General features: G+C 47.4%; 1 protein-coding gene across 4 annotated transcripts; it reads left to right on the forward strand.

Moving 5' to 3' along the window:
• The first annotated feature begins 57,379 nt into the window (after positions 1-57,379).
• On the forward strand, positions 57,380-479,978 carry PLXNA4 (plexin A4). 4 transcript variants are annotated; one of them, XM_079150155.1, is made up of 33 exons: positions 57,403-57,822; positions 68,294-68,478; positions 123,828-125,090; positions 141,662-141,844; positions 323,155-323,286; positions 379,658-379,758; positions 390,225-390,348; positions 391,001-391,154; positions 392,444-392,543; positions 395,104-395,218; positions 406,854-407,054; positions 413,418-413,514; positions 413,935-414,125; positions 417,768-417,919; positions 422,746-422,863; positions 427,778-427,914; positions 428,861-429,025; positions 431,592-431,685; positions 432,160-432,399; positions 433,303-433,449; positions 433,639-433,873; positions 436,299-436,441; positions 443,784-444,052; positions 446,329-446,395; positions 447,144-447,290; positions 451,721-451,880; positions 461,439-461,542; positions 461,969-462,068; positions 463,233-463,423; positions 464,255-464,424; positions 467,948-468,160; positions 474,632-474,782; positions 476,890-479,978. In XM_079150155.1, the coding sequence occupies exons 3-33, from the start codon at positions 123,906-123,908 to the stop codon at positions 476,983-476,985; spliced, it is 5,682 nt and encodes a 1,893-aa protein (XP_079006281.1). In that variant the 5' UTR covers positions 57,403-57,822; positions 68,294-68,478; positions 123,828-123,905; the 3' UTR covers positions 476,986-479,978. The 4 variants fall into 4 exon arrangements, with proteins under 4 accessions (XP_079006283.1, XP_079006282.1, XP_079006281.1 ...); XM_079150154.1 differs by lacking the exon at positions 68,294-68,478 and having other exon boundaries at positions 57,404-57,822; XM_079150156.1 differs by lacking the exons at positions 68,294-68,478; positions 379,658-379,758; positions 390,225-390,348; ... (24 more) ...; positions 474,632-474,782; positions 476,890-479,978 and adding an exon at positions 341,956-348,611 and having other exon boundaries at positions 57,389-57,822.
• The last annotated feature ends 96,738 nt before the right edge of the window (positions 479,979-576,716 follow it).

The raw sequence follows: 576,716 nt of genomic DNA on the forward strand, positions 1-576,716 counted from the left end.
AGTTTTACACATATCTTCTCAATTAGTCAAACAGCTGTCCTAGGCTTAGATTTGACAAGTGTTAATATCACGGTGTGATGGAACAGTCAGGGAGGGGACAGGGTCATGCCTGGCATGCGAGCTACCCCTGTACAGGGTCAAAGATGAGAAAATCGAGCTGCACTCTCCCTTCAGGGTACAGCTATGTTGGGAAAAGCTCCGGAGCATGGAGCCTGCCTGTGGGAGGGATGGGCTGCAGGCAGGGCCTGGTCAAGCAGAGTCAGGAAGCGTTGCTGTGGATGACCACAGACACCAGCTGACCGGTGAGGGTGGAGGTTCCAGGCAGTCTCCAGGACTGAAGGAGGCCAGGCGAACCCCCGACTGACTTCCATTTTCAAATGTAGAACTTGAGACCAAAGTAGAAAACGTTTTTATTTGAAAAAAGGGACTAAGCCACTTTATGAGCTTCCTGTCTTTTTGACCATTAGGTGGAGAGCTGCTCAGAGGTGTGGGGAGAGAGGCCCTGGTACTCAACCTATAGGAAAAGCGAAGGCAGATGTGGAGGAAATGAGGGAAGACCCTGAACTCATGGTACATGGAAGTCCATTTCTCATTTCTGTTTATTTGCTTCTTTATTTATCTGCTCCCTGAGTAACTGCAACACAGGTTGGGAAACTGAAGTACTCCTCAGTCAGTGCTAAGGTTTCTGAGGGTTTCTTTCAGACTGGGAAGGCGAGCCTGACCTATGCATGGCAGCCTTCCAGAATCTTCTTAGGCAGGAACAAAGGCAAAGGGAAACTGAAAGGAAGTCTAGGGACATCTTTGTTAATTTTTTTTACTCCAGACGAAGGGCACTTCCAGTGTCTGGGAACACTGCGTGACTGTACCCTTGTGCAAGGTGTGGAAAATTGCATTCTCCTGTGCTTAAGGCAGCCAAAGAGAGCCTGGCATGCATGGGAGCTTCTCGTCTCTTTGTCAATTCCTCTGTGACAGCTGCAGATTCAGAGACACACTTCAATTACACACCCAGCAGGTGAGGGGCGCCTGGACAGGGGCCATCACGTTGAGATCAAGGAGGCAATTCATCCTTTTTACACCCAGGGTTGCTGAAGGATTGTGCATACAGATTGTGGCCCTGACCAGGGGGAGAGAGAGAGAGAGAGAGAGAGAGAGAGAGAGAGAGAGAGAGAGAGAGAGAGAGGGAGAGAGAGAGAGGAGGTAAGAGCCAAGCAAATGATCAAACAGCCCTTTGGAAATGGACTTGTAGAACCATTTCTCTCACTGATGCCTGCCGTTGCAGGCCTTTCTACAGAGGACTGCTTTTCTGCATCAAACAGTACCAAGAAGGCTTGAGGCGACAACTTCCTGGGAGGGAGGAGGCACTTACTGGGGGTGCTGGATGGAGCAGAATTCTTTCCACATTCCCACCTCCTGCAGCCTTTGGGTTCAGTGAGTTGTGGCTTTTGTAACCTTATTTCAAATACCAAAGGCCAGGTTTGGCTTTGGTGTCCCCAAAGGGGACTGAAATGATTTAGTGCCTGAGGCCAGTTGCATTTCTGAAAAAGGATGAATCACAGGAATCTGCTACGCTGAGATATCCTTTCTCTGCTCAAAGAAGGACCCCTTTTTGGGGTGCAGTGTAAAAAGCATGTGTGGTGACATCACGTCAAAACAGACGCCAGTTAAGGCTTGAGGTGAATCCAGGAGAGCAACAATCGGAGCAGGGTTTCGTTAGGTGACTTCATGACTCCCTGAGCCACGTATGGCCTTGCCATGAAGCCCAGCTGCATCAGGACATTTGGACATTTGCATAGCAAGAGAGGGATGGGGATGAGGGTGTGGGACAGCAGCCAGTCCATCACCACTGGGAGTGATTCCCAGTTATGGGTCTCTGAAGCTTACCAATTCCTGGAAAGCCCACTCTCCAAAGTTCCATACCTAGAGCATCAGTCTTGAAGGGAATCTCCCAACCCAGGCTGCTGACACCTCAGCTTCCCTCCCTGACCCTGGGCACACCCTTGTCACCTCTGTCCTGTCTGGTTTCTTTGGTTCTTCAGACTCCCAAGAACCTGTGGGCTGACAGCTCTTGGGCACCATTTCCAAAGAGCTCCCCTGCTTTCTGACCATGAAAGTGTCGGTGTTCTTGGAGTTTCTGTGCAGAGGCCTGCTGACCTGGGCCTTAGATCTGAGGCACTGAGACAGAGGTTTATTGTGCCATTTCCCATCTCTGTTAGTCCATTTTCTGACTGGGTAAGTTATAAAAAATTAGGTTTATTTTGGCTCATGGTTCTGGTCCAAGGTTGGAAATTTGCATCTGACGATGGCTTTCTTGCAGACAGAGTCTCACAATGGAGCAGGGTGTCCCATGGTGAGAGACAGGGAGGGAGAGGGCAGGAGGAGGAGGAGGAGAGAGAATGTGTGTGTGTGGTCTCCCTTCTTATGAAGCCATGAGGATGTAATCATGGGACCACCCTAATGAAATTACCTAATCCTAATCACTTCCCAAAGTCCCACCTGTAAACAGTAGAGTCGAACTAGGTTTCTACCCTCATAATTTCTCACAACAGGGACTAAATCTCAACACATGAAGACTCAGGGGACACCCTCAAACCACATCTAAACCATAACACCATCCTTACTGCAAGACATGGCTGATGTTCCTCCTTTGCCATGAGACCCCTTTAGGGGGTATGCCAACTTCTGAACCTCTCAGTCCTCAGAGTTCAGTCAAAAGGGCTTCTCCTTGCAGGACCTTCATCCCCCAGCCTGCCTTGAGCAGAATACATCCCCTCCTAGCTGCCTGCAGATAAGCACATGCCATTCCTCTCTTTAAAAGTTGCCCAAGACAGTGATTGGAAGACTTTTACCCTTACCTAGCCCAGTCCTCCCAAAATATTTGTGCTATTAAATGAACAAAAATGCTTCCCAATGCTGTCCCTATTGGGTTTTGCATCTTCCTGAACTGGCTGAATATTTGAGACCAGCCTGGCAGAGGCTCAGGACAAGGTATAGACCAGTGGGAAAAGAAAGCCAGTCTTCGGGTGAGGGGAGGTGTCTGTTTTCCTCCTCCTCAGTTCTCCACAAAACCTTTGTGAACCATGTTAGCTCATATTATTTTTTCCCCATTGCTGGGAATGTACTATACCATGTATTGTAGCTCTGGGTGGTCTTATGCCTGTGGGTATCATCTCTCGAGCTAACTTACAAGCTCTTGAGCACAGAGACCACTTTTCATCTGACCCTTTATGTGCGAGAACACAGGAGAGGGGACCTATTTAAGTTCTGCTCTGTGCCATGTGTACTGCTGGCATAGAGAAAGCAAACATAAATGTGATATGACCTTGTCTCCAAGAGGGAAGCAGTGGGAACATGATTTTATTGTAGCACAGTGACCATTACCAGGAGGTTTGCAGACACACTCATGTGACCCAGCCAAGAGGTGGGTGGCCGGGTGAAGATCTCAGAGTGCTTCCTTGAGAAGTGGAAATCTCAGTGAAGTTGGAAAGGACAGAGAAGAATTAGGTGGAAAGAGAGGAGGGTGGTCTACATAGAAGACTATTTGAGGTAAAGGCTCAGAGGCACTTGTCCAGAGAGCTAGAGGGAAGTCCATGCCCCTGAGGAACTGATTCCAGGCAACGAGTGGCACAGAATGTTGTGGCTGAGTGTGTGTGTGTGAGTGTGTGATGGAGTGGCCATGCGTGCTGTTCTGGAAAGCTCCAACTTGATTCACTTGGTGACAAGTGAGGAGACATTGAAGGGAGGAAGTGAATCACAGGGGAAGCTATGATCAGATTTGCATTTAAGGAAGCTCAGTCCAGAAGAGGATGGACAGGCCAGGGGACCCTGGGCAAAACTTTCAATAGCCAACAAAACAACTGATGAGGGGCAGAGTCAGTGAAGCCACAGGGGGAAATGTGAAAAAGATTTAGGAAGTAAAATAGTCAGGACCAGAGTCTCACCTTCAGCTATTCAGTTACTGAATAAATCCTGGTGGATGGCTAGAAATTAAGGAGGAACAATTCCAAGAATTATTTGGAATAATAATTTTCTCAATTATTTTGAGCAAATTTCACTGGTTTTCCTCTGTCCCATTTCATTTAGACCTGAGATCTCTGAAACCTGCTCAGAACACTGGCTTCATCGATTTGTTTTCTTCCTCTCTGTCATCTCTTCTACCCCCCTCAACACACTGATTGCACTTGGCCCAGGAAGAAGTTGAGTGGATAGGAGCATGGGAAGTCTGGTTGGATGGAGGATGCCTTGGTGAGAGGCAGATACAGGCTTTCCCTCCATGGAATTGTCCTAGGATTGAAGCCCAGGATCTGTGTCCCCCAGCCCAGCTCCAAGAGGATCTAGAGATTCAGTTCTGGGTCTTAAGAAAACAGAGACCCAGCAAGCTGATCTGTGACTCCAAATGCTACAAAAATGTCACAGCAGGTCCTGGATAGTTCCTGCTGTTCCTGCAAAATAATGAAAAGAATGGGAAAATACTGATTTTCCCAAGTCTAAATTTATTCTGCTGAAGTTTATGCTTTTTTCCTGAGATTATTTTCTTCCTATTTGGTGGTGTTAACAAGTCATTAAAAAATGAAATGATAGTGATAATGGGATTTATTTTTAATGTGCTTATTTGGCAATGTAAACTTGGCAATCCTGTGTTGATCTACCTTCCCCCAAATTATTTTGAAATGTTCTTGGCATGTGAAATGTTCGAGTCTGGGAGCTGTTGAGATAGATGCTACATTTCTGCTTTAGAAGGTAAATAGTGAGGAGGAGCCCACTCTGGAGCCAGGCACAGTATCTACCAGCTGTGGGACTTCTGGGTTTCAGATTCCCCATCTGTAAAATGGTACTAATATAGTACCTACCTATAGGGCTATGAGGTTTGAATGAGTTAACGTTCTCTATTTATTACTTCTAAAGATTTCCATCTAAGCTATCCTTTTCCTTTTCTATCATAAATTCTAATTCTACCAATTCTACACAGGAAACTTGGAACATGTCCCCCCAGCTGATTAATCTGACCTCTCTCATATTTCTCTGCCCTTCAGGGTTTTGGTGAAAGGAAGGGATGGAGAGGGAGATTGGAAGGAGAAAAAGCTGAGAGAGTGCTGTAGAGCTATTTACCTGAAAAGTTTATCTCTGGGGATCCAGGATGCCCCCATAGATAGTACAATCTGTGGATGCTCAAGTCCCTCATAAAATGGCCCAACGTTTGTATATAACCTGTGCACATTGTACACTTTTCGAAAAGTTTTTAATTTGTTCTAATTAGTTGTACATGACAATAGAATGCATTTATACATTTTTGATAGATCATATATAAATGGAGTATAAGCTCTCATTTTTCTGATTATACATATTGCAGGATCTCATCAGTTGTGCAGGCATACGTGTACATGAGGTAATAATGTCTGTTTCACTCTATTATCCTTCCTTCACTCCCCTCTACCTATATAAAGTAACTCTATTCTTCCCTACCCCCACCCCTTATTGTGAATTAGCTTTCAAATATCAGAGAAAACATTGGGCCTTTGGTTTTTTAGGTTTGGCTTATTTCACTTATTATGATATTCTCCAAATCCATCCATTTAATTATCTTTAGATTATCACTTATAATACCTAATACAAGGTAAAAGTTCTGTAAATAGTTGTTATGCTGTACTGTTTAGGGACTAATGACCAAGAAGTACACATATTTAGTACACACATACATTTTTTTTCTAAATATTTTTGATCCATGGTTGGTTGAATATGAAGTAAAAGACTCAGAAGGGAAAGGGACTCTCCAATAGCTGCCTTTGCTCTCTATAACATATAAGGTGTTTAGTGCCATTTGTTTCTTCTTCTTCTTCTTCTACTTCTTCTTCTTTCTCTTCTTCTTCATCTCTTCCTTTTCCTTCTTCGTCTTCTTCTTTTTCTTACTAGACCTGGCTCTTAGCTCTGTGGAAAGTTAAAGAAATCTGTTAACCCCAGTAGGAATTTCTCCCATGAGTGGCCTCTAATCTCTCTCTTGCTCCTAGAAGATGGTAGCTTCCTTTTATCTCTTCACCCTGGGATGTGAAAGACTTCCTGTGGCATTCCTCATAGGACACTTTGTACAGGGAAGGAGCAGTGATGCAGGGGAAGAATTTCTGACTTCAGCGGGAGATTGCTTTAGATTATGGGCTATCTTTGCAGTACTGAAGTTGAAGCATCTGTCTATTCTCTCAGTGTAAGCCCAGCCCTGCTTCCGAGAACACAGCTTCTAGCATGGACTTGGACATGTAGCATAGATTTAATCTTCCCAAAGGTCACAAGGAGCGGATGAGTGAGGAACAGGTAAGAGTGTAGTCGGGGAAGGCTTACTGACTTATGAGTTAGGGTAAGACAATATCCAGAGACACAGCTGCCTGGGGATCTCAGGGAAAAAGGTAGGATATAAGAAAATTTGGAAAAGCTCCCAGCCTAGGGTACTATCCAGAGTGCATGCTAGATAGTATGTTCATTCCTCCCTTTTGAATGTGGCTTAGCTAAAATCTACCGGATATGCCATCTCTCTCCAATCCCCATCCAAATAATATCCTTCTTTCAAGTTCATTTCATTCATTTCATGCATCAAATACCTGTTAAGTATTTCCTGAGGGCCATATACTGTGCTTGGTGCTGGGAACACAATAAGAATAAGGCACTTTAAGATAAAGGGCTGGGACTCAAATTGAGGCTTGTGTCTCATGGATGCACAAAGCAATGAGATAAACACAATCAGTCTTCCAAAGCACCAATTTTACTTGAAGATTGGGGAAGGCGAGGAAAGCAAAGCAACTTGAATGCCAAGTAATTTAAAATAATATTCTTATATTAAAATAAACAGTTCTATTATGGAATAGGGGCAAAATTTGCATATACTTAAAAAAATAAAACTTGAGATTTCAAAGAAATTTCATGCAAGTGGTTGACTTTTTTGGACTGCATCCCAGAAACTTGGGAATACATGTTAATTCTTTTCTGCCACTATGGGTGAATTGGTTAAAAAGTTTGCAAGTTCTTTCTGTATGTCACAGGGAGAAATTGAAGGACATTAGTTAGGAAAGAGTCATAATAAAGATTGCAGTTTAGAAATGTCACTGTTGTGGAATACCAGGTAAATTTACAGATCAAACATTGCATTGCATTTATTTCTACTTTTCCCTAAACTTCACTGAAATGATCATAAAGAATGTTTTAAAATGTCTACAAAATGTGGAAGGGAAAAGTAATGGGTACAGATGACTTATCAGTGCAGAGGAATTGCACTAACTATATTAGGGAGAAGTCAAGAAGAAGCAAATTGATTTGCAGAAAGAACCAACGATCGGAGCTAACAATTTCCTCTGGAGTCTTCTTTTTACAGACCATGTGCTATAGAGTGATTGTGTCCTCCTTCATATGTTGAAGCCCTATCCCCAATGTGACTGTATTTGAAGATAGAACCTTTAGGAGATAATTAAGGTGGAATGAGATCATGAGGGGTGGACTCCTAATCTGATGTGCTTAAAATTCTTATAAAAAGAGATACTAGAAGAACTCTTCCCATGCACGCACAGAAGAAAGGCCAGGTAAGGACATCTACAAACCAGGAAAAGAACTTTTACCAGAAACCAAATTAGCTAGAATCTTAATCTTGGACTTCAAGCCTCCAGAAATGTGAGAAAATAACTTTCCAAAGTTTATATCACCCATTCTACTATATTTGATTATCAGGCCCAAGCTACGATATTGTGGCCAGTAATAGAGAAAATGGTTGAAAATATTTATAAAAAGCAGCAGTTAGAGTCATGGTTTTCAATCTTCAGAATGCACGTTTTTCCTGGGAGAGTTTCAAAATATACAGGTCAGAACCTCACCCTAAAAGACTCAAATTTAATTGGTTCAGGAGAGGGTCCAGGTGTCAGTTTTAAAAAAATGTCCTCCAGGTAATCCTAATGTACACTCAGCATTAGGTTCATGAAATAATTTCAACCAGATTCTCTTTTCAAGGCTGCACCAGATATCTGCCTATATTTCCAACACAGGAATAAAGCTTTAGTCTCTGGAGAGGTTTAATTTGAGTCTCTGGTCTCAAAGCCACCAGGTTGAGTAAAAGACAATTTAGTAACAGAGAACTCATCCTTTATTCCATTTCAGCCTTCTGTAATGCCAATAATCAGACTTATCTGCCCCAAACAGGAGTTTCAAGGATTCTTCTCTGAATAAAGCAATCCATCCAAGATGAATGATCTAAAGGTGTCAACATTTGGGGTCTCCTAACAAAAGGGCCTATACTCCAAAGAATCACCCTATAGTAAAGTCAATTTGTGGGAAATACAATGATAGAGCTTCCAGTTAGCATTTGATCAAACATAAATAAGTAGACAAGGACATTAGACATTGGAAGAAAGATTCTAACAGACAAAATTTGAACTCAGCAAACCAGAAAAAAACTAAAAAAAAATAAAAAATAAAAAATAAAAAAATGCAATGTTTAGTATAGAAGGAAAGCAAAAGTATTCCTATTATTAAAATACTTTGAGATGTAAGACAAGACACTATATTTAAGAAAAAAGAACAGAAGTTTGTAAAACAAGAAATTTCAGAGAAAAAATCTCAGAAATTAAAAATAAGAGAACAGAAATTCTAAGATAACAAAAAATTCCAAGATAAAGTTGAGGAAAGCCTTCAAGAATTTAGGTCAAAACAACTGAAAGATTGAAATGAAAGATAAAAAGAGACTTCAGGAAATTTCAAATATGAATAAAATATATTTAGAAAAGTGGAAGAGGAGAGAGAGAGAGAGAGAGAGAGAGAGAGAGAGAGAGAAAGAGAGAGAGAAACACAGTAGTATAGGAATTGATATAGCACTGTTTTCTCATCAACAATATTAAAAGTTAAAGACATGAGCCATATTTTCAGAATTCTGAGGCAATATGGTTTAGACCCTAGAATTCTATACCCAGCCAAACTACCTCAAGTATGAGGCTAGAATAAATGTTCTGAAATGCAAGTCTCAAAAGTGACCTCCTAGGTACCCTTTATCAGGAAACTGCTAGAAAACGTGTTCCACATAGTGAGGACTATAGAGCAGGATCAGAGGGCTCTGCCCATACTGAAAAAAGAGAGGGGAGAGCTCCAGGAAGGATGTTTCCAAGAAGGAAAAACATTTTTCCAGTTATGGGGATTGAAGTTGCAGCTTGTGCCTGCTAGGAAGGCAGGCTACCACTGAGCTACATCCCCAGGCCTCCAAATAGAAAAACATTCAGTGGATTGATTACCAGGTATGTTTACGCATATTGAGAAATATTCTGATGGAGAGTTTAGAGAGGAATTAGTGAGGGCATCTTACTTCGTTCCCGCTGATAAAACAAAATACCTTAGTTGAATAAATTATAAAGAATAGAAATTTATTTTCTCACAGTTCTGAAGGCTGGAAACTCCAAGACCAAGGCACCAGCAGATTCATTGTGTGTTGAGGACTGTCCTCTGTTCACAGATGGTACCTTCTTGCTGAATCCTCACATAGTGGGAGCGGTGAACACTGAGACTTCATATGGTAGAACAGACTAAGGGCAAAAGGGCCTAACTAGTTTCCTCAAGCCCTTTTACAAGGGCACTAATCCCACTTATGAATGTAGAGTCCTTGTTACCTAATCAACTCTCAAAGTCCCCACCTTTTAATACTATCACATTGGGTCCCAATTCCAACAAATGAATTTTAGGAGGACCCATACATTCAGACCCTAACACTGAAAGTTACATAATACCTAAGCAAATAAGGCAACCCAGGAAAACAAACCAGCAAAAATGTACAGGAAAAGAAGTGTAATCACCATATAAAACACGGGTCTGCTGTGAAAATATAGACTCAAAACAAGAAAAAACAATTAAAAATGTGATTTAGCAATTTTAGGAGAATGAAGAGAGGAAAATGTGTGTGTTTGTGTTTAGAAGATCTAAACCCTCATCTTCCAGAGTAGGAAGTCAACAGATATCTAAAACTAAAAAATATCAAGAAGTGAAAGCATAAGCATTATTCAGAAATGTGAAGACAAATGCCAGAAGGTTAAGGCATGGATCAGGGAAGGGAATATCATTCTTCTGTCTAATCCTTAACTTATATTTGATTTGATAATCTCTGTAGTACTTCAATAAAAGTAAAAGTTAAATCTTAAAAGTTAGAAAAATCATTTTTTTTGTAGATAATCAGAGATGAGATTGCCAAAGTGTTGAGCAGAGACATTCAAGTCAGGAGCAATTTTGCAATTTTCTTGGAATCGTAAGTTGGATTCCACCATGCAGTGTGCTTATTTAAGGAGGACCCTTGGGCTCAACACCTGTGGAAGGCAGTAGTCAGAAGAATGTGCCGTGCTGTGATGAAGGACCAACTACAGCCTCATCTAGTCCCACAGGAAGCTCTGGGACTAGAATAGCTGCTCTTCAGAGTTGTCCTGGGTTGAATGCACAAACCTTGGATAAAATAGTTCTCTTCATGAGAACAGAGATGCATGAAACTTGGATAAGATAGATTTCTCCAGCAGCAGCCAAACCAAAGGGTCTGACAGCTGGGTGGCAACATTACTCCCAAAGCTCAGACAAGAGTCTAGTTTCATTAAAGAGGAACCTAGACTGTGCACGACAGAATCCACCATAGTAGGTAAGAAATGATGACTTGAACTGGGTTATGGCAATGGGAATATGGAGGAGGGAACAGATTTGAGAGGCATTTAGGAGGCCAAAGCTAAGTGACATGCTTGATTGGTGGTGGTAAGTGAAAGAGAAGGAGAGTAAATTGTCTGGTATGTTTCAGGTTTCTTGCTAGTAAGACTGGGTAGATAGCAATGATGACTAGGTTCATGGATGGAGGACATGATGGAGTGGAGGTGATGAATTTGGTTTAAGATAGGCTTAAAAAGAAAAAAGGAGACTGTGGGGTGAAGATCTGCTTGAAGCTTTTACCTTAGCCCATCCAGATCTCTTCTCTATACTGCTGGTGATTTTTATTTTCTGAACTCTACAATCATACTCTGAAATATATATCCTACTGGAATGCAAGCTCGATGAGAGAAGAGCTTTCTGTCTATCTTGGTCTTTGCTGTGTCCTAGTACCAAGAGTAGATCCTGTATTTATTATGTAGCACATATGAATACGTTTGGGTGATCAGGATACTGATCTCGGTATCATCTCTGTGTTTGACTGACCTCTTAATAGGATGACAGGCCTCTTGTTGCTGCTGTCACAAATTATTTTACTTCTGTACATCCCACAGCATCCAGCACAGTGTTGGGCATGAAATACAACATGACACATGCATGTGGACTAAGCAATTCATGAGTAGCCAGGGCACCTCAGGCCCTTAGTCATCTAGAACTCCACATTCCCCACGCTGACTCCCCAACCTGTTCCTATATTCTGTGATGTTCTCTCTGGTGCTGATCTGAAGGATCTGTGTAAATTGTGTGAAACTTGGGGAAATACATTTAAAATATCACATAGTCAGTTTTGTGAGAGATGAGCTCAGATTATGTACCTTAGCAGAACAGGGAGACAGTTGCATTTTAGGGCCACAAAATTTAGAAAGGAAAAGCTAGTGACTCCTGATCATCCTAACTGTGCTCCTTCAAGCTCCAGCATTGTGCTGGGTTGTGGGGGGAGGATGGGGAGCAGGGGGTCCTTCATTATGTGATTGTACCACCCTCAACCCAGAGAGGGTGGATTCAGTATTCTCTAAGTCTCTCTCAATGATGAGCTTTCATCATTGGTCTGTGCTCCATCATGGGGGATTTAGTTTCTTGCAAATTGCCTGTCCCTCACTTTTGAGTTGAAAAAGTAAATAGAGGAGAAATTTGAAGAACAAAATAAGGAAGGCCCTTGAGGACTATATGTATTTTTGTATTGTTGGGGTTCAGTTTTCTGCTGGCAAAAATGCATTTGTGGCATTGATCATTCATGGAGAAGGAGTTATCTATTTTAGTTGAGGAGAAAAACCTGGGCAATTTAGAAGTACAAGAAAGTTCCCTGACGTGGACTCTTTATTTTCTTTTACATGAGACCCCTGTGTGATCACACTTCCTGCTCATGCTCGAGGACTGACTTAGATGTAGGTGAACATTCAAGGGTTTATGGTGAAGTTGATTCTAAGAGTAGCAGGTAAGCTGTGGGGAGTTTAGATAAGTCAGCCTTTGCAAAATTTGCTGGTGGAGTTGGTGTTTAAACCTTAGATGCCTAAACACCAAATCAGCAACTTTTGAGTAATATGGGCCAAATTCATGACTTATACCAGGACCCAAGAGTTGTAGCTTTCAAGCTCAATGCTTCCTTTTCTGAGATTGAGTAATACCCGGATGTGACTTTCCATGTGCAGTCTGACTTGGGTTTTCTGTTGGTTTCTAAGTTAGCAGGATGAGTCTATTCTGATCTGCCCATGTTCTATATCTCTGGTGACCTCTGGCATGAATATTTAGAGTCTTTGTTGTGGGATCTGTGATCTATGCTCATAGAGCCAGGATCACCTTTCTCAGTACAAAGAGAGGGACTCTGTAGCTTGTGAGCTAACCAGTCAAAGTTATGGCCAAAGACTGAAGTCCATCTGAGCTTTGCCTGTTGCTGTGATCTTAATGAATAAGAGGTCACCAGCATCACCTACCTTATGATAGCAGCATCAAGGAATCTCAGATGTGAGGGTAGTAGAAAGAGCATTGGTACTTGGATCCCAAATATGTGACTCCGGACCTGCAACTTCCCTTGACTGTGTGATCTTGAGTATGTCATTTCTCTCTCTGAAATTCAGATTTTACTGAAAGGATGATGATCTCTGTCTTTCCTCCCTCACAATGGGTTCTGAGGACTGAATGAGACAATACAGTAAGAAATGCCCTATAAACTGTGAAGTACTATGTGACCAATTTCCTGTGACTGTTTCCAATTGCAATATAAAAACTAAGCTTCTTTTATTCTTTCATACCCTGGATATAAAGTAGCAGCTATGCATGGGATGCTTAGCAGATGCTGGGAATACAATAGGTAGAAATAAATAAGCAGCATGTATTTATGCAGTGTTAAGATTTCCACATTCAGATTTTCTAGGCTGCCACTTCTGGAGGCAGAGCTGCATATCCTGGAGGTTGCTTCCTGCTAGAACTTTGGATGGGTCACATGGAAGGGCCTTTGCACGGGCGGGTTTAAAACCATGCTCTGCAGAGCCAAGGGTGCCAGTGGGAAACTCACGTGGGAGTGAGAGATTCTGGGTCCTCCTCACTGCTTCTGTTCAGGTTTGCTTCTCTTTGCTTGCTTTATTCGACTGTCTGAAAACTGCTGCTTTGGTGGAAGAAGTGAGATGACCTGGCTTCTTGATCTTTTCTAACTTTGGCAGTTGACTCTTGGGTGAGCCTCTTTTCAAGGTTCTCCCTTCCTAATGGCAGCCAGAGGCATAGCTTGTTGTCATTATTGGAATGCAACCAGGGTATGGTAACTTTAATTCCAGTTCTTATATATAATGGGAAAGGGGCTGGGTGGGTGGCAGGTCATAGCCACAAACCACAGCCTACACTAATAGCTTTGATAGCCACCTGGCTGGGAAGCTGTACATCTTCAGAAATGCTGGGCATGACTCTACCTAAGTCACTTTCTCTGCTCCACAGAAAGTCAATCTCAACAGGTGACCATGTAGTAGCTTCAGCCCTAGCCCCCAGCCTGTGGGCGGTATTCTAACAGCCAATGCCATTCTGCAAATCTTTGACCTCAGATGGAACAATTTTGCAGCATCCAGACTCTCTGCAGTAATTGACCTTGATGGCTCACAGGACATTTCCAAGGGAACGGTTCCCAAGCCTGAAGCACTGATCAACAACCAGAGTCTTCCAATAAATGGTCCTTTTCAGACTTCAGTAGGGACTGGAAAATGGATGCAATTCCTCTCTTAGCCAAACTATGAAAAAATCCAGGGATTTCTGACTTCAGATAGCTCCTAATTATTGCGATGGTTTCTAAGATGGTGTGTTTTACCTAAAATGGCTAGACAGCTGTGCCTTGATAGTTTTTTGCAAACGTTTTGTGAAGTGATTTACACTATAATATTGATGATTACTGTAATGAATGGTCCTCACACGCTCAAATGTGATATAAATTTGTCTCTTGCTCACATTAAATCGAAAGAGATGTTTTGGATTGTGGGTATCTCTCTTCCAAGTTGTTTTTCCAACACTCAGATATCTTTCCTCTGTGTTTCTGCCATCTTCACTGTATGGCTGCCAAGTTCATCACACCTATTTGCATCAGAGTCATGGAGGGGAAAAGGATGTGGAAGATGGAGTATGGAAGGTGTTCATGTATGAAGTACACACTTGACTCTACTTGTATTCCAATGGCTGAACCCCAGAATCAAGGCTCTACCTAACGGCTCAGCAGTAGGCCACTTTTCCAAGGTCACTTCAAAAGTCACAAGAAGGGTTGGGTTATGACCTCATGCATTTTGGAGGTGTACTTCAGTCATAGGGGATAATGTGGCCTTATAGCCTTGAACTTGCTAGCTATCAGGAAGAGCTTATCAAGAAAACTCTCAAGGAATGCTGCTATTGGGCAGACGTTCTCAAATACTTCAGCAGTTGGAGTGAGGTTCCATGGTTAAAATAAAGTAATTGGTCACACATATTTGTTTCATATCTAGAATATTCTGGACACTCTACTAGGAGCTGCAGTGGCAATGGATAAGATGGTCATTGCCACTTTGCTTATAGAGCTTATTGTCTAGACATATTTTCTTATATGACAAAGAATTTAGTGAATTAATAGAACCTTCTCCATTTTGGGAGTTTCTTCCAACATACTTTTCCTTTGATTTTTTGATATCACTCACATTCAGGAAGCACAGATAGAAAACATCAATAAAGTCAATGACCAGGAGCAGATGAGCACTAATAAGAAACTTCAGAAATAGTTTTTTATGTTTAATTTGATGACTAATCTTTTTGGACATGTATGCATGGGCATGATATTATGTTTTGTATATATTATATAATCATGTTGTCTCTAACTAAAATTGTTGGTTTGTAAATGGAATTAAGGATATAAATATCTCAGGGGGCTTTGCAAAGGCAAGCATACTCTCCAGGCTTGGCTTACCTGAAAACAGTTGAGAACCACTGGTGATCTCTTGCACAGTTGTTCATTTCTCCTAAGAATTTAATGGGCAGAAATCTTTGTGAAGAAAATTTTCTGGGATTTCTACTTTACTGACATTTTCCTTGTGTCCTGAGTCATTTCCTCTGAGCCACAGTTTGTCCAGTTACCAAGTGGTATCTGGAGTCTGGAAATAAAAGTGAATTAATTTAAACTTTTTCCAAATAGTTTCCATCCTCTGCATCTATTTTCTAATACCTGGAAGTCCACGGTGATCCTTCTTCAGTCCATTTTTCATTCCTATCCACTTCCCCATGAAACCTGGTTATTCAAACACTGTCCCTCAGTGATTTTCTGCTTCTTGTCTCTCTCCTCCTTCTTTCCTCACACATTGGTATCACAAGATGCTGGGCCTGGAAAAGGGGAATGAGAGATGGAGAGGTAGGGTAGATGAAGCTACACAGAACCAGGGGGAGAAGGGAGAGGAAGAATAGTCAGATGTTCCTAAGGATTTCCTTTTTACATACACATTTGCAAAACAATTCACTTAGTCAAACAGTTGCCCCCTTATCTACAGGAGGGAGGGCTGAAGCATAAATTCTGGAATCCCCAGTGGATACCTGAAACTGTAGATAGTTCAAACCCTATACATTCTATTTTTCCTACACTTACTTAACTATGATAAAGTTTAATTTATCAATTAGACTCAGTAAGAGATTAAAAACGATCAGCTAGAACAATTATAATAATATATTGCAACAAAAGTTTATACGAATGTGGTTTCTCTCTCTTTCTCAAAATATCGTATTGTACTGTATATACAGGGGTTCGGTAACCAGGCTGCCATGCACATTCATGAAGTACCCAGGATACAGTGGTAAACAGGATGAGCACAGTTCTGCCTTCATGACGCTTCACCTAGTGGACATAGGGAGGAGTAAATAGGACTCAGTGAATTGAGATGAATGCTCTGGGCACCTTGGGGGTTCATGGATTAGGAGAAGATCAGAGAAAAGCTTCCTGGAAAAGACCATACAACATATCAGTCAGTCAGAGGCATCCCTTCTCTTCTTCTTGTAATAATAGCACACCCGAAATTTAGTTGGCCAATGGCTGCCTAGCAGGAGACTCCAGCACACATCCCATGTGGGCAAGGGAAAGGGTTCCTGTTGGAGGGATGGGCTGGCTGCAAAATAAAAGCTATGAAATTTATATATGAGGAATAAAGACAGAAGGCAAAATTATCTTAAGAGCAGGGATGTGACCAGTTTAGCCATCCAGGAGGGCCTGGCTCCAACTAAGGAAGGAGCCTCAGCTTGCTTTATATCAGTACAGATCAAAAGCAACAGGCAAAAGCTTCTTTGTGAAAAACAGGATGAAGGGTGGAGGCAAGCAAGACATTTGGCTCTAGTGGGTCACTCCCATATTTGATGCGTGTATTTGAACCTGAGCGGTGAGCTAATGCAGGATACCACATGACTCAGGCATTCTCGAACAGTGATTACCCAACTGTGAGTTCCTGAGGCCAGATATTTCTGGTTAATGGCTTAAACTTTGCCCTGTTCTCATATGAGTCATGGATGGCTCCTCCCAGGAGACTACATTTCCCAGGCTTCCTTGCAGCTAAGTTTGGTCATATGACTGAATTCTGATCAATGAGATGTGAGCAGAAGTGATGTATTTAACTTCTAGTTTATGCCTATAAGAGGAAGGGTGTACCTTTCTTCTCCTATTCCTATTGTCTAGAATGTAAGCATGGAGGTGGTAACTGGAGTAGCCATCTTAGACCCATGTGACAGAAGCTCAATGGTAAAGGTGGAAGAGGAAAAAGAACAAATGGAGAAAAAAATTTATGCAGTGGATAAAATTGCAGCCCAAGACCTGCAGACTGTTTATGCAAGAAAGAAAAAAAAATTCTATCTGGTTTAACTTACTGCTATTTAGTTTCTGTTAGAGTATCTGGACCAATATGTTAAATCCCATCAGATTTAAAAGAAAATTCCAAATTCCTACTCTCCTCTTTGTAATCACTTGGGATCACATGGTGAAATTCAATAGCTTGGGTCAGCTAATCTGGGAGGCATTTGGGAAATTGGCTGTCAATGTTCTAGATTCCATGGAGAAGTAATCTCAGTTAACTACATATTTTCCCATCTAATTCTCCTGAAAACTTTTAAGTGACAGAGATCCACTGTCTTGGAGTTAAAAGAGTAGCCATAGAGGGGAAGAATTTATGTTTTGGCCTGAAATCAAACTCCTTTTTAATAGGAAGACACTGAACATGCAGAAACCAGGAATGCAGGGTCATCTTGCACTCTCTGGCTTGGTGCTCATTAGCCAGGGATCCCAGATAGCCTTTGGACCACAGTGGAAAAAGCCCATCAATTCCTGGGGCAAATCTTCCCAGATGGTGCCTTCTTGGTCTCTGAGTTTGGTCTTCTGACTCTGGGCTATTTCTTACATCTTGACTCCATGTTCCTTGCTCTTCCTCCTCCATGGTAGAGTGCCTTATCATCACTGTCAGGGAGCACCATCTCTGTGTGACATCTGGGAGAGATCAGGCATCAGAGAACAAGCCCATGGCTACGATGGTGCTTAAGTTCTTCATAAATCATAAATAGGATCAGTCAAGATAAGCTAGTTTTTGCTGCAGTAACAAAAGCTTCCAATCTTCAAATCCAAGATGGTTTGGCTATGTCTGCTCATTTTAGCCACTGAAGGCATCTGGAATGATCCTCTTATGAGACACATTCCAACAGGAGATTTTAGGCTCTGAAGTGAAAAAGAGGATAGTTCTTGATGTCCAATCAGAATTGACCCATTGATTGGACAAAGAAAGGCATACAGCCACTCCTGACTTGAAGGGGAAGTGTGTGTCTGTGCAGGAAGGGAACTGGAACAGAGATCTGTGAAGGGGCTGTGAAGAGGCTGATGGGCAATTACAGGGAGTCTTCAAAGCAGGCGTGTGCCCAAGAGATGCACAAAATGATCCACAGGGTGCGGAGAGAACATAATGGAATGTCTAGTTATATTTGTGCTTTATCTTCTCCTTTTACGATTTCTATTTTCTGAGTGTGTCTGTTACTTCCATTATAATGAGTATGCCTATTTATAATATACATAATTTTGGACATGTGGTTGTACGTGATTATACTTATAAATAAATAAATGTGTATATACTGGAGGTGGATGCTCAAAAAAGTTCTATGGATGGGGCAAGCTATCAAAAATGTTTAGAGTCCTCTGGCCTGGAGAAGAGAACTCCAGAGACCCTTAGGTTGTGAATGCTGAAATCCTTAACCCAGAGAGCACATTGACTCAGTGTCCTTGGTCATGAAATTCTGATCATGATTCATTTTTCTTAAGCTTATAAGATTAATACTCAAAAGGTCCTTAGAGGCTGAGACAGGATAGAATTAGGGTAAATGTCTCCTCTCCTTTCTTGTCTGTAGCAAAAAGCAGCTGAGCACTTTGCAGAAACACTGCAAGAGATGGTGTGCATTTGCAGACATCCCAGATGCATGATGTAGGTGCATGAATGTTCCGTGGCCACAAGAGATCAAGGAGAGAATTCTGCCTCAGTCTGGAGACCCAAGGGAAGCAGAGCCAGGGAATTCAGATGTTACCTGCCATTGTTTTTCCTGTAGCTGTTGGAGTCTTTGAAAGATTCACTCCAAGGAAAGAGGGTTACTGGATAGTCTAGCTGATGGAGAGAGTTGGAGAGAGAGTCGAGGGGTGGGGAAGGGGGAGAGAGAAAGAAGGAAGGATAAAGTGAGGGAGAAGTTCCTTATGATTACTTAGGTAACCTGAGTGGAGGTATTGAGGGAGGGAGGAGAGAGATAATGAATGCAGGTGTGTGCATGTGCATATGTGTGTGTGCACATTGCTGAAGCTGACATCATCAGAGTCTATCAGTTTTTCTTCTGGTTACAGTGAGATTTCTTACATTTGAGACGTGAAGAATTATTTCCTGTCCAGAGCCTGCCGAAAGGAAGTGTTTTAGTTAGTTTTACATCACTGTGGCAAAAATGCCGGAAAAAATATCAAACAATTTAGAGCAGGAGAAGTTTATCTTGGTTTACATTTTCAGAGATTCAGTTCATGGTTGGCCAACTGCATAGCTCTGGGCCCGAGGTGAGGCAAAACATCATGGCGGAAGGGTGTGGTGGAGGAAGCAGCACATGGCAACCAGGAGGCAGAGAGAGAGACACAATATAAAGGCAGAGTCACGTCTCCGGTGCCCGACTTTCTTCAGTCACCCCCTACCTGCCTACAGTTACCACCCAGTTAATCCATCAGCTGGTTAATTCACTAAGTAGGTTTTAACTTTTGTAATCTATTTATTTCATCTCAGAATTTTTTTGTGTGTGTCTCACATGTGAGTTTTGGGGAATACCTTATATCTAAACCATAATAGGGAGGAAGATGAAGGAGGGGAGGAGGTGCAGGAGAAAAGGGGCAGATGCTAATGGTAGCCATGCAGATCAGGAGACAGATCTGAAAGTAAGTACCAGAAATGACACTTCACTGTATCCAGAGTCATGGAGATGAAACCTGTGATCCCAAAGCCCTGGGAACTACCCAGACCAGGGTTCCATTGAGCCAGGGGATGGGCAGGAGCAGTTCAATCCCTGTATCTCCCACTTAGCAGGGCACGGGCTGCCACGATGTCTACAGCTGCAGCCAAAGCAGAAGGGTGAGGGTCCACATCTGTGCAGAACACAGTGCCATTTCCCCTCGGAGACCAGCTTTCCTCCCTCTCCTCCGTGATGGACACCATCAGTTTTCTAGTCACCCAGACTGAAAACTTCATCCGCCTCCGTAGCATTCTTCCTGTCCCATCGGTTGTCAAATCCGGGCAATTTCACATCTCATGCGCCTTCTGCCGTCTGCCCAGCTCAGGATGAGAAAGTCATGGAATGTTACAACATCCTGTGCTGATAGTCTTTGAGGACTTTCTAAGTCTTTAGTTGAAACCGATATTCTGAATGAGGGAAGAGGTGGGTAGCAGAAAGAAACAGAGGAGAGAGGACACACACACACACACACAGAGTATGAGGGAGAGAGGAAGAGAAGGAGATTGATTTTAGTTCACGAGTAAGGGACAGCTCATAAAGTCAAAGGCGAGAACTTCAGGGGATGCTCAGAAGAGTCTGGAAGCTTGAACTTGAAAGCGGGTGGGGACACAAGGCTTTCTTACAGCCATCTTAGCCTCTCTCTCTGCACATCTGCTTCCTTCTCTGTCTCTGCAGTTTGTCTCTCCGCTGCTCATTTCTGTAGTGGGAGGTACCTCCTGCATGTCCCTAGTATTTACATCTCCCTTGAAGAGATTCAAATAAACGGAACGACTCCCAAATTCCTTGGAAATTTCTCATTAGCCAAATTGGGACAGGTGCCTCTGTCAGTTGCATCAGGCAGTCAGATCATTACCAACCATTGAGGCTGCTGCTTGTCTGCATCCTCCCAGCCTGACCTCGGCACCATCCCGGAGGGTCTTGCATTTATGAACCTCTGCTCCAGAGGATGCTCCCTCAGCCTTGTGTGCCTCCCCAGCTTTGCGCTTCACTTCTGGTAACTTGCGTCATGGAAACAGTATTGAAAAAGCCTGTTCAGACGTCCTTCTCCATCTGCCTCATTCTGTTACTGCCCTGGTGGGCCTGGGCTGTATGGACTACCATGTTCAATACATGGCTGCATAAAGTTTGCTACATAGAGTTACTCTAGCCACATATAGTTACCCAGCACTTAAAATATGGCTAGTACGCATGGCAGTCACTTTTTACTTGTTGGAATGATATGATACTATTTTGGATATGTTAAGTAAAATATAACATTGAAGTTAGCTAGCTTTGTCTCTCTCTCTCTCTCTCTCTCTCTCTCTCTCTCTCTCTCTCTCTCTCTCTTTCTCTCTCTCCCTCCTCTCTTTTACCATCTTTCTCTTTTATGCTGGGGATCGAACCCAGGGCCTCCACCATGCTAAGCAAGAGTTTTGTCAATGATCAGTTCCTCTTTTTACTTTCTTAATGTGGCTACTAGAAAAGTTAATGTTATCTGGTGACCCACATTGCATTTCTACTGGACAGTGCTGGGCTAAACTACAGACTCAGGAAAGGCCTGAGCTTTCTCACACATCTGCTGTTACTCAAGTTGTTCTTCCTTCTGGGATGTATCCCCATGTTTCACCTACCCAACTCCTACTTCCTATAAAATCTCTGTCCAACATTGTCCTTGAAAGCTCCATGCCCACAGTCAAAAGTAACCCATCACCTTCAGAACTGTTGCCCTTTTTTATTTTTATTTTACTTGTTTTATATTTAAAATACACACAATAGAATTTTTTACTCAGGTATAAAGAAGAATGAAATTATGGCATTTGCTGGTAAATGGATGGAACTAGAGAACATCATGCTTAGTGAAATAAGCCAGTCTCAGAAAGTCAAGGGTCAAATACTTTCTCTCATATGTGGAAATTAGAGTGAAATAAGGGGGAAAATGGGTGGGTGGGAATCCTGTGAAATTAGAAACCAGATCAGTGGATAGAGGAAGGAGATTGACGGGGGCAGGAGAAAGGATGGGAAGAGGGAGGAATGGTGGAATGAATCTGACCAAACTTTCTTATGCACATATATAACGTACACGAATGGTGGTCTATGAACATACCATGTGATTTTCACCTTTATGTATATCCATAATGCACTAATTAAAAAAAAACTATAAACAAATAGAAGAAAGATCAGCAAAGTAGAGGAAAGGAGCAGAGGAGGGAGGGAGGGAAAGAAAAAGGAATGGAGAATGAATTGGAACAAATGATATTCCATACATGGATAATCATGTCAAAATGAACCCCCAAATTATGTGTAACTATAATGCACTAATAAAAGTAAATTTAAAAATAAAAACATCCCCAACTTTAGGGGTTGGGGATGTAGCTCAGTGTTAGATTTACAAGGCCTTGGGTTTGATTCCAGCACCAAAATGAAAACTCTCTCTCTCTCTCTCTCTCTCTCTCTCTATATATATATATATATATATATATACTTTAGCACATTTTATATTTATTGCAATTGTGAAAATACATGTGCTATTTCCTGTATCATATTGTATACTGTGGCAATCATGTTTTGTTTATTTTTCTATTCCAGGTGTACATATGCACAAATATCTACTCTGACATAGAATTAAGAAGTCTGAGTGACCCTCACACTTGCTACTGATTGGTTATCATGGACTCAGGTGAGGCCTTTGTCCTGGTCTATATTCCAGGTTCTTCCATCCCCCACTTTCCTTCTCTCTCCCCCCAGCACCACATGTGCCCTCTCTCTCACCCTCATTATCACATTCATTTATTCGTCAAATATTTCATGGCAGGTGCCAGGTGCTGATAAATATAGGTGCATACAGGTGACTGAAGAGACATGGTCTCTACCTTAATAGAAGTCTCAGTCTAACAGGGAGAGGGATAATAAAATGTGAGTTGATGAATATGCATGTGTGAACTGTGACATGGATGATTCAGAGGAAGAGCCAGTGGGGGGAGCAGGCTTATTTAGATTTGTGGTCAATTTGAGGCAATGACCTTGAAGCAGATCCTGGCAGGATGAGGACTCAGCTATGTGTAGAGCAGAGGAAACGGGGCCCAGGCAGGGGAATCTGACCTGGAGACCTGAGATGAGACAGCCCAAGGTATGCCAGAGTCCAGGGAGAGGGAGAAAAATTGCATGAGGTCCAAGGTCACTTTCTCTGCAGGGCAACCTCTGGATTCTTTTTGTGTGTGTGGTGTGGGACAGGGGCAGTATTGGGAATTGAAACCAGAGGTACTTTACCAATGAGCTACAGTCATAGACCATTTTATTTTTTATTTTGAGACAGGGTCTCACTAAGTTGCTTAGGGCCTTGCTAAATTGCTGAGGCTGGCCTCAAACTTTTCAATCCTCCTGCCTTGGCCTCCTGAGTTGCTGAGATTTTAGGTGTGCACCTTGAGAAGAATGGCTGGCAGGTCAGTTTCCTCTCTGTCTTCTGAGTTGACTCTTTGGAACTTTTGGGTGCATCTTAGAGAACATCTGACTTAACATCTCTCAAGCTTCTTTCCAATAAGGCATCAAGATTAATTCCAGGGCTGGGGATATAGCTCAGTTGGTAGAGAGCCTGCCTCACATGCACAAGGCCCTGAGTTCAATCCCCAGCATCACACACACACACACACACACACACACACACACACACACGAAAGATTAATTTCATTTTCATGCATTACTCTATCTAGGTGAATAGGTATGAGATAATTAATATATTTGAATACTATTTTAAAGTATATATATTATTTCTTATTGAAATCATGTCTATAATCTCTTTTTAATTCCCTTTTGATATAAATCAGGGTTTCTCACTCACGAGTGATTTTTGTCACCCGGTGACATTGAGCAATGTCTGGAGACATTATTTGCTGTCCCAACTTCTGGAGCAGTGGTGTTGCTACTGGCATCTAGTGGATAGTGGCCAGGGATGCTGCTAAACATAACACACAGGACATTCCCTAACACACACACTTACAATAAAGACTTATCTGTCCCCAGATGTCAATAGTGCTGAGAAAGAGTCAGGATGAACATTTTTTTGTAGATGTAAAGCTGAGTCTGTGACAGAGGCCACCAGGTGGCCCCTCTTATCCATTGTTCCTCTATCTTTAGTAGGAGAAGCCCAAGTTCTTCAAGGTCACAGTGCTTCCAGCTAAGAGGTGCTATCCCCCTTGCCCGTGCAGTTAGGAGTGGCTACTGACTAAGTTCTAGCTACTGAGATATAAGCAGAATGTCTTGTCCTTTGGGTATAGTTGCTAAAATGGAGTTGGCTTGGCTTGCAGAGGTGTCAAGGGGACATTTGTTCTTGTGTTCCTTCCTTCTTGCTCCCTATAATACAGTGCAATAGCAGTTTCTCAAAAGAGGCATCTTGGAATACCAACGACCTTGAGGTGACCTTGAAGGTGACAGCACAGTCAGGAGTGGTTTTGGTTTCCAATGGTTTCATGATGACCTGGATTCCTTCTCTCCCTGCCTTCAGATTTCTGTTTCATGAAAGAATGCAGCCTGCACATTAACACCTCTATTACTTGCGTTGCCTGTGACAAGCCCCTGAATCTATGTCTAACCTGAAGTATCACCAAGGAGGTTAAAGGTCAGGGTCTGAGGAGGTTAAAGGTCAGGGTCTTTGCATTGCGCACGCCTCTTCTCAGGGCTCCATCCCACTGCGACCATCTGCACTTCTCTTTGAACTGGCCTCCCTTCCGTGCTAACTTGTCGGCAGCCTCCGATACAATTTTCATCATGGTCAAGTTTAGGCCAGATGCTACGTGGGGGAGATTTGCTTGTAGCCCATCTTCCAGGTCATGTGCTTAATGAATCCTCCGCCTTCGGGGACATGCTGTGGCACAGGCCCAGCGCGGTAGCTTCCTTGCACTCTGATTCCTCAGAGATGTTTGGAGGTTGTGATGGAGCCAGGGACTGAGGAATGTCACTTTTGAAGCTGGAGTTCTGCACCGGCGCTTGGATTTGGAAGCGTTAAGGCATGTTTGCCAAAGGCTGGAGTTTTGATGTGCAGTGGAGAAGGAGCTGTTACTTTGAGGGGGAGAGAAACACCTTTCATTTCTTTACAGAAAGATAAGTAATGCAACTTTGTGGTTTCTCACTCCTGCTCTTCTGGAGAGCAGATGTTCCTCAGGAATGGCTGGTCCAGAGGCGACATATTTAAGTTCGCAAACACCACACATTTAGATGTTAGACATTTCAGTGTTGCTAAAGAAAACCACCAAATGAAACAGCCAACTTTCCCTCTTAGTTTGTCAAAGAGAGACTTTATAAAATTAACTTGGCGACTGGTGGAGGGACTGGCTCATTTGCCAGTCTCAGAGATGGAGGAATGGGGAGGGTGTGTGGTTGGGGCTGGGGAGTCCAGCAACAGAAGGAGGAAGGAAAGGGGCTTCCTGAGCATGTAAGAAAGTCTCCTTTCCTCATGGAACCCAGCAGGGAACCACTTCCCTGGGCCATGCACATGTCTGCTCGCCCACCTTGCAAATAGCCAGACACTTGCTCCTCCAAGAAGCAGAATCAGCACACTGAAGGGGGAATCCAAGTCTCCATATGGGTGCTTACCTCTTAAAAGATATGGAAAGGGAAATGGAACCTAGAAGGTAAAGAAGAGCCTTAGGTGAATGAATGAAAAGTATTTCTTCGGATTAGAATGAATGACACGTGGTTTAAAAGGCTGGGCAAATTGCTTCCCTGAGCCTCCTGACCTTATCATTTTGGAGGCTGGCTATTGGAGATGGAGCTGTATCCCAGCTGTGGTCTGAATAAGATGAAACCCAGCCTTTATTTTTAGCAGGGGTCAGGAGAGTAGGGAGAATCTTCGAGAGGAGTTCAAAGGGCTCCTTTAGGAGCTGGAGGATGAGAAGTTTGGGAGTGGTCCCTGCAAACACCTGTGCACGAGGCCATAGCAACTGCAGGGCAACCACACCGTGCGAACAGCACAGTTCTGCTTTCTATTTTCAGGGACTCTAAGTGCCAGTGGTTTGGCAGAGAAACTGAGACCCAGAGAGTTGTAGTGACTCGTTGCCCATCCTCCAGAAATTCCCTGGGAGGAGTGTGGCCAGCCCAGGTCTCCTGGCATCTCGCTGAAGGGTTTTGTCTGCATGATTGCTTTGGTTTCTTCATATCACTTTCTGCACTGGTCCTTGGAAGAGTTCCATACGTGCCCGGCTCTGCAAAGCTCTGTCTTAAAATAGGAAGAGGATGAACTCATCTGAAGGGATGGAAGGACCTTGGGAAGAGAACTGGGCATAATTACAAGTCACCCTGGTTTCACTAGTTCACACAGGCAGATGGTAGATAGAACTGAAGCCAGACAATTTGCACTTACCAAATTAGCACCCGTCTGTTAGTCTGCAGAAATGGGAAAAAAATGGGCACCTCTCTTTTCACCATATAAGGTAAACAAAAACCAGTTTTCATGGAGTTCTAGCCCTACAGGATGCAGAGGCAATGCTGTCCAAACTGCTCTCCGTAGGACACAGGCTCCCCACTTCCACTGCTGGTGGGAGGCAGCCCAGAGTGGCAGAAAGAACTCCGGCTCTGAGTCTTCAGCCACAGGTTCAAATCCCAGCTCTGGTACTTCTGAGTTGTGTGTTCTTTGGTCAGTTACCTCCAGAGAGGTTGCTTATTCACTTATAAAATGGTGATGATGATTGTATTTATTAATCTAAGTAAATGAGGGTATAGGAGCAGTAGGTGGTAGGACTTCTATAACGATAGCTCATTAGTAATGACTGCCAACCCCGCTCCGGCCCCATCCAGACTTCAGCTACAAATGACAATGATGACAGGAGGGTTGGCAGGGGACCATGGAGCGTGACTGGCCCAGGGCACATTCCCCCTCTCACTAGGATATTTCCCACAAACCCATGCTTGTGAAGGAAGGATGGTTCTTCATACTGCAGGGATTACGGTCAGATGACAGAGCAGTTCATGCCCTGGAAGGGGCCACTGGCACATTATAGAAGGAGGCAGTTTGTCCCTGACCATTCCTTCTACCCACCATTACTGAGTTCCCCCACTCTATGTCACTCACTGACCTGGCATTGTAGACTGGCTCTGCCTTCAGAGAATTTGGAGTCTAGATGGATATTCAAACAAATAATTATGATGAAACTTTTAAAATGCTATAATCAAGATGTGCTGAATCCTGCTCGGAATGGGAAGGAGCAGGGCGGAGATGCCACTCACGCAGACACTGAGCCGGGCTTTCAGGCACAAGGAAGGTTTCAGCAGGTTGTCCGTGGAGGAGAAGGGCAGCCTGGGAAGATGGGACAGCATGGAGCAAGGCCTTGGGGTGTGGCCAGCTCTCCCAGGGAGCAGAGCAGTGAGACCCACAGAATTCCCAGGGTCAGGCCCACTGGAGAGTGTGACATGTGGCTTGCTGAGTGAGGCTGGGTCTCACCCCAAGGGACCTTTTCTGAATTAGAATGTGGGCGTGGAGACAAGGAAAATATTGGCCAACGGACTCCGTGACTCCTTCAGCTTTGTGTTTTGGGAGAATCCATCAGATTGCACTCGGATCATCTAGTTTTCATGCCCTTCCATGGGCCAGGAGGGCCTAAAGCCAAGGCAGTGGCACAAGGGACAGACTTGAGTCACACTGAGAGGAGTGGCAGGGCAATCTTGGCAATGAATTGAGCATGCCAATGAGTGACAGGAGGCTGAAGGCCCTGACCTATTGCATTCCCAGGTAATTAGTATGCTGAACCTTCTTCCTCCTGGGCACTTCAGTTGACTGCTTGCAGTTTATTTCACCTTTGCCATTAGACTGGGTGCTCCTGGAGTATAGAGACCCTGTCTTAGCAGTCCACCTGTACCCCTCATGCTAATCCAGAACAGGGTTAATGACCATAGAAATGACACATTGGTAAGTAAATAAATGCACGTATGAGCGAGCTACTCATCTGTCACTCTTGAACACCCGGAGGACCACATGTGCCCAGCTGGCTTGCTACAGCCCCCAGCATGGGGTCTCAGAGGTGCCTTGGAGAGCCTTGGGGGATGATGGTGATGAGGATGGTGATGAGGATGATGGTATTGATGGTGATGATGTGCTGTCGTGTACCTTCCCCTTTCCAGAACATAATGCTTCTGAGCTTCTCTGGGAACACAGGAGGCTTAATTAATTAATGAGAGTAAAGTGCCTTGATTGGAACTTCTAGGTTGGAAGAAGCCATAAGCTCAGGGAATGTTCCCATTACACAGTGATCACTGCTATCATAGCTCATGTGGGGCCCTGTTAAGGCTCTTCATCAAAGGTAGACAAAGCTCCCATCCTCTTAGCCTGCTTATTACACTTCAGAACCGTTCATCTCTCCATCCACAAAATATCCCCTCGATTCCTCATCTGCTCAATACAGACTGTGACTGCTATTCTTTTGTGAGCTCTGCTGCTTCTGGTGAGGTAGGGGAAGCCCTGTCTGCCCCCAGGGAAGCCAGAAGAACCCAGGATTCGTGGGGGAGGATGAGGAAGGGAGAGAGAGGCAGCTTTACCTTGGACTAGTTGAACCACACAGGCGGTTTCTCCAGAACTCTAAGCTGATACACCTTATGTGCTCAGAAGGCACACCTGCAGTGGGCAGGTGCCAACCAGCCTTCTACAACAGGTATGCGCCAGGCCTGGGTTTTCTGGTTATCTGTGGATCTAAAGTCCTTGTTTTGGTTAGGCTGGTTAATCTCTTTTTCAAAGGCATCATTTCATTTTCCTTCCTCAGCCATTTGAACATTGAACACCGTTTACCCTTGATTTGGTGATTGAAAAATGCATCCAAGATCATGATTCAGAAACCCCAGTGCAAAATGCCAATTTTTATTACACTTAACCATAGGTGTAGAAAGCTTAGGGGTGGGGTGAATCCATTCCAGGACGTGTGCTTGATGCTGTTTGGCTTAATTTCAGATATTGTTTGTTTCTGGGGATTTATTTCTTCTTATGTTGAGGGCAGATAATTCTCAATCGATGAGGGTTTCAGTTGCTTTTTGACTAATGAAAGTCTGCCACATTATCAGGCGCTGCCTCCTCCCCATGGGCTAAAAGTGAGTTGGACCTGCAATTCAGGAGAGCCACGTGTCAGCTGTGCCTGGCCCTAGTGCTGACTCCCTGTGTGAGTTTGGAAGTTCACCTGGCTCTGCAGTCGTGCTTGTTTTGGAAACACAAATCTGTTCCAATGCCACTGATGGATTAGGGAATGATTTGAGCATAACACGAATTTCACATTCACTTACATGAGATTTCACCTCAGAGAAGCAGTACGTGAATGTGGAAAGCCACCGCGGCTGAACCGAGTGCCTTAAGAATGTATAAGGTGGGCATGGACCATACCTCAAGCGTCAGTGGGCTACCTCAGTTCACGGAGGGTGTCATAAGCCACAACTGTCCCATCTGGTGTCACAACCTTCCACCTGACTTTAGATCACCTTCTGCTATAGTTAGGATCTGGAATGTCCCCCAAGAGCTTATGTGTCAAGGGCTTGGTCCCCAGGGTAGTTCCACTGGGAGGTTGTGAAATCTTTGAGAGGTGAGGACTTGTGGGAATTCCTTACACCACAGGGTTGGGTAGGGCAGGGCAGGACCTCAAAGGGGATAGTGGGACCCTGGCGGCTTCTTCTTTCTCTCTGCTTCCTGGCCACGAGGTTAGCAGTTTTGCTCTACTGCACGTTTCTGCCATGACATGCCACTTTGCCACAGATCCCAAAATAACGGAGCCGACCAACCATGGACTGGAGTTTCCAAAGTGTGAATGGATTTGGCATGACACAGCATGGATCTGGATCTTGGGCTCTGCCATTTCCTACCTGTGTGATCCTGAATAAATTATTTACCTTTGCTGTGCCTTGGTTTCTTCATCAACAAAATGTGGCCAATAACTGCCAACATCATAAGTTATCACAGGAATTAAGTGAGATGATTCCTGTGGAGTCCTCACACATTTGTGAATTTTACTGTGAGTACTGAGGAAGTTTGGTTTTTAAAAGTGCCCCTTTCAGGGCTGGGGAGCTAGCTCAGCTGATAGCACGCTTGCCTCACAAGCACAAGGTCCTGAGTTTGATCCCCAGTACCGCAAAAAAAAAAAAAAAAAAAAAAAAAAAAAAAGTGCCCCCTTTTCTGGTGGTGCTGAGGTGGGCTATTGCATACCATTAGGACTGGAGTCAACAAAAGAAGGACCAGCAAGGGTTGGCATAGGACAGAAGTGCAGTACAATGTGGGTGAGGTCCCAGCAAGTGACTGTGGCCAGGGACAGAGTCTGGTGCAGGGACAGGGCTGGGAGGTGCATCCATCTGCATATGGGCATGGTTCCTGCCCCCATACAGAGAAATCGCTTAGCATATGCATGAATTATGGAATAAGAAGTTTAGGTTGAGGACAGTATAGAGAAATTGTAGAGGCCAAAGGGCTCCCAGCAAATAGCTATACCAAATCTGAGGAGGGGTAGGCAGGGGCTGGGTGGAGAACAAATAGCATCTCTCCGCCAATTCTCTCATCTTACATAGTTGGCATTTCCTGTTTATTGAATAACAATGTTTATCAGTTTTCTATTGCATGAAACAAGAACCATCATAAGCTAACTCTAACAAGGGAGTCAACTTTCTTATGAGGATGCACGGGTGTGAGTTTCCTGCAGCCCAAGAGCAAAGATGAATTAGAAGGCAGGGACTCAAATGTGATCTGCTCGTTCTCTCCTGTCCTCTCCATAGACCAGTGATCCTCTTCTCCCTCCACCTGAAGACTAATTTCTTCCTCTGCTACAGGTTCTTGGCAGAGCACAAGGTTCCATTGCTCCTGAGCTCGTGAGTTTTTGTGGCCCGCTATCCAGAGGGAGGCTCATCTCTCTCAACATCCATCCAGTGCTAAATCTGACAGTGGTGGTGGGGCATTTGCATTAGCCTGGCATGGTGTGTGGGCCCACCCTGAACTGTAGAACCCCAGCATCCACCCTATACCTCTGCAGATTGGAGACAAGGAGACTTCTCAGAAGATGGGGGTGGGGAATGATAGATACAGCTGGTCAAATAACCTCAACTAGAGCCTAATACAACCAGGTGGTCTGCTGTGCACTTTGTGTTATTTTTTAAAATTCTCATCAAAACGTGGTAAAGTGTGAATTAGCATTCTTGGTACACTGGTAGAGAAATAGGTTCAGAGTGATTGTGTCTTTTGCTCAAAGTCATTATTGACATGTAGCAGATGTAGGGTTTTAATTTCTTTCAGTCCCCCACCCAAAATAAAATCATTTGTCCAATGCCAAATAATTAATAGCTAAAGATTAATCAGTGTGACATATTTGTGCACAGAAAATCTACAAATACTCACCAACCCTCAGAGCTGGGAGTGTAGTGTCCTTGATTGGAGTTGGCCACCCAAGCTCTCAAGTCCCGATGTACATTCTGCCCTCCTGCATGCTGTTGAAGCTGAGCCTGGGGTGTCAGGCCCTCGCCTGTGTTGGAGTCTGTACTTTTACTGGTGACTTCTACCCAATTCTGGTTTGCAGGTGATCAAAAAAGTTGGTGCATATTATGGGCCCCCACTTCTTCCTGCAGCCAAAGCTGGTGTCAGAATCCTCATAGGGGAGTTCAGGGGAGCTTCTGCTCCAAGACCAGACGCTATCTGGATTATCTGCAACTCTGGGCTGCTGTAGTAGCTGGGCAGAAGAGATTTACAGAGGAATAATTCCCAACAAGGGATTCTGGTGACCTTATAAACCAAGAGACAGAAGCAGCTCAGTTCCTCTCTTCCCAGGGTGAAATTAATTCCACCTAATTCTCTGCAGTCCATTTGATATTTTTTTTTCAAGAAAGAGAATACAGATCCCAGCAGTCTATGCCGTTTCTTTGAGATATTTAAACTACCAACCGCAATAGTGTGGGAACTACTTGAAGGAAAACTGAAACCAGCAAACTGGCTATGAGAAGAACAGAAACATGGCATGGAAAAGAAAGAACATTGGTTAAAGTTTTTTTTAACACTTTCGTTTCCAGGCTAACGCCTCTTTTCTGGGTATTTGGGATTTAAAAAAAAAAATTTATGTTTATTTTATTTATTTTTGTGGTGCTAGGGATTGACTCCAGGGCCTTGTGCATGCTAGGCAATTGCTCTACGATCAAGCTACACCCCCAGCCCTATTTTATTTATTGATTGATTAATCAATTGTAAATGACTGATGGGCATATGTATTGGGAATTTGGGGTTATGGTAGGGGAGAAAGTCTCTTTATTTCTTCTTGACTCTTCTGGTTCATAGGATTGTACCAAGACTTCTGTCAGTGCCAGAAATACCTTTTTACTTCTTGCTGACTTCTCCATAGGCAACAGGTGATTTGACTGAAAGGTAAAGTGATAAGATTCTGACATCTCTTTGGCTGTCTCTCTCCATGGCGTAAGATCTGCATCTAAGACTAATTCTCATGGCTCTGGTCTCTCTTGCCCTCTCTTCCCTGGCTAAGATGGCGGGCAGGCCCTTTTGGATCCTGGGTAACCATCCTGCTAGCTAGGTGAATGTCTGTTTTGCAGACCCAAACCTCCCTGTGTATAAGGACCAGGGTTGGGACTTGGGAAGAAATAGTAGAATCGTGTTCCACCAAGTAATGCTTGCTTTGGAATTGGGTCTAAACTCACCTGCTAAAATAAAAGTCAATACTTTCATTCCTATTTAAATCTTGTTTAACTCTAAATGTCAGCTGATTTTGAGAAGACACTTGAAGAAGCACCCAAGGAGGCCATGGGACACATATAAGTTGCTGGAGTGAGGGAGGCAATGTGACCTTTTAATTGTATGGATTGCGGAGCATGTAGATGTCATCTATGAAGGAAGCTTGTTCTGATTTGAATTTCAAATCTCCTTGCAAAGCCATGACTGACAGTGGACTCCAAACCCCAGTTCAAAAAGCCTCCTTCTTGAGTGGAGTAGCCCTTTGAGAGTCAAGCTTATTAGCCACAAAGGGTGAGCTAGGTTTTCATATTTTTATTTAAGTGTCTTTGACTTTCTTAAAATGAACTGGGAACCTAATTAGTTAGAGAGTTCGACCAGAGAAAAATCATTTCAGATTCAGAAATTTCAGACTGAAAAATTGAGGTTTACTTGGACTCTTGCCCTGGTAATCTCTAGAACTACAGACTATTGGGAGTTTACATGAGAAACCCTGGACTTGTCTATGGTAAGAACCTTTGGGACCAGCCTTCTTCTCATTGATTTAGTTTAGAAGCAATGAATTTATCTAGCAAAGATAAAGGTCTGAGTGAGAGTAAGGAATGATAGTCTCAGCTCCCTCATTGCTTTTCCCCTGTGTGCGATGGGGTTTTAACATCAGTTTCTCTTAGGTCTTTGTTAGGTGAGGAAGGATATCTTTCAGGAAGAATTGACATGCACCCACTGAATCAGTTACTAATCTAATTCTGTTCTAATTAGTCAAGTTGTTCAGCTCCATGTTGAAGATGCTTTGCTTAATTCTCCAAAATAAGATGTTAAATAGGAGCATTTTCAAAAGCAATCATCTGGGGCTACTATGGAAGCTTCCAGAAACAAGGAAGCTGGGCACTTTGCCTCATTCCTCTGTCATGTAGAGGGCTTTTATCCCCAAGGTTGCCTCCTGATTTGTTGTAACTACTCAAGCCCTAACCACTATACACAGATTCTAGAAAGCATGATGAGAAGAGGAAGAAGGACACATCTCTTCCCTTTACATTTTCCCAAGTCACACCTGGGATTTTCACTTATCCTATCTGCCAGAACCTGATCACTTGGTATTTCTTCCAAAGGGTTGTATGCCTAGCTGAAATTAGGACTGTATCACCAAGGAGGAAGAAAAGAATGGAGGATCAGACGTGGCTATTTGTTTTTTTTTTTTTTTTAAATCAGAAAGTTTTATTAGATGATCTAAAGGAATTCGGGAGTTCCTTTAGGCAGAGAGAGGTACATTTATTTATATTAAATATTCCCTTAGTACATATTCTCAGCATTACTGAGGACACCAATGTACTGGGTGCACAGTAGGTGCTTGGAGGGCTTTGAAGATGGATACATTTTCTGATCTCAAGGAAGATGGACAAGACATATTATCTGATCTCAAGGTGTTTATAATTCATTCTTTTTTCAATAAATATTTGATGAAAAACTTCTGTGCATTAAGTATCTGTGGAGAGCTGGAGATTATAACATCGAAAAAGAACATACTACAGTGTTGAACCAAAGAAACAAACAGTAAATAAAAAACAAAAGGGCAGAAATCAATAAAACTGAGAACAAGAGAAAATTATAGAGAATATTAACAAAATCAAATGCTATTTCTTTGATATTATTAGTAAAATAGGTTGACCTCCTAAATTGTGTGTGTGTGTGTGTGTGTGTGTTGTGGGGAGTGATGGGCATTGAACCCAGGGCCTTGAACAAGCTAGGCAAACACTCTATCATGGAGCTACAATCCCAGCCGATGGTTAGTCCTCTGAAAAGACTAATTAAGGCAAAAGAGAGAAGATACAAATAAGCAAAGTATGGAATGAAAAAGAAATTGCTATAGATAAAGCAGGGATCAAAATAATAAGAGTACTATGAATAATTACAGGCAAGAAATAATGGGTACATTTTTAGGAAATATGCCAAAAATTGACTCAGGACAAAAAATTAGAGAATATACTTAGAAAAATAAATATCAAAGAAATTAGAATGGTACTAAAGGCCTCTTATTCTTTCAAAATCCAGGTAGTTTCATGTTTCACTATGCTTCATTCTATCAAATTTACATGTAACTAGGAATTCCAACCTATATATATGCTATTCTAGGAAAGAGAAAAAGAAAAAAAAAAAACTATACAACCTGATTCCTGAAAATAGTGTAATCTTTGTTTCAAATAAGATAAGGTCAATGTAAAAATATAGAAAGAAAAATGTAGGGATATTTCATTTATGAATGTAAGTACAAAAATGCTAACTAAAATATTGGCCAACTAAATTCATCAGTATATTTAAATATATCATGATCAAGTAGATTTTACTCTAGGAAAGCAAGGATGGTTTAACATCAGAAAATCTATCAATGTAACTTACCATATCAATAGATTGTGGAGAAAATTCATACCACTATCTTAACTGATGCAGAAAAAGAATTTGATAAATTTCAATGACTGTTCTTGACAAAACTCTTAGCAAACTGGGATGGAACAGAAATTCTTCACACTAGTAAAAGTCTTACACTTAGAGTATATAGTAAACATTATCTTTTTTTCATTTTTAAATTTAATTTTATTTTAAATGCATTTAATGAGACATACTTTACATGCCATATAATTCAACTTTATACAATTTAATGACTTAGCAAGTTGTGCAACCATAATCCTAAACCAGTTTTAGTACATTTCTATCATCCCAATAAAATCCTTTGTATCCATTTATAATTAATTCAGTTCCCAGTCCCAGCCTCTGGCAAACATTATCTTTATTGGAGAAATTTTAGATACATTTCCTTTAAGACTGAGAATAGACTAAGAGTGCCATTATCACTGCCACTCTTTAAGACAACACAGCAAGGTTTGCCTATAAACCAAGAAAAGAAATTAGAGGTCTAAGAGATGGAAGGAAGAGAGAAAATTTTTCATCTGCAGATCATTTACCTTGAAAATACAAGAAAAACTATAAGAATAAACAAAAGGTATCTGGATCCAAATCTACATGTAATAAAATAGCATTTTTCTACAATTATAATAAAATAAGAACTATTTTAAAACAGGGCATTCTCATTAGCATAGGAATTAATCAGGAATTAGGAATACCTGAGACCTTTTCAGAGAAAAAGTTAATACTGTCATAAGGTCCGGAAAAGTTAGTCTGAATAAAAAACAAACGCAGTGCCCACATATGGGATTTCAGCATATTAAAGATGTGAGCTCATGAATAATTAGCCAATTTATTGCAATTTTTAATCTAAGTTCCAATTGATTTAAGGAACTTAATAATCTATTCTCAGATGTATATGGAAGGTAATGGTCCAACCACAACACCAGATCAACTTTGAAAGGGAGGAGTAACTAGGGACAACTAGCAGCCGTCAAGACATATTAGAAAGACACAGGAGTCATAGGACAAGGACAAAGATCAGTGGAGCAGAGTAGCCCAGAGAGATCCCTGTGTGGAGGTGAGAACTCAGATGCAGTGCAGGTGACTCTCTGAGGAGTGAGGATAAAGTGGGTCAATTAATGAACTTGGGTATATCCACTCACTACAGAGGAGTGTTAGCTAGATTCCGAGGTAATTCTATGTACACGGGCAAACTAGAATTAAGGACCTAGAAGACAACTTTTGTGACCTAGGCTAAGGCAGAACTTCTTCAACAAAATTTAAAATATTAGAAACTTTGTATTTAATCATATTCAAATCAAAAATTTTAATTTCTATTGGATCGAAAGATACCAGGACAGCTAACTAGCAGATGACAATAGGGAGAAGATGTTTTGCTGTGACTGAATCAACAAAAAGCTATTGTCTAGAATTCATAGGAAATTCTTGCAAGTCAACAAGCAAAAGAACTTCAAATAAAATATAGGCATAGGAAGAGGAAGAGGAAAACCAAAATGCTAACAAGTGTATGTAGAGGTAATCCAAGCCTATTTTTTCAATGAGAATTAAAATATCACTTTAGTCTATTAAACTGATAAAAAATGGAAAGTTGGATAGTGCTCTTCAGGAGTGTAGAAATATGGAAAATTCTCCTTTCCCACCAGTAAGGGTGTATATTGTTGCAGACATTATTTTATTTATTTATATATTTGTACCTAGGGTTTAAATCAGGGGTGCTTTACCACCAAGCTACACCCCCAGTCCTTTTCATTTATTTATTTTATTTTGAGACAGGCTATCACTAAGTTACTGCAGCTGGCCTCAAACATGCGCTCCTCCCATCTCACCCTCCTGAGTCACTGGGATCACAGGTGTGAGCCACTGCAGCTGGCTTGCTGCAGTCATTTTTAAGGGTAAAATGGCACAACTTAGTTGTAAATAGCTGTTAATCCCATGACCCAGAAATTCCATTGCTGGGGATATATTCCACAGGGGAGTTAGAAGCAATCTGGGTGTCTCTCACTGGGGAGTGAAAAATGTAAAATGTTGTAGAAGCAGACCATGGAATCCTAAGTAGTGGTTAAAAGTTGTAGACTGGATACACATGTAGAAACATGGGTCTCCAAAGCATAAGACTGAATAAAAAGAGTAAGAAACAGAATGAAGCAAATTAAAATTCTAACTGCACAAAAGGTATACACATTTTGTAAGAATGCAAATAAATAAAAGAATTTCATTCACCTCTTTAGAATGGTTGTCAGTGATCAAGGTAAAAGGATTGGGAAAGGGGAGAAAAAGGGAATAAATAAGTATATGAATGAATAAATGATTGGTGAGAGACCATGCAGGATTAAATGTGTCATGAATTAGGAGTCTGGTTGAATCAATTCTTTGACTTAATGTTAATACAACAGAAAAGATAAAACAGATCACCAAATGATTGTCACTAGGATTCACAATTTAGTAAAGGAGAGGGACATAGTTTGTTTAAAAAATGGAACTGAATGATTTAGAAATGTTGGAACAATTATGCTCATGATAGAGTAGAGATACAAATGTTGGTGTAGTTATTTCTGCCGGTGGGTGGGGGGGGGGTGGTCCAGAGAGATGAGGTGTGGCCTTGTAAGAAGTCAAAACACTAACAGGAGAGAAAGGCATGGACATAAATAATATAATTCAAAGGAGGATAGGGAAAAATTAAAATGAATTATTATTAAAATAAATTCCAATAAGAATTCAAAGGAAAAAAAAAAGAATTCAAAGGAAAGGGATTATAAACCTGAGTAGGGAATCCAGGAAGGTATCTTCCTGTGATAGATAATCGGCCAGTTTGGGGCCACATCTAGTTTCAGAAGTGGATGCTGGTGTTAGTCGACTGTCATGGAAGCCCACATTAAAGTTCTGAACAACTGTACACCAAACATTGTATGACCTGAGAACCAATCTGAAGTTTAATAATAAAATATAAACTTTTTTTCTGTGTCCTCAGAGAGAAGGCAGATTCCTTTAAAACCACATTCCAATGTATGTGTGTATATGTGTTTTGTTTTTCAGGACCTTGGCATTTAGATTCTGGTTCCAAGTTTGTAGATGTAATGAGATGATTTATCACAAAAAATTATTGCACGATCATCAAAAAATAATGAAAGTTGTCACAGCCTCCCATTTTAATGGCATTTCTCACTGACCTCCTTCCCCCTTCCCTGAAAATGAGCTCAAGGACTCTAGCATGGAACCAACCCAGGGGTCTGATGCCATTTAATTCGCTCAAGCAGTCAACCATAAACACATTTTTCAGAAATAAAGACAACTTCTGTAACTTTTTAATTAAAGCTTAAAAGCTCTTAATTAAAGAGACATAAATCACTGAGAAACCTTTAAATCTTCATAATCTTTTACGGGATGTTATGTATGTTTCCAGCTGTGTTCACTCCAACCTCAAAGGCACCAGGCTTTGGAAAGATCCCGCACTGCTTTCCAATGTCCTGGAGCAGTGGCTCAGCAAGACTGGACATTGGGTGACTGTCATGGTGGAAGTGCTGGCGCAGAGCCTGCATTTTGTGGAGACAGACTCTGTGAACGTTCAGTCTATTTCTCTCTTAATTGAAGTCTGCACTCAGAGTTTTTAGTAGGTCAAGATGGCAGCCACCTCTAGGGGATCGAGGAACAGGTTAAAGAGCACCGTGGGGGAAGCAATCAGACAAGTCAGGAATGTAAAGCTTATCATAAAACCGTCAGGTTGGGTTCTTCACAAAGACCAGGTTGTGAAGAAAGAAGTTGGAGGACTGTCCTGGAGGAAATTGAAGCTACAACCAAATACAATGTGTGAACTTGGAATCTTGGTTGCATAAAGCAACTATAAGACACATTCTGAATACAAGCTATAAAACACAACTATGAAACAATTAGAAATTGAATGTTAGATAATTTTTATGGGATTATTAATTTTATACATGTGATAATGGTACTACAGGTGTGTAGATAATGTTCTATTCTGAGGAGAGGCATAGTGAAGCATTTAGAATCTAGTGGAATTTCATGACATCTATGAATGTGGAAAAAAGATAATTTGGGGGTATAGGTGGAGTACATAAATATGTTCATTTCACTACTTTTAAAACTGTTTATGGATGGATGGATCAATTTTATAACAATAGTTGGGGCAGGGAGATCAGCAACCTCTTTATTTTTGTCTCAGGACCACCCATCTATTAAGGTTGTGACAGAGTCAAGTTGGGCAAGTCTCTCAGGACAAGGTCCCTCCCTGCTGTGACTTAGTGTTTGGATGTTGTGAATGTACGCGTTTCTAGGTTATAACATAATATGAGCCTCAGGAAGGAGGTAACTATTCAGGTATTCACAGCACTTATGATTTATCCATTGGTATCTGAGCTTTCAAAACTGGTGAGCACAATGATCCCCATTCTTATGGCCCTCCAGTGTAGCATGGGAGACATATGAATAATCCGTTAACCGGTTCCCACAATGTGATCTTCCCATATAGAGGATTCTGATAAACATGTAATCAAACCTGGCATGATGCCTAGTACCCTGCCCCCCAGATATTGGTGGTATCATGATCCTTCTTTCTTTGTTTAAAGATGAAAAACTAGCACACAGTAATGGTTTCAAAGTGGTGTCTATTGTTCTTTGAGGTACTTGGACCTCACCACTGGATGCTGGGAGTTGTGCAGGGAGGTAAGGCAATGATTGGTGACAGCCTTTCAACTGGCTGGATCCACTGGGGAGCTTGAGCAGAAGGCCATGGTCTAAAATGGAACTTGGATCTCTGATATGCAAGCTCAGAAAAAAAAAAGAAAGAAAAAATATACATATATCTATATACATCTGAGTGGAAGTGTCACTGGACTAAACCAAGAAATCTCCATACTTTCTGGCTCATGGATAGAGCAGCCTGTCCTCCTAGGACTCAGTGCCTGATGAAACTGAGTGGGTGTGTGTGGATGGAGATCTACATGGGGCCAGGCACGGGACTAATCTTCCGCACGGCTGGAGAATACTCTTTGTTGAATTCTGGAACATTCTTTCCAGAATTTTGAACGATTCTTTATCAAAACTTAAAAGGGTTTTAAAATAAAGAATGACAACTGAAGGGACCTTAGAGATCACTTGGCTCCATGGTTTTCAAAGGATGCTGCCAAGAAGTTTTAGGACTCTCAGATCCAAGTTCAAAGTCAAGTTAACACTCAAATAGTTTGAAAGCTACACATCAAATCCAACAGAATCACCTTATAAAAGACAATGTATTAGTTTCCCAGGGCTGCTTATAACAAAGTACCACAAACTGAGTAGTTTTTGTGAATAGATATTTATTGTTGCACAGTCTGGAGGCAAGAAGTCCAAGCTCAAGCTGTTGGCAGGGTCATGCTACCAAGCTTTTCTCTTAGCCTTGGGTGCTTCCTTGATTTATGACAGAATAACTCCAATTACAGAGAACACAGAATTCTCCCTCTGTGTATCAGGGTCTAAATTTCCCATTTATGAGGACACCAGTGAAAGAGAATTAGGAGCCCACCTACTCCAGTATGACATCATCTTAACTAATTACATCTGCAATGATCCTATTTCCAAATAAGTTCATATTCTGAGGTCATGGGGCATGAGAACTTAGGCATACAAATTTGGGGGGGATACAGTTAAATCTATAATAATGAGTTTGAAAAAAATGACTTTACCTAGTAAATCCCAATGTAGCTCAACACTTCCTTACTCCTCAGCCAGCTCTTTCCATTACCATAGACTGCCTCCCACTTGATGCTCAGACAACATGGGATCCCCAAACAGATGTTTTGTAGGCCTGGTCTAGCAGTCACTGGTCAGTTTTGGGGTGCCTCCCATCCAACCTTTTTTTAGGAGCCCCTAATCTCTCTTTTGGGTACTCCCCTATTGTGTGGCACTTCCTTGGCAGATAATACTTTATTATCTCTCTAATGAGCCAGTGCTGGACTCCGTCCTTTGGATCCACCTCCTGGGACTCTGTCTCTTGAGTGAGTCAGCTGCTATGTGGAGGCCACTTTGCTTTCCCGCGCTGTAGCAGCACTAGACCAGCTTGTCCCTGCAGGGTGGCCTTGCCGGTGGTCTTAATGGTCACTCTCCAGAACTTCCTGACTTTCCGTTTTTCTGAGTCCCTGTGTTCTTCCAGTTTAATTCCATTCATGCCTAAGAGAGGAAGGTGAAATACATTTCTGTTACTTACAGAAGCAAGCTCTGATAGATGCACCCAAGGTGTCCTGGCCACCTGGGAAGGTGTCACTATATTTATTTAATTTTAGAATGAGTCAGAACATATCATGAGACCTAAAAGATAACAAATTATTGTGATATGGATTTTCTTTTCCCTGAGTGAGACTTCAGACCTGTTCTCTGAGGGTGTGACTAACCCAGCCAGGTTGGAGCTGGGTAGGGAAAGCAGGCGACTGCCAGCTGCCACTTGCTAATTTATATTCCACAACAGCCCACGTTGCATGTCAATTGTGCGGGTAAACAGCTTCACCCGTGGCAGATCACAGGGCCCAGTGATTTTTATCTTGTTAAAATTGAGCCTAAACAAAACAGATAAGCGCTATATCATTTCCAGGAATTAATCTGTGTGTGGTTTATCTTCTGAGACGTGCGCCATGGTGCCATTCATGTCACCGTAAACATAGGTGGGTGGGTCACTCTTCCTAATTTAATTTGCTTTCAGAGATGTGCGTGTGTAGAGGGACGTCTCCACCAAATTATATGGAAAAAATAACATCAAGGCAAGTGAAGTAGTATCTGTGGCAAACTAAGGAAGGTCTTGGCTTTTATCCCCCCTCCCCACCTTTTCAGGAAAAAAATAAAAATAGACATGTCAGAGGTTTATTTTTGATTAACTGCCTTAGCCTGGCATTGGTATTTATCTTCCTGTGGCAGCCCCTGATCTAGTCACATGTGTGATTCCATTAGCATTATCTCTCAATTCATTTGAGAGGGGCTTCAGCCTGGACAACCACAGTATAAAGGACTACGATGTTCTGGAAGCTTCTATTTCTTCAGCAAGTTTATTCCTTTATCAGCAGCTCTTTTAAAGGGAACCCAGTCAAATTGTTCAGTGAGAATTTAATGTGGATTTTTAATGGCAAACCCAAAAGCTTTGTGGGGTGGGAGTAAAGGTAAATAAATGAACAGTGTCTATCCAGCAGGAATAACTGATAGTGAAGGATGCTATGGAAGCTCAGATTTATAAAAGAGGTCTTATCTTTGTGTTTTAATAAGAAAAGGGACTTAGATCACAAGTTAGAGCTCCTGGGCACATTCTAGGGGAGCCACTAAGTGACCTGGTGATTCAGTTCCTCCAGCTGTGTCCTTCCATCTCTGTCTCTTGCCTGCCATGGAGGTGATGCTGGGAGGGAGAAAGGCAAGTGTCTGGAGTGCTTACAGAGAAAGATGAGGCGGATGGAGAGTAGAGGCCAGAAATTCTCAGTTTTCTGCTAATGGGAGGCAGGGTTCTCAGGGAGAAATGGCTTGAACTGTTAATGCCCAGATCTTGAGTTTCAGCCTTCCGCTCCCAGAGGGGCCTTTCCTTTCTGTGCCGGCAGGTCACCTCCCTGCCTGGTTTTGTTTCCCATCCTCTCCTTGCTTTCATGTATCCCTTCCTGGAAGTGCCCACCAGTCAAGGAAAATTCCAAAGATGGACAGCAGGTGGAAAGAGGGGGTGCTAGGGACTGGAATGCTACAGAATAGAGACAGCCTCCTTGGAACTGTTTATATGGTACAGCGTTGTAATCCTCTTTCCTGGGAGAGGGATTTGAGGTGCCAAAATAAGCATGTGATACACAGTTTTTGTGTGTGGAGTTGGAAAGGACTGTGACAGATGCCTGTCCTTGCCATTAGAAATTATGATATGTATACATTTGAAAGGGAGAACAGAGACAGCCTTTTTGAGGGCCCAATATATACCCAATCTCGTACTTAGTACTTTGTATGCATTCCATTCTTTAAAACGTGCTTCCAAACTTAAAAACCTTGGGCCTTTATGAGTAAATTTTTTGAGCACTCCCAACATATGTACATGTATTTATTTATGAGTTATATATATGCTATTGTAATGTATTATGTATATTATAATATATGCACAACTGTATGTATTTTTAAAGGCTAAGAAAAATAAATAGAGACAGAAGTTACATTCTCTGCCTGCATCCCCACAGAGTCACGGGCAGATGCGAGGTGCTCACAGCCCGCTCTGGCAATTTCCCATCCTCATAGCCTGCCTGACACGTAGCTGTTGTCACTCTTGTGTTGTAGATGAGGAATTGTGGCTGAGATTGCTTTAGCTCAGAGCTGGGGTGGTAACCCATGTCTTCTGACTGAGGATCCTGGTTCTTCCCATTCCGGTGCCTCTCTTCCTGCTCCTCCCCTCTGCCTTCCACATGGGTCTTGATGCGCAGCCCTGAGTTTCCCTGGCCCAACATTCCCTGACTTCCATTCTAAGATCCCATGTTGATTGTGTCTGCAGGGGATGCCACTGACTCCTGGCTAGTCCAAATCCACCTTAGTAATTCCTCTTTTTCAGACATTCATTTTCCCAGCCTCCCTTGCCGCTTAGAGTAGCCCTGTGATCCTGTTTTGGCCAATCAGACCTATGTGAGCTTTCCAAGAAAGTTGATTTGCTGCTAAAAGGAGGAGATCCTCCAAAAAGCACTCTGGCACCCCCTCTTCTCCTCTCTGTATATCTTAAATCTGATGATGTGGAGGGACCCATCCTCTTCTGACGGTGAGGAAGTAAGTCCCAGGGTAAATAGCCAACTTGCTAAGGGTGAGATATGGCTCCTTTGCTGAAGGAGACTGGCTGCTGGCCACCTCACTGAATTCCTGCACTGAACCAGAAACCACCTTCCTCCATGCTGCTTCTGTGAGATGCTGTGAGACAATTGCAGACAAAAGCCTTCCTAACTGACACAGCCCCTATTTCTCATTAGCATCTTCAATCTTCAGTCCATTTCCTCAGTTTCCTCTGGTGCCTAGTCTACACACTAACTTTGATGGAACCAGGCTTGGTCCCCATGGTGTAAGAAGTCAGGTGACCCAAAGAACTTTTTAGAGCTGGGATTGATTTTCCTAACTCTTCTCTGTGTCAGCTTCCCTGATTATATTTCTCTGTGGGTATTTGTGTATAATAGCTCCTCCATCTTTTTCTCTTGTGCAGTTCTACCCACGCTGATCCTTTTATGATTTTCAAAACTTGTTCTCCTTAGAACGAAATATTATTCTTCCTACGCAGCCCTCTCTCCTCAGGACCTTTGAACCCCGTTCCCTCTATTTACTATTCTCTTCGTCTGGCTGGCTCCTTCTGGCCTTTGAGTCCCATCTCGTATGTCTTCACCTCAGTTTTTCCTAACCCACGAGGCTCCACTTGGCACTGTACCAAGTTTTCATCTTCTTCACAGGACTTAGCACAACCAGAAATGACCTTGTTCCTTCATTTAACTTGTTAGTTCTTGCCTGTACCCAGAATGCACCTTGCACGAGAGCAAGGACCTCGTCTGCCATGAGCTCCACTTTGCCCCCAGCACCTAGTGTAGCGCCTGGCATATCCTAGGAGCTCAGAACGTGTTTATGTAATGAGAATACAAAAGAATGGACAGGTCTGAGGTACCTGCTCATCTGAGTCCTTGGCTTTGATACCCAAGGAAATACTTCCATGCTTATAATCTGGGGACACAAAAAGGTAGCACCATCAGCTTCCTGGGCAATGCTCTAATTAAATATTGTGCTATGAGGCTGGGTCTGTAGCTCAGTGGTAGAGGGCTTGCCTAGCACACGTGAGTCACTGGGTTCAATCCTCCACACTGCATAAAACATAAAGGGATTGTGTCCATCTACAACTAAAAAGATTTTTAAAAAATATTGTGTTATTATCAACTCTCTACAGTTTAAAACCCTAATGTTGGGGCTGGAGTTGTAGGTCAGTGGTAGAGCACTTGCCTGGCATGTGTGAGGCCCTGGGTTCAACCCTCAGCACCACATATAAATACATAAATAAATAAATAAATCCTAATGTTTTAAACTGTATATTACTGTTGTTACTATTTCTCACTGAGTTTTAAAACATTGTAACAGTAGAGACACTATTAATAAAAAAAAAGAATAATTATCATTTGAACTTGGTATTATGGTCAGAGTCAAGAGTTGCTTTCTGGAAGATACTCTCTCCTCTACAGCTTCATGCCACAGGTGAATACTTGTATTTTACATCAACACCAGACCCATCCTTCTGTTTATGTCCTCCACTCACCTGGAAGCCCCTGAGGGTAGCAACTATGGCTGGAAAAGCTTTGATCTGTAGCACAGTGCCATCTGGTAGGCATCCCATAAATGTTTTTTTTTTTTTTTAATGGATGCTTCTAAACATGATATGAGTTATACAAAATATCCAGTTGGCATATTTTTCAGTGCAATTACAGTGAAATATAAAAAATAAATACAAAGGCTTTATAGACTCATGAAAATCTGTGGTATCTGTTTTGGTATCTGGAAGATGCCTTTGTCATTGTCACCATCCTCTCATTTCTTCCTCCTCTCTCTCTTCCTTTCCTTTCTCTTTCAAGATGTGTTCTCTCTTCCTTTAGTTTATTTGCCTGAATAAGTGTGAGGGTTCAGGAGGCGAAATGAGGTCTGTGCCAGAAACGTGTTGATAACGTCACTGGGGAGAAGAGATGGGTGGCTTCAGTTTCGTTTGCAGCAGAAAATGATGCGGGTGTTAATACTGCGGGCAGCATGGAGGAAGCATGGTTGGGAACAGCCAAGGGACACTAGACTGAACGCCTGGAGCTCCTACAGAGGAAGCGAGCGCGATCCCTCACAGAGACTCGAGCTTGATGACGGAATCACTTCCCAAAGGGGAGAGATGAGGCTGCCACTGCTCAGGCCATTTGAGACGGATTGTGTCAAATGTCACAGTGTGCCCAGGGCTAGGACAAATGCTCACCCTGTCCCCAGGTTTACAATCGGTGGAGAAGATGATGCCACCTGACGTGGCGCCCATTACCTGAGACCCCCTGAGGCACTAAGACCCCTCAGCCTGGTTTTCAGGTTTTTATTAGCTATGGAAAGTTTCTGAGGCTAACAGGGGGCAGGGATGGAGGAATAGAGAGACACCCCCCAGGGAAGGAAGAGACCACCCAGTGAAAAGGAAGACAAAAGTAATCTGCGCCCACAAAAGAGAAAGACTTGGGACCGTGGGGTACATGGGATGGAGGACAGATTTGAAAACTAAAGGAAAAGCAGCATATTCAGAATGCTGAGTTACATGAGCATCCAGTGGGGAAAGAACCAGATGACTCCACACAGGCCCGCGCTGGCAGGGGACGTGTGTCTGGTGAACCAGGTGCGTGAAGCAGCAAGGAGGAGGGGTTTCATGGACTCCGTGTCCACTCCTCGGCTTCCTCTCACTCTTTGACTCTGTTTCTGACTTCATCCTTTACCTCCCTCCTTCCTGGTGAATACGGGATATCATTTATCTTCCCTAGGTGTTACCTCAGAAGCATTTCAGTTCAAATCAATGAAGATCTACTGAGGCAAAGCGAAGTCTGTGGTACGCAGGCAGACACACCAGTAGACCCTTAGAGACTTCAGAGGTCATTTAACTCACATTCCCATCTTCACCGAAGCATCACCTAGTTCTTTCCTAAACACATCAAGTGAAGGAAACTCACTACCACCCAAGTAAATCTATTCTGTCCTCAGAGAACTTTATTAGAAAGATACTCCTCATATATGGCCAGGAAAACCTTCTTTCATTGGTCCTACTTCTGTGTCAAAGTTATGTAGAACTGAAAAAGCAACTCTTCCCCTAGGTGGTCCCTCAAATATTTGAAGTTATCACAAGATGAACATCACCAGTTTCCTTGACTGCTTTCTTTCTTTCTTTCTTTCTTTTTAAGCTTGGTCACCGTCACCTTCATGTGCTCAAAAGTATCATTTAGTGAGGGGCATTGGGCTGGGTACAATAGCCCAGTTATGGTCTCTCTCAAAGGGAGAGACCTTTGGGACTCCACTCTCTATTAATATAGCTTACAATCCAATTGACTTTGGCAGCATCTCACTGTTGATTCATATTGAGCTTATTGACAACTTTAGCTTGTACTTAAAAAAAAAAAAAAAACCTGTGGTCATGTCTCGATCCTATCTATACTTGCAAAGTTGTTCTTTAACCCATATATAGGACCTTGGTTAGATCCATATCACACTGCATTTTGTCAAAGTTTCCCCATAGGTTCAGCATGTAAAATTACTTTTGAGTCCAGTATATTCTTCATTGCTGATCATATACTTGGAGTCTGAATAAAATGGGTCTTCTTGCTTCTGCCTTATGACCCACTACAACCTGATGTTGTATCCAAAAGAAATGCAAAATCAACGTCTTCAAAGCATTGAAAATTACTATTTCTTTACTGATGGGCTCTTGGAAAGAGGAAGGAAGTACCTAAGAGGGAGAAGTACCTCATATACTTTGAAAGACTTCCTGCAAAGCTTCTCGAGCTGTGGCTCAGCTCTCCCTGGGTTTCCTGTTGCTCTCAGCTTGCCCTGCCTGGCTGTTCCCATTCTTCCTCCTGCTTCCCTCCCTGGCTCCTGCTGTATACTTCTCTCCATTACCAAACACTTTTTTTCTGGAGAGATTCATATATTTTCAAATACAGATCTGTTTAACTCCTTTGACCTTTTGCATTCCCCAATATGATACCCCAAGTCAATGCTACAATGCTGTATTACCCCACAAATGCCCAATATATATTTTCTTATTTTTTTAAAAAAATTCTTTTGGTTCTAATTAGTTGTACATAACAGTAGAATGCACTTATACATTTTGATCGATCATACATAAATGAAGGGTACAAATGCCCAATATTGAACAAAGCTTCCTTTCTCCTTAGGAGGGAGAAGCATTGTAAATACTTGTGCTTAATGTTTTCATTCTACTACAGTCATAGACAAATTTGATGCCCATGTCTCCTTTACCTTTATCCAAGTTATCAGTAAATGTGCAGAATAGGATTCGTTAGGGAACAGAGCTCTGACACACATCCCAAAATAAGCCTTTCCTCACGTTGCCTTTGATGCATTAATGAACATCCTTGGGGTTTAGCCATTGAGTCAATTAATCTACCATCCCGAGTTGCCCCATGTGCTGAGAATTTTATTTAAAAGTGTATCAAGCCAGGCATGGTGGCTCATGCCTATAATCCCAGTGACTCAGGAGGCTGAGCCAGGAGGATCACAAGTTCAAAGCCAGCTTCAGCAACTCAGTGAGGTCCTAAGCAACTTAGCAAAACCCTGTCTCTAAATAAAATATGTATTTAAAAAATACAAAGGGCACCTCTAGGTTAAATCCCTAGTACAAAAAAATATTTACCTCTCAAATGCATTGATGCGATTCAGATATTCTCTTAGGTTTCCTTAACCCAAAAGCCTCACAGCTTTGTTGAGTTACAGAAGGAGACATGATTGCTGTAAACTGAAGGTTAGTGTTTCCCTAAAGTCATATATTGGAGCCTTATCCCCCAATGTGGATGGTATTTGAAGATGAAGCCTTGAGATGAGGTTTAGATGAGGTTTGAGGGTGGAGCTCCCACCTATGATAGGATTAATGCCCTTAGAAAAGAGCAAGAGACGATTGAGAGCCCTCATCTCTGGTGCCTGCATGAACCAAGGAGAAGCCATGTGAGGACATAACCAGGAAGAGAGTCAAGAGGGTCTTCACCAAGAACCCATCCATGCGGGCACCCAGATCTCAGACTTCCAGCCTCCCAAACTAAAGAAATAAACATTTGTTGTTAAGGCCACCAGGGTATAATGTTTCATTATCACTTATAAATTCCAGGCTTACTCCTAGTGATTGACCACATTGGTCTCTAAAGAATCAGGTTCCTTCAATTTCTGAGCCATGCTCATTTGTTTCTAGTTTTGGAGAATTCGCATTTTTTTTTCCATTTTGCAAAACTCAAATGACATTTGCCTTTCTCTAGCCTTTCTTCACCTCTCCCTACACAGTTCTGGATAAGAATAACAATACCAAGCTTTCTTCTGTTGTCATCTAAGTATTTCCTGCCAATGGTATTTTGAGCCTATATACTGGGTGTTGGTTTCCATGTACGTATGGACCCCAGGGGAGAAGAATATTTATTTTGACTTGCTTTCACATAGGAAAGGGTGCCTTCTAATCTGTCTCGTGCCAAAGAGGGGTCCTCAGGCCAAGTAGGCTTTGGCTGGTCTCTAGGAGAGGAGAGATGAGGGTGACTTCTCTGGGGCATTAACCGCATCATGCTGGGGCAGGTGGGCTGCTGTGTGACCTCCATTGCAGCCCACAGCAGAGGAGCAACGTGGATCTCGGAGTAGGAATCTAGAACAAAGGCAAGCCTGAATCCGATACAGATGGGGTGGAGGAGTGGTTGGCTGGGTTTGAGAATCGAGAGAACAGAGGACTGGCGGTGTGATGAAGATGCTTTTAGCAGCAGTATTTTTTGTTGTTCATATTTTAACGAGCTGTTTCAAAAAACTGGAGAATGTAGTACTTGCACATGGTAAAATGTCAAAAAGAACAAAGGATACCATAAAACAATAAAATATATAGCACTCTGTCTCCCGCTCCAAGGTTTCTACTGTTGAGCTTCTTTGTGCACCTTCCAAAACGTTCTCTGCATATATAAGCCTATGTAGATCTGAGCACGCTCCTCTGTACACTTAAAAATATGCAAATGTCTATCCCAAGACACTGTTCTGCACTTTTTGCTGTTGTTTTTCAGAGCGGTATACGTAGATTTGCCTCATTTTTGTTTAACATCTGTACTGTATTCTACTGTATGGGTGGACCATAATTTTAACAGCAGTGCTTGGAAGGAATGAAAACAGAATTTATGCCAAACCCAGGGTGTTAATCTTAAGTTTGAAGTGGAGGAAGGGAACGAGAGGCATTAACACATTTACATTTTGAGTTTCCTGTGTAACCTGAGCTAGGTCAGATGAACATCCTTTGCCTTAGTTTGCTTATCAGGGAAAGAGAATCATGTTCCTTCTTGATTCTTATGTGAAAAAAATGTGAGTTAGGGTCCTTGAATATAGAACTTGGGAAAAGCAACGAATAGAAACAGTACATATTCACGTATTTACGTCCTTATAATGAAGAGGTGGTGTGTAGGCAGAAGAGAACCCTAACTCTGGCTGTAACAATACTGATCTGGGCTGATGCCATTGGTACCCCTGATGGTGCTGTGGTTTGGATGTGGTTTGAGGGCATCCTTCAAGTGCTCCGTGTTGGAGGCTTCGCTCTCAGCATGCAGTGTAGAGGTGGTGGCATCTTTAAGAGACGGAGCTGAGTGGGAGATCCTAAGGTCATTGGCAGCACTGCCCTGGGAAGGGATTATGAGACCCCTGAGTTTATTCTTACAAAACAGTTGTTAAAAGGGAATAAGCCTGGCTACTCCCTACTCCCTTTGGCTTCCTGCCTAGTGATGTGATCTCTCCCTTTTATATTCACTCTTTGAAATTGTATGCCATATATCATAAGGAACCTCTAGAACTGTGACCTAAATAAACCTCTTTTCTTTATAAACTTACCCAGTCTCTGGCATTTTATCATAATAACAAAAAATAAAGATGGATTCCTGTGGAAAATTCTCCTGACCAGTTGTGAAGGCCTGATGGGGATTGACCTACTATATCTGGTTTGTCTTTGACCTTCACCAGTGGTGTGCCGGCAAGTGTTAAATAACTGGGTCTCCACAAAAATAAGTACTGATTTGTAGTGTGTACTGATTGTCATGGTGTAAACGCTCCCACAATGGCTGGTTTCCGACTGCCAGCATGGCACCACTGAAAGAGGAGCTAGGGAGAGATGGGCATGGTTGATTTTCCCCAACCCTCATTTGCCACTACACACCATGATGGCCTTGGGATTTTGGTGGCCACTTCTCCCTCTGAACTTCACAAGGGACACTTCACACCTGAAAAGTCTGTAATCAGCTCCTGTGTTTTGGGATGAAGTACTTTAAAAACAGAGGTAAGGAAAATAGAGGCAGGAGAATGGGGTCAGGATAGAGTACTGTGGAGACATTAAAGAGGGAAGAGGTCACCTTGGGCCTGAGCATTGTCCCTACAACCTCCTTGAGGAAACAGTCTGTGGCTCTCTTTCTACTCTGACTCAGGACAGGAACTTTCTCCTCTTCTTCCTCTTCCTCTTTACTTCCCCTGCCACCTGACCCTTAAGTTGGCCTTGGTCCTACTAACCCTTAGCCTTTGTTGAGGACTGAGGAGAGAAGGCTTATGCAAGGAGGTCCTCATGGAAATTTGGGGGGAAGAAAAACTGGTCTACCAGCTTCCAGTCTTAGTCTCCTTTTGCGGTACTTTCTGTCAACAAAAGTGTCCTTGGACCTGCATGTTGTGAGGTCAGGACCATGTGTCTTTAGCCCCATGGGGACTGGTGCTCTGCAGACACCAGGGTCCCAAGCAAGCTGGCCTCCAGAAAGCGCTCCTTAGGGGCAGGAACCAGCTTGCTAAATGCTCCTTCATGATCCCGGCATGCTTTTCGCACATTCTTGGGTGTCTCTGATCCCTGACACCCCGGACCTGAAGAAAGGCCGCTTCACAGGAACGCTGGCCTTCAGCATCTGTGTGCCGATGGCTTCCAGCCCCAGGGCTAAGGTTCTCATTCTCCCGGAGCACGTTGACTTGTGCTAAGAGGCTTAACCTTGGAGCCCTGAAGGGAGGTCCTGGCAGTACAACTACTAATGCCCAGTCCTGCCTCCTATGGGAATATGACCCGTCAGACATGCCCCCTTTGGTCCTTCTTATTCTGAAGCCAAATGGGCTCACATTATAAGAGTAAGAGGCAAATGAAGCCAGGGGAATGATTTTCTCTCAGGAAGTCATATATTTACCGTGTATCGCTGCATAAAAATCATCATAAAACAATATGTCATTTGTGTTTCACAAGGTCTTGGACCTCAGTTGAAAGATCTTGAAGGCCAGCAACATCTGAAGAGTTGGCTGGGGCTGGAGGATTTGTTTCCAAGGTGGTTTACTCTTGGGCCTGGTCACTCGGTGCTGGTTGTTGTTGGTGGGCCTCACTTTCTTACCCTGCGGCAACCTGGAGTGAGGCAGAAGACCAGACTGGGCACTTCAATGTCCTTCGACCTGGCTTTGGACACACTGTCACTCCTGCAACAATTTCTTGACCATTTAATCAGCTCTGTTCAGTGTGGGAGGGGTCTGTGTGAAGGCATGAATATAGTAATGGTGAGACTCACTGGGACCATTTTGGAGCCTTAGATCATACTCAGACCACCCAGTCACCCATGTTCCATCTGCTGCAGACAAGGACATTCAGTCCACCAACAGAAATCCATCTTTGCTACCAGGAAAACAACTCCAGGCCTTTGTGCTATTTGTATCCCAGAGAGACCAAATGTCTCACGTAAACCACTTGGCAAGTGAACTGGCCATGCCAAGATAGAGGCTTCCTGAAAGAGCCATGAGCTGCACCCAGTCCTTGGAATTCAGGCACACTGTGGGACTTCGTGCCTTCTACCATCAAACCTACAAGAAGGGTCACACTAAAGTATTTATATTTATGACTTTTGTTATAGCAAGACATGGATCTGGCCAGATCTGGGACACTGTTAATTCTGGCCAACGGAATTAGGTCAGGCCCTTTCCTCCCCATCTCCCTTCACCCCATTGCCTCCTCTAACTTTTGGTTTCTGCCATTGAAACGATCAAGAGAAGGGATGATTCTGTAGAGGTGGTAGTGGACAAGAGCTGTGGGGGAGAGAAGGAGTAAGACTTGGGCCATGGGAGGCATAGGAACTATTTTGGGGCCTAGCGGACAAAGAGCTGCATTCTTTATCTCTCTGTGGTAGGGAAACGGGGGACCCTCCTTATCTTGGCATCTACCTCGAGTGTGGCCTGGAAAGCCACAATAGAGCTGCAGAGCTGACCACATGCAGCACTATAGCCAGGTGGTGTCCTCCCATCAAAGGGCTCGTGAGGAGTGGACACAGTGAGGAGACCTGTGGAGAATAACATGATTGACTCCTAAGCGCTATCACCGCTGGGAGTCCCTGACATCATGGGAGGAGACAGAGAGGGGCTGTCAGTGGGCGCCAAAGCCTCAGAAGAGCAGAAGACGGTGGGGTTGAGATTCAGTTGCTAATATCTGATCCCTGTTTACATCCAGGGCTGGTGAACCTGGAGCAGTTCAAGTCTGCTAAGACTGTCCAGCCACAGAGCTCCATCTACACTTGGGGACAAGAGGATGTTCCTCTCCCTACCTTTTTCCAGGGGCAGTCCTTCTCTGTTCCTGTGTTACTACCCTGTGGCCTGATGTCTTGAGGACAGAGCCCTTGGGCTGGAAACTTAACCCCTTAGGAAATCAAAGAAAGAATAAGTTTGAATGAACCCACGGACAATCTCTAGAGCAGCTATGGATCCCTAGAAATGGCAGCTTCCAAGAAGGATGCTTCCCTGTAGGGAAGCCATCTGGTAACTCGTCCAGACAACAGGGGTCAGCGGACAGTCTGGATCCTTCTTTAATCTGCAACCCTGGCCTAGCTTGGGCAGGGCAGCCTCAGGGTGCCAGGCTCCTCTTCCCTCCCGTTCCTGGCTGCGATTTGGGAAAATGTTGATATTTCTGCTCTCCTGCAGGTGGCGCCACAATGTAGGTTTTCAAGCAGCCGGCCGCCTGAGGTTTTATCCCGAGCACCACAGAGGCCCCAGTTGTGGGGCCGCTTTGGGGAAAACATTTCTCTTTAGCACCACAGGTTCTGGTGATTTGTTTAACGGGCACATATGACTTTAAAATAGCACCTCTGTTCCTAGGCTAATAAAATGGGGCTAGTTAAGGGAGGGAAAACAAGTCTTTCTTCTCCCTCCTATGAAGTCTGGTCCTTTTATTCAGCTGTTTGAGATGAGCCAGTACTTTTCTCCCCAAATCTGGCAATAAGCAACAACCAAAATCTCACAAAAATTCTTAGACAAAAATTTTTAGAAAATAGGAGTCCGTGGAGCAAAATGCCATTTACTTCTCCCTCTTGTGGCCATGGGGCCAGGCAATGACAGGCTAGGGGTAGCCTAGGTGACCCACAGAACATTGCCCTCAGGGAGGAGCTGGACTGCCCTGAAGTGTCTCCCGGCCACCAGCTGCAGTGGGTGGCGGAGGGGTGGGGGCTGGAGGGCTTGTTCCAATACGCCCAAACCATTACATGGCTCCTCTGTCCCTTCTCTGTTTTTATTCAGAGATGGGTCAAAATAGCAGAGGGCCTTCCCTCATTGTGATGTACCATTTGAAGAAAAAAAAAAAAAAAAGAGAGAGAAAGAGAGAGAGAGAGAGAGAGAGAGAGAGAGAGAGAGAGAGAGAGAGAAAGAAAGAAAAGAAAGAAAAAGAAAAAGAAGAAAAATATGTTCATCTGAAAAGCAACACTAAATCCTCACGTGGGCAGTGTCCTTTGCCTTGGGGTTTCAAAAACACCAACAGATAGCGTTTTCCGACTGTCACTGTCAGGGGTAAATGTGGCAGATGAGGGTTGGAGTCCCACTGGGAGCATGTGACCTGCTTCAAGTGATAGAGCTGGTCAGTTGCAGAGCCAGGAACAGGACACGGGTCTTTTACCTGCAGCACAGAGACTTTTCTATCCCTTCATTCCATTCTCCAGACTTGAGGGAGCAAGTCCAATGGGCCATCTGCAAGCCGCATGGGGGGTCAGTTTGACCCTTCCTGCTCTTCCATTACACTGTCACTGCCCCTTCCATGTGCCTTTCACCTGTGTTGTTCAATGGAAGGAAAGGAAAGGCAGTGTGAGGTCGGGTCCCATTAAGAACAGAACGGGTGGGGGTTCCTCACCTGCCATTGTTAGTCCAGCTTTCTGCGCGCTTCTTCCCATCATTCAGCTCTGATATGACTCTTCAGACACCACATGGCATTCATTTCTCTGAATGAAAATAAATGACACCACATGCTAGGCGGGAGATAAAGAATAATAAACATGTTTTATTTGCCACCTCTCAAAAAAAAAGGTCTTTGACTTCCCGTCCATCCATCAGGAGATGGGCCTGGAACTTGCAGCTGTATTCTTACACACACACACACACACACACACACACACACATACATGTGTTACAAGAGGCAGAAAAAACAATCGGGTGGTATTAAAACTACACACTGGAATGACAGAGAAGGGAGCAGGGCTGTTTTCTTGCTTCCTCCTTCCTTTCAGTGTTTTTATGACATACCCTGAGAGCTCAGTGGCAAACAGGCATCTGAAAAGTCTCCTCTGCACACACATTTCTTAATAAATCCTCCTGAAGCAACCCATTAGGGTTTTCTGTAGGACTATCTGGGTGTCACCTCTGGGCATGGCCTGTGATAGTCCCATGCAGCAATTTTAGAGGAGAACCCTAGACATGGGGCCAGACCAAGGGAGTCAAGTCTTACAAGCCCGCCCTGGGGGTGCGGCCACCTTCGATTCTCCATCCAAGGTGCCTTGCTGGCCTCATGCATAGACAGACATTTGGCCGAAGGGTTTCCTCAGTCCCAGAAGGACGTCAAAGAAGCAGCAGCATTGAGTTATTTTGTTATATATTTCTCTACTTCTGAAACTAACTTGATATTGTGTGCTTTATCTAGAGTCTGGGATCCAGGGTTTCTGAGAAGAGAGGAGCCAGATCGATGTATTAACGTAAGCTAATAAGATGACTCCTTGCTGCCTCCTGGGTCATGTAATACTCAGTGGAGAACTGGAGACTAACAGGGCTCCACGCTGTCTCCTGGAATACCCTTTAACCAAAGAATCAAACATTTAGATTCCTCCTGCTCTGGTTTGATTCATCACCTTCCCAGTGGTAAGAGCTGTTTCAGCAAAGTCCTGTGTGGGTAAGCCCAGCCTGACCCACATGTGCTTGTCCACCCGGGACTTGTATAACCTGTCATCTCACAGTTCCTTTCAAAGTCTCCCCAGTTTACAACTTTGATTTCTGTGAAAATATAACCTCTATAGGAAGATGTGGGAATTTATGCTGTTGTCAATCATTCCCACCTAATAAGAAGGTTTTGAGATGTTTGGATGGGAGGGAGAATAGCAGGCAGGAAGTTCTGGGTGTGAGGAAAAGTTAGGTTGCAGAAGGGACATGAGGGAGGGGAGAAGACAAAACTGTGGACTTCTGTAGCAGGTCATCTTTAATGGGTGCCCATCCCCGGCAGACCCTGCCACTTCTCTGGAACTATAGGAGCAGAGATGAGGGATGTACTTGGAGTTAAGTAAATAAGGGGGACACCCCTGAGATTTCTCTTGGTGGGTGGGGCACATTCCTGGGGTTCTTTACAAAGGTTTCCACTTCCTGTCTTCACCTATTTCTTCCCTGTCAGAAAGTTTTTTAAACCAAAGCACCTCTGATTTCTTTCTTTGGGCTTTTTGAAACTACCTGATACCATCATTGTCTGTTTAGGGTGTAGTCTAGGGTCTTGGGAGTCAGAGAAGAGCCAGGCCAGCCTCCTCGTGTAGACATCCCTGGACAAGTCTACACGAAGCTCTAGGGCACTTGGCCATTCATACGCTCTCTCCCAGGCCTCCAGTCCTCAGTCCGGGGCGACTTCAGGTGCCGCATAGGGTAGTGCCTTCGTTGGGGGCTGGGGTTCTGATTAGAAATGCGTGTATACTTTGGCGTTAGCGAGTGCCTATCTCAGCTCCGACCACCTGAAGGTCCTCGGATCAGATGGTCCGCGCCCACCTCACCACCTTCGGAGGCGGCTGAATGTGCCTCACTCCAAGTGCGCACCGTGCGCCGGTGTTAGCATGCCTGCGCTCCTCTGCCCCACAGTACCCTTGTCAGGGTGGCTCGGGTCACGCCGAGGGACCCAGGAGGGTGTCTGCACACATCCGCGCTGGGAAGAGCTGGCGAGCCCGCGGCGGTGGCGGGCGTGTGCGTGTGGGGAGGCGCCCCCTGCCCCCTCTGCCGGCCGTTCTCCCTCGGTCTAGATGTCAGCCGCGAGCTCCGAGCCAGCGAGAGCGAGCCAGAGAGGGAGCGGCGGCGGGCGGCGGGCGGCGGGCGGCGGACGGCGGGAGGGGAGGAGGCGAGGGAGGGAGGGAGGGAGGAAGGGAAGCAGGGAGGGCGGGAGGGAGGAGAGGAGGACCCAGAGAGCGCCAGGCAGCTGGAGTTTTTGCAGCGCTTGGCCGGGCTTCAATGCACAGCAGCAGCGAGCCGCGGCGGCAGCAGGCAGCCCGGGAGCTCCGGCGGCGGCCGAGCCAGCGGCGGCCCCGCTCCCTGCCCCCTGCAAACTTTGAGAGCAGCCCGCCCGGGGGGCCGGGGGCGCGCCCAGGAGGCCGGGCTCGGACCGCGGCCGCGCTCTCGGCCGCCGCAGCGCCAGCCGCCGCTGCCGCCACCGCTGCAGCCCCGCGCCTCCCAGGGGAGCAGCCGGTGGCTCCCGCGGCCCCCCAGCCCCAGCCCCTGGGAACTGCCCGGCGAGTCGCTCGGCAGGGGCGGGGGCAGCAGCGGCGCGACCGGCCGCGGACTGCCGGGGGGCGGCAGCCGCTGCCCAGCCAGGCACGCAGGGGCGCCGAGAGTGCTCCGCGGCGGGTCCCCAGTGCACTCGCCGCGCCCGGGCAGCGGCCCGACCGGGCGAGCATGGGCGGCGCGGAGTGACGCCGCTGTGCCCGCTTGGCATCAAGGACATTCAGCCCGCGGGGGTGGGGACGAAGGGGGGCAGCCCCGCGTCGCCACCGCAGCCCCGGAGAGCCGCCGCCGCTGCTTGGGCTCGGGGGCTAGGTGGAGGAAAGGGGTGCTTGGAATCGATCCACATTTTCCGATCTTTTTGTTGGACATTACGCCCACCTTGGACGCTGCAAGAGGAGCTGTCAAACCCCGCAGGCTCTGATTTGGCCCCCTCCGCTTTCCTTTGCTGCTCCCGGCTTCCCTGTGCCTCGGTGGAGTATTTGCGTTCGGGGCTGGGGCTGGAGGAGGCAGCCACACGCGCGCACACGCACACGTTCAGAGGAGGGCGAGAGGCAGCGGCACAGGCACCATCTGCAGTGTCAATGCGGCGCTCCCGCTGAAGGAGGGAAACGCGGCGCTTCCAGGTAAGGAGCCGGTCGGCTGGGGCGCGGGGCCGGGCGGGCGGCGAGGGTAGCTCAGGTGAAGATACCCGGTCGGGTCCGGAGTCCTCGCTGCCCCGGAGCCATCCCATTGCACACACACACACACACGCGCGCACACACAGATACACACAGGCACACACTGCGCTCACGCACCTGCCCACGTCCCACCTGGACACCGGCATAGGTGCAGAGCGGCCGGAGCAGGGATTTCCCGTGTTCTTTCTTCTCTTCCGCTCCCGGACGCAGACTTCTCTTACCCAGGACTTTCAGGATGGCATTCAGGGTATGAATGGATCTCCCTCCCACCCGGGCAGGCTGAGGGAGCGATATTTCAATTTCCAGTCCCTTTCATCTCTAGCTGGTTTTAAAAACCGGAGAAGTCATGGGAGGTCTTGGGAGACCCGCCCAGTGTGATCGCTGCTCTATGGCCTTTGGACTCCCTAAGATTTTAATGGGAGGCAGACTGACAGATATTTGGACAGATATTTGGAAAGCGTGGTGGCCGGGTGCACGGGGAGGAGGCCACATAGGCGGATGGGGCTGCAGTTCTGTAGGGCGGTGCATATGGAAAAGACACTGCGTTTCCCCAGTAAGAGGCAGCACAAACGCCTTTCCAAAGCGTGGCACTGCTTCCCGGGAATGCGCCGCGATTTCAGGCAGGAAGGGGCTTCAGCATCGCATGGCTGGGGTGTGTGTTGCTTGCCTAGGAAGGGTGCCGCGGACAGATCCTCCTTAAAAGATTTGACCTTTTTCACATCCCCAGTCTCTAGGAGACATAAGCAGGCAGAGCTTGGGGACTCAAGACTTGGGTCTCCCTCTCACCTTCCTACCCTTTCCCCTGTCTCTGGCTAACACCTGTCACATGCCTCTGGAGGTGTGTGTGTGTGTGTGTGTGTGTGTGTGTGTGAGAGAGAGAGAGAGAGAGAGAGAGAGAGAGACCTAGGAGCAGGAGCCAGAGGGGTGTAGTCTTTGAAGGGAAGAAGGTCCTCTGCCTCATGACCACGTGGGCAGTGCCCACCCTATAAGGCATTCTGGGGTCTGGCAACGTCCTCCAGAGCCCTGGCTGCTCCTAAGTGCAGAAGTCTCTCCAGAAGCCCGTGCCTCCAGATTTTATTTCCCGAAGCTTTCCTTTTCCTTTTCTCTCTGGTTGGAGTTTCCCAGGCTGCTCATTTTCAAACTTTTCCTGGAGGAGGAAGGAGGTAGTTGAGGTTCCAGAGGGGCATTTTCATAGTTTGCCATCTTGGGTGTCTGAGAGTAAGTCATTTAGGGGCTCAGTTATTGTAAGAAGAGTGGGAGATCCAAATAAAACATTATTTCATTATTTCAGGGTTGAATATCCACATAAGCTTCTGTATAGTTGTCTCTTTGAGGTGGCTTTTTGGGCAACCTGATCCTCATCCCAAGAAAGGAATAGGCTTGTACCCTCTATAGAAGATCATGTGCTCAGAGTGTCCCACAAGCCCACCCATGGGAAAAATAGATTGAAAGCCTTTTGGAAAGTGAGGGGCAAGGAGCAAATATTCTTTTGAACAAGAAGGCCTCAGTGCTGGGCACAGAATTTGGGTTGCTTTTATAAATCCTGAAGGTGGATGTGGAAACAGAGGACTTTTCTGCACCCCAGCTGTATTTTCAAACTTTTCAGTTCCTGCAAAGGTTTCTGGCTAGGCTGGGGAGAAGAGAGGACGCCCCAGGAGGGAGATTGTATTCCTGCTGTGCGGTGTGAGCTGCCCTTTGATTGATTGAAAAGGGTAGATGGAATAAAGCCGCGCTCTCTCGCTCTCTCGGGATGGGTAGAGTTCAGTCCATGGAGGAAGAAATATTCTTTTCTTTTTAAGGATGGTGGGTGTGCACACACACATGCAGATAGACACACGTGTTCTCGGAGTCCCGTCCAAGGTGTTCAGTCGGTCCAAACTTGTGTGATAGTGGGGTCCACCTCTGTCTTCTGGGCTGTGGAAAACTGGCAATTTCCACATGCATACGTTTGAGTGCATGGACAGGGAGGTCCGCCAGCGCACACTGCAGCACATGGTTGGTAGTAGAAATAGGTAACTCCAGCAACAGTGTAACATCCTCATGGGACCTGGAAGGGGCAAAAGTTGGGGTGCAGATCTTCCTGATTTGTCCCTCATAGACCTTGGCTCCTTTCTCTGCTTCCCGCCCTCCTCTCTTTCCTTTCTCATGTATTTGCAGTCCCAGGATCTGTCATTCGAATGCCAAGTCAATAGTCATTATGCTGCTTATAAGCTGAACACCAGGGTTCAAAAATTCCCCACACTTTCTGCGCTACTCCGAGGGTACCAGTTTGGTTTCTAGGCCAAAGCAGGCGTTAATTAACGTCTGTGTAACGCTGGGCGTACATCTTCTACTTCTCCCTGCACCCCAGGCTTAACTGCCCAGCCCTGGAGTGTGCCACACTGCCATTCTCTCCCTGTCCCTCTTCTGATGCCTTCCTTCCAAGTTCTCTGGGGTCTTCCTCACCCAGAAGGGAGTCAGCTGCACTGGAAAAGGCCCAGCCGCAAATGCTCCTCTCCACGCCCCTCGCTGTCGCTGGATGGTGTTCCTGCTGCTCTCCCGTGAACACTAGGTGTGGGTCGCCCTGGAATCCCAGGGCTCTCCTCTGACCCCTAGGACTTCATCCTGGATGCCCCGGAAGAATCCGAGGCGGCCAACTTGTTTTCTTTCTGCTGCTTCTTTCTGTGCCTCTCCTATTCCTGCAGCCCCAGCTCCAGCTCCCTGCAGACAGGGAAATCTGCAAGGCAGACTCTGCCTACACTTGGCCTCCGGATCCTTTTAATCACAATGAGGGCTGCTGGGAATTGAGTGGGGGCTTTCTAGGGCAGCAGCAGTTCTGAGGTGGGGAGGGCTGGGGGGATGGGTTAGTAACTACTCTTAGCTCATAGTTATCACCTGGCTTTGATGCAAAGAAATTGCAGCAAGCCTCTCTCCGCCTAGCCAGCTAGGGGGCATTTCTTAGCTGCTTCTCCCCATTCTCACCATGAGAAGGCACTGCACAGACAATGCACATCAGAGACCTGTTGGAGTGGCTCTGTGACTGGCCATGACGGGGCGGCAACATTCCCGAAAGCCGACCGTGATCTTGACTGTGATTTTCAGGCTGTGCAACAGATGTGCCATCCTCTTCCCTCCTCTTTTTTGTGTCTGGTGCTACCCATTGTGAAACTGGTTCTGACCCTGGGCTCCTGAACAGGGTTCATTTCTCTCCCATGACACCCCTTTCTTCTTCTTCCAATGCCCGGTTCCCCGCTGCCCCCTCGCTAATCCACCTCTTGGCTTTATACGATTTCCGCCCGCCCATTTGCCTTCAAATTTGTGGCACTCCAAGAAATCAATATAACATGAATTTAACGACAGCTGGATGATTAAGTGTTATTTATATTTAAGAGCGGCATTTTAAAAAGATGTCGCACTAATAAATCAAAAGGCTGTTTGGGAGATGCACATGATTAGTGTAATTGCCCTGTAGGCTCCATTGAGCGATGCTGGGTCCATACAGAGCCCTGCGGACACTGTCTCTTTAAAAGCTGTGATTGCCACTGCTCCCTCCCCAGAAAGCCCACCTGATCCCCTCTCACTGTCCAGACTTACTCTTTGGTCTCCTGTCCTTGCTGCCCAGGCTGCAGCATTCTAGTTGTGGCAGGAAGGTGGAGCCAGTGGTGAGACTGGAGGGGGCTTTGCTACCAAGTGGTAAGAGATGCATCTTAAAAGGGAAGGCAGACCAGGCAGAGCAGGCCTCCTAGATCCTCAGCAGAGGCCTTGTCCTGGAAGGTGCAGGCTGCTTCTCTGTTGAGTATGAAGCAGCTTGAAGGAAAAGCTCTGGAGCTCTGCAGAAGGATCCCGGTCCTATGATCATAGAGTCTCCGTCTCCCTGGGGAAGAGACTGTGAGGCCCTTAGTACTGGTTTTAGTCCTTGTGAAAACCATGGAATGAAAATACTAGTTACTAGTGATAATGGTGGCCGGTATTTATGGAGCGCTTACTCGGGATAGACATCATTTAAGTAATTCACACAGGTTGGCTCATTTCTTCCTCAGAACTGTCCAGAAAAGCAGTTGCAAATGCCATCTCTATGTCTTCCAGGATGACACTGAGATGAGGGAGGCTAAGGACTTTCTCCAAGGTCACACAGCAACCAAGTGGTGGAGCCACAGCTCAGCCCTAAGCAATCTGACCTGGCCCTTGGTCACTGTGCTGCTGGCCACCTGACAACCTATGTGCTCAGCAAGATGCTGCTGGTGTTGGGGGACTGTGTGGGGACCAGGTAAGAATATCTGGGCCTAGTTTCACCCTTGGACTATCTCGGACCAAATTTATTCTTTGAGCCTCAATGTCCCCAGCCCCATTCCTCAAAGGGAGGTGAGTCTTATCCTTGGCTGTGGCGTTAAGTTGCATGCATCTGTCCAGCAGAATGCTCTCTCTGTTCCTGAGAGTGAGTGTTACTCCATTTGGCATCTCCAATTTTCTCCTGGAAAAAATTAGGGAGGAGAGAATGAAGTTCCCATGTCTGCTTTTGATTCTTGAACGCTCTTAAGTGTAGCGGGAGTCTGGCTGTCCTTACTGACTGCTTGGAAATGCTGGTGCTGTGGAAACGGAGCTTTCTCATTGGATCCTGAAATTGTAGTTGTGTGAGGCAGGGGTTGTGGAACTTAGGCCGAGAAGAGAGCTTAAGTGAGGTGCTGCAAGCCCCAGTTGGCCACTCACTCTTGGGCAAGGATTCTTAGCATTGTGCTGCTCACAGTGGGCACCACATACTTGTTCTCATATTCATTCACTAACTCTAGGCTCTAGAATTTGGAATCCAGAGGCAGGAAAGAATCTGTCCCTGTGGATGTCAAGCCATGCTGGGAGCCAGGACCTGATAGTAGCTGGGACAGGGCTCACTGGAAGCTGGTGCTAATGGTCTGTGAGGGGAATTCTTTCTATAGTGCTCAGCAGAATTTGAACAGGTCCCCAGAAGTGTAAAGGAAAGAATCAGGACCTGAGATGACACGGGCTGGGGTGAGGCACGAGGAATCACACCTCAATGCTGTGGGCAGTAAGGTCCTGAGAACACCGGGGACCAGATTGGGTGCTGTCCCACCCCAGAGCCAGGGTGAAAGCTCAGCCCCTCTGGTCTGCACATTTTAGGGACTAGTCACAAGTAAGGTCCTGTGTTTAGTTGTTTTTGTTTTTTCTTTCCTTCAGAAGAGAAACTTTTATTTCATGCATTATTTACTTGACTTCTCTATGCTATAAAGTGAGTGAAAGTTCCACCAAACTTGGGGTGGCTAGAAGGGGTACATTTAGAGGTCCATCACCACTTAGGAGCCACAGTTGGAGTGGCTGGAACTGCGCTCACTTAACCCACAGGTGTTCTGAATTGTTGGGCATCCCCTCCGGGCCTGCTAGGCTCGGCAACCCCCTCCTGCACACAGTGTCTTCTCCATGAACCAGGATTCTCAACAGCAAATTGGATTTTAGGATGTTTTGTCACTCCGACACAAAACAGATCACCAGCTAAGAGGATCTTGTCTCCGCAGTCAACGTGCTGAACATGGCCTAGTGCAATCGATTCCCGAGGTTTTACGGGGAAGAATCTTTTCATTATGAAGTGTGAGAAGAGAAGCAAAGGAGGAAAAGGTGCTGGGAACTTAGGAAGGAAAATCATAGCCATTCCGCAGCTTTCCTGGTCACTGCTTACCACCAGTTTCCTGTCCGACACTCATGAAGCTCTTTTGTGAGCCCAGCTCCTTTTCCCTGGGGCCATGAGGAGCCATCCTCCTAGAACTAGGGATGGACAAATGGGCCTTGGATTCGGCCTGAGGTCAAGAGGAGGGAAATTAAGCCAAGCAGAGCTGGCAGATTGATTTCTTCAGATGGAGGGAGTAGAGAAAAAGAGGAGGGCATGGGGGTGGGGACAGCAGACCATTGGATGTGCCCTGGAACCAGTTCAATGTCAGCTCACACTGCAGAGATCACTGGCGTTCGTTTTCTCCCCTGCCATCTCCTCAGCCCTTGTTCCTGAAGGTGATGCCTGAGAGAGCAAAATTTCCCGAAGTTTATTCTGTGGGGATGTGAGTTGGTGTAACATACGCTAAGGTTGTCCTGCCAGATAAGTTAAAAACCTTGGGTGTAAAGCAAAGCTAAAGAAGTTCATTGTTGCAGGACTTCTCAGAACCTTTAACACACTCGAGGGGATCATGAAACCACCAAAGCAGATATACGCCATGGAATCTACTGAGAAACACTGGATTAAGCCTTGGGGGTTCATATGTGCACAGGTGGATGTCTACTTATCTTCATTCTTGACCGAGTGATTTCAACTGAACTTCCGAATGACAGCACGTCCCGGGTTCTGGGAATTGTGCAAGCCCTAGGTTCTCAAGCTGAATTGTGTCAGGCAGGTGGCCCATCCACCTCCAGCCTCTACATTCGCTCAGCTGACTCCCTACCCTATTCTGCCCCTTGTCCTTTGGGGGTAGTAGCCTTTCTCAAGCATGCGCACATTTTCTTAGGTTCATAGAAGATTCCTGTATGTTCTCTTGCTTAAAACCCACTGATGATGTAGGAAGAGGTAGTCTCTGGACACAGGTAAATGTAGTAATCCCAGCTTCATCTCTTAGCTTCTAAGGGGTCACCTTGGGTTTCAGCATCACTAGTTGTAAAATGAGGTGGTTGTTCTAGGTAAGTGATTTAAAAAATATCTTAATCTGTGCCCTCGTCAGGTGAGAGTCTGCATGGAATTCTCACAGTACTGTTCTGCTAAAGCTGAGAGGCTGGGCTTGCACCCAAGCCTGTCTGTCCCTCACCCCAGTCTCAGCCTGGCTTCCCTGGAAGCTCATGTGATATCATTTACTGAGGGATGGGGTTGGGGGGAAGCCTTAGTGAAGGGGAAGGGACAGACGAGGGGAGGAAGGCAAACAAATACTCCCAAGCTAGTCAGGCTTGGCGGGAACACAACCGTTGACTTGCTCGCTCAGAGTGCAGAAGAGGCCTGATGGAAACACACGGTCTCAGAACAGAGTGGAGGGTAGGCACAGCCAGCCATTCATCTGTGGGGCCCTCCTGTCTGCTGTAGCTCACTAATCAGAGGCCACCCCATGAAGACTCAACCCCTTCAATTGGAGGTTGTTATACAAGGTCAAGATAAGCTCCATGTTCAGGTCCACGGGCCGGGGCCTCTGTGGCTGAAAGTGGGACCCTTGTAAGAGCCCTGCCTTTACCCCAAAGGCAGAGAAACAGTACGAGCTTTAAGATAAGACAAGGGGCATCACTGTGGCCATTCTGCTGAGAAGTAGGGCAAAGTGGTGGGTGGGGGACATGTCAGATCAGGTGCATCAACTGGGAATCTGGGATAAGGGGCTGGCTGGTTCTGCATAAAGAACATGTGGTTCTTCACAACCTTGTCCTGAGGCAGAGCAGGATGCTCCAATAAGAAGCCCCCCAAATTCACAGCAGCACCAGTCAACCACGCCATGTGTCCCCTAATTTATATCCCAATAGAAACCACATCCAGAATGAGTGGCAGTCAGATTTCAAGAGGTTTTCCTAACTTGGCATGTGAACCCAAAAATGCCTTCATGGAGTGGTGTGGGGACGTCCCAGGCACATCTGCTAGCTGAGGCGCATGGCTACTAGGAAACAGGGGCTAAGGGAAATGACCTCTGCTACTCTCCTGATGTTAAGAGATATTCTAAGCACTGAAATATAATCAAACAGGGTATACTTATGCATAAAATATTTTCCAAAGTCATTGCTTCTAACCAGCCCTGTCCTTCCCTACATTAAAAAACAAAAACAATAACAAAGGCTAAGAAGCCCTTGAGGTTCAGGGAGGGCAAAGGTCTGATGGTTGCAGCATACTTGAGACCTCTCTCTCAGCTGTCTTCCCCATTAGATACTGACCCCTGTCTTCCTCCCCTAGTTACACTTGCCCTTAACTGCTGACCAATGTGAGCAATACACTGACATGGACACCTGGGTCTCGCTGAGCTTTCTGGCTCCTGAGGCAGGTTCTTGCATAATCAGGAACTCAGTTCATACTTTTTCATAATGGCAAAGACGCTGCCGCTACTGCTGGAGTAGCAATGACAATTGAAATTATGTATAGCTGACCCTCCATATTAGTGAATTCCCCACCTGAGGATTCAATGAACTGTGGATTGAAAATAATAAACATAACTGTTTGTATTGAATGTGTATGGACTTTTTGTTTCTGTCATTATTCCTTAAACACTACCATATAATAACTATTTACATAGCATTTCCATTGTACTGGGTATTTTAAGTAATCAAGAGACAATTTGAAGTAGACAGGACGATATGCTTAGGTTATGTGCAAATATCACACCATTTTATTCAAGGGTTCTGAGCATCTTTAGTTTTTGGTTTCTGTGAGGAGTCCTACAACCAATTTCCTGTGGATACCAAGAGATGACTGCGTATCTTTATGTCTTAGGTTGAGAGGAACCATTTTTTACTTTTCTTGGTACTCAGTGCTAAACCTAGAGCCTATCCTCTTGGAGGTGATTGATTCATATTCCCTGACTGTGTAGAATGAACACCTGGGGCGGACAAGGTGGAGTGGAATGCAGTACAAACACAATACTAGGGAAGTGTGATCCAGACCAACATGGTGGCACCCTCCTGTGCTGCAGGCTTGGGATTGGAGCCCATCAAGGCAGACCGACTGACCTATTTCAGAGGATTAAGCTGGAGATCAGTTCAGGCTGAGCACATCAGTCACCCTGCCATGTCCTGGGTGATCGTGGCTTGGGGGCAGGGAAGGCACAGTATGTTTTACATGGACGGACATGGAATTGGTCTTGCTCTCTGTGTGAAGCTTATTGTGGGTTAGGTGTCAACAGATTGAAAGGAATGATCAAGCCGCATTTCCCAGGGTATTCTAAAGATTAGTGCACAAGGTGCCCCCTCCCTGAAAAAATTCCAGGGCCAAGTAAGTTCTGCGATCACCTGTGTTGTGTCTTCCTCGTGGAGATTCAAAATGCACGGTAGGCATATTCAACGTAAGGAGATGGGCCATTGGGAAGCCTGCTCATTCTTAGCCAGCTGTTTGTCCGTTTATTTGCATGTGGGTCCCTCTGTGTGGGTGTATTTAAACCTGCTGACATCCTGGAACAAGTGTTCGACAGAAAGCCTTTGGGGAGATGCTGGCCTTCAACGGGAAGCTTTCGAGTTCAACTTTAGTTTGGAGGGGGAAGAAAAACAGGAAAGTGAATTCGCTGAATTGGTGTATGGAGACCTATGAGGCCCAACTTTCAGAGGTGCTGCCTGCCTCTTGTCCTTGTCATTTACTTTTGAGAATCCCAGAAATGACTGTGAATTCCCACAAAACTTGGGTGACTGTGGCTCTGCGATCTGCCGTCAGGTGTCCATTTTCTAAAGGGACTGTTTCAGGAAGTGTGAATGCCACTCTGACAGATTCTGGACTTGTTTCCAAGAAGTAGCACTTTATTTTTTTTTCTCATTATAGATCAAGATGGATGTTTGCAAAATATCTGAATAATGACGTTCACCTTCTCCATTTTTTTCCAGCTACAATTATTGAATAAGAGGCTTCAATATAACTGACAAGGATAAATGTTCTTGATCAAATTAACAAAGGAGGTTTGAGTTATTAAGACACATCTCTCTAAAATCTGGATGGTTGAAACAAAGTTTCTCCTGGTGGTGGGGGGTGGACTTAGGTACCCTAGAGAGGACTAAGGGTTTCTGATTAGACTGTAGATCCATGGTGTCACCATTAGGTAGTGATCCAGAGAGTGACGTTAGGTATTTCCCATGGGGAACATTGTCACTGCCTGGGACCCATTTTACATAGGTGTGTGTGAGAGAGAGAGAGTTGGGGTAAAGGAGGGTATGACTTCGGTGGTGTCTGGTTTGGATCACCCGGGGACCCGCGCCATGCTCTGCCCGAGCACTACCTCCATTCCAAAGTGAATAACAGTTGCTAACACGCACTTACTAACAAAATTCCCCTGGCGCCCATTCATAAAGCATTGCACTGGTGATTCTATCAGCATTAAACTGTTTGGTGACTGAGTTTAGAATTATAGGAATCGGAGAAATGAATTAGCAGTAAATCAAGTCCCAGCTGAGTTTGAACCCAACTGCAGTGAGTTTTAAATTAAAAATATCTCGCTATGATGAAGCAGTTGTAAGTCAAGCACTGGAGCTCTGTCGCTCTTGACTTTGGAAAAGCGTGGCAGTCACCCTTTGAAAGGCAAACCCTGACAACAGCTTGTATTGATTCCCAGCCATGCTGGGAAATTGCCACTTCATTTCTTCTTCATAAACTGTTGGCTTTCATTTTTTTTTTTTTTAAGAGGAATCCTATTTGCAGGGACACAGCAGAGCCTTGGGAAGAGGGCAGGTGGGAGAGGGCTCAGGCCCACGGGGGACTATTCATGGCGTTCTCTTTGGTCCTGCTCAGGTGGAGTCACGCAGAAGGGGAATCTGGGGCTGCGGGTGTCCTGTGGTTTGTTTTCCTGCTTGGACCATATTTGATTCTCCTTTCTGGGGAATCTGCACAGAAGAACAACAAAGAGAACACTTCAAGGAAGCGGCAAAGACTGTCATGTTGCAGTGACAATTGTGGTGTAATAGGAAATCATTTATGTAAGTTACGGTGTCCTCTGAATGGAGCTTGTGGGAAATGTGGCTACCGCTTCTCCAGGCCTATTTTTTGTTTTTTTTCTCCTGAAGAATAATCCTGAGGTTTTCATTTTCAGAGCAATTGAAGAAGTATTATGTGCTGGCCAGGGAATAGGGAGACCTAGCTTCTAATCCTAGGTCTGCTGAGTATCTTCCAGCCAGTTCTTTCTGGCCTAGGCCTCAATTTCTCTTTCTTTAAAGCTGGAAATAAGCCTTTGCTGTCCCCCACCTGCAGCCAGGAGGTGAACATGAATGTGGTCATACATATTCAAGGACCTGGTGAGTGTCACTAGGTTCTCTTTACACACAGATTCTATTTGCACACAAAGTCAGAGAAGATCAAGAGAGAGAATGAAGTCTGAGCTGGGCCTCTCACCAGGACACCTTTACCAGCTCCTGTGTTTGCTGATTCCGTAGAGAGCTGTAAGGGGTAAAAGTCACTTGCCTGGGGTCAGAAAGGAGAATGCAATTGGGATAGCAGGAAACAGTGGGAGGGAAGGGTTAGCACAAGAGACAAAGGCCTGGGCATTGGGGTTTGGGCGTGAGTCCCAGTACTAGGAGTAGTAGGTTGAGATGGGGACTTTGGAGAAAGAAAAGGGGTCATGATCTCCCGCTATGTCCGCCTTCCACTGTGTTCTGTCTAATTTAGACAGACAGGTTAGATGTTCTGCTATGGAATATTTAAACTCCTTGACCCATCGGTCAGTTCAGCCAATATTTGTTGAGGCCCATTATGTGCTAGGTGCTCTGTATGCTAGAGTTGGTGGTACAGAGATGAAAGATATGGTTCCTGTCAGCAGGGAGCTCACAGTGCAGTGTGTCCCCAGCACAAAGGTGAATAGAGAATGTAAATGCAGTGTGGCTTGAAGAGGGCACCTGGGGAATTGTAAGATGGCACCTGTTAGACTTGAAAAGCAGAGGGTGGAGAAGGCCTCCCACAGGAGGAGGGGGCATTCAGGTGGAGGAAGCAGCACAGACAGGTAAGAAGAGGTGAAAGAGCCCAGCCCTGGGGCACCTGCAGTAGTTCAGGGGCCAGTGTGGTGTGGCAGAGGCTGTGCCAGGGCCTGTGTAAGTGTCCAGCTAAGGGATTTATTTGGCAGGCCGTTGTTGGGCCTCTACCATTTCTGAGGAAGACAATCAACACAACCAGATTCACACTGTAGACAGTTCTCAGTGGGGTTCAAGTGGAGAGAGTTGGCAGTGAGGCTACTCTAGCAACCCAGGGGAGACCCCAGAGGGGGCTGATCAAAGGTGGCAGCAAAGAACAGAAAAGGTCAGATTTGAGAGGTACAGAGGAGCGGGAGTGACAGATGGTGTCTGTGGTGGTGCAGGCCGTGGGAGCAAGGGAGGGGGCATTGGGGATGCCCTGCAGGTGTCCAGCTTGAGCAACTGGTGAAAGGTTTATGCAGGTAGAAATTTCTAGCCTGAGCCAGGTCGGGGCAGGTGTCAGGTGAGGGGTGGTGCTTTCTTCTCTGAACACAGTGAACTGGGGCCCATATGGAGCTTGCAGGTGGAGGTGACTGCAGGCCAGCAGACGTGAGGCTGTTGTTTCTGGTGGCTTCCTCGCATGCTTACTCTGGTCCCAGTTGTAGACTTCAGCAGTTCATGTTGGGATCTGGCAGAATCTTGGTAAAGAGGCAAAAAGACGCACAGGTGGGTTTGTACATTTTCAAGTGTTTTGAATTAAACATACCATCTTGAACAATTTACTTGAGATTTTTCCAATAGCTCTTCAGGATGCCCCTACCAGAGCCCTGCTATTTTCCAAGGGAAAGGAAATGGTTGGTCCCAGGAGGTTGAGTAGTACTCTGGCTCTTATGGAGCAAACTCTAATAAGGACATCAGGGGCAAATGGCCAACCTTCGCCTGCACCTGAGCTCGTTCCCTTTCTTGGTACATGCCCCGCCATGTTCACTGAATACTCACTCCAAATGGCGTGGTCTGGTGAAATGAACTCCACCATGAGCTAAGAGATGGTGATTAGAATTTTGATCTTACCCTTGAGGAGTAATGTCTACTTTGTCTAATTCTACATCCTGAGTGATAAGAGTCACTCTGCATAATCGAGGCCCATATAGGAAGGATCTAGCCACTAGTCAGCTTTGGCTTGGTCTAAAGAGCGTTAAAGAAAATTGTTATTATTTGACTACCTTTGGGAGGAACAGTCTCTCCAGGGAGTCACAGGATCTACACTATGTACCTTTGTTTTGAACCTGTATGGTGAAGATATTTGAATGAAAATACCAAACACAGCCTAGTGCTGGTAGACACTCAAGTTTTCATTTTCAATATGTGGGGGAAAAAATAAGGGTTAACATATTAGAGTCAAGTGCTTGACGTTCTGAGGGAATCTTTGTAATTTTGAGGTCCCTGTTCACTGCAGGAGGTGTAGAGGGGGCTGGGGTGAAACTTTAGGTTCCCCACGCCTATGCCAAAGTGTTCAGAAAACAGGAATTACAGCAAACAGGCCATTTTTTTGAGCACAGTTCAGGAGAGAAGTATATTCAACTTCTTCAAGTCCACGCAGACTCTTTTCATCCCTGTGCCACTGTGCAAGGTCATAAGACTTGTGTGGGGAACCGTGATCTCAGATACCTGGTGTCTGAGACAGCACGGACCCTGTGTAGACAAGTCCTCCAGAGTGAGGGTCTGGGAAGTTCAGCCGAGAGCACCTTTAGCTGCAAAATTGCAGTACAGTTGCAGATGGGAGGATGGATCTGCTCTGTCCTCTGGATGGCTTCTGGATATCTCAAAGTGGCTAATGAACATGGCTGTTCTGTGGGCTCCCTCGTGGAGAGGAGCAGGGGCAGGGGAGGTGTTTGGGGCATTCACCTTTCAAGAGCCCCACAGAGGTGGCAGGATATCTGTTCCTCCTTGCTCACATCTCTGTCCCCAGCCTTATTCATTTCTCAACTGTTCTCAGTATATGATATATTGGTGTAACTGCACTTCTGATCCCAGGAAACTCAGCAGTTTCCCCCAGTTTATCTGGTGGTACAGCATTTCCTTACAGGGGGACAGAGGGCAGGACCTGGGACCCCAAGAAAGGAAGTAACCTAACCACAGTGACTCATGAGCAAGACTGAACTAGTACAGTGAATACCACCCTGGGTGTCCTGGGTACAGTCCCTTCACCCTCTCCACTGCAGTGGGGACTTCAGGATGGGGTAGCCGAGTCCTCTCCAAGGCTGTCCTGAGTCTGCAGTGAAGGTCGGGAATCCCTACTACTTCACCTTTCCTTGAACCCCCTTCTTATTTTTCATTTTGGAGACTTCTTATTGACGGGGTGTTATCAGATGTCTTCAGAGAGTGACTGGTTCTATGGTCAGATGTGAAGATCCAAGAAAGGAGGCAAATTCTGTGACATAGAATGCTGACCAGGCACAGGGGACAATGGACAGAGAATCTGGGCTGTTGGTGAGCATCAGCTGGGCATTGGGGTGGAGGGAGAGAGCAGAGTCCAGATGTGTGAAGAACTTGCTCTTCCTTCCGTTCATCCTCCTCTCCTTAATTCCTTCTTCCAGGACTAAATATTAGCAAGACCATCCTTCTTGGTAGATATTTAAATTCATGAAGTAATTTGTATAAACCGTATTTATTTCATTATCGAGTGAAATGACATTTTATTTGCTTCTAGGATTTAAAGTGATGTAAGAGTTCTCGTTTCAATTTGATGAGGCCCATTTTTGGAGTGTTCATGAGAACTAGAGTAAAAAGCCTAAGGAATATCACATGGCCAAAAATAGAAACTAATTTTCTAGAAATGTCAAATAACATTTCCCTGGCACATATTGTTTTGAAAGAATGGCATTTCACCTAAAACTTATGTTTGCAAACTTTAAAATATTGCTAGACATGAAAGAGTTTCTAACCCGCTAATCGATTTTGCAAGTAGCCTTCTCCACCTTCCAGGCATTGGCCAGGTCCGAGCATTTTTGTGCAAAGACAGTAGTTTACTTACAGACTGTTGAAAATTTCAGGCTGCAAGATTTTCCTGGTAATTCGTGATTTCTTGACTTGTATTTATGGTATTTCCATCTACTTAATTGCAAATATGTCAAAAGCAGGCATTACCTCATGCACAGTTACAGCTCCCTTTCGACCCAACGTAAGGTTGTTTGACTTTCTTCTCTCCCTTTCCATCTTTGAATGGGCTTTCTATACTTGAAAAGAGGAGTATTAGAATGTGGGGACAGTAGAGGGCATTACATATCCTGCAAGAACCCTGAGTATACAGGAAGCTGGAAGTAGTTTCATGGGGAAGTCTGCATATGGTGATGGGTAGGCTGTGGCTTTATTCTTGCATTTAATTATTATTGCTCCCTAACGCATGGTGGGTAGAGCATCCAGTGAGTTGGGGTCTTGACTACAGGCTTACCCTATTTTCTGGTAGACATCTAGGAACTCCCGATATTTCCTTTCCACATGAAAACTCCCCTAAACTTGGCTGACTTCCTGTTGTCTTGGACAGAAAAGTTCTCAGATTCCACAAAGGTGAAAAATTTAACAAAGGAGAACATCAAAATGAAATTCATGGAAATAAAGAGATTTTTCTTTAAGAGGACACACCATTGCTGCTTGGCAGTAGATTGTCTATTTTCATCTTCTCCCTCCCCACTCCTTCAATCGTCTGTGAAGATCTTCAGTTTCAGACTTTCACCAATTCTTTTCCCACCCATTTTCCCTGAGCCAAATATCCTGGCTGGGCTGGCAAGTCAGGAAGGATTGCAGGGAATGGGAACAACCCATCTTTGGTGGCACACATGGAGGATTCTTTATTCTTTTAGCACCTTTCCACATCACAGTTGGGGCCGGCTCCACATCGGTCTGGCAGGTCATAGTCTGCACCAGGCAGAGATAGACAAGTCCAAGGTCAAGTCATCTATGTGTCTGGGTTTTTGGTCAGAGGCTCCCCAGGAACTAGGGGCAACCCCATCCCATTCCCACTTTGTATATTTTACATGAACTTGGGCCATCTGGTACTTTATCCATTCATTTTTAAATTTGAAATTTTGAATTTTTTTAATCACATGAATTTCTTTACAGGGTCCAGTTTTGACTCTGTTTCTGGCTGCCAAGATACTTTAAACTTTGTGTTATTCCCTTCAGAGGGTTGAGCCTTCCCATAATGCCACACAACTGCTCTCATATTATATTATTTGACCTTCACAAGCCCTGAAATTTGTCATCTGCAAATTTGATGAATGTGACTCCCAGTATCCATTCAAATTACTGATAAAAATATGAAACAGCATAGCACCAAGGACAGAACCCTTTGGCATGACATTTTCTGGAGAGTGTCGCTTCTGGGTTTGACAAATAACCATTGATTCACTTTCTTTGGGCTCAAGAAGCCGTGGAGCAACTAAGACCCAGGATAGACCTTGGAGGCAGACAGGCCTGGCAGCACCACCTGACCTGTGCCAGTGTGGCCGTGCCCAGTAGCCAGATTACTGGGGGCTCAGCTTCCAGTGATTATAGGTAGGGGACAGTTGAGTGCCCCCCCCTCCATCCTCCGCTACCTTCTGCTGAAAGCTGGTCGCTCCAGGCTCAGTTCTCCCACTCCTACCTGTCTTCATCAGTCTGTAGGCAGGATGGACACACAGCCTGTTCTTGAAGCTCAGAGAGGGTCCTGCTTTCTGTCCCAGTCTGCTAAGGTAGTGGGGTCACCTCAACTGGTGCTCTCCCTGCCCTGGGCAGAAGGCATGTGAGGCACGTGGCAGGCTGAGACCCCAGGGTGTGGCAACAATACCCCCATTTTCTGCATAGCCAGGAAGTGAGACAGTCTGTGAAGACCACCTCGGATTCTGTGGAGTTAGGGAAGGGAAGGCTTCAGAGGCAGGTGCAGCCACAATTTGGGTGCATGTTTCAGATCACCTTCTACTGAAATCAGAGGGCAGAGTTCTTTAAGAGCTGAAACCCAAAACTCATGGAGCCCTGGCAAAATCAAAACCCCAAAGGGCTCTGGGTTTGCCAGATTCTTGTATCCACAGGGTACAAGACTCCTGGACGGTATTTCTAAACAATCATCTGTCTTTAACACCATTTAACTTTCCAATGAAGATTATTCCTAGCATCTCTTATGTTCTTTAACAAATCCAGTAGTGCCTTTGGGGGAGAGTGTGGTTGATAAACTCAGCATAGACTCTAAAAGAATGCCTTCAAAAGTCAACTCACCACCTTAGATCTTCCTTCCTTCCTTCCTTCCTTCCTTCCTTCCTTCCTTCCTTCCTTCCTTCCTTCCTTCCTTCCTTCCTTCCTTCCTTCCTTCCTTCCTTCCTTCCTTCCTCTCTCTCTCTCTCTCTCTCTCTCTCTCTCTCTATTTGTGTGTGTGCATGTGGTCCTGGGATTGGAGCCAGGAGCAGGGGCCTACATGATTCACCTCACTTCATCTTACATGTATCATCTCATGTCATCACAAGAAGGGTGAGAACAGTACAAGAAGATTTTAAGAGTGAGTACACACACATATTTCCACATTTCCATTACTTTTATTGCAGTATATCATTAAACTTATTCTATTTTATATCAATAAATATATTTAATCTTTTACTGTGCCTAATTTTTATTTTTATTATTTATTTATTTAGTACTGGGGATTGAACTCAGGGACATTTAACTACTGAGCCACATCCCCAGCCCTTTTTTATATTGTATTTAGAGCAGGGTCTCACTGAGTTGCTTAGGGCCTCACTAAGTTGCTGAGGCTTACTTTGAACTCGCATTCCTCCTTCCTCAGCCTCCTGAGCCACTGGGATTACAGGCGTGTGCCACTGTGCCCAGCTGTGCCCAATTTTTAAATTAAACTTTATCATAGGTATGTGTGTATAGGAATAAACATAGCGCATGTTGGTTCAGAACAATATGTGGTTTCAGGCATCTACTTGGGGTCTTCGAAGGTAACCCCTGTGGATAAGTGGGGGACTACTGTAATGTATGGATATCATCAAATGTTAGTTCCTATAACTCTGTGAACATAGTCATGTTATTCACCTCTGATATTGTTTCTTTATCATTAAGAGGACAAAATAACCTCAAGGACTACTGTGACAATTAAAATATATAATACCTGGGAACTACTTTGTACACTGCTTGGCACACATTAAATGCTCCACCAATGGAGGCATAATATTGTAGGAAACTATTTCCTGCTCTGTAGGTTTCTAAACCTTGTTAGTTCTTCTCGCCACCCTGCATTGGATTAGGACACTTCAGTTTTCTTGGTTATAAATAGTCACATCTGTTTCTAACACTGGGCTCTAACAAGCCTACTGCCTTGAGGTTCTACAAGCAAATGGGAAGAGAGGAAGAGCAGGTGGCTACTCCCCTTACATCAATCCTGGCTCTCCCTCTGAGTATGACCTCTTAAAAAAGATTTAAAAATATTTACAGGAATTCCTTCATTTTTGGAAGACCCAGAATTTCCCCAGAGTCCAGATTTAGCAGCCATGTTTATATATTCAATCTGTGCTCAATTTCCCCCTCCATTTGCCAGTGCACACATGTAGATGTACATTATTTTTATTGGACCTGTAGAGACATCTCAGATAATGAGTTTTTCTTTCCAGGCCATGATGATGGTTACTTTTTTTTTTTTTTTTTTTTCACTTTGCCACTGAAGACTAAATTTGGTTTAGTATAGAGCAGATAGGAGACTCTTGACTCAAAGCAATGGCTAATAATGAATGGGAAATTATTACTACCTGATCAATTTGCCAAGCATTCAAGTACAAGGCATCTGCTAATGCTTTATAACAGAGTTATAAAGCTGAAGTTGTCCATCAGAGACCAAAGGGGTATGTTCATTGTGCCCAGTGTCCACAAACTTGGATATGCTCACCTGCATCCAACAGGGGACGTATGAGAAAGTAGCCTTTTTATCAGAAAGATAAAAAGGATGGAGGTGGATACAGGGTCTCCAGCCCCAGGCCCTGATTGCTTGGCAAGATAGTCCCAAACTACATAGTAAGGGCCTCTGAGATTTTCCTTCTTGGTCCTCACTGTGTGTGGCCTGCTGTCCAATCTGAAGCCTTTGTCCTGAGACACCCTGGTTGTCAGAGCATGCGCCATTCTTTCAGCTCTGAAATCAGTGAAGTCTCTGCATGATGACAAACTATTAAGCTTGAAATATTGCATTATTCCAGCAACATTCTGGCTAAGACAGGAAGGAACCTCTGGTTGACTGTGGAGCAAGGTGATTAGCCACTGTGGAGAGGGAACAAAAGCTGGGAGCTTTGAATGTGTTAGTATATGTTGAAGACGATGAAGCCTCTGTGAACAGAGTTAGCCAGCTCTAAGTGAGACAGTCTTTCCACTGCTGAGCACACCATGGGGAGAATTGTCATTTTTTCCAAAGGAAAGGAGGCATCTTACTGGCACACTCTCTCTCCCTGGGATTCTTGTCCAGTCACCTCTACCCTTTCTCACATCTGAAGTGATCATAACTCAGTATTCCCTAGGAAAGCCCATGTTCCAGATATTCCCATTCCATTCCTGGAGTAGGTGTCCTGATATTTTTGGTTTGAAAATAGTCATCTTATCTGTACCTATATCTATGTCAGTGCTTATAGATCTATCTATTTCTCAATCCAAATGGGTTCATTTGAACAAAACTGAGAAGTAGTTAAATTTTGCTATAAGTACTCTACTAGATATCTCCTTTCTACCTCTTACCTTCTTTCATTAGACATGACCTCCTGTGCTCTATACTCTGGTTGGCATACCATGACCCAGGGGCAAGTCAGAGCTGATATCCTGCCTATGTCCCACTGGCCAAGCTTTGCTGCATCTCTTTGCTCTGGAAAATGTTGCCTTTTTCTTCCACCAAGATGCCTCTGCCCATCAAGCTTCGGTTGACAAGAAGGCACAACATTCCCAAATTCACACTAAATAGCCAGGTCCACCAGTAGAGACCTTGCCATTGGTACCCTCTCCTTCTTCCTCTTCTTTTAGTGCTCTCTGGCCTCAACAAAACAGAGGTGCTGGAGGAGGACACAGGTTGTTGAAAGAGAGCATCCTCCTTGACCCAGAGAAACAATGTGACAATGGTGGTATTTCAGTGGATGATGATTGGTACAGGGGAACTTTGCTAGGACCTCTCGAACCAGACAGAGAGGCCCTGTGTGTCCCTGTTGCTCCATGTGTCTGTGTTTCTGACTGGTCTGAGGGACAGCTAGACCTGGCCCCTCCTTCTTCATTTCATTTGTGTGGATCCTGTCAGGAAGCTGTGCTCCCGAGCTGATGGATGTCACCCCTGGGCTTCTCTGATGGGTCTGGACAGGCCTGGGGAACCTGGAGATGTTCAGCAGTGCTATGAGCCTCCTGGGACCCAATGTATTAGCAGTAATGTGGAAAATTGCTCAGGGGAGGCTGAGTGCTGCCTCCCCCCGTGTCTGCACATTTCCTTTAATGTGTCCTCACTGTCATTCCAGGAAATGTGGCCCTCAGGGTCACAGGCCACACCTGGTGTTGGCAGAGTAGACCTCAGGATGCAGCCTCTGCTGTGGCTTCTAGATCATGTGTGTGTGGATGAGGGTGCCAGAGAGAGGCGGCTTTCTGCTTGTGAGGTTCACCCTGACTGACTTCTCTAGCAAGAGGAGGAGCCTTATCTTCAGTCTTTCCAGGGCTACGGAGCCCATACTGTCTCCTGACTGGAGGGCTCGATGTGGGTGCCCAGGAGAAGATTTCTTTTTTGATTCCCTTTCAGTCTAACACACTATCCATTTCAGCCAGCATCCTTTAGTTAGCTGCAGGGAAGGGTCCCAGCACCCAACTGACTATGTGGGGGTATTTCTCCTGATGTTCATCTCCAGGGAAATAAATGGAAACCTAGGTTTGTTCTGTTTGGGGACTTGTAGCCCGAAGAGATGTGTCTCCAGATGGAGGAAATGGAGGCTCAGTGCTCACCTGAGCCCCATGTCAGCTGGAAACCTCAAACCTGGGGAAGAATTTCCTTTTCTCGCCTTCTAGAGCCTTCCAGCTATGAGGTGTGGTACAGGAAATTGGGAGCTGCTGAAGGAGCAGAGCACCTATCCCCTCCCCCAGGACTGCTTCCAGAGGGTCACCCCTTGACCCACATCCGGGGACAGAGGTTCTGACAACTCTTCCTTGTGAGCCAGCATTTTCAGAGTGGAATAAAAGACTAACAAAGAGCCCCCTAAGAAACAGCTTCTACTCTGGCCTCTTGTTGAGAGATTCACTTTTTGCTGAGAACGACATCAGCTCTCCTCAGCTTGTTCTTTTTCAGTATTTTAAATAAAGGTCTAGGAGTTAGGTCTCCAGCACAGAAGTTCTGTGATCTTGGACATCATCTCAGAATGGCTTTTCCAGCCCCAATTAACATCCTCCCTGTTCCTCACATTAACTCTCAATAGGAGTTTTCCTGTCAAAGGGGGAGGCGGGGCCCCCACTTAGCTTTCCACATACTGTCAACTTTGGCCACATCTTGGCTGCATGTGAGGCATTGATTTTACGTGTCCCTCCTCAGCAAACCTGCTAATAAGATTCTTTTCTCTCCTCTCCTCTCCTTCCCCCACCCCCCTCAACCTGGCCCTGACTCCCGGTCAGACCTTGATTACATGTCTCATTGATTCCATTCAGCTATTTATTAATACACTAATTAGTATGTTCATTTAAAGGAGAGTGACACTGCTTTTTAAAAATAAATGTACAGAGGTGCAGGTTAATGGAAATCTCTGTTTATTTAACATTGATGTCTGGTGTGAAGAGGATTCGTTTTGGATGTTAAAAGGACACAAGGGTTTTTCCGGGGCTTGAATCACTTTAGCTGACAGTCACTAACACCCTTCGAAAGGTGACACCTCGAATCATATTTCATTTTCCTTCTGTGATCCTAGACACTCCATGATTCTGGTAGGGAAACTATGGGATGGCAGAGATGGTGCAGGGCTGGCTGGACATGGTGTTTTACAGGCAGCTCTAATTTGTAGATGCAGCTTCCTGCACCCAGGACAGTAACCAGTGAGGTACACGTGCTTCTTGGGCTCTAGAACCATCAGGCATTTTGTAGGGAAATGCCTACAAAATTGATGAGCATTGTTCTTCTGTTATAGGCTTGCTATTTTGTTCTTGGGCTGCTTGGTGTTAATCAGGGCAGGGTAATTCCAGAATAAACAGCCACCAACTCTCAGTGAGTAAACACATTGTAGTCCAATATGGGGGGCAGGTTGCCCCGTGAAGTCATTCAGGAATACAGGTTCCTTCCATCCTGTGGATCCACCATTTCTAAGGCTTCTTCATTCTCTAATGGTTCTTCTATATCTGGTCAGGAGAGGAAAAAAAGAGAAAATATAATCATCTCCCCTTATCCTCTGGGGATAAAATTCCAAGACCCCTGGTGAATACTTGAGACTGTGGGTGGTTTGAACATTATGTGTGAGCACTGTAATATTGTGACAGTCAGTCTGATAATAACTGAGTTGGCTAGTAGATGACTCATGGGCAGGTAGCATATACGATGTGGATTCACTGGACAAAGGGATGACTCACAACCTAGGTGGGATGGTGTAAAATTTCATCATACTACTTAGAACAATATGTAATTTAACACATATATTGGTTATTGTTTGAATTTTCTGTTTAATATGTTTGAACAGTGGATAGAAGGGGAATATTGTATTGCATGTGAAGGAAGTTACAGAGTGGGAATAGGGACCTGGAGTAGGACCTGGATCAGGGTCATTGTCTCCAAGTCCAGCAGTGCTGGAACTGGATACCGTGAGCCTCAAATATAGGAGCCCAGTGCAACTGTAGCCCAGCCCAGCGACCAAGCAAGTCTGAGAGAGTCTTTAGGACACTGCCGAGCCAGGAGGAACTGAGGGGGCAATACTATATCCTTCCCAACAAGGTAAACTCTTCTTAGAAGGTATTTTATAAACCTGATGGACAACCAAGAGGAGTTGTAAACTGAAAACAGAAAACAATAATAAAGCAAGTAGAAGAAAAGTTTATGAGATTCCACTCAGAAGAGTAGATTTGTATTTCAGAAGTCTTAAGGGATTATACTCCCATTGGATGGCCAAAGTGCTAGGCTCCTGGAATAGGGACGAATGGTCTCTTCATGTTACAGAGAAGAAAGCAGAGTCATGTGTATGAGATGCTGGGAGCTGCTCAGGACCACGTGTTCATGATACGGATTGATTTTGGAAGAGAGGGGTTTTTAGAAGATTCAGCATTATCCTTCTTTCATGCCCCAATTGTTCCATGAGTGAGTCTTGGCCACGGACACTGTTGCAATGGCATGGGTCCCTCCCTCTGCTTTCCCCAGTGACCTTCTGCATTTCCCCCAAGCTCATTGTAGTTCAGTGTGCAGTTCTGGCATCCTTGTTTCACTCCAAGGTCATACAGTATCCACCCCGACTGCCCAGTGATGTCCCCCCTTGGTAGCAGGGAGGATAGCTGGACCACCATCCAGGTGAAAGCCACTTAGGAAGGTGGCACTATCTGTGTTAGGGTTCAGCCCAGCTTCTATGAAGAAGGCTACAAAAATGCACACAGTAATGTGGCTACATCCAAGGAAACGCAAAACAATTCCTGCTCCTGGGAATACAGCTCATGGGAAGAACAAGACTAAAGATGTTTATACAAGAACGATTACAATGGCATCAATCTTGGTGCCAAAAAAAAAAGGGGGGAGGAAAGTAAAGAGAGTGCCCATAAATAGGAGAATGGCTAAAGAAATTATGGTATATCCACACCAGGGAATATCAATAGTCATTCCCAAATCAAATCACACCTAAACCCAGTAACCTGGGAGTTTCAGTGAGGGATCGTTGAGGGAGAGAGCATGTGTAAAATGACTGTGTGTTTGATTATATGAGTATGGAGAAACATGGAAGAATGTTGAATATGAACATCCTCCTGGAGAAGGGAGGTGGGAGAAGCAGGGGATGGAGGGAGAGGAAGAAGGTGGGTTTAGACTTCCGGGTGCTGTAGGAGGTGGGCAGCTGTGGAAGGGGTTGAGAAGGGAGGTGGCCTGATTTGATAATTCTTAGAAAGGTCTACATCATGGTGGTGTGGTGGATGGTGTACAGGGGGTGACCTTGGACTGAGGGAGTCAGGTACATCACTTTGGTCCAGGTGTTGAGGTTTGGGGCTGAAAGAGTAGATGGAGGCAGGGAGAGGGTCCAGGGCCTTGATGGTAATTAGACAAGGCCGCTGAGGAGCGCCGAGGAGCGCTGAGGAGCACCGAGGACTGGCAAATGGCTATGCTCCCACAAAGGGAAGGAAGGAGGAGAAGAGAGAGGTGCAGAAAAGCCATGTGGCCCATTTTTGACAAGCTGAGTTTGTAGTGCTGGTGGGACACTGCATGGAGATGAACAGGGTGTGACTAGTGAGGTGGCCCGGGGCTCAGAGGGAGAGCGAATGAGGTCTAAACTAGGGATGGGATGAGGAGCTGTAGTCAGAGGTGTGGTCTGTGCAGCCCAATGGCATGGGGGACTGCAGCACCAGCACAGGGCTGGACTGTCCCCTTCCTCTTCCCAGTGAGTCTTGCGGACAGAAACCTCTAGGGAGAGGAGGACAGGTAAGGTAATTGTGTATAGCAGACCTCAGTATTTTGCAAATACAAAATTAAGTCATATTTTGGTGAAAACTCAAATTAAGATGATTTTTAAAAAACAATTGAGCTGCACTTGGATCTCCCTCAAGTGCACACTGATTGTCTTCCAGGTTCAGACCCATCTTGAAGGCCCCTCCTGGCTTCCTGTCTGCTAGGGAAGGTGGGGTTCATCATGCTGCAATGGGGGCGCTCTGAGCTCCAGCCAGAGACCCACATCCAGTCCTCATTTTCTTCTTAAGGAATGTCCACTCCTTCCTAGGGAACCCTCCTTCTGGGATACAGAGTGGGTATTGCTAAAGCCACCAACAGGGCAGCAACAGCAGAACAAAGTTGTGCATCATGGGGTAGTTCCCAAAGTCTGCTCAGTGCTCTGAGCTGCCCCCGGGGTCCCAGGCTCAGCCTCCCCTCCCTGTGAAGTGAGGACTCTGTCTGCCTGGTCTTTTTGTCTTCTCCTTTCTCTATAGAATGTGCAAACTGTGACTCATGTGCCTCTCTGCAAAAATTAGCTGAGCATTCTAAAATCATTTTAAGAAAGAAGAAATTTCCCAGCCCCCACACTGCTCTCCAAACCAACCAACCAACTGACCCCAAGAGAATATTAAAGATGCAGAAGTAACTTAACCCAAATAATAATTTATGTGAGTGCTAAGGACCCGTCACTGTATTCCAGGACACCAAAGCAGGTGGAGTGCCAAGGAAATGGTCCTTCTCACATCAGGGAAATCTGTCTCCAGGAATATTTTAGAATTCACTTGCTTTGAAGATTTTTCCAGGGCCTTTGGTTCTAAGTTTCAAAAACCTTAGGAGAGACCAAATGTAGCAGAGTCTCTGTGGAGGAGCCAAGATTTTAAAATGTTCCCCAGGTGATTCTCATGTGCAGCCAAGTTCAGAGTCACTGGCAGTTCTGCCCAAGAGACCTGAAAGGGTGTGAGTAGTTGGTGAGTATTTTGTGTAAAGGGAAGATTAGGCTCCCTGGGAGTCCAGGTTTTAGATGGGGTGCATTTTATTCATGCAGATTAGGAAAGAACAGATCTATGATTTGTTTCCTATTTCTAGCTCCAGAGAGAGTGGGGTTGGATATCTACTGCTGAGTGTAGTTGTGGGACTCTTAATCGTGGTCTTCGGCAGGATCACACTCAAGAGAGTGAGGCACCTTCTCTGGGATGGGTCGTGTACACGGTGAGCCCAGATCACCTGGCAGTAAGCAGCTGCAGCTTTTGCACTGATGTCCTCTTGTCACTATTGTCTATTTCCATTTCTAACCAGCCCCCTGCCTCCACCCAACAAAACCCTCAAACGTGTGTGAAATGATGGGACATGAAACAATAACAACAAATAAATAAAAACCTCACTTGCACTTGAAATTGCCCTAGGCTCATCTGCTTATCATAAAAAATCCTTTCTCTGTCATCTTGCCATTAGAACTAAATTCTACTCTGAATTAATTTTGCATTAGGCTCTAACTTGATTAAAGACAAGGCCTGGGTGAGTCTGGAGCTCCACTTCCTACTATGATAACTAAGTGCAGTTCAACAACCAGGACTCCCCAAACTCTTCCCCAACCCCACCGGATTTGGGGCATGGCATTCCTAGAAACTCTTTTGAGACTTACCAAAGCGCGGCTTTGTCTCCCTCCTCTCTCTCCCCACTCACAGCCCTGGAGCAAAGCCATCAATTCAAAGGGCTCTGTGTGGCTGGGTGTTTTCTTTGGTTTCACGTTTTGTTCGACAGCATTGGATCCGCTCGCACTCAGACTCCCCGGGGCCGTGTGTGCGTCAATGCAGGCTTTCTGTCCTAATTTGGTCATGGTGATCTTGGGCTCTGTAGTTGTGGCTATAAAGAGAGGTGCTCTCTACTTTCTTGTCATCCCCAGGGCTCTTTTGCCAGCTGCTGCATCAGGCTGAAGTGTATAGCAGCCCAAAGAGTAGAAACGTAGGCCAATCCAGACTTCCAACAATCCCTGCTGCCTCCACAGACGTGGATTGGATTTTCCTGGTGGGTGTGTCTGTGGGGTCCCGATGGCTTTTAACTGCCCTCTGTCTCCTCTGTGCTTCTTGTCTTGCTGTTGGACTGTCTGCTCTTCAGTTCTGCATTGTAGGCGTGTGAGTCACAATCCCTGATTCAGTGCTGCCCCTACCAGCAGATCGCAGGAAGAACCTGCATACAACTCCCAGGCTCCTACTTGGCTTCTGTCCCCTGCTGGGTCCTCAATCATGCCTGCACTCACCAGGAGCACCCTGGCAGAGGAATTGAGGGAACGAGGTTGGCATAGAGAGGATGAATGTTAAGTGATGTTCAAAGAACTAGAAACTGAAGCAAAGACGTGGGCATGGGAAGGTTCCAGAAAGCAACATACTGTAGGCTACAGGTAAAGACTCTGGACTCAGATTAAATTCACAGCCCTCCACTTCCTAGCTAGGGAAGTTACTCAGATCTCCCGAAGGCTACTTCTTCCCTATAAAATGGGAATGACTGCACCTTGCTTACAGGTTAAGAGAGAGCTTATGTATATAAAGTTCTCAGCACCAATGCTTGCTCCAGTGCAAGTCGAGGAACTTGGCCTCGTATGCCTTTCTTTTGGAAAGGCGTTTCCACTTTAAATTCTTTCTGTGAATGGAATCAGGAGAAGTATCTCCATGGAGCTAGCCTGCTGTAATTCAGTTTACTGTTGCAAGGAGAGGAAGTATTTAAAAAATAAATGCATTTTTCAGGCCACTTATAACAAATTGCCATCCTTGTGGGCTTCCTTTCCTTAAATAGTGAAACCAGATGGGCTAGTTTGGCATTTGACTTGCATGTTTTCATTTTGTGAATTTCATGGGTTGGATCCATCATTCCCAAGCCCTGTTTATTCTAGGATTTACCTGAAGAACTTTTGAAAAATTATTGATTATTCGGACTGGCTGAATCAGAATCTCCAAGGGTGCTGGGAGCTGGGGTGGGGATGGTGAGCCTTCTTGAAAGGGGTTTAAGGTGTATCTGCTGATAGTTTTGGAAGCTCAAGGCAAGATCTCTGTTCACTAGTGGGGCGTTTGTTTCAGTCATTTGCATTAATGGTGTTTCTTCTCTCCTCTGCTCTCCAGGGTATCATTTATAAAAGCTTAGTACTCAAGGGATACTCAGCATCTGTCCCCTTCTGTTCTTGAATCTAAATGAGTGTTTGGTTGTGAAGTAATGGCGGTCCTTATTGGCCCACTGGTACTACATTCTGGAGATATTCTTACAAATGACTTCTACCAGAATTCTACTTTCTTTGGACTTTTAAAATTTGACCTGTGCTTTGAATTCTTTTTGCTTTCAGCTCCTACAGCCCTGCAGGATAGCATGTTGAACCCACTAAGACTGGCAAAGGGTATGGCGGACCAAACCCACCCTGAGCAAGCCCCAGGCTGGTGTGCTTCCCTTGCTTCTTCCTTTTGTCTTCAAATCTCCTTATAGGGTTTGTCCATAGCTGTGGCTCTGGAGAGCTATGAGGGGAAGATGGAGAAAACCATGAGATTGGAGTGTTCCTGCCTCTTCTTCATTTTTTCTGCTTGGGTGGGAAGGGCTAACACTCAGGCCATGGGGCTCAGCAGCTCCTGCTAACGCTGGAGCCAGCCATTGACCAGGAAAACGCTGTTGGAGGATTTTGTTCATGACACATTTTATTGAACCACTGCAGGGAGAGATTAAAGAATTAGAGAGAATTTTTCCCCTTGCCTTTTTCCTTTTCTGCTTCTCAAATATATGTTTTAGGTGTGAGTGATCATATTCTGGAATTATGTGCGTTTTGTTCCTCCTATAGATTATGGAGACTCAAGGGAAGGAACTGGAAGCCTCAAATCTCCTTTCTGAGAATCTGTAAGGACTTGAGCAATATCAGTCAGGACAGGAGTGAGTTGGTCCCTCGTCTTAGTAGATAATACTCTACTAAGTATTACCAGGATCGGGGTTCTCTTGTGCTGGGGGCTTTCACCTCCTGGTCTGACCGTAGGAAAGGAAGACTAGATTTTTTACCTTGAAAGTTCTTCAAAATAGGCTTTTTTCTCTTGCTTCTTCGGAGTGGTCGGAGGGCTATAATTTAGCAGTCTAGGAGGCCATGGGTTCCTTTTGCACCCGGGTTGACTGATGCTAATAGGGTCATTTTAGGCACAGCCAAGGGACACCCTAAAGTTTAGTGATGCTTAAATGGATCCTTAAACCAGTGGTTTTCAAACGTGACTGCTAACCAGAGACTTACGAGCCAAATCACATTTACGTTTTATTACATTTTATTTAGGCTATGGCCAACATTTAACGATCAGGAGATTTCACTTCAAATGTGATTTTTGCACTTCTGTGGAAATACAGGCCTCTCTGAGAACACTGAACTTCTTTTTCCCTGGTGGCAACAACTGGAGGTAACGAGGGCTGCTTCCCAGGGGACACACGCCTTCCAGCTTGTAAAACAGCACTCTTCTGCCCCAGCTTGCTTCGTTCACTCGCCTTACTTGCCTGGCTGTCTGGGTTAGCTCTCGAGTTCAGGAGCCCTGGCTGTGCTAGGAGAATTACCTAAACACCCAGAAAAGTTATAGGTTCCTCTGAGCCTCGGATTCCATAGGTGTGATTTGTCTGCGGGAAATTACATGGGGGAAGTATGTGCCTAAAATCTCCAGGATTTCTTACAAGACAGACATCTAGGCAAATCCCACCGGAAAGAGAGGCCCCTTAACTACCATTGATACAGGGTTGGTGGTTCAGGTTTCAAGTGGGGATAGAAGGTGAGTTTTGGTCTTGAAGGTGATGGCTTCTTTGTGACGAAGCTTAGTGAACAAGACTTGCCTCACTGAGGCTTCTAAGATAAGCAGAACCCATCCCCCACTCCCCACTCCCTCCAGATGGAAGCTTGGCCTTAGGGACAGTGGCCTGGATGGCTGGAAAGTGATCCCTCAAAAGTCAGAAATGAGTTGAAGGTAACCTCATTCCGTGGCCTTGCTTTCTAGCCAGTCCCCTGTTGGACTAGCTAGTGATGGCTGGCGTTATCACAGGTGATTGACTCCTCAGCCCTAATCAGATTCCAGGATGGACTGGTGAGGGGGTTGTACCCTTTTCTTGACCTACCCTTAGTTCTGAACATGCAAAGTTATTCCATCAGTTAGTTGGCAGAAATACACCCAGCTGCCCCTCGCTGGGTCCAGACCCAGGGTGCCTGATAACTTTGCGACACCATCAGTCATACCTTTCACTACCCCAGCAATCCTCTAACGCTTCTGAACACCCTAATCCCAACTAATCCTTATCCTTACCTTTCTTCCCCTCTTCCAGAAAACAAAAATAAAGCATAGAGCCCTTCCTTCTCAGTATTATGGAAATCCAGCAGCTTTTTGCTTTTTTATGGAGACTTTGATAGCAAAAAAAGTCAGAAAGCAATTCCAGGGACTGGAGAATCTTTTTGGGACTTGTCATGAAAGAGTTGGGAGAAGACTGGGTTGATCCAAGGGCTCGTGGTTGGTGGCAAGTGTTTAGAGATTATTTGAAGAATATGGGAATGTGTGGCTTACTCCTTCATCCTGTCTCTCTCCATTCAACAGTCCAATAAATATTTATTGAGTGTCTCCTGGAAGACAGGTACTGTGCTGGGGTTGTGGTTTATTTGGCAAATATGGCTCTCCCTGCTGTCTATTCCTGGGATGGCTCTGCTCAAGCCTCACTCTGGTGCGATAGGTTTCCCAGTCCTTTACCCACTCCTACATTCTGACTTTCTTTGGGGTAAATTAAGGTAACTCACAGGAGCTTATGGAGTGATAACAGGAGATAGGGTCCTTCTGAGAGAATTGGCAAGAATTTTGAGTCAGACAATGTGAGCCCAGAGGATATTGGGAGAGGAATTGCCATTCTCTTGAATTGCAGGTCTGAAGAGGAACCCCGGGCTAGCGAGGAGGAGGAGAGTACACTTGCTTTCTGCAGGTCTTATTGATTTGGTGCAGACAATTAATTAGAAAAAAAAAGACAAAAGCAAACAGGTTGTGTGGGCAGCTTTGCCGGATGTGGCTGGATTGCTCACCTCTGTCCGAAGCTCAGCTTCATCTCAGATCGATGTCAAGCTCTGTAATTTATTTATGAAATTATATAGCCCTTCCTCAAGTAACATTTTACTTTTATTTCATTTCATCTTGTAGATCCCCGCAGTGAGAGCTGGAGTTATTTCCTCATAGGTAGCTGCCTTTTGACACTCATTCATATAAATGGAAGGGAGGGTGGGAAAATACCTGTACGATGAGGCAGACATCTAGGCTGAGAGGTGTGATTAGAGCTTAAAGGCTTGCATTTCCATTGAATTCAGTATCTACTAGGAACCTGGGAAGTTCAAGCTGGGAAGTTCACCCAGTGGGCATTTTTTATCACTCAGTGGAACCAGTAATGACAATCTGGGAGTCCCCGAGGATCACCTGTCACACTGTGAGTGTGTCCTTCTCACTCTCTGAACACTTAAGTCTGTTTCTGTGTGGCCTTTATTTTCTGTGGCACCTCCTGGCTTGTGTTCTGATGCCCAGGATCTCTGTTTATTTACAAAGGGCCTGGAGACCTTTCTGCTTGCCCCCAAAAGAATTGTGCTGCTAGTCAACTTCACTTAGAGTATCTCCAGTATCACAAGTGGGTGGCCTGTGTCTCCCCAGGAGGTTGTCCAACCTGCCTGATCATGGTGACATGAAGTCATCCCTCTGGGAGCTTTCTGGGTTGGAAAATAGTCCCTGTCACTCACATCAAACTGAGGTCTTTTCCTGGAATTGCATCATGACTGAAGGAGGAAGGGTGGTAATGACTTAGAACATGGAATCTTTTCTTTCTTGTCTTGGAGCAACCCATGTTCAAAGCCTCCGTGTCAACCTGACTCTTCCTTCTCTTTCAACTCTGCTCTCAGGTAATTGGCAAATCATCTTTCTACTCTTTCCTCCTAACGTCCTTCATCTGGTTTTCTTCCTGTACTCCAGTCACTCTCTTAGTTACGTAGGAGGCGTGGGCTTTACATCGTCCTACTCTCACCTCCACAGCTTGGCTTCTGATATGTGTCTACTTCCCTAAAGTTTGGATGAAGGTGGTTAATTTTCCTTATTGCTTTGGGGTTGGGAAATACTCTTCAAAGACACAATCCTGAATGCCATAATCTCAAAAAGTATTTTTTTTGGGGTGCTAGGTATTGAACACAGGGGTGCTTAACCACTGAGCCATATTGCAAGCCCTTTTTATTTTTTATTTTAAGATAGGGTCTCACTAAATTGCCAAGGCTGGCCTTAAACTTATGATCCTCCTACCTTAGCATCCCAAAGTGCTGGGATTATATAGGGTCCTTCTGAGAGAATTAGCAGGAACTTTGAGTCAGACAATGTGAGCCCAAAGGATACTGGGAGAGGGATTGCCATTCTCTTGAATTCTGGTCGGAAGAGGGAGAGGAATCCTGGGATAGCTAGGAGGAGACATATATATATCTGACCATAATCTCAAATATTGAAATCCTGAAAAACTACCATCCCAAAGTCTGAAATCCTGAATATCAAAATCCCAAAGATATAATTCTGGAAAAAACATGATAGAAGTTATTTAAAAGACATTTATTTACATTAAAATTTTTTTTGAATTTTGAAAGGGTGTGCTTAAGAAGGATGAAAACATGAAGAATCCTTCCCAGTCACTTTACACAATAAGATAGGCAATGATGACATATTTTCACAAGAATATACACTCTAGTACACTAATTACGGTCACATGGGTATAACAGTTAAGAGCAGGAAAACCATACTGATAATGAAACAGGTCATAAAGAAAAAAGTATAAATGCATATCACCATGTTTAGTGATTGTGTACCCAGTTTTGCAACCGTGGTCATCTGAAATGCCATGATGGGCAACCTGAGTGTTTCTATGAATCCAGTCAAAAATCATGATGGACTGCCAATCCAAAACCTGGATGAATATCAGTCAACCCTAGTGCTGGGTTCTCAAAAAATTTTGTCTGTCATAGAGCAGGTGTGCAAAAAGGGCACTTCTTTATTTATTGAGGAAGTTTCAACGTTTTTCTATACATGCACAGTGCTTACACACAAAGTCCATGTTGTGATATGCACGTTCAGAGACTCTGATTTTATATATATATATATATATATATAAAATTTAAATTTAAATGCTCTAATAGTCATTAAGCAATTTATATCTTCAGTTTTGAAAAAAAATATGAAGATGAAATACATAGCATAGTGAATGAATTTTGACAATTTTATTGAGTGGAAAAGAAAACGAAAAAAGAAGAAGAAAACAAGCAAAAAAGATAAAAGAAAATTTGACATGAAAAAGTATATTGTAGGCATAAATTATGGGCAATGGCAGGGAGGTTGTCCATAATAAGAGCTACTGACTTTTATGATCATCGACTGTATTTTGAAGTCTTGCATGACAATGAATAGCTGCTTTTATTTTTTTTTTCCCTTTCAGAGAATACATTCACATTTATTTTCTACATGGCAGATTTCTCACCTCGTCCCTCCAGAAACACTAATCTCCTCTGGAAACACCCCCACAGACACACCCAAAATATGCCTTACCAGTCCCTGGTGTTCAATTGCCTAACATGGTGCAACTCTCCATACAACCCAGAATGCACTAATCATTTTTCCAGAATCCAGCTTTCTGCCTATCTTGTGTAACCTGTTTTATTTTGTCTTCCATGAGAACTGATGTCTTTATGAGTTCAGCTTTTGAAATTTTACCATTCAAGATTTTACTCTTTTTGGTTTCAAGATTTTAGACATTTGAGATTTTTAGGCTTCAGGAATTTAGCTTTTTCACTATTTAGGATTATGGCTTTTGGGACTGTGTCTTTTAGGATGATGATCTTGGCATTCTAGGATGTGGTCTCACTCCCCTCCTCTGTTTGGCACTAAGTGCTCAATTCCTTTTCCTTGGGTGAAGCTCTCAGATTACCACTCCCGTACCCAAGAGTCTTCAGTAGCTCCCTATAGCGTAGTGAGTATCCTACCTCTTTAGCCCAGCATTTAAGTCTAGCCATGTTTTATATTTTAGCTTTATTTTTATTTCCTCTCTCACATAAATCTGATGCTTCAGCAAAATCATATACAAGTTGGGAAACGTTTCCTTCTGGTAATGGCAAACTAGAGCATTCGGATTGACCTCCCACTGAGAAGAATTCAGGAAGTGGGAGAAATATTTTCAAACGTGTGCTTGAAGAAATGTGAAATTTAGCTAGATAGCAAATACTCATAGGGCCAAATTCTGGAAGGGGATGGAAATCAAGAAATAAGTAGCCAGAGGAATGAGATTTTAGTTGGTCTCCAGAGGGGCAGCGAAGGGTCTATGCATTGCATTTGACAGCATAGGGGAGGTAGAGGACAAGAGATGGAGTTCAGAGCCTATCAATCACAGGGACATTTTGGCTCAGGACTATAAGTAAACCCATTCCTCACAGGTCCTGAATTCAGGTTTGAATCATTTGGATAACTGAGAAAAATGTCAATTCCTGAAATGAGATTAGTGTTCTACTGTATTGCAAGTCAATTACCTAGCGGACGGAAACGGTACCATCTGGAGGAAGATACGTTATCCTAGTCTTCAAATTAGTTCTGCAAACAAACCTTTGAATGGAATGTCCAGCATACATTCAAAGAGAAACTGACACACAAGGAATAAGTCAATATGATCAAGAATCAGTAGAAATGATAGACTTGTAGGTTTTCTAGGTATTGCAATTATGAGGCACTGACTTTAACCGTGTTTACTATTTTCAAGTAGAAATAAGGCAGGATTATGAATTTTGGCAGCAAACTAGAAGCCAGTTAAATGATCCAGTAGATATGAAACAAGAACTGAAAATAAATTCTGGGACTGAATACTGAAACTAAAATTAAGAATAAAAGAATTTAGTCTTCATTATCTATGGTATATATACACAATGGAATATTACTCAGCCTTAAAGAAGAATGTGGGTAAATGGATGCAACTAGAGAATATCATGCTAAATCAAATAAGCCAATCCCTAAAAACCAAAGGGCAGATGTTTTCTCTGGTAAGTGGATGCTGATCCATAGTAGGGAATGGGTAGGGAAGAATGAAGGAACTTTGGACTATGCAGAGGGAATGAGGGGAGAGTGGGGCAGTGAGGGTGGGAAGGATGGTGGAATGAGGCAGACATTACTACCCTCCATATATGTATGATCACACTACTGGTGTGACTCAGCACCAGGTACAGCCAGAGGAATGAGAAGTTGTTTTCCATTTGTGTACAATGTGTCAAAATGCATTTTATTGCCATGTATAACCAATTAGAACAAATAAAAAATAAAAAAGAATTTAGAAATAGCTAAAGAGATAATAAATAAAATGAGGGACAGGGCAAAAGAAATCCTCCTAATGAAGAATAATAGGTAGAGAATAGGAGGTTAGAGACATAGGGGATACAGTGAGAGGCATTATCTCTTGAACTGAATTTCTACAAAGAAATAGGGGGGATGGGGAAAATGTCATCTGGCGAGGTAATGACTATGAATTTTCTATAAGTGAGGAAAAGTATTAATGCACAGATTCATGATGGCTTAAAAACTCCAAGGAGGATAAATAAAAAGAAATCTGCATCTGGACATGTCATAATACAAATGCAAAAAATTAAAGATACATTATACTATTTATTTCCTGAGAAAATCCTCCATTTTCTTGCATCTGTACTCTTTTATAATCCATCAATTGAATTCTTAATTTCAGTTGCTATATTTTTTCATCATCTGTCCAAATGTTACCTACTATTTACCACGTTTTCTCTGATAATCCTCCTGCTTTTACCTTCACCTGGATTTATAATTAAAAGGATCAAGAATAACATCAACAGTCCTCATCCTACATTCTGTGACTACCGCTGCCATTATAAAGTACTTATTTAGTTCCAGGCATGTACTTGGCATCAGTCATACATTATCTCATTTAATCCTCATAACACAGCACGGATTTTTACACAAGAAAAAATGGAAACCACCCAGCTGTGAACCTGTGTAGCATTCTAGCTATCTTGTAGCACTTATAACCTCTTTCTTTGAACTATTGTAATTTGCATGCAAAGCAAATGACATCTCATCTAGGGGAAGTGCCTAGCCCCTTGCCTGGTTCATGCATAGTAGGTGCTCATGCATTTGCTCAGCTGTTCTTGCATGTGGCTTGCCCCTCCAGATGTCTGAAGTGCTCCATGGCACTGTTAACAGTCTGAGCAGATGCACCAATGGAAACCGTGAGCTTGTGCCCACACCTTATCATCTCTGCCTGCCTTAGCAGCTCCCAGTCACACGTTAAATTGAAAGCAGCGACCGATGCTCTATTTAAAGTGTCCTCGAAAATGGTACTCAAGTGTATAACACAGCTATTTCCCTGACGTGGGCAAGGTATTTATGGAGAGGTTGTTTTTCCTTTGGATAAGGGGCTTTATAACCGGAAGTCATTATATGACACATGTGTGGATGTCAAAAGGAAAACAGCAAAAAAAGAAAAAAAAAAAATCTCTAGTTCCCTCCATCTCTATCGAGACAAAAATCTTCCTGGTTATTTTCTACATCAACTGTGTCCCTTCCATCAGCATCCAAAGATCACAAAATATGACCCTAGGCCAGTAAAGTTGAAACAGGAATTGTCCAGGGCACAGAGAATAATTGCAATTTTGCTATTAGCATTCCAGCACTGACTCTCCCGGGTTTGTTCACCACCTCAGCTTGACAGCTTAATGGTTTGTGGGACAAGGAACATTTTAGCACAGTCGGTTGCTACTCTGTGGGGAGGGGGAAACTGGTGAAAGCACTAGGTAGAAGTCTCTGGAGAAAGGGGCTGTGTATGGGAAAAGAGGTGTTAAGTTAAGAGAAATGGCCCACTTCATCAGCCACCAACCGGCCGTACTTTGGGAAAACCAGCAATTTGAGTGTGTCCTGTGCCTTTGCAATGCCCACCCCACCTGGGTTCTGTGTCTGGGCATTTTCTCTTTGGACATTCTTTAAAATAAATCTTTATTGATTCTATTGATTAATTCCACTCTTTGTACTGTTGACAGCCAGAATTTTTTACCTTCTGAATACCGCAACATTGACTACTGTTCTCGCCTCCCCTTTCACTCTGAGTAAAAAATAATAAATAGCACAAAGACAGGTCCACATCGCACCTCTACTCTCTTGACCCAACACCAATTTCCTGTAAGAATTGGAGAATTTGGGGAATCCCTAATACCAGAGAGTTGGAAACACTCGTATGTATCCATGGAAGTATCTAGTCTCGTTTTGGTGAGGGGTGATGGAAGATAAAAGCCATTTAAACATTTGCAAGATAACTGTTATGGTTCTGATGTGAGGTGTCCCCCAAAACCTCACGTGTGAGACAATGTGAGAGGGTTCACAGCGGAAATGATTAGGTGGGAAGAGCCCTAATCAGTGAATTGATCCTTGATGGGATTAACGGAGTGTGACTGGAGGCAGGTGGGTGGCTGGAGGAGATGGGGCCCTGGGGGCGTGGCTTTGGAGTATATATTTCTATCTGGCCAGTGGAGTTTTCTCCTCTCTGCTTTCTGATGGTGGTGTGAGCTGCTTCCCTCCGTCACACTCTTCTGCCATGATGTTCTGCCTCATCTGGAGCTTCGAGGAGTGGATTGAGACCTCTGAAACCCTGAGCTCCCAAATGAATTTTCCCTCCTCTTTTTTGCTGCTCAGCTCTGTAGTCGCAGCAGTGAAAAACCTGACTAAACAATAATGGAAGGTCTGGAGTAAAAGCGAGCCCCAGGACACCCAGATGAGGAGTTCTGCAGCCTCCATCAGGTTTCCAGCCATTCCCTGCCTTTACTGTGATTCATTTGACGGAGCCTCCAGGCAGCCTCTGGTCTGGCGTCCTGTTCTGTACAGCTCTGAATTCTGGGTGGTCAGTGTTTCTCAATGGAGGTGCCCCTGGCTATTTGGGTGTAGTGATTCTTCATGATTGAGACCCACCTTGCGCAATGCAAGGAGAGCATCTCTGACCTTCCCTGTCCTAAAAGCCAATAGGACTCAGTCAACCACAAAAGCCTCTATACATTTCTAAATGTCCATGGGGAGAGGAAATTGCCCCTGACTGAGACCTGCAAGTCTGAGAGGAAGAAGAGTGTGGCTGACACCTTGCCTCTTCCTGGGGAGATGGCTGTTAAGATATCTTTGACCGCCCAGTGACCTTGAACAATTCACTTTGAAAACTCTCTGAGCCTTCACTGAGCCTTTGATGGTTGAATGGTGATAGTAGAGAAATCATCCCTTACACTTGTTAGGGAAATTAATGCTAGCAAATACCTTCGCATGTTTACAGTTTGGTAATTTCTGTGACTTATAGTATCCTGTCTAATCTTTGTAATCAACTACCCTGTGAAGTAGGTCCCATTTTGCACATGACAAAACTATTTTAACTCCACCTTAAGATGCAAAACCTGGAGTGTATTACTCAATATTCATCAACTGGCCAGACTATAACTTAGGCCAGTGAAATTCTCAAACTTCAGCATGCTTTGGAATTTCCTGGAGAGCTCGTAAGAGTCGCAGATTGCTGGAAGCCACCTCCAGAGTTTCTGACTCAGTAGGGCTGGAGTGGGCCCCAGGATGTACATTTCTAACAAGTTTCTAGGTGTTGCAGGTGCTTCTGCTCTGAGGTCTGACCCCACATTGAGAACCACTGACTTGAACCTTTCAACGAGTGACTCCCAGTAATTTGCAATATATTATAAGTGCTGGGAAGGTAGGTGAAGATTATGTTCCTCTCACCATGCACACAACACACACATAAAGGGATTTTTGTAGGGTTTTGTGAGATTCTGGACAGGGAGCAACCTGTCCATTAGGGACTCCCTTGAGTTGTAGCGGACTGCCAATCCACTAAGACTCCCCGTGATCCTCGCCCTGGAATGCACAGGTAGGGTTCTACAGACACTAATGAGACCCTTGAGTCCTACAGCAAAAGAGGGAAGAGCAAGATGGTGATGGGTGGCGGCAGCCTCAGGGAGACAGGCAGGACATAGGAGGTTGGGAAGTTAGCACAGGACCAGAGACTGGAGATGTAACTATTTCTGTTGCATTTGTGCTTTTAGTGATTAGCAGATTTTTATTCCAGTTTTCCAATAGTGTCATCCTAGACAAAGAGGAAGCAAGGACAGGAGTTTCCTTCTTTCCTCCATGCTTGGGCAGGACTTAAGGAGGGAGGCAATGTCTCCCACTGGCATAAAAAATGACAGAAGAGAGGTGAACATGGTGTTGCCAAGAGCACCCAGGCATGCATGGAGGTGCTTACACAGGACTTACACTAGAGCCACTGCCTGTAGTTATTAATTGCTTACTGTGTACTATGGCTTATGTGGGCACTTTGGAATAGCTGTGAGGGGTGAGTCCTGTTTTCAAAATTCATTGTACAGGTAAAGAAAGTACATCGAGAGATTCCTAAATTTGCTGAGGTTCGTACAGTGAGCAGGTGACAGCCAGGCCTGGAGGGTAGAGCTGCCCTGGGTAAAGCCCACACCCTTATTCTTTTGCATGAAAGCTCACTGAGAGTGGAGGCGTTTTCTTTGTTTGAATGGGGGCAGGCTCTCTCCTCACTGCAGGGAAACTGCAGTTCCGTGCTGGCCCAGAAGCACTCACTCCAGAAGTGTGTGCAGTGGCGAGGCCCTAGGCTTCAGATTGCCTCTGTCCATGACCTTGCCCATGAAACCGAGCTGGGCACATAACCTCGTGGGTCCTGAGCCCCTCTCCCTGCTGAGCCATGACCCTGCCTCCTCTCTTGCCAGGCTGCCACGTGGACACTGACATGTCCCAGCTCCTGGGAGGAAGGACAGTGGTGTCCTCCACCCAGCCAGCAGGCCAGGGCAGGGGCCCTCACAGGCAGGTGAAGGCTCTGCTGCTACCCTGACATTGCACCTCCTTCTCCTCCTGGATGGCAGCACTGGGAGGGCTGGAGAAGGGGAGGAGAGAGGGGACAGTGAGGGACTGATGTCTTCCTCTGGAGAGATTGGAATGCAAGTAGGTCTGGTTAGGGGTGGGGTCAGTGCTGCCCTGTGTCCTGCAGAGGGTCGCCCTGTGCCCAAGGATTTTCCCCTCCGCTGGTTTGATAAATGATCCCTGGCTGGGGGTCCATGCTGAGTGGGCAGATCATGGTGGCCCCACTGCCCATGTACTTCCCCGTGAAATTGACAAGAGAACTCATGGCTCGGAGAAGGAAGGGCTCCAGCCAGACAAAGACCCTTTTATGCATGTGTTATGTTTTAGGCTTCTGTTCTTACCAGAGGTTTCCCTGTCATTGTGGATTGACACCTCACTCCCAGAGGGCCTTTGGCCTCCACTTCTCTCTTCCTCTGCACCTGCCCCTCCCTCTTTCCTGTGCAGCACAAACTCAAGAAGGAGGTCAAGAAAATGCCTCCCACTCTGATAGGTCTGGGTTCTGGTTTGGTGAGGTGCACAATGATCCTCAGTCCCGAGATGCCCTGCAGTCCTGCAGCTGGATGTCAGTTCAAAAAGGGAATTCTAGTGAAAGCCCTTGAAAACTTTTTGCAACAGTGCTTGGAGTGCTGAAAATGGTCCCTTCGGGGTAAGGGATGGACTCTGTGGATGAAGACTATTTTTATTATTTCTGGTCAAAAAGGATTCCCTACATCTTATCACTGGTTAATGATTCATAGAAAGTGCACACATGCTATGTGCTTGCTACATGCTGGACATGCTAAGTGCTCATAGCTAAGTGGACATTACCTGGTCCAGCCTCCTGCCCCAGGAGGGAGTCATGCATACAGTATACTTGCCCAATGGGCTTTCTGAGTTCATCTGAAGCAGCCTCATCTGTTGCTGGCCAGGTCCCCATGGATTGCAAGTTCTCAGAGCGTCAAAGTCTCTGCCTTCTGACCTCCACCCAGGTCCTATCTGCCCTTTGGAGTAATACAGAAAGCAAGCTCTCTCTCTCCTCCAGGTAGAGCTTCCATGTTTGATTTAAACTTATTCCATCCTTTCAAGACTTCCTGAAACTCTGGAGTTTCTTCTTCTTCCTCCCCTCCTCCTCTTCCTCCTCTTCCTTCTTCTTTTTCTTCTTCTTGTAGATGGACACACTGCCTTTATTTTGTTTATTTGGTTGTATGTGGTGCTGAGAATCGAACCCAGTGCCTCTCATGTGCTAGGCAAGTGCTCTACCACTGAGCCACAACCCAAACCTTGAGTTGCTTCTTTGTAATGGGCTGAATGCTCCTGAGTGTAAGGGTAACCTAGCCACCTTCTTTTATAAGAAACAGAGACTGACACCCAGAGGTGGTGCTCTGTGTTCTCTTGAAAAACTTCCTTCATGCCTATCTCTTTCTGCCCTGACTTCCTGGATCCAGGACCTTGGACTTGTCAAAGTTGGCCATCTCTCTATGGTGGTCTTTCTTTGAGGGATAGCTTATGGTTGCTGTTGGTGCAGGGGCCACTACATGAAGTAGCTCCTTGGACGGGCTCTGGGTTTGCAGTCTGCCAGACTCTCTGAGCAAGTGATTTCTGCCTGGGGACTCTGGGCTGATTTGCCCAAGAACCGGCTGCTAATTAATCTCCAGGTGTCTGGAGCCCCAGTAGATCAGCCTATATCTGGAAGGTTGACGCAGAGGAGAAGGCTTGGCAGGGCCAGGTGGGGGCCCTGCAGGGGCCGAAGGAAACCTTGTCCAAGAGCTTCTCCCTGCTGCTCCATTCGCCTCCTGGTGCCATAGTTGAGATAGGCATGTGCAGAGATGGAGGTGGGAGAGGGAGAGTAGTTCTGTATTCCCTCTGTATGGAACAAGGGTCAGGATTGAATAAAAGAATTGGTCACTCACAGGGAGCCACAGAGGAAAAACTAAGCTTACTGGAGAAAGCAGCTAACCCAGTAATGGTGACAAGCTCGTTGCCAATACGAATACAGCAGCTGTTGAGTGTGTAGCGCTGTTGGAGCATTTGCACTTATTAACTCCTTTAATCCTCACAAAAGCCCCTGCAGTATGTGCTGGTGTAACCCCATTTGACACATAAGAAGTCGGGTTCAGAGAGTAAGTTGTTCATGGTCACAGAGGGATGCAAGCGTTTCTCCAAGTTTGTTCCTCGGGTGCCATGAGAGGCAGAGGTGAGGGGAGGATTCCAGAGCCAGGTCTTGAGTCTGGCTGCACCACTTCAAATGACCTGCCCTCTGTGCACCCCAGTTTCCTCTGTCAAAGGGTTTAAATAAGACCTACCTCTGGGTTGAGGCGAGAATTAACAAAGATGATGGGGGTCAAGTGCACAGCCCAGGGCCCGGCATGAGGTGAGTTCTCTGTAATGAGCTCCTGTTGTGCAGGAGAAGATGCCTTGATTTTCAATCATCAGCAAAAGGTCCTGCCTCTGGGGCCTGCAGAATATCTTGGCCAGAGAGTCAAGCAGGAGACTGGGGACAAAGGGCCTAGGCTACAAAGGATCTCGACTCCCATTCTTTCCATGTCACTAAGTGGTAGGACAGTGGGTGTGGGGAACCAGATGGTTGCCATTCAGGTAATGAGATGAATGACATGCTTAATACCAAGGAATCTCCTCCCCATTTTTCTTCTGGAGCCCAAACTCTGCAGCTGATGTGAGGAAGAGGGTCGGAGTTGAAATGAGTCCTGTGGATGGTCTCAGCCACAGAAGGTTTTCATCAAGAGCTGGGTCATACTGCTCGACCACTGAAGCCCACTAACCAGTCCTCGGTCCCCGGTCTGCCTTGACAAGCCAGGATAGCCCTCAGCACACTGGGAAATGGAGTATGGCGTGTGATGTTTGGGGCCGGTGTCTCCACCCATAAGGCAGTGTCTCAAAGCAAATTAACACCTATGGATAGGATCTTAATTAATGAGGCTGAATGTAAGTCCAGATATCAAAATGGTCTTTGGAATACTTTTGGGTTTTAGGGGAGTGGGGGAGAGGTGATTTCCGGTCTTATTGGTCTTCCTGTGGCTTGTAGTGTGAATGATGAAGGGCTTGTACTAGGAGTCAGTGATGATCTCTTCATTTTGTTATTGATTAATATTGTTTGTATTATTTAATTTTCTAACCACATGGTCCTTGTAGGAATCTCTTAAAGGTGCTCGCCTGTTTTTTAAAACACTGGATTGGGGTGAAATATTTCAATAAGTCATGAACTCCCTTCAGTAGCACAGTTCTACTGCAATATCTTACAAAACGAATGGCAAACTAAGGAGCGAGGGTGTCGTGTGGGCTTCTCAGCCTCATGGCCTCATCTGCCCTCCGGTGACTACAGGGCACATGCCCCTTGATATACAAAGCCTAAGAGGGTGCCAATTCTGTATATTGAACGTTAGAGCCATTAGTTTTCATTCTTTTGAGATAAAAGTGAACTTAAATAGAAGTTCCATTACAGTCACGTGTCACTTCGTGACAGGCACATGTTCTGAGAAATGTGTCCCTAGGCAATGTCGTCATGCAGCGCACATGTTAGAGTGGACTTTCAGGAACCCGATGGTGCAGATCAGTCAGTCCACATGGCCTCTGGATCCCTCAGGAGGTGTGGGAGCCTGAGAGGTACGAGCTGATGCTGGCGTGACGTGGAGTATTATTTTACAGTCAGCTTAAAAAAGATGAGTAGCAAGTGCACTATAGTAAATACATCAACCACTTCCCGTGGCTTATGGTCACTACCAAGTTTTAGGTGCTGCACGTAACTGCGTGCACTACACTTTCATACCACGGGCAGTGAGGGGCTGTGCACACAGGCGTCACCTCTCCCACGTGAGTAGTGGCTGCACGTGACTCACCAGGACTGCTGTGATGACATTAGGTGGCAGGCATTTTCATCTCCATTGTCATGTTAATGGTCCCACATCACTTATGTGGCCTGTCCCTGACCAAAGTGTGGCCACGTGGCACATGACTGCATTTTCTTCCCACGCCCTTTCCCTTAGAGATGACTGAGATGAGACTTCCATGCCACCAACCCTGTGTCTGTCCCATTTGCTCCAGCTCCTGGCTGTTCTCACTCTTGTCCTTCCCCCTTTGCTGCCCCTGTGTCCCTTTCTGTCCCATCCATCTCATGGCTAAGTCTGCACACGAGACTGTGCCCACGGCTGGACCTCCTTCAAGGGCTTCCTTCAAGGTCATGGGTCAGTGTGTCGTGATGGGGGATGGGGTCAGCAAGCAGGGGAAGGACCACACATTGGTAGTGGGTGGGGAAGGGACTTCAGAACATTCCAGACTTTCAGCCTATGTGCTGAGAAGCCCCCAGCTTACACTGACTCCCTGCAGCGGGCAGGGCAGCTGCAGCTTCCTAGACCAGCAGAGTAAAAGGAGAACAGAGGCCCAGAGCATCAAATAAGAGAAAAATGGTTTTCTTGTGGAGCCAGGGTTTTTTGTTTTAAGTAAGCACAAGGGACTCCTGATGTGAAAGGAAATCTTTGAATTATTGGAAGATGCTTTAGGATGGAAAACTGGGCTGAGGCCAGCCTCTGTGGATTTGGGGGAACTCTTTGAACGGGGGGTGTCTGGAGACAGGTTCAATCTTTTCATGTTGGGTCCTTACACCCATCTAATTCCTGAATTTGTGTCTTGCCCAAGGATTGGGCTACTTTCCTTGGGGGCTTGGAGCACTATAAGGGCTGCACTAGGGGACAGTTTAAGGTCACACAATACTGATGATTTATTCTCCTGACTCCTAGTGGGCACTTACATTGTGCTGAGTCCTGTGCTTTGGATCCAAAACAAGAAGCACATTTTCACCTCAACCTGGTTTATTTAGCAAGGTAAAGTGGGCCTCCACCATTTATGCATATAAAGAGTAGAAAATGATAAGGATGGATGCTTGTACACATTACCTTGTTTTGGAAATTAAGGGAATGAGAAAGGTTCCTTTGCTTGAAGTTAGGAGGGGTTTGTGGGGGTAGCAACCAGTTCCATGGAAGAACCAGTTCTATCATTTTCTACCATAACTGAGAAGGCAGGACTTGCTGCCATTCCCATTTTATGGTTGAGGAAATAGAGGCTTAGAGAGAATAAGAAATTTGCACAAGATCAATTTCATATATATAGAGATATATATGATATATATATATTTATATATTATATATATATTATGATATATAAATATATATATATATTTCATATATATAGAGATAGGGAAGGAAAGAGGAGAAGGGAATCCCAGGTAAAGGAGAAACTTGAAGTCATGAAAACAAAAAAGCACAGGATACCTATGAGCAACAGGGAGTAAATAGTTCTCTTGGATAAAGGTCTTGGATCCGAGGCTAAGTCTGTCCCTCAGTCTGTAGGCAAAAGGGAGCCATCAAAGATTCTTGAGTGGGAGTGAATCATGATCAGAGCAAACAAGTGTTTTGGGAAGAGGAGAATCTGGATGTGTACAGGACATTAAGAAGTGATGTAACAGAACAGGTGACAGACCATACTGTACTCACAGAAAATAATGAAGTCACATTATTTTGGACAATGAATGAAAGAAAACTTTCTCTCACATTGACAAAAGGCAACTGATTTTATAAGAACAAAGAAAAAGTGGCCTATATTCTGATTCCTCCCAATTCCATCCATACATTTGTACCTACCCTCCTGGCCCCCAGGCTGGACTCTAGTCAGGACTGTTCCATCCTTTTCTGTCTCTTTACCCTATTCCTTTGCACAAATTGCCAGCTATTTTGTGGATCACTCTGATACCAGTTTATTAGCATGGGTGAAAATATCTTTTATGCCTTTTGACAGCTCTTGACTTTGAGGCAGATGTAGAATTGGCACATGGAAACATCCAGGCCACGTGGATAAAGATCTGGTGGTGAAAAGAGTCCCAAAGTCAGGTTTTCGGCCTAGCCAATTATTCTTTTTGTAGTTCTAGGATGCAGGGTCTCCGATTTTGCATTTCTGCATATGTAAAGTAGGGATGATCATGAGATTCTGTACATGAGTGGTTCTCAAAACGTGGTTCCAGGACACCACTGTGACCTGGGAACTGGTTAGAAGTGTGAATGATGAGCTCAGGCTGGGCTCTCCAGGTCCGACACAGGGTCAAGTTTGTGAAGTGCTGCTGCCACCATCCCACTTAAAAGTTCAGGTTCTTACCCAAGCTCTACCTTGGCCATTTCAGTGGTTCTTAGACTTGCACGTGCAGAATCATCTGGTGGTCTTGTCTAAACACAGGTTCCATGGGTCTGAAGGGGGTTTGAGGATTTGTGTTTCTGGCAAGTTTCCAGGTAACAGGCATTGCTCTATTACAATGGACCGTGACCTTGGACAGATTTCTTGCTCTTTCTGAAACTTAGTTTTCTCATCTGTAAAACAAGGATCATAAATTGTATATTCCTGATAGATTGATATGGAAGTTAAATTAGGTAATTCACATGCAGAGGGCTTAGCATTCTCTTTGGTATTAATACATTTGTAACATTCTTTACAAATAGAGTTATAGTGAGAGTTTGTTGGCAGAGGATTGCAGTATGTCTATTAACAAAATTGGGGGGCAGCTGGGTGACTGGGAGTAGAGCTCAGTGGTAGGGCACTTACCTCTTACATACAAGGCACACACACAAAACAAGTGTTAAAACATATAAAATGTAAAATTTACCATTTCACCATTACAAGTGTACAGGTTAGCAGCATTAATTACACTTGCGATCCTGTGCCACCAACACTTCATCCATCTTAGACTTATGCCTCAAGGAATGGAGCCAGCCTTCTATGGACTAAGACCTCTGAAACTGTGAGCCCTCAAATAAACCTTTTCTCTCTACAATTGTGCTGGTTGGGTCCTTTAGTCACCGAAAGCGCTGACTGAAACATGCTCTGAATGCCTTGTGGTGGGGGTTGCAATGGGTGGCACTCAGGGACCAGATTCTTGGTGTTCTGGCCCTCTTGGCAGCAGATGCATGATTTTAAACTGCTCGTTCCTGCCCGGGCCTGCTGCCTTATCTGCCTGTGACAGGACTCTGCTGTCAGTACTCCAATCCACTCTAGCTGCATATTGCAATGTTCACTTGCAAAACTTTTAAAAAAGTACTGCTATCTACCCTAGATCCTTGAAATTAGAGTTTCTGGAAGAGGGATCTGGGTATCTGTGTTCTGAAAAAGCTCCCCTGTTTATTCAGGTGCACTGTAAGTTGAGAAGATTTCCAAATTCCATCACTTATGTATCATTTTATATACTTCATATTGATTCAATTTCAATGTCTCACAAAAACATGAGGTAGTTAAGAAAGATAGAGCTTATTTAAAGAAAAGGAAACAAATACACCGTGAACCTGCCATATTTGTGGAGTCTGTATCCACAGTTTCAACCAACTGCACATTAAAGATGTTTTTAAAAAAGTTATGTCTGTACCGAACACGTACAGACTTTTTCCAGGTTATTTCTTAAACAATATAGTAAAACAATGATTTACATGGCATTTACATAGTATTAGATATTATAAGTTATCTGGAGCTGATTTCAAGTAGACCACAGAATACACATTGTTTGCATGTAGGTTATAGTCAAATGCATGCCATTTTGTATAAAGTAGAAGAGCATCTTTGGGTATCCTGTATCTAAAAGGGGTTCTGGAACCAATACTTTGCATGTAATAAGGGACAATGGTACAGAGTGGGTAGGTGACTTGAGTAGATATAGGTAGAATGGGAATGGGAAGTAGCATGTGCTGTCTGTCATTCCCTTCGATTGCTTTGCACAAGGTGACACCAAATTGCAGTGGAAGGGAGCCAGTTGCTGCCAGGTAGGTTTCCCAGGGTGGGGTTAACATGGGTCAGGCTTGGCTTTGCTAGTGTACCCAGAGAAGAACAGATTCTCAGGACTAACTCATTCGATTCCCTGCCAGTATCAACATGTAAGGTCAAATGCTATCTTACTCATTGTAAAGGGTCTGTCTGTTCTTATCCGGTTAATGGGAGGGGTTGCTGTCCTAGGCTCCTCATGGTCTTCATGGGAACAAGGTATCTGGTGCACACTCTGTACCCAAAGGACTGCTGAGTGAGCCAGTGAGGTGTTTCCAGCTACAGCACCAATAATAATACGAAGAATACACGGACAGAAGACCACAGGTTGGGCAGCTCCGGGACCAGGCTCACCAACCTCTCAGGTCTCTGGCACTTACCTTCTTCTGCTCAGCCCTCCTGGGTGCATGAGTGATGTCTCCTTTGGTCATAACAAATCTGCCCAAGTCCAGACATCACAAGTGGGTAGACAAGATGGAAGAAGGGGGCTCCCTTCTTTTAAAGAGAAATAAGTATGTCCCTGAAGCCTAAGCAGGCTTCACATTCAGTTCAGTTGACCAGGGTTGGGTCACAAGGCTGTTCCTAAACTTATCACAGGTCTGGAGAAGGAGACCACCATGATTGCTTAATTCAATGATTAGCTGAGGGCGGCTAGGAGTCACTGGCTTATACAGTCACCACAGAACCACTGGTGAGGTGTGGCCCTGTGTGGAAGGTTAATAAGGCTGGGAATATATTAGCAAGAAAGAAGTGTTGGAGGGCAGGCCTCCCTGGGGGAGTGTGGGATCGGAACCAGAGGCTGGTTGTTCTCGAGGACAATGTCATCCATGTTGTGAAGCCTGATGACCAACCACTGTCCCTTCCCGGTGAGCCAGACAGGACAGCTTTCCATGGTTGGCTTGACAATGCAAACCAAGCACACCCTGGTCTTTGCTCCATCCTCCAGGCCGACCACCAGACCTGGTTAACACCTTCCTTATTTGGACTGTTTCAATTGCAGCCTTCTTGAATTACATTGTCGTCCAGAGAAAGAACTTGTCACCCTGATTGGGCTCTGGCTTCCTGCTTTTTCTGTGCTGATTCGGGGATGCCTTGCTCCTGTAAAGGTGCCTTCTGCAGATATCTGGTACTTCTGTATGGATGTCTTGATTGTGACTAAATTAACTCTCAGAAGGTCACCTTATCTGCTTGTTCCAGGGACTCCTTTCTTTAGCCTGTGAGCAGGCTTCATCAGCTACCTCTCAGGGCTGTTTGAAGATGCTATTCAGATCGGAGCAGGTGAATGCTCTCAGGGAGGTTGAGTCTGGTACCCAGCAGTGTGCTGGTAGGTAAAGTGGGGAGTTGGTTTGGGCAAATACAAATATGACTATAATGTGGTTGGGTATCAATTCAGGTGGAAATACAGGTCATTGGTTGGTTGCCTCATCGATTTTCACAGGCTGAGCGTTGGCCTCATTGATTTTTTCACTGTGGATTGAATCTTGTTCGTCTGCTCACTGGAGATTGCTTCTTTTCGTTTCTTCTTCTTTTTTTTTTAACACCTGTTTGGCACTTCACTAAGTTGAATTGCTTTTACTCACTGTGTATGTCAATCACCCCTTTCTTAGCAGAATATTTTTGACCTTAGGAAAGGCCTTGTACCTCTCTGAGCCTCAGTTTCCTCATCTTCTGTATAGAGAAGTTACTTTATGGCTAAAGCATCTAGAAGCTGGGAGGTAGCTGAATACTTGGGAGAATCACTTCTTCTGAGAGGTGGGTGGTAAGATTTATTCAGTAAAGGAATTGTTGCCCTGTTAAGTAAAATAAAGCTCAGATCCTGGAGTTTTATTGGCAATGGAGGCAGGACTGACCCTAGAGTTTTATTGGCCATGGAGGCGGGACTTCCACTGGAGGAGGGTGTTGAGATCCCTCAGCCTCAACTCTTTTCTAAAGATTCCAGTGTCTTCTGTTCATACCTGCAGCTGGCATGTTGACTCCCGAGGATGGGATGCATCTTCCTGATAATCCTCAGCCTCAGTGTGGATTTACAACTGTTCATTAATATCTAATAGTGCAGCAGAGACAAGACTGGGCATTTTAACAGGAATTTACCAAGGCCCTGGGGGTAATAAAAGAGAAATAACTAGAGAGAGTTACTATAATGAGTTAATGTGACTTCCAAGTCATGGTTTATTTAGCTTTATTGATGTCTCCTGCAGAGAAGCCCAATTGTAACATCCATTGTGCCACCATGGGACAGTGTCCATCTATGACCCCTGACTAGGCTCTCAAGACCCCTTATAGTTTAGATAAATAAGATCAGAGGGGGATGGGAGTCCCCTGTCCTACCTCCATCCATCAGTCCCAGTGACCTTCTGGGGAGCCACTTTTTACCTGGATGACTGCCATTATGAATATCTACCCTCTCCTTAGAAGGCCATGCTCAACCCTCACCAGTGTAACCCTTAGGTCAGAGCAGGAGAGTCATCACCCCCAAATAAAATGGCAGCCACAAAGCAGGCACCAGAAACCTGTGTGAGGCCTCCAGCAGCACTCCTTAGGAGTTAAATCAGCTCTTCAGGTGTGTGGCTTGGTAGGATCTTGGAGTCTAGAATAAACTAGAACTGGATGAAGCAGAGAAACCTATACTTTGATAGCCTCATTTCATCCTTTCTCCTTTCTCTCTGTTTATTTTGTTTTTCCATCAGAATCATAGAATCAGAGAAAATTGTGTCCTCTCTCAGCTGTGCTAAGAGAAACCAGGAGAAGGGGTGTAAAAGGCATTCACACTTCTGCCCGGAGGCTGAGGGGAAGGGTGCTCATGTCCACGGGGGCTGTGGTGATGGTGACTTTAGTGAGTCACATGAATGGGCCTTAAACAGATAGGAAAAGTCAAGGAGGACAAAGTCCGTACCAACGGTTCTAATCGCCTCTCCTCACCTAGAAATTCTCCTTTCAGACTTGAATCTTGGAAGTTTAAGGTTTAGTTTCAGTAAGTGAACTTAATTACCTTAAGTTTCTCAATCTACATAACAGGATTTTTATATAGGCTAAATAAAAAACAGATGTAAAAGTGCTTCTAGAGTGTATACTACGGAGCGGTGTTGGAGATAATAAGAGGTATTAAGCAATAAAAGGGTTCCTCAGTCAAGCAAGTTTGAGAAACCCTGGTTCACAACTCTTCCAAAAGTTTTATTATCAAATCACCTCTCAGGATTTCAAAAAGCTAATGTGAGTCATGGTTTACCAAGAGGGTGACCCAGTATTTCCTAAAGTGGCTCAGCAGGATTCCCATTCAGGGTGGAGACTTGGGAGGGACTGATGCTCTTCTTAGCACTTCATTGTTATCACCATGTGGGCTGGTGGAAGGGGCATCCTTTCGTTGAGCTTCAGCAGGCATTTGTACACACCATTTATTTTGTTGTCCCATTCTTATGTCCATGAAATGGCAACTATAAGTAGGAGTTACTGAAAATCCATGTTTTTGAGGGAAGGATCCATTTTTTTTTTTAATTAAACACCTTGTCCCACATGCTACCACATGGATGAATCTTGAAGTCATTATGCTAAGTGAAAAAAGCTAGACAAAAAGACAAACTGTGGCCCCATCTGTATTAGGGCCCTAGAGCAGTCAGATTGATAGAGGTAGAAGGAAGAGGTGGTAGCCAGGGATGGGGTAGGGGGATGGTGTAGAGTTATTGTTTAATGGGTAGAGTTTCAGTTTGGGAAGTTGGAACAGTTTGGGAGATGGTTGGTGCTGCTTGTTGTACTACAATGCAAATGAGCTTAAAGTCACTGAATTTCACACTCAAAAATGGCTAAAATGGTAAACTTTATGTTTTGTATATTTTATCACAATTCTGTAAAATGTTAATGTGAGAAAAGGTCTTGCCCTTAGCCCGAGTTCTTTTGATTTCCATCAGAGTGACCTTTGGGCTTCCATTGGTCTGCACAGCTGGGTGCCCAGGGTGTTCTTCACAGCTTGAGGGGAAAGAGGGCTCCTTACCAAGAAGTATGTTCTTGTTCTTTTCCGTCCTTTAATAGTAATTTTGGTTGAAAATTCAGAAAGTTTACAAAATCGCCTGCATTGTATAAACTTTCACAATGTCACTTTGGTAAAATGTAAGTTTTGTTGTGATTGTTCTTTCACAAGAACAGTACATGTAAAGTTCCAGAGTTTTAAGTAAGATGTTTTAGTTGGCATCACATTCTTCAACCAAACATCTTTGGTACGATCTTGGCACCTACCAAGGTGTCATCCCAGTTAGAGGTCTTCCTCCCAATGGGATTATTGGAAGGCTTAATTTCATATTTTAGCTTCATTTCATCTCAGTTATTGAGGAAGAGTTTCTTATCTAGAAAAGAAGGGTGACATTAGCATTCTCTTGTGAGTGCTTAAGTGATATGCCTTCTGCAGATCACAAGTTTTGTTCTTGATAAACCATTTCCCTAGATGGTTCCCTTGAGCATCATCCTGAGCGGGGTGAGCTCTGATGACAGCCTTGCCCTTGATAGTCCAAATAGCCCTTGGCCTTGTCCCTCCCCAGTCTTTCCCATGTCAGCAAAATGGCACACTATTCATGCAATTTCTCAAACCAAAACTCAGGGAGGTACAATGAATTCTCTCTTCCTCTCATTTCCATATTCACCAGCAAGCCCCACAGAGTAACTATGCTCCCTGTCCATCACTGTCACCTGAGTCAGGCCTCTAGCACTCTTCAGTGACTGCTGTAGTTCTCCTCTTCCACCCCTGAAACATTCTGCACACAGCAGCTGGACTGAGCTTGCCTGCCCCAAATCTGACCACAATGCTCCCTTGCTTGACTCCTCTTCATGGTTTCTTATGCTGTTTGGAATAAAATCCCAATTTCTTCCTGTGGTTTTCAATGTCCTTCAGCATCTGCCACCTCCCTTGCTCCATGACCTCACACTCACACTTCTGTGCTTGCTCCATGCCTTCCAGTCCTGCAGTCTTCTGCCTTCTCTTTTCCAAGTCTTCTCCTTTCTCAGTGTCTTTGTGCTTTCCCATTGTTCTATTGTGGTTTGTATCTGGAATGTCTGCCAAAAAGGTCATGAGTGAATAAATGAAGCAAGGGTCATGGGTGAAAAGATTGGATTATGTGAGCTCTGATCACGTAATTTGAGTGGATGACTTGGGGGTAACTGTAGGCAGGGGAGGTGTGACTGGAGGAAGTAGCAGGTGTGGCTTTGGAACTATATCTGTCCCCAGGCCTTCCTCTCCCTCTCTCTGCTTCCTGGCTGCCATGAGCTGACCAACTTTTCTCCATCCCACTCTTCTGCCATGATGTTCTGCCTCACCTCAGGCCTAGAGTAATGGATTCACCTGAGCATGGACTAAGCTCTGAAATTGTGAGCCCCAAATAAACTTTTCCCTCTCTAAGTTGTTCTTGTGGGGTATTTTGGTCACAGTGATGGAAAGGTGACTAACCATCTAGAAGGGTTTTTCTCCAAATCTTTGCATGGCAGCCTCCCCTGACCATCAGTCCCTTTCTAAGTATTACCTCAGAGAGACCTCTCTGGTTACTCCAGTTACAAAGACCCATGCCTGCAATAGTTATTCTCCAGCAAGTAGTTTTGCTCTTTTTCTTTTAATTCCTAATACTATCTAAAAACAGTTGCTTTTCTTATTTATTCTCTGTCTCCTCCATAATAAATGTAAGCTCTACAGGATCAAAAACCTTCTTGTCTTTCACAGCTACACTCCCCGAAGGCAGGTTCCTGGCACATGATTTAGGGAGCTGCATATGTATTGTGGAATAAATGCATAGATGGGCACGGGGCACATTTTCTGCTTGCTGGTTGGCCTTTTCCTACCATCCCTTGGCTGCCTAGAACTTGCTACCATCTTTGGCTCCATCACAGACAAATTATCAAGTCCTATCAAGGCAGAGACAATTTTTATACTCTAATAGGCTAGAATGCCCTCTTTTTTCTCGCAGTTAACAACTGTGCATTTGTTCTGGAGCCCTCTAGACTCATCTCCCTCCCACTTTTGATATATTAATCTCCACTGAATTCTCTGACAGTGGCTTTGTAGTTTAGAGGGTCATATGTAGGATCAACAGAAGATCATGACTTTGGACAAGTTAGTGAACTTCTCTGAATCTCAGTGTTCCCATCTGGACAATAATCATAATAGGTTGGGGAGGGCTGGTTTTATATTTTCAGAATCATGAGTGTTCATGAGTTTGTAGGAGGCAAAGTGCTACGTAAACCAGAAGTGTGAGTGTTCATGAACATGGTGGACTCCTGGGGTATGTAAGAGGAACAGAGCTGGCAGGCATTTTCTTCCCCACCTAGAGCATGGTGTGTTTCTCTCCAGAGCCAATACATAAAGCAGACTTAGAAGAACTGCTGAGTCTAATTAGAGGCCTCTTGGGCTTTGCAGTAGACTTGACTGTCTGTCACAACTGGCCAACCCCTTGCCCTCTTCTGTCCCCCTTGACACAGCTCTGAGCAGGTCCTGAAAGGGAGTGTCAGCAGCAGCCAGGGTTAATTCCTTCTCTGCCTGACCTTGCCTCGAGTTCTTCATTAATGTGCTCCCTTCTGTATTCTTGTCACCTGGCAAAGGAGGAGGGCACTATTAGTTCATGTGAGGATATCAGTCATTCCAGGAGTGCTGATGAGAGGCACTGGTGTTGAGTTAGGGGGCACAGTTTGCCCAATTGAATCCTGCTTCAGTTCTGCTGTTTATGGTGATTGACATCTGCTTGAATGGCATCTTGGGCTTTACTATCTGGTGGCAGAATAGGAGATAAGATATGCTATGACTGCCTCATGGATTGCTGCATAAACCCAGAAGCACGTTGAAGTCTCATTACAGTGGGGAGGTCGGGTGAGATGGGGATGTGTAGTTAATTTGGAATAATTGCTAGAAACAATTGCTAGAAATAATCCTAGACTATTTGACTCACAGGTGTGTGCCCATCATGTGGGAGAATCAGGGTGACGTCTTTCTCGGTGCCTAGGGTCCCACACCCTAAAGCACATGTCAGTACTTGGGAGTAAGAAGGGAGAAAGCCAAGAATGACTCCCTTACAGGAGGACATATCATACTGGCAATTACTTGACCAATACTAGATATTTTTACTAAATATTTTAAACATTTAGGGTTGTGATAGTAATGGAGATTATTTCCAAACTTGGCCATATAAAAACCCCTATATTGCTACTCCCTCATATATTTTCAGGTAGTAATAGTGCCTGGTCCCAAAACTTTGTTGCCATCATTCGGAATATTTTTTTTTAAAGGAGCAAATATAGCTCTGTTCAGCTTCCGGCTGCAGTGGAGATTTCTGCCAAGATTTGCGGCACGCAGCTGAAATATGTTTTGTATTTTATGAGCTTTGGCTCATCATGGAATTAAATAGCACTAATTACATGAATATAGACCAGCAAGGGAGACAACTGTTCACTTCCTGATTTTCTCTAGAATTGAAAAATAAAAGGAGGGGATAGAAGGACAAGGAGGGGACTGGAGGGAGGGCTCTGCCACTAGACCCTAGGTGACAACAGAGGGGCTCGCGTTGGGCTGAGTGTGTTGCTAATCATAGCCTGCTCCCCCAGTGCCACTGTTTGGTGGCTTTATGGGCCTCTGTGCATGAAGACTCTGCTGGTGCTGCAAGGCTGGTGGCTTGTGTGCTCTGACGGGGTGGCAGTGACAGGGCTCACGGGGGTGTCAGGAGCTCAGGGCTAACACTGGGAAATGGATGCTCAGGGCCAAGGATCCAAGAGCTTGGGCTCTCAACTTGATGTTTCCAAAACCCTGTATTTATTATTTTTCCAAACCTACTGACTTTCCGCAGTTGGAAAAGTCAAGTTAGAGATTTCACACCTGTCTAAGAAAGGGGGATTCCATGTCTCTCTCTTACTTGCTCAGGGAAGAAGAAATAGATCATCAGATCTGCAGGTCAGATCATGGTGGAGGGCAGACTTTGGGATGTGGGTGGTGGGGAGCCACAGGGCTTGGAGGCCTCCTGACTACTCTGCTGTCAACTGTCCTGCTGTGCCTTGAGATCTCCAGAGGCCGAAGAAGCAAAGGATTCACTCTTTAACTCTCTCCTCCGTCTCAATGAAATGGACTGAGCTGATGAAGTGTGTTCCACCCCTGGGTCCTCCTTGTGTGAGGGAATCTAATGTGGGCTCACTTAACAGATGAGTGCCCTGCTTCTCTGTCAGCTGCAGATCCAACCACAGCAGGCCCACCAAGGTGCCCCTGCAATTCAAACTAAAGCAGCTTAAAAGTCAATTAAGACAAGGCACCTTTGGGTCTCTAGAGAGAAAGTTAGGCATCAGCCTTTTATCTTCCAGCAAACACCACCCCCAGGTATTGCTATTACCACCATGAGGTGGCTCCGCCCGGCACCTTTGCAAAGGCCTTCTGAGGACCCTTCCCAATGGCCACGATGGCCTATGTCTGTGAAGATCAAAATCATTTCACTCCCACTTCTCTTGGAGTTAGCTCAAGAAGAAACGTGGTGATTTCTCTTATCACCCTATTTCCAGAAACACCATGTCACCGATGGAAACTTAGGCATCAAAAAAGACAATCACCTAGAGGTACTGTGAACAGTGAGGATGACCATTCCTGAGGCCTGTGGTGTCCTTGGCCATGGTGATTCAGAGACAGGACAGCCAGTGTCACCATGAATAGCTGTGAACTAGGAACACCCACCTCTTCCCTGACCATGAAAGGAGATGGAAGGGGGAAGGGGGAAGAGAGGGGGAAGGGTTGTAGAGAGCAGGGAGCTCATTGTGGGAGACCAGGCTGCAGCCAGGCTGGAGTCTAGTCAAAGAGGCTGGAAGAGAGGGGGCACTTGGGTCTGGCCAGCCGGTAGGGCTGCAGGGAGACTCATTTCCACATGAAAACTGGCAGACCCTAGGATGCAGGGGACAGGGCTGCCTGGAAAGGCGGACTTGGAGCCCTTTCTCTGTGACCTGAATGTCAACCCAGATCTTAGGGCAGCAAAACTGATGGTAAATATTCCCTTGGTCACAGCTGTTGGTTGTCTTGGGGACCTTTTCACGATGTCCCTCCATTTCTATGCATCCAGAGGCAAGCGGGGGCCCTCTGAGGACTGGGAGCCAGCCAGGACAGGACAAGGCACTCCTTGCTGGCCGGGTCGAGCGGCTGGGGCTGGAGACAGCGGCCACCTTGGTGCCAGTGCGCCACTTTAGCAGTGGTTGACGCCGGCTCCAGCTGGAGCATCTGACCCCAAATTTCTGGCCAGCCTATTTCTTTTAAAGAGATGCTGGGAAGAAGCTGAGGATCCTGTGTTGCCTTGACCCAGGCTTCTCTGGAGAGTGTTGTTTTTAAAGGCTCACAGCCAGGCTTGGAGGAGAGAGAGTCATTTCTAGGGACTTCCCCTTGAAGGCACAGTGCCTGAAACATAAAAGGCCAACTCCCTGTAATAATGAAGAGCTTCATCTGGGCGGCCTGGGCTCTACTGGGAATGCAGACTTGGCCAGGGAAGGTGGTCCTGCACCCTGGGGCAGTGCCCTCCAGTCCCAGGGTGGGGAGTCTCGGAGAGGGAGGGGGAGGCGGTGGAAACTGCCTGAGGCCTCAAGGTCAAGCAAGGACCAGTCTCTGAATAGGAGCAGCTCACAGACTCACCCTCCTGCAGAGGTTCCTTCCAGGCTGGATCCAAAGGCTCTGTCCATGGTAACACTTTCCCCAGTCCCTTTTAATACCCTTTTAATAAACTGGGAAGTAGAGATTATGAAAGCCCAGTAGCTGAGCTTGGTGCTGAATTTCCCCCACACCAGGCTGAAGGCGCCAGACTCTCAGTATGTGCCTGATTCCCCACGGCTCCCCCTTCTCCGTCCTGTATTCCCTTCCTGGGCCCTTCCATCATCCACCAATTCCACATTTATCACTGCCCCCAGCAGAAGCAGAGGGAAGGCAGCCTGGGGGCAGGACCCCCAGCAGTCCCGGAGGACTTCAACTGGACTCTGACTGATCTGAGATTTTGTGGCCCCACCTGCACATGAGACCATCAAAGACAGACAGCACTGTGACTTTCTCTTGGGAAGACAGTTGTTTTGACTTGATCCCCACCCCTGTCCAGGGGTAGTGATGAATTTGGCTATGACACTCCTACTCTCATTCTCTGACTCTTTTCCTTAGGAATGTGGTACTTGCTTTTAAGACAGTGAGTGACAGGGGGTGTCAGTGAAGCCCAGGACTGAGCTGTAGTGAGCTGGATGAGCACATGGGCCAGCTCTCCACCAGGGGTACTAGAATGTAGCCAGCTGCACAGCTGGACCATGGATGTTGCATGTAAATATAATTCTCCACAAAAAGACATAAAATAGCAACTCATGGCAAAGAGCTGAACATGGAAACTGCAGATAGGAAAAATACTGATTACTCACTGAAGATGTTATTCTGAGTGTACAGATTACAGAATGGGGTAGAAATGTCCATTTTGCTACTTTGGATCAATGAGGGTCTAGTGTTTCTAGGATGTAATAAAAAAGAGACCGGGTGGTGCCCCACCACCCACTCTGCCCTCACTGTACATACATGCTGCCTCATTGGGCCCTGAACTTGGGACTGACCACTGAGGAACATGGGAGATTTTTCTACCTTCTGAATGCTGGCACATCGGTCTCCATCTTGCTGAGCTTGGGAACTTGCAGACTGGCTTTGCAAGCAAGAGAGGGGGCTGCTGACACTGAAAGAGAGCTTTCCCTAGGGCCAACAGCCTGATGTACTACAAAGAGCACAGACCTTGAGACCGACCCCCAGCATCAGTTTTGAGTGCCTACTCTGAATTGCAAGCATGTTCTCTGTATGGTACCTGCTTGTGTCAGTTAAGGTGATGCTAACTGTTATAACACATAAATCTGCAATTTCAGGACCTTGTCACTCTAATGTTTTTTCCTTGTCTGCTGTTGATGTTCCTGGATGAGGGGTGAATCTTCTATCATGAGGCTCTACCATCCCATAGAGCTTCAGAATCTTTTATCCAGCTGTGTGGTGGAGAAAAAAAAAAAAAAAAAAGCTGTAAATACATTAGTCCATTTTCTGTTGCTATAACAAAATACCTGAGACGGAGTAATTTATTAAAAATAGAAGTTTATTTAGCTAAGGACATGGCACTGGGATTTGGGTAGAGCCTTCTTGCTGCATCATAACATGGTGAAGCATGTCATTTGGTGAGATAGAGTAAGAGGGAGTCAGCTCAGGTCTTTCTTCCTCTTTTTATGACACTTCCAGACATATCATGGGGTTCCTACCTTGATGACCCCAACCTAATAATTTTCCAAAAACCCCACCACTTAATTTGAAGATTCAATTTCCAATACATGAAATTTGGGAGATACATTCAAGCCACTGTATGAAGATACACACATTTATTCTCTGCTTTGACATGGAAATGCCATCATGACACTCTCTCACTATTCACAGGCTCATGTCTGGACACTGTAGAAATGTGGAGGCTGGGAGATGTGAGCTGCAGCTGACGGCCCCCACCACCACCACCACCACACTTATTTTGGTACTGGGAATTGAACTTGGGGCACTTTACCCATGAACTACATCCCCAGCCCTTTTTACTGTTTATTTTGAGACTGAATCTCACTGAGCTGCTTAAGTCCTCATTAAATTGCCAGGCTGGCCTCAAACTTGCAGTCCTCCTGCCTCAGCTTCCTGAGTTGCTGGGATTACAGGTGTGTGCCACTGTGCCCAGTGGTGGCCCCCTCTTGCCAACAACTTGACATCAAAAGCCTCAGGCATAGGAAGCACACATTTCTGGTAGGAAGTCAGCTTTCTGTTCTCGATCTACCTCCATGAGGAAGGCAAAGTTACAATATTGTTGGGAGGATTGAAGGAGTTGATGAAGACCCTGGTGTCTGGCAGAGGCGGGGAGGTGGAGTTCTATAGAACTTTCCCATAGGACAGCTGGAGGGTCTTCCAGGAAACTGTCCAACACTGCAGAGCAGGGACATTGTCTTCTGCTTTGGAGGATCTGAGCCCTTGCATCCAGTTCAGAACTTCTCATGTGGTATGTGCTCAGTCAACAGTCATTGGCTGAGGAAAAATATGATCATTGCCTCAATGATCAAATGCATGCTGACTTCTAGCAATTTGTCTCCTGTGCTGAGTCTTCCTCGCTACTGGTTTATTTTCAGGCCCTACTCCTTTTCCTTAATGGGGACCACACTGATTTTCTTAGTTATTAGGGCAGTGGTTCTCAAAGTCTAATTTGCAAACCCAAAGTGACTTGTTAGGATATTCCATCTGGTGCACTGACTGGTCACATTGTAAATCACGTATGAAAGGTATGATTTCTCTGATGTATTTGAACTTGGATTTTAAAAGAACAAAATCAAATCTTTTAAGTATTTATGAGTCCTGGTTTAGAGAAGGTAAAACCAGCTTTTTTAGTTTGGCTCCTATTTGAGCTGGTTGGCTGGGCACCAAGATTTACTTTGAACTTTAGCCATAGGTGCTACCAGCTGCCATCTCATATACTCTCCTGGGGAGTAATCATTTATTCATTCACTCATTCACTCATTCTCCAACATGTATTACACACCTACTTCATCTCAGGTTCTGGGCTTGGCACTGGAGAGAATAGTGGTGTTAAAAATCCATAATCCTTGTTCTCCAGGTACAGGTGGTTTTAGAGGGGTTAGCATCAAAATACAAATTTAAGTTTGTTGAGTGGGTACCAGTTGCTGTGGTTGGGCATCTGAAACCAGTGCTGGGAAGGGGAGAAGGCTTCCTTTGAGGAGTGAATCAAACTCTGGACACTAGAGGCTTAACTGGTGCATAGCTTATCAGGAGAGCCCTGCGGGCACAGATACGGAGAGCATTGCCTGGTTATGAAAGTCAGTGCACACCCTGATCCTCACCTGGAACAACATGTCACTACTTGTAAAAATGTAGTTCATCTCCATGGGTAAAGGGACCCAGAAATCTCCTTGGCTTGCTCTCTTAATCCCACTGAACTTAAGCCCACTAGAGAAGATGTGGCAATGGATACTTTTGGATTTTTCTGCATATGACTTAGGATTATTTCATTAACAGGTGCCACAAAACTAAACCCAATGTGGCTTATGGAAAAGGGGAATTTGGGGGCTCATGTTCCTGGGAAGTGCAGGCTGACTCCATGTTCGTGATCTGGACATCTAAAGTGTGTCACTGGGACCCAGATTCTTCATCCTTTTCTTACTTCTACTCTCCTCAGTACTTTGGCTTCATTCTGTCAGAATCCTCTTCTCACCCTTCCCACCCCTTTGGTTACAAGATGGCCCCAGTCATTCTTAGCCAGTGACACTCCAAGGTCTTATTCAATGAGAGTTAGATCTCTTTCCCTCAGTATTATTCCCAAGCCTATCGACTTGCTAGATTGGATTCCACCAGTACTCAACCCTGAGCCAATCACTATGTTTCCCTCACCCCTGCTCTGTGTGGATTGGTCAAGCCCAGGTCATGTGAGTGGGGTCCATTCCACCAGAAAATTTCTGCTGAGAGAGGTAAAGGGGCAGATCCCCAGGGAATAAATGCATGCTATCAAAAACAAATATGTGTTCTTTCTGACAGGGTCTTTCAGATTATTTTGGATCATGACTACATAAGTCAGGGTTCCTCAGAGAACTAGACCCAATAGGACATGGGGTGGGGCTGGGAAGTGGTGGAGGGGAGAGAGACAGAGCCAGAGACATTGATTTTAAGGAACTGGCTCATGAAATTATGCAAGCATCAAGTCCAAAATCTGTAGACTGTAGACCCAGGGAAGAGTTCTTAACTGCAGTTTAAGCCTAAAGGCAATCTGCTGGCAGAATTCCCTCTTGCTCAGGGGTCAGTCTTGTTCTGTTCACCCTTTACTTAATTGGATGAAGTCCACCCACATTATGGAAGGTAATTTGCCTCCCTCTAAAACCACTGGTTTAAATGTTAATTTTGTCTAACAACAACCTCTCAAAAACATCTAGAATAATGTTTGACTAAATATGTGGGTACTGTGTCCTAGCCAAATTGACACATAAAATCAACAATCACAATGACCAACAGTAAGAAATACATTTACATCTCCTTAATGGATACATAGTCCTGATGAATAGTGTCTGTCTTTTCCTCTGTGTGACACATTAATAGTTTCTTTTCCATTTTACTTCATTTTTTTTAAAAAAATACACATATGACTCACTTGGTTGGTTTCTTCACTCACAGTGGGTTGAGACTTGTATTTTGAAACATTGTCCTAGAATACATTTTTTAATTCTTCTATTACTTCATAGCAAAGGGTCCCCGGATCAGGACTTGGTGTAGAAGTCCAGGAAATGTCCTGTGAGCAAACAATGGGGTTCTGGAGAGTTCTCCAAGTTCTGGAATGAGTGTGTGTGACCTCAGCCAAGACCTGTATGGGCTCCTACCTCAGTTTCCTCACCTGTAAAGGGGGTGTACTTGTAAATATAGCATCTACCTCACAGGGTTGTTATGAACAATAAGATCAGAATGAGGTAATATGCATGGAAATGCCTTGTAAACGCGGAAGGAATTTCGTGAGGTAATTGCTATTTTAAACTGCTTGATAATAACTTTCTGCACTCAGAAATCTGAGAGGATGGCACTACTTCATGGAAATTAGTTTGAGCTCTTCAAAACTTGTCGTATAAAACAAAGGCAGTCCCAATTGCTTTAATCAAAATGATGATCAGCTTCTAAAAATGAGTCCCATCTCCCCTGAGACCACTCAGAATTGAAATCCGATTTCAAAGAAGAAAATCACAGCTTGTTTGGGTTTGATTCAGAGTCCTTTGGGTCTCCTGCCCTCTGGCCCCTTTCCTGATTCAGGGAGTCCTTTGGGGAAATCTTGGGGCGATTCAGTTCCACTAATCAAGGTTGGGCTGAATGTTCCCTCCAAGGCTTTATTTTGAAACCAGCAAAAAGATGATTTGAGAGAGAAATGGCTGGCAGGATCTGAAATTGGGGTCGGGGTACCTTAGGGTGGGGTCACTACTTACTAAGATTGACATCCTGGGAGCTACACACCTCTGAAAGCTCCAGTTTTGCCAGATAAGAGCAGCCTCAGGTGACCATGGGGACAGAGGACAGGTGGCCCTCTCTGCTTCTGGGTCTTGAGCTCAGGAGGGAGTACTGGCATTGGGTCACCTCCTGGCAGTGCTCATTGGGGGTCTTTGTTGAGGCCAGCTGGAGGTCTCCTCCTTGTTTTCTCCCATTGCTTTTCATTTCTCCGTTATTTGTTTCCTACTCAGTCCCTCTCCTGGTGTGGAGCGTGAGAGGCTGGTCATGCCCATCTCATGGCATTGTCTCTGCAGGTCCCCTCCCCTCCAGGCACAGCGATTTCCCCAGCCCTGGATGAGGGTGATAAGTGTTTGAGATGCAGAACCGTGTCTCATTTCAGAGCCTAATAGGAGCTGGAGAATGAGCCACGACACCTTCTGCTCAATAAATTCATAATTACAGGCTTCCTGTCTCTCCTCGTGCAAATGAGAGGACTGTGGAGTGGCTGTGTGTCTGTGAGTGTGTACAGTAAGGTGGCCTGTGGCCGGCGCACTTTCCCCCACGTGTGGCACGTTCTGACATTGGGACTGCAGAGAGTTCCCTCCAGAGGCTTGGAGGCCGAGCCCCGACCTGCACCTGCCTGTCTGGAATGAGGACAGCCTGCCCTGTGGAATTCGGTGTTGGCAGGACAGTGTTAGCCAGCAGGGCACATGGTGCCTGAAGAGGAGTTGCTTTCAGACAAAGGCCAAGGAGCAGGTGCTGGAGCAGGTTCAGAGAGAGTCAGAAGAGAAGTTGTATGTGGCAGAAAGGCCACTGGCCTGGGAGGCAGAGGTCTGAGTTGTCCTTCATCTCCATCTTTAATTTACTACGTGAACTCCTCTGAGGTCACATGACCCCTTTAGATCTCACCTTCCTTGTCCCTAAAATCAAGGATTGGGAATTATTCAACTGGATTATCTGTTTCAGATCAAAAACTTACAGAATCTTCTCTGATATTTGGATTTGCACAAGCAACTCAAAAGGAGCTGTCTGGACTGACTCCCCGTCACTCATGTGAAATGTACCAGCAGGTACCACCTAATTATCATAATCCTCATCCTTTTAATCCTATTCAATCTTGTTAACAATAACAACACATCTATCATTTATTAAGCACCTACTTTGTGTCAGGCAGAGGCCCTGTGCCAGGTGCTATGTAGTCACCAACACTTGAAGGTTGATAACAGAACCTGCTGACAGGTATCTGCCTTGTGGGTCAGAGAGGTTTTGATTTTTCTCCTGGTGTTCGTATGTGCTGTCCTGCCATTTCTTTGCTTGAGACTTACATGACTTAAAAAAGGGCTTCCAAGTGCTCTGTATTCTGGGCTCTGGAATTGTGCACTTCTAAGAAACATCTGGAATTGGCAGTAGTACAAACCTGGAGTTCATCCCTAACTCTGCCTCTTACTAGCCACAGGTCCTCACAGAGCTAAAGTGTCCTTACCTGAAAGATGGACAAAGCCATCCTCCTACCTGCAGAGAATAGTAATGATGAGTTTGTGAGTTACTCTATATGAAAGTATTTGCATGGGGTTTGGGGTTCAGTAAACACTGTACACATATTGATATTCCTCCTTGCTCCCAGATCCTCTTTCTGCCAGTCAAGAATTATTAGCTGTTGAGCCTCCATCAGCTGCTGGGCAGAACTCTGGTGCTGCTTACACACTGGTGAGCAAGACAGGCACTGCTCGGCTCCCAGAACTCACAAGCTCTCAGCCACAAACTCTTTTTCTCAAAGGCGAAGGCTGCATAGACAGAAACATGGCGGCGTCTCTCTGGAAGCCTGTGCCCTTTTCTTTTAAATTTACACTCTTTCCTCTACTCTTTGAATTTCAGTCTTGACATTCCATTGACATCCTGATGAGACCCATGATGCTCTCTTTTCAATGGTGTCTTCTACTGATTTCTTTCTAGACTCTGTTCTCCAGGCTTACTCTTCCTTGTCTATCCTTGCTTCCATAGGCTCATTTCGCTCTGCAGATATCTCACCCTTCTAACTTTGCATGTCCTTGACAAGTTCATGGCTTGCTCAAATTCCATTCCCTTTCAAGGCCTTGCTTCTTCACCCCAGGTTAGAAGGCTTCTTTCCCCCTGTGAACTCCGAAGGCACTCTATCATGTATAGCAGAACTTCTCGTCATATGTTTATGTTGGGTTCTGTTGGTTCCTACCTGACTGGCTCACAAGTCCCTTGAGGGTCTGATCCTTGGGTCCTAGTGTCTTGCATGTATTGCATGTGCTCTGAGCAAACACTGGTCATGTGGGTCAATGAATGAAGGCTCTCAGCTTACAAGACCACTGTTGGTTGTGGGGAGGAGGTCAGGTCGCCAGCTGCCAGAACCTTCCTCCTCTGACGTCTTCTTGAAAAGAGTGCTTCCTATTTGGATTTTGGTTGACAAGATGAAGTCTTTGTTTTGCTTGCTTTCTTCTTCCACCGTGTCCAGCTAACCTTGTGTTCTCTCTCTGATGGGGAGATTTCTGTTACTTAGTGATGTACCTCATCCCCATTTTTTGGGTGTTTGTCATCAGAGAAATTCCACAGAGCTAAGATGTCTCCAAATAAGATGTTGGCAATCCCTGCCCTGATGTCTTCCAAACTGGAAGAAATAAGAAGCTTTCCACTAGAAATATGCAGAAAACATCCTGAATGTAAACAAAGGAGACTGTTAGGGTGGATGGTGATTTTGTTCCACTGGGAGTTTGTTTATTTGTTTGTTTATGTTATCACTGGCTTCTTAAAGCAGTTTTTCTCCCTCCCTTTAATGAAAACCTCTAAAAGGGTCCCCACTGTGGGAGGCAGCTGAGCTCTGCCTTGTTAAAAGGACACAAGGGCTCAGAACTGGGCAATGTACTGAGGGCCTAGGGGCTGCCACAGGATGAAGGGAGGGAAGATGTGGGTTTTTAATTTGGCCTCACTACACCAACCAGCAGAGAAGGTGCAAAGGGGAAATTCCCCTGCAGTAGGTCCAGACACAGGGCCAGAGGCATCAGCTGTGATGGCTGGCTCTCAAGAAGGGGTTCAGCTTTGGTCTTCTGCTGTGGATAACAGGAAGTGCTAAAATACCCCATCTGTGCAAGGTTACGGACTAGTGTAGAGTGAGTGTAGAGCTAAGAATGAGGACCTATTATGGAGTTACTGCAGCTTCAGTTTGAGTCCATCTCTGCCACTTTCAGCTGTGCAAATCACATGACTTTGCGAAGCTCATGTTCCATAGCTGTAAAATGAAGATAAATAGTACACACTTCCAAGGTCACTAGTCAGGGTTTTAGCAGGAAATATAGCATGTGCAAATTGGGTCATTTAAGCAAAGATTAAGAAAGGGACTCTTCACAAAAGTGAGGTTCTTTAGAGGCAGTGCAGTATCTGGAGTTTGTCACAGCGAGGGCCAGGTGGGGTCTGGCAGGAGAAGGTCCATGGGCCTTGAACACAGAGAAACAGTGCAGAGAGGCCTGCTCTAGGGAATGTCCCACGAGACTCCCAGCTGTTGCCACAGCTGCTTCTCCCACCAGGCATCTGCCCATGCCATTACTGGCTGTACCTATCCGGGCCCGAGACCTGGGGGCTGCTTGTGGAGGGTCTATGCAGTCAGCTTCCTGGGCCAGAGAAGGTCAGGCCATGGATGTGGAAGAGCAGATGGAAGACACCCAGTACCGAAAGAGTTTACTGAGATGAAATGAGACAGTCTCCGGAAGGTGCTGGACAGTGACTGACATAAAATCAGGCACTTGGTTAACAATGCTGGCTCTCGTCATCGTCGCTCTCATCATTGTTATCATTGTCATTATTGCTATTAGTGCTGAAGCGCCTTCCTGTAGCAACTGCCTCCTAGCTCTGACTGTCTCACAGCCCTGTGGTGGGGGCCACCAGCTGGCCTTTGGCTTCCCCTGGCCAGTTGCATTCAGTGTATGCAAAATGGGCTGAGTCCAGCCAGATAGGCTTTGGGGTGCCAGGAAGCCCCTACCATGGTTACCCCTCATCTCAGTCTTTTCTTTCTTACTAGGGGAGATTGCCCTGCTGAGTCCCGGCCCTCGGAGGAGACTGCCCCTGTGCTGCTGGGCTGTGAGGACCCTTCTCTGAAATGAAAGCCATGCCTTGGAACTGGACTTGCCTGCTCTCCCACCTCCTGATGGTAGGGATGGGCTCCTCCACTCTGCTCCCCCGGCAGCAACCCCCGCTGACCCAGAAGCGGTCCTTTGTCACTTTCCGAGGAGAGCCCACTGAGGGCTTCAATCACCTGGTGGTGGACGAGAGGACAGGGCACATATACTTGGGGGCCGTCAACAGGATCTATAAGCTTTCCAGTGACCTGAAGGTCTTGGTGACCCACCAGACGGGGCCGGATGAGGACAACCCCAAGTGCTACCCGCCCCGCATTGTCCAGACCTGCAATGAGCCTCTGACCACCACCAACAATGTCAACAAAATGCTCCTCATAGACTACAAGGAGAACCGGCTGATTGCTTGCGGAAGCCTGTACCAGGGCATCTGCAAACTCCTGAGGTTGGAGGACCTCTTTAAGTTGGGGGAGCCTTTTCACAAGAAGGAGCACTACCTGTCGGGGGTCAATGAGAGTGGCTCAGTCTTTGGAGTGATCGTCTCCTACAACAACCTGGATGACAAGCTCTTCATTGCCACGGCAGTGGATGGGAAACCTGAGTATTTTCCTACCATCTCCAGCCGGAAGCTGACCAAGAACTCCGAGGCGGATGGCATGTTTGCTTATGTCTTCCATGATGAGTTTGTGGCTTCCATGATTAAGATCCCCTCGGACACCTTCACCGTCATCCCTGACTTTGATATCTACTACGTCTATGGTTTCAGCAGTGGCAACTTTGTCTACTTTTTGACCCTTCAGCCTGAGATGGTGTCTCCCCCAGGCTCCACCACAAAGGAACAGGTGTATACTTCCAAGCTCGTGCGGCTTTGCAAGGAGGACACAGCCTTCAATTCCTACGTGGAGGTGCCCATTGGCTGTGAGCGCAGCGGGGTGGAATACCGCTTGCTGCAGGCCGCCTACCTGTCCAAAGCTGGGACTGTGCTGGGCCGGACCCTGGGGGTCCGTCCAGATGATGACCTCCTCTTCACTGTCTTCTCCAAGGGCCAGAAGCGGAAGATGAAGTCTCTGGATGAGTCAGCCCTCTGCATCTTTATCCTGAAACAGATCAATGACCGCATTAAGGAGCGGCTGCAGTCCTGCTACCGGGGTGAGGGCACGCTGGACCTGGCCTGGCTCAAGGTGAAGGATATCCCCTGTAGCAGCGCGGTGAGTCAGGGGAGAGCTGTGGGCTGGGTGGTGGGCTGTGCCGAAGGACCCAGTCTTACGGTTTCTATGGGATGGGTATCACTTCCCATTTTGTAAGTGGGATGACTATATTCCATCACGGGCCTCGCTGGACTTGGACCCACCAGCTCTAATGCCCTGAGTACCTGAGGGTCGGAACTGGAGCTAAAGCATTCATTTTGCATTGCCAAGCGAGTCTCTATTCCATGTTGGCTCACCACATATGAGAGGGCGTGCTGGGTAATGGGTAGGAGTGTGTGAAGGAGATGTCCTGGGCACCAGGCATGGCAGAGGGCCATAGCCCAAGATATATGCCCACGCTTCTCATGGACCAAGCCTGCAAGTCACTTTCCTGACTGTTCAGAATAAGAGCAGATGTAGGAGAGAGGAGAGCAGGGAAGTCACGCTAGGTGTGTGGTGTGATGGACGTGGGATTTCAGGAAAGCTATGACTTGAGCCCTTCACATATTTTTAGGACATGAGAAAAGTGAGAGCAGAAGTCAGGTAGGAGAAGGGGGAGCTGAAGTAAGGCAAATGGGGAAAAAAGAGAAGAAATAAGGCAGAGAGAAGAAAAGAGAACTTGCTTGAGAAAGGGATGGGAGGAGACAGACTATTTCTTAAGCATTTCTGTGTGCATAGTGCCCTGGAAATGACACATCGGGAAGCCGGAGAGCAGCACCAGGTGACAGACATGCTGTAGGAGCCCATAGGGAAGGTAGAATGACGGGTTGTTCAGGGGCCATCCCATGGCCTGTGGGGCCTGAAGTGCAGACAGATGTCAGAATCAGACTGTCCCTGCTGGAGGTCCTCAGGTGAAATGGGTGACACAACTTTCCTTCCCCCCACCCCCAACATGAAAAGCATCTGCTTTTCTGGGCTTGACTTCTGTTCATCTTTCAAAGGGTACTGTTCACTTCCCACATTCTTCAAGCTTCTGTTGTTGGCATCTTCTATGCCCATGGTACTTCCTCCCCACTTTTGCTTTTCCATTTAAAAAATGGTGAACCTAGTTTGCAATCTATCTTGTAATCTTAATTGGAAGAGGAGAAAGGAAAAATTCATCTGTCAGATACAAGTATGCATTTGTCCAAATGTGATTGACTCCTACTCAAACTTTGGTGGCATTTCATACAAGGAAAATGTATTTTGGTTGAATTGAAAAGTGGGATTCCCTCCATAATGTGTAACTGCTTGCCAAGCAGATCTCAGAGGACACTGGCGTCCATTTCACTGGTGCATGGTAAGTGACAGCATTCCTCTGGCCATCATGATTTTAAGAGGGGACAGTAAAGAGAGAGCAGAGGAAGGAGTTCAGTAGAGTTTGCCTTTGGTGCTCTGATATTTAGGCACAGTCTGTTTTCCAAAGACAGATTTTTCAGGTACCTTGGCTGAAATGAAAGATTCCATCCTCACTTGGAGGTTCTGAAAGGCCAGAAGACACTGGGTCCCAAAGGAAATGGGAGAGGCAGAGCATAAACCGATGGGCAAATCTGAGTCAGGCCAGAGAACAGAGGGGACTCCAGTACCTGCTGAGCTGGCCAGTGACTTCACCTTTGGGAATGCCTCCTGAATGGTGCCTAATGCTTGGGGTAGTGGTTGATCCACTCAAGAGGGTCTGTGGCACAGGGTTATGACCTTGAGGGATCACAGACTGCTCCCATATGAAGACAATCAGCGACAGGCCAGATTTTGTGCTATGTCTATGTATGTTACATATGCAAACGTTAGTCCCTGGGGAGATACCGTGGGGCATGGGTATAGGTCCTTACCCTTGTGCTACTGTCATGGAACACCTGAGACTGGGCAATTTATAATGAACAGAAGTTTATTTCACACAGTTCTGGAGGCTGGGAAATCCAAGATCAAGTTGCCTGCCTCTGTCAAGGGACTTCTTGCCGCACCATAAGGTGGCAGAAGGGCAAAGAGAAGGCCAGAGAAAGAGCAAGAGGAACTGATCTCATCTCACTCCCTTAATAACAGAACCAATCCATTCATGAGGGCAGAACTCTCACAGCCTAATCACCTCTTAAATGTCCCTCCTATTAATACCATTGCAATGGCAATTAAATTTCAACCTGGGTCTGAGAGAGGACAAACATTCCAACCATATTACCTTAGTTTAAACCTTCATTTTGTCCTTGGGTAACCTCAGACCTAACAAGGTCAATTAATTGCCCAAGGTCACACATCCTGTGAATGAGTGACAGAGTCAGCACTCAAGGAGAGTCCCCCTGACCCACGGGGCATACCCATATTTGCACATGCCTGTACATATGCACTTGCATACACACCATAAATAGCCCCACGAGTGTGCACACCTAAAACCTATGTTAGCAAATGTCAAGTCTGCACTGTGTGCTTACTAAACACTCAGATCTTTTGAGATCAGAGGGGTTGGCAATCTCTGCAGGAAACTTGCTCACAACTGCCTTTTGGACTATGTTTTGGGGAGCAACATCATCTGCAGGGATCTGTCTGACTGCCACGGGCAGGTGTTGGTCCTGCCCTTGCTCCCTGCCACAGCACAAAAAGCCAAGTTCCTCCTGGAAGTCTGCAGAGCTGCGGGTCCTAACACCGCGTGGTGGCCTTGGAGAGTACAGAGGCGATACAGCTTTGCAAGACAGGCTGATGCCAGGACTGGGAGTAATGGAGCCAGATAACAAGCTTTTGATTTTTCTTTTGGCTTTAATTAGCCCTTTCAAGTTAGAGGCGAGTTCAGGGCTGAGAGTAGAAAGGAGGAGGCCAGAAACTCTGCGCAGGGCTGGGGCTGTCTCCCCAGCCAGTCTAAAAAAGGCCAGACCAGCTTTTAATGCACAGTATCAGTTTCCTTTGATTTAGCTGATACCCGAGTTACTTTGCTCTGGCCCTCTTGTTCCAATTCAGTTGGACTGAGCTCAGACCACACATGTTTCACACGACATTGACATCAGCCAGGCCAGACTCCTGAGATGCCCCACAGAGTCTGCTGCTTTGGCAAACCCAGTTATCCCTCCACCCATTCCCAAGGCTGCTGGGTTGGTTTCTTTCCCCCTTTCCTGCCTAGAGGCAAAGGATGGTCAAGATGAACTCTGAAGTTCTTTTTTCCCTCTGAGAATGGAACTCCCTTGGGGCTTGTGAAATGGAACCTGAATCTCAGATGGCTGGCTCTGTGGTGCTTCTGCTGTAAGAAAATGACTGAGGAAGGGTAAGCTCAGGAAATTGACTTTTAGGGTTGTGTTTTGTAGGGTGGGGAATCCCTTGTGGGTTTTACAACTGTTACAATTTAGCTTTAAAGGGGGATCTGACCAGTGATTAATTTTTAGTGCATTCCCTGTTGTCCTAATTCTCTAAGTTCAAGTGCATGTCCCAGGGTACTCATGTTTCCTGGGACCCACATCCATTCCTCTGAACTCAGTCTCCAGAACTCAGAGCTGGAGTCATGAACGTCATGACCCTACCCCTGGGCCACCTGCTTACCTCCGGAGGTCCCAGCATTCCCTCCAGCCATGTTTAGTGGGGGATGGATGGAGTGGGGAAGAGGACTCCTGGGACTCAGCCTACTACGCCTTGGGGCTTCCATGGAACCACTAGATGGGAAAAGGGTTGGGTCATGAGACTGGAGCCTCCTGGCTGGGCCCTATAGAGTCCCGTGGATTTTCTACTGTGGGCAAGTCAGACAAGGCTCCCTGGGCCCACAACAGAGGCGAGGCTGCGGGCCACCAGTGGCCTCCTCCCAGGATGTGTTGCTGTTGATGCTAATGCCACTCCCTGCGCAGGTGCTGGGTGTGGAGGGTGGGGAGGCGTGAGGTACATTCTGGTGCTAGTGGGGATGGGAGATTTGGCTTCTAGCCATTCCTTTTCCTGTGTGCTGGTTTTCTTCAGCTAGAATGGAGAGGGGTATCCAAGAACAAATGGGCTAGTGTCTGAAAATTGCTCCTTAGATCTCGTGAGGGCATGGCCATAAGAAGAGTCCTCGAAGAATCTGTCAGGTGTTCCAGTTCATCCTGGGGCTCAGGGAACTAATGAGTAACCTGAGGCCCGTTTTACTAATGGGTATCCAGGTGAGTTAATGGCAAAGACTGAATTTCTCTCTTTCTGTAGTCAGTACCAGAAGGTCCCTGTTCTGGCCTATTTTGTAGGCTGCCATGCAGGCTCCCTGAAACCCTCTCTCTGCAGCACACAGGATGGTAGGGTTGAGGAGCCCAAGTCTGTGATTTCTGTCTTGTGCAGGCCTGGTGTTCAGGTGGCTGACTACCTCCTCTCCTTTCTCCAGACTCCTGGGTAAGTTTCCAAAACCCAACCTCTGCCTCCAAATGGACTGATGAATGGTGGAATGTATTAGATCCTGAAAAAGCGCTTGGCAATGAACGCCCTGCTGGTGGACACCAAGATCATGGGAATGACATCAGTTTCCAGGAGTCCAGAGTGTGGTCATTATGGTCTGTGTGTCAAGAATGAAGGCTGTGCTCATGGGAGTGGCCATCTCTCCCTCCACTTAAAATTTCCCTGAGTTTAGAACCAATTGAGAAGTTGCCATAGGAATCTGCAGGGTTAGCCTTAGGACTTGGGGCAAAGGTGAGCCACAACCAGCTTCTTCACTGTTCCTTTAAGCCTGGACCTCAGAATGACCTTTCTCTAGAAAATTTGGGTCCCTGTGCTAGAACCACCGCCTCTCACCTGTCAAACCTGGGTGGTGGGAGCAGGCATGCTGGCCACCAAGTTGACGATAATGCACAGACTCTCTGTTGGTTTATGAGGTATTTATCTGATCCTTTCCCTCTCTCAACAGTGCAGTAGGACAACAGAAAGGGCAGACAGCTCTCTAGCTGGGGAACAGAGGAATAGAAAAGTCAAGTACTTCCCTCAGCATCATGTAATTAGTAGACTAGAACCTACCAGGCAGTCAATTCTCAGCTGGTCATTGTCTGGGTGGGCAGTTCCTGGTGCAAGGACTGTCTGGGCATTGCAGGGCATTCGTGATCCCAGACCCTGAGTGCTAGGTGCCTATGGGACTCCTTAGTCCCACTGTAGCCTAGAAAAGCTCTCCATGTTTCTGGAAGCTGCTCACTGGTGAGGAACCAAGTTTCCTCTGACTTGGGATTTACCCACCATCCCTACTGATCCCAAGAGGGTCACAGAGGTGCAAGGGACTGAGCTTTTTTATATTTCACTTGAATCCTCACCTGTTGACCAGTAGTGTGCGTCACGGGGGTGGAGGGGAGCCCCATTTCCATGTGCTGTTTGACTCGCTGGTTTCCCCTGGCACACAGTCCTGGGGAGGAGACAGGGTCACCCCCTTGGACTGGGGCTGGCCTTGCACCCCAGCCTGGACAGTCACTCAGGTTTGTCTGGCGCCGGAGATCCTGAAACTCCACGAAAGTGAGCATCCGGAATGGCCAGGCAGCCGTCCTAGGCCCGGGAGCTGGCTGCTGCCCGTCTGTTTGGGGTGTTTTCTTTACCCCGTCAGCAGGAAGCACAGTGCGGACTAGATGGGCTTATTTCCTGTTGTTTATGGAGCTAGGCAACGTTTGCTCTTCCTGCTGGGCTCCTGGCCCCCTCAGTCCAGGACCTCCTCCTTTCCCCGCCCCATGCCTCCTTTCGCATCTCCTGTACTTTGTTACACACTACTGCCACCAAACGTGAACAACACGTGAAACGCTTACACCGTGTCCTAGTAGGTGCACCCATACAAAGCTTTTACATTAGCCTAAGTTCCCGCCTTTCAGCCCTTTAGCCTACTGCCTTAGCATTTGGTGGCCTGGCATATGGCAACCCCCCTCTAAATTGTTAGAATCAATTCTTTTCTCTCTTGCCTCACCATGGCTCCTGTCCCAGATACAAAGTCACCCAGTTAACTCCTTTTGGCCAGTAGGGCCTGCAATGAGAGATTCATGCCAGTCAAGCATGTATGGTACCCTGTATAGCGTGGTGGCTGAGCCCTGGGTGGCGTGCTGAGCCTGGCAGGAGGAAGGGCTCTGAGGTTGGCCTCCTAGGCTCCATGTGTTCTCCCAGGATGCCCACCCTGGAGCCAGCAGATCAGTCGGGGGCATGTAGGACCCATGTGCTGAGCTTTAACACAGGCTGCTGCCCAGGGGACCTCCGCATAGGGTTTACCAAGCTGGGGGTTAGGGCACGGGGCCTCGCTGTGCTGAGACATCACTTCCTGAGCCCGGCATAGCAGCATGCATACCTGTACACATACCCTCGAGCACAAAGTTCTACTCTACTTGGTGGCTGGGTTCCCATCGTCCATGTCTACCTGCAATTCTCTGCTTCCCCCCCACCGTCTCCATTTAACTCATATTCCCTGTTTTCATGTCCCAGCTTCTCTCCGTCTCCCTCTTTCCGTGGCTTGTTCTCCCTCACACCCACACACTACGTGCAGCCGCAGATACAGTGAGATTCCTCTCTCACGTGTGCATGTGCACACGCACGCCTGCCTCGTACAGTGTGCTGTCGCTCAGCCCAGATGGGAAGCCGACCCTCTTCTCCATCCACATGTAGACTAGCCCTGCTTCCCAGCACAGATGTGTGTTTCTGGGCCTTCCCTTCAATTCCTGTCACCCACACAGGAGGCTTCTTGGCCAGGATACTGGCAGGGGAATCTGGCTTTTTGGGTCCCAGCCAGTGTCGGCCTATGACATGTCACAGCGTTGGTGAGCAGTTTCCCTTTTGCTCTCTTGCACTAATTTTATCTTCAAGGAGCCGAAAAAATGCCATCCCTTTAATGAAGTGCAAATGACAAATACACAGACATTAATAACTCATGATAGACACAGAGCACATGGGATTCATAGGACACAACATTTTCACAGCACAATCGTGTATGTCCACCTTCAGTCATCGTAAGCCCAATGGGTGACAAAGAGGCACAATGATGTCACTGTGGTTTAGTTGTTAGATTGTTTTTTTCTCCATCAGTGTCTGCCTTTTGAGAGCTTCAGACTATGTGTAACCCCGATGGGATGTTCAACATCCCAGGCTGTGAGATGTGTCCCTTGTCACCTGCTTTCCCTTCCACAAGACATATGTTCCAAAGGCTCCTTTGAAGGAGAAGAACCTTTTCCAGCCACACCCTCCCACTATCATCCTCAGGTGTCCCTTAGCTTTTGCAAAGGGACAGGAAACCCCACACACTGACATGGTGCACTTATTTCCTTATTTATTTATTTATTTTGATACCAGGGATTGAACCCAGGGGCACTTAACCACTGAGCTACATCCCAGTCTTTTGTCGTATTTTATTTAGAGACAGGGTCTCGTTAAGTTGTTTAGGGCCTCACTAGGTTACTGAGGCTGGCTTTGAACTTGGAATCCTCCTGCCTCGGCCTCCCTAGCCCTGGGTTTACAGGCGTGCACCACCATCCCAACTTGCGCTTATTTCTTTTCATTAACGAAGTGGAAAGAAGGAAGAGAAAGACAAGGGTGGGAGGGAGCTCTTTGCCATTCGGCCTCCGTTTTTTCTTCCTTGTGGCTTTGTTGCCCCATGCTGTCCCCACATAAGAACTGGGATCCCTGGGAGAGGAGAAAGCCAGCATTGTTCCTGCATGTTACTGCATCTGTCAGAGTTCCAGAATGTAATGGGGTTGGTGTGGCTGCTTAACCTGCATGCTGGCCACATTTCCCAGACTCACACACGGGCCTGAGGAAGATGCATGGCAACAAGAGTGGGCTAATAAAATTTATTCCCACTAATAAGGGAATGATCTACCCTATAATTCAGACTGGTGAGCAGGGCCACTGCTTCTCTGCACCCGCCAGAAAACACACAAACTTAATCATCATGGCGTTCTTTGCTTCAATTACAGTTCTAGTGGCGGCTGGCGTTGTCTGCTCTAGACTCTGGGAGGGAGTGGGGACTGGGGATTGATGGGCTGGCAGTGTGGGATTTATCTGCCTGACAGGGGCCTGCTGGGGGTGTCTGATGCTAAGGGACAGAAAGGCAGGGGCAGCATCCCAGTGGGTTTGGGTTAGTACTGCTTACAGGACTGAGAAGATTCCCTGGGATTTCCCAAGGGTCCTGTTTGGGCATGGCTGCCACCTGCAGAGTTGTGGAACTCTTGCCAGGCTGGCCCACTGTGCTGGCCAGTCCAGGCCTTCCCCAGGCCATTTTGCTGTGGCCCTGGCTGCTTGTCAGTGCTCTCAGTAGCTCAGCTAATGAGGAGAAGGTCAGGGGTCCAACCCCCAGGATCCTGACTGAGCTGCGCTTTGTCTGCTCTACTCAGCAGCCCTGAGAGGGGCACTGCCAAAACCGTTTTGGTTACAGCCTAGCCTGAAGAAAGGGTGTCTGGATTAATGCCCCTTTGATGGCAACATGGCTCAGAGTAGTGGCCTTAGTTTCCTACTAGAAAGCTTGCTTGTTATCATGATGCATGAAAGTCCCCTAAAATATCTGGTGACATGGGACCACAGTTGGTCTCCAAGCACAGATTTCAAAATGAGTGTGAAAGAGTCACCTTTATCCAGAGCTTTCATGGTTGCATTATTTAATTCAGGGACTATCTGCATCAGAAGCCACCCCCAACCCACACAGAGTTCCTAACACCATGACCTTCTCTCCTGGATTTCGGCCTTCTCCCCTCCTTTGCGAGATGCCTGGAAGGAGGGTTCTGCTTCTTGGAAAACTCTGGGGCAATTTGTTGGGTTGTTTTTCCAATCAGACACTTTGCACTGAGTCCCTTGAATAACATATTTGTCTAACTAGGTTACTGTGGCTGTTGCTTGCCGGATCTCCCTCCCTTTTTCTGTACACATTCATTTTCTTTACAATCTCCTTGAAAAAGACACAATGAAGAATCATTTGGAGATGATGCATTAGTAACTAAGTGGGTGAGGCCAAATCGCACATTCACTTTCCATCTTCTGTGCTCACAGTCAGGGTGCTGGGGACAACCCTCACCTGGAGCAGCACTTCCCTGGCTTGGATCTTGGGCAACCCTTCCCGAGAGGGTTAGGAATCATAACTGAGAAAGGAAAGTTTATGCAGAATAGTGAAACAAGGGGAGGGTTGGAGAATCAGGCTTTTCTGATTTCTTTCTTTGTTAGAAATGATCGCTCCAAGCTGGGCTCATTGGCACACGCCTGTGATCTCAGTGGCTCAGGAAGCTGAGGAAGGAGGATGGCAAGTACAAAGCCAGCCTCAGCAACTTAGCAAGGCACTAAGCAACTCAGTGAGACCCTGTCTCTAAATAAAATACAGAAAAGGATTGTTGAGGTGACTCAGTGGTTAAGTGCCCCTAGATTCAATCCCTAGTACCAAAAAAATAACTGATCACTCCAGCAGCGTGATGTGGGAATGTCTTAGAAAGTAATAGGCTTCCTGGTGAAGCCAAACCTAAACCTGATAGTCTCCCTAGACCCTCCCTGCTTACCCCCACCTGTGAGGAGGGAGAATGGAGGGCGCATGGAGCCAATGTATTTTGTGCTTCAGACTCTGGTGGATTTATGAACACCTTAGGGGTCAGTGGCCATATTTGAGATATGGTTCCCAATAAGTGGGTGATCATTATCTCCCTGTACTGCAGAGCTTTACAACTAGAGTCTGTATTTAGACATGAGCTATTACAGCTTTGCTGATCAATATCTCCTTTAAAAAGAAATCCCACATGCGTAATTCACTGATTCCTCTTTCCAGCAGGGGCCTACTGTGGTCAGCTCCTGGGATGTGTGTATGCACGTGTGTGTTTGTGTGCAAATGTAATTAATGGCAAGAAATTTAGGGCTGCCAAGCGTGAAGAATTCAAAGACCTTTTTCTGGCCACATCAGTAGGGAGCTGTGGGCTTTCCTCCTAAATTGTATTTCTTTTCGAAATTTGAGCGCTAACTTTCTTGAGACAAATGGATCCAGGAAAGGCAGAAACCCAGCTCTGGTGATTGGCTGGGGCCTCCTTGAGAGTGAGAGGGGAGAGTTGGTTGGATCCAGGCTCTGGGGAGAAGAGAGAGCAGAACTCATCCCCTGTGTCTCCGGCTCTTCCCAGCCCCCTTGAGGCTGCCCTTCAGCACCCTTGGAGGAAGCCCCCGCTCAAGATCACTTTTCCCCTTCTGGACTGGGAATGTGGGCTCTATTCTTCCTGAAACTTGAAAAGTAACTGGGGGAGCTACTTCACTCTCCAAGTCTTGATTTTTTTTTCTCCTAATGGGGTTGTCAGATGTTAGGACCTTCAGTTATTTTCTTCTTTGGAATAGCATGCTGTCTGAAATGGGGATCTAACGCTGAGTCGTAACAGAACTTGGGAGTTGAGCCCAAACCTGAGGCCCTGCCTACTGCCCCAGGTGGTGGGCGGCCTTGCCCAGGCACATAACTGAAGCAGGCATGAATAGCTTGCCTAGGCCCAGCCTAGATCTACCTCTACCACTAGGAAAAGGCAATTTTTAAGGCATCTTTATCTTTCTGGAGCCTCCCCTAGTGCTTGGTTCTTTATAAATGCTCTGAAACAAATTAATAAGTAAAGAACTATAAATAGCATTGTGTATTTAGTGCCTCAGTAGGGGATTCAGCAGGGAATTCCAGTGGGCTAAGGGACCCAAAGTTTGATGGGAAAAGGCCCCAGAAGATCCCATGGTGGTTGAGCTTGTATAAGTCTCAGGTGCCTTCATTCCCTGTTTAATGAATGGGAGGGTGCTATCCCAGTTTGGGGGTGGTTGGGGATGCTCAGGGCTCTATGAGTGAGGCTGGACAATACTTTCCCGTTCAGGAAGGGCAGGAGGGCTGCCCAGGAGCAAGACCCTCCTCTTTGCTGGACCGTAGATGCTGTCCATAGAGCAAGGGGAGGTCAAGGTCTGACTTAACATTTTTCATCCTGGGGCCCAGGGCAGCCAGACAGGTGCATCCACAGTCAACGCAGTTGGCAGCATCCAGCATCCATCCATCCGTCCTGCTGGCTCACCTGGCCTGCCTTTTTGGATCAATTTGGGATATTTGTTAACAGTGGATGCCTGGGGTAAGAGGGGCAGCCTGTGGCTATGGAAGAGACTGTGTCCCAGAGCTCAGCTAATTGGCCCACAGGGGGATGGACCTGCTGACCTCTCCCTCGTTAGCACTGCATTAGGACCACTGAGCTCTGGCCTACATCTGACCTTTCCATAATAAGGACTCAATGGGGTTTCTGCAAAGGTGGGGCAACTATGGGCCAGGGTTAAAACAGCTCCATGTGGCAGGGGAGGTGCCATAGGAACAGACCAGAGGCCATGCCAACAGAGGTCAGTGGTGATTTCAGGATCAGGCACCAACTCTTCCTCATCCCCTGTGGTCCTCAGAATGGACTGGCATAGCTGTCAGAATCTGTCAGTGGGACAGACTTGAGGGTCAATGCAGAGGGGCTCTAGGGTAGCTCTTCTAGTCTCCTGGGTCTGCCCCCACCCATAGCCCTTCTCAGAGAGTCTCCACAGAGACCATCAGACACTTCCAGGCTCCTTGGGTGGCTGCTTTGCAGCTCTGCCCCAGGTCCTGGGGACACTGCCTGAGGAAGGATACTAGCAGCATTGAAAATCCCCTTTCTGTGGAGATGATAGAGCTTTTCAGAGTGCCAGTCTCTCTGCAGAGTGGGAGCAATTTCCCTGTAATTGGTAAAGTAACCGTAACTGCTCTGTCATTTGTATGTAGCGACACGTAATTGCACGGTAACCTTTGCCGCTGTGTGCGAGGGAAGCGCGGTGAGCTATTAGATTGTAATTCGGAGTGTCAGCTCCAGCTCCCCACACCACCCCACCGGGGCTGCTGCTGCTCAGCAGGCCATGGGAGGCCTCGGCGGGCCCCCTTGGCATCCAGATCCAGTTGGGGATCCTGCTCTGTAGTGCCCGTTGCTAGGAAAGGACCACCATGAGATGAAGGCCCGGTGTCTGGAACCTCAGCACCTCACCTGGAGGGGTGGAAAGACACAGGTGCCTTCCTCTGGCTTTCTGATGGAGTGAGTGCGTCTGGGGTTGGGCCCCACAAAGTCCTTTCCTAATGCCTAGCGCGCCATCTTCTGAATCTGAGATTTTATTCCTCTGCTCCTCCATCTGGCCTGGTTGGCTCAAGTGCTACCCTATGCTGACAGATCTTTAGGAAGAACCACCTTTTCTATTTCACTTGACAACACTAGCCCCTTAATCTAAATAACACCTCTGGGCTATGGGTGGGGGCAGACCCCACCCATAACACAGTGTCTCAGAGGTAGACACTGGATTTCCTCAAAGATACCGAGACTCATGAAGGTTAGCTGAGTTATCAAGGCTAATACTTCCCATAGCACTTCCTAACTGGTGGATACTGTTCCATATTGAATTATTTAATCGTTACCACCACACTATGAAGTGTGTACTGTTATAAACTCCATTCTACAGGTGACAAACTAGAGAGAGGTTAAATGACTTTCCCAAGGTCACATGGCATTAAGTAGCAGAGATGGAATTCAAACCTAGTTATACACTATTAGCTGCCATGAAAGCCAGACTTTTATCTATCCATCCATCCACCCATCTACCCATCCATGCATCCATTCATCCATCTATTCATCCATTCATACATCCATACATCCATCCATCTACCTACCTACCCACCCATCCACCCACCTACCCAACCACCCATCAGTTCATCCATCTATGTACCCACCTACCCACCTGTCCATTCACCTACTACGAACTAGGCACTGAGCTAAAGGTACAAAAATGCATAAAACATTCTTCCTGTCCTTGAGTTCATAGTCCCTAGAGTGCATGGCCTATCTTTTTTTAAAAAAAAAGTTTTTTTAAGTTGTAGATGGACACAATACCTGTACTTTATTTTACTCATTGTATGGGGTGCGGAGGATCGAACTCTGTGCCTCACATGTGTGAGGCAAACGCTGTACCACTGAGCCACAATTCCAGCCTTGGCCCATCTTAATTTACATCCCACGCATTCCATGAAGACTCTTGGGGCAGTGGAAAGAAGAGCGTCTTTCAGATGGGGCGGAGGTCGAGGCCCTGTTCTGAGGCTTCTAGGTCTGTTGATGGTAGGCAGCACATGAATCTCATGGTGTGGATACTTATGTGCTTCCCTTGTAAGCATGGAGTTGCTCTCTAATAAATAAGCATCATCATGGTCGCTGGCCACTGTGGAGTGACTGAAGGGGGATCATGACTGAGTCTGGTCCGAGTTCCTCTGGCTGTGACTCTAATCTTGCTGTTAATGGGGCCCAGGGGAAGGCTTAGTCAGCAGCCACCTGCCTTCCCCATTGCCCAGGGTGCTCAGGAATCTACAGCAGCCTTCACCTGTGGAAGGCTTTCGCCAATTAGCCTGGTGGCCCTGATATCTGTTCTGTATCCCTCTGCCCCCCCCTGCTGCAGGTCCTGGGGGACCCTTCCTGCTCATTTTCCTGTGCTATCATTACCTCACGGCTGCAGCTCAGGGCTTCTCCCTGCAGTCATTCTGCACCCTGATCTGGGCTCAGTTTCCATTAAAAAATAACAGGAAATAGCTTCCATTGCTGAAGTGCTTCCAGTTCACAGGAGCCTTCTCCATGGCCTTGTCCAGTCCTCCCAATGGCCCTGTCTTGCTGCTTTAAGGTCAAGGAAGGTGAAGCTCAGAGAGCAACAGGACCGAGCTGTCTGGTTGAGAAGCAGCTGAGCTGCCATGCAAGCCTGTCTTATAGTTTTCTTCCCTACAACTTCCATGTGAAAAATCCTCCCCTGTGGCCCTAGCTTTGAGGAAACAGGCCTCCTCCCCACCACCGCTGGGGATCTCTGCATCCATGGAAACCTGGACCATTCTTGGTCAAAGGCCTTGGTCAAAACTTCATCACCTGGGGCCCCATTCAGAGGGAGAAACTGAGTCATTGGAAAGCCTGTGGAGAAAGGCATCATTGTCCTGGATGCCATGTTGTAAGCCCCAAAGTATCTTTTGTCTCATTTGAGCCTGCTGATAACCCTGGAATAACTGCCATGGTACAGGTGAGGAGACCGAGCCTCTGTCCCCCCGATGGGGCTCACAGGGAGCGGCACAAGTGGAAGATGGGTGAGCTCTGGGCTCAGGCTGCTGGGTTGGGCTGTCTCTCTTCCCTCTGATAAAAATATTCCTCACCTGGTCCCCTGGCTGCTGAGGTGCTGCAGAGGAAGGGACTCAGAGGTTGCTGGCCTTCTGCCTTTGAGCAAGTGTGATGCAATTGCCCGGCTGCATACTCTCCTCTTACAGTTTGCTGTTGATTTTTGCCCAAAGGGAGGAGTTGTGTTCAATAAGTCTGACCACTCAAATATGTAATTCTGGGGACTGAGAGCCCAGAAGCCTCCCACTTCCAGGTTAATGAGGGTTACCTGTGTGGCCAGGGTGGTGGGGGACTGTGGAACAAGGATCACCTCTGCCTCAGTTTCCTCCTGTGCAAAGTAGTCAGTCATTCAGCCCCATCTCCCTGGAAAATGGGTTATAATGGACAAAGGACAAGGTTTGCTGGTGGCAGAGGTCCCTGCAGCACAGTTTAAGCCTCAGAAAGTTAGGGATGTGGATTCCTTGTGAGCCAGAAACAGCAGTGTTCAAGGCCATGAGGATTTTCCACACTCCAGGCTTCTCTGGGAATGCCTGGCAGGTTGCCATGGTTACCTCCAGCAAGGCATGGGCATCACTTCCCCTTCCTCTGAATCTTTTCTTCCCCCTTTCTCTCCATCCCTTTTAATTTCTACTACCTGTCTCCTTCCCCATTTCATCTTTGTGGGAAGAACGATAAAGACCAACCTAAACCTTGAAAACTCCCTCCTAAATTTGACTCCTGTGGCTCTTTGGAGAGGGAGAGCAGAGAGTTGAGTTTGGTCTGGGCTGTGGACCAGATGATGTAGGAGAGACCAGAAGCCATCAAAGGCACGAAGCAGACATCTGCTCTGCACATGGCTGCCGGGGCTGCCCACACTCTCCCCCTGTCCATTCCGACTGCCTGGGAGGAAGAAGGGGAGAAAGAAGGGGAGAGGTCAGAGAGAGCGTTCAATGCTCAGCACATGGCCTTCCCGAGGTGGACGATGCCTGCCAGCCCCCCTGTGGAAGGGAGCGGAGGAGCCCCAGGCCCTGGAGAGCTCAATTGGCCACTTTCACACAGCTGCACTGGCAAGAGCCTGCCTGCTGTTCTCCAGATTTCTCTTGCTTTGGCCAGATTGAAGCCTTTAAAAAAGTGACACCTTGTATTTATTTCACTCCTTTTTCTGAAAGATCCAAAGACATTTACAGGCATGAGCGCAATAGGCTTTATGGTAGCCCATCAAAAAGCAGGGATTGTTTCCTTCATCTTTATAGAGTAGAAAATAAAAGCACAGGAAGACAGAGTAACTCTTCTGAGGCCACACAGTGCTTCCAAGAAAGGGTGGAAAATCCAGTAAGTTCCTGGTGCCTGGGAGAGGCCTGAGCCAAACCAAAGCTGCTTGTGGAGAGAGCCGGGGGCTCCTCACAAGCCATTGTGGAGGCCTCTGCCTTGGTACCCCTCTGTTATATTGGGGATCTGGAGGCCTGCTGTGAAAAGGGGGAGACTGAGCAGAAATGCTGTGGGCATCTGGCCTAGAAGTTCTCCCTGCTGGCTCCTGACCCCTGAGGTTGTGCTTCCTGGAGCCAGAAGAGCTGGATTGGAGTGTCCCATTGGATATTTCAAGAGCATCCTTAAGGAAGGCTGGCAGGTGTTATTGCTCAAAAGGGCCGGGCAAAGTGACACACACCTCTAATCCCAGCAGCTGGGGAGGCTGAGGATCACAAGTTCAAAGCCAGCCTTACAACTTATCAAGGGCCTAAGTAACTTAGGGAAACCTGTCTCAAAATAAAAAAGGGCTGGTGGTAAGGCTCAGTGTTTAAGCATCCCGGGGCTTAATCCTGGTGCCAGAATCAGGTACACTTCTTTCTTCTTAAGACTTTCCATTATGAATCGCTTACATTGCATGAGGATGTTTCCAAGGAACCCTTTTATGTGGAGCATCTTGTGGGGCTTGAGTTCCAAAGACAACACTTGGGGAAAGCAGGCATGACAAGGTCATGGTTGCCCCTCTTTGCTGTGCTCTAAGAGATGGGGAGGCCTGAGGATTGGCTGGTGGGGGATGACTGTGGCTCAATAAGATGGGCCATGAACTTTCCCTTCTCCCACTCCTCCTTTCGCCAGCTGATCACCTGCACAGGCCTCTGCTGTGACTATCATTTATGCATTCATGCATCTAGTTCTTTATTTTCACTGGCACGTCTGCTCCACAGTAAGTGTGTATGTGTGAAGATTGCTTCCCTCTTAGACCTGAGCCCACTGTCTGCACCATGCTTATTAGGTACTGGCTTAGTGCTTCTCCATGTGCCGGTGATGACGGGCAATCAAAGCCACCAAGATGGTGCCTGGAAGGGTCAGAAGTGGGGCAGAGAGGTCACACAGTCTAGTGAGAAGGGACCCTAGGGATTTTCTTTTGCCCTGGTCCTGCAGCTGCCTCCTTAGGTAACTGCTGACAGGTCACCAAGTTCCTCTGCTGCTGAACTTTTTTAAAAAGAGTGGATTTGTACTGGAGAATCCATTGCTGATCTAGAGCCAAGATTCTTCTGTCTCTAGAGTTCTCTGATTCAGCCAATGGCCTTGATGCTCCTTTTTGATTTGTCTCTTTTCAACTTTCAGCTCTTAACCATTGATGACAACTTCTGTGGCCTGGATATGAACGCCCCCCTGGGTGTGTCCGAGATGGTGCGAGGCATCCCTGTCTTCACCGAGGACAGGGACCGCATGACTTCCGTCATTGCATACGTCTACAAGAATCACTCTCTGGCCTTCGTGGGCACCAAGAGTGGCAAGCTGAAGAAGGTAAGACTGAGGTGCTGCTGTTCTGATTATTGTGAAGGCAGTCTGTTCCATGGGATGATATCGCCTCATGGTTTCTTGCTCCTGTGGGCCTGATGGGCTGTAAGACTGGCCTGAACTGGAGAGAAAGGCTTCTGGAGGCCAGGATGATTGCCTTGTCCTTTTTATGCCTTTGTCCTTGGTGGTTGTGGGAATCAGGCTGAGTGAGCGTGTGGCACACTCTTCCCTAGAACTGGCCTGCACCCTGGGGGGGGCGGGGTTGAGCGCTCCCTTGCTGTGTCATTCCAAATGGTGTACTCTGTTCATCTTGGGCTAGTGCCCTAAGGCAAGGGCTTTATTAGGACTAGGTGGCTGGGGAGGGGGGCAGCAGGGAGGGGCAGGCCTGTTCCTCTTGCTCCAGCCCTTCTGGCTGGTGCATCCATCTGGAATCCATTTAGGGAACAGATGGAAGAACCTGCAGACCTGTTAGAGTTGCTAATGGGGCTAAAAGCCAACTTGTGGGACAAGGAGACCGTGGAGGCCGTGGAAGAATAGGAATTGCTAAGGTGGGGTGGAAAATATGGTCCAAGGACTTGGACTGTCCTCCTTGACCCCCGGAAGCTGGCTGGCTCTTGAGGGATTGGATAATCTTGGCCCATCAGCTGTGTTGAGAGCACCCGTCCACCCAGGAATGCTCCTTGCTCAGGTTTTTTATCTCAGTGAATTGAAGCTGGCTCCATAGCCTGTCTTCCTTGATGGGGTTAGAAGTCTTTCTAAGACTGTAAGCTCTAGATCTTATTTTCTGTTGACCGATAGTTGTACTTCAGTCCTTTCCTGTGACATTTTGGTGATTGACTTGCCTTAGAATTCTTTGGATGTTGTGTGATTCAGGCTAAGAAAAGAGGCACTGTGTGATGGAGACTGAACCTTGATCCCTACTTTTCTTTTTACTGTATTTTTTGGCACTGGCTCTAGGTGGTCAAGAGGAAATGTTCTGTGCAATATTGTAGAAGATTATTTCTGATCCACCAGCCTACTATGCAATTGCCAAGCCACCTTTCTGTCTGTGAGCTCCACACCTTTGTGGCACATTTGTGGGTCTGGAATGTCACAGTGTGGAAGGCAAGAGGCAGGAAGCAAGCCATGTGTGTGAGGGGGGATGTGCACGTAGAGTGTCAAGTGGGAAACATCTGGAAAAGAAGGTAGTGTCCTCTGCTGGAGGGCCATGGACTCCGTGAGTGTGATGTATAACGTCCTGCCTGTGTGGCTCTGCCCAGGTGGACATGCCCACCGGACTTTAGGGGCCTGTCATCAGTGTCAACACGGAAAACAATTTCCCCATTGCTTACACATCTTCAAGAATCATCTTTCATTGGTTCCTGCCTTTTCTGAGAAAAACAGAGCAAGTGTAACTGAACCTTTTCTTGTTGCCGTGGCTCCTTGTGATTCCCACTCACACACTGAACTGAGTTTCATGGAGGCCTGGAGAAGATGCTGGAAGGCATGGGGTGATGGCCCCACACAGCTCCTGTGTGTGACTGTGGCAGCCTTTCTGGTTCTTCCTCCTGTCACTTCAGCTGCTGTGGGAAATGCTGGTCACTCCAGCACTTTGGTCCTGTCCCTTAGTCTGCAGCTTCCAGCTTGTAGTGGGCTGGGCAGTCAGATGGCCAGTCTTGCTGGAGTTGTCTTCGGTGAGCCTGTGTGCACCGAGGAGAGAAGCGCATAGCTTTTGAGCCGACAGGAAGCTTGTGGACACTTCTGTTGGTTGTTCAGATGTCTCTTTTTGCTATTATTTGATGGTTTCAGTTTGCTGTAAAAGTGAATTCTAAATCCCAAAGGCATTATTGGTATAATTTGTACCTCCGATTTCCACCAAAGGACCATGTGTTCCTGGTTCCCAGGGGTGGTTCTTTGGAAGGTGGTACAACCTTTGGGAGGTGGGGCCTAGTGGGAGGACCTGAGGTCATTGGGGATTGTGGGACCCTGGTGCCTTCCTTTTTTCTTTTGCTCCCTGGGTCATGGTGTAAGTGGTTTTGCTCCACCACAAACTGGTCATGATGTACTGTCACTCTGTAGACCCAAAACAAAGGGGCCAATGGAGCTTAAACTGGCACCTCCAAAACCATGAGCCAAAAATAAATCATTTCTCTTTAAAAGTTATTTATCTCAGGTATTTCATCACAGTGAAGGAAAGCTGACTAGTTCACTTACCATCCAATCCAATGTCCATTGACCATCCTGCCCACTCCCATGGGGGAATAAGCACTGTTGAGAGCAACACTCTATGGGGATGCTTGACCTTTCTCTCCAGGGAGCCCAGTCTCAGTGCAATGGAAAAGGTGACTTCCTCCATTGCCCTCAAAGTCCTACCTGCCAAATTTCCTATCTACAGCCAGAGGATCATGCAACTCACTGGCAAGACAGAGTAGAACCTGGGTGAAGATTTATTTGTTGTCATTGTCTGACCTTTTTGGAGTATGGTGTTAGTGAAATGAACATTGAGAGTTCAGCGCACATAACAGAACAGACAATTATTGGGGAAAAAAAATACATGTTTTCTAGTCCTGGTAGCACTAGAAACCTGAGAGAGCAAATGCATGCATTTGGTCTAGGGGTGGATTGCAGCAGCTGGCAGCTGGCAATCTCACCTGTCCTGTCCCAGGGAGCTGTGTACAGCACAACCCCAGGAGTGGGGATGAGGACAGCCTGGGAGTGTGGGTGAACAGACACGTCGAAACAACCCTCAGGGGACAGGCAGGGACAGGTGGGCAGGAGCCAAGCCACACTTGGGCTGGCATTTCCCATCTTTTCCCTCGGTGGGTTTATATAGGAACCATTCTCTTTCAGCCACTTGGGACACTAATTTCCAGAGCGTTGGCTGGGCGGCTGAGGCATAAACATTTGAAAGCTAAGAGCAGAAGGGTCGTGTGGGGGACTGAGCCGTCGTCCTCCTGGCAAGAGGCGCCATCTCCACAGCCGCACTTTCTGCTCCCTGGGCTCAAAGTGGCAGCCTCTTAGTAGTTATGCTCCAGCCCAGCATCTGCGCCTGCCAGCTCAGCACAGCCGGCCAGGGGAACAGGCTGAGTGGGAAAGGAAGGCTGGGCCTCCGTGCCTGTTGTTTGAAATAATAAAAAGCAAAAGTGACTTTTGCTTATTTATTTTTTCTGAACAATAGAATTTCCCACCACCCTAGCTCACTGGGTGCCCTGCCCCTTTCCTTGTGACAGCTGACTCGCTTTCCCCCTGAGGTTATCAGGCCCACGGCCACCATTTGGGCAGAGACCCAGCCAGGACGGGCTTGGGGCTGCAGGGGGGATTGTGCAGCAAGTTTTGTGAGCAACTGAGATCAGGGTGTGAGAATAATGGAAATCATACGGTAGCCGTAATTACAGAGTGGGTTTCCCTGAGCCCTGTAATAATCTCCTGTGTGCACCAAGGGCCTTTCAGAATTCTTTGCAGCGTGACAAGGGACTCAGAGTGGGCAGGGTGGGCAGAAAGGGGGTTGGGGGCTTACTGAGAGTAAGGAAGTTTGGCTCTGGGTTTTAGGGGCCCAGGAGCTAGACTGTAGCTATTCACAGACTGCCCTCAAAATTACTGACTTTTCATTTTGTTTGAAAGATGTGGGTCCCAGTCATCTGCTACCTTGCCTTTGATGATGGTAATTTCACTCCCCGAGTGCACACATCACATGAGGCAAGGGGAAAGGAGGGGAGGAAAGTGCCAATTTGGACGTCTTTTATGTTTTCTGATGTGAGTGTGTTATAGATGGCGTTGGCAGCCTTTTCCCATGGTGAGTGTTAAAGGTGTGTGCTGCTGCGAAATATGGCATGAAAATACTACAGCCATTAGGAGGTGCCTAGGAACTTGGAAATAATCCACAGGCTGTTAAAACTTCGACCACAGGTAAAAAAAATCACAAGGTAAACACCATCTTGACTTGCCTTCGGGTGACTGCACACATCTGAAACCTTTGACCCAAGTTGGGGTAACCAGGTTAGTGTTATCTCAGAAAGACAAGATTCCTTTGCTTACATATTTCTGCAGAAATCCTTGCTGCATCTTCTTCTCGCTAAGTGATCATATTTTATGGTGGCTGCTCAGCAGTGAATTACTGCCTGACGTTAGCCGGAGAGACTAACGTTCATTGTGAACCAAAACATCGTAAACTTCCACTTGAGGTGTGATTGCTTCGTTCGTTTTGTGATTGCATCTTTCCCGGATGTTTTTGCTGAGTTGAACTGCTCATACTTACAGGGTAGAGCTCTCTGGATCTGGTTAAGCCAGCTCCAGTGCTCTTGTGTGAGCCTGCAGTAGGACACGCACCTGTGTGTGCGTGCACATTCCACGCCAGACCAGCCTCTCTGGCTGAGAACTGCGAGTGTGTCCACCAGCAGAGTCAATACCAGTATAAAACACAAAAATCACTTTTATTGGTAATTGTCATGCAGATTAATTTAATTACCCTATTTTTTTTTCCTTGAATGTGTTTTAAAATCGATTTGCTTGTGTTCCCTAAGCTCTCTGAGTCTAGGAGGGGAATCAGCCAGAAGCAGAGTCAGTGGAGGGAGACAGCCTGGCTGCTGTCCTGCTCTGTGTGAGTGTCTTCAATCCTTGAGTCTCAAAGCAATACTGGATCAGAGGTCCCAGCCACCTCTCTGCCACTTTCTAGATACATCTAGGAATTCTTTGTAAAATTCCTCTGGAAATGAAATGTGAATCCACTTTAAAAATAAGTTCATGTAAATTTCCACAGATGGGTGGAAAAATCAGGAAAGGAGATGGAGGCCCAGGGTTAGAACTCCACACGAACTTGGAGTCTGCGATTTGGGTTCACGTACTTGATAGAAGTGTGGTCCGTCTGCTCTGCTGGGTGACGTGCTTCTCAAACCTGAGCGCCTCAAGTTGGCATGTGGTTGGGCCCAAGCGGAAAGAACAGAAAGGTGGGCAAAGCCATGCTAAGTTCCTTGTTGGAAAGGGATCATCAAGGCAGTTTTGCTTGTTTCCACCGTACCATTTTGTAATTTGTACCCTTGGTTTGGCACAGACGCAGCCTGCATGATCTCAACCTGTGGTTTCTGTGTCAGGTTGAGGACACTCAAGGTGAAGGGCCCGCAGATGCACCAAGGGAGGGGCTCAGTCTCTCTGCTTTGACTTCACATGTATCCAGGGACAGAGAGAGGACCATTGTGTCATCAGTCCACCCAGCCTGGGGGTCCTAAGGCTGGCCTGCAGAACAGTTTTGCCTTGTGCCAACCTGTCCGCTTCTGCTGGGCCTTCCTCTCGCCTGGGCTCAATCTCCTCTGGTGTTATAGGCTTTCCCCCTTGTTATAATGATAAGGAGAGCAACGAAGCTGGGTACTATCTTCCTGAACTTAGTTTATGTTCCTGAACACCATTAAGCCCTCACCCGACCGTCCATTTAGCATGTTGCCCCACCGGCCGATCTTCTCCCCCTTTCCTTTTTCTCAAAACACTGCCCATGGGCCCCCCTACCTTCCCTGCACATCTCTGGGCGGATCTCAAGTGTCCACTCGGCACTGACCTGAACAAGTGTGGGGAGGTGTCCTTACCGTGGTCTCTGCTTAGCCCTCTGCAGGCTCAGATCCGATGGCTGAGCACCCACACCTTCTCCTCCCGCTTTCTCTGGAAGCACCGGTTGCCATCCCCAGCAAACACGACCTCAAGAGCTCTTGTCATCCTCTCTTCCAAATGATCATTGCTACTGCATGTGATTTAAGGAGATCATTTGAAATGAGCTTTGTCAATTCAGGATTTATTGATACATGTGCCACTTTTTGGAGTCATGTGTGTGTGGATATTCATTTGTATAGAAAGATTCAGATCATAAATTAAAATGCAAAGACATTAAAATTGAAGAAAGTGCTGCAGAAACGCCCCAAATCATAGAGCGCATTCCACCAGCTGATACACAAATGTCAGACGCACTGGAGAAATTTATCCAGTGACACATGCAATTGAAGTAAAATATTGTACTTTACACGAACATATCATTAGAATGAAAACTAGCAGCATATCAGGAGCCTGGCCATGTAACCAAGACAACAAAGAGAGGATGAGTGACATGATGCGCAGAGGAAGGGGGGAGGCAGATGGCAAAGGACAGGTGGGCCCCAGCTGTACATGGTCCCTTATTGCAGGACTCATCCCTGCTAGACTCGGGATGGGAGGCAATAGGATCTGGATGTCATGAAGGTTCTCAGGGAGGGGAGACCCAGGGGAGGGCTTCATTGCTAGAAATTGCTAGGTCTTCCTGGGCCACTTGGATGGGGAAGGAGGTGGCAGCTGGAGTGATTCACTGTCCACCATTGATGGTTTCACTTAGAGTTTCCACTTGCTTTTAGAGACTTTGGTGAATGTGACCACTAGGCTGCTTCTTGGTGGTATCTTTTTCCAGCAGCTTTCGTTTCTTGTAAAAGCCTCCATGGTGACTTTTTGATTCTGTCTAGTCTCCCTCATCCATTTCATACCTTCGGTTCTGACCCAGGTGACACGGGTGAATGGCTATCTATTGCTGTGCCCAGACATAAAGGCTTAGGACAATGCCTACCACCATATGGCTTTGGGGGTCTGGAATTCAGGCCTGCTGAAGTGGCTCCTCACAGGCTGTGGTCACGTGTTGGGCTGGGCTGCAGTCAGCACCAGGCTCAAGGCCAGAGAGGTGAGAATCGGCTCCAGCGTCACTTGTGTGGCCGTTGGCCAGCCTCAGCTCATTACAGAGAGGAGGTCAGTTCTTGCCGTAAAGACGACTCACACCCCAAAACAACAGGGCAACAGGGCTTCTCCAGAGCAAGAGGGAAGAGAGAAACGAGAGGGTGTGAGCAAGAGGAAGGCCATCACCTTTTCGAAACCTGATTCCAGAGGTGACACCCCAGTGCTTTTGCTGAACTCTGGCTGTTAGAGCCATCATGTGGCCTGGCTCCCATCAGGAGGACCGATGCCCACGGGGTGTGACTCTCAGGAACTGGGACGCCTGGGGGCCTTGTGGAGACTCCTACCACTTAGGGCTTTGTATCTGGGCATCGAAGGGCCTGAATCAATTCTTTTAAACTTCAGGTTTGCTTTTAGTGCTGGAGAGATGTCACAGGCTTGCTTGGAATGACAGTGGCCCAAGCACATCTCTGGCTTCCCGAGGTTCTGATTAGGCAGACATTAGAGAATTGGAGGCTGAGCAGGAGGCCAAGAAGGTTGTCACCTCATCCTTAGCAGGGGGCCCAGGCTCTGGTGGGCAGTGCAAAGGGTTCCCTTCATCTGGGAAAGGGTGGTGCTTGGTGAGGGGAAAGGAGAGAGAATTGGTCTTCAAATCAGTGACTGTGTGTGGCCACAGGGAGTCCAGCCTCCTGACGCGGGCTGCAGATGGCTTCTCCTGGCTCCTTAGGAGAGTTGCTTTGGGCCGACTGGGGCTGCTGAAGGACAGCACAAGAAGGTCACTTAGGTACTCTGGACACTGGAGGCACCAGGCACTGTTCCAGGAGCTCTGTGCACATTACGCACCTCACCTTATGTAATCCTCTATGTTTCCTTTCGGGGTAAGTCTGAAAACCTCTGTTTTGCCCAAGACAAAAGGGACTGATGACTCCCCTGAGGTGACATAGTTTAGTGGAAGGTCTACCCTTTGCTGATTTATGTAACATATGGATTCTACCGGAGGTCTCACTCCATCACTGGGGGTACGTCTCTCCTCTAGGACTGTGAGAGGAGGTGGTCCTGTACCTGGCCAGCATGCCTGTTGGCCAGAACCTTCCTTTTATTCCCTCTGCCCCTGCTCTGGCTCTGTGCCTTAGTGTTGGCACTTGGAGAGCCGAAGCTGATGCTCCTGTCCCTGGATAATCACCTCCTTAACCACCCTTTAAAGAATGGCAGATTCACGTCCCTGATGCAGCTCTAATCCTCTTACCCTCGTAGTTAGGAAAAAATCAAACCAAACTCGCCTCATCCAGCCTTCCACAGCCCCACTGCCCACAGCCTGGACACACTGAGGACTCGGGGCCCCCAGTGTCAGCCGTGGCCTTCATGGCATGAGTACTCAAGAGCCCTTGTTAAATTTAAACACTGGGGAGGAGGCTCCCACCTGAGAGATGCGGGATTCCACCTACACAGCTGCTCACGTCGCAGCCTCCCTGCCCAACCAGGTTCCCTCTTCAGCAGAATTGGTGCCCAGCTGGGATCCTGCAGCAGGTGGGGGTGGCCCTGGGAAGGTGGGAGGTTTTCTGGGAAGCAGACACATGGTGCTCCTCCCCCTTCCCCGACCTGCCGCCAGGGACGCTTGCTGTGTGCTTGGCTCCCTTGTGGAAACGATCTCACCCAGCAGCCTGCAGGACTGTGGGTTGTGGTTCTGGATTTGCTTCCCTGTTGCCCGACATCCGGGTCTCTGCCTTTACTTGTTTGGAAGGTGACTGCTTGTACTTGGTCATAGCCCATGTAGCTCTGCAAGCCCTCTGGAGCAGAGCTGGGTGACACTGGATCTGTGTGGTTCAGGGTCGTCATGAGCCCTCTCACCACCTGGACCCAGCCTTCGTTCCTTTGCTCTCTCTCTCTTTCTAAACTCCTAGCCCAAACCTGAGCTCCGGGCTCTTCTCTCCACCCCTTTATGACTGTCTTCACTGTTTCCCTCTCAGCTTTCACTTTGTTCTCCCTGCAAGTCTGTCACATTGTACCAAAGATCTCCTCACACACATTGTCTTGAGCAGTTTGCAGGATGACTCTGGGTGTAGGAAGGCCTGAAGCAATGCTGTCTGCACAGTGACCTCCTCAGTGTTTGACTTGAGGGAACAGTGTGCCTGAATGGGAAGTTGGAAAGTTGAATCTCCTTTTAAAAGGGTGCAGAAGATCTATAAGGAGCAGCACCCTGTCCCCCAAGCCACTCATGATGTCCTTTGCAGGGTCATGACCTCCATTGCTCAGTGAGGACTGAGACTCACATCCTGTTATGGGCATAGCTGGGTGGGAGACCCAGGTCTGTGTCACTGACCTGCAATGGCCTGTTGGAGCCCTTAGGACAAGCTAGCCAAAGATTGGGTGGATGAGAGTTGGGTGTAGGCTCAGGGCTTCCTCCCTCTCCTTGGCACTGCTCTCTGGCTACTGAAAGTTCCAGCACCCCCAGTGCCTCACCTGGTCCCAGGTTTTCTGCTGGGACCTCTTTCAAGTCACTTTCCAGAAGATTATTTTCCTAGACAGGGCTTCTGAGGCATTGGGGTGAAAAGACAGGAAGGGAAAGCCTTGAATTATCCTTCTCCTGAACTGCTCCCACCTGACCACCAAGATGTGAGCATGCTGGGCTGGACAGTGGCCACATCGAATGTGTCCTGGGATTCCTGGACTTGATGGGCTACAGGGGTGCTAAAGGCATCTCATGACTTGCTTTCATCATTGTGTCCAAAACTTAAATCCAATTCTACTGCTTTCCAGGTCTTCCCATGGGAATCTCAGAGGCTAACTGTGTTTTCAGCTCCTGGCAGGATGATATCCAAGATATTGCACAGGCATCTTATCCATGTTGTGGGTTTTGATAACAGTGAAGATGATTCGTTATCTTGGGTCCATTTTAAAAGATAACTTCTTTAACTTATCTGCCTGGTAATTTACTAATATTTACTCCAGTGATAACTTGGTTCTCTGCCTTTTGTTCTAACTTCCCCCCACAAAGCATAGCATTTATTCTTGATTTTCTATCAGAAACAGGGTTCTTCTATAACAGATATTTCTCATGATGGGCCAAGAGATTTTTTTCAAAGGTTGCATGTGATTATAACCATATTTGAAATGTATAAGGTTAGCAGATTTAGAATATCTTACTTAATCATTATGATCAAAGTAGTTCTGGGTCTTTCCTTGGACACACCAGACTTGGGAAAGGAAAAATACATTTTAAACCTTACTTAGAGGATGAATCTTTCTTAGATCCAATGAAATTTAATCAGGCAGGATGGGCTTAGGTCCTGGGTAGACCTGAACTTCCATATTGTTGGCCGAAAGTGCCCTCAGCTGGATGGAACCAGTGTGGCAGTTGGGGACACTAGACCACCCATGATGGGGGCAGTTAAGTGATGCTTAAGGGATCCTGGCAGTGCTGTCTGCTTCTCTGCTTCGACTAGGCCCTGGGTTTCTCTGGCTAATGAAAATATCATGAATTTTTGGGTAAGGTATGTGAATATTTTGATGGAAGGCAATGAACTTTTTCTAAATTGAGAATTCCTTCCTAAAATTAATAGCCTTATATCAATTTTATCAATTTGATTTTTTATGCAGTCACTTACTGGTTACCCAGAAATTATGGGTGATAGGAGGTTTCAACATATGTAGCTGAGATTTTTTTTTTTCTAAAAAGAATGTGTTTAATTTCCTCACATGAAAAATACAGTTCAATACAGCTGATGTTTCTCCTCTAGTGTGTTTAAACTTTTTCCCAAATAGACCACAGGTGCCCTACAGTACTACTCTGAAGGTAACAAGTGCTGAATTAAAGTGTATTTGAAGACTGACCATGGGGACTTAGGGTCTCACGTGCCTGTGGGGGGCATCAGCTAGCATAGGTTAAGTTGTGTTGTAGTAACAAATGACCCCTGAGTTTAAGTGTCTGGCCACAACAGAAGGTATTTCTAGCTTGAGTTCACATGAGCTCTGGGTTGGCAGCAGCTGTGCTCTATGTCCTTTATCAGGGGAAGATGTCAATGAGCAGCCCCTATCTGGACCTGCCAATCTTCTGGAAGCGGGAGGAGTGAGATGGGAGAACCTCTTCATGACTCAGGTGGTGCAAGTCATTGCCACTCCATTTCAGCGGACCAGCCAAAGTGAATGGTGTAGGAGAGCAGCCCTGCGCAGGAAGGCCTTCTGTGTATGTGTATGGGGACGTGGGAGGTGAGGGCAGAAAGTATTTTGTCAATACAGTTTGCCGTAAGCACTGTTTTTGCAAACGTCAGCCTTCAGTCCAGAAATCACCTCCTTGGTCATCTCTAATGTGCTGGGTGTTTCTTATCTTAAATTTCTCATGGTCTCTTCTTGCTAATGTTAAAGAAAAACATGCCCAAAAGTTAGCACCTGACTGACTTTATGTAACCAACCCCAGACATAGTGTTAGAGATTAAAAATAAATCCTCTCCCTGATGGTTTTCTTGTGATTTACTTTTTTCTCCTAAATCTGAAACCATAATTGTTCATTCTTCCATTAGTCAGGCTCTGGATGTTTGTATCACCCCAAATTTAGTTTTTTCTTGTGAGCGAGGGCACTTTTCTACTTAAATACAATGATTAGATTGTGCTCAGCAGATGTCCCTTGGATAATTAAATTATCCAAATTTATTGAATCATTTCTTTTACCTACAATTAAATAGAGCCTTGCAAATTAATTTTCTCTAAGCAATTTATCTTCCAAAGATTCCCCCACTTTCTTTCTGAAACTACTTTGCTGACCATGAATTCCAAAAATTTAGTCTAGACACAGGCAGGACATTGCCCTTTGAACTCAGTTTCTGAGGGCCTGAACCCACAGCAGGCCCTGAATCAAGACCTAGTCAGCTTCTCCACTAGCTTGCTTTTCTCTGAAAAAGGCAAGAGCCAGGCAGAGTTGACACACTGAGTGGAGGAAACCCTCCTGCAGTTTGGTTGAAAAACATTGATTTTTAGCCCTTAATCTCATTTTGTGAATTGCTGCGTTTTTGGCCAATGTTTCTTAAATTTGCATCATGTTGTGATGCATGAGGAAACGTGGAGCATCCATAACTGTGCAACATGATACAGATGTTCATGGCTGAGCTAGTAGCAGTAAGGTGAGCGCCTTGGCAACCACAGAGTTGGCAGGGAATTGCCCAGTTATGCTGGGAGGGGTCCTCTGATTCTCTCCAAGCGCTTCACTTTCTATTTTCAGGGGGACAGATACATACTTGCACATGCATGGCTGTGTACTCCTCCCTGCCACACTCACGGTCCTAACCATGCACAGGTTCCTGATTCACACACATACCTACGTTTACCCAGCTCAACCACGTTCCCCTGCCCCCCACCCCAGATGCAGTTAAGAGCCCTGAGACCTCCTTTTTGCAACTTGAGCGTGGTCTCCCTTGGGCTCCGCCCCCTTGGATGGAGCCACTGCTTTCCTCTTGTGTTCTCTGGGACATTTGCAACATGCCATCTAATCAGTTTACCTCTGATTTACCCACTTTGGCCTCGAGACGATGACAGAGTGCAGCTATTTAGCTGTCAAATGCTCTGACTCTTGCCCAGATGGACAATGCCTCCAACATCAGAGTGGTCTCTTTTTCCTCTGTGGGTGGGGGTAATGGGTCTCCCAGTTGCTTTTTAAAGTGCTTCTTGCATCTGCCTTTAATGTTAATGCCTCTTGCTTGCTGACCTTGCTTCCTGGCAGCCAGCCTAAGTGTGATTCCCATAATTAGCTTAGTGATAATTTAATCTCTGCTTTATATTTGATTGTTTTTGAGAGACTTGGGTCTGGGGATGGGGGAAGGGGACCTTTGCTCCTTTCTGCCCTTTGCTTTTGAATGAACTCATTCTCTGTCCAGGGAAAGGATGTAATAGGGTTGTTGGAAGGGTTGGGGGCTGCAGCAACAGAGAGGCCGGTGGCCTCATGGAAAGGTTCTGCGCAGGAAGCTGGGATGAACTTCATTTCTCTTTCTGTTGATCCCTCTCTTTAGGGGTTTCCTTTCTCTGTCCTCATTTCTCCCCCAAAGTACAAAGGCATGCGGGTGTGGGCACATGGAATTGAGATGCTCAGAGGAGGGGCAACTTCAAAATAGAAAACAATATACTTCCTCCAGTGGTCATGGCAACCACATATCAAGCCCAAAGAAGAGCCAGGAGAGTCACTAAACTCCACCCTGCTGCCTCTCACAACTGCTTCTAGGCACCCCAGCAATCTTCCTGCCCAAGCATCTGCCCATGTCTGCATCTGGGGCCAATCATGCTCCTGAACTATTTACAGCCAGACCTGGGTGTTGTGTAAAATGTTGGAACTGACAGTCAGGAAATCTCACCTTTGATTCCGGCTGCACTTCGGATATTGCACAAATTGAGCAGATTCACATATGCGCCCTCCATCTCTCTCATGAATGAGCCGAGCGTAACAGGTCTTCACACCTGCAGAGTGTTCTTTCATACAGCAGGAGGACAAAAGTAATAAAGATTAAGAAGATAGCAAGGATCCACATGGCTTTCTGTGTTCAGTAGACTTCTGTGAACAGTCTCCAAACTCTGTGATGTAAACAGCCCTGTGAACCCAGGCAGGGTAGGAAAGCAGAAGGTAGGTCTCCAGAGCTCCTCTGTGTTCCAAATAGGTGCCCAAACCAGTCCTTTTGGGATTAAAATGTGTGTGTGTGTGTGTGTGTGTGTGTGTGTGTGTGTGTGTATGCAAGTGCACACACGTGTGTTCTCAATACCTCTTTGGAAGAACTGCAGAGAGACAGAATGTCTGCTCACTGAGTCCCTGTGACACAGAAGGCACCACATCTGGGGAACCACATGGGAGGAGGAGAGTGGGACAGGCAGGGCATGCGCAGCACTGAAAATCCTGGGCTCCTTCCTACCGCTTCCTGCAGCCTGGAAACAAGGTCTTTGATTTATGAGCTGACTCTTTAATTAAAAGAACAGGAAAAAATATCTCATTTGGCCTCTAAGGATGATGGTACACAATCCCAGCTAATTCTCTTTCTTCTAAATGCCCCAGTGCTGTGGTGGTGTGTGCTACATGTGTGTGACATGACCTCGGCCCTGGTTCTGACCCCTGTGAGGATTCTTCCCCTCCCACAACCAGCGCTGCCTCCTCCCACTGAGCCCTTTGGCAGACCTGAATGTCCCTTCAGGTGTTCATCCCTCGACCCATATCTTGCAATTTTTTTCTGAAATCTGCCTAAACAGATGCTGTCCATTCTAAGTGACATGTAGGACTTGGCTTCCCTTAACCACAATGCTTGTGCTGTTTTTGGCAGAAGGGATTTTATTTTGGTGGCCACCCCAAATTCTCCACACGTTCTTATGTCTCTGATAGCCCCTCACAATTCTCCCTGGGCGCTTCCCAGGACAGAACTGATCAGACTCACAGCCCTTGTTCCCGGGAGTGGATGTCCTCTAACAGAAGTGAAATTGACTTGGGAGTGACCCGCAGCGCACTTTGACATAAACTTGGCCTTTCTGATGTGACAACCCTCATTTATTCACTATCACTCTCTGTCACCATTAGCTGTGTGGTCCTGTCTGCTCTTTTTGGTGGGCTCTACCTTCTGGACCTACCTATGTTCATTTGACATTTAGAAATAGGGCTCTTTCTCTTTGAAAGTGTCAAGTCCATTCTTTTTGGTGGCTTTCACACCGTCCTCCATCAGGAAGATTCATGGGGTGCTGTCCACTGGATGCACAGGCTGGAGCCAGGGGTCCTCATCCCAGCCAAAGTACCTGCCTGGCATTGCCCTCCTGTGACTGCTGTTGGGTGGCATTAGAGAAGCCCTGTGGCTCTTCGCTCCAGGGGTACGAGGGAGCGTCTGAAGCACACTGATAAGCCTCAGGGGAACTGACCAGCATGAGCCGACAGCCAGGAAAGCCGATCATGCACTGCACAGCTACGGGAGGTGGACCAGTGGCAGGACTTGGTGTTTGTGCTTGGTGACAAATCCTCCCTGACTCACTGCAAAGGACAAGTGCTGTTGTCCCCCTTTTCAGGGCTCGGTCTTCTTAGAGTAAACATTAAAGGGAATGCACTCCAGCCCTGTCCTGGCTTCTGCTGCTGCTTGTGTTTATAAATACTCTGCCACGTGATGTCCTAAAGAGGGCACAGGGAGATGCACAGGGACACAGGCCATAACTCCAGAACGAGAATGCTTGGCACTGCTCCCCTCTCATCTCCAACTCTGGGTGCTGTTATCTGTAGGCTCATCCTGAGGTTGCAGCTCCTTGAGCGTGGGATCCCTGGGGCCCCAGGGAGAGCAGGGAGCCATGCCCCAGGACCCTCAGCCTGCCACCTGCTGGCCCCACCTGGTCACTGCCCACACCTACTCCTCATGGTCTTGGTGCTCCTTACTGGGGAGCTGAAGGAATGGCCTTGTGCTTGCCCCTTCTGATAGGGGCCAGCAGTGACGTCCACTTCCTAACTTGTCCAACTGATGTTTTCCTGATCGCTCTGAGGCCCTGGGGCTGTTCTGCAAGAAGATGAGATCATCGGTGCTAAATTTGTCTCTGCTGACAGCCCGGAACTGGGTTCCAGGGCCCCTGGCAGGCTTAGGCAGTAGTCGGCCGGAGTGTATCCCGCAGCTGCCCAGCCCCTGTCGTTGCCTCTCCTGCCTGTTGAGAGGGGCTTCCTTCTTCCTCAGTTGTCACCTCTCTCCTGTCACACCACCACCACTGCCAGGTTCCCTGTTTTAAAAATCTGCTTTTCTGCCACTGCCCCAGTCTGGCCCTGGCAACTTAAAGAGCCAGTCTAGAATCCATGTTAGAGGATGGGGCAGGGGGAGAAGTCAGAAAGACGGTTTTAATAGGTAGGTGTGAAGCATCTATCTGGCAAGACAGGTAATTCCTGCATTTGTACCACTGACTGGAGCAAAATGAGAAATCAACAAGATCCAGTAAGGAAACTATTTCTGAGCAAGGAAAATTCTGGATCTGTATGCTGGAAGACCTTTCTGCGCTCCCAGAAAAATAAATGAAAATATGGAAAAAGTTATCGAAAAACAAGTATGCAGAAAAGTTTAGTGAATTTGGCAAGGAAGAATGATCAGGTGGGCCTCAGACTTCTCAGGCTTCTGGAAGATAATGAGCAAACTTTCCCAAGCCTTTTCTGCTGAATACAAATGCCAAGAAATTCCCTATCAGAAAAAAGTGCTTTTTAAATTTTTCTGTTTGTTTGGTCAAACAAGTTTATACTGCAGATATTATAGTTCAATAAAGCACATTTAGTGTATTTTAAAATCCTGAAAAACGAACAAATGCACAGGGTGAAGAATGTGCCTGATCCAGGTGAGAGGGGCGTGCCACGTCCTGGTCTGGTCTTAGTCAGGCAGTCGCTTGGCACCTGACTCTAGGTGGCTGCTGTTTTGCAAGTGCACATCTGGGACAGTGGGAGAGGTTGGGGACCCGAGTTGAGGAGCCCCGCTCCTCCTCACACTCCAAGGCATCTGTGGTCTATAGTTTTGACAAATGAGTTTGGGTCTCGAAGGAATTAGTAGCAAGAACTGGCAGTCCCATTGAAGAACCAGAGCCATTTGCAAATGGAGGGGACAGGAAGCTGCTCTCCTGGCAAGGAGGAGCCTGAGCCAAGGTCATCCTCAGAAGTCCCAGGTGAGGTAGATGAGCTTCCCTACTGGGAGCACCCAGCCAGGGGCACCTGCAGGAAGTCAAGGCACAAAAGGAGGGTGATATAAACACCTCACCAGGAGCCAGAGGAATGGGAGTTCATTTCCTATTGCTGCTATTACAAATTCCTGTGAATATACTGACTTAACACAAACCCTACTTTCACCGTCTGCAGGTCAGAAGCCTCATGGGCTCACTGGGTTAAAACCAAGCTGGAAGCAGGGCTTCATTCCTTCCCAGAGTTTCTAGGGGAGAATCTATTTCCTGGTCTTTGCTGCCTTTTTGAGGTCAACCACATTTCTGGTGGTGGCTCTCTTGATCCATCTTGAGAATCAGCAATGCTAAATCTCTGTGACATTCTTCCATTGTCACATCTCCCTCTGACCACAGCTGAGAAAGTGTCTGCTTTTAAAGATGCTTTTAAATGTGATTAGAGTGAGCCCACCTGGATGATCCAGGAAAATCTCCCCATTTCAAGGTCCTTAACTTCATGATACCTGCAAAGTCCTGTTTGCCATGTTAGGTGACTGTGATCACAGCTTTTGGGGATTAGGATGTAGACATCTTGGGGGGGGGGACATGATTTTTCCTACTACAGGCAGAGTCCCTGAAAATAACTTCAGAACACTGGGGGAAAGGTGAGAGGCTGGAAATTTGAGGGACCAGCTAGGGCCAATGGGAGGCCCAGAGCCAAAAAGAAGATGAGAAAATTGTTTTGTTTTACCAAGACTGAAAAATCCCAGCAAACTTTTCTATGACTCCTCACTGGAGTACTCCACATTCTCAGATCCAGCCAGATGGGGTGCGAGTAGTCCCAGACTTCTCAGTCCAGTAAGTCATGCTGGCTAAAACACAGCTTTTGGCTCTCCATCCTGGACATTGAACAAGAGGACCCCTCTGTAAACGTCTCAGTTTCATTGACTTTATTTGGGACTTCATTATATATAGGATTATTTTCCCTTAGTTTCAAAAGATTTCAGCATAAAAAGCTTCAGGAAAGCTCATCACTGTCTTAGTTTGATGAAGCACAAAAACCTCTGCCTGTGTAGTTGCTGAAGCCCAGTGAGAAGATCTGGGGCAGAAACTGTCTGCACAGGGGGCCAAGTGTGATGGCCATAAAGAGTGTTTCCATCCCCCAAGGGGGCCACCTTTGACCTTGGGTATTTACTGGTTAAGGGAAACTGATTTGCCAGGCTCACATCTGGGTACCTTGTTTTCATCATCTTCCTGTGATTTCCTGGCCCCACTGCCATCCTCTATTAACATTTACTGTTAAGCAAGATGGCATCTGAGGCAGTGTGAGATGACCAAATAAGGGGAAAATGATCTTTCCATTCTTGGAGATTTAAGGTAAATGGAGCAAATTAGGATGGACTGACGCATCAAGAACCTGCAGAGCTTATTAGAACGAAGACTGCAGCGTCGCTTCCCTCTCAGAAGAGCGTGCTCACTGCTTGGCTTTGCCACACATCAGAACTGAGCTAAGGACTCTTGGCAAGTTGTGAGAAATCAGTCTTCAGTCCCAGGTACCTCTGGCTACCAGGTCACAGGTCAGGCTGGTTCTGCTGCGAAGGTGGAAATCACTTTAATCACTCAGGGAAGGTGCGGGAAAGAAAGAGAATGAAAAATGGGAAAAACCAAAACAGTGAGCAACTGCTTCCAGCTGGGTGTGTGCCACCAACGCCTTGCACACATGCAACCTAGGGCCCTCCCAGCAGTCCTGCAGGGTAGTAGTTTTGCTCTAGTTTTACCCATGAACGATCCGGGGAGGTTGGGTACTTGTTCTTACACAAACTCCAAAACTCCTGTCCTTGTATTGTATTGTGCCACCTCTCCCTAAAAGACTTTTTTTTTTTTTTTTTTTTTTTTTTTGTCTCTGTGTTTCAATTTGGTTTTTCCACTAAACACTCAGCTCTTCATAGGGGTGAGATTGGAGTTTATGTGGGTTTGAGGCTGTAGAGAGGAAGCACTTACTATTGACACTTCAGATAGCCATCCCCACTGGAAGATCCTGAGCATCTGGGGCGCTCTGAGCTGCAGAGAGGGGCTCTTTCTCTTGGTGCCCATTGGGGGGCCCTGGACTGTCATGGTAGGCTTCTGTGCTCACAGGATAGAGCTCCATTTCAGCTAGGTTTGTGAAAATGAGCAGCTGACTCTTACATAATTCCTTTCCTCTTCAAATGTGTAGCCCTGTGTGCATAAATAGAGTGTGTGTGCATGTGTATATGGGGGCGGGGGGATTGTTCCTGGAAAAACCGAGGAGACCTGCCTGCTTTCCCAGTGACTATTCTCAGTCCTCCTCTGCCTTTCCTCCCATCTCACTCTGCTGCTTCTACTTCTGCAGCAAGGACAGAGGTCACAGGTAACCGTCAAGATAGGAACATTAGATGTACTGTTTGCACTTTGAACGGTCTCTGCCACTTTTCCACCATAATGCCAAGACTTCTCCGGCTGACCTCAGCTCTTTGAATTATTGAGACATGAGAAGTTTTTTCCTTCAGCATTTACTGACATTGAGTGTGCAATTTCTCTTTTGGAGAAATTGATTTGTGTTGAATATAGGTGTATATATAAACATCAGTCTAAATGGTGTCTCCCAAATATGAATTATATTTAAAAACTTCAATAATACATTCTAGTGTGCATATCGGATATTTGAAGATCTGGAAATTGGAAGATTCTTCTAGCTCTGATGTAATTATTTCAGGCTCATCTTAGACTCAGGTGATACCATGGTTTGTGCCACTTTTTTCAGGGAGTTAAGGGGAGGGAAGTGCTCTTCCAACTCCACCTGATCCAGGAATGAACCAAGGCACACTCGGCAAAGCAACCAGAGTGCCATTAGAGCTAAGTGTGTGCCATGAGTGTGCAAGAGTCCTGAGTAGTCACCTCTGGTGGTGTGAGAGAAAGCGGGTGTTTCATGACGTTTGCGAGATTTGGAACATCTCAGTGTTCCATAGAAGGCTGACTCCATTTCTTGGGGCTCTAGGTGAGGCAGAACATCAAGGTGGAGGAGTGTAGCAGAGAGAAGCAGCTCACACCATCAGGAGGCAGAGAGAGACTCCACTTTTCAGATACAAAATATATACCCCATAGCCACGCCCCAATTCCCACCTCCTCCAGCCACACCCTACAACTTCAACTAATCCCATCAGGGATTAATTCACTGATTGGGTTAAGACTCTCACAACCTGATAATTTCTCCTCTGAACCCTCCTGTGTTTCACATGTGGGCTTTTGGGGGATACCTTACATCTAAACCATAACACCCAGAAAGCCCAGGAACCTGGGAACAGGCAACTATATCCACAGCCATACGTTATTTAGGCTTCTTGATAAATGGCTCAGCAGATGTACTAAAAGACCAGAGGGAGAACTTAGAAAATGCTTATTAAAATAGGAAAATTGAGAGAAAAGAGGATGAAAGAGATGAGAGTGGAGACAATGCCCCCAAGGAAGGAGCTGCACATAGGGAAGATGGTTGTTGGGGTGCTGTTCACATCCCCTGCCAGGGAACTCCACTTACCCAGCCTCCCCTAGCTCCTCATTCAGCAGGGCTGAGCCCAGGACCACTGCGAAGGGGATTCTCTGACTCTCCTGGTCAATGTCAGTTGCATGGCTGCTGGCCATGGACGTTGTTCTGTGTGATTTCCATCCACCAATTCATCCAAGAACAGCGACACGGAGTAAATATGCTTATTATTGCCCCAGACATTTGAGGACACAGGCTCAGAGAGGTTAAATCTAAGACAATCTGTTAGGCTGTGCAGGCAGGATTTGAATACAGGATCTGGTTTGTACCCGTTGGGCTCAGGCTGAGTGGACGGTGGTTGTCCATGATGCTTGCCCAAGGCCTGTGGCCTCCCACAGAGGTCAGACATCCCCTTTCCTTCATAATCGCCCCTTTGAAACTGGTCCTCTCTTGCATCCTCCTTGCCCTAGAGCTTTTATAGCCAGACAATGATCAGTAACTCCTCCCTAGTTGATGGCTTCAAGTTTCTCCATCTCTGAGGAGAAGCTGAGCTTAGCAATTGCAACTTGCTGGCCTCCTGCTGCCTCCTGAGTTAAGATTGGGCCCTCTGGCCCACGAGGGATCATGGCATGGTGGCCCATTGTTACCAGTTGATTTCTAATCCCTTTGCAGTAACGCTCTGCAGCTCCAAGGTAGTATCTGTTTCCCTCGTCTTCTCTTTTTCTAAAACTTGCATTTCTGAAGCAGCAGATGGGTTCTGTGAGCCCTTCCAGTGCCCCTGTACTCCAGCTCTTTGGGAAAGAAGCCATCTTGCCTGGGTCTTTCTGCTCTCTCTCCTTCCTGCCATACCTGTCTGCATCCTCCTTCCAAGGTTGGGATGCATTTGGGCTTATCTGGTCCAAGCTGACAATTCTGGTCCTCATGATCCTGGGACCACAGTACATGGCAGAGTTCTACTTCTTTTTCTGTCAACCAAAAAAATTCCTTGTACTCAGGTATGGTGGCCACATGCCCACAGAAATTCTGGATGGGTCTATTGTTGGACACATTTTCCCCTTAAGAAAACATGGTCATTCTTTGGGTGGGTGAAGAGGCTATTAGGTGCTCCAGCTTAGAGACCAAGGTTCTTCTTCCCTAGACCTCAGTCATGACTCTTACAGGCTTTAAGAACAAAGGTTGTGAACTTTTTAGAGAGAGACCCTTTTCTTCATATGAAATCTTACCCTGGAAGCCAAATGTTAAACTGATAAAAATCATTTCCAGTTGAGGGTTGGGATGGTTTCAGAACTTCCCTCTGTCTTCACATGTGCCCCAAGATTCCTAGGAGTCTCCTGAGCTCAGAGGTTCTGTGCAGCACAACTGGAAGCCCCACTCCACACACCTGTCTTGTGGGTGGTCCAGACTGAATCTGTTTAAGAGCCATGTGTCCAGTGCTATTAGGGTGAGGTCTGGGAACATGGGGATGTGTGTGAGAGAATGAGAAGAAGAGGGACCTTTTAACGCTTCACATTGTACCCTCACAGTGGGGACACCTGGGTTCACTTGGGCTGGGTTAGGCTCTTAGGGATGGCCATATAAGAGGGCCAGCTTTCAGGAAGTTTCTTGAGTGTGATTGACCTTCCTTTCTCTTAGCTCAATCTCAGAACTATGAGAAAAAGGAGTTTCCTGGTCTGACCATGTTTTCTCTTGGAAAGACTTGTTTCCTTCTGAGAAACAATCTTGAAGGTCCATGTGCCAGGGTCAGGAATGGTGTCTGACCTCGAACCATGGAAGGCCTGTGGGCTGGTCTCCCATTAATCTTACTGAGGGCAGGGCTAACTCAATGGCAGCGTTCACTTTGGCAATCACTACCAAATCACTACCGCCACCAGACACCCAGGGCCTACTCCAACATCCAAAGAGGAACTTACAGTCTGCAAAACCTTTTCGCAGCCTACTTTATTTATATGGCACATTCTCCTGTGACTGGGTGCTGTGAGTCTCACCTTGCAGATAAGGAATCCGGTTTAGATTCAGGCAAGGCCATGGAACTGGCGAAGGCCCCTGTGGGAATCTGACAGTCACATCCTCTCATCCCAAGTCTAATGCCACTTCACCATGCCTCACGTGCCTTCTGTTGGCACATCTGGTGACTCAGGTCAGAAGAAGAGCACAATAATGACAGGCTCTTAATTTCTAGAAGGCTCCCTTCAGCCTCCTCCGAAATCTCCCATAATATTCCTGCTTACTCCCCATCCTCCCGAGGTGAGATAGATCAGGGCTCTTCCAGAGCACATTCCCATTGTTATTTTTTGCATCTCAGCACGGCTTGTATTGCTATTTTTATCCTGTACTAGAAACTATTAAGTGGGGAGAGATGTTAATTGGTATTATTATAGCAAACTGTGTCCTAGTAACATTGCAATTCAGAGGTAAGCTCCCCACCCCCTCCCCTGCCTTTTAGGCAAAGATAGGGATTTTATTCATTTTGCTGACAGCCAGCACAGTTTTCTTTGGCTGGCTGGCCTGTGGGGAGATGTGTCCAGGACTCTGACATCCACTGGACGGGCTGCTGGGCCTCCACTCTGTGCATAGGTATGAGCTGGGGGGTGTAGGGGTTGGTGGAATCACTTTGACTTTAGTTCTGTTTACCCACTAAAACTAGACTGGAAGGGATTGTATGTCTGCTGGGGAAGCTTATGGGGTGCAGCTTGCAGGGTCTTTGTGAGACAGTCGGGGGCATTTGTATTTGTGGTCCAGCTGAAAGGAAGAGATAGCAGCCTTCACAGTTGTGTACCCCTAAGCCAGAGTAAAGAGTGAACAGATTAGAATATAGCAGCAATAAAATCCAGACAAGTTTTGCCTAACTTCCAGAAGGAAGAAAAGAAAGAGGACCCATGGTGTAGGGATGGGACAAATGGGCTGACTCCAGACTACCTGTGTTCAAATTCCAATAGTGTTCCTTCCCAGCTGTGTCTTCTCTGGTCTCAGTCTCCTCATCTATAAAATGGGGCCAGTAACACACACATCTTTGTTTGTTGTGAGGGAAATGTATACTATTCAAGGCACATAGTAAAGAATATGGAACTTAAAGGTTTTATAGTGATTTTTTTCTGGTATGCTCTGAGAATCCTGAGGGTCAGGAGTTTGCTGGAAGCAACAAGAGATGGAAAATCCAGGTTCCAACTCAGTGGTGCCCACTGACTGTGTGAAACTAACCTCTGGTGGAGAATGTCTTCCAATCCCTCTTTGTCTCCTTTTCTACCATGGAAGAGTAGTCGACTTGATTTCATTGTACCCTAAATATTTTTTATAACATGGATTGCTTTTTTAAAATAATTATAGCAGTGTATACTGTTTGTGGAAAACAGATACAGAATAAACAAGAAGATAATATCACCTGGACTCTTACATTCTTCCAAAAATTATTATCGACACTCAAGTTTATTTTCTTTTTTCCTATAAACGAGCACTTTAAACATACAGAATGTTGAAATTCTACATGTATGTATATATTATTGCTACCCCAACCATTTTGCATTATGGACATTTCTTCATGTGATTAAATATCCTTCAAAGATATGAGTTTTAATGGCAGCCTGATATTTCGCAGTGAAATCTTTGCTCTTCTGTTCTTTATCTTTAAGCTTTCTGGTTTTCTTTCTAATGCATTACTTCCTACTTCCTTTTTATCCTCTGTTAATTTTTATTATGTGGATTGATGGAATTTTCTCTGCTTTCCCTCCCTCTGGTGATTTGAAAAGTATTCATCCTATTTTAACTTAATAATAATGATTACCCCTAAGTTTTTGAAAGCATATTTAAGCCCATATTCCCTAAGCATCAAAGTGAAGAATTCAACACTTTGGTTTTATGTCCCTTTCCTCCCCTTATTTTCCAATCTTTGCTAATATGATCTGGATTTTAAGACCTGTAGTAATAGTTTTACATTACAATAATTTCAGTATTCATTAATCCATTTTAAACATTCTTGTTGACATTTCTGCTATTTTCTAGTTGAAACTATACTGAGTGTTTAGACAACTCCATCAGCTTATCGTTGTTCTTAGATCTATTACATTGCAAATTCCCTACCTGTGCATTCTGTATTTTGATTTGTTTTCTGGTAGATCAGCTTTTGCCCTTAAGACTTTTTTTGTTTTTCTTTTCCATGAAAGGAATACTGATAATGTAATTATTTTAATCCCTTGGTGTCTGAGAGTGTCATTCTGTCCACCTCACACAGGTAAACGAAAACTTGACTGAGTATCTTCCTTCTTCTAAGTTGGAGTGACTGCATTGTCTCTGAGCAGTGACCGAAGGAGAAGAAGTCTCAGCTAGTTGGACTTTGATTCCTTTGTGGGTGATCTTGTCCTTTCCTCTGTCTGAAGGTTTATAGAATTTTCTCTAGATATCAAAAAGCCTTTATCAGGATATGTATATGGGTTGACTTCATTTCCTTGATATTGCATTTAAATCTGTTCTGCCAGTCTGCAGACTCAAGCTTTGAGTGCAGGAAGGCTTCTTATTATACTACCATCACCAGCATCATTATTTCTGCTCTGTGCTGTTTTCACCTTGAAGGATTCTTTGCATGTATATATTGGGTCCTCAGGTTTGGCCAGTCACGTCTCATTTTTTTCTCATTACCACCTGATTTCTAGGGAAGTTTTTAAAGTGTGTCTTTGTTTACTTTTTGAAGTGTACTTTCTGCTACTTAATGCTTTGGGTGATGTAACTTTAGCCACTTAGGCCACCTTACCTGATTGCAGGTGCTTCCTTTATCAGAGAGGAGGAGGCCAAATTGCAGCTGGAGGCCAGACTTGGTCCATTGTCATTAGCATATTGTTTGCATATTGTTTGCATATTATTACTGCTTTGGGTAGCCTGGGTTCTTTGAAAGAGACTGTGTGGTGTAAAGACTGTTAATATTGACTTTCTGGCCTTTTAGAGGAAAAGATTGCTGATCTCTACCCTAGATACTATTTAATTTTTCAAATAAAAGTCCTCTTGAATCTTACCAAAAAAAATGAGTAAAAAAATTTTTTCCATTTTTTTCCCCTTTTTTTCCTTATAGTAAATCTATCCAGTAGGAATCTATTTCTTCTGAATGTTCTAATTTTAAAAAAATATATATCTTTCTGAATGTATAATCTCTTTCTGCTGCGTTAGTGTTCTTTATTTTTCTGTTTGTTGGGTTTTACAAAGAGAGGCTGTAGGAGATGTATGGTGGGTCTACAGGAGGATGTGCAGGGGCTTTTTTCTGAAAATCAAAAAAAAAAAAAAAACTTTATTAACTTCCAATCTCTCTCTGTTTGAAAAACCAAATTCATCCTCATGGTGAACACTACATGAGATTTGCTGAAGCAGAGTTTATTCTTACCACTTTGGACAAAGAAGGAAAGAAAGAGAGAAAACTGAAGCACAGTTTGTGGCAGCAGACGGGTGACATTGTGAATTTCAACACCACTCTCATTGCCCCAGTCCCACTGTTCAGCTGGCATTTCCCTCCAGGTTCTTTGACACCCAAATTGCTGAAAAGGCTGTGACTGTCCCTTGAGAGGTGGAACAATGGAGCCCCAAGAGGGAGGGTTGAGCCCACATCTGATACTGTCCATGCAGCTATTTTTGAAGATATTTGGAGCATCTAGGCTTTGAATTCTTTTTAGGTTGCATGCGATGAGTACTCTTGCTATTGGTTGCTCTTGTGCAACCAATCTGGATTGTGCACACATCTGGATTTTCTGAGGCAGGAGGCAAGGATGTGTGCATACGTGCCACCTGTGTCTTTGCTATACAACCTAACAGAATGCAAAATGCTGCGTGCAGATGGGAGCCTTTCACTACCATATATTATTACAGGCTAGGAAGGCGACAGCATTGGGCACCGTGCGCAAGTCGGTGGGGGGGGGGGGCAAGGAAGGAGTAGGGCAGGGGCGCAGTTCTTCGTAAAAATGTTCATCTGAAAATCAGCTCTTTTTGCCATTTAGTCAGTTCCAATTATCCACACTTCCAGAAAGGAGAGGCGATGTATTTCATTGAAATCTGTGGATAATTCGAAAAAAATTCTACTTGGTTTTGGGGCGCTTTATAATAAGTGCAGAGGAACTTGCCTACTCCAGATCTGGCTCTCCAAGCCCACACCCCACACACGTTTATTTTCTGATCTGTACTTACTTGGGCTGGTGCTTAAACAAGTCCAGATTTGCTGACATGCTGCCCGCTGGCCTGAGCATCTGGAGAAGCAGAAATATGAACTGAAAATGCCCGAAGGCAAAAAGCCACACGCAGAACCTCAGAGCTGGACCCCATTCATCTTCTTCTAGAACATCCCTAACACCCTAATGTGTTTCACCCTGAAAGAATCTACAAAATCAAATCGACTCTGGCTCGCTTATTGCTCATTGGTTTTTCCTCTCTGTGCTGATGAGGAAATAGGATTGGTCTATTTCACATTTTGCTGTCATTCATTTCCTTCCAGCTTTTCTTGAATGATAGATGATAACCAATGAGGTGGAAGCTCCAATAAGAAAAGGGATGGGGGATTATTTCCCCCCAAACAAAAAATCTTGTTGGTGCTAACAACAACAAAAACAGCTACCATTTAAGTGCTTACCTTGTGCTTCTTTATGCAACTTTTAAATTAAGGGATCTGCCCCAGAAACTGTCAACTTAGGAGAATTTATCCCCAGAGTTACTCAAGTCTCTGTTTGAATAGCAGCCCAGAGGGTCATGGTAGTAGGAGGCAGTGTGGGGACTGCTGACTCTGGTGTGGTCACGCCATGTAAATGCACTTGCTTCACCAAGGTCTGCTCGATGTATGTATTTATGCCTCTTAAGCTGCATATTTCAGGGCTATAATTGCATCCTGTGTCCCCACAACATTATAGACATGAAGGGAAAATGAGGGCTTTGCACATTCGCAGAGATATAATTATGGTAATATACGGACATTTTTTTGCTGTGCTTGTCCTGCGAGGCCTGGAGCCCACCTCTCCACTGCACAGAGCTTTGGGAGTGGATGGGCTGGGCGGAGGAGCTCTTTCCAAACTTGAGTCTCCGTACCTTTCTATTCCTGTATAAACATACAGGAAACAGTGCATATCCTAAGTGTACATCTTGGTAGGTTTTCCCACGCTCAGCTCCTCATGATGTAACCTGTCCCCAAATCAAGAAACAGAACATTCCATTCCCCAGAAATCTTCTCCTGCCCTCTGCGACCTAGCCCCACCTCCTGGGGGCAGCCACCATCCTGACTTCTTCCACGAGGACTTTCTTCACCACATTGTGATGGATCCACATGGTGCCCTGTGGGATGCACCCTCTTGTGTCCCATTTTTCTTGTTCTATTTTGTGTTGGTGATAAGGACCTGTGTCATTGCATGCAATTATACTCTGTTCTTCTTGTGTTACATTGCTTTGTGTGGCTATACCAAAAAAATTGTTTTTCATTTCATTGTCGATGAACATTAGAATGGCTTGCAATTTTTGCTTATATCAACAGTACCCCTCTGGATACCCTGGTGTAGGGCTTATGGTGACCATTTATATTCAAATTTCTACTGAAAATGTACCTAGGTGTGAAATTTCTGGGTCACTGCTTCTATTCAGCTTTCACAGACACTGCCAAATACAGACAAGGTATTTTTTAAATATTTTATTAAGTTTTAGGAGGCTAGATAACATCCTCACCAGAAAAAAAACAGAAAGGGAAAACCTTTCATTTTTGGACCACATGGTACAACTGGGTTTTGAAGATAGACTTGGACATAATAGTTCCACAAGTACTTATTGGGTGCTCATTGTCTAAATGATAGAATTAGTTTCCTATCACTGCTGTAACAAATTACCATAAACTCAGTGGCTTCATAAAGACAAATCTATTCTATTACAGCTCTGGGGGTCAGAAGTTCAAAATGGGTTTCCTTGGGCAGAAACCAAGGTGTTCACAAAGCACACTCCCTCCAAAGGCTCCAGAGGAGAATCGATTTCCTTTTTTTCCCATCTTCTGAGCTGCATTCCTTGGCTGGTGGATCCTTTCTCTGTCTCCAAGTCCCTCTGCATAGCAGCTTTAGACCTCTCTCCTCTCTGTTTTGCATTGCCTTCTCCTCTGTGTGGGAAGATTTCCCTTTTCTCCCTCTAGTATGGATGCTTGTAGTCACCTTTAGGACTTACATGATACTTCAGGGTAATCTTCCCTTCTCAAGGTCCTTAACCTAATCATACTTGCAAGTCTCTTGCCATGCAAGGTGAGTAAAAAGGCAGACTTCACCAGCTCCAGGGATTAGGACCTGGATATCTTTGGGGGCCATTAGTTGGCTAACCACACAGGGATGTACCATGGAGTCTTGATTTCCACCATGTCCTCCTCAGAACCTGCCTTCAAAGAAACAGTAACACTGCTTCCCAGGTTTCCCAAAGGTTCTGCTGCTCTCTGTCATTCTCGTTGATGGATGGGCTGGAGACGAGGACTTGAAACACAGGTGACTTAGGATTTCTTTCAGCAAATTGTACTTTAATCTCCTTAGTCACAAAGACTCTAAAACAGGATGAAACATGCCAAGGTAAAAGACACCCTCCGTACCACAGGGGATCTCTAATGGAACCCTGAAACAGCAAATGGACTTTAGTGGAAAACTGAACTTCAGGGGTAAGCCTATAGTTTGATAAACAGTACCATGTGAATTTGGCTTAATAATTGTCCGACGGTTATGTAAGGTGTTAACCTGAGGAGAAACTAGGTGCTGGTTACAGTGCAGCTCTGTCTATTATCTGTGCAACTCTTCAATAAATCTAAAGTTATTTCAAACTAGGAAGTTAAAAAAAATTACCCTTTTCGGGACCAGAGAACAATCTCCAAATGCGCTGTGTTTATGTGACATGGAAGACAGGGTCCAGTGTGGGCAGAATGAATTTAGACAATCTGAAAGTTTGATGAGGTTTTAGAAAGACCTAATCATTAAAGTACAAACAGTGACCCAGAGCTGTAGACAAATAAGATGGCTTTTCTGTTTTTCTATAGGGATGTGTGAGTCACCAGCGTTTCATCCCAGGCCTTCCTGGGGAGCCTGGCAGAGGGTGGTCCTTGGGCATGAATGGAGCGGAGCCTCCCCATCCCCTGATTGACTTGTCAACTCCTCCCAGCCCCCACCCCTCCCCTCCTCTCTTCTGGGCCCATCCTGGGGCTCAGTCTGTTAAGGGCTCCCCAGTGGCCTGCTGGCTCACAGCTGAGTTGTTATCTTCTCGTCACACACTTATCTGGGCATGGTTAGAACTCTGTAATAAAATTTGTCACTGACTTTAATCCCATTGCTATCCAGACCTGGTTGATTAGCCCCTCTGGTTGCGTTGGCATGGTTCTGTACTTCCAACCTCTCCTAAGGAAATTGGTCAAGATAGGGGCACTGAGAGACTTCTAGACCTTATGAAAAGGGAACAGAGCAGAGGCAAATCGGCATCTCCACAATAAATAAATACAGATGGTTCCTTGGCCTTCTGTCTTCCCCTCAAGTCCTGCTTCAGGCTCATTGGGGCCAGAGGTGGGGGTGGGGTACATCATGAGCTGCTGCATGCTGGCCTCAACCTCCATTCTCCAGAACAACTTTGCACGTCCCCCATCTTCCTCGGAGGTCTCCTGAGAGGGGCAGAGGGGTTGATGGGCGTGCCTGGGTCGGGGAGCTGAGAGCGAGGCTCTGCCTCAGTCCGCTGGGAGTCTGGCACCCACACCCGAAACCTGGCTGTGGACTGTCTGGGCCAATTCCCCTCCCCTCCGGCAGGCCACGTGGATTGTCCCGGCAGCCTCCGCCGGTTGTCTCGCTCTCTTCACAGCTACACACTTGGTGCAGAGCTTTGAAGCCCAAAGAGGGAGAGTGTGGAGAATGCAGAGTGGGGATCCCCCCAGGAGCATCTCACTCTGCCATCGTAACTGTGGGCTCCCCACAGATGTGCAGGCGGGGCTTCTGTGTGTCGCCCGGGGTGGACGTGTGTGCATGCCTCTGCATGTGAGTGTGTTGGGATTTGATCTGTCTCCAGGTGTAAACGTGAGCAGCCCCTCACTGTGTGTGTGTGTGTGTGTGTGTGTGTGTGTGTGTGTGTGTATGTGTGTATGAGAGAGAGAGAGAGAGAGAGAGAGCACAACCTACTGGGGCACACTTCAGCACGGCTAGTTCTTCCATCCTCTCTTAGTTGCTGCTTTGCCACCTGCCTCTCTCCCGTTCCTCTTCACAATTCTGAGAGCCAGATGCCCCTCCCGCTCAGCACCTGAAGGTAAATGTATTCTCTGTAAATGGGCGTTTTGCTTTGGCTCTCTCTCTAGTTCTCTTCCTCCAGCTCTATGCTTTCTTCCAGCACCTGGCAGGCAGGAGGCAGCTCCAGAAGGGCTGCAGTGGCGGCTGCGGACCTTCCGTGCGTGTGTGTGCAGACAGAGCCTGGTGAAGCTGGAGGTGGCAGGTGGCCCAAAGGCACTGCCTGTCTCCCTGAGGTCCAGCCACCTGCACTGTCAGAGCATGCACTGCTGGAGCCCCAGGTCACTGCTGCCCCAGGTCAGCTGCAGCCCTGGGGCAGGCAGGGTGCTGGCGAGTGCAGTTCCGGGGGCTGTGGGTGATAGACAGCCCATAGGGGCAGGAAGAGGTGTGTACTCATCTGTTTAGGCTGCTGTAACAAAGTGCTGTGGACTGGGTGGCTAAAACTATGGTCATTTTTGACTTACAGTTGAGCAGACTGGAAGCCCAGTGTCAAGGTTTGGGTAGGGCTGGTGTCTCCTATGGCCTCTCTCCTTGGCTTGCAGATGGCTCTCTTCTTCCTATGTCCTCACATGATCTTCCCTCTGTTTCCAAATCTCTTCTTATAAGGACACCAGTGCTATTAGATTAGGGCCATTCTAATGATCTCATTTTAACTTAATTACCTCTTTATAGACCAACTCCAAATACAGTCACATTCTGAGCCCTGGGGTTTAGGACTTTTGCATATGAATTTGCAGCGGGGATGCAAAATTCAGCCCTTAGTGAAGATCTTTCTATCTGTCCACTTGGTCTCTTTTTCCTGGGGCCATTTCTCAACCAGCTTCTGGTGGAGCCAGAGATGTTCCTCTCAGGATCCTTGCTTCTCCTGTGTGCACGATAAGATAGCATTTGTTTGTGTGGCTTGAAAATTAATTGCACAGAAAATGCAGAGACTTCGTTGTTGTTTCTAATATTTATAGAATGAGGAGGAGGGAGTGTGATATGGTGGAGGGAAAAAGAATGAGACTCAGAAACAACTTTGCCTCTCATGCCATATTTTCTTGTGTATGCAATGAGGCCAGTGTGAGGGTTGAGATATTATGTAAGAAGTGCCTAGGATGGTGCCTGGCACATAGTAGCTGCTCACAGCTTCCTTCTTCCTTGACATTTGGTGAAGGTGTGGATGTTCCTTCTATTCCTGAACAGGAATGTGAGTTGAGGAACAACATGCTAAACTCATGTGCTACTGAATAACATCTGCCGTCCGCACTAGGGACCAAGGACAAGGGTATGTGCAAAACTAACCCTGCCTTTCAAAATTAACCATGCTCAGATGTCATTTCTGCTGATGGGTCAGAGACAACCTTGCTGGATGCCAGTGAAAGTGAGGCCAAGTCTCAAAGGGAAACGGAACACTCATTGTGGGTGAAGGATGGAATGAAAAACTGGAGTCCCTTTTTCTGCCAGGTCTTTCCCAAATTTGAATGCAAATCAGAATCACCCAGGGGCCCCTTGCACCACAGATGGCTGCCCTCTTCCCTGGAGCTCCTGAGTCCGTGGAGCGGGGGTGTGGCTTTAAAAGTTGCATCTCTAACAAGTTCCCAGAGGATGCTGCTCGTTCAAGGGCCGTGCCCGAGGACCCTGCCTCAGCCTCTGTCCCTGCTTAGGGTTTACCTCACCTGTTCCTCCAGCTCCTCCTGTCGCTGCTCCTGTCTTGTCCTTGCCATCTGATTGCTCTCCTTTCATCCTGGTGGCGGGGCCTGTTGGTTGAAACTTCTCCCTCTTTTCCGTGATTTGCATAAGATTTGCAAGTGTTGGCAGGAAATTGTTTCTTTTGCCCCTGTCCTTCTTCTTTTTCTTTTGTCATTTTTGGGCCTCCAGATACTTCATCATGATCCCACAGTAGAAGGAGGTATACAGCTCTCTAAGTGATGCCTGGGGTGACCCCAATTAGGAGGAAGCAGATGCGAAAGGAGCATCTTCCACCCTCGTCTTCGAAACCCCCATGTGCCTCTACCCCAGCACATATCAATTCCCCGGTCCCAATTCCCTAATCACTTTGCCAGAGTAAATAATTGCTGGTGCGTGGTGACCCAAGGTCATCGCCAATGGAGGAATGTAATTAGGATCTTCATTTCTGACCACCTTGGGAGCTGTCTTGCAGCTGATACTTGTTTCTTGGACCCCCCACATCTACGCTCATGTTCTCCCCTCTCCCTGCCTTCTGAGCCCAGATAGCTTGGGTGTGGATGGAGAGAGCTGCTCATGAGCAGATGCCAACCTTGCCTTCCTTTGCTCTTCCACCATGGATGTAAGGAGGCAGAGCATCATGTTCCAGGGAGCTGGGACCTTGGCTGTCACCCCTTGTGCCCTAGGCCTTGCTGCACGGGAGTGCTTTCTAAGGACCACTTCATGGAGGAATCTGAGACTACCACCTAACTCTGTGCCATGTCTTTCTGGACTCTGATCCTCATGGCCGCCATTGCTTTTCCTGTGTTAGACCACTTGACTTCCTTTCTTCCTTGCCTTTTGAACCTTTTGAGCCCGCATAATGTGGACTTGTTAGAGATGGGCATGAGGCAAGCTTCCTGCATTGAAAAGGCCCGCAGTGACTTGGAAAGTGTCCCAGTGGGTGGGATGTGAGTGTGGAGGTAGAAGTCCAGCCTTTTACTCCTGCCTCTTTTGCCTCTTCATGCTGGTTGAGTCTTCTTTCTCTCAAATGTGTGTTACCAAGATGCCTTTCTGCAGAAGATGATGACAGATAAATGCTTTTGAGCTCTTCTGGAAATAATGTCCCCCGGCCTGGTCAAAGCAGGGTAGGAAAACATCTCCCCCTCGCTCTGACTTCTATGGCTACGTCAGACTCAAGACCAAAATAAAACCAAAAGAAAGGGCCGAGAATCTCTTGAGTGTCCTTCTAGCAACACTTTCTGGAATGGAAAGGAACCCTTAGGGAAGGAAGGGGCGGGCAAGTGTGGCGTTATGTTTTGGTGTCTTGTATTTTGAGCCTCCTTTTACAAAGAATGTTCATACTGAGCCTGAAGGAAGCAGCAGTTTTTGAATTTGAGAAAGAGAATGATCATTGGCTGTCATCTCTACGAAGGTCCTTCCTGCCATTAAGTGTGTCCAGCCTGCACAGACCCACCCCTGCCAGTCTCTAGTATGCCCAGTCTGTTCCAGGCCATGGAGCCAGTATAGGAGCTGGAGCCTGCTCTCTCTCCTCTCTTCTGGGAGTTCCCCTGGGCCCATGGGTGCAGCTCTTGCCTCCTCTTTCTCCTAGACAGACTGTCCACAGACAAAGATGCTCCCTTACCTGCTCCGCCCACCACCCTTTCCCTGCCAGCGCATCAAGTGGAGCTGGCAACAAAATTCTTGAGAGCCTGCAAGAGAGAAGTCCTTTCTCAGCTGGACGTCAGTGCAAGGGGGCTCTCTCTAAAATTTCGCCTTGGGACCAGAATTCTGTGTTGCTTAATATTTTTTCTATGTCTATTCCCTTGTGTTGGCGAACTGCATGACTTCCTGGGAACTGGACTCACCTACCCTGGTAGACCCTCCTCCCTGAGTACCTGCTCAGTTGCTCAGCACTTGGGATCCTGTAGGCAAGGCTCCCCCTGCTAGGGAAGCCAGTAGCTGCTGCCTCTGGCTCCCTTCCAGTGATGAGCCTGAGAAATAGCAGCACAGGGAGTCAGTGAGGAAGGAGCCCAGTGCAAAGACTCAGCCAGAGGCTGTGGAGTAAATCCAGCAGCCCCGGAGCTGCACCAGCTGAGGAATTCCAGGACCTGAATGGAAGAGATAAGCCTGGGTCCCTTGGGGTCTGGGTTTGCTCCACCTGGTCTCTCTCTTTCTAGACATGCTCTCCTGTGGGTCAATCTTGTTTTTAAAAATGGGGGGCAGGAGGCCGTAGGCCCCTTGGGTTTATACAATCCATACCTTGAGGGCCTAGGTACTGATGAGAGTATAACCTGAAGTTTCTCTTCAAGCTTGAGTTTTCTTTTTTCTGAGGCATGTGGGCCTTGGGTGGTTGAGTTTTCAAAGATTCGACCCCTGCTGGGGTCCTGAACCATGAAGCAAGAGGCCCAGGAATTTCCATACCAGGTCTCAGGACCTCTGACTGCCCAGAGAACCCAGGCCACAGTGGAAAGTCCTTACTCACTGACATGGGGAGATGATTCTGGAATTTCAGGGAAAGATACCCAGCATGAGGATTGAGTCCCAGGGATGCTGCAGCTGCCTCCGTAGCCACTGTCTCTACAGTAGGCTGAGCGGTTCCTCTGCTCCGAGGCTGCTGGAGCTACGCTTCCTTGACTGAAGGAGGGCAGGTCCTGGCCTTTCTGGCCTCCACAGACAGTTTTCATCATTGGCCCAGTGACAGAGGGGTTGGGGAAGGGGAGTGAGGTAAACATGGTACCTTGCCTCTGATGAGACAGTAATGGAATCAATGGGGTCTTTGAGCTCCCCATTAACAGAGGAACTGGAGTCACAGCCATTTAGACATTGCTCCTTCAATGGTGGGCAGACTCGCCCTTTGTCCTGCTTCCCGAGAGGAGCCCCCTTTCCCTTAGGAAAACCTCTGGTGTCAACTCCTGGCTAGGGAGAGGGACAGAGTTTTCTATGTGGCTATGTCTGAGACCTAGGAGATCAACTCCATAAAGCTACATTAAGTGCCAGCAAGGGTCAGTTTCCTGGACCCATACTCCCAAATCCCATCTCTCTTAATCCATTCCTAGAGCAAATCCCAGGGTTTCTGTGGACAACAGTTTGTTCATCTCTGTGTGAAGGGGCCCATGGAACAGTCATCTTCCTTCCTGGAGGAGAGTGGGGATCTGAGAGTTGACAAAAAGGAGCTGCTGTCCAGGAAGAAAATGGACAGTGTGACAGAGAGGGCATTGCAGCAGCTGCCCTTAATCTGGAGCCCTTGGCCGAACACCCACTCCCCACCACACACACACACACACACTACCACCACCACTGGGCTTTTGGAGTCTTCTGAGCCCTGTAAAGTCATGGTGAGCATTTTCCAGAAATTTTGAGAAGATTCTCAGAGAGGTCTTGGTCCCTGCAAAGTAAATGCCCACTGGCAACTTTGAGTAGAAGCAGCCTGAACTTCAGCCACCAGAATGGAGAGGACAGGCCTCTCTTTAGAGGCAATGTCTTGACAGCAAATTTGGTCTCTTATCCAGGGCGATGAAGGAGCCTCGTTTCTGATTCTGGGTGAAGCCATTAGGAAGTCAGAGAAGCTGGGCAAATGGAGGCATGTGATAGGGGAGCCCAGCAAAGGACAGTGCAACACCAAAAGAGGAGCATCTGCTTCCTCACTCCTTTATAGGAGCAGAGCTGGTGTGGAGAGAGACCAGGGTTTGTCCCTTCCTGTCCCTGGGACCCTGGTTTCCCTGAAATGAATCATCCATGGTGGGAAGCCCTGCTCAGGTGGGAGGCTGTGAGTGGAGGGTGCCTCCCTGCTTCAGAGCACTCAGTGGCATCTGCTTTGTCGTTTTCACCTGTCTTGACTTTGGATTGTCCTTATTTGGGGTGTTTAGGGTGTGTAGTCAAACATCATCAGGGGCCCTGGATCAGCTTCCTACCCACCAAACTAGAGCTGAAAAAGCCATATGGATCTGAACCAGAGACAAGGATCCTGGGAAACCATGGAGAGGGAGCCAGTCATCTGCACAACTGGAATGAGCTGAATCACAGGCATGAGACACATGATCAGGTCAAGGTTATGCCTAACCCCGTGTCTGTCTATCTAGTTAGCGGGTTAGTTTTCACCTTATTAGACAAAGAGACTTCAAAAGACTTGGTTTTTGATAATGAGGTGATGGTTTGCCACCAATACAGCTCAATTCAATTTAAAGCAATTTAATTAATAACCTAAATGTTTATTAATTTCTGTGTCTTCAGGACCTTACTAAGCATTGTCGAGGATTTCTGAGAAATAAAAGGCACGGTCTCTGCTTTTGATGAACTCATCAGTTTGCTGTGGAGGATAAACATTTACACAGGAATAGCTAGAGAGAGAGCCAGGGTTGAGTTGTGTGTAAATTGTATATAAAATCCAGTCTGTGGTTGAAAGCTCTCTGCTGATTCTTTCGTCTGTAGTTCATGGCATCTAAGAAAAGATAGGATCCAAAATCCTATCTCTCTCTCCAATTTAGGTCTAAGAACCTGAACAAGAATTGTTTGCCCCAGGGAAGAAGCAACCTGTGGATCTGGGAAGTGAGGTTGTGTCTAGGTAGGAGGGTTGTTTGTGAGGTCAGAGGTTGTACTTTCTAAGATATCAAAGAGTTGGGTTCCTTGACTTACTTCCTTCTCTTTCACCTTACCCACTCTTTCTGTTCCTCTACTCTGCCCAACCTACCCCACAGCTGGGTGCCCTTTGCACTAAACTCTCTGGCTTTCCAGGAAAAAAAGAAAAAGTTCTGATTTATAGCATAGGCCAGTTACTGTGATGTAAATATTTCCAACATGATAAGTTCAAACTACTAATTGATTTAACAAAAAGTTCACAATATTCCTGAAAATTAGCCATTGGCTCTCCTAAGCTGGCCACTGCTGACATCAGCACACCTCTGCTGGTCCCCTCACTGTGGAGCTGGTCACCAGTGACCACTTCACAGGGTACTGCTGGCCCCCGACCATATTGGCAGAGATGTAGTGCTCATAAAATGCCAACTCAGTCACCCACTGTCAGCATCACTGGGAGAAGCAAGTTTGGAAAGGAAAATGTAGCCCTTTTTGGCACCTAGTACTCCAACATACCATCAGGGACAGACACTAAGAGTTGGGAAGGAAAGAGGGCATGTACGCGGATTTATTTGGATTTTTTCACTTAGGAGAGAAACCCATCTTCCCAAGATGTGCTGGGCATTATGAACAGAAAACTGATTTAGGTGACCTCTGGGGATTATTAAAGCCAATTTTTAAAAAGCAACAATTCCATGCAGACCTCTAACAGGTCAAGAGATTAGTGCTCGTCTGTTTGCACCAAGGGATCCAGTCGCTTTACCTGCAGGTACCCTATTCCTCATCCCTTTGAAATCGCTTCCCTCATCCACCAGCCCTTGGGTTACCCCAGGTACAGGTGCCAACATCAGGACTTAGCAGGTGAAAACTCACCTGTCCCGGCTCCCAGGGATATGCATTTCCTAGCAGCCTTTCCTCCCCTCCTGGTGAGAACCTTGAAGGAGGAGGTGTATATCCATCAGTTGGAAATGGGGACAAAGTCCAGGGGCCACTCATTCTTGGCCCTTGAGAACAGGGGAAGGGACAAAGACCAATTCAGCTTATCCAGGTGATATGCTGTTCCATTCTGGGCACCAACGGGAGCCTGGCCAGCCAGCCTGAGGTCTCCAAGGGGGAATCAAGCAAAATGTCAGTCAGGCAGTGAAGCGGGGCCAGAAAAATCAATGCCGAATTCCAGACGCCAGGAGGGCAGGAGATGAGGAGAGAAGGATGAAATGAGAGCATTTGTTTGCAATTCTAATATAACAAATCAACAGATCACTGGGCAAAGAAGCCTAATGAAAATGCGCATTATAGATGTGGGTGAGGGGGAGAGGAAGGAGGTTGAAGTCCAGGTGAGGGCCTGCTGCAGAACTCACAGGTGTGCACACTAGCTTCCGGCTTCCTGCAAGCTCCATGGTGCCATGACAGCCAGCCTGGATTGGAATTCTACGTCCATCACTGGCTGCTCAGGGGGCCTTGGACCACTTATTTCACTGTGTCCGTTTCCTGCTCTGTAAAATGGAACCACGAGGCAAAGGGGCATGTGGGTCTTCATGAGGCCACAATGAACCAGCATAGGCACCCGGTAGCTGATGCCTGATATATATATAGAGAACAGCAATTCTTTTCTTATTTAAAACACATGTCACAGTGTCTGGTGCAGAAACTTAGTTTCCTTCCTCTTCCCATCTTAGGGAAAGTTTGAAAGCTAAGAGAGATGGAGAAGTTAGAGTCCACTTCTTGTATGCAATATCTGGGCAGCCAGGCTGGTTTAAAGCCTATACCAAGTGTCCTCTTGGGGCCCCTCAGATGGAATCCACGGTTCTGCCCTTTTCTAATTCTCTCTTCAGTTCTTCTAATAAGTCTTGGGAAGACATTTGTTGGCATGCAGTCTGGATTCCCTCTTGTATAAAGTGTTGATCACAGGGTCTAGCCTATCTAGCTGTCGTGAGGCTGAACTGAAAAGCATTATGGGAAAGACTGGCATTGTCACCATAACTTTCACGGAGGGAGTGAAGTTCAGTCTCTGCTTTGAGTGTGCTAAAAGCAGTATCTCATTTAACCATAAACAAGTGTAAGGTGCTAATACTATTACTCATTTATGGCTCAGGGAGATGGGGAGTCAATCTGGTTGATTGATTATGCACAAGAGCATACGTGGCCAACTTGGTTTGGCACACTAGGTGCCCTGCCTCTGCCTTGCCTTTCTCCATGTGAACTGCTGTGCTTTTGTTGACATGATACAGAGCTAAGTCAAACCTACCATGGAGAGACATCAGCTCAACTTTTGGATCATAACATTACCCACTTCCTCAAGAAACTCTTGTGAGCTTTGTTCTCTACTTATGGCTTTGATTTTTACCACCATGTCACATGAGCCTAAGAGGCTGTGTCAACCACATCAGGGTAGGAATCTCGGGGAAAACACTGAAAGGGGCCCACAGAGTCTCAGACAGTCCCCAGGACTTCTTTTGTTTTTCTTTCCTTCTGGACAGTAAGTTAAGGTGTGTTCAAACCGATCTGGTCATGGAATCAGGCAAGTTTTCCAAACCATATAATTACCTTAAAAAACAAAAACAAAAACAAAAAACAACTTGGGAAATTTTCAAGCATTTTGGTTGTGAAAAATGCCATTTATCCAGAAGTGAGTATCGGTTATGTAGTGATGACCATGATTTGCTCAGATATAATCATTTCTGGCTCAACCATTTCTTAACACCCATCTCTGTGGGAGGATTCACTCAGAGGGCATGACCTACAGGAGATACCAAGGCATCCAGGACTGAGTGAGTGGACACCAAGGCAGGGTACCCACTCAGCTGCCATGAGGAGAAGGCTCTGAAGACCCAAGAGAGAAAATCAGGTGGTATGGGATGCAAATTACTCCAGATAAGATTCTTCCCTTCAGCTTCAGAAATCACATGGGAGGGGCCCGGGTTGTGGCTTAGTGGTAGAGCCCTCGCCTAGCACATGTGAGGCACTGGGTTCAATCCTCAGCACCACATAGAATAAATAAATAAAATAAAGGTATCATGTCCATCTACAACTAAAAAAATTAAAAAGAATTCACGTGGGAGGAGCTGGTGGCAGGTTTGAGTTATTAAGCTACACATGGAAGGGGGAATGTGGTGGAAGGTTTGATTGGCTAGGTCTGGAAGTTAATGAGAACCAAGCTTGAGAAGATGCTTTTTAATGGACCCATTGTGCTGGTTTTCAGTAGGTGGGAGTGGGAATAGCTACTGTCGGGCTCTTCTGCTCTTCTAGAAAAATAACTTAGCCTGATGGTGGCCAGTGAGTACTCAGATGTGGGGCAGGTGGAGAAGGCACGTAGTAGTTGTTGGATACCCACTGACAGGCACTCCATCACCCAGACCCACAGTCCACCCACTCAACCAATGCATGCCTAGCACAGATGTGCACCAGGCTGCCTGGGAGTTTGGAACTTAGGGTCCTTTACAGGACCAAACACCTGTTGCTCAGGATGCACAAAGTATAGAACGTGGACCCTGTTGTCAAGAAGGGAGTTGACTCCTGACACAACACCCGAGCAAAGGGCCTTTCTGAGAGCATAAGGAGTATTCAGTTTACTTTTCGAATATGGATGAGAAAGTGTGGAGTTTCAGTACGAATAACTTTTTGCTTCTAAAAAGAATATTAACGAAGGCTGAAATTTAGCGAGATAATGCTTGTACGTTCATCTAAATGTTTTTGATCTGGCTCAGGGCATTTGTAAACAGGGCATCTGGGGAGAAAGAACAAAGTAAGACCTGAGGGATGCACAGCCTCATTGGCTTTAGTAAGGAGCCTAATGAGTCCATGGCTCTCCTCTGCTTGTGGATGGGATAAGTCTATTATTGTGTTTCTTGGAATGGAAGCACACATTTTTTAAAAAGAAGCTATGCCAGAAACATTTTAATTTGAGAGAAGTACCAATTTAGAAAAACGAAAGGGAACCCTGGAGAGGCTACATGTTGGTCTTAGGAAATTTCCCCTGCTGAATTGTTCGGTGACAATATTTTCCCTTCCATGTAATAAAGAAAGGATACAGACTCAAGGTTAATTAAGAGGGATGCACCCCTAAAAAGACTGAGTCCAAAGCCATCAGGGGGACATACTCATGTCCACCATCAACAGCACTGTAGGTGTGGACTGAGCATACACAGGAAAGCAGGTGGCCGGCTGCCAGCTGTTGGAAATCTAGAAGCATCTAGGAGGAGAGGGCACAGGGGGAACAGTTGTGAAACTGCCAGCTCTTCCTGTGTTCTGAGTGAAGAGAGAATATACAGAGTGGATCCTGGGAAGATGATTGACAGTTGATTTAGACTTCGGCAGTATAATAGTTCCCTCTGAAGGCTTGGGACTTTGCAAATGATAGAGAGCAGTCTGGAGGACAGTAAGTCTCCCTCAAAGAGATCTAGACATAAGAAAGATGGGATGGATCATAAGTCATTATTTTTTTAAAATATTTTTTATTAAATATTTTTTTCATTGTAGATGAACATAGTACTTTTGTTTTATTTACTTTTATTTTTAATGTGGTGCTGAGAATCCAACCCAGTGCCTCACATGTGCTAGGCAGGCGCTCTACCACTGAGCTAGGACCCCTGCCCGGATGGTTGGCCTTTACAATGGGAACATACCCATAAAGAAAGGAGAGCCTGGAGTGTTGGCAAGGAACATTTTTCTGTTGGCAGAACTTCTTTCTCCTCAGATGCTGTGGGTGCTGAACCTTGGGAGACACTAGACGTGTGAAACCTGGTGGAAAAGCCTGGCCCTGAGGACCACTCTTCTGTGACTTCAGAGCCCAACTGATGGGCCTTCTAGGTGATAAAGCCAGGGTAGTGTCCGGAGGCAACATGGCGCAGATCCGACAACCAGTAGCCACCCCATGAGGCCAGCTAGCATTGAGCATGGTAGAGGGGTCTGACCCCTCAGGCCCTACCAGTCTCAATAGCCAATAAGTTTAAGTCTGCCAGATCAGGACAAAGCAAATCAAAGGGACTCCAAGCAGAAGCCACACAGAAAAATCAGGGTGCAGAACCTTCCTCACGGGGCAAGTTGGCTCCATGTGTAAATGCTCATTGTCATACAAAATCGTGAGCTGGGGAGGCCTGGGATGGCTTCTGTCTTGGTCATTGTTTCATGTCTAGTGCTCAGCCCAGGGCCTGGGGCACAGAGCACACTTAGTAAGTACCTACTAAATGCAAGAGCAATGGAATAACAATATTTGCAAGGACAAAGGTGAGCATCTGAAAGGGAAGAGAAGAAGAAGAAGAAAAAAAATAAGAACAGGAAGAATCCCGCAGAGAAGCAGCAGCAGATTGGAATCCAGAAGAAAGAGTAGGTGGTGAGGAACGTTGCCCATTCCAGAAGAGTAAGACTCCCGAGGCATTCCCAAGAAGAAAGGGGGTGGACAGGACGTCTGCTGGAACTCGTGGGAGTGCATGGGCCAGGATGCTTCCTTTCCATCCTCCCAGGCTGTCTTGCCTTTCCTCCCTGTTCCTCTGCTGACTGACATTTGCTGTTATATACACAGCTGCTCACCCACAACTGTCCTTGATATCTGCAACCTCTGTGGTCCTGGGCTCTAAAATCTAGGCTGGTAACACTGGTGTGTTCCTCTGATCTCCAAATCTTTGCTCCTGACTGATAACTTTTTCTCTGCCCCTTCTGTCCTCTTTTCATCTCTGGGTCACCCAGGCAGCCCTGAAGACCAAGTGTGATGGTCACTGAGGGACTGGGGCTCCTCCCAGGGAGGATGAGCAGATGGTCCCCCAGCCTCGGGACATCTGGGGCCCCCTTTCACCTCTGACTCTGAGTGACTGATGATGAGAGGCCAGGAAAGTCACTCTAATGTGCCATTTTTACCCAGTGGGTTGGTGACATGCCACTTCTTGATGCAGCTGGCACTCCTAACCCTGAAGGACCTTTCCAGAACAGTGCCCATACAGACCGCTGGCCCCATTAAGCTCAGTCTACCTTTGGGATGATCCTTCTCTGACATTCAGTTTTTTCTGGCATTGGGTCAATCATTCTTTGAGAGACCTTCCTTCTCTGACTGGCAGCCAAGCAATAGGATTATTATTTGACTGAATAGGTTTCTAAAATGTGGTACAGTCAGGATTTTTTTTATATAAATATAATATGAAATATAAAAAGACATGAAATAAACTCTGAAAGCAGAGCTTAAAAAAAGAATTCCATTCATTACTACCTAAAAAAGCTGAGCTTAGAGGGATGAGTATATGGAAATGCTACGTTCTGCAGCCCTGGGATCTATGGGCAACATCCTGGGCTTCCAAGCACAATGTACTCCTGGAGAGAAAGCATCAGTGGGAGTTAAGAGAATTTTGCTGTTATTCTCAATTCGATTCAATGAACATTTATATAGGATGCCATATATCTGGGCACTGCAAACCCAGAAAGAATTAAGCATGGCTTAATGAGCTCCCAATTCTGCTTATAGATGAATCTTCCAAAATATTAAAAATGGATGTAAGCTTCTTATCCAAGATCTCATCACAAGTTCAGTATCTAACACAAGTTTAGAAATCTCCTTCAAAATTTGCATTTTGTTGCAATACAGTTGAGATGCTGTCTCATGGTGCAGATGCTAGCTAGGGTTAGGGGGGACATCTGGGACCAAGAGTTAGGAGACTTGGGGTCTAACTCTATCCCATAAGGGAAATCACATAAACATTGGTCATATGCTATGGTTTACCGCTGGAAGAAATTCAGGGTCCATTATTCCTATGCTAGGCATGAGGAAGCTGGGTGTTTAATACTCCAAGCTTTGGTTGTTTTCATTTATGCCATAGAAATAATAATGGAATACTTACCTTCTTTGCCTTATGTGGATTTCACCAAATAACCTGTGGGAACAGCTGTCAGAACATTATGGAGCAATAAGTACATAGTAGTCTTGACTCCGCTTCTGAAGCAAGTGTTGTCCTGTTAACCTTCTTTGCTCATCATTCCCGTCTCCACCAGGTACCCACATGAAACCCCATAAATGCCAGCAGGGTTGCTACAAAGAGTCAGTTACCATTTTTAAAAAGGATTCTACTTATGGCAAGAATCCCATCGCAGCAGCTCGGCTCTGACCCCTACATAGTTAGCTCTTTCCACAAAGCGTGCCTGATAATCATGCTTCATGATGAAACATTTGATTTATGATGGTTCATTGAAGGGCCTTTAAAAAAAGGAAACTGTGTAAAAGCATTTGTGAGCAGCTTTAGGGAAAGGGAGGAAAGAGCAGAAAGAATTACGACCACACACCCTTGGAATTGTTATCATATTAAACCTGTGTTCCACGAGTGTACAGATTTTCTGATGCAGTTGGGTATCTTGCCTCTGGACAATGAAATTGCTATCCTCTGCCACAGAATAAATGACCTGTCAGGCTCTTTTAAGCGGTTTCAGGATAGTGAGTTTGAAGACAGCAGCACATGCTGCAGCAGGCAGGCGGGCTTGGGCAAGGAGAGAAATACTTTTGAAAGTTGCTCTGGTGCATCATGGTTTACTCGCTGTATTATGTTGATCTGGTGCAATTTGACAGCTTCATGCAAGAGGTAGCAACCTCAAAGGATGGAGAACCCTCCCCCAGGTGTCAGTCTGAGCAACATCTTTCCCTGCAAGGCAGTGAGGAAGGTCTACTGAGACCTCCTTCTGAAATACAAGCATCCTGGTCTTTTCATGCAAGTTGAAATTCAACACATTGGTTGCCTTACTTGTGGGGAAATGGGAATATGGAATTGACCTCCCAAGGGAGATAGGTTTGTGTTCTGTGACAGAGTAGCATAGACCCACCTAAGTTGTCAGAGTCTCTCTCTCTCTCTCTCTCTCTCTCTCTTACACACACACACACACACACACACACACACACACACAGAGTAAGGTTTTCCAACATGCTAGCCAGAAAGCATTTATCCTACTCCCATAAAGCTTCCAAATGTACCATACTGCTCATTCGGCTTTGGGACATTTTCTGGGGTCAGGAACCAGATGCTTCTCACCTTGTTAATCGTCCCATCAGCAGGGCCTAGAGGATCATGGGTGAAAGGACAACAGTGTAAAGACATTTGCTAGGGGATTTAGGGAAAAGGCGGAGAGAGCAGAAAGAATTATAAACACAGGCCATGGTTGGTCACCTTTTGCATGTAAGTCCAAGGGTGGCCCCTTAAGCATGGTTTACATAGGTTTGGTTCCAGAAGTTGTTTGAGCAACAGAAAATGCCCTTCTTTCTAACACAAACATCCCTAGCAAAAGTGTCACTGAGGTGGTTAGGAAGGGTGGCCAAGTCAAGACATTCATGTATGTATGCACGAGTATATGTGTATATGCACATGTTTTTTATGTGTAAATATGTGTCCACACGTGTGATTGTATGTGTATCTGCACATATCTTTGTGTGTATATGTGTGCAAGTATAATATGAGTAGCCAAATCACATGTCCCTGTATTCCAAAGTGTGGGTGGTCACACATTCCAAGAGACCAGTTTTCCCAGGGCCTAGGGGATCTTCAGAGGCTCTGGGGATGACTTTGCTGGCAGGCACTGGCTTCAAGGTAGGCTGGCTGCATCTGTGGGCCACATGTCTGAAGCTCCAGCACCTGCTGGCTGAGCTGTGAGTGTCCTGGCAGCTGGATCTGGCTGAGAACATTTTTTGCTTCTCAGTACCCTCCAGGTCAGAGATGAAATGAGAACTGCAGTTCATGAATGATACCAGAACTGCTGAAATGAACCAGGGGCCATTCACATTCTTACCCATGGTAGAGCCCTTTGTACATGGTAATAATTGCAGGTTAATACTTGCTGCCTGGGATAAAGAGTTTAAAAGGGACACGGGCTTCATCTCTGTGAAGACGAGTGTGTCCTTGTGTTTTGTATAAACCTGTGAAAGTCTGTCAGCAATAACTGGCTTATTTGAAATAATTTTTAAAATTTTGTAATGTGAACAGTCATAAGAATTCATTTTTAACTTTATTTTTAATGTTCAGATAATAATTATGGCATATATACTTATGGGGTACCAAGTGATATATCAATACATGTATTTGTTGTAGAATGATCAAATTAGATTAGTTCGAGTACCTATCACATGAAATATTTATTTTTTGTGATCAGAATATTTAAAATCCTCTTTTTTAGCTACTTTGAAATGTATAGCACATTATTGACCATAGTACCTTGCTGTGCAGTGAAACCCCAGGACTCATTCCTCCTATCTGACCCTAACTTTGTACCTGCTGGCCAGTGTCTATTCTTCCCCATCCTTCCACAACCTCCCCCCAGCCTCTGGTTACCCACTTCTAAGAACTCTTGAAAAAAACATTAGACAAAGAACAGAATCATCAATATTAATTACATCTCAAACTTCATAGCACTGTAGTTATTTGAGCATCTATCAAATTGTCAGTATGTGCTGGACATTGGGCTGAGCCAATCCAATTACCAAGGAAGTAGCAAAATAGGATACCATTACCTCCTAATATCCTAGGTTTACTATCACACTAGGATACTTTTAAATGCATCCTAGACTGATATTGAGATTATCTAGCTAGAAGGATCATCCTATGCTAATATTTGATGTATGATTGAAAAGTTAGCATTTTTTAAATTTTCTGGGTGATATGAACAAGGTTACAAGTAATGTTATGTACCTAGCCACCTCCCTCCTTTTGCTATGTCATTTTAGACCTGGATGATGCAAGGCAGGGGCTAGAAAATAATGATAAAGCAAATTAATATTTATTGAGTACATGCTAATGTCAGGCACTGTGCCCAGTACTTTGACACAGATTGTGTCATAAAAGCCACCCTGTGAGAGTCACTTAATACTATCTGCATCTCGTAGAGGAAGAAATGGAAGCTCCAAGTGACAATAGGAACTAGCCAAGATCTGGACTTTTCATGTACTTTCTATGCTCCATGCCCTGACCATTGCACTTCTGGGGCATCTCTCTAAGGGGTAGGATGCATACCTTGTGGTAGTTGGTGGGTCACCTGAATTGGATTGTCTACCCAATAGGGTTAGGCAGTAGCCATTTTTATCTGAGGACTTAGCACAAAGGAAGGGAGACCCTGTATGGATGCTCCCAGGCATTGCTTCCCATCACTGTTGGGTCCATGGTCAAGATGGGCATTCTCCTTGAACTAGTGTTTGTGTGGAGATGGAGCATTTGCGGGGCACTGCAGCCAGGAAGTCCAGTAAAATCCAAGTCAGATGGTGCCACCCATGTCCTGCAGGGGTAGCATGGAGGTAGTCAACAGTCTAGGAGCCCTCAAACCTCAAAATACCCTCCACTGGATGGAGTGTGGTGGCCATGAAACCACTGCATGGAACTGTGTCCCAGCTTGAGGGAGGAGGTGGGCATTGTAATAGGTCATTCCTAGCTGATGGCAAATATCTTTCAGCCTCTCCCTACCCGCTCTCACATGCACTGTCCTTTTCCCTACTTCTGTCCTATGCCAATTTTAAGTCTTCCTGGTTGCTTGCTTCATCAGCCGTCAGCTAATATTCAGGGCCCTGGTTGTCGAGGTAGTAGCTCAGAGGAGGAGATGGCCATGAGCACTCTTCTCTGGAACTCTCCAAGGGTTGGAAATGGAGGAAAAGTTCACGTTGATTGGGATCTTCCACCCCTTTGGCTACTTCTGCTGTGTTTTCAGCAGTGGCTGTGAACTTGTAGCAATGGTGCAGGTGGAGGAGGGAATTCCTAAGTTGACTGGTTCTGTCCCCATGCTTATAATGGACGGGGCAAGCCTCCTGCCGTGCTCGGCCCTGGCTCCAGCATGGCGAGGCAAGGTAATTATCTTGGACAGCTGCAAGGTGTTCATTGCCACGGCCTTACCTCATCAGACCCCCGTTTTTCACTCTAGCTGCTTAAAATATAAACCAGACCTCTCGTCCCCATAGACGGACTCCTTTCAGAGCGGGAAGGAGTGCAGTGTGTCACATGTCATCTGATTTGCAGCGTGTTGGGGTGATTGCAGATGGGCACAGGAGGAAGGAGGGGGCAATGCTGAATGTGCAGAGAGAAGGGAGTTCAGTTTTCTGGGGACGGTCTCCCAGCTGACACCCAACCCAGCAGGTGACTTTGACAAGTTGCTTGCCTCCAGGCCCCATCTGTGGAGTGGACAAAAAAATGTAAGTCACCAATCATTTCCTGGGAACTTGAGCCGTCCATGGGGCAGTCCCTTTGCCATAAACCCTTCTCTGCAGCAGCGGCTCCGGAGTGTGATTGTTCTTCCAACTCAAAGACTCGCTGAAAAGGGTGAGAAAGCATAGTGCCTGTTTCTTGATGAGCACCGACCTGGCCTTTGCCTCACAGGGGTTGACCTTGAACTTCAGCTTAAGGGTTTTGCGAGAGAACAGATGAGACAGAGAAAGGAAAAGAGAGGATCCCACTGTGTAGGAAAGGGAAGGGAGGAGTCTTAAGTGATGCGCCAGGGTAGCCACACCCACAGACCAGCTGGTAGAGCATCATGCCACACATGGATGCTCAGGGGATGACCTGAACTGAGGCAAGTGACCCCAGGTAAAGATGTCTCAGCGGATATTCAGACTACTTCCAAACATGTTGGGCTGCAACTCCTTCTTTATCCTCTCCACTTTTTCAGCACTCCTCTTTCTGCCTCCTACCTAACAGCTCCTTCTCTTATCCACTCAGGCCTCTCCTTTCTGCTGTCTTTGCTTTACACGGGTTTGGGGTAGTCAGGGGTGATAAAGGTTCTCTAGGTTGCTTGGGAACCCCATTTTTCCTGCCTGATAGAGGAGCCAGGCCAGGTGCAGGCCATCACCGGGTCTGGCTGAAGGCTCCATCCACGGGGCTGATTAGAACAGGCTGCAGTTTGAGCAACTGTAATAAGGAGTGGTTGTCATGGAAACAGGCTCTTGATGTTGTCCAGATTTCAGAATCTCTCCCCTCTCCCCACCTCGGTTATTTTCCTTCCTTCCTTGTTTTTTTCCCCTGGGGCTGTGGGTACATTCAGCAGGAGTTTGTGGACCAGCAGCGGAGAGTCAGGACTGCAGATCTCAGGCAGTCTCCATGACACGGCTGCCCTTTTAAGTGAGGACATGGCCCTGCGTGGCCAGGAAGCCTGGGGCAAGGCACTCCTACTTCCTTCTCAAATCCCGAAGATACAGGATGATACGGCCAGACACCAGAGGCAGACTGAGGCCCCCCAAATGCCCTTTATGAGGAGGGTAGGGAAAAATGGAGCAGGCCCAAAGCCTGGACCTCAGCTCCATCTCCTCCCCAGTGGTGGCCCCAGGTCAGAGCAGCTGGAAGAGGGCTTCTGCCTCTGGACTTGGGCTCCTCATCGTGGGCCAGTGCTACATTCATACCAGGGGCTGACCTTCAACTTCCTTACAGCTCCCCTCAGTCAAGGTCATGTCAGCTCATGCAACTGAAGGTGGTCTAAGCAAAGCAGAGTTTTCCATCTGTACGCAGGATAGAATAGTTCATGGGCTGCGTGCCTCAGTGTCCCCAAATGCATCAAAATGGGGCTCACGTTCCTTGATCTGACTGCATCCACCCCAAGGATGCTGTGAGGCTAAAAAGAGACAACAGATGGCAAGCTCTTGGGAAAGAAGCAAGTATTATATAAAGGGAAGAAATAATTGCTGTTGAGAATCGACTGCGAGACAGAGTTAGAACAGCATGACTTAGGAAGAGCCCAAACCCATGTGTGTCTTAGACAATCTGAACTTCGAGTTTGAGTTTTACTGAATAACTAGACAAGAGGACCAAGTTTGTTCACCCATCTCTCCCTCCTCCTTGCCTCTCACCAAGGGCAGCTGGAGCAGGCCATGCAGAGATGCCAACCTAGCTGGCTAGTGTGGGCTGGGCTCTGAGGCCACAAAACCATGGAAATGGGGGTACTGGGGAATGGGTGCCAACTATGCCCAAAAGAGACCATTGAAAGTGGGTGCTGGGAATATCAGAACTAATGCCAAATCAGATGCCAGTGAGGAACGGGGAATGGGAGACAAAGGCAAAATATTCTGATATGGGAACAGAAGGGGAGGGGGAGGCATGGGTGGAGGTGCCCTTGACGTCAGGCAGGGCTGTGTGGTGGTGGGTGGGCCAACTTGGTTTAAGGGCCCAGGTTAACACAGTGCTGAACAAACTTTCACTATTTGGTTGACAATGGCCATCCATCCCTTGGATTCTGAGTTATCCCATCCACTCCTCCCCTGTCTTCTTAGCCTGGGTTTTAGTATGTTGGCCATTATTATTATTATTATTATTATTATCTTTTTTCTGATTGTTCTCCAGTGCCCACTCAGTTGAGTAGAACAAGGTTTTAGAGAAAAGTTCCCAGTGTGATAGCTCTTTCTAGAATTTGAATTGGTGCTAGATGAGACATTAGGAAGCTAAGAGCCAGCCCAAGTCCCTCCATCTCATTGCTTAAGAGGTCTGGGGTATCACAGGTCAGGTCTTCTGTTTGGGGACCCTCCTTGCCAGTGGTGTAGCGTGCATTCCTCTAAGTCAGGGAAAGGCATAAGAGAAGTGGTGTGCAGCTCCTCCTGTGTTCTGAGAACAGAGAGGAAGCTTCAGACACGTGCCAGCCGTTCTTCTTTCAGCTGGGTTTGTGCCGTCTCCAAAGGGAAATGAGAGCTGTTGCAGAACACTTGGAGAAACATCCTATTTTAGAACAGTGCTGCCTGTGGTCACATGCTTTCTCTTTTGCTTGTTGGATGTGTTGTCCTTTTACCTCCAGCTGCTGTGTGTAGCACTAACCCACAAGCCAGACCCCCACTTCCTTTGCTGCATGTTCAGGATGAGGGCTGTGTGTGCCTTGTCCACTTCAGGGACCCCAAAAGCATGCTTTTAGTAATGCTCTTGTCACTGTGGCAAAAGGGTGACATCAAACCAGATGCCAGAGTAGTAGTTGTCAAAAGGGTGAGTTGATTTCACAGTTAAAAAGATGGATCCCCCCGCCCAAAGTTGTATAGTAAGAGAATGTTCTTAGAGTTTTGGAAAGACATGTCACTCCTAAATTGTGCAGCCGGTTAAGTGCTTTAGGTTAGCCATGTTTGTGGTTCCTGTTGCCCTTTAGGTCTGGGTATTAACTAGAACTCGAAGGAGAATAACTTGCGTAAGAGAAGCTGTGATGTAAAAGTGTAATCGTAAGCACCTACAGTGGCATGGGGCGATGCATAAAATAAGCGTGAGAACTCTAAGAGTGTATTGTAGTTCTTCACAGGTGTGCTATGGGAGATTAAACAAGGGCTGTCAGTGACTGAAGTTCAAGTCGAGAAAATGCCATTTCTAGCTGTGTTACTCTGGGAGAATCCTTGACTTTTCTGAGCATCTGAAAGATGAACGAAATGAACTTATTTCAGAGGGATGCTGTGGAAATTAAATGAGGGAATATGGGTGAAATAGTATGCTAATTAACTCTGCTAATCACTATAGCAGAGTTCTCTTCTTCTGGGAAGTTCCTCAGTCTCCCTTCTTACCCATTGCCTTAGTTTCCCCAGCTGTGAAGCAATCCTTCCCCACCCATCCACAGCCAGACCTTCTTCCCTTCTCTCCCTAGTGTTAGTGAAGAAAGAATAATAAATGTGAAAAGCTTTGAGTTTCTTGAAACCAAGAAGTGGGATAAATACCTTATATTGATTATGATGATTCTATCTGGGACTAGAAAAATATGATTGCCTGGTTGCCAATAGCAACGAGATGGAAATGCAGGAGTAGGAAGTTGTATGCAGAGGTTCCCTGGGAACAGACACACGGTTCTTTTCTTCTTTTCTTTCAAATCCCCTTTCAGGTGCCCCTGGTCTGGTGTCATGCTTTTGGGAGATGCTGTCACTTGTAAATGGGATTTGAAGGGAGATACAGAGAGAATGGCTAGGGCTTCTTACGGAACCCATGAGAAGCTACCAAGTGCTTGGCCTTCTGATTCAGGGAAGGTGTATCCGGCTGGTTGGAGGGAGGGGGATGGACTATGAGGACCTGAAAGAGAAGAGATTACATTGTTTGCACCTGAGATTACCAGTGTGGCGTAACAGATCATCCAAAAGAGGACCGAGAGCCATCGGGGAGGGGGCAGGGGCCATTCTACCATGGGGGGGGCGGTGTTAAGAAGCTCTGGCTGTGGTTAAAGCCACTTTGTCCCAAGCAGAAATGAAGGTCTGAGGCAGGCTTGAATGATGAGGGGGCCCCATCCTTATCTCGGATGGTAAGCAAAACCTCAGTCATGTCTCCTAATCCAGTTTCTCTGACTTTACTTCAGAGATCCCAGGTACTGGGTCAGTCGGTGCTGAACATACTTTATTTCATGCAACCTTATTAACTGTTGTTTTTGTTTAACAGTCACCTGGCCAGGAAGGCCTAGACTGGAACTCTTAGCTGCCTGCATTCAAAGCCTGTGTTCTGTATGCCATTATACCAATCATTTTCTCAGCAGGTCAGAGGCTCAAAGAGTAGCTGATTACTAAATCATGAGGTTCCCAAAAGAGAGGCTTTGAACATTAGTTCCCAGACCTTCCTGCAGTCAGAGGTCTTGGCTTAATCTCTCTATGTTCTATGAAGGCATGTGGGCTCTGGGACAGGCCTGCAGTGACTTTCCTGACAAAGGTCCTTCGTGGACTGCGCTTTTCTGATTGTTGGTTGCCACTAGCTTCTTGGGGGTGTGGCAATGACCCTGCCACCCAGGATTGGAGATGAGAAAGGATGGTAACTGACAGCTTTCCTATCATCCCTGGGAAAACAAGCTGCTCTGTCCCAAGTGGATGGCTGACAAATGGACAGAATTTCATCTTTGGTCAGATAGAAATATGTAGTATTTATCTCCAAGAGCATTTTCCCTGTGGGTTCACCGAGCATTGTAAAGTTATTCTGGTCCAAAAGAACAATGATAATGAATGTTTTTTGAGCATTTGTGCTGGGTCAGCCACCATAGTCAGTGTGCTTCACATGTATAACCTCATCTGATTATCAGAGCCACCCCATGCAATTGTGACTCCATCTCATTACCTCCATTTTGCAAAGTGGGTCCCAGAGGGAATTAATCATATGCAGCATGTAAGTCCTTGTGCTGAACTTGAGTCAGTTTGGCGGCGTTCAGGCTTTGCGCTTATAACCACTGAGCCATTACCAGTCCCATGACTTTCCTGAGGCCCAAGGCCACTCTTCTGCTTCTCCCAGCAGTGGTCCAACATGCCTGCTTCTGTCTTAGCTTAGGGTTTCTTCAAATGGACGCCTTGCTTCTTCCATTCCTATGTGCTCTGTGGCTATGGTCATTTTTCTAATCTCATGGCCACCCAACCACCTCTATTCAGAAAGTTCAAACCTTCCACCTCCTCCTACGCCTTAGTGGAGGGTTAAACTCCTTTGCCTGACATTCTTGGCCCTTGGTGATTAGCTACAGCTTGACCCTGGACCTCAACCTATTATTCTTCAAGCTACATCATGAATCAGAAACTCAGCTCTCAGTGTTCTTGAAGACTTCATGATGCGTGAGGCTCTTGGTATTCATTCTTCTCCTGTGCTCCCACTGTCTATGGCCACATCTCATGTCAACCCAAGCTCAGCTGCTCCCCGTCAGCATTGGGACTTTCTTGATTTCCTCCGCTGAGCACTGGTTTTCCATCTTCTTAACTTGCATAGATCTGGTGTATCTTGTGCTAATAACCATTTCCATGTTGCACATGCTTTCATTCACTCACTCACTCAGTGTCCACTAAGGTTCTCCTGTGTGTCTCCACCCTCGAGGAACTGACTGCTTGGGGACTTGGTTGGTATCATGCCTGATATCCTGAACTCAGTTTTCACCTGGAACAATTCATTCAACTCATTCTATTTGTTTTGAATGAATGAAGATGCTTGATATTTCTTGTTGCTAGGAGAGACAGTAAAAAGTTGAGTTGTACTGCATAAAAGCCAAAATACTGTTCCTGTATTACCTTATAAACCAGAGAGACCCCCCTACCTAGAGAAGGGCAAGTCAGAACACAATCCCTCTTCCATTTTCTTCTGAGGAGGTACTGCTTGCCCAACTAGGGAAACCCCTTATCCACCTCCCAGCCTGCTCCTGGGAGCCGGGTCATCACAGGTGGTAGGTAGGACTCAATGATTTCCTGAGGACTCAGCATTCCAGGGTGACCTAGCAAAGACTAACTATTGAAACTCCTTTAAAATGCTGTGCTGGGTTCATGGAGTCAAGAAATGTTTGAACTCTGGGGTAAAATAATCTTCTTGCAATGAACTAGAGCAGGAATTGGCAAACTCTAAGACTGGCCAGGTCTTGTCCACCATTTGCTTGTGTATAGCCCACAAGCAAAGAATGCTTTCTACATTTTTTACGTGGCTGGAGAAATATCAAAATAGGAAAAAGTAATATTCCATGGCATGTGAAAATTATATGAAATTCAAATTTCAGTGTCCACAAATAGAATTTCCCTAGAATACATTCATGCTTATTTGTTGGGATACTCTCTAAGCTTTCAAGCTGTGAGAGCAGAGTAGACTAAGTATATGTCCAGAGACTAAGTATATGGCCCACATACCTAACTACTTATCTGGCCCTTTACAGGAAAAGACTGCCTCTCTTATGCTAGAAGACAAAGTTCTTCCTGTACCCAGATGGTTTGACCAAAAATAAAGAACCTCCCAAATCTCCCGTTGGATAGGACCCACTAACTACTGGCAGGTGTTCAGGAGCCTGCAAACGAACATGCCATTGGCTTGGGGTTCCGAGTCCTGAGTTCTGTGTAGTTTTGGGTGAGAACATTTGTCTTTGTTCATCATCTTAGAAGTGAAAAACATGAACCACATGATCTCCAGCCCTGTCTTCCTCAAATGAAGGTTCTCGAGTCCATGTAGCCTGTTCTGTAGAATGGTCTACACTGTGTGAGGACCTCTGAAGACCCGAGAAGCACCAAGGTGCCCAGCTTGGCCCGCAGGTGGACGCAGGAGTGCATTCATCGACGTCTCCTTCCCCACAGGGTCCTAGTCCTTGCTCTGCTAATGCTCAGCCCGAGTGGCAACCTCTTCCTCGGTGATCCCCATTTGGACTCAGTTCAGTATTTTTTGTTTTTTTTGAAGTGCCTGAGATCTAGGCGGACTGTAATTATGTAATTCTTCCTTGTTATCTTTTCTAATTGTTCTCAGAGCTGTTTCCTAAACTGATTGGAAACAATTGTAGACAGGGAATGGAGTGGGAGGTAGGCGAGGACCTGGCTGCTGGCCAGAGCTGGGCTGTTTGCTGGAGGCAGCATTTTGGCAACATGGCTGCTGGGTGGGCACGAGGGGGACCCCTGCACCCAGACTACCGTGCACGGCTTCCTGTGTCTGGGCAGTGGGGGTGGCAAGAAGGAAGCACTCGTGGGGTGTTGGTTAATCATTCAAAACTAAGCCATCTCCCTCCTGCTTCCAGCCCCAGGGGCCTGGCTGTTTTCCCTTTCTCTGTTGCTTCTGTGACGTGAGTTGAGCTCCCTGGGGAATCTGCCAGGGGCCAATAGGGAGCCAGGCTCTTCCCTCCTGGCATTGAATTGTTTGTGCTTTCTTGACAGAACAAAAATAGGCAACTCTGGAGCCATCATGACCCCCAGACCACCAGGGAGGGCTCCTGATAGGACAGCGAGGGACTTCCTGAATGAGGCCTAGTGGGTTCCGGGGGTTGCCTGGAGGGATATCTGTGGGGGAAACTCAGAAGTGCTGCCTTCTTTGGGTCAGAATCCCAGAAGAGGGGCCCAAGTCGATGCCCCCTGGCATGTCCCTAATGTTAGGATCTGGTGCCCTCACTGCCTGGTTCTGTGTCTTTTGGGGACCAGGTAGATGGAAGTTCCTGCAGGGCTCTCATGGGGAGAATGGGGGCTTCCTAGTCACTACAAGATAGTCCTGCTGTGTCCCTCTGGATCTCCATCTGTGCTGCCCCCACCACACACACACACACACACACACACACACACACACACACACCTGCTACTTCTCACCTGCGTGCAGAAACATAGGAGTTTCCTGGAAAGGGTAGGTGAGATGGAGTGGGCAGCAATGCCACTTTGCCTGTTGAGCATGAGGTCCCACCATCCTTTCTAACATTGACCGCAACCTTGGAGGCAGGGGAGATGATCACTTCTGTTTTCCTCCTGAGAATGCACTGGAGAAAGGATTTCCTTCAATTCCATATGTGTAGGAAGCTCTGGAGGGGAACAGAAACTCGAGCAGCGTTGGGTACTGAGCGTGAAGTAGGATGGAGCCTACACCAGGACCTGGCATCTCCAAGTTTACAGGGAGGCCCCCGCTGGGCTGGGACCAGTGTTAAAGCCAAGTGTATTTAACCCCTACGCTCTTTCCTGAGCCCCCATAGCTGCCCATCCAGGATGAGGCCAGAAGCCACTGTTTGGAGGAGGAGACCCAGGTTTAGTTCTTTTGGGGATGAAGGTGGGGGCTAAGAAAGTGTCTTTGTGTCTGTGTGTATGTGACAGGGCAGGGGGCAGCTGTCCGTCCTGTCGTATAGCTCTTTGTCTTCCTTGGTTCTCAGCCTTTGGAGCTAGACAGAGGAAAGCAATGGAGCACCAGTGGGGTGCTGGGAACCCAAAAGGCACCCACCTTGGCCTCCCCACCCCAGCACCCAGCTCCCCTGGCTGCTTTTAAGGCCTAGAATATTCCCGCTGAGCCTCCTGCAGTGTCGAGCTTGGTGTCTACTACCTCTTCCTCTTAGGCTTTCGGGTCTGGGGTGAGGGGCGGGGAGAGGCCCCCAAGGTCTGTTTTGTTTGGGAAGCTCTTTCCTCTCATCTGGCAGGACACACAGCATCATAGCATCTTGCACAGTGGCCTTCAGTGGACACCTGGGGTCACTGGCTCTTTGGGGGCAGAACCACTCCTATGCCCTATTTCTCGTCCAGCCTGCTGAGGTTGGTCCCCAGGCAGACGATGGGAATGGATGCAGCCCTAGCTCATGTGGTCAGCATGTGACCTAAGGGGCCAGAGCTCCGGAAGAGCATTTCTCAACCTATTTTTCATTATCACTCTCTTGCCCTTGGAGAAAAATTAAATTTAATGTGAATTTTTCATAATGAGACAATGTGCAAATTTGTGGCATTAGGGTTGAGCATTGGAGGGCTGCAAACAAGTAGAGTCACTAAGGGTTTTTTGTCTTCCAATTTTTGTCCTCTTGAGGGCACTATCTTTCCCATCGAAAATGCACGCCCCGAGTTTCCAAGACATAGGTTTTTGAAGTGTGCAATTGCTTAGTGAATGAAGAATATGATTTTAAGGACTATCCTGGCATGAGGGGATGTGTCCTGGTAGAGGGGATCCCCACCCCACTGCCATGGTGGCTCTCCGGGGCATCATTGCGGGGCATGGAAAGGCTGGTGAACGATGGCAGTGAGATCTGCAGGGTGTCCAGGCCTCTTCAGTCCCTCTGGACATCTTCTCCTCCTTGACGCCCTGCAGTTGTACGCTGATCTCCCTCTCTGGAGACCTTCTCGCTTCCTTCCCTAGCCAGGAATAAGCCTCCAGGAGTGGCCATGGCTGGAAGACCTGGAAACCACACTGTTCTGTCCTCCTCCTACATGGGGCGCCCCAAAGCCCACGCCTGTACTTTATGAAGTGCTTTCCCAGTTTTAGGGCCAGGGAATTTGGGGCCACTGAACAGGGCCAGGGAGCCTGGGCAGGAAGCCCAAGAGCTGCAGAAGCCCCGTCTGCCTCCAGTTTGGAACCATGTGAGTAAGTCCTCAAGTTCATGAGCAGATGCACGTCCCACCCCATCCACTGATGCAGAGTTTAAGGGAGAGTACAAATGAGAAACAGGCTCCTGGAAGCTGGCCGTGGCTCCTTTCTGTTTCCTCAAACGTTTCTTTCTTCTTACTTTCCCGCTCCTTCTCTCCATGCTGCTGCCCTTTTCCTCCTCCTGGTGTGATTGTCTGGCCAGGGTCGCCCGCCTGCCAACCTTCCCACAGGCCTCCTGTTCACAGGTTCAGCTTAAACCAGGTCCCCTGACCAGGGCAGGACTTGGGGTGGGGCTAGTGGGAGGTGAGCAGCAGGGGTGAGAAAGAGGAGGAGCCAGGAGGGCCCAGATCCAGTACCCAGACGTTAACCCTTCCCTGCCCCATGGAGGTCATTCAGCCATCCCCTCCCCTTCCCTCCAAGGTCATAAAATCCATTTCTCACTTTTACCAATTCCCCTGTTAGTACCAGAAACACACAATTAGCTTTAAAAGTGTCTCCAAGCTGTGGGCAGTTAGAAATTTATGGCTTTTTTTTTTTAAAAGCTTTCCTTTAAAGTGGCTAATTAGGTGTATTTCTCCAATGGTAATTTTAAAAATGCTAATTGGTCTGCACTTTGTAAGGAGGAGAAAAAACTTTCCCCCTTATTATCTTGGCACCAGGGAGACATAGAAGAGATTGACACAGACTGAGCAGTCGGTGCAGCCTCCAAGGAGAGGGGCCAGGCGCCTACCCTTTTATGTTATTTGGCAGCGAGTTGGGGACCAATGGGAAGGAGGGGTCGTCTGTGTCCAGACTGTGGCCTTGAAAGGAGATGTTGCCCAGCATCTGGAGAGCGTGGTACGGTGGAGTGGGACAGTGAATACTGTACCCACCATGGTGCCACGGTACCCAGACACCCAGCCTTGGGGTGACCCTCCATGGACGATGGATGGGTGGGTGTGGCATACAGCAGGCACACCCAGCCCAGGACTCTGCCCTAGCACAGAATTTGACAGCTGCACACTATAGCAACACACCATTAGGATGAGGCTGCTCATTCCAAGGACATTACCCATGGAAGCAAAAGGTGGGACAGTTTGGGCTGCATAATGTGCTCAACATGAGGAAGGGGCAGGTCACAAGGAGCCCTGGGGCAGCAACGATGCAGGGAGTGAAGTTGGGGAGGGGGTGGTGGTCCACTTTCTGACTTGCATGGCAGGCCGGAGGTTATATCAAGACTTTGGTCCCTATGGAGGAATGGAGACGACCTTAGCACAAAAGGGACACCCTCAAGGGGTGTGGTGTCCCCAACTTGCCCTTGGTGGACAGTTGCTGTTCTCCAGTTGAGGTCAATTGGCTGTCTTGAGACTTGGGCATTGGCAGTGGGTTTTTTAGATCTGCTTCTTTTCCAAAAGTTTCTCCAAGATGGGGTACCACCTAGGCCCAGGACCCAGGGCACCTCGGCAGCACCACAGTGCAAACCCACACCCCCTGCATTTTCAGGGTGTGCCCAAGGCAGAGGGTGAGAGCTTACTGTTCCTCCCTTGGGGCTGGGCTGTCCACTGGGACCCTGCTGTGAAGAAGACCTGGGCTCAGTGCCTTCAGTGACTTGGTTGTTCTTCATGTTAAAAGGCCTCAGGTGACCCTTTGCACATGCTCAGAAGCACAGGGCATGCTCTGGGAAATGGTCCAGAGGGAAGGGCCACCTTGAGGGCATTGTCCTTGGTGCTGGAGACTGGCGATGAGTGGTGCATGATCCTGGAGATCTGCTGCATGGTCCCCTTGGTCCCCATGCTGGTGACTCTCATCCTGCCATTCCCATGTGTTGTTATGTGAGTGACAATTATGAAGACCCAAGACGGAGCTGTGGTGAAGAGAAAACACCCAGGGGCAGCCTGGGAAGGAAGAGCCAGTCACAGCCAGCTGCTGGTTAGTCAGTCATTTCAGGAAGGAGTGGAATCCAGGGAGGGAGCCCAGGTGGGTTTAAAACCCTGTGCTATGGTAGTAGGGGAGTTCACGATACTTTAGCTGACTCCTTTATTTCTTGCCATTAACTTTTACCAAGCTTCTTTCCTCTTCTCTTTGGCCCTGGCCCCATCTCAAGGAAAGCCAGAAGCAAGTGTGGCTGGGATTCCTGCCCCAGATCTCTGCAGCGGGTTCTCTGCTCTACTCAAGAACTTTTCTTCATCTATCAGCAAAGACGGGAAAACGAGAAGCCCCTGATTCTCCCTTTGGCATCAGTGTGACATGTTGCTTAGGAACCCTGGGTGTGAGTAGAGCAGGATCTGGGTCCCGGCTTCAGGGTAGCCCCTGGACAAACCTGGGAATGTCACTTCACCTCTAAGTTTTGATCTGCTGGGGGAATTAGATGAAATAATGTGCTGATTGTGCAAAATAGAAATATGGAGTCAGTGAGATTGCTGTACAAACAGAGGAGTGATGCGAAGAATCTCGAAGAGTGCAGGGACAGAGGCCCTCCTCAGGCCAGCGCTCATCTCTGCTGCTGCTGCTTCCTGGCTAATTCCACAGCGTTCACCCAGGAGGAGGCAGGAGAGCATTAATATGGAACTGTGCCCTGCAACGAATTCAGAGCCGTCCCAAGGGACCAGAGGGGCAGGGGTGATGAATGACCTTAATCAAAACCTATCACATGATCCGTTTTACTCTCCTCTGCCTCTCCAAGTTGGATGAGGAGGAGCAGCCTACTTCCTTCTGCAGGAGGAGGGTTGCTTGGTGGACCTCACCTCCAGAGGTTTCCCGAGTGCTAGGCTACCTCATTTGTCCATCTTCTGGATTGTCCAGAGTTACTTAACCTTCTGACTCTCTTTCCCAGGGGTAATAATACCCACTTTTAGAGTTATTACGAGGATTCAGAGATTATATATCTCCAGCAGTTCCTGGAACAGTGCCTGGGGCTTATACTGCGGAATGTTACTTCCCTTCCCCATGCAGACTCAACAATCAGTGAAGTGGCCACTGGACATGTGATGGAGCACATCCCTGCTTAGTGTGAGTCATAAAGGAGAGGAAAGAGTGAGAGCTAGACCGGTTGGTAGGATTGCCTCTGGATGAACTACAGCAGGTTATTAGGATGGGTCCCTGTTAGAATGGTGGTTGCCAGGGGCTGGGAGCAGGGGGAGGCAGGAGGAGTTACTATTCAAGATAGAGTCTCAGGATGGAAAGATGAGAAGGTCCTGGAGGTGGATGGTAATAGTGGTGGCACAAAAATGTGAATGCACTTAATGCCATTGGCCATTTAAAATAGTTAAGATGGTGAATTTTATGTTAGGTCTAGATTCACTGTGTGGAGCACAGCTGGGGACTCTGGAGCTTTGGGTTACTGATGAGACTCTGCAGGGCTGAAGCCTGAGACCAGGTACCAAGAAGCATCTGGGGCTGAGCCCAGGGAGCAGGTTCTGTACATGAGCCAAATGAAGGCTTAGAAAGGCCAGAGGATCCCCTGCCCTCCTCTGTACCATCAGGGTCAGGAATCCACTGGCCTGCATCTCACAGAGAAGAACAGCAAGTGAAGAGACCTCTCACAGCAGCATGAGAAACCCATGGCACAGGAAAACATATTCTCTCTAGGACACAGTTCAGGCATGGGGACCATTAATTAAATATGTTAGCACACAGATGCTAACACTGAGGTACAGGATCGACATGGACCTGACCTTGACTCATGGGCAGCTGTAACAGAGTCCATACCACAACCTATTTGTAGATCCTGGAACCCTTGAATAGAAGGACTTGGCAACACACCACAGCCCTTGGTTGACTTTAGTTGATCTGGAGGTTGACAAATGATGGCCACAGGCCAAATCCAGCTCACCCCTGACTTTGCATAGCCTAGGGGCTAAGAATGGTCTTCATGGCATTTAATGGTCTAAAAAAAATATCAAAAGAAGAATAATATTTCCTAGCACGTTGGTGTATGGAAGTAGAGTTTTGTTGGAACACAGCCACATGCGAATGTTTACACACTGTCTACGGCTGCTCTTGTGCTACAGTGGCAACAAGAAGCAGCAAGAGACAATACGGCCTGCAAAACTGAAAATATTTCTTATCTGCCCTTTACAGAAAAGTTTGCCGACCTCTGGTCTAGTCCATTATTTTTTTCAAACTGTGGGTCATAACAGGCAGTCATGAATCAACTTAATAGAACATGACTAGCATTTAAAAAAAAAAAAAAAAGAAGAATGGACAGAAAATATCACTTGATGTTAGACTATTTTTTCCCTTAATTTTTTTTCTTTCCTTAAACTTATTTCACTTAAATATCCATCTTTATACTCAGTTGTAATGTGAATTGCTTTTCTTACTTATGGACTTGATCAAAAAAGTTGGAAATTGACTGGTCTAGATGAAGCTAAGACATTTGCCTGTGGTTCACCCACATACCTGGGATGAACTCTAGATGCATGCCACCTGGGAATCTGCTTAGAGGTGCAGCCACCTGTTCCTGAAGCTCAGGTCCAAGCTAGGCTGGTGGCATAGGAGTCTCTGCTCCATTTTTTCTCCCAGGTCATCTCTACCCATAACATGATGTCTGGATCCAGGTAGGACCCTGTCCTTATTTGCACCTAATTTTCTTTAACTTGAGGAAGCTTTCCATTTTCCCAGTGGGATGAATGAGGAATGTTCACACTTAGGCAGAAAGAGAAAAAAAGCAAGTCCCCAGATCAAGGACACAGAGCTCCCTTCCTGACCCCTTTGATTGACAGCTGATAGAGAGTGACAAAGATTGGCTCCCAGGCAAGGTGACAAGAAGTAAGAGCTGAGAAGCCTTTGTGTTTACAAACATATTGCCAGAAGTGTCAGGGATATAACTGAAAAGCATCAATAGCAATTGATGACAACAAATCACTGGTCCGGCCATTAAAAAATAAATCCAGGCCTGGAGGAAGTGAAGGGAAGATTCTATAGAGGATGAAACATTGCTGCACTGTCCCTCCCTTCTTCTCTTCGTCCTTTCCCTTTATCTTCTGTTGGTCACCTGTTCGGCATGCTGATTTTCCTTTATACAATGGGAGGAAAACCACTGATGTCTACGAGAGCTTTTGCCTGGTCTTAGGGCAGAGTTAGACCAGGGCTACCTGGCTTTTCTCTTCATTTCTCCTGGTTGTCCCCAGGGTGTTCGCTGAATTTCAAACAGTGTGTTTGTAAGGAGGTACTTAGCTGAGCTTCACATTCTCCATGACATTGACTATAGCACTCCTTCACAAAGGCCCTAAAATGCCAGACAGTGAGGTCATTGCCATATGCTATTCTTTGTCAGAATCAGGCTACATAACTCCAGGACTTGGACTGTGTCCCCTGAGGTTCAGAAATGTTTAGAGGGCCAAGGAGTTGTGTTTACAGGGGTTTTCAACTCTCACATCGTGGTGGAAAACAGATCACACCAACCTGTAAAGCAGGAGCCGTCGATAGCTAGGGACACCAAAAATTGGAGGTAACTATGCCACCAGAGTCTGTGGTATCCTTGTAGACAGACAGAAAGGAGAAACTCATGGTGAGATGGATGAACTGTGACAGACAGGGAGGAGGGTCTTTCCTAAGTTCAGGTCACCTAAGAAGGGCATGTAATCCTTCTTTTAAATAAGTAAGTAAATAAATAAGCAAATAAATAAATAAATAAATAAATAAATAAATTCTACGATAGCAGCAAGACAGCCAGTGCTGATTTCAGAATCAGAACTGCCGTATAGAAGGAGCTGTCATCCACGGACAGCCAGCCGGCTGCTGGGCAGTGGATGATCACTAAAGGCTCTGTGTTCAGAATCTAAAATTTCATATCAGCTCAGAAAATCTTAGGCACAAGAATCAATGGATTTGGATTGATCATTTTGTCTAAATAAACCAAAATGAAGAAAGACGGATATCGGTGGTTACAGAGAAGTGGTGACACATAGAACTGAGAGAGCTGATGTGGGACCAGCAAAATGGAGAGCAGGGACCCAGGACCAGGAGCAGGCCAGCCTTCCTGGAAATAAACTTTGGTCACCTACGTATGAACCAGAATAATGGGTTTAGAACTGACAGTTTGTCTCTTTCTTTCCCTCTCCTCTCTCTCTCTCTCTCTCTCACACACACACACACACACACACACACACACACACACACTCACTCACATACTCATGTATTCATTCATCTATTTTATTGATTGTTACTCCATGCCATGCATTTTTGAGCACATTGGGAAATTCAGATTTAAAAGATAGAGAAATAAAGATCTCTGCCCTCAAGGACTTTGTGAGCTAAAGCATTACTTCATTCCTTATCTAGTAGAAAAAGTCTATGCCCTGAGATTTCTCATTTTGTCTCAGAACAATTGCATCTTTGAACTGGTTGAACATGTTGCTTGAGGAAGCACCACGGGCAAGCATCTCAAGAGAGGCACAGGGGCAGACCCAGTCCCAAGCGCAGGGAGGGAAACTGGCTCTGCAGGCAGTGGAAGATGCCCAATAGTCTGGCAACGAGAGGCAGCTTCTGCCATTTCCTCTCTGGCTGTTATAGGCTCCTGCACAGCCCTGGGTGGTAGGTGAGAGGTCAGGAGGATGGCTTGGCCTCAGGCAATGAGGGAAGCCAGAAGGGCAGCAAGACCCTGTAGAGTGGGCAATGAACTTAGCCTATGAGAGTGACTAGGGATTTCAGGCAGGAAGGCCTCTGGCCACCTCCTTTGCAGACGGAAACCCCTTCTTTGACCTGGGGCCTGAAATGTAGTTGGATTTGTTCTGTATACTGGGACTTTTTCCCTTTTCAGTGGCTCATGCGAGTGAGAGATTAAAGTATGGGGGCGGAGGATGGGGCACCAGTCCATGCAGTGGGCAGAGAACTTTTGGACAGGTGTCATTCATCAAACATGTACCCACCCACTCAGCCAGCCATCCCTCCAACCTAACATCAGTCGTCTGCTTGAGAAGTATTACTGACTGCCTCAGAATCCCCTAATCTGTGGGGAACAGGGTATAGGGAAGAGAGAGTCCTCCGTGGCTGCTTCTCAAACTCCACGTTTACCATTTGCCTTTCAAATCACTGCCGTTTTACAAATGCCCAGCTTCTCATTCTTGGGCTGCCCTATGCCATTATAAGAAAGGGAGATGCAGCCATAGGGCTAATGACAGTTATTTTTCCCAAGCAAAAGTGTACCTGTGAGGAGTCAGAATAGTGGGAATTCATGATGAAAATCACCTTTGGGTTCTCTGATATTTCTAGACACATCTCAAGAAAGATGAACTGGGTAGGACCCAGAGTGACAGGCTTGGTGGGAAGGGAAAAGCCTTGGCATTAAGTGACCTTATTTGTAATGAGAAGGGATTGGGCACGCTAATCTTCGAGGTCCCTTCCTTCTGCGACATCGAGAGAAGTTTCTCTTGTTAATGACGCCAACCTGTTCCTCTGTGCTTTCCTACTTCCTGCTCTCTTCTTTCCTTGTCGCCCCTTTTCTTTGTCCTTTCAGATCTGAGTGGCTCAGAAGTCAGCCAGTGCTTCCTCCAGCTGGCTTTCCTGAAGAGCAATTCCATTTGCCAACATCTAGCATTCTCCTCTCACCAGGGCTGTTTCGTTGGAACATTCAGTGACAATGGCCATGTTCATATCTGCACTGGTCATTCTGGTCGTCACTACCACATACGACTGTGAGCTCTTGAAAGGTGGCTGATGTGACTGAGGAACTGGGCTTTACATTGTATTTAATTTTAATTCAACTTTCCCACATGCAGCTAGTGGTTACCTCTGGTCGTTCCTGAAATTCAGTTTATTTCATTCTGAAGTATTGGTATCTACAGTCAAAATTCTTTGGTTCCAATTCTCCGTGACCACTTTTTTACTGGGGCACTTAGGGAAATTTATATCATCTTTCCAAGCCTCAGTTTCCTTCCCTGTAAAATGGGGAACTACGTAGTCCTACCTGCTAAGATTGTCGTGGGTGCCGAGATAAGGAATATAATAGGCATTTAGCACAGGACCTGGCACTTTGTTTTTGCAAATGCTAGCTGAGGAGACAGGATGGCGGGAGTGGAGGATAAACTTCCATCTTCTTTCATTTATTAAGAAAGTTAAGTCTTGAGGACCCAGACTGCTTAACCTTTAGCAGAACATACGGAGGCAACATCATATCTCCTGGAACTGACGTGGGTGTCCTTCATATACAACTGCCCATGTTCCTAATGCCTCTGTGCCTGCACCAGGACTGACACCAGTCTCTAACAGCACTAAAGCTGATGTGAGCTGAGAGTTCACACCTCTTCCCTCACACGCATGTGCACATCTGTTAATACACACACGTACACGCACACTTCTTACAAAGCAGACAGACCTATGATTTCATTCCTTCAGATACATCCCTGTCTTCTATGGCTCTGGATCCTCTGGGATGAGAAGCAGGGTGATGACCCCATTAATTCCAGGCAGACCCTTGTAGCTTTTCAGGTCTCCAACATCCTTCAGACCTCCTCTTTGACCAACTTGATCTCCCAAGTGGCATCTTTCAATTCTGCCCCAGGAATCAGATGTCTAAATAGCAAATGAAAGATTAATGCCAGTGGCCAAGATTGGGGTGTGAATAATTTAAAGGGGGAGAATAAGAGCCAGCTCCACTTACCAACTGAGCTGCATGGCAGAGGTCAGGGAAAGGGTAAGGGCCAACTTGGGGCCCCGTATATGAGGTTGTGGATTCTAATGAATTGATTGGAGAGAATTTGTTGTCACTGGTATTAGGAAAAATTTGTAGTTGCAACCAGAAAATGGGTCCTTTGTCATTCTTATCAATCCAGGGATTTCCAGTTTCATGGGGTGAGTGGACAGTTTTCCACATGGGTACCATTGTTCTGTGGACTTTGTTGTGTATGCTCTGCCCTTGTAATAAAGATGATTCTCCTATCTCTATATTCTTCTTGTCACCTGGAACCTTCTGGGCTATAGGAATCCACATGACTAAGGAGAGGAGCCCAGTTGGTTAGCTCCTCCCTCCCCATAATTGGTGGACCACTTCCTAGGGATATGGGATTTGGGGTAAGGAGGGAACGGTGGTCTGATATCTTTGAGATGAGCAGACATTTTATAGAGGGTATGGCTCTTGTCCAGGCAGGAAGCCTCTGTGTAGATATTTCCTTCCTATGGTCTTGGTCACCTCTCTGCTACCCTGGCCTCCTGTTAGGTTTACCGCAATCTCTCCTCTGATGGTTTGGGGTTTGATAAATATTTTCCCCTCCGGAAGTCTTTAGCAGCGCAGCAAAAAGGTTACATGATGGATTCTCCCCATCACTTAATTGAAGCCATAAAAAATGAAAAGAGAGTTTCCAATAAACCAAAGCATTACTCACTAGTGGATGGAGATGGGATCCCAGAACAGGGCCCTCGGAGGCGCAGCTGGGAAGCCCTCCAGCTGACTGTCTATTATGATTATTAATCACAATGGCAACAGGGTTCATCTGCACCAAGCTCCTTAATGAACTTGGACTCATGTCCTTACAAGGTTGTAGCCATTATAGCAACTAGGGCCTTTCCATTTCAGATCCCTGAAGGCTTCGTTGACTGGGATGGATGTGCAAGCGGGTGTTCTTGTGCTCCCCCAAATTATGAGATATGTGAGATCATGTCTAGGCCTGAACAGTGGCAGGGAGAAAGGTATATCTGCTGGGATGGGGAGATTTGAGTGGTGATTAGAAGTGTAAGAGCGTGGCCAGTGGCTGAGCAAGTGTCTTTGAGGTGTGCACTGATTAACGTCTGTGTGTCGTGTGTGGGGTGGTGAGTTTCATTTGCTGGATGGTCTGCATGGGGTGGGAGTGAGGTGTGTATAATTCTAGTGGGTATGTGTACTTTAAAATAGCATCATCTCTTAGGGGATTCCATGAGCTTTGGGTTCAAGATTCTTTACAAGTTGAAAGACACTAGAATTTATGGTCTGAACGATAGAGTTTTGCAAGTAAAAAGGGGGCATTATTAATGTTTTTCTTGGGCCACGCACATAGACCAAGACTGTCCCTGGCAACCAGGGGCGCATGTGGTCACTCCATTTATAAGGCCTCATGAAATTGCTTAGATGTGTTTTACACTGTTTTGCCCTTTCTTGAGTTTATGTTGGAGGTGAGTCTGATGGGGTGGACCATGTAGGTATGGATAGGTGTTGACTCTTTGGTGGCGTAATAGTCACAGGCCTCTGCCACATGGTAGAAAAAGCTGCCTCATGGACCCTTCCCCAAGTTCATTTCTCCAGCACTGGAGATGAATTGGTTGGGTACTCATATTGTATACTGGGGGTCTTTGTTACCGACTCCAGGAACCTTGAGCCGCGAAAAGCACAGCCATTGGTTGAGTGGACTGCTCCCTCACTATCTGAGAGGGAGTGACCGACCCCTGTCCAGGGACTTGTGGGTTGCTCTCTAAGGGTTTGCTGGTATGACCTGGGGTCATGGTACATGAGTCAGGACCAAGACGTTGCTTTTTTGTGGTTGAATCTGTCTATGACTCCCCCCATTTTACCTCTGTGTGAAACTCAGGGAATCTTTTAGTCCATTTTGTGCTGCTATAACAGAATGCCACAGAATGGGTAATAAAGAACGAAAATTTCTCTCTCACAATTCTGGAGACTGGGAAGTACAAGATCAAGGCACTAGCATGTTGAGTGTCTGGTGAAGGCTGCTCTCTGCTTCCAAGATGGCACTTTGATGCTGCTTCCTGCAGGAGAGAAGCACTGTGTCCTCACATGACAGAAATCAGAAGGGCAAGAGAGGCCCCCTCCCTCTGTCAAGCCCTTGTCTACAACATCTAATGCCCATTTGGGAAGAAAGACCTCCGTGGCCTAATTTCCTCCTAAAGGCCCACCCCTTAAATACTAACACATTGGTGACACCTGAGATCCAGTCAAACCACAGCAGAGAAGATATTACTAACAACAGGATGAACTCTTGTTGGCAGATGATATGAGACCGTATTTGAAATGAACAGTGCGGGAGAAACACCTTCTTTTTCTGTTTCCCTCCTTCCTTTTCTTCTCACCCCCAGTCCTGCAGTTCTTTCTTTTATCAAGTTTATCACATACTTTGTTCCCGAGTGTCACGTGTCCCTCCATATCTGTGATAGTTCACCTATCCAATGGGACCCTGAGGTTGAAAAGGGAAGGCTAGCTCGGGCCACGGTTTCCCTCGTGGGGGTCTTTCCCCAGCGCTCCAGGCCGGGCTCTCTTTCCCACTCACCCCCTGGTCCACAGTGGACAGTGGGTTCCTTAGGACAACACCCAGAAGAATCTTCTCTGGACTGCTTTCCCTGGAGGTCCTCTCTCCCACCTCCTCTCTGAAAGCCAAGCGCTCCCCGACCCTGCCAGCAACTAGATGTAAACAGAAATTAATCCATCTGTGCGAAACCTCAACATGTCACCTGATCCTTATCGCTGCCTCATAATCGCCTCCAAGGAAGATCTTATTATATTAAAAAGCAATTGCCCTCTATGCCAGCAACACTAATAGATTCTGTGTGATATTTATACAGGATTTCGTTTTCAGCTCATGAAATGTTGCTTCTTCCGCTTCTTCCTTCAGTCTCTTCCCACCTCCTTTCCATCTTTACCCAGGTTCCCACAATTTCAGTTTCTTCCAGGGTCTCTGTCTGCAAGGTGACCAGTTCCACGAGGTCACACACCTGTCTTGTTGAATGTTGTATCACCGGTACTGGAAGAGTGGTAGGCACATGGGCATGCACTTTCCATTCAAGCACTAGAAGGAGAGAGAAGATAAAAGACAAAGACAATAATGATAAGTTGTTATAAGGGTTCTGAAAGAAACCAAGAAGGTGTTGAAGCAGAGTCTTATTAGGTTTGGGGGTGCACTTAGAATGGAAGATAGTAATGTTCTCCTGGGACCTGGTGACAAGGAGCCCAGTTGAAGGCGAGAGCTTTCCAAGCCACGGGAAGAGCTGTGCCCAGGGTTGAGAGGCAGGAAAGAACTTGGTGATTCACGGACCTGAACAAGGCTCCTTGTGCACGGGACTTTGTGGAGGGAGAGCAGAGGCCACATTGGTTGAGTTTGAAGAGGTAGGTAAGAGCCAAGCCATGTTTAGAAAGGTCAGGGAAGGTCAAGGCATTCCCAGATGTGATTATGTGATTGGTGGATAGAATCTGGGACCCCTCCTACTCTAAACCTAAAAATCTGTATGATCTGGAGATGGAGCAGCGGTAAGTCTGGTGTAGAAATATAAGACGAAGATGCAGAGGAGTATAATTTGAACCAGGAATGTTGGACAGGGACTCACCCAGGCTGGATGCCAGAATTTCTGGGTTTCCTCACATTCTGATGGACACATCATTTCGTAGCATTTTCTGTTCCTCTGACTATGGAGATGATGTAAACATGAACCAGGCATTGGACTCAAATGGCTTCTGCTCAGATGGTGAAGGAACTTGGTATCAGGGCCTAGCCCAAACGACCTCAGTTGTAACAGTTGTCATGACAGCCCATTTTTACCTTCTGGACGTTTTGGTATCCATAAATTGAAAGCAGTTTCAACTGAAGATAGATTTAATGTGGAGCGCCAACTCCATAAAATGTCCTTCTTCAGTTATGGTCTTGTCAATTACACATCAGAACTAGCTGTTGATTCAGGATTTCAGGGCTGAGGCCCAAATGGGGTGGAGAGGTGCCAGAACCCAATCCAATTGGTGGGAGTTGCCTGATCAGAGATTGGGGAAATGCAGCCTGTGTGGAGAATCGCCTGGCTCCAAGAGAACGTGGGCTGTCATCTAAAGCAAGGGGAGAGATGGGAGCGTTGTTTGGACAAATGGAGCAACTCATTAATTAGAAGTTAAATGTCCCCCTTTCTCTGCCAGCTCTGAATGCATTAAGTGAAAACATGTGAGTGTAAGTGCGTTCCTTTCATGTCCTCTCTCTGTTTCTAAATGTTTCCTTGCTTTCAAACCCCTGTGTTCTTTATTGCATGACAGTCAGATCATGTCATGGGCATACACAACTGGGATGCTGGCCAAGGCACCAGAATATTCCTTAAAGATGCTGCTGAAGACTGGCACTTGCAGGCTCTTCTCCCCAGCAGTTCACATTTGCCATTTTGGTCCCAGAGGAGTCTCTTCCTAGCAGGGATGGTGGCCTTAGTGGAGGGATACACCCAGGGATGGATGGTGAAAGATCTGGAGTCCAGGCAGGTCCCAGGGTCTTCTACACCTCCTGCTTAATAAAAGCACAATGATGATGGCCTGGTGGTGGTAAGTTTTGGCAAAGTGTTTGAGAAAGGGGGCTCACAAAGTTAAAGACTCTATTACCAAAGGGCAGCACTTGGTGACCCACTTCCCTCTATGAACCAGCCTCTCTGGTCTCTGTCTCCTACACTTGTCTCCTCCTCACAGAGAAGAGAATGTCATCCTGTCAGAGCTCTTCACTGTGCGCTGGAATAGAGGTGGCAGTCCTAGTGATTATCTCTCTGGAGAGGGAAAGGAGAGGCTGGGGGTCTTCCCAGCTGTGCATGTGATAGACAGGGTGACCCGAGACCAGAGACTCAGGCTTTCTATGCTTCTTTCTCATCTTGGACAAAGTCAGGAACAGCATCTCTGCTTCCTGCCTCCTTCCTCCTTCTGTGGACACCATGGGAGAAATGTGCTCAGTGCTCAGTAGCAGCTTGGTGAGCTCAGAAGCAGGAGAAGTACTGCGCATGGATCTTCCAGTGCTGGCTCAGAGGGACTTTCAGCCCCGCCTGAAATGTGAACACCACACGTAGCAGAGGGGGCTTGGGGTGGAGGGGCACACCCTCCTTTCCCTGTTTGCTCATCACTGCTGCCATCCCCCAGCATGACCCCTCCAAGCGGTAGGGATAGCTTGGTGATCCCAACTTCACCTTGTTCCATTTGAGCCATCCTGGTGATCCCTCACAATTCTCCAGTTCCCGACTGTCAGGCAGGTTCTTTCAACCCAATGGACTCTCTCAAGAAGAGAATGACATTCAAAACTCTTAACCATAAAGCCTAATTCTGGGTTAAGACCCTGAAGGTCCCCTGCTAGGCCAAGCATGAACTCTTTAGGTGGCACACCTTCAGGGGTCCTTGGGGAAATCAAAGAGGAAGAGCCAGTGCTGTTGGCTTCTGGGGGAAGTGTTGAAAGTCAGTAGCTACTTACCAACCAGTGTGGAAATATTCCCATATTTTACCTTTCATCTGTCCTGGTCCATGCTGGCTGAAAACCAGATAAGAGCAACTCATATCTTCTCCACACCGTGGGAAAGATGGCCAAGGTCTGAAGGAGAATACAGTGGTATATATTATCAAATTGTGGAATTCCACTGTGGAGGAGTAAAGATGCAGCCCACCCCTCATCCAGGGTGGGAAGCCAGCCAGTTCAGTGTGTGGATTCTGCCTATTTTCCCTCCCCTGTGCACTATCCACCTGCTATGGGATTATCAAGGAGGGACAGTCAATTCACTAAGGAACTGGGACTCAGAAATGAGACAATCAGACAATTTGTAAGGAGATTAACCCATGCTCAATACAGATTCAAAAAGAAAAATCTGTACAGTTTAGTTAACAGGAGTTGCCAGAGGAGGTTGTAGGATGTGGGGTGCATCCCACTGTCCCCAGCGTGGGTCACCAAGTCACCTAGCAGCACCCTGGGAGATGAGCTTCTTAGTTAGAGGCACAGTGCTAAGCCCTCACTAAGTGCTTCCCCAGCTAAGTACCATTCTTGGTTTCACAGCGCAGCTGCCAGAGACCCCCTTAATTTGTATGTTTGGCTCCAGATGTCCAAACCCAAGGACATCATGTCAGCATGTTTCTCTGCTGACTGTAAAGGAACAGCTGCAACTTCCAGAAGACCATCCAAGTCCAGTGCTGGTTAGGATGATTATAGTGTTTTACTTGTAAGATGGTTACGCCTCTTGGACCCCTTTCGAGAGCCCCTTCTCAAACATAGGAGTTGATATTTCGAGAAGAGAATGCTAGAGCAGAATGGTATCAGAGATCACGGGATCCAGCACGATCATTCCAGAGATGGTGGCGCAGGCTGGTGGGCTGGCAGTGAGGGTGCGAGGGGCCAGGCAGAAAGGTCACCCAACTTCCCTGAGGTTGTCTGCGGAGCTGTGGCAGAGATTTGTCTGGGCCCTCACCTAAATGTGTGTCTGGGTCTCAAGTTAAAAACAAATAAAATTTATAGTACTTGTTTATTTGGAAAAAATGGAAATGTGTAAGAAAAGTAAAGGAAATGGCATCCCCTGAATTGCCACTGCCCCATAACCATTGTTAATATTTCAATTTTTATGTTAATGATTTTCCATAGGTAAGATTATACCACATATATGATTTTCCCCCTGCTTGTTCAGTGAACCTTATAACTCAACTAATTTCCCCACTCATTATAAACCTTCATAAACATAATTTTAAACATCTGCTTAATATTCTATTATGTGAATGCATCCTAATTTACTTACCTACCCCCCTACTGTTTTATATTTGTCACTTCTCATTTTCAAATTATAAATAATGCTAATATGGAAATTTTTATGCATATAGGTTTGTGGGTTTTTTAAAAAAAACTGTATTTCTTTGGCTAGAGTCGCAGAAGTGATATTTTTAGGTCAGAGGGCATGAACATGTTAAAGATTGGTTATCTATTACTGAATTGTTTTTCCATATCATTATTCTCATTTATGTTCCTACTAGAAAGCTATGAAATTTTATTGAGTCTTTGCTAATGTGGTAGACATTCCTCATTTCCAATGTAGAAAATCTGAGTGTTCTAAGTACAAGTTTGGCTAAGATGCCCAGAGATTGTGATAGGAATAGCTTCATTTAGCATACCTGCAATTTCATCGAGCCCTGGATGCACTCTAGGAAACAAAGAACTGGTCCCATTTAGCCCAGATGACTCACAAGCCATGGCCCACAACTGATGCCTACTCCCAAGGTCAGGGGAGATGGATTTCCTTTGCTGCCAGAATGAAAGTGAACAGTAGAGATTGGTCTCCCTTGCTGGTCTGTAGGAACTGAGCATTCCACACATGTGTGTGTGCACCTGTGTGTGGTGTATATTGTGTGTGTGTGTACATACACATGAAGCATCTCCATCCCTGGAGGAATCCAGAGTGCTAGACTGACAGACTCATAAACACACATCACCATTAGTTTTAAAATGGACTTGAGGAAACCCCAGCTGGTGCCTCTGGCTCCTCTGGTGATCCATGAAGGTGCCTCTCGGCCCTGCTATCAGAGGTCCTCCCAGCCTCAGGAGTCAGGTGCTCAGTAAGGGTCATGGTACTTCAGCCAGGCTTAGGGAGATGTTGGACTGGGCGCCACAAGGAGGTCTGCCAGGCAGGGACCACTCAGAACCAGCAAAGCATGTCTGTAGCTGTCATTCCAGATGTAGTGTCCAGAGTGGTGAGGGTAGGTATTTTGAGTCCCCTGTCCCCAACAGCTCAATGAGATAGAGGGGGGCTTTGGGGATGAGTGGTTCTTTAAAAGAGGAAATCCTAGGTGGACTTATTTTATTTTCAGAAAAGGAAGAAAAGAGGTCTGGAAGGTCATCTCCCACTTCATTAGGTTCTCTGGGAGTCCACTCAGTCAGCCTTTCCTGCAGAGAGTTGGGCCTGCTCAAGAGTATTGGCAGTATGGTCCTCTCTTCCTTGTTCATGGGAAATCACTAGGGAAGCAGGCCTGAATTCTACCCCTCATTGCAGAATCTATGTGACTCTGGGGAGTTGCACACTTTCCTGGGCCATATTCGTCTAACTTGTGAGATAGGAAGCTGGATTAGGGGGCCACTCAGCTTTTTTTTTTTTTTTTTTTCTTAGTTTTATTTATTCACAATTTGATAAAAATCATGCATGCCTAAAACAAGTGATATTTTGGCCAGAAGGGAGTTTCTCCACCTAAGAGGCCGGAGAAACAGTCATTTCCTTCTAACGCATGGGGTCAGGAGGCTCCTGGATTTCCATCCAAACACAGAAAGAAGAGTTCAAGGTGAACAATGGGTGAATTAGAAAGGGCCTGGGTTATTGCATTCCTAAAAATCTCTGAGGTAAGAAAAAGCTTTCCATTGGAACAGTAACTGTGCACAATTTCGAAGAAGTTCTTGGAGCGAGAGCGTGAGTGACTTATCTAATGCAGGCTTCATTCATGTGCCACAAAGAAAATACTCCCACTATTGTGTGACAAGAATGATATGCTGCCCCTTTCAAACGAGCCAGCTTGTCTGTGCTCAGAATTAGTTCTTGGAGGGTACAGACATGGTTCTCTCTGTATAGCAACGGGTGCAGGGATCAGAGAAGTTCTCTTTATTCATTTATTTTTCCTGTACTGGGGATTGAACCTGGGGCTTTGCTCTTGCTAGGCAAGTGCTCCATCACTGAGCCACATCCCCAGCCCTTTTTATTTTTATTTTGAGACAGTCTTTCCAAGTTGCTGAGATTGGCCTTGAACTCGTGATCCTCCTGCCTCAGCCTCCTGAGTAGCTGGGATTACAGGCATGCACCATCTCACCTTCTGGGAAGTCCTTTTAACCCAGCAATTTAGCCCTTAGGGCTTTTCTGTCTCTGACTCTGTTGGGCAGTCTGACCCTCTGCAAAATGGGATTTCTGCCAGCTTGGTGGCCACATCACATCACTTTCCTGACTCTCAAACAGTGCCCTCCAAGCCATGGGTCAGTTTGGTAGGCTAAAAAATGGAATAGAGTAAGAAAAAAAATAACAAGTGCACTGCAGTAGCAAGAGTAAGCCTTGTTTTCCTGGAATCTTTTGCTTTGCTCTGGCTTGCAGTGTGAGATCTCCAGGGTAGGTCTCGACCAAAACAGCTTTGAAAGCTATTCTGAAGGACAGGAACATAAGATATGAGACCCCAGAGCCTCATGTGTTTTGTGTTGCGTGGGGATAGGCAGTGGAAATTAGAAGTACCCCTGGGGTTGTGCTGGTGACCACCTTTGAGGACTGTGGAATGTCCATGCAGCCTACCGACCCTGGCTTTGTGGCTCAGGCATCTGACCCAGGAGACCTGCTAAGCCAACACTTCCTCCCCTGGGAATAGTGGTGACTAATCTTTCCAAGTCTGGAGGGTAACTGGACTCTCCATTTCCCTTTGTCCCTATGCCTCTGGCTGTGATTTGAAGACCAAGGAAGTTTAATCAAGGAAGAGGAGAGAGTGGCCGTACATCTGCTGAGTTTGGTGTGGTGGGCAGAATCCCAGTCCCCAGAATCTCATATCCAGGAGGAGCTGTAGAAACATCCTAGGCCTGAGCATCACAAGCTCAGTTTACAAGGACCTCGAAACCCTGGGAAGCTCGGGCAGGCAGCAGCGGTAGCCAGCGGGAAGCCCCCGCTCTGACTCCAGTGCAGGCTGCCCTCACCCTGCTGGAAGCTCCACACGTAAGCAAATGGCTTCAAGAGCCGTGGGGTGAAAACAGGCATCCCTCACAGGGGCTTGTACATCACACTCACCCGTGCATGCACACATGCACGTGCACACGCATACACACACACATGCAGTCACAATTGCACACCCCCTCAGCTGCCCCTTCTTTTTTTGCAAAAATAAACTGACGTCTGATGTTCCCTCGGAAGTACCATGTCAGAGTTGGGTTCCCTCACAACAAGCAGGACAGCCCTGGGGTAGCCTAGTGGGGAGTGTTGGTGGGGGTGACAAAAGGCCACTAACATGTGTCCCTGCAACTCTATTGTGCCATCCTTCTATGCCTCCTGGTCTCCTTGGCCACAAGAGTAATAATAATAATAAAAACATGGTAGTCATCAGAATAGCAATCACACCCTGTTCCAGGCACTATTCCAAGAACTTTCCATGAATTAGCTCAACTGATCTCTGGACCCCTGGGAGGTGGTGCTGTACATTTACCCCCTTTAACAGCAGACAAAGCGAGGCACAGGAAAGTTACATAATCCGCCACCTCGAGTGCCAGTCAGGCAGTCCGAGGCAGGAGCTTCTGTCTTGACCTCTACTCTGTCCTGGGTGGTGGCTTCTGTGTTGACAGTTTGCTACCAGGTCCAGTGTGACAGGGCTGTTGTGCCCAGCAAGCCATGTTGGCAGCATGTCCACCTAGCTCTGCCATCCAGTGGGTGACCCTGCCTCTGTGCCCTGGCTCTGGGCAGCCAGTGGTGACAGGTGCAGCCCCCCAGGCTGCTCTGCCCGCCAGGCTCATCCTCCGCCTCAGGAGGGCCTTGGCTCAGCCTGGTTGGGGGCTAGAAGATGGAGTCGCTGGAGTTGAGTCTCCTGCAGCTCTAGGGATGGGTGTCTTCGGAAAGCTTTTTGGGGTGTTTCCTGGAACTGTGCTGGGCTGGACCCACCCAAGAGGCAGCATCATGGGGGAGCTCACTTCAGCTCCCAGAGGGTTACGTAAGATGACGCTTCTAGGAAGTTCTTTAAGGTCGGGTCTCCAGGCTAATTCCTCAAGGGGATCTGACCCTTATGCACCATAGAGGTGCTTGTGGACCCTTGGAAACAAAAGAAGTGAAAGAAACCCTTCTTTCCCAGCTGCCCACAGAGCCTCGTTGCTCAGGATGACAGGTGCCACTGTAGACCTCTCAACCCGCTTCACTGTGCAAGATCTGCCCCCCCAAGAGCTTCCGCTGCAAACTCTCCTGGCTGCCCTGGGAACAGAGCTGGGGCTTGAGCCCGGATGCTGAAAGCCTGCTGCTGGGTCCAGGTGGCCACTTTCTCCCCGACTGGTCACTCAGTTCCGTTCCCCACATCAGCCTTCAAACAGCCTCTTCCCTCTCTCTGCCTCATTCCCACAAAGAGAAGCTGCAAACCTACCCTTGGAGTTTGCAGGCAGATTCCCTGGTTGTCGCTTTCTGTGGGGTGGGAGGAGGTTGGAGAGAAAGGAGAAAATGCGAGAGGAAACAAAAGTCCCCATTTAAACCCAGGCCAATTCAGGAATTCAGCTGACACAGCAAGAGAACAAGATTAGGAAGAAGTGAGAGAGAGAGATGATTAATGTTTTGAGCCTGAGGAACTACGAAAGACTTTCAGGTGTCACCCAGGCAGCCCGTGATCTTTAGCAGCAATTAGAGGCCCCGCCCCCACCCAGCCCACAAGTCCCCTTACCTGCTGGCCTGGTTTTAGGCTAATACTTCCATCTGTTTCTGCATGCAGGGGGTTCCTAAAAGTCATTCCTTCCTGTCTGGCTTCTTTTTGTATCTGAATGAGAGCAGGACACTGGCATCCCCAAGAGAGGACACTTTTGGGTATTGTGCTCCTGGAGGAAAACAGTGTTATGGCCAGGCATCAGGATGCTTGGATTGGGAGCCTCGCTCCCTCTCGCTGCTGCCCTTGTGTGTCACTCGTGTCAGACCTCTGGACCTGGGATAGGAGGCACTAGCCTTCTCTGGTCTCCCCTCCCAGCATGTTCAAGGGGGGCACTGCCCAGCCCACCAAGCCCTCTTGGCCATATCCAGCAGTAGGTCTGCCCTCCCTGCCTTTGAACCACACAGCAAGCCAAGGCACTGTAGCTGGTTGAGAGATATTCAGAACCGCTTCAGGGGAAGAGTTCTAGCTAGTACACATTTGCATGGTGGCATCAGGTCAGCAAAGTGTTCTGCTTTGCTAATGAGCTCTCCTACTCCAGGACGGTGGGTCAATGGGTGGGAGGGTGCAGTGCAAGAAATGAAGCAACTGGGTCAAGGACATGCAGAGTTTCTGACCACGCAGAAGCTGGAGTTCAACGCCAGCCCCCTGGTGTGCAAAGTGCTGGTACTGCCAGTAATGATGTGGGAGGCGCTTCTTCTGGTGCTCCGCGGCCTTCCCGTGAAGCCTGATGATCCAGTAGGCTGAGCAGTTCCAGACCAGCCTGCCTTTTGCTCTGCCTGCACTGCCATGGCAGTGGCTGGTACTAGAAGGGGAGAAAGCAGTCATTGAGAGGGGCAGAGGGTGTCCGTGGAACAACAGTGATGCGTCCAGTCACCACTGGCAGCCCGCAGCAGGACACTGCAGCTACCACTGTATACACTCCCGGGGAACCAACCACAAGGCAAAGGCAGGGACAGGCTCCATGTGCTTTTACAACTTGGATGTGAACATCTAAAAGCACTTCCCCACCTTCATCACAGAGCTCCCCAGCCTTTTTAGGGGTCTTCCTTATATCAGGTGAGCACCCCAGGTAACTTTTTATAGATTTGCCCCACCCACATTCACTGTGGGATTGCCTGTCACCTGTCACTCACTGTCATCAGTGATCCTGTTTGATGCGGTTCTCTGTTCCCACTTAATTTGTTTTTAATTGGCAGTGGGTTTAGAAACAGATACTTGAGCTTATTATATTTGTGTATAAAATAGAAATAAAGAAGCATTGAGTGATGACTCAAGGGACGCTCTGGGTCAAGTGCACTTGCTTCGGTACACAGGCGCTGAGATTTGTTAGTTTTCCCCAGGTCTGTTACTTCTGGTGCTTGGCTGCATCTTCAGCTGGGGACACCTAAGACTAGCCGATGTGCCGACAGGTGAGGAGACGGGAGCCGTGACAAGGACTGCTACTTCTATACCCATCTGTGCGGCACTAGAAAGCACTCCAAGGTCTCCATGTTTTGTTTACAGAGAGATGCCAAGTGTTTCCTAAAGAAATGGATTTCCCCCAACAATTACCCTTAGTAGTTTATAAAGAATGAAAGCTGATTTAAGCGATTGAGAGATTCACCTGTCCAGGTGCAGAGTTAGAGCAGTTTATGGTGAAAAGTTTTATCTACCCTTACTTCTCAACTGTCTCCAAATTCAGCCCTTCTCCCCCTCCCCAGGATGGCCAGGCCATCTCCAAGCCCTTCTTGTTCTTATCCTTCCTCATTTATTTTTTATTTTTTGGTTTTCTGCTAGGGATGGAACCCAGGGCCTCACACATGCTAGGCACATGCTCTCCCTCTGAGCTGCACCCCAGCTCCTTGCCCTACTGTAATGGCCTCGCATGCTTCTTTCCCCTCTTTCGCCTGAATTCCTTGCTCCCTCAGTCCTGGTTAGACCCACTGCCACGATGCGCCGCGCTCCACCTCACCTCTTCTCCGAATGCCTCTCGCTCCTGTGGATCTCTGTTCACAAGCTCGTTGCCTCATTCAACAGGTACCCATGAAGCCTTCGGTCCTGAAGCCCATGCTGATCACCTCCTGGTCTCACGCGTTCACCTGGCCTTCCCAGCTACCCTGAGCAGGTGTTCTGAGCCCTGGCCGCACATTAGGATACCAGGAAGCTTTTAAAATGCTCATGCTGAGGCTGCATTCTGGACCCGTTAGCTCAGATGTGGGCAGCATTTTTTAAAACTATTTTTAAATAATTGTGGATTTGCATGCAATTGCAAAGGACTGTCGGAGAGGTCGGTTGTGCCCTTCACTCAGTGCACCCCCCTGCCCACCTCCCATAGTAACATCGTGCATAACTATAGTACTAGGACATCACAGCGAGCCAGCTGAAGGTCTTTCCTTTACTTCAGGCCCAGTCTCCAAGCGGGGATGGCGCATGTCAGGTCGCTGGGTCCTCCTCCGGCCTGCTTGCACAGATAGCTATTTGTAGGGCTCGCGAATGAAATTGAAAATAGACCAAACAATGTGACAGTTTTTTGCTGCTATTTTTTCTTCCACGAACAGAATGTTCAGCATTATTTTTTTCTCTTTGTGCAATCCTGCAAGTGAGAAATAATCTGATTGGAATGCTGGCTTATGCTGTTGAGAGGCCTGCAGTCTCCAGCAAGCCCGGCAAAGAGAGCATCCCCCAGGAGCACATACGGGGACTTGGAAGGCGAAGCGGTTGGCGGGGGAGGGCTGCTCCACCCTCAGGTGCCGAGGCCAATAGGAGGTAGATGGTCGTGCACCCACTGTTGTCTGCGGGGCTTCTCTTCCCCCTGGACATTTTCAAAGTCTTCTTGCCTGAAAGTCATCAAGGGCTGGGCTGGCCCATGAAGATGGGGTATAGAAAGAAAGAGGGACAGTATCTGAGGCTGGTCTTCATTTTGTCTCAGATTTTGTGTACTGAAGAGTTTAGAGAAAAGACAGGCACGCTGAGCCACCTGGCTTGCTTTTCTTAAACTCCTTCGATTTGGGGCCTGAAACGGATTGGTTATAGAAAATGCTGTGGAGTTCAGGGTGTGACAGGTGGCCCATCAGAAGACTGGTCATTTGCATGTGACTGGGGACTCCTTCCTAATCTCAAGAGAAAGGACAGACAGAAAGGTTTCCTGATCATCAGTGTCACATGGGAACTGAGGCAAAGTGGAGTCCCTTATTTCCTGGAAGACTTTAATTTCAGTGTTTTAATTCTTTCCTTTATTTAAGAAATACATCTGGCTGGGTACAGTGGCACATGCTTGTAATCCCAGCTCCTCTGGAGGCTGAGATAGGAGGACCAAACAAATGGAGGTTAGTCTGTGCTATTTAATAAGACTCTGTCTCAAAATAAAAATAAAAATAAAAAGGAGTTGGGAGTGTAGCTCACTAGTAGAGCGCCCCTGGGTTCAATTAAGAGAGAGAGAGAGGAAGAAGAAGAAGAGGAAGAAGAAGGAGGAGGAGGAGGAGGAGAAAAAGGAGGAGAAGAAGGAGGAGAAGGAGAAGGAGAAGGAGAAGGAGAAGGAGAGGAAAAGAGAAAGATATCTGGATAAACTACTCTGAGCTTGGTCCTGAGGACATAAAGATGAGTAGCACAAAGACTAATTAAGCATTTGTCTCTCTAGATGTGATTTAATTTTATTTTATGTTTTTTCTCCTGCGATGGGAGGTAGATCATGGTCTGGCAAGGAAGAAACTTGGTCATTTTGATGTATTTCAAGTCACAAATGCCTAGAAGAAGTGGATAGAGAACAATCAGATTTTAAAGGTCATATTCCTTATTCTTCAGTCTTAAGGAAGTATTCTAGATCTTGGTGGCATGTTAGTTACACAGATGAATATATTTGTCAGAAATTCATCAAAGTGTACACTTAAGATGTACATTTTACTGACTTTAAACTTTGCCTTAAAAAATCACATCCAGACTGAAATGGAAAAGAAGCAATGAAACCACAGATGAGAAAGCCACGTTCATCATGGATAAAACCCTCATTTTGAAATTTCATCCTAACATTTTCACAGTCTGGAGTCCCATGAACTGAATGCATCTGTGGCCCCAAACCTCTAAAATGTAGGTGTGTGTCCTTCAGGAGACTCGCTCCGACCCTGGCCTGGGTTTGCCTGCTCCTGCTTCTGGAACATTCCTCTCACATGCCACTAGGAACAGGGTGGTCCAGTCTCCCCACAAAGTCAATGTGATTATTTCCTTTTCTGCTTTGCCTGCCTTGACCGTCTTATTATAAGGTGACCCTTTATCAGTCAGTGTCTTTCCTCTGTGTTTACTAAACATGTTTGCTCACAACAGCTTAGAACAGTGCCTGGTGCAATGAGACCTAAGGAGTGATCATTAGTGTCTTTGTTGTTGCATGTTATGCTTGTGATCAACCTCCCCAGGGCATATGCTCCGACCAACACACAAATTCACCGGGAGCTGGATTGTGTCCCTTTGGCGACTAGTTTGATGCTGGGCACTGGCCCTCACTTGAATCCTGCATCAATGTGTGTCAGCGTCAGGTCAGCTTGAAACCCTGTGCAGGGGGGGAATTTGTCTACTCCAGGGATGTGACTGAGAAAAATTCTAGCAGAGATCTCTGTGCTGAGATGCAGCACCAAGCAGGTAGCATGGGGAGGGAGGGAATACCCAGGTGCCTAAACCTTCTTTTTAGCCCTGAAGTTTGAGAGACCTTGAGAAGAGACTGGTCCAAGCCCCAGTGAGGAATGGAGGTTGTGGCCTCAGAGTGCGTGGTCTTTCACATTTCCTGTGGGCCTCTCAGGGTGGAGTACTATGATGCCACTTGGTGACAACAGCTCTGACTTTCAAAGTGACACTCAGCAAAGGGCATCATGACAATAGCACCTGCTCATCAGCCCTGCCCAACTTCAGCAGGCAAGGGCTGGGCCACCCTGCTCATTAGGTCAGCATCTGTCCCCACCAGCCTGCTGGCAGCTGATGCTCATTAATCCTGGAGCCCTGAGCTGCGGGGCCTAAAGAGACTGAGCTTTTAGAGCCATTTATGGCAATGGCCTCTGTGAGAGCTGCTAGATTGATTTATAATTGGGCTGAGGGGCCTCCCTGTGTCCCTGGAGCCCAGGCTCCTAAACTGGGCCAGCCCAAGAGGGTGGTTTTGGCTCACTAGCTTCTTGAAAAGGACAACTGAGGGGATGACACTCTCACCAGACCAGTGTGGATGGCGTCACCACATGGCCGATTCCAGCTCGGCCCTGGGAGCTCCTGGCTTGGCCACCTTGGACTTGGGGTTGCCTGTTTGGGAGGTTAAACAGAACCTGCATTAGTGAGGTCGTGGTTCCTTCAGGAGGGCAAGACACTCGGCAGACAGTCCTGGTGGACTTGAATGAGCCTTCTAACATCACAGCAATTTCGTGGGAGAATGACAATAAGGAAAGTGGCAGGTGATGGTCCAGTTGGTGTTGCACTGAAGGGCTCCGATGGGTCATCTCCTCCAACGAGGTGAAGAACTAGTATCAGGCCTATTTGGCAGATGAGGAAACTGAGGACACACCTTACTAGAGCTTGGCCTTGGCCCAGCTGGCTTGGTTGGGGTCTTGGTATCTTTACTCTCTGCTTCCCCCGGGCAGGGCACTTGGCACTGCTAGCTAGAGCAATAACTCTGATGGGCCTTTGGAAATGCTGGGATGGGGAAGCCTGGGCTGGTGGAGGAGAGAGTGGCTGGGGGCCAGGAATCTGGAGTTCCATGTTACTCCTTCCACTAAGCAGCCGTGTGACTTTAGGTACATTGCCTCTCTGATCTGGGCCCTCTGTCATATAGGTATTCTGTTCTCACTTGTTTTTAAAATAAGGTTACTGGCCTGCAGTGAATGTAAAAATACTAAGGAAAAAATTAATAATGACTTCAGGAACTGCCTGAGACCAAGTAGGAAAGCCCCCATCTCAGGGACCACCCACTTGGGCAGGAGCATCATGTTTCCGGGTCTAGATGTGGGCCCTGGACGGGCTGGGTGCTGTGTCATCCTGCACCAAGGTGGCTTCCCAAGCTCTTTGTCTTTTTCTCCCTCCTGTAACGTAGCTGGGGCTGCCTCTTCGGGAAGTCTGTGTCACTGGCCTTCTGTCTGGGTCTTTTCTTTCCGGCATAGAGCTTTCGGGAATATTTGGTGTATGGATCTGTGACTCTCAGGCCTGTCCCCCGATTCTTCCTCCTACCTTTTCACCACTTCCTCTTCCCTTGCTTTCTCTTTTTCTGCTGCTTTGCTGTCATCAAAGACAAATCTCAGTATCCACACTGTGAGTCCAACCGTCTCTGTTGCTGCAGGTTTCCGATCAGCCGCGCCTCGGTGACGTTTTTTACAACAACAGGAGCTGCTGATGCATAATTCAACAAACAATCCAGAAAGCACCAGAATCCAAATTACTCACATCAGAAGGATCTTGATGTTCAATGCTGTTTCTTAAAAACCCACTCCATTCATGCTGCTTCTTGCGCTTTTATCTTCTAGCATTTGTAAAATTTGGGGGAAGGCTGGGCTGGGTAGCACACTTTTAGCCTAGAATGGATGACTGGGTTTCCCTAAGAAATGGATGGTATGAGGTCCCTGGGCCAGCTGCCAGAGTGACAGGTGCCTGGGCCTGGGTTCCCCTAGGCACCTGGCAGGTGTGGAGCAGGGCTAGCCCCAAGTCTCCAGTCCCGCTATGAGTTCACATGCCCTCCCACCTTGCAGGCAGGGTCCTACCCTAACGAAGTCAGCATCCTGGTTCATTCCAGAGAAGCTGTGCTGTGTAGCAGTTAAAAGTGCTCGCTCTGGAAAGAATCTGAAGTCAGAGTCCAGCTTGGGCATTAATCTGCCTTTGACCTTGGGCATATTACTTAGCCTCCCTGCACCTTAGTTTTCTTATCTATAAAGTCTGGATTAAAATAGTGCTTACAGTGTTATCGTGAAAATTAAAGCTGATACATGAGGAGTACGTTAGTGCTAATCATTATTGTTCCTGAACCTTCCTTGAATACCTAGGGACCTCCAGGGTCTCCCCATTCCCTCCATGGACTACCCAGTTTTCAAAGCATAGGACTGGCATGGGGCTTCTTTAGTGTCTGACCGAGTCCCTGAAGTGCTGCCCTACCTGTGCATGTCAGGAGCTTCCCAGGAGCAGGCTCAGGTCCTTCCCTCCATGTGCCCACTTTGGCCACCAGCTTTATATTTCCAGGATGCCTTTGACCTAAGTCTTCTCTGGTTCAGCCCTGTGACCCCCAGGCCGTATCACTGTCTCCAATAAGTCTCCACGGGTGGCAAATACATACTCCATCAGGCAAACTACACCAGCTCCTGAGAAACCAGGTTCCCTTAATTTGGGAAGAAAAAACTCAAACATCACCAAATAAAAAAAATCTATGTCTCCAACATGCATAGGCAGAGGGTGTGATGGAAGCAATGGGGCACTTGGAATCAGACACCAATCAGCTTCCCTGGTCTCCTCTGCTGCTCATGCCACCATGCCTTCTGGACTCAGTGACTACCGACTGAACTTGCGTCTGGGCTGCCTGCTTTCTCTGGGAGGCGGGAAGTCCTGTGCTTTTCCCGGTCTCTGTAAGAGGTTAACCCAGCCTCATGGGTCTAGCCTTTGCCAGCCAGGCCGTGCTTTCCAGGCTGTCGGTCAGAGGTGCCCGGATGCAGCCTGAATGGGCACAAGGTCTAAATGGCAGTTGTGTCTTCCGCTCTGCTTCTGCCCCATAGCACCTTAGGGGCCACATGAGCAGATGTGGAAGGCAAGCTTGGCACTGCGTGGCTGCCTGCAACACTTTAAACGACCTCCAAGCCCCTGCTCAGGCTGCAGGCTCTAATTCACCCTGCCGGCGCCCATCGGCAGCAGGGCTCTCTCTGGGATCCTCCAAGGTCTTATCAATTTCCTCTTTCATGGAGTCCCCGAGTCCAATGCAGCTTCTCATCCATCCTGCTCTAGCCCTACCATCTTACTGTCTGCCTGAAGGGCCACAGCTGGAGCCTTGTCCTCAGCTGTGCTAACTGGCCTCTGTAAAGCCCGATGTCACCTTGCCGGAGAGGCAGAGCTGTGGGTCTCCCACCAGCCTGAAGGGGCTGCCCCCGCCAACTTCCACTCACGTCCAGACTCCGAGAGGCCTAATTGGGTGTTTCCTCCATTATTTCCAGGAGTGAGAACGGGGGAATCTGATCAATAGAGCTCGTGGCTGCCTATCAGCAGCTGCAATTGTGACTTCTTTGCTTTGGGGCTGGGAAGGGAAGAAACTCACTTCTGCAGAAGCTTGCAGCCAGCCCCATCTGCCCTGGAAAGGTAGGGCCACATTTGCATGTGATGAGGACCTGGGCAGCTGGAAGGCTGGTCCCAGAGCTCACTGGACTGGCAGATCTGAGCCAGTGATGGCCACAGAGGACTCTGGGTAAGTAGAGGAAGAGTTTCAGCTCATAGTGGAACTGAAAATGCCGTGGTAGGCCTTCTGCTTGCTTGTGACTGGAATCCCAGGGTGCGGCAGTGGGAGACGGTGGGGTAAGTGCTTTATGGCTTCTCCTGATGTCGTTTGTCTATGGCCCTTGCTTCTCAATGACTCAATTTCCATCTCATATTGTACATGCAAGGTGATATCTAAAAGATGGTTAATTTTTGCACAGAGAGGCGAGGGAATTTACCCACATCACATAGTAGGTTAATGGTGGAATAGAAATGAGGATCCAGTTCTTTCCTCTATGCACTCCAGAGAGCTAGTATCATAGACTCAGACAACAGGGACACAGGCTCAGAGACGTGAAGCAACTGGCCCAGTGTCACACAGCCCCTTAGCGACAGAGTTGGAACTGGAACCCCAGTTTCCTTACTTTAATCAACTGTTTGTCCTGCTTCCTGCCCCTGATCCCTCTTGCTGGTTCTTTCACCTGCTCCCCTCATTAGTTAGGGAGGAGGGACCTTCCTCAAGACTGGCATCTGCTGATGCCATCTGCACCAGATCAGCCTGGCTGTCTCCAGGGGGCAGGACGGAGGCAGCCCTCCCGGCTGGGCATCGCTTCAGAGGCAGTGTGGCCCCGTCCCAGCACACGGGCTGAATGGAAGAGCAGGCTTAGCCTAAGTGCAAACTGCACCCATCCCCCCGCTTCTGCCCCCTCCCATGTGTCCTGGGTCTCAGCCAGGGCTTGGAAAAATAAATAAATTCTGGATGGCTGCTAGCCAGGCAGACACCCAGGTTGTCAGAGGATTGGTGAAGGTCAGACAGGGATGCCAGTTAGCATGGGAAAAAAAAAAAAAAAAAAACAGGGTGGGGTGTGAATGAGTGTCCTGTGTCTCACCAGCTCTGTGCCTGGAATCTGTAATGGGCCCAGTGGCAGGGTGGCTGACTGCAGCACAGTCCTCCTCCGGAGGACAGCTTTACCAGGCTTTACGGCCACTCTCTGAATCTGGCTCAGCGTCCTGGGATACTGCCTCCTGCTCAGCCAGACTGAACCTGGGCTTCTCAAGCTCTTGGCGCTCTGTGCTCCCTCAGGCGGTCAGGAGCCTCTTCCTGCCTCCCTTCCTAACCCCCAACATGCCTGCACACTCTGCTGTCTCTCTTCCTAGTCCCAAGGTTTCCAGAGAGTTACAACCGTGTCTTACTGCCCTTTGTATTCTCAGTGCTTAGCACAATGGCCTGTAGTAGGTGCTCAATAAATACTTCTCCCATGAGTGAATGACTGAATGTTTAGTTAACAAAATGGGAGCTGAGAGGTGACCTTGCTGGGGCTTCCGGTGCTGATTGACTGTGTGCCCCAAGTTTGGTTGATACCCACGTGTGCTTTTCACATGTGGGTTTGACAGCTGGGCCACAACCAAGTACACGTCTCTGTATTTTGAACCCTTGAGATCAAGACTCATTCAATAAGCTACTGTGTGCCAGGGACTATCTAAGATGCTGGGCTAATCATCAGGTGAGAGAGACAGATACCCCAACCTTAAAGGGCTCAGCAGGTGGGGAAGTGGGATTTGTTACCTAGGAGTCTAGGGTGGGGGAAGGAAGCATCTCCCTGGGCAGGCGGGGCTGGGACAGGGTGGGGTGAGCGGTGGAGCTGGACAGGGCACGCATGAGCCAGCTGTGATGTTTCCGTGGAGAAGAGTAGGGAAGGGTGCGTACAGCCCGGAGACAGTCAGGGAAGGAAACGGACAGCCTGTGTGGGGATCTGCTATTTTCTGTGGAGCTGGCACATGGGGTGGGAGGGGAGGGCAGGGTCTGGATGGAGAGGGCCTCCTGCAGCACCTCCCTGCTACCCTGAGAAGAGCACCTTCTGTGGGGTGGCCCCGCCCGAGTGCTCGGACAGATGCAGAGGCAGCCGGACCACATGCTGCTGGGGTTTTGTGAGTGATCGTGTCTGTGTTGGCCCAGGGCTCAGCAGGACTCAAGTGACTGCGTCCACTCCCTGGTATGAGGGGCCTGGACCTGCACAGTGACCAGGACAGCTGAGGTTTATGGGATGGCCACAGCCCCCAACCGCAGAGCCCCTCAGGCATGGCCTCGAGGTGGCTGGATGCTGGCGGTTACCACGGTAACAGTAAGGCACATGGAGACATGGGGTACTGAGCTCCCCAAGCTGCCTGAGAGGAGCGCTCAGGCCAACAGCAGCTTCCAGGCCCTCTGGGGCGCCTGGCCACCTGTCCAATGCGTCACTGCTCAGGTGAGCCACTTGCCAGCTTGGAGTGGTGACTCTGAGCTGGGGCAGGCTGGAACTCAAGGAGGCAGGCTGGAAGGAGGCGGAGTCGGGCTGGGAGAAACAACGCCACTTTCTGAACACTGAACCTGGAAAGCGAGTCACAGCCTAACAGAACCAGGTCCCTGTTTGAGATCACACGAGGGTCTTTGTGGTCCCACCTTTGGTGTGGGTCCTTTCCTTCCTTCCTGCACACAATTGTTTGGTATAGTGCATGTGTACCAAGGGATGTGGTATGCCGGGCACAGGGAACCCCCCTCAAGGAACTATGGCCTAGAGGGAGGACAGAAATGCCAGCAGGTGATTCCCAGGTGCTGTGACAGTACCTGTCCCAGGTGTCTTGTGTTGTGCTCCAGAGTCTCTGCACCCTTTGTGGACTGTGGAGACCACCTGTACTGGTTGAGGTGAACAATGTGGAACCTGGCAGGAGACTGGTGGGTGGGAAGGGGTCTCCTGGCAGGTGCAAGTCCCTGACTTGATGGCGTCCGGGGCTGCTGTGCCCTTTCCTCAGTGCGGTCCATCTGAGTGACTCTCCTCTCAGCTCTGAGTCTGAAAGGCAGCAAGGGTCCTCACCCTCAGGGACTGCACCCTTACCCCTCCAGCTGGCTGGGGAGGCCGGGACATGATGTACCTTGAGCACGAGCCATTCCCACTAGCCGAGAACAGACTCTGGGGAGGCTCCACTGCCCTGTGGATATCTCGCTGGTCTCTGCGTCATCCCTTGTACCTGTGGAGACACGAGTGGAGCTCAAGCAAGAGAAGGGCTGACTGTCCTGCCCTGCATTTCCTATGTCTCCAATGCCGCACTGGAGGGTGGCTCCCCGCCAGCATGCAGCGTGCCTGCCCAGCAACCGAACACTCTTCCATGTTCCTAACTGGCTGCACAGTGTCTTCCCCACCATGCTGTTTTTTGAGAAGAGCAAAAACAAGGACTCCGTGCCTTTTTTTTTTTTGGTCAGAAGGGAAAGGATGGGGCAAGAGGGATCCTCACCAAGACTGTGGAGCTTGGAAGAAATGACAAGAGCTGCTCCTGCCTGTCCCTTCCTCTCCATGGGCGTCTCTACCCCTGGCTTTGAATCACAGCAGAGAATATCCTTTCTTATCATAGACACCATCTTCCGAGACCGGAAGCACAAAAGCAGAAAGGAAAAAAAGCCGTTACCTATCTCATGCCCGACCCCTGCGAGGAAGTATGAGCTAAGTAGTTTCTGGGGTGCTCAAGCACTTAACGGGTGCAGGCAGGCTTTTCTCAGAAACGCCAAGGCTGGGGGCATGTGTCCTTGCCCCAAAGGGTACAGAGGCACGGGGAACATGCTCTGACCTCTTTGGGGGCTCGCTTTGTTGGAAGAAATAGCTGCCAACCTTCCAGCTCGGATAGGCCACGGCCACTGTTCTGAGCTGCTGTCACTGTGTGTGTGATTCAGGCCCCTTTTTATGTTATAGGACTTTACAGGAAGAGGCCCCACTTTGAAGCACAGCATAATCAAAGCAAGGACTCCCAGAATGGACGGGAAAAGACAATTGGGCTGGTTCCCTAAGACCGGGGCTTGGGCTGTTCCTGTCCTGAATCCCACAACCCGAGGGTGGGGTAGTTCCTGTCTTCACCACCCTGGAAGCCAACACGCCCTAACGTGGGGCCTGAGGCCTCCTGGGAGCCTGTGGAGGAGCAGTCGGGTGGCCTGCATACGTGCTTATTCTCCAAAGGACCGAATGGCTGGGATTCCCTCAGCCGGGTCAGGAAATGTAGGAATCTGTTTCTGAACAAAACTGAGAATTAAGGCAGACAATTATGATAATATTGATTACAAAATTGCCACTATGGTGACTATCTGGTGACTGAGGTTAACAGGAGCCACTGGCTGGCAAATCATCACTTTTCTCAAGTCGCTCTCAGGCAGGGACACAAACTAGCTGGGCAACTTCAGGCAGGACTCTTAACTACTGGAGACTTCAGCCTCAAGAGTTGCCTCAGTTCTACGAATGGGTGACATTATGTGGGAGAGGACAGGTCCCCGATGGGGGTCAGACTGAAGAGAGAGCCACACTGCAGGTGGGCCAGGTGGCAGTAGGGGATGGGCCTCAGTGGGTCTCTGGTGAGTCAGCACGAAGTCCTTGTGACTTCCTTCAGCTGGACTGGTGGGGTGGTGTCTTCTCTCCTCACACTTTTCACAGGTTGAATGTGTAATCAAGGCCTGGCCTGCTCCTCCGTGGGAACTGATTGAAGCGGGTCTGCAACCCCAGACAGAGGCCTAGACACACAGGAGGAGGGAGGCACAGAAAGAGGCCCCTGGGAGCTTCCAGCCTCTCTGGCTCTATGCTGGAGACAGAGCAGGGCACAGAGAGCTCTTAATGGCCAAACAGATTAGGCACAAGGTTCCAGCTGAGGGCACAGAGCCCTGGTGACTGATAATCAACTCCTTGTGGCCAGTCAACCAGCTAAGCAGACAAGATCTAAATAAACACACTGGTGTCTCCGGTCAGGCCGGCCCCACTCCCGTTATGGAAGCAAATTGTCTCCAACCCCTGACCTTGGATTCCCTGCTTCACCCTGTGAAGTGCCCCATTTCCTGATGCCAGACTCAAAACATCTCTCACCCTTTGTGATCACCCTGCTGGGCTTATTTTAGATCTGACCGGTGCAGGCTGTCAGTGTGTGGTCACTTCTGAGCCACACAGTCTACTGCCACAAATGGGCTGTCCATCCCTTCTGCTTTCCTTTGTCCTCCAATCCTGCCCAGGTGCCCAATCCCCACAAAACAGTTTCCACACCTGTCTTCAACTCTCCAACTTACTATACTTCAACATAAGCATCTCCTTGACTCAGTCATTGTGAGGGTCAGATGGGAAGAAAACCTTCCTAATCCATTAACTCAGGAGCCTGGTCAGTATCAACACATCTCAAACTTCAACACGCTTGAAAATCACCTGGGGATTTTTGCAAATGTAGATTCTGATTCAGTTGGTCTGGGGTGGAGGATGAGTCTGTACTTTTTTCCCCCCACTTTGGTACTAGGGATTGAGCCCAGGTGTACTTAACCACTGAGCCACATTCCCCAGCCATATGTGTGTGTGTGGGTGTGTGTGTGTGTGTATATATATATATATATTTTTTTTTTTTTTTTTTTGAGACAGGGTCTTACTAAGTTGCTGAGGCTGGTTTTGAACTTTTTTAAAAAAAACTTTATATTGTCAATATATCTTTACTTTATTTGTAAGTATGTGGTGCTGAGAATCAAACCCAGTGCCTCACACATGCTAGGCAAGTGCTCTACCACTGAGCCACAACCCAGCCCCTGGTTTTGAACTTTGAACTTGTAATCCTCCTGCCTCAGCCTCCCAAGTCTCTGGGATTACAGGTGTGCATCACCATACCCCATGAGCTGTACTTTTCTGATCAGCTGGCACACAGTGCCGATTCTCCTGGTCCTTAAACCACACACTGAGTCACATGCATCTAGACCAGGGCTCTCCAAAACTTGGTCTGCAAACTGTTTGTTAATGGACCACACTGGGATAGGTGCTGACATGGAGTGTGAACATAGAAGTTTACATAGAAATTTGATATTACTGCAACAACCCAGAGTCTGGTCAGTGAATTTGGGTTTTGTGGTTTTATATTTTACTTCCCTAGTCATTTGTTTTTCTGCTATTTGGCAAAAGTATTCATTTATGGTGGACTAGACACTTTACAGAATGCTCTTCACCGCAGATAGTTTGAGAAGCCCTGGACTGGGCAGTGTTGAGCGGGTGTGCTTTGCAGTCTCTGAGATTCTCTGGTGCTCTGCAGCTCATGAACAAAAGTGCCCTGTCTTTGGGGATAGGCCTCAGGACCATGATTTCTGCTTAAGGTTTCCAGCCAGGTTCTGGCACCGTCTCGCCTCGCCTATTTTCCAAGTTCAGCTCAGTGTTTTCTTTCCAAGGCAGAATCCCGGTACCTCAGACAAAGCTTTAGCCTACCCTGGGGCCAGGCCAGGAAATGCCAAGAGAGGGGCTGCTGGGAGCCTGGTGCCCAGCCCTGAGGTGGCCACACCGAGAGTTGGCAGCCCACTTCCATCTCCCCTAAGCAGGATCTTATTCCCCTGTGGCAACCATCTGCCCTGCTTCTGAGGGAGAGAAAGCCAGGCTGGAAAACAGACCCGGGGAAGGCTTCCTTCCCGGCGTGCTCAGGGTGAGGCTGGGTGTTAATGAAGCCAAGCACAGTCGTAACAGGAGTGGGGCCAGCTGGAGCCCCCCCATGTTTGACCTGAGGTCATTTGGCAGGACCCAGGCTGCCGGGGGAGTGGCCAGAGACGCAAACAGTCTCGCTTTCTCCCTGCTGAGGCTGTCTTTGTTGTTCTTGGATCGCCATGGGCTGTCATGTGTGCTGACCAGGACTGGTGGGGACGACCCTGGGGATGCAGGACTGGCTGGTCTCCTTTCGAGCTCAGATTTTTTCCCATCCCCCAGTTGTGGTGCCTGGTTCAGTGCTGGTCAGATTGCAAGTCCCTCTACCAATGCCTTGTGACTGACTGGTCTTCTAGGGCCCCTCTCTTCTGAGCGACAGGTAATCCCTTAAATATAGCTGCTGTATGGATCATCTTGCCATCTTTACTAAATGCTAATTGAGTTTAAAAATCACAGAGAAAAGGGGTTGATATTGAATAACCATGTGTTGAATGATCTTCTTACATCCTTTGGAAATCAGCCACTCCAATGTTCATAAAGGATATAATTTCAGCTAGGCTCAGATTTAATTGAGTGGTTAGATTTTGATTTGTGCTTATGATTTATTGGATGACCTTAAGCTGCTTTATCTTTTAGTTTGTATAATTCGTGAGTGAGGTGCCAGGTTGGTCACAGGAGGGCTCGTCACTGAGCGTGTGTGTGTGCACACACTCACCTCTGTATGAAAGGGATGCTTGACAAGGTATGACTTTAAGTGGTTCTTTCGGGGAGAGGAATGTGTCGTCCTTCCTGGCTGTTCCCTTTTGCTATCTAAGACACCTGGCACCATATGGCTGACTGGGGCTGAAAGTGATATCCAGGCCCGGGATCACAAGCAAAGGTGTTCAGTGGGTATCCAGGATTGGGACGATGGCGACCTTGTTGGTCCTGTTCCATAGCCAAGGAGTCTCAAAATGTGCTGTGAAACTGAGCTTCAGTGTGGATGCTGAAAGTGCAAAGGACAAAGGGAAGAAGGGGCTTTGCAAAGTCATCGTGTACCACGGACCAGCTTCGCGAGGCCCTGGAAGGATCTGCCTTGCTCTGTGATTGATGCTGGCCTCTGTCTGTGCTTCCCCTCAGCTGCAGGTGGGCCCCGAGAGTCCACAGAGTAGCAACCACCTTGTTGGTCTCTTCTCCAGCTCTTAGCCAATCCGAGGACTTCAGAGCTGGATGGACTGGTGGTCATCAGCCTTGGATGTTAAACATGGAAACAGGGGAGCCAGCCCCTACCTCAGTGGGACCCCAGCCCTACCTTGCAGCTCATATCCTGCTATCCCAAGTCCTTGGGGGAAGATACTTCTGAGAGTGCCTCTCTACTTTGCTCAGCTGGGTAGCTGGTTTCTTGTCCCTGCCCTGGGCACCCTGTGGACATGCTCAGAATCTGGCATGTAGGCACGATCAACTTTCATGGTGTTACCTCTTGTAAGCAAGACGAACTGACTCTGCCCTTGGAATGTGGTTGTCTCTTGGGCCTGGTTTATTTCTTTCCTGATATGATAGGATAAGCTCAAACTCATTTGTCCACCTCTGCAGCCAAGTCACCTGGACACAGTGTGTGTGTGGCAGGGAACGGGGGATATGCAGAGCAGAGAAGATGGAGCTTACTGTCCTATAGCATTAGGTAACTAAGTTAGGACTCGCAACCATACCAGCCTCCGCAGGAACAAAAAAAGAGGAAGCCTGAGTGCGTGCTGAGGCCCATCATATATGCAGAAGCTCCTTTAGCTTCAGGTGCAGGAAAGCACCCCCAAACTTATTATTGTCTAATCTCCTTTCCTGAAGACTCTGGTCACAAGCAGATGTGAGCTACATCTCCTGTGTGGTCAACATGGTTGTGTAAATCTCAGGATAAGCAGGGAGGTGAATGGGGTAGGAGGTGAGAACACTTGCTGGGAGGTGCATCCATAATTTCTTCCAGCTCACTAGGAAACCAAATATGGTAAAGAGTGCATGAAGGCAAAATGTGGAATGAGAGACAGAAGTACTTAAACACAAGTGAAAGTTGGTGGATTTCTTTTTAACCATCACATTTCTTTTTATTGCACTGTACTTTAGTCTTACTGAAGATCTCTCTTTTTTCTTTTGGCCAAGAACCACCCTGCTAAGCCCCAAAGAGTTCCTGGGAGGTGCACTGCAGCGCTGTTCTTTTATAGAAGGTTCCATAGATTCCTGGCCAGTGGGCAATGATGGATCAGGAGGTTTTCTGAGAACCTGGGTCTAGATGGTTGCTCCAGAAATTAGTTCCAAAGGTGGAAGTTCAGTTAAAGTGGAAATTCCCTGCATCTGACTTTCTGTGTTCTGGAATTTGAAGTTGGGCATGGCTGCTTGCATCTGCATAGGGACAGGAAAACAGGGACAGGTAAAGCAGGGTCTGAAAGAGTTGAAAAGTGTTAATCATTGTCGAGAAGTAAGTGCAAGTGAGACTGGCTGTTTGCATTGAAGCATGGCTGTTGGGAATTCTAACTAGTATGATGCTCTTGGAAAACAATTTGTGCATATTTAGCAAGAGCCTTAAAAATGGTCAAATCCTTTGAACTAGTGGTAATTTTTATAGGAATCAATCATAAAATTTAATAAAGAATGCTAATCACCAAGATGCATATTTCAGCATTATTTAGCATATCAAAAATTGGAATTGATCTAAACACTCATTTATAGGAGGATGGTTAAGTAGTTTGGTATATTATACCATTGTTGAAAATTTAGTCTTTAAAGGCCAATCTTGTAGCTGATTCATATGAGATAACATTAAGTAAAAAAGCATGATACAATTAGAGCTTTTATAATGCATAAAATAAAAATGGAAAGAAATCCACCAAAATGTTAATGGTAGGTGTGCTTAGAAAATGGAGCAAGATGTGTTTTATTTATTTTCTATTTGCATATTTTTCTACACTTTTTTCAATGAGCATTTATTATTTTACAATGGAAAAAATAAAATGTAAAAGGTAGAAATAATAACAGAAAATGTTTTAGATAGTCCCCAGCTCTGAGAGCAAAGATGCTTTAAAATAAGAATGGCAATTATCAAGAATACATGTAACAATAAATGTTGGTGAGGATGTGGGGAAAAGGTACACTCACACATTGCTGGTGGGGCTGCAAATTGGTGTAACCACTCTGGGCAGCAGTGTGAAGATTCCTCAGAAAACCTGGAATGGAACCACCATTTGACCCAGGTATCCCACTCCTCAGTATATACCCAAGGGACTTAAAATCAGCATACTATAGTGACACAGCCACATCAATGTTTATGGCAGTTCAATTCACAATACCTAAGCCATGGAACCAAACTAGGTGCCCTTCAACAGATGAATGGATAAAGAAATGTGGTATTTACACAATGGAATGCTACTCAGTCATAAAGAAGAATGAAATTATGGCATTTGCCAGTAAATGGATAGAACCAGAGACTATCATGCTAAGTGCAATTGGCCACTCCCCACAAAAAAACAAAGGTTGAATGTTTTCTCTGATATGTGGATGGTAACACACAACAAGGGAGGAAGGAAGAATAGAAGTCCACTGGATTAGACAAAGGGGAATGAAGGGAAGGGAGGGAGGTTGGAAAAAGGAAAGACAGTAGAATGAATCAGACAGAACTTTCCTATGTTCATATATGAATACACTGCCAGTGAAACTCGACATCATGTACAACCACAGGAATGGGATGCTAGTTAGGATAAGCTATACTCCATGTATTTATATGTCAAAATACACTCTACTGTCATGAATATCTAAAAAGAACAAATTAAAAAAAATCAGTGTCCCAATTAACTCAATAATGAAGGGATCTTTTTCTGAGTGGGTTCTGGTTTTGCTTGGTGGCTCAGCCATCTCACAACCCATGCCACATGGGGGCTGCAGAGGGATGGAGCACTGTCGGCGCCACGCGCATGTCTCACTCCCCCACTGCTGCGATGAGTGGGACAGTAAATCAGAATTTCTTAAGGACTTCCTATGAAAGTGCATCTTGTTTTGAACTAAGGGTGATACAGAAGAAGTGCAAAGGAAAATCATTGCCCATAAGAATTTGCATTCCCATGTAGACGTAAGACACTTAGACACACACAAATACCCAACACATGAAGATGACAATATGGAACCACATTTGTGTATGTGGTACCCATTTGTATGTATATATAAATGCATGCCATGTACATCTGCAGATTTGTGCACTCCCACATACATAGTGCAAGCACTCTCTAATGTATTGGTAGCTTAGACAATGTATGATAATTGTGCAATGGAAAATAAGCACTTATTATACTGTGTTAGTAGCATTGTCTTTGAATACAAAGTACAGCGTATCATTGCGGATCATTTTGATAGCAATAACAAAGATTGCAGACCATGTCAATACTCTCTCTTTATTAATGGGCTGAAGCTGTAGCAATCTCTATCTGCAAAATGCCACACATAGCAATTTTTAAATCTTGATCCTTTTGCCAAAATTGACTATGCTTACTTAGGGTGAAAGACTCTGGGAGGCTTGGGAGACTGACGCAGGGACCTTGAATTTCATTCTCACCCGGATCCCTCGGGGTGAGTTTGAACAGCAGTCCTCATTTTAGCCAGAAAGGAACTGGGCATAGAGTAGGCCGTGACAGGAGCCGGTGTTTTTGTCTACACTGCGCTGCTCCTTGGCTGGCCAAAGATCACCTAGGCAGGCAAGGCAAACAACTGCACGGAGCTCATGTTCCAGCCCAGCAGCTCTGTTCTGACCCTGGAGACTGGCTGTGCTCTTAACTCTCTCCCTGCTTGCTCTTCAGGGTGGGCTTCAGGGGAAAAGGACAAATGCCAAGATTCATTAGAAAGTGCATCTAGGGGTCTGCCCTTACGCCCCTCTCAAAGACTCCCTGGGCTTCCTTTTCTCCCCTATCCCTTATAGTTTCTCATCCCTGTGACCTTTCTTTTTTATCTTTTTTTTTTTTTTTTTTTTCTCCCTCAAAGCAAGCAAACAGAGGTGTGAATAATTGATTGAGAAAAGCTGGAATGTTCTGGTGGGACTCAGGAAGCCTGGGGAAATACCTGATCAGAGTTGACCAGGCCTCTCTGGCTCCTGCCCTGGAGGGGTTGCAGACTCAGAGTGCTGTGTGACCCTGTGGCTGCCTCTGGGCCCTGCTCTGGGCTCCCGGTGCTCTGCATGGAAGCCTCAGCTCTGAGCCAGTGGACAAATCTGATTTGGATCACACTATACATGGGCTCCCCGTTTACCCCGATATGCGAGTGTGGGCAGTAGAATATGGGATAGGGTTATAAATCTTGACTTAATTAATATTTAGCCAGAGGTTACTAGGATGCATTCTGTACAACTGTAATGTTGCTTGAAATTTAAATAGTTGTTTTTGAATAAAAGTTTCTCTGGTCAAATTTGAACCTCCTCTTTGAAATTTACTATACACATAAATATATTAAAATACCTAAGAAATCTAGCTGTAGATTCTCTGTTTGCATTTGAGTGCTCCAAACTTACTTGACCATGAGACCACATTTTTGGATCTCCTCTTCTTTTGTTTTTTTTTTCTTCATTCTTTTTTAAAAAGAATTTTTTAGATGTTATTAGACCTTTATTTTATTCATTTATTTATATGCGGTGCTGAGAATCAAACCCCGTGCCTCACACATGCTGGGCGAGTGCTCTACTACTAAGCCACAGCCACAGCCCCTTTTTCTTCATCCTTAAAAGATACTGTCTCCAGTACACAACTGAAGAAAATATCGGGACATGCAACTCTGCTCCCTGCCTCAGATCCTTAAGACACGATGAGACTGGGGGTGTGAGTTTAAGTCCTATCTTCTCCTTGTGCTATCTGTGACACTTTGAAAGAATCTCTGAGAGGGGCCTAAGTTTCCTCATTAGTAACTAGGATAAACCAAACCAACCAACCCATGATTGGCGTGTGCTTTTTACTTGTTACGGGTCTGCATTGTGCTTGGAATATAAGAGTTACTCTAACATCTTATGCTGAAAGTGGTTATAAAGATAATCCTTGGTAGAAAAAATGACCTTGCATCTAAACAGAACTGATTCAGATCCATGTTGGAAACGTGAGTCCCCAGCCCAGGAGATTTCTGCAACTATCCTTAGTAACCTGATCCCTAGTAACCTGATCTCCTGCCAGTCCTTAACCTTGGCAGTGAGAAGTTCTTGGTAGCTCTCCTGGTTCCCTGGAGTTGAATCCATGCCACTTCCCCCTACAATGTGGATCCTGGGCCAGCCACATCAGCATGGCCTGGATCTTGGTAGTACTGAGGCAGGTGTCTGGGGTTAGGGCACAGCCACTGGGTTTTGCAGTTAACTAGGTGCTGCTGACGCTTTCTAAGAGTGAAAACCACTGCTTTCCAGCATTTCTGTATGAACATTACCAAGAGTGATCAATGCTATGGAACGAGACCAATCAATTCTGCTTTCTCTCCTTCTGCTTCCCCATGAAGGAGTGCTGTTTATTTCCTGGGTTCCTGGAAGACTGGCAGGTTGTTTGAAGACTGCGTTCTAAAATTCTTGGAGGCTGGAAACCCTTCATACTTAAACCCCAGTCCTGGAGATGAAGGGCCACATCACATTATCTGCTCTACAGCTGTGCTCAACTCTGATCCCACCCATCTGCACCAGGGACTGGCTGGTTGAGCTAAGAGGGCCACGGTATTGCAACGAAGGGAAAAAACGAGCTCTCTGGGGGAGGAGTGCTGGATAAATATGCCTCCTCGTTATCGCTGCTGGGGCCTGGTGCTGCCCTTCACACATGGCCACAGCACTGCAAATTCCACAGGCTGTATCTGTAGGGAGTTGGGCAATGGATGACAACTGTCAGGAGGGTTATTTCTTTGGTATTTTGGTTCATTAAAAAAGTTATCTGTAGTTCCCAGAAGCCCCAAGGGGAGGGACTGCTTCTACTCCTGGAATCCCATCTGGGACCAGTTCCAACAACTCTTGAACAATTCTCCAGCTATAGGTAAGTCAGTAACGCTGCATGATGTGGTGGCTGTGTTTTGGGGTGCGAAGGCAGGGAAGGGAGATGGTGACCAGGAGGCTCAAAACCATGTCTCCCAGTGGTAAAGGTCAAGCAAGAATTAAACAACTGGCTCTTACCTCCAAAGTCTTGAAATTGCATGGACTAAAAAGACAATCATATTTAGAAAACACCTTTCTGCAATTCGCAGTTACTATGAAGAGCTATTGCCTAGGACTCTGGAAGTCTGGGTTCTAATATTAACTTTGTCACTGGTGACCTTAGCAAAATTATTTGTTCATTCAGCCTTCTGTTCTTTCCTTCAAGGAAACTGGTTTGACTAATATCAAGTATATTTTTGGCACTGTGGTGGTTGCTGGGCATAGATCCACATGGATGTGTGGCCCCTGTTCTCAATAGCCTAGATATAGGGAGTATCTGTAAAGATCATAGTACAGAGAGCAAGGGCTTCCTTGAAGGTATGTGTAAGTCCAGTGGGGACCCAAAGACAGAACCACGGATGCTTTGGAGAGAATAGTCCTTCTTAGAGGAGGCCACGAAATATTGCTTCCACTTCCTCCTGCCCTTCAGGGGCTCTGTAAAAGTCAGATGTATCCACCTAGTCCTACTTTTCTTACATAATAGGCTCCCTCCCACAGTAAGAAGGGACACAGAACATGCCAGGTTTAATCACCCTTTGGATGCTTTCATACCCACCCCTTCCCTCACAACAATCCAGACAGCAATCCCGTGTCTATCCAGCCCACACTTGAACATCGCTAGTAATGGGGAACTTTGGCAGCAACAATCATGGACATCTGTTATAAATAAGAGAACTAATGCCTGCTTCAGAACTTCTAGAAAGGACAGATGCCCATTTCAGAATTGTGTTGGCTGCCATCTTGGTTTAAGTAGACTAAATTGCAACTAGCCCTATACCCTTGAGTAGAATTCCAATTTTGGCAGTTAAGATTATCGTATGTGGAAGGGACTTTTCAATAATGTAAATCATTCTCATTCTCTTTCCTGAATCCATTTTATGCATGAGAGAGCTGATACTCAGAGAAGTGAACTAACTGGCCCAAGTTCATATTTGCCTTGGCTCCTAGTCATGAAACTTCTTGGAAGTTCTGGTAGTTTTTCAGGGTTTGGGGAGTTTTCAAGGATGGTGGTCATGCATTCAGGGATGTGGAAAGTCCTATAGTATGTCTCTGTAGAGGGACAGAAACATCCATAGCATCCCTCATGCCTCCTCCCCTAATATCTAGGGATTGTCCCATGTTAGGGAGGTGGCACTAGCCAGTAACTCAAGAAATAATCACCCAGAACCTACTGTGTGCCAGCCATGTGCCAGGGGTGGTGAGAAGGTAGAACTCCAGATTAAATACTCCTCATTGTTCCAAGGCATGTCTCCCATTCTTAAAAGGGAATAATAACCATTTTCATGGCTGGAGAACACCGGACCTCTAACACGGGAGACGAAAGGCACTTTTGCCATGTGGGACAGTGAGCCATAACAGTTTGTGCCCACTTGCAGGTACCATCACAACTGGAGAGTAACCTAGATGTTTCCCACAGAAACAAAATAATCAGGGAGCAGTGTAGATGGTTCCACAGGAAGCACGTGATGGGGACATGGGATGGAGCCTCTGCGGTGCTGCTCCTGCTCCGTCATCCAACACCCAGGAGAACAGTGCCATGTGAGCACAGTTGGTATATTTCTCCAGAAGGCCCCAAAGACTCTCTGGCTCCACGGCCTGGGCTTCCTCCTCTCAGCATCCTGTGGAATCTTCCTGAAATCTGGGTGTTTCCCCCATCCTTTCTCTCATCCAAGGCCGTGCTGTGAGAAATAGCATGCTTCTGCCGCACTATCCACCCTGGCTCTTTGCTCTGCTCAGCCCCAGGCCTCTCCTGCTCCAGCCATTACCGCCAGCCATGTTTTCCTGCTCACGGTGGACTCCTGGAAAGCAAAGTGGTTTTCAAGTAGAAAGCAGAACTACTTTGCTCCTTCCGAGCTGGTGGCCACTGAGGGGCAGGAGGAAATCAAAGGGTCTCTCAGCAGTGAGGCCCTGAGGTATGGAGGGGCCTCTGTGGGCGTGAGGTGGAAAGAGGCTGCTTCTGCAGATGCCTGAGCGTGTTGTGGAGCATGCAGTCTGCCCCTCAGACTGGAAGCTGGAGGTCCCCTCTCCTGGGTGCTGTCTGGTCAGGTGTGAGGGTACCACAGTGACACCTACCTATCACAGGAAGCCATCTTTCTGGCTCTCATCTCCCTTTTTTTTTTTTTTTTTTATTCTAAAGAATAAAAAAGAGCTGGAAGGTTTTGGGGGGTAAGCTCTGGGCTTATCAGAGTACACATCCTGTCTGCACCATCATGTGCAGTCTATGAAAAGGAGGCAAAGGGCATTTGGCTTGGAAAAATGATCTTTAGGGTTGAAATCGTTTGAAATAATTTTGGTAGGAAGAAGAGAGAACTTATTTATTTTTGGATCTGGTGCTTTTCCAATTGGGTCCCAGTAAACAAGGCTACTAAGCTGCTATTTTGTAGCGTAAGTGTCTCATATTCACGAGCTTTTCCTAAAAAGCTTTTCCCAGCAGAGAGAGAAGTGGGGGGGGGGGGGGGTTGCAGAAAGAGAGAGAGAGAGATCTCCTCCAATTGTCTCATAGAGAACATCTGGGGAATATAGTGTAGATTTTTTTTTTCCCTGTGTTTTGTTTTTTACAAAATTCATGAGGCTGGGAGAGGAGCTTTTGCTAGCATTCATGTTTGATGAAGAGAGCAACATAGGCAAGAGAAGTTTCCATGAGCACACATTGCCAAAGGCTGGGTTCACACAGGGAGAGGATAAGGCCTGTGTCCATGGAGGCGGACCAGGCAGGACAGAGAAATGCAGGGAGGCACATGGAAGACCGTGGGCAGGTGAGGCCAGGTCAGGTGACATCCCTTCTAGGACAGTCTAGGGGACAATTTCTCCTGACTCTGAACCCAGACCAAAGCCATGAGCAGGCCCGGCTGGATGGAATTAAAGGAGGTTGTTGCTGGCTGCCCTGCAGGATGGAGGTATTAGGAGGGCTGGGGGCTTCTCTCCTACCTTAACAGCCATTGATCAGGCTCCTGAGAAATGCTTATCATGGAGCAAATGGCTTCCTGGGAGTGGAAATTTAACAGCAGCAATTGTATTTTCTTACGGCTGCTTCTTGCTGAAAGTGCCTTGTCTAACATCACTGTTTACAGTCTCTGAGTTTGAAGGACCTTCCAAAAAAATAATCTTTTTAAAGGGGAAGTCTTTGGGGGAGTCGAGTGGAGTGTAAATGAGGAGCAACAGCTGATCACCTGGGAAGACGTGGGCACAGGGCCTCATTCTAGCACATGCCCCTCTGTGGAGGCAACAGATGGGCATGCGGCCCTTTCCCTGTGCCCTTGGTTTGTAATGCTTTGCCTCATGAAGCAGTGGATGCTTTTCCCTTTAGCACAGAAACCCCAAGGACTTTGGGGCAAACTTTGTGCAGTGCCTGAGCCCGTGCCGCCACCAGGCACAGTGGTGACGGACACTGCTTTCCACCTCTCCCTAGCTCTCTGCCGCCTTCCTAGTAGCAGTAATTCTCAAACCCTGTTCACACTTGATTCTCGCAAACCAACTGTGGGGCAGGGACTGCAGGTGTTGCCATTTCCGTCTTGAGGGTTAGGCATTTGTCTGAGGTGACCCCTGCTGAATTGGGACTCAGACCTCACTGTCCACCCTTTTTTATTGTCTGAGGGAGTCTCTGAACTGGAAGGAATAATTGCTCCTGCTCCCCTTGGTCTCTGTTTTCCTTCTCAGTACCATGCAAGGTCCCCTCCGTCCATGCTGTGCTCCAGCATGCCATCCACTCCACCTTCCCCACTGAACATGTTTCACTCTGTCCACAGCATCTTTCCCACCTAGTCTAGATCCTTCTGAATTAAAAGGTCACCTCCTCTGATCTATCCCTTTCTTCCTCCTCACTCCTGGGCAGACCAAATTGCTCCTCTCCCTGGACTCTCCAATAGGTCCCTGGTGGCACAGGTCGTACTGCGTTATGGTTATTCAATCAATTGTCTGCTGGTCTTGCTAGATTCTTTGTATGAACTTCTGGGGTAGGTTCGTTTATCTTTGGACCCCAGGGTCCCACACTGAATATGCACATAGCACAGATGTTCCTTGATGTCTGGTGAAGTCATGTCCTTACAGCCCCATTCTAAGCTAGAAATATCATTTAGTCAATGATGCATAACCTCCCAAACATCAGACCTTGACCTGGCCTACCTTAAACATGCTCAGGACACTGTCATGTACTATACACAAAGCCCATTTTATAAGAACACATTGGGTACCTCATGTAATTAATTGACTACTGTGCTGAAAGAGCCATCCAGAATGGTTGTATGGCATCCTTCCACACCGTAAAGTCAAAAAATCCCAAATCAAACCCTCCGAGGTTGGGAATTTTCTGTAATTTTCTTTGGGCGAATTAAGTCTAGAACTCAGGGACCCAGTCCACCTGGCATTGTCCCTGAACCTCCAGAGGCTTTCCCATCTCTTGAGCAACAACCAGACTCTGGGTCCTCAGGAAGGTGTCTGTGGGAGTTTGACAATGTTATCTTAAACCTTTCTGGAATTAGGGGGTGTTTGGAGATGACATGGAAGATGAGTGAGTGTTGCTGGCTCTTTGCGGTACCAAATCCGCAGATATTTGTCACTGCTTGCAGCAACAATTTTCACGGGTCTTATGGGTGGTGGACTGGAAACTGAGCCACTTCTATCTCTGGGCTGCTTCCTTGCTTGCTTGTTTATAGAGGATAGAGGAAATGAGGCTTACTTGCTTTGAGAGGAGAGAGAGGAGAGACTTTGCTTAAGAGAGAGACTTTGAGAGAAGGACAGGCTTTGCTTAGAGCTTAGAGGAAGAGAGACTTGCTACGCCTTACTTAAGGTCTGCTGCTGCTTACTGGTGCATCCTGCATCCTGTGAACTAAGGGTGCGTCTACCTAAGGTGCTTTAGTGATGCGTCTCAGTTCTCCGCTCTGCGATCTGCCTTCCGCTGCTTTCTGCTAGCTACTGTTCTGCTTTCTACTAGCTGCTGCTCTGCTGTCTTTTCTTTCTGCTTGCCACTTCTTCTGCTAGCTGCTGTGTCTATCTGCTAGCTGCTGCTGCTGCTTCTTCCTTTCTGCTAATGGCTTCTCTGCGCTTCTTTCTGCTAGCTGCTGCAGCTCTTCTTTCTACTAGCTGCTGTGTTGCGCTGTCTCACTCTGCCTATGCTTATATCACCTCCAGGAGGCGGAGAGTAGGGCCACGCCTCTTACACAAAGATTAGCAAGACTCTAGATGTCTGAGCAGGCACAATTAGGAGTGCTTGAGAACACATGTGCATACATTGTGTGCGTGGACGATAAATCACCTGAGTGTGCTTATGTCAATTAACCTCGCTGCCAATGTGATCAGGCGCCGTTCTGGTGCCGTCAACATGGCACAGCCCCCAACAAGTGAGCACCTGAGAAGCCCCTCTAGTCTGTCTGACCAGGTGCTTTTCCCACCCTGGTCCCACCCAGGCCTTCCCTGGACTATCTGTGCAGAAAGTCTACAGCAGAAGCTGGGGGACATCCAGGATGAAAATGGGGATGGTAGGAAGATAGCTTTGCCTTTGGTAGTCTTTTCCACACACGCTTTAGCACGCTGTCAGTATCTCTGTGACATCTTGAGAAGGACGGAGAGCTTGTCCCAGCGGAGCAAAGACGGCTGGAATTCACCACCCACCACCCACTTCATGGGTTTTCTCCCTGCAGGAAAAAAAAAAAAAAAAAAAAAAAAAGAAAGAAAAGAAAAGAAAGCTGGGACATATTTTTGTGGATTTAAGAGTATGTCTGTTTGAGGTTGACAATAAGCTAGGTCAAAGCTGCATGTTCTCTGTCGGCGCAAGGGCTTCTCACGGGCTTGTTTGCTAGTCACGGCATTTCTGTTTGTCTGGGGGGGGCAAAGTCAGTGAGACAGAAATTTGGGAGATCTAGAAACAATGGTTAGAATTCAAGGGTTTAGCAAGAGGTGATCCTTTAGCAATAGTGGAAGAAAAGCCCAGAACCAATATCCATTCCCACAACCCATGAGGTCTCTGGCATGTGTTTATCCCTGTAGATTTCTGATGGATGCATTCTGATACCCACCAGTAACTTCTAATTATGAGCTGCTCACCCTCGCCTTCCCTCCAGCCCTCATTGACTCAGTCTTGGCATCTCCCAACAGTTTCCCGTGACATCCTTCTTGTTTTGGGAAGGTACCTGTCATGTGGTATTAAGGCACAGTGGATCAGCCCCTCAGAACTGAAAGTGAGACCCCTGGATAGAATTGCACATGACAGGAGAGATGAATTCATCAACATCAGCAGCTCCTAATGAACACAATCGCCTGGTGCTAATGGAAACCTTAAGGAGGTAGGCATGGATTAAAGCCACGGAGCCTTTCAAATGCAGATGCCCCCTAATAAATCACATGGTGAAACTCATCACTCACTCCTTGGGTCCACTTTTAATAAAGACCAGAATGAGCTTTTTCCTAAACCTGGGGATGAACAGGAGCCATGTTGCCATCTTCGTTTGGCCCAGGTCAGCATCAAATGGCTCATGATCATTCTCTGATGTGCAGAGACTGTGTAGCTGGACAGGCAGTGATCAATTCCAGCTGCTGGGAAGGAGTAAGGGGGCCTCCAGCCACCTGAGCCTCAGGTTGGAATCATCTCTTCTATCCCCATTAAACTCTGGCCCCCTACCACATGGGAGAATTTAAAGGGAAAATGAGATTTTATTAAAGTCAAGGGACCACCTGAAAGAAGAGAAAACCTAATAAGAGCCATAAGGTTTCTTACCTTGGATGAAAGTTCCCATTTTCCCAGATTCCTTCCTTTGGTTGCCATTTCTCTATCCCTCCATTTCCATGGATGCCTCATTATGTGACTAAAAAGTCAAAAAGCAGTTAGTAGCCAAACTATCCAACAGTTTTTCCCCTTAATGAAGGCCTAGTGGTTTTGAGTATATGTGTTTTAAAATCTGAACACAGTGACTTCAAAAGGCCCTTGAACTTCATAGCAATAATGTTAACTGGGAAAATAAGACAAGTCAGAAAAATGTGTGCCTCTGAGTCTCTCCTATTAAGAGGCCGATGGCCAGGCAGGCCCAATCCAGCCTCTCTTGCTGCTGCCCTGGTGGTCTCCCCAGTTCTGTAAACACAACTAGGAGCAGGAAGGCTTGACCCAACCCTGGTGTCCTCATGTGAAAGTCCCTGAGGCCTTTCTTTGTCTTTCTCTGTACTTCTCTAAACCTTGACTTTGGTTTCCTCTTGAATTTGCTCCAGGGAGAGCATTTCAAGACTTGGCTTGGCCTGTCACTAGGTCATCTGCAGAAAGCTTTCCTGGAGTCTCTGGTTGCGGGGGCTGAAGACCTTGGCAATAAAGCTCAGCCAGACGTTCACAAGGAGTCAGAGCTTGTCCCACCTGTTCTGCAGGTTTTCTTGTTCCTTCCACTGGCTCACCACATCATGGTCTGGCAGCTTACAAAACTTGGCATTGTTATGTGTGCAGAGTGGGGATAATGGTATTTACTAACCATACAGTATTTTGAAGATTAACAGGGATAATGGATGCTAAGCCCTTAGAAAAGTGCCTGGCACAGAGTAAGTACTCAATAAATGGTTAGTATTACATTATTGGCATTGCATTAAAGCATTTTATCATTTTGCTAGTACATGCTTCAAAAATGCCAGTTTCCGTAGTGCTTCCCAGGGTTCAATGCCAAGCCCTCTGTTGAGCCCATGGCAAAGATTATCTTCTTGCAACTTCCCAGCTTTCCCTCTTTAGAGGTGAGAAAGTTAAGACTTCTAGAAGTTACGCAAAGTCATACTGTGGGGGTGTGGTGAGCCTGGATTTCATCAGAGTGGATTTCACCCACCAGGTGACAGTCATGGGTCCGGCACTCTTCTAGATGGTGGGGGGAGGGGACATTGCACTTTTGTAGATTTGATTCTAAAAACCTTCATCTTTTCACCTCATCCTTTGGGCTCCTGGGTGGAGATAGCAGAGTGCATGAGTAACACCTGCCCTGGGAGGTGTGGAGGCTTAGGGACTTCCGCTCCTGCCTGCCCTCTGGCTGCAGTAGCTGCTCTGCTGTGGGTCCCTCTTCAGAGGACTAGCATCCACCTGGGTGTAGAGAGACACCGTCAGTGAAGAAGAAAGTGTTGGGGTAAGCAGGGCGCAGACCACAATTTGTGTGTGATGGGTGTGGTGTGATTGGCAGCTGTGCAGCTTATTCTGGGAACACTTAAAAATCAAAATGGCAGACTCCTCTACATTGTCATCTCCAACTTGGCTTCTATCATTCCCTTCTGCTTCCTTTGGATTGTAAAGTGTAAGCTCCGTGCTGGCAAGTGCTCTGTCTCTGCTCAACCCTTGGCCTTGCAGCCCTCGTGGGGTACCATGCACCTTGTCACGGATGGAAGTCTTTTCCAAAGCATTCCTATGTGCCAGTCATGCTTGAGCACCAAGAGCAAGGCAAGGGGGACTGTGGTTGATGAGTTGAATAAGAGGTGAGAGCCAGACTGGGCGAGAATAATGCGAGTGTCCATCATGATGACCACCAAGAGTGGTGACAGGTCATCAGAAGATGGTGTCTTTTGGTATGGGAAGACATGGCAGTAGGTTCTCACATCAAGCTATGCTTACCTTTGTGCTCAAATGTTCCCAAGTTCATATTTCAGTCTGTTTAAAGGGACCGAGGAGCTCTTCCATGACAAGGGTGTGCCAGGTCTCATGTGGGCATGTGGAATGGGTTAGAACTCAGAGAGGCCCCACCAGGGGCTGTGATGAAGGAGGCCCTGTGCCCGTTGCCTTGTCTTTGACGACTTCTTTTCAAGGCCTCTGTGACAATCTCTCACCACTACCCACCCCCCAAATTAAGGCTCCCTCCATAGTGGTCTCCTCCCTTCTAGGTCAAGGCGAGTTTGGATTTAGCCATCAGGCCTCTCAGGGCCTGGGTTCTGTGAACTCCTAGGAGGAGAATGAGTCTTCCATCCTGTGGCTTCACCCTCAGAGCTCAGTCCAACAATGTGCTCCCACATCTGAAAGATGCAGAGGTCCTCCAGAGAAGCTCTAAAGACATGATCCACAAGCTACAGAAGGAGCCCGGGTAGGGCCCTAAGGCAAGAGAAAGTCCTGAGGTTGTGGGGTCACTTTCTCTGAGAGTCCCAAGGCCATCTGAGGGAATTGGGGACAGTGTTGGTGAACTCTTCCTCGGTTATCTAAAGGGCCCTCAACTTCCCACATCCTTCCCCTCTTCTCCGTGCCTTCCATGAATGTAATATGGAGCCTGGTTTCCACATTTGCTCCCGCCCCAGATCAGCCACCACTCTGACTCCAGTGCCATGTGTGCCTGAGGTCTGATCCTAACCCAAGGCAAGGTCTCCCCAAGCCCTGTTCTTCCCTTTGGGATTTCCTCTCCGCTCTTCAAATTCCCTCCCCACCTCTGCTCTGTCCACAGTGGGGCTGTTCGCGTGTGACTGACCCTCGCGCAGGCGCCTGTGTGAACCAGGCAGCCACTCTCACACCCGGTACAGGCATTGTGCAGCCTCCCTGGAATCCCTCAAGCAGAAGAGGGCTGTCAACTCGCAGGGGGAGTTGGGGAACATAGTTCTGCCTAGGGGCAGGAGATGTCGTAGTTCAGTCACACCCAACAACACTCAGGGCCAGAGCAGTTGGGGAGGACAGATGAGAAGGATGTCACAGAACCCAAGAAAAGCATCTGCTCATGGCTCTTCTGAGTGAATTCATTACACGAACACATTTATTTATGTTCTCTTATATGAAATGATTTGAAAGAAATGGAAATAAGAGAATCACACACAGAGAATCAAGGAGAGTTGGCACCACTGTGTACCGTCATCCCTGGGTATCCACAGGATGTTGGTTCCAGAGCCCTCTGCAGAGACCAGAACACTGGGACATTCAAGTCCTTTATACAAAATGGCATAGTATTTGCATGTAACCTATACCCATCCTCCTGTAAACTTAAAATGATCAATAGATTGCTTATAATGCCTAATGAAACATACCTGCTATGTAAATAGTTATACTGTATTGTTTTGGGAATAATATCAGGAAAAATTCTACACATGTTCAATACAAGTGCAATTTTTTTCTGAATATTTTTGATTCCATGGTTGCTTGAATTCACAGATGCAGAACCTGCAGATACAGAGAGTCAACTGTACATTCAAAGCAAGTTCTATTAACCAAATAGGTTTTTTTTTAACAAATCAATGATTTTATTTGCAAGGCTTAAGAATTCTGATAAGGCCAAGCAGCATCCCTGAAGCATCTGGGAGGCCATGTCCAAGCTAAGAAGTCACATGACCCTGGCTTTGGAAACCTGTGGTCACCAGTCACCCCATCCCTAGGTGGCTACCTTCTAATGCTCTCAAGTCTCAGGCCCAGGACAGCATTTGAGATGACAGGGAATCCACCCACCAGAACAGCCCTTGGGAAGAATGTGCCTGGGTTCTCTACACTCTTGTTCCCAAGCAGGGTTTATGATCTGGAGGAAGGATGCCTATGCTCCCACTTGCCTCTTGGGCTTTACACACTTGGGTTTTCCGGTAAGGAGGCCAAGCTTCAGACTTGCTGCAAGCCACCTGTTTGTACCTACTGCTCAGGAGTCCATGCTGGACAGATTAGGCATCAAAACCATTCCTCACCAGAATGTCCATAAAAATTCCCTTTCTTTGATGCAATTGTTGTTCAAAGTGATGGTTTCAGGGCACACGTGAAGTGCCTGCTTTGGGGCAGAGGCTTGGCAGGATCTTTTTCTCTGTCAACACCCATGGTAGGTGCTCTCTTTTTGGCGCTTATTACACCCGTGGGGACTCTTCCATCCTTTCTGTGTAGCCCTCTGGCTCCTTCCATTAACGGAGCCAGTGCAGGCACTACCTCCCGCACTTGGAAGTTTCCATGGGTTGGTGGCAGGGGAAAAGGGAGCCATCGACCACTGCTCCTCTGGTCTCTCCAGGCCTGGGGAGTTTCTCTCTCTCCTCGTGGGGCAGCCAAGTCCTGTCAGTTTGCTGAGACAAGGGAAATGCTTATGATATCAGCAAGGGGTCTGGTGAAGCATCTTAGCAGTTTGCTGGCGCCTGGGTGGCTCTTGGGGCCTAAGAATCAAAGGAGGGGCTTAGGCCACTCAGCTTAGTGCTGTCTTTGCTGCTGATTTTGCCCGAGGGAAGACAGAAGTTGAAAGGAGCCGTGTTGGTGGAATGGCGGAGGCAAGGGATCCTCTCATCTCATGTTAAAGGGCTGGAGGAGGCTCTGGGCTCTGAGCAGCCAGGCTCACCAGCTGAGCAGATCCAAGCAGGTAAACCCACATGAGGATCTGGATACAGAGGGATGAAGAAATGGGATGGTTTGAATTAGGGCGGTAGGGGGGCCATGGAAAAGAGGACTGTAGGGGAAGGCCTCTGAGGAGGCCCCAGAGAGCAGATGACATTTTCAGAGTGTTTTGTGAGGTGAAGGCCATGCCTGATACAGATCCAATGTGGATGCCCAAGGTCATGGCTCGAAATCCAAAGTCACCACATGCCTCGTGGCTGGCAACAGTGCTGTCTGGAGGGCTGAGCTGCCTTCCTTCAGGGCTGGGCCTGGCTCCTCAGCAGACATGTGCTTGTCAGTTCTCCTCAGCTGTGGCCTCATCTGCAATTGTCAACTGAGATGGGCATGGTGCCCAGGGCAGAGGCAAACGTTCTTCGGTCAGACCGGATGAGCCCAACTGTGGATTAGGTGCTCAGAGTCCAAGGGGTAGGCTGCTGAGGGCCATCCCTGGACCCCCTCCCACATGCAAGTTGGAGCAGGGGCAGGGGTGACAGGAAAGAGCAGGACCCTGGCTCCTCCTCTGCTCCCTGAAGGACCCCAGCAGCTGGGCTGGGACTCAGACAGCTGCTCTTCTGGATGCCTGACAGGCCCATGGAGCTACTGGCAGGAAGGAGGGGCACAGGAGAGCCAGGGCCTCTGTGTTCACAGCCACTGCTCTCCGTACTCCTTCCCTCCACCCGTTCCTCCCATGTCCCATCTCCTTACTGCTTTTATTTCACACCTTAATAGTCAACTAAATAGTTTTCGCTTGTTTAAAAAATAAAAAAAGCTAACTAAAACAGATTAGTCAAAAATGCCGCCATTCTATGCCCCTGCTTGTTGCTTCCATTCTTTCTTCTCAGAGAGATGACACTGGTCCCCACCTAGGGTCCTGCTATGGGTATTTACTTTGCCCATTCCCAGGCCACGTCCCCTTTGCCTACTCTCCTGATTGTGGCTTTGTGCCTCCTATGCGTTGTCACAGAAAACGTCTTGCCCCATCCCTTTTATGATCTCTGCTATCCATTGGGACGTCACAGAGAAGTGTCACTGCAGAAAGGGAAAGGGCTTTGGCCAGCAGGCCTGGATAAGAATTCCGTCCACTGCTCATGGGGTAATGTGGCCCAGCCTCCCTGGGTCCTACCTGCACTGCAGAGCCGTGGCCAGGGCGCCATTCGGCTCAGGAACAGGGCCTGGATCTACGTCTGCCCTACCCTCCCTGGGGCCCTACGCTCTTGTCTCAACAGGGTCCCGTGCACGTTCTCCATGGATGCGCTGCCTCTGCTGATGGGGACTGGTTATTGGTGTTTCGTCTTTTGGTTTTTCGGTTTTTTGTCCTCGTTATTCTTCCTTGTTTCTCCGTCTTTTCCTTTGTCCCCTTTTTCCCACTCCACCCATCCTTGAAGCATCCATTCCTCACTACTCTATCCTGCATCCTTTCTTCCTGGCTGGAGCCCTCCACCCACCATCCTCCTCCCAGGCTCCAAGTCATGTCCTCCTGTGTCTCCCTCCTGCCCTGCCATCTTGCTCCCCTGAATCTCCCGAAGGGTGGTACTGCTCCACCTCCCTGTCACATTCGAAGTAGTCTGTGTGGCAATGCTGTGGGAAAGCTTCTTGGATGACAGAGGCCAGCAACCCACCTCCTTGGTAGTCTCTGGTCCCAGGCAGAGGAGTCTGTGGACTGCACAGGGGAGCCCAGTACCACCCGCCATTACATTTCCCTTCTATAAACAACTTGGCTAATGGTCTCTATATCCACACATGGAGGTCCACATTTAGCAAGGGTTTCATTTCCAGGTAATTTTAGGAATCTCTTTCTTGACTTATTTAAAGTTCTTACCATCACACCTCATCTGCAGTTCTCAATTATTCTTCCACTTAAATTTTCCAAGGTGAATTATAAATGGCCCCTTGCTAGAGTTCCTTTGCTGGAACATCAGTCATTCATCTTCTTCCTAGATAGTCATCCTTGATTTCCTGGATAGCCCCTACTTTTGAGGTTGGCCAGAGATGGAAATGTTTCTTGTTTAATTCTTTCTCTCTCTTTCTCTCTCTCTCTCTCTCTCTCTCTCTCTCTCTCTCTCTCTCTCTCTCTCTCTCTCTCTCTCTCTCTCTCTCTTTCTCTTTTTAAAGGTAGGGAAAACCTTAGAAAGTAGAAGACTTAGAAAGCACAGGGTCTATTAGGGTCTAGGAAGTAGACAAGAACATTTAGGGTCTAGGAAGTACAAAAAAAGAACTTAGGACCTCTCCTCCAGATACTGTGCAGTGTCTTCTACAGCCATAAGCATAACACACAAGGTTAAGGGGTAACTCACCATTATTTCTGGGATAACTGGATCACAGGTTTCTCCCACCTTCTCTCAGTGTAGAGTCCCCCATTACCATAGTCATATTTGAGACAGGTTCATAGGTCTCACTCATCTCACTTTCTCTGCAGGTGTCCCCAAGCTCCCTGAAAGGTAGTGGGACACCAGGGGACTATGAAGGAAAGGAATCCTGCTTCTTGTGGTTAGTGACATGGAAGGAGAGGAGGCAGGGCCACCCAACTTTCCTCTTTGTGATGTGCTTTGCTATCATATTTTTTAAAGTTCTGAAAAGAATTGAGTTTTGATATTTCTCTAGGGATGTGAGTTTCTATCTACAGGACTTGGCAGAGGAAATATTTTTTGGCTGATGCCTGTCCTTTCTGAATCTCCTTCTCCTCTGAGGCCTGGATATCAGGAAGCCTGAATTTGAGCTCCCTCTATATCCTCTGTCTCATATAAATAGCTCTTCATTCCTTTCCTGGTTTTCCTACCAATTAGCCATAACATCAGGATCATGGGTCTATGAAGTACAAAGCATTCTAGAAATGTATTTGTGCAACTGTGTATTTTAGAGATGAGGAAACTGAATCCCCTTGGTGAGATATGGCTTCTTTGAGACAGAAGTAAGGCTGGAATCCATTCTTCTGACTTGCATTCCAACCCCATGCACTATCTCCCTCCCCACCAAGAAAGAGCCATTGGCTAAAACAGGGCAACTGAGCATAGAAACGCTTGCAGGTCACCTTCCTCATGTACTCAAGGGACCAGTGTTTCCCAGAGTTTTCTTTATTGACTCACTACAGTGCACTCTCAGCTTACAGTTGGTGCAGCTAAATGAGCCAGACATAGACTTTTAGTTTGTTTCCCAAACTTTCAAATTTGGTGAGAAGTCCTTGCCATACCAGAAACACCCAAATCCAGCTCTTGAGAGCACAGGTAGTGTTATGGTTAGGATCTTTATGTCTCGCAAAAAGTTAGGCAATGCAGGAATGTTCAAGGGTGAAATTATAAGATTATGAAAAGCTCTGATCTCATCAGTGGATTCATCCATATTTTGAATTAATAATTTGAATGGGCTATTGGGTAGGGCATAACTGAAGGAAGTAGTTCACTGCAAGGGTGGATTTGGACTATATTTGTCCCTGTTTGTCTGTCTGTCTGTCTCTCTCCTTCTCTGATTGCCATGAACTGAGCAGCTTTCCACTGCCATGACCTTCTGCCATGATGTTCTGCCTCACTCAGGTCCAGAGCAATGGAGCCTGCTGACCATGGAATGAACCTCTGAAACTATGAGCCCAGAATAAACTTTTCTTTCTTTAAGTTGTTCTTGTCAGGTACTTTAGTCACAGAAATGAAAAGCTGACTAACACAGGTAGGAAAGGCATCCATGAGGATGTATATCTGTTAAAGAGGCCTTTGCTATCATCTTCCCCATGGAGGACCTATCCATTGGACTGGACAGGAACCCTAATAGCTTATATTGTGCTCTTGAATGCCAGGCCCTTATATCATTAAATGATAATATAAGACAGATAATTTTTTTAAATCTCAGTTTACAGATGAAGTATATGAAGATTAAGCACTGTAGTAAGTATAATAATATTTCTAACTTCACAAACTCATCAATATCAGCATTGGGAGTCAAACTGAGTTTGATTCCCAGAGCCCACTAGTTTAACCACTGCATTAAACTATGAAGATGATGAGGAAAAGGACCCTCATTTCCCACGTCCCCTGAGAAAGGTCACAGAATGGGAATTTGGGGTAATGAGGAAAATCTCTGCTGATTTGGAATTGTTTCACTAGTGTCTGCTCTAGGCAGGAGGGTGGGATAAGGTCTGACCCTCGGTGGGCCCTTTTAAGTCTGGTGAATTGTAGACAACTTGATAGAGAAAGAAAGAGCCTGTCAAGCTGCTTGCCTCCCCGAGAGGCCAATGGTGCCCTGGGCTGGGACGCATCCAGGCAGCGCAGCTTCTTAATGGCTATGAGCTGGCATTAAACCACTGCCCCATCAGAGAGGACAAGGACTCTAAAGCTTTGTACTCTGGCAGGCTAGCCCTGATCTCACCAGCTGCCAGGCCTTTGTGGAACAAAGAAAGGCAGTACATTTCTTTCTTTTTAGCCCATTATTTGAAAGCTGAGTCCGTATCAGAATATCCTATCATTAGCTCCACATGACAAGGTCTGAACATAAATATGTCACAACCAAAATGTCAATGGTTTCCTCCCACCACGGCTGCCCATCCTTCCCCGCCCTTCCCTCCCCCACTCCCCCAGCCTCTCACAGATGGGTCTGCGTTCCAGGGGGTAGCATCTGAGCCATACCCTGCCAAGGGAAACGTTACAGCCGAAAACGAGAGTGTTCTTTCCCACCAGAATGCTGGTCCTGGCGGTGACAAAGTAGATGGGCTCAGGCTGTTGCTCCTCCCTCCTGGTGCTCTGCCAGAGAAAGGTGGCCCACCAGCTGCAGCTTGGAAAGCAGCCAGGAAGGGAAATTTGCCACATACTCCTGGCCAAGTCCAGGTCATACCTGGCTGATGTCAACTTGAGTTTCTTCAAACTTTATCTCATTGGGATCCTTCAGCTCCTCCATGAAGTATTCCAAATGGGCATTGATAATTGAAATTTTAAGAGATGGTAGCCGTATGGTTGTTCTTCAGAAAACTAAACACAGAATCACCATATAATCCAATAATTCTATTCTTAGATAATCTCCAAAAATATTGAAAACAAGATCTCAAATAAATACTTGCACATCTATGTTCATAGCAGTGTACTTAAAAACAAACAAACAAACAAACAAAAACAACAGGTGGAAACAACCCAAGGGTCCATTGATGAATGACCTGGGCAAACAAAATGTGGTATATCCATTCAGTGGCATATTAGCTAGTCTTAAAATGGGAAGAAATTCTGGCACGTGCTAAAACATGGATGAACCTTGAAGATACACATTATGTGAAATAATCCAGCCACAAAAGGACAAATGCCAAAGGATTTCTCTTCTTACCCAGAATTTCCATTCTGTGGTCTTGCTGAGGGGATATGGAAAATGATGATCCTTTTCCTCACCATCTTCATGGTATCATGCGTCGGCTAAGCTAGTGGGTTTAATCATGTCTGCCTCATATCATCATGTATGAGCTTTTTGTTGCTGTGACTCAAAAGAACAACTTAGAGAAGGAAAAGTTAATTTTGGCTCATGATTTCAGAAGTTGAGTTCATGGGGGAGCAACTCCATTCCTCTGGGTCCAAGGTGAGGCAGAACATCATGGTGGAAGGAAGCTGCTCTGCTAAGGCAAAAGGGAAGCAGGAGAGAGAAAGGGGAGGGGACTGCAGAGAAGATGCACCCTTCCAGGGCACAGTCCCTCCAGCCGTGTTCCACCTACCTACAGTTACCACCCAGTTAGTCCATCTAAACCAGAATGGATGGATTAGGTCACAGCTCTCCCAATCCAGTCCTTTCAGCTCTGAATATCCTGCATTGACACAGGTGCTTTGGGGGTGGAACTCAGATCCAAACCATAACACATCTACTAAGGGTAGTCAAATTTATAGAGTTGGAGAGTAGAAGGGTGGCTGCCAGTGGCTGGGGGAAGAAGGTGAAAGGAGTTACTGTTTAGTGGGCACAGATTTTCAGCTTGGGAAGTTGAAAAAGTCCTGGAGATGGTGCTGGTGGCTGTCACACAACAGTGTGCAATATAGTTAGTAACACTAAACTGTTCACTTAAAATGGTGAAAGTGGTAAATTTTATGTTGTGTTTATTTTACCATAAAAAAGAGACAGCATACACAGACTGTTTCAGAAATCACAAAGTCCATATGCAAATCTCAGTTTTCTGTCATCATTATTATTGTAATGATAGAACATGGTGACTTGGAAATGCTTTTTTGACTTTTGTAAGATCGTAGATCAAGGTCTTTGGAATCCATACCCAGAACTTTTTTCAGTGTCCCAGAGGTGGCTTATATATGGCATGTGGCACTTATGCTTTCTTCTGTCCCTTGGCCGACATCACTTTCTGACTCAGTGCACGTGCAGCATCAGAATCATTCTTAGTGCAACACCCAAGCAGCCACCGTCCATCAGCCAGAGGTAGCATGCACCTGGCAGTGGCTTCCCAGCTCTGCACATCTAGCACCTGCATCAGTGTTTCTGAGTCCAGGTGTCCTGTGTCATCACAACTTCCTTGGGAAGTTCTAGAGTTGGGTGAGACTGGTATAGAGAGGGTGTGGTCCTCCCTGGAGATTGATGGGGCTGGTTACACTGATTCTATCCCAGAAATGAGTTGAGTGCTTGTGTCCTGATCGTGCCTGCATGTTGCCGCCCTGGGCCACCTTTTTTTTGGTGTGGCTGCCCCACCTCATGGATGGCGTCCTTCCCTATAGGTGGCCCTACAGCAAACTCATTCAAGATGGACATGTGCACTGTAGCCTGGGCCTCTCACCCCTCCTGCCCAGGCCTGACTTCACCATGCCACTAAGTCCTCTAAGTGGGCTCGTGCCTTACATGGGGACCAGGAAGCGACAGGTTCTGTGATGGAGAAAGGGCCTTCGGTGACTCTCGTGGCCTTGTAAACCCCTCTGGTTACACACTGCTGGTTTTGATTTGTGCAAGGCCTGAGCTCAATAGCTGTTCATATCTCCCTTCAAATCCGGTTGAGTTATTGACGCCAGCAAAGGGAAAAGGGGAGCAAGATTGGTGTCAATTTCTCTTCTTCTTTTTCTTTTTTAAATGTTCTTCTTTTCTTTGACAGATCAAAGGAGGGCCAAATAAAACTCTTTTTTTTCTTCTTCACACACTCTCCCAGCCCCCATCATAATAGAACACAGGAGGGAAAATTCCAGCAATTGAAATTGTTCTCAGACATCTTTTTATTTCCTTTCAGTGGCTTTGATTGGGGTCCCCTGGCTTTAATCAAAGTGTTCAAGGAGACACAGAAATGATTCAGTTAAACAAATCCCTGGCGTCCTTCCTGCTCGAACCTTCCTTCTTCCTCCTCACTTGCCATATTTTTTTTATTATTGTATTTTATTAATGTGGGTGGGAGAAAATATCTTTCCAACAAAGGAGAAAGTGATGACGGGAGAGAAATTTTATTTTCTGAGCTAATAACTGGATGCTGGCTCAGCCACTCTGCAGCTGACGGACTGCTCTCCAAACCCAATTGTCCCCACCCTCCTTCCCCCTCTGCTAAATTCATCCATCACGCTAGTCATGATAAATAAAAGCCTGAATAAACAAATCAATCAATCCATCACTTTCTGTGAGCTCGTGTGGTGCCTGCAGTGGCGACACAGGTGGGTCTCTGGGCTCAAAGTGGCGAGTGCTCACCACAGACCCTGTGGATGCCTACCACTGGAGATGCTAGCCTCCAGGTACCATGAATGGCACCCATGGCTGTCATCCCTGCCTTGGGCCCACTGGGGTGGGCACCTCTAATCTCCCAGCTCTTCTCAGTTTTCCACACAAGGTACATCATGACTTTGTATCTAGAGTGTAACAGCAACTCACCTCCTGGGCCTCACTATGGCTGGGTCCTTGGAAAAGGGGATGACACGGAGGACGGTCAGGAATGTCTGCATCTTAAAACAGAAGGCCAGACATCTGGCCATGAGACAATAGATTTTACTCATTTCTCTGTTCCATTTGACATTCATTCTGCAGATGTTTATTGAGATACTATGCAGTGTTAGGAATAGGGCCAGTCACCAGGGATGCAAGTGCATACAGCATCTGTGGCCCTGTCCTCAAGCCAAATACATATGGGGGATCAACTTGGGGATGGGGATGGGACTGGGGTGAGACAAGGGTAGGGGTGCTAGCCTGTGCTGCTAAAGCTAGCCCCCCACAGAGGGTAACACTATCTCTCTCCACAAACAAGTCTCTGTCATCTTTGATGGACAGACACTGGCCACGATGCAGCAGCTCTGTAGAGGGTTTGGGGCATCTTCTTCCAAGTCCATCCATTATTAACTTTTTCTTTCCTTTCGATGGAGGGAAATGTCATTTATCATTCAGCTCCCAGGCCATTGCCAGGCTTGTCATGAATTTTCCATAGGCCTGCCACAGGAAGGACCAATCAGGATCTTTGTTTTTTGGTAGCCCCACGCCCCTGAAGAGCAAATGAATAGCTTCTGCATGTACTTTCAGGTGAGCACTGCCTTGTCCCTGATGCTCAGTCTCCTGTCTTGGTGTGGTGAGGGAAGAAGGGTGTCTGGGACCAGGATGTGGGACCAGGATGGGGGGATACCATAAGGAATAGGACATCAAGGCATATGCTTTCAAGTTTACTTGGAATTTGTTAGCAAGTCCTGAGAGGCAGTGGGAGCTGTGCATGGAGCAGGCACTGGCCTCCCTGGAGGCCTGACCTTGAAGTCTCTCACACCCTCTGAGACCACGGCTCTCAGGGCTGTCCTGGTGAAAGGCCGATGAGCTAGGAAGCGAAATGCCCGTACTTCCCTGCTCTCCAGCAACGGTCCTGAGAGCTGTTGCCGTTTGGTCGGATGAGAAAAGGGATGTTGTGTCTTTCACATCAGGTCCCTAAAGGGAATGTATTTGTTAAACATTATAATTACCCTTCAGCAGCTGAACTCCATGGCAAATGAGAACTCAATAGCAATTGAGAACTATCTAGCAATGGAAACCACGCCGAGGCCCATTACTGTCTCTCAAATGATGCATTCGTTTAGATAAGGCAGGCAATTATACATCTTGATTAGGTCACTGCTCCCAAGGGGATAGGGCATTTTTCAGGATTGCCCCCTCCTTGCAAATAACGCCCTAGAACTGCAGCCCAAGGCCCATGACTTCCCCTCCCCCATTCCTTTCTCACTCTGGATAATAGAATAAAGATATAGATGCACAGACAGACATGCACATCAAATACATAGGCAGGCATAACCCACTTCTGTCTCTGTCTTTACTCTTAGGGACACTGAAATGTTTGAGGGTAGAAGACATCAGGAATAATGATAATAATGAAAATCTTAGATATCGATTTTTCTTTGTTTAGCCCAATGTCTTGGTATTCACTGTTTCTTCTGATCATGCCACCATCAAATGCAGCAGACAAAACAGGTATTAGAAGCCTTGATTATTTTCCTTCTGAAATGAACTTTTTAAAAAACCTTCAGGCAGCCTTCCAGATCTAAATGTGAATTTGTATTACTCTTTTACAGATAACAAAACTGGGTCTGGGCTGTGGGTTGGGAGCTGAGGTTTTCTCAGTGCTAGATGGCTAGTTAAACATCGAGTTGGGCCTTGAACCCACGTCTTCCAGTTTGGGTGTTTGTTCTAAACCCTTCAGTGGATCCTTACTGCATTCATAGTAAAAATCAAGTGCTCCTTACAAAGCCTGCAAGCTCCTGATCTCTTCTGCTGTCCCCCCCCCCCCCCCCCCGTCAAGTTCACTGCCTTGCCATACTGATGAGATATGCCCATCAACAATGGGCCCTCACCCACTTCTTTTCTTCTCAGAGCGACCACAGTTGTAATTAAATACTCACTTGTTAATTTTTTTCAAAAGCTTGTTTTTATCCCTTTATTCCTAGCACCTACCAGACTTCCTGTCATATAGTAGGCACCAAATTAATATTTGTTGAGTGAATGCATGCATTAAGGAATTAACTTCGAGTAAATAATGGCCTGAAACCTCAAAATTGCCATACCTGAAGATCCTATATGGCTAATTACTTTCAGAGCATTTAATAAAATACAGTCATTTCCTCACTCAGTTTTCTTTCCCAACAACCAACACGCTCCTCCAAATTATTTAGCCAATTGCTACTATATTTAGAGATCCCACTATTACCTAGATATGCTGGTGACACATTTTCTATTTTTTTGTTTTTTGCTTTTGGTACTGGAGACTGAACCCGGGGGCCCTTAACCACTGAGCTGCATCCCCAGCCCTTTTTATTTTTGATCCTAAGACAGGGTCTCACTAAGTTACTTAGGGTCTTGCCAAGTTGCTGAGGCTGTCCTTGAACTTGCAATCCTCCTGCCTGAGCAACCCGAGTCTCTGGGATTATAGACCTGCACTACTGCACTCAGCACTTTTTCTAAACATCTCGTCTTTCCCGAAGAGTGTGGGTACATGGTTTTAGGATCACCTGTTAGTGGGAAAGGCTTCTCTTGGAGACACTGAACTTGAGCATCCCTTCCCCAGTTTTCACATGAAAAACCTGAGTCACAGACACTTTCTACAGATGACACACATCTGGGTTTAATTGGAAGTGGAGGAAAAAAGGGATTTATGTATTTCAAAATATCTGGGTAATTAAATTTCTCAGTTCCCTTCCAGATGGTTGATGCTACATAGATGCACAGGGAGACTTTGTTTTGGACTCTAAAAAACAAGTTAGTGGTGGCAGAGGAATTGGAATCTTGTTCACAAATCCTCATCTCCACTGAGACACACTGACTGGGGAAAAAATATATTGTTGTTCTTTCCTGGGAATAGAGTGTTCTGTGTCCAGCAGCCTCCTGCTTTCTGGTGTGCATTTCCCTGTAATTCCTTTCTCTGACTTTGGCTTAACAAAATCCGTTCACTTGGGCTGAGCCCAGCACTGTTATGTATTTATTAGAGTTGCCTGCAGAGTTCTAAGACCACTGGGCGTACGTGCAAATCTATAAAAACACACAACGCAATTTCCAAACGCTGCAGTAAACTCCCCCTGAAGAGTTTGCTGTCATCGGGGATGTTGGGCTGCAAAGAAAGTTCGTGGTGGAGGCAAAGAGAAGGCTGACTGTCATTCCAGAAATTGAACGAGGAGGGAGAGGTACAGCCCTTAATTCTTCTGGGAAAAGTTCTGAGTCCCCATCACGCCAGAGATAGGACCCGGGAGGTTTGTCTGCTACTGTCTTCATGGCAACCCAATAGGGCGATAACACCCCCAAGTGCAGGTATTTTGCTCTGTGGCTCTCCTAAGATTCCAGACTGGATTTGAATTTAGTGCTGAGCCATTGCACCACCCCAGGAAGCCCTATTTACAAAGACATTATGAATCGGTCCTTCCATTTGGCTGGGGTCCTGGACAAGAGCACTTTTCCATGAGTCAGACACTCCTGAGTGTTAGAAGTTGAAAGAAAATTTTGGAGGTGAAAAGGATGTGAATAAAAGAGGTCTGCTGCGGGGATTGGAGGCCTGAGAGCTTGGTGCTCAGTGTGTCTTAGATGGGTCACAGGTCTGTGCACAGCCCTCAGTTGAGCAGGCCTGGCTCGCCACAGCCGCCCCCGTTCACTCCACTTGTTCACAAGGACGGCCATTTCCTGCGGCTACTGTGCGATAGATGGAGAAGCTCTTTGGTTTTTAGATGGAGGTGTCTCTGCGATGGGGTCTTGCTCTTGGAAGAGACTTCTGGCTGACCCACATTCTTTACCTGACACCCACCTGTTTACTTGGATGCCACATTGTCCCCAAGTAGCACAGCTGTCTCTAACGCTAACCTCCGGAAAGAAAGGTTTCCTTTCTGCAGGAATCCCCTCACCCTGGCACTGTACCCGCCTTCCTCATTCCCTAATGTGAATCCCTCACAGGACATTTTTGGTTCTCTAATATGTGTTTCTGCTTCAAAGAAGGAAGATCAGTTCCCATGATTCTTTTGAGAGCCCCACACTGAGAGAAACAGGTATTATTCCACCTCCAAGATTTTGTGTTCTAGTGGGTTTTGATAGGTTCTCTGTCTGACCTTCAAAAGTTCCTTTTGCTTTCCCCTGGACTTCTCAGAACTTGCTTGGAATATGGAAGCAATATTGCCTGGGCCAAAGTGATTAGCCACCTGCGCCCTCATTTCAGGGTAATTATTTCTGCAGTATTTCTTCCCTGGTCTTCTGTTGTGGTAGCTAACAGCAGTGACCTTAGTTCTGCCCTTTGGAAATGACCACAACTCCTCAAGAGAGGAGTAGGACTTCGTGTGTTCTGGTTTGGATGTGAGGTGTCCTCCAAAAGCTCATGTGTGAGACAATGCAAGAAGGTTTAGAGGAGAAATCATGGGGTTATGAGCTCCTTAACCCAATCAGTGGATTGATCACCTGATGGGGATTCATTGAGTGGTAACTGAAGGCAGGTGGGGTGTGGCTGGAGGAGGTGGGCATTGGGGTGTGGCTTTGGGGTATATATTTGTATTTGGCAAGTGGAAATCTTTCTCTGGTTCCTCCTCTCATGTGAGCCACTTCCTTCCACCATACTCTTCCGTCATGATATTCTTCTTCACCTCAAGCCTGAGGAATGGAGCCAGCTGTCTAGGGACCGAGCTCTCTGAAACCATGAACTGTCAAATAAACTTTTCGTCCCCTACAATTGTTCTGGTCAGGTCTTTTAGTCACAGCAGCGAAAAAGCTGACTGAAACACCACACAGCCGTGTGCCCTTGTGGGAGCTGTTTGTTCTGAGGACTGAGAATGTGGGGATATTCGAAACATGAACCCTTCAATTTTTGTTTCCTAACAACAGCGTTGACCGAATGCAGGAAGTTCATCTTTAATATCACTGTTTATAAGCTGCTTGGCGATGTTTACCATGGTTATAATTGGTATCATTAAGCTGAGGTGACATTATTAATGCCGCTGATTAAATTGCTATAAACCCAACTTCACCATTTACACAAACAGCAGTGTCTGAGCTCCTGGCTCTCGATAGTTGAGCACCAGGGTAGAATGACTGGGAGGCACAGTCAGGAAGGAAAATGGAGCCCCATTCCTCACCTCAGTTTCTAAGAAAGTCTAGCTCCAGATATCTTCACTCACTTTTAGTAAAGGATTTCTACTTTCTAAAGTGGTTCTTTGAAAACCGAACGTCCCAATTCCATTAGCGCATGTTCGAAAGGAGCATCAAGTAGCTCTCCCTGTGTTCGCCCTTCACTAAGGCCCTCCTCCCGGCCTCTCCACCAGCACTCACCGTTGGTTGCTGTACAGGGCCCTCCCTGCCCCCGTCCTAAGCTACCAACCTTCCGCTCTACCACTTACCAAGACCATCTCTTCCTATCTCCTCTTCCATTCAATCCCCTTTTTGTGGTTTAACCATCTCTGCCAAAACTCATGTTGAAATGTAATTGTCACTGTAACCACATTAAGACCTGAGACCTTTGAGAGGGGGTTAAATCACAGAGGCCCTGACTTCATGAGTGGGTTAATGCCATCCTTAGGGAGTGGGTTAATTCTCCTGTGAATGACTTTGTTGAACTCTCCAGCCCTTCAAACTGTGAGAAGTCTCTTTTCTTTATAAATCACCCAGCCTTGGGTACTCTGTTATAGCAGCAGAAAATGAACCGAGACCACCCCTCCTTCTGGAAACCTCTGGCCTCAGGGGCTTTCCACTTCTCTTGCCCTGTCACCTTCCCTCCCTTGCTAGGTATAGCCATGGGTGTTTACGTGCCTGTTTGTGATTGCTCAGATGTAAACTATATAAGAGCAGGGTTTTTTCTTACTTGTGACGGTGGCCCTGGGACCTAGGAGAGAGCCAGTCACTGCTAGATCCACACTGAGCGAGTGAGTGAGAGCGTCTGCCCAGCACCTACGGGTCTCATCTGTCCTGATGTTTGATGGGAGCAGGGATGGTGATGGGCGCGTTCCTAACTCATCGCCAGCGGGGCCGCCCCTTCTGCTAATGAAATCTGACGTCAGCTGCCTTGGAGATTTATCAGGTAGGATGTCTCAGTTATGAGAACAGAGCGTGATCAGGTTATCCTAATCACAAACAGAATATATGGGGAAGAATTCATCAGTGTTCCCAGAATGGATGGGTAGCTGGCAGAGCAGAGTGGGACGGAGAGCAGGAACAGGAGCACTTGGTCAGGCAGGAGCGTGACAGCCATCTTCTAGCAGGAAGTGTGTCCCTGCTGGGACCACGGCTGTCCCGTGGTGTCTAAACATCCTTCCCTCATCACCTGCTGGAGATGGGAAGCCTGGAAGTAGGACTCTGTGGAGCAGCACAGACCCTGACTGCAGAGGCTGGGAGGGGGGATCCTGGCTCTTTTGCTGACAGGACGGGACACTTGGTCCTGCTTGCCACTGAGACCCCCGTGACAGAGGTTTCCTCCAAAGGAGAGACTGCTGGGATCCTAAACTGCACCCAAACCCAGTCCAGCAGAGGGGGCCCTGCATTTGCCCCATCTTGTTCCAACAATCCTGTTGGAAAGACTCCTTCAGCCAGAACCGCACAGGTGCTGAAAAGGGCCTCAGGCACCTTCTCCACCTTTTCCTGGGGCTGTCATCAAGTCACCTCCCAGAGGGCCTCTGCGGAACTTAGGGACACTCATCTAATTCTCTGCCTTTGCCGCATCTGTACGTGCTGGTTGCTAAGCAGAGGGAGGAGCTAGGACATCCTCCTTTTTGAAAGGAAAGAATCTCTCCCCAGGAGCTTTCCTTGCCCGGATTAATGACAACCATCTGCAGAGCAGGGGTAGGTCAGGACACACGCGCGTGTACGAACGTCCACGGGACCATTCACCGCGCCACAGCCAGCCCCCTCCAGGAAGCTCCGCCTGCAAGTGCTAAACCGTGCTGGGGAGAATGACGGTGCTTTATGACAAAACGTTATTTTTATTAAAGGTTCCAGCCTACCACCCTCTGCCGCAGGGATGTTCTATTCCCCGATGGGAAAAGAGCTACAGTGGAAGAACGGTAGACATGTGAGCATAAAGCACTTCGACTCTAGATAACTGAGCCCTAAAAAGATTTTAAAGCCCAGTGGGTTTCTAATAAAATCTACTAGCTAAATTGTGAGTACCACGAGTCATGGCCATACAAGGCATGTTTGTGGATTTGAGCTCATTCCTGATTGACTCCCTTAATACGCACAGGTTTGGTGCGCGCGCACGCGCGCGCACACACACACACACACACACACACACACACACACACACACACACAAACTCTCACCGCTTGCTCTCGCTCCACCAGTGCCCCGGGCTCTCAGGCATGCACGATTCTGTCTGTAATGATTCAGATGCCATTAATCCAAACCCACCAGGACAGTTGCTCCTTTGATGTCCCCTTGGGGGAACATTCCAGGAGGTCCCACTCTTACTGATGTGGAACTCTCTGGGGGTCAGTGAGCATTGAGGACATGTGTTGGGGGTGGGGGAGAGAAAATACCCCTGGGCTCAGGCTCCATGAGGAAAACAGATCTGACTTGAAAAGAGCACAGCCTCCCAGGGGTAGCAAAGCTCTGTAGAAGTGCAACGGAGTCAGTTAGTGCCAGGCTAAGAGGGCTTTCCCTGCAGGGGACGGGATGGCAGAAAGCGTGCTGCAGGCTGGGATTCTCCCTGTCCTGCTGCCTCAGTTTCCCCCTGAGGGGACTGTACGCTTTCACTGCCTCTCAAAACTAGAAACAAGTCGCTCATGGACTTACTGGGTCAAAGAAGAACCGTAGAAGAAGCCACGATGAGATCATGTTTGTCTGGTTTTCTTTGTTTTGTTATAAGCTTTTCCTACAGTAAACTAAACTTGCCACCTAGGCATTTTAAGGTGTGATAATATGTATCTGGGGGGGACTTCCTAGTAAATATGAAAAGAGATTCAGCTTGTAAATATTAGATTTACAAGCACTTTTCTGACAGACATAGGTTGCATAGAACCAAGTAAGCAAACCTGTGATTAAGTAATAATGATAAGATTACAGCAATTGGCGTCACACTGATGCTAAGTTTATACCATAACAATTAGCCCTCAGATGTGATTTAATAAAGGCATAAGCACGTACTTAAGAAGGGAGTGAAGAACAACTTAGAAAGTAATCACAAAGTGTTCTGGGCTGGAGCCATAAAAACAGGGCCAATAAATCTCAGCCAGCCCACCAGACATTCTGTTATTTGATAAAACTAATAATGCAAAACTTATTGCTATAGCAGAAACGTCATAAAAATGTAGTAAAAATAAACAAGCACATGGCTCTGGCAGAAGAGCTGAAAACAAGTGGAAATTGAAGACATCAAAGTATAGCCAAGAAGCATCTTGGCAAGTGGGAGCAGGCGATGTTCACATATATTAGTGGAAAATCTTAGGGAATTTGGGATTTTTTTCATGTTTGAGCAATATTTTGGGAAGTGATATTTCATACATACTTGTCTCCGTACCAAGATATTTCTCATCCCAACATTATTTTGTAACGTAGTTGATCGGTGACGTCTGTTGCTGTTTCAGTGCCTTTTCGTAGAAATATTTGAAGTTTGTAAAGCAGAGGAGAGGGGAGGAAGCACGAATGTGCTGAGGCCTCATGCTCACCTCTTCCCCTGTCTTCTCCCGGTTAATTCTCAGAACAGTCCCGAGTGGAAGGAGAATGTGTCCATGTTTTACAAAGGGGGCCGCTGCCCAGGTTGAGCCCGCGGCGGCCTGTGTGTGGTGGAACAGGAATTCACACGTGGGTGTGTCTGACTGTGAAAGCCACGGGTTGGGCTGTTGCTCTTGCTGCCTCCTCCTCCCGTCCTTCGCCAGAGGTGTGCCGAGGACAAAGTGAGGTGAAGGTGACAGAGCTGCACTCGGGGTGTCTGGGACCTGCTCCCCTCCCCCTCCACGGTGAGCTCTCTTCACTACATTTCCTCCTTATTCACAATCTCCCAACTCTCCTGGAGAGTTATCCAAGGATTGACTGGGTAGAGGATGGAGGGCAATAAGTCAAGGTCAAGGTCAAGGCCAACTCTTATTTCCAACCCCAAGTTCATCACTGCCCCCAGGAAAAGCCCCAACATCTTCTGCTGTCCATCAGCCTCTTCATTCACAGCTGCCTGGAATCAGGAGTGGGGAGGCTGGCCTCTTTCCCTGGGGCTCTCCCCTGCATCTGAAGTCTGCCACCCAACCTGGGCGGCACCCACAGCTCAGCAGCTCCTGCAGCTCCTGCAAGCCGGAAGGCTGCCAGGCAGCCGTGGGCACACGTATGTGAGAGGGGTCTCTGGGCAGTGTATCAAAGGAGAAGGAGGAGGAAAACAGCTGTGTTTTGGGTCTGAATGGGTTACAGGCCTGCCTGGCCCCGCGGAGGGCGGCCAGCGGGGAAGGGGGAGAGCTGTGGGGAGGATACCAAGTCCCTCCTTGCAGGGGCCCAATTCCAGCTGAATGCAGCCTCCTCGCCCTTAAATCCAATTAAAGGCCGATATTATGTCAGTGGAAATGTATGCCAATCCTAATATAGTCTAATAAGCCTTAAAATAGCACTCTGTAAGTGGAAAGCCCTGTGGTTTAATTTGATTCGCAGCCTAATAACAGGCTTAATAAGAGGGAATTGGCCCCCTTTTATTTTCCAACTGGTCTCTGCATGCTCTTTTCTTCTCTGCTTTCTTTGCCTCCTCTTTCTTTTCTCTGGAGCTCTGTGGTGTGACGGAGAGGCAGGAGAGAGCCGGAGGTGGGTGCACCTTTCTCCACTCCAGTTCTGCCTGAGAGCCTCGGGTTCCTGCTACGGAGGGAATGTGGTTCTGGCATGTGGCACCAACTCCTGGTCCTTGGCTCGGTCCTACATTTGACTCATGTCAACCTGCACAAGGTGCTTCTGCTTTGCTCTGTGGCATTCCATTGGAAATGGGGGTGATGGACATGGGATACCTCAAGGCATATCTCTTGGATACGCTCCTAGGTCTTGGATCTTCCTTCCAGAAGAATGTAGCAATTGGTCATCCACATTCTCAGTGGCTTACCACTGGAGAGGACAGGATGCCCAGCCATGAACAAGTCTTAAGAGCACAGTCCAGAGTTTGACTCAAGAACTTGCTTTATGGAACTTTGGTTTCATTTTGGTGCAAAGATTTCTCCACACTTATCAGGCAGAGTTTGGGGATTAAGTGTTTTTGTTTGGTTTTTTTTTTTTTTTTTTTTTTTCTGTGGTACTAGGGATAGAACCAAGGACTTCAGGCATGCTGGGCAAGTATTCTAACATTGAGCCACATCCACAACCCTTAGATTTAGTGTATTTTGGAAAACAGCTTTAATGAAATATAGTTCACATTCCATACAATTAACCTATTTAAGAATACAATTCAATGGCTTTTGCAATTCAATGACTTTGAGTACATTTGCAGAGTGGCACACCCATGACCACAATCAAGTTTAGCATACTTTCATTACTCTAAAAGGAAATTCCACATCCCTTAACTCTCACCATACAACACCCCCATGCCTCCCAGCCTTGGCCAACCGCTAATCTACTTAGCCTTTATAGATTTGCCTATTCTGGACATTTTGTATCAATGGAACTATACAATATGTGGTCTTTATGTCTGACCCTTTCACTCAACTCAATGCTTTCAAGATTTGTCTACCCTGTAGCATGAATCAGCACTTTATTCCTTTTTATTGCCAAGTAATATTCCACCACATTTTATTTATCCATTCTTCAATCGATGGACTTTTTGGGGTGTTCCACTTTTTGACAATTATGAATATTGCTACTATGAACATGTACATACAGGTTTTTGCATGGATGTATATCTTTATTTTTCTTGGATATATACTAAGGAGTGGAATTACGGAATCATAGTAAACCTCTTTGACCATTTGAGAAAAATGCAGACTGTTTTCAAAGCAGTTGAATCATTTTTATTCCCACCAGCAACGCATGACAGTTCTAGTTTCTCCACATCCTCAACCAACACTTGCTACTGCCTGACTTTCCTTGGGGCCACCCCAGCAGGTGTGAAATGGAGTCTCACTGTGGTTTGGGTTTGTATTTCCCTGGACGGAGTTAATGTCCTCTTGATTTAAATTCTTCTGTGAGTTAATAAGTAATGAGACCTGAATTCAAATCTCAGCTTTGGAGATGATTAACCAGACGATCTTAAATGCTGCATTTAATTCCTCTAACTCCCGAGTTTCCAGATCTGTGATTCTGAGATTGAAAACATCCTCCAGTAGCAAAGACTCCCTGGGAGAAGATGGGGAAGCCTCCAACTCACAAAGGGTCCCCACACAAAGCCTGCTCATTTCCTTCCTTTCACCTCTTCCTGATTTGTATACCCCCATCACGATGGGATGGTGGGAATGGTATTTATACGTGCTCCATCAATCTTATAGCAAGGTCAGAAGAAAGAATATAATTTTAAAAAGAAAAGAGGTGATGATGGATTGAGTTGGGACAAAGGAAAAGAGCGTTTGATGCTAAGGTAAAGAAATTGGAGTTTGACTTTTTTTTTTTTTTTAATCCAGGAGAAGCAAAGGGTGAGGAGTGACATAATAACCATCTTCAATATAAGAGAGGTTATTATGAGGAGGATGGTGACCAGCTGTTCCCCTTCTCCACTAAGGACATCAGAAGGAAAAATGCATTTAAACTGTGGGAAGCAGCCTGTAGCTTGGTTATTAGGAAGAACTCCTCTGCTGTCAGGGTCGTGAAACATTGGAATGGGAATTTATCAAATTTCCTGTCCCTGAAGGCCTTTCCAAACGTGATAAACTGCATCCAGGAGTGTGAATGAGAAGCCCCAAGGCGGCACTTTCTATCACAAAAGTGCTGCTGTTCCTGGGGGTCCCCTCCACGGCAGCCCCTCCTGCACGACCCCCTACACACCACAGCCAGCGATGGACGATGGACGATAGACGCGTCTGTCCCCGCTCGTGGCGGGTCCTGTCGCCCTCCCTCCCTCCCTAAGTGACGTAGGGGAGTTGCCACTCTTCTCTATTTTGGTAGTGAGTGATGTGGTTTCTATACATAGCCACGGCTTATAACTTCTTTGGCAGCTCCTGGGTTGAAAGGTGCTGTTAAGAGAGGGTGGAAAGAGCTAAGTAGCCCTTTTATTTATTTATTTTTAAAGGCTTTCAAGAAAAGCTCAAATGTTTGGTCCTTCACCATGACAGCTCATTATTGTCCTTACCAGATCTTATAGGCTTGGGAGTTTGGCTAGCTACTTCTATTTTACAGATGAGCAAACCCAGGTACAGCTGGGGAAGGCTTGTAATGAGCAGTACACAGGGAAGGCCTCAGGCTTGGGAAGCGGCACCCCTTAGGTATCCTGTCCCTGGCAGGACTGCTTGTGGCGGGTACCGTGGGAGCTCCTGATGGTCATTCCACCTTCCTCCAGTAGCATAGCAACCAGATTTAAGGAGGATGGCTCCACCCCCAGGGCCAGAGGTGGGTTCCCATTGGTCTAAACTAACCAGGGTCTTGTCTTCAGAGTTTGGTTCAGATAATCCTAAACCAATTAGCGAGTGTCTAGAATTTCCCTGGACCCAGGGATTGGGGCCTTCCTTATAATATTGTTGGTCTGCCCTCGCTTTGCCTCTCTTGGTTACAGGCCACCTAGATACTGATCCCTGCAGCCCTTGGAGTCACCAGGAAGGCCTGGAGGCAGCTGGGGCTCCTAGAGCCTTTTGCTGGTGGTTGTAAACAACCTTTCCAGTTTATGTTAGCATGGTCCAAGTGTTGTGGTTTTTCTCTGTGTCACAATGTGGGAAAGATTGGGAAACACCGAGCCAGAAGAGAACAGATGTGGAGTGAGAAGAACAGGCCAGCATCCTTCCATTCACTTACTGAGGCTCTGTTGATTTTGCACATGGAGTCCTTGGACAGGACTTCCAGTGAGGAGGCAGCGGGAACGCTAGGCACATCTTAGGCCTATGTGCTTCCTTAGGAGGTAGGCATTGTTATGATCCTTAAGAACTAGGGAAACTGGGCAAGAGTATAAAGTTAGTCAGTTGTAGGGTAGAGTTTTCACCCAGGCGGCAATGGGCAGGGCAGGGAGACAGGCAGATCTATCATGACACCTACCACCCCATGAAGCACAGCTCCAGCAACTACCTGAGGAAAATTTGGGAGGCCAATGAGACTTGACCCTCCTCTTTCATCCTGTATCCCATAGCTGTCCCAGAAGAGCCATCCCTGGAAAGGTGACCAAATCGTACAGTGTCACCTCTCCTGTACCATGCCCTCTTTGAGGAGTTCTGGTCAAAATGAACATGTGAGAAGCACAACCTTGCCTCCAAAGAGCAGGTGTTACCTCGAGAGAGAAGCGAAGCCAGCTAAAAAATCAAAGATGGCCCCTGTTGGAGTGCAGAAGCGTGGAGTCGGCCTGGGCTCTGCCACATCTCCCTGATCCAGGCAACTGCCTCCCCTCCATGGACCTCTAATGTGGTTTGCATTCATTTCTGGGTGCACCCAGTCCCTGTCCTTGTGGGTGATACACTCAGCACCAGACCTGACATTTCCTACCTGGCCATCTTGGACAGGTCTTTGGGCCTGTCGAAAAACTCTTCACCAGAAACACCTCTTCCTTGGTTTGGTCAGTTTCTTGGACCTCATCCTGCTTCTTCTGTTCCTCTCCTCCCATCCCACAACACACCAGCATTCAAACAAGCTCGTGCTTGCAACGATCCAAACTTCCCCAGCAGATACACCCTCACTTTGTGTCTTGCTTAGCTTCCAGGTGATGATACTGGCCTTGGCCTGGGTGGTTGTCATGGAGATGCATCCCAGTTTTCTGCCTCACATCGGCCCTTCAGCTCTTCCCAGTAACCTCTCTGGGGTAGACAAGGAAGAGAGGCCTGTCTTTGCTCTCTGTGTCTGCTTTATTCAGGGAGGGGATTTAGCAGAATGCTTTGATGCTATTTAATCCAAGTCGTTCCACCAGGGAGGGGGGAATGATCTGGCAAAAAATCCAGGCGGATTTCTATTTGGCTTGTGTATTAGCTAATTATCTCAAGTGGTAATCAGAGAAAAAAGGAAAAAATGGACTCGGGATAACATCCCTGTTATTTATATTGTATCCTGTTTGCCAAGCTCACAAAGGGATGCAGTTTTATGTCTTTCTTGACCCTTTGCTTAATGCCATCTTCTTACAGCTGATCAAATCTCACTGTCGAGTGATAGCACCATCAAAAATACCTCACCTTTCATTCCATGCTCTGAATACACAGCTCACCAGTCTTCCTGAACCTCCGCCAAGTCACTTCCTCTAGGAGCTTAGACTCGTCATATTTCTAGTAAACTGTGTGTATGTGTGTGAGTGTAATTTATCCAGAATGGATCTCCAAACATCACAAAAGACTTTAGACAGTTTCTTCCATAATACAAACCCTTTTCAGTAGGAAAGGGTCACCCGAGTCTACTGCAGTGAACCCGTGAGAGACACTGAGGCACAAAAATAAAAACAAAGGATGTCATGTCTTTTCAAAGAGTTCAAGAAATTAAACAGGCTGTCTGGTGGCCAAAAGGGTACAACTATGCATGCTTCCTGATTGCTCTGTGGCCTTTGCAGCATGCTTGGAAAGCAGAGCTTCCAAAAAACATTCTAGCTGCAGGATTTGGTTTCTGGTGAGAAGGTGTAGAATTAGCGGTGGATAGGGAAGCAGCGAACCTGGGTTTTACTCCTGAATCCTTCACTACAGACTAAGCAAGTTGCTTAATATGTTTGAACTTTGGTGGGTTTTTAATTTTTTCATTTATTTTTTTTCCCCATAAAACACAGAGTTAAAACACCCACCTGCTTCCCTCAAGGTGAACCAAAGATGTGAAGATCCTTGGTAGCCTGCAAGGCATGCTAGAAAGGCTAAGTGAAATTCTAACTATGAGATATCTCGTTTAGTCTTTGCAGCCACCCTATGAGTTTAGCATTATTTTATGAGGCTCAGAGACATCAAACAACTTGTCCAAAGTCACACAGGCATCAAGCAGCCCTATCTCTACCGGGATCTGCTGACTTCAACTTGAGTGCTTCTCATTAGCCCACAGCTGTCTGTGGGAACAAGGTTACCCCAGCGCCGAGACAGCCCAGAGCCAGGGTCATTTCAAGGTCACCCCAACAAACAGCCTGCTGTACCAGCTCTGGAATGGTATGCAGCTCCAGTGACCAGAATTATAGGAGCCTTATAGCTCACGCAGCAGATGGGGAAAGAGGAGGAAGGGGGAAAGTGGGAGAAGAGAAAAAGTAGAGGGAACCGAGAAGCCATGTGAACGGCCCTGCTGGCCTGGCAGAGAGGAGGTAAATGTGCCATGCTGAAATCCTTTGAGCCAAGAGAAAATGTGTGTCTTTATCTTTGAATGTACAATTTATGGTCCAGCTGGGCTCTTTCGTGAGGCTGGTGCTGTTCTGGCGCTGCCCGAAGAGTTTCTCTTGGGGCCAGGCACTTGGAGCCCCTGGGGCCCTGCCAGCAGCATACTGTAGCCATGGTTATTGGAGGAAGTTGCCACCAGGGCTGGCTAGTGCCACCCAGGAGATTTCAGGGATGCAACGCTGGAGTTCCCAGAGTAGCCAGCTGACCTGACCTCGCGGACGGTAGGACCACGGATTTTATCATTTTCTCCACTGTTCAGACGGATCCTTTTCTTGACTCATTCATTCATTCGATAGAATTTTAACCAATGATAATGTAGCGAGTGAGGCCGTCACTAGAACTCTTGGTGGGATAGAGCCTATCTTTTTACACGAAAGTTCAGTGTGCTGCGTAAATTGGAGATTTCTTGACCTTAAGCAATAAGCAAGAGCAAAGTGTTCATGTTTAATGCCTGTGTAACAAGCAATCCTGGATGTACAAATTGTTATAGTTCACCATTACCCAGATGATTTTTTAGAATTGCTCATTCACTGAGATTGATGGTGATCTTGGAGTATTGCTTCAGCAGACAAGATATTTAACCAAAGCTATATAGTTTCTGGGGTACTTTAGACGTTCTGATATTGGCCAATGTAACCACCCTTTATGTGTTAAAATCTGACTTGACTGCCTATATGTTGTTGGTTTTTAAAACTCTGTTTATCAATGGGATTTCCCACTTTTATACCTACACCCATCCTCAAATGGAGCTATTTTAAAGAGCTAGCCTAATATATGTATGCATTCATTCATCATTTATTCATTTATTTCAGCAACATCTATAAATTGTTGGCCCTTATTCTGTTGGTGGGGGGAAATATTCGCCATCAGCAAATTTCCACTGAGGAAGCTGAGGTCAGATGCTCCGGGGCGCCGCTCCTCTGCAGGGATCCCCGTTTCTCTATTGGGCGAGGAGGTCTCTCCACGCCATGTGTTGCTAAAGCTTTTGACCCAGAATGCTTACATGGCTTGGAGATATTAATGTCCCCTCCTTCTGCTGAAAATTAACATCTCAACTCATCTCTTTCTTGGCATGTAATTATATTGTAGTGCAGAGAAGTGACATGACAACGCTCAGAGGACAGAGGTAGAAATGGAAAGTGTTTTGATAAGCAGCTGCTGGGATCCACATCAGGCTCATCATGAGCAGAATGGGACAAGTCACAGAGAGGAGGGCAGGGGGCAGCTGGAGACCCAGAAGGGAGGAGGATTGTGTCTGGCTCTCACTAGTGAAGCCAGTGTTGAACATTTCCAGGTGCAGACAGTAGGTATGGCACATCCGGACGCTTTGAGGACACCTTGCTGAGAGAGCCCTTCTCACACTGGTCTCTCCCTTCCTCCTAAGGGACTTTAAGTTCTGACCCTTTTGTCCTAAGCAAAGGGCTGAGCCATACTTTGAGTCCTTTATCAATGACACAGGTAGAAAATGATATCTGTGGGGGACACTGAGGCTGCACGCAGTGGCAGGCAGCTACCTCCCAGAGGCACAGGAGTGGGGACGATGTCCGTCTTGACGCTCCTGTAGCCCATTCAGTGCCTACCTTCTGTGCCATCCACACTGTTGGGCTGAACTCACTCAAGGTAACTCGGCTCACACTGAAGGGACAGGTGCTTTCAGGATGGCTTTCACCTGTTGTCTTGCCAGCAGGCAACAATGGACTCCGTCATCCTGAGACGACGACTCCTTTTCAACTTGGCTGTGGTGTTATGGGTGCGGTGAGTGTAGAGTGGCTCTGTCTCTAAATGAAGCGTTTATCAGTCGACAGAACCTACCTGTGCGCCTCACCTGTTCAGGACGTGTTCTGAGGAAGCCTTGTCTTCCCCTCTTCCAGCCTTCTTAGCAGGGACTCTAAGCCAGAGGACTGGAGAAGGATGGCTCCTCCATTTTTCAAAGGACGTGGCTTTCTAAAGACTCCCTGAAAGACCAGTACAATACTGATTATGAAATGGGCCACTTAAAAAGGATTTTCCAGACTATAGTAGAACAGTGGCTGCCGGGGAGGAGGGAGCAGGGATTTGTTTGATGGCTGGAGAGTTTCAGTTTGGTGAGAGGAAAGGAGTTCTGTGGTGGTGGTGGTGGAACCCCCGTGTGAGTGGACCTAACACTGCTGGACTGTGCACACGCAAAACCGTGAAGAGGCTGACTTTTATGTTGTCTATTTTGCCACAATTAAAAATGGCCACAATTAAAAGTTTTGTGGAAATATCTCATCCCATCCTACTATTGGCTATCATTTCAAAGTAACTTCCTTTTGTAGTGTTTTTCTAAATATATGTATAGTTACATATAATAACTATATTTATAACTCAAACTAATATATATATATATATATATATATATATATATACATATACATATTTCTTTCAAATTAATCCTCAGGACTTCAACTTTGAATACTGAGGTCCTTATTTTTTCTTAGGGCTTGCCCTTCGAAAGGGCCTTCAGCCAGGTACCTGCATCTCTTGCTTATCTTGTACGGCTCTTCTGAGGGAAAATGCATAGCGTTCTATGTGCTCAACGAGCTCCCTTCTACTTAGGCCAATCTGCAAAGGTCAGAGGTCACCTGCTCTCTGTCCCTGTGGAGTGAGTAGCAGGAAACTAGCCCTCTTGCCATGCCCAGGGACATCTCTGAGCTGGATAAATGGGCAGAACTCTGGCTTTGGGTTGTGTTTTCAAGTCTATTAAAATGCACACTTGTCTACAGCATATTTTTAAGCCCATCTTAATTTATAATAACAACAACAATCACAGAAGCTTCTTATTTTATAGCCAAGATGAATCTGTTTGTAAGTCATTACATTCAAAAACCCTTTATTTGAGTATATTACTACGGCTCATGAATCCTCTTGTTATTATCAGCACGTTTTTTTATACCTTTATCCGATGTTATTATTTTTATCTAGTTGCCTTTTTCTTTAGTCTTCAATAATATCTCAAAAGCTTCACTTTATTTATAATCATAAATTCCCTCAAGGTGGGAACATTTTTTTCTGGTGTTATGGGAAGAGGAATCATAAGAGGTGGAGCGGGACTGGCTGGTCTCCACGAAGCCACTTCCATCCAAGGGAAGACGCTGGTGGACAGCTTCAGTCATGTCCCTCCAACCCCGGCACGATGCCAGTGCTTAGTCCACCAGGATCCTAAGTGATTAAAAATGGGGCAAAGGTGCCACCTACAAGTACATTTGAATCCCATTTTAACCAAGGAATGTGCTCAGTCAGTAGCTTGTGTGAACTGAGAGAAGTTGCTACCTACACTTTATTTTCTTCACTAGGTGACAGTGGCGTACCCACTTGCATATGAAATGTGTGTAGTATAGACAGTCCCCAACTAACAAGGTTTGACTTGATGATTTTTTTTATTTACTTCAGTGTGAAATCAGTGTGTATTCAGTCGATATCATTCTTCATATTTTGAGTTTCGATCTTTTCACAAAGATCACCTGAGGTACCATAGGCTTTGTGTGCGGTGTTTGCCCGGCTCTCGGCTAAGGCGAGTGTTCTGAGCATGTTTAAAGCAGGCGGGCTGCGTTGTGCTCCTGGTAGGTTAGGTGTATTAGATGCATTTTGGACTTAAGATATTTACCACTTAGCCATCAGACATCAGATAGTATCTTTATATTTAAAAACACTCAACACAGGTTAACTCTTATTCTTCCGTAAGGAATTCTCAATACTAAACCCCCAAGCACCTGGATCTATGTATGGTAAATGCCATAATGAGGATGAAGCAGGATGTGGGCACTGGCCCAAAGAGAGGGGCAGTTGGGGCCAAGGGGTCGCCTTCCGGGTCACAGGCACAGCCTCGGTGAGGCCTGAGTGGAGGATGAGTGACATGCTGATGGAGGAACATCTGGCTGGCCACAGCTCTGGTACAAGGAGTGCAGCAGAAAGTGAGACTGCAGCCACTATCAGAGCCGTTCTGAGAGGGGAACGAGTGCCATTTAAGGGACTTAGATTTGACTATTTTTTTAGCAGACCTAGGACCCACATTTCCCCTCACATTGCAAACATCTCCAAAACTGGGTGCAGCTTACAATCAATGTATTGTCAGAGTTAATTGCAGCATTTTTTCTTACTTAGCAATACATAAATATATAATGTATATATAAATATATAATATATATAAACATACATAAATATGATCCAGCATCCCATACAAGTGGTGCCTTAGACTCAGTGAACTATGGTGTGCTAAAGGCTACAAGACCTGAGGGTGGGAGAGAGCTTCACGCTGGTATGGGCCCCCTTGCAGTCCTAGTAATGTGTGTAGTGCTGTAAGTACCTGACCAGTGGTCTTCCATAGCACTTAGTCCTGGTGAAGGACAAGAGTCTCCCTAACTCTTCACAGTCCTTGTCTCCATGGTGGGCCCTAATGCTTAGCCTCCTGTCCTTGGGAATGTTCTATAGCTTCCTCCAGCCCAGTTCTCTGTCTGTGCCCAGCTGCCATGGGTGGTGCAGAAGAGCTCTTGGGCAGAGAACTGGACTGGAAGCGACACTATGGACAGGAATCTTGGAGAGGAATATTGTTTTCTGCTTCCTGATTCCTTGGTGTTCTTTTCCCCATCTCCTGTGTTGCCTCCGGCTCCTCTCTACACCTCTCTTTTTGGTTTCTCTCCATTGAGCAAAGCTATCCTTGGGAGACACTAAATCTGTGGTGGGGATGGGGATGGGGAGACAGGAGGTGAAGGAGAACCAGAAGGTTCCACCAGCTGATGCTCAGAAATATCTGAGGTCATTAACTTCCAGGCAACAAGAAACCCCACCCTTCTGTGGTGGACCAGAGTTGGTTGCCTAGCAACAGTGCCCTCTGCTCTTCCTATTCAAGCTCTTCAGCATCTTCTTTTCCTTACTTCCCTTCAACCAGCCTACGAAGTTCATTTTTATACAGTTTGATTGTTGTTGTTATTTGTTTGTTTGTTTTTTGGTCCTGGGGATTGAACCCAGGGACACTTAACCACAGAGCCACATCCCCAGCCCTTCTTATATTTTATTTAGAGACAGGGTCTTACTAAGTTGCTTAGAGCCTCACTCAGTTGCTGATGCTGGCTTTGAACTTGAGATCCTCCTGCCTCAGCCTCCTGAGCCACGAGGATTACAGGCACGTGCCACCATGCCCAGCCCCAGTTTTTAACTGGATTAAGTAATGTAGTGAAGAGGAGAGGGAAGAGTGTTTGGTGGGATTTTTCTTGGACTCTCAACCCTTCAAGTTCAGGTCACTAAGGATGAGAGGAATTCCCGGAGTTCTCAAACTCCACAGGTTCATAGCAGGATGAGTCCAACACAAATGTGGTGAATGAGACCTAGAGAGTGAGCAAAACCACGTAAGATCTGTAGTGCCCACAGTCCTGCTATGTAATCATTTCCCTGCTAGGGATAGGCAGAAAAGCTGAGTGAATATTTCCAGTCTGGATCTGTATTCTCTATCTTATATGATGTGTATGTATATTACAGTGTTTTTGCTGAAAACAGAAAATCCCCATTATTATTAGGTTCAGCCTCTCTGCCAGGTTTTTTAAGATAAGAACTGTTGGAGGCACTTTTTAATGCCTACAAAGAAGTTTCCAGTGAAAGTCCATTCTTCTACAGTCCAGTCACAGTTAAATCTTCAATGCAGGCGTGGCAGGTAATTCAGATCTAAACCAAGCTGCAGCCCTGGAAGATTTCATCCTAGCTAAAAAAATTTTTTAAATAAAAAATAAGATGGAAATTTTAGGTCTAAACATTCATGATTATGGCTTTCAGGTGGTGGAGGAGAGAGAAGACGGTTGTATTAAGGTTGATTTGTTTATATGTGAGAAAATACATTCCTAATTGTCACTTTTCACAAAATGGAACACTCCCTTCATTTTTTAATCAGTGCTTTACGTACAGTATGTATACAAGAAATATTTGTAAAAAGGGAGAATGGAAGAAATCTCTAGTGGACTGGTTTTATTAAAAACAAGTCTTTTAGTGAGATAAAATATGGAGAATTGATCTGTTGAGTATTTGGCTAGAAGTTGCATTAAGTTTAAGTTGAAAGATTCATTTCCTGACATGACTCTTTGCACGGCCTTTGCTGGGGTGATATGGTAGGGGACCCTAGACTGGGGAGTGGGCTAGCAGGACCAGTGCCAGCCCCAGCATCAGAATTTTCTCTTGCCAAGTATAGGTGGGTAGAGGACCTCTGACACCCAGTTCTGCCCCAGCAGCATAGGAGTCCAGGTGTCAAACTTTCCTGACCAGGTATCAATTTGTCTGGTCTGAAAAAAATGGCAAGGATACAGCTTACCCTGGCATCCACTAAACGAATCACTCTCCGAGCCAGGCAGAGAGTGTGAGGGGACTTCTTTTTCCTGGATTTCTCATCAGAAAAGATCTAAGGGTTTCCATCCCTCCTTTGCAGTCATCCCAGTTTTGAAAGGACCTGGCATAGGAAGCAGTGACGGGTGGTCTGTGTTGCCATGGTAGCAGTGTTGGGAGCCATCCTGCCCCCCTCACTTGGCATGCAGAGAGCCCAGCTTCCAAATCTCTTTAGGATGCTTTTGGGGCCCAGAAATGTCTCTGCTTGTGGAAGAGGAGGACTATTCTCTTGTGCAGAGCATGGAGCTCAGTGTAATGGGGCAGTGGGGATTCTAACCATCCATTTCCAGAGTTATGGTTGAGGGCAGGTCCTACGCCTTGCTCAGTGTTGTGTTCCCAGAGCCAGACCACCTTCCACCCCCTGATATTTATAATGTGATCACTAAATAATTATTTGCTGAATGTTGTACATGGCGACTCTTTTGAGACATGCTGAGCTAGACCAGGAGAGTATTTGGCTGTCTATAAGTACATCCTCATGTGATTCGGAGGGTGAGGATGTTAATCACTGTGTAAATATCTGAGTAATTACTGCACTGGCTGCATTTTTAAGACAATTCGTCCTGAAAGCGTGAAGCAACTCATTTCACCAACATCCTTCTCATCCAGCCTGCATAGTTGGCTCTGGCAACATCAGAGGTCTTCTTCTCCCCCTCCCTCCTGTTTTCTATAAAAGCAAGATTGGCATTTGCCTTTCGTCAGTGGATTTCAAAACATCCTGGAGTCAGAGGGGCCTCACTGACCCACCGAAGTGCTACCATCTCATTTAGAGGCTGGGAGGAATTTGTGTGTTTTGGTGGTTCAGTGCCAGCTGCAGAGCTGGCAGGGACCCGGTCCTCCTGGCTCCTAATCTAGTACTCTTTACAAGGCACACAGCCTCTTGCAGACCTCTTGGAAATTGGAAATTTTGAGGCGATGCTCCCACCACAAGTACACAACTGGGAACATGTATTTATGGGGTGTAAAGTGGTAGTGAATTTCCAAGAGGACCTTGCCCAATTGGAGAGGTAAATAACAGGTTTTTATGGTATGTACATAAAGAGTGTGATGAGCAGCTGTTTTCCCTCATCATAAGAGGAAATGGACTTAATTGCTCCAGTAAGGACTTAGGGCAGACAGTTAGGTGAACTTCCTTACTCAGCAGGCTGGGCAGTTATGGGCTGTGCAAGGGCAGATCCTGTGTGTCACAGATGTACTCAGCTTTGGGAGTGACCTTCTGTTCCTCCAAAGCCCTTCTCTCCCAATGGGCAGGAGGTCTGTCAGTGAGCAAGGCAGGGCTGGCATATCATAAGCAGGTATATCATAAGGAGATCCTCATGTCCCCCAAGCTCACTGTTCCCTTCTCATTGTTGAACAGCAGCTAGTTACGTCATTTTTTGATAAATCCAACGATTGATGCTACTTTGGCTTCCTCTCTTAGCAATAGGTCAGGAAGAGAATATTCCGTGTTTTGAACTTGCTACTCAGAAATGGTCTTAAGTTTGTACAACTAGGGTGCAGTTGATTGCAGAGTTCCAGGAGGTGGTCACTACTGGAATTTAGATGAAAAGGGAATAACATACATCTCTCTCCATCCGACACTTTTTTTTTTTTTTTTTGTACCAGGGACTGAACCCAGGAGTGCTTAACCACTGAGCCACATCCCCAGCCCTGTGTGTATTTTATTTAGAGACAGAGTCTCACTGAGTTGCTTCGGATCTCACTAAGTCGCTGAGGCTGGCTTTGAACTTGCAATCCTCCTGCCTCAGTCTCCCAAGCCTCTGGGATTACAGGAGTCTGTCACTGTGCCCAGTTCATCTGACACCATTTGTGCACCTGTATTGAGTAAGCATGAAAGGGTGTGTGTGTACCATTTCAGCCAAGTTATTTCTCTGCATGCATCTGAGTGCTCAAGGTCCACGAGTGGACAGCAGAGTGTGCATGAACACGCACACACAAGTGACTCTGGCCAGTTTTTAATTACACATCACCCTGGCTGCATATATGCACAGGTATCTGTGGCACACTTGGGGACGTCAATTCTGTTTGCTCACACTGTCCTTCTGCCTTTATGGGGGAGAAATTGTTAAATGTTGCCAATGCGATAAAGAGCAACTGATTTCGATGGAATGTTCCTTGCCCTGCAGACACATTGCCACCACTTTTATGCGGCACATTACACCATGGTGAAATTTAGTTAATTTTATGGTTTGTTATTACAACAGCAGAGTGGATTGAGAGAGGCAGCTTCTATTGGCTCCAAGCTGCACATTTCCTGGGTGTGATGGGAGTGAGTGGAAGCGGGAAGCTCCGGATGGGAGAAGACAGGGTCCACACAGATGCAGCGCGCGGCTGCTTAGTCGCCTTCAGTTATAGGAATGAGTCAGTTGGTGGAGTTTGGGCTGCTACCCTCATGGTGTGTATATTTTGGTCAAGGAAATAGGAGGAACCCACACAGAGCCATGAAGAAGCCATCAGGTGCTTGACTATTTTTGCTGAAAAACAACATGTTTTGGTGAAGACAGTTTTGCCATCTAAATGTGCTGGGTTCAAATCCCCAGCTCTGCCAGCTATTAGCTCCTTCGTCACTCACATCACTATATCCATTGTAGAGTTGGGGACAGTCGTGGCTACTCTTACAGCTTGGATCTGAAATGTCCCCCAAAATCCTATGTGTTAAAATCTTGGTCCCCAGTCTGTGGTGCTGTTGGGAGGTGATGGAACCTTTAAGAGATGGAGCCTAGGAGGAGGAAATTAGGTCACTAGCAGTGTGCCCTTGAAGGGGATATTGAGACCCCGGCCACTCCTCTTCCTCCCTTTCTCATTCCTGGACATGAGGTGAACCTCTTCTGTTCCAGAATATCTCAAGAGTTTCTCTAAAAAGAAACCCAGTGCAACTGAATTTTGAGATCCACTTAAGTACCAAATGGGAAGAAATTGTGGTTGCACAGGTAATAGTGGCCATAATTTCTGAACCCCTGAATTAGGGCATACAAATTTCAGTGTTGTTTTTATTTTTTTGCAGAGCTGGGAATTGAACCCAGGGCTTTCACTTCCTGGGCAAATGCTGTACCCCTGAACTATGTCCCCAGCCCCTCAAATCAGGGCATATAACTGAGATCTTTGGAAAGACTATTCTGGAAAATCCAGAACAAAAATACGTTCTGCCTGGATCAGATGCTCAGCACCTTGAATCTGGTCAGGACTAAAACCCATTAGCTCATTGGAAGGTTCGCCATCAGTCACTCTAAACCAGCAAAGCTATTAACATTCTTATTTATACTGCTAATGAAGCTAATTAAATCTTAAATCCAGAAACAGAGTTGGTGTAGACTAGAACACTTAGAGAGCAGAAGCTATTTCCACGAGAACATGGCTTTCCTTGTTGTTCTTCTCAGCTGGGTCCTTGGATCCTGCCATCTATGGTAGGGCAAGCAGATGACAAGGAATATGTCACCCCCCGTATCTTCCTCCAAGGTCTGGCAACTTCTTTGCTGGGCTGGGGGCTGGGAGGCTGTTTATCTCTCTGCTAGTGGTGCCTTCCTCTCAGCAGACAGCAGGCCGGAAACTCCATCGGTCTTTCCAAGTGGCATGTGCTGGCTGGGGCAGGCTACCAGCAGGCCCCCTCCACCCTCCAGGAATGGGGAAAACATCTCCAGAGAAGGCACTGACCAGGGTACAGACCTGCTGATCCAGGGGCTCGGGTAACTGTATTCCTCCGCTGACACTGTCTCTCCTTTTTGGAAGCTTGTTTCTGGAAGTCTCCTTGCTCTACACTTATTGCAGAAGAACTCTGGGATGATAGGGATGCCATAAATTCATATTGGCTGATGGTTTGAATGAGAGAAGAACAAACAATGACATCTTTGTTTCCTGAGTTAAAACTCATCATTTCATGGATAATGTCAGAACTCATTAATTAATATAGGATGACCTTGAGCTTTAACAATAATAGTAAAAATGTTTCTATTTTGGCCTAGGGAAACCCAGAATGAAAGTACTTGAAAACCACCAAACAAGGCTGACTCATTTAGGGAGAATTAACCCTTGTAATGAGGGGGCGGAAGGGAGGGAAGGGTAGCACTTTGGAATGAGCACCCACAGGCAGAGAACATGGGCATCTGAGTCATTGCATGATAGAATAATTAAATCTTAGCACTCACCAAACCACCCCCCTATTACAGAGGAGGTAACCCTTTTTATTTAGCATCCTTCTTCCAGACTCAAAATGTTCCTGTTGCTCATTATCCCTGAGTCCTAACTTCTGACCCAGCTTATGGTCACGGAGTTGCTGTATGGGACTGCTCTGCTCTGAAGGTCATTAGGGAATGAGGCATTGAAGGTCACTGAGCCATAAATTTGGAACATGTATATTGTCCCAAAAGATGAAAAAGCCATCTGTTAAACTTCACAATAAATCTATGCTGAATATAATTTTTTTAATTGGACAGGAGCATTGAAGATTTGCACAGGACTTAAGAGTAATTGGGCCAAACACCTACCTGCCAATGTGGACATGCAGACATCCAGGTTAATAGAAAGAGCTCGTAAATAGAATGATGAATCGTCTTCCCATTCTGTATTTTTTATTAAAGTGTTTCATAATATTATAATCTGAAAATAAGACTCCGTCTGGTGCCACCTTGTTATAGTTTCATTCAGTACTGATGTCCCTGGGGCCTGGGCAATCAGGTGCTTGAAGGGAGGTTGGAAGAAATATGAGAAAGAACTTCTCTCTTCTAGTCCAGTTAACCATACACATGTAGGGGGAGGGCCATGGGCCCCCCATTTCCTCCCATTTACCCACATGGCCCAGCCCTGATTCTGGCCTACATCACATGGGGCCTCTCAATTGAACTTCCTCATTGTTTTCAATCAGGTCCCAGAATCCGAGGTGTCACTTTCTAGAATAAAAAAAAAAAAAAAAAATTCTCAGAAAGCACCAGGGGATAATTTTTAGCAAAAGGTTTACCTCTTCTTGAATATAATCATGAGACTGTTTTTAGTGTAAAAATATGACTACTCTTCCATCCCTGCTGCTTCAGTATTTTATACTGGCTACAAGAATTCTATTAAAGAGATGATTTGTAGTGGGGCAAAAAAGTTACAGATGTTATAAAATCATCACAATTATTAAACACATTTAATGAGCATAACAACTAACTAAATATGTATCCAGAGCCCTGCTTGGTCTAAAGGGTCTTATAAATGAAATAACTAAGTCCTCTAGGGCCCCAGAGAGGGTAAGTCTTCTTGGAGGACAGTCAGAGGGGCTGACGGTTGGAATGAGCCCTGTACTGTGTCAACAGCAGGCCCTTCTGCAAAGTGCTGCTGCCAGTGTTCATAGGACAGGGCCTCTGGCAAAGCCTTGGACAGCGTCTCCTCCATGTGGGACCCCTGGCAAGTAGGACCTGGTGCTGATTGTCCCCAGGGAAACATGCCCCTTCCTCAGGACTCTTCCAGGGCCCACCCAGCCTTGACTCTCATTTTTGACAGGCCTGCCCTCATGGAGAAGCTCATGTTCATACCTGGACACCCTCTTGAAGATGCCCTGCAGTGGCCTGTCCCTTTGGCAGCTGTGAATGAGACGTGATTGAGCAGCCCACCTCTGCTTCCCAACAGAGCCCACTTGCTCTCCCTGGTGGGCCATGAGCAGCAGAAGTGTGAGGAGTAGGCCGCAAGCCCAGGCTCCTCCCGGCTGACCTCCTCTGTGCTTGCCCTTGCTTGGGTTGCTCCCTGGTTGCTACACGCTTATCTCTTCTTCCTCCTTGCTGGGCATCCAGGGGAGCTCCAGTTCAGAGTTGGGAGCAGGTGCAGGGTGGCCAGGAGCTGGGAGAGCCCATTACCTCTTGGCACAAACAGAGTCCAATTGACATTGGACTGGGAATCCCCTAACAAGTCCTGGTTCTAGAAACCCTCTTCCCAGGAGGGCCCTGTGGTTATGGGACCTTACTTTGACAGGTAGGAGCCAGAGAGTTGCTCTTTCTTGTCTCCAGTCACAGCATTGGAAACCAGGACTGTCCTTTTGAGATATTCTAATCCAATGACTTTGAAATTGTGGCATGAAACCCATTAACATGTCATGAAAGCAATTGAATGGGTCATAACCAGCATTTTACTTGAGAGAGAGAGAAGGGAAAATATCAGAATGCATGTCACATATAAATGGAACTTCTGTTTCTGTTGTCTATAAGGATACGTGTCTTGAGTTTAATGTATTCTAAGTGTAGGTCTCAGACATAAAGCTGGAGAGGTGCTAGGCCAATTTGCTCCAACCTCTTGGCTGTGATTTAATATGCAAGTTCCACATACCAGTGAGAACCACCAGGGTGAAGCAATCACAGGAGGAGGCTACACCTGCCCTGGTCTCAGAAACTCTCAACCTTGCCAGCAAGTTCTTCCTTACTGTCACAGTCTGGACATAAGTTGACTCTATTTCTCTTTTATAGAAATCCTACCACCTTTTGTGGAATAATTCTTGATTAAATTCTCCTGATGAGGATTTTAGGAATTCTAGCTCTTCAGATAAGAACTTGGCAAATTTCCCATAGATGATAATTCCCCTACCCATTGGTCTGAAAAGATGGTTTCAGGAGTACAGAAATATCTTCCCTTAGACACACCATTCAGACACCTCTGTCGAGTTTGGCTCATGCTAACTAGACCCGGTTACAGATGTTCTTGCTTCCACACACACACCATGGAGACCAGCAGTCACAAGGGGACAGAGGAAGGAGTAAGCCTCCAGAGAGCCCCAGACCCCAGGAAGGTAATGGGAAAAAGCCAGGCCCCCTGCAGTGTATCACCTAAAACTTCCACTGTGGCCTGCTTGTCTTAGTCACTTCATGCAAAGAGCCATCATATTCTTTCCACCCGTAAGGTGAACACGATGGGTTCCTCCCACTCCACGTGTTCATGAATGCATAAGGAAGAGTCATGAATTCTAGATGGATCTGGAATGTTCACTTAATTCACTGCAAACTTACTGGTAAGAAATGTGAATTCTTGGAGTGAATTTAGAAGTCATCTATCCCACACCTGCCTTTTACATAGATGGTGTGCCATGAAGTTCAGGGCCTTGCCAAGATTACCCAGAGTCCTGTGGCTGAGCAGGGTCTAGGACCTAGAACTCAGTCCCCAAGTGCTCCTTCCACTCTCTCACCGGTCCTTGAATGTCACTGATCATTGTGGTGACTGTGCTGCTCTCCTGTAGGTCAGGGATAAGAGGACCATCAGCCCCCATCCCCTGGGTTCTGCCCTGTGGTCCATGAGGCACGTCTGGTTCTGCCCGTCACCTTTTCTAAGCAGAGTGCTTGGGGCAGGTGGACACGAGCACGGCTGCTCTGGGACCCCAGAGCTGGGAGACCAGGAAGGGAAGCCTGAGAGCCATAGCCACACATGATTATTATGAGAGGCTGTAAACTTGAGGTTATTATTAGATTTAATGGCTGAGTAAGCAGTTCACTTGGCCCTAATAGAAAATTGTTCCTGACAACTCTCCGTAGCCACAGGACCTGGGGGAAAGCAATTGAGAGAAATGCTCTCGGCTCCACTGGGGAGTGGCAGATGCTGGACTCAGACTGGGCAGGCCCAAGTCCCGGTGCAGCAGAGCTGCCCGTGCTAGGCCTGCAACTCTGAGTAGGGATGAGGACAGGGAGCAGCAGGCTGCAGACCTCAGTGCCCTGGCGGAGGCCAGCACCCTGTCCTTGGTGAAGGGGAGGCCCCTGCCAGCCCCAGATGACATGGTTCAGGGGCCAGGGCTGGGAGGAGCCCCCGTATCCATCTTCTTTCCACTCTCGGAGAGCCCATTAGGAATGTATCTCTGCCTCCCGATTGCTCGTTGGGGCTATCAATTTATGGCTGTATTAATTCCTGCTGTTATTATACAGCCAGGTGATGCAGAACAAAGCTCCTCATTAACATGGCCAACGAGTTGTTCCCACTGTCAGGATTGATGCGCCCCTCCCCACTGTCCCTTCCCGCTCCTCCCCCGGTCTCCACTCACTCTGCCCTGACATGAGTGGAGCCTTGAACTTCAAAGAACGTCTGGCAGCTCCTGAGACCGAGGCAGCCATTGAGAGTCGAAGGTGCACAGGGGGTTGCAGTAAAAGGAGTAGCTTTGCATTGTTACTGCCCTTGGTTGTCCTTCCTCTGTATTTGAAAACATTTTTATTATGCTCTTAAACACTCCTTGTGACCCCTTATGACAGGTGACTTGGGCTGCTGTGATGGAGATTAGGGATCATGGCACTCCGGGTTGCATTTGCATGGTGGCTGCCCGGGCTGGCAGTACTGTTGTGATCTCAGACATCCCCTTCCGTGTGAGCCCAATCAACGCGTGACCCAGGTCACACCCCAGCAGGCTCAGGTGCTTGGCCCTTAACTAACCATATCATCCACTTGAGAGTTTCACCTCGAGGCCAAAGGCAGGCACAGTTGGTTGCTGGGAAGTATCGTGGCGGAGTCCCCTGGCCTAGCCTGCGTCTTCTGTTTTCACATTTTAAAATATGTCGTAAGAAAATGTTCGGGACTCCTACAAGGCAGCAGAAACATTTTATTTGGAAGGGCTAAGGACCCTTTCTGTCCTTTTTCTGTCCCTGTTCCCTCTGAATCATTCATTCATAGAGCAGGTTATATTTCACTCTGAGGGGAGATTACTGGGAAAGCTAGAAAGCTCCATTCCAATGGTTTCTCTGCCACTATGAGCCGATCGATTAAATCACTGCTGATGTCCCAGAGGTCCCCCGACAGGAGGTGGCCAGCACTGCCAAGGGCCCTCCCTCCTCGCTTCGTCTTCTTTCTGCCATGTCCCCGTGTGTCTCAGCTCTAGCCACACGGAGTGCCTCGTGGCCACCCCACACTTCTGGCCCTTCCTACCTCTGTCTTTGTGCTGGCTGTTCCTAAAACTACACTATTCCTCGTTTCTCCACCTGCAGAGAGTGTCCCCCTAGTCCTCAAGAATCAGCTCAGGGAAATCTCTGCATCTCTTCCCTGGCTCCCTGCATGCCTCCAGTACTTTTGGATTTCAGCAATAACTTTCCACCCACAGTGCAAAGCTCCTCTCAAGAGTCTGGCACTGCAGACTTGCTTGTACATGATGTTCAGCACCTCACCTGATTTCTGTAAACCCCCCAGAAAACTTTTGCTTAAATCATGGAGACTGCCCTGTTTTATAAATAGAAAATCTTCTTCACAGGGCTCAGAGTGACTGGGTCAAGGTCACCAGATAAAAATTCAGGAGCAACAGAACTTGAACTTGGGAACCCCAGTTCCTGGGTGGGGCCCAACAGATTGGTCCACATAGCCAGATTTCCAGAGAGCATCCAGAGGCCAGGAGTGAACTCATTTTATCTCCTTGCCCTTCATCCCTTGAGAGTGGCTGGTGCAAAGGGCTTGTGAATTCTTATTACTGTGGTAATTAAAAACAAGCCCATGGAGCTGGAGGCCCATCACACAAACAAGGAAAGCAGCTGGAATTGGCTCCCGGCTCTCAGGCAATGCCGCCACAATTAAGGCTTGTGCTTAATCAATTCTCTCTGGTTTCTGTGCTGGCAGTGTGTGACAATCACTGGATCCCTGGGGCGTGTGGCCAGCAGCAGGGAGACAGGTTGGTATGGGGCAGAGCACCTTAGGGCAGAGTCCTTGGGGACACAAACTGGAGCTCAGCACACACACAAGAAGATATCAAACTGCTCAGCATAGGTCAGAATCAGTTGTGGAGTGAGGAAGGGATGGTAGGGGAGATCCCACGGGGACTCCCGAAAGGGTTTGGAGTGAGACTTAGGAAGCAAGGATAGAGTTGGGTTCAAGAGACAGATTGACTTATGGTAAAGGGCAGAGAAAGGCGTTTCCGTTGACTAGAGGTTTCCTGTAGGGGCTGATAAAAGGGAATCCGGGAGCAGAAGTTCCAAGCTGGAGAGTGCGTCTGGAGGGCTTGCTACAGCAGACTGTCGGGCTCCACCCCAGAGTTTTCCAAATCCGTAGGTCTGGATGGGGTCCCGGGATCTGCATTTTGAGTACATCAAGTGATGCTGATGCTGGCAGTGCCAGGACCACACTTTAAGAACCACCACCCTAGAAAAACCAAAGGAGCTTCCCCTGGAAACAGGCCCGTGCGACCCCAAGGCAGATGCGGCGTCCTTGGGCTGAATCTGGAGGAAAGACAACCTCCGAGCATCTCAGCTGCAGGGGTCTCTCCCTTCTAGAGTTGCTATGAGCAGGATGTGACACAGTGCTCACCAGGTGCCCCACAGTGCCTGGCATGATCATCAAAGGTGATTATTAATTATCATTACTGTCTATGTCAGCTTGCACTGAGCAGGTCAGTTAGGTGGCCACACAGGTAGGTGCAGTTCTGAATCCACACTTCTGTCCCCTCACAGAGACATCTTGTAAGAATCCATAGTCAGTGGCCCAGGAGAGAACATGGCTCTACAGAGCCCATTTCCAGGGATGATATGAGGACTGAGCCCATAGAAGGAGAACCCTCTGCACACAAAGCCTCTTCCCACAGGGCTATGCCCTCCAGGGTAGACCCCAGTCTATGGGAGCCCCTCTTCAGCAGAATGCAGAGGCAGGAAGGATTATTATACAGTAAGCAACACCAAGCCCACCCTGCCCACATCAGGTGCCGCCAGGCCTCGACTCCAGGTGAGAAGTGCTATCTTCAGCCCCGTCCCTGTCATACTTGTCCTCTGGGCATCCTGGACTGCCACGGCAGCCCATCCCCATGAGCTGGCTTCCTTGCTGCCCAGCGCATCCCTCCCAGCTCAGCCTCGGGGCCTTGCTTTCTTACCCCCAGTGTGCCAGCCTGTGCCAGCAGAATAAGGTGAACTGTCTCCTTCAGGGATAGATGATGTGGTCCATTCTAGGTGAGCTGTGGGTGGTACTGTGGGAACCAGTCTTGGAAGGCATGCATGCCAGATACCTGGGGACAGAATGGCCACGTCCTAGAGTTTGGCTTGCAGCTTTGCCCTGAAGGCCAAGAAGGGCAGCTGCATTTTCCTGGGGTATTCTTCCAGCTGGCATTGCCCTGAGGATTCCTGGATAGTACACAGGTCTTTCTGGATGCTGCCAGCTTTCTCCAGTCCCCAGGAATTTGGTTAGGACAGTTTCTGGCCAGAGAATGCGCGTTCTTATGTTCTTCATTCTAGTTTTGCTACTGGGAAATCCTCTCTAAGGAAGTTTTATCCTTTATTTTCCCCAAGGCAGAATTCTGTTGGGCTTCATGACTTCTGGTGATAATCTCTCCCAGAGCCAAGCCTTGTGCACAGCTACTGGACCAGAGGTAGGAGGTGCAGGCAGGGTTAGGCGGCCACCCCGTCCTGCTGCACTCAGACATCTCGCACAAAATGCTCCTTTGTGCAACCCTCCCCCAAACCCATGTGCCTCAGAGATGTCAAGATGGAGTCTTAGAAGGGAGGGCCACCACGGGGCGGTGGGGGGGTGTGACATGGGCCAAGAGGATCAGAAATGCAGCTGAGAAGGTGGCTCAAAATAGCTCATGGAGAACAGGCTTCTGCTTGACAGGCTGACAGGGATGCGCCCGGAGCCAAACGCTCTTCTTTGAATGCTCTGTCTCCTTCTAATTATGGATCTGTCAGGAGGAAGAGAAGCCAGCGCCTGCCTGACCCCCATGACCCCTTCACTTAACGTGGAAATGGGGAGTCAAGCTCAGTCCCCATTAGCAGGGTCAGATGCCTAAAGAAAAATGGGCTGCCAGGGCCAGAATTGGGAAGACAGTTCAAAAGTGCCTCCTCTGTCCATCTGCCACACCACCCCTTCCATGGGGACTGGAAGTTCTCTTTGCCTGCCACCCCCACCACTGTTTTGTTTTGTTTTTAATCCAAATGGACAAGAGAGCCTGGACATGTGTTCCTATGTTCTCAAAGCCCAACAGGAAGACCAACCTGCTCCTCCTCCAATAGTTGGGTGAGGAGGTGATCAATGGAGGACTTGCTGGAAATTTCTCAGTCACCAGGGCCTGGCTTCATGTCCCTTCTTCCTGTGCAGAACAAAATGGACCATGTGCTCTGAACTGCTCTGATCTTATTTTTTTTTAAATATCTGTTAACTTGTATATGATAACTCTATAAAAGGATTTAAGTTTAGTATAATTTGGTAAATAATCATGTAGAACAAAGATCCACCTTTCTCCCAGACCATTCACTTCTCTAAGGACCTCAGTGTAACAAACTCCATGCATGTTTTGAATGAGGGTCATAACAACTGTGGTGCTGTAAGGGTGAGCAATGAAATGCATTCAGAGAGGGCCCAATGTTCCAGCAATCAGGGTGTATATGGATCTCCTTCTGGAAGAATGTACTGCTTCAGAAAATTGAGGAATAGGAATGAGAATAGGAGATCAAGATAATTTGATACAGGGCAATCATCATCTTTTCTTTTCTGAACCTTCAGATAAAATATTGTACTAAAAATACACACACACACTCTCACAAACACACACACATACACATAACTTGCCCAACTGACTGACTATCTTGCAGTACTTCCAATCCTTAGACTGCAACCTCTCCCAAGAGTGTTAAGTTATGCTCTAGGCACCAACAAGACCAAGGGGCCATCTTTGAAAGGTGGGTCTAGAGCCTGGATTGCAAGACGCTCCCTGTCTCCCTCCCTCCCTCCTCACTCTCTTCCTGCCACACACTTGTTGAATATGTGCTCTGTCCAAGCACTGGGCACAGACACTGTAGGAGCAAGACAGACATGATTCCTACTTCCAGGGAGTTTACATTCACAAGGAGGGAACAGAAAATAAATAACCAGTTGCAATTTCAGATTGTATTATAAAGAAAAATAAAACCAGGCAAGGTGATGGAGATACATTAGAGGAGTGGGAGCCACCAGAGTTAGGAGAGTAGGGAAGACTTCTCTCAGGAGACATGGCCTGTGATACAGAGGACTGCAAAGAGTGAGCTCCGGGAAGGTGCCCCAGTAGACAGAGCCATCCTGAGGCAGAGGCTAGTGTGGGAGGCCCAATAGGGAGGCTAAAGAGATGGGAGTGAAGTGAGCGATAGGGCAAGTGCAGAACTGCATGGCGTTGGAATTCCTGAGGCCATTAATCAAGTGTTTGTGAACAGGAGACTAAGGTATACTAGCCTGTATTCTCCAGAGAGGTCAAAACAATGAAACAATGTATGTTTATATATAATCATGCACGTACATATGTAACTATATATGTATGCACATGTATATGTATTATTATGTATATGTATGCACACACACTGTTGGTTCTGTGTGTAGGTGTGTAAGTGTGTGTTTATTTATTTTAAGAATTGGTCCATGCCCCTATGGAGCTACAGAGACTGAGAGACCCCCAAATCTGTAGCTGGCAAGTTGGGGAACCATGGAACTCAGTGGTGTCGTTTCAGCCTGTGTCTGAGTCTGAGGGCAAGAGAAGACCCATGTCCCTACCTGAAAGCAGGCAGGGAAAGGAAATTTTCCCGTCTTCTGCATTTTTGTTCTATTCAAATACTCAATTATTTGGACAATGCCTACTCATACAATGTGCTTCACTCAGTCCACTGATTCAGATGCTCATCTCATTCAGAAACATTTTCCCAGACACACCCAGAATAACATTTAACCACATAGCTGGGCACCCTATGGTCCAGTCAAGTTGGCACATAAAATTAACCATCACACAAAGAGGATTCAGTTCTCTGTAGGAGAGAAGAGAGAATGGACCTGAGTGGTAGGAAGGGGTTGCTGTGTCCTCAAAGTAGGCTTCTGTGACATCCACTGTTTGCCAGGCCCTCGAGGGGCTCTACAAGGCCATGGCCACCCTTCCCCTTTACATGGCCATCTTTAACACCCAGGAATCACCTGCAGTGCCTAGTTGTATTTGTTCCCTAGAGCTCATTAGACATTTATTCTCTTTCCCAGAGTTCTGGAGTCTACAAATCTTAAAACTAAGATGTTGGCAGGGGCATGCTCCCTCTGAGACTCCAGTGGAATTTTCCTTGCCCCTTCTTTGCCTCTGGTGTTGGCCATCCATCCTTGGCATTCCTTGGCTTCTAGCTGCATCGCTCCAGTCTCTGGCATTTCCTTCTTCTGATACAAGTGTTCCCCTATTCTGGACTACACCCCATCCCAATAAGCTCAACTCATCTTGATTATATCTGCAAAGAACCTATTTCAAAATAAGCTCATTTTCACAAGCACTTGGTATGGGACTTCATATCCATTTGTGGGACACGATGCAACACATAACACTCATCCTCTTGAGATTCCCTGAGGAGCCATAGACATGTGCACAGGGTTCCTAATTGTTCAGATGGCAAGAATCCAGCTATTGTCTTTCAGTTATCAATAAACCCCATCCAACCAAGCATCTGGAAGCTACTTTAAAACTCTGAAGCACCCTTGTGCACACCCCAAATCCAGGGGAAGTTTTGGGTACACTAGAAGCCACTCTGTGCAGTTAGGTGGCTCAGTTGGAGCTGAAGGGTAAGGCTGTCTCTCGCCTCCTGGGTGGAGCTAAACATTACCAGAAGAAGGAGCCAGTCTCAGGAGCCCTGGAGGTGAAGGCAGGTGGGGACAGGTGTCTGATGTCATGAGAGTGTTGGCAGTGTGCCAGTCAGAGGACCCCACCAAAACCCCAGGAGAAGAAGAAGAGGTGCTTGCATTTTGTGCTTATCGTGGGGGTCTTAATGTTAACCTTCTGAGGACATCAGAAAGGCCTACAGAGGGGATTCTGTTTCCCGTTACCCTCCACCCAACATTCAGACTCCTTTCCAGGAATCTTTGATGCTTCTATTTTGGCAAAATTCTGTTCTCATCCACTTTCTGACTTCAATACCACTGTGCGGCATCTGGAGAATCCTTCCAGAATAAACTCTGGCTTCAGGCATGTCTCCTGTTTGCCCCAGGGAAAGGTTGTTTAATCTGCAAAATTACTTCAAATGTATCTGAAGGGGCTCTCCAATTCGCAGCATTTTTAAATAGCCAAATCTCCTTCCTTTCCCAATGCAAAGAAGAGGGAGATTTATTCTGGCCAGTTTATCCCAAGTAAATCTTGGATATCTCAGTTCTACATTTTAACGAGAAACATGCACTTTATAATAACTGTTCAGATTAAACTCCAACATCCTCTCAAACCATTAACCTGAAGGAATTGTAACGATAAATTAAACATATTAATGAAGCTGTTCTACAAGCTCAAAATTTGTTAGGTAAATTGTAGCGTTATTAACAACCAACTTGACTTATCACAATCTATCATTGGGGGGAAATGAACTAAAACAGTGATTACATGACATGAACACCCTGCCAGAATAAATACAAACAGAAATTGTTGTTACCAAGAAATGCAAATCTGCTGGGACAGTTTCATGTGGGTGTCAAATCTGGCAGATCTTTTTAATTTTTCTCTTTTTCTCTCCCAATCTTCTTTGCCCTTCTCTTCTTACTCCTCTTCCCTTCCCATCCTTTCTCTTTCTGCTCTTTTAGGAAGGATCTGAGCATCCTGGTTCGGGATTTACTGGTCCATGTCCTTGTCTGAAAGTCTCCACTAACTTTTTTTTTTTTTTTTTTTTTTTTTTTTTTAACATTTTCGTAAATAGTGCAAGTCTCTCTGAGGCCCTCAAGACCCACTGTTTGCCTGCCTCTGGTTATCTCCATGTGGCTCAGTGCAGTGCAGCTTCTTCTCAGTCCTCAGGCACATGTTGGGATTATTTGCAGCTGAATTTAGTTTGCACTTTATGCAGAATCAGGAAAGATATGCTCAGAAAGGCCACCATGATGTGAGGCCCTTGCTTCCTTGGCGGATGGGGCATCTTTCCTATGGCCACCCAGATATTGAAAGGGCAAAATTAATAATAATAATAATAAGTGTTATTTAGCAGTCTTCCCATCATGATAGAGCTGTAGATTATATCACATTTCTCAACCGTAAGTTCAAAACCTTTTACAGATCTTAGAAGAGTGGACCTAAGGATGGTCTTCACTCTAGTGGCCCAGCACAGGTAGGCTCACCTATGACCCAGGAGGGTCTCACTAGAGGACAGCCTGGTGCAGTGACACCCCACAGAGTCACTGAATAGGAGGAGGTCCCAGCAGACCTGCTTTTGGGGGAGTGTCTACCTTAAATTGTCCTGAGAGGTTTCAGGTGGACCAGGTCAGGTCTTGGGGTTGGGGTTTGATGCTGAGGCTCTGCCCTCGCTACTCCCTCCAGGCCTTGCAGGGAACCATACGTAAATCCTCGGGTTATTGTTGGGGCCAGAGGAGATGGGGCGAGTACGGCACCATTTGCAAAACTAGACCTGACGACCCACAGAGTATCATAGTTATTATTACTATTCATCTGCACAACCACATTTTACATCCCGTGAAGAACTAAGTAAGCATTAGTCATTCCCATTGACCCCTCTCCTCTCCCTTCCAACATGGGCAAATTGGGGCCAATTCCCACTCGAGAAGCAGAGTGAAGAGAGGAGGGGATATAGAAAGGAGAACTGAGAGGGTTGGCGGGAAGGCAAGCCATTGCCAGAGGGAGGAGGTACCTCCATGCTTTTCCAGCCTGCAGTTGGCTAACTTAACCCAGTTGAAAAGCCAGCAGTTGGAGAAGACCAACCCTCAAGGTTCTGGGAGCAAAACCAGTTCCAAGGAGGCCTTGGAACCACAGTGGGCACAGCACTACAGCCCTGGACTCTCCTTCTCCCTTCAGCTCGTGTCCCCACCTGGGCCTCCATCCACTGAGTTTCATGAATCAAGTGCCAGCTCCCACCGTGTGCATGTACAGGTGATTTACGGCCCAGGTGGGGGGCGGGAGAGAAGAAGGGCTAGACAAGGTGAACTCACGGGGATCACAGCTCAGTGGCCACCTGAGTTATGAGTCTCTGCTTCCATACATCTCTTCCCTCCATGAATTGATGTCACCAGTATATTTCATTGGTACCAGAGGAGAATGCACTGATACAAATGCCTCCCTCTTCCCAAACCCTGTTTCCCATTCCCTGGCTCACATTATCTGGAGGGGACTCCAGAGCCATGTGGGATCAACTGTCCTGTCTAGTCTGGATATATCTGTGAGTCTCAGGAAGCTGAACCCCAGGGTAGCTGTATCCACGCTGGTTTCATGGTATCCCTTTCTTCCTGAGCATCTCTGGTTGGTTTCAAAGAGTGATCTAATGATCTCCCAAACGGCCACAGCAAAATAAGTCACGATGTTTTAAAAATACATATGGCACGTCAGGTTCATACAAAGAGGAGACAAGCATTTTCAGCTAAGTGGAGCAACAGCAGGAGAGTGGCTGGGCTCTCCTGCTGGGGTTGGAGGCTGCAGAGTGGCTGTGAGTCACTGACTGGAAGGAGCTATGGTCCAGGACACGGCCATGCTGTCCTCCTGCCACGTGGTGTGCACAGCCTTTTGCATCCGGGTGTGACATCCAGGAGAACAGAGATAAATAATCCAGCCCTTTAAGGGAAGTGAAATTCAAGCCTTTGTCTGCTTTCCAGACCCCATGCAGGTTGTGTGTCAGACCCAAGTGCCTGCATGTGAAGATGCCCCGATTCCTCTGGCACATTCCTTCCATGAACCTTTTCTCTCTACGTCATTCATTTTTATTGACTCTTTTTCTCATGACTATTCTACTATGATTGTGCCCAATTTGGTATTTGGGATTCAAAGTATATATAGAAATGGGGCACAAACTTGCCCAGAGCCCCTGTTTGTGCCACCTTCTGGGGTCGGAGTTCTAAGACTTCCTGTGTCTCCTCCTCCCTTAAGGCTTCCCTTCCTCTCCATGCCCCAGCCAGGCAGTCTCTAGGGCCCTGGACTTGTCCTGGGGTCGGAGGTGGTCCTGCACACATTCCCCCTCTTAGTACTTTTACCTTGACTCTCTCCAGAGAGCTTTGTGCTCCTCTCCACCCATAACCACGGAAATAGCTTCAAACTCTTCATTTAAATGTTCATCACACTCTTAACACCTGTCCCCAGCACTCCCTCTGGCCCATCTATCTGTCCTCCTGCAGGTCTGTCTGCTCAAGTATGCTGACAAGCAAACACACAGGCACCAACACCTCAGCTCCATGTGGCTTGGAACCAACCCTTCCGGTGGATCAAAAATGTGGCCAGCAGGTGCCAGGGGTGACCTACTGTCTGCTGCTCTGGGAGTTGCTCATTCCCGGGTCGCAGAATGTGTAGGTAGACTGTCACAGCCAGCACAATGAGCAGTCTCCAAAGGTTGTCACTGGCATCTCCCTGGGAATTGGACCATGATTAAAAAAAAAAAAAAAAAAAAAGCCTAGAACTCAGACACGCTAGGATAACTGTAGATCTTACGTTCACGCACACCCTGGGTTTGACATCCTTGCCTTCAGCAGCTTGGCAGATAGAAAAATAACAGTTTGTTTTGTGTGTGATCAGAGTTAACTTAACCAACCCCTGCCAAGCTCTCGTCTTTGTCAGGAGAAAGAGCTGGAGGGAGGCAAGGGCATCACAAGCGTGCGTGCGGGCAGCCAGGTGAGGAGAGACAGCGAGAGGCAGGCGCTGGGGGAAGCTGCCCGGGAGCGCACAGGGTGGGGGTGCTGACATCCGCAGAAGGCCATGGGCAAGGGCGTCTGGGAGGGCTGGGCCAGGAATGGAGTGTGGAAGAATGGGGAGATGGGGAGATCTGGGAAGATAGGGAGATCTGGGGCAACAAGCGACCCCTGGCACTTGCTGGGGACACCTGTATGTCCCTTGCTGCTGGAGAAGTCATTTTCAAACTTTAGAAAGTATCAAGAACACCCGGAGGGCTTATTAAATACAGACTGCTGGCTCCACCTCTAGCAGTTCTGATTCAGTGGGTCTGGATCATTTGCATTTCTAACAAGGTCCCAGATGCTGCTGGACAGGGGCCCACACTCTCTGAAACCACTGCATAGGGAAACCCAAAGCTGCCTGGCTTTAAACTCTTCCAATCCAGGAAGTCACAAGGGGCCATATGTTATCTGGGCTTTTATACTGCAGCCACCAAAAGAAACAACTTTATTCAATGTGAAAGGTTGTATGGAGCTTGGGGAAGCCCTGAGACACCACACCTGCTTTCCTCTCTCCAATCAGGAGGTAAGATGTGAATAGAGCCTCTTTGGTTTATGGGACCTTGCAGGTTGAATCACGTTCCCCTAAAAGAAAGGTTGACGTCCTACCCTCTGATTCCTGTGTATGTTACCTGACTTGGAAAGAGGGCGTTTGCGGATGAAGTCAGGTTAGGACGAAGTTGGACTAGATTGGGATGTCTCTATAAGAGAAAGGAATAGGACATGTAGACAGACGTCATGTGAAGATGGAAGAGAGGATGGAGTGACAGTCCCACAAGTCAAGAAACACCAAAGGTCGCCAGAAACCGTCAGGCTAGGAAAAAGCAAAGAAGGATCTTCCTTCGGGCCTTCAGAGACACCTTGCCTTCAGACGTCAAGCCTCCAGCACTCCAAGAGAAAGCATCAGTGGTTTGAAGCCACCTAGTTTGTGGTTGTGGCTATGGCAGCCCTAGTGAACTGATGCCTGGGGTCTTCAGGGTATGGCTGTGTTGTCCTGAGAAGCACCTGTGACCACCTCAGGTGGGTCTCACATCCTATTGCTGTGCAAGGCAGAGGCCCTGTTCCTCAAGCGTGTCCATGGGAGTGACTTTGGGTAGATGCACTGTGGAATCTTCCATCAGGGCTGTTGGATGGGGGTGTGGCAGCAAGGTTAGAAGCAGCTCAGCAGCATGAGAAAATCCTCTCAGGGAGCGGGAAGTCCAGTGATGTCAGGACTCCAGGAAATCAGCATAAGCAAAGAGCAACGAGATTGCTTAAAAGTGCAGAGCTGAAGTCTCATGATAAGCGTGCTGTGGCAAAGTGACTAAAGAGTAGGAAACAGTTCGAACTTCACAAGGCCTGAGAGCAGGGCCAGGAGGAAGCCCTGGGACATCATTCCTTCCTATTTGTCAACTTGGGGTTCCCTGGGCACAGCCTGCCAACTGCCAGTGGCACTTAGTTGATACACAAGTCCCTGAGCCCACCTTGGCTATCTGAACACACGGAGTCCAGCAAGTTACATTGTCGCCAACTCCATAGGTGGATTTAATGCCCGCTGAGTTTGAAAACCATATGCAGGTGCTTCACAAATGCTAGCAGGCTTTCCCCTTTCTAGATGAAATTAACAAATGCAGGAGGGTGGGAGGGAGAGGGGAATCCAGAACAGACTTTGGTTAGCTCGCCTCCAAATTGTCTTGCTCAGGACCTCTGTATGGACCACCCTGGGGTGCACGTGTGGACAGGCCTTTCCTCCCACAGTTGGACCTGTCCTGAAGGTGTTATGGGACCAAGCACCACAGGACCAGAGTCACTGGCCTGTCGCAGCTCTGCCACCTACTGGATACAGGAGGAGATACAGGATTCAATGTAGAGTCCACACTGGATGAAGAACAGCTTTGGAAAACGCACAAGCACACACACACATATACATGAACATATGCACATATGTACACACACAAACACCCACATGCATGCTCATGTTTACACACACTCACATGTATAAACATGCACACCACCAACTAGGGTCCCTTTTGGCCCCAGGCAGCCCACAGCGGCAGCTGTGATTACCTGTTGTTACAAGTACAGATGCATTAGATTTCTGCCTTCAGGGACAGATGAGATTGCAGTGGGGAAGAAGAAGGATAAAAAGCAAAGCAAAGTGACAACCAGAGGCTCTGAAACGTCCTCCCCGTCCCTCTTCCTTCCTGTTTTCCAGTAAAGATGTTAGCATTATGGAAATGCTCCCTCTGCAGGGGTGGACAGGAGAGTGGACAGGGCAATCTGCTGCCCCTCCCTCAGCCCAGCTCCCCAGTATCCAGGGCAGCTGAGCACAGAAGACAGGACACCCTTCCCTTGAGGTTCAAGCTTCTGCTCCCTTTTCTACCTGTTTCCACTTTGGAAAGTGGAAGGGACTCTAGAGGAGGAAGCCCAAGCATGACCTTCTCTGCTACTCAGAAGGGTGGTGTGTGCACCTGTCTGCTAGGAAGGCCCCCATACCCCAGGGCCACTCGGGAAGTGTTTCCCCCAGTCTACCTGCACTGTCCCCCACCCACTCGCAGGCCTACTCGTTATATGGAGATGAACATCTGACACTCCCTTGTCTCATCCATGACCTTGTGCCACAGTCACTCGGGATTGAGTTTCATTGACCGGGTTACCTCTGATCTTCAGGGAAGAGCAGCTCAGAGTCTTTCCCAGGAGTCAGATTCTTCTGCTCTGAGAGAATGCTCTCTGACCTGCAACTCCGCCTGCCTGCCCCCCTTCTATCTTTTTCTGTTCTCCACCCCCAGCTCCTGGCTCTCTTCCCTACCCCTTTCTGAGGCTGCCTGGTCAGGTGTAACCTGAGCCAGCCGAGAAAAGGAACAGACTGAGAATTCCTAAAGTTGGTGTTCAGATAATATGTCACCACCCTTGCTTATGATGCCCCACTTCTTCCTTGTCACACACAACTTGGCCACTGTGAAACCACTGTGGCTCAGCAAGGGCTAACAAGTGGGCACTAAATGCCACAGAATGGAAGCAACCAGAGAAGACTTTGGATCCAGTTCTACTGAATCCCAGACCTGTAAATCCAATCTTACCAAATCCAATCCAATCCATCCAGTCCAGTCCAACCCAACACAATCTAACCAAGCCCAACTCCATCCAATTTAATTAAACCCAACCCAATCCAACTTGACCAACACAATCCAATCCAGTCCAATCCAAACCAATCTAACCCAACTTAATTTAATTCAACCCAATCTAACACAACTGAAATCAACCCCAATCTAACCCACTCCAATCCAATCCCACCCAATCAAACTAAAGCAACCCAATCCAATCCAAACCAGTCGTACTCAAACCAACCCAATTCAATCTAAACTAATCCCATCCAATCTGACTAAACCCAACCCAGTTAAATCCAACACAGCACAGTATAATATTATAAAATAACAGCCTAAGAAATAGCTAATTTTGTATCTCAGTCTGTACCAATGGAACTGGGGAGGTAAGGGTTTAACAATGGGTTTTCCTAGTCAGTCCCTAACCCCAATCTCTTATTGAAGAACTGATAAGAGGAAAAGAAGACCAAAGTAACATAATAAAGGCAACAGGTTTGGTAACAATCAGGTTAATGGAACTATAATGTGAATCTATACAGTATTTAACATCCAGGATTTTGTGCCTCATCTGCTGGAGGGCTGGGGCCTGAGGACAATTTACAAACCTGGCTCTCCACATAGCTGTGAGGATACACTGACATAATGTACACAGAAACCCTTTCCAAAGTTTGAGGCACTCAACTGTTGTTAGTTGGGTTAATGCTTTATATACATGTGTTAAATCCATGTTCTAAAATCTTGGCCTGGAAGCTTGTGAGAATTTAGTGTCTCTATTCCATAGCACTTCAATCAGGGGGTGCTAAAATGAAATATTGTTATTAAGTATACCATTCTAGGAATATAAATTGGTTGATTCAGTTTATATTAAGAATGTCAAAGTTTTCCAAAACTCAAAACAAAAAATGTGTTATTCCCTTAACCCAAAAAATTTGACTTCAAGAGGACTGGAAGAATGCGAACAATTCAATATACAGATATTCCCTAATTTGCGATGGTTTGACATAGGATTTTTATGATGGTATAGAAGTGCGACTTATTCAGTAGAAACCATGTTTCAAATTTTGAATTTTGATCTTTCCCTAAGCTAGTGACCTGTGGTCTGGTCCTCTGTGATGCTGGGCAGTGATCACCCAGCCACAGCTCCCCGTCAGCCGTGTGATCATGAGGGGAAACGACTGCTCCCTCCAGGGCTGTCTGTAGCTGAGCTATGATGTACAGTAGGTCAAGGTGTACTACATGCATTTTTGACTTAACAATATTTTCAACTTAAGATGGGTGTGTTAGTTCTCCATGTCTAAAATACAGACAAGAACAACATAGAGGAGGAGAAGTTTATTTTGGGCTGTTTCAGAGGTCTCAGTCCATGGTCGGCTGACTCCATTGTTCTGGGCCTGAGGTGAGCAGAATATTATGGCAGAGGGTGGCAGAGGAAAACTGCTCAGCTCATGGCAGTGGTACACAGAGGGGTAATGTGGCCAGGAACAGATATAGTCCAAGGCCATGCCCCCCCAATGATCCTACTCCTTCAGCTATGCTCCATCTACCTAGAGTTACCACCTGTAGAAGTCTATTCAGTTATCCATGGATCAGTTCAGCAAATGGTTTAATCCACTGATGATGTCAGAGCCCTAATCACTGCCTAAAAACTCTGCCTCTGAACCTTGCTGTTTTGGGGACCATGCTTCCAACACAAGATCTTTTGGGGGAAATTCCAGGTTCAAACTTTAAGAGTGGGTTTATCTGTATTTAATCTCAGAATAAATCAAAGAGCATCTGTAATCTACCTCCCAACACAAAGTAGGTAAGCTCGTGGTAGGGAAGTATTTTTTGTTTTAATTATTTGAGACAATAAGTAGGTGTTCATCTTTGTTCAATAACTGACAATATTCATCTTCAAGAGTGTCATGGCAAAATCTCCAAATTGGAAAAGTGGGATAAAAATGATGTACTCTCTCCATCTTGTACAAGTCAGATCATACTAGTTTATACCTTTGAAACATCGATACTCCCCCTTCGCCTAAGATTAAAGCCCCGTGGGTCTTTTTGTTTTTGTTTTGGTACCAGGGATTGAACTCAAGGGCACTTGACCTCTGAGCCACATCCCCAGCCCTACTTTGTATTTTATTTAGAGACAGGGTCTCACTGAGTTGCTCAGCACCTTGCTTTGACTGAGGCTGGCTTTGAACTCATGATCTTCCTGCCTCAGCCTCCTGAACCTGCTGGAATTACAGACATGTGCCACCACCACTGTGTTGGCAAGCTCAGTGTTTTGAGGAACAGTCAAGTTCCCTTGTACCTATTCCAACCCATCATCGTGGGCTTGCCTCTGACCATGTCCCTGGATTACATCCCTGGCCACAGCCAACCTCCCTCCATCATGTTTACGCAGCATTCTCCTCATCCCTGCCTTGGCTCATGGTGCCCTGCCCCAGGATGTGTTCTTCCGCCTTTGAAAATCAGCTTCTGTGAAGCATCCACCTTGGAATTAACCATTCCTTCCCTTTCATGGCCACACACAGCCTGCTATCTATGGGTACTTCCCTCAGGAGCTTGGCATGGGGGGCAGGGTAAGTGGGCAGAAGACCTGGTGGAAAATTCTGAACCCACCATTTGTTAGCTATATCTGGCTTTGGGTGTGGCATTGGCCTCTGTGCCTCTTAGTTTATTTGTATGTAGAACATGAGTAAAAATAACTGTCCTCCTTATCTCCCTGGAATTGTGGCTCATTTGCTTATTCAACAAATGCTTATTGTGAACTTACTATGTTTGGTGTGAATTAAATTAGAAAATAAATGTGAAGCTGCTTTCTCAATTGTGTTACAAAACTTAATTGTTTTGGATGAGAAAGCCTTGAGGGTGGGAATCAGCCAGTTTCCCTTGGAATCTTTTGCATCTCTGAGCAGGATTTTACACAGTAGGTGCTCAATTAGTGTTCAGTGATGGAACGAGAATGAGAATCCTGGAGGTCGCACTCAGGGAGCCGTGTGAGAACCCTTCTGGTCCTCTGCTTCCCAGGCCCCCATCACAGAAATGTCTCCTACACTCGCAGGTCCTCCCACCGCTCCAAATGGAAACATCCGGAACGAACAGCTCTAGAGGAAGAGCACCATATCCCATTGGATAAATGACATGCTTAGGAGGGTGGAGGACACGATAATTGAGTATCTGACACCTTTATTTATGTAGTGTCTGTAATAAAAAGTACTCACAGCCCATTGGAGGCTGAGGAAATAATTACCTGCTTAGAAATCTGGGAGGAGGTTAAGTGAAGTGAGACAGTTTGGTTACTGGCTTCTTTTCGTCTCTCTGTAACAGTGAGCTGGCATGGGCAGAGGCTGCTGGGCCGAGGAGGAACTCGGAGGTATTCCATCACGCCTTTCCCTCTCCTGCATTGAGGAGAGCAAAATAAAGTAGCCAGGAGACCAGCCAATAGACTCAGTCTGCAGACTAAGGGGCAGAGGTGTCCGCCCTAGGTACAGGGTCTTGTGGTGTGGCAGCTCAGTGGGGACCTCTTTTGGAGGTTCAGAGTAAGAACTTACAAAATCTCAGCCTTCCTGATGTTCCCCAGCCCTCACCCTCTCCCCTCACCCTCCCCTCTTCTCTTTTTCCATTGCCTTCATTCCCCCTCCTTGCTGATTGGGACAAACCTTCCAAGGCCCCCAAAAGCAGATGCCCCTGGTGGTGGACACTGGCATGAGGCCAGCCCCAACCAGAAGCACTGACAAGAGGGGACGTTTTGGGGAGGCTTAAGTCAAACACTCAGTCCTTAGTCCACTTCATTTTTTTTTTTTTTTTTAAAGCCTTAGGTCAGCGTAGGAAAGTTTTTACTTTTTGTAATGGTAGATATTTTCAGGTTTTAAAACTGACATTGACTTTAGAGAGAAGTTCCTGAACCAAGCCTAAGCAAACTTGTACTAATTTGTGGTGCAAAATAAGAGTTCTCCTTAGTTCCTGGAAAATGCTCCCATAGACTCCTCTGTCCCAAAACATCTGGGTTCTGTCTTCTGTTGTCCCTTCACCAGTCTTATCAGACATCCCCATTCTCTCCTGTCGGAGAAGAACTGGAGTAACTAAACAATGAATGTGTAAATATGTGTGTGTATATGTGTGTATTTTATCACATATTAAACAGATTTATGTTTATAATAATAAAGTATAATTATATATAATTAAATATGTATGTTCATTCTATCTAATTTTATAATCTGGACCTTAGAGAACATCTAACACCATCATTTTACAGATGACGTCTAGACAGCGGGGGTTCCAGACAATGCCACACGGCTGCCAGCAGCCAGGGTGGGACTCAGCTCTCCCTCCAGGCTGGGACCTCTCCCTCTACCACACTCTACCCCCCCAAAGCTTAGCTCCCTTCTCTCAGGAGAATATATATGTCTTTAAGATGCTTAACCTCAAGAAAAATTCCTCACATGTAGGAATTCAAGGTTGGTGATTGTTTCAGTCAGCTTTTTCGCTGCTGTGACTTAAAGATCTGACAAGAACCAGTTTAGGGGGGAAAGGTTAATTTGGGGGCTCATGGTTTCAGAAGGCCCAATCCATAGACAGCCAGCTCTATTCCTCAGCGCTCAAGGAGAGGCCAAACATCATGGAGGAAAAGTGTGGCAGAGGGAAGCAGCTCACATCATGATCAGAAAGCAGAGACTAAGCTCAGCTCACCAAATATACATCCCAAAGCCACACTCCCAATGCCCACCTCCTCCAGCCACACCCCACCACTTCAGGTCCCACTCAGTTGATCCCTATCTGGGGATTAATTCACTGATTGGGTTAAGAGTCTCACAACCCAATCATCTCTCCTCTGAACCTTCTTGCATTGGCTCACGCGGGAGCTTTTGGGGGACACCTCACATCCAAACCATAATGGTGGTGATGGTGTAGAAGAGGATTTGCATGGCTGTGTCCTTCCTGGGCTCCTCAGAGCAATGACCTGTTATTTCTAAATGTCTCTAGGGTGAGGCTCGAGTGTAAGCGGCTGGGACGGGAAATGGAAGCCTTTCTCATTCTCCAACTGAGTGAGCCCTTTGTGGTTGTCTGGGGCAATACCAAGTGAATGGAAAAATGTAACTGTGTCCTTCCCTTTTGCCAGCCCTTTCTAAATGTATGTTCTGTAGTCTCTGATGTATTCTGAATACAACACTAAGAGAGGGTGACCGGGCCAGTCTGAGATGGCAGACCAAATCATGGTTCTTATAAATGTTTCTGTCACGATTTTGTAGTCTACCTCTAAAATGGCAATGGTGAAATTGTCCTTAGCAGTGACCTTCTACCCAAGTGCCAGCCCCGAGTTTCCAAATCAGCCAGGCCCTCAGGTGGCCATGCCGCTACCACTTGATGCTCAACACATCTCAAACTCACTCTTCCTCCTTCCCCACACTGCCCCCCACCCAGCTTGCTCCTTGGTCCCAACATTCCCTTGATCATCCAGGCAATTCAGTGGTATCACTGTTAGTCAGGCTCCGTCCCTTCCATCTCTAGTCCCATTATTTGACTTCATGGTACTTCACCCTGCGTCTGATGGCTCCCCTCCACACCACGCAATGGAAGGGATCACATTCCAGAAACTTAGAACTTTCCATAGCAAAAAACTTTATAAAGTGAAATTGTTTCCATACGGTCCCCAGCTCCCACCTTCCCCCTTAGCAAGTCCTCACAGTACATGAAGCGATACTTCTGATGCATTTAGTGAGTAAGCCTTTAAATAAACATTATTAGCTTCATACTGATTCTAGGCTGTAGGAAAAACCATGGCAACATTGGGGCATGTTCTGAGGTACAGTATGGTAGGCAGAGAAAGAGATCATAGGTCAGGGACCCTACCCACCCATCCAGAGGCCAGCTAAAAACAGACATCCACGTCCAGCTCCTGCCTCAAGAAAGAATGAGGCATCACTCCTCCTACCACCAGCCTCAGCACTGAGACTCGCAGGAGAGCAAGGCTGCCCTCTTTCCCTGACCAGTGAAGTGGCTGTGGAATGTGAACTGCCAGGTGTGTAGCCTGGCCAACAAGGCTTACACCTTCCCTTCAGCCAAACGTGGTGGGTAGTGTCATTATTTGCACTTTTACACACAAGAAAACCAAAGATTTGAGAAGTTGACTCACTTCCTGGCAACTAGTTCCTGGCAGACCTGCATTTGGAGCCCGCGTTGGTGGCCTGTGGAACCCATTTCAGTCCCTACACTGTTTAATGTCTTGGGCAAACCTAGAAAGGAACACTGTGACAAGACAGCTGCTGGAAAATGGAAGAATAAATATGTTACTCTTAGTATGTTAACATCATAAACATTCTACTGACGTAACTCTTCAACCCCTGACTCAGGATCTTGGTGACTTTCTCACTGGTCTCGGTTTCCCCATCAGAAGCTTGGGGAGACACTATTCCCAACGGACCAGGGACAGCGACTGGGCTTTGCTCAGTGCCTGTGAGCCCTGAGATCAATAGCATAATTGCTCTGAAATATATAGGCCTTGGTGATGCTGTGCAAATAATTATAATAACTATGGCGGGTGACGGAGAGGATGGTTTTCCAATATCTTATTCTAAAATGCGTTTCTCTGCAATTAACTTCACATGCTTCTGGCCGAGTGGGCATTCCATACAGGCATGTATTATTAATTTTTTTTTTCCCTTGGAGGCACTTCAGCTCTGGTGCCTCCTTTTCTTCTAGCCTGTCCCTCACTGGGGTCAAAGGTCACTGTCTGACTCGAGGAGAGTGTCTTCAGGCCCCTCCACTGAGGGTGGGGGCGGGCAAAGGGTGCTCAAAAGAGCCTTTGTGATATCACAGGCGAACTTCCCCTGGGCCCTGGGGCCCCCCAGTTTTCTGCATCAGTGTATTCCAGCTCCATCTGGTGATGTCATCCTGGGACAGGCATGTCTTTCTCAGCTCCAGAATTTGAAGCCTGGGAAGGCCCTTCCTCATAGTCTTGGGGAGCAAGTTTTCTGACTATGAACCATTCACATGCCCCCCTCCTGGCCTCATGAATTCCTGGGTGTTCATTCGTGAGAGTTCCAAATATTTCTTTCCCAAGGTAGCTGCTATTTCCAAAAAGTGAGGTGTGCCCAGTGACTTCTGGGTGGGATGGGTAGGGAAGGACAGGGAGAGGAAGCACGGAGTCACACTTGGTGGACTGCGAAATGGCGCTGAATGAGGCCCATTCCTCAAACGCCAGCAATTTCTTGGTAGACAGGGACGGATATTCCATGGCACACAACGATGCCTACTTCGGTGAGCAGTTGCTGAGTATAGGTTTGAAGCCAGAAAATGGAAGCTCCAGGCTGGGGCTCCCTGTGCATGTTTTGTGAACTGGGGGACGATGGACCGGATGGAGCCCCATACTCAAGCAGAACACAAGTGGCAGGGGAAAGGCAGCTGAGCCCTTAAGAACCTCATGTCCCCATGTACAACAGGCCACTTGAGCACAGTGATGGGGAGTGCATTGACTCCATCCTTGGAGACGGCAGAGGAGTCTTCCGTTCTCGGTGACCTGAGCTGGGTCTTAGTAACAGGCCTTGCATCTCATGCTTGCTTCTCACCTTGCTTTAGACTCATACACAAAAATGACCTGAGTAGCCAGGAGCCAGGGCTACTTTGAAATCCTGGTATAGATTCCAAGTCAGCAAAACTTGAATCCCTGTCTGTTTCTCAAACTATAGCAAATCTAATGGCAGCTCCAAGCAACACTCAGTCATTCACCCAGAAGCCAGGTGGCACCATCTGGACCACGTGCTTCCCTGGGGTGGTGCCCTGTGCTCCTTGGGATGAGGGGCTGAAGGAAGGAGGTTCCTTATCCTTGTTTGGGGAGTTCCCCCTTTGGGGAAGCCTGCACCTCAGTCCGTGGCACCGAGTAAACACAGGCTGTTTTTCGTTGCACAAACACACACACATCTGTCCCTGGAAGGCAGACTCTGCTCCACAGAAGGGCTGACGCCCCAGCAGCTTGATGAGGCTGCAGGGAAAGGACCCGGAGCTGAGCTCATCACTGAGAGCAGATGCTGAGGTGATACGCACTTGTCTGACGTTCCCTGGGTTATTTATTTGTCAAGAAAATTGCCAAACAGTGCCTAGGGACTGAGCAACGGTTGGTCCCCTGGTGCTTCCCACAGATAGCTCGAATCAGTATCTGAGGATGGGAACCATCTAGGCTGCCTAGCTGCTGCTGCCCTTGGTGACAGGAGAACCAGTGGTCCTTTAGGAGAGGCTATCAAGGGGAGGGAAGCTTGGGAGAGAGTCCCTGAGGATGTCTGAGGATTCTGGGACCCTTTGGGCTTCTCCCAGTATTAATAGAGTCCGTGTGGTTATGTGTATTCTACCAAACATCTATTAAGCAACTGGCATTCACAGAGGTGTTGGGGCCTTGCTGGGAAACTGTGTTCTGCTACATTACCACCAACATCCTGTTAGCTCTTCTCCATCTTCATACTATGGAGCGCGCTCCATATTAACCAACTGCCACTCACAGGCAGGTGTACCTAGTGCTAGTATGTGCCAGACACTGCCTAAGAGGGAATCTTTACAACAGCTCCCAGCTGGGAATTCTGAGTCCCTTACTTCGGCTGAGGACACCAAACACACCTTATGCATCCTGCCTGAGGTTGCAAACAGCCATACTATGAAGAGTGGGGAACAGGATTTGGCTGGCTCCGCTGCCTCTGCTTGAGCCCCATGCCACAGACCTGCCCTCCAAATATTGACCCCGCGGTGTCAGCAACAAAATACGCCCAAAGTGTGAGAGCAAAGAATGAGGGCTTCAGGGCCACTCAAGGCATATGACAGCTCTAAGTGACTGCACATGGAATGTGGGTGGAAAGGACCAGAGGAAGAGATGGGAGCGCACATGTGTTTGGAGAAAGCCCTCAGAGGAGTAGCCTGGGACAGCTTCAGAGGGACTCGTGGATGTGGACAGATTGAAGGGAAGCCAAGTGGAAGGTGAAGGAAAGGCAAGAGGGAAGGGGGTCCTCGGAACAGAACTGAGTGAGGGATCCACGGAGTCGTGGAGGAAGCAGGAATCATACCTGGCCTGACAGAGAGGGCAAGCAGGTGGAGGCACAGCTAGGAACCGTGCCTGCCACGCCTCAGTGGTCAGTGCTGTCAGGCAGAAAAGGGGGAAGGTGAGGGGCCGGAGGAGGCGTGGCTCTGATGGGGACCCCCTCTAGGATGGCCTTTATGCAAAGGAAGTGCTGAAGGTGGAGAGGTTGGGATAAAGAGGGGAAACCAGGGGCTGGGGAGATAGCTCAGTTGGTATAGTGCTTGCCTCGCAAGCACAAGGCCCTGGGTTCAATCCCCAGCCGCCCTCCCCCCAAAAAAGAGGGGAAATCAACCAGGAAGCTGCTGTGATCACGACCACTGAGAGAGCCGGGGGTTTGGACTTCGGGCCTGGAGGAACAGAATCCCATGCCAGCTGGTAAGGTCTAGACTGAGAGGCAGGCGGGGAAGCTGATGCTGCTCCGAGCCTGCGATGAAACCTAGGCAGGTCCGCTTCCTTGTCTGGTCAAGATGTAGTTACTGAGTCTACTCTGCACCCAGCTCTGTGTTAGAAGCTTCCATCCTTTGAGTGAGGGTCTGGCCATTTCAGAGCCCCAGAAATCACTAAAGTCACGCAGGCAAGAGTTCATGCATTCCCAGTTCTCTCTCCACCTTTGTTTTCTTGAGGCCTCCAGTTGGACAGGGGTTCCTCTTTGTTCCAGCTGCATTAAGCAGCTGCTGATACCCCTGCAAGAGGCTAGAAGTCCAGCAGAAGAAAAATGCTGACTGTGGCTGGGGGAGGCAGCCACCAACCTGTGAGGGAGGGAGGGCAGAGACAAGAGTGGCTTTTGGACGATGGATGGGGTCCTGATCCCCTGCCCACATCTCCGTGCCGACCCCACCCGGGGTCACTGCCCCTTAGGAGATGGGCCCCGTTCCTCCACAGTGCCTGACAGCCCTGACTCCACTCTGCCTCCCTTATGCCTCTCTTCTTGGCTCTTCTCGGTGAGGCCAGGGTGTGGTTTCCCACTTTCTCTTCTGAGGTTTGGTCCAACCAGAAGCACAAAGCTGCTTTCATGGTCCTCCACAAAGTAGTCGGCTTCCCGAGTCACTGCCAAATTCAACCAGACTCAATGTCCTGAACAATTCTGGCAGCTTTGGGGCAGCCTCCGCTGCAAGGTCTCTGGGTCCGTGTTGGTGGAATGCCAATCTGCTGACCCATCCATGGGCACAGAACTTCAGTGCCTGTTCCCCTGCCCTCTGTCCCATGGTGCCCCTTTTCTGCTACACTTCAGACAGCCCAGAGCTGAGCTGTGGGTCCTTTCTCTCTTTCCAGCCCCCTTAGGTAACCTGGTCAGATGTTGCATCCAGGCTGTGAGCCACATCTTCTAACCTCTCCGGAGAGCTGCAGCTCCTCTAGGGCATGGGTGGGGATCATGGAGATGCATTCATTTTAAGAGTAATAATTGCTAACGTCCACTGAAACTCAACAGTTACCCTACCCTCTCACTCTGCTAGGTATTTTACAACCCTGGGACATTATCATTATCATATACCATATCAACAACAATGAAGTATTATCATTACTATTATTTCTGTTTTTCAAGTGATGCTTGGAAGAGTTTAGTAGATTGTCTCAGATCATACCAGTTCCTAAGCGTTGGAGTCAGAATCCATACTGTTTGCCTGTGGGCTGTCTGCCTGTGCACCCCTCTCAGGACTCTGGTCTTTCATAAGGTGGATGAACACAGTCCATCTGCTAAGCACCAGAAGGGGCTGATGCAGGTAAAGTCCATGGCATGGTACCTGGTGCATGGCAGGTGGTAAATTAACTATCTAGTCATTCGTACTTGCTTTCCTGGGCATGGGAGCTGTCTGTCTAGGCTCCTTTCTGGACAGAGCACAAGAAATGGTTAGCCAAGGTTTGGGGTGCAATCTATATAAATAAGTGGTGGCTTAGGGCTCAAAGTGGTTGACTCGCCAAGGTTTCAAACCTGTAACTTCACCATGCAGGTTCCCAGAGTGTCTCCAGGACAGGGGTAACCAGAGAGGCTGCTTAAATCTACTCCACATCTGAAGTGTATGGGTCTGAACAATTTCCGGTCGTTGCTTCATATCAATCATGTTGGCTTTCCTTCTGATTTCTTCAGTGTCCCTGTCTTCTGGAAGTTTCCCTGGTTTTGTCCACCACTAGAGCAGTTAGGGGAGATTTGGAGGCTGTTGTCCCTGATTTTCATTGATTTGAGCATTGAAGTCCTAGTGGCAGCGTCGAAAGCATCATTCAGCTTTGTGAATGTGTGTAACGGGAGGCCCAGAGGGACTGATTGTCCCAGCAATGTTTGGTAACATGGCACCAGATTTGTGCACACACAGTGCCTGTCTAATTAATTGCTGTTTACAGTCTCGCTCTTCCTTTTGCATCCTCTTTCTCCTGCCTAGAATCAGGAAATTAAAACAAAGTGCCTTCGTCGGGCTGTTCTGGGGCAGCTTAAGCAACATATGCATTGAAGTCAGGTCTAGGTGCGCTTTCCAAGCCCACGACTCAAGGCAGGCAGGCGTGGTCACTGTGTGAAGCACAGTCCACCCTGCTAAACAGGACACTGTGGCCACTGGGCCTGGCTGGCTGGGTGGAGCCATTCCAGCTCCATGCTGCCCCTGAGTCCTCCAGATGGAATGCCCCTGTTCAGTCCTGTTGGTTAAAGCAGGGAGACTGCATGGTGAGAATGAATGAAGCGCTGATGATTGCTTCGGGTGGTTCCATTTACTTTCATTCATTCATTCAACATCTACTATTTGAGCATCTACTCTGTGGCATGGTTCAACAGATATGGTACAGGAATTTCTACCCTTATAGACTGTATTCTGGGGGACCGTCACACAACAACCATAATAAATACATACATTATAAAGTATGTAAGAGGTGACAGATGCTTAGGAAAAGAAAGAATCAGCAAAAGGGGATTGGAAGTCCAGAGGGAGAGAGATGATAACTTAGAAACAAAAACTCTGGGAAATTCAAGGTTAACATCGAGTGGCGTGTTTTCTCAGATAATCTTGGTTTGTGATTTGAGGAACATTGGCAGCGAGTGAGCACACGGGTCATGGGAGTAACCCCACCCTTGGCAGGGGAACATTTTCAGCCCCTCGGTCTGATGGGAGATCCAGGATATCTTGTCCACCACCATATAGACTAGAGGACTCCTCCACAGGGAAACAGAGAGAGTGAAGGAGGCTCTTTCCCATGATGTTTAGCCCCAGCCAGTCAGCCACCAAGATCCTCAGGTTTCATCTGACATCTGGGCCTGTCTTCCTGCCACCTCTTCCTAATTTCTCCATATCTCCAACTGGAGTTGAATCTCCTACCCAGTGTCACTCATAGAATTACACAGGGACAGTTCTAGAGGCTGAGACATGGCCTCATCTTCAGATACTGAGAGCACACGTGTATATGTATGTACCTGTGTGTGCAGGTGGGGTGTCTGTGAGCAGGCATGTGTGTCTTGGCCAACCAGGGTCCAGTTCAGGCCCAGTGGTCACTTCTCAGATCATTCATTCCTTAAACAAGCACCTACTGTGTATCTGATTCAAGCACCTACTATGTATCTGATTCAGATGCTTTTGTGTGCTAATTCTTCCTTCCACCTGCTTCTTTTGGGCTTGTGTGGCAAGATGCTAAGGAACAGTGACCTTGGCTATATCACTTAGGTCCTCTGGGGCTTATAGAATAAATCACATATGCAGGATCCAAAAGCTCACATGTGTCTCCTGAGAGCATCACAGCCCCATGGTGTACCAGGGGCAGGTCCTTGTTACTGATACCTCCCAAGGGCCCTCAAATACTTCTGCCTCCATGGGAGCCAGGTTAGGCTAGGACAGTTGTGACAGCTGAAGTCACACAGGCAAGGTTTCTGAGAGGAGAAGCTGAATATGGGTCCCTTGCCCCCTCCTCAGGCAGCTCATCCTTCTCTGCCTGCCCTAACATGGTCTCCATTCCGCAAACTGTCTGGTTTGCATTTTGTTGCACAGAAGCCCTTTCGTATGCTGGGAACCTGGGAGGTCCAGCAATAGCTCTGGCCTCCCTCAAATGTGGGGTGCATCTCTGCACAAGCCCCACCACCCCATCCCCATGAGGGAGGCCTGAATTTCCTCCCATCCCAACCACCAGCTGGTTTGCCCCATGCCTCTGCATTTGAGGTTAGAGGGTCTACATGGAGACTTCAGAATGGCCCTGAGACAGGCCTCCTCCTGGTTTAACCTGTTTCCCCGCCATCTCTAGTTCTAGCTTTATTTCCCTGCCTTCCAGAAAAATCCCACCCTCACTTTCTTATACCTAGAATCAGCCCAGAAACCTTGCGGGTGTAAACCTGGATGGGGTTGTTTGAGACAACGTGCAGAGAGAGGAAAGGGGAAGGCAGGGGTGGCCTGAATCTTTAGAGATGAACAGTATTGTTTGCTCATTAGGAAGATTATTCCAAGTAAGACAGCCGCCAGAATGCTCTAGTGCAAGCATCTGCCTGCTACTGGGAGACGATATTTATTGTTCAATCCTTCAATGGATGTAAACAAACAGCCCGGCCCAGATAATGTTCCAATAAACAAACAAGCAGCTGCCAGGAGCTCCCTGGATGGCTGACCTTTGCGGAGGCCACCCTGCTGATGTTTTAATAGCAGTCTGCCTGGCAACGCAGGGACTCACCGTGCCAGGGATGGAGATAGGTGTTACACTGACTGGTGGATGGGCAGGGGGCCAGAGGGGCTGGAGGGAAGGGGCTGGCTGCCTAGGAGCTCCTTAGCTAGAGACTGACTGGCTGGGGAAGACGGGTGGGAAAGCCCAGACACCCAGCTAACATGTCTGTTTGTCTCTGTGAAGCCATATGTAAGTGTGCAGTGCACACTCAACACTATAATGAAGGTTCCTGGATGGACAAGACAGGGATGATGCACAATTGTTAAGTCCTAGTGTGGCCTCACCAGTTACTATTGATTGGTAGCTAGCTGCTGCCCCCAGCCCCTGCATGCCCGTCACCATCTAGATGTCCCCCCACCTCACCTTCTCCCTAGCAAGGTGCTTGGGGCAGCTGAGAGCCTCCAAGAATCTGCTCCCACAGCAACTGTGTGACTCGTCCTCACCTTCAAGCAGCTGTTAGTATTTTGACTGTCACCCAGGGTACTGAGGGTCCTGCTGTGCAGGAGGCATGTCCAGAAGGCATGGGCATGATCAGTGAGCCTGCCAAGTGCTAGAGCAGATTAGAACCAGGCCCATGCAGCTGAGCTTTCTGACTTGCTTGGCAGAGTGGGGACCATGCTGCTGGCTCATGCATACATCTCATGAGCTCCAAAAACATGAGGGTAATGGGGAGGGTCTCTGGGAGACACTAGTGTGTTATGGTAGGGGTGGGTGTTGGGCAAGGTTTCCACTGAGGGTATCCCCAGGAGGACAGTCACCAAGTCAAATTCTTAGCCAGGTTGATTGGTGAGTGCAGAATCAAAACATGGGAAGAGAATGACCTAGAACAGTGCCATCCAATATGGTGGCCAACAGCCACATAGTAAGCCCCTGAAATGTGGCTAGCCCCAGTTGAGATATGCTGTATATGTAAAGCATACCCCAGGTTTCAATGATTTAGTATGAGAAGAAAGAAAGTAAAATATCTCATGGATAATTTTATGCTTGTATATTTGTTATCATCTTCAGGGCACCACAGGTTAGACAAAATACATTATGAAAATTAATTTTACCAATCCCTTTTTCTAATGTGACCAGTACTAGAAAATGTTCAATGGCATATATGGCCCACATTTGTGGCTCACAAATCTATTGTGAAAATTCCACTAGGGCTTAAGTGGGACCAGGAGGGCACCATTTCCTACCACAGAGACCACATTGGCACTCAGGTCTGCTCTCTTCGCTCTCCCTTCTCAGGACAGCGCTGAAGAAAGATGACCACGTTTTTTCCCTTCTAATGTTCTTTTTCCTATTTTCGCTGTTACCCTCTTATTAGAATGTTACTACAACTAATGTTGCTACTTCAGATCAGTCTTTTTAGTGACCTGGGAGATTTTTGTCTCCTAAGGTAGATTTTGAGTAAATCCAATGTTACCACTCGTGTTTCATTGGTTAAGCTCTCATCAGGTGCCATATTTGGCCCTTTGCCATATAAGGTTGAGTGCTCCTTGCCCACTGGCCTTACTTGGGGCTGGACATAGCATCCCTATTGACACCCAGTTACTCAGCCAGAGATCCCAGGAAGAACAAATAGAGGGCTTTGAACAACTCTCTGCCATAGAGTTTGCCACTGGGCCTCATGGGTGAGAAGACAGGCATTCAACAAATGCAAGGTGGCTGATAAATGAGTGTGAGGTACATCCTTCTGTCAAGGGGTTTGCAGGGTTGAGATGTGGTTTCCCCCTGGGTGTCAACTTTGGAAATTTACAACATCTTCAAAACATACGAATTTACATTCATAACCCACAGTTGGTCTCTTTACATTTTCTACCTTCAAAAAAAATTTCTAAAAATCAATATCTGCTTTGATCTTTTCTCACTGCTTAGGTGATCCACACGGTTGGCCTCTGCTGTGTAAAATATCAAATATTTGTTTAGGTTGCCACCTCCTCCCCATTCCTGATTGAAACACAGTCACTGGCCAATGGTCTCCTTCCACCTCCACTCTCAACTTTTTCTTTCTGGTCTGGGCTGTTGTCCGAGGCCATTCTTGAGTTGCAAACATCTGAAGCATGTTTCTACCTCGTGAGGCAGAGACCAAATGTGATATTCGAAGTGAACTTGGCCAGGATGATGACTCTGTTGGTCTGTTTGTCCCATCAGAATGGCACCTAACATTTTGTTGGCTGCCTGGGAATAAGAGGAGTAGAAAATGATGATACTGAAGTCCCCTTCCTTGATCCTGTGCCTCATCTTGATTATATCTAGCAGCTCAGAGCCCATTGAAATGCTAGTAGAATGTGGTCATTTTTCATTTACTAGTAACTACTTATTGAGCACCAATTATGTCTTAGGGAAGGTAACAGGCTTGACATCTGCCCCATGAGACCCACAGTCCCAGTTCTATCTGTTCCTGTGGCAACTCCTTCCTGGCTGTCAGGTCCATACTGGGTGGGACGTCTTTCTATAGTTTATCTCCTTGGTTGGGCTTCAAAGCTCAAAATTCTCTGCAATATTTTTCTCTCTCCTCTAGACCCTTTATAAAATCATTAAATAAGACTAGTAGTGACAATAGTGGTGGGAGTTCTCAATTCTTCTCCACCCAGAAATGTGTCTTTCCTGTCTTAATCGCTTCTCTCTCCTTGGCAAAACTGCCCCAAGTCCCACAGAGTCTCATTATTTTTAAATACCTTTTCATGTGGAACCTTGTCAAAGGCTTTTGGAGCATCTAAATAGCTAAGAGGCAATGACGAGCTAGCAATTGGGAGAACTGGGTTCTAGTCCCACCTGATACTGGTTTACCATTGAACTTTGGGCAAGAACAGTCCCTGTCTCGGTTGCTTCGTCAGTAAAATGAGAAGGTTTATGCTGGCAGTCAACATCGTAAAAATTTTATAACCATCAGATGAGACAGTGTTATTTATGAATTTGCAAGGTATAAAACAAAAAATATAAGGGCTCATTATTTTGAAAATTTACAACGGCATCTTCATTCATATGCAAGTTCCTCTCCCAAAAGAACTGCAGTAGATAAAGACAGTTCCTCTTCCACCCGAAGAGTAATGTTTAACAACTACTACTTTGACTGCTTGAGAGGATGCAGATTTACATAACCAATAGGATCTGGTTCAGGGTGCGTGTTGGCATAGTGTGTAAACTCACAGAAGCCCAGACCCTGAAATCAATCAGAATTTGGTGTGGATCCAGGATTGTCTTTCACTAGATGTGTGACCTTGGAGAAGTCATTTCACCTCTCTTGTACCTTACTGCAAATGAGGGTGATATTAGTGATCACTTTATGAAGTTATGAGATATAAATGCTGATTCATAAATAGACATTTAATAAAGAGCAGTTCTTGTCATTTATCTATATAGGGGCCCAAAAGCTGCAACTTGTCCATCCTACCTGAATTTTAGGATTGCCCATCCAAAATTCAGCAAATTTCACAATAAACTCCTTTTATCCAGGTCCTTGTGAGATTCTTTCAGGAGATGGACAAATGAATGCTTTCCTTTCTGTTTTGTGGAAAACCGTGGATGAGGGAGGGGGCTGGGGAGAAACATCTTCCCAATTGCCTTCACCCTCTGGCAGAGTGTGGATGGTGGAGACAGTGGGCCAGGCTATGAAAACTCACCCCTTTGGCATCTCTTATTTCTTCTTTCACCCACCCTCTGTCCCGGCCCCAGTTTGCTTGTTTTCTCTAATGTCCACCATATCCAGCACTTTCACCTCACCTGAGGGAGCAGGGAAGTTGGAACCAAATGATAAGAAGACCACTCAGGCACTGAATCTAATTTCCTTTGGGGATCAGACCAAGGGCGCTGGATGGGACTTAGTTCCGCCAGCATTCCCTGTAGGGCAGCCTTGGGGGACTGGAGAGCAGCCAGGCACTCAGTATCACTCTCTGCTCCCACTCCAGGGCACCTCCCAGATGGGCCTGAAGCCTGGCTGGGCCAGGGGCCAAGGCCATCACTGCACGGTCAGACTTGGGTGGTAATCCCAATTGGTTTTGCACGAAGTCTCATTTCATTCAGATTAAGAAAGGTCCTGGTCAGTGTGGACATCTGGTGCCTTGGGAATGGGCACAGAAAGAAGACTCTGGGAATCCAGGGCATTTTGATTTTCAGGACTAAATATCTCGCTCTTCAATTCTTTCTCTGGTTTTCATTGCTATTGTTTTCATGAACTTAAACTGAAATTGGCAAAGAGGAGTCTTAAGATCATTCATTTACTTGTTCATTTTTAAAATAAATATTTGTCAAGCACAAGAGTTTGAGCATCAATATTAGGAATAACTGGAGAAAGTTTTTGGAATTAGAGACCAGAGGCCTACCTTGACCTTAGTCCCCTGCCTTTAGATGGCCCCAGAACTTACCTTGAACTGCTCCCAGCCCCAGGGAACAAGGCCTCTCATGTAAACAAGGAGTTCACAGTCAAACCTGGATTCTAATTCCACCTGCAGATTTCATAGCTCCAGGCAGCTGTTTAATGTACCTAGGTCTCATTTTCTGTATCCAATATCAGCTTATCAGTTAGGATTTTGAGGCGACATTAAGCCTTGTATTGATTTAGAAATGAGCAATAAGGAAATATTTTAAGAAACTACAAAGTCCAGACAATGGACAAGCTTTGAAGTTATTTGGATTCAATGGGTCAGTGACATTACCAAGGGCCATTTTTTTTCCATCTCTGTGCCTGACATTCCCTGGTTCCAAAGGTCTCTTCTGATCAAATCCATTGATGAATTGAGCCAATATTCTCTCCATCACTGTGGTGAGAGAGTGAGATTAAGCTGATTTGTTTCTGCTGATCAAGAACAACTCTAGGAAGTAGACAGTAGGTTCAGTTCCACCCGGAAGGTGAGAGAGGGTGGGTTAGATGCTGCAGGGTCCATGTGAGACATGACAAATAAGCGCTAAGCACATGGGATTGATGGGATCATATCAATAAGGAATTATGTACAAAGCCACCTCTTAGCACCTGATGTCTAGGGAGCTTAAAAGTAATGCCGAAAAGGAAAAATAAACAGAAAGAAAACCCAATCAACCAAAGGCTGGTCAAACCCGTAAACCAACTGCCTCGGTTATCAGAGGCTGGTGAACTCTGCAGAAACAAGAGCCATCGGACTTTTGGGTAACTATGTGGCCAGTTGTCATCAACGCAGTTTTAAGCTTTTTTCTGTAGTTTAGTTTCTCAGAATAACTCTTTCATTCTTCTTGATCTCAGCAGGGGTAAAAAATTACATATTAATATTTTTAAATAAAAGTACATAATGGGAATGTTTGGGATACAATATTTTCTTTGGTTTTATTATCAAAATCTCTAAAATTATGCCAGGGATATCTTACAGAGTCTTCTGCTCATGGCATCTAACCAGTGCCCCCTGGCCCTCCTCTCATCATGCTCTTGGTACTGCTTGTACCCAGTGCACGTGGCTGGTACTATTGGCATGGCAGGGTCTTGTCAGATCTGTAACTTCAGGCTCACGATGAATCTGGAGACCTGGCCAACACCCAGGGCCAGGTGAGCATTGTGTCAGGTTGGGACGCCCACATCTTTTCTAGGTTTGTTCTCAGTGATGGAGTGTGGGGACAAAAGTCTCTTCTGGTTTTTTCCACAAGTTCCCAGAAGGACTTGTGGTGGCTGGGGATGACCTCCCATCAAGTATTCCTGGAAGGTTGAGGATGACGCCTGCCTGAGCACACTTTCTTACAGTCCCCATGTCCCATTCCCTGGGGGTCATGAATACAACCTCTGGGGGATTTCAGACCCCAATATCTATTCCAAAACCTAAACTATAAGCAGTGGTTTAAATGGCCAAAAAGAGGTTACTCTGTGTAAAACTCAGGGGACTGAATACCTGCCCGGTTCCCCTCCAGGGTACAGCAGTGACATCCAGGTAGCAGTTTTCAACATCCTTACACCAAAATTGTTTTCTACTAACAAATATGGCAAATACTACTGATGCAGGATGACACTCTGATCTGAGGCAGCCTGTTCACCCAATCCCCAGACCACCTTCCCCCATTCCAGACTATCCTTTTTTTCTCAATATCCAGCAAGGGCTCTGAGACTTCTGCCCAAGGCACAGGGAACAGGAGAAAACAAGACCAGATTCTTGCTGAAGCCCAGCTGAGTCTCTCCCCTCCCCATCTCTGTGACGCTCCCTTCAGGAGGCCACGGTGGGCCTGGCCTTAGCCTCTGAGCCCTGTGGAGCTCACTGACTGTCCTGTGAATGTTGGAAGGCCTCCACTTGGAGTTGGGCTGTGGGCAGTATTAGTGTCTGTACTCATCTTGGTTTTCCTCTTCCTCTCCTCTGCAGATCCGGGTGGATGGACCCAGGGGCAATGCCCTGCAGTACGAGACAGTGCAGGTGGTAGACCCTGGCCCTGTCCTCCGCGACATGGCCTTCTCCAAGGACCACGAGCAACTCTACATCATGTCAGAAAGGCAGGTAAGTCTCTTTGGGCTCTGCTCGAAATTTGTCTTGCAACTAAGTACTAGCCTGTGGCTCAGTGGAACCCACAGGAGGCCAGCAGCGCAAAGGTGATTTGATTTATTTGGGTCAATGTGTATCCTTTCCGTTACATGGCCTGGGGTCTGAGGCGGGTGTGTGTAATAGGGAATGAAACATTTGAAATATCAAAATATCCATCAGTCTAGAACAAATCTGCTGACTTCAAAATGATGATGTGTATAAGTTCAACTCTTTTTTTTTGTCTTTTTCTTTTTTCTTTTTTTTTTTTTTTTTGCGGTGCTGGGGATTGAACCCAGGGCCCTGTGCTTGCAAGGCAAGCACTTTACCAACTGAGCTACATCCCCAGCCCATGTATAAGTTCAGGGTCAACATTTACTCTCTTTTGAAGAAACCTGGTACAGATGCCATGTTCTTGGTCCATATTTCCCTACGTGGAGTATAATGTCTAACCAAAGTCACCTTCCTTGATCCTGGAGGCCTGAGATGGGTAATGTTTTCTTGCCATAAGAGCTGAGTTAGAGGAGCATCCAGATGAAGAAAGTTTAAAAAACAGAGTCTGTGTGCTGTGAGGACAAGGTGTAGTATGTGCTCTGAGCCTTCATGTGTACCTACAACTCTCTGTGGAACCTCCAGAAGATTCCAAGAATAGATAGGGCACAGGGATTATTACTGTTGGCAGAAGTTGAACAGGAAGTAGCAAGGAGGGGCTTCATTCTGAGATTCAGTTGAGAATTACCTTCCTCAGGGATTTCTGAGTTCACACCAGGAGTTGTGTCTGCAACAGGTGAAGGAAGAGATTTCCTCTGCAAATACCGTAGAGTTGAGGATATTTCCCAGAGTCCCCTGATTCCTGCCAGAGTATTTTGCCCCACAATACACAACCCACCCCAGGCGTAGATTGGCACTGCCATACCTCTGCCCGCCTTCTCTGTGTTGAATGGGTCATCCCTGGGAGTCGTCCTTCCAGTCCATGAATATGGATGTATTAGCTCTGAGTGGCAGAGGCAGCAGCCCTGGGAGACAGATCTCCCTCTTATTCATCTTCATTAGCGTGGCCTGAACTCTCTGGAGGACCTTGCTGACAGAGTCTGGATTGTTCTGCCTGTTCCCTCTCTGCAGAGTGGGGGAGACGAATTCCACATTATGCCACCCACAGGACTTGTGCATTATGCCTTGGCAGCCCACAGCAGCTCCGCCCTCCCTAAGAGCTTGATGACATCTTCTCTTGGTGTGGGGCTCCCAGTCACACTGAGACCCATTGTGGTGCTCTTGAAGCCTCCATGGCTTGGGAATGGGAGTGGGGGTGCATGAGATGGAGTTGGCCACTGGGGATGAGACTCTCCCTTTGTCTCTTGCCTTACTTTTCAAAATGGGATTCCCACTCCCCACTCCTTACCTGCCTCCAAGACCCTGGGAGCTGAGGGGAAGCAGCTGTCCTTGGTGGATTGAATCCTTCAGAGAAGACCCAAGATTTGCCCAAGCATTGAACATTTCAGGAATTCTTGCCTAACCTGAAAGTCAGGATTTCTGAACCTGAGACTTAAATCATCAAAGGACTTCTAAAGATGGGAAATAATAAGTTGATAATATAAGCTGTCAGCTGACTTTGCTACCCCATCTCTCCTTGCCTGCCTCTTTGTCCTCAGCCAGCTCCTCCTCCCTAGGGGTAAGGTCAGTACCCACTCAGGCTTGGCAGTGAGGCATGCTGGGAGCTCTGTATTTTGGAACATTGGAGAGAAAAGGAAGGCAGAATGTAGAGGAGTCAGGTGTTCATCCCTTCTAGAGCTGCTCCGGACAGAGGTGGGGAATGGCAAATCACAGTCTCAAGGCCTCATCCCTTGGGCCAACACTGGCATCCACTGGGTTTGCAGATTCACTGGTAGTGAAGCACAGTGGTTAAGTGCACAGGTCTTGGTAATAGAATATCTGAGCATGAATCTACCATTTACTGAGCTCTACCATTTACTTAGTACAGTCTTAGGTCTCTTGAAGAGTCAGCATCCTCTACTGTCATGTGGAGGTACTAATCATACAGTGTTGTTCCAAGAATCGAGTGAGATAATACATATAATAAGCCAAGAACCAAGGCCCGCCCAGAGTAAGTGCCTGAAGAATGGAGAGGCTTTTGTGTTTGTGACACTGCAGTAGGAATTTCCAGACAGTGACTGTGTTTGGAGCCAGGCAGAGGCTGCACCAAGATTCTGGATGATCCATGGCTTGGAAGTGGCCTAGCAGGGCCGAGAATGGAGTATTTTGCTCTGGGAGTGGGGCACATAGGAGTCCAGCTCAAGGCTGAAGCAGGCAGGGAGCAGAAATCCAAGTCCAGTAGAAGGTACATCAAGAACCCAGGCTGCTTCTGTGACTGGGTGTTTAGAGTAGAGCTGGGGACAAGAGCAGTGTGGTAAGCATACCCAGGGATTTGCCGTAGTCGGTGTGTCAAAACTAATTCCATTAGTCTGTGAGCCAGCCTTGGCCATGATGGGTCAAGTACCCTTTGCAGGACTGAGTCTGTTTAGGCCTCTGCATGTGCGTGGTAATGGTGCTCCATCTGGAAAGTACTCCCTTCTCACCTAGGTATTGTGACCTCATCCTTCCACATTTCACTCTACTGCCATGTTCTTTAGTGGGCTGTTCCTGGACTGTCATTAGATACCTCTGCAGTAGCTCTTCTACAACCAGGCTACTGTGACGCACACCCCCCTCTCTCTTCCCCACCAGATCCTCAGCAGCCTGAGGACAGTCCTATATCCTGCATTCTGTCTGCTGAAAACTCACCTAATAGGCCCTTGACCATTTTTTAATGAATGGTAAATCTCCAGTGTTGTCATTGAACCAGAACTGAAAAAGAAAGGGACCAAAATAAATGATCTATTGTTAAATTTCCAAGTCCAAACTCAAAAATTTAAAGACTGTTCAATAAAGGAACCAATAGATATATGAAAAAATGTTCAACATCTCTAGTAATAAGAGAAATGCAAATCAAAACTACCCTAAGATTTCATCTCACCCCAATTAGAATGGCTGTTATCAAGAATACAAGCAACAATAGGTGTTGGTGGGATGTGGGGGAAAAAGGTACACTTGTACGTTGCTGGTGGGGTTGGAAATTAGTGTAGTCACTCTGGAAAGCAGTGTGGAGATTCCTTAGAAAACTTGGAATGGAACCACCATTTGACCCAGCTATCCCACTCCTTGGCCTATACCCAAAGGACTTAAAATCAGCACACTACAGAGATACAGCCACATCAATGTTCATAGCTGCTCAATTCACAATAACTAGATTGTGGAACCAACCTAGATGCCCTTTAATAGATGAATGATAAAGAAACTGTGGTGTATATATATATATATATATATACACACACACAATGGAGTATTACTCCACCATAAAGAAGAATAAAATTATGGTATTTGCCAGGTAAACGAATGGAGTTAGAGAATATTATGTTAAGTGAGATAAGCCAATCCCTAAAAACCAAAGGCCAAATGATTTCCCTGATAAGTGGATGACGATACATAATGGGGGGTGGGAGGGAGGAAAGAATGGATGAAGAATGGATTGTATCGAGGAAAATGAGGGGTGGGGAGTGGGTAGGGGGAAGGAAAAATAATAGAATGAGACAAACATCATTACTCTATGTACACATATGATTACGCAAATGGTGCAACTCCATGTACAACCAGAGAAACAATAATTGTACCCCATTGGTGTACAATGAATAAAAATAAAAATAAATACATAAACAGCTCCCATACTTCAGGTGACTTCAGCTGATCTTTAGTTTGCTCAGGCTGCCGTAATGAAAATGTGGCAGACAGGGATACTTAAAGAGCAGAAATTCATTTTCCTACAATTCAATTGACCTTGGACGAGTCATTCAACTTCCCTGAGTCTTAGTTTTATCATTTGTAAAGTGAGAATAACAGTGATGATCTGCTTCATTTAAAGAGATCAAATAACGCAAGAGCAATATCTGGTAACCTTCAGATTATTATCTTTTCTTCATGTGAGGTGAAGACCTAAATATTCCTGAAGGATGTGAATTAATGACCTGGAATGCCAATGAATTAGTTCCAGGGTCAACACATTTTTTTCTATAAAGGGTCAGATAGTGAATGATTGGGGCTTCTGGACCACATGTGCTCTGACGCAACGTGCAACTTTGCTGCTGTAACTCAAAGTTTCACACACAGTAGGGGAACAGATGGCTGTAGCCATGTGCAATAAAACTAAAACAGGTTGTGGGCAGTGGCTTCCCAACCCCTGCATCGGGCCCACAAGGAAAGCATGCTGACGGATGACCTTGACTTTGGAACCTTTGGTGGAGTCATGGTCCACAGAGCACTCAGGGAAGAGCGGGCATGAAGCCTTTCACCTGTTAGAAGCCAAGCTCAGAGAAACGGCTTGCTCCACCACGTTGCTTCTTAGCTGCACACCTCCTTGAATTTCCTGTCACCTCTTCGTCTGCTTCATATCAGTCTCCTTTTCTGGCCCCTCCTTCTCTTTGTGTTGTGCTTATTCATGGTGTCATTCAGTTCCCTGATTTTAACACCACCTGGGCTCAGTCTCAGGTCGCTGTGTTCTGTCCTGACTCCAGCCTCACATAGCCAGCTGCCTCCTTGACATTTCCACTGTACACCCCACAGAGCCCCAGCTTCACACATCTGAGGCCCAGTTCTTCATCTTCCTCCCAACACTCTACACCTCTAGTCAGCCCTCTCGGATGATAGCAACCACGCCGTTCAAGCTAAAGCCTTGCTGCCATCTTCGGCTCCTTTATTTATCCTTCACTTCACATCCACTGTGTCCAGAAATTCTATTGACTCTAGAAAATATATCCAGAATATGAATATGTCCCACCACCTCACTGCTACCACCCAGCACTGAGTCTGAATATTTGTAATAGGCTTTACAACTATTCTCTCATATCTTTTCAGTTTTTCTCCTTGTAGCAGTTAATCTTTTAAAATTGGATCTTACCTTTCCTCCAATCAAATCCCTCCACTGACCAAAGTGCTTATAAAGACCCAGAAGGGCCTGTGTTTTGTTCCTTGAGATATCTGACCTTGTTATGGACCTAGAGCCTTCCAAGAAACTGAGGCAGTATGAAGATCCTCTCTTCAAACCCCAATTCTTGCAACAAAGTCAGAAAGATTTCAGACATGTCACTGAGAGTAAGAGGTATGAGTTTATTGAAGGGATAGGAAAGAAGGGGACACTCTCAAGGGGGAGAGTGGGTCCTCTCAGAGAGGAGAGGGACCATGTAGCTCTCGTGCATTCCAGTTTTATTGGATCCCAGAGAAGTTTCCAGACAGTTCCACCCAGGTCCACCTCTTGACTTTTTTGAGTGACAGCAGGGTGACATCTGAATTTCAAGTCCTCACTGTCACAGTCCATGCTGACTGGTTCTAATTGGATTATTAACTCTACATTCTTACAGATTTTATGGTGAGAAAGACCAGAATCTGGTCACAAAAGTCTCCTGCTTCAGGGTAACGCGGGTTCCTCTTTTCTGCATTATTTTGGGCCTGTATTTCTCCTGCAGTGAATGGGTAGTTTGTTGAAGAGTGTTACATATCCTGTCCACTGAGGCAAGGCAGGGCTGCAGGTAAATTACTTCTTGGAAAAGAAAGCATGAGGGCCCACTTCATAGAATTACTCTCTTAACCCCATGTTCCCACCATTCGTATATCTGTCCCCTAACAACCTTATCACCTCCCACTCTGTTCTTCAGACCCACTCTGCAGAGTCAAGGTGGGGGCTAGTGCTCTGGACACAGAGAGGCCCTCCGTGAGAGTTGTCCTATATGTCAGGCACTCTTCTGCCTTAGAATCTTTGTCATTATTGCTCCCTTGGCCTGGAGCTCTCCCCAGATAGCTACAAGGATTACTATCCTGAATTTTGCTTACTAGGGGCCTCCCCTAAAAACCCCAAGGAACCTGCCCTTCACCTAGACCTGGAAGCTACCAGTTCTTCAATGGCTCTACTCATGGTGCTATGCTGCTTATTTGTAGATAGTTTATATATTTCTTTTGTTTATTGCATGTTTTCCTCATTCGAATATAAGCTCCATGAGAACAGAAATTTTGTTAATTTAAATCTTTTTAGTTCACTTATATATCACAGATCCCAAGAACAATGTGTAACACACTCACTTGAAACATGTGTTGGATGGAAGAATGAATGAACAGACCAGCGTGAGCTCAAGAGAGCTGTGGGCCTTGAGCCTCTCATTCCAAGTCTGCTACTCTGGCCCTTCCTGCAGCTGGACACTAATATCCACCATCAAGCACACCAGCATCTGCATTCCCAGATCTTTGCGGAAGGACAGACTCTTGTCTCCTAAACATGGTGGAATGGCAACCTGAATTATGACCCAAGAGACTCACATTAGAGTAGAGGATGCATTTCCTAGCTGCTGTATAAGAGAGAGCCCAACGACAGAGAACGCTCTGCTTCCCCACATCCGTTCAAGGATATCCTATCTCCTCTCTTGGACCTTTTGGGATTTGCTGCAGGACAGTGGCCTAAAAGACTTTCTGGTCCTGGCATATGTCTAACGGGGAACCTGGAAGGAAACAACCCAGTGGCACTTGGAAGGGAGAGAGATGCGTAAGAGAGTCAGGGGCTGTGGGCAAGCGCTCAGGGTGGGTCTTCACTGACCTCTCCTACTATCCCTGTTCCCCTTCACCCCTCACTGTGACTTGTACCCACTCTTGCAAGTTCATTTCCTGGCCCGTCTCCTGGTTCCCCTGCAGCAGCAGCACACAAGTCTCCATTCTGTCCCTGAATCTGCAGAGCCTCTTCCTGCTGGGCTTCTGCCCTTGCCACCATCTCTCCTGGGAATCCACTCTCTGGTCTTCCTGCAGCTGCTGTCCTGCAGCTCTTGCTCAAATAGCCATCCTCAGAGAGGCCTTTGCTGAGCACTCTGCCTAAAGCCTCCCCTGCCCTGGCTTCCTGGCTCCTTCCTTTCACATCCTTTTGCTTCTTCCCTCTGGTGCCTAGGAAAGTTCAAAAGTGACCAGTTAGCTTATTTTCCATGTCTCTGCACTAGCGTGGAAGTCTCTCGAGTGGGGGGATCCTTCTCTCTCTGAGTCACTCCTAGAAGAGGACCTTGCCCAGAGCTGTGGGCCTTGTCCACACCTGAGGAGGACCAGCCCTTTGTGGGGAGCCCTCTGCTTATCAGGAGCCACCTACCTGGAGATAATGCTGAAGACTTAGAGATGGCAGCAGGGCTCTGGGTCTGGTTAAGAACCTCAATCTTTGGTTCTGCCAACTCTCAGAAGCTCTAGGTTTTCACCTCTGGATGAAAGGAATTGTCCCCTTCACCATGTGGTAGGCAGGCCAGGACAGGTGCTCTCTCCTCCAAATGCTCTTCATCACTTCTTATTCCCAGGTTCCTTATGATTGGTGACACCAGATTCTGCTGCTTCCCCCACACCTGCAGGTTCTCGTTCCACCAGGAGGGAAGGAGATCTTGACAACCAGGGGAAATAATTTGCATTGCATTTTAGTGGTTGTGAAGTATTCAATGAACCCACAGTGAAAGCAGATTCTAGAGCATCTCTCCACTTCTGTTTGAAGCTAATTTCTGGTTCCAGACTTCCTCCCTGAATACACTGAAAGAGGCCAGTTCTAGGCACAAGGAAGGAAGCAGGGATGGTGGGGTAGGGATTTGTATGACTAGCAGAAGTGGGTGGCGGGTGCCAGTGTATGTGTGTGTGAACAGGTGTGTGTCTGTACACATGAAGCTACCTAATTCCTGGCTCTGCAGCCCCAGACAAGTTGCTAAATCCTTGGTACCTCATTCATCCTAAGCCCAATAAGCATTCACTGAGCACCTACAAGGAGTCAGGTGCTCTTCTAGATCCTAGGGACTCTGTGCAGAACAAGGCAAAGTCCCTGTCCTTAAACAGCTCACTTTCTGGACAGTGAATGTGTGAACAAGGAAATGGATGAATGCCTTATCTCAGATAATGGTGAATACAATGGAAATCAAAATGGGCCCAGGAGGAACAAGGCTATGTCTAAGAACATGGTGGGGAGTGGTCTTTGAACTCCTCAAAGAAGGGACTTGTGAGCAAAGGGCAGAAGTGACAGGAGGTGACTTTCAGGGTAAGCATGGCCCAGGCAGAAGGTCAGCAAGCACAATGACCTGAGATAGGGACACAACCAGGGTATCTCAGGACATGGAAAGGCTGCGTGGCACAGAGAGAGAAGCACAAGTGGTGGGGATGCCGTTGGAGAGAGGCTTGCTCCCTGTGGCCACACTGGTGTCCATAAACTGGGGATAGAGTACATAGGACTGAACGAGGCTGGCAGCAAGATTCAATGAGGCAGTACACACAGACAGTGCTCAGCAAGGCACCCGGTAGTGAGAGAACACCCAGGACATGTTGGCTGTTTGCTTGATTATTTGCAAATTGTGCAATCCCATGGCCAGGCCATCCTTCTGCTCCATGGATATGGGAATTCCTCTCCATTCTTACTCAGCAAGCACTGATTCTATCGACACATTTTCTTGGACTGTATGAGTGCACGCTGCTAGGTATCGATGTCATTTTGTCATAATATACCTGTCTCTGTCAGTGCCGTGTTGTTTCTCTCTTTGTCCTTTCTTCTGCACAAGTCTGAGTGTCTCGTGTGCGTGGGAGCGCCTGCTCACATGCACATGCGTACCTTGTGATGTCTGTCCTCTTCCATGTGTCTCTGTCAGCCTCCTTCTTGCTGTGCCTGTGTGTGTGTGCCTGTGTGGTGTGTACTCCCTACAATCCCAGAAAACCCCCAGGGATATCTATACACACTGAAATCACTGCGATAAAAACCTGCCAACCAATGGGAGGGAAGTGAGAGGAGATGTCAGCAAGGCAGATAAACGAGGAGATGAGGTGACAGAGTCAGGCATCCCGGGGCCCTGGAGCAACCCACACAGGAGGAGAAGCAGCTGTCCCCTAGACAAGGCGAGTGTCTTCTTTGACAGGCCCCAAAGAAAGTGGCAGATTTCACAGTAAATTTCACCATCTCTGCCACCCCACATCCCAGCGCTTCCCTGCCTGAGAGCCGAGGGCCCACAGCACATGTTTCTGCTTGCTGGGGACTCACTTTCAGTTGTGTCTGGGCCAAAGCCATCTTTCATGGCATCTTTTGTTTTCCTGGACTTCTGCTGACAGTGGGTCTGCTTCCAGGTGCCTGGGGACATTCCCAGCCTATCCTTCTGAGCTTCTGGCACTGAAGTCCTGGCTCTGAACGGGGAGGACACAGATGTAGACGGGGGCTGGGAGGTGGCCTGGAGGTAGATCAGCTGCCAGTCAGAGTTACCTTACAACACAGGTAACATTAGCCAGGGCTGATTCCTTCATTCATTCAATAAATATTCAGTAGGTACCTACTGTGTGCCAGACACTAGCCAAGGCTTACAGGTTACACCAGTAAGGAAACATAACTATCCCCAAGGCTAAAGCAAAGGGAGCAGGCAAGAGGCAATCAGCACAATCATCAAGCACACAGTGTGGCAGGTGAAAAGCTACGGAAAGAGAAACTGAGCAGGTAAGTGGAACAGAAGCTGTGGCGGGGCAAAAAGCACTGTGATTTTTAAGTGTTCAGAGAAGGGACCCCAGAGAGGCAAAGCGCCCATGCTTGAGGGGCCACAGCAGACTTTTCGATCCCCTTTCCTCTTCAAGTCCTGTGTTTTAGGTTCGAGATTAAGCCAGGTTAAGCCTGCCCTACAGGGGCAGGAGATAAGAGGGTGGTCTTGTGAATTTTTGGTGCACTCAGAGTTTCTGAGGGAAGCACCATCAATAGAAAGTGGATTGTGGTCCAATAAAGGCTCGTGCCGATAAGAGCTCAGGATCCCCAAGTTTATGGTGTATCTGCCAAGGATTGCATGCAATGAGGGGCCATTGCTACTTCTTTGTGCCTCAGTGTTCCTCCCTGTCCCCAGCCTGCCTCCCAGGATATTCCTGGGTAGCTGATGCAAGGTCTGACAGTCTTGGGTGTCTGCAGACACTGACTCTGGAAGGTGCTGTTGTGGAGCTAGTCTCTGCAGCCAAAGGCGGTGGGCTCCTGCAGGGTGACTCCCACTCTGTAGGCTCTGGGTCCCCCAGCTTGTCTCACATGAGGCATGTTTGACAGTGATGCCACCCTCTCTCCACCGACCTTTCTGTCCCTGCGGGGGACCGACTTGTCCATTCTGGTTGTGTTTGGATGGCTGACACTGTGACAAGCCCATTTGGACATTTGCTGCTAGCACCCAGACTGGGCTAAGTCTGATAGCTCCCGGGAGAGCTAACTTGAAGTTCAGTCCTGAGAGGTGAGTGACAGGGAACGGAGCCACCTAAGGCATTCTCAAAAAGGGAAAAGCTGTTGCAGCGATTCGCCTAATTTCACTGAAGTGGAAGCCTTCCTACTGAGTCGGAGTGGATCACAAAGGTTCCCAAATGTCCGGCAGAGATGCTCCCCCTTCTCCCTTCCTTCTCAGTCAAGGCAGAACTTGTCTCCGTTGTGCCATCACAGAGCTGGAGGGAGCAGAGGGGAGATGGTTTCCCTCCCCAGGTTCCTAGTCCAGGGGTGCTGGCTGCCTGGATTCACCATGGCGTCCTAAGCTTGCGGAGATGAACGCATCCCCAAGGTTGCCCTGATGCAACTCTCTCCTGCTGCCCTTTCCCCTTTGTGACTTGTGAGCAAACAAAGCCCTGAGAAGTAAGGAGTGCATCCAGAGTCTCACAGCAAGCTAGCAGCAGAGCCGAGTCGAATCCGGGACTCAGTCCCACTCTGTTGCGTCTCCCCAGCCCCTGTCCCGCGAGGAACAGGAGCTCTCTGGGAACAAGAGAGGCTATCCAACCTTCTCATAGTTACAGCAGGCAAGTCGTGAATGCACTCTCAGATGTCAGAACACAACTTAGAAGGTGAAAGAAATTGCTAGGGGCGTGGTGGCGGAACAGAGAAGAAAGGATGTCAGTGAGAGGTCAAAAGTGGCCCTCCCAGCGAAGGAGGTCCCTTGTCTCTTCTTCCCTGATTCAGCCTGATGCAAGTAGGGAAAAGAGTTCCTTGCAACATTGGGGCATCTTTGGGTACACCAAACCCAGGCAGTGCAAGCCCCACCCAAAGAGACAGGCAGGGGAGCTCCCCCTCGCCATCCTTTCCCGGCACATGTGCCTAAGTGACCACTCATGGGGGAAGGAAATCTCCCATCTGAAGGTGATGGAGTTTAGTGGCTTCCCTGAGGAAAGAAAGGCTCTTAGATGGTCTGCCGGGGTGACCGGAAGGCAGGCCTGTGTGCAGGCTGGAAACCTCAGGAGTTATGAATAGACCATGAACTTGGCTTTTCCTCCTGGCCCTCAGTGCTCACCAGCTCTGTGATGGAAACGGCTTTCAGTGCCCTTAGGACGGGGTGGGTATATGTAAGGCACCTGGCAAGCAGGAGGGTCTTATTAAATTGGTGGTAGTGTTGCCATTGCTGTCATTATTGTTACCACTATTATTTTCAGAGACTATATTTTTGGGGCACGAACACCTAGACAAACCTCTGCTTGATGGCCACAGGTCAGTTAAAGTCCAGGCACCAGCTACCACCTAGAGTCCCTTCATCTCTCTGTTCAAAGCCCTTTGGGAAATAGAAAGGTGCAGGCTCCTTTCCTACCAATGAGCAGGGGACAGAGGGGACAGAGATCATATTTCCCTCCCTAATCAGAAAGAGCTTGGTCACCTCGCTGGGCTCTGTGGATTTTCCCTGGTTGTTCTACTTCCCCACTTTGGGAAGGCATTCCAGCTCCACCCGATTCTTGACAATATCACAGGCTCTGCAGCTGAAAAAGTCTCTGGAGGCTCAACTTCTAGGATATTCAGGGAAGATGGGGAAAATGGTTGTTCCCTTCTCTCTGCCCCAGAACAAGGAGATATATAAGGGCAGAACACAGTTGGACAGGGAGAGAGGGACGGGGACAGAGCAGGAGAGAGACAAGGAGATCCGAGAGCCATTGATTGGGGAAAGCTCTGGCAGCCTCTAAGCCTGAACGCCATTAGCGTCTGTCTTTGGCAATTGCCCTGAGAGTTGCTCCCTCTCCTAACTTGGCATCAATGTCCCCATACTTTCAGTCACTCTAACTGCCATTTTTAAAGACAACCACCTGTAAAATTCTAAGCCTGGGAGGGGATTTTACAAGATGGGCATATGGGACCAGGAGCGGCATGTCTGCCACCTTTCAACTCCTTCTCACTAAGTGTATTTATTAGGTGCCCACTGTATGCCCAGTGCAGGGCTTAGTGTTGTATAAAAAGAAGAGTAGAAATAAGACCCTGTCCTGGAAACTCTGTAGGGCCTGGGCCAGAGCAAGCCCAGCTTGAAGGTCATCAAATAGGGAGTCTCCCATAGGAATTATTTAGCCCACATTCTCATGGAGTTAGGGGTTGGGAAGGCAAAAGTCATCAACTAGAAGGGGACATTCTCCTTGTGTGTTCCAAGGACTCTGGTCTTGAGGCTGGAACTTTTTTAAGGGTATGTCCCAAGATTCCCACCAGCCCTCAGTTCTGCAGGTGGCTCAGGCTGTTCTGCCCGGAAGCACTCAGGATTCCAGCCCTGTCTCTCCTGTCCTCTACCTGTGGCCTTTGAATGGAAGTGGTTAAATTCCATGAGTTCTGATTGACCAGAACCAGAGTTCTGTAGAAAAGAGAGACCAGAAATATGGAACAATTTAGTAAATTGCCCACTTGGTTTGAATATCAGTCAGACATTTTCAAAAGTAAATGGACACGTATTAATTTATGCCATTGTTCAGATGACTAGAAGCCATCTGCGCTGTCACATTACTATCAAATGCAGTATAGGTATAAAAGGAGAGATTACCAAATGGCAGAGCTGTCTCACATGAGTTTGTAAAGTACAGTTCAAGTAGATACTGGGCAGGAATTTGAAACTGACTCAGAGGCATATGCAATAATGTCTGTTGAGGAGGCTACTAGATCCTTATTTAAAAAGTTCAGAAAAACAACCGGGGTGGGGACAGTATAGACTATATCCTCTTCCAGAAGAATCTAAGCTGCTGCTGACAGCTGTCCGGTGATGTGCCAGATCCCAAGAAGGTGGGTCAGGCTGCAGCCAGAAATACCAGCTCTGCTTCTTGATCTTGGCTTTGCTATTCAACCTTGGGAAAGTTGTTTAACTTCTCGGGACTCCAGTTTTCTCAACAGGAAAATGAAATTATGTCCATGCCATTGACTCAGTAGTTACAATCAGTAAATTAGAAAACCTATATAAAATTCTTAGAACAGTACCTGGCACATAGTGGGGGTTCAATCAATCTTAACTTTCATTTCCATTATTTTCAGTTTACTGGCAGTTAGTATGCCCATATTATATTGAAAAAAAATAATGTTCTTCTCCTATTATTCATAAACTCACTTTTCTAGCCTCTGGGGCACATTAGGCCCCTGTTAATTGGTTTGTTTGTTGTTTGTTTTGGGGGGGTTCCAAAAGTGACAGAGAGCCTCCTAGTGGATGGAGAGTGCCCAACTTGCTTTCTGAGACACCCCTGTGACAAGGGGCCACCACTCATGCCTGAAGTTGCCTTCGGGTGACAGGAAAGGTCCTTCAAGAGGAAGTTCTGCTCTCCTGTCCACAAGACAAGGAGCTAAATGCCCTCTCATGTTAAGATGAGGGATCTTAGGGACAGGGGTGGTACATATGCAGTCAACTGTGGGAACATGTTCCTCTGCCTCAGTAGAGATTTAAGCATCAGTTGGTCCAAAATTTTCCAAATTTATTTCTCAAAGTTCTGCAGAATATTTTTAAAAAGAATTTCTTTGATCAAGTACATTTGGGGCAATCTGAGTGGACCTGATATCTTGACTGGAGCCTATCTTAGAACATTTCTCTGCTCATGGGTATTCTGAATCTCTAAGCTACAGGTAGGTGACCAACTGTAGGACGCAGTGTCTCTCAAATGCATCTGACCTCAGCACTCACTGTACCGTTCATAAAAAGTTCATAAAAAGTGGACCCGGCATTATGGAAGCCTCACTGGGAAAGACAAATCTCTCCCTAGCTCTAGAAGTCTCTGTTTCCTTTTCCTGGTCTGGTGGCCTTGGCTTTATGCAGGTCTGTGGTCACTCCTCTTTTGTGTTCTTCATCTCAAGGCACAGACTAAATTTTTGGTCATAGCGTGAGGGATTCCGGAGAAGGAGTTTCTTCCCACCAGATCCTCAATCTATTCCCGTGAGGTTGTGGCAGCTGCCTCTCTGTAGCTGTCACCTGACTTGCTCAAACTCACAGAAGCTCCCAGGATCAGATTGTTCCATCCTAGGCCTGTGAAGCCTTCTTCAGTTCTGTGCTTAGCTCCAGACCTTGATCCATTATTCATTTCCTTCTCTAAAAGTTAGACATTTTATTAAAACTATGACTATTCTACCTCTTACCAACTGTCAAAACACAGAGTGACAGTTCTCACCTGAGATTATTGTGTTGCACCAATTTGCATATTCGCAGGTGGTTCTTAATGTTGGGACCATTTTTATTCTCAAATATTTTACTTTACTAATTAAAATCAAATGCTGATAACCCAGTATCTCCAAATTAACAGTTATCTGGATAAGGCTATTAAAAATGTATTGTTTTGCTGTAAAATACCAAAGACCAAATTCTAAAACAGTGATCACAAAGTTCACTTTGATGTTAAATAACTATTTAATAGCACAGGGGAAGAAACTATTAGAACATTTAAAAAATTTTTCTACTTAAAACAAGAGATTTAGCTTTATTTGTATTTATCTTATTTGTATTTATTTTTATTATTTTATTTTTGTAGTACTGGGGATTCAACCCAGGGGTTCTCTACCACTGAGTTACATCCCTAGTCCTTTTGTTTTGTTTTGAGATAGGGTCTCGCTAAGTTGCAGAGGTTGACCATGAACTTGCAATCCTCCTGCCTCGGCCTTCCCAAGTCCTTGGGATTACAAGTGTACACCACCAGGCTCAGCTACTTTATTCATATTTTATATGCAATTGATACTGGCTACACTCTCCCTCTTGGTCTGTACCATTCATGCTTAGTCATACTGAGTCAGCCATTCATGAGGTGAAAGACCTCTACAATGAAAACTACAGAACACTAAAGAAAGAAATTAAAGAAGACCTTAGAAGATGGAAAGATCTCCCATATTCTTGGATAGGCAGAATTAATGTTGTCAAAATGGCCACACTACCAAAAGTGTTATACAGATTCAATGCAATTCCAATTAAAATCTCAACATCTTTCCTCCTGGAAATAGAGAAAGCAATTATGAAATTCATTTGGAAAAATAAGAGACCCAGAATAGCCAAAGCAGTCCTTAGCAAGAAGAGTGAAGCAGGAAGCATCACAATACCTGACCTTAAACTATACTACCAAGCTGTAGTAACAAAATGGCATGGTATTGGCACCAAAATAGACAGGTAGACCAGTGGTACAGAATAGGAGATGCAGAGACAAACCCACATAAATACAGTTATCTCATACTAGACAAAGGGGCCAAAAACATACATCAGAAAAAAGATAGCCTCTTCAACAAATGGTGCTGGGAAAACTGGAAATCCATATTTAGCAAAATGAAATTAAATTGTTATCTCTCACCCTAAACAAAACTCAACTCAAAGTGGATCAAGGACCTAGGAATTAGACCAGAGACCCTGCACCTAACAGGAGAAAAAGCAGGCCCAAATCTTCATCATGTTGACTTAGGACCTGACTTCCTTAATAAGATTTCTAATGCACAAGAAATAAAATCAAGAATCAACAAATAGGATGGATTCAAATTAAAAAACTTCTTCTCAGCAAAGGAAACATCAATAACATGAAGCGAGAGCCTATAGAATGGGAGGAAATCTTTACCACATGCACCTCAGATACAACACTAATCTCCAGGATATATAAAGAACTCAAAAAACTTAACACCAAAAACCCCCAAATAACCCAGTCAATAAATGGGCTAAGGAACTGAGCAGACACTTCACAGAAGAACATATACAATCGATTAACAAATATATGAAAAAATGTTCAAAATCTCTAGTAATTAGAGAAATGCAAATCAAAACTACCCTAAGATATCATCCCACTCCAATCAGAATGGCAATGATCAAGAATACAAGCAGCAATAAGTGTTGGCGAGGATGTGGGGAAAAGGTACACTCATACGTTGCTGGTGGGAATGCAAATTGGTACAGCCACTCTGGAAAACAGTATTGAGACTCCTTAGAAACTTAGAATGGAACCACCATTTGACCCAGCTATCCCACTCCTTGGTCTATACCCAAAAGACTTAAAATCATCATACTAGAGTGATGCAGCCACATCAATGTTTATAGTAGCTCAATTCACAATAGCTAAGCTATGGAAGCAACTTAGATACCCTTCAATAGATGAATAGATGAAGAAACTGGTATATACACACAGTGTAATATTACTCAGCCTTAAAGGAGAATGAAATCATGGCATTTGCAGGTAAATGGATGGAGTTGGAGAATATCATGCTAAGAGAAATAAACCAATCCCAAAAAACACAAGTCCAAATGTTTTCTCTGATATGTGGATGCTGATTCATAATTGGGGGGAAGGGGAATGGATGAACAGAGGAAACTTGGGTTAGGCAGAGGGAAATAGGGGGAGGGAAGGAGGCGGGGGAGTGGGAAAGATGGTGGAATGAGATTGACATCATACCCTAGGTACTTGTATGATCTCTCAAATGGTGTGACTTTACATCATGTACCACCAGAGAAATGAATGGTTGTGCTCCATTCACGTACAATGAATAGCAATGCATTCTGCTATCTGTATAACTAATTAGAACAACTAAAAATAATTTAAAAAGAAGGCATGGTGGTGCTTGGGAATTCCACACTCTGGAGAGGTTGACACTGGCATCCTTACTGCATGATTCAGTTTCACAGTGTTACAACAAATTTGAGATTTATGTATGAAAGACCTTATCAACATTGTTAAAGCCACCCTTTAAATAGCATCCTTATTATACTTCACAACAATGCGGAAGTGGCTGTGAAACTTTCTTGTACAACAGAAACGTTTGCTGCTTATGGAAACAAGATGAAACGTTTTTCTTTTAAAAGAACCAAAATGTTCCACATTTGTTGACCTCTGCAGTTTTGACATCCAGCTGTCAGAGCACACCACTTCCCTGGTACTTCGAAAAATAAACAATCTTTCCCTTTGATATAAAGGTAGCAATGTTAGCAATAGACAAGAAAGTACTTTTGGATAAGAATTTATGGCATAGAGAAACCATTTTTGGGGAAAAGGATGCTTGGAAATACTTTTACCATTATGTTATTTTGTTGCTGATAACAAGTGTGACACTTAAGAATTCATATCTAAAAAATTACATAACTGTCAGGTCGTGGGTTGCAGTGACTCAGGAGGCTGAGACAGGAAGACTGCAAGTTCAAAGTCGGCCTCAGCAACTCAGTGAGACCCTGTCTCTAAATAAAATACAAAAATGAGGTGGAGATACGGCTCAGTGGTTAAGGGCCCCTGGGTTCAATCCTTGGTATAAAAAAAAAAGAAATCATAAAACTTAAGAGCAAGATCCTCTACCTGCTTGAAAACCTTCCAAATGAAGACTTTCAGAGAGTTTTGACCCATTTGTTAAAAACAATAAATAAATAAAATTCAGCATCTTTTAATTAGTTTTAAGAACAACTGGTTGACATCAGAGAAGATGGAAACCACTAAACTCAATTTCAACAGTCTTAAGTGGTTCATGAGACAACCGACTTTTTGCCTGTGAGGTGTCCTTTTCCATTATGACAGTCACTAAAGCAAGTTATGGAAATAAACCAAACCCTGGACCTTAGAATCACATATCACTGAGGGCTAAAAACAACCTGTTTTTAAAAAAAAAAAACGAAGCCAATCTTAACAGTCTTATCAGTATTAACAATAATTTTGTTGGATAGTGAACTGTTTTGTATTACTCATTAATAAAATAAATAAAAACTAAGGTGTCATTTTATCTTTTAGCTCACTTCTTTCCTAAATTTCTATACATTTTAATAGTGTGATATGCTAGTGAATGTAATGTATATTCTTTTTTATTTTTTTGTTTGTTTTCTATTTATTCTAATTAGAGGTACTTGACAGAAGAATGTATTTATGCATTTTGCTAGATCATACATAAATGAATGTAATCTCTCATTTTTCTGATTGTACATATCATAGGATCATATCAGTAATGTAGTTATATATGTACATGAGGTAATAATGTCTATTTCACGCTACTATCATTCCTACCCCCATATATTCTTAATCAATAAATATGTGTGCATTGTAGGTACATGTTCAAAATATTTTTACTATGGAATGTGTAGTTAAAGCCATTTAGAGAAATTTGACTTATGGAGTCTGTAAACTTGCAGCTTTTTTAAAAATTAATCTTATGTAAATCTCTGATTCTCATGTTCCTGTTTCTTTCTAAATCTGTCCCCTTTGCACCAAAACTTCATCTATAATGGCTGTCACAACGGAAAAGGACACCTCACATGCAAAAAGTCCATGGTCAGCCCAGACTCCACTCAGAAGTCACAGAGTCCCCACACGTCAGAGCGAGTGGAGAAAGTATTGTCAGCTTCTTTAATTCTGGGTAATTTACCCACTATTTTCTAGATCTTTCTAGAGCCCAGATCCCTGAACAACCCATGGAGGATCCTCTCTGGGAGCAACCATAAGGGCCTTGAGATGGTGCTGACAGATAAGAAATCTCCAGACAAGCAGACAGCGTTAGCACAGTCTGCCTGTTCACACTGGGAGAGTCTCACATAAACGTGGCCAGGATGCCGGTGGAGCTGGAGGAGCGTTTCCCGGACCTGCGTCTGCTGTTGGCCTTTTCTCATTATGTTTCCCATTTCCTGCATTCCTTTCTTCTCATTTCATTCCTATTCTTTCCCGTGCCCCACCTTTTCCCTCGTCCCTTCCTCTGCACTTTCATCTCAATCTCTGAGTCTCTTGTCTGAGATTTGCCTTCCATTCTCCCTGTCTCTGAGGAGGGGGCGGAGCTGGAATAGGGTCAGGCCACTGTTTTTCAAACTGCTGGTCATGACACATTAGCGGGTCAAGAAATCAATTTAGTGGGTCACGAAATCAATTTAAAGGGTCATGACCAGAATTTTGTTTTAAATGAAATAAAATAAAATCGAATAGGACAGTGTCCATCAGACGTGCCAGGGTAAGTACCACTTGTGCTACTCCATGTGGGTGTGTGCTGGGCTGTGATGTAAGATATACCTCTAGGCAGAGACCTGGTCAGAATGGAAGCGCTGGTCCAGGGGAAGGACTGGCACGTGCTGGCAATACCCTGACTTCTGCTTTGGGCAGCCAGTTCACCTTTCAAGCTGTGCTAATGTCATCATCTGTCCTTCTGCTAGTTTCTATTCAAGTGATTTCTCAATTTCAACAATCCAGCTTCAGTGGTTCTTTGTTGACTGGTTAGTTGGTAGCTGTGGGGTAGCTGAGAAGGTCTAGGACAGAGTCAAGCCATCTGGATTCAAGGCCTTGTCTTTTGTGAGGTCTTGACTCCTGAGTCTTGATTTTCTCGCTTGTGAACCAGATCAATTCTTTCCAACCTGTTTCTACATTTGATACATTAAATAAAGGTATGTGTACAGCTCACTGGGGTGAGGGATGTCCACTTATGACCAGAGGGGACCAGGCTCTGGGGAACTCTCATCTCTAGGCAATTTCTGGCTACTCCACTTGTCCAAAAGACCAATGTGGGAACAAGACTCTGGTTCATCACAGTGTGCATCGGCTGGAAGGCATTGTCTATAGGATCACAGTGCATCATGCAGGCTAAGAAACCTTTGTCTCTGTGATTCTGTGTATAGTTTCCATGCTGGGAACATCCAAAAATGCACAGAGCAAGCTCTGTGCCCTTTAGGAGCTTACTACTTAGTGGTTGTGCTCACTGCCTGCAGTTTGCAAGAGACCCTTTGCTGTACAGGGTGCAGGGCCAGCCGAGTCCTGGTCAGCTTTGCTTTCAGTGGCTTCTCCTTGCTGGAAGCCCCGACTCTTAAAAGTTTCTTTTCTCTCTGTGGTAACTGAGCACAGCCCCCGAACTGCCTTGCAAGCTTCTTATTTCTTAGTTATAAACCCAAGGCAAGTCAAGATGAGAGGGACAGACCCCAATGGTTCTCCAAATGCCAAATCCTGCTGCATTCACCATGTGCATCGAAGGGAAAAAAACTAATTACTACCTTTCTAAGGGGCTGGGCATGGGGGAATATGCCCTTGAAACTGGCCAGCAGAAGTGCATCCTGCAAACCATCGTCCCCATGCAGTCTCCTTCCCAGAGCCTTTGCTGCCCCAAGGACCCCTGCCTCGGGCCATTAGTAAAGAGGCTGGTCATTATTAACTAGTTGGCATTGACTAATGACACCAAGGGGTTTTTTGGTCACACATGGGTGGGTGGCAGGCACTTAGTTGACCCCTGGAATTTGGAGTTTATTCTGCCATGAAAACAAAGAAATAAATTAGAGTAATGAACAGAAGCCTCATGGGTAGATATACTGGTTGAGACAGCTCAACAGCCTGCACTGGCTCCTGTCCCCCCCAACCACATCCACCAGGAGAATCCTGCCTCCCAGACCTTGGCTATCACTCCTAGACTTGAAATGAGAGGAGAGATTCCTTTCCTTTATTTCCATCTGGAGTCTGGTGCTTAGAAAAAAAAATAGTGTCTACTTAACATCTTGCAGACTGCAGAATATTCCAAAATTCAGGTTGCATGTAAGGGATAAGTACTCTTTGTGCTACTATATATGTTCATGTATGTGTTTTTAGACTAGATTGTATGCTACATGTATCTTGGAGATCTTTATGCATAGGAAATAACTCTTGAAACATGTTTTCCATTTATTTACTTTGTCAGGTCATGTTTGATAGCCTTTAAAAGTGAGAAACACTTGTTATTCAGTGATATACTCCTGTTCATCTACAAGAAGGGATGGCAAGCTACAGTTCAAATCTGATTGGCCACCTGTTTTAAAATAAAAGTAAATCAAGTTTTATTAGAACCTGGTCATCCCCATTCATTTACATGTGGTCTATGACTATTTTTATCACAATCACAGAGTTGTAGTTGAGACAGAGACCCTGTGACCTCTGCAGACTCTAAAGTATGAACTATCTGACCTTTAATTGAAAGGACTATGCTTTCTCCTGAACTAGTATGTGTTAATCCCCAAGGTCAAGGGCAGGCTTCTTGTCTTCAGGGAGGTTACATGTTTATTGCAGAAAAATATCTCAAACATGTAAAGCAAAGCTGCCAACAGTTCCCACTTTCTAGGCAGCTGCATGGTATGTGACCTCCCTCCTAAACCCCTGATTTGGTCCTGCTATCTGTCTGCTTATGTCTGATCTCCCCAGGGAAATCCTGTGCAGGCTTCAGGGACATCCTCACACACATTCTCCAGGCTTTGTGCTCCTGCGGGACAGAGACTGGGCCCTGTTTCTCTTGCAGCCCCTATGGGACCTGCATGGTGATTTTGACCTTGCAAATTCCCCAAAACATTAGGTGCATTTGAATGAATCAACACAGTGATTTGGGGAAGATGGAACAAACTTACATGAAATGATTTTTTTTCTTAACCAGTTAAAAAAATAATCCTAAATGGAGTCTGGACCAAACTTATGAGATCAAATTCCCTCCATCTGTCCTTAGTCCAAAACCTTGGATTTGACTTTAAGTCAAAATACCAAGGACTATCCCCCGCAACCCCAAATTAAACCATCTGCTGATTGTCTTCTAATCAAGTTGCTGTTTCTGGACAGTATCTGCATTTTTGCTTTGTAGGAAAATGGGACCTCTTTCTGCTTTCCCACTAAAAGCTCCTAAATCCCAATACACACACACACACACACACACACACACACACACACACACACACATACACACACACACATTTTAATCAAAATGAGAACAATAATTTCATATGACAGGAATATTTATATGACTGTTTTCTCCCGATGAACCCATCCAGGGGCTTAGCACCTCCCCCAGATGCCAATTCATAAATCAGAACATGCTATTACCTACTGGCCATAAAAGCAGAGCCCACCCCAACACAGAGGGCCATTTCAGAAGCAGCAGTCCCATTTCTAGGGCAGAAATGAGTTTAGAAAATCCACCCAGCTGTTTGGAAAGAGGAGAAATGACTTTTCCTTGATAAATAATCAGTATTTTCTTCCTCTCAATCCCTTTTCCCCTGGAAATGTGTAGAACGAATGGCAGAGATACATGCCATTCCACAGACGTGACAACATCCAGGGTAACATCCGTGGAAGTGGAGCAAAGAGCAAGAGTGGGAACAGCGAGAAGCCTCTGGATTTCCTGGGAAACCTTCACTATTGGCTTAAATGCAGTTCATGAATAAACAAGTTCTCCTTTCTGGGCATTCCTCCTGCAAGCACCCGTCAAGGACAGGCAGCCAGCCAGCCAACAGGAGGGAGGGGAGGGAAGAGTCTTGCAGAGAAGACTGGGAGAGAGTAGGAGGGAGTCTGGATTTGTTTGTGTCTCCGCCAGTGTTGTTACATTCTTTGTTTTTAATCCCAGTGGATCTGTGTTGGAATGGGAAGGGGACAGTAGAGTTGAAAGTGGAAAAGGAGAGAAAATGGGAAGGGAGGTGGCAGGGAAGCCCTCCTGGGTACAGAATCCCTTCTAGAAATTCCCCACTCCCACCCATGTTGAGGAGTAGAGGGGTCACAGCAGTAGATAGAGCCAGTAATGCTCATGCATCCATGTAGCTTGTAACCTGGAGCCGACCTGGGGTAGACAGTCAACAAGCCAAGAATAAATGACTAAGACGGTTTCCTCTCGTGATACCTGCTGTGTTAGCCAACTTTCTGTCACAGTGGAAAAACCTGGGAATAATAATTTAAAGGAGAAGAGGTTTATTTTGGCTCCTCGTTTCAGGGGTTCCAGTGCATGGTCAGCAGATCCATTGCTTTTAGGCCTATGATCAGGCAGAAACATCATGGCTGAAGGGTGAGGCCGAGGAAAGCTGTTCACTTCATGGCAGCCAGGCAGTATAAAGGGAGAGAAGAGGAAAGAGAAGGGTCCAGGGACAAGGTTCCCTTCCAAGACATGCTCTGGGTGACCATTTTCCTCCAACTAGGCCCCACCTCCTATAGTCTCCACACCTCTTAATAGTCCTTTCAGTTATGAGCCCGTCAGTGAATTAATCCATTCATGAGATCAGAATCCTCATGCTCTACCTCTGAATATTTCAGCACTGGGGACCAAGCCTTCAACACCTGAGTTTTGGGCAGAGTCATTCCAGATCCAAACTATAACGTGTGCTATAATGGAAATAAAATGGAGCCATGTGACAGAAACTGATACTAAGGATTGGGGGCAGAGGTTAACCACATGGCCCCGGAAGCTCTTGGAATGACATGGGAGCTGGCTAATGGATATCTGTGAGGACGTTGTAGGCAGAGAGAATAGCAGGTGCAAAAGCCCTGAGGCAGGATACACTTGGGATAGTTGATGACAACAGGATGGTCACTGTGGAGAGAGAAAACAGGAGCAAAAGAAAGTCCCCACTGATGTGTAGGGGATGGCTTTTGAGCATCGCTCCGATAGTGCCAGAGCAGCGCTGGTCCCAGGTGTTGGTGACTCACTTTTGAGCCAATCCATCCAGTATAGCATGAGCCTGGGAGCCGTGTGCAAGGAGACTCCTTACCCAGTTTTGTCTATTGCCTGCACTGACCGTCCTTGAGGGCCTAAGCATTGGCACCCCAGCACAGGAGACTTTTGCTCTGAGGTAGCACAGTCACAGTAGCCAGAGGTGGTAGTTATCCGGAGCTTGATGTTTCCTGGCAGAGTTTTGGTGGATTTTGTTGTCTTTGTCAGGTTTATGAAAGCGTAAGTTTCACATCATCGCTGATTTTGAGTGCACAGCTATGTGGTGGTGATGGAATTGTTCCATATCTCGACGGCAGTGGAGGTTACATGAAGGTGGACATGCGATGAAATGAAATAGAACTATACCCAGATTGTGCACCAGTGTTTCTTTGTTTCTTTCAATATTATGGCATATTCTCAAAAGTTGTCACCACAGAGAAAACAGGGTGGTGGGTATATGTGGCCTCTTTGTTCTATGTTTGCAACTAACTCTGACTATATAAATATAACTGTAACTATACGGATGGAACTTTCCTAATCTGAAAATCCAAAATACAAACCTTTTTAAGTGTCAACATAATGGCACAAGTGGAAACTTTGTTTCATGCATAGAATTATTAAGAATATAATATAAAACTCAGGGTATGTGATAAAGTGTCTATGAAACATAAATGAATTTCATGTTTACAGCTGAATTCCTTGATAACGAGATATTCTTCTCCCCCTATCTCCAGCTCCTGGAAATCACTGATCATTATTATCTCATTATGTATATGCAAATATTCCAAAATAAAAAAAAAAATCCAAACTTCATCAACACTTCTAGTCCCAATCACTTGGGATAATGGATATTCAATCTGTATTTCAAAATAAAAGTCCTTAATTGTTTTTCAAAAATCAAAAATTTCAAATGTAGAACAAAGGAAATTCAAATCACATCACAGTAATTGTTGTACAGATCTACTACTACGTATGAAAATTAGTGGGCAACAGTTTAAGGAGAAAGTATATTTGCATGGTGTCAATGCATTTACCCAGCATATTTATTGACTACAAAGAGAAAATTAGAAACTTTACAGTGGAGAAACCTGGCAGAAACCACCTTAGCCATCTGTGAACCAAATTACCTGTCAACATCAAGAACTCCTTGATAAGAAGCACCAAGGAGGATATGATAACCTCTACGATATTCTCGCCAAAAGTACATAAACTCATTCCATGCATTCAAAACCTCAGATAAACCCAAATTGAGAGGTATACCACAAAATAACTGACCTATACTTATGAAAAATGCTACAGTCACAGAGACAATGAAAGATGTAGGGCCTTTGGGAAAGCAGTTTGTACTAAGGAGGTACAGCAACTGTAGAGAACATGGGACCTCAGGAAAGAATAGGAAATGAAGTAGCAGAATGGGGAAAATCAGCATCAGGCCTAGATGCAGGCCCAGTGGCACACACCTGTGATCCCAGCAGCTGAGGAGGCTGAGGCAGGAGGACTGCAAGTCCAAAGCCGGCCTCAGCAACTTAATGAGGCCCTAAGCAACTTAGCAAGACCCCGTTTCAAAATAAAAAATAAAAAGGGCTGGGGATGTGGCTCAGTGTTTAAGTGCCCCTAGGTTCAATCCCTGGTACCAAAATATAAATAGATAAATAAAAATAAAAGAATAGGACCTAGAGGGTAGGTCATGGTATTGTGTCAGGGTTAATTATTTCCTGGCTTTGATCATGGATTGTGGTTATGTATGTGAAGTGGGGGTCTGGGTAAAGGGGATATGGGAACTTTCTGTATGGTTTATGCAACTTTTAAGTCTAAAATTAGCTCAAAAAATAGATATTGAAATGGAAAAAGTGGGTACAAGAGGGTAATCACCTCTGCAGTTCTGGCCAAGACATTTTTATCACCCCGAACGGTTCCCTCATGCCCTGTGCAATTGTTCTTCTCCCCCGGTCTCCAGCTCCTGGAAATCACTGATCTGCATTCTGTTAATAGAGTTTTGCCTTTTCTAGAATCATAACTATATAGTTCAACTTCTTCTACTCAACCCAATGCATCTGTGTTGTGGTGCCTTTTTATGGCTGAGTTGTGGTCTATGATATGGGTGTACCTCAGTTTACTCCTTCAGCAGTTGAATAACTTTTGGGTTGTTACCAGCATGGGGTGATTGTAAATAAAGCTCCTATCAACACTCCCATGCAGATTTTTGAGTGTTTACATTTCTCTTGGATAAATACCTAAGAGCAGGGTTCCCTAGTCACAGCAAAAGAAATGAGCAACCTTTTCAAATTTAGTTACATTTTGCATTTTTACCAGCAATGTATGAGATTTCCAGTTGTTTCTCATCCTCGCCAACTCTTGGTATTAGCAGATTTTTTTTTAGCTATTCACACAGAAATGTAGGGATAGCTCATCTAGTTCTAATTTACATTTTCCTAATGACTAATGACATTAGTAAATGTCTTTTTATGTGGTTATTTGCCATCTATATATCTTCTTTGATGAAGTGTTTGTTCTAGTCTTTTGTCCTTATTTTTCTTAAAATCAGATTTTTTTGTTTTCTTATTGTTGAGTTTTGAGAGTTAAGATATGTGATTTGCAAATATTTTCTCCATCTGTGGCGAGTTTAGGGCCCATCTTACAGAATAGGAGACCAAGGCATAGAGAAGTTAAGCAGCCTTCCCAAAGTTGCACAGTTCATAAGAGATTAAGATGGATTCAATCCCAACAGTCTATACTCTTAGCCACTATGCTGTGCTGCCTCTGTACCATCACTGTGACAGGTAGACTCATAGATGGATAATCAGGCTGATCAAGTTTCATAGTTATACTGCTCCCTGATAGACATTTCCACCTGAGCAAGCTCCAAAGTGATCCCTGGAATAACTACTGGAAACTTATCGGTGGGGTCAACCAGAGGCCCTGATGTCTTCACATGCAGCACTCTGAGGACACTTATCTGTAAGTTGAATACATCCTTGGCAGGCTTTTGAATTCCATAAAAGTGATTGCTCATTAATTAAAATATTTTAACCACAAATAACAGCCACTTCTGAAAATAAAAGGGAAACTCTTCTTTTCTAATGATAGTTCGGGTTTATTTTAGCTTCCCTTGCCTAATTTTTGTGGAGCCTACTTTGGCAGCCTGAGTAAATATTTTTCAAGTACTCAGAAAGTCACAGTTCATCATGCATCTCTACAGGGATGCAGAAGACAAAGGGCTCTTTGGCAACCTGATGTTCCACAGGTGGGACTTCTGGGCACCAGTTGCTGCTTAAAGCCCCTCCAGTCCTTTAGCTCTAAAGCCTGGTTCTTTGTTCCGGAAACTGAATTGCTTATAGCAGATAATTTCTGCTCCATAAAGATATAGAGTGTTTAAGGTTTGTGTTAGTCCGCTTTTCACCAAAACACCTGACCTGAACAACTTAGAAGAGGCAAAGTTTATTTTGGGCTTAGGATTTCAGAGATTCAGTCCATGGCTGGCTGAGTCCATAGCTCTGGACCCAAGGCAAGGCAGAACATCATGGCAGTAGGGTGTGGTGGAGGAAAGTTGTTCAGCTCATGACAGCCAGGATGCAGAGGGATTCAGGAGCCAGGGACAAAATATGAACCCCAAAGTCACACCCCCAATGACCTACTTCCTCAATTTATGTACCACCTGCCTAGAGTTACCACCCAGTTAGTCCTTCAAATTTTAATCCATCAAATGGATTAACTCACTGCTCAGGTTACAAGTCATAATCTAACCTTTAACTCTTGCACATTCCTGCATTATCACAGAAAATTTTAGGGATACCTCATATCCAAAACAGAACAGGGTGGGTCTTACTCTCTGCCACCCTGCACATCGCTTGATTTCTTAATGAGGATTTTGTGCAGGCAAAGCATTCATTCCATTATTCACTTACCAAACATTTGATGAGTGCCTACCAAGTATGAGATACTGGTCTAGGCAAGGAGTTAGTCAAATTAAACAGTCCATCATTCAAAAAGTTTACAATTATTAAAAATCAGCCTGTAAGTGCACAAATGACAATACAGTGATGTAAGTGTGACAACAGAAGTTAGTACATTTTAAAGAGGCAGCCTGAAGTAGGCAGTCATGAAGAAGATCATGTGTGCATTGGTTTTCAAGGGTGAATATGAGTTTGCTTCGGGAACCATAAAGAAAAGGGATATTCCTGGCAGGAGAGACAGCATGGCAAAGTCAAGGATGACTTTGAAATATTATGATGTCTTTAGGGAAGCCGCAAGGAATTTGGTGTTGGAACATCAGCTGGAACAATAGACTGGCGAAGGCTGAAGTGTTGGGCAAGAATTACAATATGATGTGTACCAAGTGCCAAGCTAACAAACTCTCTGGACTTTACTCCATGAACAATAGAGATTCATTGACTTGATTTAAGTCAGGATGAAACATTGAGTGACTTGAATATTAAACAGATCATTCTGGTAGTAATATAGTAAACAAATAAAAAACGGAAATCCAGAGTTAAGGTAAAAAGTTAAAAGTTTTTTGTGATCACTATGCCAGGCACTTATTTAATTTCATCTTCACAGCAGCACAGAAAAAGTGTTATTTTTATTTCCATTTTGCAGATGAGAAACTGAAAGTTTTGTAGTTTACTTAAGGTCAACCAGCTGGTAAAGAATAAAGTCATAATTATGATGGTTCCATCAGAATTAAAGACCTAATTTCAGGTTGTAGGAATGGCAACAAAGGCATAGGTTTAAGAGGTACTTCAGAGGTTAAGTAGCCTTGGTGATAACAGGAGATAAGGGAGCTCAGGAGGGTTCCTGGAGTTCCTGGTTATTAAAACTTGGTTACACGATGGTGTCACTCATTCAAATAAGAAATGTAGTAGGAGAGTCTTTCGAAATGTGTAGGTCCCCCACTCTTTGTTACAAGTGTCTTCCACCTGTGCTCTGAATCCTACCCCCTTTAAATATAGAAGGGTCTTCTGTCCACATCTTTAGTCTTCTTCTCTATTTCTTCCTGTTGTCTGGTTGTTTCACCTCTATCTTCAATCACATTCAAGTTCTATGGGGTTTTTTTGTTTGTTTGTTTGGTTTGTTTTGTACTTTAACTACAGGCTTGTTAATTTCCTTTACTACCTAATACTTTTGAGTCTGTGGTTTAGGCTGTCTATTTTTCTCCTTTCTTTCTTCAACCCTCAACAATTTGACTTCTCCAATGAAATTACTCTGTTATAAAGGTAACTTGTGACCTCTTCTGAACCAAATTCCATGGTCTTCATTCAGTTCTCATCTACTTTGGTCAGTTTGGTGGTTATATTCATCATTTCATGACTGTGATGTTGACCTCAACTTGGTTCCTTCATACAGGGTAGTTCTCTCACTATCACAAGTCCAACATGGACTCTTTGACCATTTTAAAGGGGGGAAACAGAAATGGACCTTTATGGCAAATAGACACTCAACTTCTGGAAACATTTCTTTCATAGAATTTCTAAACAAACCAATGTACAAGAGATCATCATTGAGGCATTTCAGGAATATTTCCTCTCCACCAAGTGAATAAAACTTCATTCATCTCTATAGGCTTATTTGATATCTTTGGTAGCAACATAAGGTTTTACTGTGATGGCCTTGTTTTGGGGGCATAAAGATGAGGAGTAACCTAGTATATCAATCAAGATGGGAAAATGTAGAATATAAGCTTCAAATTTTTAGGGACTTTAAGCACATAACATTTTATTTCTCTTTCACTCAAATTTTACTGTGGTCTCTACAACTCTCTGGGAATGATCCTTTTCAGGTGGGAGCTTGGGGATCCAGGCTGAGTCCCTCTTGTGCCTCTGTGCCTTCAAACATGGTCTATATTTTTATTACTGCAGGGGAAAGAGATAGCTAGAGAGTCACTCCTGGTTCTTTCATGGTTTGGTGGAGCAGCTATGCACATCACTTCCAATCCCAGCCCACTGTCCAGACCAGCCATGAGGTCACTGAACTACAAGAGGGTGGGGGAGTTCTGTTTCTATGTACTGAGGAGGGAAAGGAAAACCAGATACAAGTGGGCACTAGTCAGCTACACCACAATGAAAAGATTCAAAAAATGTCCCCCTTAATTCTCTAGTGGTCGGACAAGTACTCATTTAGCCTTAAATTGGTCATGGATGATTGAGCAGCAACTCCATTCAGACCCAGGAGAAAACGTTAGTTCATATTGTGGAGGTACTTCAAATGATAAAATACTGTGGTTCTGTATTTCAGCACCAGAGTTTGAGGACAGCTCCCTGCATCAGAAATGATTCTGTATGGATATAAGGTTTTCTTAGAAGTACTGATTTTCAGAATTTTCCCACAAAGTAGGCATATATACAGTGTCAAATATTGCAATTAAACCCCTTCTTATTCCCATTCCTCTATCACATACTTTTGAGTAACTTCTTTAATGAGCCAGCACAGACCATTAAATGCCATCCTTTCTCAGTGTTTGGTCGACAAGTCCGTCTCAATTTTAAACTACAACCTCTGCTCCCTCTGTTTATGAGTCTGCACTGCCTTTCACCCTAATGAAACTGCCAGGTAATTTTTTGGAATCATGGGGAAAAGTCTGGCTCTAGCCCCCAGGGGATATATTGAATAACTTGTTTCTTGCTGACCTCAATCAGTCTGTAATTTCTAGGCATTTTTAGCTATCATCTGTGAATCTGTGCCTCTCTCCAGGTTCTTATTTGGAAACCATCTCCATGGTACATATAGCTTAAGGAGTCACAGGCACAGCAATTACTCAAGAAAGAAATTCACATTCGCAGCTCCCTCTGTATGTGATATGGAAATTAATAAGCATTTATTTTATGGCAAGGTAAAAATAAAATTATAGATGGGGATAGTTCCTTATTTCTCTGTATACACATATCTCTTTATACATTGTGTTTCTCTCTAAATAAGTATTTAGGAAGATGAGTTCAGCTCTTAGAAACCTGAGAGTGAACAGAATGGATTCTGAGCATGCTGGTGTTCTCGATTATTCCTGTCAACCCCTCAAGCACGTTTCTTTGTGATTTCACATTAAAAGTAGGGACCTCAGCACTGACTCCCCATAATGTGCTAAGAGGAGCTCCCACTACCCTCTGCTGGCCTCCCTATTTGCCTCATTCCTTTCTCTTCTCTCTGGTGATAGAACTATCAGACATCCCAGCAGTGTGTCCCTGTTCATCCAAACCTGGCTGCCTCTCAGGGAAAAGGACAGCGAAATGAAGCCACTCTCTCAGAAAAAATAAAGATAAACTAAAGCCACCAGGGGGACAGGTTTTGGAAAGGGCAGTAGTTGGCAAAAAAAAAAAAAAAAAATGCCCTTTCTTGGCAGAAAGCTACAAAAAAGTGTTGGAGGCTCTACACTGGGTCAGCTTTTTGTTATTTCTGTAGTGGGGCTACATCTGCACCTTCAGGTTCTACTAGGTTTACACACACATCTAACCCCAAACACTCCCCAAATTGGGAAGCAGAGCAAAGTAGTGGTCCACTCTGCTCTAGGAACCATGCATAGAACATGAACACCCTTTGGGTCTGTAACGTTTACTTACCAGTCGCACATCTGGACACATTCCAAAAATTAAGAACATAAATTCACAGATCAACAATATCTCAGATGTGTAGAGCACCTTCCTTGAAGGTACCCAGGTACCAACTAATGTTCCACCTGTACTAAAGGCATAATTACTCCCCTGTGCTATAGGTAGGGATGGTTGAGACACCAATAAGAGGGACTCAGGCAAGGTAGTGTGATACTCTTATTCCCTGACACATACTCACCAGGAAGACCAGCAGCTGACATGCCAAAAACATGCCTCAGTTGACTGAGGATGCAGCTTATGACATGGAAGAGAAGAGGGTTGGGACCTGTCCCCCACTGCATCTGGCAGCCTCTTCTCCTGGAGGAACCAGCTATCTGTAAGGTTGAGTGAGAGTGGCTTACCCCACAGGCACCTGCATTGTGCAATGAGGCAAAAGAATGAGACAGCGAGCTATTTCTCTTAGCAGCTATTATGGCTCAGATGTGAGGTCTCCCCCCAAATTATTTGGAGGTGAAACGATCGGGTTGTGAGAGCTTTAATCCAATCAGTGTGTTAATTCCCTGATAGGGACTAACTGACTGGTGACTGTAGGCAAGTGGGGTGTGACTGGAGGAGGTGGTCATTGGGGGGCATGGCTTTGGGGTATGTATTTTATCTCTGGTGAGCAGAGTCTGTCTCTCTCTACTTCCTGGTGCTGTATCCTAGCTACTTTTCTCCACCATACTCTTCTGCCATGATGTTCTGCCTCATCTTCAGCCCCAGGAAATGGAGTCACTGTCTATGGGCTGAGACCTCTGAAACCGTGAGGCCCAAAATAAGCTTTTCCTCCATAAAATTTTTCTTTGCCAGGTCCTTTGGTCACAGCAACCAAAAAAGCTTACTAAAACAGCAACCTAGTAGGGTGGTCTCTTCAGCCCCTGGGAAGAGTCTCAGGCTTCTCCTGCTAGCCATCCTTGACTTGCTTCGCTAATTATTCCTAAGTATTTCATGATGGGATTAGTGATGCAAACATACTTTCAGACTCATGATAAAGCTGTTCATATATGACTGCATGACCGATGTGATCCTATAATACGTATAATCTGAAAAATGAGAGATTACACTCCATTTTTTGTATGATCTATCAAATGCATAAATGCATGCTACTGTCATGTACAACTAATTAGAATAAATAAAAAAATAAAAATTAAAAAAAGCTGGATGAGGACAGGACAGAGGTTACAGAGGGCAGGCTGGGAGTCAGGGTTATATTAGGGATTGAGAGACGTGGGGCAGAGGGGGACATGGTCACAGTGGTCTCCTGGTGCTGTGTGTTTCCCTCTCCATTAGGTTACATAAGATCTGGGGGGCAAATACAAAGTGGCTTTGCCTGCAAAGAGAGGCCATCCCACCCAGTTCCCTATAGAATAAATTCCTTTCCCAAGAAAGCAGAGCAATCACAGCAGGTTAGGGAGTTCCATGCCAGCCATATCATAGCTCAAGCCCCACAGACCATGAAGTGGCACTAGAGACTGGCAAGTTCATAAATTATCCTCCCTGTCGATTGCATTTTTAATCAGAGCGTGCACCATGATCACTAATGGCACTTGCTTACGGGACAAAGCCCCAGTATTTATCTTGTTTTAATTATATTAGAAAGCAGTGATATTCAATTAACCAACTAATCAAGCAAGCCAATCAATACAGTTCTGGCAGGATTCTCCATTGTCTGGCTCCTTGTTCTGGGTGGTAGTCTGTGCCTCAGAGTCAGATGGAGTTAACTCTTGAGGGCCTGAATCATGCTGCTGAGAGTAGTTAGGAGACAGAAGACTGGATTCCAGTTTCAGACACAGGCAAAATCCCTGAAGGTTTTTTCCTTTGCCTGATTATAGCAAGAATTTGCAGCAGCCTCCTTCTGTGTTAAGGTGCTATTTGTTCTACAACATGTATTTGTTTTCTAGATACAGTCATCCCCAGTATCCCTAGAGATTGGTTTCAGAAGTCCCAGTGGATACCCAAATCTGCAGATGCTCAAACCCCTTTATAAAATGATGCAGTATTTGCATATAATCTATGAACATTCTCCTGTATACTTGAAATTGTCTCTATATGATGTAAATACATCGAATATAATGTAAATAGTTGTTATACTATGTTTTTAGGGAATAATGGCCAAGGAAAGAAGTCTGCACAAGTTCAGTAAAGATGCAGTTCTTTTTTAATATTTTCAGTCTGATGTGGGTTGAATCTGTGGATGTGGAACCTGTGAACACAGAGGACCAGCTGAAGCTATAAAGAGCCATTTTCCCCATTCTGAAGGTTGGAGATCTGAGATCCCTTGTCAGACAACAAACCAGCAGCAGAGTTCTAGATATGAGGGAACCTGATCATGGTATGATGGCATGATGCTCCCCAGGACTGTAAGGTAGCTCCTAACTCCACCAAGTAACCTAAGAGCAGGTGGACCACCCTGGACAGCCTTTGCCAGAATATTTAGAGCATGTGTGTGTCTAGACTCAGGAGAGCTGAGAGATGTAGTGGGCAAAGACCAGTTGCTCTTGGGGTGAGGACTCAGAGCCAGCTCTACCCCTCGCCCCATTCACATGTGTGCAGGACACCAGGTTTTGAGACTGTGTGGTTGGTTGTCCAAGGCTTGGCAGTGGTTGGCAGCCAGAGAGGAAAGTGTCTCCCTTGGGCTGTTCTCTTTGTCTTCATCATGCTGTAGACACACTGGGACATGGCCCACCCCAAGGTGAACTGACAATGGAAGTTTGCTCAGGGCTGCCCAGCCATCTGGCTATTTTTCCTAACTCATGGGGCAAGAGCCAATGCAGCATTTGCCCCTGGATACTCCCAACTCAGGTGGCAATGTTACTCACTGGACCCCAAACCCTATTATGGTTTCAGGAATTCCCAGCATTCACAAAACTAAAGATCGCCACTGGAACCTGTCTAGATGGTCTGCCTGTAGATGAGGATGGCCTTGGAAAAGATGAAAATATCCAGAGGAGATGGGTTTCCAGGATGCCCACCCCATAAGCTCACAACTGCCTAGCAAGCAGCGTGGCCTGTATACAGTTTTGCCCATGGCAGCCCAGTTAGGTTGTTCCAAAAGGCAAGAGAGTCTATTGGATGACCATAGACACCCTAGTAATGTCTTCTCAAATGCATCAAAGTTGCCAGGGCATTCTTGCAAGAGAAATAGAAATGACGTGGTACGGCCTGCAGGTCGACGCTTATGCAGAACTGTAGGCAACTTGGCAAAGGAACCCCCAAGGTTCCAGGTCCTTGTGTCTCTGCAAGCAACTGTGGCTTCAGGTGGACTAGAAATCAGAACCTGATTTCCCAAAATGCAGCCCTCTAAACACAAGCACATACCTGGGAAAGTGAGACATTTCACTCAGAGAGATGAAAGGGAAAAGAACACTAAGGCTGCTATTGTGTGTAAACAGCTGAAGAGTTACGATTCATTAAGAGTTTTGTAGGCTTGTTAATTTAATAAGAGCAAATGGGGCTCCAATGTCAGACAATAATCAGTCATTTGAAGGGGGCAAAAAGAATGAGAAGTAAAACAGTCATTACCTTACACTATGTTTAATCAAAAGGCACCAGGAACTTTCAACTTCACGGTAATGTTTGCAAAGCTTGAAGATTTCAAATGCACAGTCTTTGGCTCTGGCTGCCAGGCTGGAGAAATGGACATAGTTGTGATAACTGGCTATGGCAGGATTTGAAAGCCCAACCCCCATACATACTCACCCCAAGTTTCTCTCTCCTTGGAGCTGGATCCAGCTTGATATCAACCCAGTGCACACAGCAGGGCATTGCTGTGGCATTTGAGGTCTGATGAACCCCACAGTGATACTGGGTCAAGTCTGTTTTTTTTTTTTCTTTTTCAGGGTTCTGGGATAAGTCTTTCTAGCCTCTGAATTGTTCAAAATGTTTACTTTTTCAAACCATTTTTCCTTACTCTCCCCTCAATCCTTTCCATACTGCAGAAAGGACTTCTTCACATCCCCATTAACCATGTTCTTTACGACAAAGGGTGTGGTCCTGGGCCCCATGGATTTCCCAGGTTCCTCTGGCCCACTGTCCTTCTCCAACTGCTGGCTTCTAACTGATGGCCCAGCAGTGAATGCCCATGTGTGTGGTAGCAGGATCATGGGTAGAGTGCTTGCAGCTGTGCTCTGTCCTGTTCTTCAAGGACTGTCCAGGTCCACCTTTCTACCTCCCGGGACTGCATATTTCCCCCTGGCTATGGGTCATGTAAGTCTGAGGTCAGAGACCCATAACTGCGAGGGAGGGCCCTGCTGATCCTGTCTGCCCTATTCCTGGCCCAGTTCTTTGCCCAGGACTGAAAATGACCCCAATCCTTGTGTATTACTCTTTTTCTGCCTCCTGATTCTTCCTACATAGCACCCTGCACATTGCTACCCTATTCTTAATTATTTCATTGTGCCAATTGGCCATTCAAGAATGAATGATGGCTCCAAAAGTTTCTCTTTGATTATGAAGATGCTGTTCCTTGACCTGGTCAATATACCTGAGAACTTCACCCAACAAATGCTGAGAATTGATAAGCAAAACTTTATTTTTTCAAAGCATGGAATTAACCTGTCTGACTCAAACCCAAGTCTCTCCAGGGCTCCTTCCATTACCCCAGCTGCCTCTCCAGCCTGCAGTGGCTTGCCACAATCAAGTGTCAAACAACATTGTTTAAAAGCTTGCTGTTTTATCTATTTCTGGGATCTAATTGTTCTACTGGCATCAAAAAGGGACAGACTGGGTATTTCTTATAGCCAGATGGCACCCCATGAGCAGGTAATAGGGACTCAGGGCCACTTAGAACCTGGCAGGGCCAGTGTTTCAAGTGGTTGGAGCCCTCATGTGCAGCAGAAGAAGAAGAGGGACTGCAAAAACAAACACTGCCTACCTTAAATGTCCCCAATAAGCAGCCCAAGCAGAGGGCATGTGATTCTTTTGCAAAAAGAATAAATGAGGTCCAAGTTAGGGAAATTCAAGTACAAACCCAGATCTAGACTGAAGCATTTGCTGCTGCTGCTCAGGACCCACACAAAACAGTCATTGCTCCATAATCCCTGGGCTCAGCAGGCTGAGTGTCCCTAAAGATAGAAGTCATTTTAGGACCTGCTACAGAAAAAGGAGGGGTCAAGCTCACTGGGACAAGTCTTCCTTATAACAATGACCACAAATATCTGAACTGTCAGTTTAATCAAGCCAAATCTTCAGCTTTGAGGTCTATCACTAGGTTTAGTTTTGTTTTCTTCTTCCTGCACATTCTTTTCTTTTCTATGGTGTTCTTGCTTCCTGCCTTATGTCTTATTGTAGCTGGATATCTGAAATGATGATGAGCGGATTTAAAAAAATGAAGAATGATTTTTCTTCTGGTGCTTTAACTGAAGAGGCAGTGAAAGACTTGAATCAAGAAGCTGATAGCAACTATAATTTATGTTCCCTAGAAGACTGGACATAGGCAAACTCTAAATTACCTTTGCTAATAGGACAGTGGTAGCAAATGAAATGAAGCTTGGACTTGGTATTTCCCAAGTGCTTTTTCACACAATATGTACTGAACCTGCTCAGCAGCTCCTTGCAGTTGGCACCAGGATCAGATGAGAAAGGATAAATGACTTCTCAAAAGTCACACCATGGATATGTGGCAGGCAGGTCCAGGTCTTTTGATTTCAAGTTCCATGCCTCTGCAGTGATTCCATAAACAATTCTAAATCTCACTTTGGAGTGTTACTTTTGCTCTCCTCTGCCATGAAGGCGTTGCAAGCAAATGGCCATTTATATGTTTTGCGTGGTGTCCCCTTTCCATCTCCTGGAAGAGATGCTAGTGAGGAGTAGTGGTCCAAGGAAGCGCTGCTGGGACCTTCTCATAGTAGCCAAGGTAGGGATCACTATCCCCATTTCACAGTGAAGAATCTGAGCTCAGAAACACCAAGGAACTTGCCTACAGGCATGTACCTCTCCAACAGTAGGCGCCCCCCTGGAGCCTGTGCATTGGCAATGGTCCCCCCGGGCTGTTGGCCTGGTCCATTAAAAATGCTGTAGGTGCCCGACTCCTGGTAAACCCCAATCAGGATGGCAGTGAATTCAGATGACCAGGACATACTTCACTGGCCAGCCCTGCAGTCCCTTTCCAAAAGCTCCTGTGGCCCTCATCCAACTGGTGGTAGGTCAGCCACACTGACTTCCTTCCACAAAGCTTCCCCTCTTCATGTCTCCTAAAATAGACGTATGCAGGGAAGGTCAGGAAATGCTCAACCCCCAGGGGAGAGGCTTAGCTCCTGACCCATCTGGGCATGTGATTTCGTCCATGGTCCTGGGCAGGCTGCATGGACATTCGTCCACCTCAGGGCTTGACTGAGAGCACTGGGGGCTTGAAAAGGAAGTGACCTCCCACCCACCAAAGAAGGGAGCCAGTTGTCCAGGCCCTCCCTACTGCCTGCCTCCCATGCCTGCATCCGAGTCTCAGCTGCAATGCCATGTAAAGTGTATCAACCTGCACCCTGACCCTCGTCCAGGAGTCACATGACAGGTGTCCTCCATCACCCAGCAGCCCCTGCTGTTTCACCCCCTGAGACTCAGCATCTCTGCCTCCCTGTCCAGGTATGACATGGAGCTTGAGCCAGCAGAGGACCCCACCCTTGCCCCTGAATGGCCATCTGAAGCAGATGGTACCTCTCTCCTTGGAGCACGTAAGGAACAACCCCAACAGCAATATTAATTGATCAGTTCATTTATTTCAGACCAGCTGCCAGGGTGACCTGATAAGCATAGAACATGAAACTGTCTCCTGCCAAGCAGCCTAGGTTCTTCCCATTTGGCTCTGTCATACCCTTGGCCTTGGAGCTACTGGGAAGGATAGTACTACCCCCTACCTTGTCCCATCCCCCACCCCTGGAAAGGAGGGAAGAGACCCAGCAGGGTCTCCTGCCAAGGGGTCCTCTGGAAACCAAGTCACAACCAGTCCCAGTGTGTTTCAGAGCATCTGGGCTCCCATCCATCAGCCAGGGCATCATTAATAATCCACAGCCTAATGACGGAGATGAATATGGGAGCAGGGAGCAGGGAGCGTGGCAGCCCCAGAGCAGCGAGACGGAGGGAGAGGGTGACTTATGAGCCCACCTCCAGGAGTAACCTTCTTCCCACAATCAAAGCCAGGCACCAAATGATTTATTGATACAGTAAACGGATTTTTATAATTAAAATTGATTTTTGGTGTTAACCTCGTCATGAAGGGCCAGGTCAAGTTCAAGAAAGGAAAAGGGAAAAATCTAGGGGAAAGAAGAGAAATAGGCTCTCAATTTCCCATATATCTTAGATTGTTAGAGCCAGAAGGGACCTCTCATTTTACAGGTGAGAAAACAGCAGCCCTGATAGGTTGATGTATTTGACCAGCCTCAGATGGTGAGGTAAGGCAGAGCTGGAACTGGATTTGGTTCTCCTGGATCCCTAAGATACACTTGTTTCCCTGGGATTGAATGTGCAGATGATCACAGACCCACACTATACCATTGTGCAGGTTGTTCACTGCACAAGAACGCTTCATCAAGAGGATGGGTTGGGGCTGACTTCTGGTCATTTTCCTCTGTGCTAGGGCAAGGCTACTGCCACCCAGAGGCTGTGTTCAGAGGCACCACCTGGATCTCTTCCTTTAGGAGCCAGCTCTTGGCTGACCAGTAGTGGTTAGCTTTTCTTTGACTGTGCCTATCTGACCCTCACCTCATAGTCCAGTGCCTGGAGCCTAGGTTCCGGCTGGTTAGTGGCAGCCCCTGCGGGGCTCTGATGCAGGCTGTGGAGATGCCTGGGGCTGCAGTGTGTCCAGCCCAGTGTGACTTACCAGGTGGGATCAGTGACACAGAGCGGCAGATGTGGGTTTATAGATGGTGTGGGTGTGTTTTGTGTTCACCAACACACACACCTGGGCACACCTGCCGGCTGGTGTCACAAGCATCACCCTGTGTGCACAGACAGTGGGTAACCATTCCCTGCAGGAGAGGCAGTGAGGGAGAGAGGAAACCATGCCCATTGCCAGTGTGCACTGAGCAGTCTCTGTTAGACCCACCACAGGGAGTGGGCCACGGCACTCTGAGTCCTCCCCTTGGTCTCCATACCAGGCCCCTCAGCAAGCGCAGTGTCCCAGGGGTCCTAGGAGCAGTACTGCCTCTACCTCCCCTGTGTCCCCGGGGGCACATTGTATTTTAGCCTGTATGAGTGAGCCAGGAGGGACACATGAAGGTGGACACAGTCACTAAAAACCCTGGAAGGATGGGTTCTTGTCTCTTTTCCTAACCTACCGCTTTTAAGATTATTTCTTAAGAGCAGCTTTAGTTTCACAGCAAATCTGAGCAGAGAGAATTCCCTTAGACCCCCAGGCCCCCATGTCCTTCCTTGTTCTCAGTATGGCCCACCAGAGTGGCACACTTTCTACAATCATGAGCCAGCAGTGACATGTCACTACCATCAAGAGTCACAGGTTACCTTGGGGTTCACTCTTGGTGTCCTAGGTTCTCTGGGTTGGGACAGTGCATAGCGATATGGATTCCTCACCATGATATCATACAGGATGGTGTCACTGCCCTAAAAGTCCTCTGTGCCCTGCCTATTCATTCTTCTCTTCCCTGTAACCCCTGGCAACCACTGATCTTGCTACTGTCTCCATAGTTTTACTTCTGCCGGGTCATATAGTTAAAATCCCATGCCATGGAGTCTGTTTAGAATGCCTTCTTTCACTTAGTGATACATGCTGATGATTCCTCCTGGTCCTTTCTTAACTTGATAGCTCGTCTCTTTTTAGTGCTAAATAATTTTCCACCATCTAGATCTACCAGTTTATTGACCCATTCACCTAATGAAGGATCTCGGTTGCTTTAAGTGTGCACGTGTATGATCCAAGCTGCTGTACATGCCTGTGTGTGGCTCTAGTTTGGTTTTCACCAGCCTAGCTGGACCACCACCCACCGCAGGGAGAAGACCCGAGAGGTCCAAGGGCTTCAGTGGGTCTAGACCTTGGGGTCTGCACCTTATTCTGGGTGTCCAATCCATGCCCTGATTCCTATGAGGCTCAATATCTATGTGCTGGTGATGATGGAGGGACCTTGTTAGGAGCTAAGTCACCATGAAATATAAGGCAAGCACCATCCTTTGTGTCTCAAATTATGAGTAGATTACCGTGCACACAAGCAACAAATTAGGGCAACAGTGCAGATCAGTACTGTTAGTGCTGCACAGAGCTCCCTCGTATGTCACATCTGATCATAGTTAAAGATGTGTCCCGTTCTTGTTTTCCTTCAAATCAGTGGAACCTGCAAACATATTGTATAAATGGCTGCAATGAATGTTTGCATGAGGTGGCCTTAAGTTCTCACCCGAATCCAGGATTCTTAGTCTAGACTTGTACAGCTCTCTGTCTCTCTCTCTCTCTCTCTCTCTCTCTCTCTCTCTCTCTCTCTCTCTCTCTCTCTCTCTCTCTCTCTCGTTTTCTTCCCATGTCTTCCTTGTTGTCTGGACAAGTGTGGGCTGTTTTTCCAAGCATCCCCAAAAGTCTCAACTTCAGCACAGACTCTTGCATATGAGCGTCACCAGGAGATTGGTCACAGGGGACAAGGAGGAGCAGAGAGGAGAAAAGGCTGCTGAAGGGCAGAGGCTGTCGGGCAGCATGCCCTGCTCTTGGGGTCGCCGGGGACACAGGACTCTCCCTCCTGCCCCCTGGCTCTGCTCCCAGAAACAGCCGGACGCCAGTCCACTTGTGCCAAATGAGGAGTGAGCGCCGTCCCCCGGGTGATGTCTGATTTCTGAGAAGGACAAGAAGGGAAATCAAACAAGGGCTGTGAGGTGAACACAGCCACCTTTCCTGCCCTGTGGTGGGTCACCTGCCACCCTCAGCTGGCTTGCAGCCTCCTTTCACCCACGTGCCAGCTGCTGGGTTGGCAGTATTTCATATCCCTGCTCCTGGAGGAAAAGTAGGCAGAGCAGCTAGGGGGACAGGGACACCCTCTCCAGGGTTGGTTCAGTCCACCTGAACCAGATGTGAGGGCGGGCAGCTCTGCCTGTGTGAGGACCCTTCTCACCAACTCTTCCACCTACACCCTGCATCCCAAAGAACTGATTTTATTAAAGTCCGTCATGGCCAAACATCTTTCAGTGTCCTGGGTTTGGCTGAATTATCCCTAAGTTTAGGAAGCTGAGCTGGAAGGACCAGGGCAAACAGCCCAGAAAGCCAGGCTGCCCCCCCGCTCCCCCATCCTCCATCTATGGAGCCTGCAGGATCCGGGGCATTCCTCTGCACAGCTGGGAAGGCCACCCCAGCAGTCCCTTCACATCTCACTCTGCGCATGCTGGGAGCAGTGCACAGTTAAGGTAATCCAGAGGAGCTGGCTTACCTGTGGACTCTGGCTGCTTCATGTCCCCAGACTCTACTCCTGAGTGCAAGAAGGAATGTGCATGCTCTACCAAGCTTTGGGCAGCAGCTGGCCCAGGACGCAGGCCAGCTGTGAAGTCTGCTGCCCCCAGAGCCAGCAGAACAATTCCAAAATTGGTAAAGTCTCAAAAAGTCAGGCACGCCATTCCCTAAAGGCTCCTGCCCGGGTGATATCGTCTCAGCCATTGCCTAGAATCCTGCCCAGCTGCAGAAGATGGAGCTTTATTTGGAGAAATGTGTCCTATAAATGGAGACAGAGCTTGCCAGGGAAACACACCAGCCAAGGAGCCATTATAAGATAGATTTGCACCGGGCTTCTCTAACCCCGGCTCTGCCTATGTCAACGCTCATGGCGTTTTGAAGCCTCTTGCTCTGCAAATGATTTGCACAGTGGCTGGCAGCTTGTCATGAAGGAGCCACTTGTCCCTTGTGAGAGAGGGGGTTTGGGGGAGCAGGGAGGCTGCACCATGCCTGGGAGTAGTTGTTGGTCATGGACAAGATACCCTGTTATAGTCCTGCCCCTGCCACTCACCAGCTGCATGATCTTGGGCAGGTCACTTAACCTCTTCCAACCTGTGTCCTCATCTGTAAAATAGAGGCTGTCTTCCCTGACCTGGCTACCTGGCCATGTTGTGGTGGAGGTCATGTGCAATCACGACTGTGAAATTGCCTCCTAAATTGCGAAGCTGTGTCCAGCTCTCTGATGTTATTTCGAAGTCCTTCTCCACCCTGCGTCTGAGCTCAGCAGCTTTGCACCTGTTAGACTGTGAGATTCCAGAGCAAGGACACATCACCCTTAGGTCTCCAAGGCGTTTGCTCCCTAGAGCCAAACCTAGTCTGCGGTCAGGTCATTCATGGGGAAAGCTGGGGGCAAGTGGGTTGTGTAGAGCACAGTGCTTTGGGAAAATACAGAGGCTTGACTTGGAAATTCTAATTTTTCTGGGTCTGAGTATCAGCATTTTTTAGTAGCTCTGTGGTCAATTCTGATATGCAACTAGATTTGGAGGCTATTGGTCGAGACCCCAATTCCTTTTCCCTCCTCTCCAGTCCTTGCCAAGTGCCTTGTATGGTGAGGATCCCTGAGGGATGTCCCACAACTTGGCAAGTGACAGTACAGTGAGTTTGCTAGGAGGGTCATATGATCCAAACCAGCCCCAGGGCCCCAGACACTGGCCCAGGTGGAGCTGTGTTCGCAGTAGCATCCGAGCTAACTTAATGGAGGAGGAAACGCGTCTGAAATGGATCCGCTCGTGGCGTGCTACCTGCCCCAAACGGTGACATTTGTTTTCCTTGCTGCTGCCTCAGCCCTATATCCTGCAGGTTTGTTTGCAAACTCAGCAAATGCCCTGTATTTAATCGTGTCTGGAGGCTGCATCTTCGTGTCCCTGTCACAGCAGGGGCTGCTGGACTCTGTGCCAATGCCACCATGCTGGGCCTTGCTGCCTGACCCTGGCCTGCCAGACATACCGTGCCAACCCGTGTCCCCACATGCCGACACACAGCATGGCCTCTTGTGCTTGGCTGAGAGCCAAGCTCGATTTTCTGTCCCAAACCCACAGCCAGCTTTTGATTATGCCTGTTCACAGAGGTCAGGGGAAACCCGAATAAAGGAAGTCCACAGATGACCTTGACTTCATGTAGACTGACAGAACCGCTCCAGCCCGCCTAGGGTGCCGGGGTGGGAGGAGTGATACCATGAACTCCTTGGGCTTCTCTTTCTGCCTGATATAACTCAAAAAAAAAAAAAAAAAAAAAAAAAAAAAAAAAAAAAAAAAAGAAGGAAAGTCTCCTAAAAGCTGAGGAGGGAAGAGAAAGAGACAGGGCCTCGTAGGGAAGTCTGGAGCTGGCTGTGTGGTCAAACCCCTATGAATAAAGGGGTTCTACAGCACTGGGACCATGGACATCACTGAGTGGGGACTGGGCTCATAAGGTCCCATCACAACTGTCTCCTAAGCCTCTGAAGTATTCATCCAATACAGGGCCCATCTGGATACCTTTGGAGATGAACTTCTTATTTAGGGGAACATTATCTGGTTGTCCTGACTGCCATGCCAGCCACCACTGATGTGGTCAGCATGCTCCCGGGCAGCGTTGAAGACTTTATGTGTATTATGTTCTGTAATCCCTCTTGGAGGCTCAAGGATAGAAGATTCTTGACCAAGTTGAGGTGGCTGAGCAAGTATCTCAGATTGCAAAGCCCAGGTGCCAACAGCTGTACATCCTGGCTCCCGAGGGGCCCACTGGCTCCTGCCCAGCAGTGTGTCATTGAAAACCATCAATGGACTCTACACTTCTAGATCTTCCTCCAACTTTCTCCATCTACAGAGCTTCAGTATTGTTTGTTGATATGGTAGAAGCCTCAGTGAACAAAGAGGGTGTCTGAGGTTGGTTGGTCTCCCAGGCCACCCCACACATGTCCTCAGAGAATGGATCACATGAGCCAGGAGAAAACACCTCCCTAATACCCCATACACACACCCCAGGCCAGCAATTATTTCTGACCTCACCGAGTCCTATATCTAAACAGAGCCCTGACAGCCACTTCTCATTTCAAAGGGGGACCGAATTCCAAGCCATGGTCTACCATGGATCAGATTCCTTAGCTGCCTGAGATGTGGAATAGAGGAGTCCTCTCCCACCAGAAACAGTGGCCCTGTCCAGTGGGGTCAGGCCCTGGCAGATGGAGGTGTGTCCCAACAGCTGGTATGGTAGAGTTGGGCCCTTGACTGTCTCCCTGACCCGGTAGGGACAGGCAAGGATGGATGTCACTGAGCTCTTCAGCAGAACTTAACTAGCTCCCATCAGGGAAGGATCATTATTATTCCATTAAGCACATGAGGAAACTGAGGCTCAAAAACATAAAGGAACTGACCCAAAGGCAGTGGCTGAGCCAGGGCTAGAACCTCAGGCTGGCTTTGAAAGCCTGTGCTGTCTCCATCCTGTCAGGCTGGGCATGCTGGGCCCTTACTCACCCACACCACTGCTCAAATCGATGAGAGGAAAAGTGGCAACAGGCCACATGGGAGGCTTCAGACTGTATCATCACAAGTTGTGGTCATTTCCTTTTTTAGAATTCAAAGTATCTGTTGAGTTGATGTCATCCTACTTTTCTGGGATCAAAAGAACTAGGACAGGGGCAGAGCTGAGCATCCCTATTATGCAGACAGATGAAGTTCCTAAGATGGGCAGAAAATTAGGGGAAATCCTGGGATGAGACTCCTGGGGGCTTTGCTAGTCTTAAGATAGTTAATCATGATGGAATCAGATCCATTTGGGTCTGAAAACTAGGATCCTGGGAGGTAAGGACACCTGCCCAAAGTCTGACTGCAAGTTGGGGTCAGGTCTCAGGACCCCCAGCCCGGTGATGCTTCACACACCATGACTCCTTTCAATGGAAACTACGCTGATCCACACATAGTGTGTGTATTGGAGTCTGTCCCTGTGGGGACCGTGGACACAGGTGCACTGGTCTTGGCTCAGTAACTTCTGTAGGGTGAGATGAGAGTCCTCCCTATGTGGGTGGGGATGGCACAATTTTCCTTTGGGGGGTCTTTTGGGTGGGCGGGAAACCTCACTTGACAACTATAATATCAAATAATTCCCCCCACCAATATGAGCTAGTTACTTTTGCAAGAAGAAAAGTCTCTGGGGGCAGGGTGCACTCCCAGGGTGCCCCTGGTCATAAAGTGGACCAGAAAGGAGAAACCAGCCAGCTGTGAACCTTTTACATCGTTCTAGAATGTTAGAAATCTTGTGGAAGTTTAAAAAACTAAAGCATTGACCCTAAAATAAATTTTGAACTGACTAGTTAAGTAAATTGGTTTAAAAGACGAAAGGTCAAAGCATCTTGCAAGAATTATTTTAATTTCCCAAGTTAAAAAATGCTTTAAATTATATCCTGTCTGTGAAAAATTCAACTTTCCCAGAGTCAACCACCATTAGTAGTTTTACTATCTCCGTATAAGTTATTCTTTGCCCAAAAATGTCTCTGCATATGTGAATACCTGCTACACAGGCTATCTTTAAAAAAATAAAAATTGAGCCTTCATACGCTTTTCCTGAAACATGCCCGTGTCAATAGATGCAGACCAGAATTTTCTCAGAGTGGAACATGCCACCCTTTGTTTTACCGATCCCCTCTGGATGGATACTTAGGTTATCTCCAAAGAGTTATCAGCACATACAAGCATACAGTGAATATGCACAGCCCTGCGCCTGTGCCCAGGGGCTGCTCTTTCTGTAGGAAAGGAAAGACGTCAAGAGGGAGACGTGCTAGTCATTTATGTTTTAGTAATAACTGCCAAATTACCCCCCCAAAAGTTCACACCTGTGTAAAGCCCAGCCTTTTAGAACACTCTCAGTGTAACACTGTTCTTTCACTTTTGAAGAATTATTAGAAAATGCCCTTTAAGCAGCCTCTTTCCATGAAGAACACACATTTTGCCTGTGTGAGCAAAAGTGACTGGACATGGATGAACCTGCCTCTCTACCCCCAACAGCAGTCTGAGCCCCAACCCCACAGGGAAGCCCCTGTGTGTGCTGGAGTGTCAGGTGGGTACCTGGAGGCAGGGAACGAGGGGAAGGGAAGCAGATTTAAGCTTCTCAGGAACCCCTGTGATCTCTGTCACCTCCTTCTAAAGACAGCAGCAACTGTTTTCCTCAGAGGGTCTTTGTATTGACAGGACCTAGAAGGTTCCCCTACCCCAGGGGTGTCAGTTTTTAATGCCTTTAGGCAATGTGACATTTCCCTAGGTCAAATTCCTTTTGGAAGAAAGACATTTGTCTCCTATCCAAAACAGTTGTGCGCCCAGGCAGGCTGTCTGCAAGGAAAGGTGTAAGCATCTGCTAACACCTGCCCGTGCCCCCCAGACCCCCACAATGCACAGGAGGGTGCAAGTGCCCTTGCACCCGCTTAGGTCACTGCAGCTCACAGCAGTGGACCAAACTCCTTGGTTTGAACAGACAGACCATTGCTGGGGTCGGTCACTGGTTGGCAGTGCCCTTGACAGAGGAAGACAGAGGGAAGGGGAGAGGCTGGGTGGAGGAGAGTCTGCCCCTCCTGCCCTGCCACTTCCCACAAAGAGCCAGAGCCAGCCTGCCAGAGGGCCTGGCATATGCCTGGGGACCTGCTTGGCTCAGTCGCCTGCTGGGCCTGGAGTTAGGTGTCAAAGTGCCAGTCCCTCCCCCTCCCTCTCCTTCTTGGCTGCTGGAACAAAGGCACCCGTTGAGCAGGCCGAGCTTGGGAAACTCACACCAGCAGGTCCCCAGTCCGGGCTCAGATGGGGACATTGTCTTTGTCAGTGTCACTCGGTGAAAGATGGCTGGAGCAGGAGAAACACTTTGATCCCCAGGACAAAGGCTCCTTCGCACCTGCTGGGTTTGGGGTGGGCAGGGATCTTTGTATCCCCCACTTGTGTGTGGGTCCCAGAGTCTGCCTCTTCCTTCAGCCTTGACCTTAAGACTAGGTCAAGAACAGGCATCTTGGCCAGCAGTGTATGGGGATTTGGTGTTAAAAGAATAGTGCTGGTAGCCGTGTGGCCTTGGACAAATCCCTGCAGCCACAGAGAAACAGGGGATTAGAGCTATATTTGTCTCCAAGGTCCCTTTCATCATGTTAACTCTGTAAATGCCAGAACACTCTCCCACCCTAGATTCCATTTTTCCTGCATGTTGGCAGGAATGCTCTCTGGGCAGAACTCAGGTATGGCTGCCTGTCTTTTCCATCAGATGCATTGATGAACTGACCCAGGAAAATGTCCACCTTGCAACACCACAACCCCAGAGGTCAGGTCTCCTGAGCCTGTTGTATGACGTGAGCATGATAGTCAGGAGAGGGCATACTTTGACCTCCACACTGGGAAATGAATGTGTGGCAGTAATGCAGAGATGATAGGTTTTAGAGTAGAACTGAGATTGCCAAATCAGTTGTCCCAATCACAGCTCAGCTGGGGACATTGTCAGTATCAAAGAAAATGAGATTTTCAGAATATGTAGGAGCTTGAAAGGGACCAACTTCCTTCCTTCCTCCCTTCCAGCCTTCCTTCCTTCATTCATTCACACAGGCAAGTGGGCCTATTAATTCTCATTTTCCATGGGGGAAGGGAGATGATTTTTTTCTCTGTGCAAGGTGCTGCGACAATAGATGAAGACCTGTTATCGGCATTACACCAACACATTCCTCTGTGCCACGGCAATTAATCTTTAAGACAATCCTCAGGGTGCATCCAAGCAGGAAAGGAAGCTCCTGAGGTTAAGGAAGTAGACTCGAACCCAGGACTGTCTTCTCCCCGATTCCTGCTTCTCACCAGTCACTGAGGGAAAGCTATTTCAAACTCTCTTTTCCTCCCCAACCACATTCGAAGGAGTGAGGGAGTCTCTCTGGAGGTTCTGGGAGAGCCCCCTGGGTCTTTCTCAAGTACCCCCACTTGGCTTTGGGTTGCTCTGTTCACAAGAGGGTCCCCTCAGTCAAACCTTCCTGATTTTACAATAAGCTACCTGCAGTACCACAGAATTTTCAATGGCAGGATCAGAGGTTTCTCAATTCCCCAGGGCTGCATGCAGGGAGCCAGTGGTACTTGGCAGGTCTGACCGTGGGTGGCAGCCCCAGCTTCATTTCAATTTCCACCTTCACCATCACCCTGCTGCGTGACCTTGAGCAAGCTGCTCAGCCTCTCTGGGCCATGCCTTTCCCATCTGTGCAGCAGGGAGGGGTCTTGCTCTCCCGCGTGGTAAGGGGCCTGGCTAATAAGGAGCACGCCACTGCAGCGTGGCCCACACTGGGAGGCGTGAGGGTGGGGTGATTTCTGGAGGCGCTGCAGAATCCTTGCCCAGCTTTTCAGCTACCGCCGTTTGCTAATGAGAACCAGCATATGTTGATGATTCCGGCGTCGGCACTAGCTCCTTGGCTGTCCAGAGTTCCCGGAGCAAACTGGCTTCCTATTAGGCATTTATACTTATTAATAGCAGCAAATTGCAGCTCTCCACAACATCTGCTACTTTTCGCTTGCAGAAAGCTTCCCAGACCATTTGGATCAGTAGTATTTTGTGACCAATTCTAGGAGGCAGAGCAGAAGTGGGTCTCCTATCTGAAAATGAATCAACTGAGGCTTAATATGGGGAGGGATCTGCCCAAGGTCACCGTGTATCCAGAATAGACCAGAGCTGGGACCTCTACCCGCAGGCCTCATGCTCTGGGAATATTGTCCTTGCTGTTCTAAGTATGGACAACCTTGACCCCTACAGGCAGGTGGGGACAATGGTGGCAACCATGACTGCTACCCTTGACCCTGTGTGTCACTCTCTCAAGTGCAGTTTGCCCCATGGCCCATGAACAAGCAAACCTTTCTCAAGGAACTCTCTCTGCTACTAAGTAGACAAAGTTGTTTCCCCACACTTGGGCAGCCACAAGGTCAACCAGGGGTCCAGGAGCATCTCTGCTTTGCTTCCAGGACTGGACCTTCCTGAGATCTACTGATCCACAATCACAGAATTAAGTGAGCATGGTCAGCATGGAAGGACCAAAGAAGATCCACTGGGCCTGCCGGATCCAGTGTGCAATCTTCTCTGAACATACGCCTGCCACAACCAACCTCAGTGTCTGTGCATCGTTGGTGCCCAGGGTGGAAAGAATCACCCCGCCGCAAGCTTCCCTCTCTGCACTTGACCTCTTCCCCTCCACCTCTTTGCACAAGCGCTGTGACTCTCTGCCCAGCACCTATGGATCAGCCAGCAATTGCCACAATAAACCTGTATAACAAACCAGCCCAGAACTCAGAGCAACTGCAGCATCCATTCCAGTACCCATGGATTTGCAGAGCAATCACATGGCAGCTCTCTCAGCCAAGCTCAGCTGGACAGGTGTGCTTCCAGCTGCTGTCCTGGCTGGATTTGTCCCCTGGCCGTGGGCGGGGCTCAGGTCTTACTCTTCATGGGTTCTTCTGGGGTTCATCTGAGGAGGCAAAGGAAGCTCTTCTCTGGCAATGACAGAAGCACAAGAGGGCAAAGGGAAGCGCAGAAGCACGTCTCAAGCATGTTCTGGCCTTGTGCTTGCTCCATCCCATTGGCCAAATCAAGACCTGGGCCACACCCACAGCCAGGGGTGGGGACGTGAACTCCACCCTCCCTGTTCACCATGAGGCCATAGCATACAAGGCTACTTTACGGGATAAAGCGGTGGGAGTCATAACCCACAGCCATGACCAGCCTCCTGGTCTCTGCCTCTCTTACCAGTTGACCACATTCAGAGAAGAGACTGTGAGTGGAGGGATTCCAGGCATCTGGAGTGACTTGGAGTAAACTCAGCTTCCTGAACAGCTGTTATGCCACCAGTGTCCTCCCTGGCTGTGAGAGGCCCTCTGAAATCCTGGCCTGGGCCCAGGTCAACTCAAATGAGGCCTAAAGAGGAACCAGAAGCCACCAAACCCACAGAGAGGCTAAGGGGCTCCCAAGAGCGTGCCACAGAGGTGCCCGTGTGTTTCCAAGATAATGCTTTTCTAGAAAGGGCCTGGCTTTTCCCAACTCTGCTTCCCTCACTCAGGAGACAGGACAGCGTGAAGGACAGCACCAAGTGCCACATCTGTGCAGCCTGACAGCTCCCCAGCAGCCTCTTGGAGTTTCTTAATGGGTCGTCTTGCCTTTTTTTTCCTTTCTTTTTTTTTTTTTTTTTTTTTTTTTTGACGATTTTGAAGGAAATTGGGTACTTAAGAAGGCTTTTGGACATTTAAATTAACTCCAACCATCAGGCTCAGTGTAGCCACTGTGGCATTAGCATCCAATTATAAGAGCAGAGATGGAGTAATAACTCACATTTTGACCAGGATGTCAAATGCTTAAACAAATGAGAGATACACACGGAGGCTGTGCGTGGTGTCTCCGGAACAGTTCTGAATGTAATCAGCAGAGCAGCAGGCACCTTCCGAACGTGAGCAGCAACAGGCAGAGTGGGACCCAACTGCCAGGGGAGAGCATCTTGTGAAATGTCAGGGAAGCCCAGCAAGAGCTGGGCAGCAGCGGGCCAGACTTCTTGGGAACCATGACAATTGCTCCAACTGCTAGGAGCAAACCCAGGCTCCAGGCCCTCCAGACCATGGGCTCAGCCCATCAGATGCAGAAACTTCTGAAGACCAAGGCTGGGAGTTGAATCCTGTGTGGGTCCCTTTTCTCTGTTCTTAGTCACTTTTGCCTTCCTGTCTTAAGCCACTGTCTTGTTCATTTACACTGGGTGAGTAAGAGAGAGGATAGGATTGATGTGGGTAGATGATCCTGTTTTAAAAAGTAAATGACGATTCTGTTCACAATAGTTCAAAACCAGAACAAACTACACTTGTTGAAGGAAGTTTATCTTGGTGGAAAAAGAAGAAAGCAAAGCCATTTGTGTCCCAAAGAGGTCGTCTAGGGAGAAAGAGAAGTGGGCTTGGGGAAGGGCCCACAGGTAATTCCTGGTCACAAATGGAAATCCAAACAAGATAATTTCGTGAACTCAGGGACTACTGGAATTTTGAACCCCATCCCACTGTGTTTCTTGGAGGAAGCAGGAGAGAAGGAAAAGTTTTCAGTAGAACAAGTCTATGGTATTATTTTTCCAGATCAGGAAATGGAGCTTAAGAAGGACCGAGTCTGTTACATAACAATATGCGGTAGGAGACATTCATCCCCAAATCTTTTGTCCACTTGAGATTAAATTGAAAAGCATAGCGATGCCTACCTTTTCACTGAAGGATCTCAGAATATTTCATAAACATGAATATATTAGTCTACCAAGAGAAAGCTGCTCCCCTTGACCCAGCGAGCCGAGCAGAGAACAGGTGTTTTCATATCTACTCTGCCCTGCTGCCATGCTGAAGATGAGATCACTTGCCACAGCCCTTTCAAAAGGTCGCTATTTCAATTTTTTTTATGGTGGCAAAATATACATAACATGACATTGACCATTTTAACTGTTTCTGAGCTCGGTGGCATTACAGGCATCACTGCCCCATTCATCTCTTGAGCTTTTCCTCTTCCCAAAGTGAGACTCAGGACCCACTGGACAGGAGCTCCCTCCTCCCTCCCCCAGCCCCTGGCAACCGTCATTCTATTTTCCCTCTGTGAATCTGGCTACTATAAGGACCTCAATAAGTGGGGCTGTATATTTGTCCTCTCGTGTTTGGCCTATTTCACCTAGCATTATGTCCTCACAGTTCATCCGGAATTTCCTTCCATTTTAAGGCTGGGTAATATTCGACTGTATGTATACTACGTTGTCTTTATTCATTCATCTGTTGATGGACACTTGGGTTGCTTCTATCTTTTGGCTGCTGTGAATAATTCTTCTGTGAACTCAAGTCTGCACATCTGACTTTGAGACCTGCTTTTGGTTCTTTTGAGTCATACTCAAGTACCTGGAGGTGAAATTGCTGCCATATTGCCTGATGAGTTTTTGCACAAAATTGGGACAATGTGGGGCTGGGGATATAGCTCAGTTGGTAGAGGGCTTGCCTTGCAAGCACAAGGTCCTGGGTTCAATCCCCAGCACCACAAAAAAAAAAAAAAAAATTGGGACAATGTGCCAAGACAACTAGGTACAGACCCCACCCCAGGGACCATGTTCTCCCCTAGCACAGTGGGGGCACACATGGAGTTTCCGAGAGGCAGTAGGGCTCCCATCTCTGGAAATAGTGAAGGCAGTATTGTAGCCACATCAATCAACACACCTCTCCTGGAGTCCAATGGCCAGGGGATGGACCTCAATCTTTTCTGGTCTCTGAAACCATCTATCACCATGATAGCTTAGGTCACATCGATGTGTGATTTATTCTCCAAAACAGAAGTCTGCTGCCACCTACCCTGCCATGACTTTGTTTTTTCGCCTCTTCCTGTGGTCTGAATTCCCTCACTCAGTTAATTAGCATGCCTGGCACCGTAGCTTAAGACTTTAATCAGCGTGGGGTGCTTTTAATTAATCGTGTGGCTCTGCATCTGGAGTGGTTTGTGTTCCAGGGTCAGGAAAGAGAAGCTGAGGTGGGGGATGGAGCTGCAGCTTTGTTGGGTGTTAGGTGTGGATGGAGAGTCCAGGTATTTAGGGAGAGAGAGTCATAGGGGCATGGTGGCTAAGAAGCCACCTGGCCACCTAGGCCGTAAACTAGCAAAGTATGAAAGGTAACCAGGAACGTTAGAATACACATTTATATGGAAGACAAGTAACTGGACCAAATCCAGTTTTCAAAAGTGATTTAAAGGGTCAGGAAAGTCTCTGATGCTTTCCAGAATTACCCACAGAGGGAAGGAAGGCAAAGCCATGGTGTGGATTGGGAGAGGTCTGGCCAGTGTGAAGGAGCTTGGTCATGCTCAAGAGTTCTGCCTCATCCTGAGATTTGGGATCTCCCTGGTCCTTCCCTTCCTTGGGGACACCCTGGAAAAGGGATAGGGGTGGACCTCACTCTCACATAGTGATGGCTGTTCTCCTTGGTCTGTCAGAATTCCTGTCTGCTCCTTGGTTTTAGCACCCATGAATTTGAAAGATTGGAGAAAGCCTAGATGGAGTTCAGAAGAGAGTAATAAAAAATGTTGGGATATATAGAAAGATCCTGCAAGGAAAGGCTAAAGGAAGTTGGGTTGTTTGCCTTCAAGAAGAGAAAATTCTGGATGCTCAGATGACCTCAGAGGTGCAGTGTCTTGAGAGTGGTATAGTAGTGAAGTCATTACTGTAGATGTCCATGGAAACTAAACCAGGGAGAAGGGATGGCCCTGGGCAAGATTTTCATCGGGGCATTAAAAAAAAGCAAGAATGTCAGAACTGAAGGGCAGGTTAGAACTGACCTGTCCAGTCCCCTCATTTCCAGATGATTGAAAAGAGGCCCAGAGAGAGATTTGCTCAAGTTCACCTGGGGAACTAGGGACAAAGCAATGGCTAGACTCCGTCTCTCATAATGACTGCCCAGGACTCGTACCTGTGCTGCACATAGATGCATCTAGATGAAATCAAAGAACAAGGATAGAGCTGTCACAGGTGCAAGCAAAGTCACTAATGAGTCCAGAGAGCTCAGATAGGTCCAGGGTTTCTTCTGAAGAGTGGATGATTTCAGGGCAGACATCGTCATTCAAGGAGGAAATGACATGATCAAGGTACTCAAAAAGCAAGTCTTCCAGGTCTGCTCAACTCACAGTGGAGCTCACAAGACCCAGAGGACTCTGAGCAGTTCTCTGTGACGTGGCAGGGAGGTAATGTGGCAGTGCCACAGAATGGGTATTAATGTCAAAGATAGCATTGCTCACAAACTGCTTGACCATTTACAAAACAGTTTCCTAATCCCAGCGTCATCTGTGCTTTGGGAAACCCTGTGAATTACAGGGGATTTTATATCCATGTTTGAGGATGATCAAAATAAGTCTCAGAGACAACAGAATCTCCTTGCTGGTAAACAGCAAAACTAGGCTTTCCATCTTACCCTGCAGGCTCCTACAATCTTTTCAACTACGACCAAAAAAATTGAAAAATTTTAAAAAAATGACTCCTGTTTAAAATTAAAAGAGGAAAGATATTATAATTCCAGGATATTGACATTTTTAAACACCAGTTGCAAGCTATTTTTAGAATGCAAAGGTTCTTAAGAATATCAGATTCACCAAACAGCTGGCTCTTTACTTAAAAGTGGCATACCCTAGAATCCCAAGGCACATTCCATCCAAGGCAGATGATAGAACATGTCAATAGGAGAAACTGGGGAGGATGTTAATTAAGTTTAGACCAAGAAAATGCTTTTGATGGAACAAGCCATGGTTTTCTCTTTAATCCCATGCAAACTATGGAGTGCCAGACCAGCAGCTGAACATGTGACAGCCATGTGGCTTGCGTGGTTTTCAACTTTCACCATCTATGGTCCCTTTTATTATTTTTCCCCTCCAGGAATCATGTTTTGAAAAATTCTGTCTACTAAACAAACTGCATTTATTATGGAATATTTCCTACCTTTAATATGGGACACATATGATAAGCATGTATATAAACATAAAATAGCAATAATCAACTTCCATTTTTCTCTTGGAAATATTGAGAATAGTTTGTGGGCCTCATTGCCGTTCTTGAATTTCCAAGAGTCCAGATCCTCTGGGCTGTGTGCTTCAATGATGGTGCTCACTTAAGGAGCCAGGGGAAAAATTGAAGAGGCAATGGGAACAGGAAACTTCCTGGCTGCATGCAGAAGCAGGGGGATAATTCCTAAGAAATCGATGGTCAAGGTTAATTATGAAAATAGCAAGGTCATGTGTAGGCAGAGACTGCGCATGGTCCCTGCAGATCACAGGAGCAGTCATAAATAGAAAGATAAAATTCAAAATATGAAAAAAAAAAAAGTCAGGAAATGGCCATCAGGGTCAAGGGCAAAGTTTAACAATGGGAGGGGGAGGCTAAAAGGTAATTTGAAAGAAGTAAAAATGCAGAATGATCATTAGGAAAGATCAATGTGTATTTTGGAGAACAAAGAAATGTAAAGGGAATAAGGAAATTAAAGGAAAAGAGATCATGTGGGACTTGGAATTAATTATTAATTAATTCCAAAAGAGAGTTTCGAGACTAATTGAGCAGGCTCTGGTGCCAGTTTGCCTGCGTGTGAGTTACAAGTGGCCCCTGCCAAGAGCACATAATTTTACAGAGGCAAATGCATATGAAACAGCAGGGTAAACACAGCCTCCGTGTTCACTCCCGAGCAGAGAGGGCTCAGCCAGGTCAGCACGCCTTACAGTTTTCCCTGCTTATTGTCCCATGGCTAGGAACTACAAATGTCAGCCAGAGCACATGCTCCTAGTTCAAGCTGGAAGATGAACAGAAAGCCTTCCACTGAAATAAAAAGTTCTCCCAAATAGAAAAGGATGATTTTTAAAAAAGTTAATTTTTTTGCAAGTAAGAAACTGGCAAAATGGAGAATAGAGACCAAGGCTCTAAAAAGAAAAGTCATGTAAAGAGACACAAGGGCAAAGTTACACTGGGGAAAAAATGACATTCAAAAGATAGTTAAGAGCATGCAGGAAATGGAAGCATGTGGACTAAGCAAAAAGGTGACACAGAACATTTTACATTAAAGAGCTGCGGGTGAAAGCTAATGCAGTTTTTTTATAGGGGTGGGCAGGAGGAAAAAGAGCAAGTACACTTTTGAAAGCACTGTAGTGGAAACCTTGTAGAGCCATTTGGCCATTGGGAAAGAAAGAGTGGACAAGGAGTAGCCACAGTGTGAGTAGGGCCCCCGGTTCAAGGCCGGGAGAAAGAGTGTCTGTACTTGCTCTGGGTTAGGTGCTATCTGAAAAAATAAAACTACTGAGACCAGAAGAAGGGGCTGGAAAGAAAAGGAAACACTCTGTCAAACATGAAGCAAAAGATGGAGAAATAAACATTCAGGTTTATCACGCCGATGGAAGCAAATGTGTAACAGATTGAATGTTCACAGAGGTTTCCATTTGTTGTTTCGGTAGTAGGAAAATTTAAATATGCATTACATAAGTATCTTTTACAGCAATTTGTTGTGAACTCTATGGAGACTGTACTCTTTGAGACATTTAAGAATGTAGTACATGGCTATGTCGCCTGGGTACTATGTGGCCACTGATCCAACATGATCACTCAGAATCCCTTTGCTTCTGGGGCTCTAAGAACCTTTATGATCGGTGATGTTGAGAAAACATCATTTCTAGTGGGTGACTTGATATTCTGCACGACTTGACCCCTTTCTCCCTATCATGCTGTCCTAGCTCACCAGAGTGCCTGTGGAGTCCTGCGGTCAGTATCGGAGCTGTGGGGAGTGCCTCGGCTCCGGTGATCCCCACTGTGGCTGGTGTGTGCTCCACAACACGTGAGTACTGCCGTCCCTCCCTCCTGCCTCCTACTTCCTCCCAGGCATTTCCTTCCTCCTCCTCTTCTCCATCAAACTCCCTTTTCTTTCTTGCATGCTTTGCAAACTTTATCTCCCTTCATTTATTCTTTCAGGCTTCACTTTAAATTCTCCAATTCTCATAAGAAACATAGAAATGGCAGTCTGGGGATGAGGACAGGTCAGGATATGATTGTCATACTGGGTAATTACACCCTGGAGGGCTAGAGGAAGGGAGCTTCCTGGACTTTCCTGAATGATCTGTCTGGAGACTGACTTCCCAGGACTGAATCCCAAGACAAAGGCAGGGGACTTTTTTCTCAAGTTCACATGGGCCAGGGTACGTGCTATCCATCAAGTGACTCTGCATCCACTCAACATATGTGATCTTTGATATCTTCACAGAATTTTCTGGTACTTGAGTATGCTCTTCAAGTTTGTGACACCTGAGAACCTTTTCTCTCCTGTCATAACATCCATCAGCAGGCTGACAATGCACTTAGGCCTGAAGTCACTGGGCCTATGAAGTCTGACCCAAGTGCTATCACTGACCCTAATGCCTCCTTTTTTTATTTTATTTTTTAAATTAACTTAGGATTGGTCTAGTTATGCCTCACTTACCACATTGAAATCGTGTACAACTATTTTATTTTATTTTATTTATCTTATTTTAATTATTTGTGGTGCGGGAGATGGAACCAAGGCCTTGTGCATTCCAGGCAAGCACTCTACTGCTGAGCTGCATCCCAGTCCCTATGTGCTTCCATTTGTTCTGGCCCCTTCTTATTCTGGAAGTGGAGAGAGGGCAGAGAGCTTTCTCCATCCCACACAGTGAGGCCGCTGGGGAAGGCATTGTGTTCCTACCCATTGCCTGACCTAGGGGCTTGAAGACACCTGGTTTTTGAGGTGGCTCAGCTGCTCCCAGCATGGGACAGGTACTATTCAAGGACATTCTGACAAGCAGGCCCCTTCTCAATACACCATGCTCATGGGACCCAAAGGCAGGTCCCATGTCAGTGGTGGTCTCTGCCACGATGTTGCCCCAGCCCACATGGCTCCAAGCCCTATGAGCACTAGGTGCACCTAGAAAATGGTAGAGGGTCTACGAATACTCCTCCCATCCCCTTAAGCAGGAGTGAGGGGAAAAGGTATCAGACACTACTTCTTGTGTGGCCTCAGTTTCCCCTCCTGTGCCACACTACTGACTCCCATCAAGTGGCAGAAAGTAGAGGTGAACAAAGGCCAAGGGGCAGTCTGGACTTCTGTGAAGGAGACCATCAGGCTACACTGGGGCCAGCAGCTCTACAGGAACTGTGTTCTACCATCAAATCCGAATTCCACACCCTGGTATCCCACTCTCCTCACCAGTGAATTGGAGATGGTGATGTCTGACTTACCTACTTCACTGAATTGTTGGAGACCTTGTGGGTGAAAATGCTGGCTGGCCATGCAGCCTTGTGAAACGGAGGCGGGCACGGGGCAGGGTCCTTGACAAGGCTGGAGAAGATCCGAGAGCTCAAGCACCCCGTCTCTTTAACTTTGGTTTGCTCCAGTGATTTTCCGGATGGTTCTCCTTTAATGGCATGATTCTCTTCCTGAGGGCGACACAGCCTCAAGCTCCTTCCTCTAAATAGCAGACCCCCCTGCTGGGTTCTGCTCACCTGGCATTGTGTCTTATTGAGAAGGTTGCCCATCTCGTGCACAAACCCGTGCACAGAGCCAGGCTCACAGAGAGTCGGGCTGTACAAGTGATCTTCTCTTCATGTGGAACCCAGCACGGAACCGCTGCTTTGAGGGCCCCTCCTTGCCCAGAAGCCATAGTAGGAGCCAGCATGTGAAAGGGAAGGGGTGCTTTGGAAAGATGACCGGGGTGGCCATCAGTGGAATCCAGTTTTCACACCTTGAAAAATTGTGGGGCTTTACTGTCTGTTTCATTCTACTGTTTTTCCATTCCCTTTAGGCAACTATAGTAGATTCTCATGACATGTAGTCACTATGTCCTATAAAGTTCTTGGAATGCTGAGGTAGCCAATTCAAAGTCATTGCTCTTAAAAGGAATACAGGCTTAGGTTTCCTGGAAACCCCCAGTCATATTTTGATCAATGGATTAATGCATAATCTAGTTTTATGTGTGTTTCTGTTTAGAGACAGCTTACTTAATATGCATCATTGATTCATTAACATTGAACTCCTGACCAACGGCATTGTAACTTGGTAGCTGAATGAAGTTTATCTAACGAGGGCATTTTCTCCATAAGTCACACCATGGCCTTCATGTGCTTAGAAACACTAGATAGCACTTCAGCACAACACTTAGGCCATTTTGAACAGTAAAGTTGTCAACGAAAAGCACAAAACTTGAAAAATGTGGCACTAGATAAACCTCAGTGGACACTGGTCTATAATGTGAAGGCTAGGACAAGAAGGCAGAGCCTTGCCTTGTCTAGCTCAGTCAGGAGCACGTGCATCAGGTGGCTCAAAACTTTAGCCAATCTGTGCACGTCCATAATGAGCTCAAAAGTGCCACTAATACTTATTTTGGGGTCACAAATGAATGTTAATGATTAGTTGAATTTGCAAATATGGACCCCATAAATAGTGAGGGTTGACCATAACTCAGTATAAGAAACTTAGCATCCTCATTCTTAAAGATGGAGGACAATGCCTTCTCATGGTGGTGGCTGGAGGACAAAAGGAGGTAAGGTAAGCTGTTATAAATCCCAGGTGCTCTGCCAGGTCAGGGCAGTGTTACCTGTAACCTTGAGCCTGTAGTTAAGTGAATGACCTGGTGAGGGGAGACAATGGTGTGGGGCCCCAACTCCCTTGGGAGGACACAGCTCATAAGCCCCCACAGACCCAGGCTGCCTGCCTATGAGGACACTCTCTAAGTCCATCCTTCGCCCTCCCAGAATTAATGACCAAGAATTAATGACCTCTGACTTGTTTACCACAAGGTAGGTGAACAAGAGTAGGTCCCTGGGTCTTCTGAGATGCTTTCAATCAAGATAGAATCTTAAATTTTCATAGGATAAAATGCACAGGTCATAAGCTCCGACACATGCAAACACCCAGGTCACCTTGGGAAGAGCATTTCCTTCCTCCGGAAAGTTCTCTCCTACTCCCCAGATATCACTTCTCCTGGTCTTCTCTGCTCTCCATTTTAGTGGGCACAATAGCCTGGATGTGCATGTCTGGGAGAGATGATGAGGAAGTAGACCAGGCATGAGGAGGAGAAGGCTGGGGACAGCAGGATCACCTATACAAGGTGCCCTGCGTACCAGAAGGGGAACAGTGTGGCAGGTTTCTTTGCTCCCTGGAGTTCTGTGTCCACACACACTCTGGTGCACACACTGCTGCTCCCTCCATGCCAGACACTGCACCAGGCTCAGGGATACAAAGGTGACTACCTTAGCTCACCTGTGCCCTAATGCTTCTTGGGAACCAGGCCTTTGATACAGTCACAGGGAGGGGGCTACATTCTGTACTAGAAACATCATATTTATTAAGCTTCCATCATGGGAAAACCCTGTGCTAGGTTACCCTGTCTCTTGCTGAGTGTCCCCAGCAAACCTGACCTTCAAGAAGACTAGGACAGAGAACAGATGCACAGGTTCTTTGAGGTGTCAAGGTAATCCATTTCCTTAGTGGCTTTTGCCAAGTTTCCCTATGGTCATGGGGAGTAAGGAGGTGGTAGCATGCTGGGAAGAACAGGACAACAGAAGGGGTGTGTGTGTGTGTGTGTGTGTGTGTGTGTGTGTGTGCGCGCGCGCGCCTGTAAGAGACAGAGACAGAGCAAGAGAGGATGAGGGGGAGAATGCTGGAGAGAAAGAAAGAGAAAGGAGACAGGGGGAAAGAAAACCACGAACAGCAAGCAGCTTGAGGGCGAGGCCTCTGGGAACAGGTGGCCCAGGTGGATGAATGGGCTTTTGTACTGGAGAGGTCATGGGAGGGTTGCAGACTGAACATGTTTAAGAAATGTTCCTGTAATTTAAATCCTCCCTCCTGTTATTTCCTCTCAATTATTGCAAAGCTCTTACCTGCAAGCCTGGTGGTGAGGAGGGTCACCCTTGCTGCCCTCCTCTGTGGTCCCTGACCCCAGACTACAGGCCTGCCCTTTCTAATAGCAGTGACAGCTCAACAAAGCTAGGTATTCATCTGCTGAGACTTGAGCCTCTGTTCCCAGGGTACTCCCCCGGGTCTGAGCCAACCTGTTTAGACTTGGGTGAGGGTGAAAGAAAACCCGCAGCTGGGTCTGCCTTCACCCCATCATAGCTGTCTCCTGCACTGAACCTGGGACATGCCCTCCAGTGACTAGGCCTGGCAGGTCCACAGTCCCCTCCCAGTCTTACCCTTGGCTCCATGCCCAGGCAAAGAAGTCTATCTCAGTCTGCACAGGTCACAGGATCCGGCCCGCCCGGCAGACCCAGCCGCATCGATTGGCCAGACGGTACCTTTCTTAGAAGAGTCATCAGTGTCACTCCAGGGAGGCTCCAGTAACCCGAGGTTTGACAGGAAGATAAGGTCAGCTCTTATGAAGCCTCTCTGCCCCGAGGACCCGCCTCCTTCCAGATCTTTTCTCCCTGGGTGGGTTGGCACCAGCTGTTCTTTATACCGGCTCTGCCAGGAAGGGGTTAAGCCTCAGCACCTGTCTGTGGACAGACACAGCCTGGATTCAGCTTTCTTAGCTCTGAACAGAGATGAAAAGAGCCATCTTACAGCCATGCCTCTTACTAAGGGACAGAGATGCGGGAAGCCCCCTGCCTCCCCAGAATGCAGCAGGCACTCCTGCCTGAAGCAGGGGTCACGACCATGTCAGTACAGGCTGCAGTTTGGACCCTAGGTCCTCCTTCATGGTCCTTCCTCTCCTTTCCTCCCAGGACTGCAGCAGGGTAGCTGGATGGCTGGGACCATCCACTATCAGAAAGCCTTTCTCCCATTGGGCAGTTTTAACCAATTGTGCCAATTAGGCAGACTGCCCGCCAGCTACCTGGGAAAGTGCAAAGCCAGTGGCTTATCCCACAAGCCACTGCTGGCCATCCTCTTAAGGAAACCAAGCTGATTCTAAAATGCAAGTCCTTCCTTGCTTCTCCTTAGCACATCCCATAGTCCTGTTTTAGTTTTCATTTTCTTAATCTGTATTCAAAGGCTACTTCATGCTAGTCCACTAAGTCAATGGTCACTCCTAGGGCTAGTGGCACCAGACCTCTGCAGTCATGAGGAATGGTTAGTGTTGCTTTGCCATAGCCTACTCTTTACAGTCTGCGCCATGGTCATCGTAGCTGCTATGGCCAAAAGACCTAACAAGAACAACATAGAGGAGGAAATGTTTGTTTGGCCCACGGTTTCAGAGGTCTCAGTCCATAGATGGCTGACTGCATTGCTTTGGATCTATAATGCGGCAGAACATCGTGGCAGAAGGGTGTGGCAGAGGAAAGCAGCTCAGGACATGGAAGCAAGAAGCAGAGAGCTCTCCTCAACATGGAAAAAATATAAACTCCATAGGCAAGACCCCAGAGACCTACCTGGCTATAGTTACCACCCAGTTAATCCCTATCAGAGGATTAATGCACTGATTAGGTTAAGGCTCTCATAACCCAATCCTTTCACCTCTAAGCTTTCTTGCATTGTCTCACACATGAGCTTTTGAGGGACATCTCATATCTAAACTGTAACAGTGATCTTTCCTGACTTTATGCCAAAAGTTGTCAGCCTCTGATCCAGAAGATACTAAAAGATGGTAAATCAAAAGTGCCATCATCTCATATGAATTGGAAAAGTCCCATGGTCCACCTGCACTCTTAGTGGCCCCCATGTCTAGCCTTGACTCCCTGTGGACATCCTGCAGAGCAGGGCCACCTCTAAGCCCTTCAGTTGAGAAACACAGACACACCCCACACACCAGCATCCTACGCTGGGCCACACAGGGTGGAGCAGCCCAGTTTGCACAGCAAAAAGTGCTTCCCTACACCAAGCCTACTGGACCCAGTGACCTCAGTGGACACAAAAACACCAGACGTTGGATAAAGTGCAGGCAAAGCAGATCAGAATCAGAGTGATTGTTAGAAAGTGTCTCAAGTAATAGGCACATCCTCCTTACTGAGTGGATTAGACAAAGAATGGATTAGCAAGGACACACCCTTGCTTCCTCCTCCTTCTCTTTGCCTCCTTCTCCTCCCCTCCCCCACACTCTCTGGCAGGCCCCACTCCCCACCTCTTTCATCATAGTCTCCCCTGAACCATACTAGAAATAAATTGTCCACACTGTGCTCCCTACTGACCAGAGAAGAGAGAAATGACCCTATTCACCTTCTCTTTGAGCAACTACTCAATATAATCGGACTTCTTAGAAAAAAAGGAACCTCTCTGGGCCTCTTTTATGTAGTACCTAAAGTTTATATTAATGGATCATTCATTAGAATTGTGACTGAGGAAGCCAAGGCAAGAATCCACCCTGAACCCCAGGGAAGTGCATGGGCAGCCAGTCCACCATTGGAGCTGTCAGAGGTGGGACAGAACCACTTGGTTGCTACATAAGCCCAGAATGGAGCTTGGGCCTCCACTTAGCCCCCGAAGCTTCTGGTTCCTGTTTAGTCCTGGGCCCTCCTCATGCAAGAGGCCTGGATGAATCCAATGGCAGTTGTGGCTCAGGCTGAGTGTGGATCTAAGCAATGGCAAAGGGGTGGTGGGTTCAGTCACCAGCAGCCGGTGGTAGAAGGGAAATCAGAGCATCAGCGCAGCCTTCCGGTGTTAGGGTTTATCCTCAGTATTCAGTGGATCAAGGCAACAACTCAGACTTCCTTGAGATCCTGGTGTCGGTCACTGGATTCTAGGATTCTGACTTTGAAAGGACTCATCTGGTTCACATCCTTCATAAAAGGAACCTCTCACACACCCATCTGCCTCGGAGGTTCCTATACTATCTAGTCCACCTTCCTCCAAGCCACAGATGCATCTGCCCATCTCTGTGGGCGTTCCTGAAGAGGGCAAGGACAACATTTAGGAAACACAGTCTCTTCCCTTTCCAGAGTCTCCAGATGAGATGCCAGTGACCCAAGAGCCTCCCGTGATCTGGCCGAGCACGCATTCTAAACCCTCTTAACCTGTCCATCATGTCCATTTGGGAAGGTCCCCTCCCCTCATCCCCTTTCTTTTTCTGTCTCCTTAAGTTCTAAGCACAGATTCTCCAACTGGTGCACCTGAAGCTCAGCCCATGGCCCGTGTAAAGCGCTGGGGATTGGGGATCATCTGTGGAGAAGGAGCAAGCCCTGAAATCCAAGCCCAGTAGGTCCATGCTGGTGGGCCTGGGGAGAAGCTTCATTGATGACCTCCCAGCATGGAGTCCCACCCAGGCTGGCCTCACAGACCCCCATTTCCATGTTGAAATCGGTTTGCCTGGCCAGCAGCACTGGGAGTTAGTATTTCTATCTCTGTATTTAGGAATTAATTTCTACTGAACCTAATCACCCCCTCTCTCCCTCTCCCTCACCCTCTTCCTTTCTCCATTCCTCTCCCTTCTAATTTTCCACTTGGCTGGGAATTCTCCAGCAGTGAAAGTTCAGGCTTAGGGGAGGGCGGAGGTAGCTGCTTCATTAGAGAGGATAATCTCATTGGAACCACTGACTTGAATAATAACCCCTTCCAGGGGCCCAGGGCCTTTCTCCTCAAGGGCTGTTAGTACCTCTGAACTGGGGCTGCAGGGGCCGCAGTGCAGACTAAATGGAATAAGAAAGGGAAGAAAGAATTCAGCAAGGAAGAACTCCAACTCTGGGGCCTGGTGTGTCTCCATGGGGCCCCTTTCCCCTGAAGGTCTGTGTTTGGGGCAGGGTTGACAATGCTGGCAGCAGAGACCAATGTCTGAAAACTCGAAGTCATGTAGTGTGCATTTTCTTAGTCTCTGTGTGCTCCTACCTGGGAAATGGGTAAAGCAAGATCTTCCTTTCACCTCAAGGGTGCCCCTACAGTGGAGTTGAGGGACATGCTTTCAGAAGTTCCTGGAGCCCCTCAGAAGGAAGCATCTCCGAGCCCCTCCTGGGGTCATGAATTAACCCTTTGCCTGTTTTCCAGCTCTGGCCTGAGCTAATGGGAAATCACAGTTCTAGAAAAAGCAAAAGGCCATTACCTTGACAGACCCCTTAAGGCCTCAGAAGGAATGCATTCTTCCCCTCCATTATCCTATCACATTTAAGGTCAATTGTCTGTGCTTTTGGACATTGCAGCGTCCACCCTCCTGGGTCCTGAAGGATACTAGAAATGTCAAAACATCCCTGTCTCTGACCTTAAACTTGACTTTCCACTAAGATAGCCGAGTTCTCAATACACTTTGACAGCTATTAAGAAAACAAAGCTACGATCCATACCAATCTTTCCCTTGCATCTCCCTGCTGGCCTCTGGGATGCTCACCTCCCTCATTGTGAGGAAGACTGCCTCAGCCTTGCCTTTCTTCTCTCTCTGATTCGCCCCAGGACCAGTCTGCAAGATCAGTACTTCTGCAGCCGCTACAGTTTGGAGGGTTGGAATGCGGAAGGCAGAGAAGAGATGCGATAATACACAATCTCGAACATTCACTGAGGACTCACTTTGAACTCTGCCCTGTTCTAAATGCTTTGCTCACATCATCTCATTTTATCCTTATAAAAATCCTATTAGGTACTATTTTGTCCCTGTTTTATAGATGAGAAGACAGGCACCAAGAGGTTAAGCAATTTGCCAAGATTACAGTTAGTTGGGATTTTAAAACTATAAACTATATATGGCTTCCCTATATTTGGGGAGAGGTCATGAGTAGTGGGGTGGGGACCTCAGGAGCAGAAGCAGGATGTAGCCCCTAGAACTTTACAAGCAGCAAAATGCCAATCAAACTTCTCCTAAGATCCCCGTACCAGACACCTTTGCACCCCCAACCCTGGAAGAAAGATGGAGTCTTCTCTTTCTCTATCTGAATCTTTATTTGGCAACTCCAGGTGATGTTTGGCCAGGAAGCAGTTCCATTTTTTTCTTCTCCATAATTTAATCAAAGGCATTTTTCAGACCTACTGATTGCTCTTGGAAATAGGAACTTCAAAGTTGGGGAGTCAGTGAATAATTTAAGCCTGTACCAGTTCTCTGGATCTGTTCTTAATGGGAGTAATAACACTATTAATAGCGATGTCAGTGCAGACACTCTGGAAAAGTCCATAACATTAGCTTAATGGCTGAAGGTAATGGAGTCCTCACAAAAGAGTTGGCCTGGCAAATTAACTTCCAAGACTTTGAGGCAGACAAGCTTGTTGCTCTCAGTCTGTTAGAGCAGCCAGGGAGTGCTACAGGGGTGACCAGTCACATCTGACCTTTTCCTCCTGGATTGGGGATGCTCAGAAGCCTACTGGAGAATTCAGCTTTGTCCAACAAGTTGCAGTGATATTCAGAATGCTTTGCAGGAGGAGGCAGAAATAGCCATTAACCTAGAGAGAAAAATGGAGGAGAAATGTTTAAAGTGTCCCAAGGACATGATAGGGGTATCAGGATGGCCAGGAACATAGGTGTAGTCTGCAGAAGGGGTATCATCCCTCACTACTCAGTTGAGAAGCTTCCAGAAGCTGCAGCACAGAGATAAGGAACAGAGGCTCAGAGTTCCTCTGCCTAGCTGGCCACCTGGGCAAGTTACTTACTACCTTCTTTTGCAGTTTCCTGACCTCTAAGGTGGGTCTGTCATGACCTTGTCACAGACTTCAATGGCATACAATGTAAACTCATCATGGTGCCTAGTAAGCACGCAATAACTCAGAGTCATGATCGCATCATTCAGGATTGTTTCCCCCTTTCATTACACATCCGACTTGCCCTAAGGTCCTCCTTGTGTCCCTGTGTCTCCTTTCCTCCTCATCCTTAGAAGACAGCTTTAGTCCATCAATGGCTTCCCTGCATTGGTGTTTCTCCTCTAAGACTCTTCACCATAGGCCGAAGGTGTTTTCTTTCCTCATGGCTGGGAGGACAGGTTTTCTTCAGGGCCTGAGAGTTACCCCAAGAGCTACTCAGGGTATCCATGTGCTTCCCTTGCCTCATCTCCTTGCCCTACCTCACACCTGTCTGCTCTTGAGACTGATGCTCCCTGCCCATGCCCCTTCCCTGTGTGCACTCCCAATCCTTGGCTACTCTGTTTCTTAATAAACACCTGGCCCAGACCTCCATTCTGTCCTGTAAAAGCTCCTGAGAGCTTCCATCTTTCTTTGGCCAAAAGAGGAGGTAGGGAGATAGAGTAGACATGAGTAATGATAGGAGTGACCATCTTCCCCAAATTTGAGCATGATGGAGGAGAACCAGGCTTGAGAAAGGAAACAAAACAGTCACTTCTGGGCACATTGAATTTGGTCAGGTCCTGAGAACTGCTGAAAAGACTTGACCTTGGTGTTGACCCCTCCCTGGACCCAGCAGTCATCTTCTGAGTACTCCATTAGTATGCTTTTTCCAGGTGCACCCGGAAGGAGCGGTGTGAGCGGTCCAGGGAGCCCCGCAGGTTTGCCTCAGAGATGAAGCAGTGTGTCCGACTGACAGTCCATCCCAACAACATCTCCGTCTCTCAGTACAATGTGCTGGTAAGGTCATGGGGTTGGTCTGGGGAAGAACTCTCCCCTCCAAAGAGCACCTGAGCCCAGGGCCCTTCAGGAGAGCTGGGTCAGGTCCAGCCAGCAAGAGCAACTTAGATCAGGGTAGGAGACATTAAGGGTTCATTAAAGACCCAAGAAGGGGACATGGACAAGAGGATTGGGGAAGAGGCTCTACTAATAATGAGTAGAAAGATAAGGAAAATGTTCATACCAGAACTGCCCAAAAGAAATGGCTGAGGGTATTGGGAACGTATCTTCATTGATAAAAGGGGAACCATGTGTGTGAGAAGGGCACAATGGCTTCCGGGTCCCAACGTTGGGCCTTTGGTGATTGGTGCTATCACTTTTCCAAAACTGGAAATAATGGAAGAGAAACATTCTGATCACATAAATCCCTCAACATTCCCCTTTCCTAGGGCCAAATCCATTTGGATTCTGATGAGGTTTCTTCCGTCTCTGTCTCTTGTCATTCTGCCACCTACCTACCCCTCTTATAACACACTGGATCTCTCCACTTCCATGTCAATATGGCCTCTCCTTTGTCTATCTCTTTTTCTTGCTCCCCCTCTTTCTTTATTCCATACTCTTCCTTTCCCATCTCCCCCTCCTCCTCTCTCTCCCCTTTCCCGGCTGTTCACAGCTGGTCCTGGAGACATACAATGTCCCGGAGCTGTCAGCTGGCGTCAACTGCACCTTTGAGGACCTGTCAGAGATGGATGGGCTGGTGGTAGGCAATCAGATCCAGTGCTATTCCCCTGCAGCCAAGGAAGTGCCCCGGATCATCACAGAGAACGGTGAGCAGCCCCAGGAGGTAAAACTGGAAGAAGAGGCAGGTTCTTCTTCCTCCTGCCTGGATGGGAGAAGTCACAACAGATGTGGGGGTGTTGAGGGAGCCTACAGGCAGGGGTGGGCCAGAGGAAGTGGGTTGTAGAGTATGTTATAAGTAAAGGGCATGAAATTTCCCTCCTTCACTCTTGGAATTGGCTGTTATAGGCCTTGTATTTCAGCCCCAGGTTGGCATCCAAGAGTCTGCCTCATCTTAGGTGAGGAGCAGCTACAGAGAGGGTGGGTGGAAGCCAGGCCAGGCCAGCTGCAGAGCATACCCGAGCTCAGCCCACTCTGGTTGACCTGAAAGCACAGCAGAAGAGGGAAGCTGGTCAGGACCTGGAATGGGTGGGCAGCGGTCATCTGGATCTGTGTCCCCTGCTCACACACCTGAGACTCTGACCCTGAACCACTGTCTCCCCCACCCTCTCCCTACCCTGCCTCCCCACAGCTGCCTATTGTCTGTGGCCAGCTGCACTGGGAAGAATGGGAGTGGACAGGAGCTCAACACTGGCAAGGGACAGGCTGGCCTGGGCAAATTGATTCTGTGTTGTCCCTCCCATTTGGGCTTGTCACATTTATTTGGAGCTGATTGATTAATGAGGCTCTCTGGGAAGGCAGAGAACAAGGCTGGAAGTGGAGGCCTGGGGTCAGGGCTGTGAATTATATACAGGCTCCAGCCCCTCCTTGGAACCAGCTGCAGATCTCCATGGCTCCCACCCTATGGAACCCTGAGTCCCCCAGAGGAGGGAGGGGGCATCAGAACCAGGTCTCTCTTTACTGAGATGGGGAATGAGCTCTTGTGTGCACACACTTACACATACATGCAGAACCATGTGTGCAGTTGGTGGCAGCATTCTTAATGGTCTCCAGGTTTTTCCTCCCTCATTGCTCATCAGAGTGTGTATTTGCAATTCTGTGAGGCTAGCAAGGACAATATGCATGTGAATGCATATTTGAACTCCTGCCAGTGTGTATGCATGCACCACGTTCACATGCAGGAGATGAACAGTTCGGGGAAGTAAGCAATACTGTGCAAAAGGGAGTAGAGGCTAGCATGGCTCTCCGAGCTGTTTTGGGGGGTTGTTTGGGGATGGCCTTGCTGAATCAGAGACCTGTGAGAGTTGACAGCTCCCTCAAGGAGCAGGATCTCCTTCCCCTGCCCCCGGTACTTTACTACCAGTGTACTACCCCGGTACTTTATTCCGGCTTGGGCCTGGGCCTTCCCCCTGACCCCATGACTGGCTCTGTTTTGTAGGAGACCACCATGTTGTACAGCTTCAACTCAAGTCAAAGGAGACAGGCATGACCTTTGCCAGCACCAGCTTTGTCTTCTACAACTGCAGCGTCCACAATTCGTAAGTGCTCCCAGTCTCGCTCAGCAACTTGTTCCTGGGGTCAAGGTTCATGCAGAGACCAGAAGACCCCAGCAGTGTTCCAAGGACTTGCCAAAGCTCCCCTCCATCACTCACAGGATTAACAGACACCAGAAGAGCCTAGAGTGAGAACCTGAGGGGCAGGCTCTCCAAATCTCTGGCATAAATCCTTCTAACTCGATGCCATTCCCACATCTTTTGGGGGTTTTTCATCTTACCAGAAGAACAGAGAAGCTAGCACCATGCTCAGAAGAGGAGCTGGAGGACGGAGAGACGTCTCCTGTGTGTCCTGGGGCAGACAGGTGGTCTAGTCACTCACCTATTGCTCAACTTCCTGCAGACCTGGGTTGGGACCAGAGCGGGGCACAAAGTTGCAGACTCAACAGACCCTGGCCTGAGAGGTCAGGAAGCCTGGTTCTGGTGCTAGCTTTGTTTGACAGTAACACCCATCTCCTGACATCAGTCATGGAGGGCAAGGGCTGAGGCTCCAGAGTCAGACTAGCTGGGAACCTTAGCCATTCTGTGCCCCAGTTCCTCTCTAAACAGGGGACTAGGAACACCTCTCCCAAGGCTGGCACTTGAATATTTAGCAGCTGACGTCACAGGAGCACTGCCCCCTCGTAGCAGGCACTGGCTGGGACACCATGCTTGTCGCCACCCTGTATAGCAGCCCTGCTTTTCCCAAAGGATGGCTGTGAGGAGTAAGAGGGCCCTAACAGGGCAGCACTGAGGATCTGCCTGCTTGTTGGCTAGTCGTCGCCCATGTTTTTACCATTATTTTATTATTATTCCCCCCATAAAAATAATGGGATTGGGCCAATTTGTAGATGTGCAAACCTTTTTTACTTTTTATCATAGAAACTTTTCAACTGAAAGTAGATGTGCAAGCCCAAAATAGGGAACAGAAGGAAGTAGGAGCTACTGGGTGGAGGGTTGAGGGGGCCTGGAACCCCCCTCTCTAGGAGTCGCACACAACTCTTCATACATCCTCCAAAGGGGTTCCGTGGAATCCCCATGGTTTGAGAACCACAGGCCTGACCTCCAAAAGGCCAGCTCACTTCAGCATGCTGATGTGTGTTCCCCTCTGTGTGTTACCTATCCTGCACCCCTCTGTGCAGGATAGGTAAGTGACATGAATAATGACATTTCTAGACTCTAGGCTGGTAGAATTTTAGAGTCTGTCAATCTGATTGGGGCAGATGGGTCCCAAGCTTAGCTCTATTTGGGGCCCTAAGGTAGGAACCATCCAGCCTTCCCAGACAAAACGAGTTGCTACAACACTGGGATTCTCTTCCGGTCTTTGCCGTGGAGCTGTCCATGCCTTCACCTCCAGTAACCTCATCCCTCCTTCCACTCTTGCCCCCTAGGAAAGTAGCAGAGGTGGATGAAATCAGGTATGCAGTTTCCATTCTGCCCATAAAATGATTCTATGTATTACTATGTGCCATGCGATTGTAACCAGTTTGCTGCAGAGGAGTCAGAAATTAAAGAACCTTAGTGACTCACCCCCAGCCCTCCAGGATTTGTGGCCTAGGGGACTCGTGGAAGAGTGAGACCATGAAACCTAATACCAGAAAGCCAGGATTGCCCCAGCAACGTCAGCATGGGGGTTCCTGGGAGGAGGCCCAGAGCGGGCAGCTCCCTGGTCAAGGAGTGGCTGAGTGGAGGGAAAGAGAGAGGTCCTCCAGATGGCAGAACAGCACGTGGGAAGTACAGGATCTCCTCAGGGCCTCAGCACCAAACCCCTGTGGGCCACAGTGTATCCTGTGGCAAGGGCTCAGTCTGTAGCAAGGCATCTGAGTTTTTGACAACAGGGTTGTTGAGTTTTTAAGTAACAAGGAGTTCTTACAAGGTGACCTTTGTTCCCTGGAGTGGAAGTGGGGTTGACAACCATGGAGGAGTCCATGTACTACGAGAGCTGCCTGGTAGCTTCTGCCTGCAGTGGGGCTCCATGCGGAGCCTTGACAGCTGAGACCCAGGGTCACTTTGAATTAAACCTAGTGTGGGTTTTCTCTGACTCTTTTTTCCCCCCAGTACTAGGGATTGAACTCAGTGGTGCTTTACCACTAAGCTTCATCCTCAACCCTTTTTATTTTTAATTTTGAGACAGTCTTGCTAAGTTTTCCAGACTGGCCTCGAACTTGTGATCCTCCTGTCTCAGCCTCCCAAAGTAGCTGTTATTACAGGTGTTTACCACCATACCCAAACTGCCCCAACTCTTATGGCCTCTAGACAAGGTCTTCAACTCTAGGCCTGCTCATTTTTCTCTTCAGCAAAGGAGGCTGTCATCTTGTTGAGGTAGAGGAAAGCTGATTGGGCTTTGGGGGAACCATTCTCAGCTCTCCCTGAACAACAAGAGGTGGTGCACTATTAGCTCCCTGAGGCCTTGGGGAGAAAAGGGATGAGTCAGAGGCACACTGCCTGAGCATTGGAGTGGGGGTCTCTCTTATCATTAAAATGCTTTGCCAGACCTTAGAGACTTGGACCCTGGGCTCGGGGTCACCCAAGTTCTGTGATTTATGCCTCTTCTCCTCTGTGCCAGGTGCCTGTCCTGCGTGGAGAGTCCGTACCGCTGCCACTGGTGTAAATACAGGCACGTCTGCACCCACGACCCTAAGACTTGCTCCTTCCAGGAAGGCCGCGTGAAGCTGCCCGAGGTAGGTTTCTGGCAGCCCGAGGGGTGAGTGCCGCTTGCTGTGAGCCCGGGGTACACAAGGCCAGCCTTACTTTCAAAGGAGAACCCCTGGCACCTCCCCATTCCTCTCCAGTCCTGCCTGACAAGGAGAGAACAAGACTAGCTCTGTGCCCGGACTGGATGTCCAGCATCCCAGGTCACTCCAGCCAGGAGGATCCTCCACATACCAGGAAAGTTCTAGAACAATTCCAGAGAGATGGGGGGTTTTCCTAAAAATAACTGCGAGGACTGTGAACAGGACTGTGTAGGGGCTCTCTCCTACCTCCCCCACCTCCCCCTCCCTGTTCTTCAGAACGCTGGTCACCGGGAACAGAGAACAATGACAACCCTGAGGGAAAGGAGGGGGTGAGAATGGATGATTGGTAGACCAGCAGCACAGTGGTTCTCAAGTGTGCTTCCCAGACTGAGCGTGGAGAAGGGCACAGTCCTGCTCCAGCCAGACCACAGGCCTCCTGGAGAGACGCTCCACTTGGAAGATTCCCTGAGGCAGAGGTGGGATCCCCAGCAGAGATCCTTGCTCTCACCTCCTTATTCTTCCTCTCCTTGAAAGTTCTTCATCAACAGAATAAACATACTTTGTGTCCATTCTGTGGCCTCTGTCCGAATGTCAGCTCACAGGCAAAGATCTCCACGAGGGCAAGCAGAAAAGCATGTCATGCCAGCGTTACGGTATTTCTTACCAGTTCACATGACTTCCATTGCTGGGCCAGTTGTTCGCAACAGAGTGGGTGCTTGAAAGAGCTGCTGTTTGGACTGAGAGATAGATAATTAAATACAAATATGTACAGAGTGGATTCCACTGGATTCTCCAGGACATCACAGCTTCCCCGCCAGTCCCGTCCACGAGTCTCTCAGCCCGTGCCGACGCCAGCAGTCCCCAGCACCTTCAGCCCCCAGCCCTTCACACACCTGCACAGGTGCTGCGACCAGGCAGCAAGCCCCATGGCTGTGAGAACAGTGTGCTGCCCTGCTGCAGAAAGCACAGGGTGCCTGACGGACAGGCAAGGGCATTGAGAGGACAGACCATGGCTTTCACCCTCCCCCCGACTAGGACCTCACTAGGAACCCCAACTTCTGGCAGACCCTTAATGGCAGGAGGGAAGCTATCTTGTACCTGAGGCCTAGAGGAAAAATGGATGCACAGCTCATCCCCACACATAGTGACTCTTCGTCTGTCCCAGGGGACTGAGACTAAACTGGGCAGAGCTATCAGAAATTCTAAGCCCAAAGTTCACTTTCCTTGGGCCCTGATGGCTGAGCGGAGGCCCCCGGGGTTTGGGAGAGGGGCAGAGCAACTCATTTTAGAGGTAAGGGCAAGGAGGTGAGGGCATCAGGGGGCAGAATGATCCCAGCTGAATAGCGAAGGAGGGGAACAAACAAGAAAGGACAAGCAGAAATCTGAGACCCTCCATCAATTAAATGATGAGAGGCCTTTGAAATCTCCACACTCATTGCTTTTTGTTTCATTTTTTTCTTTGAGTCTCTCCATATATAAAACCCTTGCCCGATGCACCAGTCTGGAAATCTAAAGAGAGACTTTGTCTTGACTTGAAGCCATCAACCCAGGACCCTCTCCCTCTGCAATGGAGTCTAACTAGGGTGGCTCCCCTGATTCACAATCAGGAAAAGGGAAGAAAGTGGCTTTAAGAGGAGTAGGAGTTTTCCCTGTGTGTGTGTTTGTGTGTGTGTGTGTGTTCTCTACTGCTCTTCAACAAATACAGGATGGACCTAAAGGTAAGAGGAGAGAATTAGATAGCAGCAGGCCCACCTTTGGCCCGAAAAACTTGTAAAAGACTTCTCAGTCTCATCAGCCCAACTGGACTCTTACCTTGGGGACAGAAGCAGAAGGCGAGGGATAGGGCCCCAGGAGACATCCTCTTCTTTCCATCTGAAATTGTCACATAGCTCCATGGGGCTTGAGTCAAAACAGTTCCAGCCTCTCACCATCTTTCCAGACTAGTGCATTTGGCAGAGGTGTTATGTGTGGAGAGACCCAAGGCTAAAATAAAAACAAAAACAATTGAGCGATTGGGTGGATTTCGGAAACCCCTCATCACTGAATTGCCTGAAGGTGGTTAGCAATTTCTGCTCTTTTTTTCTCATTTGCTCCTTGTGCCCCAAAGAGCTTGCACCCTGCTACTCAGAAAGAAGGAAAAAAGAACCGGAAGAGAATAAAACAATAGCCCATCATGTTTCCAGCACAATACAGGAATCCCTACAGGGAACTCATCCCTTTAGAGACCAAGACTTGAGGTGGGCACAGCACTCCTTCTATACCTGGCACTGGCAAAAGCTGGTTCTCGGAGGATGGGATGCCAGGGTTCCCAGGAAAGGAAATGCCCAGAGGAATATGGCAGAGGGACATGGAGATGGACTTCCCTCCCACTGCCATCCTCTAGACTTCTGCATCATGGAAGCCTGGCAGGCCATTGTAGTGAGAGGCACCAGGGTAACTTGGAATCACCCATGTCTCCCTTATCACCCTGTCACATGGAATGAACTTTGGCTCCTCTTTATCTTGGATGTTTACTTATTTGAAGAGAAAGATATACTTCTGGTCCAAGTTTGGAGGTTGTGTTCTATCCAGTTCAATACCATTTTAAATATGAACATAGAGATGCAAGAGTTGACCACCTTATATGGATGTTTTTTGCTTATTTTTCTGATGAAATAAGCAAATAAATATTTCTAAACTGTTGACTAACTCTAGCTATTCTGGGTCAGTGGAAGGATGTAATTATCTTCAGAATGCGAAGTCTCTGGCTGCTAGTGGAAGCAAAGAAAAAATTTTTTTTGAATTTTCCTTGGTTTTTTTGTGTATTTGTTTGTTTTGGGGGCAGTGGGCAGAGAAAGAAGCAGGAATAGGTATAACAAAGAAAACCAAACAATCAAAAAGTGATTTTGGCCAGGTGTAGTGGCACACACCTGTAATCCCAGCAGCTCAGAAGGCTGAGGCAGGAGGATAGTGAGTTCAAAGCCAGCCTCAGCAATTTAGAGAGGCACTTAGCAACTCAGCAAGACCCTGTCTCTAATAAAACATTTTCAAAAGGGCTGGGGATATGGCTCAGTGGTTAAACTCCAGTGGGTTCAATTCTCAGCACCAAAAAAAAAGTATTTTGTGGAAGTCCACAGACACAAGTGTCCTCTCTCCATTCCAGGGGAACAACATACTCACATGTTACTCTGAAGTTTTGCTACGTGTTAATCCTTTTCTACTACTCTAGCAAATTCCTAGGATTGATTTACTTAAAAATAGGAAAGGTTTGTTTTGGCTCACCCTTTTGGAAGTTTCAGTCCATGGTTGGATGGACCCATTCCTTTTGGGCCTATGGTGAGGCAGCTCATCATGGCGAGGAACACATGGTAGAGCAAACTTCATCTCATGGTGTCTGGGGATCTCACAATCTCCTTCAAGCTCAGGCCCCCTAACCTAAAATTCCCTATATTGCCTCTTAAAGTTTCCACTACCATCTCCCAAAAGTGCCCTACTGGGAAGCAAGCCTTTAAGTACATTGTGGGTCTTTGAGGGACATTCCAGATTCACACTATAGCAGCTCTCATATAATTCTGTACCCTTCAGTGCCCTAAGCATTTTGCATGTGCCAAGCCACTTAGGTTTCAAGGTGTAAAGGATCTGTATATCTGTATTTAAAAATACATCTAAAGATCTGTATATGAAATGAAGTCATCGGTCCACATGATCTCCAAATTTTTACAATTGTAAGTAGAAACAAGCTGGAAAGCTCCTAAGAAAAATCAATGCCCAAGAAGTATTCTTATAGGACAAGTGCCAAGTCAAGGCTTCAGGCTCCAGTTGTGCCTGATAGGATGACTCACTTACTCACTCAGTCTTGGAGCCAGCAACTCCTCTGAACATCCAGACCAAGACCCAGCCCCAATGGATGATTGATTAATTGACTTTTTTTTTTTTTTTTTTTTTGCTTGAATCCAGGGGTGCTCTACCATATATCCCCAGTCTTTCTTTGTATTTTATTCTGAGACAGTATCTGCTAAGTTGTCCAGGTGGGTCTCAAACTTGCCATCCCCCTGCCTTGGCCTCCCAAGTCTTTTGAATTACGGGCCCAATGGATTCTTCTGGAAGTCCCTAGGTTCTCATTTCCCTTTACCCTTTCATGGGGGCTGCAGATGGGGTCCTTCTGTTAACCAAGAGTGAGTTGACCAGAAGGCTTTCATCTACTTAGCATCTTGTGTCCCCAGAAAAGCTTTCATCTGTGCATCTTCCAGTTTCAACATTGACTTTGTTGACTATCACCAGGGATGTTAAATTACCTCTTTTTTATTTTTTCCTGAACAAAGAGCACATTCAGGCAAAGTTATTGGTCTAGACTGGAGAACTGGTGGATTGTTCTTATTGTGTGAACAGCAAGGATTCCAGCTTAAATACAATGATTAGAGATAGAATGTCCAATGACATATGTCATATAGTCTCTATATTTCAGTTACAAGGAATGATTTTGTTTCAACAAATGATAGCATTATGATAACAATCTTTGAACTTCAGATCAGCTGCCCAGAGCCTGGGCACCAAATGGAAAAGGGAGAGGAGAGATGAGCTGAAACCCAAGTAGGATGACATTGTCTTCTTGCTCTCAGTCCTGTTCTCCCAGAATCCACTGAGGCTCCTTGCCACCCCACAGAATGGCCATTCACTGGACACCATGGGCAGACCCACTGGTCCCCACATGTCATTGGAGTTCCTGGCTCCTCCACTGGCCCACCTGAACCCCCACATCTGGCCCACACACTTAATGATGGTGATTCTTAGATAACACAGGCAAACTTCATGGAAAAACAGATCTATTGACAAGAATTTGTCCTTGGTGGGCTGTTTCGATGCTATTGCTCATCCACACTGAAAAGCAAAGTGCGCTGCCAATGAAGCTACATTCTCTGGGCACCAGGCTGGATAGATAGCTTTTTCCAGAAGAGCCAAGTACATTTGGTTCACAGGTGTATAGGCGCAGACAGGGGTTCCCCAACAACACCTTTCCTCTTGAATTTCAACCAGCATTCTTACTCCAGAGAACGGTAGTAAGATTAGAGGAAGAAATGAATTCCATCTGATATGGAAAGCTGTGCTTGAAAAGTTCTCCCAACATCCCCTACTACTGAAGACTTGCAATCCTGAACTGTGCAATCCTGAGCGTCAAGTTCACTCTAGGACTACAGAACTAGCATGGAAGTATGCTGCCTGCCCCTAGTGCAAAAATAAACGTGGTGATGCGCTGAGGCATGGACAGACCATTTACCCACCGGCTGGGCTCTGGAGGGAACTCAGGCCAGTCTACTTTGTCAGCGATTCTGCTCCCCTTTCTGCAGGGGGCCATTCCTATATTCTAACCCAAGGGAACAGAACCTTGTTTGGCCATGCCCTTCACCCTCCTTTGGAAAACAAAGCCAAATTCAGTTCAAGAACTTCCTTCCACCCAAGCACCACCCCCCACGTCAGGTATTCAATTACCCCGTTGCCACTTCTCCAGACAACTGCACTTTCCATCAATCTCGTCTGCCCCTCCCCCCTTTGGGTTATGGGTATTTCCTTTCTGTATTATTTCTTTGCTCTCTCCATAAACCAGCCCATCGTACATCATGCTAATGGCATTATAAACTTGGGGAACAGCAAGAAAATATATGGTGCATTACATTTTTGTATTGGGCACCATGGGTCTGAGAAGGTGAGTATAAATTTGGGGTGGGGGGATGGTTAGGGCCAGGACTGGCTTGTCTTTGGAATTGATGGGGGCTAAGGTGATGTGGGGGGAGGAGAACTGACCTGCAAATCATTTATTCCTTAGATGCCCCTGGGGTCCTGCTGTCCCCTAGAGCTTTGCATTCCCTCAATTTTGCTGTAACAACCAGTAGAATTAGAGCTCTCATCTTGTAAACACACTGGGGGCTGTAAATCCACAGCCTAGGGCCCCTCTTCCCCAGCAGCATAAGCCCTGAAGGCAGCCTTTTCTCTCTCAGCTTGGTGGCATTCTTTATGTCCTTGTTCAATTATTTAAATATGCAATGAAACCTCTGAATAAAGCAGCCCTGACACTCTGGTCCTGGTAGATGGAAAGGCATCTCTCTAGCTTTCAGACTTTCGCTTTGTGTTCCTGCTCTCTGTAATTAGCAGTGTTGTCTTTATTTTGTGCATATTTAAGTGGTGACCACAATATGCATGGGGCTGGACAGTTGACCTGGAGTCAGCTGGACCCACTTCCTGAATGCCAAACCATGACAGGTTGGCTTGTGCCTCAAGCCACTTTCCCTCACCCTCAGTTCATGCCTGCAACGGCAGAATGTCACCACAGGCAAAACGGCCTCCAGGGGAGAGACTGGTTCTTATTGCGTGCATTCATCTTCAGACAATCTTGTTAAATACAGGTGTTTTCCATTCTCCGAGAGCTGGCCCTGTCAAATGACGGTTCGGAGAAATACCCTCCTTGAAGAGAGAAGGGTAATATGTTTGGAAGGAAATCTCTGTGGGGGTGGATCATCAATCATCTGTGGATTAAAGGGAAATAATTGGATGAAAATATTGTGCTCATCATGAGTGTGGGTACTGAATGAGGTCACTGCTGTCCTAATCTTCTCCACTGAAACATGGTGGTGAACATACATGTTGTGCTATGAAATGAGATCTCACGTGGAAAAAATGTTAGTAAGGCCATGGCAGTTATGGAATGTGCACTGACTGGAATCGTTGTCATGTTAATAATCATACCAGTAGCACACCCTCCTGCCAGTGCCCCAGCTATGTGAGCATGCCCGGTTGCAACATACCAATAATTAGACATTTAAATATGCTGGGCCTGTAATCCCAGCAACTCAGGAGGCTGAGGCAGGAGGCCTCCACAACTTATTAAGGTTCTAAGTAACTTAGCAAGACTCTGTCTCAAAATAAAATATAAAAATGGCTCAGTGGTTAAGTGCCCCGGATTCGATCCCTGGTGCCCCCCCCCCAAAAAAAATAAAATAAAATCAAAGATAAATAAAAAATAAATAAAATAAAATACTGTCCTACTAGCAGGTAAATAGCCACTTCCATTAGACCTGCCTTCCTTATAAAGTCCACTGTGTCCCTACTCCTTCCAGTATTCATTCAGTTGGTTGGCATTTTGAACGCTTTTGGTTGAACATTCATTGTTATGACCATTTTAAAGATAGGGAAAACTGAACTTCAAAGAGATTATAAAATGATATATCCCAAGCCCTCCGTTGGGATAATAATAGTATTGGGACTGAAAGGAAAACAAACTGTTCCCTACACTTCACACTTCTGACGCCCAATGTTCTGCTTTTTCCCCACGCCAAACAATTCTCCCATCCCCTGCAGAAACCAACTGGTAGCCTACAATTTGGTTCAGTTCTGGCACTACCTGGAGTTGGTGTCAGATGCCACCAGTTAAAGGGTTCAGTCGCACAAGACTGACCCCACTTCAGATGCCAATCATGAGTCTGATCAATCACCCGCACTTCTCACCAGCCAGCTATAAATCAGCGGTTCCACAGCCTCCTCTTCAGGTTTGATAATTTGTTATAATGGGACACAAAATTCAGGAAAACATTTGCTTACGTTTCCTAGCTTATTTTAAAAGATATTACGGAGGCTGTGGATCAACAACCAGATGAAGCAGCACATAGAGCAAGATATGCTTGCCTGTTCCAGGTGCACCCCTTTCCAGCACCTTACCTAGTCCCCAACTAGAACACTCTGAACACCTTCATCCAGATTCCTTGATTAGATCATTGACCCTTGGTGATTGAACTCAACCTGCAGACCCTCTCCACCAGAAGCTATTCAGGGGCATTGAAAATTCCAACTCTGCAATCACCTGGTTGGTTCCCTTTCTTCCAAGAGCCACCGCATTAGCATAAACTCAGGTGTGGCTGAAATGGGCTTATTGTGGACAACAACAATACTCAGGAAATTCCAATATTTATTTCTTATTATGTCACAATATGCTAGGGACCATAAAAGTCATTTAATCTAAATCAACCTCTTCATTTTCTGGGTGAAGAAACCCAGAGGGTTTGAGGGACGTGCCCTAGACCACAGGGCGGGCTGGCGTGTCTCAGAGGGCATGTGGAACATGCATCTCTGGGTTGTCACCTTCCAGAATGGAGGGCTGCCTTGAGGGGTGGACAGAACTGCTATCTGCCTACCTGGCACGTAGAGGTGTGTGGGCATGGAGGGGTGTTGAACTGAGTCAGGCTAACATAAAATGTGAAGCCTAGAAGGTTGCAGCAAGTTGACAACAGGACTGAGGGGTTAGTTATGGAAAAGGCGAAGAGGCAGGAACAGGGGAGATGGGACCTTCGCACTGAGGTGGGAATGGGAACAGGTGGGGCCAAGCAGCAGCCCGAGCTGGAGCAAAGACAGGCAGGAACCAACATTTGCTGAATGCTTGCTTGCTCTGGGCCGAACACTTTGCCGGTGTTAGTTCATGGAATCCCCCAGAATGTGCCTGTGGGAGAATAATTTTAATATTCACAGTTAGGCCAAGCATGATGACGCTTTTCCCAGTTCTGAAATGAGCAGAACAAGGCCGACTTCCCATCGTTCTTCTCTTGCTGTCCATGTAATTCCCCAGCCAGGGCTTCTACGGTTGAGGAACCTCCTAGGTTGAGGACCCAGGTCTGGGGTGGGGGAAGCTGAGCCTGTGGCCCATCAACAAGGCCTCAGGTGTGAGTCATGGGGGAGCACGGACACGTCTCTGAAATTTCCCATGAGTGTCAGATCTGTAGGTGGTTTTGCAAGAGGCAGATCAGAATGTGGGAGGAGGGGCATGGTAGTGGACACGGCCCCTTCATGGCTTGTTGCCTAGGGGAAATGGCCATTTTACATTTCAATTAGACAGGGCACTGGGGTCAATCAGCAGCTCCACTGGAGGAAAACGTGTCCATCCCAGTTCTAGGCCTCACCAATTACTATTAATGAACTTAATCTCAGAGCCCAACCTTTTTATATGCAAACTAGGCTTTTATGGGGCCACTGGTAATCAGGACTCATTAGAGAACATCTAAGAAGCCCCAGTGAGAAAGGTACAGGGCACAGCTGAGAGAGGATTTGGCTCCTTCCACATGGATGAAAGAGTTGAGCCCCAGGCAGGGTTCCAGCCTAGCTCAAGAGGGCTTCATAGCCCCCCTCCCAGGGACGTCCTTACTAAGGTGGTCCTTACTCCTGTGGCAACTTGCTCTTCCATAAGAAAGAAGGTGACTTGAGCTGTGGGCATCGGAGTTCATCTACTGATGCTGAGCCTTCTTTTTCCTCTCCCTGCCTCAGTTTCTTTGCAGAGTACGTTTTACAAAAACCCTCCTCTCCTGCACATGTCCCCATTCCCATCTTACCAGAGCATGGGATTCAGGTAGCAGCCAAGCAGAGGTGCAAGATGGAGACCTCAAAGTTCCCAGAGATCCGTGTGCTTTAGAGATGGATATGAACAAGGTCAAGGCCAAGGTCCCTACTCTCCCTGCTGACCTGCCTTCCAGCTACTTTTCTTTGTTTTTGTTGTTGTTTTAAAATTGTGGTCAAATACACATAATAAAAATCTTCCATTCTAACCAGCTTTAAGGGTACAGTGGTGTGGCATTGAGTACATTCACATCCTGCTATCCCCGACTACAAGTCTGCCTGTTAAACAACTCTCCATGCCCCTCCTTTATGTCCCCGACACCCACTGCTCTAGATGGCTTGTGTGAGAGGAATCATGTAGTAGTTGCCTTTTTTCACTTAGCATGTTGAGCTCAGTGCTCATCCATGTTAGCATTTTCCTTCCGTGGGTCAGAATTCCCTTCCTCTTTGAGGCTGGGTAACACTCCATTGTGTGACTTTGCTGTATTGTGTTTTATTTATCCACTTGTTCACCTGTGGACACTTGGGTTGCTTCCGCCTCCTGGTTCCTATGAGCGATGCTGCTGTGGACATGCATAAACAGTCCAGTCCTTGCTTTCAGGTCTTTTGGGGACATCCCCAAGGGAGGAATTGCTGGGTCTGCTGCTCACCCTTTAACCATTCTTCAGGGTTCAGGTGTGGACAGACTGGAGGAGAGGAAGGGGAGGGATTGGTCTGATGGGCCTGGGGTGCTCCCCCGCGAGGCTCCACTGCTGGCCTGTTGGTGGACTGTGGTCTCCGTCCTCTGGCTCCCTCCTTTCTCCTGGCTTCCCTTATAGCTTTCTCTGCCTCCTCTTCCTTTCCTGCTTCCATGCCCCTCTTTTCCTCCTCTGTTCTTGTTGGGTGACCTGGAATGACAGAGGGAAGATGACCCCAAGTCACACAATCATGACTGATTCAGATGGATGGGGCTTGGGGTCCCACCCGTCACAGTGGGGATGTGCCCAGGGCTCCTCCACAGCTCATCAGAAGCTTGGTTGGCACTAGAGCTGGCTCAAGTCTCCCCCACCTCCCAAGTCCAGCCTCAATCTGCTGCAGCTTTCAGCCACACGGGGCACGATTGGCTCACCTTTGCTTTTGGTCCCAGTAGGGACAGCTGCCAGTTTTTTGACTGCCTGTGACCACTCTGGCCTGCGTCCCTGATGGCTTTCTTTCTGCCTCACTTTGCTGGGAACTAGAACTGGGATAAGTCTCTGCCAAGAGCCAGCAATGAGCCTGTGATAAAGCTTCCTCAGGGAGGAGGTGGGTGACATGTTTCTGATGGTCAACTGTCCACCGGCGTCTATTTAGGCGTACGCCAGATGGTGCCACAGAGGAAGGACGCCAGGTGAAACCCACACACCCTGCTTATGTCACATAGGCCTCCCTCCTGCCATAAGACCTGGAATAATGACTGTCCCACCCAGCTCCAGAGAAGGCGGCAACATACCAGCTTCCATGTCTCAACCGGCAGACACACACCCTCCTTCCTCCAACCCCACTCTCCCCTGAGGTCTCCTGGGACAGAGCTGATTGTCCCAGGAAAAGGGGTCTCGTGATTTGTTCTCTCCATCTGCAAAGGTCCCTTGGGCCCCACGTGCCTGTTGCTGGGATCTAAGAGCAGCTCAGTGTATCTTCTCAGAGGGGTATTTCTCTGGGTTGGTCAGAAGCTTCTGGATTGAAAAGCTCACTGGAACCTACTTCAGAACATTCCCAAATGTCAGCCGGCCTCCATACGGGATGCCCGCTTCCTCTTTAGTTGTGGTCCAGACTCATGTTCCAGAGGCAGAGCCAAGGTCTGGGCTTTACCTCCCTGTGGGCCTCCTCCTGCTGCCCCTCTGGTCCAATTCTTGGCTGCCTGCAACTCATCAGACAGAGGTCATCAGTCCCCAGTGGACAGGCTGCCCACTCTTCCCTGGGGAGGAGGGGTCCCAAAAGGGGTCTCAGGAGGGACCACAGGCCTGTCAAAGAATCTAGATCCCAGGGGAGGCATTCTAATGAACCTGAAGAGGCTGGGACAGCCTCCATGAGGAGCGGCCTCAAGATGGTGCCTCCAGGATCCAGCATTCCTCAGCTCATTCCATCTTCACAGTGCCTGGGGAGGCGGGTATGAGATGGACTTCTGGAGCAGGTGACCACCTGAGTACTATCTGCAGAGGTCCCTGTCCCTTTGGCTTCTCAGCTGCCCTACTGAAACCGTGCCCTCTGTCTCCAGGACTGCCCCCAGCTGCTGCGAGTGGACAAGATCCTGGTACCTGTGGAGGTGATCAAGCCCATCACTTTGAAGGCCAAGAACCTTCCGCAGCCCCAGTCTGGGCAGCGGGGCTATGAGTGCATCCTGAACATCCAGGGCAGCGAGCAGAGGGTGCCCGCCCTGCGCTTCAACAGCTCCAGCGTGCAGTGCCAGAACACCTCCGTGAGTCGCCCCTGCCCGTCCGTCCCTGTGTTCCTCCTAGAGCCACGTCGGCTCAGCTCCGCAGAGCTCCCCAACACTCACAAGTCTGGCTCCCTCCCACTTTCTTCCCCGATGCTGCTTATCCACCCCAGTCCCTTCACATCCACCCCAATAGGGTGCTGGGTTCTAAGGCCACTCAAGAGGTTAGCACGTATCCGAACCTAGTTGTAGCCATGTTGTAACAAGGGCCATGTGCCCAAGACAGGGTGAGAGGGGCTTTGGGGCCACCCATGAGGCCACTGAGCCCTGTTTACAAGCTGATGTGTTTGCAGGCTACAGGGCTCCAGGAGCCTGCCGTCCACCCCTTCCCTGAGAGCCCCTCTACAAGGCCCAGGCCTGCCTCCTCACTGGGTCTGGCCTGAGTGCAGCATTTGGGCCTGCCGAGACCTCTGCTACTTTCAAACCTGCACGACGCAGGATAGACGCAGAATAGGGCTCAGAGAGGCCCATATGCTTGCCCAAGTTTGCTCAGCATTACCAGGGCTGCACAAGCTTCCAGAACCCCAGGTCTGTCCCTACAGCTTCTCCTGCATACCTCCTGCACCTCCTCTAGAAGCCAGGCTGTTTTTCAGACTGGTGTAGCACTCTAGATTAAACCTCCAAGCAAGGAGGATATTAAACATTTCCTGCTTCCTCATAAATCCTGAGGCTCAGCAGACCAGCCCCAAGTGTTTGGCTCCAGTAATTCTCCCTCAAACAAGAAGGTCCCAGTGGAGAGAGCAAGCCTGGGTCCCACGTTCGACTCAGCAGATGCAGGGGGTGGTTTCAGACTGTGGAGAAAACAGCCTCATTTCCTGGGAGATGCCACCCCAGGGATCTGGGAGGTGTCAGGACGAAGGATTGAGTCTGAGGCCGCAGTTCCCAGAGAGACGGATGCCAAGTGTCCCAAGATACCTCAGGGGCCCTGAGCTGAGGCTGACTTGGTTCAACAGATGGAGGTACCCCTGACAAAGGCATGAGTTAGTCCTGTAAACTACGTGGACAGAACTCCCTTGGTGCCCTGGAGGCTAACTCAGCCTCCAGGGAGCTGGTTGGGACCCACTGTGTCCTACTCGCTGTGGAATTGGAAGCGGTTTTGGAATACCCTCGGCATTCTCTCAGCAGACAGCTGCCTGACCCAGTGAACGCTTAGGGGTCACAGGAGACTCCTCAAATGTAGGGGGTGAAACCAGGGCCTGCTAAGGACAAAGGCACAAAGTACCTCTCTGTGTTTCCAGGCAGGTGAGCACCATTTCCTCCACCTTCATGGTGTCCCATGGAGTTCATGGCCCAGGTGCCACCGTCAGCACCTGTGGGAACAGGACAGGGATAATGTGGCATCGTGTATTTGTAGAATACAATGTATCATCAGGCAGAAAGAGACCTGGAAGAGTATCTTCTAGATCCTGTTAACAGGCTCAGAGAGGACAAGTGGCCATCCCCAGATCACACAGCAAGTAAGGTGTAAATTCAGAATTTGAACACAGTTTTCTAAGACACCTCTTCATCAAAGGTTGGGGGCGGGGGGGAAGGTGGAGAACTTCATACCCATCTTTGGTGTTAACCCAGGGCGAGCACTGATCAGCCCCAGAGAGGATTGTGTGGAACAGATTTTTTCATGTTTTAAATCCATGAGCAATCTGGAGTGACTGTGTGTTGGGGGATGAGAGAAATCCCCAGGCTTATGATGGAAGAAGGTGGTTGGTGACAGAGGTCTCAGGGACAGCAAAGGAAGAAGGGTGTAATGCAAGGTGAAAGTATAGGCAGTATACTGAGCTGCTTGGGCCAATACATAGTTTCCAGCCCCACTACTCAGGGACGGGCCCGAGCCAATGGCTGCAGCCCCTAGGGGTAGTGGGAGGAGAAGTGGGCGGGCCACAGCAGCCCTGCTGCAGAGGGGGAGCCACTGCGGGTGTGCATGGCCTACTTTAGACCAAGGCTCCTGGAAAAGGTCAAGTGCTGCTAATAATAGAACCCCCAGCCGTCTCTCAGGCCTGGCAAGCAGGATTGAGGGGCTGTGAAGGGCATCTGGCGCTGCCTCGCAGCCCAGCTTCCACCTGAGAGGGCCGCACATTCCCCAGGCACTTCAGTTGACCATGTGCCAGACAGAGGTGGGGAAGAGAGCTTGTCCTCTTCCGGCTTTCCCAGGCCTCAACTGAGATCCACGGAGCCCTGGGGGAGTCAGAGAGGAACACAGTGCCCAGACTGGTTTCTCGTATACTGTTAAGTTGTTCAGTCTTGTTCATTCCAACGACAGAACTTTCCAGAAAGGTATCTCAGAGCTCAGGACACAGGAATGCTTAGAGGCAAGAATGTCTCAATTACATAGAGTTCTCCTCTGCTTCAGAAGGAAGGGAACCCAAGCTCACTCTTCCCTGAGGTAATGAGGAGAGTCATCCATTAGCCCGGCAGTGGTGTACCAGACCTTGATTGAGACACTTAACCTCCTGGCCTCCAGGAGCCTGTGACCCGTCCTTCCCTGAGCAGCACTGGGCTTTGTGCAGATTAACTGTCTGCTGATTACGGAGAGCTATATAAATGCTAAGTGGAGAGGAGGGGAGCGGTCCTGGGGGATGGGAACCAGTGCTCCAAACTCTCCAGCTGTTGGAAGAGATGGTGCCCAACCCGCACCCACTGGGTTGCAGGTCAGGCTGGGAGAGGGCCTCCAGAATGACAGTGACTTCCCTAGAGACCAAGGAGGCGGTGGGAGCACCTGGGGTTAATGACTTCTACAATATTTCATAGTTGTGATCCCAGATATGGGGGCGAGAAAGAGAAGGCAATGCCCAACACATTTGATCCTTTAAGTCTGTGTTATTTTCGATTTTCTTCAAAAGGAAAATGCATCCACATGTGCGCACACATGCACACCAGAACGCACACGCATCCTCACAAGCACACAGCCCCTTGGTTCCAAGTGTCTCGCACGTAACCACTTCATCCGTGGGTGCTGTTATGATTCCACAGAAATATGAACACTGGCAGCACAAACGCTGTTTTACACGGCGTCCCCAGCTGTATACACACAGGTTCAAATACATGATCATATTTGGGAGCCCAAACTGCGACAGGCACTGCGCTCAGAGCACCATATCCATTATGGCCAATCCTCGCGATAACTCGTGGAGGCGTGTACCGTTTCTTAATTCTCACATTACAATTGAAGAACCTGAAACTCAGATGATTTGCTCACATTTGCGCAGCCAATTACAGGCAGAATCACTTTGTGGCTGTGTGTGTGTGTGTGTGTGTGTGTGTGTGTGTGTGTGTGTGTGTCTGTGCACATGCATGTGCATATTTATGGACACACAGATAACACAACCATATGCACTAAGCCTTTCCCAGGTCAGCACGTGTGTATACGCATTTGTGTGGACAGACACTGGCAGGCATGACCTTCCAGAGTTCTTTCCTTCTTCCTAGGGTTTCATCCGTCCTTAGAGGGGCCTGACAGGTCCATTCATTCTTGACTAACTTGTCCCCCGTCAACACCTGCTGCTTTCAGTTTGGGTCCCAGTCAGACCAGGCCTGAGGGACAGAGGTGGGGCTCCAGTCCTGACCTCACTACCAGCAGCAACCCGCCAAAGGCCAGAGCCCTGCTTCCTTCACCTCAGATACTGAGGCCATGACCACCTCTCCCCACTGGGGCCTTCCCAAGGGGAGATGGGAAGGATGGGAAGAGGTCGAGCCTGACTGGAGGAGGACATGAGGATGGAGGCCTGCAAGTATTCTGGCTCTTTCTCCAACATGAGGTAGGGCAACTTCTCCCACACACCTTCCCCTCCACTGGGCCAGTCTCCTGCCTCCCTGCTTTATGCAGATGGGATTCTCCAACTTTAGTCAGCACCAAAACCACATAGGTACTCTTTTGGCTTTCTGTTTGTTTGTTTGTTTGTTTGTTTGTTTTTACACTATTTAAATCTACATAACAGCTTGTCTCATGGACGAGAAAACACCAGAATAGGTTCGACTTTCTGGCTGTAGCAAGCTCACATTGTGTCAGACAATTTTGATCATCTGCCACAGAGTGTTGCTTGCAATAGGTGCTCTTTTGAAATGCTCTCCATTTCCAGACCGTCAGATTTAGTGCATCTGGGATAGAGCCCTGGAATCTGCATTACCACCCAGATTCTGATGGAGGCCTTAGTCCTTGGTCAGAGTGGGAGAGGTTTATGAGAAAACTGAGGATAACTTGGAATGACCTAGCTTGGCCCAGATGTAGAGAGTTAACCTCTGGAGAGCTGATTATAGCAGTTCCCTTATACATAGTTTTTCTTTCCACCATATCTATTTCCTGTAGTTGACTATAGTCTAAAATATTATATGGGAAATTTCAAAAGTAAAAGATTTATAAGTTTTAGATTGCATGCCTTTCTGAATAGCATGATGAAATCTCAAGTTCTCCCTCTCCATCTCATCTGGGATGTGAATCATCCCTTTGACTAGTGTATCCATGCTGTATTTGCTACCTACCTGGTAGTCACTTAGTATCCATCTTAGTTATCAGCTCAACTAATGGATGAGTTATCAGTTGCATTATTGAGAGAGAGATGAGAGAGAGATCACATTAATAAAACTTTTATTACAATACATTTTAGTATGTTCTAATTTATTAGTTAATATTATTAATTTATTACTGTGCCTAATTTATAAATTAAATTTTATTAGAGATATGTATGCATAGAAAAAACAAAGTATAAATAGGTTTGGTGCTACCTGAGGTTTCAGGCGTCCCCTGGGACTCTTGGAATGTATCCCCTGTGGGAGGACTACTGAACTGAGTTATGCAGTGATCAAAGTCCCTGCTGTGGCTTCTGCAGACTTGGGGGGCCTGGCTTCATTCTGTGGGCCCAAGTGGCCTCCGTCACAGGAGGGGATCCTGGGGGTGTGGATGGAGCACTGTAGACCACCTCCATTGTGGGAAAAACTGAATGTGGCTCCTAGCCCGGGCGTATGTTGCCAGGGAGTTTTGGACACAAGGGTAGAGCCTGAGGAGACCTAGACACACATCCGACTTACTTTGTTACTTAGGACAATGTCACCACGTATTTCCATTGTGGAACATTTTGTAACTCAGGACTTGGAGATTTCTGCAATCTCAGGGAGATTATGCCATTTCCTTTAGAAACTTTTACAAATAGGCTACAGACTTATTCTTGGCCAGAAACAGAAGCATTGCCCCAGCCCCCAAGATTCTCCCCAGGCTGCATTCCCAATGTCTATGGCTGTCACCCGCCTGTCCCTCAGAGAAGGTCTGCAGCCAGCTTAGAGGAGAGAGAGTATCAATTACCTCCCGTGGTGTCCACCTGCACCCCCCCACCAGCCCAGCCCCTAACTCTTGAGTTTAAAAGTCCATCAGCTTTGCAAACACAAGTTCAAAATAAGTCCCCTGGTTGAAGCCCTTTCAATAAATTGCCGGCCCTCAGCCCTCTTGTACAGAAAATCTGTCTCGATTCCATTCCTGCATCCCACCAAGCAAAGTCTGGTGGAATAATGAGAAAATCACCAGGTAGGGGCTGGATATGAGTCCTGGAGCAGGCTCTGCTCTCCCTTGCTTACCTTCTTTCTTTGGGCCCTGAGCAATACATGGTGTCAGAGGGCAGAGCAGAGGCTGGCCTGTGCTTCTGCCCCGTGACTTCATCCCTGAGCCAGCCCCTCCCTGTTTGCCCCACCCCTACCTCATTCCATCAGCCAGCAGCAACCCAGGTGGGGCTTCAGTCCTGAGGAGAGCCAGGCAGGGGGACAGGATGAGGAGCCCCTTGCAGGTCCAGAGGTAGCTCCTGTACCCACAGACATCAGGAAGCTGGGCCGTGCCCAGCTTTGAGTCAGAGAATGCCTTTTGAGTTTTGCCCAGATTCCGGGGCTTGTCCTCCAGGGTCCCTGTAGGACTTCCCACCCCTCCACTCTCTGAAGCTCCTATCTGGGCCTACCTGGTCTCTTCAGTCTTATTCCCCTGTTGCCCCCTAAAGAGTGCAGCCCCCTCATTCCTGCTATCTGCAGCTACTCCCCCTTCCTGGTCAGACTTCCTGGGGAAAGCCCAGCCCAGCTGGGCAGGACCCATGGGTGTGAAGAAGGTGCTCCATCCAGCCCGCTGCTTGAGTCAGCTGCACAGGTGGTCTGCAGAGGCCTGGCCTGCTCCCTGCTTTGCCTCCCAAACCCTCTGCTTCCCCACATTGCCCATATACACCTGTGCAGGTGAGTTACACACATGCACACATATACACATACATGGACTTGGCCAATCCTTAGCCCTGTGGGCCTTTGAGGGCCTCAGGCTGAGCACTCGGGCCTCCCTAGAAATGTCTGTGACCAGCTCTCTTCTCTCCTCCCCTGGCCTGGCTGCAGTATTCCTATGAAGGGATGGAGATCAACAACCTCCCCGTGGAGTTGACGGTCGTGTGGAATGGGCACTTCAACATTGACAACCCAGCTCAGAACAAAGGTGTGGCGCGGCTGGGACCTGGGTGTGGAAACCAGGGTGAAGCCGAGCAGAGCAGCCCAGGGTTCTTGGGCAGATGTCATTACATCCCCAACTCCTAGCAGCTATCTGCCTCCCTGGGGCTCTGAGCCCTTCCTTTGCAGCCTCTCCCCCACGAACCCTTCCCTGTTACTTCCTGTTATTGCTTGAGCACTGGCTGGTGGCTTCTGGGTGGGGAGCAAAGTGAGTGGGACTTGCTGAGAAGAGCTACTAAATGAATGGAGACCCACAGCTTCCCTGTTGAGTTCCTGTGCGCAGGCCTGGGGTTCCTTGTTCATCTTCTCTGCGGGGCTAAGGGGGCAAAGGGACTGTGCTCCATGACCTGTTCCCTGGCTGGTTCCCATCCCTCCCCCATCCCAAAGCCCAAATGCCTTGCCTCTGCAGTCTACCTCTACAAGTGTGGGGCCATGCGTGAGAGCTGCGGGCTGTGCCTCAAGGCAGACCCAGACTTCGAGTGTGGCTGGTGCCAGAGTCCAGGCCAGTGCACCCTGCGCCAACACTGCCCTGCCCACGAGAGCCGCTGGCTGGAGCTGTCAGGTGCCAACAGCAAGTGCACGAACCCCCGCATCACAGAGGTAAGCCAGGGCAGCCTGAGTGGGCATGTGCCAGGCTGCCGAGCTGCACCCTTGCCCCGGGGGTCAGGGCCCTGATGACCACAACTGGACGTGGTATCAATCACAGCGTCACCAGGGGGACATGGATGCTCTGGCTAGCTGGGTGCATCCGCAGTGCCCTTCATAGCCTCCCCAGAGCTTGGTTCAAAGCCCTTCCCCTATCAAGGAAGTTGAGGGGCTTCATCACCCTGTTGGACTCAGTCCTTGTCACCCCTCCCTGAGTCTCTGAGAGTCTCAGTGGCAAGGCTGGAAAGCTTCTAAATTGGAGCCAATGAGCAGAGGCTGCACAGGACTCTAGGGGACAGATCCCAGCCCTGGGGAAGGGAAGAAGGTAGTGTGGAGAAGATTCAGGACTCACCCAAAGCAAGATCAGAGCTGTAGGAGCAAAAATAGATTTAGGCACAGTTCAGGAGGGCCTGGGAGCACAGACCTTGGAGCCAGAGCCCAGAGAGGGAGGACAGGGTGGGGCTAGACATCAGGTAATTAGGCACAGGGATCAGGCTGTGGCTCTGGGCTGCCAGGTGACTGCTGGGTGCCTTGGGGCCAAGCGTCAATCTCTCCCTGCCTCTCCCTTCTTCCCTCCTCTCCTGTGCCGCCACAGGACAGTTACAAGGAGCGCTGAGCATACCCTGTGCATGTACAGTGCTTCCCAGCTTCATGCTGAGTCCTTGGAAACTTTGGCTTCTTCCTCCTCCTCCATCATCACCATCACATTAAAATCACTGCAAGGATGTCTAAGCCAAGGAAATCACTGGCCCTGGGGGTTTATGGAGATAGCTATGTCTCCTTACCTCCCCACCCACGCTCTTGGCAGAAAAGATGGCCTAAGGTCCCCCTTCCTGCTGAGGCTGGTGTTTCTTGTTCCTCCCTTAAAATAAGGAAGAGAGGCATGTCTGTCATCCTCAACAACGGAACCAGGTCTCACACCTGTGCCTCTGGGACAGGACTTGGCCTATAGCAGGTGCTCGTTACCTCTCTGCCATTGTGGATGCAGGTTAAGATAAGAAGGCAGTTGAGGAAAGAAAGTTGGGAAAGAAAGCAGCTCCCTCTCTGCCTCGATAAATAGGGCAATCTGGCACCCACTTCACGCCATTGCACAAAGGAATACGTCATCCGAGAATCTGACAGTGGCCTTCCCAGGCATGGGCCAGGTATGTGGACAGCGCTTTGGAGTTTGCACAGGTCCTTGGTGTCCCCTCCAGTTCTCACAGCCTGGGTTCCTCAGGCTGCTGTGACAGAGCCCTCACACTGGGCAGCTTCAACAACAGAAATCTAGATTCTCACAGTCCTGGAGGCAGAAGCCCAAGGTCAAGGTGTTGGTGGGGGTTGGTTCCTTCTGAAGACCATGAGGAAGGATCTTTCCCGGCCCCGTTTCTTGGCTTGTGGGTAACTATCTTCTCCCCATATGCCTTATCATCTTTATTTTTCTATGCATGTCTCTGTCCCCACTGCCCCTTTTTATGAGGATGCCCATCAAATTGGACTGAGGCCTACCTTGTGACCCCCCACACTTTTAAACTTGATGACCTCCGTGAAAATCCTACTAAGGATTTTTAGGACTTCCACATATGAGTTTATGGGGAAGTGGGGGACACAATTTAAGCCATCACACTTGCCAAGGGCAGGGTTATTATCACCCTTTCCCAGACAAAGAGACCAGCGCTCAGAGGTGCATATCTGCTCTGGCCAGAATGTAACGAAGTGGTCCTCTCCCCGGTCTCCAGTGCTGGGTTACCGTCCTCACTGCAGCGGGAGGGCTGTGCACACACTCACAAACCGTGCACACCACGGACATGTCAGAGCAGGAAGGGTCTCCAGTTTTGTGAATGAACAACCTTACCCAGGAAAGTGGCCCTTCAGGGTGGCCTGTCACTTTCCACCTGCCTGGCCTGCACACTGGGCGTTGCTCTCTGCTTCTGCTTCAGTTTCCTGAGCGGGGAGAAACCTAAACAACGCTACCAGGTGAGGGGGGCGGGTATTGGTACATTTACCTACAGACCTGGAGCAGGAGGGCAGAGGGACACCCCTTGACCGGCTGCCTGGGGCCCCGCACCCAGGCTGTGTCTTCGGCTCTCCTTCCCAGCCCACCTGGCCCTACACCTCCTCAGTGGAACCGCTGCCCCCATTCCCTTAATGAGAAGTCCTCCCTGGGGCTGTGGTGCGTGGCAACTCATGGTGTGTTGGGCCCAATTGGTGTGACGAGCTTTCTCCTTGGCCTGGGTCCAAGAAAATCACAGGGAAGAGGCAGCAAATTAAACAAATCTCCTGCGAGGGAGGCTGTTTGCTTCTTCCATCCTGGCACCAGCCCTCCGGGAAACCCGCACGGGCCAGAGATAAAACTCCTTTTACAGGATGACGGGCCAGGGTGGAGTGTCTGTGGGCAATGCTGCCGGTTCCAGGGGTATATTGGGGACCACCGCCCAGGCAGGCATTGGGGAAGAACCTTGCTGCCCCCGCCACCTTTCCCAGGTGTAGCCACCTTCCTCACACAGAAATGGGCCCGTGCCTCCAAGAAAGCTGTTTCCCCACTACAGTGGGAACATGCTGCGTGAACTGTCACACCCGTGTGTAAGCTCACTCACAAACACGTATCTGCATGGGGATGCACAAGAGGCAGGAGGTGGCCTCCCCTGGCAAAGCTGCCACTCAGGGTCTAGGGTCTTTTGCTTCTGCAAATTCGCTCCTGCCCCAAGAGGGAAGCCCAGTTGAGATCCGTGCTTGGTGGAATAGGAGGACTTGCCAGAAAGGGCTAGAGGTTCCTGCCATTCTGCTGGGCCATGACCCTCATAGGACTCAGAGGCCCCAGGAGTGGGAAGGAGTCTGCTGTGGTGTATAAAATAGGGAAGGTCACAGTGGCCCGTACGTTAGCCCCTGCCTCAGTGCAGGCCATTGGTGGTTGAATCTTGACATCCAGCTGTGGGTTTTAACACCAATGGTGTCATCAGTGGGAAAGCCAGCCGTTTTAACCAGTGTACGAAGGTAATGTCTAAATTAAACCCATCTCCAAGAGACACCAAGCCAAACAATGAAGGCAAGCTGTAACAATGCTCCTTTAACTCCAGAAAGGTGCTTGACTTGGTGTGGTTTTCAATAGAGTTATAATCCACAATATAAATAGGGTTTTGCCAGAGACAAGGTCACAGAACAGTGAGGGCTGGTCCCTGCTCCCAGGGATGCAGGGTCTGAAGAGGAGGGGCAGGGGATGGAAAGGACAAGGAATCAGACACAAATGAATGATTGTTGTCATGAAAATAGCAAAAGGTGCCTTGGAATTTCAGTGGAGAGAGAGAGAGGACATCTGGTAATGGGAAGGTGGCATTTGAGAAGGATCTGGAAAGGTAGGTGAGATGATCCCAGGTGCTGATGGCTGGGGGTTTATAGGAGGAATTTATTTTCCTTGAGAGTGAAACCAATATTAGCGAATGCTGGAAGGTTTCAGTCCTGATTTTTTGTGAATTACCCAGTGACATAGCAGTCACTTTCCATCCTCTCTTCTCTCCTGTGGGATGGGAAGCTGCACCAGGGGTTTAGAACCCAGTTCCTGAGACCATGCACAATACCCGATGGGTTTGCCCTTAACATCATCTCTCTTCCTCCCTGCAGATAATCCCAGTGACAGGCCCCCGGGAAGGGGGCACCAAGGTCACCATCCGAGGAGAGAACCTGGGCCTGGAATTCCGGGACATCGCCTCCCATGTCAAAGTGGCTGGCGTGGAGTGCAGCCCCTTGGTGGACGGCTACATCCCTGCAGAACAGTAAGTGGAAGCCACCTGAGGTGCGGGGACGGGCAGGAGGGGAGGGAGGATCAGTCAATGCAGCTTCAGTGCCAATGTCCAGGGCCAGAAGTGGTTTGGATTTGGGGTTTTTCATGCTGAGGAATATTTACATGTACGTAATGGGATATCCTTGGAATGGGATCCAAGTCTAAACAGGAAATACATTTTTGTTTTATATACACCTTACACATGTAGGTTTATGCAATACTTTTAATAATTTTGTGCTTGAAACAAAGTTCATGGTGTGGAATTTTCTACTTACAGCATCGTGTTAGCTGTCAAAATTTTTCAGATGTGGGAGCGTTTCAGAATTTGGATTTTCAGATTAGGGATGCTGCATTAGGAACAACCTGGCCATCAAAGGACAGTCTCAGCGCTGTGCTGGAAGGAAAGGAGAACACCCCTAACCTTCTAGGGTGTGGGGCAGTTCCCCAACTCCCCACCATCTGCAATAGCTAGCTGCCATAGTGCAGGTGCATGGAGAAGGGAGGCGGAAATGGCTGGGAGAGGAGGAAGTGACTGCTGCCTTCTTGGTGTGTGGGGTGAAGTGAGGCCGTGCAAAACTTAAAGCCAGACAAGTGTGAGCTCAGCTCCCTCATTCATGACCCCCATCATACAGCTGTTCTTATATCATCTCTGTGGAACCTGGAAATAAAATTCCATACCCACTCTCAGTCCTGTGGGGGACTCTGGCTTATTTTCCTCTTTGCCAACTCTGCTGGCCCACTGAGGTCATTCGACAGGTGAACTTGGCTTCTAACCCACCTAGTGGAGGAGATACATGGGTTATATATTGCCTTGTAAATAAGGAAACACTATTTTCTAGCCCAGCAAACACAACTATGAAATGTGTACCAACACAGTGGAATCTATATGCCATGCCATCTGTACTGCCCCTCCTGGAGGGCAGCCTTACCACCCAAACTATGTGCATAAGTTATTGACTCTTGGCGAGGTCCCCCTTAGCTACATCAGTGCAGTTGGCACATCTGCAGCCTGGGTCTTGCCTGGATTTAGTGATTCCCAGCCACAGTGCTGCCATTCTCGATTCCTGCCGATTTCCATCAGCGCCTTCCCAAAGTGCTCATAGCAGATGGAATGACTTAATGCTGCAGTTCTGGGAGGACTCACCTCCATGGCCTATTGTTGCTCAGTTACCATATGATCTTTCTATGACTCCTGCAACTTTCTGAGACCTTCCTAGAACCAAACCAGAGCAAGTTGCTACCAACATATTGTGATTTGGGAAAGTTCAATCTACCCAACTCTGGGCCTACATAGCCAGGTATCAAAAATATTATTATAAAGTAACATGGGTAAAATAGTAGTTAGAGTCATGGAATGAGATACAAGACCTATGAAAAGAATCCTGATATATATAAATTAAGTATGTGATAAAAGTGGCATTTCAAACTGACAAGATCATTCCATAAAGGATGCTGATTAACACCCTAGAAAAAGTACAATATCAGGTGCTTATTTCACAGTACACTCCCAAATAAATTCCAGATGGAATAAAGAATTAAGCATAAAAATGAAACTATGAAAGAATTAGAAGAATATACAGGTAAGAATTTATTTGATTTCAGAAAGGGGTAGATGATCTAAGTATAGCTGCAAAAGAAGACATAAAGGAAAAGATTAGGGGATCTGAGTACATAAAACTTTAAAATTACACATCAGAAATTATTGTAAGCAAAATAAAAATGTAAATGATAAATTAGGAATATGGGTATGCCCTATCGTGATTAAGAAAGTTTTCTTAACAGATTTTAAAAAGCTTTATAAATAAAAGGTAAATATCAGAAAATGAGCAAAGAACATGAGTGTACCGTTTGTAAGATGTACAAAGAACCAAAAAGTATATGAAAAGCAAGTTAGAACAATGGGAAACAATTGTAAAAGGTTAATAGTCAGTGTGGATCCAAGGCATGGGAAGTTACGGGCTCGCATACTCATAGTAGGAGGGAAAATTGGGACATGCTTTCTAAAAGGCATTTGGAAATATGGGCCAAAAGTCTTCAGCCTGGCACCACCCTTCTAGAACCTTCCCTAATAACCAGACTACACAAATGCTTATTTGCAGGAGTGCTCATTTCCAACCTTACTTGGAATAGTCCAAATTTGGAAGCAATTTGTATGCCTAAAAACAGGGAATTTGTCTATCAAATACATTACTGTACAGATGCCCCTCAACTTTTGGTGGGGTCCCAGCTGATAACCCTATCATAAATAGAAAATACTGGAAGTGAGAATGTGCTTAATGCAGCTAACCTACCCAAAATTCTAGCTGAGCAGCACAGCACGTGGTAGAGGGTTGGCTGTTTCCTTGGTGGCTGTGGATGACTGGGAACTAGTCTCAGCATCCTAAAACAATATGGTAGGGCTCAGGAAAAGCACAACATTTAAAATTCAAGTGTGGTTTCTACTGGATGGGTATCACTTTCCCACCATCATAAAGCTGAAATATTCTAAGACAGGACATTGTACGCCAGGGAACTTCTTTATATACAGAAGATAGTCAACTACACTACCATTCAATAGATAGTATAGAAGAGTCATTTCCAGGGCTAGGTTGAAGGTGTGTTAAGCAAGAGCACAGGTTACCAAGCAGAATACAGAGTTTCTAATTAACGTTGAAAAAGGGAAGATTGGAAACATACACCAAAACCTTGACCATGGACTTTTCTGAGTGCTGCATTGCAGGGAAGGGATTGTGTACAAATGACAAATGCTTTTATGTACTTTCCATATTTTCTTACACCAAGAAGATATTAATTATGTTATTGGGTCAGAAAGGTATATGTTTTTTTGCAGAACCTTTCTTCAGAAGTTCTTTCTAAGAGAAATATAAAATCCAGAAACTATAACATAAAAAATCAATTTCACCATATGGGTACTTTAAAAAACTTAGGATGGTCAAAGATATTGAGAACAAAGTTGAAAAATGACAAACAGGCAAAATATAATCACAATATTTTTAACAGACAAAAGTTAATACTCTTAGTTCAGCAGTTTCTACGAAAGATAATTCAGTTGTAAAAGAGAGAACTTCGACAAAAAAGTCAAAGTGGAGGCCATATAAGGTCAAAACCAGCCAAAAATACATGTGGCCTAACTAGTAATCAAGGTCATTCAAATTAAAATGAGGTCTTTCTTCCCTAGAATACTGGAAAAGCTTTCTAAGGATTGCTAATATCTAGCATTGGCTAAATGAGTGGACCATAGATAGCAGTGCAAATTGGCACAGCCTTTCTGGAACATCATTGGATGCTACCTATCAATGTTTCTTGCATAAACCATTTCACCCAGCAAACTCCCTCCTGAGAAGTCTATTCTAATAAATATATGACACATACAGATGCAGATATAAGTTGGTTCATTTTGCAGGGTTATTTGGTGCAGAGAAAAATCAGGATAATTAAATGTCCATCAAAGGAAGAAGGTTACATAAATGATAGTGCAACCATACAAAATACTGTGAAGCTGTTAAAAAAACAAAGCATAGCTATGCATATAGTGACATAGTGACATGAAGGAAGGTCTGCTGTACTGTTGAGTAAACCAGAGGCATACAGAACAGTGGGCATGCCATGCTTTGCTTTTATCTTTAAAAGCATGTTTCTATATGTATTCTATACACACATTTGTATATAACTATACGTATGTGTGTATATATACCACTTATGTTTATGTGTGTGCATGCATACAAAACATGCACATTTACACTCCTGTGTGTATGTAAATGCACGTCTCTCGGTGTTCATGCTGCCTTGGTTCCAAGACCTCCTGCAGACACCCGAATCTGCGAATACTCAGCTCCCTTCTGTAAAAAGGCCTGGTCTTCGCACGTAACCTGCAAACATCCTCCTTTTTACTTTAAATCACCTCTAGATTAATTATAATACTGAAAACAAGGGAAATACTATGTAAATAATGTTCTACTGCATTGTTTAGGGAATAAAGACAAGAAAAGGTCTGCACCTGTTCAGTTCAGATGCAATTTTTTTTGGAATATTTTTGATCCATGATTGGTTGAATCCACAGATATGGTTCCATGGATACAGAGGGCTAACTATACATTTTTGAACAAGTGACCTGATTTTTCTGTGCCTCAGTTTCTTCATTTATAAAATGGGGAATATGTGTATATATATATATATATATATATATATATATATAGATATTATAAAGATATAAGTATGCCAGTCTGCCAGGATATATATATACATATATACATCATATACATACACATCCATACACACACACACACACATATTCATATATATACTCCCTGACATACACACGCATACATATCTCTTTGCCAGCCTGGAAGTTGGGCTGGCTGGGAGTAGAAAGCACATCACCGAGGCAGCCCAAGCACTGGGCCTAAGGAGCTCCCAGGTGAGGACCTGAGAACCTTAGGTCAGCACTAAGGTCTGTGTCTGACTTGCTGGGGACCCACGGGTAGTCACTGTATCTCTCTGGACTCTGCCAGCTCTGTTTCCTAAACCATTTGGCTGAAACTTGGCCCCCAGTCTCCAAATTATTGAGTGGACAGTCATGAATTAAGGGCTAAGTGTCTGGGATAAGAGTTTCTCAGACCCTCTCTGGGGATCCCCCAAAAGTTTTCCCAGTTCCTGACAGCCAGGAGGAGCCCCTGCAGGGAGCAGTCAGGCGCCTCCCACTCCCTGCCTGCAGGTCCCTGAGATCCTACCGCAGAGCAAGCGGCTTTGCAGGGGCTGCAGGGCCTGGGGTCAGGGCCGGGAGCCCGTGGCTCATGGGGTCTCTGTTGTCCTCCGCAGGATCGTGTGTGAGATGGGAGAGGCCAAGCCCAGCCAGCACGCAGGCTTCGTGGAGATCTGTGTGGCGGTGTGTCGGCCCGAGTTCATGGCCCGCTCCTCCCAGCTCTACTACTTCATGGTGAGTGCTGCCGCCAGGGCCTGGATGGAAGCAGGCCCCGCAGATTTCATGACCAGCATGGCGGGACCCTCTAGAACTCTCTAGAACTCTGGGCAAACCTGCGACAAGGGTCCCCATGCAAGCCCCCTACATTCGTATAGCGAACGGGAGCACAGCCCTTGCCGTCTAGGAGACCCCATCTGAAATCCAGGCCGAGTGCCTGGCTCTTGGCTCCAGGTAAGCTGCTGGAGCCCTTGGGGTCCCCAGCCTCCTGTGTGCCTGAATGGCTGGGTCATATTGTGGGCGGCACGGTCTGCACATGGCCACTTGGTCTCTTCATTTGTGAAATGGGGGCAATAATAGCATCTGTGAAAATTGCATCCAATCTTCCTATTCCTTCTGATGTCATTTCCTTGATTATTATCATCCATGATTGTCACCAGCAGTAATGGTGGTTGGGCCCAAACCTCCAGTCTGAACCATCCATCCCTGCCAAGGCTGCCTAGCTAGTGGTTTGTGGGGTGCGGGGACTTTTGCAAATCGTGGGGTATGGTGGAGACATGAGCACCTCAAAGCCCCGGCCACACATACCCCTCATTTCCAGAACCAGCCTTCTCAGATTGGCATGACTTCCTCAGGATTCTGAGCTGCTTTTGGAAATGGAAGCCTGGAGTGATGGATTTAATGCCTGGGCATCAAGTGCCCTGGAATGTTATGGGCATTCTGCTTCCTCCCCTCCCCTTCCACCTCTGTCCTTCCCTCCACCCCCCCCCCCACCCCGCTTCCTGGTTCTTCTTCCTCTCCCTTTAGCTCCCAGCCATTTATCACCTTGCACAATGCCTCTTGCTAGATTTTTTGATAAATCCTTATTGAACATTCTGATAATTGGATGGTCCTGGCTATGGGGGTTTCAGAGGTGCTTGAGACCTGGCACGGCCCGTCCCTCAGAAGGCTCACAGTCTGAATGGGGACAAGACCCTTCATGCACAAGACTTGAGGATGGGTTCCAATTTGGTGGGACAGGACCTCAGGTAAAGGCGGCCCAGATGCCCTCCCCCAGCCCAGATGCTGGCCTGCCACAGCTCCTCCCCCAGCCCTGCTCTGGGAAACCAACCTTCGTCCTGGACACCAGTGGCTGTCACTCAATACAGGCCGGTGACCCTTGTCAGGTATTGGGCATGAAAGCTGGCTCTGACTGCTCCCTGGCAGCCAGGGAAAGGAAAGAGGGAACCATATAGGCCAATGAGCCTTGGGCTTCCCCAGCCGGTCAGCTGGCCAGGTCCTTCCTGTCCTGTGCCCCTTGTCAGTGGCCCTGGATGGCAGAGTGGACAGGGTGAGGGCAGCCTCCACCTCACCTCACATTTCCCTTGGACTTCTGCTGCTGGTGCAGTGTGCCTCCTAGGGCCTCTCACCACTGGGACCTGCTCAGAGGACACAGCCATGGTCATGTTGCTGTAGCCCAGTCTGGCATCTCCATGGATGGTGTGTCCTCTGCTCTTGCCTGTTTCTGCCGGTGGCCAGTCCCTGTCAGCCCACACTCTTGACAGACTGTGGTTCAGCTTCCCCTCCTTCCTGACGTGGATCCTCACCATGTCCTGGAGTCTTACTCTGCCCGTTCCCCATGTGGTCTCTTGAATCTTTCCCCTGCCTTTGGTCTGAGCCCCTGGGAACCCATCTTCCTCCATGAAAGAGCAACTTCACCCTGAACCGCACCTCGACTCCTGCTGCCTGTCAGATGCTGTCCTGGTTCCTCCGTCTGTTTTTCTGCCTCAGCATTGCTGACCCCTTTCCCTTCCCTTCTCCTTTCTGGTGGCACCAAGCCACCTCATCCCCCTTTCTCGGAGCCTGCCCACGCCCCACTCCTTGGCCTCCTCTGAATTTGCAGGGCTGGGCTGGGGAGGCCCGTAGCCCCTGCAGTCCCCACCCACCCTGGGTCTGGGCATCTCCTGCACAGCACTCCAGTGTTCCTCTTCTGACCCGTGAGCATTTGCAGGTGACACTGGGACCTTTATTTCTTTGCTAGGCTCTTTTATTTATTTATTTATTTATTTACTTATTTACTTATTTATTTATTTATTTATTTATTGGCACTAGGGATTGGACCCAGGGCACCTAACCACTGAGCCACATCCCCAACCCTTTTTAGTATTTTATTTAGAGACAAGGTCTTGCTAAGTTGCTCAGAGTTCACTAAGTTGCTGAGGATGGCCTTGAACTCACAATCCTCCTGCCTCAGCCTGCTGAACCGCTGGGTTTACAGGCAGTGCCATGGCACCCAGTGGTACGTGGGCACTTCTGACTTGATTGTGCACATTCCTCTCCTGGGGCCCTAACGGGGATGCCCTGTAGCCCTTAGCCCTCCTAACTAAGTCATCCTCTGCAGGCAGGACACATGTTTTCCTGGTCAGAAAACTCCCAGTGGCTCTAAGCGCAGCCCAGCCTGAGGACGGGGCTAGGAGGGACCACGTTCATTACGAAGCTACCACTTTTCCTTTTGCTCCTTCTCTGTTCTAACTCTTATAAAGAGCATGCATGATAGACTTCGGAAGTCCCTCCTGCTGCCAGGAAGATTGTCTCTGACCTGGAGCAGGATGTGGTTGAATCAAGGGAATGAAAGGAAGCTGATGGAAAGGCGGGATTTGTCCGGCATGCAGACTGCAACCTTGGGCGGTGGGCTTTTCCAGCACAAGGCAGACATGAACATGCACCGAAAGATGGGACGAGAAGGAAAGAGAGGGGGTTGGGGAGGAAGTGAGACGGAGCAGGGGGCCATTGGGAAAGAGGAGAGCAGCTCCCACAAGACAAATAGGCATTGGTAAAATGGATCCCGGGTGCAAAGATGCGGGTCACTTTCCTGTTTGAAGGGATTCTTCTGAGGACCTGCCCTGGTGCCACATGCTACCTTGGGAAGACTTGCAGGGGAGAGGATGGCGCTAGAGATGCCTGGCTTTTGGGGTCGAGTCATGGAGGCCCCCTGTTGCAAGCTCTGAAGGGTTCCAGGGGGAATGAGGTGCCGGGTCCCCTCGAGTCTCTCAGAGAGGTGGGAAGGGACAGACTCCCTCTGTCAGGCTTCCAAGCGTCCTAGAGTTCTCATTGCCTTCTGCTCAGTTAAGTGCCTTGCAGTACAGAAGCCCCTTCCTCTGGAGGCCTGGGGCTGCCCGAGAGCCCCCATTCCAGGTTCCTATAGGGACTTGGGGCATGCTGGGTTGTACCTTCTCAGAGCTGTTCCTTGGTTTCCCTGCACAATCAAGCCAGGTTTGGATGTGTGATTCATTCACTCAAAACCCGAACATAAAGGCCAAGGGGCCCAGACCAGCATCGCTGGCCCTGTCACCAGCCCTGTCCCTAGAGGCCTCCAGGCAGGGCACAATTTCCCCTTTTCCTTCCACCTCCATTCATGGCGCCAAGTGAGGAGGTGGCGAACGCGCCAAATCTGATTTCCCGTGCAAGCCCAGCATGAAATATTTATGAAGCAGGGCTTGAATAATTAATAGTTTCTCACAACTCTAAAACGTATCTCCATAACAGCCTCTCCCCGGCCTGGGTAACTCCCCCTCCAAGACAGCACACAACAGCGATACTGCAGACCCTGTAGGGGTGGCTTGTTCTTCCCCTGGGGAGCCCCAACCCCAAGCAGCCCAGCCAGGGAGGACACACTCCAGCCCAGCTGGACTTCCTGGCATGCACTCTCTCTCTTGGCCCTTCCCTACCTGGAAGCCACGTGCACAGACAGACAACCAGACGTGTCTGTGTCTCCCCTCACTTTCCCTTCCCTCTCTGGAGAGGCCAACAGGCCCCTTTACAGTGAGACAAAAGGCCCCATTTGAAAAGATAGAAACTACTGTCACTTACAGAGCAGAAAACCTTCAGGGGCCTTGGATATCATCTCTTTATGGCTCAGTCCCCTAATTTTGTCATCAGAGAGGTTCAATATCTTATCTCAAGTCACACAGCATGATCCAGACAGAGCTGAGGAAGAGGGCTCTTTCCACAGCCTTATCCACCCCCTATCTTTGTCCTAGTAAACCAGTTTTTCCCCTTTTAAACCAAACTTAGGAAGACCTGGACCAGGAAGGGCCAGAGAGAACCTGGGCCTAGGTCAGTGGGTAACCCCAGGTGTGCCCTGCAGGGGACCTGGGCGCAGGCAGTGGACGGGCAAGCTTCCCCTGAGTTTCTCCAGATGGAGGATCCCCAGGAGAGAATGCCAGCGCTCAGAGGAGCCCAGTGGGCTCAACTTGGGTGTTGAATTCTTGAAGAGGGAGGTGGTTCAGGAAGGGAGGGAGAATCTTCATTTAAATGCAGATACAGGCCTCTCACCTGGGACTGGGGAAAGTTTTTCCATTAAAATGCTAATGAAAGAACAAACTGCAACTCCAAATCCCCAGCTGTCAGGGCTCCTTTCCCAGCCCCCATGCCAGCCCAGCTTCCACACATACCCTTCCGCAGGGGGCCGTGGGCAGGCCTTAGAAATTGCTGACCCTTCTCTGTGGCTTTCTCTCACGTTCCATTTCTCTGGCCACTGGATGCTTGGGCAGCTCTCTGGAGAAGCCCATGGAAGGAACAAGTCACCTTCCCCAAAACAACAGAGACTGCAGATTGGAGAAGCAGTTGGGAACTAGAGCTCTGGAGTCATATATCAATCATGCTGCTTGTTAGCTGTGTGACCTTGGGAAACTTACTTAACATCTCTGAATATAAGGGTAAAGTCATAGAGAAGCCTGGCACATCACATGACAGCTATAATTATTGCTATTATTAATATAAAGATGCAAATTCCGGGTCCAGAACAGTACCTATTTGTACAAGGATAAGGAGAGCAACTCTCTTAGAGGCCACCATCTCCAAATACTCCAGAAGGCAGTTCTGGCAGGGTAGAGGGTACAGAGCCACCTCCACCACCCAGCTGTGTCTGAGGCCTCATCCTTTCCTACACAGACGCTGACCCTCTCGGACCTTAAGCCCAGCCGGGGGCCCATGTCCGGGGGCACGCAGGTGACCATCACGGGTACCAACCTGAACGCAGGCAGTGATGTGGTGGTGATGTTTGGAAAGCAGCCCTGCCTCTTCCACAGGTAAGCCCCAGGCCCTGGGGGTGCTGTCAGACGGGAACCACCCCCACCCCCTGCCCTGGGAGACTTGGGGTTTCGGGGATGTGGGAGGGGCTGCCCTGGGCAGGGACTTCAGGACAACCCTCAGAAGTACCTGCTCCCACCTGAGAAAGAGGGTGCTCCCTTTGGGAGAGGAAGGTGACTGAGTGCCATCTGCCAGGGTCCCCTCTCCTGGAGGGCCATCGTGCTGCCCGGCCCCATGGCACCCCCTCTGCAGAGGCCTGGGCTGCCAGGGGAGCAGCTCGGGATGCACCGGGGGCAGCACCTCCCCAGCAGCTCTGAAGCCAGCTATGGCTCCCGAGAGCAGACCAGAACGGCACCGAGGCTGAGCCTCCAAAAGCAGGCGGCTGTCCCTCCCTGACATCCTCCAGCCCAGAAGGGCATGCCCTCCACGGGCCAGGTGCCACGGCAGTACAAGGAGAGAGGGCAGGAGGTGTGTCCTGGGAAGGACTGGCTGGGGTGGACAGGAGGCGGAGAGGCCAGAGGGCAGGAGGTGTGTCCGGGGAAGGACTGGCTGGGGTGGACAGACGGCGGAGAGGCCAGAGTGCTCTGATGGGGCGAGGCTTCATCCAGGACTCCTGCAGAAGCAGCAAACATGGCCTGGGGATCCACAGCCAACCAGCAGAACCAGGGAGCCGGGAGGAGATGGACTAAGAGGCGACCTGGGAGGTCCCGCTGAACCAACTCAACAGGCACCAGGGCCACCAGTCTAAGGGGCCAGGGACTCTCACCAGACCCAAGGACAAGGCCTATGAAAATGGGCTACAGCCTGGTCAAGGGGAGTCTCTGTCCCTGGTTCCCGAGCTTCGGCCCTTGCCTCTGAGGAGCCAGCCGTGGGGGCGGGGCGCTGACTCAGGGCCACTGTCCCCGCTCTGCACTGGAACCCAGCGCCCTGCCTTCTCCCCTCCAGGCGGTCTCCGTCCTACATCATCTGCAACACCACGTCCTCAGAGGAGGTACTGGAGATGGAGGTGACGGTGCAGGTGGACAGGGCCAAGATCCGCCGGGACCTGGTCTTCCAGTACGTGGAGGACCCCACCATCGTGCGCATCGAGCCCGAGTGGAGCATCGTCAGGTAGGCGCTGCCCGGGGCTCACCTCACGCTGGCACTCAGGAGCCGGGAGAGCTCGGGGACCTGTCCTGCTTCGGGGATCACTGAACAGGGGTTGGTCCCAAACACCTGCAAATGAGCCCGGCTCTTGCAGGGGCTCCCCGCTTCCCTGGGAGCTACTGCCGTGCAGGGTCCTGCCTGCAGGCACCGGCTCCCACCCATCCTTCCCTCTACTGCACACTCCCCGGGCACAGAGTCTGGGCTGTGCTCTTTCAACACATATGCACTGAACAGGTGTCCCAGGAACCAGGAATTTGATGCTATACAGAAAGACTCTGGGCAGGGACTCAGGGCCCTTCAGCCATACACCTCGGGCAAGTCACTGTTCCTGGGCCTCCACCTCCTGAGGGATTGGCCTGGAAATTTGGAAGCTTGGGTGTCTCCAGTGGCACATCCCACCACCAGAGGTGGAGCTGCCGGCAGACAGCACGTGTCTGCTTTTCCGGTCCTGGAGGAGGCAGAGAGAGGCACTGTAGAGAGCATCCTTTCTACAGGGAAAGCACCGCACCGTATGGGGTTGGGGGACAGCAGCAGGGGGAACAGAACAAGGGCTTGGGGTCTGAAGGAGGAGGCTCAGCCTGACTCTGCTGCTTAGCAAGTGACCTGAGCAGTCCTACCCTCCCTGGGGCCCTGGTGCCCCTTCTCTCAACTTCCTCTCAAGGCAGCTGGGAGAATTAACTGAGATGCAAACTCACATGGTAGACGGTGCCCAGCTCAGCTTCCTCTCTGCCCCCTGCTCAGTGCCCAGTCCTTCTTCTGCCTGCACCAGCTTGCAAGGGCCTGGGCTGGAGGAGTGAATGGGGACAGAAGTGCTCTCCCAGGGTTTGGCAGGGGCAGAGATGAGGCCTGTCCAGAGAGCACTCTTTAAGCCAGGAGTCCCCGGGGCCAAATCTGGCTGGCCACCTGCTTGTGTAAATAAAGTTTTGTTGGAACACAGCCACCTATCTCTATTGTTTCCTGCTGCTTTCTCACTACGAGGGCAGCTAAGTGATGGCAACAGGGACCTCGTGGCCTGTGGAGTCTAAAATATCTGCTGTCTGGCCCTTTACAAAGAGAGTTCTTCACCCACTGCCTCAGCCCAAAGGAAGGGCAGCCTAGTTGCTGAGATGTGGTCGTCCCTGTAGTCCCTCTGTAAGGCCCACACCTTAACGCCATGATCTTGAAGCAGATAAAAAGACAAGGCACATAGAGGAGGGAGCAGCCCATGGAAGGCCACCCAGGGCTTGGCCCCAGGGCCTGCAAGGCGAGGAGGTCAATGCAGCCCATCCTGCTCACTCCAGAAGCTCTGCGAGTCTGAGGAATTCCCAGGCTGGTTTAATTCAGTTCTTCCTCATGTCATCGTCCCAGAAGTAGAAGTGTCCTCCTCCCTGGCACTCAGCAGCCATCCCCATGTCTCGCCCACCTCGAGAGGAAGGTCCCATGTCCTGGGACTGTCAGCCTGCTCCCACATGTTGGCTCAAGTTAAGGAAGTCTGAGGATGGGGTGGTCCTCTGCACTAGGGGTGACTTTGCCCTGGGTCACTCAAGTACGTCATAGGGACTTGTGCAACTATGTGTGGGATTGGTGACTGAGAAAACCGGAGAGATGGCTGGACACCAGCCCATCAGGTGGACAGGAGAGGTTGTGTGCGTGTGTAACTGGAAGTTCAACCTGGGCAGATGGACAGATGGGCAGAAAGCAATGTGGGGGGGTGCAGAGGACTCCTGTCCACCGAGTGTGTACCTTACCTGCTAACCCTGTTTGACAGCAGGGTTCTTCTAAAGATGCTCCTGACTGGGAACCAGGTTCCTTGCTCTCCCTTGGGGAGACCCCAGGAAGGCAGCCAGCAGAGAACCGCGCCCACCCCTGCCAGCATCTTGGCCTCCTGGGGAAAGGGCGGTGCCTCCTTCAAAGGCTACACCCGGATGAACAGCCTAAGTCCTCCCAGTAGCAGTCCTGTGCCACCCAGGGTGTAGGAGGCCTGTGTCCCTAGTCATCTCAGTTTGCATTCCTGGGGGAGGTGTCTGTGCCTGGCCACTGCCCGTCCTGCACCTCAGCTTCCCTGAAGCCTCCAAGGTGGAAAGCAGTAGCACAAATGTCCTGGGGCGGGGAGGCTGTGCTCAGTCCCCGGGGCCTGTGGGGTGATCTGAAGGAGGCTTCCATTGACCGGGGCCAATGCAAGAACGTCCCGGGGGGGACAGGCTAGGGAAAAGACTCTGGGGTTGCAGAGTACCAGCTGGTTCAGGTCAGGGGCCTCAGAAAGCCAAAGGGTTGTGCTGTCACCTGGGCCTCCACAGGTGTCCCTGCTCCAAATGAACTTGGCCAAGGATGTCCAAGCCATCTGATCATCACTGTCTTCCCCTGGGCTGCTGAGACATGTCCCTGCCACCATGCAGCTTGTCATCCTCGCCCCCAGGGACACTGTCCTGCTGCCTGGTTGCCATTGTTCCTATTGTTATAGCTCCTCCCCCTCCTCCTCCTCCTCCTCACCGGGTGCCATTGCTTCTCCTATGCTGGTCATTCACACACCACTTTCTTTCTTCCCGGGTAGTGGAAACACACCCATCGCTGTCTGGGGGACTCACCTGGACCTCATACAGAACCCCCAGATCCGTGCCAAGCATGGCGGGAAGGAGCACATCAACGTGAGTCTGGGGCTGCAGGGCTGGCAGCGGCTATCCCCTGGCACATGGCCTCCCAGAGGGTGGGGGTTTCCTTCTCAAGCACACATGCAGCTCCCCGCCCATACACAGGCGACCTACAGCATGTGACACCCCTGAGTCCCGGGTGGTGGGACAGCGGGGAGACAGGCCTTGGTGTACAGGCCTGGAGGACCTGTCACTTCTGGGGTTTTCTGGGTCTTTCAACCCTTACTCTTGCATCCTCTGACCCCGTGGCTGCTTCCTGGGTTAGAAAACACCCAAGTCATTGCCATGCCTCCTATAGGCAAAGCCACAGCTAGGTGACAACCACCAAAGGCCACCCTGAGTTCCCAAGCATGGGGTCCCGTTCCCTCATCCCAGTCCTCCTGTGTTAGCCCCGTGTCGTGTGCACAGCTCCCCAGAGGCCAGGTGCGAGCCTCCAGGTGCATGGCCTCCCCTCTCGGGCTCCTCCCACAGATCTGTGAGGTTCTGAATGCGACCGAGATGACCTGCCAGGCTCCAGCCCTGGCCCTGGGTCCCGACCACCAGTCGGACCTCACCGAGAGGCCTGAGGAATTTGGCTTCATCCTGGACAATGTCCAGTCCCTGCTAATCCTCAACAAGACCAACTTCACCTACTACCCCAACCCTGTGTTTGAGGCCTTTGGTCCATCAGGAATCCTGGAGCTCAAGCCCGGTACCCCCATCATCCTAAAGGTAGGGCGGGGACTGGGAGGAAGGCGGCCGCTGCAGGGAGGGAGTGGGATTCTGGTCACAGGGAAAGGCCAGAAGTCACAAGCTCCTGTCAAATACTGTGACTGGATCCCTTGCACAGGTTGCATTATAGCCAGAACTGTGCTTCTAGGCTTGATCTGTCCAGGGCAGGCACATCCACACAGGTCTCTGGATTCCCAGGTTTTGTCTTCAGAGTCCAGAAACTGGACAGTTGGAGGTCCACACTGCATCCTCCTAGGAAGCCCTTTGCTAACCACAGTTAAAGTTTCTTTGGAGTATGGATTATAAGTTAACTTTAACTCATATGACAATTTGAATCAAGGGGTAGTGATTGACGACAACTCTGTGTTGAGAAGGATTCTGAGGCTACATTAGGAATAAGCTGAATAAGAGTACTGTGATTATTGATTTCTCACTGGGAGGAAGGAGAATGCTGTATTAATCGGCTTTCTGTTACTATCACAAAATACTTGAGGCTGAGTACTTACAAAGGAAAGAAAGTTTATTTAGTTCACACTTTTGGAGACAGAAAGTTCAAATAGTATTGCAACGGTTCCCATGAGGGCAGCATAGGGTGAGAGGATGTGTGGGAGGAAGAGATCACATGGTGAGACAGGAAGCCAAAGGTCAGGGAGGTAATGCTGTCCCTCTAGGCCCCTCATCTTAAAGGTCTCACCACCTCTCAACATTGTTGTACCAAGGACCCAGCTTCTGGCATGTGAACCCAGGGGGGACAAACCACCTGCAAAGTTCGTAGGTGCTGTAGATGTTTTCGGACTTATCACTGAAGGAGGACTCTCCGCCCACTCTCCAGCATGGGGGATGTCCGGGTGGCCAGTGTGGCCCTGACCCAGGGGTGAGAACTGGGGCCTCCTGTCTGTCCAGGGCAAGAACCTGATCCCACCCGTGGCTGGGGGCAACGTGAAGCTGAACTACACCGTGCTGGTGGGGGAGAAGCCGTGCACCGTGACCGTGTCGGACGTGCAGCTGCTCTGCGAGTCCCCCAACCTCATAGGGAGGCACAAAGTGATGGTGAGGCTGGGGGCACCCTTCCCTTCCCTGCGAGGAGCGCGAGAGGGATGCCGGGAAGGAGGGGTCTGAGTCCGGCTACATCCGGGCCTGAGGTGAAGGCTCCACCCAGAGCCCCGCCCCTGCTTCCTCTCCAGACCCACCTCTCAGCCTGTCCCCTCTGCGCTCCCTCTTGCCCACTGTGCCCCGCAGGCCCGCGTCGGCGGCATGGAGTACTCCCCGGGGATGGTGTACATCGCCCCTGACAGCCCGCTCAGCCTGCCGGCGATCGTGAGCATCGCGGTGGCCGGTGGCCTCCTCATCATCTTCATCGTGGCTGTGCTCATCGCTTACAAACGCAAGTCGCGGGAGAGCGACCTCACACTGAAGAGGCTGCAGATGCAGATGGACAACCTGGAGTCTCGTGTGGCACTGGAGTGCAAGGAAGGTAACTGAACGACCAGAGCCCGGTGCCCCATGCAGGAGGCTGTGAGCGTGTGTGTGTCCTCAAGTGCATGTGCACCTGCCACTCACACCCCAGCCAGCAGGCTGGAGAGCGGTGGGCGCACTGGGACCAGGCACCTGCTGCGCAGCCTCCTCCCCTGCTCTGAGCCCATGTTCCAGAACACAGTCCTGTCCTAGCAGTCCTGCTCTGGTAGCCTTGGGTGAGTCACGGCCACTCCCCATGCTCCTTCCAGTATCAGACTGGGCTCACACTTCACAAGAGCAGCCTCTAGGCCCGGCATCCTAGCAGAGTGGATTTCACTCTCCTCCGGGGGAGAACTGGGGGTGTCTTGACATGACACGTTCAAGCAATCCTCGGCTTACTTCCGTCAGCAGGAAGGGAGGGCTGCAGGGCTGATCTGCAATTTGGAAGGAAGAGTGTTTCACAGCTTGTATTTATAAAAAATCACAAACACTACTACGAAGTGAAATCAGCCACACTCAGCCCAAGGAGGAAGCTTAGGAGTCGTGCGCTCGCTCGTAACCCCAGGACATCCTTGTGTGAGTCGCCCTGGGAAGAAGGATCCCAGCCAGGTCTCTGCTGACAGTGCGCACACAGAGTGAATCTGGCCCTGTACCTGGGCTCCCGCAGCACTGACTCCCACCAGGAAGCCGCGTCCATTTTCCATGGGGAAGTGGATCCATTTGGTCCCCTCTGCATCCTTCAGCTGTCAACACGGCATCTGCCTTGTGGGACTGTTAATTACTGCCTTTTATTATATTTACGCTGCTTAATTTTTTTCTCCGCAAAGTACTCTTCCCTCTAATTAGGTGTAGTGATTAGAATCTCTTTTATGTGTGGCAGGCACGGAGGCTTTGAATGTTGGAGGCGCGGGGTGACTTGAAGGAAAGCTGCAGACCCATCAAAAGCCCACTCCCTCCTCCTCCAGGGTGGCGGAGGGGAGGGCCAAGCCAGGCTCCTCCTGGAAGGTCCCTGGGGAGGGAGGCTCAGCAGGCAGAGGGGAATCCAGCCCAAAAGTAGAGGCCAGGAGGAACCCGTGGCTTCTAACTTGAGGCACAGCTGTGCCACCAGGGAGGCAAAAGGGATTCTCACTGCAAAGGACATGTGGGGCTAGTGGTGGAGGTACTTTCCAGGGCACTGGGGCTGACACCCTTCAGGGAGACCATGCCGTCACTCACACCCAAGCTCAGGAGACACCCAGCCCCGGCCCTGCCTGGGCTTGGCCTTTGGATGTGTAAGCACACACCTGTGTGGGCACGTTTCCCTCCCACACTCACCAACATGTTTGCACGCTCACATTGAGGCACCTAAACCACTTGTGCACACATTCCCATGCCCTCCTGCAAGCATGTTCCACTCAGGATGCGTGTGAGTGTGTGTTGGGCTGTGGTGACAGTGCATGCCAAGAGGCCTGCTGATTCCCCTTTTGCACACACGCCCCCGTGCACACACATGCCCACACACGGTGGAGGGAGTTCTGCTTGGCTGCATTAGGGCTCTCTGCTTTCAGGGTCACTGCACGACAAGGACCCCAGTGTCCACGTGGACAGCAGAGGTGGGAGGTGCAGGAGGAGAGGAGCAGAGGAAGGGCATGGGGCCGCCGCCCAAGGCCAGGCCTCTCCCAGGTCCTCTCTGTCAAGCCTTAGTTCTCTCCTGGTGCCGGGACCAGCTGACAGCTGTGGTCCTGGGACCTGGAGGGGTAGAACTCCCCCAGCGTCAGTAGGAAGGGTAGACGGGACCACGTCCCCTTTTCCTGGGGTGCGTCATCTGGCTCACGTGGCATCATAACCCATATGGGCACTGGGCTGGCTTTTCAGGGGCCCTAGACACACGTTGAACCCCTCTGAGCCCACAAAGCATTTTTTCCCTGTTCTTAAATTTATATAAATAGAAAGAAATATTGGCTAGTCCATGTCCACTGGCTCTTCTTCTGTGCCAGCACGTGCTGATCCACCCTGGATGTGTGTGTACGTGTGTGTGTGCAGGAGGCTGGGTGCCTCTGGTGGCAGAGGGTGACCCCAAAGAGGATGTGACGGCAACTTTGGTGCTGTGTGACAGATATTCCTGGAGGCCAGCTGGGGCCTGGCGACTGTCCATCAGGAGGCCCGAGCTGCCTCCACAGGTGACAGGCAGCAGCACCCACACTGGGATCATAGTTCATCCAGGTAGCCTCCCCTGAGGCAGGAAGGAAGGCACACCTGCGTGTCTCCACCTGTAAGGGATGCACTTCCATATACACTTCATCCCGGGGCACCTTCCCCGTGCAGATGCCATCTGTCCCTATCCTGCACATCCAAGGCGTTGCTCATGTCCCACAGGAGCCCGGGTGGGGGCTCTGAGCATTCCTAGCTGGGGTAGCTCTTGGGCCTGCCCTGTCCATGGCCTCATGGGCTTCTCTCCTTGCCAGCCTTTGCTGAGTTGCAGACAGACATCCATGAGCTGACCAGTGACCTGGATGGAGCTGGGATCCCCTTCCTAGACTACAGAACCTACACCATGCGAGTGCTATTCCCAGGAATTGAAGACCACCCTGTGCTCCGGGACCTCGAGGTAAGGGGTGGTGCTGGGCTGGTGTGAGACCCGGACAGCGTGGTGGCAGTCTGCAAGTCCAACCCCCTCCTTTGGAAATGAGAAAGCTGAGACCAGGGAGGGGGGTACCTTACCTGAGGTCCTCCAGCTTGTGGGCACCAGCTGGTCCCTCTAGAGGAGATGGGGCCAAGCCAAGGGAACCTCAGAGTAGTCCTAGGGGGTCACAAGCCCTTGGGGAATTGAATGGACAGTAAGGACTCTCTCCCCAGATAAATGGTAGCTATATAGAGAAACAAGAACTATGGCTGATAAATTGAGGGCGTTCATGAACCCTCATTGAAAAAACCACAATGTAAAGGATTTTTATCACTTCGTTGGTGCTCAATAAATGTATAAGGGATTTTACCACTTGGTGTTTAGTTGGGAAAGATAGGTGATGCGGAGGGAAGGGGGGATGTGAATGATAAAATCCTAGCCATCTTTCTACCAGCGGGACCTCATCTTCTGAACACTTTATCCCACTTACTGTCTAGCGTGGTATCTGGCTTATGCATATATTCATATTATGCTTTGTTCCGAAAGAGCTTTGGAATGGCTTATAAAGATAAATACCAGAGAAAACTGAAAAATATAAATGAGGAAACCAGGGCATAATAATAATCCTGAGGAATGATCACTATTAGTTGACTGTCACCTACGTGCCCACACAGCTTTAAGCACTTTGCATAGATCCATTCATTTAACCACCCAGAACCCCTCTGAGTGGGTGAGCCCATTTCACAGGTGACAAAACTAAGGGAACAGAGAAGCAGTGGTTGTCTGGGGCCATGCAGCTGCTGGGGACAGAGGCAGCGGTTGAGTCTAGGCACTTAAGACTCCAGCATGCTTGCTCCCTACCCCAAGCCTGGGCACTTGACCTTGAGGGCACCACAGCAGTAACCTGCCTGGGACCTCTGGATACTCAACTAGGATGGAAGGAAAGCCTGCAGCTGAAGCCCCTGTGGGAAAGAAGAGTAACTCCAAGATTGACGGTGTCCATAAAATAAAAACGGACCCTTTTCTCAGGGCTTAGGAGGCGATGCCAATATTGGAGCCTGAGGAGTGTTGTTGTTCCAAGGGTTGTGGCAGGCAGTGACCTCGGCAGCACATGCATGTGCACGACTATGCTTGTGGCACACACTTTTGTCCCTGCTGCTTGTTGAATGGAGCACACGTGTGTTTCTATGGCCAGGGGGTGGGTATTTTTGTCGAGGGGCTCCCATTGGCTCCTCAGCTGATTGACACCGTGAAGCATTGTCAGAGGCTGTAGGCAGCGGGCTCTCAGTCCTCAATGGTGACGTACCTCTTCTGCCCACATCCGTATATGCGTGGATTCACATGCGAATCATACATCACATTAAAATGCCAGGCGTCCACAAGGCTTGTATCCGCTGCAGCCTTGGTCTGGCTCCTGGGCTGTGCTCCCTTCTCTCGTCCCCTCGTCTCTCCCTGCCTTTCACTTTTCCTCCAGCCTCCCCTTTATTTGCAACAAAACACCGGGTCTTGTAGGGCACCAAAGGGTATGCAAGTTCTAGTTTAAGAGAGAAATGGGAGCAGAGCACAGTGGTGCACACCTGTAGTTCCGGCTGCTCCTGAGGCTGAGGCAGAAGGAGTACAAGTTCAAGGTCAGCCTGAGCAATTTAGTGAGACACTGTCTCAAAATCAAAAAATCAAAAGGTTTGGGAGTGTAGCTCTGTGGTAGAGCGTTTTACTAGCATGTGCAAGACCCTGGGTTCAATCCCAAACACTGCAAAAAAAGAGCCATGGACTTATGGAAAGACAGGGTGGCTATGTCTGTGGACACGGGCATGCTCTGCTCTGCTTTGTTAGTTAATCTTCGTGAGTCCACCTTCCAGCCTAGGAGGGTGCCTGGCAGAGTAGACACACAAGAAATGGTGAGCAACTGAAGAACTGAATGTCTGCCTGTCTCTCTGCAGGAGGGTGGAATTGGCAGTCTGGGGAGGGGGTTATACTCCTCTGGATGGGATAGAGAAAAATCTAGGACTTCAACTAGGATGGATACCTGCACTCATTCTCCTTTTTTCACTAGTTCAATACTCACTTAAGTAAGTCCTTTAAGGATGTAACTGCTTTATCGTATTTTCTAAGACCGTGTCAAAGCTGAGCTCCCTATAGGCCAGCCTGAATGCTTTGGGGCAGGACAGTCACCTCCCACACAAGTTTTCTCTTGGGGGACACACGCGCACACCCCCACATTTTCTACCCAGACTGTTCACATGGCCTGCTTTAGCATCCACTCTTGTTCCTCACTTGGTCCCACTTCATCTTGCCTCCCTAGAGAGTCTTAGACTCTCAGATCTGGCGTGGCACTGGTTTGGCATATACTCCAGGCACTGTTAAGGGTGATGTCCCTCAGATGGTTACTGTCCCTCAGGACCTGATGGGTCCATGTGAGTGGACACTGTACTGCTCCGATAGAACCACTCGTTTGTGGACCACCCGGAGCGGTTCCGTGCTCAAACTTCTTCACTGTACATGTTCAGCCCAGGTCCAGAATGCAAAAGACTCCCTCTCACTGCCTTTCTGCACTGAGCCAGGCCCCAGCCAAAAGGGGACTCCTACCCAGTGGTATTCCTCCAGGCTTTCCCTCTATGACCAGTTTTCTCAGAGGATCCAGATGGGAATGACCATGACCTTCACCTCCAGTGAGAGGCACTGCTCAGTCAGAAAGGAAGGCGTGGGCACCCTGCATGTCCTCTCCTCTCACCCTGCCCTGGCCCCTCTGGCCTAGTTCTCCAGCAGTAGCCAAGTCCCCTCCCCAAACAGGGGCATCTCAAGTTACCCAATGAACACCAAAAATTCTGCTCTCTACTCAGAAAACTTGCAGTCCTTGCTTGGCATGGTCTCAGGTCATTGTCTCCTCACTCTGTGGGCTCACCATCCACCCCAAATGAGCTAACGGTACATAAGACACCCCCAGGGCTGCCCACCAACCACAAGTCCCCAACTCACCACCATCTGGCACAGAGGACAGAGAGGGACTGGGACTCAGGACTGTGGTGTTCTAGTAATCACCCTGCCAACCTGTACTCCTCTCGAGATGCTTCCCGAGGACATACCCCACCTGGGCTCCAAACGCATGGCGTAAATCACACCATGTCCTATCCTGGCCTGGTTCCTCATCTGGAACCTTCACATCTCCCCTCAAACATGACTCCTGTCTATTTTCTTTGACTTTGTCAGAAAGGGAGACTTTCTGATCCCAACCTCCTGCTCTCAAGGACTCACCACGAGCTTCACTCCTGTCCCTGAGTAAGGAGCCCACAGACGGGCTAATCGTCAGGCATAGGCAGGCACCAGCAGGTCATGTGACTATAAAAGAAAATTATAGCAAAGTATACATAACATGAAATTTACCATTTCAACCATTTTTAGGCACATAGTTAAATACCTAAAAATAACCACCATTCATCTCCTGAACTGCCTCTTTCCAAACTGAAGCATTAACTCCTGGTTCCCCCTCCAGCCAGCTGTGGGCAGCTACTCTCTGCTTTCTGTCTGTGAATCTGCCTACTCTGGGGACCTCTTATGGTGGAGTCACACAGTATTGTCCTTCTCTGTCTGGCTTATTTCACTCAGCATGTTTTCAGGGTTCGTCCATGTGGCCACAGAGCAGTGTCTTCATTCCCAACAAACTCTTAGTTAACTGCTTGTGGACAAAACCCCACTTTTACTGCCCTGTCTTCAACTTCAGCATAGCCTAAGATGATGTGAAACTCAGGAATCTTCTGTGGATCATGGTTTTATGCGTGTGTTCAACCCATTCTGGCTACTGGAGAAGTTCTCACTCTTGGTGTGGAAACATTCCAGGGGAAGCTTCTAGTTGATCTAAAGCAGCATTGCCCACCCCTGAAGTCACCTGTAGAAGTGTGAAGAGAGAGGTGTCCTCTCTTGTGTAGGCTGTCCTGCAGGCGGATCACCACGCCCCCTCTTTTGTGTCCCACTGGGTAAGTCTGGGTACTCATCACATACCAGTGGAAACATGGAGCCGTCAATCACTCTCCCAATTTCACCCCCTCACCGGCTCTAAACTCTAACCTGTTGGGCTACAATTAAAGTTTACTATCCAGTTTTATATTCACAGACTTCAACTAAATTAGAGAACCATCTGTGTGTAAAGGAAGTCTTGTTTCAGAGTGGCATTGGCCTGGCAGGGAGGGTGGCAGGCTACTTAGCAAATTGTTCTGGATACTCTTTACCGAAGTACTTCCCTTCCATCTCCTCCATCCATAAAAGAAGACGTCTACCTTGTGCACCCCAAGACAAGGGATGCCGTGCATTAGATGTCACGGAGACTCCTGGGCGAGAGGAATCTGTGAGATGCAGTCAGTGGAGTGGGTAATAAAGCTGCTGCTGTTAACGTGCGCACGGTACCTGCCAAGCACTTTACATACATTATCTTATTTAATGTTCGTAAAACATTATGACATCGGCACTCATATTCTCATTTTATAGATGAGGCAATAGACCCCAGAGGTGATGGAGTTTTCCTCCACACACACGTCACTGTGGTCTCCGATGCCAAAGCTCAGGCTGCTGGCCTGGATGCTATTTCCTGCAGGTGGCTGTGCTAAAACTCTCCTGCCCAGGGCCCCAGGCACTACTGCCCAGGTAGCATCTGTGTTTTCCAGAAAGTGCAACCGAGTCAGGAAGCCCAGAATGCATGTCATGGCCAGTATGCCATCTAGCTGTTCCTGTGACCTCTTCCCCCTCCCCGGGTGCCATAGTGGCAAACCTGCCCATGTCTGCCCTCCCGTGACAGCCAGTCTGAGCTGCTAGAAGCCTGGCATAGGAATGCTGCAGGGAGAAGCCAGGGGCAGGGCTGGATGTGGTAAAAGGTGTGACATGGCCAGGCACTAGGAAGCCAGCCAAGCTTGGGTTTAGAAATCCAGCACAGCCCTTCACCAGTGGGTGGCCTTGGAACAAGGCTGGTAGCTTCCCTGGCAAGGTCATTAGAAGACTTCATTGAAATAACGCATGTGATGTGCCCGGCACTTGCCCTACGTGAGGTGGGGGCCTGACAAATGGCATTTTCTGGTTTTATTAGGGTAAGTTGTAGCAGTGCTCCTTCGAATGGGTTGAAGGAAGTCCAGCGTGAGCACGTGCTTACGTAAGAGGGTCACAGGATGCGGGGAGGCCAATGGGTGGCAGACGGGTGGCAGATTGAGGCCTGGCCATGGCAAGGTGAGGCTGCCACGTGTCCCTTGCCAATTCCTCCGCAGGAGAGTGGGAAACGAGGGAGCCAGGCATGGAGTGAGCGGAGAGTGGGCCTCTTGGGGAGCAAGGGACTCTGGTGGGTCAGAGGCAGTTCTGAGAGCCAGGCTGAACTGCACGGTGGCCCTGGCCAGCACCTGCGGTACCTGTTGGCTCTGGCAAGGTCCCATTTCTCCCCTGAGAACTGGCCTTCCAAGTCCCTGCAGCCCAGCAAGACAATTGAGAATGAGCTGGAAGCCTGCGTGTTTTCCACCAGCTTCCGTACCCATGGTGCTGCCGATGCCAGGCCACCAGGAACACTGCATGAGGGCGCTGCTCTGCAGGGTGCAGGGCGGGCCCACAGTGCCCTCCACAGAAGGGCCCTGTGATCTGAGGTGGCCTGAGGCAGCGCCTAGGCCCGTGTAGCAACACCCTCCTGCCCACATCCTACCCTGGGCCTGGAACACGGGGGCTAGGTCGTGAATGCTAGGGACGTTCTGCCACCTCCTGTGACCCCAGGTGGATAGGCTCTCTCTGGCAGCCTCTGTCTTTGCCAGTTTGAACCTCAGGAGCACCTTGTCTCTTAGTCCCTGTGATGCCCCAGGAGATGGGAGGACGTGGCACTGACTGCTGGGTTCGTGGCCTGGTTGGCTCGCTTTAGTCCTGGAGTCTTGGGAAAGCTTCTTACCCTCATGGGGTTCCTGGGGTCACAACAGGACCTTCCCTTAGTGTGTCTTGTGGATTAAATGAGTCAATTATTCCTAAAGCACATGGAACAGTATTTGGCATAGAATAAGATCTAGGTGCATATTATGTGTTACTTATCTTCATTTTGTTGGTGAAATCAAGTCTACCAAGGGTCCCACAGCTAGTAAATGATGGTGACAGAAGTAAGCCCAGGTTCCACAGCTCTGAAAGCATGCTCTTTACTGCTGCCTATGTGACAGTCCTCAAAAACCCATGTAGCCCCCGCCCCCGACCCGAGGGCTTCCCTGGGGCAATCTGTAAGTCACCTTTTGTTTGCTCAGATGCAGACACATGGAGCAACACGCAGGTTGTCAGTACGCAGGCCAGTGACCTTCCCCCAAGTGAGTCCACCCACCAAGTCAGCCCTCCAGGGGTCCTGTGTGCCCTGTCTGGACACAGCCACCCCCTAGATAACCATTTTCCTGCTGCCACTGGTTCATTTACCTGTCTAAAGTCTTGACTTACTTGAGTTATGTAAAGAGCATGTCTGACATTTCTCATTCAGTGTGTTCATGAGGTTCATCCCTGATAGCATTAGGCCATGCCATGGTTGCTGGACTCCCAAGAGATCCTGGTTTGGGGATATTATGGCCAGTGTGCCGTGCATATTCCTGTACATCTCAGAGGTGTGCCCTCTGTGCCCAGCTCGGTGGCTGGCAGGTGTCTGCTGAGTGCATAGTGTACCTAGCTGGGCTCTCCCAGGAACAGACCCTGTTGGCAGGAAGGTAGAAAAATCTCTGTGCCCTCCTCTGGACAGAGTGGGTCTCAGAAGGTGTCCCAGCACAGGCAAGAGTCAGTGAGTTCTTCAGAGACTGTTGGGCTTGACCTTCCCCTTTTCTGAGTCTAAACTTAGGCCCCCAGAGAAGTGAAAGGACTTGTCCATGGTTACGTAGCAGAGTGGTGGCAGAGTCCACGTGCAACACAGAAATCTTGACTCAGACCACTTGACTGTCCACAGGACCCCCAGGGCAGAAAGGGGAGGGTGTTGGGTTAGCCAGAGGCCCGGTCCTGGTGACCCATCAGCAGAGTGCAGCCACAGCAGCCCTGTATGCCTAAGGCTCCCCACAGGAGTATCGGCACCTTGTCAGCCCCGCCCCACCATCAGGAGGAGCTCGGGTGCTGGAGTCCAGCAGATGCAGGTTCAAATCCCAGAAGCGCCATTTACGAACAGTGGCCAGTTCTCTCTGTGCCTTGGCTGGGTGGTCTCTAAAAGGGAGGTTCTGACTTGACCACGGCTGAGCACAGTGCTGGGCTCCTGAGGGCTGGATAGCATTAGCCATTTGTGCTGCAGCTGCCGCTGTGAGTGACAGGTGGAGTGCGACCTCCAGCTCCCCACGGGAGGTCACCTTGGCCTTTCCCACAGGTCCCGGGCTACCGGCAGGAGCGGGTGGAGAAAGGCCTGAAGCTCTTTGCGCAGCTCATCAACAACAAGGTGTTCCTGCTGTCCTTCATCCGCACGCTTGAGTCCCAGCGCAGCTTCTCCATGCGCGACCGTGGCAACGTGGCCTCGCTCATCATGACTGTGCTGCAGAGCAAGCTGGAGTATGCCACCGATGTGCTGAAGCAGCTGCTGGCCGACCTCATCGACAAGAACCTGGAGAGCAAGAACCACCCCAAGCTGCTGCTCAGGAGGTGAGGGCGTGGCCCCGGGGGGCGGTGGGTCCCAGTGTTCCCCGCCAGCCTCCTCCAGTCCGAGCTGTCCGGCTCCCTAAGGGTCAGGCACTGCACTTCCAGAGGCTGAGCTGCATCCCGCACTCCTACAGGACCCTGCCCACCACCCACTGTCCAGTGCCATCACATGGGTGCCTGTTTGCCAGCCATGGCTCTTTGGCTTGCCCTCCTGCTTTCTCCCACCTGAACTTTGTCTGCCCTTCCTCTCCCTGGATCTTTCTGCTTTCTACTAGAATTCTTCTCTTGTGGACACCTCAGAGGTTATTTAGACCCTCTTCTGGCCTCTGCTAAGCCAGAGCTGGAATTAGGAGAGAGGCCCTATCTCCTCCTGCTGCCCAGCAGGCACAGCCTCCAGGAGCTAGTTAGAAACGCAAAGTCTCAGGTTCCCCCAGACCCCGAATCAGACTCTGCATTTTAATGAGGACCCAGGTGGCTTGAATGCACAACGGAGTTGGGGAAGCATTGAATGCAAACCTTTTGGTGACCACGTACCCGATGCAGCCCCACAAGTGTTTTTTGGTCCTTGCTATAGACTCTGAATAGATCCCTGGTCCACCTGTGGCTCCCATGGCATGCTGTTAAAACCTGAAAGGGCAGATGTGAACATGTGACCATACACTGTGGCTGTGGCTGTGGCCTGAGAGGAAACAGGTGCTCCCTCTGTCCATCCTTGCTCCCATTCGAGGGAAGGCCGCTTCTCCCCCAGGCTACTTTATTCCAATGGCCGTTACCTTGGCATATCTAAAGTTAGAAACTCCCATGTGAAGCCAGCCCTCTGCCCGGACCAGCTGTTGATCTCTGCCTCTGTCTGCCTGGCCCCGGCTTCCGCCCTTGGTCTCTGGGTCTGAGGCTGTGCCTCGGTGGCCCTTGCCTGGTCCTGTGGATAGTCTGGCTTTCAGAAGTGTTTGCTTCAGGCTTTTGCTGCAAGAGGTAGCTGCGTAGAGGAGCAGTCTTCCAGCTCTGGAAAGAGCAAGGTAGATGGTTTTGATTTTTGTTTTACTTTCGCCACGTGGCCACCCACTGGCGTAATTCTAGGGCTGTCGCTGCCTGCCAGAGTGCCCACCAACAGTATCCAGGTGTGGTCTTGTAGTCTGGCCCTGGGTCTGTCTCCCCGTCCTGTTTTCCTCCTCCACTCCTGACATACCCTGCTCCTGCCCTCCTCCTTCTTTCTCTCCTTCTTGCCCCTGGCTGCCCCTTTCCTTTCAATATTCTTTTTGTTTTCTCCCCACTGTTGCTTTGTGCTGGCAGATGTCCAGATACCTTGGACTTGTAGTTACTAAGTATTTTCTGCCAACTGCAACTTTAAACTCTGTGCAAACATACCTGGATGGGCTAGTTTTTCTCTGGAGCTGGCCATGCAGATAGCACAAGTTTTGAATCTCATCTGTTTTTTTCTAAATGGATGCAACCAGAAACGACAACATTGCTGTTGTGTCTTTACTTCCAAAGTAAAAGAATAAGTGGGCTTGGATTGTAGCATGAAAGGTGAAAGGTAGACTTAGGAAGGCACATATTGCAAATGGAGCACTAGAAGGTTTCCCAGAGAATGTTCCAAATGATGTGGAAGCCTTCAAAATAGGATGATTTTGACATCTCTTGGAATGAGCTAGGTCTACAGTTCCATGTGGCCCTCAGTGCCTGGAGTCTAACTTGAGTTATGAGCTCCTTCTGGCCTTTTTGCCATGATTCTCCTCCCCTGCCACCTTATTTTCATTTCTCTGCCAAATTAGCATCTCCCCTGATTTTGTTTGCCCACCCAAAATTCCCTAAGGCTGAATGACCCAACAGGAGAGCTGCCATCCAGGGGCAACTATTTAAATTCATCAAAGTAAATAAAATGAAAAATTTCCCCTCCTCAGACACACCAGCCACAATTTGCAGTTTTGGTGGCCACGTGACGCCACTAGCTACCTCCCCGGGGGGCAGGTGGAGGACCCTGTCATCATCAAAGCAAAGTACTGGACAGCCCACTCTAAGCAGGCCCAAAAAATGCCCATCTGAGATGCCACCCGATACCTTGCATGTCCTCCGCCAGCTTTGCAGGAAGGCTCCTCTGACCACCCTGCAAGCTGGGAGTCCACGGAGCTCTCCTGCTGGATAGGATCTCAGGACCGTCCCCAGAGCCCTGAGCTGCAGGAGGGAGTCAGAACCTTCCCCTGCCTACCTGGTCCCTGGGCTCTGACCGGCTGCTTCTTTCTTTTTCGTCTTCTGCTTATTCCCTCGGCATCTGGCGACAGGACGGAGTCGGTGGCTGAGAAGATGTTGACCAATTGGTTCACTTTCCTCCTCTACAAGTTCCTCAAGGTAGGATGGGATGAGGCCATATTTCTGGCCCCGCCGTGGTTCCCATCTTGGGGAACAGCCTGCACGCTCCCCAGCCTGCCCCATTCCCCACCACACCGCCAAGTCCACCCTCGCTGGGCTCGCCACTTCCAATCCACAAGAAGTGGACTTGTCCCTCATCGCTGTCTTGAAAGACAGAGGTCTAGTTTCAGGCACCAAATCCCCCATGGCTGGTTTCCTCCCAGGTAAGGGGCAGAGGAGCCCCTGGGAGGGCCCTGCACGGACCTGAAGCTCAGTCCCCACTTAGGCTGAAAATAGTTCATCCGTTACTTCCCCATCTATCCCTCTTCCCTCTCCCAGCCCCAGATTTACGGAGGCTGATAAGGGTCCCGGGCAGGTACAGAAGCCACGAGTCACAGCAGAGAAGCCGAGGATGTGCCTGGGAGGCGGAAGAACTCCTGGCCTCCGATTACTCACCTGTTTCCTAAGGAGTTCAGACCATGGAGGACAAGCTCTGCCTCTTGATGGAGCCGCAGAGAGTGAATGGAGGAGGGGGGGTGGGAGACAGGGAGGAAGAGCCAGCTCTGCACAGGCAGGAGAGGGCCATGGGGAAGACCCTGAGTCCAAGGAGCCAGGAGCCCCACAGATCTGAAGGGTAAAGAGTTGCAGGAGAGGAGACTGCAAAACTGACCCAAGACGCAGGGAACGACAGGACAGGAGGCTTGGGGAAGGTCCTGAAGCGCGATGGCATGTTTCTTGTCACATCCAGGAATGTGCTGGGGAGCCCCTCTTCTCCCTGTTCTGTGCCATCAAGCAACAGATGGAGAAGGGCCCCATCGACGCCATCACGGGCGAGGCCCGCTACTCCCTGAGTGAGGACAAGCTCATCCGGCAGCAGATCGAGTACAGGACCCTGGTGAGCCGCCCTCTCCACCCCGAGGCCGAGGCAGGAAGGAGAGGGTATCAGCAGGAGTCCCCGGTGGTTCTGCAGCCCACGCCTGCCCGCCAGCCAGAGCTGAAATATGACCGTGCCCCAGCCGTGTGATGGGAGGCCAGGTGGCCTCATGCGAGGCCTTTGTCCTAGGAACTTGGGGATGCCCTCTGTCAAGGTCAGGCCCCTCTCCTAAGGGCAGCGGTTGCCCTAGGAGGCAGTGGAGCTCAGTGGTGATATCATGGCTTTTTTCCTTTTCTTTTCTTTTTATTTGTTCTTTTTACATATGCATGACAGTAGAATGAGTTTTGACATATCATACATACATGGAGTATGACTTCCCATTCTTGTGGTTGTACAGGATGTGATCAGATAGAACACTAATCTCCAGGATATATAAAGAACTCTAAAATCTTTGCACCAAATAACCCAGTTAATAAATGGGCAAAGGAACTGAACAAGCACTTCACAGAAGAGCGAATTCAAACGGTCAACCAATATCTGAAAATATGTTCAACATCTCTAGCAGTTAGAGAGATACAAATTAAAACTACACTGAGATTCCATCTCACTCCAGTCAGAATGGCAATTATCAAGAATACAAGTAACAATAAGTGTTGGCGAGATGTGCGCAAAAGGCACACTCATACATTGCTGGTGGGACTGCAAATTGGGGCAGCCATTCTGGAAAGCAGTGTGGAGATTCCTCAGAAAACTTGGAGTAGAACCACCATTTGACCCAGTTGTCCCACTCCTCAGCATATATCCACAGGACTTTAGATGATACTCTAGTGACACAGCCACTATGTCAATGTTTACAGCAGCACAGTTCACAAATAGCTGGGGTATGGAACCAACCTAGGTGCCCTTCAACAGATGAATGGATAAAGGTCGTGACTTTGACATCAGGCAAACCCAGATATGAGCCCTGATTGGGTACGCTGGGGCAAGTCCCTAATCTCTCTTGAGTTATGCTTCTTCATCTGTGAAAAGGGAGTTGTAGAATCTTCTGGAATGGCAATAATAGCAGCAGTGTGGGTTGGAGCTGTGCGGAGGATTGAAGGGAGGGCGGGGAGGCGTGCGCTCCCACTCGCTCAGGCCAGCCCCTCCAGCACAGCTGTTCATCCACCTACTGGCTGCCCCCTGTCCTTCCATGTCCAGGGGGACCCTCAGGCTTTTTTGGAGAAAACCGTGATGTCCCACCAGGTCTTTTTTTCCAAGAAAGAGTAGAGGAAGCCGAAGGAGGAGGAGTATACCAAACATGTTAGCTGTGTTAGCCCGAGTGACACCAAGGAGGATGGCAAAAGAGACAGCCAGTGAAGGGGACAGGGAGTAGATGGAATTAAAATGGAATGGACAGGACACCAGATGAACAGCAGGCCCTGATGGCGGAAGGGAGTGGGTGTAGCGGAGCTGGGAGAGATTGATGTTCAGACACCCCCAGTCGCTCTGAGCCCAGGTGTTGGGGGTGAACCCAGAGGCTGTGGCCAACTGGGGAGATGGTCCCCACCTCTGGACAAAGCCGTCCCTCCTGGCTGGAGGGCTGTGACACATCCACCTACCCCATGCCCACCTTCTGGAGCCCTGGGGTATCCCAAAAGATTTCTGGACAGGTTTGAATCTGAGCATTCAAAGCACAGCCTGCCAGGGAGGCCCCACCATGGCCTGTGCTCCAGAGGAGTTACAGGTGACAGTAAAATGGAAAAGTGTGGGGGGCAGATTTCGTAGTAGAGAAAACCACCTTCGAAAGGCTCCGGCTGCCTCCCCGCCTCCGGCCAGCCTTTCCTCCTGCTCCCCAGTGTGGAACCTGCACAGAGTGGCGATGACGCTCCCCCCTAAGTTGCAGCAGGCTTTGTTCCAGGGGTCAAAGGATCGTTAGCGCACCCAGCTGGTTTCTGGTGACTGACTCAAAGAGAAAGGGAGGAAATTAGAGTGGGTCAGGGCCAAGCATCCATTCAGGTAGAAACCGTGGAGACGCGGAGAGAAAAGGCAGGGAGCAAAGGGGAAAGAAACCGAGCTTGTTTTGCCTGGAGTAGACCGGCTGCAGGGTCCTGGGGGAGGGTGCTCCCCCATGTGGAGGGGCAGCCCCTCTGCTGAGGAGGGAGGGGAAGGGGTACTGTGCCTCCGCAGCAGGCTGGACAGAGTCCAGGTGAGCTGCTCAGATACGAAGAAGGGACCTGGTGGGGTTCTGCAGCAGCTGGAGGACCCCGGGTCCCTTGGGGAACCTTGGATAGGAACCTTGTCCTGGGCAGGAGGGACAAGCACAGAGTGGCTCTGAGAGGCTCATGGGGACACCAAAGTGCACCTCCTAAGTGTTCAATTAGGTTGATGCTCCTGAACTTGAACTAACATGACCCACCCAGGGCCCTCCTTCTGGGAATGCCCCAGGACAGCATCAGTGGTGTCTTGGAGTGCCCAGGGTGCTGGGTGTCCCCTGGGAGCCTGCTAGAGACTAGATGCCCTCCTGGGAGTCCACTGCAGTGCTGGGTGCCCCCTGAGAGCCTGCTGGAGTGATAGATGCCCACCTGGGCGTCCACCATAGTGTTAGGGGCCCACCTGGGGGGCCTGCTGAAGTGCCGGGTGCCCCCAGGGGCTCACTCGATGGCTTCACGCACTCCTGGGAGCATGTGGGAGCCCTGCACAGTACCTGGAATCCTGCTGCAGCGCTGGACGCCACGTGGGAGCCTGCTAGGATGCAGAATCCTAGGCCCCACCGTGGGCCTCCCGGACAGAATCTGTGCCCCGCCCACATGATTCCATCCACGTGCAAGTTCACAGGCATGTCCTCGCCCAGAAAGCCCCAGGCCATCTGTTCAGTGAGTAGCCAGGGAGCTCAGGGGCTGGGTCCTTCGGGAGAGCCGTGGTGACCTGTGGCTCCGGCCAGTGCTTCCTCTCTGGATGGCTAGTTCCTGCCTGAAGCACACAGTGCAGCTGTTCGCTGGAGCCCAGCCTGAACTCTGAGGCAGGAGAGACGCCAGGAGCTCACCCTCAGGTGGCAGCCCCTGCCCTGTGGGAAGAAGCCCGGGAAGAGCCTTGCTACTGCCTGGGGGGACGGAGGGCTGCCCACCACTGGTCCCAAGGGACAGCAAGCAGGGGGCAGCTGGAGCGGCCGGAAGGGTCAGACTGTGTCTGACCGCCAAGCAGGAGGGCGGGCTGCTGGGAGGCCCGAGAAGCAGGGGAGTGGCCGGCAAAGGCACACGTGAACACATGGACACGTGGACACGTGGTGGACAGGTCCCCCACCAGCGTTCCCAGCTTGGCGCATTGAGGCCGAGCATTTGCTTTCATAGATTTAGAGGAATTTTCCTTCTGAGTGGGAGATGTGTGTTCCACTTGAGCTAATGAAAGGCAGGCGTCCAGGCCAGGGATCTGATGGCCACCACATGGAGCACCAAGGGGCTGCAGCCAGAGGGGGCCCCTGGGAAATGGCTCTGGAGAGGGGGCAGGGGGAGGGACAGTTCCCAGCAGGAGAACAGCACGAAGAGGGCGTGGCTCCCAGCCAGAGGGAGAGTCTGCAGCCCCGAATGGCAAGGCCACAGGCAGCACCCCCGGGACACCCTGGCCCCGCTGCCCAGGCCCCGCTGCCCGGCGTCTACACCCCTTCCCATCCCCCCACCATCCCAGGGCCCCGCGGCACCCACCCTAGAGCCCTCCCAGTGCCATCAATGCAGAAAGAGTCCACTGCAAGAAAGGTGGGGTGGGGAACCTCAAACGTCTTAAAGGAAGATTCTAGAACACCTTAAAAAAGAGAAGTTTAGTGAAGGAGAGTGTTAACTTTTCTGACTTGTTCCAAGAAGAGAATGAGACCCCAAGCCAGACAGTGGCCTTCTCTCCTACCCAGATTCAAGTTCAGAGCCAGAAAGGAATCTTAGGTGGTCCTAACCTGTCATCCTTCATCCTTTTTATTTTTCAAGAATACAGTAAGCCTCTTAAAGATTCTTCAGCCTTCCATGGGCCCCAAATTCTCCCCAAGTTGAAGTTTTTAAAGCTTTTGGGACAGGAACCTTAATCCCATTAGCACTGTGTCCCCATATCTGGGAGGGAGCCACGAGAAACACGGAGTGACACAGAGGGATAGGGGTCCAGGGTCTGGCAAGATTGTGCATCTGGCACATTTTGAGACAGGGCCTCACTAAGTTGCTGAGGCTAGCCTCAACCATGTGAGCCTCCTGTCTCAGCCTCCCTAGTAGCTGAGATTACAGGCGTGTGCCCCAGCACCTGGTGAAAAACCAGAATTTTCATGAAGTTTGTCTGACAGGCAGTTAAACATGTAGCTTGCACTCCGGCAGTGACCTTGAGCCTGGGAGTTGTCCTGCTTTTCTGAACAGGAGAGGGCAGCAGGCATGGTGGGGACAAGCCGCTGGGGGTCCCAGAGCTCCTCCTGCTGCCCTCACCCAGGGGCCTCTTCCTGCCAGGTCTTGAGCTGCGTCAGTCCAGACAACGCCAACAGCCCTGAGGTCCCAGTGAAGATCCTCAACTGTGACACCATCACTCAGGTCAAAGAGAAGATTCTGGATGCCATCTTCAAGAATGTGCCCTGTTCCCACCGGCCCAAGGCTGCAGACATGGACCTCGGTGAGTAGGCTGCCCCCTTGGGGGCTGCCCTGTGTCCAGTCCTAGGACCTCCCACTTACCCAGGGCAGCAGCAGCAACACTGGGGCACAGGGGACAGGGGACAGTTGGAGGATGAGGAGGGGCATGGCTGGTCCCTGGGAGCCCGCAGGCCAGGCTGCTGGTGGTCAGTTGGTGATCTATCCTGGCAGGTTATGCTCTGGGGTCATGTGAGTGACCGAGGGCCGGGAGTGGCAGTGTCCTGTCCAAGTAAAGGGGTTTAAAGGCAAAGCCTGCCCGTCTGGTCCCTGTGGCTGAGGCCTGGCGGCTGCCCTGTCACCCCAGGCTCGTGCCCTCTCCTCTGCTGGGTGCCTGTGAGTTTTGCTGAACACCCGCTGCTCCAGAGAGCTGGGCCAGCCCCAGAGAGTGGAGAGGAGGAATAGAGAAGGAAGCGGTGTGACAGCCAGTGGGGGAGCAGGATGACTTTGTATCCAACTGTCCCGTGAATAGACGGCCCCAGGCCTGCCACCGAGGGCCAGCCGTACTTAGGTCCAGCTCTGGCTCGCCTGAGCACTTCACAGGATGCCATCCAGGGGAAATCCCCCTGGGGCACCCCAGGCTCCGAAGAGGCTACTGTGGAAGAGAGTCCAGCATTGTGGGACACCTGGATTTGAGTCCTGGTGCCACTCGGTCCTCCCTGTGTGACCTTGGCAATACTTCTTAACCTCTCTGTGCCTTAATTTCCTTGACTATAAAATGGAGATACTAATACATCTGTCTTGGAGTAAAAGTTCAGTGAGGTGATGCATAGAAAACCTTTTTCATGCAGTGTCTGGCCTACCCCATAAGTACCGGTTGCTGTCACTAATGATGACGCTGATACTGGTAAGGACAGTGGATGTTCCTGTCTGTGGGTGCTAGGCACGAGAGGGCCATGGATTCCTGGCAGCATGGGGTGGGAGGCCGCTGACCACCCATCTGGCCTCTAAGCTGGCTTTGGCTAAGCTGTCCTGCACAGATGGCGTCCGTGCTATTTGCTGAGATCCAGAGGGAATTCTCCTTCCTCCGCTCCGCTCCCCCCAGGTTCTGATTCCCAGAGCTTCTTAGGATCCGGGGTCCTGAGCTTCTCACCTCTCCACTTAACCCTGTCCGCTCTGGCCTGGCTCTTGGCTGGACACGTGCAGCCCTAGGCCCTGTGCTAGGGGAGAAAGCGTGGGTGAGCCCGTGACCCTCCACTGTGGAAGCAGACGTGAGAAGAGAGAGGCGGGTGTGCGCATGTGTCCAGGCACTGGCCCCGGGAGGGCCCTGCGTGCCTGAGTGCACTCGGCCTGTGCTGCCGCCATGAAGACCCCACAGCTTAGGAGGTCGAGGGCCTGCTGAGGAGCCCTGGGCTCCTCTCCCCAAGCAGCTCACGGGTGCTCCCTGGGGGCTTCTGGGGGAGTTAGGTTGAAAAGGCACCAGGCAGCGCCCACCCATCCTTTCGTTTGATCACCTGAGGGGCCGCTCCTCAGGGTCCTCATCTGTACCGTGAGCGGAAGGGTCCCCTGAGGAGGGGCTGAGGGGAAGAGCCGCCCTCAGAACCCGGTCTTCCTGCGGGCAGTGGGTTCGCAGGGGCCACGCTGGAGTGTGGAAGGACACGCGGGCGAGTGGCCCAGCTGGGGGCTCTGGTGACTTCCCACGCGGGGAGCAGCAGGTGGCTCCGCTGTGGCTCAGGGACAGCTTCTCTGCCTTCAGGGAAGGGCAGGGAATGGAGACGCTGCTGGGGACCGTGGTGGCTTGAACACTTGAGGGCGCATCCTTCGGAAAGTCAGGGAGCAGCCCTGCTCTGTCCGCGGGCGTCCTGGAGAGAACTGTGTCCTGGCGGAGGCCGCAGCCCGGGACAGGTCTCCCCTCCGGGAACCTTCCCACACACGGGAGGGCAAGAAGCTGCCGTTAGCTCTGGACGACGGCTCCCTCCCCAGATCTGGGGTGCAGACTCGGCAAAGCAAGACTGTAATGGAAAGACGTAGCACATCCTGCTTCCTGCCATGCACCAGGAGGGCTGCTGGGCCGCCAGGGCCTGCCCGAGGGTGGCTGCTCAGGCCAGAGAAAGGCCACCCACCCTGCTTCCTAGGGTGAACAGTTCAGGGCCAGGCGCTCACCAGGGCCGCTCATGCTTCGGTGCCAGGATCATGGGGTCCGGCTCCCACTGCACAGGCTGCTGTGGCCCCCAGAAGAAGGCCCCAGAGCAGGCTGGCCCCAGGAGAGGCCCCAGAGCAGGGCATCAGGAGCTGGACCTCAGGTTTACCAAGGGCCTCCTCCAAAGTTCCCTTTTCTACCGTGGAAGCCGAGTCTGGAGCTGTCCCAGCAATGGCCTTCTCCTGCCAAAGTCAGTTCACATACAAGGAAAATGGTGCCTTTTCCACGCACTTCCACAGAGGGGAACCAGGTAGGAACCGTTCAATCATCCCATAGAGCATTCAATAGATCACAAGACCTATTCAACACGTGAGTATAAAATAAGCTGCGTATCAGATGATTCTGCCCAACCGTGGGCTAATGTAAGCGTCGTGCACACGTTTCGTGTAAGCTGGGCTGTGCTACAATGTTCACTAGTTTAGGTGTATTAAGTACAGCGTTGACTTACACATTTTCATTTTATGATGGGTTTCTAAGGACATAACACTCATCGTAGTTGAGGAATATCTATAACTGTGGAAGAGAGAGATTTACTTTAAGGAGTTGGCCATACAGTTATAGAGGCTGGCCACCAAAACTATGCAAGGTGAGCCAGCAGGTTGGAGACCCAGGGAACAGCTGAAGGCCACCTCCTGGCAGAATTCCCTGCTGGTCAGTCTTCTGTTCTGTACAGACCTTCAACTGATTGGACAAGGCCCACCCACAGTATGGAGGTTGATCTGTTTTACCCCAAGTGTACTGATTTGAATGTGAATCTCATATACAGACACCATCACAGAAATATCCCCAATAATATATAACTAGATATCTGGACACTTTAGCCAGCCACAAGTGGACAGATGAAGTCTACAGAACCCAAACAGGGCCAGCGTCCACTGCGGTCTGTTGGGGTTTGTGGAAGGATTGATAGTCACAGGTTGAGACAGCACTGGGGTTCTCAAAGCACAGTACCCAGGTGACTGTGTGAGCTCTCCTCCCAGGTCTGTGTCGCTTCCCACCCACAGGTCTCAGGGCAGGGCCTGTGCCACTCATCTCTTCCACAAATGCACCCTAAGGACTTACCCCGTCAAGCTCTCTGACCCATGAGAGATCAAGGTCGTCACTTCTAGGCACAGTAATACAGCAAGGACATTCTTCTGTCCAAGCTAAGAGAGTCTTTGTCTCCTCCTGTTATTCCCCAGAGGAAATAATTGGTGCCATTATAATCCCTGTGCCGATGGAGAATCTGCAGCTCAGAGAGGCACAGTGCCCAGGCCCAGGTCACACAGCAGGATGGAGGAGAGAAAACCATCTCCTCCACAGGCCTTTCTTCTCCCTCTACTACTGCCCATGACCTCCAGAGTTTCCTCTAGTTTAATGCAAATGCTCTCTCAATAGCCCCCGGAACTCCCCCATCCCCTCTCTGTCTTGCGGCTCAGGTCACGCTGAAAGGATATATTTTTTCAAATAAGTAATTCCTGTATGCAATAAAAAGATACACTATCTTCTGAGTGAAATATAAAGAGTTCACAGCAGCTGTCTCCCCCGTTTGCATTTTCCGCTGCACCTGATGGGAAGGACAGATAAAGATAATGGGATTTTTTCTTCTTTTTTATTTCGCCCCCCTCTCTCCCTGGAAGGTGGAAGTGTAACAAATTGGATCGAGAGTGTGTCTGTCCTTTGTGCTGGTGCCTGGAGCAGGGCACGGGCTGCCGGGCAGGAGCTGCTGCAAGAGGTCACAGTAGCAATTTTCTCTTGGTGCCATGCATATGAATGCCAGGGTCACCTTCCCTCCTCCCCCGGCCACCAGCCTCTTTAGCTCTTCTTGGACCCAGGGCACTGCCCGCAGGGACACCAGAGCCTAGTGTTCCAGATTCAAGCAGGTCCAGGGCACTCTGGCCCATCTCACATCAGCTCCACCTCTCCCTCCAAACCCCAACCAGCCCTGCAGGCACCGCCCAGCTTACAGAGACCCGGGGCCTTCATGCAGACCATGTCTGCTTAATTTTAAGCACCAAGTTTCCTGTTTAACCGTTTTATATTTGAGAACATCTCATCACAATGAATTAAACTTACTTTTTTTTTTTAACAAAACTTTTGTAGATGGTCCTTCTCTCCCTCTTCCAGCTGTCTTCTGACTTCTTCTGGTGGTCTCTCTGACCCTCTCGTGGCCTCTCCCAGCTCCCCTATGGCCCGTGTCCCCCGCATTTCCGGGCGGCCAGGTACTGAGGGTGTCGGGGCTCTTGACCCTGTTCCTTTGGCAGCTCACCTGCTGAAGGGCGTGTGGAGCAGTCGAATCATACCCTCCTCAGCCCGTGACTTGGGGTCCTGGGTGTTGGGGTGGAGCAGGCTCCTGGGAGGACAGGCTTGCAGGGCCCCAGTGAGAAAAGCGACAGCCAGGGGTGAAGCCCAGGGCCAGGCTGTGCAGTGGGTCCCCAGGGGGCCCAGGTCCACTCCCTTGGCTCTGACCAACCAGGTAGGGTCTCCTCCCTCCCTTGCCTGTCTGCCTCAGCCCCTGAAGCCTCCTGGGATGGGTCTGGGGATGGACGACCCTAGGAAGAACGGTGTGGGTGCACGTGAGGTGTGCCCGTGACCCCGTGTGTGCGGTACCCGTGTCCACCTGCACACATCCACCATGACGGCCACAGCCCCAGAGACATCAGGGGCCCTGGGGAGGGTTTGCCTCTCAGCATCAGGGCAAGTGGGCAGGGACCCCTCTAGGAGCCAGGCCAGTGTCTCCTCCCAGGGTGGCTGCGGGAGACCCCTTCCCTTCTCTGTGCTGGCCTGCCAGTGCCCACCACACTCCTCACGAACTCGGGGGCATGCTCTGGTGCTCCCACTTCCTCCGGGAGCTACGCAAGACTCCTGGTCCTTCTCGGGTGCTCCCGAGGCTGAACTTGACCCCTCACCGCCTTAGCCAGGCCCTGCCATGCCCTCCGTGAACAGGGCAGCCACCTCCAACAGGGCTCCCTGCGTCCTGCCCTGCGGAGGCCCTCCTCTCCCTCATCTTCTGCCACCCAGGGGCCCTTGGCCCAAGGCTAGGTGCACTGACCTTTCTGGATTCACTTCCTGACCTCTGGGGCCTCTCCGGTTTTCCTTCCACCTTCTCACATGAGGACCCATACTCAAGTGCTGCCTTGGGACCAGTCCACTTGCTCTCTGGCCAGCAGCCCTCCGCCCAGCTGCTGGCACGCTCCTGCCTCTCTCCGTCCTCCGTCCCCCAGCCCCCGGGACTCCTGCCCAGCACCGCCCCATGCCCGGAGCTCTGCAAGGCAAGGCTTTGTCTATTCCAGGTCCTCGTCCAGCTCCGTCTCGTGTCCTGCAGGACCGTGCCGGGTACACTGAGGGCCTGGTAAACTAAATGTGGTTTGGTGAAGGAGCGAAAAAGGGGCTCTGAGGCCTTCCAGACCCAGGTTCCACCATGGTGGCCCCGGAGAAGCCGGCATGGGTCGGGCAGCCGATGTCCCCGTCAGAGGAGGCGTGAGTCAGGAGTCATCCAGGATCCGTGTCCTCATCACTGATTTGGGCATCTCCCAGCATCAGGCGCCTTGGAGGCATCCTTTGGCCCCTCACTGGGCCCCAGGGCAGCCCACACCTTCTGGAAGGCTCAGCACTCAGCCAGAGCATGCCGGCCATGGACCAGGTGGTCTCAGGACCCCTCAGCTCTTCTGAGGTGGCCACCTCAGACTGAGCAAGGTGTGGGCACAAAAAGATGTTCAGTGCTCTTTTTATAAGCTAGTCGGGAGCCTCTGGTGGAGAATGCGGGTCTGAGGAAGGAGGCCTGGGTTCCATTTGTGTCCATTGCTCTTCATCAAAACTAAGCATACGCTGCATCTGTGACGGAGAACTCAGAACAACCTGTGCCATTGCCCAGGGGCCCGAGGCTGACTGGAGCTGCTGTACCCACTGCAGAGGGGACCAGCGTGCTGTCCTTCATATCTCAGGGTGGCAGGCCTGCTCCCCTCAACTGCCCCCACCTGCCCCGGGGTCCTTCCCTCCGGTGGTGGGAGTGAGATTTCATGGACCCCGACACGCCGTACGGGAGACGGGCTGCTCCTCAGATGGGAGAAGCCACTGTTCTGGTCTTTGGTCTCCAACTTGCCTGGTGTCTCCTTGACTCCACAGAGCCCAGTGGCTGGTACCTCTCCCGGAACAAGGTCGGGTGAAGTAGGACAGAGCCTGTCAGAAAGCCGAGCCCACGTTCACGCTTGGGTTTTCTCGAGACAGTCCACAAGGAGCCTGGGAAGAAGGAGGATAGAGCTGGCGTGGGCGAGGGCTTTCAGGAAAGAAAGGGAAGTTGGTTGATGTGGACATGCGTGTGCCGCAGCCAGCGGGGTAGGAGTGGGGACCCCGCAGAGTGAGCATCTGGGAGCAGGTTTCCCTGCTAACCAACTTCGGTTATCCTGTGCCTTCCAGAGATGCCCCCACTGTCCTCCATTTGGGGTTCAGCTGCTCAGCTACCCACGGCCCTTCTCCCCTGCAGGCCCCAGGGGCAGAGCTGCCAGCGCCAGCTGCCTGTCCCCGGGCTCTCCATCATCAAGACTGGACTGGGCTGACACAGGACTTCATTTTTTTTCAACTTCTCTGATATTTCAGAAAAAGGCACATAGCAATTTTTCTGTGTATGGGTAACAAAAATAACAGGCTTAAGAGATCTAAGAGGACAGCCAAGTAGTCCCCTTGATTCCAGCTCACGATCCATGTGTGGGTATTTGGGGAAACAATCCTAACTGTTTGACATGAAAAGACAAAAATTGCTGCCTCCCAGATGCCCTGCCCAAGGCAAGGGGCTGGGCTGGGGTGACAGCAGGACTGGGCAGCCAAAAGGCCCCTCTGTGGACCTCCCATCTGTGACCAAGGGTTGGCCTCTGTAGCAACAATGTCCCACCTGTCCACCACGTGGCCTCCCTGCCCGAGACTCAGCCTGCGGGTGAGCACCGGCCACCCTATCAGTACACCCAGGCACTGTGGAGGAGGGAAGCACATGGCCCCATGAAACCTGCCAGCGGCCTGCGTGGATCCCGAGGTCCCAATGAAGTCCAGTGGAGGCAGCCACCTGCCAGCCGCATGGCCTGGCCACAGCTCAGGTTCAAGTCCAGCCTCCCTCTCGCTTCCCCACACCCCCAGCACCTGGTCAGCCCTAGCTGGTGGGTGCCACACTGCCATGCCTAAGCTGCGTCCACATCCGCCCTCCCCACCCAGACTACCCAGAGCCCGGGACTCCTCTGTGGACCTGTCCAGTGCCCACGAAAGCGGGCTTAGCTGATCAGGGGGCTGAGCAGTGGCCTTGCATGATGGCCTCTAGGTCTGTCTTCCTGATCTCCTTTTCATTTTCCCAGTCATAAAATTAGAGGACTGAGTGGCAGCAATCTAAGCACTCTCGTTTCTGCCAACGGAAGTGCCTGGTCTTATTCCTCAATTCATGTCCCCTTTCAACCCTGGCTGCTAACAGCAGCTCACAGCTCACCTCTGACTCTAGCCTGTTGTCGCCTGCCATGGGGCATAAACTCACAGATGTGAGGTCTTCTTTCTTCTGCTTGGGAAATGTGCCACCATCACACAGTCCTCAGTGCCTCCATTCATTCACTCCTTCACTTAGTCATTCATTGAACAAGTGCTTATTAAGCTCTTCCTATGTCCCATACATGGGATGGCACAGGCTAGTGGTCATCTAGCAGCATTACTTTTATAATCCAAGGACAGTCTGTGTCCCACAGCTACCCTAGAAAGGGCCATCCCCTGCCCTACTTATTTGAATGGGGACATGGAAGCCAACTGACTTGCAGCTGCTTATACAATCACTGGGCATGACTTAGAGCCAGAGTTGCTGAGTATCGTTGTACAGGCTGTGCACTGCACAACTGCTACAACATAGAAGTCCCGCACTGGGATCCAGAATCGGTCACCAACTATCATTGCTCAAGTCCCCAGGCCATGTGACTTGTTCAGATCCCACTGAGATCTGCTACAACTCCACCATCAAGGAGTGCCAGGATGGCTACTAGACTAGAGGCTTAGCCCTGGGCTGGTATCTTCTCCATCTCAACCTAGCAGGTCCATGGCCTCTTCCATGGAGGAGACTCCCGTGGGGCTCAGCTGGTAGGCAAAGGAAATGCAGAATGCCGGCCACCTTCATGGCATGCTCCAGAGACGTCCCTGTGCCCCCCATGCGGCCTCTTCTCTATGCAAGTGGAAAGCCCCTGCCCCATCCCTCAGCCCAGCCTGGTCTGCACCAGAGTTCAGCTGGGGTGGCTGCACCGGCCGCAGCACGCACAGTGGATCTGTGCCTTCTGTACCACGAATGTGGCCAGTAGGGGATCCACAGCTGGCCTTGGCAGGAGGGAAACAAGGCAGGGAATCTGAAAATATGTCTCCGTGGTGTTTGGGAAAAAATCCTTGGCAGGACAGGCAGAGACTGTTGGGTGACTCGGGCAGCACCTACCCGTGCTCTGCACAAGCCTGGGGTTTTCTGCACGTCTCAGCTGCCAGCCAGTGAGCCGGGTCTGGGCTGCCTGGAAACCAAATTTCTGGCTCTCAGCTGGAACACATGTTGCATTTGAATTAAAGAGACTGCTTCTCCCGTTGGGTGCGTGTCATGAGAATGGTGTGTGTGTGTGCCATGCGTGAGAGCTGGCATGCACGTGGATTTCAATGTGTGTTCTTTTCAATATTGGAACGTGCCCTTCTCCATCCGCACAGGATTCATGTTAGGTCGGGTGCTGGGACCTGGTTGATGAGAAGCAGTCCCTTATTTTCCCACGTGTGATCCATCAGTGAGCACATGTGTTGCTGGTGTTAGGGCCCCGGGGAGAAGGGAGGTGTGGGGTGCGTACCTACAACATTGAAATAATTGGGTAGATTACAAGGTTTTATTGTCCACATAAGTTTTGTGGAGGCAGGGTTGTGCTGGGCAGGAGAATGAGTCTCCATGCTTTTGCCTAGTCCCCCTTCCAATGGGAACCCACCCACCTGCCAGCTTTAGAGAACAGGACACACCTGGAACAGGTGTACAGTGACAGACCCTGCAGCATTGATTCCATCAGCTTGTTTACAATCAAGCAAACATGTGGCTCTTGGTGACGACACCACCTTGCCTCTGCTCACTGCTCCGTTAAGCACTTGGTGTGCTGTGAGGTGCTCATTCATTCAAACGATACATACTGAGCATCTCCTCCTTGCGGATGTGGCCCTTACAGCAAACAGTGCAGCGGGGACAGGGGCTGTTGTCCCCATGGTTGTTGGAATTACAGCCATGACTGAAGTCGCCCTCTCTGCACTGAGAACCTCGGTGCCCGTCCTCAGGAGCATGTTGGCCCTTGTCTGACGGAGCGCATCCTGGAGGTGGGCAGGTAGCCACAGAGCAGTCTTCAGGACCCCCAGTAGGGGCCAGAAGGCCTCTCTGAGATGCCACTTCTCCCCCTGCAGAGTGGAGACAAGGAAGCGGGGCAAGAATGATCTTGCAGGATGAAGACATCACCACCAAGATCGAGAACGACTGGAAGAGACTGAACACCCTGGCCCATTACCAGGTGAGGTGCACGTGGATGACAGGAAGTAGACCAGGTAGACAGCATTTCCCTGGAAGTCTCAGGCCTTCAATTACAGGGTCATCCTAAGACTAGGCCCCAAGCCCCAACCCACTTCTTCACCAGCAGTCCATGTCCCCTTGGTGATCCAGAGGAAGCTAATGCCACCCAGCCAGCAACTCTGGCCCCTTTGGAGATAGGATGCTGTCATGCATCCTCTGTGCAGGTGTGGGCCATGTCCCCAAGACAAGGCCCTTCCCTAGAAGTTCCCTGGCCTTGAAGGCAAAGGAAAGGAGGAAGTCCCCAAAGTCCCCGAGCTCTTTAGCAAGGTGCTAATTAGCCCTCAGGACTGAGTTAATCCTGATGTGCCTTTGGTTCCTGGGTGGCAGAGTTTCTGTGCCCAGGCCCTTAGAAGCCCTTTCCCTGTAGGTGCCGGATGGTTCTGTGGTAGCTTTAGTGTCCAAGCAGGTGACGGCCTATAATGCAGTGAACAACTCCACGGTCTCCAGGACCTCGGCGAGTAAATACGGTGAGATCTCGGACGTCCAGGGGAGGCAGGGGTTCCTGAGCAGCTTTGTCGTAGTGGCAGCGCAGCTGGAGGGCAGCTGGCTTCTGGGGTGGGAAGAGGGGATGAGTGGGGCAGGATGGCCAGCAGGGAGGAGAGATGTCGGGCAGAGGCCCAGGGTTCCAGCCAGTAACTGACACACAAGCAGGACCTTCATCCGTGAGCAAAGGGAGGACATGCACCCGTCACCAGAGCCGTGTAGCCCAGAGGACGCCTTTGTGGTACTCATTATCTCCCAACACATCCGTAACAATCCAGTGAATTAAATAATTATTATTTCCCCCTATTATGCAGATTAGTAAATTATTACTCAGATGCAAAGAAGCTAAATGACTGGTAAAGGTCACGCTGTCATTATGCAGTACAGGGACAGGGCAGCCCCCCATCTGAGGCTGTGCGGTGGAGGAGAGATAGTGCTGGATGTAGGGTCGAAACCCCAAAGACGGCACTCTTCTGCCACCACCTCTGAGATTGAGGACCAGCCGCCTGGCCCCAGTGAGCCTCCGTGTCCTCATCAGTAAAACAGAGATCAAAAAAAGTTCAGCTTCACAGGATCGTTCTGGATCCTAAATAGATGAATACAGGGGATGGTGCCTGCACACAGTAGGCCCATCATCCTTAGCACTTGGACACCACGTCTCACAAACACTGGCAAGAGTTTCAGCCAACCAGGGGCAGGGGGAGAACTGGGGGAACTGGAGAGGAGGCCGGAGGCTAGCAGGTGCGGGGGTGGCTCATTAAGGGAGACAGGCGACCTGCTTGAGTGTGATCGGCTCCGCTGAGCACTTCCCGGGACGTGCCTTGAGAACACACGGGAGGGAAGGTGTGAAAGAAGTACCAGCTTATGTTTTAACAAATTGAATAATTGAGGGTTGACTGGAAGGACCACGGGAGGAAGGACACGGGATGGCCTCAGTGGTGGAATTAGCCACAGAGGGTTTCCTGGAGGTGGCAGGAAGACATCTCCGTTTCAGGGCAGGTACAAGGTGGGGCCCGAAGTCAGCACCCGCCAGCTGCAGGAAGGTCAGACAGCACTTGGGCTTGGCTGGGGCGAGGGGTGCTTCAGAGACACTGGACGTAGGGCCGTGTGGCCTCCCACATGTTGGGATGTGGTCCTCACATTGGCAGAAAACATGATCCGGTACACGGGAAGCCCCGACAGCCTCCGCTCACGGACACCCATGATTACCCCCGACCTGGAGAGCGGAGTCAAGATGTGGCATCTGGTGAAGAACCATGAGCATGGGGACCAGAAGGAGGGTGACCGGGGGAGCAAGATGGTCTCTGAGATCTACCTGACACGCCTTCTGGCCACTAAGGTATTGGACATGGGGGCAGTGGGACTAGGAAGGACTTACCCCCTTTGGGAATGTCAGACCTAGCAACACCTAGCAACTGTGCCCATGCCCACTCTGTCATCCACCCCTGCCGGGCACTGCCCACCAGCCCTGGGGTTCTTTCAGCACAGTCTCAGGACCCTGCTCGACCCAGGCCACCCACCAAGACGTCAGTGTTGGCATGCAGTCTGAAGCTCTGCTTCCACCCCTTCTCTGTGCCTTTCTCAAACCAGAGCCACTGACTACATCTATCCCTGTTCTTCCTCCATGTCTTACGGAAGAATCGCTTCTTTTCAGGGTTATCACTTACGGTCACTAGGTACGGAAGCTGGGGCTCCTTCAGCCATTTACCAGGCACCGTTCCTGATTCTGGTCCTGGGGTGTTTCAGCCTACAGTTGCTGTGTTTCTCTCCTGAAGCGGAGCGTTCCTTGGCTCTGCAGGGCCACATGAGTAACTGTCAACTAGCCGGTGTGAATAAGGCCCAAGCAAAACCAGCAGATTGTCTGCTCGCCCAAGTGCATGTCCATTAGCATTTGTGGAAAGTGCTAAAACAGCACTTCCAGAGGGTGGGAAAGGAAGGCCCACTCCGGTCCAACCATCCAGGTCCTGTCCACTTTCCGTGTGTAGGGGATGTTGACAGTTGTCAAAGACAGGCGACGGGGGCCGGGGAGGGGAGGGGGAGAAGATGCAGTGTGTGGACACACCTGGTTTTACCCGGGCAGGGGCGCGGTGCACCATCCCCCGACCCTCTGCAGGGCAGATGCCTCCTCAGAGCTGCGTGGGTGCAGCTGGTCTCCTGTCCCCCTCCCCAGGGCACTCTGCAGAAGTTTGTGGACGACCTCTTCGAGACCATCTTCAGCACGGCCCACCGCGGCTCCGCGCTGCCCCTGGCCATCAAGTACATGTTCGACTTCCTGGATGAGCAGGCGGACAGGCATGGCATTCACGACCCGCACGTGCGCCACACCTGGAAGAGCAACTGGTGAGCGAGGGGAGGTGGGGCCCGTCGGGGCCTGCCCACCTAGCCCCACGTCAGGTCCCCGGGAGCCCAGCCTTCAGAGATGAGCTTCAGCAGCAGGGCCCCATGCTGGCTCATGCTCTGGTCCACCCGTCTTCTCCTGCTGGATTTTTGTGCTCAGTTCTCTCTGGTCAAACCTGTCTGCACATCCTTCTTCCCCGTCAGTCCATGAATATTAACTGAACCGGCTCAGTGAGCAAACACTAATATGCCCGTGTTTCAGCCAGGCCACTTGTACCTCCAGGGAGCCTGGTGCTAGGCTAGACACTGAGGGTGCTGAGGTAAGGTCTGCTGTGTAGACAGACAGAAGCGTGCAGAGAAGATGCCTGTGTGCGCTGGGAGGCAGAGGGGCGGCGGCTCACGGTGATGTGTGAGTGGAGTTCTACAGCAGGCCCCGGTGCCATCAGGCTGAACGGGGCCTGTCCGTGCTATTCTCCATGCTCCACGGACTCCTTTTCTGAGCTCTGGTTGGAAAAGAGACCTGTCCATAACCACCTCATTTTCCCTGGAGATCGCAGGATTCTCTGAGTGCAAACGGCACTCTGGGCATCTCCACAAGGTCCTCCCTCTCCTTTCAACCTACAGCATCCTCTCTTCACTGGGGCGCGGCTCGTGCTTCGGGCTGAAATCGCGAGGTCAGGCATCAGCATGCTGCACACACTGCAGAGCTTTTCCCAGAGTGGGACTCAGTAAATATTGATGAGACGCAGGGCCAGGGTGGCCTCTGGGAGCTCCACCTCGGGCAAGGCTGGCTGACAGTCAGCCCCTTCCATTCCAGAATTGCCTCCCTGGAACTTTGCATGGTCCCTGTTCCAGGTTGTTCTTCCCCAAACCATTCTTCCAAGGCAGTGTGGGCCTGTTGCCTGGCACCCACCACTGCAGGACTGGCAGTGCACGAGCAGCCTGGACCAAGCCAGAGCACGGAGGAGGCAGGAGGCAGGCTGGGGTGCAGAACCTCATTTCCCGTGGCATGGTCTGGCTGCCCACCCGCTGCCCTGGAGAAGTGAGCCCTTTCGGGGAGATGGTAACCCCAGACCAGAGGGCGGTTTGGCCCACTGAACTGGGAGTGAGGTCACGTCCACACTAACATGGTGGGAGAACTTCCATCCTGGGATTTCCCACCCCTTCCCACCAGCAGCACTGGGGGAAACCGTTCCCTTCTCTGCAAGTCCTGCCTCTCCCTTGCCTGCCTCTAGGTCAGAGGTACTTCATTCCCCCAGTCTTCTCGGTACGACTTGGGGAGCAGTCTGAGGGTCCCCAGTCTCCCCCGCCTGCCTTTGTCAGCGAGTCTTCCCACTCCAGTGTCTGCAGCCTTCCGGATGTAACGAGTGCACTGTCCAGATCCCCTCTTGCATATGGCTTGGGCAGGGGAGAGCTGGTCCAAGCACCCGGATGCTGTAGCGTAGAACTCCAGGTCTAGGCAGAGGAAATCCCACGGAGTAGATGGCAGCACCAGGTTCAAGGTCTGCCCTCAAAGGACACTCCCCACAACCCTGGGCAAGAAGCAGTCAGTTGAGATTCATGAGATCTGCAGGTTGACTTGGGTCCGTTGTCCTGACAAAGAAATCGTTCCTTGACTCCTGGCCCAAGGTGTGAGTCAGCCTCTCCCACCCGCTTCCTCCACGTTCCCCACCTTTTCTCTTTTACATAAACCTCCTGCTCATTTAGCCTGAGTGGCTGCAATCAGCCAGAGATTAGTGGCACCACTGATGTTAATAATATGCTAATATTTCATTAGGCAGGAGCCTTGTGGCGCCCCGGCGTCCCCTGTTTGATGTGTCTGTCATCACAACCTGCTTCAGGGAGACCAGTGAGGGGTGAGCCACCAGAGCAGCCCAGAGTCCCTGTCCTGGGTGGGCCTTCTGGAAAGCTGTGGAAGGGAGACTGTCAGCTGGGAAGCCAGGAGTGCCTCATTCCAGGGCTCGCAGCCCAGCGGTCAGGCTGGGTGGCGACAACGACCCCTCCTTCACCTGTGTGCCCTGGCTCTCTGAGCTGCCCTGGCTGCCAACCCTTCTTTCCTGTTCTGGATTTCTAATGACAAAGTATATGCCATGAGACGTTGTCGGACCTTGGTGTGCCTGCCCACGCCTGTGCTGCACCCTTTGGAGGGACTCAGTTGATACTTGTGAATAGGTTGGCAGTCTCGGATGTCAGGTCCTACTCCATTTACACTCTTGTCATCTCTGCAGACCCGCCGCTGCAGAGGCATGTATAGAAACATTGTACTCCTGTACCGAGATGATGTCATTCAGAGAGTTCAGGTTCTAAGAGGCAAGCCACACACACGCGAGCACTGTGACTCTCACCAACAGTGAGAGCAGCCACCGAAACCACAATAAAGCTCAGGGAGAGTGGCAGGCGGAGAGGTGGGAGCAGAGGGAGAGGAATAGGCAGCTCCCTGCTGGGTGCATCCCAGCCTCCTCCCCTCATCTCAGCAAGCTGGTGAGAAGCCACACCGGGCTGGCCCGGGCCACAGCAGGGAAAGCTTCTGCGCATCTCCAGGCCCCTCTCGCAGCACACAGTGACTTCAGTGCCCGACCACACCATGCAGTTTTCTCCCCTCTGTGTCTGTCTGTGCTGCCTGCTCCTGTAGCCTGTCCCGCCCCTCCTCCAGGCCTCACCCAGATAGGGAACACCTATGCACACTTCTGAAACCCCGACCATCATGCATCACCTCTGCAAAGGCTTTGTGGACACTGCCCTCTGGGTGTGCCCCCTAAGTCCTCACTGACCCCTTTACATTGTGCAATTCTGGCACCAAGTTCCCAGCATGCACCTGGTTGCACACCTGTCTTCCCCCCACACCCACCGGCCACGGGCTTCTTGAGGATGCCGATGTGTGGTTCATCATGGTATCCTCTGCAGCTGGCATGGTTCCTGGCAGGCAGCAGGTGCTATCTGGAAGTGGGCAGGGATACATTGGGACAGATAAGGGGCTGAATGTGCCATGAAGAAACACTGAGCTGCACTTGCAGGTAGCCCCAGGACCTTCACGGGCAGGAAGCAGCCAATCAGACCAGGCTGGGAGGAAGGGTGTGGTTTCTGCCAAGTCATCCAGTCCATGGCAGAGGGTCAGGCACGAAGCCTAGGTTCCAGGTGATCCAGATCTTGCCAACTGGATGTTCTCTTAAGCAGACAGTGGAATGGAGTTGAAATCCCACTTTCTAGCACACATCATGGCTGCTCTTATGCCAAAGGGAAGATCGGGGTCCTGCATCACAGCTGGGTAACAAGCTGTCCCCAGTACCTTTTAGTATTGCAGCTGTGCACGAATGATTCACCTGCTCCTCTGCAGCTTCCTGTGCAGTGGACAGGACCCAGGAGAGCAGCCCCACATCCCATCCCTGGCACATCCCATCTCTGGCCTGGAGAAGACTCTTGAGTGCCAGGAGTTCCCTAGCCACCTCTCATTCTCCAGAGAACCCTCTGGCCATGCCACAGCTCGCTGTCCGTTACCCCTGACTCTCTGCCTCTTCCTTCCACACAGCCTGCCCCTGCGGTTTTGGGTCAACATGATCAAGAACCCACAGTTCGTGTTTGACATCCATAAGAACAGCATCACGGATGCCTGCCTCTCTGTGGTGGCCCAGACCTTCATGGACTCCTGCTCCACATCGGAGCACCGACTGGGCAAGGACTCGCCCTCCAATAAGCTGCTTTATGCCAAGGACATCCCCAGCTACAAGAACTGGGTGGAGAGGTGAGTGTCGAAGCCAGGCAGCCGAGCGAGGGCCCCTGGCTAGAAGAGACAGCCCAGAGAAGGCCCTCCCCAACACCAGGCTGGCACCTCGCAGGGCTGGTCCTGCAGACTGGCAGCCATGCTCCACGTCCCCAGTGATGTTGCCCACTGGACAAGAACTGGGGAACTCGGCTAGGACTTGCCTCCATGCTGTGCTGCTCTGTTTGGAAGGCCGTGGCTGTCAGTGACTCCCCAGTCCCTATATACATGCATGCTGTGCACACACACATGCCAAATAGGCACAACACATGCCATACACATGCCCAATCATACACCACCCATACATGCATACATGCATGCCATACACACATACATGCACATGCATTGAGCATAATCTATACATGGATGCCATACACACATACATGCCATATGTACAACCATACACACATATAAATGCCATACATACACACATGCCATACATAATCCATTCTGTACATGCATTCTGTACATACATATCTACATGCAGACACACATGTGGTGCATTTGTCTATACATACATGCTCTACCCACCTGTACATAGTGCTGTACATACATGCATACAGGCCTCACACGCACACACACTGTGATCATAATACTGCAAGGTGCCCAGTAATGTCTCGCCACAGGAAGGCTGGAGGCTTCCACCCGTCCCTCCTATCCATCTGGCAATTCTTCCGAGTTTCAGTGGGCATGGTAACCCCACCCTCTGGACAGCCTTCACTGTCCTGGCCCCTTCACTATCACATGACCAGCTCTTTGTACCCTGGGTGCATCATCTCAGCCATCACACCCCTCCCAGTCACTGTGTCTGGCAGCACTGCTGTGACACAGACCCACCTGTCAGCTGCAGATCCTGGCTCTCTGTCACTGCCAGCTCCTGGTAAAGGATGTAACGGTTCGCCTGTGCCGCGTCAGCTCCATATGCGAGCACCTGAGCTGCGACCAGCTGCAGCTGGACTCACCACAGTAGTCCCCTAATGTGAGAGGACAGGAACTACAACTTACTTTCTTGCTCGTCAAGGTGAAGAAATATACGTACAGGATGACCAAGCAATTAGCCCAAGATGATTTCAATGGCCAAGGTGAAAGTAGATTCCAAGCCTCTTAACTAACTCCCAAATCTTACTATTGTAAAGCTTTCAAACAGAATCTCTGCCAACCCCCACAGCGCTTCTGGGTAGATCAAGGGGTGAATGCAGCCCCACCCTAGGGTGTGTAGTTTGCTGAATGAGGAGTTCGTTTCCGTCACTGCTCTCATACAAGTATCTTTGTGCTGTGAACAACCGTACATCTCTACATGGCCGTTCTACTCTTAGACTACCTTTCCCTTTTTTCCAAGTAACGTAAAGATAAGAAACCTGGATAAAAGTTCACTTTTGGTGCCCTTTTGAAGAGTAAGAGACCAGAAATTGTTCTTGCTTTAGTGATTGAAGACAAAATGAACAATATCATTTGGCAGAGAAAGGCAGTCTCCATCTTTATTCTGGATCATGACCTTCTCTTGTACAGAGGGAGAAATGGAGAGGGGGTGGAGCCCTGGACACCTCAGTGAAAGAGTGTCACTAAAAGGGTTTTATTTTGTCCTCTATTTTTCAATACCCTCCCCTACTTTCCTACAGTGGCCTGTGATAGGCGAGGCACCCTGGCCATCAGGGAGAAAGCCACTTCTTTGTCCTCATGTCAGATCATTCAAGTCACCAATCTCTGCATAGGCACAGGTGCTTTCTTCCCACAGCAGGGCTGCCTGGAACAAGCCCTTGTGTGTGGTCAGCCTGCTCTCTGCAGAGAAAGAGGAGGAGGCAGCGGCTGGACTCTGGGTCCCCTCTGCACTGACGCAGGGCCGCTGTGCGAGAGCCCTGGGCAGAGAGGAAGGAACAAGGGCAGGGAGGGGCAGGAACATTTATAAAGTATCTGTGTAGAGGACACTTCCTGGACACGCTGGGTAGTCAGACCTGAGACCAGTGCACTGTGGGGCGAATCACCTTCCTTTAGCGTGGTGCTAAGTGAGGCCCGGGTCATGCAGCTGCTGCGGGTCATGAGGAGCCCTGTCTGTTGGACTATTTGGGTAATGGCTTCCATTTCTTATCCCACTAGTTTCTTAGCAACCACAGGCACTCCCAGGAAAGTCATCTTTCTCTTGCTTGGTGTCCCAAATCCTTTCTCCTCCAATTTGGGAGCCTGGGTAGAAAGACAGAGGGATCAAGAAAGCAGCATGGACGGGTCCAGAGATGGGGCTGAGGGCTTCTTCACTTGGCGATGAGCAGACAGGTCCATTCCTTCCTCCCACAACCCCTCTGCTCACACTGTAATGCTCATGGATGTGGACCCTCCACAGACTCCCTGTCTTCATGGCCCTGTTGGGCTTTTGCTTGTGGCCAAATCTAGAAACAGGAAGGAGAGTCTCTTGGTTTTCCATTAACGATTACCTGCTCTCATGGAGCAGACCTCCAGCCTTGTCTCCGTGAGCTCATGTGTCCCTGTTGGCTGCAATCTCTATTTCATGACCAATAGCAGTAAAATCTGCAAAGTTTGGTAGTGATTTCATCTCATTTTAACTTGGAAGAGCTTCAGAGTTATCCCTGAGGCAGCGTTGGCCTCGCTCACTGGCCATCAGGAGATTTCCCCTGGAGGAAATAAGGGGAATGGTGTCCCAGGTGACCCACCAGCACTGGATGAGGGTGGGCCACACATTGCATTGCTCTCTGTCATGTGTCATGGCATGAAGAAGGTTAAGATTTTGAATATTTAAATATACCTCCTAAGGACACATCCATCCAAGCTTATAAAAGGTGATTGCTCACCTGGGAGCAATACCTGGGGTGAGGTGCAGACATTCCACTGACCCATGTGTCCACCCACTGGCCAAATGCAGATTTGTTGCAGGTGTGTTGGGCATTTGGAATGTTAGACTCGACCCTTCCCTGCAGCTCCTGGTTGAGGAAGATATACAGGCAGTGCTCAGCCAGGCCCATGAGCTGCCACAGCCAGGGTTCTGGGAGTGAGGCCCTCCTTCTGATGGACCTGGAGACAGCAGCCAACAATTCACAGGTGAAGACTCACGCAGAGCCTTGAACTGAGTTTCGGAATATCAGAGTATCAGGCTCAAAAGGTCTTTCATATCTGCATCTTCATCCTTGAGGTGTTTGGAGGGATGCCAGCTCTTTTTTCTTCTTGAAGAACGTGGGGTATTGGAAGTCATCTCCTCGGTCACTGGAGAATTTTCCTAAGGGTGGAGATGAGACCTGCCATCCCACTTTTCCCAGGGTTTCTGCAGACTGGCCAACAATGGAGAACCCAGCTTCCCCGGTGCTGCCCTGTGTACACCTCCCTGGGAACTGACGTCAGGCCCCCAGTCAGCATCCTCCCTGGGCTAAGGAACTAGCAAGGAGAGCTGGCTGAGGCCAGTGCCGGGACCCAGACCCACCTTAGGAGCCTTCCAGCTTGCCAGACCCTGGCCAACTCCAGGGGGCCCTACAGGATTTCAGAGCACCAGTCCCTTTTGTAAAATGGCACACCTATAGGGTTCAAGTGTGGGGGTCCAGGCTGGCCTTTCCCTTACCCACTGCACAGCCAGCTGAAGAGAGTACTTGTTCCAAGTTCATTAATGGAGCTGAACTGCATACTTCACAATTGATGGGGCATCTCCATGGAGGATCCCAGGGCAGGAGCCAGCACAACAAAAGTGAGAAGGAAGCAACTGTACACACAGCAGAGAAGGTGCCCCTGGGGCCATTGTCAGGTGCTGGTGGGGGTGGGCTGGGAAGAGCCCTGGAGGGGACCAGGCAGTGTTCAAGGCATTAGCCAAACCCTGCATAGAGGATGGGGCCACTTAGCAGCAGCAGAGCTGGGGCTGTAATGGCGTTAGAAAGGCCATCTGGACTCCAAGTTCCATGCCCACCAGGGCAGGAGCTGCCCATGACCACCCTGCTCAGCCCATCTAGAACTTGCTGAAGATGCGGCCATGCAACTGATCCACGTGGGGGCTGGTATGGGGCCACAGACATGCACTGGACCAACCCAGTGTCCTCAAGGCAAAGGCAAGCGAGGGAGATTGGAACTACTCAGTGGGGACCTGACCTCACGTGGGGGAGACGAACAAAGGCATGTCCAGGAGAGTGTGTCACCTGTCAGCTTCAGATGAGAAGGTTCGTGCCTGGCCCTGGCCCTGCCCACTCTGCTTCCCTCCCTCCCTCCCCTGTCATGTATCCGCACTTCGGAATATTCCCCTTGAGGGAGTAAACTGGGCTTCTAGTGCCCGTACAGGGTAAGCCACTGTAAGGGAGAGCTGGGCATCTCACGTTTCCTGTGGGGCAGGGTCCCTTCTCTGTGGAGGCTGTGCTCCGCAACCTGCCCCCCATACCTTGTGGACCATAAAGGCAACAATCAGAGCCATAAAGGCAGCAGTTGGTGCCCTGGTGCTGTTTGCAAAAAACCTGATAGAACCATTCGTCTACCAGCAAAAGGTTTCACAGGCAGAGAAGAGAAGCGGCAGGAGCCTTAGCTTTTGATGACAGTTGTGTCCCCTTGGTGGGAACTGGGCTTTTCATCCCAGTCAGAGGCTCTAGTTGTCTACAGGTGACAGAGTAGAACTGTCTGATGGAGCTCTGGACCTGGCGGTGTTATCAGCCGTGCTGAGGCTGCTGGCCATGGTACCGAAAGTGAGAGGAAACGTGGTTTATCCTTTCACCAAGGAGACCGTAGAGATGACCCTTGGCGGGGCAGACCGATCTTGCTCGGCAGGTGTGGGATGCCTGAGGGAACAGCAGCTCATGTCTCCTTGGGAATGGCAGGGCCGGGGCTGTCCCTGGTCTCCTGCTATAAAATGGGACATTGGCATTTGCTGTCTTCCAGAAACAGAGGTTATGAATGGAGACTTTTGGAACTTTTACACCTGGATGGCCATTAAATCACCCCAAACCCTATGTATTGGGGTATCTGGGGGAGATGTTTTGGGGTGGTTCCAGGTCTTGAAGACAGCAGGCTCTTCTAGGGATGGAGCAAAGGAACTGAAAGGAAGCAGGACCAGGAAGTGAGGCTCTGTAGACAGGAAGGGACAGGGGACAGAGAGCATGGTGAAGGATGGCAGCAAGTCCTGGTCGGGGCTCTCAGGCTGCTCTGAGAAAGGCCACGTTGTCATGTCCTTATCCTTGTCGCCTGTCTCAGCACATGTCATGAGCCAAGGCCTCCTGGCCAGCCCGAATGTGACCAGTTCCACGAGGCAGGTGGCACCGCAGGTGGTGCGAGCCTGGTTCCTGCAGACAGCCCCGTCCCTCACCAGAGGACAGGTCTGCCGTGCCTGTTTTCCAGCCAGTGACAGGTCTGCAATCCCCACAGGGCTGTGGCTCAGGCAGGGTGCCCATCCCAGCCCTTGCCTGCCCAGGAATGTTCTGGTGGCAAATGGAGCTATCATTCTAATGCTGGCCCGTGAGCTGACAGCTGGAGGAGCCCTGGAGTATCCTTTCTGCCAGCTTGTCACCCAACTCCTGGGAACTGCTGGGGACAGGTGGAAGTTAGAGAAACAGCACAGGTCCTGGTCAGAGCAGCGAGGGGTGTGGGCCGGCAGACACAGGGTCAGGACACAGGATAAGAATGTCCCCTATGCTCATCTGATCCAACCTTGAGTCCCGGGACTCCCAGGGCCTGTCACTGTCACCAGCCCTTGCACTTCCCCAAGAGCGAATGCCTCTCCTTAACCTTGGTGCCCAGGAGCCCGCTTGCCTTACCTACCCAGCCCTAGCAATCATCCTCCTGGTCCCTGATTCTAGGGTGAATAGCTTTCTCCAGCCCAGCATTCCTGTGGGACTAGGGTGGGCTGGGCTGCTCAACCACAAGGCCCCCGGGCCAGCCCTGCCTTCCCATCTTTGTAGTTACCTGTTCTCATTTGTTGTAATCTATAGCCACAAAACCCGCAGGAAAAGGGGAGAAGTAGCCGTCTTCAGTTCCTCATTAGGAAACCACGCAGCTCCCCTCTGGCGGGGGAGTTGGGGTCTGGTGCATAAAATGTCAAATTGCAGAAATTAAAAATGTAAATGCTGGCATCTAATTAACCAGTTGACAGCAGTGCACAGCTGCAAGTGACAGTGACTGATTGCCTTCTGCCAGCCTCTCTCTCTGAGCAGCCCCCAGCCCCGCCCCTCTCTCACTTAACCCCCAGAGAGCGGAGGACATCAGAGAAGAGCAACTGCTGGAAAGAGTCTTCAGGCCGCTGGAGGAGACTGTGCCTGCAGGAGGGAGCGTCACAGGGACACCAGGCAGGCTGTATCACTGGCAGGCAGCTGGAAGCCAAGCAGATGCCCCTCTTCCTCCTGACCCCCTCTGTCAATGTCTTGCCCACTCCCCAGGTCCTCGAGAGCTGTGAAGGCTCCTCCTGGATCCCACACAGAAGCCCCGCCAGCAGAGACCACTGTGGTCCCCAAATGACTCCAGCTTCTCTCCCCTCCCATCCCTCGGCAGGTATTACTCCGACATCGGGAAGATGCCGGCCATCAGTGACCAGGACATGAACGCATACCTGGCGGAACAGTCCCGGCTGCACATGAGCGAGTTTAACACCATGAGCGCGCTCTCGGAGATCTTCTCCTACGTGGGCAAGTACAGTGAGGAGGTGAGCCCCGCCCCGCCCTGCCCTGCCCTGCTCAGGCCTGGTGGGGGGAAGAGGGCAGAGAGGGAAGAGCTCCGCATGCCTCAGTGTAAAAGACCAGTCCTGAGATACACCCCTCGTATCTCTGCTGGGAGACTCTACCCCAGCCTGCAAGACGGAGACCCTAGGGTGGCGCCATTCCATACATTCTGCCTTAGTCCCTGATCTTCCCAGGTATCTAAATTCCTGTCTCTTTCATTTATTCTTATTTTCTTCCCAATATTCCTCTTATATCCCCCATTTCTCTCTCTAATTCTCTTTGAACAGCACCTTCCCCTGGGAAGGCCATATAGTATGGCACAGTATTGAGTAGAATAGAACAGAACAGAACCAGAACAGACTAGAAATAGAATAGAACATGGTAGAATAGAATGAACGGAATGGGATGGAATGGAATAGTAGCAATAGAAATAGAACAGAATGGGCTAGAAAAAAGAATTGAATAGAAGGAGGCATAAAAGTGACCAAAAACAGCAGACTAGGAGCAGGATGGAATGGAATGGAATGGAATGTGCTTTTAGTTGGGTTCCCTCGTTGGAAAGCTCCAGCTGGGATAACCATCACTAGACTCTGCCTTCTTTCTGGTCAGTACAACAGTGCTATTGGCCACGCAAGTATAGACCAAGTGGATTGGAATCCAGATTCCCTGCATCTGAGCACAGAATAACTGTGGAAGAGCGTAACAAGAGCGAAAGCCAGTGCGCCAGGGCCTCTATTTTCTCGCAGTCTTGTCACCCAGAGAGGGTCTAGGAGGGTCTAGGAAATCCCAGCAGGCCTACAGCCTGGTGTCCTATAGGCCCTAAGCAGTATAGTTTGTGAACCTCAAGTCAAAGAAAAACCAGCAGAGTCTCTTAGGGGACAGACCCTGGAAACCAGTCTACAGGAACAAGTTCTCCCCTGCTGTGGCAAGGCACGAGAGTAAGGACAGTGTGTGATACATCAAAGTGTCCAACTCCCTCATCTTGACAAGGACTGTCCCTTACTCTGCAAGCACACTTGTCTTCTCTGGTGTCAAAATGTCCTGCTTTTATGAAAGGATGGTATCAGTAAATGGCAGTTGTTAGCCAGCTCAGAAGTAGACAACTCTAGCTCAATCTCCATTAAAAACGCAATAACTGGTATAAAATCCAAAGTTCAGGAGCCTCCCTTCTCCTTCCTCCTTCCCTTCTTTGCCTCCTCCCTTGTCCCTTCCCCTTGGGTCCCCAACCACAATGCACACCACCCTGTTTGCCTGTTGCCACCCATGGCCTGAACATGTGTGCCTGACTTTGTCCTCTGCACTGGAGCAAACCAGGGATGGATGAGTTGCTCCTACATTTTGCCAGTATGGGAACGGGGTTCATTCAGAAAAATCACCATTTGTCCCAGATCATCCAGCTGGAAACTGGCAGAGCCGTTGCTCAATCCTGCACCTCCTGAGGCTACGTGGGATCCTGGCTGACTACCCACAGGCACTACAACACTGCCACTGTCCTCCACCAGGAAAGGCTTGGGCAGACCTAATGGCCAGTCAAGCTTACAGCCTTGCCTTTCTAGGGATATTTGTTTCTTTACAGGCAAAGTTAAGACAAATGATTTTCAAAATGTGGACATCCAGGCCGCAAGCAGCTGATGGGGAAGATTTTCCTTTTTAGGAAGCAGGGGGAAATCACATTTCTGTGAAATCACATTCTGCTGGACACGGAGCCCACACTTTCCATCAGACATGTAGCTCTCTGCCCTTGAACCTGTTGTGTCCATAGCCTCTGGCCCTGGGCATCTTCAACAGAGCTTCTGCCTTCCATCAGTGTCTCTCGTGAACAATGGAATGCACACAGTTGTTCAGACACGACAATTTGTGTGTTGGCATCCTGGGCTCCCGGGTCTATGGGTGCCCGCATGCTGTGTCCCGTGTCCAAGTGCCTCCTGCACCTGAGCTACCCAGGTTGCCACTTACCCTGCAATGTGGTGGGTGCCTCTGCAAGTACCCGACTTCCCAACCTTATGACCATGTCCACATGGTCTGTGTATACTCTCAGATCACAGAGCACACCCAATCTAGTAACCCTTTCCATTCTTGTCCCTTTCACAGATCCTTGGACCTCTGGACCATGATGACCAGTGTGGCAAACAGAAATTGGCCTACAAACTAGAACAAGTCATAACCCTCATGAGCTTAGACAGCTGAGAACCGTCCTTCCAGGGCCGCCCTGGAGGGAGGGACACACCAAGCCGTGCCTCAGTCTAGATTTCATCTTTACCAAGTGCAAGTTCCGACTGGCATCAGCAGCATCCCCGAGCAGCGCTGTCTCCCCGCCCCGCCCGCTCTGCCTCTCTGTCTCTCCCTCCTTCCTGGATTCCTTCTCTTTCGGTTGCTCTGCCAATACGCTTGGACCAAGCTGCCAACCCTCAGTCAGTCCGGGGTGGCCAGGCCCACAGGGAGGGTCCTGTCCAGAAGACATCAGAGCGGGGCTCTCTTTCCAGCTCCTCCTGACTCCACACAGCAGCAGTAGCAGGGCCCAAATGTGGATAGGAGCTGTGGACAGAGGAGGTTTCCATGCTGCTACGTCACATGCCGCTTGAGAGCCCCAACTTTGGTCCTAAACTTGGCTTAGGGAAGGGGCAGTGAGCTTAGTATTATCTTCACGGAAGACATCACATGGCTCCCCCTTCCCGCACCTCCATCTCCGAGAGGTCAATCAGTGATGGAGGCACTTCGCACCTGTGAGAAGACAGGCCTCGCCTCCTACGTGTGGCAGCAGGGAATGTGTAAGGAAGGGGAGCTCCTGGGGGCTGCTCCCACATGCTGGGTCTATGTCCAGAGGCCTCCTGTCCCTTTCCAATCTCCTTGAGGCCCCTCCAAGTGTCCATGCAGGCCTGTCTGCCCCCCCCCCTCCTCCCTGCCTGTGGCAAGCTAGGCAGGAGAAAGAATAGCACTTACATTCCACCATGGAGACGCTCCTAACCTTCAAATCTGGCTCCTAGCAGCAAAAGCAATGTGGAGGGGGAGAAACGGAAAGAGAGTGGCATCCGCCATGGAAGCGGCTTCTGTGGTTCTCCATTCACCCCCAAATTCAAATGTGTCGCCGCCATTGTCATAGGTCCAGTCCATTGCCAGAGCCTTAAGTGCTGTCTAGAGAAGGCATCTCCACCCTCCTTGGTTGCCCTTCGCCAAGGGTCAGCGTGAAATGCAGAGTGCATCCAGGAGATTCTACCTCCAGCCGTCTCCAAGGCTCCATCCCCACCATCCTTGAGAACTCCACAGAAGGCCGGGGTGGACAGTCTTGTTCCTGTCCCCCCTGCAGAATCTGGTGCCATTGCTATGCAGATGACTTTGTCACTGGGCTGTCCAGACCTCCTAGGGAATCATTTCATGGCCATCTCGGCTGTGTCTTCAGTCATTCTCCGTCCCGATCCCTTCAGTAGTCACAGCTCACCATGACAACCAATGCCAGCCAACCCCGGCCCCAGCTTGTTGTGCCTGGGAGGGACTGGAAAATGAAGCTAAGGGACCTGAATGGAAATGGAAGGAGGGACATGCAACTGACCACAGCCCCAGCATCCATCTCTCCATTCATCCTTACATCTATGGATACGCCATTTTAGCCAGTCAGGCAAATGTGTGCTCAGAAATGTGTACTAGGTAAGCAGGGGCCATGGCAAGAAGTATTCTAGTGGTGGGTCCTGGGAACTTATACTCTCGAAGGGACCTTAGGTGCTGTGTGGTCCGGTCTCCACCATAAGCAGGAATCTCTTCTGGCAGCTCTACTCTCTAGTTGTCCATCACTCTGGGAGACCAGGAGAAGCGTCATGGAAGATGGTGTTGATAAGGATCCCACAGTCCTGCCGTCACTCCCTGAGCATCCGACATCCTTCCTTGTCATCTATCAGTGAGGAAGGAGCCACATCATTTCCAGCAAAGTCCGTGCAGCATCCTGCGCTTTGAAGTACCTTCGCCCCTTTGGATATGAATAAGTGCGTGTATGTGAGCGCATGTGCACGCAAGTATTTGCCCCAGGAGTAGGCAGAGAGCTCCGGGAGATTTCTTGTCCTATGTAGGAGGATGTTGAAGTGTTTTGCTTCTCTGTCCCCTTGCTCATCAGTTCGTCCTGCAGCTTCAGGACATTTCCACACTTGCTTTCTATGCTGCGTGCTGGTGGGTGGGAGGAGAGGGGACCTGTCCACAGGTGATCAGGGTGGTCATCTGCCGAGGCCTGGACTTTGGTGACCCAGAGCAGGGCATCTCATGGCATTTCAGAGGACAAATGGAAAAAGACACAAGCAACCTAACAACCAGGAAGAGGAGAATGGAAAAAGATGCTTTTGAAAGGAAAAATAAATAACCAAAGGTTTTGGCAAATGGCCAGGTGGGAAGCGAGGAATTTTTTTGATCCTTTTATTTCCTCCCAAGAAGCCACAGGACCTGACAGGCCAGAAAGGGTGCATGTGGGAGGCAGGCTGAGGAGGCAGCTCAGCCACTGAAATATTTTTGCACATACGAAAGGTTGGGAGGAGAGAGACGCAAACCTATTTAACACAGATTTGCTGGATGGAAGCCGTGTGTGAGTGCGTGTGTGTCTGGATGCATTTTGATTTATTTTTTAAGTTTTGCACAGTTAGAGGAAATAAGTGAACAAGTTGGGAAAAAAAGGACATGGTTTTGCTGAAGTTTTTATTTTTTACCTGATGATTATTATTGTTATTATTACGTTGTCGGTACAGGACTCCCCACCCCCTTGTTTTTGTTATAAGCAAACCTTCATACACCTCAGAGAAACATAAATGTCAGGAAGAAAGAGGAGAAGGACAGACAGGGGTACTGGCTTTCCTCATTTCTCCTGGGGCAGGACTTTGGGGCAGATGTTACTTTGATTGGTGGTGTGGGTGTTTCTGGTGCTTCATTCACTCACATTCTCTGTGAAATTGGCTGGTCACCTGGAGCCACAATCCATCTTGCCCATAAAGAGTCTTCTTTCCTTTTGTTCTCCATTTCTTCTGTTTGGCTTCTTGGTGCAAGTGTGAGATCTTTAAAAGCAAAGATAGGCAATGTTGTCCAAAAGCTGTTCTTGTCCCCCTGAATCTTCTTTCCCAGCTCCCTGTGGGATTCTCCAGCTCCTCTTGGAAGGCCGTATGCCCAGAGAGCTGCCCAGGAAGGCACAGGGGTTCCCAGAGAGAGGCAGTCCTTCCTCCATGTCAAAGTCAATTTGCAGGGTCGCAGTTCTGTAGAAGGTGGAACCAGGGAAGAAAGCCAGTTTCCTGACCTCCCCCTTACTTGCCCCCTGAGCCCTTTTTCCCTTGAGACCACAGGGTCAAAAGAACTAAGCCAGGCAGAGATTTTGAATGTCAGAGGGAAAAGAGCCGATGTCTGGGAACCTGGGAGCTCGATGGGGTCCTGAATTTGAAAGAGTGGGTGGAAGAATGGAGAAAGAGAGCTGCAGGCTGCTCATTTCTCCTGGGGCACATGTGGGCTTGGCCCCCTCATCCTTCCCTGTGGGGGGAGTCCTTGACAGTTCTTATAACAGCAAAGGGCATTAGGTGAAGTTAGCTATGTGTCAGTTACTTCCTCAGGAAAATACTTTCTTGACTTTGTCTTTCAATATGGTTTTCAGTTTGGGGACAGAGAATAACCCAAGTGTCCCCCAGGCCAAGGTACATCATACAGCCAGAGCTAGCCCCTAGCATCTCCCACATGTGAGCCAGGGTACCCCTGGGGGTGAGCTCAGGATGCTTGAGTCAGGCTTCACCCAGAAAGAGATGTCCTTTCAATAAATCCTAAAGTTTGAGGCAGACTGTTCAGGACTGTTCCCAGGGAGAAGCAGGAGCTGCTGACTGATAAGTTCTCTCTGTCCTTGTCCCCTCAGGCTCAGCTCCCACTCCCAGCCTGGGGTTAATGACATACTCTCCCAGTACCTCCCCATCCCTACGTTGCCATCTCCACGGTCCCTGGTGCTCACGTGCTCCCTTGCATGTCTGGCTTCTGACCAGGCCCCTCCCCTGGTAGCAAGCATCCTCCCTGTCCCTCTTTGCCCCTTCTGTACATGGAGCCACCACCCCAAGGCTGTTTACAAGTCCAGGACAGGAGCAGCTCAGCCCTCACAGTTATGTCCTCTGGGACTGTCCCAGCCCCAGCGCACCCAAAAACTGCCTCTCTGAGTGATAGGGGCTCCCTCATCCAGCCAAGGCCCTGTGAGGCCCCTATCAGAGGAGCCACAAACAATGATGTCCCAAATGACCTCCACTCCAAGAGGCAAGCCTCTGGCACTGTCTCTAGGGCCCTGGACAGTCCTGTGATCCCTCCTGGTCTGAACACCTCTCACTTTGCTCTAAAAAGGGAAGCCCATTTCCTGCTGTTTTCCTCCCCAAGACTGAGGGGACACTGCCTGCCTGCACAGGATGCCCACCAGATGTGTAGCTAAGTGAAGGGCCAGTACTGCTGTCATCACAAGCTACCATCTCCCCCTCCTCACAGCGAGCCGGGAGTAGGGAAGAATGGATACAGGGAGTCACACTGCCACAGAAGGCCCAGAAACAGCACCCTGGTGAGCAGTCTGAGCAAGTTCCTGAGGCTTCTGAGGGACATTTCTGTGACTGAGTGAGTGAGTGAGTGAGTGACCTCCAGGGACCACCATGCCCAGGAGGAGGCCACCCAGCTAACCCACTGTCCTGACTCCTCCCTGACCTTCCATCTTGTTCCTTGTTCATTTCAAGGGCCTCCTTCCAGCCCCTCAGAACAGGTGACTGAGGGACGGACCCTGAACTCTTCCTTTTAGAAAAGCTGTGGACTGTTTATTTGGGGTTTTGTAGTTGATTATTTGTATATTTTAAGAGTGTTAGAAGGGAGCCCAGGTGTGAATGTAAAGTCCAAATTACTGGGGTGGAAAAAGGACATAAAAGACTACCTGTGACTTTCAAGAGGATGAGGAGAGCCTCAGGAGTCAGGGGCAGCCTCCCCTGTTATTAAAGGGTCAGGAAGCACCCCGATGAGACGTGCCAGGGGAAGCATCCTCCATGGCTGCTAATACTTTCTCTGCTTCCCCTGCACTTTTGATGGACAGTCTCCATGCCACCCCTTCTCCTCCCGCCTCCTGCCACCTCACCCCAAGGCATCATGCATGTAGCAAATAGAGCCTTATTTTACAAGTGGTCAGCTGAGGTACAGGCACAGGTGACAGTTAAGAGGCAGTTCCTGAGAGAGGCTAGGGTCCCAAGAGCTTCTTCTCTCACGGTGCTCCTCAGTGGGAACCTGCAAGGACCATTCCTCCCGTTGGGAAAGTACTCACTACAGGAAAAGTTTCAGACATTAACAGAGACATTCTTTTAAAAAAAAAATTTACTACAAATCATTGCTCCCCAATAAAATTACTTTTTTGTTAGGGGGCGAGTCCAAGTTTAAAAATTATATGGGATTTTTTTCATTGTAAAAAAAATACACACTCATTAGAGCCCCAATTAAATTCTTTGAGTAGACTGATGACAGAAAGCAAAGGCAAACAAATAAAAAAAAAAAAAAATCCTTAACAAAAAGAACTTTCTGGGGGAAAAGAAAGAACTTTCTGTATGTATTGGCAGAGACAGAGAGGTGGTCCTGGTGGGCGGGGTCCTTGGTTGGAGAGTCTTGCCTGGCCTGCAGTCCCTCCTCCTTGGATTTCTGTCTGCTCCTGGCTCTCCAAGATGCCCCCAGAGTTGCTGAATCCTACACCTTCCCTCAAACAGCAGGGAGCCCCTGCTTGGGGTACCCTTGTTCTCTCTCCCCAAGGACCCAAAAGCAAATAGACTCCAGCTATGCAGCTCACCTTCCACTGGTTTCTATAGTTAGTAACTTTGAACTTACGACTCAAGCACATTTTGGAAGGGTTCCTTATGAGAGTAGAAGTCAAAACAGAGGATACAGTTAAGGAACAACCCAAAGGACACTTGGGAAACTAAGACCACTTTACCAAACAGGACTAACGAGTGCTTCCGTGTGCAGAAGTCGGCGTGATCCAGGGCGGAGGCGGGCTACGTGTCCTCATCTGTCCTCCCCTCTCCCTTCCCTCACGTTCTTGTCAGCTTGTTAAACCTTTCGTTCTTAAGAGTAAAGCTAGTTTACCTCAAAGATTCTTGTTTCCATTTGGAAACCAACACCTTCATGTTTTAGAGAGGACAATCCTCCCTCCACTGCTCCCTGTCTGGGCCTGGTGTCCTTGGGGCTTTGAGGTCTTGGCTTCGTCCTGCCTCAGCTGCTCTGAGTGAGAACAAGGCCTCCAGGCCCTGAGGTGGGAAGGAGGGATTGGGTGCAGCTGCCCTCCTCCCCATTCCAGAGGGTAGGGACCAGCCTCTCTCTTTCAGCAGGGTCCTGCCAAGTTACCATAGCAACCAGCAACTCCAGGGCACCACAATCATGGCTCAGCAAGCTGAGGTATGAGGGGAGAAAAGGGGTACTGGCCTGACCAGGTGACCCAGAATTAAGCCCCCCCCCCCAATGCTAGAGGGGAAGAGAAGAAGCAGGAATGGATGCATGGGTGGTTTAAGGAACCAATAGAGGTCTTTGAGTCTCGGAGAGGTCACTGAAGGAGGTAGGGCAGGACACGTCTGTTCCAGTTACCCCTTCCAGCCACACCCCACTTCTGTTGCAAAATCAAGCTCCCACCTTGAACACTGGTCTTTTGTTAGAACAAAGCAAAACAAACCTTTAGACAGCAGTGTTATAATGAGCCTCAAAGACAGGTGGAGGAGATCCATGTGAAGAAGAGGGTCTTCTGGTTTGATTTTTAAAGAAGAATATCCTAGTAAGATTTAAAAAAAAAAAAAGATTTTAAAAAAAGTTTTTAAAAAGAAAACCTATGCTATTTAAATTGGAGCCCAGTTGTAACTTGGTAAAGGCAAGCTTCTGTACCTTTGTTATAATTAATTGTATACCTGTGTATGTAAATATAAGGCATTCCTATTTTGCAGTTCAGAACAAAAAAAAACTTATTTGTAATATAGAATAAAGTTTATTAAAAAATAATAAAAATTCAGTTTGCGATTTGGGTTCTTTCTTTCCATGTCTGGCCAGGAGGAGGCTGGGGAGAAGGTGGCCCTAAGTAGGTGGCATGCCCCACCGTGCAGATAGGTCACCTCTTTTCTCCAGCTACATCACATCTGAACTCAATCCCCAGAGCAGGATCCTTTCACCAAAGGCTCCATTCAGGGCTGCCAGCAGCCCTATTGCACCAGGCAGAGTGAACCAGTGGGTGTGGTCAGCCGACACTTCCCCGTGGAGTCCACCCAGCCTCTGCACCCATCATAACAGCCCTTAGAGCTGTTCCAAAGGGGACAACGGTTTCCATCCCTGCTTCATGTCTTCCTTGGCAAGCTACACCTTAGTGTGTGAGATTTTATGGTACCATATTTTGATAGGGGGTAATGATCTGGAACCTAGTTGTGCCCCTGGGATAGAAGCAAGATAGGGAGAAAAAGAGTCTGAGGGATGGCAGTGGACATCAGGAGGAGGGAAGAAGGCCTTACCTCTGTCTGCCTCACATGTCTGTCTGTGGCCCCCGTTGTTTGCAGGTGACAGATGCAGAGACAGGGACACCAGAGTAGATGCACAGCACAGGCATCTGTATGCTCTGGTGTGCATTCAACTGGCTTCCTTGAGCAGATCCATTCACCTCCAAGTCATAGGTCAGCAGGTAGACAAAGGAGAATGGGTGAAGTCCATGTAACTCCAATGTTCTTACCAGTCAGAACGAAATGATGAAAGAAAGCAAGGGAGACAAGGAAAGAAAGAGGGAGAGGGGAAGGTTAAGATGGAAAGGAGGACGTTAGGAAAGACAAGTGCATGGGAGATGTAAGGGGGACCCTGGTGGCACCCAGCTGTTGATAACATTTTAGGCAAATTCTTCCCTCCCCTGTCTCCCTGCTGCCCCCATATCCAACCCCCAGGTCCCTCCAGCCCTCAAAGTAGGACCCTTACTGACATGAGTAGAGAGTGTTCGCCAGGGCTGGGGCCTCAAAGTACCACAAGGGAAAAAGGTCAGGAAGTGACCTGATGAGAGTGTCCATCCTGGCTTGGCCTCTTGTCACCATCTCACCTCCAGAAGAGAATCCTTCTGGAATATGATGGGCTACTAGGGAGGAAAAGCATGAGATGAGAAGCAGCAGCCCCTCGCAGACACAGTAGAGCTGAGTGACACAGGAACACCTTGGGAATGACCATGGGGACAGGTGGAGACAGCTATGAGGGAAAATGAATTGGCCTTAAGACCAACAGAATGGGTTGGAAATCAACCAGACTACATCAAATTCACAAGTAAAATCTAGTTCATGACCAGGAGGGGTTGTCTTCCCTTCTAAGTGAAGAACCAGGCTGGATGGGGACCAGGATCACATTCTGATGGTTCAGCTCAAAATTCCACACTTGACGAACTTCTCGCCATGTCCTCAGACACATTTATCCACGTGATCTCATATTTTATTAGAACCAACCACCATGACCTTGCGAAGACCCCTTCTCTGTGCTTTGGTTTCCTTATTTTAAAATGAAGATAGTTCTAACTGCACCCCAAAACCCAGAAGATCAGGGCAGGACAGTGAAAAAGAGCTGGTGCACTATGAAATAAAATGTTGTAGACACGCAGTATTTTATTAGTCAGAAAAATGATACTGTACAAACAAGAGCAGATTCGTCCTGGAGCCTCAATGACAAATTTAGAATGGATGCCTTATCTATTTATTGCAAAGAAAGTAAACATCTAACACTTTATGAAATATGTATATTTTTTAGGTTGTTAGACTGAGATTCTTAAAGGCAGAGACCAAAGCTCAGTTGAATTTCTTACCCCAGCATAGCACAACATCCAGCACGGAAAGATGCTCAGTAAACCATGAAGAGATGAAGGGAGAAGGGTTCTGAATCCCTCCGGAAAGTCACAACATCACCAGTCCACACTATGCTGGGAGGAGCCATATTTGCCATCTAGAGACGAACACAACCAAAGTTACTGTTAAAAATTACCTATAGTTTTCTATGCACTGTGATTTTCACCAATGATCAATTTATCAGGAAAGCTACAAAATCATCATCAGTAATATGGATCACATTCTCAACCTAGGTCCTTGCTCAAGATGGTAGCCACCTTTGGAGGTCACAGAAGACAGCTTCCCAGGATGCCTAAAAAGATGCTGCTTGATTCTAGAAAAGGTCTGATGATCCTTCTAAGAGGCAGAGAAGAGGAGCTCATGCCCCTCACCACACAGAAGGGGCTCTTCTTACCTCTGTTTCACATTGGAGTCCAGAACTGGGCCAACCACTACCCCATCTTCCAAGTTCTCCTATTGTTCCCCAGTTAAGCCGTAAACTATCGATAGATCACTAGGGAAGTATGTTCAGCCATTCAGGAGGAACACATTCCCAATCATCCTGTGTACTTCCTGTTTCCTTGACCCCAAGGAACTTGATATGCCTGAGCTGCCCCCCACCTCCACAGTACGTTTCTCATTCTTTCTCTCATTTTGGTTTGCCTTCCGCTTTATGAATTTCCATGGAAGACACAGAGTGGAGATGCCACTGACTCAGAGCTGGGTGAGCAACCCAACAGTGCAGACTGCTAGGATGTCCATCTCTGGGATCAATGCCCAGCCCCTTTTTTGTACCCTGAATGCACTGTCTACATACAGATGATGACCATGGCCTGGTTCAAATCCTGCCCATTGCTCACCAGCTCTTCCTGGAGCAAGTCCATCTCTGAACCTTGGTTTTCTCTCATCTGTAAAAATGAGAATAATGATGCCTTTCTCATAGAGTTGTTACAAGGACCAAGTGAGGTAAAGTCACAAAGTACTTGGTGTACATCCTGACACCTTGGAAGTTTTGTGGTGAATGGTAGTTTTTATTCTTTTTGCAGGGGAATACAAGGGGTTGAACTCAGGAGCACTCAACTACTGAGCCTCAAACCCAGCCCTATTTTGTATTTTATTTAGAGACAGGGTCTCACTGAGTTGCATGGTGTCTTGCTGTTGCTGAGTCTGGCTTTGAACTCGAGATCCTCCTGCCTCAGCCTCCCGAGCCGCTGGGATTACAGGCATGTGCCCCTGGGCCCAGCTAGTTTTTATTTTTGAGAACACAGTCAAGGAAAGACTTCACCTGGCATCTCTCTAGTCCTGGACAGGACCCAGCAAATGGTAGCTGCCCTAAAAACATATTTTAAATGAAATGAATACGGTAAAGTAGATATAAGAATTTCTCAGCAGCTCAATCCTACAATGCAAATGTAGATAGAACACAGCTTCTATCAATGAAGCATACAAAGGGATAGCTCAAAATTATAGGTGCCTGAGTTCCCTCTAAAGGCAGTGTCTGGTACAAGAACATTTTTGATCAGGTGGCTTATTTCAGGATATGATCCTGAGGAACAGGAGTGGAGAGTAGGAAAGTGAGGAGAGGCTAATTCAATCTCCCCCCACCCCATAAAGAACTGGGACTCCAGTCTCCTTGAACTTCTAGGAGCTGGAGAACATACCTCAGAATATGTCCACTGGCTCCTATTCCCTGTTGCCAAAGACTACCCCAATGGGCCCTTTATCCTCTTTGCTGGGATAGCTGAGTGGCTGTCCCAGGGCCCCCAATTGGTAGCTCAGAAGAGCCCCTAGGGCAGAAGTCAAGAGAAACACTGTGTCCCCGAAGCAGATGACATCTAAACACACATGCATGCCACCTGGTTGCTGTGGCAACAGCCGGGATAGAAAGGCAGGTCAAGAGGATTTGAGGTGAAGAAGCAAGGGAAGTCTACAACACAATACACAACTCTTAAAGCCCCTAATTATAAAAGCAAGATGAAAGTCATTATAAATAGTATTTTCCTGATAAGAACACCCCACTTTTCTTCTCTCCATTTTTCCATTATTTCCATCAACAGCTGCTGCTTTTTCTCCTCCTTTCTGTCACTCATGGTGAACCAAGTTTTCATTCCACCTTGGAAGTATTGAGATAAGTAAGGAACATCAAAAGGACACTGAGTCACGGGTGTTGGTGAAGGTTGAACAAACCCACCAGGTCTGTGGCTCATCAGAGGCACAGAAGACCTCCAGGAGGCCCTGCCCAGCACCTCCCGCCTTCCTGGTTCTCACTGCACAGTTAGCACCGTATCCTGAAGGGCCACAGCCTCTGATCACCTGCAACACATCATCTGGCACTTTATTTTAGCAGAACTAATGTTGGTATTACATGACAATTTTATCCCCTAATAATTTCACCCTTTACGTCCTGTCTCCTCAACTCAGATGAGTTGTAAGACTCCAGCCTTCCATTTCTTCATTTCTGAACTCAATGCCAGATGCACAGTGATGAGACAAATCACAAGTGTGTCCTCTATTGCACTGGAGCGCAAGACCTGGATCCTGAAGAACAGCATTTCATGAAACTGAACCAATATGGAAGGCAAGGTTTCCTAAATGACCATTGTCTGCTCTAGACTATCAATTAAACAAAACAGCTTCCTTAGGAAAATGAATACTTGGGGTAAAGAAGAGATCGCAAGTATTGGGTAGAATGGTAACCCTGATTTCCAGTGCCCTCTGATCAGGGTTCATGTCCTCCCAAACCCAAAGGACATCCTCAGAGGAATGAGTTCATAAAGTGAGTTGACATATCCTCATCACTCACATATATCACCTCATTCAATTCTCAGGTTTCAACCAGATGCAGTAGTTACCATTTTATACCCATTTTACAGATGAGTACACTGAGTACCCAGAGCCTTAAAGCAAAAGGCAAGAGATAGAGTTGGGATGAGAACCCGTTTCTATGATTCTAGAACCTATAAATTTTTTTTTCTTTTTTATTGGTGCTAGGGATTGAACCCAGGGCCTTGTGCATGCTAGGTAAGCACTCTACCAACTGAGATATAGCCCCAGCCCCAGAACCTATATTTTTAATGATTGCATCATATACAACATACAAAATATAAATGAATCTCAGCTTCCTTCTGTTCTGTCTCCTTGAGGGATGAACTGATTCTCATACTACTGGAAATGCAAAGGAAAGGCAGAGGACAAGAGCGAAAGAAGGCATTGGGTTGTAAGCTAAAACAGAGAGTAAAGAATAGACACAGAGGAGATTTATCTAGAAGATTAGGAAACGGGTAGGCTTTCTTGTGGGATGCGCCATGGTTACAGAAGGACCAGTACTTGGCTGTATATGTGTAAAGTGAAACAGATGGGATTCCATCTCTAGCCCTCACTCTCTTCATCTATGAAATGGAAATAATCTGTGATAAAGTCGTGGGAATTCCTGCGACATGTGACAGTGTCTGATGCATAGTGAGAGCACCTCCAGAGGAGTAGTAATTTTCAATAGTGCTTCACTAACTTGCACTGGAAACCTGCTTTCTGCGATCTTTTATGTTGTTGTTGTTCCATTGGGCATGACAGAGACCATGGCTAGGCCCAGGGGAAGGTGGGCATGTGGTAGCCATACCCTCCTCCACAGCAGGCACATCTCCCAGCTGGTGAGGAAGGTCATCAGAGCCAACTCCCTCAGCAAACAGTCTGTCCTCAGGCTGCGGGCTCCTCTGAGGCCCAGTAAGTATTTGCTTCCTGGTGAGAGGCCGGTGGTTGGCATTTTGTAAGGCACAGACTGGAAAACAGTTTGACAAAGAGGATGAAGGCAGCTTCATGACACTGCCCCTTCCAGCCAGAGATCCACAGTGTCTTGCCATGCCAGTGTGCAGTGCCCTGTGCAATGTGGTGGCCCCCATGGAACTCCGGGAACTTTCTGTCTAGTGTTTGGTCTGGTAGCTGGGCTTGCCTTTGCAATACAGTTTCCTTTAGTTCACCCTGAAACAGCCCCACAGAATCCCTGACCCCGAGTCCCAGTGGCCAGCACCCGACTCCTACCAGTCCTCCCAGCATTGCCCCTTGCTTTCCCCAGGGGCCTGTGGGGCTCTGCCTGAGGCCCCCACCACACAGGCCTCTCATCACTGGCACCCAGATCGGCCTTCCCCGGGGTCCCCGACTAAGGGCTAAAATCTTGCTGGAGCAAAGAGCAGACCCCAGTGAGTTACGAGGCTGTAATTCCATCAAGAGCTTCTGGAGAGATCATAAACTCAAGTCCCAAGTCTCCCCAGTCCCCCAGCCCCTTCTCTGCTCTGAATGATTTACAAGCCTATAATTCTGAGGCGGGACTGTTTCTTATATCACATAATCCAAATATTTTCATAAAGCAAAGTCACCCTTTCTCTTTGGCTTCCAGTTTCCTCCCTCAGAGCTATCAAGTGGCAATAGCGTCGTCTAGTGGCCTTGTCCCAAGGCAGGCGGGCCCCTGGGTGTGATATCCCTTAGGCTTTGTGCAAGGATGGTGACATTTCCCCAGAGATGGCATTTGGAAACCTGTGGCATGCCTGAAACCATGCAGCTACAAACGGCCTCTCTGGGGGTTCAGGGACATGCCGATGTGGACCAAGAGGGCCTAGCAAAGTTTGGATCTCTGTGACTCTATGTTATTCAGTTGATAAGCTTCTGCTGGGCCCCCCATTGAGTGGTGCCCTCCAGACCCTGTGAGTCCCAGGGTCATGCCGAGCGCTCTCTCTATGGCTGTATTTCCACCCTTTACCTCCCTTCATGTACGAAGACTGCCTGGGAACACGACCCTTCCTGACCCACACACCCTCCTGACACTGGAATGAACACAATATCCCCGACATTACACATCATATTCGCACTCTCATCATCTGTCTCTCCCACTCGAATACACACGCCATGAAGGCAGGGACTTGCTCTGGTTGGCCTCTGCTGCATGATCAGGCCCCAAACAGATTTGTTGAGCAAAGAATGAGGGAAGGAATAAAGGAGTAAATGAGCGATCAGGAGAGGCAGCGGAGGGACGACACCAATCTCAATAGATGCAGAAGCAGAGGATGGACTGGGGACTCCTAGCCCCGAGCCAGAGCATGCGGGATGGTAGGGCTGTTGCTGAAAGCTTCATTTCCCCTCACCCCCCGCTTTGCTTTGAGTGGAGGTCCAGAGTCCATGGGTAGGGCAAAATGAGAAAGCAGGTGAAATTCTTAGAGCCAGTGCTGGGCTAGGGTCAGAGAGGAAGCATGAGTGGGAATCCATCCTGCCACCTGTACTCAGGACCCCTTGCCATCCTGCCTCAGTGTCCTTCATGGGAAGCTACCATGGAGATGTACCCTCATTGGGTCCCAAGGACCTCTGCCCCTGGGAACAAGACAACAAATAATGACTCCAGCTGCGGAGAGTACTGGCCACCCTCTCCAGCCCAGACCCCACCTGGACCAGCATTCTCCCTCCCTCCCCACCTTTAGAACTTCTTCCTGTGCCTGGCTTTTCCCTTTAAGATCTGCTCCTGTTCTTGTCAGTGGTGGCTGGTAACTATGGAAACTACAATTAGGCTGTTTTTCTCAATGTCTCTAAAAATTGCCAAGTGCAGACAGCAGCAGCCCCTGACTTATCAGAGACCCTGCCTGAGCTCTTCCATATGTTCTCCTAGGACACACCCTCGGCGGGGCTGAGACAAGGCAGCAGTGAGGAAGGACCAGTTTCTCCTTTTAAAAATTTCCAGTTCATTGCAGGCCAATGTTTTTGTAACATATAATAAAAACAAATTGGAAATGAAATGGAAAAAAAAAAAAAAGATACACAGCCCAGAAGCCCCAATTTTTTAATGGGAAATTCAATAGACATAAGATTATTCCTTCGATAGCTATGCTTCTTCTCAAACGCCAACAATTTCTGCACTGTGTCATCATGGGTCAGCACCAGTGTGTAGACAGGCTCTGGTCCACAGACCAGACTCTGAATATCTTTGGTCTGGAGCCTCAGGAAGACAGTCAGAGCACCACCCAGCCCCCACCCCAACTCTTATGCATCCCCAGTCATGCCTGGTAACCTTTGTCCAGCTCGGGCCTGTACCCAAACATGTGCCAGGGTGGAAGGTGGGGCTTCTCTGGAGGCCACTGACAATCCAAGGAAAGGTTTGCACTTGACCTTGAGCAAATGTGTGTGAGGGGAAACAGCAACAGGATCCTGATCACATGCTTCCCAACAGCCAGGAATCTGCGTAGGATCTCCTGCCGCAGTCTAGGGTCACTGGGGCGGGGCCGGGGGAAATCTCATGGAGTTTGCACTACCCAAGATTTGCCAAATAGTTCACCCCTTTCTCCAGGCATTCTATTAGAACAGAGATTACTGTTTCCATAATATTCATCGTTTATTTTCTGCCTGACCTCTAAGCACTTTTCCATTTTATAAAATCAAGGCATACTTTTGATACAGTAAAGTGCATAATTATTAAGAGAACAGCTCTAGGAAGTGTGTCTGTATACACCCAGATCAAGATATAGAATACATTCATCACTCGAGAAAGTTCCCTCCTGGCCCTCCACATCTAAATGTTCTTCGTCCCTGAATTCACCAACCGTGGATCAAAAATATTTGAAAAAGAGTCAGGTCTTACTGAACACATACAGATTTTTCCTGTCATTACTCCCTAACCAATGTAGTACAACTATGTACACAGAGCTTACATTGTGGTAGCTATTATAAGTAAGCTAGAGATTGTTATGTGCAAAGAGTATGTCGTTTTGTAGAGGGGACCTGAGTAGGCACAGATTTGGTGTGGTGCAGGGAGGGTCTTGGAACCAGGGCTATGGAGGGACGACTGTCCAGCTCCAAGTTTTACATGTGCACGCCACCCAGATCAACCTACAGAATACATGCAACACCCCCAACCTCCCTCGCATCCCTTCCTAGTAAATGCTTTCCCCACACCTATTCCCTGAGCTAACTACTATTTTTATTTCTCTCGCCATAAATTAGTTTAACATGGATCTCATATAAATGGGGTCAGCGTGCACCCTAGTTTCTCGCTCATCTGGTTCAGGACAAGGTCTGTGAGATCCTTCCAGGTTGTGGCTGGTGTCTTTGGGCTCTGTGTTGCATTCTATTGTTTCTGTGAACCCTTTGTTCAGTTCTTCCTATTCACACATATTTCATTTTCCCTCGATAAACATAGAATGGAGAACTGCTCAGTCATAGAATAGGTGGGTGTTTAGGTTTTTAAGCCGACACTGACAAATAGTTTTCCAAAGTAATTGAACAAATTGGCACTTCCACTGGCAATTCGGGTCTTTTCGTCTTTGTAACACCTGATTTCCTCAGTCTTCTCATGCTAGTCATTCTTGTGGAGATATGATGGTATTTCACTGTGATTTTAATTTAAATTACTCTAATGAATGATTCTGAGGACCTGTTCATAAGGTCATTATCCATCTGGATATACTGTTTTGTAAAGTACCTTGTGGAGTTTTGTCCTTTAAAAAAAAAAAATTGGTTTCCTCTTCAGATGTATTATTATCTTCCAATAGGTAGCTTGACTGTTTTCTTCCTAAATGATGCCTTTTAATACAAAAGGGTCCTTAACATAGTCCAATGTACCACTGTCCTTCTGTGATTAGCATTTTTGGGGACAACAGGAAATTTCAATAAGAAGATATTCTGTCACATATATCCATGATCCATTAAAATTAAAATTAAATTAATTTTTGTGTGTGGTGTGAGGTAGAGGACAAAGCTCTTTTTTCCTCATATGGATATCAATTGTTTCAGTATCATTTATTGAAAAGATCATCTTGTTCCTACTGGATTACAGGAGCGTCTTTGTTGTAAATCTCGTGACCATTTATATGTGAATATATTTCTGGATTCTCCATTCTGACATTAATTGGCCTATTTGTCTCTCTTTGCCCCAGCACAACACTGTCTTAATTATTATAACCCTACAGTAAGCTTCAAAAATCTTTTCTACAATTTCTTTCATCAGTATTGTTTGGCAGTTTTCAGTGTAGAGGTCTTGCATATTTTTATGGGATTTATTATTATTTAAAAACACAATGTAAAAATTTACTATCTTAGCCATTTTAAGGGCACATTACAGTAATATTATATGCATTTTGTTGTGCAACAGATCTCTCAAACTTTTTCATCTTGCAAAACTACAATTCTGCACCTATTGAACAATAACTCCATTTCAAGCCCCTCATTAATGATAACCATTTTCTACTCTTCTGTTTCTGTGGGTTTCACTACTTTGGATTCTAGCAGATGTGGTCTCATGCAGTATTTGTCTTTTTGTAGATGGTCCATTTCACTTAGCATAATTCATACTTAGCGTATAACAGGATTTCTTTCTTCTTGAAGGCTGAATAATATTCTATCCCATGTGTCTGCAACATTTTCTTTGTCCACTGATCCATCAGTGCACATTTGGTTTGCTTCAACCACTTGGCCTTTGTAAATAATGCCACAGTAAAAGTGTTATGTAAATGTTTCTTTGAGATTCTGTTTTCAATTCTTTTAAATAAATACCCAGAGGTGGGATTCTGAGATCCTAGGTCATTTTACATTTTAATTTTTTTGAGGAAACTTCAGAATGTTTGTTATATCAGCAGCACCATTTTTGTATTCCTACAGGAAATATAAAATTTTCTAATGATACTTACAAGTAGCATTTAAAAAATCTCATTGTCCAATTATTTGTTGTAATATTAATAAATACAATTGATATTTCACATATCAACCTTGTCTACACTGACACTTGCTAAATTCAGTTATTAATTTTAATAGGTTATAGATTCTTTTGGATTGTCTATGTATACAATCATGACATCTATGAGTGAAGATAGCCTTACTGTTCCTCTGTAATATTTACATCTTTTTCTTGCCTTATTAAAGTAGTGAAGATATACAGTGTTGAATGAAAGTGGTGATAGTATATCTATTTCTTCTTTGGTGTTTAAGAATTCTCTCACCTCACGGTCCTTGTTAGGAAGCAAAGCCTGCCCCCCACCTAGAAGCTGAAATGCCAGATAATTTTTCTCCCAGCTTCCTTTGCAGTTGGGGCACTGACTCAGTCCGAAGCCCCACAGAAAACAGAAGGCACGCCCAGATGGGATTCTGAAGAATTAACGAAGAGACTAACTATAGAGATGTGGGCAGGGTTATGGGAATCAATAAAGGATGCTGAGGCATTCAGAGAATAACAACAGTAGGAAGTCATTTCCATGATCAGATCTGGAAGGAGCAGGAAATAGTGCTACTGCAGTGTGATGAGTTTGGATTCCTGGAAGAGGGCCTCTTATGGGGAACTGAAGTCCTAGAAGGATGTCGCCACTTCCAGGGAGAAAGGAGGAAACAAGAGTGTAAACACTCTGGTTTCTCTCTTCTCTTTCCCTCCAGAGCTGGTACCTCCCTGTGGTCTAACCAAATGTGACCAGAGGGGTCACATTTGCTTGGAAAGAGCAATCTGTGGGGATCAGCCACTGAGGCACAAAAGGGCTAGAAAAAGGGGAAGCAAAGAGTGGGAGTGGGGAAGAGTAAATGCAATGACTTGGCCTATCAGGTAGGTCCTTTCTAGATCTTGAATCAGAATCGAATGGTGCAAAGAAGCAGGGGCGGGGAGAATGTGTGTGAGTCTTGACAATAGGGGGAGCACAGAGTCCAGGATCAGGGCCGACAGTGTCACCAGGGCAAGTGAGGCTTGTGCGACGGCAATTCTGCAAGCTACTCAGTATCTCTGATCAATAATTTTCTCTTCTATTAGACCAGCATTGAGTTAGCTTAGTCATGACTAAGGACCTGATTCGAATATTCCCCAAATGGTGGGCAACCTATCTCCATGCCAAAAACATCTTAAAACCATCACAGTCTACCCACTACCTGATTCAGTCTACAGACATTTCCTGGTAACCCCACATATCCCAGCCTAGACCCAATGGACATCGTGCATCTCCATCTTCCTTGCTGTATGCCAGCAACAGGTTGGGGAAGATGCCCTTTAGGGTAGTGAGCACCCTAGGATTAATATGGACTGTCTTTCTCAAGCATGAATTTTACTTAAAAATACTTCAGAGAAAAATTAAGTGCTTTTATTAATAAATAAATAATATTTACATTGAAATAATCACATATATTATAGAATTGAATGCAAAATATGCCAGGCTTCTCAAAGTAAAACTTAAGCTTTCAAAGCAATTCCAGGCTTGCCATTAAGGAAAAGCTCATCGGAATCTCTGACTCCTCTGCCTGTGCTGTGGAAGGTCTCTCCAAATATGTTTGCTTTGGGGGCCTGGGTTGCCCAAGGGCTACTGTCACTACATAGCAATGCCAGCTGAAAGGGCAGCTAGGTACAATCTGCTATTAAAATTTCACTACAAGCGCCATGTTAGAAATGAAAGAATGCGTGAGTCTTCCCTGCCGGGTGAGGTTTCCCCACAAGGACGGTAAAACTAGAGACTCAGGCCCAAACAGGCCTTGCCTCAGCCTGCAGCCTAGGTCCCCTTTGGATGACCATTGGTCAACAAGTGGAGGCACCTCTGCCCACTAGCAGGGATTATACCCCACCTGAAGGCCACCACTCCTAGAGAGGCAGCTTCCTTGTGGAGCACTGCATTATCAACTTCCTTCAAGACTTCAGGCTACTGAAGGCTAAGGGGGGATATATATAGAAATCTTCAGGGACATTGTAAGTCAATAGAGGAAATCTGCAATATCTCAGCGGTCCACTGATACCTGAACAATATGAGGAAACAAGGAAAGAAAATGCTGCAAACAAATCTAGATGTTACATCAATAAAACCCAATGACAGCATGGCAGAAGAAATGACAGAAAAGGAGTTCAGAATGTACATAATTAAAATGATCAGAGAAGCAAACGATGAGATGAAAGAGCAAATGCAAGCATTGAATGATCGCACCAATCGACAGTTAAAAGAGCAAATACAGGAAGCAAAAGATCACTTCAATAAAGAGTTAGAGATAGTGAAAAAAAACCAAACAGAAATCCTTGACATGAAGGAAACAATAAACCAAATTAAGAACTCCATAGAAAGCATATCCAGTAGGATAGAACACCTGGAAGACAGAACCTCAGACATTGAAGACAAAATATTTAACCTTGAAAACAAAGTTGAACAAACAGAGAAGATGGTAAGAAATCATGAACAAATCTACAAGAACTATGGGATATCATGAAAAGGCCAAATTTAAGAATTATTGGGATTGAGGAAGGCCTAGAGAAACAAGCCAAAGGAATGAACAATTTATTCAATGAAATAATATTAGAAAATTTCCCAAATCTGAAGAATGAAATGGAAAATCAAGTTCAAGAGGCTTATAGGACTCCAAATATACAAAATTACAACAGACCCACACCAAGGCACATTATAATGAAAATACCTAACATACAAAATAAAGACAGAATTTTAAAGGCTGTGAGAGAAAAGAACCAAATTACATTCAGGGGGAAACCAATACGGATATCAGCAGACTTTTCAATCCAGACCCTAAAAGCTAGAAGGGCCTGGAACAACATTTTTCAAGCCCTGAAAGAAAATGGATGCCAACCAAGAATCTTATACCCAGCAAAACTTACCTTCAAATTTGACGATGAAATAAAATCCTTCCATGATAAACAAAAGCTAAAATAATTTACAAAAAGAAAACCAGCATTACAGAACATTCTCAGCAAAATATTCCATGAGGAAGAGATGAAAAACAAAGAAGCAAATCAGCAAAGGGAGGAATTATCCTAAAGGAATCGTCAAATAAAGGAGGAAACAAGTTGTGTCAAACAAATAAATAAATAAAATTTAAAAAATGAACCAAATGACCGGGAAACCAAATCATATCTCTATAATAACCCTGAATATTAATGGCCTGAACTCATCAATCAAAAGACATAGACTGGCAGATTGGATCAAAAAGAAAGATCCAACAATATGTTGCCTGCAAGAGACTCACCTCGTAGAAAGAGATACACATAGACTAAAGGTGAAAGGATGGGGGAAAACATATCATGCACATGGACTCAGCAAAAAAGCTGGGGTAGCCATCCTCATTTCAGATAAGGTGGACTTCAAGTCAAAACTAGTCAAAAGGGATAAAGAAGGACATTACATACTGCTTAAGGGAACCATAAATCAGCAAGACATAACAATCATAAACATCTATGCCCCAAACAGTGGCTCATCCATGTATGTCAAACAAATCCTTCTCAATTTCAGAAACCAAATAGACCATAACACAATAATACTAGGTGATTTTAACACGCCTCTCTCACCACTGGACAGATCTTCCAAACAAAAATTGAACAAAGAAACCATAGATCTCAATAACACAATCAATAATTTAGACTTAACGGACATTTATAGAATATACCATCCAACCAAGAGCGAATACACTTTCTTCTCAGCAGCACATGGATCCTTCTCTAAAATAGACCATATATTATGCCATAAAGCTAATGTAAGCAAATACAAGAAGATAGAGACACTACCTTGTATTCTATCAGATCATAATGGTTTGAAGTTAGAAATAAATGAAAGAGTAAAAAACAGAAGCTACTCCAACACCTGGAGATTAAACAATATGCTATTACATGATGAATGGATAACAGAAGATATTAGGAAGGAAATTAAAAAATTCCTAGAGGTAACTGAGAACAAAGAAACATCATATCAAAATCTTTGGGACACTATGAAAGCAGTACTTAGAGGAAAATTTATTTCATGGAGCGCATTCAATAAAAGAAGTAAAAATCAACAAATAAACAACCTAACACTTCAGCTCAAAGCCCTAGAAAAAGAAGAACAGACCAACACCAAAAGTAGTAGAAGACAGGAAATAGTTAAACTCAGAGCTGAAATCAACGAAATTGAAACAAAAGAAACTATACAAAAAATTGACAAAATAAATAGTTGGTTCTTTGAAAAAATAAACAAAATTGATAAACCCTTAGCCACTCTAACAAAGAGAAGACGAGAGAAAACCCAAATCACCAAAATTCGGAATGAACAAGGAAATATCACAACAGACACGATTGAAATACAAAACATAATTAGAAGCTATTTTGAAAATCTATATTCTAACCAAATAGAAAATTTCGAAGACATCAACAGGTTTCTAGAGACATATGAATTGCCTAAATTGAACGAGGAGGACATACAAAATTTAAATAGATCAATTTCAAGTAATGAAGTAGAAGAGGTCATCAAAAGCCTACCAACAAAGAAAAGTCCAGGACCAGATGGGTTCTCAGCCGAGTTCTACAAAATCTTTAAAGAAGAGCTCATTCCAATACTTCTCAAAGTATTCCATGAAATAGAAGAGGAGGGTACCCTCCCAAACTCATTCTATGAAACCAATATTACCCTGATACCCAAGCCAGACAGAGATAAATCGAGGAAAGAAAATTTCAGACCGATATCATTAATGAACATTGATGCAAAAATTCTCAATAAAATTTTAGCAAATCGCATACAAAAATATATTAAAAAGATAGTGCACCACGATCAAGTGGGTTTTATCCCAGGGATGCAAGGTTGGTTCAACATCCGGAAATCAATAAATGTAATTCACCATATCAATAGACTTAAAGTCAAGAACCACATGATTATTTCAATAGATGCAGAAAAAGCATTTGATAAAATACAACACCCCTTCATGCTCAAAACACTAGAAAAAATAGGGATAGTGGAAACATTCCTTAACATTGTAAAGGCCATCTATGCTAAGCCCATGGCTAATATCATTCTAAACGGTGAAAAACTGAAAGCACTCCCCCTAAAAACTGGAACAAGACAGGGATGCCCTCTTTCACCACTCCTATTCAATATCGTTCTTGAGACTCTAGCCAGAGCAATTAGACAGACCAAGGAAATTAAAGGAATACGAATAGGAAAAGAAGAACTCAAACTATCCCTATTTGCGGATGATATGATTATATACTTAGAGGAACCAGGAAATTCCACCAGAAAACTGTTAGAACTCATAAGTGAATTCAGTGAAGTGGCAGGTTACAAGATCAATGCTCATAAATCCAATGCATTTTTATACATAAGTGAGGAATCCTCAGAAAGAGAAATTATGAAAACTACCCCATTCACCATAGCATCGAAAAAAATAAAATACTTGGGAATCAATCTCACAAAAGAGGTAAAAGACCTCTACAATGAGAACTATACAACACTAAAGAAAGAAATCGAAGAAAACCTTAGAAGATGGAAAGATCTCCCATGTTCTTGGATAGGCCGAATTAATATTGTCAAAATGGCCATACTACCAAAAGTGCTATACAGATTCAATGCAATCCCAATTAAAATCCCAATGACGTACCTTACAGAAATAGAGCAAGCAATCATGAAATTCATCTGGAAGAATAAGAAACCCAGAATAGCTAAAGCAATCCTTCGCAGGAAAAATGAAGCAGGGGGTATCGCAATACCCGAACTTCAACTTTATTACAAAGCAATAGTAACAAAGACGGCATGGTACTGGTACCAAAATGGACAGGTAGATCAATGGTACCGAATAGAGGACACGGACACAAACCCAAATAAATACAACTTTCTAATACTAGACAAAGGCGCCAAAAATATGCAATGGAGAAAAGATAGCCTCTTAAACAAATGGTGCTGGGAGAATTGGAAATCCATATGCAACAGAATGAAACTAAACCCATATCTCTCACCCTGCACAAAACTCAACTCAAAATGGATTAAGGACCTTGGAATCAGACCAGAGACTCTGCAGATTATAGAAGAAAAAGTAGGTCCCGATCTTCAACATGTCGGCCTAGGACCAGACTTCCTCAACAGGACTCCCATAGCACAAGAAATAAAAGCAAGAATCAATAACTGGGATAGATTCAAACTAAAAAGCTTTCTCTCAGCAAAGGAAACTATCAGTAATGTGAAGAAAGAGCCTACAGAGTGGGAGAATATCTTTGCCAATCATACTTCAGATAGAGCACTAATCTCCAGAATCTATAAAGAACTCAAAAAACTCTACTCCAAGAATACAAATAATCCAATCGACAAGTGGGCTAAGGAAATGAACAGACACTTCACAGAAGAAGATGTACAAGCAATCAATAAACATATGAAAAAATGTTCAACATCTCTAGTAATAAGAGAAATGCAAATCAAAACCACCCTAAGATTCCATCTCACCCCAATTAGAATGGCGATTATCAAAAATACAAGCAACAGGTGTTGGCGAGGATGTGGGGAGAAAGGTACACTCATACATTGCTGGTGGGGCTGCAAATTAGTGCAGCCACTCTGGAAAGCAGTGTGGAGATTCCTTAGAAAACTTGGAATGGACCCTCCATTTGACCCAGCTATCCCACTCCTTGGCCTATACCCAAAGGATCTAAAATCAGCATACTACAGAGATACAGCCACATCAATGTTCATAGCTGCTCAATTCACAATAGCCAGACTATGGAACCAACCTAGATGCCCTTCAATTGACGAGTGGATAAAGAAACTGTGGTATATATACACAATGGAATATTACTCAGCCATAAAGAATGACAAAATTATGGCATTTGCAGGCAAATGGATGAAATTGGAGAATATCATGCTAAGTGAGATAAGCCAATCTCAAAAAGACAAGGGATGAATGATATCGCTAATAAGTGGAGGATGACACATAATGGGGGGGAGGGAAGGGTTAGTGTTAGGGTTAGAGTTAGGGTTAGGGAGGGGGGCAAGTATGGAGGAAGAAAGTACTGTATAGAGGGTGAAGAGGGGTGGGAGGGGTGGGGGGAAGAGGAAAAAATAACAGAATGAATCAAACAACATTGTTGTATGTGGATTTATGATTACACAAATGGTGTGCCTTTGCGCCATGTACAAACAGAGAGGCAACATGTATCCCATTTGTTTACAATAAAATAAAAAAAATTAATAAATAAAAAAAAATCAGGAAATCAATAAATGTAATTCACCATATTAATAGACTTAAAGTCAAGAATCACATGATTATTTCAATAGATGCAGAAAAAGCATTTGATAAAATACAGCACCCCTTCATGCTCAAAACACTAGAAAAAATAGGGATAGTGGGAACATTCCTTAACATTGTAAAGGCCATTTATGCTAAGCCCATGGCTAATATCATTCTAAATGGTGAAAAACTGAAAGCATTCCCCCTAAAAACTGGAACAAGGCAGGGATGCCCTCTTTCACCACTTCTATTCAACATCGTTCTTGAGACTCTGGCCAGAGCAATTAGACAAACCAAAGGAATTAAAGGGAAAAAAAAAAAAAGAAATGAAAGAATGCAATTGACTTCTATTAATATTATTATTAATATATTTTAAAAGGTTCAGTAAGAGTCTTGCACTGAACACCCTGACCCTTTGAATGCTGGGCTTCTACCAATATGGTAATAACTGTTGGTTGCTTCCAATGGGGTCATGCCCACCTAAACCCTGTATTACTAAGGGTTCTCCAGAGAAACAGAACCAATAGCTGTCATACAGAGTTGTTGGCTCACATGACCATGAAGACTGAAAAGTCTCAAGCTCTGTAGTTGGCAAATTAGGGAACCAGGAGAGCCGATTTTATATATATATATATATATGTATATATATATATAATATTTTATATTTTTATATTATATATATAATACACATGTACATATATACATGTGGTTGCAGTTCAAGAACAAGCAGGCTTGGGACCCAAGAAAGGCAGATATTTCAGTTCCAGTCCCAAGGTCAGAAAAGACCAATGTCCCCGCTCATGGCTGCTTCACTCAGTCTAAAGATTCAAGTGTTCATTTCACCCAGAAACACACTCACAGCCACACCCAGAATAATTCTTGACTAAACATCTGGACACCCTGTAGCCCAGACAAGTTGATTGTAAAATTAACCATACGAGCCCCATAATTACAGAAGTCCCAGTGGTCCCTTCCCCCATGCAGCCTGGAAGGCAAAAAGACGCAGCCCGATGAGTCAGTCTTTAATGCACTGCAGTGAACACCAGCTGCGTGTCTCTCCTGATCTCAAGAAGTCGAAGCTTCCGCAAGGACTGTGGGCTGCCAAACCAAGCTCACCCCCAGCCCTGGATCACCAAGGGAATGCTTCCCGTGATGGAGCCATCCTGGTTTGTCCATGACTTTTCTGGTTTAAAGGAATGAAAGTGTCACATCCTGGCAACTCCAGCAGGATGAATGACCACCCTAAGGCAACATGACCTTGGAGGTGAGAAGCTGCCAACTGTGTGGGCTACTGTTGTGGTTGGGATCTAGAAATGTCCCCTGAAATGCACACTTTATGAAAGCAGAATCCTAATGCGGCAAGGTTCAGAAGTGGGCTTTGGGGCAATGATTAGAGCTATAACCTCATCAGTGGTTAATCAATTTAATTAATTAATAATTTGAATGGACTAGTAGTGAGCTAGTAGGCATGGCTGGAGAAAGTAGGTCACTGGAGGCATGTGTCTGGGGACCATATCTTTTCCCTGACTGGTTTTCTCTTTCTCTCTGCTTCCTGGAGGCCATGAACTGCATGCCCCTCAGCCATGATGTCCCACCTCACCTCAGGCTCACGGCAAGGGGTTCAGTCAACCATGGACTGAAACCTTTGAAACCAGAAGTCAAAATAAACTTTTTCTACTTTAAGTTGTTTTTGTCTGGTATTTTAGTCACAGCAGCAGAAAGCTGATTTACACAGTTATACCTCCTGCCCTCTTTTGCTCCTACATGTAGGGAAGGTGGGACAGTAAAGCTTGCTTTCTTGCCTTTTGTCCCACTTTGTAATGAAAGCCCACTCATTTACAGGAAAAAGAATATGTGTTGAGTCCTACGTTTCAACCTAAAATATTAGTTTCTCAAACAAGCACATTCAATGAGGCGGTATGTACTGTAACACCCTAACTGTCTTTCCCAAGGACAAAGCAGATGCAGGGTTTGCTTGGGTCACAGGTGGTATGGCCATGTTCCTCAGGATCCTCTTAAGGGCTGCTGATTTGGGGGATTGCTTTTTGTTTGTTTTGCTTTTGGTTGTTTTATTTTCGCAGTACTGAGGACTGAACCCAGTGGTGAACCCTACCACTGAACTAAATCCCCAGCCCTTTTTATCTTTTATTTTGAGACAGGGTCTACAGTAAGTTGCACAGCCTGGCCTTAAACTTGAGATCCTCCTGCCTCAGCCTCCTAAGTAGCTACAAGTACAGGTGTGTGCCACCACACCCACCTAGTTTTTGTGTTTCTCAAAATACTCACATGTTGATACCTGCTTAATGGTCCCCTCCAGGCTAACACAGCTCCGCAGAGTTCAGTTCTGATATCCTCATCTAAGAGTATCCATCCTGGGCCAAGGGACTTCAGAGCCATGCCGTCTTCATCAGAAAACCTTTGGTTCCCAGCCTCCCTGGGAGCCCACGCACACCCCAACGCTCACTCCATGATGGCAATACACCAGAAACGTACTGAATGAGTCCCTGAACAAGGAAGGGGGACGGAAAGTGCCAGCCAAGCAAAATGAGGAGACTCCTTTCCACTCTCTTGTCTTTCTCAGATAATTTGGAGTTGTTAGAATATCGCTGTAGGTTTTTGAGCTTTCACAGTCAGGATGTCGCCTGCTTACACTCGCAACCTCTCAACAAAGGAAACAGAAACTTCAGAACACACAACGACGGCGGAAATGAACCTGCCTCGTGTATCTGGTGGCCACTGCGGTGGATTGACCCCGGGCTATGAGGGAGCCGGGATGGCCTGAGAGCCCCCACGCCCTGCATGCCCAGCCGAGATGGGCCTGCATCTCCCTCCTGCTCTGGACCTGAGCCCCACGTGCGGGTGATGCAGTTGGTCATTAATTGTTGCTGGTGTTAACAGGTAGTATATGTACAGGGAACCCAATTCAAGAGGCACAGAAAGGGTCTCTGTTCTACCCAGGTACCCAGTCATCAGTTCCCTTTCCCAAAGGCAGCCACCGCCTTGTCTGTCTTTTCTCTTTCCAGAGACAGCCCTGGAGAGTTTCCTGATGCAATTATCCAGTTTGATGTTTGCAGGAAACACTGACTTGAGCTCAATGAACAGTAGCTGGAGGAACTGGAGTCTGCCTAGCTAATTGACAAAGCCTGGAAGCAGGGCCTTTGTTCATTTGTTTGTTTGTGGGGGAGGAGGAAGGAGTAGTTTATTTTCTTCAAGGAAAGAATGGCATGTCATAGGGAAAAGAAAGAGAGAGAGAGAGAGGGAGGGAGAGAGAGAGAGAGGGGGAGAGAGAGAGAGAGAGAGAGAGAGAGAGAGGGAGAGAGAGAAAGAGAAGAGAGAGAGAGAGGGAGGGAGAGAGAGAGAGAGAGGGAGGGAGGGAGGGAGGGGGGGGGGAGAGAGAGAGAGAGAGAGAGAGAGAGAGAGAGAGAGAGAGAGAGAGAGAGAGAGAGAGAGAAACAGTGGAGTGGGGAGGAGAGGAGGAGGAGGCGGCTCTGTATTAAAGGCATCCATCTTCCCAGCTCTGCCCAGGCCCAGTTCCACACCACGGCGGCTCTGCTGGTTCTCAGGGACTAAGCCAGACTCCGCTAGTGATACGTGGAAACCATCCTCCAGGCCTGGGTCCCCTCTACTCTGCCAGTGGCTTTCCTCTGTCCCAGGGAGCTGGCTATTCATCCAGTGCTCCAGGAAGACTTGGAATCGCCTGAACTGCATTTTCTGTTCCCTTAAATATAATTATTGTATCCATTGGAATCTCTTCCCACACTATGTGATGGAGAGGCTAACTCGGCCTTCTGGACACAGGGTAGCAGCCTGCGGTGCAGACTGGGAGTTGAAGGGAGGTACAAAACAGAGCCACTGTGGAAAGCAAGGGCCTCTGGCAGCAAGGCCTGTGGGAGAGCGCCATTCCAGCCCTGGTCCCTGGAAAGTGTAGATGGCAGGACAGGGCACAAGAGGTGCTGGCTGTGGTGCATTCAGGCCAGTCCTGCCCTTGTGGCCAGCCCAAGACCCTCTGCTAGCAGAGGCTGTGATCTTAGAGGCAGCTATCAAAAACCACCCCATCCCCCAACTCTATTTCCAATCAATCTGGCGAGAGCAAAGACTGCCTGTGCAGTGTCCCACCCAGATGAGGGGTTTCTGAGGCAGCTGGGGGACAGGGATCGTGTGCTGTGCCCCACACTAACTCTAAGATCTCCCTTCTTCAGGGCCTACAGGGGGCTGCTGGGCCAGGGAGGCCTGGGTGTGGCCTTCGGGGAGGGCAGTGTAACTAACCAGATCTTAAGCAGGGCGTACGGGACAATTTGACGGTGGCAGGAAGGAAGCCGCATGACAGTTGATGATGAACTGCTACACCAACAGGAAGAGGCACAGCTAGAGCAGCTCCGTGGACAGAGCAGACGGCGAAGGCTGCCCAGAGCAGCTGCGTGGTGGAGGGCGGGAGGCGACCGCACCAAGTCAGAGATCAGCAGCAGCCACCCCAGACTCGGGCTCGTGTGCCCTGCCCAGCTATAGACACACAGGTGCTGATACCTGGAAGGATCTGCCCACAGCTGACCGTGGGGCAGGCCTGACAGTAGGACTTGTGTTCTCTGTGTGTCACCCGGTGGTGTCTTGTGGAGTCCTTCCTCTCCCGTTGCCCTCAGGAGGCTGTCACCTGCCCCCTGCGGTACCTGGTGGTGGCAACAGCAGGAGGCAGGGATGTCACAGTGTTAGACGGCGGTCCTCCTTTTAAGCTCTGTCCATCTGCAGCCCTTCGGTCCTCTCCTCATTTGCCCACAGCTAAGTGACAGACACTATCTTTCCTGCTCCATTTTCCTTCTTGTGCCCCCTCACTTACAGGAGGGAAAGAAGAAAAAAAAATAATAAGAGACACAGAAGAAAATTGCTGCTAATGTTCCCGCCCCTCCCTCCATTAGCGCTGTCATTTATAAATATTGAAGAGCCAAGTGCTGCCGAGCTTCCAAGTTCCACTGTCTGGAGGCTGCACATCTCCCTCCTGCGTCTCCCAGGGCAACCCCCTCCTGGAGGTGTGAGGGGAGGCACGCTGCTCAGAGCCAGGGAGGCAGGCCAGGTGGGATCCCAGCCAGCTGGTCACCACTGGGGTGGAGATTCTCCTCCTGGTGGGGTAGCTGGGAGCCCAAGGAGGAGTGATGGAAGGAGGCTTCAGTCTCTGCAGAGGGCCAGACCTGGGAGAGAAGGCAGGCGCAGAACCCCCAAAGGGAACCAGGATTCTCTGGAGGACATTTGTGGAAACAAGTCAGTAAAATCAAAAGGAATTAATAAAATTTGTCATACCAACCTCTCCCATTGGCTCCAAGTAAGATCTCTAGCTACAGTGAAGAGGGCTCAGGAGGTGCTTATGAGCTCTACTGTATGAGCTCAGAAGCGAGGACGCCCCAATTCCTGGGAACAAGGTATACCCAGCTATTTTCACTCAAGTCTCCCTGACTCATAAACCCAAACAGAAGAGAAGCCAGAGCAGGAGGGGCCCCGCAGCGGCCTTGCCCTCCATCCCAGCGGTGGGGCGTGGATGGGTGGACCAAGTCAGCCCCACCACGAGTCTCTCCATCTTGGCCTCACTTTCCAGTCCTTCTGCTCTTGGGTCAGGCTTTCCTACCCCTGGAAGCCAGTGCCCTTCCCCAGTCCTTCTCCAGAGGTGCTACAGTGCCTGGAGTTGGAGCTGGACTCTGGACTATATTTTGCAAGGGAAGGTGTGGCTGTCAGGGCATGTGCTAAACACCAACCCATCAGTGACTCCAGCCCAGACTTGGGCCCATATGAGCCTGGCATGAATTTCCATACATTACTGCCATTTTTTCCCCACGATTACCAGATTTTTATTGCCACACTCAACTTTCCCATCCTAATTTCCGTTTCTACTTTGCCCAACCCTGGTGTACCTTAAAATTCTTCTATCTCCAGAGGAAGAGAAGCCCTTTCTCTCTGGACTCCAGGTCTGCCCCACCCAGTCATAATTGTTTTTCCTCATGTACCTGATCCAAAACAGTGACCCCTCATCTTGTGCGGCAGAACTTCTCTGAGTTAGACTGTTTGTGTCTCTCTCTACCTTTGTATTTTCCAAAGCAACTCCTCTAGGACAAGCTGCTATGCTTTCATTAACATCTGTGGTCTGTTTTGGCTTTGCTATCCTACCAGGCAATCCTACCAGAAATGAGCAAGAAGCACAGTCTAGCCAGTCCAGGCCTCCGGTGATTCCCACTCAATTCTTTGTCTTTTCCAGGCTGCCAAGGGCTTTCATTTCTGCACCAAAAGATTGGAAACTGTTGCTCAGATTGAGCCCCTCAGCTTGGTTCAGAACAAGCAACACCCAGCTCATGGCCTACCACCTGCCCCTTGCCTACTCTGTCAGCTGTCCAAGGCAGAGCGTTGGGGCCTGGGAGTCAAGGACCATGGAGGGAATTCCAGCCCTGATCAAAAGAACGCTGAGCTCTCAAGTTAGTGGCTTTTCATCTTGCTCTGGATTTGACAGCCAGATCAATGGTTCCTTTTTTGCAACAACTGCTGCTCTCAGCTCACAGCTGGTGGAAAGAGATACTTTCTCTTAAGGCTACCTCCATGCACTTGATTTGGTTTCTCGTAAAGAGAAGAAGAATCTAACTTCTAGTGGTCATTTGGGCTTTAGGAGTTAAAATGGTATGATCCCAGTGAAGCAACCTGTTTTAGTCAGCTTTTACACCGCTGTGACTCAAAGACCCACCAGAACATTTGTAGGAGAGGAAAAGTTTATTTGGGAGCTCACAGTTTCAGAGGGCTCAGTCTATAGAGGCAGGCTCCATTCCTTGGGGTTGGAGGTGAGGCAGAACATCATGGTGGAAGAGTATGGCAGAGGGAAGCCAATCACAGATGATCAGGAAGCAGAGAGAGACTCCACTTGCCAGATACAAAATGTATCCCCCAAAGCCACACCTGCAGTTCCCACCTCCTCCAGCCACACCCTACCACTTCAGTTACCACTCAGTCCCTACTGGGGGATTAATCACTGATTGGGTTAAGACTCTCACAACCCAATCATTTCTCCTCTGAACCTTCTTGCATTATCTCACACATGAGTTTTTAGGGACACCTCACATACAAACCATAACACCAAAAAAAAAAAAAAAAAAAAATCCTGAACAATTAATATATTCTAGGAGAGACATTCACCCTCAAAAAAAAAAAAAAAATGAGAGAGGCAAAGGAAGAGGCTTGGAAGAAGGGACACTGAGTGTCTACCATGGGCAAAGGATTGGGAAAGAATAAGAAAATTTTCTAACCTATTGGTTTTCTACCTCTCTTTCCCTTCAACTATCTGTTCACCCAGACTTGTCTTTATCTATCCCCCTTACTGCCCTCCAACATCCACCCCACACACACCCAGTACACACACACACAAAAAAAAAAAAGAGAGAGAGAGAAAGAGAAATTTCCAGCCAGGATCTCAGATTTTTAAAAATGCAATTAGGAGAATGGGTAGGTATAATCAGAGAGGCTAAATGCAGGGGGAGAACAAAAGCATTTAGCCAGAAAGCTCCCACAAATAACAACAACTAGAAAAGAAAAAGAAAGCCAGGGAGAGTGAAAGCTAAAAGAAGAGGAGGGGAGCAATTCAGTGGAAGGTTCTGGAAAGCTACAAGGGAGAACAGAATTGGACAGAGCAGGAAGAGCTCTCCATGGCTGCTGTGGGTCTGGGATTATATTCTCTTTAATGTCCTTCAAAAGGTACAAGTAAAGTTTATAAATCCAATGTCTATCTGTATCTCCTTAAATGCAATTCTATACCAGGATGAACCTGAGGGTCCACAACAATTCAACTATTACATATCCAGAACCCTTTGAACCTAAGATACAGTTTGCATGTACAATTTTTTTTTTTTTTTGGTATCAGGGATTGAATTCAGTGGCACTTAACCACTGAGCCACATCCCCAGCCCTTCTTTTGTATTTTATTTAGAGACAGAGTCTCACTGAGTTGCTTAGAGCCTCACTAAGTTGCTGAGGCTGGCTTTAAACTCACCATCCTGCCTCAGCCTCCTGAGCTGCTGGAATCACAGGTATACACCACCTCGCCCAGCTGCATGTACCATTTTTAAGTTTATCCTAGTCTTGATCAAATGCAAAGAACACAACTCCACCATGACTACACAACTACTAGAATTGCATCTGTGATGGGGAAGAGATGGGCCAGGAGTTAGCCAGGGGGGCAGAGCAGTTACCCTGAATGAATCTGAACAGGTCAGGTATTGGCATTTTCTCACTGCTAGAAAGGACTCGTTTCCGAGGAAAGTCAATTTTTTTTAAGGCAGGGATGGAAATGAATTTCTCAGATTCATAAGAGATTTTTTTTAAAAGTATCTTGATTCAGTGATCTTGCATAATGCCACCTGGAACATCCTGTTCCAAACTCTGCATTCTCCTGCAAATTGTAATGCTGGCTTCATATTATCTCCTTGATTTCTTCGTCTTTGAGGTTGCTGAATGAGCCATATGGGGCCCTGGGATTTATTTTGGCTACAGATACATTTATCCCATAATGAGATGAAGAAGCAGTTTTGTCTTTAGAGTCTATTGTTGGTACTTGATGCTTTGAAATAAAATTGTCACATTGACCTTTTTTAATCCAGTGAAGCTGGATAATCATGCACTTTAAAAATTTCAGTAGCGATACCAAAAAGTTAAAAAGGATTCCTCTCTTACCTCAAGTTACCCCATGCTATTTTGTCCCAACATTTTGAGAAAAGTCACGCATAATGCAAAACTGATGGAACTTTACAGTGAATACACATCTACAACTAAATTTTTCCATTAACATGTTATTAGACTTAGTCAAGCGTGGTGGCACATGCCTGTAATCCCAGTGGCTTGAGAGGCTGAGACAGGAGAATTGCAAATTCAAAGCCAGCCTCAGCAACTTAGCAGGGCCCTAAGTAACTTAGCAAGAACCTGTCTCAAAAAAGGGAGAGTGGGGCTGGGGATGTGACTCAGTGGTTAAGCACCCCTGGGTTCAAACCCTGGTACAAAAAAAATTTTTTTAACTAGACTTGCATAATCCTCTATCAATGCAGCCTATTTTTGATGCATTTCAAAGTGAATTGCAAATATCAGCACACTTTTCCCTAAGTACTTCAGCTTGGATGTCATTAACTAAATTTCAAAATTTGTTACAGATTTCATTCATTTTGAAGTAAGTTTACAAACAATGAAATGCACACATCTCAAGTATACCTTTGCTAAATGTTGACAAATGTGTACACCTGTCGGAATCCATATTCGTATCAAGATGTAGAACTTGGCCACCAACCCAGAAGATTCTCTGTTGTACCTTCCCCATCTTTTACCTCATTCCCACCCCTCAAAGGACCGTCTTTCTGATTGTGTGTGTGCACACGCACACTCACAGATGCAGCAGATCATTTTATTCTGTTCTAGAACATCACATAAATAGAACCATGCAGTATACTATATTCTATTTTAATTGCAAAATAAACTAACCTCTAGCTACCTTCAGTGTAGCTGGACATTTTTTTCTTGTATGAATCTAGAAAACAGGGTTGCTCACTCCCCATAAAGCCCAAGGTTCTGGAGCCCTCCCTCATTCTGAATGGACCCTCTCTGTAGGCTAAAGTGGTTTAGCAGAAATGTCCACTACAGGAAAGGCCAGGAGAACTCAAGGAGGCTGCGGGTTGTGGGAGCCCCATCACCATGACTCCATAGTCCTACCCTAACGATTGAGCAATGTGGCTTCATTAGCACTTGGGTCTTTCAGAGGCTCCAGTGTCTGCTTAGATTGTGCTCAAGGTCGGGAAGCAAGGTGACAGGCATCTCATCTACTTGGCCCCACATAAACCCAGCCTGGATCCCCATTTGCCCTCTGTTTGACATGGAGGCCTGTGGACATCCCATCAGCGCTAAAAGGCAAGGGCTCTGCCATATTAGTGACTGGGGAGAAATGCCTTGTTTTCCTCCTGTGCTCTACAGGAGGGATCAGCCAAAGCAAGGAGCTGTCTACTTTGCCTGTGGTGTAAGACCACCCGCCAGCACAAAACAGGAAGCAGAAGAAAGTAAACAGACCAAATTCTGAAATGCGCTCATCAGCTCAATCTGTCCTCTGAATATATTTTTTGCAACAAGACAGCGTCGGGACGCAACTAAGCGGAAGGAACTAATCAGCTAGCCCCTGATGACAGCATTAAAGGGGGAGAAGCGGCAACCAGATGGTGGCAGGCCCTCACGGGCGTGTCAGGGCAGGATGCCCTGTCTCAGACACAGCACTGTCAGCTCACATTACTTCACTGTATATGGATTTTTTTCTCCATCAGTCACTGTTACCACAAGTTCTGTGCCGTGGAACTCCAGGATGATAGTGATCATGGTGGGGGTGGCGACGATGATGTTGACATGGAGATTAAGGAGAGAAGGGGTGATAACATTGTCAGGTCTCCCAGTGCAGCAAAATGCAGACATTCCTCAACTTGTGATGGGAAGCCCTTTGCAAGTTGAAAATATGACTCAAAAATGCATTTAGGTTGGGTGTGAGCTCAGCCACTATGGAGGCTGAGGCAGGAGGATAGCAAGTTTGAGGTCAGCCTGGGCAACTTAGTGAGACCCCCCATCTCAAAATTTTTAAAAAATAATCATAATAAAGGACTGGGGATACAACTCAGTGGTAGAATGCTTTCCTAGCACATGAGACATCCTGGGTTCAATTCCCAGTACCACAACTCACACAGACACACGCTCACACGTGCATTTAATACATCTAACCTATCAAGCATCAGAGCTCAGCCACACAGTGTGTTGTACAGTATCAGCTGCTTCCTCCTGTGATCACATGGCTGACTGGGAGCTGTGACTTGAGGTTGCTGCAGAACATTCCAAAAGAGGATCTTGCCATGTATCATTGCCCACGAAAAGATCAAATTCAAAATCTGAAATACAATTTCTACTGAATGTGAATTCCTTCTGCACCATTGTCAAGTTGAGAAGTTGTTAAGACAAACCATTGTAAGTGGGGACCACCTGTATCTATTGAGCACCTGCCATGTTGTAAATAGGGTGGACAGTATGGATCCTAAGAGTGGAAGATTCAAAAGATCACCAAGTGGAGGTACTCTGTCCACGTGAGCCCAGCCAGCCCAAGCTGAGCCTTGAGTCTTTATCATTAGGCTCTAAAGTGAGGATTCTTTTGAAATTCCTGCCTAATCTCAGGGGTAGATGAGGTTAGATATTCATGGCAGAAGCTAACCTGGAGAAGAGTAAATGCTAATGCACAGGGGCAAAAACAGGGAGGACAGGGAAGGTGGCAGAGGGAGAGAGAGCCTAATGCTCATAAATATTGGGCCCAGATCCTGCCTTGATAGGGCCATAGGTGCAGAGATGGCCAAAGAGAAGCATCTACAGGTTCAGAGTTTCCGGTCTGAAGCTAATCAAAATGCTAATGGAGGTAATTAGAGAACAATCCATGACCAAGGATGGATTGAGGAGGATCAGGGATTGGTATACATCAGAGCTCCAGGATCATGTGTCCTGGAGGCCTGAACCAAACTGTGAAATCCCCAGATTCTCAGGACAGGCTCTGAGGCAAAACCATCACAGCAGATGGCAGATGAGGAAGCCCAGCAGCCTTACTGGGAGGTCAAGGGTCAGGCAGTTCAAAAGCATGAAGAGAACTTTCTTCTATGTGCAGTGGAGTCCCACTTTTGATCCTTGTATCTCCTCAGATGCTTCATTCAACAAGTATACAAGGCTTCACGTACTGTCCCAGCAAATACCTGTCCCGATATAACTCAAGGACAACAGTTTATTCCCTTTCTACATGCTTACTTTGTTCCCTCCTTCTCTTTTGACACAAGCACAGGAAAGAGACTGAATACTTAGTTATTTTTAATGATACTGAGGGTGGAACCCAGGGCCTCCCACATGCTAGTCAAGGGCTCTACCATGGAGCTACATCACCAGCCCTTTCGATTTTTATTTTGAGACAAGGTCTCACTAAGTTGCTGAGGCTGGCCTTGAACCTGCGATCCTCCCTCCTTGGCTTTCCTAGTTGCAGGGATTACAGGTGTTCACCACTGCACTGGGCAAGACCTGTGTATTTAAAAATTAGGGCGAAGAAGAAGAGAGGAAGGGGAGAGTCAAGTGAGCACAGTCCTACCTCCTGTTCTCTCTGCATGGTGAAAACACACGTGATTACTATTCTCAGCCAACCTACCCTCGAGGGTCGTGCTGAGAATCACAAGTGTTTCAGACGGATGGAGAACGTAGGTAGGGGTAAGGACAGCTCTGAACTCCCAGGGAAAATGCCGAAGCCAAGAACTGACCCCAGAGTTCCGTGGTGCTATGGTTTGACTGTGTCCCCCTGAAGTTCATGTTTCATCACCTCGATTTCTCCAGGTGGCAGTGTGGGGAGACGGGGTCTTCTGGGAGGTGTCTGGGTCGTGGTGGTGGGCCCTTTTGACAGCATACCTTTCTCTGGGAAAGGGTTGGCTGTTGCAAAAAGAAGCTCAGTCCCTCCTCTCTCTTCCACATGTGCCTGTCTGCCCTTCCACTTCTCACCATGAGTGGAGCAGCACAAGGCCATCACTAGAAGCTGAGCAGATGCTGGCGCCATGCTTTGGGATACCCAGCCTTTAGAACCGTGGTCCAAACTAAACTCCTATTCTAGCCAGGTGTGATGGTGCAGCCTATAATCCCAGCAGCTTGGGAGGATCTCAAATTTAAAGCCAGCTTCAACAACTTAGCAAGGCCCTAAGTAACTGAGTGAGACCCAGTCTCTAAATAAAATACAAAAAGTGCTGCGGATGTGGCTCAGTGGCTAAGTGCCACTGGGTTCAATCCCTAGTACCAAAAGAGAAAAAAACAAACCCAAACCTATTCTACACAGAGTCCCAGGTATTCTTCTCCTCCCCTTCTCCTCATTTTCCTCCTTCACAGTATCAGGGATTGAACCCGGGGCCTCGCGCGTGCTATGCAAGTGCGACACCACTGAGCGACTTGCCCAACCCTGGAAGTTCTTTCTCAATGCCTCTACCTGGTTTCCTGCTCTACCAGCCCTGGGACAGCTGCCTGCACCAGGGAGAGGCCCAAATCATCAGTGCTTGGATCACCAAATGACACTGTCACATACCCTAAGGGCAGAGTCATGGAGAAACGGACTCACCAGGGCTGGGCCCAAAGGACAGCTGCAGTCAGCTCACCAAGGCTGGCCCCAAAGATGCAGCCAGATTGACCTCCCCAAGTCTCATAGCCTGACCATTAAGTGACCTGTTGAGCTCAGGGTGGTCATGTGCCCCATCTACCTGATTGTCTCCCCATTGCTATTTCATGCTTTCTGAACATTCGCAGACTCTAAGTGGGGTCCCCTGCCCTCCCAGAAGCTGCAGTTCAAAGTACCTTTCCTTCCTTGACAATTTAAAGAGCAAGAACTGTCATATCAGTGTTCAGTGAAGCATTGCCAATTAAATCTCTGGAAACATGGCCTCTTTGGGGAGCCACCTGTGGGAGGGCTCCATCTTCAGGGTTGAAAACAAGCAGCTTCTACCTGGGGATGCTAAGGGGGCAGATCCAAAGAAGGAATGCTGGGCCACTGATTGTTATGGTTTAGGTATGATGTGGATTAATCCACTGACATGAATTTGTATCAGCAGGTAGGGCGTGGCTGGAAGGAGTAGGTCACTGGGGATGTGCCTCTGGGTTTTAGATTTTGTCCCTGGTGAGTGGAGCTCTCTCTGCTTCCTCGTTGCCATGTCCAGAGCTGATTTCCTCGGCCACACCCTTCCTCCATGATGCTCTGCCTAACCTCGGGCCCAGAGCTGTGGAGTTGGCCAACTCTGGACTGAACCTCTGAAACCAGGAGATGAAATAAACTTTTCCTCCTCTACATTGTTCTTGTCAGATCCTTTGGTCTCACAGCAATGAAAAAGCTAACTAAAACACCAGTATTTACCCTTGGGTCATCCTACATAAATATGCTAAAACTAATGCAAAAACTCACCTTCTTCTGGACCATTGAACCCCTAACCAGCCACATTCTTTCTTAATGTCAAATTCACTCACACACACACACACACACACACACAGACACACACACACACCTGCCTCCGCTGTGCTGGTTTGTATCATTATTCTTAATCCTGCCTCTCTACCTGAGACAGCTCACAACATGGACCAATAAAAACCTACAAAGTAACTAATTTGTAACTTCCGGGTGTGCCGCCATGTCTGAGTTACACTTTGCTCATCTGCATCAACATCATCTGTCTCGTCAAAGACCCTCCTAAAGGGCCCTCACGGTTTTGCATTGGGGAACTTGGTGCTTGTTCAAGGTAAATCAGTTATTCTAATGCAGCAGACAGGGGATCCAATTCCAAAAATAACGTTCTCAAATACTACTAATTAGATTTGAAAGGTGTGATGGAATTTTGTGGCAGGTGCTTTACCTACTATGAAAATGGGTGCACAGGTGGCCCTTGGGGTGCAAGTTGGGGAAGGCAACCCTGTACACAGATGTGCCCGAGGAGGGCTGGAAGTCAAGCTGGGATGAGGACCAACCACAGGGGGACCATTTACCAGGGCACTCGTAAGAGCCAATGGTGTTCGCTCCTCTCTCACAAAGCCAGAGGGAGACCCTCCCACAGAGAAGAGGGCGTCAGATTCAGGGGCAGGCCAGGAGGGCTTCTGCCACACGTGGAGTTGTGAGTTCATGGAGAGAGCAGAGTTTGGGGAGTCACGGCAGGACATCCAGAGGGCACCTCAGAAGTGAGCTCTTCCAACTGCTCCAGATCCAACCCAAAGATGTCAGAGCTCTACAGAGCGTGTGAAGTCGCCAGTGTGAGGGTAAGGGGTGGTCCTAGGTCCCTGGGCTTCATTGGTGACCCTTCCACCACAGCACACAGAGGTGCTGCTGTGACAGTCCACCCCAATAAAATGCTGTAGCAGAAGCCTCCCCCAGGATGACAGGTGCAAAGGCCGTCATAGTCATGTCTCCAGCCCCGGGACAATGAGTGAGCTTCCTTTCTCTCCTGTGGACACAGAATCCTATGTGGTCACATCCACACACCAGGGGGACATTCAGTTGTCCAGAAAAATCCATCTCCATAGTCAGCAGAGCCAGTGGGAGTGTGACCAATATGAAATGCTGGGAAAGATGACCTTCAGCCACCTGGAATTAAGGCCATCTGTGCATTCTACTCATTTCCTCCCACGCACCACCTCTGTCACCCTCCAATCCCCTCCAGACTGTGAGCTCCAGGGCAGGAAGTGTGGACAGTGTGCTAACTCCAGGCCTGACTGGGCCAACTCCAGAGCAGGTGCTGAGGAGGTATTCGGCCTGCCTGGGTTGGATCAGCTGACCAACAGCAGCTGGCTCAGTGGAGACCTGGATACATCGTCGGTGGCAGTAGTCCCCCAACATGGAGAGAGAGCCCTTTGGATAGTGACAAGGACAGATAAACCAATTTGAGAGCTGAGTCAGTAGTGGGAAAGTGGCCTCTTTCAAGAGACGAGGCCAACTCGAAGGAAATACAATCAAAAGCCTTCAGGGATTTACAAGATACCTGGTTGCCCATGTGTACGTTAGAGCAGTGGCAGCTGAGTTACAAATCCATGCAAGGGCCATGGTGCAGATCTTGAGGTAGTTCAAAACTCAGAAGGTGCCTAGAACGGCCTTTCTCAGAGACAGCTACTGACCTCCACTCTGCTTGTGGCTCCATCCAAACCCAGCTGGACTCCAAGATGACAGGCAGCAACAGGAGCCCTACCCTAGGGCCAACAGGTGTGGCCAGCTGTACACCCTCCCAGGATCCCCAGGCAAGTGAGCAGATGGGACTCCACAGTGGGGGGCAGAGGCTGGTGAGGCATGTAAGAGAGGAGCCCGCTGGTGCAGATGGTGTCAGGATGTCTCCCGCCATGATTGCACTACCAGGTGACTCCAGCGCCTGCGGCCTTGGCATCCTTTTGTCCATTTCTCCTCCTCTTCCCCAGGGGATGCATGAAGTGGAGTACAAAGAGCTGGGTTCTGATCCCAGCTCCACCCCACCACTGTCCCCAGCTGTGTGACCTTGGACAAGGCTCCCAAACTCTTTAAGCCTCATCTTTTTCATCTGAAAAAGGAAGATAATACCTTCTCTCTCAGGTTCCTTATGAGGATAAAGGGAACTACTAAAACAGATGTGACCTTGGCTCATAAGAGGTGCTCAGTGAGTGCTTGATTTCCCGTGTCTTCCTTTGATGGCCTCTGGAAGGCTTAGCGTTGCCTGTGGGAGCCCCTTACCCAACCTATGACGTGATAAGGAAAGACAGGAGGAAGCAAATAGCATTTACCAAGAATTTACGAGACAGGTACCGGGCTGAATGCTTTTAAGGCTCTCCTCTAACTCTCAGTACAGTTTGCAAGTTGGGGAGCTGTGATTCTCTTCGGTCATTAGTAAGGGGAGGAAGATAATGAGTAGCTAGAAGAAGAAACAGTGCACAAGTAAAGAGGAGACCACAGCGCATGGACCCAGTCCTGTGTCTGGTGGACCCTGTGTGTGAACAGAGAGCAGGGGACAGTGAGGTGCACTCTGATCACCTCTATACCTCCATGACCGAGCTGCCATTAAGCATGTTTGCTGACATGTTTGTTATGGAAATTACCTAATGAGCTACAAAGATTATTATCTAGCACCAAAACAGTATTATCACAAATATTACAAATTAAATTAGGCCACCTTTGTTAAATCAAACAGGTAATTAGAGTAATTGAAATTCTAATATACCAACAGATTCTGGCCCACTTGGTTCCTCAAGGTGTTCTTGTTGATTCCTGTATTTGCTTTGAACCATGTGGCCTACAGAGGAAAAAGCTTATCTGGTCATCTGTCAATCCAATTGTCTTAATGACACTCTCCCCAATGGAAGTGAATCCACATGTGTAATGTGGTGTATCCAGTCATGTAAATTAGGGAAGCTATTGGATGATTCTCCATTTCAAAGTGACCCCTAGCTCTGGTTCTTTGACAAAATTACATCATTCCCTTTAACTAGCAGATGGAAATGAATTTTTACTTTTGACATTTTTATCTGCAGTTTGAAGGAAGAACATTTTTTGGGGGGGGGGGGGGTGGAGGGGAACTGACCAGAGTGAACGAGATGATTTTCTTGATCATCATTGAAATGTTGAAGCCCTTCTTCAAATAATTTGCTACAGGAAAAAAAAAAAAAAAAAAAAAAAAAAAAGTCTGGTCTTCTTTCTCAATTACTAGAGAACTCCCTCCCTTATCTTACCCTTTCAATCCAGCCACTATTTGAAATAATCAATAGTTTGTTTTCAAATAAATGCACTTAGACAATTTCATTTCACTGGCACAGAATGAAATGGAGTTGGGAAAAAAAGATCGTTTTTGGCATTGAAGACTTTGTTAGGATGATGATGTGGGGGCTCTTCTGGGTGACCACTGCTCTGCTTCCTCTTTCCCAGCAGTGAGGAAAACCATCTCTCCCAGGCTGCCTTTTGAGGAGGCTGCGACCACAGGAATGAGCCCCACCAGTGGACTGAGTGGAGGTGCTATCATTTCCAAGCCTGATCCTCTGCCACAGGGACTCCGGGCTCCCGCATTCCAGATGTTGCATTGCAAGATGAAGACCTCGGTGAAAAGTGTTGTTGAACTAAACATTAATGTCTCACTAACACCATGATGCAATGGTACTTCAGAGTCAGCTAACATCTGCTGAGCTTCTCCCACATCACAGACAGCACCATAGCTGAGGATGAAGAGCAATCCCCAATCATCTGATCTTCCCCAATCTGGTCACACTTTTTGGTCAAAAAAGCAGTCACTTTTTTCTTTGGTGGATCATTCAGCAATAAAGAAATAAAGCTTTTTGACATCACGAGGAAGTTATTGTTGGTTTAGTTTACCCCTTCCTCCAATCCTTGAGATAACCTAACAGGTAAATATTATCACCCCCATTTTACAAATGAAGATACTGAGACCCAAAGAAGTTAAGTAACATAGCTGAGGCATATAATTGGGTAAAAAGAGAAGCTGGGATTTAAATCCAGAACTTTCTGATTTCAGTCTCTTTTTTTTTTCTTTTGTCTCTTGACAGTCATATTAAAATAAAGTAGAATTCTCAGCATGATGTGATGAAGGGTCTTCTTTATGTATCTTCAAGTTAGACAAGCCTCAGGCTGAGGATAAAGAAATGAACAAGACATAATCCCTGCCTTGAAGGAGCTCACACGAAGACGTCAGGTTCCCCCCTTTAATTAATAGGCTTTAGTTTTTAGAGGTGTTCTAGGTTTACAGAAAAATTGAGGGAAAAGCACAGAGAGTTTTCGTATAGTCCCTCTTGTCCATTCTATTTTTAACATCTGCTGCTCTCTTGAATTGGTGTGGTGTATTTGATGGACCAATATTGATACATGTTTTTCCTTTTATACAAATTAATTTTTATACAATGCTTAAAGATATTCCTTTGTTTCCACATAAGATTTTTTCTTTTTCTTCATTTTTAAATGATAACAATTGGCTTCCTGATTTTTTTTTTTTCATTTATTTTCTCTGAAATTGGCCATGATTTAAAGAAAAAAGCAGAAGGAAACAAAATGTCATGCCCAAAGGGCAGGGTGCAGGAGGAAAATAAAAAAGAAAAGGGAACAAATCATCAAATATGAAAATTCTAAGATAATGCATTTATGCACACAGAAATATTATAACAACATGGCCGTCCTGAGTGGACATGCAGACACACGTGTGTACAGCCTTACACTTGTGTATGCCCTGCCCAGCAACTGACACCACGGCACCTAGGGGACTGAGTCCTGTCCGTGTGTGTGTGCCCTGAGCTCTCCCTTCCCCACAATGCCCTTGCTTGGGGGGGTCTCTGAGAGTTTATACTACCTTCTTGGAGAGGTCAGAACCACTTGCATGGCTTGTGGGCCAGGGTAGGAGCTGAGTAATGATGGGAGCTCACATGGGGGAAGGTCCTCATGGATGAGGCTGTGGCCATAGGAGAACCAGAGGGGGCCATGGACCAGCAGTGGTCAGGCAGTCCTAAAGAAGCACAGGACCACCATAGTGTCTGGGAAGCAAACGCCTGACTGTGTGGGATCTATAAGGTTGACTTAGACTCTGTCCACATGATGCCTGAGGCCAGAGGTCAGCAAGGTGGGGTGGCGAGGGAAAGCAGCCCACAACCCAGGACCAGCAACAGCTCATCCTTCATCTTGATGCGCACTGTGTTCTGACTCAGTCCTGAGACTGGTGATAGAAGGCCAGAGTGCAAGTTGGAATTGAAGAGATGGTCTTCCATTCTATCCTCTGTCTCTTCTTCCTGTCATCATATTCCTGCTTCCCAGGATTCCAAAACTTTCCTACAGTGATGGCAACATGGCACCAGAGCCACAGTGTAGCAAGGGAAGGGTTTTCTAGAAGTCATGCTGTGGCTCATGCCTACACATCCATCCCTCAGAAACACCAGAGACACGAAGGAAAAGAGGAGTTTGTTACATTATTAAGAACTAAAGTCCACTCTTGACATTAGAACTCATTCTTTGTGCCTTACACTCTAAGGTTTTGGATAAATGTATACTGACACATATTTACCATTACAGTGGAAATCAAGAAAAGGTTTCATGGAAGGATTAGGCCATAGAGTGGACTTTCACATGAACCAATAATCACAAACAAAATCAGAGAGAAAGGAATGTGCATGCATTATTCAAGAGAGAGTGGGAATGTCATTTGTCTTAAACTGAGGGTTCATCTTTGGAAATTCTATGAACGTCAACATTTATTTGGCACTATCACATGCCAGGCAATTGCTAAGCATTTTACATGAATATTTCATTTAATCCATGGAACAATTTGTAATATAGATGTTAACATTTTTAATCAGTAAGTGTGCAAATTCAGGCTTGGAAGGGGATTTAAAAACTTCTCCAAAGTGACACAGCCAGTACGTGGAAGGTCTGGGATACAAACATAGGCACAATGAGTCCAGGTCCCTTGGTCTCCGATGCTCCATTGCAAGGTCTCCATGCTAAACCAAAAACAGAGCAGATACATGGAAAAGGTAAATTTGGGGCCACCTGAGATTGACTTGGATGTCAGACCAAACAAACTCATTTTCTTCCTGTTTTCAAGAAAAATATAAACTAGTACTTCCTTCTAGTAGTTGAGACCAAAAAAAAGAGGATCGGTGTGGATCTGCCAAATTGTGCTGGCTTTGCTGCAGCTTATCCAGGCTACAAAAATACAAAACTCAGATTAGGGAAATGATATGATAAAATGGTATTTGGGGATGTTACCCTGAAGATGACGTGACAGAGAGAAGGGGAGAAGGCAGAAAGCTAACAGAACCAGTCAGAAGGGAACTGACGTCACTCCCAGGCTGGCCAGGAGAGGTTTGGACATGAAATGGCAACTGTAGGAACTGAAATAAATGGAAGGCTAATGTAGAAAACAGGATGGAAGAATTGACCAGTCCTGGGGATAAGGAAGACGCCTGGAGGCCTCTCAGGTAACTACAACCATGCTGGAAGTGCTTTGGGAAATGCCTAAAGACTAGAGGAGGGCAGAGGATCTATTGGAGGAAGGACACAGGCATGGATGGAGAGCTCTTGGATTTCAGGGGGTGACAGTGGAAGTATCCAGAAGGGCTGGAAGTAAAGTCTGGAGTTGAGTGAAGGGGTCCAGGTATGGGGACAGCAAGATGGTCAGCACAGGCAGGGAAGGGATGTTGGGGAGGAAGCAGAGGGATCCCCCAGCAGAGGTCCCAGGCCTGGGATGATTAAGAGTTTTGCAGGGGACATTGAGAGGAAATTGTCAGACACTGCATTATCATGAGACAGAAGCAGATGAAAAGCTGGAAAGGCCCTGCAGAACCTCGAACATGAACTAAAGATGAGAGATGAGGAGAAGGGAAAGTGGGTGACCGGGCATGGGGAGTAGTGGCCAGGGACACCTGAGGCAATGCAGGACGTGCCTTTTTCTCAGGGACCAAAGAGCCAGAAAGATAGATGTGTTGAAAGCTGCTGTTCAGATACCAAGGGAACAAGCAGCATCAGGACTCCAGGGACTGGGAGGATGAGATGGAGCAGCTGGCGCTACCGAGGCAGCAAGAAGGGCTTGGTTCCCGGAACACTCCAGAAAGTGCTGCGGTGGTGGTGTGGTCACCCTGGAAAGAAGCCAGTCAGGGGACAGCACAGCAGGAAGGCAAAGACTGAATTTTTCCTGCGCTATATATTTTGAATTTCACCCCAAGTACAATTGTTAACCATTTGAACAAATAAAGTATTCAAACTAAGATGTAGAGAAATAATGATTAGGACTTAACGCCACAAATAAAGGAGTCAGCGAGCTCCAGGGGAGGTGGCTTTGAACTCTCAACTGCATCCTTACGTACTCGCTGCATCAAGCTTGACTCTTGTATACAAAACACACACACACACACACACACACACACACACACACACACACCAGTTAGATATGGAGTTTGTTTTTCCTCTGAGAAGAAAATATGCTTAGGAAGCTTGGTTCCTGAGATCGGGCTCCACTATTAACTCCTTCCTGAGTTGTAACAAGAAAAATCAATCAGAAGCAAAGATTGAATATCCTTCTCAACTTTCTCTTCTTCCTCCTCCTCTTCCTCTTCCTCTTCCTCTCCCTCCTCTTGTTTGTCTTTGGTCTTTTTTTTTCCATCATGTTTTTTAAGGCCTTTATATCACATGCAGTCCTTTTAACAATGTATTAGAAGCAGATTTTGATTTTCACTGGGATGAAATGCTAGTTTCAACAATAGTCCAAGGAGACTGCAATTAGGAAAGTCAGTCTTCTCCCAGGAATGATCAAATGGTAGGTTGCAAAACCAGATGGCAAAGATCTAGGGATTGTCCGTTGCCCTTGGTTGCTCATGCTTCTGCTTACCAGTCTCAGCCCTGCTAACCAGGGGATCCATAAAATCCTTGAACTAGCTCAGAATTCCCAGTAGCCACCCAAAGCCTGGCTTCCCCCACCAGGACTGGGTTTAGGCTGTTGTCAATTGTTTGTAAACTCAGGAAGAGTTAGAGATAGGACTCAGCAATAGGTCTTCAGAATGTAGGGATGATGCTTTAAAATTCATAATGTACTCTCTCTGACACCATATACGTGTGGGTATGTGTGTACGTGTGCACACATGCATGCACGCATATACACACACACACTCACCCACTACAAGTGTGGAAACATCAAGGGTTGTATTATTGCTGAGTACTGGTGTGAATGATTTTATTACTCTCAACCTGAAGTCCATGTATCAGAATATTCCTAGGTCCTAGGCCCTCACAAAGGGAAAGCCTCTTTGCTTGGTAAGGATTGTATGCTTCTTTTGCTACTTTAACTCTTTTCACTTTAGGTGCCAGGAGTCTTTGGAGCTCTAGAGTCAAGTCTTTAAAACAAGGAAAAAGGCCAGTGACAGAAAAGGCAACCAATTTCTCATTTCGCCAGAAGCTCAGATCTGGGAAGAGAAACTAGATGGGAGCCATTATCTAACTCACTGGCTACCTATTCCGATCCCATCACGACAGTCTCACAGAGAGGGGGAGGTGAACTGGCCAAAGCCCAGGTCAGATTGGGGCAACAGGAAGACAGAGTGGTGGGCTGAGCCAAGGGCATCAGGACCGAGACTCCAAGTCAAACACCAGGCTTGTGCTCAGGCAAAGACTTTGTGCATTCCTGGTTTGAGAGGCAATCTCAAAGATAGAGTTATGGGGTTGGAAATTTCAGATCTTCAGGGACATTCCAAAGATTTGTAGAAACAATGCAGAAGCCTGTTTGACAGAGCAGTCATGTTCTGAACACTTTAAGATGTTTGTTCATCTTCTGCACTAAATTCCCTTCTCACCCACCAGATTTGTCTTTGACCTTCTGGTTCCTGGAGGAGATTCTGACAGCGGGGACCAGTGTCTGCCAATTACCTTCAGAAGTGAGCTCAGAAGCCCAGAAGGAAGCCTTTATCTTGACAATTAAGCCTTATTTGGGCATAATTAGACTCCTATGTTTGGACTTGTACAGCTCGGTGTAGGACAATCTGCTTCTTTGGATGGCTCCACCACCTGGAGAGGAGCCAAGCGCCCTTCCTGACCCCAGCGGAGGAATTGGGATGTGGGATGTTTTGCACATTCTGGGAGTCCTTCTGGCATAAAAATACCGGAGAGAGAAAATTACTATTATTCATGGTTAAGACTCTGACATCCAAACAGGATCTTGCACTCAGAAAGTGCCAGCCCACCATGAAAGTAGGCAATGAGTGGAAATGGTTTAGAGAGAATGATTTGTCTTTCTCCCCAACTAGCTAGCAAAGAATCACAATGCTTATCTCTTCTAGGTTGTCCAGGGGCCCAGAGTTCTGGATTCCAAGATGGCACCATATATCCAACCCAGGAGAAAGAGCTCCACCAGGAACCCTGGGATTTGAGCTCTAACTATCTTCTTGCTAAACCTCATCAACTGGACACTCTCCAGAGGCTCATTTCCCTCTCTGCAAAAGAGTATTACAGACTCTCCTTCCAGCAAAGGGACCATAGTGACCTTCAGCACACATTTCTGCCCTGGCCTCTTATGTCATCAAGGTAAAACCTGCTAGACCAGATAGTATTGGTATAAGCCAAGACAGGATAACTGGGGTCCAGCTATAAAAATGATATAGACCCCAAAAGACCAGGAAAGCCATCTCAGAGGGCAGGAAGCATCTGGAAGGTTCACACCTCCCTTGAGAGCTTTGGGGGATGGGTTGTCCCATCTGATAACAGGTAGCAGGGGTCCTGCCAAGAGCCCCAGGGGTCAGGTACAGAACTGTCAGCTGCAGCAGCATTGAGAGTAACTGGAGAGGACCTCAGTGACAAAGGCAGAAGAACAGGTCTGGGGGAGGGAAGAGGACTGGAACTGTAGCCCAGCAGTGGGATCCAAGTCTGGAACTTGTGTGGACCAGAACCAGAGACCCATAACTGGAGCCAGGGAGTAAAGTCAGAGTGGAGCGGAAAGGGCAGATCAATGCTGGCCTAGGACCAAGATGATAACTAACCGTCAAATACACCAATGGCAAAAATAGCATTTGACAGCCTTGCCGTGCTGGGGAAAAGATGAGTGAGGGAATTCCCTGACAGCAAAGAGCTCACAGCAGACTCCAACAGGAAGGAAAGAGCCACAGCTGTGTCTGGGAAGGGAGATGGTGACTTCTTTAGGGGTTTTGTTTTTATTTATTTATGTGTTTATTTATTGTGGCACTGGGGATTGAATACAGGGCCTTGCACATGCCAGGCAAGTGCTCTCCCAACAATCTACACCCCAGTGTTTTTGTTTTATTTTGAAATGGGATCTCACTAAGATGCTGAGGCTGGCCTCAAATTTGCGATCCACATGCCTCAGCCTCCTGAGGAGCTGGGATTACAGGTGTGCTCCACTGTACCTGGCTGAGACGACATTTGAACTGCGTCTGGAGTAGTATCTGAGTAGTGAAGAGGGAAAGGCATTCTGAACAGAGGGGTTACTGGAGCCAAGGTGGAGCCCTCTGACGGATACAGCTTATCCTCAGCTCATCCCTACCAGCAGAATTTAGAAAAGGAGCAGAGGGCGGGGAGACTGGAAGAGGAATCAGAGAGTTTGCGTAGAGCTGATCTGGGTCTGTGCCTGACGCCCAGACAGCGAGGGGCCCTGGGGGAGTCTGCCGATATTCGTTAGGGGTCTTTGGTTGCAAGCAACAGAAGCCGGCTCTCACCTACTTAAGCAAGGAGAATCATGTACTGGAGGGCCACCAGGTGGTTCATGTACCAGCAGCGTAACCAGTGGTCTGGGAGAGGGACCAGAATCAGGACTGCTCTGGGCAGCAGACAGTGGGAACACTCAACAGTAGGGCTAAGGTCCAGGACAAACCAACTCCACCCCACCCCACCTGCAAGTCCCCATCCAGGGGAGGAAGCTGACACCAAGCTGTGCCCTTGTGCTCCCATCTTGGTTGCCATACCACACAGTGTGGGTGGTCCTTCCCCAAAAGGAAATCAGGGTTCTAGAGCCAAAAGAAGGGGATAAACTAGTGGCCTGCCAAAAGTGTATATATACCCATTCCTCGGGTGTTGAAGCTGGAAACGACGTAAACACAGAGTAGGGATCCAGTCACCTTTCCTATGAAGGGTCAGATAGTCAACATTTTCAGCCCTGTGAGCCCTACAGTCTCCAAGGCAACCACTCCACTCTGTTGTTGTAGCACCAAAGCAAATACAGGGTGTGGCTGGGTTCCAATAAAGCTTTACGAATACAACAGGCAGTGGGCCAGACTGACCCCAGGTTTAGAGCCTCGTGGGAGTAGAAGAGATACAGAAGGGTAGAAACTGGAGCAAAGACACCAAGTAAGAAAGTGTTCTTTTTACAAAAACTCATCCTATGTAGTACCTAGCTAAATGCAGTCTGTTAGGAAAACAAATTAAAAAAAAAATAAAAAACAAACACAACGAAAACAATCCACCCCCCACCCCACCCCCAGGGATGGAGTCCCTTTTACAAACTTTCTTCTCATTCTGGCCAAGATGTCAGCCTTTCTCCTCAGCAGGACACCAGGATGAATTGTCCCCTTTCTTTCTTTTTTTTTTTTTTTTTTTTTTTTTTTAATTATACTGCCACCCTGAGTTTCTGAGCGTGGGACACCTGTATTTATTAGAGTTAATTTTTAAAATATAAGAGCACAGTTGTATCCACGCCTTTCCAGGTTGCCATTTGGCTTGCTGCTGGCAACCCTGGGAGCCGCCTTCTGCATTGCCCCTGAGTCATTACAGATCAGACAAGAAGAGGCTGGGAACTTGGAGACAGTGAGGATGCTGGTGGCGGCAGAGACCCTGCCCTCTTTTATAATCACCTCCGCGGCGCGAGGCGGTATACTGTGAATTAGTGTGTTCCAGGCCCGGGAGTGGTAACATATGGTGTATCTCTGCTCATTCTGCATTATATCCTGACATTTTGCAGCTGTCAAGATAAAGCTGTTTATATGAGTAACATTGTAGTTTGTTTATAGGGAAATAATATGTAGCAAGTTATGATTAATCAAGGTGTCTGGAATCTGCTGGAGGCTTCTAAATAGATTTGTTTTCACTGCCATACTTTTTGTCTCTTAAATTAGGGGTGTAATCACCCCCTACCCCCTTTGTACTTTGCTTATTTCTTGATCCTGTCTCCTGGGAAAGCGTGGAGAGTGAGCCAGGGCACAGAGGGGACAGGAGAGCCAGGACAAGATGTGAAGCCAGGAACTTGCCTTATCTTCTGAATCCCAGAAAGCTCCACAAAGGGAGCAGATGACCCAGATGGAGTCCCAGGAGATGCCCCCGGGGTCAGCATGGAGGCTGGAAGTGAATCCAGTGCAGGAGCCCGGGCAGGACTGGGCTGGCAGGCAGGAGGAGAGGTGTGGGACTGAATTGCCAGGGCCTAGGGCCCAAGCTTGGATTGGAAGATACTGAGTTCAGCACCACCAAGCCTTTCTTCCTGAGGTCTGAAGAGACCACCAGTTGACCTTGATCCTGGGACCTCTGTGTTTAGAACCCAAATCTCCAATGGACAATCATCCTGAAGATCTGTGAGTAGGTGACTGAGACTCCAGGGGACATACAGTGACTTTAACTTTGGTTATCCAGGATTCAAGAGGTTGTGCAGCCTTGAGGCATTATATTTGAGGAGCCTGAAGTTCTAGAGGTTATATGAACTTCTCCTTAAGTCTGTGGACCTGGGTTCAACTTTCCTCTTTGGGGGATAATTGACTAAAACTCAAGGCATTTGAAAGGACGAAAAATCCTAACAAATCACCTTGCTGAGTGTTATGGTTTGGAGGTGAGGTGTCCCCCAGAAGCTCACGTGTGAGACAATGCAGGAAGGTTCAGAGGAGAAATGATTGGTTCAGAGGAGAAATTAATCCCTGATGGGATTAATTGAAGTGGTGGGGTATGGCTGGGGGAGGTGGGAATATTTTATATCTGGAGAGTGAAGACTCGCTGTGTTTCCTGAAGATGTGAGCTGCTTCCCTCTACCATGTTCTTCCACCATGATGTTCTGCCTCACCTTGAGCCCCAAAGAATGGAGCCAGCCTCTATGGACTAAGACCTCTGAAACTGTGAGCCTTCAAATAAACCTTTCCTTTTCTATAATTGTGCTGGTCAGATCCTTTAGTCACAGCAGTGAAATAGCTGACTAAAACACTGAGTTTGCCCCAGTGCAGGAATTGTTCAACATCACTCCCATCATTTGGATGTGATTTGAGTATGTCTTCCAGGGTTCATGGGTTGGGAGCTTGGTCCTCAGTGTGGCAATGTTGAGAGGCGGTAGAATTTGAGAGGTGGGTTCGCGTAGGAAGTTGCAAGACTAACCACTCCCCCTCACTCTGGCTCCCTGCCTTGCCCTGGGATCCCTTCTTTTCACATGCCCTCTGCCATTTTGGTGCCATCTGCTATGATGTGATTCAGCACAGGGGAGCCATTGCCAGAGATAGTTCTCTGCTACTTGGACTTTCAGCCTTCAAACCTGTGAACTAATTAAACCTCTTTTCTTTATAAGTACCCAGCCCCAGGCATTTCATTATAGTAATGAAAAATGGATGAATACAATTGCTGACAGATGGTCTCAAGCCTCTGCCTGATCCCTCTTGTCAGGAGGAAGCAAGACAACTTATAAGATTATGGGAGGATAAAAATTGGGGAAAAAAATCTACCTTCTGATACTGGGATACAACTGTCCTAGTTTTGTCCTCTGGCGCAACATGGAGTTGACTGATTGCTTTTCCACATGAAAATCCTTCAGACCTTGGTGGATAGCCACCATATGTTCTGTAGGCCAAAACCCACAGCTCTTGTGGGCAATCCTTTCAGAGTCCAGCTCCTCTCCACCCTGGCCACATTCCCCTAGCATTTGCTGACCTATTCCCCATAAACATTGGCTCCAACATGGACCCATCTCTGGTGTCCATACTGGCTGGAAACCACAGCTGATCTCTCTTTTCCTTTTTCCTCCTTTCTAAGGCTTTCCAGGAAGGTGTGGTCTAATGCCACAGTGAGTAATAGAAGTCTTAGAAGAATAATCATTATTGTTACCAGCCCTGACATTTCTGTAGAACTTCTTAACATTTTTAAAGGACTTTTCCTTTGTTTAGATAAAATTGCTCTCCCTAAACAGCTTCCCAACACCAGAGTATATCTCAAGTATAGGTATACTTATTCTGGGTCTGGGAGCTAAATGTGCAGGTATTGGTCTAAAATGAATATCTGCATGGCAGGTGCATGCTTGGGCTGGGTCTGCATGTAGATCTGCATCTCTGTGCAGGGCGGGCAGCGATCCCTCAGCCCAGTGGTGAGGTAGGCCAGCAGCTCTGCCAAAGGGGCTCCCCCCAGGCTAGGCCAACATGCAGAAGTTTGATCCACGGACTGAAAGACTCACAAGCACACACACAGACACATTCCTCCTGTTGTACAGGTGGCTCAGCATCAAGGATCAGACACCTCTTTGGCCATGGAGAGTTGAGCCAGCAACAGCAGACAGGAAAGGAAGTAAGGGACTACAGGGCCACCCTGCTGCCTCCCCTGCCTCCCTGGGCACATAGGAGGCAGCCAGTAGGAAGGTGGGCAAGAGAAGAGGCAGAGAAGTTCAGGATTTGCCATCTGAGAGGGCAGGGCAGACCAACAGCTGCAAAAGGGACATCTCATCATCACGAAACTCCTTTCCAGCAAATCACCTCCCCTCCCTCCCCTCGCTCCTTGGATGTGCTTCTCTATTTGTTCACTGTCAATGCTTATAGAAAAGGTCAGATGACCAGGCTGGAGTCCTAGGAGATGCCCTTAGGTCAGCATAAGCACAGGAAGAGAAGCTAATGGAAGAGCCTAGGCAGGACCAGCGTGGAGGGCAGGAGAGTGTGGGGGCAGCCAAGGCGTGTGTAACTGACTTGCCAGAGCCCCGGAGCTGAGCTTGGACTAGAAGATTCTGAGTTCAGCCTCTCTGAGTGTCCCCCACAACCACCCCGCCACCTAAGGTCTGAAGAGTCCCCTAGGCAGCTCAGATGTTGTTTAGTGTCCTTATTCAAATTGCTCAGAGATCCCCTCCAATTTTGCCATGGAGCAAAGGCAGGGAAGCATTGAGCCTGCCCTGGCAGAAACCCTGCCAAAGGGCTAGCAAGGGACACTGGATGCAGGAAGAGCAGGTTCCCATGGAAGGCAGTGGCTTCTGAAGAGCTGCAGCCGTCAGGATCCTGCATCCCCCGCTGCCCTCCTCCTACAGAGCCAGCACAGCCAGACTCTTGTCGGAAATTAATATTGCTAGGGACAGTTAATCAAAGCTGAGCCACCCCCACCCAGTGAGTGAGTGGTGTTTGGAGCAGAGCTGACAGCCCAGCGGATGAGGGAGTGGAGGCGACCCCTCCCTCTGCCATAGTCCACCTGCAGACGGGGAGGGGGCTGCAGGGGGAGCACAAAGCCAATTTCTTCCCATAAAAAATGATAGGAGGTGAAAAACCGTTTACTACACATTAGGATCCATGGCTGGACCATTTGTATGTTTTACTGGGATGGTTATGTCACTAAATGAAGCCTGAAAAATCCATCATGGGCAGGGAGCCTGACAGTGGCCTGGTCAGGGAAGGCAAGTGGAGGGTGGGTGGCTGGCAGAAGAGGGGGACCGGGAAAGGACCAGTGTTGGTGTCCCAGGGATCCATGTCCACTCACTGTCCCCCAGATCACTGTTTCACATCATAAGGTCAGAATCCCCGTCACCTCTGCGGCTGGTTGTCTTCTTAAACAGGAAGCTCAGAGAGCCCTCCACCCCTGTACTTCTTTGTTTTTTTTCCAGGGATGCACTAATCTGCCCCTCCCAATTCAATGAGTGTCTTTTAATTAAATGCCTCTGCATTAGGCACTGGGTGCCAGGGATCTTCCCACTTCCTGCTTGGAGCCTCAAGCAAGCCACACTTGTGGTTGACAAAGAAGTGACCAAGAAGCACCTTGAAAGTCAGGGAGCAGGTGGTGGAAGACATGTCACATAGCAAGCCAGCATGGAAATGTCACCGAGTAGAAGCTATTAATCAGGAGCCTCGTTAATGAATGCCAGAGCTGACCACCTGAAATGCCAGTTCCAACTTTAAGTGCCTGTCTGTGTCTGTCCCCCTGCCTCTGAGCAGAGGAGAGGTGCGGGCAGTGTCTGGTTCTAGCACACGGATCAGCCCCAGGCTGTGTGATTTGGCAGCGGGTGGGAGGGCCTTTCCTGCCCTCCCTGTCGTGCTACTGACTCCTGCTACATGCGACCCTCTGATTTCAAAGTTCTGGGAACCAAGCCTGAATGTCTGGCTCAAGCCCTTGGTTGTACAGATGAGGAAACTGAGGCCTGGTGCTGGGACTCTGTAATCCTGACTCCCAGCTGACACTTCCTGCCCTGCTGCAGCGTTAGCCCAGGGTTTGCAAGCTCAGGGAGGCTGATGCAATGACAGTCAGCTTCCCTGACTTGGCAAGGCTTCAATCCACAAGCAGCAGGGAGGGCTCTGAGCATTGTAAGAAAGTCAAGTGTTCTGATCCCAGCCCCCCACTCCATTTCCCTTTCCCTTTTCATATACCTTGGTACCACCAAATGGAGAAACAAGGACACAAACTAGGGGAACCAGTAAAAGTCACGCAATTCCTAGAACCTAGAGGTGAGAGGCCGGAAGCAGATGTCAGGGGAGTGGATGGGCTAATGAGCTCGCTGCCTGGTAGATGGAGGACAAGATAATGAGAACAGTCGATGAAGGCCTTTGACCAGAACTGGACCTGCTGCATGGCAGCCAAGTGACTGGCATGAACCTGATTTTGTAACAAGTTTATCTGAGGACAAACCAGGCTCTGCACCACACAGAACTCATCCTTCCAAGGTGAAGTTGCCAGAAGGGAAAAATCCTCCCTGTTGGGCAGCAAAGACGCTGTGTGTCCAGCACTGACATGTGCCACATCCCGTGGGGTGACATGAGGCAAGACTGTCCGGAGCACCAAGCCCCAGGGAGGATCCTGCGCAGCTCAGGGCAGGAGGCGTGTGTGGGAGGCTGCTGCAGGAGTGGTCTCCAGACTCGGGCTCAGCCAGCTGGCTTTCCATCTCAGCTCTGCTGCTTCCTAGATGTGTGACTCTCAGCAGGTCATCAGCTCCTCTCTCTCCCTCAGTTTCCCCTTCCGTGAAATGGAAAGAATAACAGCACCCACCTTATAAAACTAAGGACTGAATCTGTTAATACTTTCGGATGTTTATAACAGTGCCTGGCGCAGGACAGTACTATAGAAAGCTCCATGAAATACGTGGCTCTGATGTGATCCAAGAAAACCAAGCCCTGCTGCAGAAGGGGGGATGTTTTCCACTCAGGCATGTCTCTGGAGGTAAACCTGGGAGGGAGTGGAGGGGACACTTAACACCCACACGGTGGCTAACACTGGTGTCCCTCGATTCCTCTGTGTATGCACAGGTGTACTCTGCAACCTAAGGATGTTGCCTCTGGTATATGCTCCTGTGGCATGCATCTTATTTTCTTATTCAATTTCCAGATAAAATTAGGGTTGTGTCCCTTAGGGGGACCACCCCATGCAAGAAACTCCCTAGAGGATACCTGTTAAAATTCCATACTTAAAGGCACATCAATATTTTTCTGACAGAGTATTAGTAACAATAAATAAATTGTCAAATGGGACTGCAGACTAGCAGGTTTTGAGTGACAGTTCAACATCTCATGAGAAACGGCAGTGACAGCTGAACATGTCACCAGTGAAATGGCCTCCACTACACAGTATACAAGGGGCTCCTGCAGGGAGAGGGACTAGGCAGGATAGGTCGGGTTGGGAGGGTAGGAGGGTCCACTTCAGGGGCTGCCTGCAGCCACAGCCCAGTGTCCTGGAAACAGAAGGCAAGAGGCAGGACCAGGGCAGTGAGACAGGTCAGGGTCTCTTCAGCCTGGGATCAAAAAGCTGGGATCTGCCTGAGAGGGGGCAGGACACCATGCCAGGACTTCTGGAACCGATGGCATTTGCATCAGTGGACAGTCTGGTCACTTAGTCGGGCCAAGATGGGGGATTCCAGAAACTGAACCTAGCTCTGGGAAAGAAATAGGTAAGGGAATCCACAGGCAGGGAATCAGGGACAGCGCTCAATCCCTGCTATGGGGAGAGAAGAGAGAAAAGAGCAGGAGGAGAAAGCAGAGCACAGGACACACAGGAGGAGCAAACAGAGGGACTTGGGTAAGGATGCTCCAGGTCACATGCTCCAGGGGATACATCCAGCCCGAGGGGACAGGACAGCAGGAGGATCCCAACCCCTCCCAGGCAGTGAGGCCAAGGGCCTGTCTACTCCCCAGACTGAACCCATGCCAGCAGAGTAAACAGGACTGAGTAGTGGGGAGAGAGACACATGCGTGAACCTTCCACCCTTGGACCCGATTTCCACAGTGGGCTACCATGCAGCCCTTGTTATAGCTTAAAGCCTGCCTCCTGGGTCTCCCTGGGACATGCTGTACAGGTCACCCTGGAGATGCAGCAATCCAGCTGCAGCCAAACATTCCTGAGGCCACAAGAAGAAAACAGGGAGCACAGACCTGGGACCCACTGTGAGCATGAATTGCTGGACCACGTGGCTCAGGGCACTTGAAAAGCAATGATTCTGTATATCACACTGAGCTCACAAGGCTGTGTGACATGATTCACATATGTCTTGATCCACACCTTGCTGATATACACTGCTTTAAAATGTTTTGTGAGCGCAAACTGCCTGTGGCCTTTGGCTAGGGACAGAGGTCGAGGACACGGATTACAGAGTACAGGGACTCTTCATGCTTTATTATATATTGCTTTCTTGTTTCAGTTTTTTACAATAATTATGGTATTTTATGATAAAAGATATATTAAACTAGAGGGTTTGTGGGACGATAAATAGGACTTTTTGGAAATAACTTCTGGAAGCTTCTGAAAGAGTCAATTTTGGGTTTTTTGATTTGTTTGTTTGTTTGTTTGTTTGCTACCAGGAATTGAACCCAGGAGCACTTAACCACTGAGCCACCTCCCCAGCCTTTTTTGTATTTTATTTAGAGATAGGATCTTATTCAGTTGCTTAGGGCCTGGCTAAGTTGCTGAGGCTGGGCTTAAACTCATAATTCTCCTGCCTCAGCCTCCTGAGCCTGGAAGAATCAGCTTCTAAGAGTTTCCAGTGACTTTACACCCTTAGGACAGTGGCTAATGAGAATTTTTTAATAGGAAACTGTAATGGGAACCGTACACTCCCTTCCTGCCTTTCTACCTCACTCTAGGAACTAGGACCCTCCATCTTTTCTGAGCTCTTGGGAAGAAACTTTCTGTCCCATTCTGCTCTGCCCTTCCAGTGAGTCCCTCCCTCAGTGACAGGAGGATGATTTAGGACCAGATGAGCAGGCTTCAAATCTCCCAGGAGCTGCTCTCCTCTGCCCAGCAGTGTCCAAGATGGCGCACACTGGCCCACCTTAGCCTCTCTGAGTTCTCTGCTGGCTTTTTGTTCTTGGCCACCCAATTCTCCTCTAGAGCAACTCAAGGTCCAGAATTGGGGAGAAGTATCTAGAAGGGAGGTCCTTGGTCTAATTTTCTTTTCCTAGTCCAACTTTACCAGGTAAAGCTGACTTTTAAAATCTTTATCTGACTTCTGGTCTATTTCTAAAAGGATTCAGAACTTATAGAGGGAGGGATGTAATTAAATGCCATTTTTCTAGTCCCTCAAAAGGTGGGGGAATGCCATTGAAGTAGATGGACAAAGAAAGCTCCTGATTGAAGGAAAAGGGTCATAAGGGTTTATCACCCATAGAAGCATCAACACAACACAACCAACATTTACTCACTGCTTACCAGAGTCAGGAACGTGCTAAGTATTTCACATAGGTGTTTCTCCCCACTATTAAATTCTTACCAGAGCTTTCCAGAAGAGGAAACTGACACTTTCCAGATGAGGAAAGAGACCCCAGCATGATGGCTCGTGATGGCAGGCTGGACCCCCCATCTAGGCTGATTTTACAATCTAATCCTGGAGCACCTCACACTGCAGCGGGTGAGTTCACGCCTGGTCTTCCTGCTTCATGGTTCAGCAGTCAGGCCGTGTCCCAGGAATGGCTGAGATAGAACAGCCGGGCTTCACAAGGGGCCATGCTCAGAGCAGCAGCAGAATGTGGGGAGGGACATGGGCCAGGACAGGTGTCCAAATAGCCAGAGGTGAGATTTGCCACAGCCTGGGGAGCAGAAAAGGCCCCGGACAATGACTCTCAAGGGAAGCACCCAGAGGCAGCCCTTTGGAAGCGAAGTTTGCAGAAATTCCTCAGGGATCTCTCGAGCACAGAGCTGACACTCTCCTAATGGTGTTCCCCATTCCTGCTTCACGAAGTTCATTCTGCACGTGGTCATAAAACCACAGACATTAGAATATGGCAAATCTCAGAGAGGTATTCAGTTCCCCCATCTTAGAGATGAGCGAATGGGACTAGAAAGGTGAATGAATCGCCCAGAGCAGCCACAGAATCTGACTGGGAATCTGAGGGTTCTGGTTCTCCTCCCAGGGCTCCTTCCATGACGCCATGTGAGGTTTGGGATTTGGCTCCGTTTCTGGTTCTGACCAACATTTATGGAACACCCACTTTGGATTATCTACTGTGGTGAACCTGAGGGTATGGAAAACCCAGAGCTGACTTCCAGTCCAGGCAGCAGACCTGTAATGGGGTTCATAAATTGAACCCATGTTGGAGAGTTCCCAAAGTGCACATTCAGCTCTTTGGAGTGGTAAACATGCCTTTTAAAACTTGCAGGTTATACACAGATGACAGCAATGTGACAGAGGAATAGAGGATTGATTTTCTATGTCAGGAGCAATTTCTAATTTATATACTTGACAATAGCCAATATTCCATATCTTGAGAAACATCTATTCTAGCAGCTTAAGATAGGCTCTTACCTCTCTCCCCCCTTCTCTACCCTAAAACACAATGCTTACATTGCAAAAGGGCCTGGAGAGTTCAATAATTGTTCCAAGGTCACAGAGAAAACCAAGGGCAGGGCCAATGTGGAACACCATGTCCCAATTCCCGGGGCCTCCTGTACTAAGCTCCCTCTCTTGGGACCTCATCCTCCTGCCTCTCAGAGTAGGGAGCCCCCCCCCCCCGAACAGGAACTTTATCTCACTAGAATAAGGAGACAAGGGTCTCAGCCCTGTGCAGGCAACACAAAGAGAAGCAGAGGAGCAAGTGTCCCCAGCCAGGTGGTACTGATTTCACCAAGGTTGTAGTTGCAGAGACAAAAGAAGACCCCAAACTCTGCCCCTCCCGCAGCCCAGCCTCCCTGCTGTTCTTTCAATAGAAGCAGCTCCCTGCCTTCCTCCCCTCCCTCCCCAAAACCTCACAAATATGTTGTGTGAAATATCAGAACTAATTAGACCAAATGGTGCTCATATCTGTCACTGGCTTTTCTAGGGGAGAGCAGCCTGTGTCGTGGAGGAAATTTTATTAACTAATTAAGGGCAGTGTTTAGGGGAGAATGACCTGTTCCTGGGGAAAGAGGGATGGGAGGATTAGACAGGACGCTTGGATGAATCAGTGAAGGAAAACTAAGAATAGAGAGAAAAGACATTGACCACAGATGTCCCAGAAGGTGGAGTGGGAACAACAGAGGAACAGGATTGAGTTAGCCTGGTGGGCAAAGTTATTCTTAGTCTAAAGAGGACACCATTTGCACCTAAGTGTGAATGTACTTACAACACTAATTTTAAAAAAAGACAGGAAGGAGGAGGCAGTCTGTTCAAAGTTGGTATTTAGTGGTTGTTAATGCTAATGTTATACAACCAAAATCAACGTGAAGACCAGGTCTTATTTTCTTGATATTCTCCAACTCTCAGCAAAACATGTGGTATTGGTAGTTTCCACAAATTTTGACTAGAATACGATGCAGGAAGAAGAGATAAACATCAGTAGGAGCCTAGTTTATGCTGAAGACAATCTAAGACCTTTTGACAGTTTTCTTTTCTTTTCTCTTTGAGGAATATATGAATAGAAGTAATAGAAAAAGTACCTAAGGATGTTGAAACTGAAGAAGACTCAGGAGGAACTCTGAGCCGCCTTCAGAAATTCAACATACTGTTATGTAAGAAAGGGAACGGATTAATACCAGGAGATCAAATTAGGACTAACTGAGGAGAATTTGATCCAAAACATGGAAGAACTTTTTACCAACTAGCATTGTTCGAGAAATGAAGCATGCAGTCTGGTGCAATGGGCAGGGCAGGAGCACTGTTCACCTGTGAATGAGACCTGAGGATATGGAGGGGCTTTGGCGGGCAGTGCCCTTAAGGTCCCTTAAACATCAGATTCCCCAAGTGTGTAGGTTTGAGCTGCAACAGGCTGCATTTCATTTGCTACATTGAAGACTATTTTCCCTCTGCAGGAATGGGGTAAAGCACTGAGAAATTCCCGACCCTCTCCATGTGGAAAGTCTTTGAGCCAAGTCAGCAGGAATCCTTCTGGAAATCTGGGTGTTGTGTGGCTCAGGCATGGGTGGTGGCGGTACAGGTGCATAGGAACATGTAGAATTTCCCTTATTCTCCTTCTTCTGTGACACCTGCAGTCATAAGGCAAAGGAATAATTGGGGGAGAACCGAGGACCTAAAAGACACAATTTGTTCAATGGCCCTCAGAGTCACACTCATCCACGCCTCTGCCCTGGTGGCCCTCCTCATGCTGCCCAGCCTGTATGCTCCGAGCTTAGAGGCAACGCTGATCCCTCACTGACCTTCCTCTGAAGGAAGCAGAGAGGTGGGACAGCAGCCAGAGGCAGGACCGAGAACCCATGTTCCCATTCTGGCTCTGCCTCCCTCTAGTCACGAGGGCAAATAGTAGCTCTTGCGAGCTCTGCAGGTTCCTGTTTCCATCTAAACAGGGGAAGCCTGACGCTATGTCACAGGAACTACAGGAACTTGTGTGCCGAATGATGACTGAGGAGAGAATATAGCACAAAGCTATGTGAGGGACCTGGACCCAGGTGACACTGACACTCTGCCCTCCGACTCACGCCCACTACCCTTTGAGGGGATAAAAGGGAGAGGCCACCGTGATCAGGGACTGCGAGAAGGGCCTCCACCAAACAGCTAGCATGGCCTGTGTCAAGGACTGCACCCCCAAATAAACCAAATGCTAAAGGAGAAGCCAGAACACAGTGAAGGGAGACCTGAGTGGAATCGTCCCTGGGAATGGGGTGTCTGCACGCCATGTAGCTGACTCCTGTCCCTGCCCTAGCGTGACATGGCCGTTCTGCTGGGCGTGTGGGGAGGCTTCATCCTCCAGCCTCCTCCCCCGATTGATCTGGATGCACCAGGGCAGGGGAGCAGAGCGGGGGGACCTGGTACAGTCATCTCGCTGGGCTCTCGCCAGCACTGGCTTTCTCCTAAAGACTCTTCTGCACCTCCAAGACATAGTTTGCAACTTATCTCATGGAGAGGAGAACTTCAGCTTGCTCAAAGTCACAGCATGAGTCTGTGTTGGGCCTGGGGCCAGAACCTCCACTGGCCCTGCTGTTCCCAGGATCCCCAGCCCCGGCTCCCCTCCCACCTGCTTGCCTGCCCTCTGCCACCCCCACCATTCATTTCCCTGGCCTAATAAGACTGCCCCTGCTCTTTGGCTCTGCTTACTTTAATATACACATAGATTACAGCTACATTAAAGGAGCCTGAAAATACCAAAGCAGAACTAAAGCAATTATTATAATGCAGCCTTAACAGCAGCTGTAATGAGACAGAATTAAAAATGTGCCAGCATAATCACAATTCACTGTTCCCAACGACCTTCCAGAACTGCCTGCATTTGGAAAGAAACATCGAGTCCTGAACTGTCAGATGGAAGGAAAGAATTCGATTGTGCCTCCCAGTGGGGTCTGGTCCCTGGCTACCAGATCTGGCTCTTCTGCACAAAGGCATCTGTCCCCTGGCTGCCGCTACAGTGTATTAGCCATTTGCTCAGTGGGGGGCAGAGGGAAGGGACATAGGGGCCGGGTGTTCCTTCAGTGGCATCCAGGCTGGCTTATCCCTCTTCCCTTTCTTTTTCACTGGGTCCGCCTGTTCCATACTGGAGCCAGTTCAAGTCTGAGCAATTCATCCCCAGCTCCTGGTATGTGCCGACAATACCAGCTCACACCCCCATGCTATTCCAGCCGATTCCCACAATACCCTGAGAGGTAGGATCTATTTTTCCCCTATTTTATGACCAAGAAAACAGGAACTTGGCGAAGCAACTGCTCAATGCCACACCTAGCAGGTACTAAAGCCAGAACTCAAATCCTTGACTTCAGACTCCAGGACACAAATTCTCACGTGGACTGCATGCAGCTGAGAGCCAGCAGAAGCTGAAGAGAAGGCTATTTGGATTGGCCTTGCGTTGCTCTGTCTTGATGCAAGGGCCCAGAAGGAAGGAAATGGAAAGCAAGCCAGCCCAGAAGGCTTCCCGAAGGAGGCCATTCCACTGCTGGGCACCAGGAGCCACAGGACGGAGATCTCCTCATCTCTCTTTCCCTGGTTCCATGTGAGAGAAAAGAAATAAGAAAGAAAAATGACAGGTGATAAAAGTTCAGTGTGAAGGACGCCAAGTGGGTATGGGCTCCTTCTCTAGGACGCTCTAGAGCATCACTTATACTCAATGATCCTCCAACCCTGTGCCAACCCCAAAGGGAGCTTCCTCATTCTTAAAAAAAGGGCGAACTTGACTTCAGAGCAGTCTCAGTTTACTCAAGAGGCAGAAATCAGAGCTGCTTGGCCCTTCGTTTGCATTCAGTCTTCACAGAGTTGCCTTGACATCTCTCCAGGGGAGCTGGCTTCCATCTTGTCCAGCTGGACAGGAGAGGGAACAGGAAAATAGAAGGAAGATGAAAAGCCAGCTCCTCCAGCTTCCTCCTAGCTGGGTCAGGCTATGATCTGGGGACAGCTGGCAATTTTGCTCCCCCAGCTTCGTGCAGGGGGAGCACTACAGCACTGATGTGAGGCACCGTGTCCTGAAGATTCTGGCTCAAGAAGCAGCGTGGCCTTGATTGCCTCTGAATGTGTCACACATTGTCCCTCTAAGTGTGGGAGGTTCACACTGTCTCTGTGCAGCTGGCCTGAGCTTCTGGAGAGGGTCTTGAGCCCCGGACTGCTCTCTCTCCTAAGCCTGTTTACCACCCAGTCTAATGGATTTTGGATTATGGTTTCCCACCTGTGATAAGCAATGGTAAGAGAGCACTTTATAGTTCCACAATAATGACATGGTGGTTTGTTGCCATTTCCAGGACCTAGTGTTAAAAGGTCATTTTCAAGATTCAACCATTTGCCATTGCCAAGACTTCTGGTCCCCAGCTTGCCCTGCATCCTGCGGGCCAGGCCTCAGAATTCAGCCCCAGAAGCCAGCATCACTGCTTGACTCTTTTGGGGAAAAAAAAGTCACTTGGAGAAGCAACCCCTAATTCCTTCCTGCTGGCTGTCACGCCCCATCTCTATGAAAGGCTTCCCAGTCTCAGGTTACGGAAAGAGAAATATGTATGTATGCATGTGACTCCAAGTAGGATCCTGTTCACGAGTTCTTCCTAGCACAGGATGAACTAGGAGGCAAAGTCTGGGAGAAGTTGGAAGGCAGAGTCCCAGTGCTGGTGGCTTCCACTGGCCGCAGTTTCTCCTGCATGACAGGATAGGGAATGACCACAGCCAACACACATCTAGCTCTCAACTCCCAGACCGAGATGAGCTTTCCCAGAAGCCTGGGAATGCAAGCATGAAGAGAGGAGGAACATGTCCGATTTCCAGCCAGGATGATGGTGCAGTCTGCCCTTTGCAGGGGAGTGGAATCTTCACTGTGGCAGTAGGAAGGAGTAGCTCGGGAGGCTGAGGCAGGAGGATCACGAGTTCAAAGCCAGCCTCAGCAAAAGCAAGACTCTAAGCAACTCAGTGAGGCCCTGTCTCTAATAAAATACCAAATAGGGCTGGGGATGTGGCTCAGTGGTCCAGTGTCCCTGAGTTCAGTCCCCAGTACCAAAAAGGAGAAAGAGAAGAAGGAGGAGGAGGAGGAGGAGGAGGAGCGGGGGTGTCTGTGGAGAGCACCCTGACTTGAGGTGACTGGTGGTCAACTGTGGCAAGTCCATGCTATCAGATCAAGAGTCAAAGTAAGGACTCTGGTGACCTGCCTTTCTTCATGGAAATTTTTCCAAACCCAAGTTACAAAGGTGTGAGAGATATCTTAGAGTTCTGACCATTTGGAGGAACAGAGATTTAAAAAAAAAAAATGTCCTGCAGGAAAGGACTTAGGAATCTGACGCCTTTTGTAAAAATGCACACAGAAGGGAGCCATAAACAAGAACAGCACTTGAAAGACCTTTCACAGGCCAGTCGCAGGCTGCTCCGGGCTTCCACCCGGGGCCTCTACTCTTCGGCCTGCACTGCTTTCCCGGACCCGTCTCTGGAGGCAGGGCTGCCAGCCCCCTCTCCTCCCACCTCCAGGCGCTAACGAGATGCAGGGAGGGGTCTGCAGCCCTGATGGAGTGGCTTGCAATTTTTGTTGCTGTTGTTTTTGAAAATGTCTTTCTCTCGTCCTCTGCCAACAGCTTGTTAGCACATGGCTTGGGTGAGCAAGGGGTTCAGCTCCCAAGATGGTATGAGGCCCTGCCTCAGCCCTCTGGGGAGGGTATTCTGGGCACATTTGTCCACAGTGCCCCCAGACAGAGGCTGGAGCCTCTCTAACATTCTGTCTCATGGGCACCAGAGCCCCCACGTCCCTTGTCCATGGACCAGGTTTTAAAGTCTATCCCCCACCTACGTGTCTCTTCCCATCTGTCTTGCAAAGGTGTGAGCGAGTTTGACAAGGGATGAGGAAGGAGGGAAAGGAGAGAGATTAATGGCACACCCCTGCTACCATACCACCGCACACACACACACAAACACACACACACTCACATCTAGGCAGCCACATCTGCCAGCATAGACCATGGCCAACACACTAAGGCAAAGCATCCCCATCATAGTGTGCAGGGTCTATAAAGAGTCAGGAGATTTGCATTTTCTTGTCCCAACTCTGTCCCAGATTAGCTCTCCTTAGGTGGGGACCTTTGTTGTCTGAACATGAGTGCCCTTCTCCCACACTGTTGGTCATCCATGTTTTTCCAGGAAAGCACCATGACCGTTCAGGTCACCTAGACTCAACACCCAGGCCCATGCTGAGCCACTTATTCACGGGAAGCCCACTGGAGCTGGAATTTCACCTCGGCTAGGGGAGCAGAGGAAAGCACACTGGCTTTCACAGGGTGAGATTTCTCACCTTAGCTGCCGGCCACTGAGACTGTGAGGTATCCATCCATGGGGGTCCCTGCTGCATTTGTCTCCTCCCTTTGCTTATGAGGCCCCCAAAATTCGTACTTTGGCATCTCCAGCAAGTTGTACTGTCCTTGTTACATGCCTTATGGTCACCCTCAGGTGACATGTGCCTTAAAGGAGGGTGTCCCTTTTCCAGAGTCCATTTCTAGATTGCTTCAGTCCGACCATCTCCCCTTCCCCTGGACTCACAGTACCTGCTGCTTGAACCCACTGGACACCCATCTGGTGCTGCATTAGTTCAGTATTTGACTCTTTGTGCTTCTCTCCAGCTCTATTGTTCTGTTCGTCATAAAGCAATGATGTGCTTCATTCTGAATTAAGGGGAGGTTGGATTATTTTTGAGGGGGTGGGAGCTTGTCTTAAGTATGTTTTCCTAATATTTATTTTGCTTTGGCATATGCGCAGTATGCCTTTCTTCATCCCTTCTACTTTCAAATGTTCTGTGTCTGTCTTGCCAGAGGTGTGAATGGACTCGGGGAAGGAAGGGAAAGGAAAAAAAATAACTGCATCCTCTACTTCCAGATCACAATCCTCCCTACCTCCTCACACACACACACACACACACACACACACACACACACACACACACACACACTCATACACACACTCATATTTGATAGACAGCCAGGCATCTGCCAAAATGGAATATGGTCAAAGTGCTAAGGCCAAAAGAGCAAGCTGTGTTTTAGGTGCTTCTTATAGACTTCAATTTTTTAGACCCAAACTTGGAGTTTCTATCTTTAAAAAGCCAAGTTTGATGGATTTTTGTTTATGGTAACTGCTGATGTTTTTTCATCATTTATATCATCTTATTTTTTGGTTTATAATTGTTTGGAAGAAATATATCAAATCAGGAATGGTGGTGCATGCCTATAATCCCAGCGGCTAGGGAGGTTGAGGCAGGAGGATTGCAAGTCAAAAACCAGCCTCGGCAATGGTGCAGCACTAAGCAACTCAGTCAGATCCTGTCTCTAAATAAAATACAAAATAGGGCTGGGGATGTGGCTCAGTGGTAGAGTGCTCCTGAGTTCAATCTCTAGTATCAAAAAAAGAAAAAAAGAAAAAGAAATAGTTCAATGTACTTCTCTTGCTTTCATCTCATGCTAGGCAAACCAAGAAAGTAAGGCTCTGACTGCTCATTACCTGGGTCATTTCTCAGGATTGTATTTGCATCAAGAAATCTTGAAGAATAAGATAATGTCTCCCTTAGGGATCTAGAGCAGGTCCTAAGCCTACTATAAAAGAGGTGGGTTCCCCAAGTTCAGCATTTTCTGGCTGCAACACAAAACTATTGCACATGTATCATAGGCTTCTCCATGTTAACCCCATGGGACCTGGGAGGCCAGGGAAACTGAACCATACATCCTGCTCATGGTGTTTCTGTGTGTGAATATCAAAATCTTCTGTCTCTGACCCAGGAGTCTCATGCTTCTGACCAGTATCCAGGAACCAGTAACAGATCAACATATTAGCTTATAAATAGTAGAAAATTAAATCCCAGACCCTTCACAGACTTTATGATAATTACCATGGTTATTTTCTATTTCCTCCTATCATGCCTCCTATTGGAGTAAGTCTGATTTCTTTATTTCATTTTTGGCCAGTACTTCTGCTTTAGTCAGCTTTTCATTGCTCTGACCAAAAGACCTAACAAGAACAACTTTAGGAGGAAAAGTTTATTTGGGCGCTCACAGTTTCAGAGGTTTCAGTCTATAGACAGCAGGCTCCATTGCTTTGGGTCCTAGTGAGGCAGAATGTCACAGCAGCAAGGTGTGGTGAAGGGAAGTGGCTCAAGACATGAGGATCAGGAAGCAGAGAGAGAGGGAGACTCCACTCACCATAGACAAAATAGATACCCCCATGCCCCACCTCCTCCAGCCACACCCTGCCTGCCTTCAGTTACCACTCAGTTAATCCCATCAGGAGATTAATGCATTGATTGGATCACGGGTCTCATAACCCAATCATTTTTCCTCTAAATCTTCTTGCATTGTCTTATACGTGAGTTTTGGGGGGACACCTCACATTCGAACCATAACAACTTCCTTGAAAGTAATGTGTAGTATTTCTCTCCTTTTAGTGATTACAATGAGCACATTTGATTCCACAGAGTTTGAAGTTAATCAAAATTTCTCTCCCACCTCTGAACAAGAAAACTGCTTCCTCCTACCTCCTTCTTCTATCTTCCATGTTACTTATTGCTATCCAATACTTTAGTTTCATCTTATTTTTAATTTACTTATTAGTTGTTGTTAAAGTCACTGCTTATTTACAGTTATCAAAGGTATATCTTTCCATTATTGTTAGTTTTCTCAACTTTGCTATAAAAAGAGTTCGTAACAGGAAACATTTGTCACAACTTCAGGGTCCAATGATAGGGGCTTTGGTAACTAAACTATGAATGCAATGGAATGTGGCGTGGTCATTTTAAAAAACATGAAAATTTTGTAAATGAAGTGAGAAAATTTAGTTCATGTTATTTTTTAATTGTAAAAGATGGGTTGGAAAATAGTATGCATGACTGTAGTAAATAGAAAACAGACTGGAAGAAAAAACATCAAAATATGAGTTTCTCCACAACTCAGGGTATAGGTCCTTTGTCCTGTGTCCTGTGTATCCTATCACTCTTAGGTTGTCACACTGTTTTTGACATTTCAATTATGTTAAATCCTGATAAAACCCAAGTACCATGTAAGTAGAAAATCTGTGATCATTTCTTGAGTTTCTCCCATTTAAGTAGGAAATCTGTGATACTTTCTTGAGTTTCTCCCTTCCCAAAACCTAGTGGATTTGGGCTAGGTCTAGAAGCATCCATTTGACATCCATGCCCAGGTATGAAGTTTGCTGCTGTCTGAGCTGTTTACATCTGATCCACTTGCCCACAGGGATGCTCTTGAGCATTGGGCCTCCCAAGGCTGACAGCTGCCTATTGGTCCCTTGTCATGATGCCTGCGTGGTCAGTATCTCCACGGTTTCCACACCCACCATAGATATAGCCCTGCATGCTCCCAGGGCACAAGTGCTGAACCAGGCTGCTGGGTCTAGCAGGCCTTCTGATATCAGCCACACACTGTCCACAACCTCTGCCCCACCCTGAGTGCTTCCTCATTAGTCTGTGTTCTTCTTTCCTCAAGTTTATCTCTGGATCTTCATTGCCCTTCCCTGACACAGGGCTTATTGAGAAGTTCTGTATTCTATTCTTAACAGGGCTTCCTGGCTTTACATTTCAGAAAGTATGGACTGGGATCTCTGTCCTTCCCTATCCAGAAGGCTCTCTGTGCTACTTGGGGAAACTAAGTCAAGTTCTTAAGCAACCAGTTTTTCCAATTTCAGCAGAGGCTGCCTTGCTTGGGTCTCAGGAGGTATTTTTATACCTGGACTTCAGAAGCATGACTTTCTACCATTCATGCAATTGCTCAATTTAGAAGATAACTTAAGTTGCTTTGTGCTAAAGAAAGATTCCATTTCTCATATGTATAAGAGGTTATTAAAATAATAAAGCATTACTTATTAGTTAACCAATGTAAGGATTCATACAGGATGCTGCAGACAAGGGTGGGGTTGCAGAGCACAAGACCCACGGCCGGGGAGAGAAGCCAGGTGCTTCGGCCTTGCCCGGAGACCTCATCCCCGTCCATCCCTCAGCATCACCTCTGCTCGTGGCAGCTGATGAGCTGGGTGGAAATTGCTTGTTCCGGTTCTCCCTGTGGCAATGTCCTTCTTTTCCTAGCACCATTTCTGCCTGTTTTTGTTCCCTAAAGCATCCTCCGAGCACAGATCAATTAAAAGCAAAGGTGAGGACCACAGAAGGGACTAGGAAGGAGGTCTGCAGAAAGCCCTTTGTCTGCGGAATCCTCCCTACCTCTCTCCACTCCCAGCTTGCCTCTGGAAATCAGAGAGGGGCAGACACTGAGCAGGTGGCCCTGGCTGGTGGCTGGGCTGGTGGCAGGTTGGGTGGGAAGAGGCCTGTCAGCATATGGGCTAAGGGAACACATGGCCCTGAGTTCCTGGGGACAGGAGGGGAACAGGCAGGAGCAGATGAACTGCTAAGCAACAGGGTTGGTAATTTCAGCCAGAGAACTTTCCAGCGATAAGAAATAAGGGAAGGCAGCCAGCGGGGGAGCCTGGGAAGGGAGGCTACAGGACTGTCTCCCATCCCTGTGCATGATATCTGTGCTTATATTCTTTTAAAAGTAAAAAGCTACTCTCCCTAGGAAGCTTTTTCTTTTCCCAACTTGCAGAAGTGAAAACAATAGCAAACCCTTAGCGCGCGTCTCCCTGCCTCCCAGAGGATGCACCCACAACCCCTCGGGCTCACATTTTAATTTTTTCTGAGCGACAGGAGGCACAATGGCTGAACTTAAACAGGGGATCACCACACCAGAATGCAACCTTGGCAGAGTTTTAAAAATAGCACGGAAGGAAACCTACCAGACTGCTAACGACAGTCGCCTCTGGGTGATGGGATTATGAGTGATTTTTTTTTTAAGTGGATGACTTTTTCTCTTCTTCATACTTTTCTGTACTTTCTGTTTTTATAATGTGCATGAATTGTTTTACAACTTTAAGACTATTTAAAAGCACAGTGGAAGGCAACACTGATTTATAAAAGAAGAAAGTGTAAGGACTGGAAGTTCCAGAACCTACCATACGGCCGAATCTGGGGTAGATCTTTACATCTGTTATTTGATTCAACCCTCACAAACATTCTGCCATGTTTGCTGCATCCTTTGTACAGATAAGAAAACTGAGTCTGAGGGAAGCTCACTGGTGTTTCCAAAGTGACTTTGACAGTAACAGGCAGAGTGAGATTTCAACCTAAATATGTCCCACATCAGGCTGTGTAAGTAACAGAGTCTTCACGGATGTCTTTTTGCTGGGATGCTTCTTCACACACATTAAAAGGGCCAGAGTGAAGAATCAAAGTGACAGAGAAAAGCTCCCTTCTGAGCACCGGCAAGACGATGCTAATAATAATACCCAAGCACCCGAGGAGATTCATCACTCAAAGATAAAACCACATTTTTCACCCACACATGGGTGAATTAGTTGGTAACCAATGTTCCATTAGTGAGAGAACTCATTTTATAGTCAAAATTGTGTTGCGTTTTACACTTTAGCTCTTTCTTCTCCATAAAGACAAAGATAACAGGTAGAATGATAATAGACTCCTTTTTTTTGGTACTGGGGATTGAACTAAGGGTGCTTAACCACTGAGTCACATCCCTAGTCATTTTTTCTATTTCATTTATAGACAGGGTCTCACTGAGTTGCTAAGAGCCTCACTAAGTTGCTGAGGCTGGCTTTGAATTCAAGATCCTCCTGCCTCAGCCTCCTGAGTCACTGGGATTACAGGTGTGCGCCACTGCTCCCAGCTGATATGGACTCTTGAAGGCAGGATACTCCCACCTTGGAGCTAGGGCTCGGGGATCTTAGCACTACAGATTTTCCATCCTCTTCTTATGCAGCGTGCACTGAGACAGCCAGGAGGGAGCAGGTTCCAAGATTCCTTCTCCTTTGCCATTCTTTCCTCCTACCTAGAATACACTTTCCTATTCTATTCCATTTCCCCACTCCACAGTTTTAAATCTGGGTTCCCTGGTCCATTCAGTATGTTTCAGGAATGTATTTAATGACCCCACTGAAATCCCTTGAACCCACTGACATGTAGGCAACCATCATACCTGTGCCTGTTGGTGAGTGTGTGTGTGTAAGCACCCACGGATTTAGTGAGATGTTTGGAAGTGTTGAGAATCCCTCCTTCATCTCAGTCTGCTCTTTCCCACACCTCCTGCCTGCCAAGTTTCCCTTTCCTTTATCATTTCCTCCTTCCTGGTCCTATCTCTTCGCATCCCCTTCCCCTGGATGTGCTTTCCCTCCCTCTCTCCCTCCTCTCTCTCCTCTGCTTGAATTCCTCTCCCTCCCCCACCACCTGGATTGGGTCTCCAGTCAGTCTGACCTTCACTTTGCATCCAGGAAGAGCCAACCCCATTCAGGCAATCTCTGGCCAGACTAGAGCACCATAATCAGTCTGGTAATTTCCTTATTGTTTATTCCCAAGAAGGCAATTTGGCTGCAGCTCAGCTGTGAGGCCCTGGGGCCCGGTCACAGTCTCTCGTGTCAGCAGAAGGAATGAAGAACTAGCCAGGAATGGAAGCCAGGGCCTGCTGTACCAGCTCTGCCGCCTGCTCCCTGCTCTGTCGCACACACGCCCCTGCCCCTGTGGTTCCAAGCCACCCCCCACTCCCACCCACTACAGAGATGGGCCCAAAGCTTTCAGGAGCTGCCCATGGCATCATCTTGACCTCTATTTCAAAGCTTTAAATAGATGAGGCAGGACCAACTTAAAGTCATCATTTCAAACCACTGGACAGCTTCATGGTACAAACACACCTGTTCTTACCACACCTGCCAGGATCACAGCCAGGAGAGGAGGCAGTGGCAGCTCACATTGATTCAGATCATTCCCACCAACATTCACTGGGCACCTCCTGGGTACTGGGTGCTGGGTGCTGGGTGCTAGGGTAGCAACCCAGCGATGGATACACACATGTCTGCGATAAACACATTTACTCTAGTGAGGAGGATGACTGGCCAGCTGCTCACACATGAGGAAGAGCCCAGAGAGGAAGTGTCTGGAGCAGAGAAAGCAGTGATGGCTGGAAGCGATACCAGAGAGGCCGGGTGAGGTCAGACCCTGCCAGACCGCGGGGCCTCAGGAAGGCTTTGGATGAACTCAGGGTTTATGCTGCTGCTGGTGCAAAATGCCCACTGCTCAGCATGGTTACCTCAGCCCCTAGGTTTTCATGATTTTCTAACACAAACACCTCCAGCTAGAAAGTTCCTCTGCTTCTCTTAATTGAGATTCCCATGATGTTGTGTTTAGTCGGTTGAGCGCAGCCTGTGGCTTCATGGCTTCAAGCTCTGTTCTGCTCAGCCAGGGCCATGGGCTGGGCTGACTCTGGCTGGTCAGGCAGTGACAAGCATCCATGAGAAGAAACCCTGAATGGGACCTGGATTGCAAACAGGATCCAGGCAGGAAATTCAGAGGCAGAATGAGAAAATCGGGTCAATGGCAGACAGGATTTCCTTCCGTTTTCCATTCTATTGTCCTTGAAGTCCCTGGCTAGGAGGGACGTGGGAGAGGAACAGGAAATCTTTGTACATTATTTGAGGGCATTTTGATCCTAGTGAAGAGTAATAGGTACCTCAGAAATCTACATTTGTTGATATATTTGGAAATGCAGCAAAGACGAAAACACCTAATGCAAAATATTTGAGATTGGCTGAATCTCTTAAAAAAGAAATCTGTTTCTGGTGACCTGGTCTCTAGAAAACTCTGATACTGAGTTTGCTTGTGTGACCCCTGGTATCGTGTTTTGACCCCAATAGTCTCCGTTTGGAAATGGTACAGCTCCTGTCATACATACCATGCCGTCTGACCTCCAGCAAGGGCTAAAAACAGGAGACAGTCCCCCAGAACAGAGCAATGGGCTTGTGGAGATCCTACGTGTGGCTCAGTCACTTCTTCCATCCTGGTCCAGGCACTGGGCCCCCAAAGAAACCACAGAGAGGAATCCTGAGCTGGCCAGCCATAGGGCAATTGGTCTGTTCTCCTGACCTGGCCAGCCATAGGGCAACTGGTCTGTTCTCCTCCTTCCCTGTGTCCTGTGTCCAATCCCAGAAGATCTATCACTTGCCACTCTGATTTACACTTTCCAAGTGTCAGGAAGTTTCATTTTCTCTATGATCAAGTTTGTTTGTTTGTTTTCTTTTTTTGATACCAGGGCCACTTAACCATTGAGCAACATCCCAGCCCTTTCTTAAATTTTGTTTGGAGACAGGGTCTAACTGAGTTGCTTAGGGCCTCATTAAATTGCTTTGAACTTGCAATCCTCCTACCTCAGCCTCCCAAGCCTCTGGGATTACAGGCGTGCACCACCACAACCAGCTTGTGTCTCCTTTTGTCTAGGGAGCTCGATTCAAATATCAGAAATAGTACCCTCTTTTTTATACAATGGCGTCTGATTCTGCTTTTGCCTTGTTTCAAGAAGAGTGCCTAGGTTAACACCATGGAAACGAAGAGCAACAGGAGATAACGCTGGCCAAGTCCTGCTCCGATTCCAGCACTAGCTGTGTGGCCCAGCTCTCCCTTCCACCTGTGCCTGACCCTAAGCCACTGCTCTCCTCTCCTTGAGCTCTTAGAGTCGAGCCCAGATATCAGGACACAACTGCTGGATGAGCAGCAGAGTGATACAATAAGGAGGTGAGGCGGGCAGCTGCTCGTAGGGCAGGATTGAACATCAAATGGAGAGTCTCCGGCCCTCCTCTCCCGTACCCTTCCTGGCTGCTCCCTCATAAGACAGAAGGTCTCGATTTCTTCTGTGACATCCAACCCACACGGTGTCCTCATGTAGCACACAATTCCTGCTACTTGCATTTTAAAGACATTGTCCTTGGGTACTGAAAGACCCCAGTTCATTTCTTATTAAATGAGCTATAGGAGAAGTCAGGGAGAGAAAGAGAAAACTACATTCTCCAAAGTAAGGTATTGGGTGGTCGGCATGGGGCCACAAAGAAGGTTGTCTAGGTCCCTTCATGCTTCTATCACAGAATACCTGAGCCTGGGTAATTTACAACGAATGGAAGTTTATTTATCAATAATTCTAAGACTGGGAAGTCCAGGATCAAGACTTTGGCACCTGGTAAGGAAAATCTTGCTGCATCATCCCAGGGCAGAAGGCAGAAGGGCAAGAGAAAGAAAGGGGCCAAACTCACTCTTTTAAAAAGGCAGTTATCCTACCCATGAGGGCTCTGTCCCATGGCTCAATCCCTTCTTAAAGGCCCAACGTAAGTTTCAGAGCGGACAAACACTCAAACTATAGCCAGGAAGGTGGTGGGCAGGCCAGGGAAGGGGTGAGACTGTACGGAGAACAGGGAACACTCTCTCTAGGGAGCAGTGGAAGGAAGGCTTGCCACGCTGTGGGAGATTGAGGATCTGATTTCTTGGTTTTAAACAATCCTCCAGGTTTTTATAATAATGAGGTGACTATGGAGAATTCTGAAGCGTATGATGCTCTGCCTACTTACAAGCTAACGAGGTATCCTGCCCCAAATTCACAGGTGCTGTCAGAAGGCAAACGACTTCTGGGTGAAGAACAAAGGACCCTACTATCCCCAGCAATAGCAGTAGCCACAATGTCAGCATTTGTCCTATGTCCCCAAGCCCAATTTCCATAAGACAGCATAAAAGGGGCCATGTGACCCTGCACAAACAATGGGTTAAGTCACAGACCAAAACCTGGACACCTGAGGAGCTCGACTCTACCATCATGGGTGCTGTCAAACCCCATTACCAGCACGGGGGTGGGGGGGAAACACTCCTGGGGTGTTTGATAATCTGCTTTTTCTACACTACATTTTGAAAATGCTATATATCATTCCATTCTATTGACCATTATATTTTAAAAATTATATAACCAGGTGCAGTGGTGTACACCTATAATCCCACACTTCAGGAGGCTGAGGCAGGAGGATCACAAATTTGAGGCCAGCCTCAGCATTGGCAAGGTGCTAAGCAACTCAGTGAGACCCTGTCTCTAAATAAAATACTAAATAGGTCTTGGGATATGGCTCAGTGGTTGAGGGTCCCTTGGTTTAAAAAAAAAAAAAAAAAAAATTATGTAACACTTAACTACTGGTAGACATTTAAGAAGTTTCCAAGATTTTGATGGGATAAAATCCATGGTATCCAGAGTCAGGATCTCCCACCTCAGGAATGGCAAATGGTTTTCATTTGCAAAGAGAAACATATATTAGTACTTCTTTTTGTTTTACTTGGATTCATCCTTTAATATATCTATTCATATGTTTTGTAATGCATATATTATTATAATGCTCTGAGTAAATAATTGATGAACGATGGGTAGATATATTGGTACACATGCTCAATTTTACTGATTTAATTATTTTTTACACATAGGGGTGTATGATTTTTAAAGTTCAGGAGGTATTTGAATATGCTGTAGTTATAGTGTATTTATATTTCTATATACATATATATGCATAATACTGATTATTTGCTTAAGAGAATTACTCAGAAGTAAAATTGTTACATGAAATGGTATGCATTTTTTAAAGTTTTTGATTCATCTTTTCAATATTATCTAATAGTTTTCCAGAAGAGTGGTACTGATTCACCCTCAAAGCTGCAGAATATGAGCATGCACATTCACATCTGTGGCCTGCTAACACTGACTAGTTAGTGCAGGTTTTCTCCCCATCTCTAAAGTTTTATTGATGAAAACAATATTTTGGTTTAATGAGAAAATCACCCATTACTCAAGGAGTTGAACATTTTTCATATACTCACTCTGTTAAATTTCTTTTAAAATTGCCGGTTTATTTCCCTTGCTTTTTCTATTAGGACTATTCATCTTTTATTTAAAATTAATTTTAAGCATTCTTTCTGTAGTAAGTATATTCATTCTTTGTTTGCTATGAACGTGACAAAAAATGTTTTTCAGTTTATCCTTTGCCTCTTTATTTGTTGGTGATACTCTCATACATATTAATGTCATCAAATTTATCAGTTATTTTCTTCACAGTTGCTGCCTTTTGAAATAAACTTGGAAAGTCATTCCATACCTTAAGATTATATAACCACATCAGTTTTGGAAGAAATCACACATTTGAATTATGTGTGTGTGTGTGTGTGTGTGTATAGACACCTGAGACTATTTCTGGGTTTTTACTGAATTCTATTGATCTGTGTAACTACTATGTTGCTATTGCAATCTTCTAATCTTTATAGTTTAATAATACATTTTAACTCATGGCATTACATTTCAAGAATGACATTGACAATCCAGAAAGCATTCAAATGTGAAGCTAGAAAAACCACATCTTATAATAAATATTTTAAAAACTAAGAATGTTTAACTTTGAGAAGAAAGGATCCAATTCTGGTCAAAAGTAGGAATTCAAAAAGTCACCTAAGGGGATACATCATAGCTATGTTTCAAATAGTTAAAGATCTGCTATGTGGATTGGAAGAGATCTGAGACACTCTAGGGAAAAGAACTAAGGAAAATAGGTGGAAATCACCAGAGGAAAATTTTGGTTCAATCAAAGAACTTTCCTAAAAAAGTTGTTCAGCAAGAGAGCAAGCTATCTTGAAGGAGGATGGGTGAGGAGTAGGTTTCTCTTTATTGGAAAAGCTAAGAAATAGGTAACTAATTTTTCAAAGATGTCACAAAGAAGACATGTTCAACATGAGAGGCTATTTGAGGGACATATGAACCCTAAAATCCTGGCATCTATGACCTTGTTATCGTAAAAAAATATCAGTGTTGGGCTGGGGATGTAGCTCAGTCAGTAGAGGGCTTGCCTTGCAAGCACAAGGCCCTGGGTTCGATCCCCAGCACCACAAAAAAAATAAATAAATAAATAAATAAATCAGTGTCATAGTTTCATTATCACCAAGAGTTAGCCACTGAGGGATCAGCAGCGAGGGATCCTGATAGCAAGACAGCAGGGCCATTGGTCCCGCCATTTCTGTGACTATGTGCTATGCTAGTGTGTGTAAGGATGGGGCTGGGACGCAGGGTGTAAAGCAAATAGAACTGCAATGTGTCCCTACACGGTCCTTGCTTTCATTTAAACTTTTAAGTATGACTCAGGGTGCCCTGGGGCACAAAGAGCTACCTCCCCAAACAGCAAGAAAAAAAAGTGGTCCCGGATCCCAGGGTCCCATTTTCATCCTGCTTCTGCAGACACCGAAGCGCTGAGCAAAGGTGAGCCTGGTGCCCTGTTTGCCTCCACGGGGTGTGGAGGCGGGGACTCCCACACCCTGGGTCTCAGTAGCATATGCTGAGGTCCTAAGGGCCGTCTGACTCCAACGAGAAGATTTTATCTATTATTTATCTGATGGCTTTTGGAGAGGAGGGGCGTCAATGTTGCTGAGAAGAGAGGCAGCACTTCAAAGCAGTCCATTTTGGGTTGTTTCCTTGGGAATGAGCAGTCGCCAAGAACAGGACAGCAAAGGTGGTGTCCTTCAGGGTTGGCATCTCAGCTGTCTCAGTCCCTTTTATGTGGCTACAACAGAATACCTGAGAGTAGGTAATTTATATAGAAGAGAGGCTGTTTTTTTTCAATTCAGGAGACTGGGAAGTCCAAGGCTGAGGGGCATGAATCTGGTGAGGTCTTTGCCTATCATCCCATGGTGGAAGCCAGAAAGACAAGGGAGCATGTGTGTGCCCCCTGCCCCACCCCCGCAACATGTGCAATAGGAGAGGTGGGGGGCCGAACCCATTCTCCTAGCAAGAACCCACTTCCACATCAGTATCCTCTCCCACAATAAGGGCATTAGTTCGTTCCTGAGGGCAGAGGCCTCGTGACACAATCACCTCTCAAAGGCCCTCCTCCCAACGCTATTGCAGCATGGATTAAGTCTCCAATACATGAGCCGGGGGTTAGTTTCCACACCACAGCTCCCGTGTAAGAGATCTCATAGCGCAGGACATTAGCTCAGCAGGTATCCAGTCACCTAAGCACTTTGGCTGTGGTCCTCTGAAGACCCACAGGTCTCGTTCCATTAAAAGCCTAGGTAGAGGGGGAAAGTACCAAAGTCCATCACAATCACCACAGACCATCAGCTGCCAGCCATAGAGGGGAAAAATAAATACTCTGGGCACAAAACACAAGGCAGAGAATGGACCACGCAAGAGGCTACACGCTATTACGATGGATGTAATTAAGAACTGGAACTTAAAGGGGGATGTGTGTGGGTCTTGTGATGTTGAGTGGAAAAGGCCAGACACTTGAGAGTTTTGTATGCATCCATTTATATAAAATTTTAAGATAAGCAAACACTTAGGGCATTTGTAGCTAGATGGTGGGTATCCTATGGGAAGGGTGGTGGTAGTAGTGCTGGGAAATGAGACCCAGGGGCTTCTGGGATGCTGGAAATGTTTTGTTTCTTAAGCTAAGTGCTGGTCACTTGGATGAACTCAATTTGTGAAAATTTCATTGAGTTAGTGCATATTTATGATTAATGTTTTTAAAATTCAAAACAAGAGGAGGGTGGCAACTTGGCACTTAGCATCAGTAAGGGGGGGGTCCCACGTGTTCCTGCCATTTAGTTCTCCTGACATTCATGTGAAATTATTAATGCTTTTTTTTTTTCCCAGTAGAGGATACAGAAACCCTGAGAGATTTTATGATAAGACAGAATCATGGTTATGATAAGACAGAATCATGGTTGGCATCTGATCACACCTGGGTCTTCCCGACTCTAACTCTGGGCTCAAGGATTCACTAAATATTTACCATAGATAGCACAAAGTTACACCCCCAAAACCAAGAAGGGGAGGACAGCTAGCTTTCCACTTCTCCAGATGTGGAAGCTGGAACCCATGACTACCAGGAGACCAAGTAAGTCAGGGAAGAATCCAGGTGTTTCCAGGAGCCTGCTGGGTCCTGAGTCACTCTGGGGACACTTGCAGGCCCTGTGCAACATTGGGGTTCATTTCTGGGTCCTCCGCCAGAGCCACCAGCATCACAGTGCTTCACAGATTCCTCCCAAAGTTGGCATAGGAGGGAGTAAATGAAGAAATGCAGGTGACCCATCCCAGTTCAGACACGACCAGATCAGTTAGACAGAAACGCAAGCCTCAGACAAATTACATCCTTATTAAAAAGACTTTTTTAAAACCCTCATCTGCCCTTGTTGATGTTGCTCATTTCCCATACCCCAAAACATTCAAGGCTGGTCCCTTGGCACAACCATTGCTGCTAGTATATTCCAGAAGGTATTGCTTTTCTGGCTTGGGGTCCATCTCCACAGCTCCTGCAGGTGCTGAGCTAGGCTTCCGCCCCTCAGCCTCCCAGAGACACCTTCACAGAGAAGCAAGAATGGCCCTTTCTCCGCCCCTGCTGCTTTTGTCACCTGAGCCATAAGGTAGCACTCTTTTGTGTCCTCATTTCACTGAAGGAACCACATTCTATGTTCACTGTGTCCCTGTCACTGTCCTGGGAACATGAGAAGACTGATTGTCCAAGCTTTGCATCCATTAACCAGGGCATGTGGCTCATTCTGGCTGTTGGTCTACTAGGGAATTGATGAGCGTGCAACTTCTGGGCTGAATCTCCAGAGGGGCTGAGCTCCCATGCCCTTTGTCCCCTTTCCATAGGGATGTGGACCACAGCTGTTCCAGAGCTCAGCAAGTAGCCTGCATTCTCAAGTCACCTTTCAGACAGGCACAGCCTTGGAGACAGGCAACCAGCACCAACTTAGAGAAATAAGACTTGAGGTGTAAAACCACTGAAACTTCCTTCCCCACCATATGACGTAGCCCAGCCTAAATTCAAAGTTCATTAAGCTGTGCTTACTGTCTACCCTTATGAGGGCCCAGCTCAAACTTAGAAAGTAAACACCTGCATGTCCTCACTTCCTCTCTATCCTTTCCATTTTTTCCCTCTTAATATGTTTCCCTCCTGCTCTACACAAATATCATGAGCAGACGGACCCAGGGCACCAGTGTCAAAGGCCCGCCTGCTCCAGAGACCAATCTGATTTGAAGTGTCAGCTGGAGCTGGTGGTTGCTGGTTGTGGTGTTGGTGTACATATGGGAGGCAGACTTTGCATATTATTTGGGTGCTGGGATGTAAACAGTAGAGCATCAATTTATAAACCATTCTCAGGAATGTGACATTACCAGGTTGACCTGAGAATGGTCTAGACTGGAGGGAACTGCCTTTCTCTGGAGAGGGGGATTGCTGATTGATCAAATGGATTTCTTTGGGGGCAGTCCTACTAAAGATGGGACACATTGTTTGCCCTCAACCTGCAGTCTGTGAGGCAAGAAGAGGCACTGGGATTTCTCCTATGGTCACTTCCAACACCCTTTGATGGAACTACCCTTAGCATCTTGCTGATATTCTGATCAATGTGCATAGATTATAATAGATTTTTCTGGTTCTCTCCATAGTTGCTGGAGAAAAAAAAAAAGGCAGGTCCTTAGCAAGGTGGTCCTGAAAGGAAAGAGAGAAAATGTGCATGGCTCAGTGGGTGAAATCTAAACCAAAGAACCAGAACTAACCTGGGGTGTTGCAGCCCAGCTGAAGAGGTAGTTGCCGGGATGGAGGGAGTAGGTGAGAGGGCAGGTATTCCAGAGCTTGAGCCTAACTATGGGCAAGCAAATGCAGAATTTTCAGAAAAGGATGACAGACAGATACAACATAGTTGGGTCATGTATCTGCTCAGTTGTTCCTGAGGCCAAAGAAGGTGGCAGGATCCTTAAAACAGATAAACAGTTTACTGACAAGTTTTGCCTAGGGAGCAGAAACTATTCGTCATGAATATAATGCTTTGTGTTTTAAAATAGTTCTCTACCCTCCCTTAAAATTTTTTTTTGCACACTCTTATTATGTCTTACCCTTGCAGCTATGCATCTGGTAGACACACTGAAAATAAGGGACAAAATTGGAACTAATGTTTACTAGTCACCAGTATTGCCAGGCACGGTGCAGAGGACAAATGAATCTACACAGAAATCGTGTAAGAAATAGTATCTCTACTTGCAAATTAAGAAAAATATCCTGGACTCAGAAAGGATACCTGATCCACTGTCACATAGGTATTACTGGCAGCACCCAGATTCCAACTGCTAGGTTTGAATGTGCCACCCAAAATCATACGTCGGAAGCTCGATCCCCAGCGCAGCAGTGTTGGAAGGTGAGACCTGATGAGCAGCAAGGTCTCTGTCCTCATCAATGGATGAATGCCATCACTACAGGAGTCATTTTCCCATAAAAGGACAAATTTGGCCCCCTTTGTCTTTCTCTTGCTCTCTCTTTGTCCTTCTGCTATGGGATGACACAGCAAGAAGGACCCTCCAGACATTAGCCCCCCAAGCTGGAACTTCCCAACCTCCAGCAATGACCCAGACCATGGTATTGTTACAACCACACAAAACAGACGACAACGTCGACCCAAGCACATGTGACCTCAGGACCCACCCGCTTCCAGGGACAGTGTTATGTTCACTGAGCAATGTTGCAGAGCAAATCCATGATGCAATCAGGCCCAAGAGCAGGGTCTGCACACAGCCTTGACACTGAGCTTTGATCTCTATTTGGCATCCAGACAGCCTTGTGGTGCCCACAGGGCAAGACCCTGTCCTTGTCCCCACTTCCCACCCCACCACTTGTGTCCAGAGCCTGAACAATCTTCTGGGGCAAAGCAATGACATTTGAAGCACAGATTCCTACCAGATTTTAATGAAACTGTTCAAGTTCCAAAGTGTTAGGCTTTGAGAGCAAAGTTGTTCATTTTCTTTCTTTCTTTTTTTTTTTTTTTTTTTTTTTTTTTTTTTTTTTTTAGGTTAAGGATTTGTACCCTGATTATGAGACAGTGTAGAAAATAGGATAATGAAAATGAAAAAAAAAAAGCCCACACAAAAAAAGGAAAAAAAAAAAAAAAAAGAGAGAGAGAGAGATCCGAAAGGATTGGATAAATAGAGATTATCAAGCACTTGAGATGAGTTAATTATCACCACTGAGCCTAAAATTTAGCTGCACTTCCTAGCAGGTAATGCATAAAAAGGAAACATAGTTCTCATTATCTAATGATAATAATTTTTAAAATAATTAATTAAATCACTCTTTAAAAGCTGTGTGTACGTACCTCCTTCTGTGCGTATGACTGATTTCAAGGAGAATTCCGTGCTTATTTACCTGTGAACTATTTATCTGTAAGGGACAATAGGAACTTCAGATTCTGTCCTTTCCCTGCTGGCTTCCCTCCCTCCCTTCCTTCCTTCTTTCCTTCCTCTGCTCCCTCCCTCCTCCTCCTTCTCTGGTTTAAGAAACACAGAAAAGTACAAAGAATAAGAAATATCAGGCACCAAACACCCAGAAGCAATTTATGCTTTATTTCGTAAAATAAGATAAATAGAACAATTCTAGTAAAATGGAAGCTGCTTCTCTTATCATCCTCAATTCCATTTCCTATCTGCCTTCCCAGGTATTATCGCCAATTTAATGTGCATTTTACCAATGTTGTTTTTATATAACATGTATACACACACACACACACACACACACACACACACACACAAATATATGTATGTATAATAGCTTTAACTTATTTTTTTACATCAATGGTGTAATATTGAACTTACAGATTTCACTCGATATTAGGTAACTGATACTATTATGGTTTGGACATGTGGTATCCCCCAAAAGCTCACGTGTAAGGCAATGCAAGAATGTTCAGAGGTGAAGTGATTAAATTGTGAGAGTTGTAATCTAATCAGTGAATTAATCCACTGATATGGATTAACTAGGTGGTAACTGTAGGAAGGTGGGAGTGGCTGGAGCTTGGGGCTTTATATTTTGTCCCCGGTGAGGGGAGCGCCCTCTGCTTCCTGCTTGCTATGTCTGGAGCTGCTTTCCTCCGCCATACCCTTCCACCATGATGTTCTGCCTCACCTTGGGCCATCTATGAACTGAGCCAAAGTAAACTTTTCCTCCTCTACATTGTTCTCATTAGGTCCTTTGGTCACAGCAACAACAACAACAACAACAAATAATAATAATAATAAAATAAATTTTTTAAATACCCATCTAAAACACAAATCTATCCATGTCGATATATAAAAATCTATTTAATTCATATGCTAAATAATTTTCTGCTGTGTAACTGTATCACAATTTATCTTTTCATCTACTAAACATGTTTGTTTCCAATTTTTCAGCCTCACAATCAAATTGTAAATGGATATTCTTGTATATTATAACTGCTTAACACTTGTTGGAGAGTATTCCTTAGCATGTATACCTGGATATGAAATCAAAGGTCTTTTTCAAATTTTCCTAGATTGCTGACAACAGAATTCACAATAGCTTGTTTAAGCAAAAAGCATCTTAATTATTTGTGCTTAGGTGGCCTATAAAAACTCTAGGAAAGCTCAAAAGTAGGTAGAAATAATATTGCCTAGTATGTTTCCAATGGGAAAAATATTTCAGTACACCACAGGATTGTTCCGAGAAACACATGTCAGAAAACAGAACACAGCCTCTATGTCTATGGCTGAGTCTCCAGAAATTGGAGTCCTGATGCCTTTTTTCCCTACCATTTTGAATGCCTCCTTCATCAAATGGCAAAACTCATGTATGCTTGAATCTATGTTTGAACTCTGTTATGGTCTGTTGATCTGTTTGTCTATTCCTGAAGCAATGCTACACTGATTTAATTGCTAGAACTTTAAAATACATCGTAATATTTAAGAAGGCAAATCTCTTTTTTCATAATTATTTTGACTGTTTTGTACATTATTTTATATGAATTTTAGAATCAATTTGTTAAGTCTGAAGATAAAGCATATGAAACTTTTTATTATATAGAATCTATGAAATTAAATGTATAACCTAATATTGAGATGATTCAGGTCTTCATAACATCTTCATCCACGAACATGGTTTATTTTCCTACTATCCAATTCTTATATTTATTTTATAATTCATAGTTTTAGTTTTTAGTTTAGTCTTAGTCTTTCTTGTCAGTGTGAACTGCGTCTCTTTTACATTAAATTTTCTAATTTGGTTCATGCAAATGTATAATGCTATAAATCTAGATGTGTTGATCTTCTATCTAACAAGACTGAACTATCAAAAGCCAAGATTCTATCTCACTCCAGTCAGAATGGCAACAATCAAGAATACAAGTAACAATAAGTGTTGACAAGGATGTAGAGAAAAGGATACACTCATATATTGTTAGTGGGACAGCAAACTGGTGCAACCCCTCTGGAAAGCAGCATGAAGATTCTTCAAAAAACTAGGACTGGAACCACCATTTGACCTAATTATCCCACTCCTCAGCATATATCCAAAGGACTTAAAATCAGCATACAACAGTATTGCAGCCACATCAACATTTAGAGCAGCACAATTCATAATAGCTAAGCTATGGAACCAACCTAACTGCCCTTCAACGGATGAATGGATAAAGAAATTGTGGAATATATGCACAATGGCATATTACTCAGTCACAAAGAAGAATGGCTTTATGACATTTGCCAATAAATGGATGGATCTGGAGACTATCGTGCTAAATGAAATAAGTCAATCCCCCCAAAAAAACCAATGGTCAAATGTTTTCACTGGTATGTGGAAGGAAGTTCAATCACAATGAAAGGGGGAGAGGGAAAGAAGAGAAGTTCTAAAGATTAGACAGAAAGAAATGAAAAGAAGGGAGAAAGGATAGGAATGGGAAAGACAGTAGAATAAATCTAACATAATTTTTCCTATGTTTACATATGAAAATACCTAAATGAATTCCACCATCATGTCCACCCACAAGAATGGTGTCCAGCTTAGAATAAGATATATCCCGTGCTTGCAGAATTTTATCAAAATGGGTTCTACTGTCATGTATAACTGAGGACAACCAATAAAAAATATGGACAGCTTTCCATAAGTCATTGGTTTTGTATTGAAAATCAAGTACTGTGTAAATAACAATTACATCTTTATCTTTTCAAATCTTATCCTTGTTTTATTATCATGTTCAATTATGTTTGTTAGAAGCTTAAGCACGACCACTGACACAGGGTGACTGAGAGGGGGCATTCTTTTTCTTTCCTTTTATGGGACTGTTTCTAATGTTTTATAATTAATTATATTATTTTCTATAAATAATAATAACCATTATTAACTAAAAAGATTTTTCAAATGATGAATGAGTATTGAGCTTGATCAAATACTTTTTCTACATCTGTTGAGATGATCAATTTGTTCTCATTCTGTCTTTGAAGAAAACAATCTGTCATAAACAGGCTGGAATTATAGGATATGAGCTTATTTCTACTGTCATGTACAACTAATTAGAACAAATAAAAAATTAATTAAAAAAAGAACTGGGGGAATCCTGAGATGCCACCCAGGGTTCTAAATGGGGGAATCCTGAGATGCCACCCAGGGTTCTAAATGGGGGAATCCTGAGATGCCACCCAGGGTTCTAAATGGGGGAATCCTGAGATGCCACCCAGGGTTCTAAATGGGGGAATCCTGAGATGGCACCCAGGGTTCTAAATGGGGGAATCCTGAGATGCCACCCAGTGTTCTAAATGGGGGAATCCTGAGATGCCACCCAGGGTTCTAAATGGGAGAATCCTGAGATGTCACCCAGGGTTCTAAATGGGGGAATCCTGAGATGCCACCCAGTGTTCTAAATGGGGGAATCCTGAGATGCCACCCAGTGTTCTAAATGGGGGAATCCTGAGATGCCACCCAGTGTTCTAAATGGGACAAGGTGGCTTTGGGAGCCAGGAAGAGCCTTTCTTCTTGAGGATTGCCCCACAGATCACAGGAAGGTCAGCAAGTCCTCACCAGAAGCCAGATGCACCCTCTAAGTCATGTAGGAACCAAGAACTGTCCCCACAGATTGACAATGTTTTCCCCCAGGGTGCCACTATGATACTTCAGGGATCTTCAGAGAGAGCCCTGACACCTACAGAAACTTGTCTTATGTCTGAGAATTACTAACTTCTTCCTTCAGCCTCTCCTTTTATAGCTATTTTGACTCTTCCCTGCCATGAAATCTCCACTCCCACGCCTCTACCCCTTGCTAAAGACTTCTAAAGTTATTCTGATTTCTAATTTTCTTTTGTTCCCGCTCTAAGCAATCCTTCTGGGGATCCCTAATTTCCCTCGTTGTGCGTAACTATAAAATCCTCTCTCTCCTCCCCACTCCTGCTTGCTGTTCTCTGGAGAGTCATGCCTGACATGACACCAACCAAAGGTCTTCGCTGACTCGGTGGCTCACAGCACTAAGAGAGGGATCTGTGCCACCTGGCTGGCTGGGCGAGTGAACCCGGACATCCTCACCACCCAGAGAGCTGGCTGGAGATGGATCCCGAGTCCAGCATGGGCTTCTGTAGGCTCTTGAAAGATATCCATTTGAATCCAGGAAGGAAGCAACTGGAAGACATTTTAGAAAATAATTATTTCAATTCCTCCTCCATGTAAAATCCTCCTTGGCAATGTCCTAAGTTCCAACTGTCTCTCTTTTCTATTAGTGCATTATAGTTCTATAATGTGGGGGTTCATTTTGACATAATCATACGTATGTGAAATGGAATTTGTACTGATCAAGTCCCCAGTATTTCTCCTTTTTCTCCTCCTTCCTTCCCCTGTTCCCTTTCCTCTACACTATTGGTCTTCCTTCTATTTATTTATAGTTTCTTTAAAAACAGTGATTTATAGATATACCTAGTGGTGAAAGTCACTGTGCTGTGTTCACGTATGCACATGGGATAGGATAATTTCATTCCATTTGTCCTCTTCCCCACCCTCCTCCCTCCCTCTCCACTGATCTCTACTCCACTGATCTCTCTTCTATTTTCACAGGATTCTTCCCCCTCCACACACACACACAAATACACACACATTTTCCCCCTTATTTTGGTATACTTCCTCAAAAAGCTAGGAATGGAACCGCAAAATGACCCAGCTATCCCACTCCTCGGTATTTATCCAAAAGAACTAAACTCAGTCACATCAATGTTTATAGCAGTGCAATTCACAATAGCAAAGTTATGGAATCAGCCCAGGTGAACTTCAGCAGATGAGTGGATAAATGAAATGTAATATACACAATGGAGTATTATCCAGTCATAAAGAAGGATGAAATTATGGTGTTTTCTGATGAGTGGAGGGAACTGGGGAGCATGATGCAGAAACAGCAAATTCAGAAAGTCAAGGGGCAAATATTTTCTCTCAACTATCTCATTTTTTGATATATAAGAAGTGTCGATGAAGGAGAAAGGAAAAAGGTGAGTTCTTAAACCACTTAATAAGTTCTGTTGATGAATGGTATGACACAGAAGATACCTTCTGCCACTGATCAGTTGTGTGAGAGTCTCCAAACCTCCCTGCACCTCATCTACTCATTGGTAGATTGAGGATAAGGATGTGGAGCACTCACGATTGTGGCGAGGACAAAGGCAATGTGCATTTGGCAGGTGCTCAACAAATGGAAGCTAGTGTCACTGTTCCCAGGAACATGTCTGTTAGCTCCTGTGTGGGACATTCCTATCAACCAATCCCAGAAGGAGGACAATCAAGAGTAAATACAAATGGAGCTTCAGTTCACAGATGTCTTGGCTGGTCAACAGGGCAGAAGAGAAAGCTATCATTGGTTTCCTTGGTAAAGACCACCCGGAGGACATCCCAGGAAATGCAGCCCATTCATTTATTCATCCACTTACCCATCCATCCATCCATCCAGAACACAGCACACCATACTAAGAGAGCTCCTGGGTATCAGAAGCAAGCTCCACCCCAAAGGGCGTGGACAGGAAATCAACAAAGAAGAAATACAGATTTGAAGACGCACTGATATTTTTTAAACGTTTCTTTTGCCTTATTAGCAATTTCAAATTTGCAAATAAAAATAATACCATTTTCCACCCAAGGATTCAGCAATGCTTTTTTAAAGGAGAATTCTTGGTGTTTGCAAGGGTGCCAGGAAACAGTCACTCTCAAAATTGGTGGTAGAAATCCAAATGGATGTAATCCTGTGGGTGGAGCCGAAGAGGGGGCATGGGAGGGGGGGAAGAGCAGCCCTCTCCCGCACTACTTCCGCCTGCCCCCAGACGACCCTCTTACCCCGGAAGAATGTGCATTTGCTTTGACCTCGTGGCTTCATTCCTTAGGATTTAACCCTGAAAATAACAATGGAGTGTGCTCAACATACAGCTCTAAAGATGTTCTTCACAGTTCTGTAATATTTAAAAATTGGAAACAAGCTAAATGCCAGCCGTGAGTGCTGAGCTAAGGCGACAATCGGCACGGTGGCTCACAAACTGGAGCCAGAAACAGGGAGTCGGGTTCAAATTCCAGCTCTTCTACTCTCGCCCCACGTGGACTTGCACAGAATAGCCTCCAAACCTGTTTTCTTATCTATAAAAAATGACAATGTGTCTTTACCTTATAGAAATATGTGGAGGAATAAATTAGGTGATGCGTGTAAAGTGTAGCCTGTGGGAAGTGCTTTATAATATTTGTTATTATTAAATAAATTATGCTATAACCATATGATGAAATTCATTGCGAACATAAAAAGGATGCTGTAGAAAACTATCTAATGATACTGGAAAACATTTAAGGATATTGTTAAGTGCGAGAAGTAGGCTATATTATTTGAGATCTGTTTTTGCTAAATATATATATATATATATGTAAATGCTAACCATAGTTTTTTTCTGACTGACAGGTTATAGGAGATTTTTATTTTCTTATTTGGGCTTTTCTATGTTTGCCAGTTTTTCCTTAAAAGAAGGGAGATGGAAGGGGAGGGGATGTCATCAGTAATGTGAATTTCCTTGCTATCTATGTTAATTATAATTTTATGATAAAAATGAAATGGTAATTGTTTTTATCTGGACAGATGTCATAGAAAATGGGGGTGGAGAATGGTGCTCTACAAAATTCCCTACCTCACCCACTAGGAAAGAATAGCCTAAGAAATCCCCTAACCCAGCAGATCCCCCGTCCCGTGAGCTCGACAAGGTCTTCACCGAGGCTGTGGGTGCCAATGACCACCTTCCACCCGTCAACCTAGAGCATGAATATAAGCAAAGAAGAGTGCAAATGGAACAGGAGGTGGGAGGGGACACAATGGCCCTTGGTATGGGGATACCAAACTCTGCAGAAGCTCCAGACTTCTACAGACTTCTACATTAAATGGCACAGTATTAGCATTTAACTAGACACATCCTCCCCCAGACCTGAAGTCATCTCTGAATTACTTTTAATACCTAACACAATGTCAGTGCTGCGGAATGGTTGTTCTACGAGATTGTTTAGGGAATGAAGACAAGGAAAAAGGTTTAGCATGTTCAGTACAAACGTGTTTATTTCTCAATGTTTTCGATCTGTGGATTATTAAATCTATGGATGTGGAACCCCCAGAAACAGCACTAACTGTACTCCTCCTAACTGCATACCACCTCCTAACCTCTTTCCCCTGGACCCTATGGTCTTCTTTGATCACTACATTTTTAGCCAGTTTGCCCAGCGTTCTCCATTCTCCCGCCGTGTGATGTTTTAATGTCCACTGAATCTGTCAGACAGAGCATTAAGTCCAGAATTCCCCACTGTGGCCAATTTGACCCCAGCATATGGTAAGAGAAGGTTCCAGGGAGACTGACCATCTTCTGCTTGGCCTCTTCCAAGTCAGGCCAGACCAGTACTAGAGAGAAGAAAAGACAAGGAGAAAAAAGAAGAAAAGAAAAAGAAAGGCAGGAAGAGGATCGGCGGGCATGCTCTTTTTCAGTGGGCAAAGGAAGGAGAAGGCGGGTTTGGGCCCCTCACTGACATGAAATCCGGTGGTCTCCTTTTCTCTCCCCAGTCCACCTCCCACTCCCATCCCCCAGTAAATGTTTTCCAGGAACACAGAGAGACAAGGGTCACCCAGATATGTGCACAAAAGAGTTTTGCAGTTTTAGGTGGTCAGCCATGGTAGGTAGGTGGAGAGTTCTGCTCATTTCCATGGACTCCATCGTTGTCACTTAGCATTTATATTGCATGGCTAAAACCACAGAATGCCTTCCAATTACGTTTAAAAGGTATTTGTGGAGCCAACTACCTGCAATTACTCTCGAGATTTCTCCTGGGTATTTGCACACTTCGGGATGGTTTTCTAAGGAGGTTTTCTAGATGGTTAACCCTTGACTTAATGGGCTACCTAAACAACTGTGATTTGGGGTGATGTTAGGAAAGGAAGAGAAAGTCTTTCTTCCCTGACTATAAAACAAAAATGATAGGAAGATTTGCTGTCTTGCTAAAACCACGGGACTCTTGGTAATGAATAAATGGAACTGTCTGAGAAAGACTTTAAATCTCCCTGGAAAAGAGGTATTTTAATGCAGAGAGACATTTGAGGTCCAGTTCTGTCTTGCTGAAAGCTGAGTTCTTATAGATGTAGCGTTCCACCTCAGGAATAAACATGGTTTCCCGACTGAAACAGCAGACAGGGCCCCAGGGACTCCAATGGGAGTGACTGCATTATAGTCATCACTTTTACTTTTTGGCTTTGAATATCTTGAAACATGTCCCTTCCTGCTCCATCCCCACTCAAGTCCTTTGACTCCCACCTGCCTGGTCTTTGTCATTTCTTGATTTCAGGGAAACAAGGAATGCTGTGGAATAACAGATAAAGGAAGCAAGGAGGAAACGCATTCAGAAGTGAGCTGCCGGGAACTGACCCACTGCTTCACTCTTACCCTCCCTTGCTGACCCCACCTCCCTGCCAGCATTAGCTGGATGCCAAGCAGACACTCTCACATCCCACCTTTGACTCATAAAAGACTCCTCCCTCCCTGGGTCTTTTGCTCCTGAGAGATGGCATTTTGGAAGGCCAAAAGGCAATGGCAGGACTCTGAATGGCCCCACCTGGGACTCCGTAAGAGTGAGTCATAAGCTGCATTTGACTAATTGAGTTAGGACCTGTCAGTCATCAGTTATGCTAGAAATACACCAGGGGCTGGAAGAAACTTTGGACTGTGCAAAGTGGATCCAGGATTTTAAGACAGGAGAGAGAAAGAGAGACTGCATATGGAGTGGCAGGTGCCTGCCTGGCCCCCAGGGAAGCAGACGTTCTCAACCATTGTGACAAGGGTCTCTTCCTCCTTGCACCAGACTTTTCAGAAACCAGGCTAAAGCTATTGTCAATATCGATTGGGGGAATGGAGCGCCTATAGGCCGCTGTAGCCAAATGGGTGGATGGATGGGGACCTGTTCTTGGACAAGTTTGATCCAAGGTGCCGACAGATATGATTCAAGAGCAAGTTCCCCTCCCTCAGAGACCCCATAACAGATTCCCTGTTGCCAGGAGAGGAATTTCCCATCATCCTCCCTTCCTCTTGTCAGGCCTGGCACTGTCTGAGCTGGAAGGCAGGCTGACAAGGTTAAGGGGAGAGAAGATCTGATATGCTGTCATGCTTCTCACGTCCATGACAGGCAGGCTTATGTGGAGTGGGCCCACAGCCTCCCTCTGTTTCCCTCTCCAAATAACCCCCTAGTGTGCCTCGCATGGTCCTGCCAATCAGAGACAAAGATAAGGAGCTGGCTCTGAGTCCTCCTCCCAGAGACTAAGCTTCGAAGGCAATTATTTATGGGAGCTCTTTGGTGTCTATCAACCTCAGGGCTGAGGCTTACGTAGAACCACAGGGAAGCTGCCACAGTGGCATGGACTGCACCCATACGGGCGGGTGCCTCTTATACGTAACCTTCATGATTGGTCACCATCGTCCCCACTATTGACAATGCACAGCTATGGAAAGGGCCGTGTCCACCATTGGCTGTGAGACAGGCCTGCCCTGGGTAGACCGGTGCCCATAAAGTCTTCAAGATGAAAGCCCCTTGCCCCTGGCCTTCCAGACCAGGTTACTCGAAGTGGGTCTCAGGGCCCTTCTGCAAATTGCTTATTATTGGTCCAGGAGAGGTAAATGCAAAAATTGAGAGAAAGCATTTTAAAACTTTTATAGTGATCTGATAGAGTAATCTGACGTTCTTATTCTGATAATAAAAAAGGAATTTACATTTTCATATTTTTAAAATTCCATTTTCCACAAAATATGTGCTAGAGAATATATTTTTAATGAAAATACATATTTTATTAAAATATTCTGCAACACATAAACAAATATTTTATAAAAAAATCATTGAGTAACAAATTCTTTTTAAAAAATCCTTCATCCCCTGCAGTTTGAAACATACAGATCGAGTTGCAATCTGCCACTCCAAGAATATGGAACCAATGACTCCAGCCCCCAGAATATATAAGGAATTCAAACAAGTCAACCACACACACTCAAAAGAGCAAGTGAGTCATCCAATTTAAAAATGGGCAAATGAGTTAAACAAATAGTTCTCAAAAAAGGATAAACAAATGGTCAACAAGTGTATGAAAAACAAAAAAAACAAAAAACAACAACAAAAAAAAGTATATGAAAAACAAGAAGAAAACAGCACGGAAATGCAAATCAAAACTGCAATGAGATTCATCTCGCCCCTGTCAGAAAAGCTATGATCAGAGGACAAAAACTAACAAATGCTGGTGAATATGTAGACAAAGGGAAATTCTCATCTACTGATGCTAGAAATGTAAATTAGTATAACCATTATAGAAAATAATATGGGAGTTTCTCAAAAACTAGAACTAGAACTACCCTATGATCCAGCAATCCTACTACCAGATATATTCCCACAGAAATGGAATCAGTACATTGAAGAGACATCTGTACTCTCATGTTTATAGCAGTGATGTTGACAATAGCCAAGATACAGAATCAACCTAAGTGTTCATCAATGGATGACTGGTTAAAGAAAATGTGATATGTATATACACAATGGAATATTACTTGGCCATGAAAAGAATGAATTTCTGTCATTTTCTGCAACATAGATGGAAGTAGGAGACATTTTGTTAAATGAAATATGTCAGGCACAGAAAGACAAATACCTACACAGAAATTTAAAAAATTGATCTCATAGAAATACATAAAAGAATGGTTACCAGTCTGGGAAAGGTGTCAAGAGAAGGAATGGAAAGAGAATGGTTATGGGTACAGCTGGATAGGAGGAATAACTTCTAATGTTCTAGAGCACTGTAGGATAACTATGGTTGATAATAATGAACTGAATAGTTCAAAAGAACTAGTAGAGAAGACGTAAGGGTTCCCGACACAAAGAATTATTGTCTCATATGCCACGCACATTGGCCTGATCCTTACACATTGTGTACATATACTAAAATGCCACATGGCACCCCACAAATGTGTCAATCAAAGAAAAAAATGTATTTTAAAAAAAGACAACAGACTGCAGACTAGTTCTTCTATGGGAAGTCTGAGAGAAAGTAAGAGTAAGCACAGAGAGAGTGTGGTCGGGAGAGGAAGAGAGAAAAGAGAGAGGCAGGCTGGTGGCCAGCCCCTGCAGGCTATTCTACCTGAAACTGGACAGTCCACCTGCCTTTAGAGTGACACGACAAATCCAGTTCTCTGGGACACCCCCTCCTAAGCATGTCTATGGAATAAGCCAAAACGGTGACCCTCCAACAATTGCTCAGGACTCAGCACCCAGAGCAAAGCAAGAAACTCTCCCGCAGGACCTGGCTGCCCCAGCCACCTCTCCTCTCCACTCCCCATCTAGAGAGTCCTGCTCCTTTAAGAGCATGGAGACACCAGAACCCAACCTGTCCTGCCGCCTATGATTTAGGGCAAGGCTACTACAGTCAATCGCCCTTGAACTTGAGTGAAGGCTCCTGTGCTCCCCACCTGAGCACACCACCTACCTTGCTGAGGCCTCACTGCATTTGCAAAATGGGCATAACAACACCTAGAATTTTCTGAGGAGTGGGACCTATATGCTAGATATAGGCTTTATCTGGAAAATCCCAAAACAATGATCCTAGGTAACAGATACATTTATTCCCATTTTTCAGGTGAGGAAACTGAGGTTTAGAGAAGTGAAGAATTTGCTTAGCTTGCACAGTGGGTAGAAGGGAGGACACAGTCTTAGGCACGACTCTTCCCAAAGGTGTTGAGTTTAACGTGACAGAATTCCACCAGAGTGCCTGACCTTCAGGATGGCCACAAGATAAGACGATGCATCTAACAGCAAGCCTTCCTAAATATTAGCTGCGATTGCTTTTGACATTATTTTTCCTGGGCTACCTTGGGGACTCTGAATGTCCCTTGGCTTCAAGGCTACAACCTGGGGCAGCAGAAGTTTGGCAAGCTCCAAAAGGAACCAAGCCAGGGATTCCTTGGCAGGTGGCCCAGCGGCACATCCTTGAGCAGCCCAGGGCCTCCTATAAATATGCCAACAGCAAATCAAAGACTCAGAAGCCAATCTCAACAGTCCCTCAATTTCAGGCTCGAAAGCATTTTCAGTTCTGCACCTTTCACATCAGCTAAAAAGTTCTCCCAGGTGCCCTGCTTCCTGCTATCTAATCTTTTTAAATGCCGAGGCCCTCTCTCCTCAACACTCCAGTGATCGCCCATGAAAAGAGGGAGCGGGGCCAAGGGTCGGAAAGAAATTTGGTGAGGTTGCCCAGCTCTCGATGATATTCATTCCCACTTGCTGTGTCAGTATTGAGCCAGAACTCCGCCGGGCTTCCCGCGGAGGCTGTTCAATGCTAGATGAGAGAAAAGCTGAAGGCCAACTTCTTTCCCCACCACGCCCTTGAAAACCCTGGAAAACCTCAGGCCATGCTAATCCACTTCTTCTGACCAGGGTCAAGGCTGTACTGAATAAGGTGTCCTTGTTGTCTCTAACACTGCAGAGTGGGTTTTATTATTATTCCCATTTTTCAGACAAGGAACCTGAGGATAGAGGAGATGGTGTACGGTGATACTGCCAATAAGCAGTAAGACTTGGCTCAGATCAGTGTAGCACCAGCATCTGAGCTCTTTCCTTTCAAAAGTCCCTGGGTTTTCCCCCTCTGGGTTGGGACCCTAGACCCACTAGGACTCAGTTGCCTTTCTTGCATCCCCTTAGGCACCAGGAGGGGCTTCACTGTACGGTCAGTATCCTGAAGTTTCCTCATAAACTCCAGTCTCCACAGGCCACCATATTGGGGTTGGATAGCCCTTCACCATCCCTTTGGGTCTCATTTATTTTATTTCCAAGGTGGTGACATGGCCAGGAAAAGATGGTCTCAGTGACTGGGCAGGGCGATCGGAGCCTTTGTTTACCAGGTGCTTAACAGTTTCTCAATCTTGTGGGAAGCACTCATGTCACAGCCTCTTCTGGAGGTGCCCTCGACATAGCCTGGTTCCAGATTTATAGATTTCTGGAGACACAGAGTGGGAAAAGGTCCTATCCCTTGTCCCCAAAGGTCAGTGGAAGGCATAAACGCAGCCTGTCTACATCTCTGGGTAACCATTTCTCATGCCAATGATGGCACAGTGGCCAGTGGAGCTACCACATCAGAATCCCCTTGGGGACTTCTGTGCTCTTGGGCCCCTCTAAATCACAGTGCCACCTGCAAGAGAGTCCAGGAAGAGTCTCAGGTTTCCAGGTGAGTCTGCTAGTCACTGAAATTGTGGAATCTGTGCCTGAGACCATGGGTCTGGAAGCCAGAACAATTTAGCCTCGAAGCCCTACTTGAGACGAGTTGCTTTGCCACTTTGCACTTCAGTTAGCATAGATTGTAAAATAAGAATGATAATGCTACCTGCCTCTTAGGGCATTGGGAAGAGGCAGCGAGAAAGTGCTGAACTGTGACAGCTGAAGAGTCCTTCTTCCATCTAAAATGTGAACATAGTTCCTAGTCACAATAAGGACTCTAGAAATGACCAGGACTTGCTCCATTAAACCAGGGGAAATGGAGACAACCCACTGATAATAGTAGCACAGGTGAAGGAGAGGGACTAGGGGGCTGAAATCCTTCTAATTCTAAGCAGTCAGTCCACAAATATGCATTGAGCATACACTATGAACCCAGCATCACCGAGCAGCCAAAGGTTTTACCTGTAGCAATTTAATTTAGAGTTGAGGAGATAAGGCAAAAACAAGTTTAAATAAAATGAAAATTCATTGACAAAGAAGACAATCATCAAAAGATGCCCATGTTCATTTATTCATTCAATTATAGATATTATTCATTGCCCATAGTGGGCCATGGACTATACTGTCAATTTAAAATACAAGGTTGAATAACTGGTCCCTGCATTGAGATATTTAAGGTATTTAAGGTCTAGAGAAGGAGGCAGATGAGCAAGTCTATGTTCCTAATTAATTTACTTTCTTCTGGCTGTGAGTAATGAAAAAAGGATGAATTTTACCGTATTTGAAATTCAGGGGATAAGAGGTCAGCTATAATACTTTAAGTAGAAAGGTACCCAATCTCACGGAATTCAGAGCTCCAGATTCAAGTACAGAGTTAAATATACTAAGTGGATCACCATCTAAGTTGTAATGGTGGACAATTTTGAAATTCTTGTCTAAAGGTAGCTGTGAAGTCTGAAAACACAAATGAATCTGTTCTCAGTTGTTAACTACAACCCAAGGGAAGGGAAAATACAGAGAAGACTCAACCCACCTTTGATAACCCCAAAACAATGAGAAGGTGGAGATGAAAGAACCCAGTCAGGTCCACATGGGCTGCAAAACTCACAGTATTGCTTCCTCGAGGGGAGGAATAGCATCTGTTTGTTCATTGCTACGCAGCCTGCACCTAGCAAAGGGCCCACACACCACTGGTGCCTAATAAATATTCATTGAATTAATGAACCAATGAAAGAATTGACAACACAATTGTTTCATAGAGAGAATGCAAAGTGCCCAGGATGTAACCAACCATCAGACCAGCAGATTGGTAACAAAGGGCCCTTTTCAGGGAGTTTAGACTTCTCTGAGTTCTAGACCCATGTATCTAATTGTCTATTTGTCAACTCCTAGTAGGTATCTCAAAGTCACCTTGAACTCAGAAGAAATGAACTTGTGGTCCTTCCTTACATGTGCTTCCCTACAGCTGTGTATCTCAGTGAATGCCACCACTCAGCCTAGTTACATAAGCCAGAAACCAAGGGCACCTCATTTCACTCCTTTCTCTTCACTCCTTATCACCAATCCATCCATCAGCACTAAAATTCCCTCAAATCCATCCCCTACCATTGTTCTAATTCAAGACAGCATCTTTCTTCCAGGCAGAAGCGGTTGCCTCTCAGCTTGTCTATCTGTATCCTGTCCCCCGAGGTGGCTCTTCCCTCCATCTGCAACACTCTTGCCAGCTTCTTATTGTTGACACTTCCTCCTCTACCTCATTGCAGGCCCTCCCCTTCTTGCCCAGGCGAAGCTGGCTGCCATGAGCTCCAGCAAGCATCTCTTCCACGACATTAGTGTAGTAATTTTACAGTCCACTCTCCAGAGGAACAATATGTGGCTTCCTAACGCTCTTATTCATGCACCTGATAGCAAGCAGGTTGGTAAAAAGGGGAGAGTTTCTGCAGCAGGAACTTGGTTTAAGCAAAGCTTTGAGGCAGAAAAGGGAGAAAGAAAGTCATTGTCTTGTGCTGCAAAAATATCCTAAGTTAGGAAAAGAATAAGTCCCTGACCCCTGGTCTGCTTGATTCATGGGAAGGGCCTTGACTCAGAAATTGCAAGTTCGAATGCTCCAACATGCAGCTGGGTACCATCAACAAGCAAGGTAGTTTCAGAAGAAACAAGAGAGGGCTGGGACAAACCAGATACCACATGCCTACCTGAAAAGCTGCCCAGCTGATTGTTGTCCTGTGGGAACACCAGCCCTGTGTGGTCAGGCCTTGTTTTATTTTTTTCAAGCAAAGTCCAAAATCAAAATTGTATGTAATGTCTCCTGATATTTAAGTGCTGGCAATTAAAAAATTAGGCACAGTGCGACCATCAAACAAAACTCACCTGTCATTCTGGTTCCTGCATGCAGATTCCAGTTTGCCACCTCTGCATTAGGTTATTTCTCTATTTTCCCTAACTCAACCTGACACAGCCTCATTAATTCCCCTTCCACCCCTCCAAGGACTGCACAGAAACCAGACATCCGCTGGCTGCTGGTTAGCACTGTACTAAGCTCCTTAACTCATTCCTCAGTGGATTCTCCCCGACTTGTCCCTCCCCACCCCACTCCCTCCCAGATTTCATGCCTCCTTAGCAGGATATGCAGATCTCTCGAGTCTAGGTCATCCATTTATCCACAAATGCCTTTTTCTTTAAGAGCCTTAGCAGGAGTGCTCAAAGGGACAAAGATCTGTCCTGGCCATCCTCTTCGCCTCTTCCTCTCTCCTCTGTTCCCCACTTTTCTCCATCATTATTCCTCCACTCAGTCCAGACACCTAATGCTCTGAGGAACACAGTTTGAGAACTGCTGTCCTGTTTATCCCCCAAGGACTAGACTTGGAAAAACAGCTATCGAAGGCCTGTCCAGTAGAAATGCACCCCTGACAGCAAAAAATCAGATCATCTTCAAATACCACTGCCTAGACCATCCTCTGCGGCCAGCAGGAGGGGACCTACTGCTTGGAACAGGGTAGGCAGAGCCTCTGGGGGAGTCTCAGGCAGGATCCATCTGGTCCCACCACCTGGGCAGGTGAGAGTTAAGAGAGACAGACAGGGGAGAGGCTCTGGTCCCCTTGACCTCTGATTACACCTCAGGTTCCACGGCTCTTAGATTGTCCCCTCTGTACATACTAAGCCCTCCCTTTGTCCTTTACTCCCCATCTGAAGACAGCACCATCTGGTCAACAAGCCTTGCTCTTCGGACACATCACGTTGAAATTGTCACTCCATGTCCAAGTCTATGGTTGCAATCACTTGCCATCTTCCTGAGCCTGTTCTCCATCCTCCCTGACAGAGCCCTGTTCAGGTCACATCCCTCTATCTAAATGATCTCGTCTTACAGATGGCCCCCAATCCATCCCCACCATGCTGTCTGAGAAATCTTCCCAAGCCCTGTGACTGATCAGGTCACATTTCTGCTTAAATCCCTTTCAAATATATTATCTTTCAAAATATAATTCAACCTGCTCAGCCTAGTGCACCCCCACCCTGCCCCCGGGTCTCACAGGGGCTCCTGCTGACACCATGCTATCACAACAGCTGTTCCAGCAGCCTCAGAAGCCCCTCTCCTCCTCTCTCGTCTGCCTGATAATTCCTACTTGCTGATCAGTCTCAGTTAAGGTGCCTGATTCTCCAGAGCGTCCTTCCTAACTCCTGTCCCCATTCCCTCTTCCCTGTGTCCTTCATTACC

This window comes from Sciurus vulgaris (assembly GCF_902686455.1).
Source record: "Sciurus vulgaris genome assembly, chromosome: 8".
Lineage (NCBI taxonomy): Eukaryota > Metazoa > Chordata > Mammalia > Rodentia > Sciuridae > Sciurus > Sciurus vulgaris.

What these genes read in the sequence shown, in the direction of transcription:
- PLXNA4 (XM_079150155.1), top strand. Translation starts at nt 123,906, where the DNA reads ATGAAAGCCATGCCTTGGAACTGGACTTGCCTGCTCTCCCACCTCCTG. An exon ending in GTACCCCCATCATCCTAAAG is followed by an intron (nt 432,400 to 433,302) that starts GTAGGGCGGGGA and finishes CTGTCTGTCCAG; the next exon opens with GGCAAGAACCTGATCCCACC. An exon ending in GGCACTGGAGTGCAAGGAAG is followed by an intron (nt 433,874 to 436,298) that starts GTAACTGAACGA and finishes TCTCCTTGCCAG; the next exon opens with CCTTTGCTGAGTTGCAGACA.